The sequence below is a fragment of the Macaca nemestrina genome, chromosome 7, assembly GCF_043159975.1.
Source record: "Macaca nemestrina isolate mMacNem1 chromosome 7, mMacNem.hap1, whole genome shotgun sequence".
In the NCBI taxonomy this organism is placed as follows: domain Eukaryota; kingdom Metazoa; phylum Chordata; class Mammalia; order Primates; family Cercopithecidae; genus Macaca; species Macaca nemestrina.
The window spans coordinates 37,700,060-38,217,753 of NC_092131.1; the positions used below are offsets into that span (position 1 = coordinate 37,700,060).

General features: G+C 43.9%; 6 protein-coding genes, 4 long non-coding RNA genes and 1 other non-coding gene across 39 annotated transcripts; 5 read left to right on the forward strand and 6 right to left on the reverse strand.

The window, feature by feature from the left end:
- Positions 1-512: 512 nt before the first annotated feature.
- On the forward strand, positions 513-2,975 carry LOC139364261 (disintegrin and metalloproteinase domain-containing protein 21-like). Its single transcript, XM_071099961.1, is given in 2 exon segments — positions 513-2,605; positions 2,608-2,975. Coding segments are annotated over 2 exon segments (2,166 nt in total). The 5' UTR covers positions 513-792; the 3' UTR covers positions 2,961-2,975.
- Positions 2,976-9,356: 6,381 nt separating this feature from the next.
- Positions 9,357-10,377, forward strand: LOC105472913 (uncharacterized). The gene is made up of 2 exons (XR_981937.3): positions 9,357-10,016; positions 10,251-10,377. It is a non-coding gene; the product is annotated as an uncharacterized lncRNA (long non-coding RNA).
- Positions 10,378-11,053: 676 nt separating this feature from the next.
- On the reverse strand, positions 11,054-23,967 carry LOC105472915 (uncharacterized). The gene is made up of 3 exons (XR_981938.2): positions 23,906-23,967; positions 13,696-13,812; positions 11,054-11,438 (listed from the first exon to the last, which is right to left on the reverse strand). It is a non-coding gene; the product is annotated as an uncharacterized lncRNA (long non-coding RNA).
- On the reverse strand, positions 16,081-17,896 carry LOC139364262 (disintegrin and metalloproteinase domain-containing protein 20-like). Its single transcript, XM_071099962.1, has 2 exons — positions 17,027-17,896; positions 16,081-16,244 (listed from the first exon to the last, which is right to left on the reverse strand). Exons 1-2 carry the CDS (start codon positions 17,582-17,584, stop codon positions 16,215-16,217), a joined length of 588 nt encoding a protein of 195 aa, XP_070956063.1. The 5' UTR covers positions 17,585-17,896; the 3' UTR covers positions 16,081-16,214.
- A 36,065-nt stretch (positions 23,968-60,032) lies between the features above and the next one.
- Positions 60,033-201,521, forward strand: LOC105472909 (solute carrier family 8 member A3). Of its 17 annotated transcripts, none has more exons than XM_011726505.3 (9): positions 60,470-61,041; positions 79,356-79,448; positions 80,750-82,595; positions 181,445-181,551; positions 189,560-189,577; positions 193,286-193,410; positions 194,291-194,390; positions 196,709-196,984; positions 199,414-201,521. In XM_011726505.3, exons 3-9 carry the CDS (start codon positions 80,812-80,814, stop codon positions 199,788-199,790), a joined length of 2,787 nt encoding a protein of 928 aa, XP_011724807.1. In that variant the 5' UTR covers positions 60,470-61,041; positions 79,356-79,448; positions 80,750-80,811; the 3' UTR covers positions 199,791-201,521. The 17 variants fall into 17 exon arrangements, with proteins under 17 accessions (XP_011724810.1, XP_011724813.1, XP_070956065.1 ...); XM_011726514.2 differs by lacking the exon at positions 79,356-79,448 and having other exon boundaries at positions 199,414-199,721; positions 200,349-201,521; XM_011726508.3 differs by lacking the exons at positions 60,470-61,041; positions 79,356-79,448 and adding an exon at positions 60,033-60,122.
- An 11,758-nt stretch (positions 201,522-213,279) lies between these two features.
- On the reverse strand, positions 213,280-363,190 carry LOC105472908 (SPARC related modular calcium binding 1). 7 transcript variants are annotated; one of them, XM_011726499.2, is made up of 13 exons: positions 362,825-363,184; positions 292,726-292,891; positions 291,494-291,606; positions 268,644-268,743; positions 266,496-266,543; positions 252,011-252,067; positions 250,006-250,086; positions 233,500-233,692; positions 232,886-232,968; positions 230,928-231,033; positions 222,105-222,349; positions 215,887-215,942; positions 213,280-215,417 (listed from the first exon to the last, which is right to left on the reverse strand). In XM_011726499.2, the coding sequence occupies exons 1-12, from the start codon at positions 363,092-363,094 to the stop codon at positions 215,896-215,898; spliced, it is 1,509 nt and encodes a 502-aa protein (XP_011724801.1). In that variant the 5' UTR covers positions 363,095-363,184; the 3' UTR covers positions 213,280-215,417; positions 215,887-215,895. The 7 variants fall into 7 exon arrangements, with proteins under 7 accessions (XP_011724801.1, XP_011724799.1, XP_011724798.1 ...); XM_011726497.2 differs by having other exon boundaries at positions 213,280-215,414; positions 252,011-252,100; XM_011726496.2 differs by having other exon boundaries at positions 252,011-252,100.
- Positions 363,191-428,682: 65,492 nt separating this feature from the next.
- LOC139364263 (uncharacterized) lies at positions 428,683-435,792 on the reverse strand. Its single transcript, XR_011625794.1, has 2 exons — positions 432,946-435,792; positions 428,683-429,719 (listed from the first exon to the last, which is right to left on the reverse strand). It is a non-coding gene; the product is annotated as an uncharacterized lncRNA (long non-coding RNA).
- Positions 435,793-440,940: 5,148 nt separating this feature from the next.
- On the forward strand, positions 440,941-441,066 carry LOC112425079 (small nucleolar RNA SNORA11). The gene has a single exon (XR_003016078.2). It is a non-coding gene; the product is annotated as a small nucleolar RNA SNORA11 (small nucleolar RNA).
- A 6,819-nt stretch (positions 441,067-447,885) lies between these two features.
- On the forward strand, positions 447,886-463,380 carry LOC105472907 (solute carrier family 10 member 1). Its single transcript, XM_011726495.3, has 5 exons — positions 447,886-448,385; positions 453,248-453,458; positions 459,854-460,032; positions 460,692-460,888; positions 462,845-463,380. Exons 1-5 carry the CDS (start codon positions 448,030-448,032, stop codon positions 462,949-462,951), a joined length of 1,050 nt encoding a protein of 349 aa, XP_011724797.2. The 5' UTR covers positions 447,886-448,029; the 3' UTR covers positions 462,952-463,380.
- A 3,809-nt stretch (positions 463,381-467,189) lies between these two features.
- On the reverse strand, positions 467,190-472,084 carry LOC105472904 (serine and arginine rich splicing factor 5). 7 transcript variants are annotated; one of them, XM_011726490.3, is made up of 8 exons: positions 471,952-472,084; positions 470,921-471,065; positions 470,537-470,607; positions 470,315-470,413; positions 469,959-470,028; positions 468,655-468,728; positions 468,090-468,200; positions 467,190-468,003 (listed from the first exon to the last, which is right to left on the reverse strand). In XM_011726490.3, exons 2-8 carry the CDS (start codon positions 471,044-471,046, stop codon positions 467,736-467,738), a joined length of 819 nt encoding a protein of 272 aa, XP_011724792.1. In that variant the 5' UTR covers positions 471,047-471,065; positions 471,952-472,084; the 3' UTR covers positions 467,190-467,735. The 7 variants fall into 7 exon arrangements, with proteins under 7 accessions (XP_011724792.1, XP_011724790.1, XP_011724791.1 ...); XM_011726488.3 differs by having other exon boundaries at positions 471,948-472,082; XM_011726489.3 differs by having other exon boundaries at positions 470,921-471,119; positions 471,948-472,077.
- Positions 472,085-475,767: 3,683 nt separating this feature from the next.
- On the reverse strand, positions 475,768-480,092 carry LOC139364264 (uncharacterized). Its single transcript, XR_011625795.1, has 3 exons — positions 479,805-480,092; positions 477,331-477,436; positions 475,768-476,034 (listed from the first exon to the last, which is right to left on the reverse strand). It is a non-coding gene; the product is annotated as an uncharacterized lncRNA (long non-coding RNA).
- Positions 480,093-517,694: the final 37,602 nt, after the last annotated feature.

The window sequence follows — 517,694 nt, forward strand, 5'->3', positions numbered from 1 at the left end:
ATAAGGCAAAACACTTCACCACCCTTCCTCTCTTTTTTCATTTTTCATTGTACACACAACTATACAACACATTATAGAGGATACTAAAATAAATGAAAATCATAAACCATGCAGTCAAGAATCTTGCAGTCTAATAAAATTATGAGTAAAGATGAACACAATGAGGAATAGTAAATAACTTTGAGATAAAGAAACTAAAGTGTATCATAAAACTGATGCAACTTGACACAGAATTACAATTGTTTTTGATGTCTCCAGTTTTGAAACTCAAAGGAGACACTATCAATAGTTATGGCAAGGGCAACAGGCATAAACTAATATTATCTTGGACAAATTGAGATATAGAGTCACCCTATTCTTAAGTTTCTTTACTTTTGCTTTTACTTTTTATTATGGACATTTTCATACTGCCTGTAAAGATTGAGATAATTATTTAAGTACCCATCTTCCAACTTCCGCTATTATAACCACGTGGCCAATGTTGTCTTCTCTATATCCCCAAACTCCCTACCTCATTTACTAAAAGCAAATCCAAAGCATTTTCTTGATACATCAACCAGTTTTTCACCACTCCATTCTTTTTCTCTCCTGATTTCCTTACTTATCACCTTTCCAACCCATCTTTTTATTTTTACTTCCAGCACTGCAGTTCTGATCTAACTCTGCCAGGACACAGATCCATAGGGTCAGCCCTGCATCCTGAGCAGCTTAGAGGGAGGAACCAGACCAGAAGTGCCTCACACCTTGTCCTCTTCTGCTCTGGACAGATGGCTCCATGACGACAACTTCATAATGGCAGTGGATGGGACACTAGTGTACATCAGGGTCGCTCTTCTGCTGCTCTGGCTTGGGGTGTTTTTGTCCATTTCTGGCTACTGTCAGGCTAGGCCCTCCCAGCATTTCACTTCCCCAGAAGTGGTGATCCCCTTGAAGGTGATCAGCAGGGGCAGAAGTGCAAAGGCTCCTGGATGGCTCTCCTATAGTCTGCAGCTTGGGGGAAAGAGACACGTTGTTCACATGAAGGTCAAGAAGCTCTTGGTTTCTAGACACCTCCCAGTGTTCACCTACACAGATGAGCATGCCCTCCTGGAGGATCAGCCCTTCATCCCAGATGACTGTTACTATCATGGTTACGTGGAGGGGGTCCCTGAGTCTCTGGCTGTGTTCAGTGCCTGTTTTGGGGGCTTTCGAGGGGTATTACAAATAAATGGCCTCACTCATGAAATTGAACCCATCAGGCACTCTGCCACATTTGAACACCTGGTTTATAAGATAAACAGTAATGAGACACAATTCCCAGCTATGAGATGTGGCTTAACAGAGAAGGAAGTAGCACGCCAACAGTTGGGATTTGAAGAGGCTGAAAACTCAGCTCTGGAACCAAAATCTGCTGGTGACTGGTGGACCCATGCATGGTTTCTGGAGCTAGTTGTTGTGGTGAACCATGATTTCTTCATTTACTCTCAAAGCAACATCTCAAAGGTACAAGAGGATGTATTTCTTGTTGTCAGCATGGTGGATTCCATGTATCAGCAGTTATGTACTTATATAATGTTGATTGGAATTGAAATTTGGAATCAAGGAAATATTTTCCCAATGACAAGCATAGAACAGGTCCTGAACGATTTCTCTCAATGGAAACTAATCAGTCTTTCCCAATTACAGCATGATGCTGCACATATGTTCATAAAAAATTCACTTATAAGTATACTTGGTCTAGTCTACATTGCAGGGATATGTCGTCCACGTATTGATTGTGTAGTTGATAATTTTCAAGGAGATACCTGGTCTCTTTTTGCCAACACTGTGGCCCATGAGTTACGTCATTCTTTGGGTATGCAGCATGATGAAGAATTCTGTTTTTGTGGGGAAAGAGGTTGTATCATGTGTACTTTTAGAGTGCCAGCAGAGAAATTCACCAATTGCAGTTATGGTGATTTTATGAAGACCACCTTAAACCAGGGATCATGTCTGCATAATCCTTCAAGATTGAGGGAAATTTTTATGCTAAAGCGCTGTGGGAATGGTGTGGTTGAAAGAGAAGAGCAGTGTGACTGTGGATCTGTACAGCAGTGTGAACAAGATGCCTGTTGTCTGTTGAACTGCACTCTGCCTGGGGCTGCCTGTGCTTTCGGGCTTTGTTGCAAAGACTGCAAGTTCATGCCATCAGGGGAACTCTGTAGACAAGAGGTCAATGAATGTGACCTTCCAGAAAGGTGCAATGGAATATCCTATCAGTGTCCAGCAGATAGATATGTGCAGGACCGTATCCCCTGTAGTGATAGTGCCTACTGCTATCAAAAGAGATGTAATAACCACGACCAGCATTGCAGGGAGGTTTTTGGTAAAGATGCAAAAAGTGCATCTCAGAATTGCTATAAAGAAATCAACTCTCAGGGAAACCGTTTTGGTCACTGTGGTATAAATGGCGCAACATACCTAAAATGTCATATCTCTGATGTCTTTTGTGGGAGAGTTCAATGTGAGAATGTGAGAGACATTCCTCTTCTCCAAGATCATTTTACTTTGCAGCACACTTGTATCAATGGCATCACCTGCTGGGGTATTGACTATCATTTAAGGATGAACATACCTGACATTGGTGACATGAAGATGGTACTGTGTGTGGCCCAGGAAAGATCTGCATCCACAAGAAGTGTGTCAGTCTGTCTGTCTTGTCACACGTCTGCCTTCCTGAGACCTGCAATATGAAGGGGATCTGCAATAACCAACATCACTGCCACTGTGGCTATGGGTGGTCCCCTCCCTACTGCCTGCACAGAGGCTATGGGGGTAGTGTTGACAGTGGCCCAGCATCTGCAAAGAAAAGAGGATTTTTGCCACTGATTGTGATTCCTTCTTTGTCTGTTTTGATTTTCCTGTTTACTGTTGGGCTTCTTATGTATCTACGACAAAAGAAACTAAGTCCCAAAGAAACTAAGGCTCATTCATCAGGTTAACAAAATGTCTCTAATTTAATATTCCATGCATTATTACATTTTAGTCTCTTGGCAGTAGAAATGGTAGTACATCCCTGAAACTGAGCACATTTTTTACCATTTCCAGAAAGCTGCAAAGATCTTCCCTTACGTCAGAACCACAAGCATTGTCATTAATTGCAGGTTATTCTTAACTTGTTTCTATTGTTCATTGTTTTAAGCAGCAAATAAAGCTACATCCTTCCCTCCCTTTAGTTCTTTTTGTGTTTCTCGTGCTTAGAGATGACTTATGGGAAAGGCATGAGATGTGTCTGCATCAGAGTGTCCAGGGGTGAGGTTGACCTCTCTACTGACATTATCAATGTGGGAAAATTACTTACCTTTTCTGACATTTTGCTTCAAAATCTAAAAGGGGATAGGGGTGATAATAATATTTGTCCCACTCAAGTCTTTGGGTTTATTTGGTTACCAAAAGAAACAAATAAGTGAATTTTTTTAAGTATAAAAAATTGTTGTTTGTCTGATAAAAGCTCTTGACTTGCTCCCTGTGTGCTTCCTAGCTCTTTGTCTTAATTTGGCAGTTTCGATATCCTTTTGGAGCATTTGCTTTGCATACCAAAATATAATCTCCATGAGGATGGGGTAGTTTTTATCTGTTTTGCTCACCATTGTGTCCTCAACAGCTTGAACAGTGCACAGTGCTTACTACACAGTAAATACTTAAATGAAGCAATGAATTTCAATGGAGTATTAAATACATGAATTAATTATGAAAAGTAAAAATAATATTTTGCTACCTTGAGGATGTCATTCTGATCCTCTCTTTTAACTACTGGAACTCTTGCTCAAAAATAAACTTTGAATATTTAAAATGTGTTTATTTAAAATGCTGCTGTTTGAACGTGGCACACTTTGCTGGTTTTTCATCCTCCAGTGTATCTTCCCCCCAGTCTATTCTCTGTGTTTTTGGAAAGCCTGTCTCTTGAAAACACAGAGTGAATCAGATACCCTTTGTATTGATCAGTTAACTTCTGAATGGCACTCTGTAAATTCAGTCAAACAACTTTTTGGATATCATTTTTCATTACACTTGCCAACTTTGTGTCTTCTACCTATTTTATGTTTACAATATATTTGGCTGTGTCATTCTCTGCATATCTGTACATGAAATCCCCATTCCCAAAATGCTGTTTACCACACTGCCCCTACTCTCTTGCCCTGGAAAACTCCTATTTTCTCTCAATAGAGGTTAAATGTTATATCTTCATAGAAGCATTCCTTATGAAATGGTAAGTGTTCCACTTGTGTGCCCCGTTACTTTGTAGTCACCCTTTTATGGTTTGATGACTTCTAGGAATAGAGATGGAGAGGGTCCAACGATGTGTTAGCAAAGAGAAGCAGAGGACAGCTACTGGAGCCACACAAGGAGGGAGGAGTGAACCAAGAATGCAATCTGGTCAAATCAGAGAAAGCTCCACATGTTGTAAGTGTACACATCCATCTGGAGACAAAAGATAGCTGCTCCAGTTTATTGATTCTTTTTTGAAATGGTTTGTTCCCACAGAAATACAAACTACTATCAGAGAACTCTAGAAACATCTTTATGCAAATAAACTAGAAAATCTAGAAGAAATGGATAAATTCCTGGCCATACACAACCTCCCCAGTCTAAACGAGGAAGAAGTTGAATCCTTGAATAGACCAACAACAAGTTCTCTAATTGAGGCAGTAATTAATAGCCTACCAACCAAAAACAGTCCAGGACCAGATGAATTCACAGCCTAATTCTACCAGAGGTACAAGGAGGAGTAGGCACTATTCCTTCTGAAACTATTCCAAACAATAGAAAAAGAGGGATTCCTCCCTAACTCATTTTGTGCAGCCAGCATCATCCTGATACCAAAACCTGGCAGAGACACAACAAAAAAGAAAATTTCAGGCCAATATCCCTGATGAACATCAATGCAAAAATCCTCAATAAAATACTGGCAAATTGAATCCAGCAGCACATCAAAAAGCTTATCCACCACAATCAAGTCGGCTTCATCCCTGGGATCCAAGCCTGGTTCAACATATGCAAATCAATAAACATAATCCATCACATAAACAGAACCAATGACAAAAATCACATGATTATCTCAATAAATTCAGTAAAGGCCTTCGACAAAATTCAACACCCCTTCAAGCTAAAAACTCTCAATAAATTAGGTATCGATGGAATGTATCTCAAATTAATAAGAGATATTTATGGCAAACCCACAGCCAGTATCATACTGAATGGGCAAAAGCTGGAAGCATTCTCTTTGAAAACTGGCACAAGACAAGGATGCCCTCTCTCACCACTCCTATTCAACATAGTATAGGAAGTTCTGGCCAAGGCAATCAGGCAAGATAAAAAAATAAAGCGTATTCAAATAGGAAGACAGTAAGTCAAATTGTCTCTATTTGCAGATGACATGACTGTATATTAAGAAACCCCATCATCTCAGCCAAAAATCTCCTTAAGCTGATAAGCAACTTCAGCAAAGTCTCAGGATACAAAATCAATGTGCAAAAATCACAAGCATTCCTACACACCAATAACAGACAAGCAGAGAGCCAAGTCATGAGTGAACTGCTGTTCTCAATTGCTACTAAGATAATAAAATACCTAGCAATACAACTTACAAGGGATGTGAAGGACCTCCTCAAGGAGAACTACAAACCACTGCTCAAGGAAATAAGAGATGACACAAACAAATGGAAAAACATTCCACGCTCATGGATAGGAAGAATCAATATTGTGAAGATGGCCATACTGCCCAAAGTAATTTACAGATGCCATCCCCATCAAGCTACCATTGACTTTCTTCACAGAAGTGGAAAAAACTACTTTAACCTTCATATGGAACCAAAAAAGAGCCTGCATAGCCAAGACAATCCTGAGCAAAAAGAACAAAGCTGGAGGCATCACGCTATCTCACTTCAAACTATACTACAAGGCTACAGTAACCAAAACAGTATGGTACTGGTACAAAACAGATATATAGACCAATGGAACAGAAGAGAGGCCTCAGAAATAACACCACATATCTACAACCATCTGATCTTCGACAAATCTGACAAAAACAAGCAATGGGGAAATGACTCCTCATTTAATAAATGGTGTTGGGAAAACTGGCCAGCCATCTGCAGAAAACTGACACTAGACCCCTTCCTTATACCTTATACAAAAATCAACTCAAGATGGATTAAAGACTTAAATGTAAGACCTAAAACCATAAAAATTCTAGGAAAAAATCTAGGCCATATCATTTAGGACATAGGCAAGGACGAACACTTCATGTCTAAAACAACAATAGCAATGGCAACAAAAGCCAAAATTGACAAACGGGATCTAGTTAAACTAAAGAGCTTCTGCACAGCAAAAGAAACTATCATCTGAGTGAACAGGCAACCTACAGAATGGGTGAAAATTTTTGCAATCTATCCATCTGACAAAGGGCTAATATCCAGAATCTACAAATAACTTAAACAAATTTACACAAAAAAACCATCAAAAAGTGGGCAAAGTGTATGAACAGACAGTTCTCAAAAGAAGACATTTATGCAGCCAACAAATATGTGAAAAAAATTCTCATCATCACTGGTCATTAGAGAAATGCCAATCAAAACCACAATGAGATACTATCTCACACCAGTTAGAATGGTGATCATTAAAAAGTCAGGAAACAACAGATGCTGGAGAGGATGTGGAGAAATAGGAACGCTTTTACACTGTTGGTGGGAGCGTAAATTAGTTCAACCATTGTGGAAGACAGTGTGGCGATTCCTCAAGGATCTAGAGCTAGAAATGCTATTTAACCCAGCAATCCCATTACTGGGTATATACCCAAAGGATTATAGATCATTCTACTGTAAAGGCACATGCATACATATGTTTTTTGTGGCACTATGTACAAAAGCAAAGACTTGGAACCTATCCAAATGTCCATCAATGATAGACTGCATAAAGAAAATGTGGCACATATACACCATGGAATACTATGTAGGCATAAAAAAGGATGAGTACATGTCCTTTGCAGGGAAATGGATGAAGCTGGAAACCATCATTCTCAGCAAACTAACACAGGAACAGAAAACAAAATACTGCATGTTGTCTCATAAGTGGAAGCTGAACAATGAGAACACATGAACACAAGCAGGGGAACACCACATACTGGAGTCTGTCGGGTGGTGGAGGGCTAGGGGAAGGATTGCATTGCAAGAAATACCTAATGTAGGTGACGGGTTGATGGGTGCAGCAAACCACCATGGCACATGTGTACTGATGTAAGAAGACTGCACGTTCTGAACATGTACCCCAGAACTTAAAGTATAGATAAACCATTGAAGTTGGTTATAGTTATATTTATCAGCCTATTGTTCTTTTATATTTGCTGTGTTTTGTATTTCTGCTTGAGATTACATTGAAATAATCCACTTTTTCTGGGTTTATATTGGTTTCAGCTTTTATGCTTAATTCTGGAATTTATTTTGCTATAAGGAATGAGATAGGTATCTAATCGTATACTTTTCCAAATGGGTAGCCAGTTGTCTTGATACACTTTATAGAATAAATCCTTTATCAGTGCTTTGCTGGTAAATTGGGATCCTGTATTGTATTTTAAAGTTAATTTGTTAGAGTCACCTTATTTTACTTGTAAATTTTTACAAGAAGCAGTGCATTTTACAATATTCTTATTTTAAGAAAAGATGTATAGTTATTTTATATTCGTTGAGTTAATTAGAGCTCTATCAGTCAATTATATCAGGATTGGTGGGTAGAATTAACAAGCATAGAGTCTTTTTACAAGCATAGAGTCTTACCTCCTGTTTTAATTGGGATTGCCCAAAAAGCAGACCCAGAGACAAGGATTTAGGTAGAGTTAGTTTTTGGGGGGAAGCACAAAACAGGGTAGACAAATGAACAAGTTTTCTCTGTGTACAACTGGAGCCATCCCTGTGCACTTTCTGAGAAGTCATGTGAAACACAACTTTGATTCATACTCCATGGTTCAGGAGAAAGCTGTAAGGAAAAGAATATCTGAGATATAAGCACGTGAAGTGGTAAACTCTCAGAGCATGGAGATTGTCTACTGTGGCTGCAAGTGAACTCAAGTGGGACGGGAAGATGTAGGGTGGGCTTTTAGCATCTACTGTACCCAGGTTCCTTAGAAAACCTATGCTGAGGCAAGGATTAAATCTAAATGGTTTACTTGGAAAATACAATCCTAGGGAAATGAGAGTAAAAGTAAACGTATTTGGTGCTGGAAAGTCTGGTACAGCAGATGCTGGTGGTACCTGCCTGTATCCCTTAGGCTGAACCTTGAGGCTGTCTGTAGCATGGATGACAAGTCCTATACACACTAATGGCTTTCTGCTTTACGGGGGTGTGCTCAGTGCACTCATGGAGGAAGCTGGAAACAAGAAGGAGTTAAATCATCTGAAAGCAACTCTGGACCAATGAGAGATGTTGTGTGAATGAGCACGGTAGTTTCCCCAGTCCTCATGGGACTTCTATGTGGTGTTGGGGTCCAAGACAGGGTGTACATTGTTAGTATAACAGGAACTGGTTCTCTCTACCTTCCCTAAAACAAACAAACAAACAAAAACAAAAACAAACAAACCCAAACAAACAAAAAAACCCAAAACCCTTTTCTTTTCTTCACAAAGTCCTCTTTGTTCTTTGAGCACTTATTGAAAAAGCTGACTGGAGACTATCTCAGTCTGTTCGGTTCTCCCTCTGATCCTCCACTATGGACTTTCTTTCAAACTGTGTCTTATTGTTATTAACCTTTACTGTTTTCTTAACAGTTTAGGCACAGAACTAACATCGCTTTGCACGAGTTTTCCAAACCCTGGCCACGTGAACTAAGCCATCTGATTGCTGGTATATCAGCATCTAGATTATACAAAATTATCTGAACTTATTTTCATTCCTGCTGATGCAAGTGCCTGGTGGGTCAAGTCCGGAGCATGGACGCATGACAAGGTATGGCTTCCATGAAAAGAAAACAATGTCACACTACCTCTCTTTTTGGTGAGTTGGACACCTGTGTAGAAGGTTGAGGAATGTCGCTTGTTTAAGTAAAGATATTAGAAGGGGATTTTTCCCTTTGTACTGAAAGCAGAGATGATGCAGGATCTTTCACAGGTAACTTCCCAAGGCAGTAGCACAATCAAACCCTGTGACTTGATGCCACAGATGGCACATAAGCCTCTCACGAAGGTCATAAATGGTCCTGACACTCTTATGGTACAAACACTTGCCACATCACCAGATGTTATGGATGGCCCAGAAGTCAGCCCTGTGCAACTTGGATTTGCTCACTTGCTCTCCTCATTAGACTGATAGGCACCAAAGATTACATGGTGATAGCATGGTGAGTATTCAAAAAATGTGGAATAACTTGGCCAGGTGACAAAATCAAGCCCTATAGCTGCCAAAACCAAACTAAAGATCTCCTATATCTGATATTGTGCAATCTGTTCTGCTCCTATGGACTGACAGGGACACATACAGATTCACAGATGCCAATATGACAGAAGACCAGGCACAACAAACCCCAATCTGTTGGGTCACAAATTTGACTCTGATATTATTTGTGAACCACACTGGTCTTTTTATCTTGCGTGGTGACAAGGTCTATGAAGGGTTCTCACCTACATGGTCAGAATGATGGGGACTCAGATACCCAATGCCTTTGTCACCAAGTACTCCTCCTTCAATGCCAGCCAAATTATAAACTTGGGCTCCTTTTTTTATAAAGTAATGCCACACAAGCGTACTAAATGAGATGTTAGAGAAAATCCCCTTATATGTCACAATTCTAGTTCCTTTCCACGCTGAGATCCATTTTCCCAGGCTTTGGAACTTATGAGAGGGAAAGGGCAATTCTCAATGTTTCCATGGTAATAGAACAGGAGTCAGTATTACTATGCAAGCACTGAGAAGACTCCAATCAGAAGTTAACAGTTTAGCCTCTGTTGTACTTCAGAATCACCATGTCCTGGATAGAATGACAGCCCACAAAGGAGGAGCTTGTGCAATCATTGGTGAGGAACGCTGCTTATATGTAAACCACCAGGGACAAATAGAATCTAATCTGAACTTTTTGAAAGACAAGATAAACACTCTTCGTCATATAAATGAAGCTAAACCATTCAATTGGCCTGACCCATTGTCAGGGATAGGAGACTGGTTGAATGGAGTATGGGTAAATGTGTTTAGATTGTGCTTTTCTGCTTATTAATTCTCCTTCTAATCTGTGTTCTTCTCTCCCTTTGCAGATCCCTTGCCACTCAGCTGCTAACACAACTCTTCTCTCCACAAATACCAACTCAGCTTTTAATTTGAAACTGTTACGGAAGTTTCAGACAGGAAAAATAAAGGAGTTAAAAGTGTGCCACTCTAAAATATGCCAAATTAGTGTATTGATTACTTCAAGCTCAAAGCACTTTGGAAACTGTAGTTCCAGAAGTGACTATCTGACCTGTCTTTTCCTGCATATAGCAAGCCGTAAAACTTCCATGGAGAAAGATGCCTTCCCTGTGCCAGGACAAGAAAATAACCGTATCCCCAGGTTTGGAAATTTTTGCTGCAGTAGACCTGTACAAATAAACTAAAGTTACTCTTATCTCCCACTAGCTTTATAACTCCTCCTTGACACTCCACACCAATAGATCTCCTAGTGACTTCCCTGGAATTCACTGTCCCTAGCTTAGATCTTTTTGTGTCATGGCCCCAGTCCCTGTTGGATGGAACAAAGGGGGATGAACAAAGACAAAGACAAAAGAGTATATTTGGATGACGGGGTCAGGGGGCTCCTTGCTTTTAGTGAACAAGGGCCCTGAGCTTATAGCTTCCTTCATATTTATTGAGAAAAGGAGATAGGGAGAAGGAGGTGGTTGTCAGTAGGCTGCTTGACTCGGTGCAGGCCTGCACGACTGTATTCTCTGAACAGTAGTCTTTAGATGTTCCAGTAGATAACCTCAAGGACAATGGTACCAGGGAGTGATTGCACTCAGCATACCTTCTGGTGGCTGTGAGTTTGCCCACATCCTGCATTCATGATAAACAGTTTGTTGTTTGATCATATAGCCTCCAGTGGAATGCTGAGTAGGTTACAACCCACAGGCTTTTGGCTCTCTATACTTTTGTCTTGTCATTTCTTCACAAATTTATTGTTCTTTTTCTAAAAGTATAAAAACTTTCTGCTTTGACCATTATTTTGGGTCTTCTCACTCTTGAAAAGATATCCATGTATATGAATTCTCCAGGGGCACACAAACAGGTGGCCATAGTGGCAGAGATGGAGGTACATTGGGCTCAATAGCATGGACTCCCACTTGCCAAGGGAGTTAATCAAGACACTTCTGTCATGAATGTCCAACTTGCCAGTGACACAGATCAAGGCTGAGTTTCTGGGAAGGTGCTATTCTTCAAGGAAAACAAACAGTGAAATAGTGAGACATTGACTACTTTGTGCCCCTTTTATCCTGGGAGGGCCACCGATTAGTTCATACAAGAAAATATACATATTCTAGTTATGATATTGTCTATAGAGCTCAAGCCTGCACCACTACTGTGGGCATACGGATTGTAAGATCTTTAAGCATGGAGTCTCATACAACTTGGCATATGAATAGAGGATTCATTCACCCTTTAGTGTATGAGGTGCAGGAATGGTACATAGCAATGAATTATATTGTTTGTATCATATATTCAATATTTAGTAGCATCTATTCTCCTAAAGTGCTGAGAATGGCCTGCAGAAGGCAGAGCCAGAGTGCCAGCTCAGAAACAATATTCTGAAAGAATTGAGTGCCAGCCTTCACAATACATTGTGTATATTAAGTCAGAGATTCCTACATGGTGTTGTATATGCAATAGAAAGAATATATGGGGCCCAGAGCCAAGGAAGAGAAGCCGGGTGGCCTCACTTATCATCACACTTGATGATCCACTGATCTGCTTCCCTCCTTGCAACTACCTGTTCTCTAGGCAGGTCTTGGTCCACAAAGAGAATGCATCTTTGCCAGAGGACCCAGCATAAGTTCCATAGACCTGCAAGCTGCCCTCAGGGCATCTGGGACATCTTCTGTTCAAGGACCAGCAGGTAAAAAGAAGAGTCATTTTGGCAGGAGTAATTGACCCTGAAGAGCAGGGGAAGGTAAGGCTGCTGAGCCCCAGTAGAGGCATGGAGGATTATATGGAGAAACTAGGGGATTCACTTGGGAGCCACTTGGAACCACCCAATGCAATGGTAACTGCGAATGGGTATGTGCAGCAGTGTTGACCTCCCAGGATGAAGGTGCAAAAGATTTAAAACAAACATTAGCAAGTGCTCTGGGTCCTCCCTGACTGCCACTTTTGTCCTTTTTATTTTTCCTTCTTCTCTTTATTTTTTTAAAGTTAAAACAAAATTAATGTTATAAAGATGGGGTCTTGCTTTGTTGCCCAAGCTGGTCTCAAAGTCCTGGGCTCAAGTATTCCTCCCACCTTGGCCTCCCAAAGTGCTAGGATTATAGGCATGAACAACCATGCCCAGCGCCCTCCCCCAACCCATTTTTTAAAAAACTATATACCTCTCACAGCCCATGGCTATCCAAAAACCCACAAGGTTTGTAAAGACGGTTCTCAGAATTATTGTTCTGTTGGTTATTAGACTCCAAAGAAGGTACAAGTAAATATGAATAGTCTCCATCTATGGGTTTTGGTTAAGGTGAACACTGGTGCTAAAATTGAAAGGACAAGGACAGCTACTCAGAACGTTCCCATCTTGTAAAAACCTTGACCCTGCTTCACTTGTGACATCACCTGGTCTTCAGGTACTCCCTCATGTAGTTCAATTGAATAAAACCTTTAACCTCTATGTGAGTCACTTTAAAAAACTTATATAATATATATGTTTAATAATTTTGTGTTGTTACTTGGAATAGTTTTGTGCAAAATGCCAACACTGCCCAGTTTTGTGCCAAAGACAGCATTATCAAAGAACCCTAATTTCCATGGGTGGAATGGTCAGCCGTGCTGTTGGTATCTGATTCTTTTTTTCCCTCATTTTTATTTTTGTTCTTGATTTCCAACTTTTATTTTAAGGTCAGCGGTAGTGGTGCAGGATAGGCTATGCAGGTTCATTACATGGGTAAACACTGCCATGGCAGTTTGCTGCACAGATCGTCCCATCACCTCACTTTCTTTCATAGCATGGTGGTTGCATGCTTTGACTTTTTTCTAGGTACCCTTTTGTCAGACTGAAGTCAACATTTTCCTTCCATCTTTCAGAGTTCTGTAGATGAGCAGAGAGTTTAGGTAACTTTCCTAAGGTGGGAAAAGACTCTTCTATTATCTCAAATTTCTTCTCCTATGGAAACTCCTATTCAACCCAAACACCTGGTCAGATCTGTGTAGACATATGGTCTGGTGCAATGTTGATCAATCTGTTAAATTCTTAAGTGGCGTGATTTCATCAGGTATAAATTTGAACTGGAGTGCCTTTGGTAACTTGGGGCATGTCAAACCTGTGCATTTTTGTGTCACCTTAGAAGAAAAGGGTAGCAGAATAGCTGACACTCCACAAATAACTTACTTTATTTGGTATGAAGAAACCAAGAAAAGAAATATTTTTAACAATCTCTAGTCTTGAGTCCTGTTTTCAACAGCTTCAATGATCTTCCTTTCCCAAAGGCCTCCTCCCTTCTGTCTACCTCTATTTATGCCTCTGATTCTCACCTCCCTTCTATCCTGATCCCTATCTTCTTGAAGTCCCCCATGCTTCGCTTCTTCCACATCTCCACCTCCCTTGTACTATTTGACCTGGAACATCACCGCTTGTTGGATATGACAAGCCTTAAAAACAAGAAAAAAGTTTTTAAAACACACACACACAGACACACTGACACATACACACATACACTGTCACTCTGTTACCCAGGCTGGTGTGCAGTGGTACAGTCATGACTCACTGTAACCTCCAGCTCCTGGTCTCAAGTGATCCTCCTGCCTCAGCCTCCCAAGTAGCTGGGTCTATAGGGACACACTATTCCACCGGGCTGATTTTTAAATTCTTTTAGAGACGGGGTCTTGCTATCCTGCTCAGGTTGGCCTTGAATTCCTGGCTTCAAGTGATCTTCCTGCCTCAGCCTCCCGAATAGCTAGGACTACAAGCATGCACCACCATGCCTAGCTAATTTCTTTATATTTTGTGTTGATAGATTCTCACTATGTTGCCCAGGCTGGTCTCAAACTGATACTCCCTCCTCATACTCTGGAATAGCTAGGACTACAGGTATGTGCCACCATGCCTGGATAATTTTTTTTTGTTTTTTAATATTTTATAGAGACAGAGTCTCACAATGTTGCCCAGGTTGGTCTCAAACTCCTGGCCTCCAGGAATCCTCCCACCTCAGGCCCCCAAATCTCTGGGATTATAGGCGTGAGTCACTGTACCCCACCTTAGTGCACTATTTCTGAAGCGATTCTTTAGGTAAGATTTTGTGTCTGTACATTTATCAGACTGTCAGTTCCATCCTGTAATTTATAGATAGGCTGGGCTCAGGCAATTCCTGGAGATTTAAAATATGATGTCCCATACCTTTAATTTCCAGATAAATGGAGAAGTGATTTATCAGTGAATAATGACCTTTTCCGTAATAGTTTAACAGTAAAGACAAAAAGTCAGAGACATTACATATGGGATTCCCCAGGCTTAGCATAATGCAAAAATACTGAGAATAATGAAAATGATGGCAGATAGCATGTACCAAGTGCCCAGCACTTTGGGAGGCCGAGGTGGGTGAATCACTTGAGGCCAGGAGTTTGAGATCAGCCTGGCCAAGATGGTGAAACCCTGTCTCTACTAAAAATACAAAAATTAATCTGGCGTGGTAGCACATGCCTGTAATCCCAGCTACTCAGGAAGTTGAGGTGGGAAAATTGCTCGAACCCCGGGATGCAGTGGTTACAGTGAGCCGAGATTGCGCCACTGCACTCCAACCTGGCAGGCTACGCACCAGAGACCCTGCCTCAAAAAAAAAAAAAAAAAAAAAAAAAAAAAAATTAAGAATGTGAGCAAATGTATATTAGTGTACATGGGATTTGCCACAGGGGTATCTAGAAAACATTAGCTCCAAATCTTAAATGAGTACAGGTCCTCTTGTTAGTGAATCTAGGAGTTTCTGCCGTCATCTAAATAAGTACTGAGAATATGACCAGACAGGAAATGTTAAGTAAATTTAAACACACAGACCCTTTTTAAATTGCCAAGTGATTTTATTTCAAGATGACATCAAATTGCTAAGAGGTGATGTAACCATCATAATGACTATTGATTACAACTCCCAGTAAGTGTCAATGTGATTTTCTCCATTGTGTGGGCTCCCATTAGTATTTACTCCTCAGGTTCACTAGTTTGCAATACTTTCTCTTCCATAAATCCTATTCCTTGTGAAAAGCCACCAAAGAGAAGTGAAACCAGAAAAAGGATGTAACGAGCAAATATTAAAAGTAGTACTCCATTTGTATTCACAAGTATACTGCCTGCAATACGATATTGTTTGTCAGGTGGAGGGCCACTATCTATACTACCTCCTGTTCCTCTCAGTTCACATGTTGGTGGTTGCCACCCAAACACACAGTGACAATGTTTTTCGTTGTTACATACTCCTTTGTAATTGCATGTTTTAAGATCACACTCAAAATGCAGGTCTTGATAAAAAGTACAATTGTGTTCAAGACAGTAGCTCCCTGGGCCACAGGTTGCACCATCCACTACCAGCCCCATTTCTGGCAAGTCTGTTCCGTGGTGTGCTTCATAGCCAAAGCATTTTTCTTCTTTTATGTCATGTACTAATATACTACGAAATGTAGTGTGCTCACCTCCACCGGGAATCTTGCTGACACCACTACAGTGCAACATTCCACAAAAAACATCATCTTCTTCACATGGAAAAGGTTTACTTCCTCCTCGCTGTAGAATAACCCCACAGTTTCCAAATCGGTCACCAATCCTATTCAATTGTTGATAGCACGCTGGGGAACCGTCTTTCACTTGGTAGCCAAAAAGGGCTTGACACTGCATATCACGGTCACTGCAGTTTCCTCTTACACAAACAGATACTGCTGAACATGGGGTTCCATCCTGGACATAGACGTCATTTGGACACTCTTCGTTTTTCCCATCACAGTATTCCGGTAGATCACATATACCACCCAAGTCTCTGCAAAGCACTCCAGGGGCAGCATATTTACACTCACGGCAGCAAAGTCCTGTATTGCAAACACTGCCAAGAGAAAGGATACAAGAGGTCTCACAACATCTATCATTGGCACAATCTTTAAGGGAGCCACAGTCACATTCTTCCCTCTGATTTTTGATCTTGTCTCCACAACGAGGAGCTACATAAGGAAAATTAGTGTATGGAATATTTGGTTCACTCAAACAAGGATCCCATCTATTCAACCTGTTTTGCATCTGCTCATAAGAACAATTGCTCATCATATCATTAAGATCAGGAACAGGGGCCATGAGACAGTTGGTTCGTCGAAAACAATAACAACCAGCAGAATCATGTGTCAAGCCCAAGTTATGACCTAGTGTATGTGCTGTTAAACATGCCCCCTTAAATAAGTGATACCTTATTAAATACACAAACATTGCTCCCCAGTTGGGGTTGCATATTCCATCAAAGGTGGTATAACAGTCCCGGTTTTCAATTTGATATGCTGTAAAAACAACTGAGGTATCATGTTTAATTTCTGAAAACCATTCATAATATTTCCACAAACCAAACTCTCCTACAGCAATTTCGACAGGCATCTTATAAAACATTACCATATCCTTAGCACTCCATATGCACAAAACACGTACATAGACATTTAAATAAACTGGTTTGAAAATGGTATGTATGATGCTGTTAATAATCACTACATTCTCTATTATGTGTGACACATTAGGGTTCCGCTGGAATAATCCATTAGTAACCGTGTAGTGAATTTTCAAGTTTTTTCTATGATGCCTCCACAAATAAACGTGGCCTGCTCTGGGAGTTTCAGCCAGTTTTACCTTTTCAGATTCTTGATCTCTCTCTTCCTCTTCAGTCTTACATCTACTAGCCTCTCCCGGTCTTTCTTCTGACACAAGCAGGGATACTACATGCTCAAATTTGGAAGAAGCCTCCAGGGGTTTGATTTCATAAGTCAAGTCATCCACCTGCAGCATGCCACGCAGCCCTCCATGGCAGGTGTCCAATGTGGCCACAGACCCAGGAACCCCTTCCAGGTAGCAGTCATAGTAACAGTCTCGCGGGACAAAAGGGTAGTTCTCCTGCATGGCCCCCTGGTCATTATCAGTAAAAACAGGTAAATGTCTGGGCATCATGTTCTTCTTGAGCTTCATGTGAATCACGTGCCTTCGGCCCCGGAAACGCATGCTGTAAGAGAGTTGGTCTGGCATCTCAACTCCACGCCTCCTTTGGGGCACTTTCCTGGGGATCACAATTTCTGAGGAAGTAAAGCGCCATCCTGGTGGGTCATGAAAACAATAGACCTGGGACAAGAGTGCCCAGAGGACAGGCAGCCAGAGAGCACCTGTCAAGGGGTCCTGGACCCAGGCAGGTCCCATGAATAAGGGAACCTTTGACCAAAGAAAATGCAATCAAATGGGAGGCACAAAGAGGATTTCTCAGTCTTCAGCCTTCTCCTCAGGGCAGTTATGATGAAAGCAGAGTGAGTCTGCAGGCTTGGCACCCCCTGATAGGTGAGTGGGAAGGGTTAGGCTATTACATAACAATGGTGTGCTCATCAGGGGAGGCTGTTTTCAGTGAGCTGGAGAGGTAGGCCAGGGGGTCAAAGGAAGAGGAAAAAAATGGCAGGAATTGAGAATAGCAGCATATAACTGAGCTGAAATGTCCCTTGTCCTCTAAGGGAAGTCATAAGTGGGGTTTGATGAGTAAGTGGGTTTGATGCAAGTTTAGGACACTTAAGGACATTTTTCTCAAGCCTAAATGAGAGAAGGACTCAACATGTAATTAAAAGAGGGAAGCATGTCCAATGATAAGGAAAGTGGAAACTTCTCCTTAAAAGAATTTTGAGTGCTGCAATAAACATATGTGTATATGTACCTTTATAGTATAATGATTTATAATCCTTCGGGTATATACCCTGTAATGGGATTGCTGGGTCAAATGGTATTTCTGGTTCTAGATCCTTGAGGAATTGCCACACTGTCTTCCACAATGGTTGAACTAACTTACACTCCCACCAACAATGTAAAAGAGTATCAATTTCTCCGCATCCTTTCCAGCATCTGTTGTTACCAGACTTTTTAATGATCACCATTCTAACTGGCGTGAGATGGCATCTCATTGTGGTTTTGATTGGCATTTCTCTAATGACTAGTGATGATGCGTATTTTTTTTATGTTTGTTGGCCGTATAAATGTCTTCTTTCAAGAATTGTCTGTTCATATCCTTTGCCCTATTTTTGATGGGGTGATTTGTTTTTTCCTTGTAAATTTGTTTAAGTTCCTTGTAGATTCTGGATATTAGACCTTTGTCAGATAGATAGATTGCAAAAATTTTCTCTCACTCTGTAGGTTGCCTGTTTACTCTAATGATAGTTTCTTTTGCTGAGCAGAAGCTCTTTAGTTTAATTAGATCCCATTTGTCAATTTTGGCTTTTGTTGCCACTGCTTTTGTGATGAACAACTTCAGCAAAGTCTCAGGGTACAAAATCAATGTGCAAAAATCACAAGCATTCCAATACACCAAAAATAGACAAGCATAGAGCCAAATCATGAGTGAATTCTCATTCACAATGGCTACAAAGAAAATAAAATACCTAGGAATACAACTTACAAGGGACCTGAAGTCCTCTTCGAGGAGAACTGCAAACCACTGCTCAAGGAAAGAAGAGAGGACACAAACAAATGAAAAAAAATTTCCATGCTCATGGATAGGAAGAATCAATATTGTGAAAACGGCCATACTGCCCAAAGCAATTTAGACATTCAATGCTATTCCTATCAAACTACCATTGACTTTGTCCACTGAACTAGAGAAAGTTACTTTAAATTTCATATGGAACCAAAAAAGAGCCCATATAGTCAAGACAATCCTAATCAAAAAGAACAAAGCAGCAGATATCACTCTACCTGCCTTCAAACTACAGTACAAGGCTACAGTGACGAAAGCAGCATGATACTGGCACCAAAACAGATATATAGACCAATGGAACAGAACAGAGGCCTCAGAAATAACACAACACAACTACAACTTCTCAAAAAGTTATTCTACAATTTCTCAAAGAATTAGAAAGAGAGCTTCCATTCAACTGAGCAATCCCATTACTGGGTATATGCCAAAGAAAAATAAATTGTTCTATCAAAAAGACACATGCACCTGTATGTTCATTGCAGCACTATTCACAATAGCAAAGACATAGAACCAATCTAGGTGCCCAACAATGGTGGATTCGATAAAGAAAATGTGGTACATCCACACCATGGAATACTATAGAGCCATACAAAGAATGAAATCATGCCTTTGCAGTAACATAGATGCAGCTTGACACGATGCGTATCCATGTCCCCACCCAAATCTCATGTTGAATTGTAATCCCCAGTGTTGGAGGTGGGGCATGGTGAGAGGTGATTGAATCATGGGGATAGTCCTTCATGAATGGTTTAGCATCATCTTCTCAGGTAATGGTGAGTGAGTTCTCATGAGATCTGTTTGTTTAAAAGTGCGTAGCACCTCCCCCTCCACTCTCTTTGTCCGTCCTTCTCCAGCCATATGAAGTGATGGCTTCCCCTTCACCTTCTGCCATGATTGTAAGTTTCCTGAGATCTCACCTGAAGCCAAGCAGATGCCAGCATCATGCTTCCTGTATTGCCTGCAGAACTGAGTCAATTACCTTCTTTTCTTTATAAATTACCCAGTCTCAGGGATTTCTTTATAGCAGTGTGCGAATGAACAAATACACAGCTGGAGGTAACAGAAAACCAAAAACCAAATACAAATAAGAAACAGCTATAACAAATAGAAATAAATAATGAAAGGGAAGACTTAAGCATTAACAATAATTACCTTAAATGTAAATGATCTTAATACACCAATCTAAAGACAGAGAGAAGCAGAGTGGGTAAATAAACATGACACAACACTATGCTGTGTATAAAAAATTCACTTTAAATCTAATCAAATAGGCTGAATGTAAAAGAATTGAAAAAGATTTACCATGCAAACATTGATTTTAAAAAAGCAGGAGTGGCTACATACTTTCACACACAAATGAGTACAAATATAACTGAGGCAATCTGAGTAAGCCCAGGAAATTGTATTGATGTCAACAACCTAGTTATGTTATTGTACTATAGTTTAATAACTATATTTTTCTTCCATTGGGAGAAACTAGGTAAAAGCTATATGAGATCTCTGTATTATTTTTATAACTATGTATAATTATCTCAATAAAATTTTCAATTGAAAGTCTGAATGAGTAGTTTAAAATCTTCCTAAAAGGAAAACAAGCTTTGATGGTTTTACAAGCTAAACCTAACGGTCAAGAAATAAATAACTCCAATGTTGTATCATTGAACATTCTTCAATTCATTTTAAGAGATGGTATAATCATGACACTCAAATCTAAGAAAGAGGGCACAAGAAAGAAAATTATAGCTTGCTCTCAATCATGACCATGGATTTAAAAATCCTACACAAAATAATACAAAAAATTAGCCGGGCATGGTGGTGGGCGCCTGTAGTCCCAGCCTCTCGGCAGGCTGAGGCAGGAGAATGGCATGAACCTAGGAGGTGGAGCTTGCAGTGAGCTGTGATTGCACTACTGCACTCCAGCCTGGGTGACAGAGTGAGACTCCATCTTAAAAAAAAAAAAAAAAAATCCTGCAGAAAATATTAAGTCAGATTTAGCAATGTATAAAAAAGATAGTATATTACAACCAAGTTGAATTTATTTTAGTAATGCAACATTGTTTCAACATTTGAAAATCAATCAATATAATTCAGTATACTAAAGATTAAGGAAGAAAGACTATATAATCAGATCCAATAATGCAATTACTTGGCTAAAATCCAACATCTATTGATGACTAAAATAAAAAACAACCATTAGCAAACTAAAATGAACCTACAACAAACATCATACTTATCTGTGCAACAATGTAGCATTCTCTTTAAGATTTATTACAAGACACAGATTATGTATTACCACTTTCATTAATCATTGTTCTGGAGTTCCAAGCCAGCACAGTAGGCAAGAAAAGAAATAAATATATAAAGATTGAAAAAAAAGTAAAACTGTCATAAATTACAAAGGTTGTGATTTTTCTTTGTAGAAAATCCCAAATAATCCACAGATAAATTACTTGATTAAGAGCAATTAGCATGTCTATTACATAAAATACAGTTACATAAAATAATTATGTTTTATTATGACCACAAGAAACTAAAAATAATATTTACAGGATCCTCAATATGTAAGTACCTAGACAAGCTAGCAAAAGGTAAACAAGACCTTTACTAAGGAAATTATAACTCTTTCACAAATTAGTTACCAAAAGAAGAGATATACCATATTCATGGATTGGAAGACAGTATTAGAAAGATGTCAGTTCTGTCTCAAATTGATGTATTTATTTAATGCAATTCCAGTGAAAACTTTAAAAAGTATTTTGCTGATATTGAAATGGGAAAGTTCCCTTATGCCCCTGGAAGGGCGTGCAACGAGGGTGTGGCTTGCTTCTTAGGTGCCTGGATGCTCAAACCTCTAGCAGGAGCATGCAGATGGGTAGGTTGTGGGGCTCTGAACCCAAGGCAGCGTCTAGGGGTGAATGTTTACAGTTGAAGCCCCAGTGGGCATGTGTTACAGTATGCTCTCTCAGTTTAGCTGTCCGTAGGTGGCTTGTGTTAGTTCAATTAGACCCCTTCCTCTATCTGTCCCATAAGGACAGAGGGCTTTCTGTATCCCAGGGTTTCCTGCCTTTGTGTACAGGAAGAATCCGATTACACATGGGCTTGAAGAATGAGTGCAAGGTTTTATTGAGTGGAAGTAGCTCTCAGCAGATGGAGGAGCCAGAAGGGAGATGGAATGGGAAGGTGGTTTTCCCCTGGAGTTGGGTGCTCAGCAGCCGGGCTCTCCTCCAACCGCCCCAGCCAAACTCCACATTGTTCTGCCAGTCGCCTGCCGGCATCTGTTGGTGTGCTCTTATGCCCATGCATTCCTCTTGATGTCCAGCCACTTGTGTCTATGTTCGCTGGTGTGTTCCTTTCACCATCCAGCTGCTTGTGTCTCTGCCCACTAGGGTTTTGGGGGTTTTATGGGCACAGGATGGGGGTGTGGCAGGCCAGGTGGTCTTGGGAAATGCAACATTTGAACATGAAAACAGAAATGTCTGTCCTCACCTAGGCCTGTGGCTGCAAGCCTGGGGTGGAGCCCTACCCAGGGACCATACCCTTCCCTTCCCAGCATTTCCCTGCCCCCCCCCATATCAATATTATGGGAAGAATATTGTGGAAGAATAAAGTGCCAAAAATAGCCAAAACACTCTTGAGAAAAAACTTCAAGATGGGAGGAATACCTATCAGATATGGAGAGTCTTTATATAACTCTAGTAATTAGGGAGAGTGTACTATTAGTGGAGATGTAGACAAGTATTTCAGAAGAAAAGAATGGAAGCCTTGGAAAAACTCATCCAAATATTGAAACTTGGTATATAATAGGGTTGACAGTAGATAAACAGAAAAAGGATATTTCTTACATAAATGATGCTGTAATAATGGAAAAAATAACTCACATTATACACAAAAATTAACATCTATCAGATGGCTCAAGAATCTAAATGTCAAAGGCAACTATGAAAGTTCTCCAGGGCCTTTATACACGCTGGTCCTTGTGTTCAGAATGTTCTATTATGCCCTCTGACTGTTTAACTGCAACTCACCCTTCAGATTTCAGCTTATATATGACTTCCTCAAACAAGGCTCCTTAGTTGTCCTGGTTTAATTAGATTCTCTTGTTATAAGTGCTCAGAGATCCTCTCCTTTTGTTTTTTCCAAACTCTTTCTTTGAGATATACTTTATATAAAATAAAGTGAACAAATCTTAAGTGCTTAGTTTGATGGAATTTTTTACATAGGTAAATACCTGTGTAATCACCACCCAGGTCAAGACACACAAGATGCTTCTCTTAAGTTTAGGCACTTGATTTCTTTCTATTGTCAAATAAAAGAGGAGGCAGCGAGGATTAGATGGAAGTTTTGCTAACTGGTCCTGAAAAAAAAAAAAAGCCTATTTACACTACTCAAAGCAACTTCTAATTTAAAAATTATGTCACTTTCACGCTCTCCATTCTCTCTGTGGGTCTATTTTTATATGAATTCCATTCTTATTTCAATATTATAAACTTACTATATCCTCATATATGATTCTGAAGGTACCCTTTCCATGTATTTATTCTGTATTGTCATTTTTCTTTTGAGAAATTTTTCCTTTTTTTATAATGTTTTTTCTTCTAGATGACTTTCAGAAATCACTTTATCAAGCAGCCATAAAATCATGAAACATTCTAGGAACATGTTGTACCTTTAGTTTGCTTAAGTTTTTTCATTCATGTCCTTAGTGGCAGAAACTGCTATGTGAATTCTGGTCACTAGAACGTGGATTAAAGTGATATATGAGATGTCCAGCCTTGCCCCTAAAATCAATGTCCTTTCACCTCAAAGTCCTTCCCCTCAAAATTCTCCATACTCATTTCCCACTTTGACATGGCTGGAATAAAGAAGGAAACGACCTCACAGTAATTTTGGAAGCCATGTATTGAAGATAGGGGAGCCACAGTGTAGAGACAGGAGGCGGCCAAGGGTCCCCTGCAAAATCCGCCTTCAAGCCTAAAACAGCCTGAAGGCCGAAAAATCGGATTACTGACCTGGAGAATCTCCCATTGGCCTACACGCTGGGAGGAAGCGGTCGGGCTTCGGGAAGTTCCCGCTGTTTGCATGGGGAGGAGCCGGTCCCTCCCGTTCCTGTGTGGTAACCGGTAAGTCAGTCTGTGACATGGGGGCCTGTTGACAGGAGTCCCTCTCACTCAGGAGCTCCTCTCACTTTGCTGAGAGTCTTTTTCCTTTTCACCCAATACATCCTGTAACTTCTCACCCTTAAGTGTCTGCGTGCCTAACCTTTCCTGGTCGTGTCGCAAGAACCGAGTTTTTCCTACAAGAAGAAGAAGGAAGTAACCTGGATCCCTGAATTTCATTCGACGAACAGCTGCCCTCTGATCTGAAATACTCGTTTTGTCTTTATGTGAGGAAGATACAAACTTTCATTGGGGTAAGCTGCTGAAATTTTGAGGCTGTGTATTATAACAGCTAGCCAGTTATGCCTAATGCATTTTTTAGGAGGTTCTCTAGAACTTTTCATCATTGAAACTTTGTTTATATTTTATTTTTAATGATATATTAGTTATAATTATGTATTATATTACTTATGTAGGAAAAATGAGAAGTTAGGGAAATAAATTAAAATCACGGTAACATCGACATTCAATAACAGTTTTTAACATATGATTTCTATCTTTTCAGTTGTCCATTAGATGGTCACTCAATTTCTGTGCTTTCCCATGTTGTAATTTAAAAATGTTTCCGTTTCTTAAGTTCCCACCTGCCCGTAGTTTCCAGATTTAGAAAATAAAAATATAGGATCCCTAGTTCAGTTTGAATTTCAACTAAATAATGAATAATTTTTTTAGTATAAGTATGTCCCATGCAATATTAAAATTTACATTTTTAATATTACATTAAAATTTGTTTACATTACTTACATTAAAAATTTGTTGTTTATCTCAAACACAAACTTAACTGGGTATCCTGAATTTTACTTGTTAACCCTAAAATGCAAGGAATTAACATGAAAATGTGCCCCCAGTTGTTTTTTCCTAAGTTTCATGTGTTAAGAAACAGTCCAGCATGGTCTTTCCCTGTTGTCATTTTTGCTGCCCTACTGCTGTCATCCTTGCTAATGGTTCTCATAAAAAAGCCTAGCTAAAGCTCTCTGTCTAGCTTGTTAGAGATTCATAAACAACAATAAAATAAGACTACAAGCTTGAGCTCATGTCAGAGTCCCTTACTGGGCACCACTCTTCCAAGTTCTTTACCTACCTTCAGTACAGTGAAGGTAGAGTGAAATCATTTGCATAATTGGGAAAACTCTGAGTATCTCTGTGCTCCTAAATTCAGATTCGACTTCCCTGACACCCTCATGAACACTTTTGCATCCTAGGCATCATCCTAAGTACTTTACATACATTGCCTTATTTAATTGACTGAAATGGCCAACCATCCTGTTTTGCCCAAGGTTGTCCTAGTTTTAGTATCGCAAGTCTTGGTCCCATGAAAGACTTCCTTGGTCTCCCTAGGAAGAAAAGCCCTAGTTTTCAGTAATGGATGTGGAAAGGTTGGGGTAGAAGTACCAAATTCATACAGTGGTTCAAAGAACAAAGGCTAAAAACAACATTGCTTTTGTTATCAAATGATACAACATAAATTATCTGTTTTTCATAGCCACTGTCTCTGATTTCCCCTTGCCCACTGATGCTGGCAATTGTAATTTGCATTTACAATAATTAATCATGCATTATTGCATCCTCGAGTAATGCAGGTTAAGTGTGCAGCCTTAGAACTTAAAAAAAAAAAAAAAAAGCACTGGAAAAAGCCAAGTTAAACAAGACTTCTCAATGTTTTTTTTTTACCACCTTGTAACTTACTTGGACTCCAATTTCAATTTCACAAGTGCAAATTACCTATATGCCTCAAAACCATTTTCTGTGAGAAAGAAAAGTTCAGCTTAGGATGGCATCCAAAGTGTTTTAGACTTTGTGTGTGTGTGTGTGAGCATTTAAACTGTGGATAGCCTATATGATGAATTTATAGATGCTTGATTGACAGAGAACTAATCTGTCAAAACAAGCCTGTAGAAACAAAGTGGATAGGCATTTTTGGAGAGATGGAAACTAATTCCTACAAGTCCAAAATTTCTGCTGTTGGCAGGAAGTAAAATCCTAAGCATTCCATGTTCACATGGTTTTGTGAAAAAATATTTAGCTTTATGTCATCACATTGGACTGATACCCAGATTCAGCACAATATGGGCTTGCTAAGAGCAGAGTTGCAAATCAAAGTGAATTTTATGTTTCACTGCTCAGTACCAATATTACACAAAAGAAAAGAAGCATGTTCAAAATGCTACAAGCAGTTCAGGCAAGGATTGTGGTAAAGGAAGCAGAAAGTAAAAATATAGGACAGAAAGAAATGTCATTATTATTTTTTATTCAATATAGGCAATATCTGTTAATTAGTCCTATTGATTTACATGAGCACTTTAAAAAACCTTACATTTATATATCTTAGAATATACATCTATGGTCAACTTATAGTTGACAAGTGTGCCAAGACCATTCAATGAGAAAAGAATTGTCTTTTCAATAAATGGTGTTGGGACAGCTGGATAGCTGCATGCAAAAAATGAAGCTGGACCCTCATATGGTTTGAATATATGCCCCTGCCCAAATGTCATGTTGAATTGTAATCCCCAGTGTTGGAGGTGGGGCCTAGTGGGAGACATTTGAATCATGGTGACGTATCCCTCATAAATGGCTGAGCCTGGGTGTGGCACCTTACCTTCACCCTCTCTCTTGCCCTGTTCTCACCATGAAATGTGCCTGTTCCCCTTTTGCCTTACACTACCATTAGAAGTTCCCTGAGGCCTTCTTAGATGCAGATGCCACTCTTCTTCCTGTACAGCCTGCAGAACCGTGAGCCAATTAAATCTCTTTTCTTATAAATTACCCAGTCTCAGATATTTCTTTATAGCAATGCAAAAAACAGCCTAATGCAGACCACTACCTCATGCCTTTTTTTTTTTTTAAACAGAGTCTCCCTCTGTCACCCAGGCCATAATGCAGTGGTGCCATGTCGGCTCACTGCAACCTCCACCTCCTGCGTTCAAGCAATTCTCCTGTCTCAGCCTCTCGAGTAGCTGGGATTACAGATATGTACCACCACGCCCAGCTAATTTTGTATTTACAGAGACTGGGTTTCACCATGTTGGCACACTGGTCTCGAACTCCTGACTTCAAGCGATATGCCCACCTTGGCCTCTCAAACTGCTGGGATTACACGCATAAGGTAACACACCTGGCTAGATTTGGCAAATAATTCTTAGATATGGACACCATAAGCATGAGAAAAAATAAATTAGAAACAAAAGAAAAAATAAATTAGACTTTATCAAAATTAAGAACTTTTGTGCTTCAAAGTACATCATGAAGAAGGTGAAAAAGGCAATCCACAGAATGGCAGAAAATATTTGAACATTATATATCTGATAAGGGATTGTGTCTAGAATGTATAAAGAAGTTTTAAATTCAATAATAAAAAGACAACTAACTCAATTTAAAAATAGGCAAAGGATCTCTCCAAAGAAGACACATAAATGGCCAGTAAAACACATAAAGAGATACCCAAGGCCAGGCACAGTGGCTCATACCTGTAATCCCAGCCATTTATTATTTGTCACCTGACACAGGAGGATTGTTTGTTGCCAGAAGTTTGAGACCAGTCTGGGTAACATAGCGAGACCATCTCTCCTATATATATATATGCTGGGCTACATATATATATATATGAATATATATTTTATATTAACATATATAAACATATATAGTATATTATATATAGCCCAGCTTGGTGGGGTGTACCTTATTATATATATGAATATTATACGATATATTATGAATATATATAATATATATTTATATATAATATATTTTATATATATATATAGCCCAGCATGGTGAGGAGCACCTTAGTCCCACCTACTCAGGAGGCTGAGGTGGGAGGCTTATTTGAGCCCAGGAGTTCAGTGCTACAGTGAGCTATGATCACATCACTGCACTCCAGCTTACGTGACAGAGGAGACCCTGTCTCTTAAAAAAATAAATAAATAAAGATGCTTGACATTATTAGCTGTTGGTCATCGTTCATCATCATGGAAATGCAAAGCAAAGCCACAGTAAGATACTACTTCACGCCCATAAGATGCCGAGAATAAAAAAGTCAGATAACAACAAGCATTGGCAATATGTGGAGAAACTGGAACACTCATATGCTGCTTGTGGGAACAAGCTTCAAATGGTCCAGCTTCTTTGGAAAAGTCTCACGGTACAACAATAGATTAAACGTAAAGTTACTATAAGACCCAGCAATTCTACTCCTAGGCATATATTCAAAAGAAATGAAAACACATGTCCACATAGAAACTCATACATGAATGTTTATATCAGCATTATTCATAATTGCCCAAAGTGGAAATAACCCAAATGTTAACAGACAAATGGATGAACAAAATATGGTGTATCCATATAGTGAAATAATGTTCATTCCATAAAATGGAGTGAAGTAGTGATACATGCTACTGTATGAGTGAAATTTTAAAGCATGCTAAGTGAAATAAGCCACCCACAAAAGGACAAATATTGGATGATTCTACTTATATGAAATATCTAGAATTGACAAATTCATAGAGACACAAAGTAGATTAGCGGCTGCTTAGAGCTGTCATGGGAGGGGAGAGGGATGACAGCTAAAGAATATGGAATTTCTTCCTAAGGTGGTGAAAATATTCTAAGATTGACTATGAAAAAGGCTGTATGTCTCCAAATATGCTAAAAATAATTGAACTGTAGACTTTAAGTGAGTAAACTGTGTAGTATGTGAATTATATATCAATAAAACTGTTTTAAAAAGAATACACAATACTATAGTCTACTAAATTTAGATATCCAGTACAACGTTTTCAAAGGAGTTAAAATAAATTGCCTATATCAGAAGGCAGAAAGCAACATTGTAAAAATATTGTTTTATTTTTCTTACGTATGATTTATTTAATTAGTCCTATTATTACTGATTCTACCAATTAGTCCTATTGTTTTGTTTAAATAATAGCATTTATGTAATAGAAAAGTAATACACAATGATGCATAATTTCAGATAACATTGATTTTCATATTTTTGTTAAATACAACATAATTGTGCTAATTCTAATTATATATAGTGTGTATGTATAATAATACATTATTATATAAAACATATATCTATTAATTTATTTTGTTCTGGTATGGCTGTGTCCCAGGTTGGCATTGTAAATAGTTGGCTACTCATTTAACGCCCACATAAATTCCATGATGTAGATAATACGATTATCCTCTCCAAACTCCTGACACAAATTTATAGATGAAGGAACAGAGGCTCAGAGATATTAAGTAACTTGCTTTAAACAACAAGAAAATAAATGGAATTTTTTCTCCCTCCCATATAATGTTTATCTACTCAATTATTTCCTCTTTTTAGGATGATTGAACATAAAACTGTCCATTCTCTTTAATATAGTTTTCAAAAACTAGTAGTCCATGGTAGTGTGAGTTTAAGTGTGTGCCTGCATACATCTGAGTGCCTGTTTGTGTGTGTTATTGGTCAGCAGCGCATTTTAAAACTGGGAATTTTCATATATAAATCCAGATTTTGTTTTTCTCTTGAAAACTCAAATGGTATGGCAACACTGGGTCCACATTTCTCCACAGCAGCAGTTGCTAGCCTGTAGCTGTCTCTTTAGTCAGGACATTCATCTTCAATTTGCCCAGTTTCCCATCTCCTGCAGCTTTGCTCAAGGACATTACACTTCCTTTAAAGAGGTAGCCTACCATAATGGCTAAAGACAGGGCTCTGGAGCCAGATGGATTCAGATCTAAGCTCTGCTACTTATTGGTTCTATAACAATAAACAAATTACTTAACCTTTCTGTGTATAGATTTCTTCATTTTTACAACTAAACTACAAATAATATCTTCTTCATGGGGTTTTTAAAGGATCTATTGTAATAATTCAAGTAAAACCCTTAGAACACTCCTTGCCATTTATACATGTTTCCTATTATTATAATTCCTACCTGTCACAGCGTAGTCACTTCACTTTGGATCCCTTGCTGTAAAGGAAACTCCGTACCTCCACCCTCAAAGGGATCGCCTCAGCCAGACAATTAGATCAGATCATAAGAGTCCAGCAACTGTGCCTTTGGGGGTGTTCTGTCCTAAGTCATTCCACACATGGACATCAGTCATCCAGCCCATGTTGAGCTGAACCATGGCCAGTGCAATTACTTTTTATAGTTTCTGTTCATCAGGGAAGATCCTGCTTCATGTCCCTTCTGCAGTTTTTAGTTTCTCAGATTTAGTTACCCTGCATATAATTAATCAAAAAGGAACATCAATAGCTTCACCACAACAAGCAGTATAAGGCAAGGCAGTCTGTAAATCTACATCTCTAAATCCACACAGGCAAACAACATTCTTTCCATCCTTATCTTGAGCTCCACACCAAAGAAGTTACAAAGTCTCAGAGGCAGCTCTGATTCCAACACACTTGAGAAGACCCATTACCAAACAGAATATTGACCATTCCATCTAAATCATTTGAATGAGGTTAAGGGTGTCCCATCCGCTCCGTTCACCCCATTCCCTCACCCCTGCCTCCAGATGATAAAATACACTCTCTACCTCCTTTAGGACTGAAAAAAAAAAGCTGACAATTTTTTAAAGATTCCACAAGAATCTTAAAGGCCTGGCTTTAAATAATTACACCTATATATTAATATAGATAGTAAATATAAATACATGCAATTTTAATGAATAGATTCTACTCTTCATGATAGCTTAAAATCTGCTCTTTTCACTACATCACTAATATATCTTAATGTCAATGCATTTACTTCTGCAGTGTTTTTTCAGTGTTTTTTTGTTACTCAGCGGTATGAATGTGATCAATTCCCTGTACCTGGACTTTGAATTGTTTCCTGATTCACTCACTAAGAGAACAATGATGTGATAAACATCCTTGTAAATTACATTTATTTACCCTGGAAATTTTTCCTAGATGTTATTCTCCTAAGTTTTCTCACTTTTGAAAATAGCTTATTTGTAGGAAAAAAAATTGTTTGTTTTTTGTTTTTAATTTTATTTTAAGTTCTGGGGTACATCTGCAGGATGTGCAAGTTTGTTACATAGGTAAACATATGCCGTGGTGGTTTGCTGTGCCTATCAACTCATTGCCTACATATTAAGCCTGGCATGCATTAGCTATTTTTCCTGATGCTCTCCCCCAACAGGCCCCAGTGCTTGTTGTTCCCCTCCCTGTGTCCATGTGTTGTCATTGTTCAGCTCCCATCTATAAGTGAGAACATGCAGTGTTTGGTTTTCTGTTCCTGCATTAGTTTGCTGAGGATAATGGCTTCCAACTTCATCTATGTCTCTGCAAAGGACATGATCTCGTTCCTTTTTATGGGGGCATAGTATACCACATTCTCTTTATCCAGTCTATTGCTGATGGGCATTTGGGTTGATTCCATGTCTTTGCTATTATGAATAGTGCTGCAGTGAACATACACATGCATGTGTCTTTATAATAGAATGATTTATATTCCTTTGAGTATATACCCAGTAATGGGATTGCTAGGTCAAATGGAGAAAAAAACCTTAAAATATCCTAATTAGAATATTTCATCTATTTCTGTTAGACCCTAATTGACACAGAAGCTACTACTTATCAGTATCTACTACGTGTCCTGTACTTTATATTTTTTACTTAAATCACCCAACAGCATTTTTGTGATTAGGATTTTTATTTCCATTTAAGAAATGAAGGTGAAAAAAGCAAAATAATATGCCCAAGGCTACATACAGTTAGTAGCAGAACTAAAATTTGAATTCTTACTGGCTTCACTTCAAACTTCAGGCACTTTCCTTAAACACCATATTCCTGAAGAGATTTCATGATTCAGTTTTTGTATACATCCAATAATATTTTAGATGCTGTGAGAAAGATGACCATTTAAAACTGTCAATGAATGAATTTACAAAATGAATAACCACTCACCAACAAAAAATTTATGGAAATCAAAACGTTTGGTTATCAGGTAACTGAAATCAAGAGGCATTTCTAATTTGTACCATCTGCTTTGAGATGGATACATGCTCAAGCTAAACTCCATGCTCTTCCTCAGTGCCTGTTCAAAGCTCTTTGAGAGGTCTCTCTATTCATTAATCTAACTCTTTTCTGTTAGTTATTATCAAAAACTTAAGTACTAATTTCAACTTGTTTTAGACTTAACAACACAGAACACATTTAAGAGTCTCTCAGGGCCAGGCGCGGTGGCTCACACCTGTAATCCCAGCACTTTGGGAGGTCAAGGCGGGCGGATCACGACGTCAGGAGTTCAAGACCAGCCTGGCCAACGTAGCGAAACACCGTCTCTACTAAAATACAACAAATTAGCCTGATGTGGCGGCATGCGCCTATAGTTCAAGCTACTGGGGGTGCTGAGGCAGGAGAATTGCTTGAACCCAGGAGGCGGAGGTTGCGGTGAGCCAAGATCACGCCACTGCACTTCAGCCTGGGCGACACAGCAAGACTCTGTCTCAAAAAAAAAAAAAAAAAAAGTCTGTCATGTCACCTCTACTCAAGGCATTGTGGAATATAGATTCTGGTTGGTTCTGCTTTGCCCAATCTCTAATGTAAATCTGTCCATCTTCTGGAAAGGTCAGTTTCCTCTAGTAGAAGCACAAATCCATCTTGTTAGCCCAACTGATCAACTCTTGAAATTGAATTTGTTTGTATTTGTAGTTTGCAGGTACTATAATATTGAGGCTGCCCTTCAGAAAAGTTGGGCTTTTCCTTCATTGACCACCAATAGCATGTGTCCATTAAGACAGGTTTACCTGCAAGAAAGAGTGTCTTACGCCTTAAGAAATTCTCTCTCTCTTTTTTTCCCTTAAGAAAGTTTCCTGAAGTAGGCAGTTCCAGAGCTGATCGGCAACTCACAAATGTGATCAGGAGTCCAGACACTTCCCACCCTTCAACTCCAGCATTATTAGCAGGCTGACTTCTCATCCTCATGCTCATCATCTCACTCACGAGCAGGCCGCCACAGCTGTAAGCATCAGGGCTTCACGCTAACTACATTCAAAAATGAGAAAAAGGGAGCAAAGGAAAAATACCTTTTCTGTTCATCAGGAAGGAAAAACTCCCCAGATTTTCTCCTGTCCCCATGGTGGGAACTGAATCACATGGCCATCTCTAACTGTAAGGCAGGGCAAAATGTGAATATCTGGCAAAGAGGCTTCAGAGTCCCATGACTGGCTTAGACCAATTATAATTTGTATTTATTCAGCCCTTTAATTCCTACCTTTTGGGTGCCTTTTTTAATCTTCACTGTTACTGCAGTCAAGGCAAAAGAAAGGGGAAATGGCTGTCAGGCAGCTAAGAGTCTCTGCTACTGATGTGATGTATCTCATACCATCTTCTGAGCTCTGATAAGCAAGAAAGGGCAATAAAGTTACCTACCTATATGCTGTAATTAGGGCTGGTCAAGAAGTGGATTATGCCTCTGTGTGGTTCCTGCATTATCCTTGGCCACAGAATGAAAAAGATAACAAAGACACCAAAAAAAGGTAAAAATGTGAAGACCAAAATCTTCTATAGGCTGACTCATTCCAAAGACCAATAAGAGTCTCAGCTGGGCCAAAAATATGGAGGCAACTGAAGTTGTGGTTATAAGTCAAGCAGAGAACACTAAATCTCTGATCATATTTTAGTTGAAGACAGCTCCCCTTATCTTTTAAGACTAAGAATCAGCCAAGTCCCCTGATTAGAAAGAACAGCTTATTAGGGTAAAGATCAGGATGTGTGTGCCATCATGGGCACTTTTAAATGCTTTGAATGCCACACGTGTGTGTGTGTATGTGTGTGTGCGTGTGTTCATCAGCATGTGTTATGCACTGAAACAAGTCTGACTGACAGCTACACACCAAGTATAATAATTTGCTCTAAAAACCAGTCTCCAAGTCTGAGTCTCCCTTATCTACTTTGGATGAGGTCTTACAAATTGAGAAGGGGAGCCAGGAAACTGCCAAGGTTGTAACATGATGACATTTACCCCAGAAAATGACCACATGGAGCTTAATTTTGGGTTTTGCCAATCCCAGCCTCTCCCTGCACTATTTTCTTTGGTGCCTCTAAAGCCTAGCTAGAGGCCAGTCTGTGAAATTAAAAGGCAGTGTCAATGAGAAAGTGATTACTATATAACGCAAAATTTAAAATTAGAGTACCAAATCGTAGCTACCAAATGACCTCAGATATATCTACATATATGTGTGTAATTATATAAAATTAGAAACCTCAATAATAGTTATCTCCAGGTGGTGATATTTGGATGATTTTTCTTTATACTTTTCTGCATGTCTAATTTCCCAACAATAAATATGCTCTGCTTGCATAATCAGGTAAAATCATTAGCTTTTCTTTTTTCTTTAATTAGTGTCATGGAAGATGCTGTCACAACAGCTGGTCTATGCACCATCTTGGGAAGGAGCATACCTTTCAAAAGCTGTTTTCTTTTCTTCAAGTAGTGCATTTCTCACTGGTGAAAGGGAGATTAATAAACAGATCAACACCAGAAGTTCTGTGATGATTTCATAGGGGAAGGACTGCCCAGGGTGCTTGAGGCCTGGCTTGTTTGGCCTGCCGCGGCTCCTGGCCCTCCAGGGAATTTAACAGATTAATCATTGTGCTTCATTAGAGACTTTGCTATTTTTAGCTCTTTTGACTTCTAAACTGTGGGCAAACATGCAACAGGCTGAGTACCTTGCAGGTAGGTAACCAAGGCCCCATGAAGGGTAGCAGCCTTCCATTAAAAAGAAGACTACTTAAATCAAGAATGATGTCATATCTTAGGTAGAAAGTATTTAGAGAAGATGAAATCAAGCTACAGACCTCTGGGATTACAGGCTCTCCGGCTTTACCAGCAGCCAGAGGTGCAGGTCTTTCCTCCTCATCTCTCACCACTCTCTCTATCATTTACCAGGTTCTATTCAAGACGGCTTCTTCTTGCTCCTCAGAAACAATGGCTGCTCATCTGGCCCCAAAATCTGCACATGGTTCATTCTTTCATTTCATTTAAGTCATGGCTCAAATGTTACTTCCTTAAAGAGACGTTCTGCCTTAGTCACTTTGGGCTGCTATAACAAAACTACCAGAGGCTGGGTGGCTTAGACAACAGATATTTCTTCCTCACAATTCTGAAGGCTGGGAAGTCTAAGATCAAGGTGCTGGCCGATTCAGGTTCAGGTGAGGGCCGTCTCCCTGGTTTTCTGTGGAATGCCTTCTTGCTGTATCCTCAAATGGAGAGAAGAGAGAGAAATTTCTCAGCCTCTTCATCCCCTTACAAGGGCACTAATGCCATCATGAGGCTCCGCCTGCATGTTCTCCTTTAAATCTAATCACCCTCCAGAGGCCATACCCCCAAATACCATCACATTGCAGATTAAGGCTTCAACATATGAATTTTGGGGCCACACATTCAGTACATAGTAGCTTCCCTAAAATTCAATCTAAATTGCCACCAAAACATATCCCACCACAGTCACTCTCTAATACCCAGCTTGGGTTTTCTTCATATCACTTACTTTTATCTGAAGTTTTATAAAAATATACCCTACTTTACTTGTTTATTATCCCTCTCCTTCTCCATTATACTAGAAGCATGATACAGTGGGAATTTTCTCTTATTTATTTATTTATCTGAGCCCCTAGAACACTGCCATAAACAGACATACTTTGTTTTATCACACTTCATTTTATTACACATTGTAGGTTTATGTTTTTTACAAATTAAAGGTTTCTGGTAACCATGCATTAAGCAAGTCTGTTGGCATCATTGTTTTTTTGACACCGGGTCTCGCTCTGTCACCCAGTTCTGGAGCACAGTGACACTATCACAGCTCACTGCAGCCTCAACCTCCTGGGCTTAAGTGATCCTCCCACCCTAGCCTCCTAGCTGGGACTACAGGCGTGCACCACCACACCTGGCTAACTTTTTTATTTTTATTTTTTGTAGAGACAAGGTCTCACTGTGTTGCCTAAGCTAGTCTTGAGCTCCTAGGCTCAAGCAGTCCCCCTGACTCAGGCTCCCAAAATGCTGGGATTACAGGCATGAGCCACTGTGCATGGCCCTTGCATCATTTTTTCAGTAGCCTGTGCTCATGTTTGTGTCTTTGTGTCACATTTTGGTAATGCTTGCAATATTCCAAACTTTTTCATTATTATTTTATCTGTTATAGTGATTTGTGATCAGTGATCTTTGATATTACTATTGTAATTATTTTGGGGTGCCCCAAATTGCATCTATGTAAGGTGGCAAACCCAATTGATAAATTTTGTATGTGTTCTGACTGCTCCACTGAGCAATCATTTTCCCATCTCTTTCCCTCTCTTTGGGCACCCCTATTTCCTGACACACAACAGTATTGAAATTAGGCCATATAGTAACTCTACAATGGCCTAAGTGTTCAAGTGAAATGATGAGCTGCACATCCCTCACTTTAAGTTAAAAACTAGAAATGATTAAACTGAGTGAGGAAGGCATGTTAAAACCTGAGATAGGCCAAAAGCTAGGCCTCTTTTTTCAAATAGTTAGCAAGTTGCAAATGCAAAGGAAAAGTTCTTAAAGGAAATTAAAAGTGCTACTCCAGTGAACACAATAAAACATCATGATGGCTGATATGGAAAAGGTTTTAGTGGTCCAGATAGAAGATCAAACCAACCACAAAATTTATTTAAGCCAAAGCCTGTTACAGAGCAAAGCCCTAATTCTCTTTAATTCTGGGAAGGCTGAGAGAGATGAGGAAGCTGCAGAAGAAAAGTTGAAAGCTAACAGAGATGGGTTCATGAGGCTTAAGGGAAGAAATCATCTTCCTAACAAAAAAAGAATAAGGTGAAGCAGCAAGTGCTGATGTAGAAGCTGCAGCAAGTTACTCCGAAGATCTAGCTAAAATTATTGGTGAAGGTAACTACACTACACAACAGATTTTCAGTGTAGATGAAATAGCCTTGCCACCTAGGGCTTTCATAGTAGAGAGGAGGAGTCAATGCCTGGCTTCAAAGCTTCAAAAGATAGGCTGACTCTCTTGTTAGGGGCTAATGCAGCTGGTGACTTAAGTTGAAGCCGATGCTCATTTACCATTCAAAAAATCTTAGTGCCCTTAAGAATTATGCTAAATCTACTCTGCCAGTGAAAGCCTGGATGACAGCACATCTGTTTATATTGTGGTTTACTGAAGATTATTATTATTATTTTTTAGATGGAGTTTTGCTCTTGTTGCCCAGGCTGGAGGGCAGTAGTATGATCTGGGCTCACCACAGCTCCGCCTCCTGGGTTCAAGCGATTCTCCTGCCTCAGCCTCCGGAGTAGCTGGGATTACAGGCTTGTGCCATCATGCCTGGATAATTTTGTATTTTTAGTAGAGACGGGGTTTCTCCATGTTGATCACTCTGGTCTTGAATTCCCAACCTCAAGTGATCCACCTGCCTCGGCATCCCAAAGTGCTGGGATTACAGGTGTAAGCCACCACACCTGGCTGGTTTACTGAAGATTTTAAGCCCACTATTGAGACCTACTGCTCAGGAAAAAAGATTTCTTTCAAAATATTACTACTCATTAACAATGCGCCTGATCATCCAAGAGCTCCGGTGGTGATGTACAGGGAGATTAGTGTTGTTTTCATGCTTGTGAATGCAACTTCCATTTTCAGCCCATAAATCAAGGAGTAATTTCAAATTTCAAGTTTTATTCTTTGAGAAATAAATTTCATAAAGGTATAGTTGCCACAGATAGTGATTCCTCTGACAGATCTGGGCAACATCAATTGAAAGCCTTCGGGAAAGGATTCGCCATTCTAGGTGCCATTAAGAACATTCATGATTTATGGGAAGAGGGCAAAATATCAATATTAACAGGAGTTTGGAAGAAGTTGAGTCCAGCCCTCATGGATGATTTTGAGGAGTTCAAGACTTCAGTGGAGAAAGTAACTGCACATATGGTGGAAATAGCAGGAGAACTAGAATTAGAAATGAAGCCTGAAGATGTGACTGAATTGTTGTAACCTCATGATCAAACTTGAATGGATGAAGAGTTGCTTTTTATGGAGGAACAAAGAAAATGGTTTCTTGAGATGGAATCAACTCCTCGTATAGATGCTATCAACACTGTTGAGATGACGACAACGGATTTAGAATAGTACATTAACTTAGTTGGTAAAGCAGTGGCACAGTTTGAGAGGACTGACTTCAATTTTGTAAAAAGTTTCCCTGTTGTTAAAATATCTCACTTTCTGTCTTCTCTCGGTATTTATAATGTTATATATATATACACACACACACACATATACACATATATGTCCAACCCTCATACACATATACATATATGTATGTACACACACATATAATATATACACATATATAATATATACAACACACATATATATAATATATACATATATAATACATATAATATAAATTCAATACATTTTTGTTTTGCAAAGCAAATGCTATCAAACAGCATTACATACTACAGAGAAATCTTTCATGAGGAAAGTCAATTGATGTGGCAAACTTTATTGTTGTCTTATTTTCAGAAATTGCCACTGCTACCCCAGCCTTCAGCAGCCACCCTTGTGATCAGTCAGCAGCTGTAAACATTGAGTCAAAACCCTCCACCAGCAAAAAAGATTACACCTTGCTGAAGGCTCAGGTGATTGTTAGCATTTTTTAGCAATGAAGTATTTTAAATTAAGATATGTACTTTTTAAAAGACGTAATGGTACTGTGCACTTAATAGACTACAGTATAGTGTACACATACCTTTTACGTGCACTGGGAAACAAAAAAAATTGGTGCAACTCTCTTTGTTCTGATCATTGTTCTGATCTTGAATTAAACCTGTAATGTCTCAGGTTGCCTGCATAATTGGCTTTTGAAAAGAAAATTCTGTAATCAATGAACGAATGAACAAATCATCCCCCACCCCACCTCACTTATGAAGGGGATTTTGTAGCAGCTTTACCACCCCTCACCAAGGTAGGAGCCCTAAGTCTGGTGTTAGAGATACACTTACCTTTCATCTCCCTCTCTCATCACCATGATGTGTCATCACTACTGAACAACATGTCCCTGTCCTTAACCTCACTTTCTTTTGTTTTTGTCCAGTTCGTTTCTTTTATCCTCTCCTCTGGGGAATCCCTTTAGAGTCCCAGCCTTTTTCTGAGTGTTTCCTTTGTGTTCTTTATCATGACACAAACCTATTCCTTCTGATCAGGACCTAGCCTCTGAACCTCAGAGACAATTACTAGTGTCCAAGGGCAGTGATAGGAGAAGACCTCAATGGCATCCTTGTGGCTGCAGGAACTTCTGTGGAGTTTTATGCATCCCGGGCACTTAACATGGCATTGTGACAATATTTTCTCCTCTTAAAAAATGGAACAGGCAGTTCTGCATTGAAACCTCTTACCAAGGGGAATCCTTTTTTTTTTTTTTTTTTTGAGCAAATAAAGACTATCAAAGACTGCAAGACTCCTCTGCAGAACGGAGTGTACAATGGAAGAAACAATCCTGAGCTAGAAGTCAGAGCCAGGGGTTCTAGTCCCAACACTCCACTAACCATGTGCTCTTAAGTAAATTGCTTAATAGTTCAAGAGCCTTTGTTTCCCTATCTGTCGAATGAAAGAAAGCTACCTTTGAGGGTTATTATTAGTTTCTAAGGAGATGATATCTATGAATATAATTTAAAATTATAAAATGCTATATAAATGACAAATAATTATTGTATATTTTCTAAGTCAAATCATACAAGATCAGGAAGCAGTTTACCTCCATTTTAGACCAGTGAAGAGATTTGTCATTCTATTCTTGGTGATTACGTTTCCTATTTATCCAGGTTTCTGTCTCAGTTTGGCTATCATACCCTCTCCCCACCCTGTCAGTGCACCATGACCCTGAGGACATTCAAAGGGATAGAAGATCTTTGTTCATCTTCTGTGGAAGAGAGCAGTTCTCTTGAAGAGGAGCCCCTGAATTTTATGCCTTTGAAGCCCCTCTTTCTGCTGTGTTCTTCTAACCCAAATGGGCCTCCCTAAATGAAATGTCTATGGGATACTTCAGAAAGGTGGAAAGGGCTGCCCCTGTAGCTTGTTTTTGCCAACAGGGGATAGACAAAGATTGTCATGGAATAAGAAGAATGCCCTGCCTGCAGTATTATGGCATCCTCTTTGTCTTCTTCCCCTAGATTCTGACATATATATTCTTTTCTCATCATAGGCTAAACTTGACATTTAGTGACCTTCTTAAAAACATGTAAGCATTCTCATCTTTTTTTATGTATTCTTTTCTAGTCATAGGTTAAACTTGACATTTAGTGACCTTCTTAAAAACATGTAAGCATCCTCATCTTTTTTTATGTTAGCTCATTTTATTTATCTTTTTGTTATACTTTAAGTTCTGGGGTACATGTGCACAATGTGCAGGTTTGTTACATATGTATACGTGTGCCATGTTGGTGTGCTGCACCCATTAACTCATCATTTACATTAGGTATATCTCCCACTGCTATCCCTCCCCCCTCCCCCATCCCCACGACAGGCCCCAGTGTGTAGTGTTCCCCACCCTGTGTCCAAGTGTTTTCATTGTTCAATTCCCACCTATGAGTGAGAACATGCGGTGTTTGGTTTTCTGTCCCTGCGATAGTTTGCTCAGAATGATGGTTTCCAGCTTCTTCCATGTCCCTACAAAGGACATGAACTCATCCTTTTTTATGGCTGCCTAGTATTCCATGGTGTATATGTGCCACATTTTCTTAATCCAGTCTATCACTGATGGACATTTGGGTTGGTTCCAAGTCTTTGTTTTGTGAATAGTGCCACAATAAACATACGTGTGCATGTGTCTTTATAGCAGCATGATTTATAATCCTTTGGGTATATATCCAGTAATGAGATGACTGGGTCAAATGGTATTTCTAGTTCTAGATCCTTGAGGAATCACCACACTGTCTTCCACAATGGTTGAACTAGTTTATAGTCCCACCAACAGTGTAAAAATGTTCCTATTTCTCCACATCCTCTCCAACAGCTATTGTTTCCTGAATTTTTTTTTTTTTTTTTTTGAGATGGAGTCTCGCTCTGTCGCCCATGCTGGAGTGCAGTGGCGTGATCTTGGCTCACTGCAAGCTCTGCCTCCTGGGTTCACGCCATGATTCCTGAATTTTTAATGATCACCATTCTAACTGATGTGAGATGGTATCTTATTGTGGTTTTGATTTGCATTTCTCTGAAGGCCAGTGATGATGAACATTTTTTCATGTGTCTGTTGGCTGCATAAATGTCTTCTTTTGAGAAGTGTCTGTTCATATCCTTTGCCCAGTTTTTGATAGGGTTTGATTTTTTTCTTGTAAATTTGTTTAAGTTCTTTATAGATTCTGGATATTAGCCCTTTGTCAGAAGGGTAGATTGCAAAAATTTTCTCCCGTCCTGTAGGTTCCCTGTTCACTTGGATGGTAGTTTCTTTTGCTGTGCAGAAGCTCTTTAGTTTAATTAGATCCCATTTCTGAATTTTGGCTTTTGTTGCCATTGCTTTTGGTGTTTTAGACATGAAGTCCTTGCCCATGCCTATGTCCTGAATGGTATTGCCTAGGATTTCTTCTAGTGTTTTTATGGTTTTAGGTCTGACATTTAAGTCTTTAATCCATCTTGAATTAATTTTTATATAAGGTGTAAGGAAGGGATCCAGTTTCAGCTTTCTACATATGGCTAGCCAGTTTTCCCAGCAGCATTTATTAAATAGAGAATCCTTTCCCCATTTCTTGTTTTTGTGAGGTTTGTCAAAGATCAGATGGTTGTAGATGTGTGGTATTATTTCTGAGGGCTCTGTTCTGTTCCATTGGTCTATATCTCTGTTTTGGTACCAGTACCATGCTGTTTTGGTTACTGTAGCCTTGTAGTATGGTTTGAAGTCAGATAGCATAATGCATTCAGCTTTGTTCTTTTGGCTTAGGATTGTCTTGGCAATGCAGGTTCTTTTTTGATTCCATATGAACTTTAAAATAGTTTTTTTCCAATTCTGTGAAGAAAGTCATTAGTAGCTTGATGGGGATGGCATTGAATCTTTAAGTTATCTTGGGCAGTATGGCCAAGTATGGCCATTTTCATGACATTGATTCTTCATATCCATGAGCATGGAATGTTCTTCCATTTGTTTGTATCCTCTTTTATTTCGTTGAGCAGTGGTTTGTAATTCTCCTTGAAGAGGTCCTTCATATACTTTGTAAGTTGGATTCCTAGGTATTTTATTTTCTTTGAAGCAATTGTGAATGGGAGTTCACCCATGATTTGGCTCTCTGTTTGTCTGTTATTGGTGTATAGGAATGCTTGTGATTTTTGCACATTGATTTTTGTATCCTGAGACTTTGCTGAAGTTGCTTATCAGTTTAAGGAGCTTTTGGGCTGAGATGATGGGGTTTTCTAAATATACAATCATGTCATCTGCAATCAGGGACGATTTGATTTCCTCTTTTCCTAATCGAATACCCTTTATTTCTTTCTCATGCCTGATTGCCCTGGCCAGAACTTCCAACACTATTTTGAATAGGAGTGGTGAGAGAGGGCATCCCTGTCTTGTGCCAGTTTTCAAAGGGAATGCTTCCAGTTTTTGCCCATTCAATATGATATTGGCTGTGGATTTGTCATAAATAGCTCTTATTATTTTGAGATACATTCCATCAATACCTAATTTATTGAGTTTTTAGCATGAAGGGCTGTTGAATTTTGTTGAAGGCCTTTTCTGCATTTATTGAGATAATCATGTGGTTTTTGTCTTTGGTTTTGTTTATATGATGGATTATATTTATTGATTTGCATATGTTGAACCAGCCTTGCGTTCCAGGGATGAAACCCACTTGATCATGGTGGATAAGCTTTTTGAGGTGCTGCTGGATCTGGTTTGCCAGTATTTTATTGAGGATTTTTGCATCGATGTTCATCAGGGATATTGGTCTAAAATTCTCTTTTTTTGTTGTATCTCTGCTAGGCTTTGGTATCAGGTCGATGCTGGCCTCATAAAATGAGTTAGGGAGGATTCCCTCTTTTTTTATTGATTGGAATAGTTTCAGAAGGAATGGTACCAGCTCCTCTTCATACCTCTGGTAGAATTCAGCTGTGAATCCGTCTTGTCTTGGACTTTTTTCGGTTGGTAGGCTGTTAATTATTGCCTCAGTTTCAGAGCCTGTTATTGGTCTATTCAGGGATTCAGCTTCTTCCTGGGTTAGTCTTGGGAGGTTGTATGTGCCCAGGAATTTATCCGTTTCTTCTAGATTTTCTAGTTTATTTGTGTAGAGGTGTTTATAGTATTCTCTGATGGTAGTTTATATCTCTGTGGAATCAGCGGTGATATCTCTTTATCATTTTTTATTGCATCTATTTGATTCTTCTCTCTTTTCTTCTTTATTAGTTTTGCTAGTGGTCTATCAATTTTGTTGATCTTTTCAAAAAACCAGCTCCTGGATTCATTGATTTTTTGATGGTTTTTTTTTTTTTTTTTTTTTTGGTCTCTATCTCCTCAGTTCTGCTCTGATCTTAGTTATTTCTTGCTTTCTGCTAGCTTTGGAATGTGTTTGCTCTTGCTTCTTTAGTTCTTTTAATTGTGATGTTAGGGTGTCGATTTTAGATCTTTCCAGCTTTCTCTTGTGGGCATTTAGTGCTATAAATTTCCCTCTATACACTGCTTTAAATGTGTCCCAGAGATTCCGGTATGTTGTGTCTTTCTTCTCATTGGTTTCAAAGAACATCTTTATTTCTGCCTTCATTTCATTGTGTACCCAGTAGTCATTCAGGAGCAGGTTGTTCAGTTTCCATGTAGTTGTGCGGTTTTCAATGAGTTTCTTAATCTTGAGTTCTAATTTGATTGCACTGTGGTCTGAGAGACAGTTTGTTATAATTTCTGTTGTTTTACATTTGCTGAGGAGTGCTTTACTTCCAACTATGTGGTCAATTTTGGAAGAAGTGCTATATGGTGCTGAGAAGAATGTATATTCTGTTGATTTGGGGTGGAGAGTTCTGTAGATGTCTATTAGGTCTGCTTGGTGCAGAGCTGAGTTCAATTCCTGATATCTTTGTTAACTTTCTGTCTCGTTGATCTGTCTAATGTTGACGGTGGGGTGTTCAAGTCTCCTATTATTGTGTGGGAGTCTAAGTCTCTTTTTAGGTCTCTAAGGACTTGCTTTATGAATCTGGGTGCTCCTGTATTGAGTGCATATATATTTAGGATAGTTAGCTCTTCTTGTTGAATTGATCCCTTTACCATTATGTAATGCCCTTCTTTGTCTTTTTTTTTTTTTAATCTTTGTTGGTTTAAAGTCTGTTTTATCAGAGACTAGGATTGCAACCCCTGCTTTTTTTCTTGTTTTCCATTTGCTTGGTAGATCTTCCTTTATCCCTTTATTTTGAGCCTATGTGTGTCATTGCACATGAGATGGGTCTCCTGAATACAGCACACTGATGTGTCTTGACTCTTTATCCAATTTGCCAGTCTGTGTCTTTTAATTGGGGCATTTAGCCCATATACATTTAAGGTTAATATTGTTATGTGTGAATTTGATCCTGTCATTATGATGTTAGCTGGTTATTTTGCTCATTAGTTGATGTAGTTTCTTCCTAGCATCAATGGTCTTTACAATTTGGCGTGTTTTTTGCAATGGCTGGTACCAGTTGTTCCTTTCCATGTTTAGTGCTTCCTTCAGGAGCTCTTGTAAGGCAGGCCGGGTGGTAACAAAATCTCTCAGCATTTGCTTGTCTGCATTTTATTTCTCCTTCACTTATGATGCTTAGTTTGGCTGGATATGAAATTCTGGGTTGAAAATTCTTTTCTCTAAGAATATTGAATATTGGCCCCCACTCTCTTCTGGCTTGTAGAGTTTCTGCCGAGAGAATCACTGTTAATCTGATGGACTTCCCTTTGTGGGTAACCCGACCTTTCTCTCTGGCTGCCCTTAACATTTTTTCCTTTATTTCAACCTTGGTGAATCTGACAATTATGTGTCTTGGGGTTGCTCTTCTCAAGGAGTATCTTTGTGGCATTCTCTGTGTTTCCTGAATTTGAATGTTAGCCTGTCTTGGTAGGCTGGGGAAGTTCTCCTGCATAACATCCTGAAGAGTGTTTTCCAACTTGGTTCCATTCTCCCTGTCACTTTCAGGTACACCAATCAGATGTAGATTTGGTCTTTTCACATAGTCCCATATTTCTTGGAGGCTTTGTTCATTTCTTTTTACTCTTTTTTTCTCTAAACTTCTCTTCTTGCTTCATTTCATTCACTTGATCTTCAATCACTGATACCTTTTCTTCCACTTGATTGAATTCGCTACTGAAGCTTGTGTATGTGTCACGTAGTTCTCGTGCCATGGTTTCAGCTCCATCAGGTCATTTAAGGTCTTCTCTACCCTGTTTTTTCTAGTTATCCATTCGTCCAATCTTTTTTCAAGGTTTTTAGCTTCTTTGTGATGGGTTCAAACATCCTCCTTTAGCTCAGAGAAGTTTGTTATTACCTATCTTCTGAAGCCTTCTCTTCTCAACATGTCAAAGTCATCCTCTGTCCAGCTTTGTTCCATTGCTGACGAGGAGCTGCATTCCTTTGGAAGAGGAGAGGCACTCTGATTTTTAGAATTTTCAGCTTTTCTGCTCTGGTTTCTCCCCATCTTTGTGGTTTTATCTACCTTTGGTCTTTGACGATGGTGACAGATGGGGTTTTGGTGTGGATGTCCTTTCTGTTTGTTAGTTTTCCTTCTAACACTCAGGACCCTCAGCTGCAGGTCTGTTGGAGTTTGCTGGACATCCCCTCCAGACCCTGTTTGCCTGGGTATCACCATTGGAAGCTGCAGAACTGCAAATATTGCAGAACCGCAAATGTTGCTGCCTGATCGTTCCTCTGGAAGCTTCGTCTCAGAGGGGCACCCAGCCGTATGAGGAGTCAGTTGGCCCCTACAAGGAGGTGCCTCCCAGTTAGACTACTCGGGGGTCAGGGACCCACTTGAGGAGGCAGTCTGTCCGTTCTCAGATCTCAAACTCCATGCTGGGAGAACCACTACTCTCTTCAAAGCTCTCAGACAGGGACGTCTAAGTCTGCAGAAGTTTCTGCTGTCTTTTGTTCAGCTATGCCCTGTTCCCAGAGGTGAAGTCTACAGAGGCAGGCAGGCCTCCTTGAGCTGCGGTGGGTTCCACCCAGTTCGAGCTTCCTGGCTGCTTTGTTTACCTACTCAAGCCTCAGCAATGGCGGGCGCCCCTCCCCCAGCCTCACTGCCACCTTGCAGTTTGATCTCAGACTGCTGTGCTAGCAGTGAGAAAGGCTCCGTGGGTGTGGGACCCTCTGAGCCAGGCACGGGATAGAATCTCCTGGCGTGCCATTTGCTAAAACCTTTAGAAAAGCACAGTATTAGGGTGGAAGTGATCCGATTTTCCAGGCGCCATCTGTCAGGGCTTCCCTTGGCTAAGAAAGGGAATTCCCTGGCCCCTTATGCTTCCCGGGTGAAGCAATGCCTCGCCCTGCTTCAGCTCACAGTCCGTGGGCTGCACCCACTGTCCTGCACCCACTGTCCGACAAACCCCAGTGAGATGAACCCAGTACCTCAGTTGGAAATGCAGAAATCACCCGTCTTCTGCATCGCTCATGCTGGAAGCTGTAGACTGGAGCTGTTCCTGTTTGGCCATCTTGGAACCTCCCCCTAGGCATCCTCATCTAACATCCAGCAACACATCCTTTTACCTCTTCTATAATTCTGACACATGTTTAGAAAGATTTTGTTGCTAGACTGTGAGTCACTCCAGAGAAAGTATTTCCATGGTAGAGCAGATAGGCCTTGTATACTGATTGGATAAAGGATGAGGGGGAAGGAGGAATCCAGCATGACATCCAGGTGTCTGGCTTGAGAAACTAGAAAGATGGCAGCACTGACTTGGGAAATATGAGAAGAAACATGTTTGGAGGGCATGGAGCCCTGACGAACCTGGGGAGCTGGCATAATATTCGAAGGAGAAATCTCAGAGGCAGCTGGAGATATGCATGGGAAGCTCAAGAGGGAAGACTGACTGGAGACACAGATTTGAGACCTATCAGCATCTAGGTGGTTGTTGAGGCCATGGGAACAGGCAAGAACACCCAGGGAGTGTGTAAAGTGAGGAGAAAAGAAGACCAAGGGCAGGACTCTGGAGAAAATAGGTATAAAAAATATGGACAGAAAGAGGGGAGCCCACAAAGATGTCTAAAATTATTGGATAGAGAAGAAAAGTGAGCTAAGAATGTGGGTTATTGAAGGTGAAGATAGAGTCCTTTCCATGAAGAGCGTCATGACCAAGTCAGATGAGGAATAAGAAGTAGCTATAACCATGTAGCTGTAAAGTAGCTTAGTCCCTTTGATGAACTCAATTGGTTGAAGCAGGTGCCGAACTTCCAGTTAAGGGTTCAGGGGAAATCGAGACATGGATTCATGAAGAACAGCTCCTTCGAGAAAGTTGGTTTTGACAAAGCAGAGAGGAAGATGACAATGAAGCTACATACCAAATACAATAATCTGCTCCAAAAACCAGTCCTTAGGTCTCTGAGTCCTCTCTACCCTCTTTGGAAGAGGTCTTTTGAGTAACTGGGAGGGGTGGCCAAAAAACTAAGTTGTTGCATTATAGTATTTACTCCAGAAACCGATCACATGGGTCTGTTGCCTTCCTGATAACCATTTGCACCCCACTCTTCTCTTTGTTAACAGAGCCCTGCTTTTGTTCAGGACATGAATCTGCCCTGCCTCAGTAGACAGATCTGACGGACATAAACTAAAAATGACAATCCCATTCCCCTTTGCCAGATACAGGCTTATAATCCCTTATCTGAAACCCCTGGGGTCAGATATGTTTCAGAATAAACTTTTGGACATTTAGAGGAGTAATAAAGTGATACAGTGCCTATATAGTGTATGGCTTTTTTCTTCTTTTTTTTTTTGGATGGGGCCCCACTTTGTTGCCCAGGCTGGAGTGCAGTGGTGCAATTATAGTTCACTGCAGTCTGGAACTCCTGGGCTCAAGCGATCCTCCTCAACTTCCTGAGTAGCTGAGACTACAGGCATGTGTCACCACATCTGGCTAATTTTTTTATTTTTTATATTGATGGGGTCTCATCTCACCATGTTGCCCAGGTTTGTCTCAAACTCCTGTCATTAAGCAATCCTCCTGCTTTGGCCTCCCAAAGTGCTAGGGTTGCAGGCATGAGCCACCATGCCTGGCCCTGTACTATATGTCATTTAACACCACAGTAAGTGTTAGCATCCTGTTTCAAACATATTAATAATTCTGTATTAAAACAGATTGTCACATTAATTATGACGAATAAGGACTGTAAATAGTGTCATCTCTGTTTGGGTCAGATTTGCCACTGTATTAGTCCATTTTCATGCTGCTGATAAAGACATACCCGAGACTGGGCAATTTACAAAAGAAAGAGGTTTATTGTACTTACAGTTTCATGTGGCTGGGAAAGCCTCACAATCATGAGAGAAGGCAAGGAGGAGCAAGTCACATCTTACGTGGATGGCAGCAGGCAAAAAGAAAGCTTGTGTAGGGAAACTCCATTTTTAAAACCATCAGATCTCATGAGACTCACTCACTATCATGAGAACAGCACAGAAAACACCCACCCCCATGATTTGATCATCTCCCACTGGGTCCCTCCCACAACACGTGGGAATTATAGGAGCTACAAGATGAGATTTGGGTGGGGACACACAGCCAAACCATATCAACCACTAAATGCATTTTGGCACCAAACTTATAAAGGACTTTTCAGTTTTCAGACTTTTTGGTTTCAGAATTGCCAATAAGAAATTATGAGTCTGTATTCATTTTATCCAGCCTCTTCTGCAGGTAGAAGGGTCTTTGTGACTCTGAGGTAGACAATGAGTTTTTTTTTTTAAGTCTGCTGAGGGGGCTTATTACAAATAAGGTTTATTTATTGATAAAAGGGTATAGAACTTCTTCCCGTTTCTTTTTGCCTTGAACTTGGAGATCATATCTGGAACTCTGGCTGCCATCTCATGATCCTGAAGTTACAAGCCTAAGGGGACATCAACAAGCTAAGGAGGGTTGAACAGGAAGTACAGAAAGATCCTGCGTCCTTGATGACAATACTGAGCTCAACTACCCTGAGACCACATTCCTCTGGACTTATTATGATTTAAGTTGCTGTTGGTTGGGCACTTTATTACTTCAGAAGGAAGAAGAACTAAAAGAGTTGTGGGGTTGAGCAAGAACTTCTTTGAGGATAGAAGATACTTGCACAAATTTTTATGTATAAATCCTTTTGTTTTTTCTTTTGTTTCCTAGTTACTGTTAATGTTATTATTATTATTTGCAAATAGACTCTTTATCAAACTATCAGTGTACATTTGGGTTTATCTGTAATTTTTCTTTATGACAGAGTTGTAGTGAATTCTAGTACTTTTATGTTGCTCCAAGTCCATTCTGAATATAAGTTGTACTATCTCATACTAGGAGCAGGGCTCAGTCTCCCTTTACATAGTTTCCAGTTCTACTCCTCCTCCCAGTTCCTCAAGGTGGTCAATCCATTTATCTACCTCAAACAACTGCCTACTGATGGCAACTACCCTGAGGAACAGCTAGATACAGCCTACTTGCCTGGCCCTACTAACTCACCCTGTATGGCTGTGCAGATATGCAGCACTGACCACCTCTCGGTTACAAAGCCAGCCCATGGAACTTGTACCTGTTTGTTCTAAACCCACCAACTAGAACTCTCTTGAAGAAACCTGCTTGGATAATGCCCTGACCCCAATAAGGGCTTTAGTGCCACAGATTCTCCCTCTCTCACCTTCTACCTGCTGGCTGGGCACCTTGCCATCTCCAGACTTGCTGCTGGCTCTCATGGGTACCCTTCTTCTATGGATCTGTGAGTAACAGAAGGTGTCTGTGATTTCCTGTGTTTTGCTATGCAGTCTCTTCTACATGTCACCTGGCACACACACCTGAGCCTAACTCTTCTCCTGGGTCTAGGCTCTCCTGGAGAGTGGCTATCGGGGTGTCCTTGTGGTCAGTCTCAAGAGAAAGACCTCAAGGTTAATTTAGAGAGACATTGCAATTTTATTAAAATCAGAAACAAGTCAAATATGTCTACTATTTCTTCTACTATTCAACATTGTCTTGTAAGTATTGGACAATCCCACAGAAAAACACAATGAAACAATCAGTATAAATATTAACATATAGCAAATTTTTAATTTTCAGATTAGATGATTGTTTTCTTGGAAAAATTAAGAAATTCTACTTTAGACCTTAGTTTCCTCGTCCGTAGAACTGATAGAATAGTATCTGCCTTATAGAGACATTATGAGGATTAAACAAGCTAATACACATAAAACACTTAAAACAGTGCCTGGCCCATTGTAAGTTCTCCATAAATGTTAAAGATTATATTAAAAGAATTGAATAGAGAAACTGAATACAAAATAAAAATACAAAAATTAGTAGATTTACTTTTAGTAAACAAACTTAAATGTCACAGGGAGGAATCCCATTTTTAATAAAAACCAAAACTATAAAATACCTAGAAATAAAATTCACAGGAAAGGCAAAAGACCTAAATAAGTAAAACTATACAATCTTACTAAAATATGAAAAGAAGATATCTAAATGGAATGGCAACTTTCTAAGATAGAATGATATATCATAAAAATGTGTATATTTATATATTTTATATTACTGTTCGAGAAGAGCAACCCCAAGACACATAATTGTCAGATTTTCCAAGGTTGAAACAAAGGAAAACATGTTAAGGGCAGCCAGAGAGAAAGGTCAGGTTACCTACAAAGGAAAGCCCATCAGATTAACAGTGGATCTCTCTGCAGAAACCCTACAAGCCAGAAGAGAGTAGGGGGCAATATTCAACATTCTTAAAGAAAAGAATTTTCAACCCGGTATTTCATATCCAGCCAAACTAAGCTTCATAAGCGAAGGAGAAATAAAGTCTTTTACAGACAAGCAAATACTGAAGGATTTTGTCACCTCCAGGCCTGCCTTACAAGAGCTCCTGAAGGAAGCACTAAATATAGAAAGGAAAAACCGGTACCAGCCACTGCAAAAACACACCAAAATATAAAGACCAATGACACTATGAAGAAACTGCATCAACTAAAGTGCAAAGTAACCAGATAGCATCATGATAACAGGATCAAATTCATACATAGCACTATTAACCTTAAATGTAAATGGGCTAAATGCCCCAATTAAAAGACACAGACTGGCAAATTGGATAAAGAGTCAAGACCTATTGGTGTGCTGTATTCAGGAGACCCATCTCACGTGCAATGACACACATAGGCTCAAAATGAAGGATGGAGGAATATTTACCAAGCAAATGGAAAGAAAGTCTCTGATAAAACAGACTTTAAACCAACAAAGATAAAAAAAAAAAAAAAAAAGACAAAGAAGGGCATTACATAATGGTAAAAGGATCAATGCAACAAGAAGAGCTAACTATCCTAAATATATATATACCCAATACAGGAGCACCCAGATTCATAAAACAAGTTCTTAGAGACCTACAAAGTGACTTAGACTCCCACACAATAATTGTGGGAGATTTTAACACCCCACTGTCAATATTAAACAGATCAACAAGACAGAAAATTAACAAGGATATTCAGGACGTGAACTCAGCTCTGAACCAAGCAGACCTAATAGATGCCTACAGAACTCTCCACCCCAAATAAACCAGAATATACATTCTTCTCAGCACCACATGGCACTTATTCTAAAATCAACCACATAATTGGAAGTAAAACACTCCTCAGCAAATGCAAAAGAAGAGAAATCATAACAGTCTGTCAGACCACAGTGCAATTAAATTAGAACTCTGCATTAAGACACTCATTCAAAACTACACAACTACATGGAAATTGAAGAACCTGCTCCTGAATGACTACTGAAATAAAGAAGTTCTTTGAAACTAATGAGAACAAAGACACAAACGTACCAGAATCTCTGCATGGAACACAGCTAAAGCAATGTTAAAAGGGAAATTTATAGCATGAAGTGCCAATATCAGCTGGAAAGATCTAAAATCGACACCCTAACATCACAATTAGAATAACTAGAGAAGCAAAAGCAAACAAATTCAAAAGTAGCAGAAGAAAATAAATAACTAAGGTCAGAGCAGAACTGAAGGAGATACAAACACAAAAAAGCCCTTCAAAAAATCAATGAATCCCGGAGCTGTTTTTTTGGAAAGATTAACAAAATAGATAGACTGCTAGCTAAGCTAATAAAGAAGAAAAGAGAGAAGAATCAAATAGATACATTAAGAAATGATAAAGGGGATATCACCACTGATCCCACAGAAATACAAACTACCATCAGAGAATACCATAAACACCTCTATGCAAATAAACTAGAAAATCTAGAAGAAATGGATAAATTCCTGGACACATACACCATCCCAAGACTAAACCAGGAAGAAGTCAAATCCCTGAATAGACCAATAACAAGTTCTGAAGTTGAGGCAGTAATTAATACCCTACCAACCAAAAAAAAAAGCCAGGACCAGATGGATTCACAGCCAAATTCTACCAGAGGTAGAAGGAGGAGCTGGTGCCATCCCTTCTGAAACTATTCCAAATGATAGAAAAAGAGGGACTCCTCCCTAACTCATTTTATGAGGCCAGCATCATCTTGATACCAAAACCTGGCAGAGACACAACAAAAAAAGAAAATTTCAGGCCAATATCCCTGATGAACATCAGTGCAAAAATCCTTAATAAAATTCTGGCAAACTGAATCCAGTAGCACATCAAACAGTGTATCCACCACAAGCAAGTCAGCTTCATCCCTGAGATGCAAGGCTGGTTCAACATATGCAAATCAATAAATATAATTCATCACATAAACAGAACAGAACCAATGACAAAAAACACATGATTAACTCAATAGATGCAGAAAAGTCCTTTGATAAAATTCAACATCCCTTCATGCTAAAAACTCTCAATGAACTAGGTGTTGATGGAACATATCTGAAAATAAGAGCGATTTATGACAAACCCATAGCTAATATCATATCGAATGGGCAAAAGCTAGAAGCATTCCCTTTGAAAACCGGCACAAGACAAGGATGCCCTCTCTCACCACTCCTATTCAACACAGTATTGGAATTTCTGGCCAAGGCAATCAGGCAAGAGAAAGAAATAAAGGGTATTCAAGTAGGAAGAGAGGAAGTCAAATTGTCTGTTTGCAGATGACATGGTTGTATATTAAGAAACCCCATCATCTCAGTCTGAAAACTCCTTAAGCAGATAAGCAACTTTAGTAAAGTCTCAGGATACAAAATCAATGTGTGAAAATCACAAGCATTCCTATACGCCAACAATAGACAAGCAGAGAGCCAAATCATGAGTGAACTCCCAATCAAAATTGCTACAAAGAGAATAAAATACCTAGGAATATTACTTACAAGGGACGTGAAGGACCTCTTCAGGGAGAACTACAAGTCACTGCTCAAGGAAAGAAGAGAGGACACAAACAAATGGAAAAAAATTCCATGCTCATGGATAGGAAGAATCAATATCATGAAAATGGCCATACTGCCCAAAGTAATTTACAGTTTCAATGCTATTCCCATTAAGCTACCATTGACTTTCTTCACAGAATTAGAAAAAACTACTTTAAATTTTATATGGAACCAAAAAAGAGCCCATATAGCCAAGACAATTGTAAGCAAAAAGAACAAAGCTAGAGGCATCACACTACCTAACTTCAAACTATACTATAAGCCTACAGTAACCAAAACAGCATGGTACTGATACCAAAACAGATATATAAACCAATGGAACAGAACAGAGGCCTCAGAAATAACACCACACATCTATAGCCATCTGATCTTCGACAAACCTGACAAAAACAAGCAATGGGGAAAGGATTCCCTATGTAATAAATGGTGCTGGGAAAACTGGCTAGCCATCTGCAGAAAACTGAAACTGGACCCCTTCCTTACACCTTACACAAAAATTAACTCAAGATCAATTAAAGACTTAAATGTCCAACCCAAAACCATAATAACCCTAGAAGAAAACCTAGGCAATACCATTCAGGACATAGACATGGGCAAAGACTTCATGACTAAAATGCCAAAAGCAATGGCAACAAAAGCCAAAATTGACAAATGGGATCTAATCAAACTAAAGAACTTCTGCACAGCAGAAGAAACTATCATTAGAGTGAACAGGCAACCTACAGAATGGGAGAAAATTTTTGCAATCTATCTATCTGACAAAGGGCTAATATCCAGAATCTACAGGGAACTTAAACAAATTTACAAGAAAAAAGCAAACAACCCTATCAAAAATGGGTGAAGGGTATGAACAGATACATCTCAAAAGAAGATGTTTATGCAGCCAAAAAACATGAAAAAAAGCTCATCATCCTTAGTCATTAGAGAAATGTAAATCAAAATCAAAATGAGATATCATCTCACACCAGTTAGGATGGTGATCATTAAAAAGCCTGGAAACATTGGATGCTTGCAAGGATACAGAGAAATAGGTACGCTTTTACATTGTTGGTGGGAGTGTAAATTAGTTCAACCATTGTGGAAGACAGTGTGGCAATTCCTCAAGGATCTAGAGTAAAATACCATTTGACCCAGCAATCTCACTAGTGGGTAATATACCCAAAGGATTATAAATTACTCTACTATAAAGACATATGCACACATATGTTTATTGTGGCACTATTTACAATAGCAAACACTTGGAACCAACCCAAATGCCTATCAATGATAAACTGGATAAAGAAAAATGTGGCACATGTACACCATGGAATACTATGCAGCCATAAAAAAGAATGAGTTCATGTACTTTGCAGGGACATGGATGAAGCTGGATGATTGCTTATTCTCAGCAAACTAACACAGGAACAGAAAACCAAACACTACGTGTTCTCACTAGTAAGTGGGAGTTGAACAATGAGAACACGTGGACACAGGGAGGGGGACGTTACACACGGGGGCCTGTTGGTGGGTAGGGTCCAGGGGAGGGAGAGCATTTAGGACAAATACCTAATGCATGCAGGGCTTAAAACCTAGATGATGCATTGATAGGTGCAGCAAACCACTAGGGCACATGTATATCTATGTAACAAACCTGCACGTTCTGCACACGTATCCCAGAACTTAAAGTAAAATTTTTTTGAAATGCAAATTAAAGCCACAAATTAAAGTTCAATTTACACCCACCAGAATGACTAACTTTAAGTAGTCTGACAATACTAAGTACTGAGAAGAATGTGATCAAACGGTCTTGGAGAGGGAGAGTACAGGCAAATGTTCACAGCAGCATTATTCAAAAAATAAAACGCTGGAAACAATTGAGATATCAAGAGCAGAGTACAAAGTTGAGTTGCATATTCATTCAAAGGAAACTATACAGCAATGATAAATCACAAGTTGCTGCTACACACAACAATATGGATGAACATGACCAAAATTATGTTGGGCAAAGAACCCCCAAAAATAGTACTTTCCATCTGCTTCCATTTACATAGAGTTCAAAGTCACATAAGATTAATGTGTGATTTTAGAAGTCAGGAGAGCCGTTCCCTCTGGAGAAGAGGAAGAAGCATGACTGGGAGAGGCACGAGGGGAGCTGCTGGAGTACTGGTAATATTTATTGTTCTGGATGATGATTAAATAAAATATATTCACATTGTGAAAATTCTTTGAGCTATAGTTATGACTTGTGCACATTTCTGTATGTATATCCTACTGCAATAAACTTTATAAAAGGAAAAAAGAAATGATACTGAAGTGACAAATTTTTGAAATACAAGATATAACGAGATTAAAAATAATATAACTCATAGGAAAGAATTATGTCTCACTAAATACCCTATTATCAGACAGGGCTTACTAAACTTCCATCTTCCCAACAGAGTTGTTCCAGAACTTACCTTTAGCTTCAACTTGACTGCTCTTGTTTCTCAACTGCTATCAGATTGTATACTCCAAGTGCTGCGGAATGCTGGCACCTAGGTTGCTTGTGAGAAGAGACACTATGGCTTGTGCGGGATGCAGTGCCACTGGTGGCCAGGACTGGCAGGTCTGCTGCTTGCGAAGTGCCTGAGGCCCCGCTTTTAGAGAGGCACTAACTTGTGGAGTTCTGCAGCATAATGATAAATACTGGGGCCTCACCAAGAAGCCACGTGGTCCCTTCCCGCTATTCATCCCATCTGCCCTATTACTTGCTGCTCAGCCTCTGCAGAAAGGGTATTCTCTGACAAGGACTCACAGAATTAGGGCTACTATGACAAAATACCGAAGACTGAGTGGGTTAAATAACAGAAATTATTTTCTCACGGTTCTGGAGGCTAGAACTCCCACATCAAGGTGTCAGCACATTTGATTTCTCTCTCCTTGGCTTGCAGATGGCGGCCTTCTCACTGTGTCCTCACAAGGTTGTCCCTCTGTCTGTCTGTGTCCTAATCTCCTCTTCTTATAAGGATAGCAGTCATGGTGGATTAGGGCCCACCCTGATGGCACTGTTTTAATTTTATTACCTCTTTGAAGACCCTATCTCAAAACCCAGGCACATTCTGGGTACTAAGGGTTAGGGCTTCAACATCAAGTTTTGGGAGACACAATTCAGTCTGTTTTTAAAAGAGTCTGTCTAGTTCTTACCAAGCTCTATGACTGGGCTGATTCCTGCAGCTTCTTGGGTCCTAAGTTTCCTCCCAACTTGCAAAGGAGGTTTGTGGCTCTTTACTCCCAATGCTGATGATACATAGCTTGCTTTCCAGCTTTCTCGTGAACATCTCCTTGGGTTCCAGTACAACCAGATATAAATAACAATGGCAGAAGTGGAAGTATGGTGTCATTACATTTAATGTTTTCCAACCCTGTAGGCATCTAGTGGGGAGAAACAAAAAACAAGTGAGAATGTCCAGAATTAAAAGCTGTCTGAGACTTCATAGGCCACATGAAAGTTGGCTGTAGAACTTAAGATGGGAGAGAAGCAGGGTTGGGGGAGAAAAAAGTAGGGGAGAAGGAGAATTGATATATATTTGGGGATTGGGCTGTACTCACTGAATCTTCACAACAACCTCGTGAGGTGGGCATTATTATTATTAATTAATTATTATTCTCATTTGACTGGTGAGGACACTGAGGCCCAGAATGCAGAGTTGGGCTTTGCTATTTCAGTCTACCTAGAACTCAGAGGAACCCATGCAAGTCAGCTCTGCCGACCGCATTGGTTGAACATGCTTTGGCACCTCTTGCCTTCCTCCCCCCAGCATTGCCCTGTGACAGGTGACAAGAGGAAGACAAGGCTCCTGTCTGTTCTGTTTGGTAGTTATAAAAAAATGACATGACCAATTCTGTTGTTGTTGCTGGTTCAGTTTTAGTGAATAGGTAATGTTCACTGAAAACATATCAATAGATATTAACAAGCAAACAAATAAAATTCTGACACAAGCAAAACTAATCCATAGTGTCAGAAAGCAGAGCAATTGTTGCCTGTGGGAAGAGAAGATGAGTATAAAGGGGCCTGAAAGAACTTTTGGGGGAGATGAAAATGTTCTATATCTTGATTGAGGTTGTTGCTCTACATGTATGTACTTGTATAAAATCTTATCAAACTATATACTTAAAACAGGCGAGTTTTTAGTAGTAGCAGTGATGTTTGGATACCTGTAACTTTATCTCCATTAGAAATGTTAGATATTTTAATATCATCAGTTAGTTTTTGCAGGTATCTTGAAATATTATTCATGTTCCTCACTACTGGGATAGTTTTGCAGATTCATGTTCCTCACTACTGAGATAGTCATTTAGCCTGTGTGCTAGACCTTGCTTTTGATGCCTTTATAAAGCATATATCACAAAAAAGATGAGTTGTTGTATGTAAATTATGCCTCAATAAAGTTGATTGATCTAAAGAGAAAAAACATCACCAGAAATCCCACCACCAAGAGATAACCAGTACCATTTTGGTGTTTTTATGCTGCCAGGGCATTCATTCCCACTCCGCCGGCCCTGCACATGTTGTGTTCTGGGGTTTTTTTTCTCTCTGTCCACGATATATTATAAAAACCTTTCCATGCCAGTACACAGAATGCTACATCGGTATTTTTGCAGTGGTAGAATACAGCATTATGTCAACAAAACATGTTTACTTCACCAGTTTGTTGTGTTGGAAAATTAAGATGTTTCCAATTTAGGCCAGGCACGGTGGCTCACACCTGTAATCCCAGCACTTTGGGAGGCCGAGGTGGGCGGATCACTTGAGGTCAGGAGTTCAAGACCAGCCTGGCCAACATGGTGAAACCCCATCTCTACTAAAAATACAAAAATGAGCCGGTTATGATGGCACGTGCCTGTAATCCTAGCTACTTAGGAGGCTGAAGCAGGAGAATTGCTTGAACCCAAGAAGCAGAGGTTGCAGTGAGCTGAGATCCCACCATTGCGCTCCAGCCTGGGCAACAGAGCAAGACTCCATCTCAACAACAACAACAACAAAAAGATGTTTCCAGTTTCCAATTTTTCACTCTTATAAACACTACCATGAATATCCTTGTAACTAAATATTTGAGCATATCCTTAATGATTGCCATAGAATAATTTTCTTCCAGTAAAATTACTAGGTCACAGGCATTCACATTTTTAAAGAATTTGATGTATCTTTCAAAATTGCCCTCCTAAAAACTGTATCAATTTATATGCCCACTAGCCATCTCTTTGTCTCTACTGTAGACTCTCATTGTGTAGACTCAGCATTGTGACTCTCCATGGAAACAGACACAAGGTAAGTCCCAGTAATTGACATATCCCGAGATCCCACAACTTTAGAAGCTATTGAAACCTTTCAAAGTCAGTCCCAGCCCTAACTTTAAATGAAATTCAAGACCCATAAAGGTTCAGGGGTCTGAAAGCACTCCTACTGAGCACATCCAGGACTATGACTCAGGACTCAGGCCAGAAACCACCACACAGCTTGCTAAAGGAACATTGAGTCAAAGGACCAGCAAAAACCTCCTACCATCTCAGGCTTAGAGATTCCCTAGTCTCTATACCCCACTTAATCTCTTTGAACCAAGCCTTGCTCCAGAGCAGCTGGGCAGGGGAGCCAGGGATCTCAGGAGTCACACACACTGTTGAAGTGTCAGCACAACTCCAGTTGGTTGCATTTTATTTCAACCTTTGGTTCTGCTGCACATGGCCTTGGGATGGTTATTTAACCTAAGGCTCAATTTCCTCAACAGAAAAATGGAGTTGGTAATTGTACCTAGCTCACAGAGTTTTAGTAGGATGGCATGAGATAATACAATCAAATTCACTAGCACCACTCCTGGCCCTTAAAAGATGCTGGTATTTGGTAAGTAGTAGTATCATTTGTCGGTCCCTCACACTTAGCTTCAGGCAGCAGAGAGGCCTGAGAGAACAACTTCCTGCCCTTACGTTCTGACTTTTCTGCACTGGCATCGCTACAAAGGGCCAGCCACCAGGCTCATTTTAGATTTGCCTAATGCCACCGATAAGCTAAGGGCTTGAAACCCCGTTCTTAGGAGTGGCTTGCCCACCCCGCATGCCTCTAGGACCAAGCCTGACAAATATAGCAGAAATTACAGGCATCAGATTTAAGGCTACGTGTGTACACTTCGCCTGAGCCAAGCCCCAAGCCCTAGTCCCGCTGCTGCATCAAAGGATCATCTCTCTTCCAGCCTCCGGGCCCAGAGTAAGCAGCAATTTGGGAGGCAGCCCCCTCTTATTTTTAGCTTTAAAAACCCGAAACGCCAACATACCAGAGCTCACCCAAGCGTCTCTCACAAGCTGTTGTTTGACTTGGGTTGAGAAAATGACAGGCTGGGTTGTGCACCAAGACGAGAAGAAAAAAGAGGGGGAAAAAAGGAGTTTTCTTTTCCCTCCACTACCAACCTCCATCCCCCTCAACTCCTCCCCTAGGCCTGGGTGGACCCTGCCTGGGTAATAGTTCCCTGCTATATTTAAAAACCACAGATGTGTTTGGTGGAGACTTAATTTCGGAATTGCAGGCAGCGTCTCCTGAGGACAAGGGGAAAGCCGGTGCCGCGCGCCCGCCTGCTGCCTGGAGCTCCCAACTCGGCGGAATCCAGGTCAGGAGGCGCCGCCGTTTTGATGTGCTGCCGGCCGGGAGGTGCGGGCCCCAGGATCCAACGACTGGGGTGGGTGGACGCGGGGCAGGGGTTCGATCTGAATTGGCCCTCGGGGGCTCTGGATACGGGTTGCGGGATGCGGGCTCGACTTCCTCGTTGCCGGTCGAGGAGCGTTCTGAGAGTCTCCCCTCGGCGCGTGAGGATAAATATGCACGGCTTGTCATTCGGTGCGGCGCTCTCTCCCAGCTGATAGGGTGACGTTCCGTTTGGAGGCTTGGAGATTGGCTTTTTGATTTGGCTTCTTGCGGCAGCTTAATGGGCAAAGCTCTCCGCTCGCCCAGAAACCAGCCTCTCCGCGCGTCCCCTCTGCGCGCGGCGAGGCCGAGACGTCTCCCGCGGTGACAGCGTGCAAGGCGGAGAGCCGGCGCGCTCCCAGCCCCGGGAAAGCCCAGGCGACGCGACCGCAAGCCCGAACCCGGGTCCCTCGGAGCCGCCAGGGCGCGCCGGGCTGCTCGCCTTGCTGCCCCTCCTGGCAGGAATCCCCCGCCGCCCGCGGCCGGGACTCCGGGCCTCTCCCAGGCGTATATTCCAGCCCCCGCTCTGGGTAGGGGTTTCCCTCCTTCTGAAATCTGCGCGGAAGGACCCCTCCCGGGGCCCCTCGCCCTGGCCCCAGACACCCACCCGCCTAGACCCCGCGCTCCAGATGCGCTGCCCGGCAGCTCCCTGACAGCTGCGAGCCCACGAACCCCGGCGGGCGGGCGGTGGCGAACTGACATGCCCCGGACGCGGCTGCGGCCGGCGGGCAGCCCGCGGGGGCGATGAGCCGCTGCGGCCGGTGAGGCGCCCGGTGGCGGGGGCATCACGTACCTTCCTCACCCCCCTCACTTGCCCACTCCGCTCGGGAGGCCGAGAGGAAACGGTGAGTAATGGGGTGAGCCTCCTGCCCTTCCCCCTTAGCGGGCAGCCGAGCCATGGGAGGTAGAGGTTGGGGGGCTTGGGATGCCCCTAAGAGGATCCCTGATTGTGAATAACGGGGTTAAGTTATTTCTCAAGATCATTCATATGAACCACCTTCCTGTGGATTTAGTGCCAAGAGAAGTGGGGGGAGGGTGCCCTGGAAAGTGTACATTGTGTATGCGGTGTTGGGGGGGCAGATCTGGCAGAGTGGGTGTCCACGGGAGGGTGCCGCCGGGTGGGGAGGGGCAGAGAGAGATAGATGCCTGGGCAGATGCTTACAGTCGGATCGTGAGCATGTTGGGTTGGTAGCGGGTGCTGTTTGGGGAGACTGACTGCTGTGTTGTGTGCTGGATGCATGTGGGCATATGTGTGCCGCCTGGGCCAGGGCGTGTTGTGCTTCTGGTGCTGTGAGTGTCCGCTGGGTTTGGGGGCTAGCAGGGAAGCTGGTTATCCACTCCGCGCGCGCCCGCGTGCACATACGCACGCACGCGCTCACCCCAATCTCGGGACTCCACCGCCGCGGGTCGGGAGCTGCAGCCCCAGCGCACCGACCGCTGGGGCCAAGGGGGCGGGGAAGAAGGAGGGTTTCTCAAGTCCTGCACTCTCCAGCCCCTGGTGGTGTGCGTGGTCTGGGGCTCGCTGGAAAGAATCGAAATATATAACTAACCTTCCCCCGATCCCCCAACACACACACGCGCGCGCACACACACACACACACACACACACACACGCTCTCGCTCTCGCTCTCTCTCTCTCTCTCACACACACACACACACACACACACAGAGCCAAAGCCCTCATTCAGAGGCTAGCGCTGCTGCTCCTGCAGGCCCTGGCTGACCTGCCCAGAGGACCCAAGCCACTGGGAGAGATGATGAAAGCAATTTGCTCCGGGGGAAAAAGCAGTTTTTCGTCTTAATTCATTGTGTTTTGTGTTTAACCGTGTGGTAGTGGTTATGGTGGCGGGGTGGGGTTAAATAGAAGAAATGCCTTTAATGCAGTACCATAAATTTACCTGCTCATCGCAGCTTGTTTCTCTCTCTCTCTCTCTCTCTCTTTCTCTCTCTCTCTCTCTCTCCCCCCCCTCGCCCCCCACCCCCACCCTTCTCTTCTCTTCTCTCCCCCTTTCCCCTTTCTCTCTCTTCTCTCTCTCCTTTCCTGGCGATTAATAAACAAACCTCTGAACGCATTCGGCGGTTAGGTCTCCCGGGCAGAAGAATTGAAATTGGTTTCAATTTATCAGAAACGTAGACTGCAGCAGGCACTGCCAAGCTCCTGGGTGGTCAAGAAACACCCGAAGGGGGTAGGGGGAGGAGGGAGTTGAGGAGGGTGGAATGTGGGTACGTGATAGGAACACATCCGGCCTTCTAGTGGGGCACCAAAAGGGAAGCCTCCTCGGCCCCTGGCGACCCAGTGACTTGCAGCGGCGTGTGATTAATCTTCCACAGCTGTCGTGCCCCATCCACTTGAGCTGAGCTCTTGTTTACCTCGATTTTCAAATATAGCTGCTGCGCCATGCTCTTCCTGAAATAGGGGGATCAGTTCACCCTTTATGGGCTCTTGGCCTCCTGCCGGGGCTTCTTTTTGCTGGCGTCACTGGCTGGATCCAAGTTTGAGAGGAACCTGCCCCTTCATGCATTGCAGGTCTCCAAAGGAGGATGGCTGATGGTCAGAGCTTAGGTAACTAGATGTCGACTGATCACCCAGCCCCTCATTGCAATCTACAATGCCCAGCAGCAGTCCCCTCATACAAGTCCACTTTGTAGCCTCCTTTTTCTTTAAATAAAATGTAGATACTGGGTTGAGAAGAAGCAGATAAGGCCTATAGAACTGAACTTGGTTGAAGTGGTTCTTTCTTTAACTTGATGGAGAAGGGAAGGCCATTCATGCAGTTTCCTACACTTGGAATCCTTTATTTTTCTCCCAGCATACTCCTAAAGTACTCCTACTCAAGCTTCGCTCTCAGCTCACTAGTTACTTCCTCAAGGAAGCCTTTCATATCCTCCCTGACTAGGCCAGATCCCTGCTTATTATACATCTGTATTAGTCCGTTCTTACACTGGTAATAAAGACATACCCAAGTACTTTACAAAGGAAAGAGGTTTAATGGACTCACAGTTCCACAGGGCTGGGGAGGCCTCAGGAAATTTACAATCATAGTGGAAGGGGAAGAAAACACGTCCTTCTTCACACGGCGGCAGCAAAGAGAAGTGCCGAAAAGAGGGGAAAAGCCCCTTGTTAAGCCATCAGATCTTGTGAGAACTCACAATCACAAGAACAGCAGCATGGGGGTAACTGCCCCCATGATCCAATTATCTCCCTGGCTTCCTCCCAGGACACGTAGGGATTATAGGAACTACAATTCAAGATGAGATTTGGATGTGGACACAGCCAAGCCATATTTGGCCATGGAGTCCATTGGATTCCAAAAGAAAAGTATTTGTTTATTCATTCAGTTAGCCATTTATTCAATAAATGTTCAACAGCCACCTACTCTGTCAGGCATGTGCTAAGTCCAGAGGCAAATAAAATAGAATGGACCCTTTCCTCATAATCACTCATAATCTAAAGTTATATTTTTGAAGTAATTTAAAGATGCACATTAAATTTATGTATGTGATTAAGTAATGCCAGGCACACCTCTAGACAACAGACTCCACAAAGGGAGGAAACTGTGTCTCAAAGGCCTAGCACTGTGCCTGGCATAGGATAGGTACCCAGTAAATGTTGGTTGAGTGAGTGGAATTGGAGGAATAATTACATTCTTTCCTTCTCTGTTCCTGCTCTTCTGAGCTCTCCTTTACACTGCCACCTACAGCTTCCTGGTAGAAGAAGAGAGAATATGGTTACTGAACTGACCCTGTTAAAACTATTTCCATGCCCTGTGCTCCTCCAAGAGATGGGACCCTAAAGCTGATAGGTTGTCCTCTTCCCCCAGCCCTGCCCTGTGCCTGTGAAGGGTGGTTCCTTTTGCATTCTCTGGGCACAGTTGTTAGTATTGTTTATGGGCACTGATAGTGGGCATGTTCCCCAGCCTTCATGCTTCAGTCATTGCCCATGATCAGGATTTGGGAAATGTGTCACACATCTGGACTTCTTTTCAAACTATTGAGATTAGATAAAAAGAAAGGAATAGGCCGGGCGCGGTGGCTCACGCCTGTAATCCCAGCACTTTGGGAGGCCGAGGCAGGTGGATCACTAGTTCAGGAGTTCAAGACCAGCCTGGCCAACATGGTGAAACCCCGTCTCTACTAAAAATACAAAAATTAGCTGGGCATGGTGGCAGGCACCTGTAATCCCAGTTACTCGGGAGGCTGAGGCAGGAGAATTGCTTAAACCCAGGAGGCGGAGGTTGCAGTGAGCCGAGATCGCACCACTGCACTCTAGCCTGGGTGACAGAGCGAGACTCTATCTCAAAAAAACAATTAAAAAAAGGAATAACCCCCTTCACTTAAGCTTGATTGCTTTGCCTAAGAGATTCAAATATGTGATGAGGCTCAGAAAAACACTGGACTCCAAAAGAAAAATCATTCGTTTATTCACTCAGCTAGCCATTTATTCAATAAATATTCAACAACCACCTACTCTGCCAGGCATGTGCTAAGTAGAGAGGCAAATAAAATAGAATGGCCTCTTTCCTCATAAACACACATTCCAGCAAGGATGACCAACTAGTGAATGGACAATTACTGTATAAAGTGATTTCTGCCAGTAGAGGGTAAACCCCATGATAATGGAAGCATATAGGAGGAGCACCTCTTCCTAGGGGCTTAATGAGGATTTGTAGGGACAGCTAAGCCCAGAAAGGGAGGATGGGTAGGAGTTAGCTTTGGTGAAAGAAAAGAGGAGAGGAAGAAAAGAGGAGAGGAAAGTGGAGGGAGAAAGTGTTATGAGTGAAGGGATTAGTATGTAAAGACCTACCATAGATAAGAGCTCTTCCAAATGACTGAAGACAGAGATTAAAATGCAGGGGAGTTGAGTCTGGAGAAGGCATAGGGGTCAAACCTTGAAGGGCTTGTACTCCATGCTAAGAATTTCCACTGAGTTTCCAATGCAGGGTTAGGAAAATGTTGACTACTGATTTGAAAAGTCAGACTTGCATTTTAGATAGTGTACTGAAACTGGAACGTAGGAGAGAGAGGGAGGTAAAGAGGAACTGTATAGAAACCCAGGTGTATGGTCCTGGCAGCCTATGAAGGTGAGGGCAGGGGTTTCCTCTTTCTGTTTCAATGCACAGACTGTCATGGGTAGCAACTACTTGGAGCAGTGTTGCATGGGAGGTAAAAAGAATTTACCAAGACAGTTGTAGGTTAAAAAAAAAAAAAGTCAGATTTATTAGAGAAAGTATGAGGATAGATTGCAAGGAAGCAACAGGCAGGTCAGCAAGAGAAGAAGGAGCTGACTGCAAGGGGACAAAGGCTTGCTGGGGACTTATAGGATGGGGCTTGTGCTGGAGAGAGCTATGTGCAGTACTGATAATGCCAAGGTTGCAGTGAGTTAACTTGCACTTTTCTATCAGCCGATGGTCTGGTGATAGCTGGGTACAGGAAGATTGTGAGTTATTTGCGCAGGAGGGCTCTGTGTCCTGGACCATAAAAAAAGGCAGACTTACAGCTTATCTGCTTTCTCTTTTTGCTTTCCCCTGGTCCTGCCAGCCTGACCTCTTTTCCCTAATTAGGACTCCACACAAACCAGAGATACCCTTCTAGGAAAGCGTTTCACTAATTTTCTCTAATGAGATTGGTTTATGTTTGGTTGTTCATTAGTGTTTTGAATGGGCCCTCTAAACTCAACACTGGGCAGATGCCTTAGGGGAAAAGAGAAAGGGCTCCACAGAGTGTAAGACATATTTCCTGGCCAACTGAACTGCAGAGCAAAGCAAACTCTCAAAGATTTGAGATGGAGAGATCCGTGAAGGCTGAGACAGGCCTGAAGAAGGAGCCTGGAAGGGTAAGAATTTAGGTCCATGGAGACTATAGAGCAAGACATCTAGATAGGAGACTCACATGTGTATGTACATGGGTATTTAAAAATAATATGGTGAGTGAATAAAAGCTAATTCTAGAATCCAGGGTACTTGGATATGGCATACAGAATCACATCTAGTAAGAAGAAAACAGCTCTGTTTCATCTATATATAATTTGGAACAGACCAAATAGCATTTACTGCCTTGATATTTGGAATGACAAATAGGGCTTTCCTAGTTGTGTTCAGGAATGCTGGGTCATGTTGGGACTAGATCTGGAAGTGGGACCAGAAGCTGTGCTCCTGCCATGGCTTCCATGTGATAATTTCCAAATCACTCAACAGGAGAGGACCTCAAAGTCCAAAAGAATGAAACCAAACAGTGTGAGCTTGGTCAGCATTCTTCCTTTGCACCCTGATTTCTCCACTGGGTTCCTCATCCTTCCCTGTCACTAATCTTAGAGTAAAAAACAAACAAAAAACAAAAACAAAATGCTTCATTTCCTGCAGTGCCCAGGAGCTCACCCTTGCCTTACTTTGGTAAACTGCCCCAGTTCCATCTCTTATCTGAAGTGTCTTTCTCCTTCAATACAGAATCCTCTCCCTCCACAAACCCCATCTTAAAAAGAGTATCACTTCTCTAATTCCTTTTCCCCATTATACTCTTTCCCCATCATGCCTTCAACAAACTCTTGAAATTTTGATCATTTGTCCCTATTTTCTCACCATTCATCCACTCACTTCCCACTTTTCTCCACCTTCTCCCCAACTCTAATCCACCAAGGACTTCTCATTCCCCAAAATATAATGACTTATTCCAAATAGCTGCCTGCTGTCCTCCCTCTTTCTTTCTCTGTCTCTCTCCCTCCCTGCATCAGATAATATTGACAATTAGCTCCTTAAGTCTTTCCTCTTTTGACTTCTTTCACACAGAGCTCTGTAGGTCTCACTACCTCTACATGGCCCCTCTTCCACTTCCACTCCAAGATTCTCTCCTCTCTCCCAATTTTTCCTTTCTCCATTATCCCTTGGCAGTCTCCCTGAATGGTTTGTGCTGTTACTGCAGTGTGGATAGCTCCCAGAGTCTGTGACTCTAGCTCTCCAAGCCGGATGTCTTGTTTCTTGTCTTGATTTCCACATGGCTGGAAATATCTCCAACAAGATGTCCTGTTAACTCCTCCTGAATTTTTACTAACCTGACATCATCTTTGTCCTTAGCAGCTTCTCCTCCTGACTTCCCACTTTCTCTTGATGGCACCAACAAACTTCCAGTCACCCTGACTTGAAACCTCCAAGTTTATCTTTGAACTCATCTCCCTTGTTCCCCAAGTATTGCTTGATGTATTTTATAAGCCTGTGCCCCTCTTCTTCATCTCAAACACCATGACTCAAGTGCAGATTTTATCACCTCTTGTATAAAAATAATAATAATATGTGTGTGTTTACCATCTGTCAGCTACTCTGTTGCAAAGTGCTTACCTTGATTTTCCCATTTAGTCCTTACCATGGCTGTGCGAAGTAGTTACTATTATTATATTGTAAAAAACAGCTTCCTGCCATCTTCCCAACTTCAACCTTTCCCTCTTTCAATTCATTTTAATCAGTTACAAGATTCACCACCTAAAATGCCTTTGTAAACTTACCACTTTTCTGCACAAAAAACTTTGAAGGGCATTCCATTTTTTGCAGTTCATTGTATTCAAGGCCCTGTATGGGCTGGTGCCCCACTCCATATCTAGCCTCACTTTTTACAGTTCCCTTGCCCTTTCTGCCTTTGTGCATTTGTTCACAGTTTACCTTCCCCTAAGACTTCTGCTTGTTCTTCAGTGTTCAATTCAAATGCCTCTTCCTGATGGGAAGGCTTTATGGAGAAGCTGTCCCTTCCTCCTGTGAATTTTAATAACGTGACATCTGTTTTTCATTAGCCCTTTACACTTTCTGAAATGCTTTTTTTTTTTTTTTTTTGCATGTGGCTTCCCATCCCTCCCGGAGCAAGTGCTTTTTCTGTCTCCCACTCTATGTCACATGATGCCTGAAATACAGTAGGTGTTCAATGAAAAAATGGAGTGAATATACTCCCTCACCCATGAAGCAGGTGAAACAAGGTCAAGAAAGGGGATCTATACTATTTCCAAAAATAAGACAATGGTGGAGTCAAAATTCAAACCAGGGACAGGAAAATGGTGTAACAGAGGAGGCAACGAATTGGTGATGAAAGGTTATGTTCTAATTCTTGTCACTTCTGACAACCACAGGTGAGACTCACCTCTGCTCTCTGGGCCTTGGATTCCTTATCCATCAAAAGAATTTGTGTTGGATGTGTTGACTTTTATGCTCCTCCCTGACCTGACAATTCTGTATTCTGTGAGTCTTGTTTCATAGTATACAGATTGTCTACTGCTGAGAATACTTTCAGTGCTGACAGTATCTTTCATTTCAAAAACTTCCAACTGTAACTTGAAACCTCTAGTGTATCTGTTATCACATTGAGTCTATCTAGAGATCAACTTGGCCAGTCAACTCAGCTGTCCAGCCTGTAAGCTGCCCTAAATTGGTTAGAGTGCCCCAAGGGCCCCAGGTTGGCACTCCTCAATGTGCAGTCACCAGTCAGCTCCCACTGCAGTATTCTAGGGCATTCTCAGAATGACTAGTACTGCTCTAGGCTCCCAAATGTTCCAGACATCCTATCTCAACTCCTGCACTTCTGCCTTTCATAGAGCCCCCAGAAAAGATGTGTTTAGAACCATGTATATTCTGCTGAGAGTCTAGTAAAACCACTCTGCTCAGCAGCTTTCCAGATGCTCCACCTACCACAAACATACCATTGTACTCCCTCCCCAGTGAGACAGGAAGAATCCTCTTGAGCCAGTGCCTTTTCGCCCCTGAAAAGAAACTAATAGAGGAATCAACCTCAAGGGGAAATCATTAGGGGAGAGCACATCTGTGAAGACAGTAGCTAGATCTGCTGGGAGTCTGAGGAATCTGCTCCTGGCACCCCCTTGTAACAGGAGGGCCCAGAGCATCCCTGGAGTTGATTATACAAGAGAACTAACCAGACTTGTCTCAGAGAGATGACTTTGACTGCTTGCCAGGTTTTATTTGTTCTTCAGTCAGGCAATGATATGATTTAATTCCATATTTCAACATTTAAAAAATTAAAATAAATTAAATGGCATTAAAATACATCTGGCTTCTGGAGAATAGTATGAGAACTATGTACATAAAGGAGGCTGATCACCAGCATCCCTTGATGGCTTTGCAACAAGGCAGAAGATGTCAGCCTCCCCCATGGGTAACCTCAAAAGATAGAGCCCAGGTGGTTCTCTCTTGGCAACAGGGAAGGGCAGGAACAATGTCTACCTGAGGCTGCCCTGGGTTTCTTGCTCCTCTAACTCCAGCCCTGACTTCCTTTCAGCTGCAGGGGATGCTTTCTCTTGGCCCTTCCCGACATAACACACTCCTTCAGCCTGCTGAAAGGAGACATCTGGCATTCAGAGCACCAAAGTTTGGTTCTGGCTCCATTATTTATTGGCATAGAAACACTCAGCAATAAACTGAGCCCCAATTTCTTCTTCTGTGCGATCATCCTCACAAGAAGGATTAAATAAGATCCTGTGAGTGAGAAGGTCTTTGTAAACCCCTGGCAAATAGCATTGCTTAATATTTATTGAATGAATGATGCAGTATAAATGCTGATTATCATTATGCCATACTCTGAAGGAAAAGTGAGGTGCCAATGAGAGGACTAGGATTGAGAGAGGAGGTTGTGTTTAGAATTAGACTCATGACTTTTGTCCAAACATTATGTGGTCCCACTAGTTCTTGAGAATGAACAAAACTATCTGCACTCTGAGGTCATTGGCTTTACCCATAAGGCTTGCCAGGAAGTCTGAAGTCTCTTCCTAGATGCATCTTTCCAGAATCACTTAATGAAAACTCCTGTAGAGTCATTTTGCATCCATTCAACAAATACTTACTGAGTACTCCCTCTGCCAGCACTAGCCAAGGCACTGGGAATACTGTGGTGAACAAAAGGGATGAGATTCCTGCTACTATGGAGTATATATTCGATGATAAACTAGTAAACAAGCAAACAAAAACAAGGATGATTTCATCAAGTGCATATGGGCTATAAAGAAAATGAAAAGTGATGTTACAAGAGAGTACTGGAGGGGAAGATTACCTTTAGATAAGATGGGTGGGGGAAAGTCTCTCAGAGAGGGGTATCTACGGCCTGAATGAAACTTAAAAGTGACCTCTGTGGATATTTAGGGTAAGGTTGTTCCAAGTAGAGAGAACAGTAGATGCAAAAGTCCTAAGACACATGCTTGCCTGTTCTAGAAACTTCCAAGTATTTCATCTAGGTTGGAGTGGAATATGGATGGAGCAAAACAAAATGGTAGGAGATTTGAAAGGTCAGCGAATTAGAAGCTAGACGAGAAGTCAGTAGGAGGTGAGGTGCCACAGAAAGAGAGAGGATACAAAGAATGGCGTGATCTATCTGATTTACATTTTAAAGAGACTTTCTGGCTATTTTGTGGAGCGTAGATTATAAGGGGTGGAACAAGGTTGGTAGCTGTTGCAGTAGTCCAGGTGAGAGATGTAATATTAAATATTAAATCTCCAGCAGCTAGAATGGAACGTGACACATATTTGGCACTCAATAAATTTGAGAATGCGTCCAGGCAGAAATGATCTTCAAAGAACCTACAACTGTGATGGGCACATCACAGTGCTCGACAAATACTTTCGTTCATGAATCAATGAACAGCATCAGGCTTTCTTGTAGCTACTCTAAATTAACTTGAAGTTAATCTCAATATTTTGGATCTTTTACAAGTAATTCTTATCTTTCTAGCTAGCACTATTTCTTAGGAGCAATATGTTCCATGGGTTCATTTTTTCCTGTGTGAAACTGTGCGGTCATTTGAAACAGATCTGAGATGTCTAACTCCACAACCGTTAGGCAGTGTTCATAAATCCCCAAACCCTTTGCTCACATTTAGATACTGATCTCATATACCTTTCTGTGTGTCACTCCAGAGGGGTGACCAGACCTGCTTCATCAGTGCATCTCCAGAACTTATCACAGTCTGGTCTACTGAATCCACAAATGGTTATTCCCTTGACTAGACTGAGGAACACTCTAAGGCCTTGGTTGGGTTCCATTTGTCCCACAGTTACAGGAAGTCCTAAAGCTAAGAAGATATCTAAGTTGGATGGTTTCGTGTTGATTCCTTCAGCTTCCATTCCTTGGGGCCTGGAGATCTCAGGATCAGGATGAACTTTGCAGGGCCAGTGGAGGAAGGGGCCTGATGTGGTGTGGTCCTTGCTAGGCCTCTTCATTCCTCTTCACCATCATCTTCTGTTTCTATTGGTCTCCAACTTACATGGATTCTCCTTTCAGTGCCTCTGAAATCCAAGCCTTCCCCAGCAGCCCTTCTCCCACTGCCTTGGTTCAGGTCTCCATTGCCTCTCACCCCAGTCCTGGGAGAGTCTGGACTGGTCTTCTTGCCTCCAGTCTTGCTCCGCTTTCATTCACCTATCCTGTTCCCACACTGTCATCACTCTAGGCTGCCTATCCAAAAGAAAAACATTGATCTTGTCCCTCCTATAACTAAAAACCTTCAGTGTTTCCTTATTGCCTCCAAGAGAATGCCCACATTCCTTGGCCAGGCACACAAGGCCTCTTACCAGCGATTCCTCACTTATCTCCACAGCTTCTCTCAAGTCTTTCAGCCATACTGCTCATCCTTCTGGAAACAGACACTGCTTGTTCAGGCTTCCATGCCCTTTAGCATGGGCTTCCTATGGCCTTTGTTTGAGATGCATTGGCTTCCACCCAGTTAACTCCTGTTCATTCATTAAATCCTAGATCTAATGTTAGCTGGTTCATGCAGCCGGCACCAGTGATCCCAAGCAGTGCTATACCTTCCTTTCTTGTGATCTCTTGGCACGTTGCACATGCTTCCAAATCTGGTACTTGTTTCATTGTAATTATTTGGTTTTCTGTCAGTGTTCTCCAGTGAAGTGTGTGCTTCTCTAGAGGGATTATATTTTATTCATATTACTCAAATTCAGAAAACCGTGCTCACAGCATCCCTGACAGATGGTTCTCCAGCCTCCAATTTGAACACTGCCAAAGATGGGAGAAATCACTGGATATTATCCCTTCTATTTTTGCACATTCATTCGATGTACTCATTCATTCAATAAATATATACTGAGCATCTACGATATGCCAGGCACTGATTTAGGCACTGGGGATACAGAAATATCAGATAAAAATTTCTACCCTCTTGGAACTTATATTCTAACTTTTCTGAGTGTGTGGGGAAAAAATGAGTTTGGAACAAATTAACCTTCTCAGCATAATTCAGTGAAAGTCAGCCTGTGACACATAAGCTGGGTTTCATACAAATGCATGCATGCATGCATGAATGAATAAATGAGTAAGCGAGTGAATGAACAAAGAGGCCATGAGGAAGTGTGAAGAAGTAGACCTAAGCTATTATCACTGAAAGGAAAAATAATTAGAAATACAACTTGCTGAAAATGGATGAATGGCATCATTTTCCTACAAAGACAAGGGAATTATGGATCTTTTATATTTCATCAGTACAAGTATAAACCAAGTAGACAGCAAGTTTAGGGAAAGACAAAGGGAAAATATGCTTATGTGGGTAGAGAATTGATGCTGACTATTCTTGGCAAGTTATGAAAGGAAGTGAGATTTCAAGAAGGTGAGATGTTTGTCCAGAACATAGAAATGTCTTGTGGTACCCATTTGTGGGTCAGCGCATGATCTGCTGTAAGTCCTTCTCCCAGTCCAAAGAAAGTCTCTAATGGCTGGAATTTCTGGGATGCAAATGTCATAGTCAGGTGAGGTTCCTTCTCTTCTCTCCCAGGATTTTCAACCTTGTCTGTATCTTAAAATCAACTAAGGAACTTTTCAAAAACATAAATATTTAGGCTCCTCTCCCAGAGAGTTCAAAACTTAGGTCTGGAGTAGGATCCAGATGTCTGTATTTTTTAGAACTCCATGATTATTCAGATGTACAGCCATCTCTAGAATGTGATCCTGGTTCCATCACTGTCTCCAACTGGAGGATGACTTAAATGCAGATGTAGATCCAGCCATGGGAAAAACAAAACTTAAATTAAGCTGAGCTAAGCCCTCTCTCTTCCTAGCTTTCTGGCCCACTCTCAGTGTTTGTAACTCCCCAGATCTGTCAAGGATTTGCAGAGAGCAAAGTCCTCTGGTTTACACAAGTCTAGCACATTTCAGGCATGTTTGAATCATAGAATTTTAGAGGCAGAGAGGGTATCAGAGATCAAGTTCAACCTCTTAGTCCTATCAATAGAGTTTCACAGAGTGTGACGATTCATTGTTACAAACAAAAAAAGCTTCCCCTTTGGGAGGCTGAGGTGGGTGGATCATTTGAGGTCAGGAGTTCGAGACCAGCTTGGCCAACATGGTAAAACCATGCCTCTACTAAAAATACAAAAATTAGCCGGGTGTGGTGGTGCACACCTGTCATCCCAACTACTTGGGAGGCTGAGGCAGGAGAATCACTTAATCCTGGGAGGCAGAGGTTGCAGTGAGCCGAGATTGTGCCACTACACTCCAACCTGGCCGACAGAGTGAGACTCCTTCTCAAAAAAAAAAAGCTTCCCTATATTGAGTTGAAATTTTTCATAGGGCTTCCAGAAGAGTGTGGAAGATGGATAGGTAAACAGATACGCCCAGTACAGTGTGATAAGTGCTTCATGGGTGACCAAAGTGTTAGAAGAACCTAAGAGAATAAATGATTCACTTTACAATTAGAGGAAGACACATTTTCAGGGAAGGCTTCCCAGAAGACACAGAACTTTCTGGAGCCTGAAGTTCTTGACCTAAGGGATCTTGATTCCTAGCCTACTCTTCCACCATCCCTTTCATCCCCTGGAGCTTAAAAGCGGACTTTAGCATTTGACATACCAAGTTTCATAGCCCCTCTTTGCTACTTGGTCAGCTAATGGACCTTGGGTAAATTATGAATCTTTGAGGCCCCTATATCCTCTTTTCTAAAACAGATAACAAGACATGTCTCATGGTGGGGTTGTGAGGTGTTAAATAACAGATATAAAAGTGCCTAGAGCAGTGTGGCTATAGAGTAGCTGCCTGATAAATATATATGATCATTGCTGTCATCACTTTTTAAAAGTCCTTGGTCCATATAAAGCATGAGGAGATGGAGGCCTGCTGATGCCCTGGTCTGTCTAGGAAGCTTTCTTTTCTCTTCTTGTGTAGTAGTACTTGGGAGAATGTCAGCAGGGTTACATGAAACTGTCAGATGGTTCGGAAGTCATTAAAGGTCTGAGAAACTTCAGAGAAGGCAAAATATGACAATTGCCTGAGATCAGCGAAGCAAGAACAGTATAATATTATCTCACATATGACTGCAACATTCTCTACATTAAAAGCCCTGCTGCACTGCAGCCACTGCCCACACAGGTTGAGGCAGCTGTAGAGCCACCAACCTGAGCGCTTAGAGCAGCAGAAGAAAATCATATTACTTTTCAAGACATAGTTGTAATCAATTATTACAATAATTACTTGTTTATCTCCACCCCTCATTAGAAAATAAACTCTCGGAGGTTGGAGAAGTGGTTCATAGCTGTACCTGCAATTGTTAGCACAGCGTTTGGCCTTAATGGGAAAAAAAATGGATTTGGTCCAAGGGGCTTTTGGTAAATCCAGAATGTAGGCTCTCCTTGACTTTTCCCTGGTCCCTGCTTCCTACCACCCCCTTCCTAGCTTATTCTCTTATCCTCTGAGGTCTCTCTAGGAGTCTAAATTCCACACCTGGTTTTCACATGGCTCTGGGCCCACCTAAAATAAATGTGTCCCTTCATTTTTTTCCTTTCCTGTCATCAAAGCATGTTCGACTGGAAGGAACTATAGTGATCATCTAACCCGGAAGGAACTATAGCAATCATCTAACCAAACCTGCATTTTATGGGTGAGGAAGCTGCTGCCCTAAGACAGTCACTGACTTCCCAAGGTCTCACACCGCATTGAGCAAGGCTGGAAAGGAAGTTCTTGAACATTTTCAAATCCAGGGCTTTACCATGGATCCACTCTGCCTGTATGTAGAGCTTCCAAGCTTGTGGGGGGCCTCCACATCTAGAAAGACTCATCCTGCCCTCCTTGAGCCTTTGCTCAAAGAGGCCCTCAAACCTAGGGTATGTGCCAAGCACAGTGGTAACACCATGTGTCCTGGAGGTAGACTGCCAGAACTCAAATGCTTACCTTTCTGTTTACTAACTGGGGTCTTGGGGAAATTCCCTAACCTCTACGAGTTGCAATTTGCCATCTCTAAAACAGGTGTGGTGATAATATCACCTCTTTCACTGTGAAGATTCAAAACATTAATAATGCAAGAAAAACATTTAATATCATTATATTTTCCACCTTGGATACAAGTTCCAGTTGTGGCAATCAAGCTACCTAAGCAGCAGAGGTCATATCTTTCCCACTCTTGAGAGAGTCAGAAACTTCGTTCCTGTGGCTCTCGAGGAGTATTGCCGAGGACAGGACTGCACTGACTTCCGCCCACTGGAGGCAGAAGAAGTGCAGGAGAATAGGCAGTGTGCTTGGACTTGGTTGACACATCAGAGCCAGTGCAGCCTGGCTGGACCTAAAACTTTAATGTAAATTGGCTATGACACCTGTGCAGGGGCCCAGATTTAGAAGCAGAGAGGTACAACTCTACCCAGGCTGGTGACATGCCCGGAGCAGTGTTCCCATTGGAGAAAGTGGAGGGCATAGCAGGAGGGATAATTTGCTCAGTCTGTCCTGGTGGCACTGTTTTATTAATGATCTGGAAGAGCGGAGGAACGGTGACTTTAATTAAATTTGCCAGTGATATTAAAAGATGTCAGGAGCCACTGCTGAGGACACAGACACCTTGCAGATGGCCTCAGGGGCGTTCGGAAGATGATCTGGGAAAGAGATGAGAGGCTGGGGGCTGAGCCAGGGCATCAGTTTGGCTGAGAGAGGGGAATGTGACATGAAGACAGACGGTCATCATGAGCAGAATCTACCTAGCCCCACCGTGCTTGTCTGTATCTGTTCAGTTTGCAATAGAGTTCTGTCTGACCTTCCTGCTCCTGTCTTGCCCCCTTACTGCCGTCCTAAACCCTTAGGTGAAATTGGTATTTCTGAAAGACAAATCATACCATGTCATTCTTTGGTTTACAACCCTATCATTGGCTTTTCATTGCCCTTAGAATAAAACCTCGTCTTCTCTGCCTGGCATCTAAAGCTTGCCATGAGTGAAGTTTTCCCTACTGTCTAGCCTCATCTACTGGGCCTCCTGCCTCATGCTGCATGTCTTGTAATCCCATGCCCACAGCAGCATTTTCCATCATGTTTCCATGTCTTTGCCTTTGCCTCGGCTGTTCTTTTTGACTCGAATGCCCTTCCCAGTTTCCTTTTTTTTTTTTTTTTTTTTGACTAAAGCTCACTCATGCTTGAAGTCTCATTTCAGGGATCACCTCCTTCAGAACGCCTCCCTGAATCCCCAGGCTGGCTCAGTGCCCTCTTCACATTCCCATAGCATTCTGCCCTACCTCCTCTTTTTACAATGAAAGTGTCTATTTGTACATCTGTATACCTCTGCTAGATTGTACCTTTGAGGGCAAACGCGGTGTCTCTCTCTCTTTTTTTTTTTTCCATTTAATCCACCAGCGTCTAATACCAGGTCTAGCAGATCACAGACTTTTGTCAATGTTTGTCAAACAGAACTGATGGGAAGGAGAATATTTGTTGGGAGGCTGCAGCAGGCAGCCAGAACAACCCCAGTAAGCCTGGGAACTAGGCATTGAAACGGCAAGTTTCTCCTCTGAACAGGTGTGGGACAGTCATCTTACTTATAAGTCCACATCAGACTAGAAACTGATTGGAGGCCATGGATGTCCTACAACAAAGTGGTACAGCTTAGTAGAATGGGATGGTTAAAACCATCCTTTATGTCATCTGTCTGTGAGTTCTAGTTCTATTTCCTTTGTACTTCAAATAAATGACTTAGCTAAGACTCAGTTTCCCAAAATATAAAATAGGTATAAAAATATTACTAACCTCATAGGGTTGCTATGAAAATTAAATGAGAAAGCACTCAGCATTATGCACATAATAAACACTTGTAGATGCTAATTACTGTTATTAATATCTTTATGATTTGGGGTGGTCCTGGGGGGGAAGGGTCTCAAGTTGAGTCATATCCCTGAGTATGCCTCGGGGTTAATAGCCTTCTGGAACCACAGAAGATCAGCTGGGTCTCTAAAGGGTTGAGCTGGACCCCCAGGATGTTGGAATCTATCTCAGTTGGTGTCTGGGCCAGGGGCAATTGCATAAAAAATGACCACTGGCTTGGTCATTAGAGATTTTCCTGCTTTCTCTAACATCTCAGCCAGAAACCATTTCCCAGCAGGGCTGCAGAGAGGAACTGGGCATTCACAGGGCATTTTCCACCTTCAATTTCAAAAACTTGTTGCATGCATTTACTAGCCATCTCACCTCCTTGCCTTCTTTTCTTTTTCTTTTTTGTTTTTGAGATGGAGTTTCACTGTTGTTACCCAAGCTGGAGTGCAATGGTGCGATCTTGGCTCACTGCAACCTCCGCCTCCCGAGTTCAAGCCATTCTCTTGCCTCAGCCTCCTAAGTAGCTGGGATTACAGGCGTGCACCACCACGCCCAGCTAATTTTGTATTTTTAGTAGAGACGGGGTTTCACCATGTTGGTCAGGCTGACCTGGAACTCCTGACCTCAAGTGATCCACCTGCCTCAACCTCCCAAAGTGCTGGGATTACAGGTGTGAGCCACGGCGCCTAGCCTTGCCTTGTTTTCCTTAATCTTTTCCTTCAGTTCATTTATTTTCTCATGGAATAGTCTTTTTAAACTGGCCTCTGATTCTGATCATATGATAGCACTTTCCCCAGAAAAACCTGTTGCCACAGAGTGTCTACAGGGCCAAAGGAGAACAAAGACTGTCATCCTCCTTAATTCTCCTGGTCCATAAGATAAATAGGACTCCAAGTCCCCTGTTCAACAGGATGATTCTACCATCCCAATGTTCCATGTCCTTTTACTCTGGAAGACCAGCTCTCTTCCCTCCCCTATGGATACTCACCCTCTTGGGATTGGTTGGCTCTCACAGCAGCCGCCCCCTGTCATTGGGTTGGCACTTGATGAAAGAGCTGCTCAGCTGTGCCTACCATCTGTCGTCGCTGCATGGGGCTCATTGGAATCCACAAAGTGTCAGGGTTTTCAGAGGTCAAAGTAAGGAGCCAAGATCCTTTTCTCTCCACATTTCTCTGGGGTGGGTGAGTGTCAAATCTCGGAATGAAAGCCTCTGTGCACATCATTGATGACAAGAGCTTTCTTAAGCTTTGAAGCTGGATGCGGAACACCTTCAACCACTCTATTCCTCCACAGTCATCCTCATAACCTCTTCTCCTCTGAGTGAGGTCAAAGAGGCAGAGGCCCCCAGCACCTGTTGAGATGCCCCCAGCACCTAGACTAATGGGGAATGTGGGCTTCAGCACTTGGCTGCCACTCTAGGGATTAAACCAAGTTCACCCTCAGCCCTTTGGGAAGGAGGTCTTCATGGGGACAATATGCACCCTGATGTTTTGTGTCCCGAAGAGAATTTCTCTTTGAGAACAGGCTTTGGGAATTTAAAGAGGTCCCACATAGCCTCTAAAATCCAGTCAGGATTTGTCTATGAAATGTATATGTATTTGCAAAGCAAATGGCTATAATTCAGATAAAAAATAAAGAAGGCTGATATCTGAGGAAGCTTCCTTGGTGACTACATTTATTCATTCCGAAAACATACAGTTACTGAGAACCTACTAACCACTCAGGATACCATGATAAACAGAAGAGACACAGTCTTTGCTCTTATGTCATTCACTGTTTAATGGATGAGATCTAAAGCATTATTAAGGGTGGGGAGTGCAAAGAAGAAACCCTCATTTCAAAGACGAATGAGAATAATGGCATGTACAAAGGTCCTGGGGTGGACAGTCACTTGGTATAATCCAGGAGTGAAATGAAGGCCATTGTTGTTGAAATGTAATAAGGGAGAGAGTGATGGGATGAAGGGGGATGAGTGGGAAGGAATGAGTTCATGCAAGGCTTTGGAGGTCATGCGTGAGAACCTGATCTTTATATCAAGAGCAAGAAAAGACTACTAAAGCGCTTCAAATAGGGGAGTGATTTGCTTAAGTCTGTTTGTTTGTTTGTTTGTTTTTTAAAAAAGATTACAGTGGCTATATGAGGAAAGTGGAATCGAGAACTAGCAAGTGTTGGAGTGGTGAGCTCCATTAGGAGGCTACTGAAGTAGATTCATGAGGTAAGGAGTGATGGTGGCCTGGGCTGGGATGATGGTGGTAGAAATGGTGGAAGAGTTGAGAGGATTTAGTGATTAGATAAGGGAGAGAAGAGAGATGAAGCCTTGCAGACTAACACCTGCTTTCTAGCATGAGTAACTGGGTGGCTGAAAATGCTATTTTCTGAGCTGGGAAACAGGAGAAAAAGGAGCATATATGGGGGATGAAGACTTTGAATCTTTAAGGTGCTGTACAAATCCAAATCGGCTTTCCTTTATTACCAAGGGTACCCTACACAGTTGTAGCAGAGGGAGAAAGATCCCCCCCGCTTTTTTTAGCTATTGTATGGTTATTTTCATTCTCATTCCACCCAAATGAGGTAGTGAGTGGTAAGATGAGTATGTAATAGTTTCAACTGCATTTCTTCCCATTCTTCTGAGCTCAAACTCACCTTTTAGTGGTGTGAGGCCAGTAGATGAGGCTACATATCACCCCCAAAATCTTGTCTCCAGTTTAACAAAACTTATTTTATTAATAATGATTTTTACCACTTGTTCCTTTTCATGTTTGGGTTTGAAATTTGAGTGAAATTTGAATGATCATCTTCCTGTTACTGCCTGCTTAAACTGCTCATAAGCAGGTTTTACTGGAGGGCTCAGAGCTGCTGTGAACTTGGTCTTGGGCACACCTTACAGGGCCTCTGTTTGGCTATGGGTGGGTGGCATTCACTATGAATCAACTCTTTAGATTTCCCAAGCTATCTCAGAATTATAGCTTGCCTCCAGAAGTCTTGCATTCGGGGAGGAAGTTTCTTTCCAAGGGAGTTCAGTTATATGCAGAGCAAGGTTTTCCATTTTTCGGGGACTAGTCCATGAAAATTCAATTCAATATACTCTTGCAAACCTATGTTATCCAAGATTCTTGAGCATAATGACAACAGGGTAAGGAAGTCCGAACACCTCAGAAACAGTATAGATGGGGATGAAGATTCAGGTTATACATTGCCTATTTTAAGTTGCTTCTTGATAACTCTCACAGGTAATAGAGGTTTGGGAGACAGGACTTGAAGGATATTGCTGCATTTCCATCCCCAATATTCCCAGCTATTTCAAGCCATTTTTCAAGGGAGTCTCCACCAGATGGTTTGGAGGACAGAGCAGTTATTTGTGCCTCCCATTGACATCTATTTTTCCAAGTGAGAGACTGCCCCATATGTTAGTGCAATATGTCACTGGAGGTGAAGCATCAGTTGTATTGGTGGGAAACTGCCGTTTGCTGTCCCTTTTTTCCTCATGCCTTTTCCTGCCTCTCTGATCTTTTCTAGGTCTCTGGCCTATCAGGAGGACGATTGGTGCTGCAATAGAAGCCAGTGGCTAAGTCTCGTGTATGGCGTGGTTAAGGTTGCAGCCTCTCACCTCTGCCTTCCTCCATTTTGGCCTGGTTACCTTTGTACTCTTCTTGAATGGTCTTCGAGCAGAGGCTGGTGGCTCAGGGGATGTGCCAAGCACAGGGCAGAACAATGAGTCCTGTTCAGGGTCATCGGACTGCAAGGAGGGTGTCATCCTGCCAATCTGGTACCCGGAAAACCCTTCCCTTGGGGACAAGATTGCCAGGGTCATTGTCTATTTTGTGGCCCTGATATACATGTTCCTGGGGGTGTCCATCATTGCTGACCGCTTCATGGCATCTATTGAAGTCATCACCTCTCAAGAGAGAGAGGTGACAATTAAAAAACCCAATGGAGAAACCAGCACAACCACTATTCGGGTCTGGAATGAAACTGTCTCCAACCTGACCCTTATGGCCCTGGGTTCCTCTGCTCCTGAGATACTCCTCTCTTTAATTGAGGTGTGTGGTCATGGGTTCATTGCTGGTGATCTGGGACCTTCTACCATTGTAGGGAGTGCAGCCTTCAACATGTTCATCATCATTGGCATCTGTGTCTACGTGATCCCAGACGGAGAGACTCGCAAGATCAAGCACCTACGAGTCTTCTTCATCACTGCTGCTTGGAGTATCTTTGCCTACATCTGGCTCTATATGATTCTGGCAGTCTTCTCCCCTGGTGTGGTCCAGGTTTGGGAGGGCCTCCTCACTCTTTTCTTCTTTCCAGTGTGTGTCCTTCTGGCCTGGGTGGCAGATAAACGACTGCTCTTCTACAAATACATGCACAAAAAGTACCGCACAGATAAACACCGAGGAATTATCATAGAGACAGAGGGTGACCACCCTAAGGGCATTGAGATGGATGGGAAAATGATGAATTCCCATTTTCTAGATGGGAACCTGGTGCCCCTGGAAGGGAAGGAAGTGGATGAGTCCCGCAGAGAGATGATCCGGATTCTCAAGGATCTGAAGCAAAAACACCCAGAGAAGGACTTAGATCAGCTGGTGGAGATGGCCAATTACTATGCTCTTTCCCACCAACAGAAGAGCCGCGCCTTCTACCGGATCCAAGCCACCCGTATGATGACTGGTGCAGGCAATATCCTGAAGAAACATGCAGCAGAACAAGCCAAGAAGGCCTCCAGCATGAGCGAGGTGCATACCGATGAGCCTGAGGACTTTATTTCCAAGGTCTTCTTTGACCCGTGTTCTTACCAGTGCCTGGAGAACTGTGGGGCTGTACTCCTGACAGTCGTGAGGAAAGGGGGAGACATGTCAAAGACCATGTATGTGGACTACAAAACAGAGGATGGTTCTGCCAATGCAGGGGCTGACTATGAGTTCACAGAGGGCACGGTGGTTCTGAAGCCAGGAGAGACCCAGAAGGAGTTCTCTGTAGGCATTATTGATGATGACATTTTTGAGGAGGATGAACACTTCTTTGTAAGGTTGAGCAATGTCCGCATAGAGGAGGAGCAGCCAGAGGAGGGGATGCCTCCAGCAATATTCAACAGTCTTCCCTTGCCTCGGGCTGTCCTAGCCTCCCCTTGTGTGGCCACAGTTACCATCTTGGATGATGACCATGCAGGCATCTTCACTTTTGAATGTGATACTATTCATGTCAGTGAGAGTATTGGTGTTATGGAAGTCAAGGTTCTGCGGACATCAGGTGCCCGGGGTACAGTCATCGTCCCCTTTAGGACAGTAGAAGGGACAGCCAAGGGTGGCGGTGAGGACTTTGAAGACACATACGGGGAGTTGGAATTCAAGAATGATGAAACTGTGTAAGTAACCTTCCTGTATTCTGCCCCTCCCCGACCCCATCTTTTGCCATCTCTTTCTGTCCTTCTGTACTGCACTTTACAACATTTCCTTGTGTTTGTGTTAATGTCAAACTTTGGTTCCATCACAGGTATGCAGGATCAGCAGACACCACTGGACAGGTTCTGCTTCCAAACTCTTCTTCAGTTTTCTCACTTTAAATTGTTTCTGGGCAAGGAATCCTGTGACAAGAGCTAAGGACACAGAATATTTTGTTCTCTGAAACACAAAATGATGGCTGGTGGAGCTGTGGGATGACAGAAGTTTCATGATATCAGATTTTGGAAATTCTTGTGACTAAGAAAGACTAGAGAACTGCTTGGGCCTCTTCTTCCTCCCTTCCTCATATGAAGGGTGTCTATGAGCTTTGAAACCAATCCTTTCCATTCTGGGCAGCAATAGCCCAATCAGAACATTCTCAAGAAAACAACTGGCATTGGCTTTGTTCCCTGGTACTATATTGCCAGTCTCACTGTATAACCAGATTCCAGGCACATCTTTAATTTTGAAATTGCAAAATTGATAGAAATTTGGCGATCTTTTAAAATGCCCATAGACTATTTTATGGTGTGAGGCTTGCCCAGGTTTGTTGAATTGAGTCAGTATGGCTTGGATACTGGAAAGTATCTTGGAGAAGCAGAGCTCCCAGGGCAGTGGCCACTTGTCTTTAGTCACAGGTCTAAGCTCCAAAATCTGGTGAAGCAGTGAAGGAGAAACATCCTAGGAATTGTGGGAGAAAATATATCTTCTGTGTGGTCATCTCTTTTCACAGTCTAGGACTCTCCTGAAATACCTCTTCTTGGGTTACTGCCCTGTTCTGCCCTTCAGAAACTGGGTGTTACACTTCTGTCACCTCTATTACCCTAAGGCCTCTGCCCATTGAACCCTCTTGCAAATTGGATATTCTGTCCTTTTTTCAGTTGGATAGCTTTAAAAGGGAAAGCAGAATGACTTTTCTCAGGATTTGTAGCTTATGAGAAAGTAGACTTTCCAGGGTGGCTTAGAAGGGTGGAGATGAGAAACAGAACTGCCTCTGAATGACTGCACATATCCACAAGTAGGAGATGGTGTGAAGAGTAAAAGGAGCATATAGGAAGTTGTGGTGGGGGGTGTCCAATGTTTCAAGAACCTGCTCATTATACCTTCAGTGGGAAATGAAGCCATATAACCTCCAGAAGAGGAGGAGGAAGGAACTCATGGAAAAGTGGGAAGCCATAGAAGCTAGGGAGAAGTGTCCTAGGAGTGCTTCTGCCCAGGTCCAGCTATGAGACAGAGCTCAAAAAGAGCTGGGCACTGCTGACGACAGAGCTGAGTGACCCGGGGGACCCTGCCCCTGTTCTTACTCAATCCCTTCCTAATAATGTGACTTGGGGCAGGTCATTTAGTGGGTCTGGAACTAAACTTTCTCATATGCAAACTGGGAATAACAATACTTTCCTTGCCTGGAGGCAAGGTCAGTCCTTTTTGCAGTTCCTTCCAGCTCTAAGATTTTCTGAACCATAGACATAAGCACTCAGCGTAGGTCATATTTGCACTCGCCAAGAATGTATCAGGGGATATTGTCTCTTGAAGGGAAATGGCCATTGACAAATTGATTTATTAGAGCTCTGTTTAGTCATTTTGCTGGGAAGGATAATCATTTGTTAATGTAAGTAGAAACCTGTGCCTTCCGGAGAATACTATCCATTTATGTGTACTCTGGGGAGAGTGTTTATACATACAAGTGAAGGACAGGGCTTCACTGGGAAAACAAACTCCATAGAATTTCACACAATTATGGCGATGTCAGTGTGGAAGAAGATATGGTAAGGCATTAAATGACATTAAGACCACAAAATTTGCCATAATTTGACAGACTTGTGGTTCTTCTGATTCAGAACTCTTTCTACCCATGACACGGATAGGTCGTTTTTCAGAGATCAGAGGCTTAATTCATTCTATTAATTTCTTCATTCGATTAATAATCAATTATGCACCTAGGATCTCTGAATATGACTAAACCTTCCTCAACCTCATTTGCATTTTCAGTTTGTGTAATATCTTGGTGTAAATGAGCCTTGCAAATTACCACTTCTGGGTGATACTCGCTCTAAAGGTATGTCAACCTCCAAAAGTTTGAGATTCTGGTCTAGATATTCTAGGGTTTGGTGAACAAATCTATGTTCACATCCATCCCTTTTCATTTATTTTTTAGACTTCATTCATTGCAGAATAATGAGTCCAAAACCTGCTCATCTGTTCTCACATGGCACCCCATTCTTGATACTTTAAACTGCAATTTTACAACTAGAGGTAGTATTCTGGAGCAGAAAAATCGTGGGCTGTAAGTACTCTGGGTTAGGATTCTGGCTCCACTACTGATTTAACAATGTAGTTTGGGAAAATTTTATTAACCGATGAAATTATTTCCTCTTTGGCAAAATGGGGACAATAATATCTCTCTTGCAGGGCCATTAAGATGATTCAAGGCATTGTATGCAGTGTACCTGGTACATGGTATATGCTCAGGAAACAAGACTCTTCATAGTAATATTGATAAATTAACAATACTCTTCAGAAGACACTGCTGAGTTGTTTAGGTTACTTGGCTCTTTGTATGACCCTAAGTTATGAGCATGCCAGTTTGGGGTTACTATGAAGAGTACTTACCTAAACTCATAAAATATCAGAGCTAGAAAGGACCTTAGAATATCTTCTGCAGTCATGCTTCTTAAATTTCAATGTGTTGCTCAATCATCCAGGGATCTCACTGAAGGGCAGATTAAGATCCAGGTCTAGGGGAGGGATTGAGATGCCGCATTTCTAACAAGCTCTGGATGCTGCTGGCCCTTTCACCCCAACTTGGAGGTGAAAGATTCTAAAGCTCTTGACCAAATCAGGAGACCCAGCAAAGAGGTGGTTTTTCAAACAACTTGCTTAATTGAATAATGATTGTTTGCTCTTTAATTCCAACTTTCAATCCCAACTTAGCAAGAACTCAGAGGCTGTGCTAATTGCCATACCAGTCTGGGAACCAAAACGGACACCTTCAGGGTACTGGACAAAATTGTGTGATACTTGGAACATCTGCTTTCCAGTCTCTCCCCCTTGTGTAACTTTATTTGCCTATCAAGCCGGGTAGTATTGAAAATCTGCCTTCACTATACTCCCCTAAATATAATCAAGTTGAGGCCAGGCCTGTGCTCTATCAATAATATAGGATCCACGAATTCACATGTCTGGTTGTATGCTTTACTTCTTCAAAGGTGCTTTTAGCAGCATGGAAGAATAGAAAAGCACGAGTTTTGGAATATGAAAGCAGATGTGAATCCATCACCTACCAGTAACTTTTAACAAGTCACATCACTTTTCTGAGTACCAGGTTTTTGTTGGACAACAGAAATAATGTCCTCTATTCTTCAAGGGAATACTAAATATAAATATGAAAAAAATGTACAGTGCCTTCTCATAGACAGTGCTCAGTCATTCAACAGACATTTGTTAAATATTTGCTATGTACTAGGTACCTTACTAGGCACTAGGGTTAAATAAGTGAATAAGACAAACTGACATTTCAGCTCTCAAGGACCTTATTGTCAAGTGGAGAGGATAAAAGAGTACAGGCAAATCAAGGAACACGGGAGAAGTGGTATGGCTGAGATGGATTGAATAAAGGAGCAGTGAGAGCTCCCTGCAATGTGTGTGGTACCACTGAAGTTTCTAAATTAACCTTCACTAAGGACGTAGTAGTGACAGAGGTGAAGTGGGGATAGGTACGTGATTAATTTACGTCCATATTACAATAAACCCTTAACATTTGAGAGGGACATTATTGACGTCTTCATGATCCAGAAGAATCCTCACCTTTGCAATCATCACTATAGTCACATCTTGAGCATTATGGCCTTTAAGACTGTAGCATACAATGACAAAACCTCACAGAGGTATGGGTTCTGCCTGCACACTAATTTCACTCATTAAACAAGTGAATGGCTCCTATATCCCAGGCTCTCAGCACGCCTTTGCAAAATAACAGATTATTGCAGCTCTTGGACCTTTGAGGTCTCTGGGAATAGTCAAAGCCACAGATGTCAAATATGTAAATGCCAAGATCTATTATAATTAAATAGCACAGGCCTCCTTCAGAGAAAAAGAGAATATTGGCTATGCTGCACATTCTCCAACCAAATCGGAATGTTAAAGCTTGAAGGTATCTGACCTCCCATTTTTTAAATTATGAAGATGAAATTCAGAAAGGGAAAGTAACTTATCCAAGATCACATGGCTAGCTATGATAGGAAGTTAGAGTTGGAAAGGACATGGAAAGAGAGGGTTGGAAAGGACTTTAGAAGCTGCAGATTGAATGTTCTCTCCACCCTTTCCCATCTTAGCCTTCTCCATTTTATTTTTATCCATAAATAAAATGCTAACTTCTAAAGTAATATGGCAATTCTTAGGTAAAAGATGCTCTGGAAGTGTGAGTCCGGGTGTATTATGTGACTAATGTCTTAACTAAGAATAATAATATATTATGGACTATTTTTAATCTCTTGCTTCACCTTGAACTGTTCAGGAAGGAAAATATTGAGCCCACGGAAATTTTTTTAAATGTCTTTCTCTACCTGAATTGAGAAAAGGTGACAGGCATAGTTGGAACATCTTTTAGGCAGTGCTGGTGAACTTCAGGCTAGGCCTTGTTCCATGAACTAATAAAAAATTTTCAAAATAATGCAGACCATTCCCTTCCAGGAATGCTTTCTCTGTAATGTCTTAACCCCAAGAAATCTTTCTGTAAAAATCTAAAAAAATCTGGAGTGTTCCAGGATACAATTTGCACATTCTCCAATTTAACTAAAACACAGTCGATTTTTTGTTTCCTTTTTCTTTGGCTTAGCAAGGTTTTAAGATAGTCTCTTTCTGCCCACAGAGGGAGATGATTTGCCTCTAGAATACCCTTTCTGTACTTGAGAGAGTCACAGGCTGCAAGCTCATGGAGGATGAGAGTCAAGTAGAGGTGGTGATATCTCTCCCTTAGCCAGCATTCTTCTCTTTCTCTTTCCTTATGCCTTCAGTGCCAGTAGCACAAGCCCTCCTTCTCTTTAGGTAGATAGTCAGTCACTAGAACTGTAGCTTCCTGAAACCCTCAGAGTGGAGCTATGTACTTGGCACAGATTTGTCCTGAAGAAGGGACTCCATTTCTGAGCCAGTTGTTGAATGGGGATACTTAGCAGTACAGTGAGGCACTTCCAGTAGGATTGTTCAACCACAATTGCCCACTTTCCAGGCCCAAAGGAATAATTGAAGGCTATGTAGACTTTTTAGCAGAAGCTTTGGTTATTGTGTCCCAAAGGGCCCCAGGTCCTGAAGAAATGTCTTTTTTTTTTTTTTTTTTTTTTTTGTCTCTTTTCTTCTTAATTACTGAGACTGTCAAAGAATGTGTCAAAGCATGACATATTCCAACTCCAGGATCCAGAGAGCACCCCAAGTTCTGTGGAGACCCTGTCATGTCTGCAAAACTCTCCAGGAAGTCCAGAGCCCTCATGGTTAGTTTGTTTTAGGGACTAGGCATGCGGTATCCCCTGGCAACACTGGATCAGCAATTCTCCTTCTACCGAAGTCAGTCCCACGCCATGTGCAGCAGCGTATCCAGTGCCCCTGCCCTGGTCTGCTCATGTTGGTTTTCTCTCCAGAATAATAATTCCTCAATTTCCACATGAGATTGATTCCAGAACTACTCTGAGGATACCAAAATCCTCAGATACTCAAGTACCTGGTATAAAATGGCATAGTATTTGGCATATGACCTAGGCATATTCTCTCCCATATACTTTATTTACTTATTTATTTATTTATTTATTTTGAGACGGAATTTCATTCTGTTGCCCAGGCTGTCCCTCGCCCATTACAACCTCTGCCTCCTGGGTTCAAGCAGTTCTCCTGCCTCAGCCTCCCAAGTAGCTGGGACTACAGGCGTGCGCCACCACGCCTGGCTACTTTTTGTATTTTTAGTAGAGACAGGGTTTTACCATGTTGGCCAGGCTGGTCTCAAACACCTGACCTCAAGTGATCCACCCACCTCAGCCTCCCAAAAAGCTGGGATTACAGGCGTGAGTTACCACGTCCGGCCCCCCATATACTTTAAATCATCTCTAGATTACTCATAATATCTAATTCAATGTAAATTTTATAGAAATAGTTGTTTTAATGTATTGCTTTTTTTATTTGTATTGTTTTTTATTGTTGTATTATCCTTTTTTATATTTTATTTTTTCAAACATTTTCTACCTGTGGCACCCACAGTTGGTTGGTGGAACCTGTGGTTGGTGGAGCCCATGGATGCGAAGGGCTGATAGTATGAGAAAACTCAGAGGTGCAGAGTTGGAGATCCCATTGGGGAGAATGTCAGTGTGGGTTAAAAAAGACACACTGTGGTTGGAGATGATCACGTGAATGGCCACTTCAAAAATGAATGGATCTCATCCTCAAAGCAGGCTCTGCTGGGCACTGCTTGGGAAGGTGCTGATTGGGGCTTCGGGCAACAATAATAAGGGGATGCAGGTGGGGATCCTGCCATGGACATAGCTTACTTTCTCTGGACTCTTCTGGGTCTTAAGGCCGGTTTCCTCATCCACTCAAAAGAATGACAGCAAGGTGAGCAAAGCAAGGCAGGTAAATGAGGAGGACTCTTCCCTGGTTGTCCAACTTTTCATCAACTTCCCAAAGGTATTTGGATGGGCTCATTCAAATACCTTTGAATAAGCACTCATTCCTTCTCCACCCTTTAGCTAGGCCCTGTCAACTCCACGAGGAAGGTAGAAGAGGTCAGAGCTGTGGTCTTTCGCTTATTCAAGATGTTTCCTTAGTGTTTTGTGTTTGTGTTTTGGGTTTTTTTGTTTTGTTTTGTTTTGTTTTGAGACAGAGTCTTGCTCTGTTGCCCAGGCTGGAGTGAAGTGGTGTGATCTGGGCTCACTGCAACTTCTGCTCCCGGGTTCAAGTGATTCTAGTGCCTCAGCTTCCTGCATAGCGGGGACTACAGGCACATGCTACCACGCCTGGCTAATTTTTGTGTTTTTAGTAGAGACGGGGTTTTGCCATGTTGGTCAGGCTGATCTCAAACTCCTGACCTCAGGTGATCCAGCCACCTTGGCCTCCAAAAGTGCTGGGATTACGGGCATGAACCACTGCACCTGGCCCCTTATTGTTGGTTTTTAAAAGAGAAACTAAGCTGTGCTTCCAGAACCCAGTTTGAAAGTTTGAAGAACTGGCGTAGAGCCAGTGATATATAATTGTTAGTTGAAGAAAGAGAGCTCCTTGATCTACAAATAGAGCATGGCCCCATATTTAAATTCTGCACATTCTAGAATCATTTTGCAAGAATCAAATGCTCTGAGGAGTTTGCTAAATAACCATGGAAGAAAGCACTAGACAAATATTTTCAGATGGCATGCTAGTTATCATTCACAGGAATTATATTTCCACTCCTACCACTTACTGGGGACCCAAGTAAGAAATTACCTGGATAAGCAAAGGAGAATTTAAAGTTGAATGTGGTGGAACTCACTTATTATGGAAAAATGTGTTTTTCTGAAAACTAGATATGTGTGTACATTTAAGTTCAGCTGTCGTTTTGGAACCACCCTTACTCTTCCTAGCTAAGGATTAGCATGCATAGGTGCAACTTGACTAACCCTGCCTGGACTCAATTCAGTTACCTTTTGATGGGTAGGGTTCATGAAGAAGCAGTTATTTGCAGAGTGTATAGAAAACACTCTATTGTAGGTTCTTTAGTTGGTACTTTCAAAATAAGTGACATCCAGATAGTAACTTAATATTCCAAATATGGCTGCAAAACAAATTGTAGATTATGGATAACTACTACTGCCATCTCTCCATACCAATCCATCTTTTGCCAGGTTGTTTGGTCTTGATTTGTCAACCTTTTAGATTTCTCTCCGTGTTTTCCACATGACCTTCACCGACCCCTCTTCCATCTCCAAATGTCTTTCTGAGTTGTGGGGATGCAGATGTATTCTGTCACCATCACAAGGGCTAACTGTGCCCTGGCTGCAGATCTTCATTTATGTTCACATTATTTCTGTTCTTGCACCCTACTTCATGTTTGTACACTGTTTTCTTACATTTGCTGTCTCTTCTAAACATTCTCTGCTGCATCTGTTTTTTCTCTAGCTGTCTGTGCTCTAGGTGCTGCAGAGGCTAGTGCTGGGTTTCCTTTCATTCCTCCTTGCACTCAGCGCCTCCCTTCTCAATTCCTTTTTGCCACGTCTCCTCTTTAAATCTTAACCTACTCCGAATAGTCTTGTCCTTCACTCTGTTGGCATCTGTACTTGGGTTGCTTTCAGTCTATTCTCTGATCTATGATTTCTTTGCGTGATCAAGAAAGTGCCATGAAAGGATCCCTTAAGAAAGCCTGTCATTTGGCCAGAACGAACTAGCTTCATGATAGCACCAGGAAGGCTGATATCTCCCAAGAAACAAACTACTCATGGTGGTGCTCTTTTTGCCTTCACTGTGAAGTGTTTGTCTGCCTGTATGTGAAGATGAGAGGGTTTAATTGTAAGGATGCAGCACAGACTGGGGCTGGTATCAGAAAACCATCAGGGACTGAGGTCGCTCAAGGGATCGCTTTCTCTCTCTGATGCTCTCCCTCCTGGGTGACATGCTTTCTGTCCCCTGGCACCTCTGCTTCTCTCTGTGGGCTTCTTCTTTATTATTTGCAGCTTGCAGTGGTACCTCGAAGTCCTAGCTCATGGCTCCTCTCTGCACATATGCTTTCTGTTCCTACCCACAAAGCTTTTTCTATTCTTCTAGTTTAAATTTTCAAGAGAAGACGTCTAATTTTTTTAACCTGGTCATGTCAGAGACCACTGACCACATATGAGTTGGTTGTCCTGTGTCAAGCACCTTTTTCCCCTCCCCTATCTAGTCTGTCATAAATGAATGATGGAGTGGGAAATTGAAGTTGCCATGGGAATTCCATGATAAGTTATCTAAACAGTTTTATCTATAAGTGGTAGACAGTGTCACTTAGAAGGGAGTCCCAGGTGAGACAGGCACCTGTCAACTCCAAACGGGCACACGTTCTAAGGTCTGCAACACCCCAGAGAGACCACTGATTTTATAGTGGCCTGTACTGGGGCAGTAGCCTGGAGAACAGGAGAAATAGCCACTTCAGAAGCCCCCAGCCCAAATGCATCAAGCTGACTATAGACTCTGCAGCCAAGATTCAGCTGGCTTCTGCTCACATCAACAGAAAACATTCTTAGTGAATGATGCTCAGTGACACGTATCTCAAGGCTGCTAGGGTCATCTCTCCCCATTTACTTTTTTCTGGTCTGTCCTCTCCAGGATACTAGCGTCAGAAGATAATCTTCCGTCATTTTCAGGTACACTATTTGGGTACTGAGTCACTTCCAAAGCCTCTTCCTGGGTTTGGATTTCCAGACCAGCCTGTGCTATAAAGCAAGACAGAAAGCTTCCCTGCCACTCATGCCTGCCAGGGATAGAATGACAACACTCCCGAGGCTCTCCCTCCCCACCCCTCCCCTGCTGGCAGCTGATCTGCTGGACTCAGCTGGAGTCAGCAGGCACCCCCTCTTTATCCTGGGAGCTGCAAACTTGATGCCTTTCCAGGAAATCCCCAGAAGCTGGAGTATCCTCATCTACAGGTGGCACAGTGTATGGCTCTGTTGGGTGTCCATGTTCCAGTGCATAGGACTGGGGTGGAAAATAGGGACCCTCCTTTTGTGTCAGTTCCACTCAATGAGTAGTGGCCGTCCCGGGGTCCATCTTGGAAAGGACTTGTGAGGCTGTATCTGGGCTCAGCTGTAGATGTGAGAAGAAAAGGCCAAATATCTGCCAATCCTAGTCCTGGGATTTGAGATAGAAAGAACTGCATGGAGTGAAGAAACTAGGAGTCTCCATTTCACTGAGCTGCATAAGAATGAAATTATTGTCACTATTTCTTCAATACTGGGCCAATCCTAATGAGAAAACCCTTTCTGAGTCTCTCTTTTCTTTATCTTACATATAACACAAAAGCTTTTTCTATTCCCTGGATGAACCCACAGGGACAGAAATTCTTGTTGGACACATGAAGCAGATCATTTCTTTATCAGACTAGAATCTTCCAGAAGTGCTGCTAACCTAGTGAGTTTTATACTCTAGACAGGTGGTTCTCAAGCCAGCTCCCCACCACAGGCCATTTTCATGGTCTACCCCTCCCCGTAGAACCCGTGTTTTAGATTATTGGCTGATAATTGGATTTCTATTTTTTTCTCATAAAATACAACAAAAGATAGCTAGTGATATTATGATGAGCTAATGTAATTATAACCAAAGCAGAGAGAAACAACATTTTAATTAACCTGTGTGGACTGTTGGAAGAATATAGGCTTTCTATTTTGGGGGTTGAGTAGAGAGAAGGATGAACACAGTCAAGGGCCGACTGTCAGACGACACTTAACTGCTGTAAAATGCTTTGAAAATATTGGGCACTCATTGTTTAAAGTTGTTTTTGATGATGGTAACTCTGTAGGGAGATCAGAACATTCTGGAAAGAATGGGCACAGCCTTGGTTACCTGGGCCTTACCACTGTTATTCAGGCCTCTGAGAAAGCTTACTATTGTTGTTGCTATGTTTCTTACATAATAAAACTTCTAATATTTGTATGAAAACATAGAATTCCATCTTTAAAGATATAAGGATTTTGTCATACCATTAGGATTACTATGATCACTTGATTCCAAGTCTAAAATATTAAGCAATTTACCTAAGAACACAGAGTTTTAAGGGTAAGTATCAAAACCTTGATCTTCTAATACCACATATTCTCACTTATATGTGGGAGCTAAAAATACTGAGCTCAAAAAGGTAGAGAGTAGAATTGTAGTTATTAGAGGATGGGAAAGAGGACACGGAGAGGTTGGCTAATGGACACAATGTGAAGTTATGTAAGAGGAATAAGTTCTAGTGTTTTGTAGCATCATAGGGTGAATATCGTTAACAGTAATTTAGTGTATATTCAAAACAAACTAGAAGACAGGATTCTGAATGTTCACAAAGAAATGATAAATATTCAGCTGGACGTGGTTGATCATGCCTGTAATCCCAGCACTTTGGGAGGCCGAGGTGGATGGATCACCTGAGGTCAGGAGTTTGAGATCAGCCTGGCCAACATGGTGAAACCCTGTCTCTACTAAAAACACAAAAAATTAGTGGGGCATGGTGGTGCACACCTGTAGTCCTAGCTACTTAAGGGGCTGAGGCAGGAGAATCGCTTGAACCCAGGAGGCAGGGGTTGCAGTGAGCCGAGATTGCACCACTGCGCTCCAGCCTGGGCAACAGAGTGACACTCCGTCTCAAAAAAAAAGAAAAAAGAAAAAAGAAATGATAAATATTTAAGGTGATAGATATGCTAATCACCCTGATTTGATCATTATACTTTGTACACATATGTCAAAATATCACTCTGTATCCATACATATGTATAATTATTATGTGTCGACTACAAATAAAAGGAAAAAAATCATTTCAGTGTATTTACAAAACATAAATTATTATATAAAACCATTATTAATAATGTTTTAAATTATATCTAAGGGTGTGATAAAATTAGAGTATAAGATTATGCTTGAAAAAGTGCAATAAGAAGTAATATGTACAGTTGAGAAAAAGTGCAAAGACCTGAGTCCTAAGCAGACTACAACTTTCCTACTTCATGGCGCTTCTCTGGCCTTTTGCTTTGAAAGGTTTTGCACCCAGCATGGCAAGTGGTTAGGAGAGGCAGCCATTCTCACATGTGCGATGGCTTCGGGAGCCATATATATTGTTCAGCTGGGTGTGGACTGGAAAGGCTACATGTTGTATTAATGCATTGTTAAGAACCTCTAAGAGTGATTTCTTTTGGGACGTGTGACTGATGGTCCAGATGGTGGAAAGACAACTTTTAATCTTTTATTTTATACATTGTGCTCTTTTAAATTTTTAACGAGAGCATGCATTTCTTTAATAATAAAAATGCAAAAAAAAATTAGCCCTAGATCTTCTGATTTTAACCTGCATATTCTCTCTATTGTGTTACATATTTTAGCATGAGAATAAGGTTATGAAGCTGAAAGTAGCAGGCTTCCTTTCCCTCATATGGAGGAAGCTAACAATGCATTCTACATTTCTCCCTTAAGGAGTTGGCTTCTTTCCTTTTAACACAGGGGCAACTGGGCCCAGGGAGTTTAGCAAGGGCCAAATAAAGTCCTTAATGCCCAGCTCAGCAATCTGGATTTACCATCCTTGACTGCTGGCTCTGACCCACCCTCACCTGAGCTGGTCTGCAGAGGATTCTTGTTTCTGTCACTTCATCACCAGGAACTACTGACAGATGATGCTTTGGCCTGCTTCCTGGGTAACAGGGCGAGGCTGGCTCAGGACCATGTTTTCAGATCGGGGGGCCTCCTTTGACGCCATGTCCATGATGTCCGAGGGCAGCCAGGATCAAGGGCTAGACGGGGCAATGATGAGATGAGAGCAGGAGGGGCTGAGCTACAGCCCCAGGAGAGCCTATGCCAGCCCTCCTGACCAAGGAGGCCAGAAACAACAGGAGAGCTGAGGCAGAGGGGTGAGTGTCCATCGCTCAATGTACAATCAGCAGACATTTGGGGAACTCATACTGTGGGCTAAGCACAGGGAAGAAAGGCACAGTCCCTGTCCTCAGGGAGGTCACAGTTGATAGGGAAGACAAGCACATGTGCTAGCTGCTATAGAAGGGGGAACCACTGAGGGCTGTGGCCACACAGAGGCAACACCCCCTTCTTGTTTTTTGTCAGGGATTCAGTTTGGTGTCATTAGAAGTGACTTGCACACCCCCCCTCCTCCACTCAATTCAGAAGGACTTGGTAAGCAGGATGATGAATTGGCTCCAGCTTGTGGGGCACACACAGGCAGAAGTGGAAGGTGGCCTTAGGAGTAAGTATATCCCCATGCAAGCTGTGTCCTTAGACCAGAGCAGCACCTGGTTCTTCCCCATTTCCAGTGAAGGTGCCTCACACACCACAAGGACACAATTTATGCCTGCAGAATGAATGAATTAATGAATGAATGAATGAATGAACGAACGAATGAGTGAATTCCTGGAACCTCTTCTGCTTGTGTGCCACACCAGGTTGCAGCAAGCCTGGGGACACCTGGGACTGGAATGTGGCTCTCAGGCATGAGGACAAGGGAGCACCCACCATTCTGCATTCTTCAGCCTTTCCTCCTCTCCTGTCCCAGCTTCAGCAAGATCCACAGAGCCCTCTGAGCACTGGCAACCTGGAGCCTCTCCACAGCCTGACCCCTGCCCAGGCACCGCTCTTCAGAGGGTGTTTCTGTGCTGCTCAGCTACCTCTGAGCCTGGGCTGCCTTTGATGCTCAGGAGACACCTTGTAATTCAATTAAGCCTTCTCTCCAGGGAGCATGTAATTATGTCCTGTCTGGGCCTTGTAATGACAGCCCCCTGCCACTGCACAGGGAGTTGCCCTGCTCAGCTGCCCAGAACCTTTCCCTGGGAGGGAACTAATCTGCTTAGCCCAGACTGGATGCAGTTCTGCACAGCACTTTCCCGAATGCCTCCAAAACGAGTCCTCACTGGCAGAACAGGCCCACTTTGGGAGAACTGAGGGCTCTCTTGGTCCTGCACTGCTCTTTGCCATACAGATCTGTCTGCCCAGGATTGTTCTTGGATGTGTGGGAGGCTGAGAGAGCTCCCTTTTCTTCTCATGGCTAAATCCCTTGGTCTTCCCAGACCTCCTGGGGGTTAGAAGGGAGAGGGAAAAAAAAGACTGAACTTTGTTTTGTTTTGTTTTGTTTTTCATTGTTGTTGTTTGCCGGTTTTCTATGTTGTCTTGCGGGGAGAGGGTGTAAGATTGATTGACAGAGCAGGCACACTTCCCCCACAAATTCATCATTTGAATTTCTCAAGTAAGATGTTCACATTTCTCTGGTAAGATGCTCCGATTTCTCTGGTTAAGATTTCTCTGGTAAGATGCTCATGGACTGGTGGAGGTGTGGGGGTGTGTGGGAAGTGTGCCTGCTCTGTCTGAGCTTTGGGGAAAGTTGCCTTAATTCTCTGCATGACTTTCTTTGCTCCTTTGGGCTTCCTTTCTGTGCAATGTAGTCTGACATGGACACTGCTCAGGGAGGTTGCTGCCCACTCCCCACACCACTGGAAACCAGTAACCCGGGTTTACTTGAGCCCTCCTTTTGAGGAACCCAAATTCTTTCCTTTCCTTGATGTGAGATCTGCCCAAAATGCCATTGGCAAGCTGTACTGAGTTGAATAGTGTCCTTCCTCCTCCCAAATGTATGTCTACTCCAAACCACAGGAAACGACCTTGTTTGGGAATAGGGCTTTTGCAGGTGTAACTATTAATAGTTATGATGAGGTTATGCTAGATTAGATTGGGCCCTAGATCCTATGACTGGTATCCTTACAAGAAGGCCATGTAATGACACAGACAAAGAATGGAGTGAGGCATCCAAGAAACTCCAAGGATTGCTAGGAAACACCAGAAGCTTGGAGAAAGGCATGGAACAGATTCTCCTCTCGGACCTCTAGAAGGAATCGGTCCTGCTGATACCTGGATTTTGGACTTCTAGCCTCCAGACCTGTCGGGGAGAATACACGTGGTTGTTTTAAGCTACCACGTTTGTGGCAATTTGTCACAGCAGCCACAGGAAACTAACACATACGACCTGCACAATGCCTACTCCAGCCTTCCATAGCAAGTCAAGGGCCTCGCAACTATGTCCAAAGGACTGATAGAAGAGTGACCTCTGTGCTGCTTGTCCCTCGGGATGCTGACCCACAGCTCTCAAGGCAGGAGTAGGCCAGAGTTCATTCAGCAACTTTGTTATATAGGGGCTCCACTTGTAAAGCTTTTGAATTCCTGTTTGCAAGTAGAGGAGGGTTGAAAAATAAATGGCCATGTTCTCTAAGCCACGTACCCAATCTGTTTTTTCACTTTATTACAGCTGTTATAATGGCCTCCTCTTCTATCTTCCAATCTCCTTAGCCCTGGTTCCTTGATAGTTCTTTTTTTTTTTCTGAGGCGGAATCTCACACTGTTGCCTGAGCTAGAGTGCAGTGGCAGGATCTTGGCTCACTGCCACCTCTGCCTCCCAGGTTCAAGCGAGTCTCCTGCCTCAGCCACCTGTGTAGCTGGGATTACAGGTGCCTGCCACCATGCCTGGCCAATTTTTTTGTATTTTTAGTAGAGACGGGGTTTCACCATGTTGGCCAGGCTAGTCTCAAACTCCTGTGACCTCGTGATCCACCCACCTCAGCCTCTCAAGGTGCAGGGATTACAGGCGTGAGCTATCGCACCTGGCCAGATAGTTCTTAAACAACTGCCCAGAGGTTCCAGCCTAGGCAGGAGCAACCATGAACTGCAGTGCTCATTTCTGCTTTTTGACCCTTTCGATGGCTGAACTCTAGGCCATGGAAAACAAGGCCCCACTGTGTAGTTAAGAGTCATTTTGTGACTAGGGAGACAAAAAAGACATGCCTATTCCCCAAATTTCCTTTCCCTCTGGAGTTCCTTGGTGCCTTAAAGCTTGTCCTGAGCTGCAGGTTATCCCGAAATGCAGGCATGTTACCTGGTGTCCTCTGCAAAGAGAGACGGGCCTGGCTGGGGCACAGCTAAAGATATCACGGCCAACCTAAGGGCAGCCAAGGCCATGGCTGTCTGTGACAAGAGGAGAGCAGCAGTGATAAGCAGGTAGGAGGCATTGAGTTAATGTCAGGGAACTGGAAGACAGAAGTTTGCCTCATCATTGCCACAATAAAATCACCAATAACAGAAGTGTGAAAGCAGCGATGTCGGTGGAAGCCCATATACACACAGAGGGTAATAGAGCAGCATGATTAAATATGTGGCCTTGTTATCAGACAAGCTGATTTGGAGTGCCAGCTACTTGTTGGTGACCTGAGCTAGAGAAAGTTATCTAACCTTTCACTTTACTCATTTACATAACATGGCTAATAATAGCACCTACCTTACAGGGTTATTGTGAGGATTGAATACAATTATGCAATATAAACCATTTAGCATAGTGCCTAGTCTCAATTCCTCACCAGGGGTATGATGTACTAGCTTTTAGTTAAGTAATTAGTATCCTGGACATGTCACAGCCATTTGAGCTATCTGGGCCAGTGTTTTGCTCAGGTTCCCCCATCAGTAATTGTATTCCCTCCCCAGTACCAGGATTAGCTTTTAGGAAGAAACAGTTGATCTAAAGATAGAAAGTCAGAGTACTGTCTGGAGGAAGGTAGAGGGAAATGTCACTATCTGCATTTTCTTTGACGCTGTCAGGGAACATGACAGGCTGCTCCCAAAGAGAGAGCAGCCCCAGGACAGGGCAGAAGGTGACCTTGAGGTTGACTCCTCTGCATCCTGATGTGGACTTTATTGGACTTGTTTTGGAGATGAAGGGAAAGAAAGATGGAATGTAGAAAGTGAAGGAAAATAAAAGAAGCGGGAGGAAGAAGGGCTGGAAGGAGGATGGGCAAAGTCTTTCTCAAGGATAATTACATGTGAAATCATTTGCCAGTGGGACTCTGGGGCTGGAGCAGCTACAATAATTACAGTACAGGTTGCAGAGGGCTCTTGGGCATGTCTTAGAGCAGACTGTAGGCAGTACTGAGGCCTCTCTCACTAGACCTGTCTCCCAGACCCCATAGTATACACACCATCCTCCCTGGGGCCTGTTGATGATCAAGAAGCTTAAACAGAACAATTACAGTTTCAGAGTGGAACCATATCTCTGGGCTCCTGTGATGAAAACCACAAGCCTTTCAGGCTGGAACTGCTTCACGTGGAGGGCCTTGCTCTTAATGGCCAAGTGATCTGGAGCAAGACCCGTGACTCTCCCATAGTGCTGTGGGTGGTGCTGCCTCTCCCCACACATCCCCGGAAGAGGAAGTTCAGTAACTAAGGGATTAACTATTTTCCAGCCTGATTCTGCTTTTTCCAATCAGGGCTTTATACCTTTCTTTTTTATCCCTATATTTGGAGATGAGTCACTCTTGCCTTCATTTTACCGAAGCAAGGCAGTTTCCTGTCACCCAATGAAGTGCCAAACAATACTGTGATTAATTAGTACTTACTGTGTGCCAGGAACTCCAGCAGGTGTTGGACATTTATGATGTATGATCCTTACACTAAGCCTGCAATGGTGCAGCCCCAGCCCTGACCACTCTGCGTTTCCCTTTTCACAACACAGCTTGTCACTAAATCCAAGTCAGGAGTTCCAGGTTAGGCTTGAGTTGTGCAGAGTCCTTAACTGAAATTTGCCATGGTTGAGGCATGATTGCAATTACTGACGTAGCTCCTCCTGGCTCTGCACACCTACTTGTCATGCTCACGCCCTGATCACAGCCCCACTCACATTTCTCACCACTTTAGAAGTTCTTTCCTGTAGAACACTTTGCTGCTGCCCTGCTCTGGTCACTGACCAGCCCTGGTCTAACCACTGGCTAAGCTTTGTGCTTGCACATAGCAGATTGAATCATATGTTTTGCTCTTTGTGTACATCAAAAATGTAATAATCATATTGGCAATTTTATGTGTTTCATTCAACATGAGGGACCCAGCATTCCTACCTTGTCCCTTTGTGAACCCTGCTGCTCTCAAATCTCCACTAGCTATTTCCTGAGCAGAAGGAGGTAAAAGGCTGGCTCACACCCCCATGTTTTTACTGTTGACAGTTACTGCCACCATCCAAGGCTGAGGAGACTTTCTTTGTGTTAGGGCTAAAACCTTAGTCATTGGATCTGAATGTCTTCTGTATTCCTTTCCTCAAAAGAAAAAAGTACCCTCTTCTGCCAACCCTCTCCCATGCCAACTAAACAAGCAAGCAAGCAAACAACAAAGAAAAGGTGATATTACAGATGCTGCTCAGCCTATGATGGGGTTACATCCTGGTAAACCCATCACAAGGGATGTAACTCCATCGTAAGTTACGAATACCATAAGTCAAAAATGTATTTATTTCACCTAACCCACAGAACGCGATAGCTTAGCTTAGCCTACTTGATCATGCTCAGAACACTTAATCTATCTCTAAACGAGATAGAGTAGGCTGGAAAAGTCTTGCAGATAGTAGACACAAGTGTATAACAATTTCCCTCCTACTGTTCCTTTTGTTGTTCACCTATCCTGCAGTCTCTGTCACTTCAAATACCATAGAAAACCTTTCCAAGTAGCCCAAATCATGCCCCTAAATAGTCACATCTCATTATTCATAGTAGTTCTGTTCCATGAAATTAGCACAAACACCGAATGAGTGAATCCTAAAGCGTTGCTCCTGGAGGAAATACAGGCTGCTGGTCACAATATTGTCATCAACTGATCAATATATACCTTGTCTTATGTGTGTTTCTGCCTAAAGACACTTTATTTCATATATACCGTTGATTCATTAACTCTGAACTCTCTGGGCAACAGCACTATAACTCATGCCTTCACAAAGCTTATCTAACACACACATTTCCTCCTCAGGCACATCCCAGCCTTCTTGCGCTTAGGATTCAGCACTATGCTTAAGGGCCATTTTCAACAGCAAACCCATCAATGCAAACACCAACATGTGAAAAATGTAGCACTAAAGAAACTGCAAAAAGGACACTGGCTTACCGCATGAAAGCTGGAAGGAGAAGACAGAGATTCACCTTGTTCCACTTCAGCTGTGAAGGTGCAGTCAGGTCACCCAGTCACTCAAATTGTATAAATATACTCTAAAATATACATATCATACAGGGTTATTTTTTTCCTCAAGTCATTTTTCTAATTTCTTTAAATGAATAGATAGAAGAGCTGAAGTAAGGGTCAGGAGCAAGAGCCCTGCCTCCTTTTCCCTTGCTGGGCTTCGTTGGAGAGCCATCATCTCCTCAATGTGTCTCACAACTCTTCTAGGTATTGGATGAGTTTACTGCAGATACGAAACCCAATTTTGCCAGTCACTTCATACTAACAGGTGAAATGTGCTGGTGGAGCCCTTTGAAGACAGGGACTCAGCCCCATTAGCCTCATTGCAGACCTAGATTCCTGCCAAAAGTAATTTGGCTGGAACTTCCCAGCCATGGCATTGTCGACATTACACATCTTCCACTTTTATGTCAATTACCATTTTATTCAGCCGAATGCTGGAGGGTTAATGTTCAAGTGGTTAGAGCTGGCTACGGGTGGGCTGAACAAGATGCCTTTTCCTCCATTCCTCTGCCTGTGGTGAAGGATTGTAACCAACCCCGGCTGGCAGCGCTTTGAAGCTCACCTAGAGTGCTCCTGGGGACACTTTCTACAGAGCCTCTCATTCGGACATGCTGTCTTCTGGACCTGTCTTCCTTCCTTTCCTTTCTTCCTTCCTTCCTTCCTTCCTTCCTTCCTTCCTTCCTTCCTTCCTTCCTTCCTTCCTTCCTTCCTTCCTTCCTCCCTTCCTTCCTTCCTTCCTTCCTTCCTCCCTTCCTCCCTTCTTTCTTTCTTTCTTTCTTTCCTTCCATTTGCTTTAAAACTAGCTGCCTTAAGTGCCTGTCTTGGCACCCCTCATTAGTGCCATTGCAATCATCCCTCCTGCCTACCCTGCTAACCGTAGCTTGTTAGTCCACAACAGCAACAGCAGCTGGAGGGCCAAAGATTGGGCTGGGGGACAGGGCGTTGGGATGGTTTTCTGGGGCAGTTGAGTTTATACATTTCTTTCATGTCCCCTTCCTCCCACGTAGACTTTTACTGCCCCAAAGGAAAACAGAAAACAACGATCTGTTTGACAGTGTTTCTATCTTTGGTCATCGAACCTGCCATCTACGGGGAATCCTACTGTATAATCAGTCAGCAAAACGGAGCAGGACCCTGTGTTTTGTAGCTGATACAACAGGGAAGCATCTCTAGTGAGGGGGCCAGGGCTTCTATTTCCTTCATTAAAAAATGAAACAGCAGACCTGATTCCATATTTAGAGATTACACTTAGATGCCACTGTGGGTGTGTAGGCACCAACCAAACCCAGTTGGCACCGTTGTGTTTTCTCTGCAGTGAAGTATTGAATTTAATAATGGAGGTATATGAAATTCAGAGTGATCGGAACTGAAGGTTTAGGGGCTTTGTGTAAAATTGACATGTAAGGGATTTGGAAGTAGGTAAGGGATTCTTCCCCAATACTTATTCAATTTTGGAGCCAAATAACCAAGCATTTACAAATAGCCAAAAAAGAAATTGAAAGAGGGTTTAATCCAATAATTTCCATGCCTCATATGAACCACATCTTATAATAAGAATTATGCTTTTTCATTTCATACTCAGTTAACAAATATGATTTGTGAGTACCTGGTAAGTTCAGGGCACTAGGCTGAAAGGGGTTACCAAATGTCTTCATCTAACAAAGTCCAGCTGAGCTCCTACCAGTGCCAGCACTGTGCCTGGGCTGTCATATGAAGATTAATGTAAGATCGTGTCAGGCCTTCAAGAGCTTACAGTGTGTCAGGAGACATCAAACAAGTGAGCCAACAAAATGATACTGCCATGTTAGAAATAGCCTGAAATTCATGGAGTTCACAGTCTTGTTAGGAAAGTGAAACATAAACCTATAGGCATTAAAAAATAACTGTTGAAGACAGTAATGGAGGAATGCAATTGGCAACTGAATGACATAGATTGTGATGACTGTAAAATATCATGAAAAGAGACCATGAGGAGCTGAGGCATTCCAAGAGACTTCTTTTTGGAGATATGTTTGGAGCCAAATCTTGAAGATTTAATTGCTTTTTTTTTTTAGATGGAGTCTCACTCTGTTGCCCAGGCTGGAAGTGCAGTGGCATGATCTCTGCTCATTGCAACCTCTGCCCCTGGGTTCAAGCAATTCTCCTGCCTTAGCCTCCTGAGTAGCTGGGATTACAGGCGTGTGCCACCATACTCTGCTGATTTTTGTATTTCTAGTAGAGACGGGGTTTTGCCCTGTTGGCCAGGCTGGTCTCAAACTCCTGACCTCAAGCTACTCGCCTTGGCCTTCCAAAGTGCTGGGATTACAGGCATGAGCCACTGTGCCTGGCCTTTTTTTAAACAAACAAACAAACAAACAAACAAACAAAACCAGGAAGTTTTCATTTGTTTGTTTGTTTGTTTTACTTCCTATAAAAAATCTTTGTGTCACATGGAGGTAAATGGAAAGAGAGGCTGTGGCAACAGATGGAGAAAGACTTTTCTGATGTCAGAACCCTGGCCCCTAGACCTGAAGGTATCCTTTCAATCCACATTGTCTGGGTCCATCTTACTGAGTGATCTGCCCCCACAGCGGGGTATGGAGAAGAGTCAGACACAGCCCCAGTCCCCGTGTAGCTCACAATCCAGTGGAGGAGACGGACTTAGAAACAGATAGAGATGAAGCCATGAGATCGGTACTGTCTGAGGCCATGGCCACACTGTCATGGGAACCCATGAGAGGGAATGACTAACTGTGGGGAAGGAGAGGGAGAGGACCAGAGTGCAGGGGAAGTGCTCACAGAGAAGTAAGCAGTGAGGTGCTGTGAAATGAGTACATACCTAACAGCCGTGTGACAGCTCAGAACCTGGGTAGAGGGGAATAGAGCTGCTGGTTCTCTGGGGGGAAGAGTGGGGTATGAGATTCTGGAACAGGAGCACCAAACCAGCAGGTTATTGGAGCTGTTAGTGCTCAGATCAGCAATGGATGCACAACCAAACCTTTCTGCTAAGGATGAGTTCTTTCCTGTGGATGAGTGCTTCTCCGCCTAGCTTCTCCCGAGAACTACCTGGGAAGCTTGAAAAGCTTGATGCCTGGAATCTACCTCCAGAGAGTTGGATTTCATTGTGTTGACATGGGGCTGGGATATTAGTATATTTTTAAAGCACTCCAGGTGATTTTGATATGTAGCTATGATTGAGAACCCTTGCCCTAAGCTATCCATCTGCACTCAGGGGTGCTCCCAGGCCCATCCCTTTGTAAGTGGACAGGTGTCTCGAGGTAACAAATGTGCCAAGGCTCTGGAGCCAAGCGTGCCTGGCTCCTTAGTGCCTACTTAGCGACCTTGGGCAAGTTACTAAATGGCCTAAACTTTACAAATCCTTAACTTGTAAAATGTGGGCAATGATAGTACCTCCTCACAGGATTATTATGAGGTTTACATGGGATAATCTCAGCTCATAATAAGCACTTGCACAGGCCTCATGGGCTAGTCCCTCAAAACTTAATGCAACTACAGGCAACAACCATATGTAAGGAATTTTATGTCACCAAGTCAAAAAATCTGTGAGCACTGCTCAGAAGCAAAAGCCTGTCTCCAACAGTGCTCATTTAAGGGGTGGGCGAGCTACAGAGAGAAGACTGAGCCCCACAGGGTAAGCTGGGGTTAGCTGGGGACAGAATGAGGCTCAGGAAAACACTTGAACATTGATCTCATTTATATTCATTTGTGCTCAACAATAAAATAATGAAATGAGTACAGCCCTAGACCTAAACATTGTTGGTGAGGTAAAGGCAATGAGTTAATTTTGCATCCATTGAGGAAAAACTCTAAAATGGTGACTTCTTTTTTAAGGGAGCAGAAGAATCTAGATCATATTTAGTCTAAGTCAATACATAGGACAGAACCTTGCCCTCTAGACTTGATGAGAAAAAAGTAAAATAAGAGAAAGAATAAAAGACCCTTCCACCAAAATACTAACATTCAGATAATGATTTTTTAGTTAGGTCTCCTGGAGACGAGGTTCCCTCAGAAATGAATAGATTTCTCTTCCAGTGCAGCCATCAAAAGGTAATGCGTAGACTTGAGTGTAATCCCCAAGAGAAAATCAATGACCTTTCTGTGTTTGCCTTTGAGAAAATCAGCCGGTCTATGGTTAAATTATACATATTTTTTCTCCTCGATCAAGATTAGTGGGGCCAAGAATGCAGTCTTACACTCCTTCTAGCAAAGAATTACCTGATGCCTTATTGCACACAAATTTGCAAAGTTGTATGGACTTTGTATCTTATTTCAAGGAGAACTGGTGATCAAATGATGACTATTTCAGATAAACTAGTGGTTCATTTACACCACCACCCTCACCCCCACATCCTGCTTTCACCTGAATCTGAACGATCACAGTCAGTCTGAGTTTCTGAAGGTTAGAAATTCCTTTTCTGAGCTCTGCAAGAACAGTGTCTCCCAAGAGAGCTCAGGGCAGACTGTCTGGGAGAGATTGGAAACTTGTCTGTTGCAGTAACATGAATTGGTTGAATGGTCACCCTCCATATCAGACCTGCTTCTCCCATTGGGTTTCTGATCAGCCCAACTTGGGTCTCACCCCTCTGATTTCTCTCTCCTGGCTCACATAGGGGCTGCATTGGCCATTAGTTGCTGAGCTTGACTCTGTGGAACCCATTGGTCAGTGGTGCTGGGCTCTGTGGAGTCCTAAGGCAGGGCTCTGGTCACTGGTGAGAGGGAGGTCATTGGAATCACTGGGATGGATCTACAGACCCCAGGGATAACAGCTAGGTGGGCATCCTCTTCAGAGAAACAGGTTACAAAGTGAAAGAAAGTTACACTGTGAAGTCAGCCAGGGAGGAAGAGAGAGAGCTGACCTAAGACAGGTACTGATTCCCTGGGGATGTGAAAGGATGATAATATTCCTAAAACGATAGCATTTAGCTTCTAGTATCACAATGGGACAGGTGTTTTTTCCTCCACTCATTGTCTCCGAAAGTCTTTTGTTGAGTTGCCCTCCCTCTTTGGAGTGTATACTTTTAGCTCATACCTTAATGACATCAGAATCTGCAATTTCCTGGAAATTTTTGTGGTTAAAATTATTCTGCCCATCCATTTTAAAGCACTAATACCAAAGGTATTAGGTTAGTGCAAAAATAATTGCAATTTTTGCCATAAAAAGTCGTGGCAAAACCGCAATTACTTTGGCACCAGCCAAATATTTTGAAACTCCCTACTCTGATGTTAACCAAGTTCATGATTCACCAAACTTGCAGAGGGGTAGGGGAATTTCAAGGGAAAGGGGGAGATGCCTGGGGTTGTCACACACTCTGTCTTTCATCCTCTATTGACCTGTTGATTATTTGGAGATGGTATTCAGTGCCACTATAGCCCCTCAGTCACCGTAGACCCTCTCAAAGAGGGCAATCATACTTCCCTTAGGTCGGGTCCATTCCTCTAACCCCTCTCCTGGGGCCATCACCTTGTTTGTTCCAGCAGCTGTCTGACCAAACTCACACCTCCTCCTCACCCTCTAGCCTTTATGATCTGCTTTGGGGAGCCATGGGAACCTCTAGTTTTCTCTTTCATACCCACTGAGATCCACAAGTAACTAAGGTCAAGGCTGGGCTTCATTCCCTCTCTGCAGACACCTGACACTACTGTTCCTCCTTGCCTGGCTGGCTCCACACTCCAGTAGACCTTCTGCTGGGCAAGAAGCTGCAGGCCTGAATCCCTGTGTTCTCATATGGCCCCAACTCTTGGGGTTACACCAGCTCTTGTAAGAACTCAGTGCTCTGCTCTGCTCATTTTGATGCCACCAAAGAGGGCTTGCAAGTTACCAGCTGGGAGTGAACACCAGTGTCCCCTTCTTAGAGGTACCCCTAATCTTTCTGAACAATTTTGCTGGCACCCCTTCACTTGGCTTTGCCGGGACAAGAGGGGGCACTTCTCTCCTTTCCTTCATGAAAGGAGGGGGAGAAGCCAAAAATCTCCCTACTAGTCAACAACTCAGGCACCCCCCCCTTCTCTCCTTCGTTTTATAGACTGGGAAGGGAGTGATGGTTGTTGGAGGTGGCAGAGCCAGTTCAGCTGCCTTTTGCTAAGTCCTGAAGGAGGTGTCTGTCCTCAACTGCTGGTTTCTTTCTTTAAGCCTGGGGAGAATTAAGGCCTCTTTGCCTCAGTTTGGCACTCCAATTGCCAACATTGGGACAGCAGGAAAAGTTCCATCCAACATCCCATTAAATATGTAGTGTGTGTTAGCACAGTGTGATAGCCAATGGGAAGCCTACCTTATTATTTTCCTCTTTGCTTAACCTACAAGGTGACTAAGACCATTTGTTTGTCCTCACATAGCAAGATAAACAGAGCACTGAGACTGTGGTCCTTTCTGCCCTGTGTCCTTATCCCACCTGGGAATCTGGAAAGCCAAGCCTAGACACACTCATTCCACAAATGTTTACTGAAGCTTGTTCTATTCAAAGCACTGTACAGCTACAGAGACCATCTTTTCTGAACTCCAAATCAAGGCACATGGTTGGAATAACTTCAAGTATGGAGACCAAGAGAAAAGGTGGTTGTTATAAGCAAAGCTCTAAGTCCACACCTTCCAGAAGCTTATAGTTGATGCAATGGTTGGAGAAGTCTGAACCTGGATTCAATCTGCTTGATTCCGATGAATGCTGCAGTAGGCAGAGCCATGAGCTCAGAGCAGGGAGAAACCACTTGTTCAAAGAAGCGTCTGTCACATTGAAGCTGCTTTATAGCCTGTTGGGAAGCATGCATAATCATTTATTCTTTCTTTCTTTCCTTTGGTCAACAAAGACGTCTTGAGTCCCTACTATGTGCCAGGTACTCTTCTAGGTACTGAAGACACAGCAGTGAACGAAGCAGATACAATCCCTGTCCGGCAGAGCTTACATTCTAGTGATCAAAAGTCCGTTTCTCAGTGGCTGCTGTCTTTTATTTGAGAAACCATGGGCTGTTCTCCCCCCATCCTAGGGCTGATGGCTCCACAGAGGCACACAGGCCATCAGGATGCTCTGCCAGCCACCCCCACCCCCCACTCAAGACCAGGGGCTGCAGCTACTGGCAGTGTGAGCAGGGCTGCTCCCTTCTCTGCTGCCTCCTTTCTCCTGAAAACAAGATCTCAGAGAACATCTGCCATCCATTTTCCCTCCCTGGGGAGTGACAGGAAAGGTGTATGGAGGGGATTGAGCAGAGTGATGGATCGAGGCACTGTGAAAGTGAATCATTGCCTGACACGGGAATGAGGAGACTTGCTTAAAGGACAAGCCATGCTAAGTCATCCATCGTTCTCCCCTAAGGAGGTGAATTGAAGTTCCCATTTTTCCCAGGGAGCCAAATTAACAAGGTGCTGGGAGATTTCCAAATTAGAAAAAAAAAAAAAAAAAGTCACCACCAGCTCTCAAATCAGACAGGCAGTTGAGTTGTTTTTTGGAGCAGATCATTGTATTTGGCATCTAACCTTGAAATAGAGAAGAAAACATGGAATTTCTGCTGAAAGCTCATCCGCCTCTGAGCAGATGGTACAAATAAGCACATCGTTGTGTTCTCAGAGGCAGGAACCACATTTGCACCTTGATACCAACTACCTCAATAACCACAATGCTGAATGTTCACAAATTGCGAATCAGGAAATTGTTGCTCATTTTACAATTTGGTTTCCCTCAGGATTCCTTTTAAGTAGCCAGCTACCCCAGTACTTTTGAAATATGACTTGCTTATAAAAACTTGATAGGCTGGGCACGGTGGCTTACACCTGTAATCCCAGCACTTTGGGAGGCCGAGGCGGGTGGATCACGAGGTCAGGAGCTCAAGACCAACATGGAGAAACCCCGTTCCCTACTAAAAATACAAAAATTAGCCAGGCATGGTGGCACGCGCCTGTAATCCCAGTTGCTCAGGAGGCAAGGCAGAAGAATCACTTGAACCCAGGAGGTGAAGGTTGCAGTGAGCCAAGATCATGCCACTGCACTCCAGCCTGGGTGACAGCACTCCATCTCAAAAAAAAAAAAAAAAAGATATATAAACAAGTTTTTATAATAGTCTCAATATGAACTAGTAGGAAAAAAGCATGTGTTTTTAGGTCTTAGAGGCCTGGTTCCCAGCTGTATTTCTGACTCTAAAGAGGTATAGCATTACCTACATTGATTAGCCCTTCTGTTCTTCGTAGGAGATGCTCCAAGACCACTAGCTTTCTTCATTTAATAGAGATATAACAGGATGGGCCTTAAAAGTAGCATGCATTTCTTCTTTCATTCACTCATTCAAAACATTTTCATGAAGAACCTTCTATGTGCCAAGCACTGCATGAAATGCCAAGGATGTTTGGTGAACCAACTCTTCCCCGACCCTGACCGTGAGCTTGGCTTAGAACAATTCCATTTTAATGGCGCATGCCCTTAGGCAGCTTGTATTCCAGTAGAAGAGCAAGTTAAGAAAACAGCTGTAAAAGTTAAACAGTTTTAGGTTGAGATGGGTGTTGTGAGGAAAATAAGCAGGATGCTTTGAACTTATGCAAGTAGGATGGTCTGGAAAGGCCTCTCTGAAATGGTGATGTTTAAAGCAAAACCAAGAAGACCAAGAACACGTGGAACACATGAAGGGCTGGAAGAACAGTGTTTTATGGAGAAGGACTAGCACACACAAAGCCTGCAAAGGCGAGTGGGCTCATTATGTTCTAGAACATGCCGAAAAGTGGGTGCTGCTGGAGAGGGAGTAAGATGGCATGAAAAGATGAGTGAGGTGGACGGGAGCCTCATCACGCAGGTTTACGCAGGCTCTCAGAAGCCCTGCATGTTGGTTTCTTGGGACTACCATAACAAAGCTCCACATACTGGGTGGCATAAAACAGCAAAAATGTATCGCCTCACAGTTCTGGAGGCCAGAATTAACAAAATCGGGTGCTGGCAGGGCTGTGCTCCCTCTGAAACCTGTAGAGGAGAGTCCTTCCTTGCCTGTCCCTAGCTTCAGGTGGGTTGCTGGCAATCCTTGGCTGGGTAACTCCAGCTCTGCCTTGGTTGTCACAGGGCATTTTCTCTGTGTGTCTCTGACTTCACATAACCCTCTTCTTCTTTTTGTGTGTCTGTGTGTGTCCCCTCTGAGGCACAGAAGTTTTTATTTATTTATTTCATTGATACACATAATAGTTATACATATTTTGGGGGTACATGTGATATTGGATACATGTGTACAGTGCGTGATAATCAAATCAGGGTGATTGGAATATCCATCACCTCAAACATTTCTCATTTCTTTGATTGGGGACATTATAATTCCTCTATCTATTTTGAAATATACAATAGATTATTGTTTACTATAATTTCCCTGCTAGAACTTATTCCTTCTGTTGAGGGTGTACTTTTGCACCCATTAACCAACTTCTCTTTATGTCCTCCTCCCCACTTCCCTTCCCAGCCTCTGGTAGCCACCAGTCTACTCTCTACCACCATTAAATCAATCTTTTTTTTTTTTTAAGCTCTCATATATGAGTGAGACTATGCAGTGTTTGTCTTCTGTGTCTGGCTTATTTCACTCGACATAATGACCTCCAGTTCCGCCCATGCTGCTGCAAATGACAGGATTTTATTATTTTTTATGGCTAAATAATATTTCATTGTGTATGTATATCATATCTTCTTTATCCATGCATCCAGTGATGCATATCTTGGTTGATTCCATATCTTGGCTATTGTGAATAGTGCTCCAATAACCGTGGAAGTGAAAATATCTCTTCAACATACTGATTTCCTTTCTTTTGGATATATACCCAGTGGTAGGATTGCTAGATCATATGGCAGTTCTAACTTTAGATTTTAAAGGAACCTCCATACTTTTTCCGTAGTGGCTGTACTACTTTACATTCCCACCAACCGTGTATGGGCATCTGCTTTCTCCACATCCTTGCCAGAATTTGTTATATTTTGTCGTTTTGATAATAGTCATTCTGACTGGGGTGAGATGATATGTAGTTTTGATTTGCATTTCCCTTATAATTAGTGATATTGAGCATTCTTTATATACCTGTTGGTCATTTATATGTCTTCTTTTGAGAAATGTCTATTCAGGCCTTTTGCCCATTTTTAAGTGGATTTTTTTTTTTTTTTTTTTTTTTTTTGCTACTGAGTTCTTTGAGTTTCTTATATATTCTGATACACAGCCATCTTCTTATGAGGACTCCAATTATATATGATTAGAGAGGTCCACTCTATTTCAGTATGAAAAATTATAGCTTAACTAATTACATCTGTAGTAACTCTATTTCCAAGTAAGGTCACATTCTGAGGTATTAGGATTTAGGACTTCGACATATGAATTCTAGTGGGACACAGCTCAACACATGACACCATGGTAGGGAGTTTGAACTTTATTCTACTTGCAAGTTCTGAGTGTCTTACGCAGGTAGATGGCCTGGTGTGATGTATGCTTTAAAGACTGCTGTGTGAAGATGGCCTTAGGGTGATGAGGATGGAAGTTGGAGACTCATAAAGGACTAAGAAAGTGCTAAGAAAGTCCAGGTGAGAGGTGATGATGGCAGGACTAAGATGATAGCAGAAGAGAGAAAAGAAGTGGATGGAGATTAGACATCTTTTGCAGAACAAATGACAAAATATGCTTATGGATTGGACATGGGGTGAGGAAAAGAAAGGACTCGAGGGTGGTGGCTAGGCTTTTTACTTTAATCGTGAAGGAAAGCTGGTGCCATTTACCTTGTTGGGACACACGTGGAGAGGATCAGGTTAAGGGCTGTGAGTGGTATGGATGGCAAAGGAATGGGAAGAATGCAGGGATGAAAAATTAGAAATCCCCCTCCCCAGTCAATACTCTCTTACTTTTATCTGAAAAATACTAAGTAAAAAAGCATCCTTTTGTTGGAAAGCTCAATCCTTGTTAAAATGCAGACATCTCTGAGAGAGGAAACACACTGAGCACCTTTCCCAAAAGCAGCCACTGATTTGGAGATGAGACAGAGTGGCACACAGGACATCAGAGAGAACATGCTCAGGACAGAAAGAGCAATGCAGGACCAGGCCGTGTCTTGGCATCACAGTCTTTCCTTGGACTGGCTGTGAGCAAGTGCTCAATTTAATTCCATCTCAGTGCTGGGTCAGGACCAGTGCCCAAAAGCAAGGTGCCAAAAGTACCAGCATGATGGAGTTAGAAGGTAGCAAGTTCCCTCCACAGAGACCAGCTGGAAAGGAAGATAGAGAGGAAGTTGACCCCTGGGGATGGGGAATATGGTGAGAGGAGCATATAAAACTGAGAAAAGGGTTTCGAGTGAAATCTAGGCTAAAAGCTAAGGTTTCTTTAGAAACCCACCACTGACCCAACATGACCAGGGCTTTCTCTTGACCTGATTATTTTTGATACCCTGTCTTCTTCTGTGTTCCTGGAACTAGCTCTCCCAAGCCCAGAATTTTGCTTCTATCAGAGCTGGGTTTTCATCAGAGCCTCCCCTTTATCCTGTATCTCTGTTGCCCTATTTTGTTTGAATTCCTGCCAAGTCAACTGAATTTAGGCATTTGGGGTGAAAACCCATCAAGGGTGGCATTCTGGCTTTGGCAGCTGGCACAGTGTGACCCCACTGGTCTCTCCCTCACATTTGCTGTGGTCCATGCACGGACTTTGTCAAAAGACGTCCTCAGTAGCAGCTTTCCTACAGCCTCGATGCACTTTGTTCTGAATAGGATATTACCCCCCAAGAGTATATTAGGGCATTCACCTATGCCAGAAGGGGTCCTTGGGCCTCTTGCAGTTTTTTTCTGGGTGACAGTAAAGAAGGAGGTGACTACAGAGCTTACTGCCTGTGGACTGACCACCCCAGGGCCTGGTGTCAGGACCATTTGTCCAGCCTGTTGAGTGAACGTCATTCTGCCTAACTGCGAGCACAAGAGAGTGTTTAGCATCATTTGCATCCTATTGTATTGTCTTTCTTCTCTTTTCTGTCAAGGCCTCATGTTTTTGGCTTGAACAAATGGTAAAGGCCATTCTGTTACAGGTACCAAGCCCAACTTGCCTTAGTTTTATGGCCATCCTGCTGGGGAAGGAAGTACTCCTTTACTTCAAATAACTTTAAAAACATCTGTTTGGTCTTGGGGGCTGCAGCTGGAAAGATTTCCTAACTAATACTTGTTTTGAGGGGGCGTTTTGCGGGGCTTTCATTGAGTGTCAAACCTGGCAGTAAATTAGAATCAGAAGACAACAGTTAGTGGGAAGCAGAGAAGCCAATGGTGTTACCATAGGCAGGCAGCAGGGGGAGGGGAATTGTGGCTGGCCCCCAAAAAACGGATTTGAAGATCTCCTTCTGTCATGTAGTGAATCCCCAGGTGCCTAGGGTGGGCTGTGATTACTTGAGCTCCGGCCTCCACTGTCTCAGCTCACTTGCCTTGGGGTGGACACACAACACACATTTGCTCACAGTATCAGGTATTCAGGAGCAAAGAGCTGAATTTATCCGGTTAATTTAGATACCTACCCCTCTTTTAACACCAGGTTGCCAGGATCATGACCTTAAAAGACTACCCTGAAGTGCAATTGACAAATAGAACAAAAGATTTCCTGTTTCACCCACATTTGCCTCCTGAGCTACTTAGAGCAGCAGGTCACCGCAGCCAGAGCCCACCTGCTTGCCCACCATGCCTGCACCCAGACAATGCTGCTTCTGTGGCTGCAGGTCGGAACACCTCAGCACTGTCTCAGTTTGGCTGCAGATTCTCTGTGTGCTTGGTAAACAGGTTTCCTCATCTGTAGAATGAATTGGCTGTTCTGCAACTTTTTTAAAAGCACTAACATATTAGGACCCTCACTAAACACTCAAATGCTAAACTCAAATACTAAAGGAGTGCAAAGGGATGGGCTCCCAAATAATACAGAGAAGGCTGCAGCATTTTCTGACCTTGCTGCTTTTTCTGGTGAGTGGCTTTTATTTCTTACTTTGGTTTCTTCTGTCCCATTCTAATCAAGCAAGAAGTGACCACCAAAAGGGGCACTCACCACACCAGGACAAGCTAATTCTTTCATTTTTAATTCATTGCAACCAAACAGATACCAAAGAAAGAGCCAAGGGCCCCAGGCTCTAGTTCCAGCCCTGCCATTAACTACATGTGTAAGTCAGCCATACTGGTCTGCAGGTTCTTGCTTTGCATGATCAAGGGACAACTTGGAAGATCTCCAATCACTCTATTCCCCCAGATGGAAATGTATTCACTTATTTCCTGGAGTCATCTCTCCTCCCAGTTAAACACCTTGACCCACCTCCACTTCCTTCTCTGTGGCCCTGCCCTATCTGTCCTCTTGTTCTTGCTTCTTCAATTGTTCTCTAACTGTGCTTGTCACTTCTGAGCTATCACTGTGATCCCCCTGATTGTCTTTTTAATGTCCCTGAACTTCAACCTGATTTTCACGCATATACAATGTCTTCCTAAACACTTATAGACTCTGACACATTCTGTAACTGACACATTTCCCTTTATCAAATGCAATCGAAGAAGCCCACAGTTTCTCTCAGTTTCAACAAGAAAAATCAGCAGCACCTGAATTATGCAACTTGACATTATTGGGGCTGATGTCTGATTTTGTCCTGTCTGTCCCTGTCATTTCTGTACTACCTGTCTTTTACACAACCTCTCCTATGACCTGTGTCCTCCTCCAGCTCCATTTGAGAACACCTACTGTATACCCTGTGGGCTAGCTTTTATTATGTTCACCTCAGTGATGAAGAAACAGGCTTGGAGGTTAAATTATCTACCCCAGGCCCACAGCCTGGAACCTAGGAGTCTAACCAAACCCTGTGTGATTCTAAAGCATAGCAGAGGCTCCATGCTCAGCCTCCCTCTTCTATATCATTTCAGCTTCTTCACTCTCCCACCTCCAATTCCCACCCAAACTGAATGTCTCACAGTCTCTGCGCCCCCACTTAGCTTCATCCCTTGGCCCTCTGCAGTCCGAGCTCCATTCTGAGATCACCCAAGGCTTCTCTTCTGTGTTGATCCCTGGTCTTTTTGAAGTCTCCTTCTCCCATGTTCTCCAGAACAGATCATTCTCCTGACTGTTTTCATTCTGCATCTCACTCTTTCACTGGTATCTTTTTCTCCACCATGCCCCATAAATTTGGGTGCTCCTGAGGGTCCTATCCTTGTCCCCTGCTTTCTTGTTGTACAACCTCTTTGATCTACTTTATCTACTCAAGTTTGGTCCACAATTTCTGTATTGTCAAGACTCAAATTTGCATCTCTAGCCATATATCCATTTGCCCACTAGGCATTCCTACCTGAATATTTTACAGGCATGCTAGTGGCTCTTACTCTATGGCTCTTACTCTAAGTCCAGACTACAGCAGAAAGCAATGCTCTTTTTATTAAGGCATAGTGCTGCTTTCAAAATAATTTACAGCACACAAGCAGGCCTGCTGTGCAGCATTACCATTTGTCATTAAAACTCCATTCCTCTTGCCAGAGTAAATGAGCCATTTACAGCCAGGCCGCCAAGATGGACTGTTGTTATTTTTTCTGTCTTTGTATTATGAGTGTTCATGGCTCTCCTCAGACAAGCTCCTGGGGATTCCCAGTGGAATTGCCTTACATGCAGGTCAGCTAGCCAGGCTCAAGGGTAGTTTCCTGGATATAGCTATCCCCGTTGCAGAGGTCTGCAGGAAAGCTGAACAGGGTTCCCCCAATGTGGGTGGTGATCCTGAGAAGTATCATTTGGATCTGCATGTGCTGTCTCACAAACACTAGCTCACATGTGCACACACATGTGAATGCACAGGACAAAAACAAACACAGGGCAACCTAGCATCTACCTACCCAGCCGTCAGCATTATTATACCTTTATAGGGGGCAGGAACAGGTTGGTCAGCAGGTGAATTTCAGGTGAGTTGGGAAAAGTTACTAAATCTTAAATCCTTAAGGAAAGTTACTAAATCTCTTCTAAAATGCATGCATAGGTGAGCTCAGTAACTAACATGCAAATGTTTAGGGTCTGAAGCTCCTTCCGATCATCTTTCAGATCTCAGAATTCCAGCCCCTGGTGCTGTTCTGGGTTGTCTGACCCAGATGAAGCAAAGGACAGTAGAATAAACAACTCAGTAAATAATTCATTGAGGGAAAGAGAGTGAGGAGAGTCACTGGACAGTTAGAGGAGGAAATACTGCTAGTGACTATTGAAGAAGTTTGCCCTAAGGCCTGCAGGCAATAGCTTGGTCTTATTTATCCTGGTGTCCCACCCTCTCCTCCAACACATACTGCCCTGGCAGGTACATAGAAGATGTGTGAAAATATCTTTTGAATTGAGCTATGCAAAAAATACTGGATTCTTCCCTCCAAGAGTTTACTGTTTAGTTTCACAGAAAGCACATGCCCTCCTGTCTCTGCCTCTTGAAGACTGACCTATCTTTCAAGGCCACTGGCCCAATTCTGTTTTCTAAGTAAGACCACTGAGTCAGTGGTGACCTCTCCTTCTCCCTAACAAAGTCTGATTTACTTGGATATACAACTGTCTCGCCGCTGGCCTGTGAATTTCTTGTGTTAGGGAACATATCTGATTTATCCTTATCTCTTCCACAGTACCTGGTGTAAAACGCCCAATAAATGCATTGAAATATTCATGAAGCTTACTAAATGTTCTGCCTTATGAGCCATGAAACATAAAGTGCCTTAAACTTTGTTTTTCTCTTATGTAAAATACGGATAATAATAATAACACCCCTATAGGATTGCTGCAAGGATTAAGTGTGATAATATATATAAAGCTCTTAGCACCAACACCTGACTCACAGGAATAGTAGCTACTACCGTAATGGTAACTTCAAGGTCAAGTTTTCTCAGTGTTATTTAGCCCTCCTTCACCGTGTGTCCAGGAGAGGAGATCAGAATGGTCAGATTCCAGGACACCATGTTTTCTGTGGGAGCTTCCCTAGGAAAATAAATACGGAATTTAAATCGGGTTCAGCTCATACTGTTACACTCTTCCTCCACTCAGGCATTGGGTGTGGCTTTTCCAAGCTTGAGAAGGGTGTGATCTGAGATGGGCTTGGGCATAGAGGGAAATTATATTTTGGTCTACCCTGTATAGGAAAAAGTGCTTTCCCAAAGTCTCCCTGGCCTAAAGTATAGGAGATATGTGTTGGGATTTAGACCCAGAGCCCAAGCCAATAATGGGACCCCCTTCTCACACGTGGCTACCTCCTACTATCACCATAACAACTATCATGCCCATAACTACAACAGAGGCCAATTAACCTGGTGATAATTGACAAATGTCAAGACATTCTATGTCCAGGCATCCTGTGTGTTTTGCGTGAGCTTTCAAATTAGTGGGGAAGGAAAATTTTTATACCTACACTTACCATGGAAGGCAGAAGGTGAGAGCTAAAATAAAAGTATACCGAGAACAAAGGCAGGAAAGAAGGGTTTTAATAGCCTGAGGCCTGATCCATTGATTAGTGAAGAGGAAACATGTTCAAAAACCACCCTATAACCACCTTCTCCAAGTTTTTTATAAGTTTGCTTCTTCGAACGTCTTCTCATCATAGTCTTAAATGCCATCAAATTAACTGAAAAATGCTAAAAATGCAACTACTCTAAGAGAATGGGTGGGATGGGAGATGGCTTTATTAAAGAAATGAGTCTTGAAGCAAAAGTAGGGCTTTGTCATGGTAGCATGGAAGGAAGGACATTTTTGGTCAAGAGAAGAAAGTGCAGGGTCTATTGAGGAAGGAATGAGTAGTATAATATGGCTAGAACAGGGTGCAGAGGGAAAGAACTTCAGAGAATGACCAAATAAACAGGCTGAAAGGTGTAGACATTCTAGGCAATAAAGCAACCACAGAGGTTTCTAAGCCATAGGGTGACATGATAGATCTGTATTCTAGAAAAGTTAGTTTGGCAACAGTTGTGTCCATTGAAAGGGACAGGATAAGGGAGATAGATAAGAAGACATACTATGATGATAAATAGATTCGGAGACCAAGTGGTGCGGTGGAAAGGAAATGAGAGAACAGGGTCAAAGACAAATGACTGCCCGATTTCAATCCATCATAACAGGATGTATAGGATTGCCCTTAAGTAAGATGGGGAATCCAAAAATGAGGAAGAAGTTTGTAAGGTTTCTGGGGGCCAATGATGAATTCCATTTGGGGCATGTTGCTTTGGAGACACCAATGGGACATTAATATGAAAATGATCTTGGCAATCCTATCCTGGAGTTCAGGATACGATCAGAATGAGGGACACAGTTTATCAGGTAAACAGAATGGAGGTGATATAGAAGATACTGGCATAGATAAGCTTGCCAAAGGGGAGAGTTTAGAATGAAAAGACCAAAGGCTAAGCCTGTGCTATTCTTTCTCCTCACAATACCCTTCAGACTTGGGCACAAACCCATAAGTGAGTGTCATGATAACACTACATGGGCAAGTCCCCTCTCTACAAGGGCCTGGTTTCCTCCTCTATAAAATAGAGGGTTGAACAGGGTGGTCCATATTCTGTTAACTGTGTTTGGAGAGCATACAACAAACAAGCTACTATCTGAAGGGGACATCCTGAGGCAGAACTAAGCAAAGGAAATCCAGCACGGGGAAAACACTTTCCGGTGCTGGTCCCAGTTAGGCAGTGTTCGGTTTAACCCATCACCATCACCATCAGTAGCTTTCAGCTACTACTGACCACACTCACAGGAAGAAAAGCAATTAGAGTGGAGAGCTAACTCTTTGGAAATGGTCAAAGAACACTAGTCTACAGGACTGTCAATAAAGTGCTAAGTAAGATGCCTGGGCAGGGTCAAAAAGTCTACCTGCTCAGCACATGGGGCCCAGACATCTGACCTTTACCAACTCCACAATAACCACTTCATCTACGGATCCAGTCTTGGTATCACCCAGTCTCTGTTTTCAAGTAACAGAACATTTGGTTCTCAATGGTAGGTGACTGAAATACAGCTTACTTTCTCCCACCCCTACCGCCAATCCTTTCTGCCCCCTTATAGTTTAATTTGCTTGTAAATTACTTGGGAATAAATTTGGGAGCCATTATAGGGAAATAGAAGGCAGACATGATGAACAGAGTGCAAGATGTTTTTTGTTACTTCACATTGTGCTCAACAATTAGGAGGAATTCTAGAAGCCCCTCCCAGTGGCCAGGAATTGGTCATAGCATGAATAAATTCAATATAGGTTGAGTATCCCTTCCCTAAAATGCTTGATACCAGAAGTGTTTTTGGATTTTGGATTTTTTTTTAAATTTTGGAATATTTGCATCATATACTTACCAGTTCAGCATCCCTAATCCAAAACTCTGAAACCCAAACTGTTCCAATGAACATTTCCTTTGAGTGTCATATTGGCATTCAAAAAAGTTACAGTTTTGGAGCATTTTCAATTTTGGGTTTTGGGATTAGGGATACTCAACCAGTGGTAGATTTGGGATGACCTTATCAGCGTGTAAGGTCAAAGAGACCCAGTTGGGAAAGGTGGGAGGAACATGGAATTTTCATTTTCTGGGCACCCCTTGAACACTCTTACTATTAGGGCCCCAAATTTGTTCTAAGAGTGTGTGTGTGTGTGTGTGTGTGTGAGAGAGAGAGAGAGAGAGAGAGAGAATATTCTTTCTTCCTTTATATTCTAAGTTCCTCAGGACAAAATGTTTTGTTTCTTTGTATTCTCCCTGCAGCTCCTCATATAGTTCTAAGCAAATAAAGGAAGTCATTAGGTCCTTGATTTCCGAAGGCTCCCAGTTTCTATGTAGGAGGAGTCTTAGAGACAACAATCTGGTGGAATCTGATGGCAAAATAACTTTAGGGACTTTTCTTCAAGCACATTTCACAAATAAGAGAAAATGCCAATTGTGTATATCTAAGAATGGGTGGGGCTCAATGATCCCCCCCACAAGTTACTCCTTACTATCATTTGATTGATTGATTGATTGATTGATTGAAGCAATGTTTTGATTGATTGAAGAAGCAATGTTTTCAATGGCTAGAGCAGACTGGAGCAAAAGAACAAAACAAAAGAACATATGTTAGGCTTTCCATTTCTTCTAATTCTGGGGCATCTGATGAAGGACTTTGGATCCCCCAATGTAAGAGCTGGACTCTGCTGGCAGAAACTCTTTAGGAAAAACAAAATAATATTGTCAGAATCTGAATGCACCTTAGAAATGATGCAGCAGAACCGCTCTATTTTATAAAAGGTGAAATGCAGACCCAGAGAAGCAAAGTGATTTGTTCATGATCATACAGCTATTCAGTAAAGCCAGGAATTCTGTGATCCACTGTCCTGTCCTTAAACTTGGGAGCTTTAAAAAACTGCTAGTGTTGGATTCATTTCAGAAAAATTAAATCAGAACCCATGGGGATGAGGCCCAGACATGAGTGGGGTTTTTTTTCTTTTTTTTAAAAAAAAAAGCTCCCTAGGAGATTTATCAAAGAACTGGAAATAGAACTACCATATGATCCAGCAATCCCACTTTTGGGTATCTACCCAAAGGAAGAGAAATTATTACATAAAAAAAGATACCTGCACTCGAATGTTTATTGCAGCACTATTCACAGTAGCAAAGATACGGAATCAACCTAACTGTCCATCCATGGATGACTGGATAAAGAAAATGTGTACACATACACACACAATGGAATACTATTCATCCATAAAAAAGAATGGAGTCTGTCTTTTGCAGCAATACGGGTGAAACTGGAAGCCATTCTCTCAAATGAAGCAACTCGGAAATAGAAAGGCAAATTCCACATGTTCTCATTTATAATTGGGAGCTAAATCATGTGTATGCATGAACACAGAGTGTGGAATGATAGACATTGAGACTTGGAAGGGTCGGGGGCAATGGGAGAGCGTCAATGATGAAAAATTACTTAATGAGTACAATGTACGTTATTTGGGTGATGAATACACTAAAAGTCCACACTTCACCACTATGCAATATGGCCATGTAACAAAATTGCCCTCACATCCCTTAAATTTATACAAATAAAAAAATAATAAAAGCTCCTTAGGGCTGAGAACTACTGCTCCTATCCTATGGGCCCCTTGCTTTAACTCAAAATGAGTTTAGAAAAATTTATGAACCCATTTAAAAATATTTATTGAGTATCTCCTGTGTGCAAGGCACTGTGTTATATTAAGTGACTGTAGGGAAATTAGACTGGGGAAAAAGACAAGGTCATGGCCTAGGTTTCAAACTATTATAAAAGACATAAGGAATAAGGAAGGATGCCACCTTCTTCCAACCCTCATCCCTCTTCCTTTTGACAATGGCAGATATTGCTAATTGATTTTGGCACCCTTTTTCTCTGACCCAAACATGGTCTTATAAACCTTTTCAACCCAGGGCTCTAGGCAAGTATCACCTTTTGCTCTCTTGGCACCAGATCTCTTGAACACTATTTGATGGTTTTGGAAAGATTATACATATATGTCTGGAGTTGGGTGACTGAATAGAGCAATAATAAGAGCTAAAGCAAGAAAGACAGGCCTACAGGAGGTCATGGAGGGTCTTGCCTGTCAGGCATTGATTTTCAACTTCATTGCATAGGCAATCAAGAGCTATTGAAGTTTTTGCACAAAAGACTGCAGATGAGATTAACCTGGTTACCGTAAAGGATGAAGTGATTGCAGGTAGAATGAGGCCAGCTTCATAGCTGAATCATCAGGATATGAGAAGCAAGGGCTTAAACATGAGGGGCCATAGTGGGAATGGAGGGAAAGGGACAATGTGAGAAGCAGTGAAGGAGAAGGGCTGATTGAGTAAAGCAGTGGAGAAGACGGTGAAAGATGTCAGATGACTACCATGTTTGGGGACTGAGTGAGGGAAGAGGTGGTGATGCTATTACTGAAAAGAGAGGCAGATATGGCTAATTGGTTTTATCAACTTGTGGTGTCCAGACATTTCACCCTGGGAGAAACCTGTTCTGGAGTGGCTTCAGCATCCCTGGGGTCAGATTCCTAGTTCCACCATTTTTCTACTGACTGAAATGGAAATGGAGTAGGCAAAGCTTATGATTTGCCTCAGTTGTCTCTTCTGTAAAATGGGGATGTTGATATCCATACTCATATCACAGGGTTATTTGGGAGATTAAGGAAGACAAGTGTGGCAGGGCGTTGTAAATTGTACTACACCATGTACAATTGGATAATTATGGATTCTTCTGACTCATCCACATGGATGTCTGCTGGCCCTGGGGGACCAGAGCCTGGGAGGGAGGCCAGACCTGGAAATGGAAACTTGAAAATGTTCTCTGTAGAAAAGATAATTAACGTTTGAGGATGGTTAAGTCCTCTTCAATAGATGTCAGAAAAAATGGAGGTCATGTAGACAGAAGGTTGGATAACACTACTTTGTAAAATATTTTATCTTATTTCCTTTATAAAAGAAAAAACAAGCCAGGTTGGGCACGGTGGCTCACGCCTGTAATCCCAGCACTTTGGGAGACTGAGGCGGGTGGATCACCTGAGGTCAGGAGTTCAAGACCAGCCTGGGCAATGTGGTGAAACCCTGTCTCTACTGAAAATACAAAAATTAACTGGGTGTGGTGGCAGGCGCCTGTAATCCCAGCTACTCAGGAGGCTGAGGCTGGAGAATTGCTTGAACTCGGGAGGTGGAGGTTGCAATGAGCCAAGATCGCACCATTGCACTCCAGCCTGGGTGACAAGCGCGAAACTCCGAAATTCTGTCTCAAAAAAAAAAAAAAAAAAAAAAAAGCCACCTCACATAGTCTACTACCACCAAACACATCATTACATTGTATTTCTTTATTCCATGCTCTTTGTTTTTAACATAAACAATTACTTTTAAGGGAAAATGAGAAAAGGAGAGAGTAATAAGACATTATTTTAAAAGGTGGAATAATTGTAACCAAAGAGGATGTTTATAATTTTTTTTCTTTTTTCTCTTTTTTTTTTGAGACAGAGTCTCGCCCTGTCACCCAGGGTGGAATGCAGTGGCACGATCTCGGCTCACTGCAACCTCCACTTCCCAGGTTCAAGCGATTCTCCTGCCTCAGCTTCCTGAGTAGCTGGGATTACAGGCACCCGCCACCATGCCCCGCTAATTTTTGTATTTTTAGTAGAGACAGGGTTTCGTTATGTTGGCCAGGCTGGTCTTGAACTTCTGGCCTCAAGCAATTCTCCTGCCTCAGCCTCCCAAAGTGCTGGAATTATAGGTGTGAGCCACCATGCCAGGCCCATAAAATATTTTTTATAGAGAAGTGAGAACAGAAATCACAGGTTCCTATGAGCAGGAAAATTGTAAAGGTCATCTACTCTGGACTTTTTTTGTTTGTTTGTTTTGCTTAGTTTACATTTATTAAATACCCGCTATGGTCCAGGTCCTTGGCTAAGCGCCATCCATGCAATATATCACAGGATATGCCCAACAATCCTAGGAGGTAGGGGTTATTACTACCCATCACGGAGGAGGAAACTGAGTCATAGAGTTTTAGTGTCCTGATACTGGTCACAGAGCCAGGAAGTGGCAGAGCAGGCCAGGCTAAGTCTGTCTGACATCAAAGCTCATCAGAGCCCTCCCCATTGTCCTTGAACCAGTAAAGATGGAGTTCTTTTACAGGGGTGATTGGGGGACGAGGATCCCATGGGTGTGTCTGAGTCAGAAACATCTGCAAGTGGGCTGAGAAATGAGTCCTCTGTGAAAAAGGGCAAAAGAAAACAAATGGGTCAGGAGTCAATAATCATTGTCCATTTATGTGTGAATGTATGGTGTGGGAGCGGGAGCAATAAAGGATTCCAAGGTCACACAGAAAAGGTGCAACCCTCTCCAATCACATACCGCCCCTCATCCCCCAGTTTTCTCTGAAATAGCTCTTCTTTTGGCTCTCCCCTGGCTTCTTCACACAGGGGTGTCCAGTCATCTCATCCTAGTGGGACAGGGATAGGGCTGTGGCAGCGGAGACGAGGAAGCTCTCCTCCTAAGTGAGTCTGAATTCTTAAATATGGAGCCACTCCATATGCATTTGGAGTGAATATTGGGCCATGGCCCTTTTTCTTGCCCGCTGAGCTATGAGAAAAAGATGTCCTAAGACCAGAGGCTGTGGGACCATTCCCAGCTCCTGCAGGAATCAGAGGAGCTGACAGAATTTTTTTTTTTTTTCACAAATTGTAAAAAAAAGTGTAAAATTTTTTAAAAGGAAGCTTCATTGAAAAGAAAGCCCTCTCCCCAGCTGGGCTCCCAGGCGGCCTCCTGCAGAGCATCCTTAGCATTGCAGAGTTGTTCCCATGGCAACCGAGTAAGGGGCTTTTTGTTTTCCTTAGAAGATTGAATCCTTTCAACCAGAAGGTAACCACTGGTTCTTCCCCACAATCCACACTCCAAACCCCCTACTCTTACTGACTACATGATTAGTTTTATAGTTATGGATTTTTTAAGCCTAACTGAAAAAAGGCTAAATGTACAGAAACTGAGGCTGAAGTGGTTTAAGGAGGCAACTGGCCCAGTGGTTTCTCAGCAACCACATGTCACAGCTGTGGACATGAGACTTGATGACAGCAAGACGTATCAGAATCTGTAGCAGGAGCATCTAGAGTCTTCCAGTTCAATAGTGTCCACAAAAGAAATCCAGAGGTTTTTGAAGCAAGGAATTTGGGTGACACTGCTGTGGGAAAGAGTCACCTGGCTCCTCCATGGGGCATACAGTGGAGGTGCTTTTTCAAATGCCCCTTCCTTCCCAAGGCCATGACTCAGGATGACTGGCGTAGGGAGCCTGGACCTGATCTCTTCAGGGAAGGGGCCTCAGAGGAGCTGTTAATCTCACTTGTAAAATGAGGTGTTATGAGATCATAGGCTCATTTGTGGCGGGGGTGGGGGGTGGGGTGAGGGGGGGCGGGGTCTAAAGTGCAGTATTTTTTGAACTATTATAGGGAAAAAAAGATATTTCTGAACTGTTGTCATGTTGCAGATTCTGGGCTGTTCCAGCATGAGCACCTTTCTTGGAGTACTTGACTTTGTGAAGTGGTCCTTATCCCCTCCTTCCTCTACTTTACATCAAGTTAAAATAGAGAAAGATGCCGAGAAGTGGCCATATAGACAGAGAACACTGCACTAAGACTCCCTGCGTCATGCCTGACTCCTCTCTAGACTATGAGCATCTTGGGGCCAGAGATCATATCTTAAAGATCGTTGTGCCTCCAGTACCCAGCACAGTGCTTAATAAATGTTTGTTGAATGAATGAACTAGTAAAATTTTCAAATCATTAGAGCTGAAGTATCCTTTAAGATTCTTTAGTCCCTCATTTTACAGATAAGGAAGCTAAGGCTCAAGACACTGTGTAGCTTGGCCAAAAGCACACAGCAAGCTAAAGGCAGAGGGAGGACAGGAACCGGCTGTCCCAACCCACTGGCTACTACACTTCCTGCGGTATTTCTAATTCTTTTACCATTCTTGTGAGGGATTTTACAGGCGTGTACTGCCAAGGCTGAAATAATTAGAAGCCTCTTACTACTCATCAGAAAAGCTATGTGAGCCCCTAGGGAGGACAGAGCTAGCCTAGACTCTGCCTCTTTGCCCTCTGCTGCTTATTAGCAGGAGAATGTAAGTAGTTGTGTATGATGATTAGTGTAAGTAGGATGGGCAAATGCACACCTTTCCCACCTTCAAACTCAGTTGTAACCAAGAGTCACACTGACTAAGCACTCCAATTTCCCTTTTTGTTTTCTTAACATATGTCCTGTTTTACCAATAATAGCCACGGTATATTAGTCACAGTATTTCATGCTAGCTGCAGAAATAACTTCCAAATCTCATTGGTTTACTCAGTGAAAGTTTATTTCTTACTCATACAAAGTTGAACGTCCTGGTCAGGCAGTTATCTAAGCCACAACTCGGGGATGGTGATGCAGGCAGCTCCCATCGTATGGCTCCACCATTCAGGGATGGCAGAGTTGCTCTGGCATAATCCAACCAATAGAGGGGGGAGGTTTGGCATTTGTCACTTAACCACCTAGCCTGGCATTGACACACACCACTTCTACATATACTCCTCTAGTCATCATTCAGTCATGTGGCTCAACCTAGATACAAAGGCATCTGGGAAATGTAGCCCCTGTCTGGTCAGCAACAACTTTGCACTTGGAAGGGGAGCCTGAATAGTTATTGGTCTCCAACACACATAGCTAGCAATTATACAGAACATTATTTGTCAGGCAATGTGCCAAGAATTATTTCATTTAATCTTCACCACAATCCTATGAGGTTATCATCCTCTTTAACATACAGATGAAAAAGTTGATGGTAGAGATGTAACTTAACTTAAGCCTGTGTAGTCTCCAGCAATTACTTTCCTCCCTCTGGATCTTGGTTTCATTCTCTGTAAAGTGAGGATGTTTAACTGGATAAAATCTGATGTCTCCTGCCAGCTGGGACATTATATAAATCTCAGGGTAGGCACATCAGGTGGGTGGGGTCCCCAGTGATGCTTGACCATAACAAAGCCCTTCCGAAGGTTTCTTAACATACCACAGAAATGGAAGCCTCACAGTGTCCACGTAGGGGAAAGCAGGGCGAAGTATTTCCATTTACCCAACAAAGAAATCAACATATAGTAAAAAGGGAGAGTGTTTTCCCACCAAGGCCTCAGACTGACTAATGGCAGCCTTGGAAATAAGATTTTATTTTGTACAGTACTTTTGCCACTAGGGTGGGGGGAAAAACAGTACGTCTTTGCCCCAAATGCTGATTTCATAAAACCTAAAGATGTCACATGGAAACATGCCACTCCACCACCACCCCCCGAAAAACAATACTTGCACTTAAATGAAAGAGTAAAGCTGTAGGACTTTACTGAGCAGTGTCCTGTGGGATCGTTGCACTGCTATGCTCTTGAAGGGCTCGAGGTGTATGAATTCCCCAGCGTTACTTCTCCTTAGAGGTTTCGAATGAGCAATATGAGCTCCAAACTCATGCTAGGCCAAAATATTTAATGAAAGGACAATCCTTGAATGACTTTATACAGCAAAGCTATATTTCACTGTGTTCTAGAAAACCATTGTGTGTGTGTGTGTGTGTGTGTGTGTACAGCTGCTTGTGTTCTTTCTACCTATATCCCCCTGATGCCTCCACACAGAGTATCCCAAACTCCGTTTCAGGTTCCTCTTGAGATTCCCAAACTTGGAAGGAGGAATGCTTCAAAGGCCTCTTGGAATGTCTTTTGAGGCTTTATATTGTGATATGTTGGACAGATGGTTAAGAAACAGAAGAAAAGCATGACCGAAAGGATTTCTCATTTAATATGGAGATGTATTAATATTTGCCACTAGCAAAGGCACTTCATCTTGGGAATGAATTATGCCTCTAGAATCAGGTTGACCCCACAGAAACAAGGGAGAATAAATAGAGACTTGAGCTTAGACCTTACCACATGGCCAGAGCTGAAAAGGCTGAGCTCTAGGCAGAGAAGATTCAAGAGTAGCTTCAGAAGACCCGAGAGCTTATTTGGGTAGGTTCCTCTGGTGTAAAGGGTTCTTGTTCATGCTTTCTTCCAGAATAAGAAAAGAACACAAAGAGTCAGAGGGTGGATGGAAACAGGGTATAAAGCAGGAGCATTTGGAATCTGCCCTTTGTAGCCTGGCCCAGAGAGCATCAGGCAGCTTGCTGGGGAATAAGTAACACCAGCGTCTTTCCCATGGTTCTGTCACCTTAAAGAGCAGAATATATGAAGGGATTCAGATACATTGTTGGTTTGGAGAAGCTTCTTTTTAATACCTTGTTTTAAAATTTACCTGGAATTTGTTTTAATCAGATGTGGTAAGATGCACAGACATGGAGATGACTGCCAGAAGGAAGAAGTATTTATACTCACAAATCCCTGTAAATAGGAAGCATGGGCCCCATGCAGGCCACATGGGGAAGCACCAGGGTCAGTCGCGAGGCAGAAGGAGCAAGAGGAAAACACGGAGAGGGGCTCTACTGTGGATTCAGTGGCAAAGAATGGGAGGGGCAGAGTAAGCGTGTTTAGGATTATCGGGTTTGAATAACTTGATTGAGCTGCGGGGTGTACAGACTGTTTCTACTGTCTGGCACTGGGGGTGATTAGGGCAGCTGGATAGTGGTCTGGAGTGTGAGAGCTCCTTAAAAGAGGTGGTTGGAGGTGTAGGCTTTGGATTGGTTGATCTGTATACAAAAGGCGCATATGCAAGTTGAGTCCTCTACTATCACTAGAAATTGGCTGGTCCAAGGAGCAGCAGTCTCTCTAGAGACAGCAATGCCCCGGATGTCAAAGCATCAGAAAATACAGAAAAAAAAAATTAAAAGCATGGTTAATTCATACTCGCAGGTCTAGTTTTTGTGTAGTTAAGAACAACCTAAAGAAGTTGATAATTGGTGTTGCAGGTCAGGTATCCCAGAAATCACATTCTCAGATGAAGATTTGCATGAAGGAGGTTTAATGCTCAAACTAAGCCCTAAGGCTCCATACCTGTGGAGGAAGTGAAAGAAGTCCAACTGGGCACAGAAAGTGGAACACAATGCCAGTAACACAAAGACCTCAGTGGATCCTGGGCCATGAGGAGCTCTAAGCACAGAGGGCCCTTCAGAAATATCTTCAACTGGGAAAGGAATCATGCCAGTCATTGGATGTGGGCTTCCCACTGCACCCCATGGGGGCATGACCTTAAGTGAGAGAGCTCTTTGGACACAGGGCATCCTAAGAGGGGCACTCAGCCACATTGGGCACCAAGACTCTCCGCAACTAGAAGAAGAGGGTATAGTCCCAAAGGGGAATCTGAGCTGCACACCTTAGCATCCACTAGAACTGGAAGTAGGCTGAATCCCAGGCAGGGATCCCCTGGAGAACACAGGTAATTTTTTAAAAAATCAAGCTATGTGTCTGAGGCTATGTGGTAAGACATCTCAATTTTCTGCTAGGAAAAGCCACCGAACCAGATTGGCTTACTCATGTTGAAAAGTCCGAGAATCATACTCAGATGTTGTTGATGATTCTGCTTGGATAAAGTTTATCTATTGGTATGCTTGTGATATAGCAGTACTATTGCTAAAAATTCCATGGGGAGAATCCAATCTGCATCATTTTCTTTCTCAATGATTTGTTTTAAAGGCAGAGGTTCGGCTGTGCCCTTTCTAAACCTTCTGTGTGAGCACCAGCTTCCTTCCAAATGGAGAAGCAGCAGCCCTGTCAGAAAGTGTGGCTGGAGTTCCCCTTTTGTGAGAGGAGAAAAGCTTATTGGGAATTACTTGTTCGAGAGCCACACATAAAGGCATACCACTGCTTCCTCTGACCTTTCAGCCAGTATATTATAGACTTACTGGTGTACCTGAGAACCAATGATGAAGTGGGTGATGTGTCTGGCACCTGTAAAGGCCTGGGCCTGCTTTGACGGGGAGATGATACACAACGTGGCTGTTAGCCAGCTCTCATTGCATGTGGAAGCGCCATGTTCCTTAGAGCCAAAGTTCTCAACCTGTGCTTTCTGCTTAGCTCCACAGATCCTTCCTGTTCCACCCTGCACACAAACACACGCGCGCATGCGCACACACACACACACACACACACACACACACACACACAGTGTTCTCAGTGCTTGCCATTTAGTTAGTATGCACCGAATAGGTGAGGCATCTGGTTCCACTCCTGGCCTCTCAGACAATTATTAATATTTTTGGGATATGGGAGAGAGTCAGGAAGACCCAAGCACCATATTTATTATTTCCCCAGCTACCCTGACCCAGGCTACTTCCAAGTTCAAAGTCTATGCCCCCTCTCTGAGTTTTCAGCACTACCTCTACTTGTGGGGGAGGGGGGTGCCAATTCTTTTTCTTCTCATCATCCCCTGTTGCAAAATAAACATAAGCCTATGTATTCCTTTGAGAAACTTGGGCCTGGCATCTGACAAAGGCCTTGTTAAATGAGTGGAGGGAGGGACGGTCTGGGAGATGCTTTTTCAGGTGGCATAGGACCTCTGCTTCTTCCCTTCTCACAATGGGAAGGAAGACTTTTCTAGAAATCTACAGGTGTTCGAGCTGGAATGTGCCTCAGACATCTCTGGTTGGACCCTTTCATTTTGCAGATCTGAGGCCTAGAAAGATTTGGTAACTTGCCCCAGGTCACAGTTCACAGAATTGCTAAGTGAAAAGTCCAGCATAAATATCCCAGCTCTTGTGGCCACTGGCTGTGTGCTCAGCTAGTGAGGCACACTTACCTCTTTATTTCCACCACCCACGTTTCAGGCTCCCTTAGGGCAGCCTCCACCTGCTCCTGCTGCTCTTCCCATTACCCCTCTCCTCATGCACAGGCCGAGGAGTAAGAAGAGCACCTGGTATGTATCAGACCTTACTGTGTGCCAGGAATTGTGCTGAGTACTTCCCATGAATTTGTCCATTTATTCTTTGTAATAACTTTGTAAAGTTAGAGCCATTATTACAGAAGGGAAAACCGGGGCAATGGGAGTGAAACCAAAGAATCTGGACTTTTAACCATTACACTATGTTGCGCAAGTAGCCAGTAATGAAACGCCTGCTATCCGGAGTCATCTTTGCAAAGGGTAATTTCTTTAGTACTTTATCAGAAGAAGGGGGCTCCTTCCTCAAATTTTGAGGGGAGAGGAGTGGGAGGAAAAGATGACTGAATCCAAAGCTCGGGCAGGCAAAGCACATCGAGCGCCGAGTGCGCTGCGCTGGAGTCTAGTCCTGACTCTGCCGCCGTCTTCCCAAGTGCTTCCTGAAAGTCCCTCCTTTCGTGGGGCCTCAGCTCCTTCATCTGAGGAAACAAGGGTAAAGATCTACAGACAAAATGATCTTGAAGTGTCCTTAGAGCACTAGCATTTTTCAGAATCTAGGATTCTAGATCCTTCCAATTATTTCTGTGTAGGGAATTCTTGGTCATGGCTCCTGATGAGGGAGCCAGACACTCGTCTATCAGCCCCACCTGGCTCTGCAAAGTCCCCTGTGTATCTGCCCTGCCTGGTCCTGGGAGAGGAAGAGACAAGGAAACTCCACCGCTCCGACTCTGTGGAGCACGCCCTCTCTCCCACCCACACACCAGCTCAGGAGGGGAGGAACCTGCACATCTGAGTCTCCTCAGAGCCTCTGCAGACTCCCAGCAGGGGTCTGGCTTTCCTCTCAGGTAGCACAGTCATGCTGTAAACTCATTTGGGTCTTGCTTGGTATGATAATGCGTTCAGTTGAAGGGTTATATAATTGCAGAGTGGATGATGATCTCTAGGCCAATTTAAAGTCAGAGTTATTTTTAATGGAATTGCCAGAGGATGGTAGGGATGGGGGCAGGGAGGAGAGATGGTTAGAGAGTGCTTTTGAAACCGACCTCCAACAATTTCAGCCATTGCATTTCCGAACCTGAATTTTCAGGGCAGAAATTAGACAATGCCAATTAAATCGGAGCAGGTGTATGTGAGAGCTGGGTTCACCTTCTTGCAGCTGCAGTTTTATTTTGAATGCTGTTGCAGGTACTGAAAATATGACTGGGCTGAGTAAGAGATCTCAGTCTATTCCCAGCCCAGCCAAAAGCCCTTAGTGTGTCCTTGAGCAAGTTACTTCCCCTGTCAATTTCCTTACCTGTAAATGAGAAGCTTAAACCAAATGATCCTAATGTCCCTTCCAACTCTAAAATCCTAGATGATCCTCAGATGTCAGCAGTGCTGAAGGCCAGCACTGTAAGATGTCAGGTGGTCCGCAGGCGGTGAGGCTCTTCCTGCTCAAATTATTTCTTCCACCCAAGACTCCTCAGTTACTTCTGTACACAACTTTGCAGGCCCATCTAAGTATCCAAGGACCTGGGGCTTTAGTTTACAAACTTTCTTGGGGAAGAAGGTAAAAGGGATCTAGCTTTCTGGGTTATGAATGCCATGTAGGGAGGGCATGGTTTGAGTTAGTCCTGGCGTTGGCAGTTCATGAGACTTATTCTCGAATCTTCAGAGAAGAAAATTCCATGAACACCTGGGAACATCAGGAAAAAAATGTCCCCTATGCTACAGTCAGGTTAGGCTGCTGATTCTGATTTGACCTTGAACTTGCTATAATTGAACAAGATAGGCATGTGACCTAATGAAATACTTTAAAACTTGTAGCTTCCTTCAGCACAGATGTGGCTTTGTGAACCAATTTTAAGCAATCCTGGCTCTATCTGTGCACGTTTATTTAGCCTGTGGTTATAGTGTTAACGATTTAGTGATTCACCTCATTTTTAATCTCTCTTTCCCTTTAGCAGGATCGTTTTCTCTGTGTTAAGGGATCAACATTGAGGTAAGAATGGCTAAATAACAGTCTTTTCTGGAATACAAATGACTTTATAAATAAAAGAAGATAAAAGGAAGAAGTAGGATGATTTCTCAGCTCTAGTACACTTGGCAAATGCCATATGCTTTCTCCTACGTGTACTGGTCAGGCCAGTTCTAGATACAATCGTGCTGCATAATGATGTTTTGGTCAACAGTGGACTGCATATGTGACGGTAGTCCCTTAAGATTATAATACCCTATTTTTGCTGTGCCTTTTCTATGTCTCGATATGTTTAGATACACACATACTTATCATTGTATTCCAATTGCCTACAGTTTCCAGTACAGTAACGTGTTGTACAGGTTTGTAACCTAGGAGCAATAGGCTATACCATACAGCCTAGGTGTGTAGTAGGCTATACCACTTAGGTCTGGGTAAGTACACTCTATGATGTTTGCACAGTGATGAAACTGCCTAATGACAAATTTTTCAGAGTGTATCCCAGTTGTTAAGTGAGGCATGACAGTGCTATATCTCAAGACCATCCCCAAGCTGAAGTCTCCAATGGACACAAAGACCAATGTATTTAGTTGAATTGTGGACCCCAAAAGTTCAAGTCCACCCAGAACCTCAGAATACAATCTTATTTAGAAATAGGGTTTTTTGCAAATGTAAGTTAAGATGAGGTCATACCAGAGTAAAGTGGGCCTTAAATCCAGTATGACTAGCATCCTTGTAAGAAAAGGAAAAGGGACACAGACAGAGGAGAAGGCCATGTGAGGACAGAGACAAAGACTGGAGTGAGGCATCTACAAGATAGGCAACTCCAAGAATTGCCAGGAGCCACCAGAAGCTAGGAAGAGGCAAGGAAGCATCCTCCTCTGGGGCTTTCGGAGACAGGATGGCCCTGCTGCCACCATTGTTTCAAACGTCTAGCCTTTATAACTGTGAGACAATACATGCATATTGTTTCAAACCACCCAGTTGGTGGTACTTTGTTATAGGAAACTAATACATTCAGGATGGAGAGAAGTCTGGGAAGCCCATTGGAACAAATGGAAAGAGCCAGAAGCCCTCAGACTTGGCTTGTCTACAGCCCATTTTCTTCATTCCCGCATCCAGGCTTTGAGAGGACAGGAAGCTGTGAAACCCATGAATTGTCTCCACCACAAATCCTGCTCCCTGGTCCCACCTAGACTGTCAGGGCTGTGTGGCAAGCCTTTCATGCCTCTCGTTGATGGCCTAGTCCGTCCCCTCAGTGACTGGTCCACACCTTTCTCACCTTTCTCATGCATGGCCCCGGATCCACCCTAGTGCCTCGTCCTCAAGAGGTGATTTATTCCGAGACACTGACGAGAGCACTGCCCTTCCTGTGTCTGAGGGAAGGCATGTAATTCTTGCTTATCTTCACCTGTGCTCTAGATCCCGACCTTCTCTGGCAACCTCAGGGACCTTGTGCCATCCATTCTTCTCACCTAATGGCTGGACTCAGTCTCTCCCTCTCCTCTTCCGCTCTCCCTCGCCATTCTTAGTGCCCTTCCACAAGCAGGTCTTCCAAAGTACCGCTTGAGGTCTGAGTTGGAGGGAACATGCCTCTATCCTACTAAAAAGAAAAATTCCTCTGCAGCAGAAGACTCAAGAGCTGGCTGACAAATCCCTTTACCGTAACTGCAGCTCTAGCTCCCACCATTCTCCTGTACTTACTCTCCGGCTCAAGTTCCCTGGCGTCGCTGATGTTTTTCAGCCTTTATGTCTTCTCCCCTTTCCTCCTCTAGCACTATCTGTCAAAATCAAGGACTTACTTCAAAAGTTATCCCAAATTATCATTGCCATCATCACCACTGTCACCTTATCATATGTTTGAATAGCGTCTCCATTTCCAAAATGTTTTCACATTCACTTTCTCAATTGAGCCTTATGAATCCTGGAGCTGAGAAGGGTAAGAATTTATGAGTCCTTTGACAAATGTGGAAACTGACATCACAAAAAGTAAGTTGCCAGCCAATATGTCACTGTCTTCAAACTCTTCTTTATATTTTTATTATTTCCCATTATATTCTGCCTCTTGTAATGATTATTTCTACATTGGTCGTATCTTTCCTTCTGTATTGATCTTCGCTTGTGATAACAAATAATATAATAGTTTACCTTTGCATCGTACTTGATGGTTTACAAAATGCTTCAAATTAAACATGGCCCTTGATCCTTAAGATATTTATCATTTAAGAATCATTATCACCATTTTAAAATACAAATTTATTACTTGGGCTAAATTTTCTTATTATAGTTGGAATAGGACTTCATCCATAGGGTGAATGCAGTATTTGTGGACTGTCATGGCAGCTTAAACATTTAGTGCTTGAAAATCTGGTGCATGGATCATCAGAGAAATGCAAATCAAAACTACAATGAGATATTATTTCACCCCAGTTAAAATGGCTTTTATCCAAAAGACAGGCAATAATGAACGCTGGCGAGGGTGTGAAAAAAAGGGAAGCCTCATACACTATTGGTGAGAATGTAAATTAGTACAACCACTATGGAAAACAGTTTGGAGATTCCTCAAAAAACTAAAAATTGAGCTACCATGTGATCCACCGGTCCCACTGCTGGGTATGTACCCAAAAGAAAGGAAATCACTATATGAAAGAGATATCTGTAATCCCATGTTTGCAGCAGCACTGTTCACAATAGCTAAGATTTGGAAGCAACCTAAGTGCCCATCAACAGATGAATGGATAAAGAAAATGTGATACATTTATACAATGGAGTACTATTCAGCCATAGAAAAAGAATGAGATCCAGTCATTTTCAACAACATGGATGGAACTGGAGATCATTGTGCTAAGCGAAATAAGCCGGGCACAGAAAGACAAACATCTTATGTTCTTACTCATTTGTGGGATCTAAACAGCAAAACAGTTGAACCTATGGACGTAGAGAGTAGAAGGATAGTTACCAGAGGCTGGGAGGAGTAGTGGCAGGCTTAGGGAGAGGGTGGGATGGTTGACTGGTACAAAAAAACAGAAAGAATGAATAAGACCTACTATTTGATAGCACACCAGTGTGACTATAGTAAATAATAACTTAGGTGTACATTTTTTAAAAACTTGAGTATAACTAAATTGCTTGCAACTCAATGGACAAATGCTTGAGGGGATGAATATGCCATTATTCATGATGTGCTTATTTCACATTGCAGGCCTCTGTCAAAACATCATATGTACCCAATAAATATATACAACTACTACATACCCACAAAAATTAAAAGTAAAAACAAATATATAAGAAAATAAAAGAACCAAAGTAGATGTATTCTACATGTCTCCATATTGTAAAACTGGAACTGGACAGTTAACTTTAGAGGAAGGGGATTGTGGACTTGATGTAAAGACAACTTTATAACATTCAGAGCAGCCTAATCCTACAACTGTCAAAAAATGTAGTGGATTCTTTATTTATTTGTCCATGATATTATAGAGGTCATTTCTGCTTTAACAAGTAGGAGGGAGATGGCTAGGTAGGATATATTCTGTTCTTATTTTTATTTAAAAATATTGGGCTGTGGTCAGACACGGTGGCTCATGCCTGTAATCCCAGCACTTCGAAAAGCTGAGGCGGGCGGATCACCTGAGGTTAGGACTTTTCGAGACCAGCTTGGCCAATATGGTGAAACCCCATCCTTACCAAAAATACAAAAATTAACCGATCATGGTGGCATGCACTGTAGTCTCAGCTCCTCGGGAGGCTGAGGCAGGAGAATTGTTTGAACCTAGGAGGTGGAAGTTGCAGTGAGCTGAGATTACGCCACTGCACTCCAGCCTGGGAAACAGAGTGAGACTCTTTTTAATATATATACACATACACACACACGTATAGGTAAGTATATATACACACATATATACGTATATACACATATATACGTATATACATATATATACGTATATACATATATACATATATACATATACATACGTATATATGTGTGTATATATAGGCTAAGAACCTTCAGCACATGTATACTATGTAACAAACCTGCATGTTCAGCACATGTATCCCAGAACTTAAAGTAAAAAAAAAAAAGAACCTTCTGTGTGCCAGTAACTGTGTTAAATGATTAGGATGCAGTCATAATAAAAACAAAGTCCCTCTCCTTGAAGAATTTTCCATTTTAGAAGGGAAAACTTCTAAATAAAAAATAAATATAAAATTACAATTTGTGAGAAGTGCTACACAAAAAATAAAAGAGTGCTGAGACAGACATCAATGGATAAACTTTAGATTGAGAAGGCCTCTTGACAAAGCAACATTTAAGGTGCAGCCTGAGAGAATAGAAGTTAAACAGGCAGATATTGGTGAAAGAGCAGTCTAGGCAGAGGGAGCATCATTTGCAAAGGCCCAGGGTAAAGAAGAGCCTGGTAAGGAAATGACAGTGGAAGAAGGTTAGTGTGGCAGGACTGTGGCTAGGGTGGAGAGGCAGGGAAGTAGTTTAGAATTTCAATGCAATGGGAAATATGGAAGATTGAAGGCAGTTTTGCATTATAAAATAATATGATTGCTATTTTAAAGCTAATTTATCTAAGGATGGAAGATTCTTAAATAAACTTGTGTACACTTGGACCACACCACCATGAGCAGCAGCTGCTCTAATTCAGAGCAGTCCTCCTGCCAAACGCTGTGTGAGACAAAGCTCTGATTCATAAAGGGGTATTTTTCTCTGGGAGGAACCCAGTGATCCATCTGGAGAAGTACATGAGTCTAAGGGGAGATGAAGCAGCAAAAGAAGTTGGCTTGTGAGGACAGGGACATTGTAAGAATGAAAAGAGACAGGGAGGTGCTGAGCCTTTTTCTTTTTTCTTTTCTTTTCTTTTTTTTTTTTTGAGACGGAGTCTCACCCTGTAGCCCAGGCTGCAGTGCAGTGGCGTGATCTCGGCTCACTGCAACTTCCACCTCCTAGGTTCAAACAATTCTCCTCTGGCTCCCGGGTTCAAGGGATTCTCCTGCCTCAGCCTCCCGAGTAGCTGGGACTACAGGCCCTTTTTCTTAATCCACAACCTTCAGTTGGATATTGCAAATGAGTCTGTCTTCACAGTTTCCATTCAGTAGCTGGAGACAACTTGGAAGAGAATCTCAGAAATAACTCTGGCTGCTCACCCAGTTGTTTGGTAAATTTTTATTGAGACTCTACTGTGTGTCAGGCTGTACCAGGCACTGAGATATGACAGTGAACGAGAGAGGCAACATCTTTGCCATTGGAGAGCCTACGCTGAAGTGGACATGAGGGAGTTGAAAGCAACTCTCATAGGAAATCATGGTAAAGACATCCAAGAGAAGAAAGACGAAGGGCAAACACATGCACAGATGCCAAACATCTATCAGAGAGAAAGGAATTTTCAGACCTGACCTGAATGATGAAAGTAGGTTTTTGGAAAGGAAAATAGAGGGGAAGGACAAGGGAAATTATCTGGGCGGCAACGTTTATCTGCTGTGGTGCCTCACTCTCTCTCTAATCCTTTTCCACCCCAGCTCCAAATTTGAAAGGATTGCAGGGAGCTCCTGCTGGCGTCATTTCTGGCATTAAAATGTACAGAAAGGAAATCTTTGGTTCTGAGTTTGCAGGCTTCCCTGTCTTTCATCCCTATTGTAGAAAGCAGCTTATGTGAAAAGATGTGCTGTGTGGCCCTTTGAGCTGCTGTGATTGTGTTAGGACCCCACTGGATGGTATTCGCATGAATTAATCTACTGTAGCGTCTCTACAAATCAAGAGGCTGGCTTCTGTTTGAAATGTCTCAAGGCTTTGTGCACAGGGCAAACCAAATGTCTCCCTACAGTGAAACTGAAAATGCCTTGGGTGCCCTTGTCGATAGGATCTGATGTATAGATGCATGTTTACAATTGCACAGTGGCTGCTGGCAGCATTTATTACAACCCAAATGTGAAGTGGTTATTCTATTCAAGGATTCTGATAAAAAGTATCAACCACAGTAGATGTATAAGGAGCCTGGTTTCACTGTAACTGACTACAGTTATCGGATTTTTTTTTTCTAGTTCACTTTTAGTCTGTGGAGTAAACAGAGTTGCTCCCCAAATGCTGTCCTTTCTCAGTCACCAGAGTGTGGTTATTTGGTTTTATGTAGAGGAGATAGAAACCAATCCATCTAAATCATATTCTGTTGAAATCAGAACCAAAGGATCCACAATCTGGCTCCAAACTAACTTTCCAGCCTCAACTCCTACCTGTTCTTTGTTACTCTTACTCCGTAAACCATTTGTGGGATCCTGAACTTGTGACCTGTGCTCAGACTGGTACTTTTGCACTTCTCTGACAGGAAAGATTTCTCTCATCTTTTATGATCCAGCTGAAATTTCAATGCTTGTGAAAAATTTTCCTGCTCCTGCTGGAGAATTTGTTTCTTCTGGATTCCCATAGGTCAGGTCCTGTGTTTGGCACTGGGATACAAAACCAAGTAACATAGCATCCATGTCCTCAAATCCTCACAATTTGGTAGGAAGGCAGACAAGTAAGTACACCCTGTGCAACTTCTTGTAACAGAAGTATAAAAGAGTATGAAATAAAGAATTTAATCATATCAAATTGAACATGGGCTTCAACTCTGAGATCTTCCTCTAGATGAGGTTCCCAGTTTATTCTAGTAAGGTCATGATTTCATACTGGCACTCTTCCAGGCACATAAGGCTCTATCCTATTATTAAATAAAGGTTTTTACCATCCTCACTGCAAGCAGCAGCAACCTGACACCATCATCATCACAAAATAACTAAAACAGAGTTTATTATATGTGAACTTTCTAAACTAACACTGTATGAGATAATTATTCATATTATAAAAATGATTCTTCACTTTCCAAAGGCGCCTCTAAATACTAAGATTTCTGTTACAATAAAACTTAGATCCAATTCACAGATACCAAATATAGTCCATTTTCCAAGAATATTCTCTTTTCTCATAAAATAAAAAAAGTATGTGAGAATATTAGCACAAAGGGGTTGCAAAATAAATTTTATTTATCCAGATGTGAGATAAGAGGCACATGCATCTTTTTTCTTGTTTTATCACACTGGTTAGAATCTCTAGTATGTTGAATAGAAGTGGTGAGAATGGACATTCTTGCTTTGTTTCCGGTTTGCTTTAATATGTTTTCTGTCAGTTTTTCATAGATGCTTTTTATCAGATTGAATAATTCAGTCTATTGTTATTTCAGTATGTTATTACTCAGTCTATTATTTCCTAATAATTTTTTAAACCATGAATGAGTTTGAATTTTGTCGGTTCTTTATGTATCTGTCGAGATGATGATATCGCTTTACTTGTTAAAGCTTCTAATATGGTTTAATTACATTTATTGATTTTCAAATGTGAAGCAAATTTAAATTCATGGCATAAATCCTATGTGGTCATCGATATATTATCCTTTTTATATGCTTCTGGGTTCAATCTGATACTATTTTGTTAAGTACTTTAGGTGTCTTTTTTCATGAGAGATGTTGGTCTGCAATTTTTATTTTTCTTGTAAGATTTTTGTAAGGGTTTAAGAAAGCAAGATCAGGCAATCTTCACAAAGTAAGTTGAGAAGTATTTTCACCTTTATCTTCTGAAAGAATTTATGCAACGTTGAAATTATTTATTTCAGAGATGATCAATAGATTATACCAGAGAAACTATTTGGACTTAGAGCTTCCTTGGGGAAAGGTTTTTGATAAATAATGCAATTTCTTTAATACACAGTACTTATATTTTCTATGTTACCTTGTGACAATTCTGATGAATTGTGTTTTTCAACAAGTTTGCCCATGTCATCTGAGTTGTTAAACTCATTAGAACAAAGTCTTTGCTAATGTTCCTATGTTAGCCTTTGAATGTCTGTAAGATCTGTCCTGATGTTCCCTCTCTCACTTTCTAAAAGAAGTCTTGCTAGAGGTTTACCAATTTTATTAATCTTTTCAAGAGGCTACATTTTGGCTTTGATAATTTTTCCTGTTGTGTATCTACATTATACTGATTCCAATTCTTATCTTTGTTCTTTTCTTCCTTCTCCTCACTTTGGGTTTAATTTGTTCATTTTTTTTCTGGCTTCTTGAGATAGAAGCTGAGATCATTGATTTTGAACCTTTACACATTTCCCTTTAAGCACTGCCTTAGCTGTATCTCACATATTTTAATATTGTCTTTTCATTGTCTTTTATTCAATGTATTCTAATTTTTCTTGCGAGTTCTTCTTTGGCTCATAGGCTATTTAGAAATATGTAGTTAGTTTCCAAATATTTGAAAACTTTCACAGATATCTTACTATTATTGATTTCTAATTTAATTCTGCTACAGTCCAAATATATACATTATAAAGTTTCAGCCTTTTCAAATGTATTAAGAATATTACCAGAGATGATAAGATAAGAATATTACCAGAGATAGAGACATTTCATAAACAATTTTAAAAATTGATTCATCAGGAAGATACAAAAATCATAAATGTATGTGTGTCTAATAACAGTTCTGTTATTATTTATGAAATGTCCCTATTTGTCTCTAGTAATATTCTTTATCTTGAAGTCTTTTTAGCTGATATTAGTGTAGCCACTTCATCATTTTTATGCTTACTGTTTGCATAGTTTGTATTTTTCCATTATCTTATGTTCACACTATTTATCCCTTTATACTTAAGTCCATGTCTACAGACAGTATGCAGTTAATTGTGTCATGATTATTTTTACTTTCTGACAATTTCTGCCTTTTCATATAATATGCTTTTCAATACAGTTGGAGTTAAATCTGCTGTCTTGGTATTTGTGACATTTCCCATCTTTTGTTGTTGTTCCTCACTTCCTTGTTTATTACCTTCTCCTCAGTTAATTTTGTTTGTATTCCATTTTAATTCCTCAATTGGCTTTATAGCTATATATCTTTGTATTATTTTTTATTGTTTGCTCTAGGGATAACAATATCTATACTTACCACAGACAATTTAGAAATCATATTGTACCACTTCACATAAAATAGAAGAAGCTTGCAGCAGTCTATGACCCTATACCCCCATTCTTTGTGCTATTATGTGTATTACATTACATACATTGTAAAATCCACAATAGAGTGTTATAACCTTTTTCCCAATCCTCTTGTGAATTAAAGATTTTATGATTAGAAAAATACATATAACATTTTATTCTTACCTACAAACTTACCATTTCTGCTTTCTTTTCATTCTTACCTGTTTTAGTCTTACCTGTAAACATGTTTTCATTTGGTGTCATTTCCATTAGCATGTCAGTGCAGAACTTCTAGCAACATATTCTCTATTTCCATGTATCTTAAAATATCTTTATTTTGCCTTCGTTTTTGAAATATATTTTAATTGGACATAGAAATCTAGGTTGGCAGTTTTCTCCTATACTCTTGGATTTCACTGTCTTCTGATTTCTGTTGTTTTTGAGGAAAAGTCATTCATTATTTGCTCTTTCTCTATATATAATGTGTTATTTTTCTTTGGCTGCTTTCCAGATATTTTTCTCTTTATCTGTGGTTATCAACACTTTGATTATGATGGCCTAAGTGGTATTATTGTTGTTTGTATTTATTCTACTTGGTGTTCCTTGAGCTTCTAACCTCTGTGAGCTATTTTTTTTTCCAGCAAATTTGGAAAATTCTAAGCCAATTATATTTATATTTTTTCTTCTCTATTCTTTCTACTCTCTTCGGAACTCCAATTGTACACATGTTAGATTGCATGACGTTGTCCCACAGATCACTAAGACTCTGTTCATTTTTCAATTTTTTTCTCTATGTTCTTCAGATTTGACAATTTATCTTGATCTCTATTAATGTTCACTTATCCTTTATTATGCCACCTTCAATCTGATATTAAGGGCATTCAGATCTAGAATTTCTACTTGGTTATTATTTATAGTATTAATTTCTCTATTAAGATTTTTGGTCTGTTCATTCATTGTGATCACAATATTAAGCTCTTAAACATATTTTAATAGCTGCTTTCAAGTCCTTGTCAGTTAATTCCATCTGAGTCATCTTGGGGCTATTTTCTATTGAGTGATCTTTACCTTATCTCTTGGTCACATTTTTTTCTGTTTCTTCACATGTCTAGTAATCATTTATTGTTTGCTGCATATTGAAATGAAATATTGTAAACAGTATCAATTACATTATCTTCCTTTTAAGGGTATTGAGTTTTGTTCTGGAAGTAGTTAAATTGCTAGTAGAACCTTTTGTTCCTGTCAAACTTGATCTTATTCTATGTTAGAGTGAGCCTATTTCAGTTTTAAAGTTAGTCCTAGGGTATGACTGTTGCTCTATTGTATGCTCCTTACTTCTATTACATTTATTTCTATTGTCTGAGATAGTCAATGAGTTCTCACCTGAGCAGGAATTGCGACATTTCTTGGCATGGTCTTACCTATGTATTCATCATTCATCTCTCAGGCCTGTAAGAAGAGATCTCTGCTGGGTCCTGTGGAATCTTGCTTGCACTTGGACAGCTCAGCCTTCAGCCAAAGACTTGCAGGAAACTCCCATGCAAACATCTGGGCCCTCTCCATATTTGATGTTTAGGAAGCTAAACTTCAAGTATAGCCTCCTTTTCTCAGGGACCCTATCCTGCAAATTTCACTCATCTTAACGACTCAGAACTCTTATCGTCTGCCTCCTCCAGGGAGCTAAACTGCCACTCTCTGGGGGCTCCGTCTTCCTGCTCCACAACAGGAAAGTATCTGCAGAGAAAAGGCTGGACAATTGTGTAGTAATTGCTTCAAGCATTTCCCTTGTCTCAAATGTCGTAATTTTGCACTGTTTTCTGTTCAATACCTGAAAATGATTTCTACAAATATTTTTTCCAGTTTTATGATTGTTTTCAATGGGAGATCATTTCTAGTACCAGTTCCTCCATCATGGCCAGAGATACAAGTTCAACTTGGATCATTTTATTTTACTTATTTATTTATTTTTTTGATCATTGTTTTCTTTTTTTTTATTATATGTTATGTTCTAGGGTACACGTGCACAACGTGCAGGTTTGTTACATATGTATACGTGTGCCATGTTGGTGTACTGCACCCATTAACTCGTCATTTACATTAGGTATATCTCCTAATGCTATCCCTCCCTACTCCCCCCACCCCACAACAGACCCCGGTGTGTGATGTTCCCCTTCCTGTGTCCAAGGGATCATTTTAAAAATACAAACTGAGACATGCCACTTCCTGCCCCAAACCCCTTGGTAGCTTTCCATTGCTCTTAGAATAACGTTGTGATCTACAACATCTTCTTCAAGGCCCTGCATGGTAAAAATTCTGGCTATTTCTCTAGTTTCTTACTGCACCACCTTGTCCCTCATACACCCTTTTTTTAAGTCTTCTCTCTTTCTTCGAGAGAGAGGTTTTTTCTACCACCAGGTTTTTTCACAAGTTCTTCTTTCCCCATTAATGATGATCCACCATTCTCTTTCTTTGTCCACTGTTATCCTCATAACTGAAACATCATTTCCTAAGGATGGCCATTCCTGGCTCAGTCAGTCTAGATTTCATCCCCCATCACATACTCTTGTTTTACCCTATGTTTTTCCTTCAAAGCACTTATTTAAGTTGTAATTATGTGTGTTTTGTTTTATGTCTGTCTGCCTTCCCAGAATGCACAGTCGAGGAGAATAGAGATCCTGTCTCTTTTTATTTATACCACATCCACAGTATTATTAGTGCCTGCACCTAGTAGGTATGCAGTATGTACCTATTGAATAAATGAATTGACTTCTGTCTTTTAGATCATCTATTCATTTTATCATTGATGATAAACGTAATACCTTACATTCATATAGTCTTTTATACTTCTCAAAGAGGATTTTCTGCATAGCTCCTCTGAGCCTCACAAAACCCTATAAGGAAGATTGTGAATATTATCAGATAAAGATTTTGAGACACAGAAAAGCCAGTTGATTTGGCAAAGCTCATAGTACCAGAGGCAGAAATACAGCTAGAACAGTCTCCTGGCCTCTAATCAGGAGTTCTTTCCAGAACACTGCTTGGTCTCACATTCTTTTGGGTTCTTTCTATCCTTATTTATAGGGTAAAATGTGTGCAAAGTATAATCTCCCTTTTGCAATATGTTTTCAGTTTTTCAGATTGGAATCATGTTGGCTTTTTATGCCCTTAATAAATATCAGTGAGCACAAAGGAAGTCCTGTGAGGGCTTATAATCATTTTGCTCCCATTAATTCCCACACTGAGCAGTTTCCCCATTTCCATTCCTGGCCTTGTGAGGCTCTTTGCCATCCCTGTTAAAATCTAAAGTTGCTTGAACCTTCTTATTGCAAAATTGCATCTTAAACATTCTAATATCTTCTTTAAAAAGCCAGTAAAGACTACGCCAAAAAATCAGCCATCAATCGAGAAGCCCTGCAGTCTTTTGTGTGCTGTTGTCCCTAAGTAGGAGTGAATATGCTGAGCTCTGCATTCCCCCACTAGCTCCTCTGTGATCAGTGTGGACATTCCCAGCACAACTGGGCCGAGGCTGGAAACACCATCTGAATGTTTGACCTCACAAAGTTGAGTGGCTGATCCAGGTTTAACCTTGACCTCATCAGCACCACCTTCTCAGCACCACTTTGGCTCAGAAGCCCAGTTATTTATTCCAAGGGATGATTTAATGCAGTGCTAGTGTCTCTTCAGGACTTTTGAACTCATTTATTTATCCAGTCATTTATAAAAGATGAAGAGGAGAACAAGGTAGGCCAGAGTGGCTTTGTACTATTAAAGACTGTTTGATTTCTAAGTACATGTTCTTTGCCACCTTTCTGCCATTCCACATTCTAGAGGCCATGGGTAAGTCAGCACAGGGATCTTAACATGATAACATTGGTTTTAGGAGGTCTCGTGCATAATGGACCAGACTTAAGAGCACAATGCTGTAAGGTAGTGATTTAGGTGAGCAGCAGATTCTGGCTTTAGGATTTTGTTATCAGATGCTTTTTAAACAACTTGTGGCCCAGGATCCCTGCACCCTTGGGATGCATTGTAGCCTTAGAACTCTGGGAATTCTGAATAAAATCCCTGAATCAATCATAAGGATGCATATCTGGTGCTTAGTGCAAACCAAGGGGCAGAATATTTGCAGGCAGTGTATCCTTGAAAAAAAAATCTAAGTCATTTTCCTGCCACGCTTCAAGCTTACTTTTCCATCCTTCCCAATGGTAGTGCTAACTACATTTGTAGACCATTTATGTGGCCAACACTGTGCTAAGCTGTTAGCTTCATTCTGTATGAGACAGGCATTCTTAGCCCAACTTTACAATTGGGAAAACTGAGACTCAATGAGATTAAGTAAATTCTTTACAGTCATTATGCTAGTCCATGAAGTAACTGAGATTTGCAACTAAATCTATCTGATTCCGCAGTCTTTGCTTTTAACCAGAGGTTAGCAAACTACTTCTGTAAAGGGAAGAGAGTGGGTATCTTAATCTTTGTGGGCAACATATGGTCTCTGTAACATATTCTTCTTTCTGTCACAATCCTCTAGGATGTAAAAAACATTTTAAATTTACAAACCTTACAAGAACAACTCATGGGTTAAATTGGACGTGGATTTGGTCTGTGAACCATAGTTTGCTGACCCCCGCTTTTTAACCGGTATGCACCCTGCTTCTCAGGATGTGAAAAATTAGTGCAATTGCAATGGAAAATAGCAAGAAAATGGTAAGGGCCTGGAAGAGGCAGCAGGATTACATCAGGTGCTATCCCTGCTCTGGAGGGATGAAACTGGGGATCATTGAACCACCTGGCATTTGTTAAAGATTTCTGCTTTCCCTCTGAGATTCTTTCAGGAACCTCACACCTCCAGCAGCCCAGAGAACCATGGGCTGCATGGAAATGCCTCCTGAAGGGAGTAGAAAACCTGCAGGATAGAAATCATCACATCTGTCTGGTTTTTCTCAACCTTTCTTTTCTGCACTTTCTTGGTTCTAATCAAAGCACTATCAGGAACTCCAGAGTTGGCACCTTTTCATTTTTATATTTTCATTTAATTACTTTTCAGCTGCTAAGTGTTTGACTGTTCAAGGGACTCTAGTGGTAAATATTTGTCTCCAGCCTGGCAGAAGCTGTGGTTTCCTTTGATGAGCTCACACGGTGTGGCTTTTAAGATGCTGCTGACCAGGACAGCTGACTGTCTTCAGTGGGTGCAGTCCCCAGCTGTGGGCTGAACCCCTTCCAGAAAGTGCTGCTGGGCCAAGAGGCTTCCTCCAACTTCCCGCTGCTCCCATCTAACCAACACCTCAGTCTCCTCTCCACATGCTTCCGTGCCCTCTTCCTTTCCCTCGCAGACACTTTCTTCTGCCTGGCAAAAGGAATCTTGTTTCCATGGAAGCCTCATTAAATCTGCGTCTTGCTCAGTTTGGGTTTGATCACGGCTGCCAGAAATATTTTTAGCCCATGCAGTTGCGTAATGAGATAGAGATTGGGGGTAGGGACAGGGGACTGTGCGGGCAGAGGGGCTATTTTTTTTAAGTGAAAGAGGAGGAAAACCTCTAAAGAAAAGGGTTTTATGGAATTGGAGGAAGGATGGAGCACCTCTTTTGGGTGCATGGGGCTGGTGTTCCCTGGTTAGCTCTTCCCACTGGAAGCCCATGGGCACTTGCCATAACACCTGTCCTGGTCACATGTCAGGGGAACCTCTGATCTCCCTTTCCATGAGCTCAGTTGGCCCAGCCAGGGTGTCACTTACGCTAGGGAGTGTGATTGATGTTGCTGCTCACAGATTTCCCCTCCCACAGACCTGATGGGGCAGCCAGGATAGTAGCAGAGAAGAAGACAGAGCAGTAGCAGGAAAGAGAGGACAATGCTAACACATTGGAAGTTTATGTTCAAAGACGGGATCTGGGGGGTCAGAGATGGCACATCTACCATGTGATTGGTGCTGGAATCTGATGCCAAGTGCACCTTTGGCCACTGAGGTTCTGAGAACTCCTGCTTGTGCTTTTCAGCCAGACTATGCCCTCACCTGCCCCTGTACTTTAAAAAGCTCTTTAGGCTGGAGTAGTTGTTTGCGTTGGATTGTTGGAGTGTGTGTGTGCGTGTTTGTGTGTTCTTGTATTACAAGACAAAGAGGTTTAAAAAAAAAACATAAGCAGATGTCACAGCTAATGTTTATTGAACCTTTACTGTGCCACATGGTGTTTTAGGCATTCTATATGTGTTAACTCATTTTCCCTAATTCTATGGACTAGACACTTAAACGGTCACCATTGTACAAACAAGGAAACTGAGGCACAGAGAAGTTGGGAAACTCATTTGCGGTCCTCCAGCTAATTAGTGGTGGAGCCAGGTTTTGTACCCAGACAACCGGATTTGAGAATCTGCAGTCCTAGATCGGTAACTTATTGTTGGCCTGTCATACATTTTAAATGACGTTCTGTGCACAGAACCATTTATAGTAACTTTGTATTGTTGAGCTGAAAGTAGTCTGCAGATGTGCTGCTGGGATTTCATTCATCTTCAAAGAGGTGGCTTTTTTTTTTTTAAAGAAAAAAGCTTTTCTGAGGGTGGTATCTAAATTCATAAAAATCCTTACGATCAAGATTTTCACAAGTTTCATTCTGACTCTCTTGCATTGCCATTCTTCCCATATTCCCAGTTAGTTTGTATTGATTGCCATGTCTCCCTTGGCCCATGGTCCCCGCAACATTTCTTGCAGAACTGTGTCCTGCCTCACACTGTCAGGCAGCAGGAGCCTTTCCAGCCGCCAGCCCACAGTCCGGCAGCTCCTTCCTCAGGACATTTAATTCCCCACATTTCTATGCAGTTACCTCACAGAAGGACAGCTACGAGGGCCCCACTTGGCTTGGTAGGCTGGTCCCCTTCTTTACTCACAAGACTCTGTTTATCTTTGATTATCTGCTTGTTGACCTGCCTCTCTTCAAGGCCTCGGTTTTCTCTGAAGTTTCCAGCTTCCCTCCTCATCCCGCAAAAGACCAAAGTGGAAAAGATGAAACCAGAATCCACTGGAAGCCCCACTTGCCACAGCCTCTCCTCTAAATGCATTCTCTGTTCTGTTGAGGACATGAGAATGAAGAGGGGCATGAATTGAGGATTTGTTTGTTATTCTTTACAATATCCATGTGAGCTGAGTACTGTAAATACCCCCATTTGATACATGAGTAAACTGAGGTGTGGAGTGATAGAGGAATTTGCTCAAGGTCACATAACTAGTAAGTGGGTGGAGCTGTGATGTGAAACTGGGCAGTCTGATTCTCGGACCTGTGCTCTTAATTACCAATCTATATTGCCTCTGACTTGAAAACATCCAGGGAAAAGGTTGAGATAGATCAGCTGAAATCTTCTTGCACAGTAAAGCAGAGGACACCTGTCCTAGAGTTACATTCATCTTGTTCATTGTCAACGATTTGTGTTCGGTGACACCCTTTTCAGTCCAAGGACTTACCTGGGTGCTGTGACAATTGGACATGACTAGGAACAAACAGTGACCATGTAGCCCATCCAAAGGCAGGGTAGGAAGTGCATGCTTGTCACTCCGTTTTGGTTATAAGAAGCAGGAACCCAGTAAAGGCACCTTTTATATATCTATAAAGTTGAATGTATAAGATATATGGGAGTCAGGCATGGTGGCTGATACATGATACATATATTATGTAATCCCAACATTTTGGGAGCCCAAAGCAGGTGGATCACCTGAGGTCACAAGTTCAAGACCAGCCTGACCAACGTGGTGAAACCCTGTCTCTACTAAAAATACAAAAATTAGCTGGGCGTGGTGGCACACACCTGTAGTCCCAGCTACTTGGGAGGCTGAGGCAGGAGAACTGCTTGAACCCGGGAAGTGGAAGTTGCAGTGAGCAGAGATCACGCCACTGCACTCTAGCCTGGGTGACAGAGTGAGATTCCACCTCAAAGAAAAGAAAAGAAGATATATGGGTATTTGTAGAACTCACAGAAGGGCAAACAGGCCTTAACAGGTGCTGAAAACAAGAACTGGGAAGTTGCCGGTAACTTCCTGTCTTTTTCCCTGGAACCAAATGGTTTCTTACTTGCTTCTTTCTGCACCTCTGTCTCATTTCCCTCTCTCTTCAGACGATTTTTCATTGCTGCATCATACACATAGAAAAATCAGGATCCACCCTCCCAAGTTTACATATCGTTGTTTCAGGCAACCATAGTATCCTTAAAACTTCACATTCCAGGGAGAAAGCTTGGGTCAAGGATTTAGCCAAAGGGCAGGGAAATGGAGTAAAGATGCCACTGCCAGGCCTATGGGCAGCAAGGAGGACGGGAAGGAAGCTGCTGTCGTGGTCCAAGTGACAATTCAAAAGCTCAAAGCATAAGTAAGTTGTGTGCTTTTCACAGATGGAGAAACTGAGGCACAGAAGTAACCTGGCTGGGGTCCAGATCTCTGGCCTTTGTGTCAATGCTAGGTCACTGGATGTGGTGTCTGATTTCTACAGGAATGTGGTTTCTCTACTTTGTCTCAGAGCCCACTCAGAGCACTGGCTGGCCGGGGGGCCCTGGGGCCCTCTTAGAATAGTCTCAGGTCAACAGCCCCAGGACAGAAGCAACCAAAGTGAAGTTATGGAAGAAAACTCTTTGCTAATCTGTCAATGGGTAGAGCCAACACTTAGAACACCTGGATTCGAATACTCATCTCCAAAACCTGTGTTCTTTCTACCATGTGACAAGCCCTCATAAACCTCACAACGTCTCTATGAGGTGAGCACTTGCAGATCCATACTTCAGATAAGCAAATGGAGGCTCAGAGGGTAAGAAGCTAATTCAAGGTTATGCACCTGAGTCAGGATATGGACACAGCTTTGTGTCTGATTCCTAAGTGCCTGTGCTTTAGCCACTTGCAATACTGCTGCTCTCTGCTTCATTTCCTCATCTGTCAGATGGGAACGATGATACCCATTTCACATGGATACTGTATGGGGAAAAACAGATAAAAGAAGAGAAAGTGCTTTGAAAACATAAGCAGCCCCAGCAGATGGGAATTATTTTTGCTGCTGACACACATCCTCAGCCCCGAGGGCTCTGCTGAGCCGTACCCAGCCCAGAGCTCTGGAGGCACCTCCTCCCCACCAACAGCAGGGGGGACATTCTGTCTTCATCCTGAGCAGGCTGACAAACTGAACCCCACTCCTCCCTCAATGTCCCCAGGCTGGGAAGGAGTATAGCTCATGCTGTGTTCTCTCTTGTTGCTGAGAGAATGCAGAACCCAGAATTTGGGTCTCAGCAGGTTGGGGAGATAAGGAAATGTATTTCTTCCTCCAAGACTTCTTTTTGAAATATTTTCATTTGTGGAATCAGATTGTGCATGCAAGTTTCTTCCAGAAATGTAAGACATTGTAATGATGGGAACTGTTGGTTTTATAATTGAAGGATGGGAAAGGAAACTGATATTTATGGAGCACCTGTTATATACCAGGCAGCTACCCAAAAATCAGCCATTGTTGCAGTGTTATGCAAGCTTTATTATCCACATTTCATAGGCTGAGAGTCTGACTCAGCAATGTTGTGTTCTATGTGCTAGTTCCCACAGGTAGGTGGCTGTAGCACTGAGATTTGAATCCATCTCCAAAGCCTCCATCTTTCTACCACTGCCTCCCATTGGAGGGGAGGCCATGGACTGGGTGTCAGAGATGTCAGAGATGTCCTTTCCAGTCTAGCAGACTAGGAAGCTGCTGGAAGCTACTTATGCAAAGGTCAGCAAGGAAGGAAACAGAGTCAGAACTAGATGGGGCTCCCCTGGCCACTTTCCCATGCTGGCCCACACCGTCCGGCTAGGAGTCAACATTGGGTCTTATGCAGAGTTACCTGTATTCAACAGAAACATCCTGGACACTGCACAAACTAGTGGGAGCCTGTGAGGGAACAGCCTGTCGGGTTTCATTGAGGTTCAGCCCAACTCATGAGCTAGGGCAGGTACCAGAGGGTGTGTTCCACCCACATGGGGCAGGTAGGCGGGGGACTCAGGCTCCATTTTCATAACCAAAGGCTGAGCAGAGAGGCTTTCTGAGCAGTGGCAGAATGGGAAGTGTCCAGAAGCTTTGTTTGACAATTGAGTTAAGAGGACAGAAAAGACAGAAAGCAGATGTCAGAGTTGGGAAGGCTCACCCCAGCTCCTTGACAAAGGTGCATGAGGCCAGTTCTTGAAGCAGTGACCCCTTCTTGGGCCATGTGTTCATCAAAGCCGGCCCATCAGCCCTGCAGTGCCCTCTGTGTTTAGAAAAGGGCCAGACATGATTCTCCGAGAAAGGATTTGAAAACAACAAAGCGTTGCCGTATATGTTATCTCATCTCCTCAATAGTCCTGTGAGGTATGTGAGACAGGTGTTACTCTCTCCACTTGGCAAATGGGGGAAAAAAGAGCCCAGAGAAGTGAAGCTGCCTTCCCAGGACCACACAGCTGGTAAACAGTGTCCATTGCAGCTGTTCTGTCTCCCATACCCAATACCCTGTGCACCACGCAAACAGAAAGACAACTGGGCAACCAAGTCATCTAACGAGTATGCATGCTATGGTCTCCCTCATTTTGTCTTTCAGGGCTACACCCTAGGAGAGCTAATCATTCTCTGTTAGATAAGAAATAGCCAACACTTCTGCAGCATGGAGGCCAAATACCAACAGAATAAACTCAGACCCAAAGAGATGCTCAAAATGTCTGGAGTTAGTACTTCACTATACAGCTCTAAGGTGTAAGCCTTGTACACCTGTCGCAGTATGACATGTGCTTACTCCCACCTCAATTCCTGATTCCACATTACAACAAATACAACTTCAGGCTTTGAACTAACAATGCCAATGTTTCTGAAGCCCATATTAAATGCCAAAACCTGAGTCAGCTACTGAAGGTAGAGACATGAATAAGATGGTCCGTATTATTTCAGAGGATTCTTTGGTTGCAAAGGGCAGAAACCCAGCTTGAATTCACTTTGGAGAAATTGGGATTTTTTTGGCTTGCATAAGCAAAGCATGAGAAAGAAAGTCCCAGGAATGATGAAAACCAGAAATTTAAATGTCTCCAGAATTCTTTATTTTTTCTTTTAGGCCGTCTTTTTTCTCTCAAACTGGTTCCCTCCACTGGGCTGGAGACATAACTGCAGGCAGCCCTCAGGCCCACATCTTCAATTTAAATGTTGGAAATGGATTGTCAGAGAACTTTTAGGCCACTCATTCTGTGGGAGAGATAGTCTTTGTAAAAAAGATAGCCACTCCCATGTGAGCAACGTGGTTAGGGTTAGAGGCATGAATGTACCCCAAACCAGGGGTGTGGGAAGCAGGTTGACACTCTAGGTGATAATACTCAGACCTTAAGGAGCTTTTGGTCTAGAGGGAGGTGTGGACATGGACAAGTAATCAACACTACAAAGCAAAGCTGCCAGCTCTGCAACACAAGAGCCCCGAGAGGCACGACAGGGGCAGGGTGGGGACCCATGCGGGTCTGGATTGAAGTGAGGAGGGGCATCAGGAAAGCATTCCAGGAGAGCTGAGGGAAACTTGAGCACACCCTCAAAGAATGACTGGGAGTCATGAGGTGTACAAGGGAGGAAGTGCACCCCAGACAGAAACAATCACATAAGCAAAAATGAAGAAGATTATGAACACCTGGGAAGGGCAAGTAGCTCAGTAGTGTTGGAGGCCAAGGGACATGAAGGAAGGTGATAAAGTCCTGATGTTAAGGATAGAAAAATCAAAGTCCTTTGAAAATCATGTGGCGTTAGGATCTCAAGAACCCTACAAGGATTTCTTTAGAATAGAATCAAAGAAAAACAAAGTATACAGTCTGTGAGGGTTGGATAGGAAGTAACATGGTGAGAAATGTTGGCTTGAGAACTGTATATCCACAGCACAATGGTGTTTTAGAGGATTTGGGGGAAGGGAGAGAAAAATCTCAAATTGTCTCAGTAACTAATGAGCTTTCATGTACATTTAAAATTGTAATAAATGCAATTGTGAGGATGATGGTGAGGTCAGCAAAATAGTCCAGTTTGTAATTTGTGGTTATCAGGCTGGCATATCCTGCAGGTCACACTTCTAAACATGACTTCGAAAAATCAAAGATCAGCTAAGTTTGAAGTAAGTATTGAAGGAGGGAGATTACGTTGCCTCAAGTTAAAATAGAACATAAGAGATGGTGATTCAAATGATCAAAAGCACCAAGCTTCCCTGTTAGGATTCAAGGGAAGGGTGCGTGGCTCTGAAACCAGATATCTGCAAAGCAATGTGAAATGAGATCAATAGTAGACGTCGAAATATTGAAACTGATATAGGATATTCAAGTACCAGCTTCAAGAAAATGAAATGAGACCTAATAAAAGAGAGTAGGAGTCAAGGGAGTATAAGATATTAAAGAAAGTGAAGAGCCAGGGTTTGTAGGAAGGAAGAGAGAAGAGGCAAAGTGAGCAGCTCTTTTACCTCAGGAGCTTCCTCCTCCCCCATCCTCCCTCCTGCTAAAAACCGAGTTTGTTTTAGCTGAAATGATTGTAAGACAAATTTTTGTTATAAAAAAAGGAGCTATTTTGTGTTGACTTCCGTTATAAAATCAGAGCTCTGCTGCCATAAAATTAAATCGCATAATAGAATGAGTAGAATACATGATGTCCTGCAGAAAGGAAGATGGCAGCCCACTCAATGCCGTGCTGGGCTTGACTATACACAAGCCGCGCCATCTCCTGCTGTGAGTTGTAGCTGCTGCCCAGCAGTGCAAGTTTTCATTGCAGCTGTTTTCTTCACATTCTGAGGTTTATGAAATTCCTTATCCATCAACAATTGATCTTTAGCTCTTAGTCCAGGGGTTGTCAACTGGCATTCCATGGACCTTTAGAGGATTAATGGCTAGGTTTTCAAAGATCTTTGAACTCCCTGAAACTATACACAAAACATTGTGTGAGAGTATGTGCATTTTTCTGGTAAGAAGCACCTGAATCATCGAAGCAGTTTGTGATCCCCCAAAAGGCTAAGAACTACTTCCTAGAGCAAAGGGAGGTTTTGCTACACTTAGAGATTTACACATTTGACCAGGGCTGCTCACACAAGTGGGATGCAGTTTCACATTTCATGGCAGGTCTGCTTCCAGCTACACAAATTCATCAAGGAAATATTGTAATACTTCTATAAGAATCAGGAATTCCATATATTTAATTTATTTGGAATAAGAACCACTATATACAAGTTTTTCCAAAAGACCAAAAGTTCTTCCTGTGGCAGGAAGGAATATGATTAAATTCATGAAGCTTTGTGTTTATATTTCAACTCTGAAAGATAATTGTGACTTTACTAAATCAAACCTGTATACCACGATTAGGAAAATGTGGACTGATTTGGGATCCTAGAGGTAAAATGTGACCCCTGTGAAGTACCAATGCACCGTTCTTTTATCTGTTAAAGGGCACTGAGTTTCTGAAATTAATTAGTAGGCAGGAGGACATGCACATATGATGTGATAGTTTAAGTACTAATAATTATTCACTTGGAAGGGAAGAGAAGAAAATTCAGAATACAGTATTCCTTAACGGGAAATCAACTTAGAGGAGGTTGGAGGGAGAGCAAGCAAGAATATTTCTGGTAAAACATGTATAAATCTATGGTCAGCCAATGTGTTGATCAAAGAAATTATCTTTTGGGGAAAATAGTAGAAGGCAATTGAAAAACAAGCATCAGGCTGCATAAAAACAGCAAACAAAAGTCACAATGGCTTGATTGTGTGATGAGGAAATTAACAGCTGCAGTTAGGAAAGTATGTTCAAAAAAGAGACAGAAAGGGTAGTTATAAGAGAAAAACATCCCTGCAGATCTTCAAAATCAGAAACAATGAAAATAATTATTTCAAAAATTAAGAAAAAACTCTCTCATTTATACCTGAATTACCTGTATAATTGGTAAAATTTCCTATGTATACAAATCTGGGTCCTCTGATCCTCTCTCTATAAATAAATAGAAGTGTATAAATCAATAGTCAGCCAATGTGTTGATCAAAGAAATTATCTTTTGGGGGAAATCAGTAGAAGCCAATTAATAAACAAGCATCATATTGCATGAAAACAGCAAATGGAAGTCACAATGGCTCAATGGTGTGATGAAGCCACACAATCTGTATTAAACACATCATCTCCACAGATGGATAAAAATATATCTTCTTTGTGTCTAAGTCTCAAATCTGTGTTTCCTGGCTCTGTTCCCTCATATCTACTCATTCTCCAAGTCAGCATGCCCAACTTGAAAGTGTCATTTTCAAACCCTGCTTCTTCTCTTCTGGAAGTTCCTCCTCTGCCCATTGCTCCACAATCCCCACCTCTTTCACCAATAGCAAACCTTAAATTTATCTTTCACTTCATCTTACTTCCCCTTCCTATATTCAAAGTGTTTCTCGCTTGCATCTCTTTTCATTCATTTCATAAGCATTTATGAGCTCCTGTTATGGTTTGGAAACTGTTCTTCATGCTGGAGGTGGTCTTATAAACAAGTAATTTCAATTGAGTATTTAGTATATTAAGTGCCATCCCAAAGGCAAACACCAGCTGTGGAAGGCTCCCCAAACCAGTCTAAGGAGGTTGGGAAAAGCATCTCAGAGAAGATGGTGTCTGAGATCCGGAGATGTGTGGAACTGGGCAAGGAAGAGAACAAGTAACAGCAGTCTAGAAAAAAGGCCTCTTTCAGCATGCTAAGAAGGGTGGAGGACAGAGGAGTGCCATTCAAAATTTGGAGGGAAGGAAATGCATAGCAAGGTTTGCCACTTGAACAGATGACTTCAGCTGTGTTGGGTGAATGAAGTTGAATGGGTACAAATCAGGTCAGGAAAAGGAGTTAGGAGACTGTTACTAGAATCCAGGCCAGAGGTGGTGATGGCCAATATATGAGAGTTTTAGCAGGGAATGAAAAAAAGAAAATGTATGCATGAGGTAGAAGTAGGTAAAAACAACAGGATCTGGTGCCCGATTGGAAATGGGGGTGGTCTGGAGAGGAAGCCAGAATGCAGTCAAAAATGGATAGTGGTACCATCCACTGACATGGGGGTTAAAGGAGGAGAAGAAGCTTTGGTAAAGAAAATAAGAAGTTCAGCTATGGAATGTTTGAATTTGATTTCTCTGATGAGGAGTACTTCTAGGTGATGGTAATGCTCAGGGTATAGACTTGAGAGTGGATGGGTAAAGGTTGAGGCTATTAAAAGGGAAAAGGTCAAGGGACTGAGGGCCAAGGATTTCTAATAAGTTATCTTGGGCCACTAAAGTGAGCCAGGATGCTGGCAGGAAGCCTATGAGCCAGGTACTAAAGTCTTCAATGTTGAGCCCAGTGACTCAGGTGTCAGAAGCAGCAGGAGAAAGGTTGATAGCCTAATGGGGAAGGAGCCATTACCTGAGAGTAGCAGAGAGAGTTATCCTAGCTGACACAGCTCTCAGGGATTTGCTTCTAAAGCAATCCTTAGGAAAGAAAACACAGTATCCACAGGAGACTGGTGGGCACTGGCTTCCCCAGAAAACCTACCTAGATGAATTCTATTCTCAAGGGACTCCTATTTAGAAAAGGGGCTTTGTTAGTTCTCAGAGCATCACCAAACAGATGTATATCTCATTACTTGCTCCCACAACCCTTCTGCTCTGGCCACCTGGGCCTACCCATTGTCTGCTAAATGCACTTCATATTTTCTTGTTTCAGTGCCGCAGTGTTCATAATCTTCTTTTCCCAATCTCTGCACCTCACTTACCTGAATCTTACGTATTCTCAATGACCTGCTCCATCCAGTGACCAGCCCTTTGAAGAACCCTTTAATACCTACCAAGTGAACATTCTCTCCATTTATTACACACTTCCTGTAGCACCTGTTCTATAACTATGAAATATTACCTATTATGCACATATATTGCAGTCTCTTGGTGGACAGAGAATCCGATTTATACCTTGTCAATTTGTAGCACATTTTCTTGCATATGTAGATGCACCATGAATATTTAGAGAACTTGTTAGTTAATTTCCTATTTAACATGGGCTGCAAAGTTCTGATCCATGCACATCTTTTATAAAGTAGAAATGATGGATGATACATGGAGCTCAAATTCCATGAAGCAGAAACATGAGAGATGGAGCTGAATTTGTTTGCCTGTATAGCTCTTACAGCAATTGCTTCCAATTTGTTTGATTTACCTAAGAGCTAAAATTGTGAATGACAGCTCAAATGATTTTTCTGTACATTCAGAAAATGAATTTGAATATTTGATGGAGAGTAACTGCTTAAGACAGGAAAAAGGGGAGACTATCGCTTTTAACTTTTTTTATAGCAGAGCATTAAGAAAGAAAAAGTGCAGATAAATGAGATCAAATGGCAAATGTCTGAACCTGCTGGACACAAGTCCCGGTAGCCATTGATAGACAGTGTTTATATGGCTTCTGGGCCATCAATAAATAGATAAGGTATGTCAGCGGCCAATGTTCCAGGAAGTTTGAGGAGATAAACAGAAGTTGCCCAGCAGCCTAAGCGCTTCCTTAGGAGGGCAGTGCTCCTTCAGAGCGCCATCTGCCTGTGTCTGCCTGTTCTTATTCTTCACATTAAATGCTTTTTCTTTTCTTGTTTTTATGATGGTTATCCTAAAGATACGCTAGCCTGGACTTTGACAAGGACATCTGGAGATAAGAATGATTCAGAATTATTTTTCCCTTTGGGCAATTGTAGCAATTTTAAAACTATGTTAGATGGCTAGAGATTCTTGAGAATATTTCTTTTCTTGGATAATCATAAGGCTTCGGATAGTGGTACCTAGGAAAGTTGACATCAGCAGCAGCCTGCCTCCAGTTGATCAGGGCCTTTGGAACTTCACAGGACTCCTCTGCTGAAAGCCCCATCGGTTTCCCTCCAGCACACCTAACTCAGCATTGACTCTGGGTAGTAGAGGGTGGTTTATGGAATCTGATTCATCTCAGCAAGAGGTGGATGCAAACACATTCCTAGAGCAGAGGGCTTGGCATGTCTGGTCTTAGGCAGAGGGAACTAGAGGGAACCTATTGCTCTTGAGATTCCAGCAAAAATAGCCCATGACAAAAGAAGAAGATATTCAGGTCAAATGAGGGCTTTGGTGCTATAACATTGTCTTAGGAAAAAAGAAAGAAATTGGCCGGGTGCGGTGGCTCATGCCTATAATCCCAGCACTTTGGGAGGCTGAGGGGGGGCAGATCACTTGAGGTCAGGAGTTCAAGACCAGCCTGGCCAACATGGCTAAACCCCGTCTCTACCAAAAAATATAAAAAATTAGCCGAGTGTGGTGGCGGGCTCCTGTAATCCCAGCTACTCGGGAGGCTGAGGCGGGAAAATTGCTTGAACCTGTGAGGTGAAGGTTACAGTGAGCCGAGATCATGCCATTGCACTCCAGCCTGGGCAACAGAGTGAGACTCCATCTCAAAAAAAAAAAAAAGAAAGAAAGAAGAAAAAAAGAAAAAAAAGAAAAAAAATGTTTTTTAAACAAAGGAAGGCTTTGGGCTTGGAGTCCAACTAAGCTAGGCTGGAATCCTGGTTTTATCTTGCTTCTCTGTGCAACTTTGGATTTTACTGAATCTCTCTTATTCTCAGTCCCTCCTCTGTAAAATGAGGATAATGCTAGTACCTGCCTCATCAAGTTGAATGAGACCTAAATGAGATGTGTTGAAAACACTTAGCATAGTATCTGGCACATAAGGAACACTTAATAAATGCTGGCTCTAAAGAAGCCAGAGAGAGACTCAGAGGTGACGAGAGAAGCCACAATCCCCTCCATTTCATTGAAAAGCAATTTTTATTATCTCATTTTAAAGGCAGTATAGTATAGTGGCTAAGGACATGGACTGTGGAGCTAGCCCTCCTCAGTTCACATTCTGTCTCTGTCATTTATTAGCTGTCACTTAACCTCCTTGTGCCTCAGTTTTTATCATTTTTGAGAGAGGAGTAATAATAGTTCCTACTCTGGTGTGTTGTGGAGATTTGATGAGTTAATACATATAAACCACACATAGTAGTGCCTGGAGCATATTAAATTACATGTAAGTATTAGCTGTTATTTTATTAAACAACGTGTGGCATAGGACATATTGGAACATTGAAGTCTTTGAGGCTCTTCCCAGTTTCATATATCAGAGACTACAGTATAAATATCTGCTTACATGTCTGCTTTCCCCATTGGACTGTGAAATCTTGAAACTGTTTTATTCATTTCTACATAGTGTTGGCATCTTATTATGATACCTGACATTTACTAGGTGCCAAACGGGACTGGGCATGTTGTAGGGATTCAGTCAATGTGGGTCATTGCAGGTGGGGAGGTGGGTCAGGTTAAAGGTAAGAGAAGGGCCTTGGGGCATCACATTAAGTAGTTACCAGATTGAACTGCAAACATTGCTATCCAGGAGAAATCAGGTCAATATTTCACCTTCATGGCAATACCAGTACAGTCCAAGGAGAATGCATAGAAGGAAAGAAATCATAATCTGATTGTATGTATTTTATCAGTAGTAAATAATTATTATTATTACTATTGCTATACAGTTTTGTGTGTTGGTGTGTTTTGTTTTATTGTGGATGAAAAATGGGGTGCTAATCTATTCCCCTTCCCAACACCAGTGCTCAGAAGAAATTTCCACAGATAGAGAATCTGTAGGTTATGAATTTGGCCTTGATGGATTCTGGGTCACTATTTCTCAATATTTGTCCATCTCATGTGAAGCTCTTAAGATAAAGAACAATGTCTTACTCATCTTTTTAACTTATTTGCCCCTTAATGCCTATCACATACTTTGCCCGTGGAAACTCAATAGCCATTTGTAACTGGAATTTAATTTCTGAGGTCCAGAAAAACCTTTTTCCATCCCTCCCCTACTACACAGTTTGTCTAACCATGTCTTCCCTCCCATCATCCACCTTATAAACATTATTCCTCAAGCATCTTCTTCTTTCATCACATTATTGACACCTCCACTGCTCCATGGTCCAAAATACCATTTGGGAAACAGAATTCTAGGAATCTGGAGACCTAGAGCTCTTCAGATCCTGAAATCCAGTTTTCTGAGCTGAGACAGTTTCTTAATTTCTCACCCCAACTCCATTTCTCATCTTTCTCAATGGATATTTTCCAAGTCCCCATTAGGCATATAACAATTCCAGAAAACATTCAATTTTCCCCTCTCTTAATGCCATGCTCCAAAACACCACATTCCCTCTAGACATTGAGAATTGGAGAGAGATGGAAAAGTACTTTGAAAATGTGTGCGTGTGAGAAAAATGCTAAGTGTTCTGTCTGATCGCTTCAATGACACGTTTGCTGCTTTAGAAACTTGACTAGACAGAGTGTGAGGAAAAAAATGAAAAGAAAGAAATGTGTTCAGCTTGGCTGAATAATGACCAGCAGGGTGAAAAGATAAGATAACCACCCACTCACAGGATTTATATCCTCAAGCCCTAGAAGGTTGACAACAACAGACATTGAAACTACTCTTAATGGAGGGTGTGCTTAAGAAGCAACATTTATAGCCGCTTTTAGGAAAGCTAATAGGAAAGTTGGTGAAATAGAGAAGATGTCTAAGCATGTGAGATACCACCTCCATCTTGGAAAATAACCAAGGTGATATGATGTTATGCAGGACCCCTTCATTAAAACAGATTTAGTGATTAATGTCAGGAGCATTGTCAAGAATCACAACAGCAATGAGTTTATATTGAGCAATTTCTGCTGAGTAATTTGCAGGAGGACATCTCACTTAATTATCCCATCATCCTTTTACAGATGAGAATATAGAGGCTTAAAAAGGTGCTTTTCCCAATGTTATTCAGCTATAAGTGGTCAGTCATGGCTCAAACATAGGTTAACCTGACTACAAGATCTTCACTCTTAACTTCTCTCCTGTGTTGTAATACCCTTGATCCATGGAAATGGACCATCTTCAGATACTGCTTCTGTTGCCTCCAGAATGTCCAGGTATGAATTGGGTAATGCTCAAAGACAGAGAGGAATAGAGTATTAAAAAGATCCCTGACCTCATTTTCTGAAGACATGAGCCTAAGCTGAGCTGTACCATTTACCATCTATGTGAACTTGGGCAGATTTTTGGATACCACTAGGTCTCAGTTCCTATAACTCTCAAGTGGAAGGGAGCATAACTGCATAGACTTCACTGGGCTGTTAAGAGAATAAAACAAAATAACTGTAAACAGAAGTGCCTAGCGCACATGCAAAGGATTATTGGGATTCTCTACCCTTCAGGGATTAGAAGTTGGTAGTAGGCAACAAGTTATAGGAAATACGGTCAATTGTCTGCTAACCAGTGCTAGAGTTAATTTTGTCTCTGGAAAAAAGGACTCTCCTCTCTTTCTCTTCTTCTTCCAAAACTTAAGACATTTGCAGCTGAATCCCCAACAGGATTTTGTTTTCCTTTGGGAGAGAGGAAATAGGCCAATATACCCCCAAAACTAACCCCATAATTTCATTTCAGCAATAAAGTGAGGTCCTTAATAACTGGCCTGCCCAACCTATAGGGTGGTTGGGAAACCCTTGAGTGGTCATGCATGGGGAAGTGTTTCGTCCACTGTAAAGAGCTCTCCAGAGACGATAAATCTCATCAGAAGGCTTCATGCTTGAGGCATGGATTCTTGGAAAAACAATGACTCTACATATCTTGTCAGAATCTAAAGGAGATGCTGGGGAGAGGAGCTAGGTCAGTCTCCAAAATGGAACAGTAGAAACTAATCATGTGGAACCTAAACTTGTGAAGGTTTTTAAAACCAGAATTGGTCACCTTCCTTTGGACCATGAGCTCGGATTGTGAGTTGTGACTAGGTCATGTCTACTTCCTGCCCCTGTTTCCCTCCTGTCCCTACCTGTCCTTCCTTGACCCCAGGACAAAGTGCTGGGATATGAAAGTTAATTATGACCCGAGGGAATTGGTACAGATGGGGAAGAAAGAAATGTATTCAAGAGCATTTCCATCAATATTGAAATTACACAGAAGGCTGGTGAATTTGGGCTACCCATTCTCACCTCCCTCTGTGCCCATAATTCCTTGGCCTCCTTCAATTTTATTTTCCCTTTGGTTCAGTGGAATGCTTGATGGCTTAAGCTAGCCTCACTTGGCCAAGCATTGGAGAAACAGAGAGGTGTATGACATGGTTACACCCCCCATGGGGCTCACAGGGCAAGGTGAGAGAAGACAGAAGTTGTGTGTGCTGGGTGCCACGTGGTAGCTACAGACTAGAAATGAGACCAGGTTCAGAAGACGGAGAGGGCTTGTGGGCCTGAGTCATGGGGAAAGTTTCTTCAGGAGATGGGATCTCAGCTCTGCCTTGTATGCAGGGCTTACATAATAAATATGTTGCCTTGTTGTTGTTGTTGTTGTTGTTGTTGATTTAACAAGATTTTGCTTTAAGAAGACTTTGTAAAAACAACTGAACAAATGCAATCTCCTGCCAGAGCAGGAAGCAGCAAAGGAGATTGGGAATATAACCCCCTTGCAGATGCTCCTTCACCTACCTGGTGCTGGATTACCTAAAAGCTTCACCTAGTAGGGTCACCCCCCCAACAGATTATTTTTAAAAATTGAAGTAATCTGATATTTTAAGAAAAATCTTATCATGGATATTTAATTGGCCTATTTACACCTATTTAGGGTCAGTCGGTTTTGGACAAGTATGCAGGGGTCTTGGAATCAGACCACTGGAATCAAATCCTCGTTCTATCACTTCCTAGCTGGATGACCTTGGACAAAGTTACCTGACTTCCAATAGCTTCAGATTCCTCATGGGCAAAATAGAAATGCTACTAGTACTTAATAGTGCTCTGAGAAGGATTCAATGAGAAGGATTAAATGTATGTCACACACAGTGTTTGCCCATAGAGAGCTGTTATTTATAAGTGAGGGGAGCATCCTAAGGTCCTCAGAATTTAGGGGAACTAAAAATCTCACACTGACTTCTCCCTTCAACAGCACCTTCAGAATCTCCTTCATTTTCCATACTGTTCTTTCAACCCTTTGATGAATGAGAAATCAAGTATTCATTTCCCTGCAGATTTTCCCAAACTTTCTGCTTTGGCCAATAAATATATTTTTAGTCCCAATCTTGCATGCTCCTTTGGGACTTTTCATCTGATAAACATCCCCTCCTGTGCTCTTGAATATGATACCCTCTTCCCTGCCCTTCACCCTGAGTCTCCTTGCATCTACTGTTAGGCACAATGATGACCCCACCAAGGTCAAACAATGGCTGTGGCCTCACCTGGACCCTGATGACCCACATAGACTAGAGCCCAGGGATCAGCCACTGATGGAGGCCCAGAGGGCAGTTGGAAAACTTCACAAGACAATCCAGCCTGATTATTTTGACATGCCTGACCTCAGGCTGGTAAAAATGAGCTTGAGGAATCAGATAGGAAAAAGAGATAGGTGATGCAATTTTGTTCCATCGCCCAATTTTCTGAGTCAAGAGTTGTTTGTTTAACTCCAGTCAAATTAGTATTTATCCAGATTTCCTGGATGCTTGTCCAAAGAAAAGTACCCCAGATCTACAAATCAGAATCTGGGACTGGGACTTAGTAATTGGCACTTTTACAGTTATACCAGATGTTTCTAATACGGGTGCTTCAACCACCACCCTTACAGAGTGCTGCCTAGGACCCTCTTTTCTGGCAGGTGAAGTGGAAGGAGGTTTTGTCGAAGGGAGATTCTCCACTTCAACTTCAGCATCTCTGCTTATATCCGCTTTGTTTGGTTCTATTTCACCAAAGGCTTTCATCTTCACATAAATTTTCTTCAGCTTTAAATAATTGGTTTTGGTAGCCATTGGTATACTGGAAAGAACATTAGAGTTGGAGTCCAGTTGGCTTGAGTTCAATTCTTTGCTCTGCCATTTACCAGCTGTGTGACGTTGGTCAAGTTGCCAACCTATCTATGTCATTTTCTCATGTAAAGATAATCCCACTTCACCAGGCCATTTTTGAGGACTCAGTGAAATGATGTGTAACCATTTTAGGAATACTGGATTATTCTACAGTGCAAGTTTCTACATCAGCTTGGAGCCTACCATGCTTACATTCAAATCCGGTGAGTGGAGCTCTGTGCACAAATAAAATGGAATAGAGCTCTGTGCACAAATACAAGGACTTCTCCTCCTTTCTGCCCTTGTACAACTTTGGTTTCCTTAATGAACAGAATCCATGACAATCCTGGGCCATGGTATAAAGATGGGACTTTCTTCCTGTGAAGGAGTCTGGTCTGAACATCTTCCAAACTCCAACATAACTGATGTCATTTCTCCACCCAACCCCATTTGCTGTCTCCTGACTCAATTGCTAGAGAAGCCACTTAAGGAAGGTTCCTGGAGTTAAGGCTGTGTCTGGGCCAGTGGAGTGAGCAGTTTTCAACAGTCAGTCCTCTTTATCTTCTCTTTTTCTAAGAGCCTTTACTAAGCAATGCCTCCTCCTGCCTCCTTGCTGCATCTCCTGATGGAATGCACAGGTAAATCTCCTTGGAGAGTACCAGCCAGGAACAGTCCACAGCCAGGGCCACCAATCTTCACCACTGAGCTCCATCTTTCCTTTCAAGCTGTCCTTCCCCTCCCCTCTCCACCATCACCATAGCAACACAGTGGTATAAAAAAATGAAAGCACTAAGGCATCTAAATATAGTCTGAGTCTCAACTCTTCCAGCATGGAGCCTAAAATCTAGGGGATGACAGCTAGAGGCATCCAGATGATAACTGGCAGCCAGGAGGGAGGATGAGTCAAAGGAAGGGGTCAAGGAAAGAAGGGAAGGAAAGGGAACCATCATTTACTGAGCCTGCTGCCTGTGCTTTCTCATGTCACCCGCACGACCACCCAATGTGAATGTTATCATCTCCAGGTAACTGCTGAAGAAACAAAAGCTCAAAGAGGTAAGAGATTTGGCCAAGGTCACACAGCTATAAGCAATAGAACTAAGATTTTAACTCAAGTTTCTGTGGCCCCAGAGTTTATGTGTTTTTCTCTCCATACCACAGCGACAGGTGCAAGTGAGAAATTTTGCTGGAAGCACTGGGCTTTTTGAGCAGGCCATATAAACGTTCTGAGCCCAGAGCTCAACTAAAGTTTTGGAGGAGACTGGGCCAAATATAAGGCTTCTATCTAAGCAGCGCCTATGTGTCTCAAGAACTGAGGAAAATGAGGGTTGGCAAGGCTGCATTTCCCAGGGTGCATGATGATATGACATGCGGGTGGGGGCCATTATGATGCCCAGACATGGAACTTATACCAGTGCAGAAAGGGTGTGATTAGAAGCCCTAAGCCAGAGAATGTTCAATGTGATAAATTCCATTGTTCGTTCCCTCATTCATTCAATAGATTTTTTTTTTTTTTTTTTTAGATGGAGTCTCACTCTGTTGCCCAGACTGGAGTGCAGTGGCACCATCTCAGCTCACGGTAACCTCTGCCTCCCCGGTTCAAGCAATTCTCATGTCCTAGCTTCCTGAGTAGCTGGGATTACAGACGTGTGCCACCACGCCTGGTTGATTTTTTTTTTTTCTTTTTTTGAGATGGAGTCTCGCTCTGTCGCCCAGGCTGGAGTGCAGTGGCTCGGTCTTGGCTCACTGCACGCTCTGCCTTCTGGGTTTACACCATTCTCCTGCCTCAGCCTCCCGAGTAGCTGGGACTACAGGTGCCTGCCACCATGCCCGGCTAATTTTTTGTATTTTTTGGTAGAGACAGGGTTTCACCATGTTGGCCAGGCTGGTCTCGAACTCCTGAACTCAAGTGATCCACCTGCCTTCACCTTCCAAAGTGCTGGGATTACAGGTGTGAGCCACCGTGCCCAGCTTCATTCAACAGATACTTTTATTAAGCATCTGATGTGTACTTAACTCTGGAGATATAGGGGTGATTAAAACAAATGCAGCTCCTGCCCTTGTAGAGCTTATTAGGATAGTAGAGAAGACAAATAAGAAAACAATTACAAGATTGATTCTTTACAACTGTAACATGTACTATAAGTATATAACAGAAGAATATCACTTGCCTGATGACTTCAGTGGAAGGGAAATACAGAAGTTCTTACAAATCAAAGCACTCCCCTGGGCCAATTGTAAAGGTGATGCCCACTTTCAAGGTGGACAGAGACTGTGCTTGAAGCTTAGCCTCAACCATGGGTTTATATGATCGGTGGACCCTGCAGATCCATTCCCAATGCTGTATCTTCATAATAACCATGAAGTCCATCTGATAACCATACAAGTGAGGTTTTAAAACCCAACAAACTAGACTCAAATGAAATCTGATGAGGGAATTTACGACTTGTTCTTCCTACCACCTTTGGTATCACTGACATAAAACTGAATGTGTGTGCTGAGGGTGCTTGTGTCATGGTGATAGACAAGGTAGGTGGTCCAGCCCACGGTATTGGTGGCTTAGGGTCAGCCAGATCAGCACTGGGAAGTGCCTGTGAATTATGCAGCAATGGGAGGGGAGGGAGTAGGCAGTAAAGTTGTGCATTTCTGTGGATCCAAAGCTTTCCAAACTACCTGCAAGGCAGCAAATATGGGGGATGTTGTATGAATAAGTGAGAATTAGATAATACAATGTGTATGGAGCTCTTTAGTCCTTCACAGAAAATGCTGTCTAAACAGATAGTGCTGGTATCAAAGATAATGATACAGTACTCTAATTTTAATGCTCTGCTACCTACCTGCCAGCTGTTTCCCAGGGATGTGGTAAAGATGAATGGGCAAGATCTGGGAAAGTGCTTTGAAATCCTTGATTAAAGGCCCTCTAGGCAGATGTAGAATTTTAAATGTATTATATTACTGCCACTATTGTTATGCTTTCTTTTATCACCCCAGAGTTTCACCACCTCCTGTTTCAGGTGAAGGAGTCTGCCTGACTGTTTCGAGACCTGAATGGCATTGGAAAGGTAGCAGCCCCGAGATGTGCCATATAAACAAACATGTTTTTAACTGAGGGATCCAGAGGCTTTCCTGGCTGGCTCCTGTCGGCTGGTGATGACCTCTCTAGAAGTCTAGGCTTTTCCAAGCTTATTTTATTTCCTTCAATAGGACAGGAATACATAAATGTCCACCTGAAATGAGTATTGGCTACAAGCCATCTGCCCCTGAACAGAGGTGAAAAGTGGAAATCGGAGGAAGGGCAGACGTCTTTTGCAGGGGAAACAGACTCTTTCTGCCACTGCAGTCAGCCCAGGCAAAAGAGTAAAGGAGCAGGACTCAGGAGAATTCACTGAAGCGAGGGCAGGGTGCAAAAGGAACTTGAGAAATTGGTACTGGGACCCAAAGATCAGATTCTGGCATTTCTGGGAAAAGAAATGGGCATGGGTGGGGGGTTTATCTGTCAATAATAGCAGCCAGAATGGGGCTAGAAGGAAGTGAATTCAGTTGCCACCTCTACCTACTGGACATCCACAGAGAACTTCTCCTTATCCAAGGTTGAGGAGCCCTCCAGAGTATATATTGATACCATTGGTTCTCCCACACATACCCCCATGGAGATAAAAACAGGACCCTGGAAGGCCTGTCTGTGTTTAACTAATGGGACTGAAACATGGAAATGAACTGCCCCACAATCCACCCTGTGAGAGACCAAAGAGCAGTGTTTGATAACAGGGAATGTTACCCTGAAAAGGCATTTGGCTTCCACTAGGGCAGCAGGTACAGTGCAAAGATGATCCCACTTCCAAACAGAATTCCTAAGACAGGATATGCAGTGATAAAAAAAAAAAATAAGGAAAGATGTTGTGGAAACTCAAGACCTCTTAAAGCATACTCCTTCATCTATAGTTCTTCCGCAGACCAGACCACGGAATTCAGAAAACACTCTACCTGGTCCCAAACCAGCACCTGCCAAACTTCTCATCCTCTTCTGACCCTGTCCTGGGAATTAAGGGAAAAAATATCATTTTATTGGTTGCTCCAGTTATAACTTAAACAGACAGACCAACATCAAATTAAGTGACATGTGTAACTGCTTATTGTATGCCAGTTACTGTGCTGTGGGGTTTTGCTTCCATAATCTCATTTAATCCTCTCAAAAACGCTGTGAGGTAGGTTTTATTATTGCACTCATCTTAAATTAAGGAAACTGAGGCTCATAGAGATTCGCTAATTTGTCAAAAGTCCTAAAACATAATGACTGCATCCAGACATCTCTGATTCTAAGGCCTAGGCTCTTAATCAGTAAATGATCAAATGAATAATGATTTTCATGGCATCTATCATCGGAAAGAACAATGGAGAATATGCTTAACCAAAGTCATAACCAAATAAATGAACTTGACAGCGGAGCCATGATTCCAGCCAAGGTGACTATTTTCATCCATGTTTTGAAGGCCAGGAAAAGGAGGTTAGACTTGTTTGGGAAGGGAAACAGGAGCTATCAAGGTGAACTTTTCCTAAGAGTAGCCCGATAATAGTGCTCCGGAGGGAGTAGTATATGCAAGAATAGAGTCAGGGAGACCAGCCAAGTGTGTCTCAGCATCCCTAGCACAAATCACACACTAAGCATTAAGATTGGCTCTGCAGTTAGAAAGGCCTGGGCTCAAATTCTGGCTCTACCACTTACTGGTATTCATTAATCATTCATTCATTCATTCAACAAATATATATTGGGTATTGTCTATGTGCCAGAGACTGTGCTGGGTGCTGGCAAAGAACACAAACAAGGTTTCTGCTCTCACGGAGCTTTTGTTCTGATGAAGGAAACAGACCATTTATTGATAAACAAATAAATAAACAAGATACAGGGAAACAGAATGATTTGATGGAGAGTAGCTGGAGGGCCAAGCAGACCGGGCAGACAAGGTGGTAGTGACATGTAAGCTGAGACATTTAAAAAGAACCTGGTCGTGAGACCATCTGGAGAAGGAAAGCTCCAGGCAGAGGAAGCAGGTAGTGCAGAGGCCCTGAGGCAGGAATGAGGACGAGACATTTGAGAAAACAGAACAAAGGCAGGCATGGCCAGGCAAAGTGGGTGGTGGAAAAGTGGTAGAAGGTGAGTAGGGGAGTCAGGGCAGCAAGGTCAGGCTTTGCAGGCTTGATCAGCAGTTCTCACTGTGGTTCTGGAGCTAGCAGCATCCGTGTTACCTGGGAACTTGTTAGGAATGCAAATTCTCAGGCCCTACCTAGACCTGCTGAGTCACAAACTCTGGGATGGGGCCCCACATTGTGTTTTATCGAGCCCTCCAGATGATTCCGAGTATGCTAAAGTTTCAGAATTCCTCGGTTGGATTGTGCAGTTTCAGTTTTAATTTTAAGTGCAATGGGAACCTATGGAAGGTTTAAGTGGGGGAGCAGCATGTTACAACTTTCTTTTAAAAAATTGTTTTTAAGCACTCCAGCTGAGGGGAGAATGGACCATAACAGGCTAAGAGAAATGGAAGCAGGGAGATAAATTAGGTAGTTATTGCAAGAGGCCAGATAAGAAGAGAAAGTGGTTTGAGTAGAGTCATGTGGCAGAGAAGAGGGTTCCAAGCCAAGGGGGACCACGCTGACAAATAGGCGCACGCCACTCATGCAAGCCCAACAAGGCAGAAGGCAAAAGTGAGGGCCAGAGAAAACTGGGCAACACCTGTCCAGAGTGTAGTTCAAAGGCAATGTCCTCAAAGAAGACACTCCACCCTCCTCCCATTTCCTCCCTATTGTCTAAAGATAAGAAACATATGTGGCCTATGGCAAACCTTGGGCAGGCACATGTGAGCTGAGCTCTTGCGAAGGGCAGGTACTTCCTTTGGTGAGAGAGAAGACAAGGAAGGGCCTGTGAGGAGTGACAGAAGAGACGAACAGAGAGCCTGAAAGGCTGAGAATGTTGTCTGGCTTCCTGAAAGGCTTAAGGGGTTAGCTCTGGAGGGTGAACTAAAAGCCCTAGTTATATTAAACACACACACACACACACACACACACACACACACACACACACACACACGCACATAGACACAGTTGAAGGAGACCTGCAGTTTCCAAAAACAAGAGTTGTATTTTTTTTGTTCATGTCATGACCCATAACAATCTCAAAAGAGAAACAGGCTCTTGTCTTCCTTGTTTAGGCTTAGGAGAACTCTAGTAAGTAAGTAGCAGCAGCGGAACTCAGACTCTGCTCTTTACCTGGTGTCATTCTGTCTATTACACCACAAGGCATCAGAAGACCACTAGAGTTGCCTCCCTAGGGTTAGGGATAGGGTGAGGTAAATGAAGTGAGTCAGCAAGGGCAGGATAGGAACCTATCTTTAACATTTTGATATTTTGTTTCTCATGGATTTGTTGCATTAATTCCAACTTTTAAAAATCATTGCATTAACATATTATTGATCTTGATTACTGAGTTTTTAGGTATACCTTTAAATGTTGCACCTCTGACTTACTAGTCTCACCCTGATCCCTGTCCTGGATCTATGCTTGTCTGTTCTATATCAGCCTCTTGCTTTGACCATAAGGATAACGTCAGACCTTTAAGCATAAAGGAAGTAGGATTTCTGTCTCCCTTCCCCACCTTTGTGAAAATCTCAGCTTCTGCTTTTAAAGTCTATCTCCCAAGAAGTTTGCCTACTATGTTCCTTCCAAGGCCACCAGGTTCTGTGAAACTAGCAGCAGGCTAGATTGTCACATTAGCACGAAGGATCCACTATTCCTGCAGCTGAGCTGGGACAAGCACTTAGGCCCACTGCCTCCATCCCTTCAGTGGCCTGGGCCCTACATTGTCTCCAGGTGGTATAAAACAAGAATTTCCCCTTTGACTGGGAGAAGAAGGGAAGAACTCTGAATTGGAAAACAAGTCATTTAGAATTCTCACAGGTGGAAATTTCTGACAACCCCTTTGGGATCCGCAATTCACACCCCAAATGGTGACAGGAGCTAACATGCAACCTGCAGGCTGTTCTGTCATCCAGTGCTGCTGCGCTGCACAACACCAGGGGGCAGCATTCTCATTGGCTTCTGTGTGCCTGGAGCCCAGTGCGGTTGTGCAATGCTGCAGCTCTGCTTTAGTGACGTCCCTGATTGGTTCAGTCAAGAAAATGTCTATAGAATCAGCTAATCTCCCATGCAGTTAAGTCTCTAATTGAAATATTTTCTCTGCTCAACCCAAGGACAGCAGTCTTTCCTGGATTTGCTGTTTACAAGGATCTCTAGAAATTATCCACCAGAAATATGGGCTTTCTCAGAGCTTGAGTGGACAGAGAATTAGGGTGGAAGGCAGGGCGTTTTGACTGCATCTGACGCAAGTCCTGAAGAGCCAGCTCCTCTCTCTTCCTAATCATTAGAAGGTTTTGCTTGGACCCAACGTTTCATGTGTATACAATACAAACTTCTCTCTTTTCTGCTTGGATCAAATTTGTTCTCTCAAAATGAGATTCCCAGCAGTGACAGAAGACAAGACAGAGAGATCCAACATCTTTAAAGCCATGAATCAGATAACCAGCCACTTGTTCTCTTCAGTGCTGGGAAAAGACACACTGTTAAATAAAATGATTTTATAGATTCTTCTCACTGCCTTTCCAAGAAGGGGATTTATCAACTTCAGGGCACAGCAATCATTTATTCCCAGACCACTGGCATGCTTGTATATATTTACATCTTTTGACTTAGAAAAAAGAGAGAGTTGGAGTCATGAATATTCCTGTCTCCTCCACCCCAGCCGCCTTGAAGTGAGTCAGGACAAACTTGGGGCCCAAATGGAACTGTAAGTAACTGAGTCACATGCAGAGATGAAACCTTCACAGGCTCACTGATATGAAGGTTGAAGATTAAATTCCCTTTTGAGAATAACTGGGCAATACTCATATAGAGGCTACTTTCGAGAAGGCCAGATCCTCCCTCTAATGTAGAGTGCAATGTTCCTAACCCTCAGCCCAATCCATCATACCCCCACTCACGTGAATACACACATAAGCAGTAATATAAAGCACTTCCCACTATAGGGCAGCAAAGAAGGAGGGAAATCTTCATTATGGAAGGGAGGAAGGAAGGAAAGAGGGAAGGAAGGAAGGATTCTTGGGGTGAGCAGAGGAATGACATGTTTGGGGCATAATGAAGAGAATTGAAGTGCAGAGTTTGTGTGGAAAAATTTGAAAAAATCAGGTGGCAGGCCAGGCGTGGTGGCCCATGCCTGTAATCCCAGCACTTTGGGAGGCAGGGCACAGTAAATGTCTGCATGTCTGGACAGTAAGATTCCAGCCTGAGCCGGGCACAGTGGGTCACCTCTGTGATCCCAGCACTTTGGGAGGCCAAGGAGGATGGATCACCTGAGGTCAGGAGTTTGAGACTAGCCGGGCCAACATGGCAAAACCCCGTCTTGACTAAAAATACAAAAATTAGCTGGGTGTGATGGCACATGCCTGTAATCCCAGCTACTTGGGAGGCTGAGGCAGGAGAATCATCTGAGCCTGGGAGGCAGAGGTTGCGGTGAGTCAAGATCATGCCACTGCACTTCAGCCTGGGTGACAGAGCTTTCTTTTTTTTTTTCCTCTCACAAAAAAAAAAAGAAAGAAAGAAAGAAAAGAAAGGAAAAGAAAAGAAAGGAAAAGATCAGGTTGCAGAGATGGATGGATGGATGGACAGATGGATGGACATTACAGAGAGTTTCCAAGTCTTAGGATGAAGGATTAAGTCTTTATTCTCTAAGAAAGGAAGGGGAGAATAAAATTTTGTGATTTTAAAATCTTTTCTACCCTGTAGACCTACCCGACAAGGCGTGACAACCTTCAAAAAAAAAAAAAAAAGGCATCTACTTTAAAAGACTAATGTCCAAAAAATTAGAAATTCCCTCATGTTGCCCTGATCTTTGGGAAACAGAGCGAGTGATCCCTTTGAGGTTTTTGGCACTGCCTTGCCTCTGATCATACCCTGAATCCTAGGTCCATAATCATGCAGTTACCTCAGATGTCTCTTTCCCTCTAGCCACAGGTAACACGCTCTCCAGGCACTGGGAAAGTGGATAATTAGGAGCGCAGAGGGGTACCCATGGGTTGTGATGCCCAGTTATAAACCCAGACATTTCAGAATTAACAGAATGTGCATCAAGTCCTCAAATATGTGGGTCTACATCCATAAACATGTCCAGCAGTCCGGTCTTTACGGTCAGTAGAGACAAAATATTCCTACACTTTCCCTAGGGGAAGCCACATCCTCAGTAGGTTATCTCTGATGAGTCCAGCTAGTCACAGGTATGTAGAAGCTGCATGCAGTAGAGGGCTCAAAGGAGGGTCCAGAATAGATACCAAAGCAAAAGGGGAGTCTGTGCACGCTCTCACACACACCCTGAAACACTCTTTCTGCTCACAAAATAGATGGTGCAGGCTAGTTCCAAGAGATCATTTAGCTCAGGTTCCTGCCTCCATAAAATCAATAAGCCTTCCATATTAGTTGTCTGTTGCTGTGTAGCAAATTGTCAGAAACATAGAGGCTTAAAGCAATACCCATTTATTATCTTGTAGTTCTGTATCTCAGAAGTCCAGGCAGGCTTGACTGGGTTCTCTGTCTAAGGTCTCGCAAGGCTGAAACCAAGGTGTCGGCCAGACTGGGATCTTATCTGGAGGCTCTGAGGAAATATACGCTTCCAAGCTCATTCAGGCCAACAGCAGAATCCCGTCTCTTGTGGCTTGAAGTCAGAGGTTCCCATTTCCTTGCTGGCTGTCATCCAGGGGCCTCTCTTTGCACCTAGAGGCTGCCTATGTTCCTGTTCACAAGACACCCTTCATCTTCAAACCAAAGCAGCATGTTGAATCTTCCTTGTGGCTCGCATCTTTCTGGCTTTCCCTTCTTCTTTAGCCAGAGAAAGTTCTTTGCTTTTAAGGGCTCATGTGATTCAATCAGGCCCGCCTGGATGATGTCCCTATTTTAAAGGTAACTGTGGTACCATGTAACATTTCAGGAGTGATACCTCAGCATGTTCACACATTCCAGGGATTAGGGCAGAACATCTTTAGGGGACCATTTTAGAAACTCTGCCTCCCCACTCACCCATAATCCTTTTAAAAGCCAAATCTTGAAGCCTTTTTTTCCCCCAAAGACTTTTTTGAATAAGCACATTTTTGCCTCACTTCATCAGACACTTTGAGCAAACACTAGCATGTGGCAAAATAAGTTGTAAATCAATCAGAACTATTCTTTCCCACCATAATCTTTCTCAAACACATTGGGAGAATCTGACAGTGTTGGTGGTGTACCAGAGCAGACTCCTACCAGCTCGCAAGAGCTGACTTAAATGTTTAGTAATTGTACACATTGGTTGTTAAACTATTAGTAGCTGCTAGATGCAAAATCTTTAGAGCCACACTATCTGAATTCAGATCCCAGCTCTGTCACTTATTTAGTTATAACCTTAAGCAAGTCTCTTAACTTTTCTGGTCCTCTGGTTCTTCATGTGTGGGAATGGGGATAAAAATAGCACCTACCTCATAGGTCATTATGAATATTAAATGAGATAATATGTGCAGAGAAAATAGCACCTGGCCTGGCCTCTACCTATGTCATAGGTTAGTTGTGAGGATTAAATTACTTAATATAAGCAAAATGCTTAGAGCTCTGCCTAGCACAAAATAAGCACTGCGTAAATATTAGTAAGTTAATTTGAAATGTGGTTTCTAGATCTCTCAACACCCTAGTCACCCTACTCTGGATGTACTCCAAAGTCCCTCTCAAGATGTAGTGTCTGAATTGACCTAATTAGTCTAGCGTTTGGCTGAAATGCTAGACTTTGACTCCAGCCCCTCATTCTTGACTGGCACTAGCATTCAAGCTGCTGCTCCTCTTTCCCTGGCTCTTTAATAGAGACAGAAAGACTTCTCCAAGGGATCTTTTGGTCATGGGCCAGCAGCATCCGCACAGGCTGGGCCCTTGTTAGAAAGGCAGGCTCTGGGCCCCACCCCAGATCTACCCAATCAGAATCCACACATTAACAGGATGCCCGGGTGATTCATGTGCACATTAAAGTTTGAGAAGCACAGCTTTCAGGGCCAGATGACACACTTATTTTAAAGAGAACACCAATTAGAGACCTTAAGCCTTCTCATGGAACAGGGGCCTTCCCCTCAGACCTTGGGAGAGGGGTCAGGGAAATGTCAGTGTTGGGTTGTTGGTGGCAGGCAGCGGTGGGGGGTTCAGTCCACGTTCAAAGAGCCAGAAACCTGGCAGGGGAATAGATGGGGCAGGGACACCCAACGGGGAAGATAAAGAAAACTACAAGAAGAACTCAGCACAGAGATGTGAGGCTTCTGAAAGCTCCCATGGAAAGGCTCGCAGCTCCTCACCTGCTCGGTCCAGCTGCCCCGGGTCAAGGCAGCTCTGTGAGCGTTAGCTGGCTTGGAGCAGCAAGGATACATTTAGAAGTGATGAAAGGGAACCCTTCTTGACAGGGTAAAGAGTCATTCAGTAGAAATCAGGCGGGAAGAGGTCACAGAGTCAGACGCCCAGCCTGTACTCAGAGATTATTTCTGGCATGGGAGGGCTGAAGGGTTAGCAGGCCACCTACTCAAGACACAATACAGAGGCAGATCCACTTATTACCTGCCTGTGCTGCTGGGATTTCAGTGCAGAAATTCTGTGTCTCCTCACTGTGGCTGCAGCTTGGGAATGATATCCAGAGCTTACCCACCCACATAAGAAATAAGCTGTAGGTGTAATAGGAGGACATAGGCTAAAATCCCAGCTCAGCTGCTTAATAGCTGTGCGACTGAGCAAGTTACTTAACCTCTTTGAGCATCTGTTTTCTCTTCTTTAAAATGGAAGTAATAATAATTGGCCAGGCCCAGTGGCTCACACCTATAATCCTAGCACTTTGGAAGGCCGAGGCCAGTGGATTGCTCGAGCCCAAGAGTTTGAGACCATCCTGGGAAACATGGTAATACCCCGTCTCTAGAAAAAATACAAAACTTTGCCAGGCATGGTGGCAGGTACCTGTAGTCCTAGCTACTCAGGAGGCTGAGGTGGGAAGATCATCTGAGCCCAGGAGGTTGAGGCTGTGGTGAGCCAGATTATGCCACTGCAGTGTAGCCTGGGAGACAGAGTGAAACTATGTCTCAAATATAAATAAATAAAATAAAATGTAAGTAATCATAATATCTATGTTAATACAGTAGAAGTAAGAATGAAATAAGAGGCTGGGCATGGTGACTTACATCTGTAATCCCAGCACTTTGGGAGGTCGAAGTGAGAGGACCACTTGAGCCCAGGAGTTCAAGACCAGCCTGGGCAACGTAGTGAGGTCCCATCTCTACCAATAATAATTTTTTAAAAATTAGCTGGGCATGGTGGCATGCACCTGTGGCCCCAGATACTCAAGCAGGAGGACACCCTAAGCACAGGAGGTCGAGGCTGCAGTGAGTCATGATCACACCACTGCACTCCGGCCTGGGTGACAGAGTGAGACCCTGTCTAAATAAATAAATAAATAAGAAGAATGAAATCAGAAAGTTCTTCTCATGGTTCTCTTTATGGTGAACACAATGTAAACATATGTATTATCTTAGAATTCTTCCTTCCTGTATAAAGAAGGCCTCCTCCAATGTATTAATCATCCATTCAACTAATAAATGCTGCTTACTCCCATTTTCACTCTAAAAGAACTCAGTGGCTAAGAAGAACCCTTCCTCTTTGCAGTACCCTGAGGATCAGAGGCCTGATTTGAATGTCCTCAATGCGAAGGACTATTTTAAAAGGCCAGCCAGGCGGCCCAGACATGCATTTCCTAATCGTCTGCAGGTTGTTTGATAGAAGATCTCCCAGGAGCAGCTTTCCCCAGCAGCTCAGCCAGGTCTGTTCTGGGAACGCTGTGTGCTTTGGCACCTCCCTCTGCAGAAAGCTTGGAGGAGAGGCAGGTGCAGGTCCTGGAGCCTCTGACGGCATTACTGGCTCTAGGAGTAGCTGCTCAGGATAATCTCTCCCCAAGACCATTAAGTAACTGCCACTATGCTGGAAGAAGAACTGGAAATGGGGAGCCCCCCAAAAAATTGAAAACCCTCACTTGAACCAGTAAGTTATATCCTGGGTTGCTGTTGGAGAGATCTTCCTTGGAGTAGACAAATGTGGTATGTTAAGTAAACTGGGGGTCTAGGTTTCATGACACTGGGTCTGCAGCTTCTTTGTCACACTGAGAATCCTCAGACATTCCATGAAAGTAGCCTTCAAAATATTTTTGTGTCTAATGACATATTTTTACTGCAAAAAGATGAGTGGATTCATTTTATGAAGTCTCAGGTGTGTTAGAAATTCACCGTGAGTCACTCAGCAAGTCATGATTGAGGGCGTTCTATATGCCAGGCACTGTGCTGGGCACTGGGACTACTGTGGCAAGTCAGATAGACAAGAACTTGCTTGATCTTGGACGTAAGCAGAGTGGGGTCTGGTTAGTCACTGAACGGGAGACTGCCTGGAAATACTGGATGCTGCAGGCTTTTAAAAAAAGACAAGTTCTCTGTACTTGCAAAGCTTACATCCTAACTTAGTAACTAACTAACTTCAGGTTGTGTTGAGTGCCCGAAAGTGGTAGAGCTGGGAGTCCTCTAGATAAGGTAGCCATGGAAGGCCTCTCCGAAGAGGTGATGTTTACTCAGAGACCCAAAGGATCAGGATAAGCGCAGACCCTTATGAAGAGCATCCCAGGCAGAGGGAATAGCAAGGGGATTGCCCTTAGGTGGGAAAGGGCTTGATTTGAGGACTGGGAAGACCAGTGTGTCTGGGGCACACAAGCAAGGGGAGGACGTTATGAATGAGGTCTGAGAGGTCAACAGTGACTGGATCATGCAAGCTTCCATAGGCCATGGTCAGGGTTCTGTATGTGCTACAATTACAGGATGCATGATAGGACCTGGGTTGCATTTTTATAGTTAACTCTGGCTATAACGTGGGGAAGGGATTGAATACAGAGGGCAAAGACAGGAAGAGGAAAATGTCTTAGGAGGCTATTGCAAAGCCCAAGGGAGAGGCGATGGTGTTTTTTTTTTTTAGTGTTTGTTTTGTTTTGTTTTGAGAAGGAGTCTCACTCTGTCGCCTAGTCTGGAGTGCAGTGACACAGTCTCGGCTCACTCAACCTCTACCTCCTGGGTTCAAGCAATTCTCCTGCCTCAGCCTCCCAAGTAGCTGGGATTACAGGCATGCGCCACCATGCCTGGCTAATTTTTGTATTTTTAGTAGAGACAGAGTTTCGCCATGTTGATCAGGCTGGTCTTGAGCTCCTGACCTCAAGCGATCTACCTGCCTTAGCCTCCCAAAGCATTGGGATTACAGGTGGGAGGCACTGCGCCCGGCCAGGAGATGGTGTTTTGATCTAGGTCTTAAAGGCAGAAGGAAGGGTGGTAGTAAATTAACTGTGCTGGGGAAGAGAGGGAGACCTGAGGGCAAGGAAAGAATGAGGGGTGATTCCAGGTTTAGGGACTTGGCAATTTGTTAGATGATGGTGCCATTGACAGAAATGGGAAAAAACAAGTTTGGAAAGAAAACTCAAGATCTGGCTGGTGACTCGTATTATACTTAAAGCCTCCTTTGTGACTTGAGCAGAAGTGAGAACTTTCTCCAGTGTTCAGGAGCTGGAAGGGATTTTTCTAGCCTCCAGGCAAGGTAATACCATAAGTCCCAACAGTGATGCCCTTCCTGGGAATGATCTCAATGGGAGAATCCTATACCCTGCCTCCTCCATTCATTCCTTGCTCCGATGGTGGTTCCAGCTGGCTAACCTAAGCTACTCTTGCCACTAGTTAACACCTGTCCTCATTTCTCTTGTCCCCACATAAGATGTCAATGGCATCTCTTGTCCCCACCTAAGATGTCAATCAAAATAGCACAAGTCATGCTATGTCACATGACATGTTGCCTGTCCAGCCCAGAGCTCATTGCTGATAGGGGCATGGGCTAGATTTTGAGATAATATGGGGGTTGCTTTCTGTTACCACGCTTAACATTCCAAACCCCTGTAATAGTCCATTTAGGATTTATCATACTGTTTTATCCAAACCTTTCATGACCTGATTTCTATTTCCAGCTTGAACCACCTCTTGGTTCACCAACTGTATTTATTGAGTTCCCCTAGTTTTCTGACTTAATGGCTGAAGATGATAAGCTTTCCTTACACATTACTCTCAAACCACCAAACTGGGATTGTTGTTACTCTTAGTGATAATGGTTGCTATTTGTGAAACTTTTAATAGGGAACACAAACCCTGTCCAGCAATTCATGTAAATTATTTCATTTAAGAACACCACAAAGTAGGTGCTATTATTCGACCTTACACATGAGACTTGAAGAACTTTAGAGCATTGCCCAAGGTCACCCAGCTAGTGAGGGGTGGAGGCGGGATTTGAATCCAGGTCATCTGTCTCCATTACCTGGAAGAAGGAAGGCCAAAGCATCATGGCCTTTCACAAGTCGAAGAGCCACACTTTCTATGGTGGTGAGCCACGTTTGTCCATGACTGGGGTGGGTGTGGCAAGTGATGAGGGTTTGGAGTCCGTGTGGTGGGGTGGCAGGGGCCAGGTGTCTTGGTAACTGCTGTTGCATTCACTTCAGGATCAAAGGACCAGATCTGATTCTGCAGGATCAACAGTGTGGACACTGGAGGCTCCGTAGATATCCAAAGGTCTAATGGTGACTTAGGGAAGCTCAGGAGGGCAGGGAGGTTGTCCCCGTTTAGAATGTAAAGATTCCTATTTTATAAAAATAGAATAAAAGGAGGTGCTGAAGGCCTCGGTCTCCTCCAACAAGGCCAGGTCACGGGGTAGCAGAGTCTGAAAGGGTGTGCAGACCCATGGCCACTGCCCAGGGCTCCTGCTCAGGCTTCCTCACTCCCACAACTGAGGGGAGACCCAGCTCCACACCCACCCACCTAGCAGTGTCTCACACCCACCAGGAGAGGTCTAAACATCTTCCCTGGGAACTGGTCCCAAAATGTCCCTGCAGTAAGCAACCATCTGGAGAGACCCAGGTCCACATCTGTTTTTAAAGCTCCAATAAATAAATAAACAAAGGAAGAAAGAAGGAAGAAGAAATGCAGAACAGGGTGATTAAAATTGGCATATATTTTCAAATGTTTATATTAACAAAATAATACCTTTTAACATGAAAAGCAATACAATTGTGCTAGGCACGAGATCGTCGTAGGACTGAGAAAGGAATCATAATTCTGAGAGCCCTAGAGTTAATGTGATCCAGCCGGCACATCCCTGTGACTGCAGAAGCCTGTTTGGAGACAGTGTCAGCAGCTTTCGAGGCCCGCTGTGAATTGCCAGAATGTGTGACATGAGCCAAATCCACCACCGCCCCGCCCCACCAACCCTCCTGCCAGCTCCCCTGAGATAGTCACTGCCATACAGAAAAAGAGAAGTTCTACTATTTCTGGGCAAGATTTCCACAAACCAGTTTGTCCCTTTCTGCTCTTATGAAATAAACCATTTGGATCAATGTCAGCTGACTGTAAAAGTCAAAAAAATTTCCCTTGTCCCAAAAGCAAGGCGGATAAGGAAGCAAACATAAGAGGACCTTCATGGCCGAGCCTTTATGTGTATGTTATTTCATTGCTCTCACAACTGCCCTGGGATGCTGTAAGCGTGATTCATCCTGTTTGTTTATCAGTTAAATTATTTGTCCAAGATTACGCAGCATATCCAGGATTAGAACTCAGAGCCCTCGCCTGTGAAGCTTGAGCTCTTTCTTTTCAGTCTTCAAATATGATCACGCCATGAAGCAGCACAAAGCCCAGGAGGAGCCCGGTGAGGCTGGAGGGGTCCACGGGCAGCCACTCTCCTCCGTGCCCCTGTGGTGTTGGTTGAAACTTGGACCTTTCTGAATCTTTTAACTGTTTCCTTCTCTTCCTGTTTTTGTCTCCTGACTGACTTGTCCCACACTCTACTCCTTGCTTATGATACTTATTTTTCCATCCACAGCAAAACAATTCACATCAAGGTAATTGATGATGAGGCGTATGAGAAAAACAAGAATTACTTCATTGAGATGATGGGCCCCCGCATGGTGGATATGAGTTTTCAGAAAGGTGTAGTACCCTGTCCTCCACACTAACACTAACATTCTTTTCTCCTCTTCTGTTTCTTCCTCTCCAAACCATTTGTCTCCTCCTCCTCTTATCTTCCACTTCTCTGGTTCCTTTTCCTTTGTCTCCTCTCTTGCTCTTTCTTCTGCTCTCTTTTCACTCCTCCCTCTCCTCTGTCCTCTCTCTGCCCCCAGCTCTGTCCTAACACCTGCCAGCCTGACACATGGCATCCATACAAGGGATGCTCAAGACCAGTGGTAATTTTTCTGGGATGAGGAAATGAGTATGGGGAAAGAAAGAGTCAAAATGCTGGGAGTATCATGTGCAACTCTTGGCTTCTCCTGAATGGCTGGGTGTCTGGGGGGGAAAGGGGACCAGATAGCCCAGCACCAGGCAGAAGAGCAGCACTGACAAACAGGCTCTCAACACAGATTTCCACGGGGCAGTTATTCTCAGGGCTAAACTTACAATCCCAGGAAGTTGAGAATCAATGGATTTGGATTATAGTTCATTCCCCTCCCAAAAGCAGGCTTTAGGATAAGCACACCTTATCTGCCATGTTGCTACTATTAAGACTTGTTTCTCCTCCTGACTTTGAGTAAGCTGAAAGTACAAGTTTGAGTTCCAGATCTAGGTCAAATACCCATTTGTCTTCCTCTGTGTTTCCTATTAAGAACACCCAGGTGTGGGGGTAGAGAGTTACAATAGTGGTGGAGATCATCCTGACCCAAATGGAAGCTTCCCCAAGAAGTCCAGGGGGCTTCTCAGAGCGGATGGAACCTTTGCCTTCCACTTCAATGACCCCATACATCCCATGGCCTCCAATAGGCAAGTCAGGAAGTCCTTTCCTGAATAGATCATACTGTGGAGCAGGGAGCTGCCAGTACTGAGGGCAATGTTCCTTCCCCTTCCAAGCCGTCCCTCATGCCCTCCACTCTATGCCTGTGGTCACAGAGCACCCCAATCCCATCCCACAGCAGAGTTCCTGCAGTGGAAAAACAGGCTCACACCTTGTAGACAGCCCTGGGGTCCCACATCTAGGGCCAACAGAAATATTCCCCAAAAATGCCTCTTGACAATCAATGAGCTTTGTCTTTTGTCCAATGAGCAAGGTATAAAAAGATGTCAAAAGAAGTACCCAAAGAGGAAATAAAAATGTACAGTCATGCATCACTTAACAATAAGGATACATTCTGAGGACCGTGTCCTTAAGCAATTTTGTCATTGTGGGCACATTATAGAGTGTACTTTCACAAACCTAGATGGTATAGCCTACGACACACCTGCACTATGTGGGCCTATTGCTCCTAGGCTACAAATCTGTACAGCATGTACCTGTACTAAATATTGCAGGCAACTGGAGCACAATGGTATTTGTGAATCTAAACATATCTAGACATAGAAAACGTACAGTAAAAATATGGTAGTATATAGCCTTATGGGACCACTATTGTAGATGTGGTCTGTCATTGAGTGAAACGTTTTTATGTGGCATGTGATTGTACTTGTAAAGTACACACTCCACAAATGCACAGCAAGTCCTGTGCCTTACAAACTCCCTCGGGTCAGTCTACTACATTATAAATGGCAAAGCCAAGCACATCCACAGAAGGTAGCAGGATCGTCAAAGGATCTGAAGAGACATTTAGGTAAATGCTCTTTACCCTTTAGAGCATTTAGTTCTTAGGCCTCCCCTCCCCCAATCTCCCCCCTGCCCCAAAAAAGAAGAAAAAGAAAAACAAAGCAGAAAATTACAATTCTGGCTCGCTAGTAGGACCTGCTGGCCACCATTGTGATTCCATGAAGGACCAGAAGAAACCACATAGGAAGAACCAGGCCCAAAAGGCAACTTCTCCAATGACAAAGAGCCAGTCTTTGGAGGGGAGTGAATTTCAAGGAACCTTTTCTTCCCTGGGTGATTTGTTTTTAAAAGATGCTATGTTTTGTTGAGATACCCAGAGATGAACAGAAACTTCCATCACCTTGTGCCCCAGATCCATGATAATTCACATTGAGGAAACCAGTTTGGGGACACATCATCCCTAAGTAATAGAAGCCCAAAGGTGATTTAGAATTTGATGATTTACATCATTTTCTTCACATTTTCCCAGAAGTGCATCAGCTGTAAATAGTAAAGGATTCCTATGTCATATTGTGGTTAATACATATTTATTTTAGTTCCCACCACTGAAACCCTATGAGATAAAGAATGAGAAGATCACACAATTCTACCTCCCTTTCTTCACTCTCTCTCTCTCTCTCTCTCTCTCTCTCTCTCTCTCTCTCTCTGTCTTCCTCTTCTCTTCCTCTCTCTGGTTTCCCTTCCTCATAAATACTTTCCTTTTAAAATTTTCTTTCTGAAACTCACAATGGAAGTGAGTATAGACACAAAGAAGGGACACAAACCCTGGGTTCTGCTGACATATTTCCTGTTGTGGGAAGACCCTGGGTCATTTCCAGTGGGTCAGTAGTTTACCTGTTGCCCAGAGAAATGCCACTGTTACCATGTGACACCCAGTGGAATGTGCTGCCCGACTCACTTCCTACTAACTGTTGGCAAGGTCTAAAATGACTGCACACCATTACCCGCCTTCTGCCTTCTCATCCCCTCCTGTCCTTCTGGCTCCCTTCCTTTGCCCACCTTTCCTTGCCTCCTGGCTCCCTGCCCCTCTCACCCATAAGAACAACTATGACCAAGGAGACAAGAAAAGCTAAGACCATTTATTACCTGAGAACAACACAATCCACCATGGTCCTGTCGAAAGCCACCATGGTGGGACTGGACTGCATGTGCCAGGAATGATGGGGAATGATTTTAAAGGCTGTGCTCCAGGTGACCAACCAATCTACCGACCCAGTCGACACACTCTCTCTCTTGTTGTCCCTACAGGAAAACCATAAGGGTTAAAATAGTAGATGAGGAGGAATACGAAAGGCAAGAGAATTTCTTCATTGCCCTTGGTGAACCGAAATGGATGGAACGTGGAATATCAGGTGTGAGATTCTTTAAAAACAAAACAACAACAAAAAAATAAAAATTAAAAATTAAACTGAAAAACAACAAGAAGAAAGAAAAAGCAACTATATTTTTGTCTCCCTCCTTTTCTTCCCTTCTCCTCCTTTCTCTTTTTGACCAATGGATTTTTTTATTCTTTTCCCTCCTGTATTCTCGCTCTCACCCTGTTTCGGTATCATCTCTGCCTTCTTAGCCTTAGCTTATTCCAAATTCCTCCTTTCCCGCCTTCTGGGCAGCACTGCAGCCTCAACTCCTCATTACCCTAATGAGTTATTTCCCTGTTTTGCTACAATTTTACAATTATTCAATTGCCATGGGCTCCTGCACTCTCCCCCACTCCACCCCTACACTGTAATCTGTAAATGTGAAAATTCCTTGGTGGGTGCGGAGGAGAAGAAAAAGAAAGGAATGTGATGCGGTGCATGCCTGTTTCCCTCCCTGCCTTCCTCCCCTGCCCCCCTCCCCCACTCTTTAGCCTGGATTGAATGTGGGAGGGTCTGGGATGGGCGTTGGGGCTTGGGTTGCAATGATGCTTTGACAGTTTTCTGCTGCATTCCCCAACTTCCTTTGAATGCTTGGCAGGTTATTCACTTGTGGAGTGGCCCATAGGCCCCTCTGCCCTTCGAGGAGGTAAGTGTATTGTCTGACTGTTTCACAGTTGGGCAGACCGTGGCATGGGAAAGTGTACCAATTGTCAGAGGCCACGGCTTCTGAGAGCTCTCGGAGAGAGAGTTGACTTCTGAAGTAATCATGCAATCTGGAATCCTGAGCTATTCTTCCTCCTCGGGGCATCCCACCCGATCCCATTCAGTGTTTGTTTCTAGCCCAAGGTTAAGTACCTTATTCAGGCTACTTTGGGACAGTGCAACCTCTAAAGCAGAAAATTGAAGGGAAGGAAGTAGTTCCAGGTATGAAAATTCCCGTAGCCAGGGGCCCCAGAAAAGGACTGACATTGGGTAGGCCTGGAGTGTTGACTTGTGGCTTTTCCAATAGAAGAGACTCTAAATGGTGCAGTTGGTGCTGATCTCTGAAAGACAGGTATTGGAAGGTTCACAGACGTCTGCCTTTGTTTGGCATCTGCAAGTGAACATATCGCCCAGATCCCAAGGTAGCTCTCACCCCACACTGGAGAAGTGGCCTCATCTCCTGCTTTCCTTAGGGCATGCGTCGGAGAATACCTCCCAGGGGCTCTTCCCTCAGGGGATGATTAAGTTGCAACCAGGGTAGATATAAGGAAGGATTTCTTCCCTTGAAGAAAATGATTGGAAGCCACTACTTTGAATGTGTTGGAGGCATAGATGTGGAAATAGGTTAGGGTGCTCCTGGGAAATAGCAAGAGGACATTCATACTCCCATTCAGAGATATGCTGCTGGGATATGCTGCTGGGAGCCTCCTAGAAAATGGAGCAGTGAAATCCACCTGTTTGTCAAAAAGGGGTGATCATACTGCAACTAGTTCATATTCATGTGACGAAGAGCAGCATAAAACTTTCCACACGAGGACAGATCTAAGAGATTCAGCAACAACATTCCCAAAGGATCCTCTACAGGCCTTTTCAGTGTGATCGGTCAGTTCTCATTGTCTGCTGGGGACTCTCCTGCAGAGCTGACCACTTCCGTGCCTGCACTGGTTTGGACATACCTGATGCTCTAGGGGCAGAACTCTTCTCCATTTTCCGTTGCTGGTTCTCTGCTTGGCCACTCAATAAAATGTTGCCCTCAGCCTGACTACCAAAGAGTGCTGGAAGAAAGAAATTATCTCTGGTTCCATTGTTTTCCACATTGTATTATTGCCCAACTTCCAGTTCCTGCCACCAATAATATTCTCAGAGGTTGCTTCAGCACCTGTCCTACCTCACTGCCACCTCCCTTGAGCATTTATTCCACATATTCATAATTGGTTGGAAGCAGCAGATACCCAAGGCCAATTGTAAGTCACTTTCATCACTTTCCACAGTCCAAGCTACTTAGATGCAAATGAAAGCAGCACAAAGGATTGTACAGCGTACAGGAAGGAAGGCAGTGGCCCCAGACAAGAGGAAGAGTTGGAAGTCCATATATGCCTTTATTCCACCAGTAAAGAGGGTCTTCTTTTATGCCTCCCTTAAAAACCTCTACCAACAGCAGGACAGAGAGTGACCCAAGGTAAGTCTTCAGGAGACCTAGATAAATGAAAATGTGTATGGCTAATCCCCATTTGAGGACATCTTCCTATTTTCCACTGGATTCTTTGTCCAGGGAAATGTCAGCAACACCCTGGTGGAGGGAGTAGGTGAGAAGACAAGGATTTCAGCAAGCTGCCTGTGTGATGTGCCTCCAGATCTCCCCAGTGACCAAGATGCCAAGATGAACCGTGCCAACAAGGAATGTGTCAATTTCCCAGCTGCCTGTTTTATTGTCTACATTTTCTAGGGAGTTAATTTCCAGTTTCTTCAGTCCTTCCCGTATTTTGACATTAGACCATAAGGTGAAAGGTCATAAAACCTGATTGTCTAGACTCAGAAGCAAATGGAAACCCATCCAAATTTCCAGAATTCCCCGCTGTTCTCAGAGTGAGAGACAGAACAGTGGAAATTGCTTTTCATTATCACTACTGTATGGGAGAGTCTGAAACATTCAGAGTGGCATAGTCTCTGCATGGTCAAAATGACAATTGCATTAAAAAATGAAAGACTGGTTTTGAAATAGGAGACTCTATTTTTGGCAAACAAAACAGACTTCAGAGTTGAGATCAAAAGCTCTGGATGAGCTGGGAGTTGGAAAAAAGGGAGACTAAATAGGAAACACAGTTGCTCTGGAGTCTAGAAGTGGAATTCTGAGAGCAACACTGAGCAACATAATCAAAACTGTTGGGCCTGCGCCTGGACATTGGAAGCCTTGGGGTGGAAAGGAAAGCACTGTCTCTCTCTCTCTCTCGAGAATGGGACCTGTTTGGTCCTCCTTTTTCCACATCCATGGGCTCATCTTGACAAGCTGCCCAGATGCTTCCTAATTACTCACCGTGCTACGCTCTTTCCAGCTTGTCCCTGGAGTGTCTGAGCAGGAATAAATGACTCTCACCTGACCTGGGAGATCAATACAGGGGAAAGTTCAGCTCCAGCTTCTCTCATGAGCAACAGCAGGAAAAACACCCTCGAGGTATTGCGTCAGTCAAAGCTGGCCTACCCAGATCTCACTGACCCGTCTATAACTGCTAAGCAGAGAGTCTTGGATTCATGGAGACAATGACCAGAGAATGATGGAATTCCAGACGACTGCAGGCCTTCTCACTACTCTAGGGATGGGCCAGATGTTCGGTGGCATGTATGAGTGAAAAACAGGGCATCAGGGACCTTTCTGGAAGAGCTGCCTTTGTCTGGCCCACCTGTGTTCATTTGTGTGCTGGGATCTCTGATCTCCCCTGGAACTTGGGGGCCAGGAGGAGCTCTTCCATGCAAACTCCTGGAAGGAGCAGAATAAACAAGCTCTTGCTTATCTATCTATCTATCTATCTATCTATCTATCTATCTATCTATCCATCCATCCATCCATCTGCCTATATATATTTATCTATCTCAATGTAGTGAGGAAAATCATTGATCCATTAACCTTTGGAATTCTACATGGGAGATACCTAAAAAAGTGAACTGCCTTGTTTATGTATCATGCAGACTCTGGATCCACATATGTCTTAGTGGCTGTGAATATAGGATGATTGATCACAGGCCTGAGTTGCATTCCTGCAGATTCTTAGGAAAAAAAAAAAAAATTCACAGACATGTCCCCCCTGGTTCCCCCACAACACACACTCCTTCCTCAGCAATCTCTATCAGTCACCAACCACACCACGAATATGTGGCAAGTTCTTCCCAGACCTTTATCTGAGAGCCAAGGAGTGAGGGGCTGTACTAAGATACCATAGAAATGAAAATGTGGTGTGTCACAAGAGTTTCCTTAATTCTTAGATCTTAAACTCTAAGAGGGTTCAGCATAAGTACAAATTCAAGGACTAGAGACAACCTGTATTGGGTGTGTCTTTAACTCAGTTTCCCAATCCACATAGGGACCTGGCATTTGTCATCTCCCATCTATGTATAGCTGTTGGTATGACTGTTTCTCTGTTCCCGAATACCTGGACTCTGATTTAGCCTATCCTTTCTGAAACAGAAAGATCACCCAACCAGAGATGCAGCACCATGAGATCTATGGAAAAGACAGTTGCCAAAATAGACAGCAAACAGCCAAACTTAATTGAACACTACCACATGCAGGGACTTTGCTTAGCAGAAGTGATACAAAATGGCAGGAGCCCATAGCCCTAACACCCAGGATAGATCTATAGTAAAGACAAACCATTCAAGGAAAACATTCTGCAGGACTTACGTTTTTGCTAAGTCATCCTTTTAGGGGAAGTCAAAGTTCTAGTCAACATGGTAGCTAGGAAGGCATTTGTGGTCATGGAAACCTTATGGGTACTGAGAAGCTGAGCATGAGTTCAGCTAAGTCGTTAGGGATGGAAGACATAGACCTGGGCACTGTTCTACTCTTACACAATGCTACCCATTTCCTTGAGCTCCCATTCAAGCCCCATGGTCATTTTTACCACTGATAAGTTAGTTACATAGTTTTCATGATAACCGGATTCTCACTTCTTTTTTTACAGAATGGATGTGATAACCTGATATCCTACACAGTCATGAGTGACCAACCCACCCACTTGGTTCCCCATCCTCATTCCTCCATTCCTAGCCCTTAGGGCAGCCGGGAAAGCATGGGAGCAAATGCCCTCACCAGGGACCTGGTGCTCAGCAGTCTCTGGTGGCTCACACGTCTTGCTGCTGCTCTGTGCATGCTCCAAATCTGCTTTTTGCATGTGGCTGCTGAGCTCTCACCTACTAAGCTCACTGCTTTCCTTATGCTGCCAGCAACCACAAAACCTGGGAATACTTTCAAGATGGGACCTTAATGTTCTTTCCTTTTCTTTCTTCCACTTGTCTGGTATCCATTTGCAAACAGTGCTCCTGTTACCTCCAGGTAAGAGATGTCTTGTCCCCCTCTTTTCTTTCCACTTCTTGCCAGTGCCATTATTTGGTTTAAGACCAATGTCCTTTGATTTATTGAATAAGAACTGCAGGCTCAAGTTAACCTGACAATTTCTCCCAAGGACTGGGAGATTTATTTTCCCACATGAAGCAATTATGAGAAAGCAATTGTGAGGAAGGCAATTCCTTGAGTATCACTTCTGTCTGTGGATGTGGGTAAAAGCATAGCTGATCCTCTCTGGGACCAGGAAGAGAAATTAAGCTTACCAAGGAGATGGTGGGTCATAGACTTCTCCTGAGTCTTAATTCATCTGCCATCTCATGTTGTGGGAGAGGAGACAGTGAGATTCAGAGCTGGAATCTCCTAACGTAATTGTGATAGGATTTGAAAAAAAAAAATGCTTTAATCCCAAGGGCTCCAGGGAAAATCACCAAACCTGCTGTGAGAATAGGAAAAGCAATTTTTAAATAATCTGGAATTTTACCAGTCCTGGAGCTCTTCCATCTCATCACAGCTGAGCCTTAAATTGCTAGAATTTTGGTTCATTTGTCATTGACCCTTAAAGTCCTATGTGCCATGAACAAGATGAATTAGGATAGGGGGTTGGGGCAGTGTTCTGGCTGGAAATATAAATTTTAGAGAATTTCGTTTGGAGAGATTCTCATGCAGAATCTAGATGCTGTAGAGGACATGCACCTACTTTGAAAGTATGCTTGCGTGAGTGGAAACCAATCATAAACAACATTCAACTTCATGAGCAGATATGAAAGCATTTTCAGCATGTCTAGCAATACTATAACTCTTTGTGCAAGCAGAGTGGCCTACACAAGACAGTTTCAGTATATTTTAAAAGCACATCTTACATTTCATCAGTTCTTTGAACACAGAAAAAAAACGTTAAGGTCACTTAAGAGGCAAAATATCTTACAGCGTTCATTGGTATTCAAAGTCACCTACAGACTACATCCTGGGTTCAGGAAGGGGTGGTGTACATAGTAAGGACATTTGCCTTCTGGGAGCCTTAAACAAAAAAAATATATAGGTAACTCCTACATTTTTATTTTGTGGAGAAAACGCAATTACTCCAGCTTCCTTGGCTTTTTGCTTCTTTTTTATACCAACAAGATAAGGGCTATCCCCAACCCTCTGTTCTTCACTCTTCTCCCAGGGTATTGATTTCCTAGCACTGGGTTTTTCTTCTCCACTTCATTCATCCTCTTGCCTATGAAGGTATGTAAGCCTTCTTTGTTCCAACTGTTTCCTCCACCCCACCCAACATATATGCATAACAAAGATTGTGATTTAAGTTTCTTTCTACTTTTAACATATTTGCAAACATCAATAGAAGCTAAAATGGGAAAAAGGAAATGTTTCTTTTCCTAGCTCTTTCAATCTGCAAATCTTTAATTTAGGAGCACTTGATTAGCCTTTCAACCCGTTGGAAATCTCAAATCCTGGTTTTAATTTTCCTAGGTGGACAGGCAAACATGATTAATGTGCCTGATGGTGAAAGACAGAGAGTGAATATGTTCATTCTGAGCCACCCTCCCAAGCTCAGGCACCTTGCAGGAAGAGCACCAGCTGCATCACTCTGCGGAGTGTTCACAACGTCCTATTCTTGCCTGGCCTGGCAAGCTCTTTGTCCTTCCAATATTTGTTCAATCTTCCATCCTATTCATGTTCTATCTCTCTCCCCCCTTCCAGCCTCTCTTCCTGTTCCTAGAACTGAGAGTTTATTTACTCAGTCTGAATATCTAGATCACCTGCCATTTATTCTTTTTACTTGAAATTCTGAGGAGTCACATAAACAAGTGATCAGAATCACTATGGTCCTCTGAATTGGAGACTTATAATTCTCTCAAGAAATAAACAAAATTTGAATTTAAAGGAATGATCGTGACAAAAATAGAAAAAGGCAGGAATTATTGCCAAACCAAGAAACTAGAAACTAGAATTAACTTAGAGACGTGTGACTCAGTCAATTAACAAATATATACAGAGAGCCTCTGTGGGACTGTAGGAGATCCAAAGATAGAGGACTGGTTATTTGCCAATGGGATTTTTTGCAGAAAGCTAGATGGAAAAACTGACTGTCACTACAGGGGTGGGTGCACAGGTCAGTAAGTAGATCAATATCCTGCCAGATGGATAAGGTGCTAGATTGATAGGTGGACAAGGGGTTAGACAGGTACATTTATATGTCACTGGAGAGCTCATTATATTGGTATAAAGTTATTGTGTCACATGTAAAGTATGACATGGGGGAATTGAGGAGGAAGAAGTGGAATAAAACTGTCACTGCTAAGATAGGCATTGTGATATGGTGCTTAAACCTGCAAGTAAAGAAAAAGAGTATGGAATCTGTGTGGCTTTTTCTAAGAGCTTTTTCCCAGAGTAGCTTGCAGTCTGGCTTCTAGGGTTGCTGACCTCATAGCCAGAACCCTAGATTCACCCAGATTTACCTTCAGAATTAACTAATTAGAGACTAAAATTCAATAGACTAAATGAAGTCAGGCTGCTAGAGGATGTCTGCTGACTTGGAAATATGCAGAAAGACATGGATCCTTGAGAAAACATTGTTTCCGAAAGTGGCCACCAGCACTAGAGGAAGGACAGCACCACGGACAGCTCCCAGACATTTTAGGACTGCCTTCTGTGTTTGGTGCCCGAAACACTGAGCAAAACAGCGAGCTCAGGAAGTCTCCGCACACTCTCATACCATCTTCCTGCAGGCCAACTAAGAAAATTCTTACATAAAATATAAGGCGCTCTGTTTGGTAACTTAAACCCTTGGCTTATAGTCTTTTCAGTGAATTTCTTTCCTTGCAAACTCGAGAGCTGGAGTCTCATGACTCCCCTTGCTTCACCAATTCCCCAGCTAGAGAAAAAAGACCTTCTTGGCCTCTGACCCATTTTGTCCTTGAGATTATCCAAGGACTACAGGATTCCCCTGGGAGGTTTACTGTGTGGAATGAAAACAATTAAGGAGCTGAATAAAAGAATTAATTGCTTGTGAGAATGTGGACTTGGATGGGAAGATGTTTAAATGAGCTCTGAAAGAAACAAGCTGCCAAGAGCAATTTTCTAATCAAAGGGGAATAAAAAGATTCAATCTCTATTTCACTCTAATCCAGAAAACATGTCTTCATGGAGAAGTGGTCTTAAAATGGACTCACCAGCCAAAGTGGAAAAAAAAAAAAACCAAAAAAACTGTTCAACATGAGAAGGGACCATTGGTAAATGAGTCAAGATGCTGTGAAACCAGTAGACATTTCCTTGGAATAAATGTGCTTCTGCACCTTCAAGAACTCTTACAGGAAGTGGTTGAACAAACAGGCCCAACAGTTCAAAATAGTTCAGAGTCAAAACACTTGCCCTTTCTTCCCAGTTCCCCAACATCTCACTGAATGTCTTGAGAACTTCACTTTATGCTATTTCTCAGGAGACCTTTGGATCAGGTTGTCCACCCACATATAAAAGAGAAAGAGGAATGCTTATCCCAGCCTGCAAGGCACATTCTCATGGTCTGATTATAAAGTGTTTAGTACTTCATAAAAAGAGGCACTAAAAATATATATAAACTTCCCATTCCCAAGAGTTACTTGCTTTATACCCACTGCCCATGTCTAATACTCTGAGCTGTATCCTTTCAGGAAATGGAAAAGGTGTTAAAGTGAGTCCGATTTTGTTTTGTTGCAGAGTTGACAGACAGGAAGCTGACTATGGAGGAAGAAGAGGCCAAGAGGATAGCAGAGATGGGAAAGCCAGTATTGGGTGAACACCCCAAACTAGAAGTCATCATCGAAGAGTCCTATGAGTTCAAGGTCAGGCAAACAGTGAGGTCTAATTGAATAATAAATAAATTAAAGTGGGAGGCAGAAGACCTGGGGTGTTTTTTTCCACTTTCAATAGTGAATATGTGAAGTTGAAACTGAACAAATCACTTACTCACCCCAGGTCTCAGTTTCTCCATTTGTAACATGAAACAAATAGTGCTGGCCATTTGTATGCTAGGAATATTGTGAAGAAACATAACATAGAATGTGAAATAAGTGGGCTAAAAGTCCTGAGATGTATTATCACTACTGTTTAACTGTATTTTTAAAGCAAAAATATTAAAACTCACTACTACAGGGCAAGATATATTAACATCATTATTATTATTCTTTATTGTATTACTCTAAATAGCCAATTTCAAAAGTCACAGCCAGGCCAGGCAGCGAGGGACTCACACCTGTAATCTCAGCACTGTGGGAGGCCGAGGTGGGAGGATCACTTGTGCCTAGGAGTTTGAGACCAGCCTGGGCAACATAGGGAGACCCCATCTCTACAAAAAATAAAACAAAATGAAGATCAGCTTGGCATGGTTGTACATGCCTGTGGTCCCAGCTACTCAGGAGGCCGAAGTGGGAGGATGGCTTAGGTCTAGGAGGTTGAGGCTGCAATGAGCCATGATTGCACACTGCACTCCAGCCTGGGTGATAGAGTGAGACCCTGTCTCAAACAAAACAAAACAAAAAGATTACAACCAAAAACAAAGGGAAATAGAAGGATTGCCTCAAAAGAGATCGCCCAAGGCCATTCCATGCATAACTGTCAGAACACCCTGGAGACAGGGCATCTTTCATTCCTTTGAAGAACCAGACTCCTCATTGGTTCTGAGCATTCTAACCTCATGGTTCCAAGTTTTTCTCTTCCTAACAGACTACGGTGGACAAACTGATCAAGAAGACAAACCTGGCCTTGGTTGTGGGGACCCATTCCTGGAGGGACCAGTTCATGGAGGCCATCACCGTCAGTGCAGGTGAGAAGTGTCTCAGGCTGGCCTTGCTGGGAGAAGCAGGCAACCTCTGAGAAGGAAGCATAAAGCCACGTTAACAGTAGGCCGGCAGGGCGCGGTGGCTCAAGCCTGTAATCCCAGCACTTTGGGAGGCCAAGGCGGGTGGATCACGAGGTCAGGAGATCAAGACCATCCTGGCTAACATGGTGAAACCCCGTCTCTACTAAAAATACAAAAAACTAGCTGGGCGAGGTGGCGGGCGCCTGTAGTCCCAGCTACTTGGAGGCTGAGGCAGGAGAATGGCGTGAACCCGGGAGGCGGAGCTTGCAGTGAGCCAAGATCGCGCCACTGCACCCCAGCCTGGGCGACACAGCAAGACTCTTACTCAAAAAACAAAAAAACAAACAAAAAAAAAACCGTCGGCCATTCCCTGGGCAGGCCTGTATGTTCAGTCTTCCCAGCTCTAGTCCTAGGTGCCTACTGCCTCACTGGATCACTTTGGAAAAGAATCGTGGCGTAACTGAAAAACATGGCTATCTCTGGTTTCAAATCCTTGCTCTGCTGTGTGAAGTGGAACAATGTACCCTCTCTGACCTCAATGTCCTCATCCCAAAGGGGAACTACTGCTACCTTTCTCAGAAAGGTAGAAAAGTACAGAGTCTTGTGTAAAATCCAAACTCAATAAATTCTGATTTCTGTCATTCTTCCTTTTCTTTTGTTTGGTCCCCCTCTTCTGTAAAATGTGGGACAATTCTGATTTAGAGATGTGGGAGTTAGGAGTTTATAAAATGTGTTGCATTGACTCTCCAACAAAACACCCTGGATGATTCCAAACCCCTCCCTCGGCATTTACTGACAGGCTCCCTCAGTAACGACCCACAGCACAGCCAGGAGTCCTAGCAGCCTGTGGGGACTGCTGGTTGGAACATGGACGGAAAGGGTCTCCCAACCACCGTCACTATCACCTCAGCACCACTGAGGCCTCCTTGCACTGCTGAGCACTACTGGCCTTGTATTTTATTGAGAGGCTTTGTTGTCATAGCAACCCACAGGGTCATATCCCCAAGGCCCCAGAGCCAGAGCAAAAGGACAGCCAGGAAGAGAGGTTTGCTGCTGCTGCTGCTGCGGCTGCCCCACTTTTCTCACTGCCTGCTTTAGATCTTTCTAGCTCCCCCTTCTGATGACCTGACTGTGCCCCTTTGAGACAATACACGGAATGTAGGCCACATCATCCACCCCGCTCCTTTTACAAAGGAGGGGCCTGGCGTTCAGAAATAAGAGATTATTTACCCCAGCTTACAGATTTTCTTCATGGCAAAGCTGGAATGAGAACCCAAGTGTTCTGACTCCTGTTCTTTCAAAACCCAGCTTCTACCAGTTATGCCAAAACATGACAGAGGTTGCCGTTGGCAAGGCACAGGCATGCCTCAGCACACCCTCCCCCCCAGGGCTGCTGAGTGGGCAACTCTGCCCACATTCCTGGCAAAGACAATCAAGGCCCATCCTGCTCTTTCCCATGAGATATTTGGAGGATGGCACTGACTCTGCAGTATATTCTCATGATCTGGAATGACAGCCATCCCTCAGGCGACAGATAATGACCAGAGCCACAATGGTTACTGCAGCAGTCAAGTCAGAAAATTTGAGAGGAGCCCTGCTGGTGTCCAGTGAAGAGTGGCCATGCTGAACTGATTTCACTTTTCTTTGCCTAGACAACAAAATGCAGCTTGTGCGTTCTCCTTTCTTTCTTTTTTCTAAATTATACTTTAAGTTCTAGGGTACGTGTGTAGAACATGCAATTTTGTTACATAGGTATACACGTGCCATTTGCTGTACCCATCAACCCGTCATCTACATTACGTATTTCTCCTAATGCTATACCTCCCCTAGTCCCCACTCCCTGACAGGCCCCAGTGTGTGATGTTCCCCTCCCTGTGTCCATGTGTTCTCATTGTTCAGCTCCCATTTATGAGTGAGAACATATGGTGTTTGGTTTTCTGTTCTTGAGTTAGTTTGCTGAGAATGATGGTTTGCATCCTCCTTTCTTTCTGCTCCACTTGTCTTGTTCATCTTAATCTCCTTCTTTCTTTTCTTCCTTATTCCCTGGCCCTCTCTCTCCCACTCTACCTTGGTGCCCTGCACTCAAATTGACTGGTGAGGCATATCAAATTGTTTCCCAACTATTTTCTGGCATCCTGGCCCTGGCCCCCATCAGCTACCCAGAAGACAGCTGGAGTCCCCTTCTAGCGGATGATGCCTGTGGTGCAGGTTGGGTTTGACTTTCTTATGAATGATTATCTGACCTCGCTCCCCTTTCTCTTGCCTGTTTATCTTGCCTCCAGCAGGGGATGAGGATGAGGATGAATCCGGGGAGGAGAGGCTGCCCTCCTGCTTTGACTACGTCATGCACTTCCTGACAGTCTTCTGGAAGGTGCTGTTTGCCTGTGTGCCCCCCACAGAGTACTGCCACGGCTGGGCCTGCTTCGCCGTCTCCATCCTCATCATCGGCATGCTCACTGCCATCATTGGGGACCTGGCCTCGCACTTTGGCTGCACCATTGGTCTCAAGGATTCAGTCACAGCTGTTGTTTTCGTGGCATTTGGCACCTCAGTCCCAGGTGAGAGTGAGAGGTGCTTGAATTTGCAAAGAGGATTTTACCTGGTTCAAATGACCCCTGGACTCCATCTGATTATCTTCCATACCATCTGAGATCTGAACTTAACAGAGCCTCTGCCCTTAAAGTGCACAAAAGTCAATCAAAGAGATAACTAATGACATTAGTAATGACAGCTAATATTTCTTGAGCACTTTCAATTTGACAGACACTATGTGTGTTCAGCAATTTACACGTTTACATTTTCTCCCTGTAATGTTTCCCAAAGCCCTATTAAATATGGTAAGTTATTATCCCCACTTCACAGACAAAGAAACTGAGGCCCACAGAGGTTAAGCTACATGCCCAAGTAAGTGGTCCAATTTCTTAACCTCCACATTATGTGAATAGATGCAAAGAGTGAAATTAAAAGAATGTAGATATTGTTCTCCTTCTATTTACCTCTGGCGATCTCTGAGAGGTTAAAGATGAGCCAACTCAAAGATATCAAAGGAGAAATGCCCGCATACATTCTTGGCCTCCTCTACTTGGAAGGACACTGTGAGTACAAAGCATCTCCTAGCAGAACAGGCAAAGGAAGCTCCACAGCTTTTATCTTTTTATAGGATGAATTACATACTTTTTCTTTTTCTTAGGAACACTCAAAGACAAACAAAAAGGGGCAGACATTCCTTTATTTGTTGAATAAATATTTACTAAGCACGTATTATGCCTGTTACAGTATTGTGCTAGTTTTTGGAACTATAGTGAAAGGCAAGATACACATGCTTCCTTCTCCACGTGGAGTTTATAATCTAGTGAAGGAGATAACACTTAACTACTATAATGAAAGTTATCTTGTTAAATCCTAAGAAGAAAAAGCAAAGGTACTGCATAAGGATGAAAGCTGGGCCTGAATGTAAGAGTTAGCAGGTAGAGAGGGGCTGCACTAGCCCAGGTTCTTTACTTAATTCAGTTAGGGGCTTTGGGGCCTCTGAACTCTGAACTTCTGCCAGGGAGCTGGCATCCCAATTGCCCCAGAAAGAAACAGAGCGCATCCTCCTGCAGGAGGTTAGGCTAAATCTCATCAGACAGGACTCTTCTGGCTGGACCAAGAGAAATCTTTCCTGTACCAAGCAAACATATCCTTCAAGATAGTAGCTGAATTCACATCAAATTCTAGGAAAACCTCTTTCCAAAACCCCAGCGCAGGCCAGTGGGATTATTTGTCCATTAGTGATGCAAGAGATTTAGCTATCGTGGAAATGCATCAGGAGGCTGGAAATTAGATGGATGATCCCGGGAAGGCCTGTGGATGAGATGCCCTGTGATCTCTTTTCTCCAAGCCTTGGGGGACCTGAACTATCAGAGGGGAGGGAGGAAATATGGGGGAAAGCATAGAGGTGGGAAGAAATATCAGAGGATCAGAAGCAAACAACAACAACAACAACAACAAAAACAAACAAAAAAACAAAGCCATAGGCGAGACAGGGTAAGAGGTTTTCTCTGGGAGACCTAAAAAAAATGGCAATAATGAAGCAAAGCAGGCAAATATCTTTAGGCAGCTCCAAGTCCTTGCAATTGGCCAAGACAACAGCTAACAGCATTTGAGGCTTTAAGAAGGTTATCCTGTGATCCACTCATCTGATTTAGTGGCTTTGGCTGAAGTTCTTTGGATATAGTTGATGATATGGAAAGGGTCCTTACCTGAGGGCCTTAGGGTCAAGTCTCTTGCTAACATCCTATGTGACCTTGGGTAAATTATTTGACCCTTATTTTTCTTACCTGTAAAATAAAAGGATTGGGCTAGATGTCTCTGACAGTCCTCCCTATAGCTACAATCTGTACCAAGATCTAAAGTCAAACACCCTGCAAAGCCCTGTGATACACATAAAAACCACAAAGACAGAGCCCCATCTTCCTTGAATCCACAGTTCACCCTGCATGTCCCCATCATGCTTCCCCAGCATGTCCTCTGTCCCCAAAATCCAGTACCTTGCCCAGTTTTGAGTCAGTAGGCATTGCTCAATAACTGTTGGTGGTTTGTGAATAAATGCCCCATATGACAGTTAAAATCAGGCATCTACTCCAAGCAGCTTCCCACGGTGTCAAGGTTCCCTGGGGAGATATTATGGGATGGCAAACTTCCCTTATCGAAAAAGTAGTCAAAGGAGAACAATAAGCCCACTCAGTAAATATCAGAACTGGAAAGCCCTTCAGAATCTTTTAGATCACTGCAGATGAGGGATGGGAAGCCCAGACTAGGGATGTGACCTACCCAGAGCCGCACGCTTGCTTGTGGCAGAGCTAGGAGGTAGGAGTGGCCCCCTAGCCCTTGTCTCTCATTCCCGGGCTCAGCCCACCAGCTCAAGCTGCTTTTTGGGCATACTGGAAGACAGACCCTGCACACCTTAGCCTCCTGCCAGCTCCCATGTGTCTCTGTCCTTTTCCAGATACGTTTGCCAGCAAAGCTGCTGCCCTCCAGGATGTATATGCAGACGCCTCCATCGGCAACGTGACGGGCAGCAACGCCGTCAACGTCTTCCTGGGCATCGGCCTGGCCTGGTCCGTGGCCGCCATCTACTGGGCTCTGCAGGGACAGGAGTTCCACGTATCGGCTGGCACGCTGGCCTTCTCTGTCACCCTCTTCACCATCTTTGCATTTGTCTGCATCAGCGTGCTCTTGTACCGACGGCGGCCACACCTGGGAGGGGAGCTTGGTGGCCCCCGTGGCTGCAAGCTCGCCACAACATGGCTCTTTGTAAGCCTGTGGCTCCTCTACATACTCTTTGCCACACTAGAGGCCTATTGCTACATTAAGGGGTTCTGAGCCGCGGAACAGAGCCTCCGACAGGGCAGGCCTAGGACTTCTCCTAAGAGAAGGGCACTTCCCCACCAGTGACCTCTCCAGGCTGCGTTGCCCTAGAGAGGCAGCATCAGGACCCAAGCCCCAGGAACTTCACCCAACTTAGGCCCTGGCAATGAACTGAAAGGGCAAAGTCTTAATCAATCAAACAATGGAGGAATCACCGACTTTACACAGTATTTAATTAAATACAAACAAACGACAGCAACAAATCCACCTCCACCCCATCTCCTCCTCATATCCCTGACCCAAAGCAAAGGTCAGAGCCTTTCACCTCCTTCTATTCCACCTTCTGATTATTCCTTTGCCTCTCATTTCTTTGGAGGCAGGGTTTCTCCTCTCTGCCCAATTCCATACGTCCCTATTATCTCACTCAGCTGATAAGACGTGAAAATGAGTCACATTCATGTGGCTAGGGTGGGGTTCTTTTTTCATTGTAATCATTATTCTGGTTGCTTTCATTTTGCCATTAGGTTTTGCTTATTGTTTTGTTTTGTCTTTTTTTTTTTTTTTTCCCTGAAGTGAGTGAAAAAGGTGCCACGAAGGAATTCCAGGTCTGAGCCAACAGAGAGAAACATGAATTTTCAGACGTATGCTCTCCCACCACCCCTTGGCTCCATCAAGATCCAGTTCCCCATCTCACTGTTTTCTCTCAGTTCTTGGGAGGAGTGATGGCGTTGGGGTAGACATAAGCTCACTCACCCATGCAGGGTACTAAAGATCTTACAGGAGCTTCAACTGGAGCAGGAGGAGCTTTTTATACTTATATTGAATCAAGTCAAATACAAAAAGCAATTGTCCCTCTTTGCCCAAGTCTTTCCAGTTCTGTGTGTCTTATTGTGTCAGTGTCCACTTGTGTATCCTTCTGCAGGAAGACCCACCAAGTAGGAGAGATGGGACAAAAATAGGAATGGTGTGTGATGACAAAGGGCTACTGGAAGAACAAAAGGGATTCAGTCCTTCTTAGTATCTTTGACTTTGTACCTGAGGCAGGAGAGAAGAGATATCCAACCAGTGAGAGATTTAAGTGAAAAGTTTGTATTTTAAATGTCAATGTGCCTGAGGAATGTCACCTTCACCACTCTCTTGCTTCCTAATGCTCTATACAAAGAGGGCTGACTATATTTCTTGAAGTAGTGTAAAAACTTAGAGATTTTATAAGAGAACAAGGGGCTCCCTTCACCTCTCCTGGTCCCTCAGGTCACATATGAAAGCATTTTTACAAGATAGGAACTGGAATTCCTCATTTCTCCCACGTTCCTGCTTGTTTTTAAACTTCATGAAGATCTTTTTCCAGCCTGTGGGGTAGTTCTTGCTCCAGTAAGAGGAATCTTAGTTGTCATAATCCTGTGGAGCCTGGGTTTTTAGAGAAAGAGATCTCTGTGCCCTACAGACCTTTTCCCAACAAATGTGGGAAGACCTGGCTTTAACACACACACACATACACGCAAATAAACAGACATAAGATGTCATCACAAAACTGCCCACGGATCTTTAGGCTTTCTGCATTGACATAAATACATTTTCTAAGGGGGGGGGAGAAATTAAAAAACACCTGTTAATTTTAAACACATTTTTTAAGAAAAAAATAACTAAAAAAGAAACAGTGCTCATGTCATAAGCTATGTTGACAATTGCCGGTGGAAATGTTGGGTTGGTTCAAAAAAAAATAAAAGCTATACTTATATCTCTCTACGTACAGCTTGCTTCTCCCTGTGTTTCTTCAGTGGAAGGTCCAGGGGGCCACAGTGGGCTTCTTCTGAGGAGATGTGACTCAGGTGAAGGTGTCACCGCCTCTCACACTCAGGTGCCAATGTGTCAAACCCAGTATATTTTAAGCAAAAGTACTTCAGGAAAATGCCACTTGTCAAAACCCGAACTTTGCGAAGTTAGAAGATGTAAGTAGTAGTAAGAGCTGTGGTAGTTATGGAAGAAGGAGGTTTCTGTATCAGAAAGGCATTGGCCGTGCCAGACTCCAGCTAGGAAAACGGTGCCCTGCACCTATTACCAACAGACATGTCTGCACTCATTCATTTACTCATCATTCATTCAACAAGCAATTTAAGAGCATGTCGAATACATTGAATGACACTCTGGTGATACAAAGAAGAGCAAGACATAGCTCCTGACCTCAAGAAACTCACAGTCTAGGCTGGGCATGGTGGCTCATGCCTGTAATCCCAGCACTTTGGGAGGCAGAGGCGGGTGGATTGCTTGAGGTCAGGAGTTCAAGACAAGCCTGGCTAACAGGTCTACTAAAAATTTTAAAAGTTAGCCAGGCATGGTGGCACATGCCTGTAATCCCAGTCACTCAGAAGGCTGAGGCACAATAATTGCTTGAACCCAGGAGACAGAGGTTGCAGTGAGCTGAGATTGTGCCACGGCACTCCAGCCTAGGCGACAGAGCAAGACTCTGTCTAAAACAAAACAAAACAAACAAAAAAACTCACAGTCTACGTGGGGGAAGTGATCCAGAAGCCCATTAAACCTGTTCAAAGAACGGGGCAATGCTGCGAAGGCCTGGTGGGGGGATCTTGTGGAACCCAAGGCAGGAGGCACAGCCGCCAGGCCATAGGAGCCTGAAAGCCATCAGGAACCGAGCCCACTCTCCCCACCTTCCCCAGGCCACCTGGTCTCTCTCCCCACCTTCCCCAGGCCACCTGGTCTCTCTCACCCTTGCTTCCTTCTGCCCATTGGGCCCATCCTCTTCTTTTATCTCCCAAGGGGCTTCCTCTGGTTTATTTTCTTACACACAGCCCAGCACAGTCACCAGCCCTGACATTATATCATGACCTCACAGCTTTGATCACCACAATGAACTGGAACTTCCCTCTTTTCCTCTGAGTGCAAATTCTCAATCGAGAGAATATGGCCAACTCTCCATCTCCAGAGGGCCATTCTGAGAAGGCAGAATCCTTTGTAGAAGGCAGTCACAGTGTTGGGGTGCCTGTGGATTGGGTGTTTTGTGTCAAATGTTCACTCTTGGTACAAACAACCCAGGTGTGGAGAGAAGGGTGATGATCACATTGTAGGTACTATTGCCCCTTCTGAAAGCCAAGTGATGGGAAGGGGTTTATGACGCTTGTGGACACCAAAGTGCAAATACTAATGGCAGTCCTATGCCCTGAGCACTCTAAAAGTGACCTAAACAGAGTGCCATGGGAACACAATGGAAGAAAATATTAACTCAGCCTGGAAGAATTGGGAAAGACTTCACAGAGAATGTAACAGGTAAGTAGGATCTTGAAGGAAGATGAAATCATGATTTACTTTGGTGAGGGGCTTCATATTGAAGGATGGACAAAAAGTGAACAGCACATTCAAAGGCACATGCGTAAAGCATGACATGGCACAGTCATGGAATGGCAGCAGTCAGCATGGCTAGGATAGAAGTCAAGAGGAAGGCTAAGGGTAGGTGGATCCTAACTGTGGCCCCACTGTGCCCTCTGCTGAGGTTTAGAAGTTGTCTGCAATAGGGTCCTGGGCTTAAACTTATGGCCAAAAATGGGGCTGAGAAAGCAGCATCAGGAACACAATTCCTACCATGGAAGCTGAGAACGAGATGTCAATGGGATTTGTGAGTGTAACAGATTAGCACAAAAAGCAGTCAGGGAAAGAGGTTGGACTAAAAGCCTCATTCAGTTTTTTTTTTTGCCAGCCACTAAGTTAAAAATGAAAAAAAAAAAATGTTTTTTAGCAGATTAAATGGTAGATACAAAATCACAAAATCCATTTGTGCCCATCATCACTACCATTTTCTGAGTCCTTTCTGGGTTATCCAGGTGTTAGGCTTTGTCAAAACAGGAGATGGAATGAACAATAGGAGGAGAGTTGAGGAATGCATCCCAGGAATCTGAAGCCCTGGGTACTAGTTTAGATGCCCCCACTAACAATCCCTCTTCTCTTTGGATTCATCTTCTCTCTGGATCACAATTTCCTGAACTATAAGTGAGGTTTTCATAAAAGACCTCTGAAGCCAATTACTTCTAGCTTTAATATTGTGGTCCTAGAATATATACAAAAGCAGTGTGTGTGTGCACATGTGCACACATGCATGCACGCGTGCATGCACACACTCAAACTGCCCGGCTACCTTAATTGACACACCATTGCAGATGCCCCTTTGCAACTCCTTGGCCCTATGGCCTGTGTATTAGTCAATATGAAGAAGATGTTGTTAGCCATTGTGCACATGTTCATTTTCAGCACTTCTTACTGATAGCCACAACACGCCCACCTCTTTGGCTCATTTATCATTAGGGCAATGTTAGCTGCTGTAATAAATAAACCCCAATATTTCAATGCCTTAGCAAGATAAAATTTTATTTCTCACTCCTGTAATAATCCAATAAAGATGTTCTTGCAGGTGGCTTTCATCCATGTGATGATTCAGGGACTCAGTTTCCTTCTATTTTGTAACTCTGTCAGCCTCTGGGGCCCTGGAGTGTTCTTCATCTAGCAGTAGATGGAACAAAAATTAGAAAAAGCCCACACACACACTTCTGACTACCTTGGTTTTGAAGTAGTACTCATTACTTTCACTCATATTCTTTTATTAGTAAAAGTTGGTCACTTCAACCTACTCACATGCAACGGGGACTAGGAGATATTATTCTTGTCAGGGCAGCCACTTCCCATTGACCATTCTATACTGCAAAAGGATGAAATGTGTTTGAATGTTTGCTTCTGCCACACTCCCCTTTGTGATTAAAGATAGATATTTTTACTATCGATGGCCAAGAGCAATCTGACCTATGTCTATGTGGATTTTCGTGGTTTACAAAAAGCCTTTCATATACATGTGTTTGAGTCTGATAAGAACCACAAGTGGTAGATACTCTTATTTTATCAACGAAGTTCTGAGAGGTTAGATGATTTCCCAGGAGAATGCAGATAGTAAGAGGCAGACACAAACACAGGTCTTCTGATTCCAAATTGAAGCTCTTTCCAGAATATTATGGCCCTTGCGACAAACACCAGAACAAAGAATGAGACTTAGAGGAAGCTGGATCTAGCCAGCGAGAGAGAGTTTCCTAGAGAGGCAGCCAGGGTCCGGGGAGGGAAGGCGAGAGAAGCCAGTCAGCAACTGGTTCTCTCACCCTACCACAGTTCCCTCCTCCTCTCCTTTGTCTCCATTCTTACTAAGTGAGGCACTTCCTCTGGGGGCACCTGAATGGTCAATGTGCCAGTAAAAGCCAAGGGCAGACTGATGGAAATTTCCAAAAGAGAAATTTAACTGTGACAAAGTGATTTGGATTAAGTAGCCTGATTACAATTTTTGATGGAGTGTCATCTGGCCCCAGGGAGGGGGTGATTCAAAAGACATCTTCTTGGCAAAGTGAATCCAAAAAAGACTCCTGGAACACGGCCCTGGTTGGTGTGTCATATGGCATTTATGGCATTTTCAGGAAGGAACAAAGGGGAGGGGAAGTCAAACTGACTTTATGAAAACTAAGATCAGCCTTTACTAGTAAACTTATTCTTTCTTTTCTTTTTTCTTACAGTTTTACTGAAGTGTAATGAACAAATAAAAATTATATATATTTGAGGTCTACAATATGCTGTTTTGGTATTTGTTTACTTTGTGGAATGGTCACCACAATCAAACTGGTTAGCATATCTGTCACCTCATATAGTTGCCCTTTTTTGTGATGCGAATACTTAGGATCTATTCTCTTAGCAAATTTCAAGTACTCAATACATTGTCATCAACTATAGTCACCGTGCTGGACATTAGGTCTCCAGAACTTGTTCCTCTTATAACCGCAGGTGTGTACTCTTTGAGCAACAGCTTCCTCTCTCCCCCACCCATCCCCTGATAGCCACCCTTCTACACTCTGTGTCTATGAGTTCCAACTTTTGTAGATTCCACGTATAAGTGAAATCATGCCGTAGTTGTGTTTTCTGTGCCTGGCGTATTTCACGTAGCATAATGTCTTACAGCTTCATCCATGTTGTCACAAGTGGCAGAATTTCTTTCTTTTTTAAGGCCAATTAATACTCCATTATATGCATATTGTGTGTGTGTGCATATACACATACACACACACACACACACACACACACACACACACTACAACTTCTCTACTCATTCATCTGTCGACAGACAATTGGGTTATTTCCACATCTTGGCTATTCTGAAGAATGCCGCATTGAACATGCATATACAGATACCTCTTTGAGATGCTGATTTCATTTGCTTTGAATATATTCCCAGAAATGGGATTGCATCATTCTTTCTTAAAAATCTGGAAAGGAGGTGTAGCCCAAGGTAAACTATTCTGGTACCTCAAATCTTTAGATTCTGATTTCTAATCTTAGTCCTTTCTGCTGTTTCTCAAGTTCTTTCTAGCTTCTACCTCAGCAAAAACACAATGGGAGTGGTTGTCATTCTGTCATCTTTACAAACTGCAAATTACATCAGTGGGATTGCTTCTACAGTGCATGATAACTGTTGTTTCTTTTGTTTGTTTGTTTTTGTTTTTGTTGGCTATGATCATCACCTCTGACTGAGTCCTTACTCAATCAATTTCTCCTTCCATGACTATGGGGCAGGCGTTAAAACCTGGTGGCCAGCAGACTTGATGTGTTTGATTCCTACAGTGCTTTTTCAAAGCTGGAATATTGTCAATGTTTTAAAACAGAAACATGTTGTGTAAAAATCTGGATTCTCTGGCCACACTGGGTGGGCATTCTTATGAGGCCACAACTCCAGTGGAACTGCTAAGTGGCCACCCTATCTACGTACACAGTGTTTACTCTCTCAGTTTACTAGAGTTCTTACCCAACCCATGTCTCTTATTCATGTGACGAGTCCGGTCCTGAGGCCGTTTGTACACATGACACCTGCTATGGATCAAGGCTTGAAGTATTGCATTTTGGCCTTTGCATGTTGATGCTTGTCTCCAGTGTTCTGTGGGGTTTGAAGCCCAGATCTACTATTTTTACCTCTTGTGGAATTTTAAACAATTGACTGCCTCCCTGAGCTTCAGTTTCCCTAATCCAAAAATACAGTTTTGCAACAATTAAACAAACCATTCTCAAGTCAATTGCCACAGTGTTTAGCACCTTCCATACACCCTAGAAATGTTAAACTTGAGTATTAAGATTTGGAGAGATGGTCAAGGGACACCAGCACCTCCAAGTCAGGTGAGCCTCTAGACACAGTGGAGAAGAGAGGCAGACATGTTTGGTGTCAAAGAAAGGGTGACATGGAAGAGGCAGCAGGCCAAAGGAGTTCATTAATGCTAATAAGTAAGTCAGGTAATGGTGGGCCTGAAGAAGAGAGTGAAGCTTTGTGAGAAGTTATGTCATCTGTCCAAGGTCATTCCACAAGTAAGTGGCAGAGCTGGGCTTAATATCTAGATTGGCCATTATCTTCATATGCACCTGTTGGGTAGGTAAGATAGTTATTATTTACTGCCAGGGTAGTGAAGAAGAAAGCACAGATCGTAAATAGGATAACTTATCTGGTTTGCCTAGGACTTTTCTGGTTTTACCACTGAAAGTCCTGTGTCCTAGGAAATCCCTCAGTCCTGGAAAACTGGGACAGTTGGTCACCCTAAAATATTGTGTCTTACAGAGTTAGTAAGAGATGGACTGTCTACATGCACCTTCTACTCTGTCGTGCTGCCATATTTTCCAGCCATTCCATTCCTTTTACTCTTAGCCAACATCTCAGTTAGATGAGGTTCTTTCCTTGGTCGGATAACCCAAACTTTCATTCCCACAAGATTTGAATTCTTGGCATGTTGCTCAGTTTTCAGTTGACCAGTACTTTTGGGCAAGGGAGTATGAAAAGGTACATCAGATGAATTCCCACATTGCAAACCCAGTCCTTCGTATTCTCATTATGCAACAGCAACCTGATTTCCCCCAGGTAATTAGGACATTCACCTCACCAGTTCAGTGAACCCAAAATCACTAGGAGGCAGTATCTACTTCTAATTCATCAGAACCAGAAGTCTTCTTTGGTGCAACCATTTCTCCATTGGTCATTGGGACTTCCAAACCTGCTGAGACCAAAACTATAGAAACAGAAAGTAAGATTCTTCAAGTGGGTTATTAGGCATAATAATGAGAGGCATCACCCATCTCTACCCCTTAGTGTCCAGAACTATGATCCCTTCTATGGGTAGATAGCACTAGATATTGGCCCCCAATTACAGCATATACTGCATTCAGTATGATAGCATCTTAATATCACAAGGTATTATCTTCTAGCTGATGCTGTAATTGAGCCTGAATCAGGTCATTCCACCTTTGGGTAATGGGAAAAGTGGTAAGACCAGTGACCCTGGTCAGACAATGTTGTGAAAGATATCATTGCAATGGATAAAACATTCAAAGTCCATAAACGGACACCCTAGTAAAAACACTATGGGCAAGAAAGGCAAATTCATACCCAGAATATGAGTCTATCCTCTGTGAAGACTGACTGCTACATTTTCTATAATGGCGATTGTCCAAGGAAATCAATCTGACACCATATAACCCGCTGGCCTTTCTGGGAGATATTGCCACGTCAATGGCTCATCAGTTGCTTCTGCTGTGAGCAGGTCATACACTCATCAGTGGCAGTAACCAAATGGGCCTTGGTGAGAGGACAGCCATGCTGTTGAGTCCAAGTATGGCCTCCATCCCTGTTGACATGCCATTTTGTTCATGGATCCACTGAGCCAGCATCAGGGTGGCTAGAGAGAGGGGCCAACTAATATTAATGAAAGCATAAGTCATGGGCCAACTAATATTAATCAAAGCATAAGTCATGACTCATAACAGCATGAGTCGTATGGAGAACGTCTACCACCATGGTTGCTCTCTGATAGGCATTTGTATGGGGCACTATATCTTCACACTACGGGGCCCATTCCATACACGGAATTCCTAAATTCCTAATTTTTCTTGCCACCAATTAGCTTCAAGTCCTCAGTGAGCCAGTCACCCATCATCTACTGCATGAGTTGGTGTAGATCCATGATTCAGGCCCAAGTGGACAGTTCAATGTACTGCCTGAAGTTCTGTCCACTGGGAAAATTTCCATCCACCACAGTCTTTGATGGTCTCCTGTGAGTAAGGTTACAGACGACGCTGTCCGCTTCTGGCTGATGCTGGCATACTGTGCAGAAATAGGTTCATGCTTTTTGGGAAAGGCAGCAAAGCTGTTACCTGGAGTTACCACAGGAGTCAAAATTGCCTGTTTGTGTGGGTTACTGGTGCTTTCTGGACATGAATGGGCTGTTTTCCCTATATACATATATATAATTTATTGGGAAAGGTACCCAGTTCTACATGGGTAGGTTAAGTCATATGTTATTTGGTGTTACTCCTTCCCTACTCATGACCTGAAGAGTCCTGATGGGGTCCGGCATTTAATTAATGCTGCAACTTGGGTTTGGTCCATATCCCTATGGTCCCTGCAGCTGTAGGAGAGGAGGGACTCCTTTAAAGTTTCCTGGGAGGACTTCCAGTTCTCCCTGTGCATATTCATAGCTTTTAATTTGTCTTTTTCCCCATGTATATTCTCTAGGGTCATGCAAAGAATCAGGTGATGCCATAATTTTTGAAAATACTGCAATTGCCCTAGTAACAAAGTGTTAGAACTGCTTGATCTCCCAGCACCTTGCCCTCCACTTTATTCACTACCCCATTCAGTGATAATTTGAGTATTCATTATGCCACCCTTTACTGTGAACTACCTGGGTCCTATTTGCCCTCATCAAGGAAGTTATCCTTGAGCTGCTGATGACCAACCCAAACCCAGAGTTCCACTTTACGAGTTTGCTTCCTCCTAGGCCCAAGTGGCAGGGGAGGAGAGGTTTCAGGAACTGAGAAGGAGAGAGAATCAGGTAGATAGGCCTCTTAGAAAGGAGTGATATCTTTCAGTCAAAAAACAGCCAGCTCAAGGCAACCTTATAAGGAATAACACCCTATCTTCCCTCCCCTCCAACTCTCCCATCTCCCACTGGACTCCTGGTCATCCAGAGAGCACAAGAACTCCATTGATGCCATGCATAAAAGTTAGTCCCCCAGGCAGAGCAACAGCAGGTGAAGAATGGGGAAAGAATGGCTCCAGAGGGGCAGGCAGGAGATTTCTGCACACCATACAGAGTTGTTGCAATGATTTCATGAGGTAACAGGCTTAGCAAAATGTCTGACATACAGTGAGAACTCCCGGGCAAAAACACTGAGGAGACCCAGAGAGGTGAAGTCAATGGCTCAAGGACACACACAGCTAGTTCATAGCAAAACCAGGCTGAAGATTCCTGTAGTAGGTGCTCTCTCCACTGGCCCTGCCTTTCCTGCCAGACCGTGTGATTTCGCTGCTATTAATCTGTTCCTCCATTTTTAGCTCTCCTCTAGAAGTTACAGCTCCATCATGCAACCCGCATCATAATACTTTTTGCAATGGCATGTGCATCCCATCAGGCTATCTCTACCTCATTTCACTGCCTTATCAGGTATATTTCATTATACCTTTCCCTAAACAACTCACTTTTTAGAATCTGATACAGTGAGCTACTCAACATCTCAGTAGACACACTTCTTTCCATAATTTAATGGAATTTTCCATTTATATATGCCATATGCCTCTTTAAATGTGTAGCAAAATAATCGCTATTAAGAATGCTAAATCAGGAGTTGACAGAAGTGAATTCTAATTCTGGTTCCATCACAAGCTAAGTGTTTGACCTGGAGATGGCCACTTCACCTATCTATTGAGATTTTAGATTTTTCACGTATAACCATTAGAATAGGTGATTGTTCAGGCTCCTCCCAGTGCCAACACTCACTGATGATAAAAAGAAGGAGGAGGAGGATGACTGACAGATAGTGAGCTGCAGCTTTGTACCAGGCACCGCGCTAAGTACATTACCCTCATCTCACTGCTGTGTTGCAGCAGTGAGAAAAACACCTTTGTGTTCTGAGCCAGAGAGGTTGGGAAGGGTGTCTTTACTGCGGCTTATACTGGTCTCTCCTGACTGAGTCTTATGAGCAGTTGAGCAAGGTGTCCATCATCGTGTGGAGAGACCACATCCAAGTATGCAGTGTATGTGACCATCAAGTGTGTGAATTCTCAGGGTTGCCCTGAACTTGTAGACAGGTCTGGTCTGGGGTGCCACATACAGGACCATCGACCGGTAGCTAGAGTTAGTGCTCTGGCTAGGAGGATACGGGCAAGACAGCCTTCACAGAGTGCATCCTGACAGAGGAAAAAGAGGCAGTGCAGAGCGGGAGAGGGAGCAGCCATCTACGGGTGGCATAGAAGAATAGAAGGAATTGGCCAGAGTGCCCCACCAAGACTTGACAAAAAATGACAAGAGAGACTTGTGTCCCATAAGTAGCACAGACACTTGCAGGAGTAGGCAGGCATGGAACCAAGGTAATGGCCCTTTTCCTTATCAACTCATGAAAGGCACACAAAGTGGAATGTTGATCCAGACCCTAGGGTTGAGAGCTTGCTTCGGCAGAGCTGCATGGAAAGATCAAGCTTCACCTATTTCCACCTGTGTAGCAGAAACAGGCCTAACGCCACAGACCAGAAGGTCAGGGTGCCTGGGAAGTCTTCAGCCTCCTTGCCGGGCCCAACTGTGGCCTTGCAGGTCATTCAGGAACTTGGGGGTAAATGGCCAGATGAACAGCCTGGCGATCTAGGGGTTTGTTTTTTTTTTAGTTTTTGTTTGGTTTTTTAGTCTTTGGTTTTTGGTTTTGTTGTTGTTGTTTTGCTTTTTTTATTTTTTGATGTTTTGTTGTTGTTGTTAATCTACAAGGGGGTTGGTGCTACCAGCTTCCCATCCCACTTGGATCCTTTTGGGGACCAGGAGTAAGGATGGGCCTGGGGCCCCTTCTTTGTTGGCATCACAGCACCCCTGAAAAGATGCCTGGCCCCAGCGGGAATTACTTCTCAGCATCCTGTCTAAAAATGTCCCCAGTCTTCCCCACCCCATAGAGGCTGAGCATAGCTCACGAATCTCCAGGTGGAGGAAGAAACAGGATAGATGCACTTTTCCTTGACTCTTGGTCCTACTGTCCTTGTGAATGCAGGGGAAGGCAGAAGGGGCTTGCAGCTTGCCCTGCAGTCAAGTGTGAGCTCAGACCTGCCCCTTCCCATGCCAGGCTGGGGATCTCTGCTGGAGGCAAGGTCAACCCCAAAGCTCCCAGTGAGGGATAAGTACCTCCCTGCAGGAACAAGTGCCTGCCTTATTTCTCTTCCCCAAATCCCCAAAGCCTGTACAGGCTTCAGCAAAGTGGTGGCTTTTAATAAGACCTTAACTGTTCTGGGGAAAAAATGCACTTACTGCTGGATGGAACTCCCACCAGGGCCCAAGCTGGACAGGAAGGAGATGGTTACAGTTCTAACCCTTCAAGGAAGGTAGCCGAGGAATAGGCAGAGCTCCAGGCCTGGAGTCAGAAAATCTAAGGATAATTCCTGCTCCGCCTTTCCAGTTGGGTGACCCCAGCAAGTCACTGAACTCTTGAGTCTGGGTCCACACTTGAGAAACAGGAACAAGAGTCACTGGGTTGTGGTATTACACACGTATGACAGGGCCTGTATACGCAGTAGGCAATGTCTGGCACATGGTAAGCGTGCCGTGAACCACCTGTCCTCTTTTCTGAGCTGCAACGAAGGACCAGCCCTGGACTAGGAGGGGCCTGCATGACCATATTCAGGGTGTAGACCCTGTCCCAAGAAAGCTTAACTAGAGAAAAGGCTGGAGGAGTTTTACAAGGGGAATTATCTTCCGTTCACCTGAAAAGACAAAGGGGCAGAGTGTGGCACAAGGAATCTGGAGAAGGTTCTCAAGGTCATTTCCAGGGACAACTGTGTGTGCAGAGAGGGAAAAAGGCAAAGAATCTGGTCATGCTGGAGAAAACCTAGAGCCTCCACCCCTGCTGCCAATCCTTGTTCAGGAGTTCTCCAGCTCTGCAAACCAGACCTGCAGCCTCAGCCAGAATAGATACCCCACAAAACTGGGGCACAGACTGAAAAACTCCACTGGGGGTCTGCTCCCCATCTAAGGCTACCTCTCAGCCTGGTGTCTTGTCTTCTGAATGATGGCAATGTACTCACTTCCAACAGCGTGAAGCCATGGAATAGGCCCCTCCCCCAGCCCTGCCCCCAAAGCTCTGCCAGCAACATCCCCTACATTACAGCGAGGAGAAGGGAATGGCAGTCAGGGAGGGGCATCCCGTGGGGCAGGTATATGTGGGTGGAGGTAAGAGGAACAATTACAGAGAGTGCACAAACACCGTCAGCAAGGGAGTCCCCTCTCTAAGTGCAGTACCGCCCGGTGGCCACTTCCGGGTCCCCTACTAGGTTCATCATTGGCAGCACCTCAGATGTCCTTGGATGGAAGTGGAGAGCACCCAGGCCAGGGAAATGAACTAAGCTTTCTAGGAAGTAAAGCCTTTTCATTAAAGGAAGCCACCCAAAGAAAGAGGCAACAGCCACCAAGGTTTATCCATTTTTATTTTTTATAAAACAAGCTACAAATAGTTTCCCTCTCTCCTTCACAAAGGAAAACCACACAACACTGCCTACACACATGATCCTGTGGGAGACAAGATGCCTGGGGAGATCTCGAAGATCCAAACATCTACAGGCAGGCGCCGTCTCCACGTGCACATGCTTCCTCCAGGCCTGAAAGTGGGGCCAGGGTCTCATGCAAGGCCCATTCAGCTCCAGCAGGTTGAGTTCTCTCACTGGGGCTAATGAGAGAAGACTTCCTTCCCACCTTCCCACGTTGGGGCGGGGCCACCAGTCATTCCTAAGACAACCTCTAGGACTGTCTCCAGGATAGCAGGGACCTCCTTTAGCCCAAGACCCCATCAGATCCTGTCCTGAGAAAGTTCCTCCCACAGGGACAGTGCGTGTGGTGCCCATGCCTTCCAGACCCGGAACGGGATACACAGTCTGCCAAGGTGGAGATACTTATAGGGATATTGGGTTGAAATACAAGATGAGGCCAGATTTGCAAGGGTGATCTGAGGAGGGCACCAGTCCAGGGCTACCCAACCTCCCTCACTGCCACCACAGCTGCTTATGGGAAGGGGCGCTAAGGGTCACTTGTTGCTCTGCCTGAAGGCCACTCGAATAGGCACAGCACCTGGGCAGAGGGAGCTGCGCCTCGGACCAGAAGGCTGGGCAGCCCATCCTGGAATCCCGGGAAGACGCCTGTGACGCCTGCGGAAAGCTGGGCCGGGATTTCCCCGTAGCCGGGTTATCACCCCGGCCCTTCTGACGGAGGCAGAATAGGACACCCAACATCAGTTTTACTTCTGGAATTAGCTTAAAGCCTGGAAGCCCCTAAGAAAACTTGAAGGAACAGGAAGAACCTCAGTACTGGGATTTTTAAAAACCAACAAAACAAGTTTAGTGTTACCAACAAGGTGATTGGCACCTCCCCCAACCCACCCACCCAGGCCTGTGACAGTCACTGGGACAACAGCAGGAGATGGAGGAGAGGAGAGGTCATACCCAATCTGCCCCTGGCACTGAGACAGCTGCGTCTCTGGGAGCCTCACTGGTAGGTCTGCAGGGAGGTGAAGAGTTTCCCTGTTGGTGCCACACCCCTCAGTGCAGGCATTCTGTCCTGTCCCCTCCCCTGCTTAGATATCAAACACCTACTTTTTAAAAGGCCCTGTTGTGTGTCTTTTTCTTCTTTGCCTCCCCTCTTATGCTTTATACAGAGTAGATGCTAAGCATGGATGAAAACGTTTTGAGTGACGTAATGCCAATCCTTTGTGGATAACTTGCTCAGAGGGTCAGTAAGATACTGGTATACCCACCAACGCTGGGCCCTCTGGGGATGTGGAGAGCAGGAACGTATGGACTCTGTGAGAGCCGCTACCTGTGCGGGCTATCTGTGGGATCTGGACTCCCTTCCTCTCCAAGGGCAGTTTCCATCTCTCCTTAGCCCAACCTTCCTGGACAAGGCCCAGAGACAAGTGACTTGTCAATTTTGACAACTAATGGCATGGGACAATATAGTCCTCCCACCAGAAGAGAACTTGTGGAGTCCGCAGTACGATTGCAGGACTCCCGTCTTTATACACAAAGGTCAGTCTCCAGACAGAAGTTTAGTAGGCCCAGGATAGAGTCCTGGGTTTTAGAAAGCTGGACTATGTGTCCAGAGCGCCCACCACCCCCAGCAGGGAGAGGAAGAGAAATAAACAAACAGCAATGCCAATGCCTGTACAAAAGAACTATACAATTTACATATATATTTATATACAGCATATAAATCTCTTTCTTCTCAGCCCCAACAACACCCTCCCCACCCCCCCCCAAAACCCCCTAAAAGTTGTCAGTAGCAGATCCAAAAACTTACAATAAGAGAGAGAATAAAGTCTTTCTTCCCTTTCCTTTTCCCACTGTGGTATTAGATATTGGTGTTTTAAAATGAAACCAAAAACAAAACTCGCAAATAAGAGTTATTAAAAGTGCAAACATGGTGGGCACCACTTATGTTACATGGGACGTGGCCAGGCCATGGGCAATGCTGAAGGTTGGGTGTCTGGTGGTCCATCCTGCCTCCCTGGACTCTCCACCTGCTCTTGGGCTTTCTGCTCCTTAGACGAGGCGTCCTACTGAGAGGAGGAAGGAGAATGCAAAAAGCAAAAACAAAAACATTGTGAGAAATCCAACTATGTCCATCAATTTGGAGCTTTTCCACCTGCTGTCAGCTCTGAGGCTAGGTGGGGCACAGGTCACCTGGACTTGCAGATGAGCATCTTTTACCAGCCTGTCCTTTGCCACTTTGAGGTACCACCACGGCAACCGAAATAAGTCTGGCATTGGAGAGAACGAGGCTTTGTCTAGGAAGTGTGGGTTGCAGGGTGTGCACTCTGTTCAAATCACTCTACTCTCACATGCCAGCCTTTCAGCTTGGGGCTGGGGTGGAAACGGCAGGGGTTTGTTTACAGGTGGGGATGGCAGAATCCCCTAGGCACTGACCCAATATTTCTCCCGTGTCCTCAGCAAACAACTTGAAAATGGGAGCCTAAGTCACCTGGCCAATCCCTCCACCCCTGGCGATCCCAGAGACGGGCAACTTACTGAGCGGGTTCATGCCTGCTCGTTCTCCCTGGGGGAAACTGTACCAAGGCTACCATCTGCAACAAACCAGGAACATGTGACACTGAGTGGCCTTGACCCAGAGAACTGGCACCTTCTCCCGTATCCTGGCTCCCTGTCCCCTCTGGCCCCCAGAATAAAGAGCAAAGAGTTTGTTTGGCCCTGCTTTTTGCTTTGTGGGTGTCTATGGCCCAGGTGAACTTATTACTGGCCAACGCCTTCACGCAAAGTCCCTTTCCCATAAGGCCTGGCTCCTGCTGGGCACCTCTTTGCAATCCCTCAGCTATCCACTAAGAAGGGCTCTGGTGCTGATGCACCTGGGCAGAACCGTCCCAGGTCTTGGTTCCCCAAGTCACAGAACATCGGAGGTAGAAGGAATCCAGCAGTGGCTCGGAGCAGATAAGTGACTTACACAAAGTCCCAGGCTCATTCTGCTGACACCCACCTCTCCCCATGGGGGGCTGAGCCATTGTGGAAACTTCCATGCCTGCTCCAGCAGGACCTGGTCTCCTGTAGAGGAGCAGGGAGCTGGGGGCAAGCACATCAAGAGCTGGGCCCACCCTGAGACGCTTAGGGCCATGTGACTCTGTGTACGCCCCCAAACCTCTCTGGATTGGTCTATAACTTGGGAGCTAGAACCGCAGCTGCACGGCTTCTGCTCTGCCTCCCTCACAGAATTGCCTTGAGGATCCACTGAATGCATGGAGGAGGAGAAAGGGCTTTGAGGAGTGAACAGTGCTGCAGAACCCAAGCCCACCCATTGGTCATGTGAGCCACAGCTCCACGTCCCCTTTGTTACGCCAATATTCCTTACAACTGGAGAAAGAGTGGACATGGGGTGGAGCGGGAGTGGGGTAGATATCGGGGTGGATAGCAGTTTATCCAGTTTTACAGAGGACACGAACTCTGAAAGAAGGTGACAGCTCCAAGGCAGGCAGGTTGGAAGTGGCAGAACCAGGCTGCTGACTTCAAATCCCACCTTTCCTCCGCTCCCTCCAGCAGCCGCTTCTCTCTTTGCTGAGTAGAAAGGCCAGCACATCTAAAAAGGAAGTGCACAGCACTCCTGCCCACCAGGCTGAGATGCGTGAAGCAAAATGGACAGCTAGCTGTAACCAGCTCTTTTTCATAGAGGCTTATGTGCTAATCCTGTTACTTAAGTCCTATCAGTTAATCCTCAGAGCGACTTTATTTGAGAGTGATACAATTATCTCCATCTTAGGATGATGAAACTGAGGCTTGGAGATATCAAGTAACCCACCCAGGATGACACAGCTTCCACGCGGCAAAGCGAATTCCAACCTAGCTAGCTGCCTCCAGAATGATGCTCTGAGCCACCAGGGAGGATAGGGGAGAAGAAGCCTGAGCCCCAGGCAGGTGGCATCCTCAGACAAGGCAAAAGAAGAACTGATAGTTCTGAGAAAAGGAGGCACTGGACCCCACCCCACCTGCCTCACAGGGCGGTGACAATGATCCCAGTGAAGGTGCTTTATAAATTGGGAGAGTGAAGAAAGAGGCATGTTATGCAGAGAATTCAGCTCTCCAGGGAGGAGTCTGGTTGGTAAAATATCTGTGTTCAAGTGGAATTTCCAAAACTTCAGTCCCTTGGACCCAAAACTCTACTGGTCCCCAAACTCTGCATCCTTCCCCCAGCCAGCTTCTGCCCTCACCTAGCGTGCAAGCCCCTCAGAGCCCACCAGAGGGCACCGCACAACACGGGATGGATGACCAATGCATTGGCTCTGCTCCCGGAGCCGCTGCACACCATCGACCACAAGGGCTTTTCTGCTGCCCAACGGAGCAGAGGGATGGAGGGAGCAGTTCTTAAAGTCATGCCTTCACTCCCTGGACATGCTCTTCTATCGCTACCAATTTCTTTTGTGCCTTCACTATGTACTAATCATGTTAAGTTCTTCACACGCACCATCTGGTTACATCCTCACCAAATCGTTGTGGTAGGTACTATCATCTCCACTTTGCAAATGGGGAAACGGAGGCTTAGAGAGTTTAGGTAACTTGCCAAGGATTACAGATCCGGTAAGTGGCAGAGCTGGGATTAAAATCAAGGCAGCCCCATCTGACTTCAGGGCCTCTGCTCTTACTCCAGCCCCAACTTGTGCCTGATCATGGTATCCCACGTCGCTCCTGGGCCTCTCAGTAGTGGTCCATCATCCCACAGGTACTGCCTGCCTAGAAACTGGGCTTCCCAGCTCAGGTTGTTGGTGGCACCCTCACCCCCTGCAACACCTCTACTCCTGCCCACACTGCCCCCAGGCTGGTCTGCTCCCCCACTTCCCCAGACTCCCCCACTGGCCACTCCCTTGGCTTCACCAGGCAACCAAGACTGGCCTTCTCACACAAGGCAACATCTTCAAACACACTGGGGTCCTTCTCCTGGAGGGGACAGCAGTCTGGCCCAGGAATCCTGAGGCTAGACTAAGCGCCAGCAGTGGTGGTACCTCACAAGTACCCTTGAGCAAATCGCTACCCCTCTCTGGGCTAACCTTGACTCCTAGACTGAAAAATTGACTAGAGGACCCACAGAGCCTTCTAGCTCTGGGCTGCATGGGTCCAGAGCAGTGTGTCCTATGGTGTGTGTTGAAATGGAGAGTGGGGACACAGGAATCCTTTCTGCCTCTGCATAGGCTTTAAGTCTACTCAGCCTCCACTTCACCACACCCCACTGATTAATCCTACATACCCTCTTCCTCTTATCTCAATGTTCTACTCTCCCTCACTCCATCACACACATACACACACATATGCAGACACATGCACAGACATACACAGACATATACAGACATATACACAATGCATGCACACATATGTACAGACATACACACATAGCCATACTTAAAGACATAAGTGTAGACCTTGTACAAACAGACACAGACACGCACACAGACAGGTGCACACTCAGGCCTACCCATGGAGACATGCACAAACAGACATGTGCATATACATGCAGAGACATGTCACAGACACAGGCTTTCTGGCCAGACTTTCAATCAGGCAGTGTGTTTAGGGGTGAACAGTAATTCCAAAGCTCTCTGGTCTCCACAGTCCTACCTTTGCAGTGGGGGGTTCAAGAGGGTGTATTGGGCCAAGAAGAATGACAGTTGCACTCCAAAGCACCCCAGGGGCCTCTGTGGGCAAAGCTATGAGAATAACTGAAACTAACACTTGTCCACAGCTGAGTCTGGGTTAAGGAGGAACATCCAGGTGATCAGGGATCCCTAAATCTACATTTTACTTCACAGTGTTCTCTGGATGCTTCTGTCAGGTCCTGTATGCCAGCTGGAAAGGCTTCAGAGGAAGGTTAGGAGGGGTCCCTGAGCTCAGCGAACCTGAGCTCACCACAGTCAGCCATTGCTTGGCTTCTGTGTGCTGTGCAGACCAGAACTACCAGCCCAGGAAGGGGGCCAAAGGCAGGGTCAGTACAGAGCATCATCACTCAGCCCAGGAGTGCCCCTGGTATATCTGGGGTCTACAATAACACTGGATGGTCTTTTCCCAACATTGGCCATCTGTCTGTGCTCTGCGAAAGGACCACAAATTCCAAGTGTGTCAGAGCATAATGTCACTGGAAGGGGTAACCCCCTCATCCATTCATTCCTTTACTTATTCATTCATTTAACAAGGACTTAATGAACTACCAGGTGCCACGTACTGTGCTAGAGGTTAGGAATTGAGAGAGAGAATCCTTTTGGCTTCAAGGGGTAATTGGAAGAGTAAACTGCAACACAGTATGGTAAGTGCTACTGAGAGAGGCAATCATCTTATGAAGAAGAATAGTAATATTGAACTTCTATTGAGTTATACTTCAATTTCTCAGGCACTATAGGAAATGCTTTCACTCACTGTCCATTTAATCAGCACAACAGTCCTACGAGATAGACTCTAGCATTATTCCCATTAAGCAGGTGAAGAAACTGAAATGCAGAATGATTCAGTAATTTGTACTGAACTGAAATCCAAAATGCTCCAAAATCCAAAACCTCTTAAGTGCTGACATGATGCTCAAAGGAAATGCTCACTGGAGCATATCGTATTTCAAATTTTGTGGATTTGGGATGCTCAACCAGTAAGTGCAATGAAAATTTTACAAAATCTCAAAAAGTTCCAAACACTTCTGGTCCCAAGCATTTCGGATAAGGGACACTCAAGACGCATGTGGTGAAAGAGCGAGGCCAGGGCAGAGGCAGGGTTTGAACCATGACATTGCTGAGTCCTGGAGACTCAGAGTACTATGGGAACAGAGAAGCATCCGCATCAGACAGCCATGCCCAGAGTGATGAAGTCACACACCAGTAAGCCTCAGAACCAAGGCCAGAAACTGGCCATGGAGCAGGTGGGTCCCAAGCCCTGGTTCCTATAGGAACCCATTCATTTCCCATGCTACTCTTTGGGTTTACTCTGACAACTGAGGAACAAGGAAAATGCCTTTTTGTCTTCTGCTAAACTCTTTCCCTAGGAAATCTCAGCTTTTCCAAAGCTTCCATTTCAAATAAGTCAGCATCACCCAAATCTGTATCTTCAAAACCTTCACGGGCATTACAGAGTCACTCATCCTTCATGTGCATCCAACTCAGTGTGTCCAAACCACGCTTGGGCTCCCTCTGCATCCCTCTGCACCTAACCTGCTCTTCCTTCCATGTTGCCCGTCTCAGTGAGCAGCCCTGCCTGCAGCTGAACAAACCTACCTCTGCCCCATAAACCAGCTTGATCTCCAATCACCCACTTCTCTCCATCCCCCTTACCCTGCTGCGTTTTCATAACTTGGCCCTCCATCGCTCTAGCCTGGACTGTGCCATGCCTCCTATTGGGTGACCCTGTCATGCTCATTTCCAATCCATGTCCCACCCTGAAACCAGAATAATTTTTTAAGAAAAACCGATGCTATCAATTCTCTGATTGAACCCCTTTAACAGCTTTCCACTACCCTTATAAAGTCTAAACTCTTTCACCTGAATTTAAAAACTCTCCAACTTCACCTTGCCTCTTGTCACCATCCCTGCTCTTCCTATCTGTTAAAATATTCATTTCGGTCACACAAACATCCTTCACCTCATTGAAAACTGTTTCCTTGCCTCCAGAGCTTCACTCCTCGTTTGCCTCGGCTTAGAACACTCTTCCCACTCCTGACTTCTCTGCTTGGCCATCTCCCACTCATGTTACCAGTAATGGGTTAGACCACGGGTTGGCAAATTTATCTGCAAGAGACTAGATAGTAAATATTTTAGGCTTTGTGGGCCATGTACGGTCCCCGTTATATATTCTTCTTTCAAAAAAACGTATAGCTCTTTACAAATGCAAAAATCATTCTTAGTTCACAGGCTGTACAAAAACAGGCCACAGACTAGATTGAGCATTTAGGCCGTTGTTTGCTGAGTCCTGGTTTAGGCATCGCTTCCTTCACAAATTTTTCCAAGGCTGTCTGTCCCTTAGTGTCTTGGGTGCCCCTATATATGTTGCTACAATGCTCTGCACTTGCCCTGCTGTGACAGAGCTTATTAGTGTTCACCAGAATTCACGCTGTCCTCTTCCTGGGTTCCCTTCCCTAGTGACTGAGTTCTGGCCAATGAATTATGAGCAGGAATGTGTGTCATTTCCAGGGCTGGCCCATACAACTCCCTCACACGCACTGCTTCACGTCTACTCCATCTGGTTGACTGAGGATGGAGATGATCCCCAGAGTAACCTTGGAAACCACATGATGAAGACGGCAGAGTCACTCTCAGCCTGGATCCCAGAGTGACTGCATAGAGCAATCCCTGCCCCTACTCCTTCCCCTACACACACACACACACACACACACACACACACACACACACACACACACAACCTGCGACCATGCTGAACTATTACATGGGAAAGAAAAATTTTCCACTCTGTCAAACAATGATGTATGGATCTACTTGTGACTGTAGCCTGGCCCACCCTAGCACACTCTCACAGCACTTAATCACACAATCACAGCTCATATGAGTGCTTATTTAAGCTCTGTTTTCTGTGCAAGAATAGGGACCTTATCAGTCAATTCCACCACTGTCTCAAACATCTAGCATGAAGCATAGCACACTCCCAGCAAATAATTGTTGAACAGATGAGTACCTGGGATCTCATTTATCAGAGAGCCCTTGATCCCATGCCTGGGTGGGGGCAAGTATTGAAAGGCCAGGAGCACAGGGGAGAGCACTCACCTTCTTTGCTAACACCCAGGCAGCCCTTCAGCTCGGGCAGTGAAATCACCTTGTCTTTGTTCAGGTCACAGTAGTCAGTGAAACGCCGGGCACATTTCTTGGGCTTGGCTTTCTTCTTCACATAGCGCTTGAAGGGCTTCATCTCCCGCTTGTTAATGTCATTGCTGCTATTGCTGTCCAGCTGGCTGAAATACCAGTGCACCACCCGCTCCTCCAGGGTGTGGCTGGGGTCGGGCTCTGAGAACCTGGGCCATGGACAAACACCCCCACCCCAGAGAACACCACTCAGGATCTTGCAGGAAGCATCAGCCCTGGTATGACTGCCCCCGGGAAGGTCAGGTAGAAACAGCTCCTCCAAGCCAAAGTCCACCCAGAGCGGCTCAGTCTGTGATGGCATCAAGCCATCCTCTCCGACTCAGATCCCAAGATTGGACCACTCTTCTCAGGGCTCCCCAAGTGGGTAATCCTTATTACACAAACATGCCTCACCCTCTACCAAAACCAGAAATGTTCTTGTACACAACGGGTGCTCAAGACAAATTGGCTTGATCTAATTTGCTGAATAAACCAGAGCTGGAATCCAAACTGTCCTTCCCCTTGCCTAGCACTCACTGCGGACCAGCTGCTCATCACACGTAAACATGTGCCCTGGGGTGGATGTAACTGTGGGGAAGATGCTGTGAGCACCCACTGTACACCCAGTGCCAGTCCAGGGCCTGGAGGGTGCACCCCTGGCCTCAGGTGGCTCACTGTCTCTAGTAGACAGAGTCAAAAAGGTGAAAACAGTCATGACGACTAAATGTGGGGTGTGAGGTTCCCATGGTCCATCACTGCTGGACACCCCATGCAGTGGGAACGGAGAGAAGAAAGCAACTGGGACAGACACAAACAAAAGTTCTAAAACTGGAAAAGCCTGGACCTACTGGGGATGAGTCTCTCTAGCCGGAGGTTTTAGTCAGGGGGTCTGGGGCGGACCCAGGAAACCACATATTCACCAGCATCACCAGGTGATTCTGCTGAGAAACGCTGGACTGGAGTCACCAGGAACACTTCCTGGTGTCCAGATGTAGAGTCACAAGCACGTCTAACACAGCCCCTCATCAGGTTACAAGACCAACATCTACATCTACATGTGTAACTACATGCAATGGCCTACCCACCTACGTTATTTACTTAACTGTGTCCTATTTTCTCCCAAAAAGGAGTCAGAGTGATAACTACTATTTACAATTTTTAAAGCCAACAATGGGTCTATGATAGAGGGGCTTCCTGGGATCACTAACCAGGAGAATGGAACCCCATGAGCCCCATGGCTCCTGTTCCCAGGGTTTGACACTGAGTGTATGTGATCTAGTGTATGTGATCAGGTGCAGCTTCCCCTGGGGAAGGAGAATAAGGTTGAGGTTGGGAGTCCCACACATTCACATCCTCAGTGTGCAGGGCACTGGGACAGAGTGCATGACTACCAGAGGTCAAAAGACGGGCAGAGGGCTCACTGTTCCACAGGGATCCTAGACCAGGGTCCAAGGCCTGTCTGCACATTCTGAAGCTGTTCCTGGTGGGAAAACTATTCAAGGCACTTGTCATGCCACCCTCTCTTCTCTGGGGTTTGCTGAGTTTTCCAGAAGGGAGATAATCTCTGACCCCTCCCCTGTGAACAAGCCAGCAAACTCCCTCCTCTTCCATCCCCCCAAATAACCTCCAAGTTCAGCGAAAAGTAAGTTCCATTATGGAGGGGAAAAACAGCCAGTCATCCATCCTTGTTAGATGCCTATTCCTAATTAGGTGAATTTCAGTCTTGGGCAGGTACTCCGGACATCCTGGACTGATTCCAGGAGGACGCAATTAGTGGATCTGCCAAGGGGACCTCATCCTGACAGGTTTAACTCAGAGAGTACCTGGCGGAAGGTGTGAGGGGGCCATGGAGAGCTGCCAGCTGCCTCTAACTCTTAGGAAATCTGCTTAGTCTGTCATGGAAACCAGGCTGAGGAGGTCTTTGAAACAGGCATGAAGTTATTCACTGCAAAACTCAGATTTTGTCTCCGCCAGCATACACAGTATTCTGAGGTTTTCCATCTTTCCCTATTTTACCTGCAATATTCACTCTTAAGATGGCCCCTGCAGTGTATACCAGTTGCAAAGGCAGAAAATTCTGTTGGAATGCTGTTGGTGCAGGTAGGGGAGTGACCTGCCTGTCTCTGCCTTTCCCCAAATAGCAGGGAGGACACAGGCTGCGGGGGAGAGACGGAAGGCCCCTAAGGAAGGAACTCGGTTCTCTCAGGCAATGGGGGAGGCAGTCAGGGACCTTCCCACTCAGCCCCTCGCCAGGAGCCATGAGGGTTCCAAGGCAAAGGCAGCTCTTCCTTTAACCTTTAGGCTCAGTATAGCGTAATGTCTACCTAGAGGCTGGAATAATAAAGCCTCAGTCACTGAGACGGGAAGGGATGAGGTCATCCCACCCAGAGGCCCTGCCAGGGGAGGCGCGCTCCCTCCAACACGTGTTTCTGGGGCTCCCGCCTGTCCAGCTTTCAGCAACTCCACTGATAGAGCTCTGCCACCCTCCTTTGCGCTGTTTTGCAGCAAGAAGCAGTTCTTCTTCTGACTTTACAACCTCCAAGAGTTTCCTTACATGCCCGAGAGTGACCATCATCTGGCTCCTGCCCCTTTCCCTGCCTTTCTTCTGATTTTCCCTTCTTGACATCTCCTTGCCAGAAGAACAACATTTTGACTCTCTTCACTCCCACCAAGACCTCCCAGTGCAGGGCAGCCACAGCTTCTGATTGCTGCCCCCCACCCCGCCTGGCTCCCAGCCAGGGTGGAGATGTGCAGCGTTTACTTCCTCAGGAGAGATCCTCTGAGCCCCTCCAAGGAGTGCCTCTGGGCTCCGTCTAACACTGCCATGACCCACAGCCTGCCCTGTGAGGCCCAAGGGTCCTGCTGCCTTCCTCCCTCCTTCCCAGCTAGCATGATACTCTCTGCTTCTGAACTCCTTTGGCTGCCAAAACAACCCCCAAACTCCCAAGTAAGAGAGCCCTACCTCTACCTGTAAGCTGGGTAGCCCTAGGGTCATCTTTGGAATTCAACACTTTGGCCAGGCCAAACTCCAACTACATTAATAGCAGAAATTTTCAGCTTTGAGTCCATGAGGGATTATGAACCCTCTGAGAGCCTACACAAAGATATGAGCTCTCTCTCTAGAGAAATGGACATACACAAAGAAGTCTGCAGATTTTAGGAGATTAATGGACTCCCTAAATCCCATTCAAAGTCCATGGACTCAGGTTAAAAAGAAAAAAAAGACAAAAAACAAACAAACAAACAAACAAAACCCTTGATCTAGAGGAATGGAGGCTCTAGCCATGGCCCAAGAAGAAGATGCTTAAAGAAGATGGAGTGAGACAAAAGACAGCAGCTGGAGGGGTTTGGGGATAGTTTCCCTATTTCCAACAAAACTATTGAAGGCAATGGATTTAAAAACTCTGTAAATCAAGTTTCTGACCTGGCAACAGCCTTAAGTCACAGATGAGGTTGACAGCAGGTACCCACTATGCTTTGTACAAGCTCTTGGCTAAGACTGAGATCCAGCAAGAGTCCTAGCATAGCAGTAAGTGTGTGCAAAAGAAGACCCAAGAGGCCTCTGTTAACTGAACAGAATCTGAGATTTTTCCTGGGGGAGTGCTGGATAGACATGGAGCAGGGAGGCCTCCCCCAGAGCTTCAGGAATCTCTCGAGCAGTCTTTGCTGGAGACTTTCCATCACAGTTAGACCCCCTCAACCACAAAGCCATAGCCCAAGAAAGCCCAAAGCCTTGCCCCTTCCCCTCCCAGTTCCAGGCTTACACCGGCCTCAGGCTCCCAACCTGTCTCACATGAGCACACATATATTCCTGGAGGTTAGGACTGCTGGATTCAAAGCTGCTCATCAGGCAAAGGCTGGGGACCTAAGTAAGAGGGAGCAAGGGCTCCGCAGGATCAGCGTAACAGCACTCACTTGTCCACACTGCAGACTTCTCCACGGGTAAAGTTCTACTTCTACTAAAAGGGCTCACTAGGTAGGTAAAATATCCAAGTTTCCTTGGATATGGTATGAAAAGACACACCCAAATGATACCAAATTCCAGATTTTAGAAGACTATGGTTCAGACAACATGAGCCAGACAATGCTAGTGTCTGCCCTACCTCTGGGCTGTTTTTGTGGCTGTCCTGTTGACTTCTGCCTCCAGGATGAGGAAACCCACTAGAGCCAAGTTCCTCCCCAAACTGGCCCCACGGAGCCTTCTCCCAGTTTCAGAGGTGACACAGGCCACCCTTCTCCCACAGCACTTTCAGTTTTGCTTCTGCAGCCTCAGCCTCGCCAGGCCTTGGCTGCAACGCACAGCTGGAGAGCCAGCTCCGCTTACCACAAGGAAACCTGCTTTGGCCAAGATCTTGGGCCCAGTTCTGCTGTCCTAAGCAGTTTTAGAGAAGGTAAGGCGGGACTGCCTGGAGGCACTAGCCAAGCCAAGCAGACCAACTGAGCCCCGTCTGGAGTTGGGTCCAGGCCCCGCCAGCTGTGCGGGTGCGGCTGGGAAATGCCAAGTCAGCCACATTCCAGCCTCTTCCTTGCAAAGCCATCAATGGGCAACCACACTGGGCAGGAAGGAGGAAGCCACAGTACGGTCTCCCCTCGGGGGACCACGTGAAGGGCCAAGAGGCTCACACAGCCCTTCCCACCTCCCCTCAAAGTTGACTTTCCCTAGGGGAGGGTGGAGCCAGGAGAGGGTTCCCCTGCTCTAGAAGACTCTGCCAGCTGAGATCTCAGAAATCTTCCTTTGGGACTGATAAATGCTAATGGGTGCCATGGGAAGGCTGATCTAACGGGGAGCACTGCCTCCTGGAGCCCTGGCCAGAGGGGCCAAAGGGATAACTCACTCACCCAGAAAACATTCACCGTGAGGGACTATCACCCAATGATATTTGCAAGGCACCCCCTCCCACGCAACTGCCATAGAGTTTTCACAGACACCCCATTCTACTCTGCCTATTTTTAGATATTTGTGGCACTGCTTTTTGCTACTAAATCAGGCCAGAAAAGGGAGTAGATGCCTCCCACTCTTCCACTCCCCACATCTAGCAAGTCTTGAAATCCTATTGATTTCTTTATAAAAGCTTCAGCAAATCATCCTTTTCCCACAGTCCATGCCCTCATCACCTCTCACATTGACACTTGCTATCATCTTCCTGCCTACCTTGCTCCCCTCCAATCCCGCTTCCATAGTGCCATCAGGATGACTCCGCAAAAATGTCCACCTAACCCTGCAGCTCCCTTCTGCCCTGCATCTTGAATCCCAGGGCGTGGCACCAGCTGGGCTCTGCCCAGCTCTGCAGGCTCATCTCCCCAACCCGACTCCCAAATGTGAACCATACTACTTCTTACAATTCTCTCCACACTCCCTACCCTGTTGAGTGTTCACACCTCACTACCCACATGGTCCCCTCTGCTGGAAAGCCCTTACCCCTGGTCCATCTAGGTCAGGCATTTCCCATTCATAAGTGAAGATGGGGCTCCACGGTCGCTCCCATGGAAAGCCTTTCCTCGCACGCCCTGGCTTCCCAGGGTCCCTACAACACTTTCTTAGCCTCTATTATCCCACTGACTTTGTACTGCAGTCATGTGGTTGTTCTGTATCTCCCCTCCAGGCCAGAAACTATCCCCTTTTCTTCAGATGCCCCAGAACCTAGCATGGAGCTCATACCAGGGGCAGGTTGAAACGTGAGAGTTGATGCAAAGCCAACATCTCCATGCCCGACAGGAAGTAGACTGGGAGGAAGACACCTTTTTTCTGTACTGTTCAAACATCTTCTATCCCTTTTTCCCACTGTCCCCAAGTGGGACTGTTTCCCTGGCCTCAGCTGATGTCCAGCTTTAACTACTAGAGTCTGAGAGGATAAAGGAGGGATCAGATGTGGCTTCCTTAACCTCATGCCTGCAGCCCCAACTCTGCCTGAACTCCACAGTCAAAGCCAAAACCCAGGATGCCTGGATTTCCTAATTGTCTTCGTCAGTCCTGTTCCAGACATGCTACCTGACCTCCAGCTTCCCCATGCCTCTGCTCCTCCATCACACAAGAGGGACAACTGGCCAAGGTCTGTCTGCATGGCGCTCCAAGTCCCTGGGTCCCGGCCACGGTGCCCTCAGGCCCTGGTTACAAAATAGCACCACAGTAAACTTGACAACTGGCTCCAGCCTTATACTTGGTCTTTTGGTGGTCGGGGTAGATCCTCTGATGTGTGCCAGAAAGAGGTCTTATCAAAACAGGGATCCATCCATCTATCCCTGTCCCTCTAGCTATTTATTCATTTAACATATTTTATTGGGCACCTACTATGTTCCAGGCACTAGTCTAAGCTCTGGGAATACAGGAGGGAAGAAGACAGAAAATGTTTCTTCTCTCATAGAACTTAAATTCTCACTGGGTTTGGGGAGACAGATAATATATCAACAAGCCAGCAAAGTATCAGACCGTTATATATGCTAGGCTGAGAGTTAAAAGGGGTGCTGAGGTACAGGGTAAACAGGCAGCTCTTGCAGATTGAGTGCTCCTGGAGAAGGTGACATTTAAATAGATAAGCAGGGGCCAGTCATTGGAAGATGGGGAACTGAATTCTAGGAGCAACTGACATACAGGTCCTGGAACAGACAAGAGCTTGACTTGTTCGAGGAACCAGAACTGAGGAGAACCAGGAGAACCAGTGCCTGGAACACAATGATGGGAAGGAAAGGAATATGTGAGGAGAGGTGGGGCCAGCTAGGTTGTCCTGAAGGGCCAGCCCAGGTCAGAGTTAGGGCTTATGCTGAATATAGTGGGAAGATCTGGGACGGCCTTAAACCCTCTTACTACGCTGGTAATCCTGGCAGCTACCTTCCTGGATAGCAGTTTCTCTCTTTCTTCTCCCTTCCCCCACCCACTTCCTTGATTTCTAAACTATTTCTTGGAGCATCTTGTCTGTCTTTTGACTAAAGTCCAGCCTCTAGGTAACATAACTACCAAAGGCAGTTCAAATCTTTCATTCCCATCAAAACCAAGTATGGTCAAGCTAATATGAGCTTAAAATGAAAAACATGTTTTGAAAATAATTATTTTTTTGAAAAATCTCTTCCAACTCTAAATCACACCTAAAATAGAATGGAAAAAAGATCCTCTTCCCTAAGGACACACTGATATTAAAAAATCATAAATTTCTTAGCTTTCATTGCCTGTAAAAATCCCTTCTGTCTGTCATTTGAGGATAAGGCACAAACCTACCTTCCTTCCCCTGGCAGCAGGGCCCATCTGCGTCCCCCACCTACAGCGGAGACCACGCAGTGCTCTTGGGAAAGCAGTCAGGGGGAGCTTGAAGTCCTGCCTCCTTAGGACTCAGGCAGAACTGCAGGTGGGACCCATGCCGGGTCACCACTGAGGGAGCCATGCTGGGGTCCTTCCGAGGCCTAGGCTTTTTCTCTTGGTTGCATTCCTTGCCTTATGGATAACAGCTCTGCCTCTGGGCAGATGCCGGGGAACTAGCGCTCCCTCCTTAGTGAGCCATAGAAGTTCAGAGGCAGGCTTCCCATCTCTGCCAAGCCTAGGGTACCTCCCTTGCTGCTGTAAGGAGACTAAACACCCCCCTGCTTGTCTCCACCAGTCCCTGCTGTGCTTCCCCAACTGGCTTCATAAGCAGAAGTCTTACTCAGCATGTCTCACAGGCCTTTTGGGATCTGAGTCCTGCCCATCTCTTCCATCTCACGATTACCACTCTTACCTCCTCCGCTTCCTCCTCCTCTGACTATCCATCCCAGCCCAACCTAACTGAACCATAGACATGCACTTTCTTGGATCCACAATATCCTTTCATTCTCTCTGGAATGGCTTTCTCTTTTCTTTGACCGGCTAAGTCCTTTAAAACTATCCTTTAAAACTCAGCTCAGATATCACCTCCTCCAGGAAGCCTTTTCTGACTCCTTCAGACTGAGTTAGACAACCATTCTCCGTTCTTCCACCTCTGTCCTAGCACTCACCACAGATTTTGTAAGTATCTATCTATGGTGTAGTATCCCCACTAAGCTGCATCCTTTGAAGGTGGGACATGCCTCTATCCCCAGATACCTTGTCCTTAGCCCAGCGTTTGCTGTGTCTTCCATGTTCAAAAGGTGGTAAGTAGATGGATGAATGCACACATGCATCTCCAACCAACTGGCCTAAGGGGCCAAACTCACGAGTGCCAGCAATGCTGGTTACTGGGGAGCATGTGCATTTCAGCCTCAGGTCAGGACTGCCTCAGCTACCACCTCAATTCCTGACCTAAGCTGGATTTGGCTACATGAGTGTCCAATTCCATTGCCAAGAGCTCCTTGGAATTCTCAGGATGCCAAAAAGGCATTTGGTTCCTGCCCTTTAGGAGACAAGAAAATCACAAAGTGCTTTGTGCTTCCTCTCTGTCCTCCCTCTCTGTCCTCCCTGTCCCCATGATATGCCCATCACTCTTCTTGCCATTCAGAACTCTCACTCCAATCCATCCCCTTCTGAGATTAAACAGCTGGAAGTCCCAGACAGCCCTGGACTTTCCTATAAAGCAGGTAACTAAAAGCTAGGGACAAGCAGCTCCCAAAGAATAGGGAAGGTAGAGGGGCAGGAAGATTTTTGGCAGAAGGCAGGTCAAAGCTATGGGGACATGGTTTCAGGAAACAGATCACCTTCTAGCCCTTGCCCTCTGCAAACCCTGCCCGCTCTCCCACCCTCCCTCAGCATCTGAAAAGTCAGGGGCCCCACATTTTTCTCCTGGGCCTGATTCCTGCTCACATTCTCACCTCCCACCTCCAGTGGGCGCTGCTGAGTTAATGGCCTGAACCATGTCAGTGGTGAGAGCATCCAGTAGGCTGGTGATAAACTCCATTTTCTTCCCTTCTGGACAGCCTAAAAGATAAAATGAGATTTGAAGGTAGATGCCAGGTTATAATCAAGTCAATAGCTTTCTCAACTACCATCCTTTCCTGAACTTCTCAAAGCCCTTCTTGTCCAGCCAAATCCACTTTAGGGATTTGTTTACTGATCAGAGGAGTCTCATAAACTTCCATAGTTCCTTTACCCATACCCCACAAAGGACCATCAGACCAAATAATGCTTTCAATTTTCTTCCATTCCACACATTTTTGCTAGACATCAACTCAGGCACCATGTTAAATGCTAGAGATACAGCAGTGAACAATACAGAAGGTCCTTATCCTTGTAAAGTTCACATCTACAGGGGAACCCAAGCTAATAGCCAAGCAGTCATCCTAAAGCGAGAAAAATACTGTGTTATGGGTAAGAACTAGGGGCTGTGGGAGCACAAGACAGGGAGAGAACCCCCAGTGGTCAAAGTTGACTTAAGTATACCTACCACCAGATCCACCCAAGAGTGTCCTCCTTTTTTCACTTCCCTCCTCATCCATCTTAGATTATAACTACAGCATCTCTCTTGCCAGTACTCTCAAGTCCTTTGTTCCTTTTTTCCTCCTTGTACTATTCCAGCAAAACACAGTAAAGCACAGATGAACCTTCTATAGATACGCCTTTTCCATGTCTACACCACATAGCTGGGGAAAACACCACCACACAATTGGATAAATGGGTGTTCTATAAAGTCACGATCACCAGCACCAGATGGGCCTTCTACACTACTCCCAATGCTCCTCTCCACAGCAACTCCACACAGAAATGAGCAACTAGCTCATTCTCTTCTGTCCCCAAATCCTCCAGGTCTCAGGTTCAACACTTGCTTCTCAGAGAAGCTGTGGAATCTAAAGTAAGTTCTCCCTGCCATTCTCACAGCACATTCTGCTTTTCCTCCAGAGTACCCACCATGACTATCTATAAATGCCCATATTCATTTATTCGTATCCTATCTGTCTCCTTCACTCTGTAAGTCTCATGTCAACTTTGACCACTAGATTATACCCAGTGCCTGGCACATAGTAGAATCTCAATTCACATTTGTTGAGGGGTTGGCTAAAAGGGATACCCTGGCCACCATGACTCCATTCTTGTGATGGGGTGATTTCTACAAACCTCGTGTGGAAACTCCCTGACTTTTGGAACTTTCTGCTTTCAGTTCTCACTTGGAGTCCTGATATGTCATGGAAAGGTGGCCCATTTCCCACCAGCACTAATCTGACTTCGTGCTGTGTAAGGAACTAATCTGACTTTGTGCTGTGTAAAGAAAACAAGATTCCAAGCCACCAACATTTAGTAATTTTACTGTAACCTGTAGGCAGAGATCACTATAAATAAGGGGAAACCCACAAAGCAGCCGTCTGGAGGTCCCAGGGCCCTTCCTATGTGTCTTGTGTCACACTCCATGATGGTCCTGTGTCACAGAGGTCATCTGCCTCTTCAGAGCAGGCAACAGACACTGTCCGCATCGCTCAGGACAGCCCCTCCCTGTAAGCTATCTTATCCTCACAGCCCTGGAAAAAATAACTCACAGTGCTCAACACATTGTCCTCATGGACCTCAGATGGACAACGCATTGTGGAATTGCAGAGACAGGATTTTAACCCAATGACTGCATTATAAAGATGAAGAGGCACAGGGAAGAGAAGCAACGTGCACAAGAGCACAGAGCTAATTAGGGATAAATCCCCGACCGGGATGCAGATCCCACGGCTCCTGGCTCCATCTTACATATGGGGAAACAGACAAAGAGGAAGCAGCTTCTTCTGCATGATGAGAGGGTGGAGGAACAGAAGGAGGTGACGGTGCCGGCAGGGCCAGCATCGTCTCCCACCTGGTAGCTCCCTGTCCTTGAAGGGGTCATCCACCTCTGTACTCTTGGCCCTGGCGTCGCTCTCACAACTGGGCATCACGTAGCTGAGAAGAGAGAGATATGGGGGGGTTGGGAGGGGCAGGCAACTGAGCCTACTTCAGTCACTACTGCCCAGCAATGATCTATGTTGTCACCAAGCCTAAAGCACCAAAGGTGGGCAGCACGATATCCCTTGCGCTGTCCGGCAGCTACGAGGCAATCTTAGCATCAATGTTCCCATTGCGACATGTTCAGGCATGTCATTTCAACCACTCAAGCATAATAACAATGATACTTGAGCTGCACGCAGTATCTTTTTTGATCCATGGAACTGAGTGGCTTAGAAAGGGCAATAATCTCATCAGGAAACTGACGTTCAGAGAGGTTAAGTACTGTTCCAAGGTCTTAAGTTAGAAAGAGACAGGCCTGTGACCAGAATCCAGGTCCCAGGGTCTTTCTACCTGAAAGTCTTCTACTCGTTGAAAACATTGCTCTCCCAGGCACTCCCACCAAACCAGGGCAGGAACGCTGGGAGATGCCAGCATGCCTAACAGCCAGCAGGTCCCTTTTCCCAGGACTCAGCCTGGGGGGCTTACCGTGTGGAGGTCCCAGGCAGCGGGCGCCCTGTGTCCACCAGCACACACCAGCAGTAGCCAGTGGACTGATGGCACTGCACTGGCTTATAGAGTCCCCCAGGGGCACACTCAGGGATGACAATACCCTCACGGGGATTTTGCCGGGCCTCTTCCAGGGCACTCTGCCTCTCCTGGTCACACGAGTAGACTTTCTCTGCAAGAGAAGACACAGCCTGTGGTGACTATCACTCCTGTGATTTAACATTCCTGGCTTCTGTGTCCAGCACCCAAAGTAAGTAGCAAGGACCAGGCCTGGACCCAAGGAACTGATGAGCTGCCCCATTGATGAATTACCACGGAGAGCTGTCTCCCATGTCAGCGCACGCTGAGGGGGCTAGAGGTTCAGAACCTCCCTGTGGCCATCTCTGCTGCCAGCATTCATTAGCATTCCCACCAAATAGGTTCAACTGCAGCAACAAGCCAGCCAGGGACTCCAGGGATGCCCCTTCTCAGAGTGGCAGCTTGTCCGGAAGGTGGAATATCTTACTGTTTTCAGAGTGGCTCCTATGGATGCTGTCTATGGGCTGCAGGAAAGGTGGGTGCAGGAGCCTGGCTACCCTGCAAGCTGATACAGGAATGCCTGTGCACGTAGACCCTTCCAAGCCCAGACACAGCAGGATGGAGCCGTCGCCATCAGCCTCATGTGGAGTGATGCTCGGCACCCAGGAGGAGCAGAAACAAGGTCCAGCCTTGGCTCCTCCCCACCCTCCAACACTGCTGAGCAAAGCAGGTAGAGTGAATCTCAGTGAATTACACAATGCTGCTTCCATCCAATGGGAGAGAAAACAGGCCCAGCCGGATGGTGTCTGCACTCAGCAGCCTCAGGAACACATGAGCATGTCTGAACAGTCAAACCTGGTTTCCCCCGAGCCAGTCCCCGGCTGAGACAGTGCATGGTACGCTGTGTCCAGCATGGCCAGCTCCAGGGCGTCTCACATCTGCACAGCCACTTACCTGAAAATTATTTCCAATCAACCACTTAGCCTGCCTGGCTTCCCTTTTTGTTTTTTTCTGGTTTTGTTTTTGTTTTAATTATTAAAAATAAATAGTGTTGGATTTCTTATTATAAAGAAGTTTTAAAAAAGAAACTTTGGAAAAACCTATAATCCTGCCAAAGTTAAAACACTGTACCTTCCCTAGATTTTACGTACATACACTCATGGAAATACAGGTGCATACATCTTCTTTTTTGATAACAAAAGAATCACATCATAAACCTGTACTATTACTTTATTTTTCATTTACTTGTTTATTTACCCACTGTATTTTTTTCATACCACTATTCTACAACTCTTCTCTTGAAGAAGTTGACAGGAATGTAGTCTTGGGCATCCCACTGAATGTTTACAGATTGTTACAAAAATACCCTTCTTAAGAGCAAGGAACTTGGTATCAGCAACCTGGAGAACCATGCTGTGCACTGAACAACAGCACAAGCAATCAAAATAACAGACACTCAACTCCACTTTAAAGAAGCCAAGTTCCTTGAAATAATGGCTCTGTTAATGACACACATATCGGTAGAGCGTGCATGTTTAAACAAACCATGGGACTACACAGAGACAAAGTAGCTCAATGCAGTTTTACAGATAAGTCAGATGATAGAAAAACAATGCTATGTCTCACTGCTAGGAAAATGCTCGAAAACAATAGCCTGGTGATTCTCGTTGCAGGGTAAAAATATTTCCTTAGGGGCATAAAAATATCTAAGGGCCAGGAGGCAGGCACATATAGCATATTCACTATTAAAATAGAAAATGTAATTTTGAATTTGGGAAGTGAAAAAAAAAAAAAAACTACTGTTTTCATAATGCAAATATAGAAAAGCTAAACAGAATCTCCTTGGCTAGAGGAAGAGGAGTTTAAAACAGCTGACAGACATCAGACTTGGGATTCTGCCTCCAACTGTGACTACCACCAGAACAGCATCTAGAGGCAGGAAAGAGACAGAAACTGAGCAGGGAGAGGGGCCTTGGGAAACCTGGCTTAAAGATCCAGCATTTTGACTTCAGCCCCTGGCTGGGAAGGTGCCATGGCAACTTCAAGAGGATTATGCAAGAATTTTTCAATAGCTCCCCCAACCCCAATTTGGTAGCCTTATTTTCCTACGTCGTATTTCATGCCATGAAAGAGGCAACAGAGGAGCAAAACCAAAGGAAAACAGCTTTTTACTGGCACCACGTTCATGTAACAACCTCTGACAGAGGCTTTAAATTAAGACTCTCCAGGCCAACCTTCTAAAGCTATAAATCAGACTGAAAGCAAGAGGCAAAGAGAGAAGGGGGGATCTTCCCCAGGGGCAGAGCGAATAATGAACCTGACTTCACACCACTGGGGGTCCCAAGACCCTAGGAAATGTGGACAGGAGCCATCTAAGAATAGGCACAGACCCGTGATTAAGGCCCTGTTGATGGATTTCTGGAAGTCCTTGAAGGCTGTTCTGAGCTGTTTATAGTCAGTGTCTATGAAGTTCCATGGAGAATAAAATCATTAAAATGCCAGGCTCAGTGGCTCATGCCTATAATCCCAGCATTTGGGAAGGCTGAGGCAGGCAGACTGCTTACCCCAGGAGTTTGAGACCAGCCTGGGTAACATAGCAAGACTCTGGCTCTACAAAAAAAAACAAAAACAAAAAAAAAACACACAAAAAGTAGCCAGTGTGGTGGCACATGCCTGTAGTCCCAGCTACCCAGGAGGCTGAGGTGGGAGGGTCACCTGAGTCCAGGAGGTTGAGGCTGCAGTGAGCCATGATCATGCCATTGCACTACAGCCTGGGCCACAGAGTAAAACCCTGTCTCAATAAAATAAAATAAAATAATAGAAATGATAAAGCTCACTAATTTGGAAAAATGGGGTATAGCAAAGAATTTTTTTAAAAGCCTGAATGCAGGCTTTATTTTATTATTTTTATTATTGATTTATTACTTCATTACAGTATCTGCAAGTCCAGGTGCCTCTAAGAAAGAGACAGGAGTGATTTATCATAATAGCACTAACCCTCTGTGAAGAGTACACAGAGAGTTTGTCTCACAGCAAAGAGAAAATCTCCCTTAAAATCATCTTTACAACTAATAACAATAAAAACAAACATTCATTGAGTGATATGTGCCAGGCAATAGACTAAGGGCTTTACCTGATTAATCCTTTGCCCATATGAGGTAGGCACTATTATTATGCCCATTTTGTAGACAAGGAAACTGAACGTTGGAGAGATTAATGGATTTTCCCAAGTTCACTCAGCCAGGAGAGAGAAGGGCCGGGGATCCTGACAGTCAGGCTTGACTTGCTAACCTCTAGACAGTGTTGCCTCTAACCATTTGCTCTAGGAAACAAATAAATTTATTTTTACAGTGAGCTTTTCTATGTCAGTGTCTTTGTAGACTATCCCAAATCTGCTGCATTCAAAACCAAATGTTCTGGACACAGCACAGCCTCTTCTAAAGAATGATATCTTCTCAACCTACGCAAACTACAGATCTTGTACCTGGATATTTTTCTCTCTTTGCCTCAGAAGCAGAAAACTTAATACCAAACTTAACTCACCCACCATTGCAGAACTATACAATGAATAAAAATAGCTAACATCTGTTTGAGTATTTACCATGGGCCAGACTTGGTATTAGGTGCATTATTTGTATTAACTCACTTCAAATTCATTACAAACCTTTAAAGGCAGTGTTGTTATCCTCATTGAACAGAAAAGGATGCAGAAACACAGACTGGCTGAGAAATTGGATCAAGATCAAAGAACTAGGAAGTGGTAGAGCTGACATTTCAACACTGGCTGGGTGCTTCACCTCTCTGCGAGATCATCTTGACACAGAATAATCTGATTTTTATTCTAACCTATATTTTTCTTTTACTCAGTATAGTTCATCTCATTACAAAACAGTCCTCACTGAACTGTGCCTCCCTGTGATCATGCCCCTGTGTGGACCCCTCACATGGACTCTGGTTTGCTTTGGCCAATAGAATGTTGGAGGCAACGCTGATGCTGTGTGTCAGGCCGAGGCCTCAAGAAGACTTGCAGCTCTGGCTTTCACTTTTGTGGAAGCTGCCCTGAGATCACCAGGAGGAAGCTGGTCTCGCCTACTGGAGAACAAGAGGCCACAGAGAGGAAAGGGAAGCAACTCAGCGAGTAGATGTGAGAGGGAGGTCACCTTGTACATTCCAGCCCAGCTGATCCTCCCCCACCTGGATGAATCCAGGAGTAAATGCAGATAAAACAAGTACCCGGCCAACCCACAGACACATTAGAAAGAATAAATTATTTTTATGGTAAGCCAGTACATTTTGGAGCAGTCTGTCACACAACAACAGATAACTGAAACATCTAGACCTCCTCAACTATTCATCAACTTACCTTATACATGTTTTTGTAGCCCTGTAAGCCCTTCAATCAACCAATCAATTATTCTTGAAGGGCTTCTCTAGAGGTTATGGGTCATGCAGACGCTAATCAGTAACTACCACAGGTCATAAACTTATTCCATATCTGAGGACCCAAATTTGTAACTCACCCACCTTTGCAGAACTCTAAAACGAATAACAATAGCTAACATTTATTTGAGTATTTGCCATGTGCCAGACTCGGTACTGGGCAGTTTGCTTGTATTAACTCACTTCAAACTCAAACAAGCTTCTAAAATATGTTCTTCTTATCCTCACTGAATAAAGGAAGATGCAGAAACACAGACTGGCAGAGTCACTGGATCAAGATCACAGAACTAGGAAGTGGCAGACCCAAAAAGCCAGCCCACCCATGGGGCCACTGCCATCCTCTGTCCTTCTCGTTACCTGGATCCCAAATGCATGTTAAAATTCACATCTATCAGTTTTCTTAGGTACCAAGACGTCCCCTTTCAGAATGCAAGACAGGGGACCAATTTCATGGGTCTCTTTGTGATCCTGGGTTCAGAGAGGGAGCTCCCCAGAAGTAGACACACACTGTTCTAAAATAATCTCTGCTCAGGAACATTCAGGGAGAGATGACAAGATTAGAAGGTCTGGCCAGGTATCTATGAGAATGGGCCAGGACCATCTGTAAACATCTGGAAGCCATAAACAGCAGGGGAAAGGGAACAATCAGGGCTGTCCAGTGGGGCATGGAAACACATAACCACACATACACACTCACACGCCTGCCTATAATCCTGTCCCTCAGAGGGTGCAGGGAAGTGAGAGTCAGGTCATTCCGCACTTGGCAATGAGTGGCTAAAACGTCAGTGACAAATCTCTGACTGCCTAAGAGAAGAAACACAAGAGAAAAACATCCAAGCAAACTGCCCAGTACCAAGTCTGGCACATGGTAAATACTCAAATAGAAGTGAAACCATGTCCACTCCTTGTCACCAGAAAGCACACAACCCTGTCCACCACTAATTGCACATGGCGAAGAAAGACCAAAGTCCAGCAGGAGTGGGCAGGGCAGGAGACAGGAGAGGAAAAAAGAGGTTGGACCAGATAAACATGAACCCTGTCTCCAGGCCCAGGGCACGGGTTCTTTCACATCCCACCAAGATGGGATAAGCCTAGAGCACAGCTCTATCGGCCCTATCAGCTAGGACCAGCCCAGGCCTCTGTGCCTCTCAATTACTCGTGGTGATTGGGAACAAAGGAAAGCATGGATAACCTAAATACCCAATCTTGATGTTAGCCCAGAGTTTAGTCTTTTATCCCGGAAACCTTTTCTTCTTCATCATCTTTTTCCTTTCTCTTCTTTTTTGGTTTAAACCAAAAATGGCCAAAAAGCATAAACATTACAAGATTTGAGTTTCGGCTCTTTGGGCTGGCCTTTTTTTCTAGACACTGCCTTCCAGAGGAGGAACTGCTGAAGAAAGGAGCAGACAGAAAAGCTGAGATCCTGGGTAACCCAACACCAAAGCACCTTCTGCACATGTAGTCAGCAGTTATTGGTTGGCCAGCTATGCTATAAACATTTTGGAGAAAGAACATGGGAACCTCATGGTGATGGAGGAAGACGGGGGTAAAGGGGGAGACGGGTGGAGAGAGAAGATGGTAGACAGAGAAAGTCTGTGTCACTCAGGGTTCTGCAGAGAAAGAGAACCAACGGAAAATAGAGACAGGTGTGTGTGTGTGTGTGTCTGTGTGTGTGTATCTATGTATCTATTTGTTTTGGAAGGGCCAGCACAGGCACAAGCGCTTGATATCTATAGATTATAGATACACACACATATACATAAAGAGAGAGAGAGTAATATTTTAAGGAATTGGCTATGTAATTATAGAGGCTGGCAAGTCTAAAATATGTTGGGCAGGCCAGTAGGCTAGAAATTCAGGTAAGAGTGATGGGGCAGTCTTGAGTCCAAAATCAATAGGTCAGGTTAGCAGACTGGAAACTCAAGCAGGATTTCGATGTTACAGTCTGGAGGCAGAATTCCTTCTTTTTGGGGAAACCTTAGTCTTTGCTCTTAAGCCCTTCCACTGATTGGATGGGACCCACCCACATTATGAACGGGAATCTGTTTTATTTGAAGTCAATTGACTGTAAATGTTGACCACATCCACAAAATACCTTCACACCAATATCTAGGTAAGTGTTTGACCAAACAACCGGGCAGGATGGCCTAGCCAAATTGACCTATGACATGAAGCATCGTAAAGTCCATCTGAAAAATGAGTGCAAGAAAAAAGGCTAATCTTACAGAGAGCCATATGCAGAAGAACTGAAGAAGAGTCACAAGCCATAAAAACGTGGACTGGGAAGATGCCTTGTTGAATGATGCGGTCCTCCCAGAGAAAGAACCAGAGGCTCTCCCAGTGGAGGCTCGACTGGTAACCAAGGTACCTACTCTGGCCATCCGGACAGGGAGTTCCTTAGACTACAGAAAAAGTAAACTGACATTGTCTTGAGAGAGGAGGACCTAAAGCAGGATCCTGAGTAGCAAATAAGATTAGGGCCCAGGAAGAGGACACAAAAAAGGACTGGGACCTTGTAGACCCAGGTTATCACCCAGGATGTTACTGGTTGTATATGTACTGGGTGCTAGCATCATGTCAGGTGCTGGAGAGGCCAGAAAAATGCTCTAAGACATAGCAAGCAGAAAGAATAAACCATGAGATCTTAGCCTACCCTCATTCAAGGCCATCCTCCGTCCCCGAAGCTTTCCCTGAGGCCCCACCCAGAACAAGGCTAGAAGCAGTGTGGCCCTTGTGCAGGATCTGCCCTCATGGGCCCCTTGTCCTCAGTGCCCTGTTTCACTGGATGCAAGTTCCTGGAAACTAGGACTCTGCACATCCTTCCTGAGCTTTCACCACACCCACCTCTGGTAGCTATAGGAGAGCCATGGAACCTCTGGTGTACAAGATTCATAAAGGGTACTTAGTCCAAGAACCCTTCTATTGCTTGAGTCCCCATCATGTCACCCCTCCCACAGAATTCTAGTCTGACACTTCAGAGACAGGGCTGCCCACTGTTGAATAAACCATGGGGATGAGCCCACAGAGGCTGCAAAAAGAGTATCTATCCCTTTGACACATCCTGGGAAATGCTACACACAACCCAGACCATCAAGCACTGGATTTTCTTAGGGGAAAAATCAATTAAAATGTTACCCAGACTGAAAAATGAGAGGCACTTACTTAGGTTTCATTGCAAAAGGAGTTGTCCCACTGAGCCAAGAATATTAAAGAAAAAATTAGCAGTGTGTCACCTACAGTGACCCTGAAACCCCTTCAAATACTTCACACCCACCTAGTCTCTTATCAAAAATGAATGAAATGCTGAAAGATAACCCAAAATATCAAACTGTGGGTTGAAAACAACCTTTCTAAATTACAATATGAAATTCCAGAGGCATAAGAAACCGCATGGCTCCAGTCTCAGGATTCTCTAGGTCAGCATGTGAGCATGTGAGAGTGTGGTGTCGGGAGCGTTCCAGAACCGTCGGGTGGCTGAGAATTTGGCAGAGGAAGGCACTGCAGGAGTAAAAGAGAGAAAGATAGGACCAGGTTGTAAGGAACTGACTTTGCTGTTTCAGAAGGGCTAGCACAGGGACGAGATGCGGTGCCCCGGGGAAGGGTTGCTGGACTCAGTGATTTATGGAACATCACTGAGCAGGCCCTTGCTGTTTATTTAGCCACATGGGGTTTTAGCACCTATGGTTTCAAGCCAACTATGTGAACAGGTTATTTTTCTTACTTGTGGACTTTGCACTTTTTCACAGGACGGGCTAAGTGGCCCCCAGAGGATCATTTTTCCAAGCACCATTTGCTGGGCCGACTCTGCCCTGCTACCATGGCTTTCCATCACACACACCACTCGGTGCCACTTGGCCATTGCCAATTCCCAATTTCTCAACATTTATGTGACTCAGAGTTATGCAGGGGCTCTGGGAGCCCCTGAAGAAAGGGAGAGACCACAGAACCATTGCTCAGGGCTCCTTTCCAAACACAGGGCAGACAACTGACCCAGAAAAGGAAAGGCCCTACCAGGGCAAGGAAAAAGCCAATGTCACTGGCAAACAGAACAGTCAGCCTCTGAAATTGTGCTCAGGTTTGTATCAGGTAGTGGGTGGATATGGAGAGAATAGAAACAGAATTTGCACAAATTAAAGTCACACTTCTGTTTACCTGAGTTTTTCCATCTCCTTTAAGCTAAAAAGTCCTTTCCCCCACAGAATAGGCAGGAAAAGAAAGCAAAAAACATAACATCATCCCTCAGTTGTAACCTACAAAGGGACCTGAGAGAACCCCCTGGAGGGAGCACCCTTCTGATTAACTCACTGGCCAAGAGAACTGTCTGCAGCTCCAGCCCAAATGGAGATGTGAGGATGGTCTAAAAGCTCAACTGGAGGACTGCTCCCACATGCCAGAGAGACCTCAGCGCAGTCAGAGGGAACTAGAGATAGGGCGTGAGGGAATACTTGGGCTTCCTTGGCAAGGCTGAAAGCAGCAGTAAGTGCCTATCACTCCTCCTGCACACTCCTATCCAAGGGTCTGGCATGTTAGAAGGTTCTAAAGTCAGAAACAGTTGGAATAGAGGCAAAATAGGCAGTCAAGAGCATGGGCTTTGTGGTCAATGATTCAGGCTCTACCCCTTGTTCGCCCTGTGACCTTGGCCAGTTAAAGTTCTCAAAATTCCAGGTTCCTTACATGTAAAAGTAAGGTAACTCTTGCACATGTCTCATAGGGTCATTGTGAAGATTAAATGCAATCATATGTGAAAAATATTAAACCTGGTGGCATAGTAAGTTGCTTAATGGTATCTACAATTCCTATTAGCTGGTCTAAGGTAGTAGTGTGGGGTAAACATGGTCTTCCTGCCTTATCCCTATGAGTGACCAGTCTCCTCAACAGGACTCCAGTAGCTGACCAAGGGCAAGGTAGTGGAGCAGTATGCTCCAGGGGCAGGCAATAAAGGGGTATTAGGTCTGCAGGTAAACTAAAAAAAAAAAAATGCACATATAGCTAACAGTTTATCTGCTTTTTATAATCACTATGCCAGCAATTCAAAACAATATCAGTGATAAAATACTCCTCCCCACTGGGGTGGACCTCACCATCACCCCCCATTCCTTTGGTGCACCACTGCCCAATGGTCAGCTCCTGCCTTAAATGTTCCTTGTATTTCATCCTTTGACCCCTCAGAGTCAAACAGAGGCCTCAGCACATGATAGTTCTTGATGGATCTATGACCTTGAACAAGGCCCTTAGCAAGTCTGGGCTCCTGTTTTTTCATTTAAAATTAAATGGCAATGCTAGTTGACTCTCAGGCCCTTCTCACTCTAATGGCCCACAGTCTTACAATTAGACAAAATCATGTGCACTTCCCCATGACTCAGGGGCCAGATCCAAACTTAGCTTCCCAAGTCCCAGTAGAACTCCGAGCACCAGGAAGGGGCTGGGTTAAAGGGAAAGCTGCTCGGTGCTCTCAGGTTCTCCCTTGTACCTCATACCTCTTTCCACAACCCTGCTATGTGGCCTGTGAGCCACACCTAACCTGCTGTGTCTTGGATATCCCATCTTCAGCACAAAAGTAACACCATCCACCCCATATCCCCGACATTGGCCGAGGGCACCTCATCACAGGGATGTTTACAGTTGGCACTGTAAGTAGGGCGTGCTGCTGGGATGAAGTGTCATGGGTGAGGAGGTGTAAGGGAAAATTACAAACCAACCAGCCTGTCTAAATAGTTTCTCTCTGTGTAACCCAAAATGGTCATGCATGTCTCACCATGGTCTGAAGTGGTGACCGCTTCCTTCCCACACAGAGACTGAGTTCCTACGGGGCAGGGAAGAACAAGATCGAAATTCTACAGAGGATATTTCATCCAGGATGGATTGTACCAATATAGCATGCAGGCATTTTTCTTTTTAACTTTTCCCCCAAGGCATCACTGACTCGTATCCACTCAAATGTTAGAAAAGTTCCCATCTCTATTGACTCATAGCATTGAGTGAGCAGACATGACCCTTCCACCAAAAAGAATATGAAATACCTCACAGTATTTTTGCAATGACAAGTACTGAGAGATAGCAAGCTGCCTTTTTTCTAGTTTTTCTCAGTAACTTCATTGGCCTTAACCTGACAGTCTCTGTACTTTCAAGAGCAAGTTCTAGCAAATAAAAATTTAGACAGAAAGGGAGGAGAAGGCACAGACAAAGGTGGAAGATGAAAGAGCTATTTAAATTTATCAAAATAAAGTATCACAACTTCACTCTCTACTCTGCAAAACATGAGTGTTGCATGTGTGAGTGTGTTTATGAGATGTAGACCCCATCTACTTCCAAAGCCACTTTACAAATAAACACAGAACAAGGACCCTCAGATCTAAGCAGAGACTGTAGTTGACTTCCAGAAAATTGGAATGAGCCAATGGCAATACCTGGGCAAGATCTTTAATTTCAGTGTCTTAGCAGCAGAGGCCAAAAGAAAATACCAGGGCACATAGTTTTGCTATCAAACATTAAAAAGCACAGACACACTCACCTCCAGAAACAGAAACAGAACCCTTGCTGGGGCAGCACGTCGTCCCAGTGCTGGGTCCTGCAGCACATCCCTTCACCCTCCCACACCTTTGTGTTCCAAGCAGACAACGTGGGGCGAAGGAGCAAGGCGACCAGGAAAGCTAATTTTAAAACAAGGTAAAAATGGACTGTGCGGCTAGGCTCCCTGGGGCCTCCAAGTGTGTTTATTGCTTCTCTCCGCAAAGGGAAATTTTAAGAAAGAACAAGGCCTTTGTTGCCATGGAGAAAGCCATAGGGATGACCACCCATCCCCCATCCCCAGCTCAATTCTACTGGCCATGATTGACCAAGGCACCTGCATGAGAGAGATGGGCAGACATCCAGAAGGCCAGTTATGGAAATAAATATCCAGTGTGTGTTTTTATATAGATATTTTAAATGCACACAAGCCCAGACCCATCCTCGGCTGCTAACGTTAGTGGATTACTCATTCTTCCTTCCAATCACGTCATGTGCGAGATTCCAGGTGGCCATGGGGTATTTGCTTACAATGGCTACCGCTGGTTTCCCTGCGAGCTGTTTATTTTTCCAGGCCTCAAGTCATTACATCAGTCAGCGGTTTCTAGGCGGGCCAAGAGTGCTGGCTTGGGGGGTGGAGGAATCCAGCCAGGAGGTACAGATGCCTCAGTGACCCCAAGTCCTAGTCATAGCAGCTATCCCAGCAGGAACTTCCTGGGTGAGGAAGGAGCAATCCAAGACGTGGTCAAGGGGCCTGAAGCAGGCCTAGAAGAGCTGCACTCTGACACTGTGAACAGCTTACCTGTGACAGGTCAGGTGACTTGAGCAAACACAGTCACAGTCATGCACGAGGAGGCCAGGGTGTCACTTTCATGGTAAAACTTAAAAGAAATGCATTTCCACCTTGTGTCTGTGCTGATGGCTGTGTCTCCAGGGAGCAGAGTCACCATGAGCTGCTCCCTTCAATGATGTAGAAAAGGAAGCGCTGTGGGTCTAAGAGGCAGGGGAGGAAAGGCATGGCCCTTTTGGATTTAACTCACAGGGCCAGGGTCTAGGGCCTCCTTGAAGTCCTTGATCAGATCATGGAAGAAGTTAACTGGAAAAAAACAGGGACAAAGGAAAGAAAGAGATGACAAAACAAAGAGGGAAGTCACACCACTCCACTCCACTTGAGGCCACAGAGTCAAGCCCCCAGGGCAGAAGGAAATGAGTGGTGGGCCTTGGGAACATTACTATGCTGCACAGAGAAGAGCTGCATGACCATATTTCCTGAGAGATTATACTTGCCCAGAGGAGAAAGGGTGGAAGTTTTTCATATAGAAACAAAGATGTAAATCAGAGCCATAGGAAAGTGCCTGCACATAGTCAAATTAGAAACATGAGAAGATGAGATGAAGAATTAGATGAAACCTAATTCTTGTCACTTATTTCATATCTTTATCATCTGTAACATGTAGATGGTAAAAAAATATTTTAAACACTAGGTATATTAAGAAATGCCTTGGTAACCAACCCCTGATTTAAAAAAAAAAAAAACTTAGCAAGCGTTCATATTTCCTTATAAAAGCAGAACAGAGGCTCCATCCAACATTCATTTATGGGAAGATGCGGCTCTCGAGTTCTAGGGTATTAGCTGGCCAGGTACATTGTCTTCCTGAATGCGAAAGGAATTCCTGGTGCGCTGGAGATGCAATGGAGGAGAGGTTCAATGGAGGCAAGAACTGAAGAGAAGAGTAAAGAAGCAAATCTGTCAATGCCGAACCTGCCAAGTACTCAAAAGGTGACACTGACCGTAGTGAACACATGACAAAGCCTTAAAAACAAGAGCCAAAACTTCCAGGAGCAGAGAAGGAGACTAGGAGAGTCTGCAGGCATATGTGTCATGTTATTGCAAAACTTCAGCTGCCCAGTGGAACCTTTCCAATGTCAACAGTCTCCAGGCCAGAAAACAAACCTGGCGTCACAGGGTCTGAATGTGAAAAAAGGATGTGTGGGGTGTAAAAGAAACTGGGATAGCCTTTTTGCCTCTGAGAGACAGCTGAGAAGAAGAGCTCTCAACCCAATGGGCTTCACGGAGTCCCATGGCAACCTCCCCAGGGGAATGCAGGCTGAAGCACACCTGAACCCAGGATAGTCCATCAAACTCAATGAAAAACTTTCTCAGGTGTTTGGCCAAGAGGCTCCAGTCCCTACTAGAGCCAAATATCCAGATATAAGTTATCATTAAGGTATATTTGACTTCTCGTTAAACCAAATATGATAACACGTGACAAGTGGCTAGCAGAAGACATAAAGATATTCCACCAAGAGTCACTAGTGTTTTGTTGGGTATAAAAAATCATTTATGGTGTACCTACTATGTGTCAGGCATTACACAGATGATCTTGAGTCCTCACAAAAAAATCCTGCAAGGCACTAAAACTTTGTTTTACATATAAGGAAATCAAGACTCAGGGAAGTTAATTAACTTTCCCAAGCTCACTAAGCCTCTCAGTGGGAAGCTAGCATTGGAAACCAGGTTATAGGTTTGTCTGACACCAAAGTCCATGATTTTGCCATTACATGGTTTATCTCCGCTACATGCAAAACTTCAGCTGCCCAGTGGAACCAGTTGTGTAGTGGAGATAAACCATGCCTAAGAAAGCCAAACCTCAAGATGCTTTTTTGGCAACCCGTTTGTGGCAGCATGCACCAGACCTGGACATTAAAGCTTGGAAAAGGTTTGTGTGAGATGGTGAAGAGCCTTGTGAGCTGCCTCAGAGCTCCTGTGCTGATGCAGGCTTACCTGGGCATGTTAGGAAGCATCCTCCTGCCTGGTCTATGAGATGGGCCAGAAAACTTAAGTAAGACATCCCCAGACATCCTCATACACACACTCCCATCCAAATGCTTCTATTTCAATCATATATGCCAGAAGCCAGAAAGCTTTTCTATAAAGGTTCAGATGATAAATATTTTAGGCTTTGCAGGCCATACAGGGTCTGTCACAACTATTCCACTCTACTATTTAGATGAAAATGTTCACAGACACTACACAAATATATGGCTGTGGCTGTGATCCAACCCAACTTTATTTTCAAAAACAGGCAAGCGACCATTTGACAACCCGTTACAGGTCTTTGTGGCACCATATATTTAATATATAATTATATCAAAGAGATTGATAGGCATTCAGTTAATATTACCAGTTGATCACGATGGAAAAAGTTCCAGTTTAGTAGGAGATTCCTAGGTCATCCATCTCTAACCGTTATCCCTGATCTCAGTTTCTCCCAGGGAACTGTTAGGTCTCTCCCAACTATCCTATCATATACACTAACCTTACAGATATAACTGGGGTCAGCCAGAGAAAAATAAAGGTGGCCAGGCCACCCCAGCAAAAGGAAGGTGGATGGACCTGTCCAGAATCCTTTTCTCAACATGACCCTATTCTCATCCAAATGGAGAGTAGGAATGAAAGCAGAAGAACTTCAGCAGAAGCAAACGTTATCAACTGACTTCGACCTCACCACTTTACTACATGCAGAGAATACAACCAAAGAAGACAGACATTCTATTTCCAAGGATAACTAGTTTTCTCCAGCCCAACCACTCCCTAGCTGTGACTCAGGACAAGTTACTTCCTCTGTCTCAGCCTCTGACTCTTCATCTGCAAGATGAAGACAAGAACAATAGCTATCTCAAAGGGTTATGGTGAAGCTCAAGTGAGATGACAAATGTAAAGTTCCACAGGACCTGACACAAAGTAGCTATTATGGCAGTGCTATTCTAATTTTACTGATAATAATGATGATCTTTTCTCCTCCATCATTCCCCAAAGCAATCAAATGCATGGGTAAGTGAAAAAGAAATTCAAAGAAGCAACTGTTAAATGCCAAGTGAGTGTTTCAGGCAAAAAAGTGCTGTATATTACAACTCAGAGAGCTCACCTTCATATCTTCCATTTGGTCACAGAATGAGAATTAACTCATGGGGGCCTTGCAGACCTTTCAGGGCCTCAGGGACTAGGAGACCAGTTGCAAATGTTACTTCCACCATCAGGCACTACAGGAACCAAAGCCACTTCTATTTGATTTATATTTGCCTAACAGGGAAAGGGGAATGGAGGGGGTCCTAAGAAGAAGCCTAATAGATGCCTTTGCTTAAGGTGACAATCATAAATTCTTTCTGATTGAAGAATTTTCAAAATAAGCACCATCATTACTATTCCCATTTTTCATACCAATAATAATGATAATAGTAAATACATGTACTTACAATTTATCAGTTAGCCAGGCATCAATTGAGTGTCATATAGACACTAACTTAGTTAACGTTTAACCATAGTCCTTTGAGGGAGAGATTGTGATCCCATTTTACAAATGAGAATTGAGGCTCAAAGAAATTATATGACTTGACTGGGGTCACTAAATGTTGGAGCTAGACTGTGAACCCAGGTTTCACTAATTTAAAAGCCTGTGCTTTAATCACTGCACTCTTCTGTCAAAGACTGACTCAAGGGAGTTCACAGTCTCCTTTCACTCCACCATCCCATATCTCCAACTTTTATCAGTGAACAGACACATGAAAAGGCACTGACAAGCCCAAGTCACAGAGGAACTCAACTGATGGCATTTGAATTCACCTCCTGGTCTATATCATTCCTTGCATTCTAATGCCACATTACCACCATTAGGACAGAGTTGGTGAACAGGTCAACTTAAAGGGGACCAATGACAGGACACTCATTAATTAATGGTCATGTAAAATTCTGCCTGCTGGTTCAAAGTCATATATCTTTTATCCATAGTCTTGCCACCTATAAGGAAAAGATGATATGGCTAAATTCGACAACCAGGCATAAATTATGCAGAGTGGTATTTCTCATAATGAAGTCTTTGGTTGAAAAGATGATCCTCCTTGATAGAGATACAGATTCGGCTTGTGAACACATTTTCCTGTTGATGAACATTTAGTCTTTATTGATAGTAAATGGACTTTACTGATATTAAACAGAGTCTACAAAATAATCCTACAAATATGATCACCCTTCAAAAATTATCATCTTTCTACAAGGGGTTTGGCCAGTGCTCAAACTTGACCACTCACAAGACCCCCTAAAAGATCAGACCAGAGAAGATCAGACCAGAGAAGACATGACTGTAAGCAGCTATTTAGAGCCTTCAAAACACACAGAATCGACTCCCTCCAGGATTGAAGTCCAACTTCTTTATGTCCAGTCATTCTTCTTTCAAATTCTTCTGCATGGCATATGGAAAGTTAATCAAAATATTACAATATATAGTCAAAAAAATTGTTAAGAGGATCAACGACCTAAGAAAGATGATCCCTGAGATGATAACTGAATAAAATTAAAGTTGGAAGGGATTAACACATTCAATCTCTTTATTTTATAGCTATAGAAATTGACAACCAGGCAAATTAAATGACTTTCCCAAATCCACACAATAAGAAGTCACAGAACCATGGGGCAAAGAAGGATGAATTGGGTATGTATATAATCCAAGGAAGGTTATTTACCTGAATTTCTTATGTTGGTGTTGTTCAGTTTGGAGTCCTTGATCACCAAGTGTTTAATCCATAGAGTTGGAGCTGTGATTTCTAGGGGTGGGGAAAAAGAGAGAGAAAAAGTCTGGGCAAAGAGACCATGTGAGTGGAAGTGTAACCTCAGACTTCTTAATAGCCATTTTTCAAAGTCTGAGGCATTGAGGCTTCAGTTCTCTCCCACATCCACTCCTCCCAGTTCCCCTTCCTTCCTCACAACGGAAGCTCCTCTCCCCAACAGCTCATAAGAGCTGATCAGGGCATCCTGTGCTGGGAAGAGAGTGGTCAGAATGCAGAGGTGCTGAGCACTCCATCCAGGAATAAAAATATTATCCCAGGAGGTAAGGAACATGGGCCAAGCCAAGTCCCTCTCAGCTGCTTCCCTGGGAGAAGATTTAAAGGGGATAAATCAACAAATGAACACCAAACAAACCACAGAGACCATTCTAGAGGAAACAGCTGAGCCGAGACTGCTCCAGATGGGAAAGAAAGGAGTGCATCTCATGTGTGCTTCAATCCCCTTTCTAATGGCTTCTCATGCGCAGAGGCTGGATTCCTCCATCCAGAGAGTGCCAGGGTGCCTCCAGGCTCTCCAGGATTTGGTCACTCAGTGGACAGGCGGGAATCCTAAGTGACCCTGAGTATACTGTGGAGTGACCTTCAATGAGGGTATTGGGGAGGTCTCCCAAGATGAGACAGTCTCTGTCCCTCACCTGAACCCCCAGGGTCCCAGACTTGTCAATGATCCAGGACCTCTGTGGATCACAGAGACATCTACATCTAAACTTTCAGACATGAGCATACAAACCTTCCCATAAGTGAGCTGACTGTAAAGGATATTGTACATTTCAATCTTCCTCAGAACTGAGCTTGTGCTAGGGACATCCATAGCCACAGCGTGAACCCGTGGCATGATTTCTTTTTATTCTTCTGTCTCTCTGTCCGGTCTCATGATCCAGGACTGGATACACTTAGCTAGGGGCTGCTCAGTTTGCTACATATTGCACTAAAATCCCAACCTTATTGTCATATTTTAGAGACTTTACTCTGCCAAACTTCCAGTTCCTCATCAGGGGCATATGGAGTACTCAGTACAGTACACTGAAGAGTACAGGCCCTGAGCACCCCAACTTAAACCTTCTGCACCCTGCACTCCTATCCTCTCTATGCCTCCAGAGACTTCCAGCCTCTCTTTTGCCACCAGCCACAATTTCTCTTGACCTAGAATTTCTCTTCTCCAAAATGTCCTGCCTCAACTCTCAACGTCCCTACAACCTGCACAAATCAATCCCACTGGCCAATCTCCTTCCTGTGACTTTCCTCACTGTATCCCATCCCTACCTCATTCCCCTCTTGTCCATGCCAGCCCCTTGCCTGGAACACCCAGACTCCTCCCCTCCACTTTCAAGATCCAGCTCAAGTCCTGGCTCTTCACGAAAGCTTTTCCCAGACCATGGTGATCTCTTGCTTCTGTAAATGTCTACGACAATAAGAACGGAGACCACGTAATTGAACACATAAAGCACTTTAAGAGTTGCAGCTGCCTTGAGAGCAAAGGCTTACATCTCCAAACCTCCTTTTCATCCCCCAGAGGGGCTCACACAGTGCCAGGCACAGAGTGGACACTTGTAAGTGCCAATTAATTTACTGAAGGGACACTGCCGGCCTATCTTTCTCAGCCGTGATTCCTGGGTCTTGGCAGCTCCAAGGGTCTGTCCAGGCTGTGTTATTGTTGGACACCAGGAGACAGGCAGGAAGCCTGAGAGAACAGAGGGCCCTTCCAGAAGTGGAGAGTGTACCAGTTCCTGGGAGGATTTGCATTTTTTAAAAAGGTTAAAACAACCCAGCTTACACTGGGAAAAATTGAAATTAAAAAAGAAAATAATAATAATAAAACTTAAACAAACATCCAGCGTTAAGACCTTTCCCAAACCTGAAAATGAGTGGGAGAATGAACATCCGAAGTAATGCAAGAGCTTACCATCTCCATCGAACACCGGCTGGGTCTCCATCGTGGGTGTCGGCTTAGATCCGTCATCTGAATTGAGGGTTAAAAAGAATCGAAAGGAGACTACCATTATTGAGGTAAATACTATCTACTCTCCAGCACTGTTGAATGGTTGGGGTTTGTACAAGGCCCGGCCAAGTCCCAGTGAAGAGACCAAAGATAAAGAAACAAAAGAAGAAAAGGGCAAGAAGGAAAAGAGAACCACAGACAGACAAAAGAGCAAAACAAATCCAGGTTTGTGTTCACCACTCCAAGGCATGAACGAGAGGAGCTAAAGCTTCATGGCTTTGGGGAACCGTTTCTCACAAATCTGAGGATACCAGTATGACTCTGCTGGCCCTTGTTCCCACAGGAAAACTGGGAGGCAGTATCTTCTGAGTTAGCCCTGAGTTATGGCCAAGCATGTTAGGATAAGGTTGGCAATCCTTATGGCATCAAATTCTGGTGTCCCCAGCTCCTTTCCTGCCCTAAAGCTACCAGCTTGGTGGCCCTGATTAAAGAGTTCAAGGAAAACAAGAGACCTATGTGCTATTCCCTTCCAATCTCCTCGCTGTTTCTCCACTCTCACCTAAAAAAGATAAGAAGGTAGGAAGAACCATTCTCTCTCCAGCACACTGAATTGAAGAGAATCAGGTATCATTAGAATACTTCTAACTGTGAAATAGCAAACACCCCAATTCCCAATAAGAGGGAGGGCAAGCAAAATGGGAGAGGACATGGGACTTTGCAGAAATCACCCTACACTTGCTTTGAAATTTCTAACATAGATGATTGGAGCAGGGAGCTCCCAGTAACAAAGTCCTAATGCTTATCATTCTAATAGTGTTGGCAGTCCTCTCTGCACAGCAAGAACCTCTGCAGGTCAGGAGTTAGTGCAGACTTTGTTTATTTACCTTCCAGGACTCTGAGTTCTTTCATCAGGGCCCCGAAAACCTTAACTTAGAGCCATGTTTCTCAACCTTTTTTCCATTATCACTCATCTAAGGAGCATTTTTAGGTAATTTTTTCTGAATCATCTCCCTAATGAAATTTTAGTAATGCAAATAAACTGTATATGTATGTTTGCTTCATATGTAAAATGAGTGTTTTTCATCCCCTAAGAAATAATTGTACCCTCTTAGAGAAGGCTGGGAGAGGGTATCTTTGTCCCTCTTAAGGATACATAGTTTAAGAGATTTCTCTCCATGTGGGGAGGGAAGGGGAGCACTGTTGTCCCAGGTGGTTTGATGGTTATACCATCCTTCTCTTCTCAAGGCCCCTTAGAGGTCTTTTAGGATGGAACACTATATTCTCGGAGCATTAACTATTTATGCAGAATGCACATTCTCAGATAGTCTCTGTGACGCCAGTCAGATCATCAATAATAACAACTCTCTACCATTTGGAGCTCTCAGTACCTTTGGCCGACTTTCCTGCATCTTACTGGGGGAGGGAGAGAGAATACAGAGTCCTGATCTCTTTTTTGCATCAACATCTCACCCTTGGGAGCTTAAGATTCAAGAGCTATGGAGACTCTAACCCTTGCTAGAGGCTGAGGCCAGCAGCTGAGCTGACAGTCGTGTGACACCTAACCCTGCTATTATTCTCATATACTGACACTAAGACCCAACTCTTGCAGGAGCCAAAGTGATCCTGAATCATCTGACAATCATCCCAAGAAATGAGATGTAGCAGGAAGAGAAGAGTATCTATGCTGGATATGTTATTTGCCTCAAACTGGAGTCCAAAACAGGCATCTTTTGATGCCAAACTGTGTGAGTTTGATCTGGAAGTCATTGAGGGAGAATAAACAGAGAACAGAGCCACACAATGTCATTTTTTTAATAGCATCACTTCCCCTGACTCTATTAACACCTCTTTCCATTGAATTCAATGAGCCACTGAATTGAGTCTTTTGGCAGCTGCAATGCACATTTGGTTGTGCCTGCCGGATACAGAGTTCATAGTCTAAATAGTCCAGCACAGTGTGCTCAGCCGTTCCACACAGGGTGGCTTCATTTTAGGAGTCTTACAGGCTAACAAAGGGAAAGTGAAAAATCAAACATTCCAAGAGGGATGATAGTGAGAACTCAAGTGCATATGGCTTATGTAATATTTTAATACTCAATGTAGGTATTAAAATCCTCCCATATCACAAGAGCTGTATCTCTTCTCTGGAGCAAGATAACTGAAAACATTCTGTTTATTTCTCCCATCATCCAGATGAAAATCTTGGACTGCCCATCTGGCCCAGCCATCAGCAAAGGTGGTCTGCACTCAAGGAGGGCAAAGAAAGTTTTCTGGGGAAGCTTTGCCCTTTTGCAGGTCAAGGAGTTCCACAGATTTCCCAGATGCAGTCAGAGAAGCCCATGAAGCATAAAGCCACGTGCAGGGAAGGAATCTTCCTGCAGGGTAGGGTCACTGAGGGTGAAGAGATACAGCTGGTCTGCCACAGGGAGGTCCTAAGTGGAAATCTTTATGAAGTGAGAAAAGACAAGGTGCCCTGCTGCCAGGAACCACCTGTGAAATCCAGCATTCTCAAAGGCTGGGAAGCCAAGCCAAAGCGAACAGCACCCTCTAACCATCATCTCCGGGCACCTGGGCTCCTGGCTTCTGACCCAGCAAATAAGAGCACCTCTCCTACCAAACACAAGTCCAAGGCCTAGATCCAAGGTCTACATCAGTTCTGTTTCCAGGCAAACCCTGGAGCAACACCAGGCCTCACACTGGGTCCTGGGGAGAGAGCAAAGTTTCTATGTGTGCTCCTGCCTCCCAGTTTCAAGGGGAGTCACACTCCAATTCCCCCTTTACATTTAACAGTTTACATCGAATACATCTAACACTCTGGATAAGTTGAGCCCCTCCTTCTACTTCTCTGGATAGCAATATCCTCTTCTGAAACTGAAGGATACTTGCTCACAAAAGGGACCCTTTTTTGTGTAGGTATAAAACACTTTAAGGGCCTATTAAAGGGTATCTATAATTCCATGAGTGCAAACCATCTTATTCAACTGCTTACTTTTAAAATTGGGTTTACAAAATTAAAATCCTATCAAAGTTTTTAAATTGAAAATAAGGTAAACCTTACAACTCAATAACAAGCAACCTTATTTAAATATGGACAATATATTTTAACAGACATTTCACCAAAGAAGAGATACGGATGGCTAATAAATGCATGAAAAGATACCCAATATCATTAATCATTAGGAAGGTACAAATTAAAACCACAACAAGATACTTCTAAACAGCCACTAGAATGGCTAAAATAAAAAGATAGACAATATTAAGTGTTGGTAAGGATGTGGAGGAAATGGAACCCCTGTTCATTGCTGGTGAAAATGTACAACTGGGCATCTGCTTTGGAAAGGAATTTGACAGTCTCTTTAAAAAGTTAAACATAAACTTTTCAACCCCAAAATTCCACTTCTAGAACCCATGTGGGAGAATAAAAACATGTCCACACAAAGACATGTATAGAAATAGTCACTGCAGCATTATTCATTAAAGCTTCAAAATGAAAACAATCCAAATGTCTGTCAACGGGTGAATAGATAAATTGTGATATATCCATATGGTAGAATACTATTCAGCCATTAAAAAGGAACAAATAACTAATACATGTGACAATATACATGAAGAATCTCAAAGACATTATGCTAAGTGTAAAACTCCAGATGTAAATATCACATGATTCCATTTATATGAAATATCTAGTAAGGCTAAATCTATAGACACAGAAAACAGATCCGGGGGTGCCTAGAGCTACAGGTAGGAGTAGAAAATACCTGTGAATGGGTTCAAGGTCGCTTTTGGGGGTGAAGGAGATGTTCTCTGGTGACAGTTGTACAACACTATGAATTTATTAAACTCATTGGGTAGTACATTTACAATGAGTGAATTTTATGGTATGTAAACTATACTTCAATAAAGCTATTAAAACAAAAAAGGAGGTGTGCCCAAGTCATCACAAATAAATCATCAGGCAGCAGCAGCTAGATTGAGTGGTCCTTAATTTGGGGGAAGACTCTTCCATCCGTTTTAAAGAAAAATATATCTGAATCTGTATATGTATGTGATGATGTCTGGTGCATATTCTTCGCGATTCTTTTGGACCTCAGAGAGTATTTCTCTTTAATACTATAATAATCTTTCAGATTTAGAAGAGGATAAACACTTTAAAAAAAAAAAAAGCCAATTCAAAGATTATCCTTTTTCTTACAGGGAGGGAGAAAAAAGGCAAATTTGGAAACACGAAAACAAACAAATAAATAAGGCAAACTGAAAGCATTCTCACGGAGGATGTCAAGAGCAACAGTAATAATAGTATTACCACATTTTGCAACACTCAGTTCCTGGCAGGTAGCTTTCCTCATCTATTCTCACCACTAGCCAGAGCGGAGGGAGAAGCCAGGCAGATAAAAAGAGAATGGAGTAACAATGCAAGTAAGTGATTTGATCAAGGTCCCAGAGGCAGCAAGCAGCTTTGGAAACTGCCTGGTCCCAGAGCCCTGGCATTTGGCCTCCGGAGACTCCCCAACCCCCAGTCATGCCTTGTCCTTGCAGGTGCAGGCCCAGAAAGTTGCAGCCCCCGCATGGGCTCTGTGAGCCTATACAGACAGTGGGTTTGTGTGACAGCACAATTCCTTGCCCTGCGAGAAGGCCTGGCCCACGCACAGACAGCTGGAAGTCACTTCGACCCCCGATGACACCGTTCAAAGCCTCCTCTGTTTGGCTTTTTGATTCCTGATTGACATTCGCTGACGAGGAGAGATAAATGCCGGGCTGAGGACAATGTTGATCCGCTCAGACTATTCTCAGGGAAAGACTTTTCAGAATAACAAACAAAACAAAACAAAAACCCAAAAACATTGGTGTGCTTAAGGGACTGAATAGAGCCCAAGAGGTCCAGGGATGCAGGGCCAGGCCTTTCAAGGGGCTGGCAAGTCCATTGAGGAGTTAATTGTTTGGGTGTACAATGAGTTTATTCTGGCCACATACAAAGAGCTTTCTCTTCCAGGTCCTTCAAAAGCAAATGTCTCAAAGAGGCCAGAGGAGGAATCTGTATTAATGCATCTCTTGGGGTCTCTGAGACTGAGAAGCCTTGGAGAATGAGGAAAAAAGAAACCACTTCCCCCATCCTGAGATGTGGAAGGTCTCTCAACAATCCCAAGTCCCCTTCAATTCTTGGGCTCTCCCCAAACCATGTCCATCACTGGTGACCCTCCCTCATATTCTTTCAGGTTGCCATTGTCCATCTTTGAAAAATACATGGAGATAAACTTCAGCCTGGTAGAAGTGCTGGAAGGTTCTTGCTTTGAAGGGACCACATTTATGCCAGAGCCATCATCCCTCTCCACATGTGACTCTGAGGCTCAGTGTGGAAGTGGAGACGACTCATTCTGGGCATCGTAAGGAGGCAACCGTGTCTGTTTGCAGAAGTCCCTCAAGAGCCTGCCCTGAATCAGACCTGGAGTAGGATGGAAAGCTAGGCCACCTCAACATTTTCTGAGATGCATGCGCCATGACCAGCGAGGCTCAGAAATGGATGGTGAACTTTCCTGATTCTGATCTGTAAGAGCAGAAGTGGTCGGGCATGTCAGGTTCTTTCCAAAGCTGGAGGTCAGTGTTTTATATTCCATGTACCTACCTGCATGTTCCCTCCCAAAAGAAGTGAAAACAAGCTGAAAGCTGCCTTTTTGCAGGCAGTTCCCACATCCTCGAGCTCTACAGTCCTCTGAATAAGAGCAAAAACAGAAGGCTGGGGAAAAGGCAAACCAGGGATGGAAGAGGAAGCACCGGCAGCAGAGGAGTCTGATCAGGGCTGGGTTCACACAGAAGACTCGGCTAATGTTTTTTAAACTTTTTATTTTTAAATGATTATAGATGCACAGGAAGTAGGAAAGATAATACAGAGAGGTCCTGTGTACCCCTCGCCCAGTTTTCCCCAATGGTAACAGCTTTACAGTTAACATGATGATATGGGTAAGCCCTTTAATTATCTAGGTGGTATAATTAGCACAAAATCAAAATCAGGACACTGATATTTGTATAATCCATGGACCTCACTCAGATTCTACCAGTTTTAAATGCACTCATTTTTGTGTATTGTTCTCTGCAATTTTATCCATGTGTAGACTCGGGTAACCACCACCATCAGCCTAGAACTATTCCATCAGCACAAAGATCTCCTTTGTGCCACCTTTACTGTTACACTTTCCCTCCTCCACCCCATTCCTCACACCTGGCAACCACTAATCTGCTCTCCATCTCTATAATGCTGCCATTTCTAGACTGTTATATAAATGGAATCATGCAATATATGACCTTTTGAAACAGGCTTTTTTCATGTGCATAATGCCCTTGAGATCCATTCAAGTTGTGGTTGCATATATCAACAATTCATTCCTTTTTATTGATGAGTATTTTTCCATGGTATAGATGGATAGGGGATCCCACCTTACTCACAGCAGTTACCTTTCAAGACCCCCAGTGGATGCCTTCAACTGTGGATAGTACCGAACCCTACACATTCTTTTTTTTCCCATACATACTTATGATAAAGGTTTATTTGTAAATTAGGCACAGTATAAACAATAATAACATAATAAAACAGAACAATTATAACAACATACTTTTATAAGTTATATGAATACTGTCTCTCACTCAGGATATCTGATTGTATTGTACTCATCCCTCTTCATTTTGCAATCTATCCACTTGGTAACAGAGCCAGCCCCAAGTGACAGGGATGGTACACAGCATGGGTATGTTGGACAAAGTCATGATTCATATCCCAGGTGGGAGGGAGCAGGACAGTGCAAGATTGCATCACACTATTCAGAACAGCTCACAACTTAAAACTTACAAATTGTTTATTTCTGAAATTTTCCATTGAATATTTTCAGCCCATGGTTGACCGTGGGTAGGGCAGTACAACTGTGCCACAGTTTGTTTCACCCACTGAAGGACATTTGGGTTTGTTTTTTTTTCTACATTCGGCTATTACAGATAAAGCTGCTTCTTGTTCGTGTATAGGTTTTCTTGTATGGTCATACATTTTCATTTCTCTGGAATAAATGCTCAGGAGTGCAACCGCTGGATTATATGGTAAATGTATGTTTAGTTGTTTTTCAGAAACTTCCAAAGTATTTTTGCAGTGTGGCTATACCATGTTACATTCTTGCCAGCGATGTATGAGAGGTCCAGTTTCTCAGCAGCCTCACTATCATTTGGTGTTGGCACTACTTTTTCTTTCATCTCTCCTAATAGATATGTAGTGACATCCTGCCATGGACTTATTTTGCATTTCCTGTGGCTAAGGATGCTGAGCCTCTTCTTGTGTGTGTATTTGCCCTCTGTTTGTCTGCCTTGGTGAAATGTCTATTTGTGCATTTGGACAATTTTTACTTTTTCTTTTTGAGACAGGGTCTCACTCTGCCACCAATGCTGGAGGGATGATCTCACTCGCTGCAACCTCCACCTCCCGGGTTCCAGTGATTCTTCTGCCTCAGCCTCCTGAGTAGCTGGGATCACAGGCGCATGCCACCATGCCTGGCTAATTTTTTGTTTTGTTTGTTTGTTTGTTTGTTTGAGACGGAGTCTCACTCTGTCATCCAGGCTGGAGTGCCATGGAGCAATCTTGGCTCACTGCAACCTCCACCCCCTGGGTTCAAGTGATTCTCCTGCCTTGGCCTCCTGTGTAGCTGGGATTACAGGTGCGTGCCACCATGCCTGGCTAATTTTTGTGTGGTTTTTTTTTTTGTTTTTTTTGTTTTTTTTAGTAGAGATAGGGTTTCACCATGTTGAGTAGGCTGGTCTTGAACTCCTGGCCTCAAGTGACTCGTCCACCTTAGCCTCCCAAAGTGCTGGGATTACAGGTGTGAGCCACCATGCCAGGCCACCATTTTCTAATTAAACTGTTTTTTAACTGCTGAGCTTTAAGAGTTGTTTATCTATTCTAGATATGAGTCCTATGTTAGATAAACAGTTTGTAAATATTTTTTCCCAGGCTGTAGTTTTTTATTGTTGTCACTCTTGTTAATTATCTAACAGCACTTTTTGCAGAGTGAATTTTAAAGTTCAATTTATATACACTATTTTATCATGTTTTGGTGGTGAAGATTTTCTCTTGTTTTTTTCTAAAAGTTTTAATAGCTTCACATTTTACATTTAAATCTGTGATCCATTTTGAATTAATTTTCATATCAGGCCTGAGGTTTAGGTTGAGGCTTTGGGGCTGATTTGTTGATTTTGTTTGTTTGGTGGATGTCCAACTGCTACAGCGCCGTTTGCTTGTGCGTCTATTTCCGGGTCCTCTATTCTGTTTCATTGATTTATGCATCTGTTCCTATTTGTGGAGGAACACTATCTTTAAAACTCTAGCTTTATTCATCTTAAAATCAGGTAAAATGATTCCTCCCACTTTATTTTTCTTTTTAAAAATTGTTTCAGCTATTACTAGTTCCATTGCCTTTCCGAAGAAACTTGAGAATAAACAGCCCTTGAATCTCACATGTTTCTTTCTGTAAGCACAGGATCGCTGCAATGGAACCTGAGAGTGACAGACAGTTCCTCGGCCTTTACCACACGCACTCTGTGGCCCTCCGAGCTGGAGACCAGGGGTCAGAAGCAGGCCCAAGGCCTGTCCACCTGTGTGCCCACATCCCTGCCTCTCTGCAAGCTGCTGTGCCACACTGGAACTTAGGCAGGGAGCAGGGAGCAAATGAACATATTCTCATTGGCCTGACAAGCTCTGAGCTCTCTCACCTGGACTTCAGAGGCCCCACAAAGGCACTAGTCAGAGGGCTCAGGAACCCGGCAGAGGGCTTTGCTCAGCTCAGGCCACCCCCTCCAAGGGGCTTTCCTTGGAGGCTCTGGCTACAGGAGCTACCACACAGGGCTGTTTGGAGGGGCCACCTGCCTTCCCTCCCCTGCAGAGGTGGCAACTTCCCCGAGCTTACAGAAGCCTGTTGCTCCCCTGGGAGGATTTTCCTACACCTGAAGATGAATAACCTCCATCATAAAAGGCTAAGAACCATTAGAATGAGAGCTCCAGGAGGTGAGGCCTGGACTTGTACTGTTATACTCATCCCTGGGTCCTTAGTGACGATAACAAGCCTGACATTTAGTAAGTTCTCCATAAATATTTGCTGAGTAAGAGCACCAAGCATAAAATATCAATGGTTACTAATACCACCAGGGATTCAAATGAATCTATGCCTAAGAGGCTTTTTCCAGATCCCTAAATCTTATTTTCTCTCAATCCTTGGAGATGAGGATATGGCAAGAAATCAAACTCTCAGTCTAGTGCTGTTCATGCATAAACTTTTCTTCAGAGACCCTGGAATATGGGCCAAAATGGAGGGGGTTGAGTAGCTGGAGCCAAGCTGGCGGAGCAGTTAGCTGTGGGAAGGAGGGAGACATGGTACATGTGTGAGCACACAAGCACACCCCTTCTGAAACTGACCTCTGCGAAGCTGGTATATGAACATTCCAGGCTTGGTGGAGACAGCTCGGAGAACCAGAAAGCAAAAGAGCTGCCTCTCTCGGGCTTGGAGCTGCTCAGGCGCAGTTCTGTTTCAGTAGGCAAAGAATCCGAGTGAATCCTTCTCCAGGAAAAGCCATGTGAGCAGAAGCCAACAGCATGGAGGTCATCAGCTGCCCATCTCCATCCAAACCCAGCCCAGCCCATCTGATGGCAATGCTAAGAGATCAGCTACAGATTCAGCCTCCCACACCCCTGGGGGTGCTAGGGGAAGAGAAAAAAGAGGTAGTAGGGAAGAGATTTAAGTCACGTGAGCAGGAGTGATGTTTCACATGTGGAATGTCCCTCGACAGCCAGCCCAACACGGCTCTGCCAGGCTCAGGGCAATGAAGTTCCCCTCCTTCAGGTGTGCTAACACCTCATGAGGGCTGAGGCTGGGAGCCACCCAGTGCCCTGCGTCTGGGATGTTTGCCAGCCATTGTCCCTGTCCTAAGCCTGCCGCTCAGAGCTGCTCCATCCATTGCTTGAGTGACAAGTTCTCCAAGTTGGCAACAACCTGTAGACCCAGCTCCAAAAATAGAGACACAGACAGGGACCTTGGAGAAATAAATATGACTCACTCTTTACTTGGAGCATATACTATGGAACAGCCAGTGGGAGATTTTCTTTTTAAGCTCTGCAAATTAAAGGCGGGTTGGATTTTTGAAGTTCTGCCCCTCTCCAAGACTAGCTTGACAAATACAGAAGCCCGTGCAGAAAAGTTTAGCAGAGTTTATTAGTATTTTTATTTTTCTCTTACTTTCCTTAAACAACTAACTCCCAGACTTCTTAGGGGAAAAATGCAAACTGCAGAAAATTCCTGGTGACCCTGAATTTTCACTTGCCATTTATCACAGCATCACCCCATGGCCTCTGATGTTCTGGGCACTGAGAAGTCAAAAGCTCGCAGAGAACTGCCAGAAATCATTTCACAAGTGCTTTTCCATATCCTTTCATTTAATCACTCTTCATCACTGCCCCCCTTCATCCCACCAGAGGCTAAGAACTTCCTTCCCTCCTTGCACTTCACAAGCAATGAAGAGCAGGGCCAGCCCCTGAACCTGTGTTCAGTTATCCTGGAAGCTCCTCAAATCACCTAGGGTAATTAGCATTGAGACCCCAAAAAGAGTCCCATCAGAAAAATCCACAGGCCTTGGTACAGCCAGGTAAAGCTGCTGCAGGATACGTTTTTGATCTCTGAAACCATTCTGCTTCCCATCTACTTTCCTTTGGATGACTCCAATGAAAACCAAAACTTTACCTCTATCTCTACTTCTTCAGCCTTCAACTCTTTTAGCAGCGCATTTTCAGAGCTAAAGGGGCTGTTTGGGGCCCTCTTGGTCTCTTCTGATATTCCTCTGTAGCATCCATAAAACACATGTGAATGCACGTGTGCACCGTCCCCCTCTCTCTCTCTCTCTCTCACACACACACACACACACACACACACACGTCTCTTTAAGGGCCAGGACCAAAGGATAAGAAGGGGAGGGGGCAGCCAGGATGGGATTGCCCCAGATCAATGGATATTTGAAACTCAAACACATGGTCCAGGACCTACACTGCACGTGTTAATTACCACACATGTGCCCATAAAGGAGTCCGTTAAACACAAGGGGCCCAAAGAACAGAGTGAGGAAAGGACATTCCAAGGGATTAAGTAAATAGTCTGAAGTTTTGACCCTCCTCCCCTCCTGGAGCACGTGCATCTGGGTAAGATAACAGTGCCTCCCCCTCCTTCCCCCACTTCTTCCCTGGGGCCCCACACCTGTGGATCCAGGAGCCACAGCCACCCAGGCATCCTGTCTCGGACCAAACGGCTGTGACCTGTTACAACCCAGCCTCTCTCCCTCCTCCCTTCCTTCTGCTGTCTCTCTGGGCCTCCTCCCCCAGCCTCCTTCTGCTCTGCCTTTCTCCTCCTCTCCTTCAGAGAACTAATTCCTGGCTGGCGACCAGACTCTCCGTGGTCACACAATACATCTTTTCATTCCTTCCAGTCTGGGAGGGACAGCCAATCCCTCCCAGCCCGGTCAGGGGAGGATATTTAAAAAGGCAAGAAGCTAGGGAAAGAGAAGGCTGGGTCCCGTCCTTGCCCTACCGTCCCCTACCACTCACACCTCCAGACCTCTGCCCTACCTCTTTTCTGGCCATATCCCTCACCCTGCACAAGGGTGCAGACCTAGCACCTCTTTGCAGCAGGCCTCAGGGAAATAGATGCCTCCTAGGAAAACCCGTGTGTGGGCACAAGTTCAGACAAGGGGCCTTTGTGTCTTCCCACCTGCTGCCTTCCAGAGCACATTCCATTCTTAAGTGGCAGCTGAAAGAGGAACCTTGGCTGGTCCACACAGGATATTACTAATGCCCTCTCGCACCCTGTCCCCATTCAAACCCCAGCTTCCTGGACAGGTGTGGCTTCAGGTGTGGCGTCCTACAGGTGGCCCGAACCTGCTCTTCACTGCACTGCCCACAGGAGACAAAGAGAAGAGGATCCAACACCTAATCGGATCCTTCAAAGTACAGGGAAAGAGAGGCCACTAAATAGAATTTAAGACTCCAGGGGAGAATGAGTCCTAGCATTCCCCACCAGGGCCTTGTCCTGACCTTTGCACAAAAGAGGAAGCCTCTGCAGAGCCACCTTGGAGGAAGGGACCCATCCAGGGCAAGGGAGTAAAGAGCTGGGAACTGAGAACGGCTTATCCCTCTGAGATAAAGGCTTCAGATTCTATCCCCCATTTCCTGCATCACCCCTGGAGGAATCAGGCTCCTCTACCCTCTTTTGGCTCTGGAAGCTGACCCTAGAGCTAAAGAGGAACAAAGGGTGCTCACTGTTGACTGTAAACTGACATCCCCAGCCCCCACCCTCCCCGCCGCCTCTTCTAACTGGACCAGTGAGAGCCTGGGATGACCACGGGTCTGTCTCTCATTGCTGTCCACAGGGTGCAAAGCCACATCCCCCTGGAAAGCACTTCTCTGTCCAGTTTAAGAACCAGAATCCCATGGCTGGCAGTTGTTTAGTGTGTGTGCACTTTATTCAGCATCATATACTCAGATCCTTTAGGAGGAGGGGAATCTGGGTGGTCAGTTTGGCATGATTGCCAATTTTTCTTTCCTACCACCAGGACCTCATGCCCAGGAATAAAGGTGATGTTCCTGAAGATTCCCATTACAACAAGCAAAACTAAAAGCAGTGCATGCCTGTAGTCCCAGCGACCTGGGAGGCTGAGGTGGGAGGATTGCTTGAGCCCAGGAGTTTGAGGCAAGCCTAGGCAACATAGTGAGATCTTGTCTTTAAAACATAAAAATTAAAAATGCTATGCTAGAAACACACACACACACACACACACACGCAATAGAAAACCTGAAGGCATCTTCCTTTTCCAGTCCCAGTAAACACACGCTACTCACAGCGTTGGTGATTTCAGGTCTTTGTAGATTCTCTCCCCACTTCCCCACCTAGGAGGGAACCACCGACACTTATGGCAGTTTCCTCCTGCCCTGGGAAGGACCTGAAGAAGCACTTCTCCCCTTTTCCAACCACTTTCTCATTTCTGCCCAGAGGCCCATTGGTCCCTGTTTTCTGGTGGGTGGTGGTAACACCTGTTCCACTTCCACATCTTCTTGGAGCACCTGCATTTGGGGGCAGCAGGTTCTCCAGATCCTTATCTCCTGCATTCAGAGTGGGTGACTTCGCCTCTTCTTCCTGTCCCATGGCATAAGCACTGGAGGCAGGGCCCAGGGCTTTACCTTGGTCTCCCTGCAATTGTGTGTGCACAGGACAAGCCTGTGAACTTCACAATGACCCTCAGCAAGGCCAAGGCTCCACATGGGCCCTGATGAGCATGTAGTTTCCAAGGCCTAGATGCAGGTGGGAAGGCTCAAACTCAGCCTGAGATGGGAGTCCTGGAGAGGCGGCACACAAGATGAAATGCACACCTGCTTTCCATTCAACTACCAGCTCTGCACGTATGCTGTCCTGGAGGTCAGTGGCAGTGAATCTTAAGCCTCCAACTGTCTTCCATCCTAAAAACTATGATCAGCATATTCCAGGGACCTATTGCTCATATTGGCTGGTCCAATAAACAGCCCTCAGACAGATGCCAGCTACGTAATTTGTGGGGCCCAGTGTAAAGTAAAAATGCAGGGCCTCTCGTTCAAAAAGCAGGGAAAAGTGCCACTCAAGGCACTAAAATACAAAGCTTTGTCCTTTATTCCATAGTCTCTCTCTCTTACCTTGTCATGGTGTTATTTTAATTTGCTACTTAGTATTGTCCTAGATAAAGAAAAATTAAAATTTTAAGCATGCTGTGGAAGACACATAGTACACCTCACAAAAGCTTTGTGCTAATGGGGTGACAAGGTTCAGCAGACACTCATGTGATGTGTCTCTCCTCCACTCACTTGCCTCTTCACTGTCCCATGGAACTCAAAGACAGAATTATTCAGAATTTCAGGATAACAACTGCACAGGTCGCACACCCACAAAGCCACCTCACCCTAGTGAAGAGAATCTGGATGTGCTGGGACAATTATGAAGGAGGATCAGTGAAGGGGGAAAAATGTCCAAATGTGCTTACACAACAAGAGAGTCAAGGGCAGACTTGGGCACCCTACCTTCCTCATCCTCTCTGGTTTAACGCTGGCTATACTGGTAGTTGATTGACTGAGCTCCCCATGGAACCAAGACTCCCAGGGCTCACATTCTAAAGGTCCTTCTCAGCTTTGGGCTCTATACTCACTCACCTCCCTCGGGAATTCTGGGAGCTTGGTGTCCATCACTGTATGAGCCTTACTTACCTTAGGTGCTTCAGAGAAGAAACATGGAATAAGAATGGAGAAGATGTTCTGCAGGACACATTAGGCTTTCACCCCAAGCTCCTTCTATCTCATCTAAGAAATCCTGTTTGGACCATCTTTGGAAGCAAACATTTAGATAAAGCATAAAACTCCACTCACCTTTCCTTCCTGAGTTACCCTGGCTCAAGGGCTTGTCGGTGACTGAACCTTGGGTGAGAAGGGAAACAAAAACATAGCCACTCAGAATGCATTGCGGTTGGTTTCTTTCAAAGAGTTGGCAAAACCTGATATTATGAGTATATGGTCATGTATATATGTATTGTATACACATCTAAGAATATTATATACAATGTCAGTACATATACACATGTTGAGTGGGGTTTGTTTAACATCAATGTCACTGATAACCCAGCACTGCTGAGATGAACTATGATTTCTAGGTTCCCTGGTAACAGTCTTGACCACATTTTTACAAAAGTCCACACTCATATAACTCTCCCGTTGAAAATTCCAATATCTGCCCCTCACATTTACACCCCCATCTCCCCAGCTTCTCACCAGTTCCATGTTCGGAGCCATATTCAGTCAGCAAGGCCAACTGAAAAGAAACTCCCTTTTACTGCAAAGGCAATGATTGACATCCCTTGCTGGTTAGGACAGGAAATCAGCGATTTTCCATCTGCATTAAGTAGAAAATTGTTGGCCCAATTGTACTGAATGGGCCAAAACAGTCTAAGGCATGGAAACAATTTTCTAGACACAGCCTGTTCCTCCAGGAGCGGGTAGCAGGTATGTTCGCCCAAGCATTTGCCCTGCATATACTAGGGTGCTCTGTGCACCCCCTCCTCCAGTCCTGACCCTGTGGCACCTGTCTTCTGCTGAGGTCCAGCCTCACACAGGCAGGGTACAACCGGTGCACCCACAGAAGGGCATCTGTGGAGTCCCGCCAAAAGAAAAGAATCTCTATTTCCCTAATCCATGTCATACTCCTTCTCCACGTACCAGTTTTGTGAGAACTCAAACATATTATCCTGCATGGTTTGTTTCTAGTCGTTTGTTTGCTTTAAATGAAACTTTCCAGGTCATTTGAAAGGAGAGCTAATTCCTGTACCTCCCTACCCCAACCCCAATTAAGGTTTCTAGTTTCCATGTAAACCACAAATAAAGTAAACTTCCCTTTTCGACCTGTAAATTTGGGTTTCCCAATGTAGATTCTAATAGCCCTTTCCACTTTCTTTTTCCTTCATGTAACAGAGCAAGTAGAAAAAGCTATGATAGCAAGACTGTCAGCCTTTGGAATTTCCCATAGGTTTTAGCATAATGTTTTATACTTTGTTTGCACTTAAAATGAAAAATAAGAAAATCAATAAAACCCTATGCACACAGATATGAAGAAATATGAATCAGCTGATGGGTGGGACAGGCTTTTTTGAGAGAGCTGAGCCACACAGTGAATTAAGGGAGTGACTCAGAGTCTTTTACCATCTGAACGGAGGTGGACACTGTGGGGCTTGTAAAAATCCCTAATCCACAATCCCATGAAATGGACCTAAAAGCACAATTTCTCTGCTTATTAAGTTGGGAATAGAAAGGACTTAATTTTTGCTATGGACTAACCCAATGGATCACTATAAAGCAATAGTTTGCTAACTTGTTTAATCATCAGAATCACCTGAGAGACTTCATAAAAACAAGGACCTCAGGTCTCCCTCCAGGCCTCCTGGATCAGAATGTACAAGGGGAAGCCTCAATATCTGGGTTCTCTTTAATTTCCCAGATACTGCTGGTGATCAGTCAGATTTAAGGGCCACTGTTAGGAAGATTTTCCATTTCTCTACATTACATTCTTCAGGGGTGGTGAGTATATGACACAGAAGCCACCATTCTCCTCTCCTGCTCTCATGACAGGTTATCACTAATTGATAACCACAGCCTTTGATGCTGAGCTCCCAGGTGGTCTCAAAATCCATCTCAATAAAGCACTTCAAGAGCCACTAGCAATCAGAATCAGCACACAAGCTAGTAACTTACACGCCACCACAGCTCTATGAGGTTACAGCCAGTGCTTAGCATTGAACCAAAAATCTAAACTCAAAATCCGTAAAGACACACACACGGCATACACTGCCATACCTTATCATTTGCTGACTTCTGAGCAAGCATGTTAGAGTAGAATCCTCCCTGACCTAGAAAAAGGCTCATCACCACCACCACCAACCTTCTACAGGTTCTCCCACAAGCTGCAGGAGACCAACCAACGGGTCTCTCTCCAACCCTTTTCATTCTTCCCGCCCCTCCCTACGGTACCTGAACATACAGGAGTTTTATTCTGCACAGAAGAGCCACTGATGGGCTTCCCATCCGGAGTGACACACCAGCAGTACCCAGTGTAAGTATGGCACTGCACCTGTTCAGGGAAGTGAAAACGGAAGAAAACCATAAGTCTCTGTCACAATATCAAGACTCATCTCCAACCCCTTTCAAAGCATCACCCATATGGTGAAAGAGCACCTTCCACCTCTCATCCCCACATCTGTCTCCAGAGTGTCTCTCATGGGTGGTCCAGTCATTGAACAGCACTGGGTACATGTTTGCTGTGGGACGCCCATGCAAACCACAGCAATTCACCCACTTCTTTCTTACTCCTCTTCACACTTTATACCTGCATCATACTGTGTTTTTCCTGAGATGATTCTCACCAATACCTGTACATTTGTTTTCTCTAGCACTGGCATACGCTCCTATCCAATTATAAAAAATTCTAACCCACCTTATTTTTGAGACACAGTTTCACTCTGTCACCCAGGCTGGAGTGCAGTGGCATGATCTCGGCTCACTACAACCTCTGCCTCCTGGGTTTAAGCGATTCTCCTGCCTCAGCCTCCCAAGTAGCTAGATTACAAGCATGTACCACCACACCTGGCTAATTTTTGTATTTTTGGTAGAAATGGGTTTCGCCATGTTAGCCAGGGTAGTCTTGAACTCCTCACCTCAAGTGATTCACGTGCCTCAGCCTCCCAAAGTGCTGGGATTACAGGCGTGAGCCACCGTACCCAGTCAAAAATTCTAACCCTTGAACTAATTTGGCAAGTAAAAGTTGGAATGTCGCCATTGATTGACATGACATTTCTTTAACAAGCAGAGACCAGTGATATGACATATGATTGATATGACATTTCTTTAACAAGCAGAGACCAGTGGTAAGCTTTTCTTCTTTGTCTAGCTTTTCCCAGCATCCATTCATAGATCAGCTTGCCTATTGATCTTGTGGCTCTCTTGAGATGAGGGCACACATGATGAGGTTAAGGCAAGGGGGTAAAACCTGCAGGTTTATTTCTAGATGCCCCGCTGCACCACTGTGTGATCTTCCTCAAGCCTCCAAGATCAGGTCTGCCTGCCTGGGAACAGCAAAAAGGAATAAGGCTTTTTGCATCCTTCAGCGTAGCTCTTCTTTCTCTTCCAGTAGCTGTCGCCCTACCCACCACCTCCCGCCCCACCCCGCTATCCTGCTTTCAATCTGGAGTTCCTAAACACACAGTGAGGCGTACTTCCCTGCTTAGAATCCTTCAGTGATTCATGTTGGGATCTAGGATAGAGATGAAACTCATTGGCATGCACTCAAGGTCCTCCATGATCTGCCTCCATCTATTCCCGCAGCCTCATTTCATGCCCATGTCCTGGCACACACCCTCCACGCTGGCCACAGAACCCTTTGATGCTCCTAAACACGTTCTAGTTTCTCCTGATTCTTAGTCTTTGTTTGCTCCAACTATTCCTTTTGTCTGGAATGCCCTTCCCCAACCCATCTCCCACCTACTCCTAATCCCTCGTATTCCCCTCCTCCTTTGTGATACACCTCCTCAAAGCAGTCCCAGCTTCCCCTGCCTCCTTCCTCTGATCCTCCCACACACCCTGGGGCCCCCCAAATCAGAGCCCTTATCACTGTGAGCTCTAGCTGTTGATTTATCTAGTCCACTCCCCCTCTCAAGACTGTGACCCCAGGGACTGCATGCTAGTTATTTCTACATTCCCAGAATCTAACAGAATGCCTGACATTCATTGTAGGTGATTGATGGGTTGAATAAAGGCATCCATTATCATATTTCCTCAATTCTTGGTCTCCATCAATTATAAAATTGCAATGTCAATTTAAACAGCCCCACTACATTAAATGTAGATCTCAATTATAAGATGTGTGCCAATTGCAAAGATATTAAAGTGTGAAGAAAATGTGCCTCTTGAAATCAAGGACATATTGGAAGCAAGGCTAGACAGTAATAGCATACAAATTGAGTGGTAAGGGATGGAAGGGAGCAGTGAGACAAGAGATCTGACAGCCTGGGTGAAATCCAAGAGTTATCACAAAGGCAGAAAAGCTATAGAAAGGCTTCTGCTCTTGTGTGGGCACCAAACACTGTCATTTCCCCCAAGACGAGTTGTTTCACCATGGACCTATCAACAGAAATCAAGGATAAGACAAGATAGGGGGACCCTTGTTCCTACCACAAAGTTGCATGTTGTATAAATGAGGCACTTCCCGCAGCTCCTGCATCTGAGACGCTGCTCGGGTCTTCCGATCAATGCCTTTACTCCAGTAGTATGTCCCACGCCCACTTCTTTTCATGGTCATGGTTGCTACCCCAAATGTTCATCCAACAGCAATATCTTCGGGTCAGGTCAACGCTACTTTCTGAGGAGCCTTAATGGTGGAAAGGAAACAAATCCAGACAGACCTGAATTTGAATCCTGGTCCAGCCAGTTATGAACTGGACACATCACTCAGCTCTTTGAGCCCCATCTATAAAATGGGGATAACAATGTCAAACCTGAAGGTAAGGAAGTCCATTGTTTGGCCCCCAGTGAAGGCCGGATATGGAGTGGCAGTGGTAAGGATTGTTCTCAGCTGTGCCAGAAATGCCTGGCAAGCCGGCCTTTTCAAAGGCCAGATCTCCTCTAGTAACCTCCACAGACTTGGGTGGGAAATGCTGCTGGAAATGTGGAGTTGATCCCTTCAGACTCCATCCACCCTACAGGGGATATTTCCTAGAGATAGTTCCTCACCAGTGGCAGCAATTTAATGGAGCCTGGCAGGCTGCTTTCTCCTCCTTGGCCTGTAATCACCTCTGGGGAAACCTGTTCCAGGAGCTGAATGGCTATGCTGACTCACTCCCAGGGACCTTGACTCCCATGGCCAAGGCAGGCCTCTGTCTCCATGAGGACTGTGCCCTCAAGTCCATCGCCCAAGGCTGTGTCTCTGGCCCGGTGCTGCGCTGCGGGAGCTGGGCACTGCAGTCAAGCAGACTGCAGAGAACGGGCTGGTTCGAAAGCCACCTCCTCTCAAGCATGCACAGAGTCCCAGCCAAGGCTACTGGGGACAGAAGCAAATTCATGAGTAAGAGGCTAAGCCCAAAGCTTTGTTTCTGGGGATATAATCTGACCTCTGGGCTCAGAGGGTCCACATTCTCACTGAGTGTGCCCATTGTATCCCAGTGGGCACATGAACACTGTCTCCCAGCCCCCAGCTGGCCCAGAGGCCCAAACACAGCTCCTTTCTCTGCAGAGCCCTCAGCATTTTTCTCAGTCCAGGCTCCAAAGAAGAGAGCCCATATTACAAAATCCCAGTCTGGGAGCTCCTTCCAAGTCCTATAAAACTGAAATCGAATAAGGAATTGTTGCCACGTGCTTGTGAGGGCTGGGGTATACAATAATGGGCACGCCTGCCCCAGGTGTGCCACAGGGGTGGGGACAGCCATGGGCAAAAGGCGGCACAGAAGACCCCAGCAAGGTCTCAGATCCAGGAGCTGAGGGAAGTGGCCGAGCACAAGCTCTTAGCTGAAGGAGCCTCGAGTGAATCAGCCCATGATTCCACAATGAGAGGTTGTTTCTAAGTTGTCTAGGGAGTTTTCAAGGTGACTTCTTGCAGAAAAAGAAGTTACATGGAGACAGTCTGCAGCCAGCCTTCCAGCACTTCCCAGCTCCACTACTTAACTCCTTCTGCAGCCTTGAAAAGCTTTTTAATCACACTAAGCCTCGGCCTGTCTATCTTTTTAAAAAGGGAAGATAATCATGACAATAATACCTATCTTAGTTGTTAAGAGAATTAAATTTGATAATGTAAATAAAGCACTTAGCTCACAGGGTAAGTGCCCAGTTAACTTTCAGCTATTTATTTTTATTATCATTGTGTTATATTTTAGCAAACTATCTGTACACTCAAAAATGCCAGAGCCAGATTATCTGATGAGGACAAAAGAACATCCTATTCTGAGCAGCCTGAGGGGAAGGGGCAGTCTGAAGTCAGCAAAACGTTTGAAAAGGTCTGGGTGGAAGAAGAAGATGTTTGTTTTCACATAGAAATAGTTCTATTGCCAGCAGAGGAGAGAAACGTTTCTTGCAGAAAAGCAATCAGGGTGTAAATTCTTTGAATTGATGGTTTCTATATAAATGATCAAGATGTAAACTCTGCCTGGCTTAGCTTCCTCCCTTGTAGATTTATCCTTTTAAATTAATAAGTAATACCCTTCCTTTTTCCCTAAGAGCCTCAAGTTGGTCAACTTTCAGACTTAATCTCTGAGAAAAGCCCAGGCCAAGAGGATCCATGAGGCAACTGGCCATTTCAAATATCTCCCTGTGCAGTTCGCAAAACTCAGGGTTGTTCTTGCCCAAAAGGTACAGATATAGATAGTGAAATCTGCTCCTGTCCCACTCTGAAGCATCCTAGGAAAGCTGAAGTGTCAACAGATGGCTCTTCCTTAAGGGACAAAACGTGTTTACTCATCAACCTAAGTGAGGTTACCTTCTGCTTATATTGTAACTATATCGTAGAATATAACAGGGGGCGGGGGGGGGGGCGCCGTGGGGCCAGGTGCGGTGACTCATGCCTGTAATCCCAGCACTTTGGGAGGCCGAGGCAGGCAGATCACTGGAGGTCAGTAGTTCAAGACCAGCCTGGCCAACATAGTGAAACCTCGTCTCTACTAAAAATACAAAAATTAGCAGGCATGGTGGCAGATGCCTGTAATCCCAGCTACTTGGGAGGCTAAGGCAGGAGAATTGTTTGAAACCAGGAGGTGGAGCTTCCAGTGAGCTGAGATCACACCACTGCACTCAAGCCTGGGCAATAAAGTGAGATTCCATCTCAAAAAAAAGAATGTAACTAGGGGTCCCAAAGGTCCTTTAAGGCAGTGTGTTCCTAGATAAGTAAGTTTCATCTCTGACTCATACACTTTAATATTTTTGGCAAGAAGCCCTTTACATAAACAGCCTAGTGGTATATTTCAGGCCAACCTCCATCCAAATAAAGGCAGGCCTGAATTATTTTAATCCTGCTAATCTTCAACATTAGCCCAAATTCTGAACACCTGGAAGGATGCGGCAGGCTGGCACTCCCAACAAGGCAGGGGAGCAACCGATGAGCAGAGAAACGTCAGCTCCTGGGGGTAAAGCAAAGTCAGGGAGCAAAGGGGAAGAAAGCACAGACAGAAATGGGGCCGACAGATGAACAACGCGTATAGACAACTATCACCTGCAGGTGCCGTGTCCAGTGCAAAAAATACCACCTTCCACTTTCGTGATGGCTTCTCAGTCACCATCGAAGGTCTATGCATTATCTCACTTGGGCCTCAAAGCCACCCTTTGTGCAAATCTTTTATAAGAGAGGTACAGAGAGCAGAAGTTATTTGTTCAAAGGTCACAGCTAGTTAATAACAGCACAGGACACTGGAATCCCAATATTCAAGCAATCATAAAATTTCAGAACTGATGGACTAGAAAAAGCCTTAGAGGTCACCAATCTAACCCAAACACTTCACAAATGAGGAAACTGAGGCCCAGAGACAGAGTAGTAGTTGGCTCCCAGTACCTTGTCCCAGCAGATGGAAAGTTCTCAGACCTTGAGGAAGGAGAAAGAGACAGGAAGTGGCCGCAAGCGCTGATTGTCTGAGGGAACTGAGTATCTTCGGGCCTTGTAATTTTCTGGAAAATAGAACTCTTTGGGGTCATGTAAATATGCCCAGCAGGGAGGCAGCTGGAAGAGAGTCTTTTGCTCCCATTTCAATGAGAGGCCTTTTCTGGAGTAGCATTTGGGCCTCCACCTGCTGTGGGCTGCCCTGCTTCCCCTGGGATGTTCTCTGGGGGTTTCTAGGGCAGGTGTGAGGCCTCACCTCCCAGAGTTGCTTCTTTGTTGCTTGTTCTTTCACTCTCCTACCAATCACCCCTGCTTTTCTAGGAAACCAGGGAGGAAACCAGTCTCTCTGCAGGTGCCCACTTTCTTCTCTTTTCTCCAGAAACGTGAGGCTGCTGTTCTCTCCACTTTGATACACTGATGAATGAATGCAGCTTGTGTTCTGTGAGGTGTGAATAGACATAATGAGGGATAAAAGTATCCTCTGGCCAAATAACTTTCAAAATATTGGGTTAAACAAAGTTAAAAGATTTCTTTACTGCAGAACTTCTTCTAGTTTTACATCAATTAATGATTTATCCCTAAGAGAAAGATACCATTTGCAGCAATTCCTAAACTTATTAAACTAGGGACTGATATAGTTTGGATGCATGTTCCCAAATCTCATGATGAAATGTTATCCCCAATGTTGGAACTGGGGCTTGGGGGGAGGTGACTGGATCATAGGGCTGGGTTTCCCATGAATGTTTAGCACCACCCCCTTGGTTTTCATGATAGTGAGTTCTCGTGAGATCTGGTCATTTAAAACTGTGTGGCACCTCCCCTCCCTCTCTCCTGCTCCTGCTCTGGCCATGTGATTTGCCTGCTTCCCCTTCCCCTTACGCTATGATTGTAAGTTTCCTGAGGCCTTTCCAGAAGTGGAGCAGATGCCAGCATCATGCTTCCTGTACAGCCTGCAGAACCATGAGCCAATTAAACCTCTTTTCTTTATAAATTACCCAGTCTCCAGTATTTCTTTGCAAGAATGGACAAATGCAGGGACCCTCCCCTAACTTTTACACAAGGAGCATTGGACAGAACTACTGTTCGCTGAAACATGCTTGAGGTCGGGGGAAAAAGCAGTATAATGAACTACAAGGCCTTGCTGTATTTTTTCACTTTGCCCCATCCTACTTTTCTGCAGTCTAGGTATCAGGCTCTCAGTTTGCTATGCTTGAAATAATTTCCTTCAGGTGACAACCCCTCCTCTCTTTTTGCAATGCTTTGTCAAGCTATGTATTTGCTAAGGAATCCATCCTGAATTGCCTCGGAACTTCAAGGACAACTGGGATCCCATGGAAGGCATGGCGCCTTCTCACCCTGTGGCTTCATTTCTCCCTATCTATCTCTTTGTGCTTCTTTCACAAAATAGAAATCACGAACCATATGCAATGGGACAGGCTTGATTCAGCATGCCTGGTAGCAACTACAAAACATGTCATGAAAGGACCGCTCTCATGTATATGAACATTTCCTAGTGGGAAAAGATTCAACTACAAGTAAAAGGAATGTGAGTATTTTTCTAACTCTCTTTTGGCAGTGAGAGTATGAGACTGTTTTTTCTTTTTAATCTGCCCATTACTCTAAATCGGTTAGCAGGGTTTTTGGATTAAGCTAATCCACAGTGAAATTTAAACATCTTGCTGTTGGTCCTACTGATGGCTTCATGTCAGAGCAGTATTTTCAGCTGCTCTGTTTTCCTTTTGGCTGCATTCCCTACAGGATGTCTGAGCAGTTGTGGTTTTCCATGGGTGCCATGGGCTCTGGCTGGAAGACTGATCACCTGAGATGGCCACTTATGTCCCCATCCCCAAGAACATCTCTCTCCATCAGAAGCTGCTGGAGAAGATTGTTTGTTGGGTATGGATGAGAGTCACCTGGAGAGCTCATGAAAACGTTGCTGGGCCTCACCCACAGAGCTTCTGCATTCATTGGGTCTGGAGTCATCTGGAGCTTTTGCACTTCTAACAGGTTCTCTGGTGATGCTCTTGCTGCTGGGTCCAGGGACCACACTTCAAGAGCCACTGTGTCAAAGGAGCATCCCACCCACTTTCTGGCATTTATCATGAAATACCCAAGAAACAAGTACTTTTCTAGGTGAGAATTTGGGAACAAGGGGCCTTGTGACCCTATTTCTTTCCAAAGCTTTTATATTCCCAATGTTTTAATGACATGGTATTTTAATGCATGAATCTAGTGATTGCAGTATTAAATCTTCTGGGTGATTTCACACATGGACAAGAGTTTGACTGCAGTGAGAAGTGGGTAAGGGGGAAAGAAGGAAGGGATGGTGTAATTCTTTTGGTCTGTCTAGCATGAGCTGTCCTTTCCTCAGTTTGGAACACATTATCGCACAAATCTTCTCCTCATCTTTAGTCAGGTTTGACTGAGAAGCAACAGGAATAGAAGGGAAAACATGGTTTTGGAGACAAAAAGACCTGAGTGTAAATACCATCTCCACTGCTAGCTGTGTGACTTCAGCAAAGTCACTTAACTTCTCTGAGCCTATCTACGAAATAGGGTTCATGGTACCACTTTGAAGATTATTAAGAAGACAAAACGAGATATACCAAGCATCTAAAACAGTGTAGATATAGGATATGCACTCAGCACATGCTGATTTTATCCTTTTCCCCTGCCCTTTTGCAGATGATCTAGGCCAGGGGTGTCCAATCTTTTGGCTTCCCTGGGCCACAATGGAAGAAGAAGAACTGTCTTGGGCTACATATAAAATACACTAACACTAACAATAGCTGATGAGCTTTAAAAAAATCTCATAACGTTTTAAGAAGGTTTATGAATTTGTGTTGGGCCTCATTCAAAGCCATCCTGGGCTGCATGTGGCCTGTGGGCCATGAGATGGACAAGCTTAGTCTAGGCCATAGCCTGAAAGCACTTCTATTCTTGTTGGCTGTAGACATTGTCTCCCACTCTATGCCACGTCTAGGGAGGATTGCCTATTGGGGAATGAATAATTTTTCCTTTAAGAATATTTACCTCATCTGCCAGAATTTAAGAGGAGATACAGGAAAGGAAGCTAATCCTTCAATTTCAAATCCTCCTAAATATGGGAGTCTTCGTCAACTGCATTTTTTATGAGTTGATGGCGTGACATGGCTGCCAACATGGCATGAGTTAGGAGTGGTGTGTTTAGAACAAGAGACGGCCTTGTTCTTCCCCAGCCTGCTCATGACCACATCTGAAATCTCGTGTCCAGTGTGAGGAAGGATGCTATAAGGAAGGCCCTATAAGAAGGGCCTTGGCAAATTACACTCAGAAGAAGGAGGCCAAGAGGAAAGATCTATAAATCCCTATGATATGGGAATGAGTGCTAGAACTAAGGATTTCTGCCAAGGGAAATAAATTGTTGGCTGAAAGAGAAGATTTCACAAGGATATAATGGTGTCCATCTCCAATCCATCTTTCTGTGGATTCTGTAATTCCCATAGCTAGAACTGAAGTCATCTGTTGGAAGTTATAGGAAGACAGCTCTCAAGTCAAGGTAAAGAGGACTTTCCAACAAAATAGTCCCAAAATGCATTATGGATTTTGTCATCATGGAAATAAGCTTCCTGTCTCTGAGAGCAATCGAGCAGAAAGTGGACGACTACTTGGGGAGAGACTGTAAGTGGAACCTGAGCCCTGGATTGCAGTGGGGTAGGGAGAGGAGGGAGAAGATGAACCAGATGTCTCTGAGGTCCCCTTTAATCCAGAAGGTCCGTAATTCTACAACCCTTCTGTAAGATGAACTTTTGCTCCTAAAGAGTAGGGTGATTTATAAACTAGTACCTAATTGTCAGTGTTAAGACCACCATTCCAATTATATGGTGAAGAATATTTTTTGTATTTTCCAAAAAGTTTGAACAGCATCCCCCACAATGGACATATAAAGACATTTGGAACACCCGAGTGTTAGGGCTCCAGGGACCCAAGGAACTTCACTGTCTTCACTCCTGTTCCTCTGTGTGGTGCCTAGAATGATCCGGGTTTTGTAAACAGCAAATATGATACCTCTTGTTCCCTTAATTTTATTTCTGTCTTGGGGGGTAAGTATCAAATATATTTTTATGTTTAAAAAAATACCTAATAAGCAAGTCCCTCATAAATAGGAGCTTTTACTCCGATGAGAACTGTGAGAAAGCTGGCTGGTGGGGAGCACAAAGGTGGCCTGCAGGAGTGGAGCCTTTCCTTGCATCTCCTATCTGACTTCACTTTTAATAAAACTTTCCTGTCTTCACACCTCCCACCTGAGTTCCTATTATTCTTTCCTATTTTGACATGGAAAACAATTTTGATCCCTTTTGCAGAAGAGTTTAGTTGACTGACCTGCTGGGTCACCTCCCAGCATGTTACGTGCACTCACAGCGCAGTGGCAAAAGCCCTAAATGTGTGTCTTAATGGCTCTGCCTGGAAGTTTCCTGAGTAAATGTCTGTTGTGGGCCTACTGTGTGCCCAGCCACCTGATTGGACATTAGCTCTTGTCTCATAAAATCCTAAAAAGTGGCATTTTCCTCCTCAGAAATCAATTGAGCCCCCTTCCCAATGTAGGAACACTCCCTCCCACCCCCATGGCATGGCTGATGGATGTCCACTTGGTCTCTGCTTGCCCACTTTCCGGGATGGGAAGTTAAGTCCTCTTTGAGTCAGACATTCTGTCTGTGAGCTATGCTAATTGTCAAAAGTTCTTCCCTATTTCGAGTCAGAATCCTACTTTTATATACTGTACTTGGTGATGCCGGGTCAGCGCTGTGGGACCACACATAAAACACTATTATCATTCACAGACAAAGGTTTGGATCTGGCTCTCAGGTATCCCTTTGGTCATCTTTTTACTATTATTATCATTATTATTATTTTTGAGATGGAGTCTTGCTCTGTCACCCAGGCTGGAGTGCACTGGCACCATCTCAGCTCACTGCAACCTCCACCTCCTAGGTTCAAGCGATTCTCCTGCCTCAGCCTCCCAAGTAGCTGGGACTACAGGCACGCGCCACCACACCTGGCTAATTTTTTGTGTGTTTTTAGTAGAGATGAGGTTTTGCCATGTTGGCCAGGCTGCTCTTGATCTCCTGACTTCAGGTGATTCACCCACCTTGGCCTCCCAGACTACTGGGATTACAGGCGTGAGCTACTGTGCCCAGCCTGGTCATCTTTTTATCCATCCTTTGGTTGTTATCTCCAGCTCCATTGGACATTCCTCACATCATTTCCCAACTTTACTCACCTGAGTCACCCTCCTGGAGATGCCCTAGTTTGGCAACATCACTTTAAGAGATGGCAATGTCTCTTAGAGGGGCAGTGTGGAATCATGATTAGAATCAGGAATTCTGGAGCCAGGGTACTTGGGTTTGAATCCTGGGTACTTGGGTTTGACTCTGCCACTTGCACACTGTGAGACCCTGGGCAAGCTACGCAGCTTCTCTGTGGTTCAATTTCCGCATCAACAAAATGGGAATGCAATAGTGCTTATAGTGAGGACTGAATAACTTAACATGTGTCAGGCAAATATAAAACAGCCTGGAACCTTGTGTATAGGTTAAGAAAGTGGTATTGTTGATGACAATGATTATTATCTAAAAAAGAATAGCAGAGCCTGTAATTCCAGCACTTTGGGAGGCTGAGGCGGGCGGATCTCAAGGTCAGCAGATCGAGACCATTCTGGCTAACACAGTGAAACCCGTCTCTACTAAAAATACAAAAAATTAGCCAGGCGTGGTGGTAGGTACCTGTAGTCCCAGCTACTCAGGAGGCTGAGACAGGAGAATGGCGTGAACCCAGGAGGTGGAGCTTGCAGTGAGCCGAGATTGCACCACTGCACTCCAGCCTGGGCAACAGAGTGAGACTCTGTCACACACACACACACACAAAAAAAAAGAATAGCAGAGAGAGTGACTGAAGCCTCCCATTACTGAGCCTCTCCTCTCCCAGAGACAGCAGGAAAGCCAGAGCACGAGGCTTCCATCTTTCCCTCCCTCCCAAGTATACTGCATTGCAGAAGAGCAGCTGCAGATACCGCCCAGAGCTCACTCCTTTCATTTCCACAATAGACAAATTGTAGGGACAGAATCACCAAGGGCTATGGGGAGCTCAGATGCCCAGCTGGGAGCACCCAAACCTTGCATACTGACTCCAAAGCAAATGATGCCAGCCAATCTGAGAGAGGACTCACAGTGGCCATTCAGCTAGAAAACAGCCATTGAAGAGCAGGACAGAGCAGAGAGTGGGATAGGCGAGTCCCCAAAGAACACAATGGAGACAGTGTTCTGAGCACAAAGCGTGCTCCATCCACCCTCATCTTATCACACATCCTTGCACCTGATGGGTGATGGGGGCATGGGGACCAGTTCTCCCATTGAAAAGATGATAGTAGAGGCTCCCAACACATGCAAGAGATTAGACCAGTCACTTCCTAGACAAATCCTTCCTGCACATGAATGGGTCAGACCCTGCTCTTGCCATCATTGACAAAATTAAACATTAAATTTCATAACTGCATAACTGAGATTGTTTACTCACTGCAAATTATATGCTACCTGGACCTCCCACGGGAAGGCAAAAGTAAGGTCCCCTTGGGAAGCTGGCTGCTGGCTGCTGCTCACTGGGGCTCCAGCTTCTACCCTCCCAGATCTTGATGTGCTGAGAACTTTAATGCCCACAGAGGATACGCCAGTGGGGGAGGGGCGGGGCGGACCAGCACAAGCCCATCGCTTTACTCAGACAGGCAGCAGCATTTCTCCTCTACAACTTCAAGGCTCCCTGCAACCCAGAGTTTCTAATTTGAAAAGGAATTCCCTTTCCTGCTTATAGATTCAAAGAAGTATTAGCCTGTCAGAGACTGAGAGCTCTTAGAGATATACAAGGCTCATTTGATGGTTCTAAAAAGTTTCCTACCCCCACTTGGTACTGTTCTCTCCCAACCTTTCCCTTTTCTTACAAATATCATGCCAAGGGTACCGACATTGTCCCAAAACCTAGGACCACAGCACAGGGTACAGGTTCCTGTGCATTGCCCCTACTAGATACTCTGCCTTGGTGAGTAGAGTCAGCACCAACCCCATACATGAGTGCATAACAACACTCATCTCACTGTCCAATTAAAAAGAAAAAATAAGTATTCAACTTACTACAAGGTTACAGTGATCAGGAGAGTGTGGCACTGGCATAGGACTAGACATATAGATTAATGGAATCGAATTGAGAATCCAGAAATAAGCTGATTTCTGACGAGAGGACCAAGACAATTCAAGATGGAAAAACAGTCTTCTCAACAAGTAGTCCTGAGATAACCGAATATACACATGAAAAGGAATGAAGTTATAACAAATAAAAGAGAAAAAAAAGATAAATTGAACTTCAAAACTAAAGCTTTTTGGCCAGGCGCAGCGGCTCACGCCTGTAATCCCAGCACTTTGGGAGGCCAAGACAGGCAGATTGCTTGAGCTCAGGAGTTCAAGACCAGCCTGGGCAACATGGCAAAATATCGTCTCTACAAAAAACACAAAAATTAGCTCCGCACAGTGGCATGCACCTGTAGTCCCAGCTACTCAAGAGGCTGGGGTGGGAGGATCACTTGAGCCCAAGAGGCTGAGGTTGCAGTGAGCCAAGATGGTGCTACCACACTCCAGCCTAGGTGACAGAGTGAGACTCTCTCTCAAAAAAAAAAAAAAAAAAAGAAAGAAAAAGAAAAAAAAAACGAAGCTTTTGTGCTTCAAAGGAAATTATCGAGAAAGTAAAAAGACAACCCATAGGATGAGAGAAAATATTTGTGAATCATATATCTGATGAGTCTTGTATCTAATGCCCAGTGGCTCACGCCTGTAATCCCAGCACTGTGGGAGGCTAAGCCAGGCAGATTACTGAGGTCAGGAGTTTCAGACCACCCTGGCCAACATGGTGAAACCCCATCTCTACTATAAAAATACAAAAATTAGCTGGCCTTGGTGGCACGCGCTTATAATCCCAGCAATTCCAGAGGCTGAGGCAGAAGAATCACTTTAACCCAGGAGGCAGAGGTTGCAGTGAGCCAAGATGGTGCCACTGCACTCCAGCCTGGGTGACAGAGTGAGTGAGACACTGTCTCAAATAAAAAAAAAAAAAAAGAAAGAAAGAGTCTTGTATCTAGAATACATAAAGAGCTCTTGTAACTCAATAATGAAAATGTGAGTAACTGAATTAAGAAATGGGAAAAGGATCTGAATAGACATTTCTCCAAAGATATAGAAATGGCCAAAAAGCACATGAAAAGATGCTTGACATCATTAGTCATTAGAGAAATGCAAATCAAAACCACAATGAGATGCCACTTCACATCCACTAGAAAAGATACTAATAAGAAAGATGGAAAATAACAAGTGTTGACAAGGATGTGGAGAAATTGGAACCTTCATACATTGCTGGTGGGAATGTAAAATGGTTCAGCTACCTTGGAAAACAGTCTGTCAGTTCCTCAAAAGCATAAACATATAGTTACCATATAACCTAGCAATTCTACTCCTAGGTATACACCAAGAGAATTGAAAATAGATACCCACAAAAAAAATGTATGTAAATGTTCACAATAGTACTATTTATAACAGCCAAAAAAATGGAAACACGCCGGGCATGGTGGCTCACACCTGTAATCCTTTGGGAGGCTGAGGTGGGCATATTACTTGAGCTCAGGAGTTCAAGAACAGCTTGGGCAACATGGCAAAACCCCATCTCTACCAAAAGTACAAAAATTTAGCCGGGTGCGATGTTGCACACCTGTGGTCCCAGCTACTCAGGAGGCTGAGGTAGGAGGATCGATTGAGCCCGGGAGGTGGAGCTTGTAGTGAGTCCAGATCATGCCACTGCACTCCAGCCTGGGCAATAGAGTGAGACCCCATCTCAAAAAATAATAAAAAATAAAAATAGAAACAACACAAATGTCCATCAGCTGATGAATGAATAAATAAAATGGGATATATCTACACAATGGAATATTGTTTGACAATAAAAAGAATGAAGTACTGATTCATGCTACAACAAGGCTGAGCCTTGAAAACATTATGCTGATTAAAATAAGCCAGGCAGAAGGACCAAATATTATTATTCCAATTGTATGAAATGTCCAGAATAAGCAAATCATAGAAATAGAAAGTAGACTAGTAGTTGCCAGGGACTGAGGAGAGAGGTAATGGGTACAGGATTTCTTCTTGGGTGATAAAAATGTTCTGGCATTAGATAATGATGACAGTTGCACAACTCTGTGAATTTACTAAGAACCACTCCATTGCATATTTTTAAATGGTAATTTTTATGGTGCACAAATTATATGTCAATACAGTTATTTTTTTTAAAGAACAAATAAAAACAGGTGGCCAGCCCACAGACCACAGTTTGCCAACCTCTGAACAAGTTCAATTCTTCCAGTTTACAGTTGAGCAAACCAAGAACCTAAAGAGGAAGAAAACTAACATCTGCTAAGCAACAATTATGTGCTAAATAGAAGGCATTTTGTATAAATTTTCATTGTACATTAACTGGTTGTTTGGAACAAAAGCAATTCACTGAAAAACACATGTAAAACAAGTAGTAAGATGCTCAGGACACAGTAGATGTTCACACTGTAACAATAATATGTTTTTTGAGCATGTAACAAAAAAGGAAAAAGAAAAGCAATAAGTGCCCAACAGTGGGGTCCATTTACCATTTATGCCATCTGTACATAAAGGATGGGCTTGAATTTTTAGCTTTTAACTGCTTTGAAAAAAAAAAAGCTAGCATTGTCCACAGACCAAAAGGCAGGAGGTCTTTATAAAGCAGGGCACCACCCACTAAACACACTTTTTCTGCAGCATCCAAAGGGGCCAACTGGGGCTGAAGAAGCTCAGAAACATTCTAGCTCACAGATGCACCCCAGGTCTCAGTACTGCAGCTAGAGAGTCCTCTACACTGCCTGAGAGAGCCACACTGTTGCTCTAGGCAAGATCTTCCCACATGAAGACAAAAAGGCCCATGGCCCCTGACTCCTGTTAGACCTCCAGGCTCATCAAAGATAGGGCAAACCCCTTCCACCCTATGAGGATGTTCAGCCTGCCAGCGTTTCATCAGTCCAGGCCAACAAAGGTTCACAGTTCATGTGAAGCATCCAGACCTTCAGTACTTGCTGGGAATGTGAAAGAAGAAAGACCAGACAGTAAACCAAGGTGTTCCCAGGGCAAGCTAGTCACACGACTCGAGTCTACAGGGGCGACGTCAGGAAGATGCGGTTCTATACTGTGGAGTTGGGGAGCTAAAACGGAACAATAAGATCTGCTTCATAGCTCAAGTCCAGGCACTTAGGAAACAAGTGTGTATTTCCCTAGGTTTTAGGAAATACAATAGTAAGAATTACAGAAATGACAGTAGAGCCCACTGCCTTTGTCAAAAAGTCATAGAACATTTTTTAAGCTTCCAACTTCAGAACAAAGCATCATCAAGAAGAAATTACATCTCCCCAGACCCCTATATGCAAGGGATCCATGGACATAGAACCCTATTTGCAATGACCTCAAGAAATTAAAAAATCAGGTACGTGTGTGTACTGTTGGAGGGAAGTAGTGGTTAGAATAAGAAAATGGGAAAAGTGGTAGTGCCCATACAGCTATATCAAGAAAGATTGTTCCTGGACCATGGAGCTCAAAGACAGGAAACATAACACTTTTTTTTCCACACAGATATAACATAATGAATAGAGTTTTATATTCTATATTATTAGAACTATAATCCATCTACACAAAAAATTTAAATGTCTTGGGAATGAGTCTGATAACAAACCAATAATCAACCACATGGTTGCTCAACATTTATGGAAAGCGATGTGGTAGTATGCATCAAATACCTTAAAAAAAAAAAGGCCTTTGACACAATAGACAGTTGCTGGGAAGTTAATCCCAAATTTTCAGGATTCATGATACATTCATACAATGAAATACAATGCAGACACTTTTTAAATGAGATAGTGCTGTATGTAACTTACTGGGAAATAAGCCCATAACATAATTAGCTAAGAAAATATTATAAAACAATACATGACATCACACCATTCTTGTCCGAAATAATGACAATAAGTACACACAAGGAAAAAAAATCTGGAGGGTTAGACTTAACTGTTGCTATTTCAGGGGGATGAAATCACTGGCTTAATCTTTCTACCTTATATACTTATTGTCAGAATTTTTTTTAACAGAATGTGTGTAGCTTTTCTATTTAGAAGAAAATGAAAATATTTATTGTCTTAATTATCTGGTTAATTAAATCCCTAATACACACACATACACAAATACATAAAATAAGCCTCTACAACACATGCCTTTAGAGGGTGCATAGTGTGGCTATGTCATTTGTTTAAGCAATTTTCTAGTATCGGATATTTAGGTTGTTTCCAAATTTTTGCCACTATAAACAGAACTTGGATTGTAATCCTTGTGGCTAAATAGTTTCATATATTTTTAGTTACTTCCTTAGAATAAATTCCTAGAATTGGAATTGCAGGCCCAAAATATGGACACGACTGAAGACTTTTGACCCACATTGCAAAATTATCCCATTAAAAAGTCAGTGCCAATTTACTTTCCAAACTGCAAAGGAAGGGTACCCTTTTCCCTTTATCTGACCCTGAATATCATCATCTTTTCCCAGTTTTTGCTAATTTAGTAAGCAAAAGCATTCATCATCATTTTTATTTGTATTTCTAAAATGACAAAAGAAGGTAACATCATTCGGATTCACTTATTGACTATTTATTATTATTGTATGATCGGTTTATTGCTATCTCTTGCCCACATTTCTACTAGAATCTTTTTCTTTCTGAATTGCAAGAATTCTTTACATAAGATTAGCTCTTTGTTGTTAAGGCTAATGTGTGTTGTTTGCTTTTAGTTTAATTTTTCTCTTTTTAGAAATGGGGTCTTTCTATGTTGTCCAGGCTGGAGTGGAGTGGCTATTCACAGATGCAATCATAGAGCAATACAGCCTTGAACTCCTGGGCTCAAGCAGTCCTCCTGCCTCAGCTTCCCAAGTAGCTGGGACTACAGGCTTGTGCCACCATGCTCAATTCTGCTTTTAGTTTGGTTTAAGGTGTTTGTGTCCAAAAACTTAAAATTTGTATATATTTTCCTAACAATAAAAAACATTCAGAATTCCAAATAACTGACTTATAAATGAGCTTTTGAAATATTATTGTTTGAATGTTGTCTTTTATATAGTTACTTTATCATATGTCTTAATCTCTTTTCTGCATGTAAACTCCTTGAAGGCAGAGGTCATGACATTTTTTTGAATCCTCCCTAGCAACCAGCACACAGCCCACAATATAGCAGAGCTCAAAAACGTCTGGGATGAAAAGATATTGTGCCTGGGGATTTGCTTTGAAGCAATCCAGTTTGGGGGCAGGAGATGGAAATGAGGTAAAAATGAAACAGAATTGGCCATTTGTTAATCATTGCTGAAGGTGGGTGATGGGTATATGTTCATTATATTATTATTTCTACCTTTTTGTATTTTTTTAATTTCCATAATCAAAAGATTGTGTTTTTTAAAATGTTTGTTTCATTGATTGGTCAACAGCATTAGAAAGAGAATTTCTGGCCAGGCGTGGTGGCTCAAGCCTGTAATCCCAGCACTTTGGGAGGCCGAGACAGGCGGATCACGAGGTCAGGGAATCAGGTGAAACCCCGTCTCTACTAAAAAATACATAAAACTAGCTGGGCGAGGTGGCGGGCGCCTGTAGTCCCAGCTACTCGGGAGGCTGAGACAGGAGAATGGTGTAAATCTGGGAGGCAGAGCTTGCAGTGAACTGAGATCCGGCCACTGCACCCTAGCCTGGGCAACAGAGCGAGACTCTGTCTCAAAAAAAAAAAAAAAAAAAAAAAAAGAAAGAATTTCTGCAACAACAATGGTGATACAAATGGAATACATATGTATCAAGGCCACTTCTGTAGCCCAAAAAAGTTAAGAGCACAGCCTTCGGTATTAGGCAGGCTTGAGTACAAATTGTCTTAGGCCCTCCATATTAGGCAGGCTTGAGTACAAACTGTCTTAGGCCCTCGATATTAGGCAGGCTTGAGTACAAATTGTCTTAAGCTTAGGGACCTCAGGTCAGCTATTCGACGCCACTGAAACTCCATTTTTCTTTATAAATAAGGGCATTAATAACTATCTCAAAAGGTTGTAGTAAAGATTAATGAGTGTAAAACACAGGGCCTAGCACCTGATAGCACTCAATAAAAAGCGGGCATCATTGTCATTCAGTGATACACACACTTGTCAAGCTCCAGCCAACACAGCCTGATGGTGACAGCCCAACACCCTTCCACTGCAGCTGAGATTTCAGTTAATCAGCTTGGGCACCAGACAACTGCTTGGCAGAGGACTTGATAGAACAGATGTCAGGAGTTGTGTTCCGGATACCCAGAACAGAAAACAGATAAGACCATAGCAAAGGACAAAGCCTATAGCTCCTGACCTTACTCAACAGGTCCCCAAAGAGGCTAAATTCCACATCTCAAGGAGGCAATCGAGAAACAAGAGTGATGAAGTCCTTACGAAAGTGGTTTGAAACTTTGATCAAACATTGGCATCACCTGGGGAGCTCGAAAAACCACAATGTCTGTGTCCCACTCCCAGATTTTGATTTAACGGTCTGGGATATGGCCTAGGTTTCAAGACCTTTAAAAGTCTAACATGATCTAATGTACAGCTTTAGTGTCGCTGCTGTAAAAGAAAGCTGAGCCACTCCTGTGTGTGAGTTGGGGCTGGAGGTAGGGAGGGAAGAGGACAAGGGAAAACAAAGGGAAAGAACAGAGGCCAGCGAGTCCCACATGAAGCCCATTAAAGCCAAGTCAGTCATGTGGTCTCAAGCTGTGTCCCATGCCAGACAAATCCAATCCCATTAGAGTCCCATCACTCCCCACATAAGCTTCAAGAGAGGGTTATTGTGTAATCATTCACAGGGCTAAAATATGTGACTAATACCGGGATGCGTGCATATCAATATTCTAAAGAATATTAAAGCAATGTCGTTTATCTCTGGGTTTTGGTCTTGGGGGAAAAAACAACGCCCAGCTAAGTGATGGAGGTTGGAGAAAGGAGAAAACATCCATCTCCTGGCATTTTGGCAGCCTGTCAATGTGACTGAAGCACACTCAAAGAGGCAGCCTTATTTTGTGACGTTATTGCAGTGTCTTTGATCAGCGGGAAAAGCACATCCATTTCAATCACTGTAGCTGGGATGGACCTGCTGCCTGGCTGGCTGGCTGCCCACCAGGGTGAGCTAGCCTTCAGCCTATAGACACATGGCAGTGCTGAGCATGTCAAACAAATGAGGGGGTTCTTAACTATCTACACAACTCTTGCTGAACGTCAGGGACTCTCTCGTTTACCAATTTAGCCTGGACTAATCTGGAAGTTCCTTTCCCCCAGTAAACACCACCTGGTCTGGCCTGGCCTCATCAAAACAAAAGCTGGCCAGTGGGCTGTCTGTCATGAGGTAGCCATCACTTCAGAATCAGGAGGGCAGGGATCAACCGTTCCTATAAGCGACACACTCAGGATTACACAAGCCTGGAGAAAGAAAAAGCCAATGGCAACGAACTCCACTCTCCTCCTTTACCTTCACCCTGTCTCAGCCCCAAACTGATTTGAGAGAAGTCTGATTCCTCCATGCAGACATGAATTCTTAGCAATGCAGTTTTAAATCTATGCAAAGATCACCCACATTCTTTTTACCAGAATAAACAGTTTTTTAAAAATTGATGGAAGAGTTCATCCATTTTCCAACTTGGGGATTTTCAACAGAAGCTTTGGTGGGTTTTTTTCTTTTTTCTCTTTTTTTGCTCTGCCTCCCGGGTTCACGCCATTCTTCTGCCTCAGCCTCCCGAGTAGCTGGGACTACGGGCACCTGCCACCACGCCTGGCTAATTTTTTTGTATTTTTTAGTAGAGAGGGGGTTTTACCGTGTTAGCCAGGATGGTCTCGATCTCCTGACCTCGTGATCCACCCACCTTGACCTCCCAAAGTGCTGGGATTACAGGTGTGAGCCACCGCGCCTGGCTGGGTTTTTTTTCTTAAGTGGCATAGTGGTATCGACACGATAGAAAGATATGAGTAGTAGAACTACAGTAGAGATGGGAATAATGATGATGATAATGACAAAACTTTATATATTATTTATGTGTTCCAAGTGTTTCATGTGTGTTAACTGATTTTATCTTCATCACAACCTAATGAAGGAAGTTATAATAATGATCATTAACAATAGTAATTATAGGAATATATAATATGTAACAATTATTATGACATATAATAATAATGAACAACAGAAAAGCAATCATAATAATCAATCTCCACTTTTCAGATAAGACACCCAGAGAAGCTCGGGGACTTACCTGAAGGGTGGGGGCTGAGCTTCGTGCCAGGTGTCCAGCTCCAGGAACAGCACGCTAACCAGAGCACCAGACTGCCTCCTTCCAGAGCACACCTCAGAGCCTCCTTTAAAGCTGCCAGCTCAGAAAGCCAGCAGAGTATAGAGGGCTTCCGAGGGCTCTGGACTTAGGAATTCATGAGTCTGAACTCCAGCTCTGCCACTCCACATCCCACACCTGTTGCATCCTCTATAAATGGGGATAATGACACCTACCTCACAGGCTTGTGGTAAGGTTTAAATGACAAAATGAATCAAAAGCACCTCTCCCAGGGTCAGCAACGAAAGTCGGTTTAACCCGGTGACTATCAAGCCTGGCTACCTATTTGAATCAACCAGAAAACTTTTTAAATGCTGATATCCAATCCCCAACCTCCTTATCCCTCTACATTTCTACCTCAACAGAAAGTTAGTCTCAAATCAGTAATCCACTGTGTCCCACCTGGATATGAAACCTGAAGCCCCTCAGACCAAAGACCAGCCTATACACCCTTTGCCACATTGATCGAGAATTACAGGCAAGCTTCTAAATCCCTGAAGCCTCTGCCCCTGGCTCTAAGACAGCAGGAATCCCCCCAAATGTTGTTTGATTGGACAAAGGAAGTTGCAGGTGCCAGGACCATTCCCAACAACTTGGCTAAGCTCACCCTTGTCCAGTGACCTTCCCCACATTCATCAGGACAGCACCTTCACCCAGCTGGCACCATATCTGACTCTCACAGAAGCTTCCCACCTCCCACCTCAGCCACAAGCCCCTGCATAGGAGGAAGCAGCCCAGAGGCTTTCCTGAGAAGCACCTTTCTGTCCCACCATTGCCTGTGTTTTAGAAATAGTCTATGCCAAGGCCAGGTGTGATGGCTCACACTATAATCCTAGCATTTTTGGAGGCTGAAGCAGGAGGATCACTTGAGGGCAGGACCTCGAAACCAATCTGGGCAATGCAGCAAGATCCCTGTCTCTAAAAAATATTTTTAAAATAAGCTGGGTGTGGTGGCGTGTGCCTATAGTCCCAGCTATTCAGGAGACCTGGGTGGAAGGATAGCTTGATCCCAGGAATTCAAGGCTGCGATGAGCTATGATTGTGCCACTGCACTCCAGCCTGGAGTGAGACCCTATCTGCAACAGAGTGAGACCCTGTCTTGAAAAAAAGAAAAGAAAAAAGAAATAGTCTGTGCCAAGATCAACACAGTCAGCATTACTTTGACAATACACTAACCAGAAGACCATCCAAGATGAGAGGTAGGACTGCCTGACTTAGGTTTTAAAATCTTAGTATATGCATACCTGTATGTGTATATACACACACACACTCACACACTCCAAGAACCATAGTACACTTTGTGCTCAAAAAGGACTCTGCTTCGTTCAAGGACTGGGTATAGAAAGCAGGGAGGGCAGGGGGTAGCAATAAACAGGGAAGGGAATACTGGGGTTGCCCATGGAAACTGGCAGGAATAAGAAAAATAATCAGCCCACATTTGACAGAAGAGAAAAGCACAGCTCTGGCCCTCAAAGGAGACAGCCAGCAGGGAGGATGGGGACCAAGCAATGCCAGTTTCCTGGCTCGGGCTACCATGCATCTTTTCAGGATCTACTGCCAGTTGGCAAGAGGTGGCGTGGGGGGCCGTGGAGGGGTCGGGGAGGGGGAAGGCAGCACGGAGGAGAGTTGAAGAGCCACTCACTCGACTGTTTCCCAGAAAGTGAAGGCGCCAAGCAGCCCTCGCGCTCTCAGGACACCTCCCCTCTGCTTCCGTCCAGGAAAGAGCCCAAGAGGATTGTCCAAGGCCTCACCTGGGTAAAGGAGCCGTCCTCGCCACACTCTGGGACAAACACAGCTTCCTGAGGCTTCTTGGCTTGCTCCAGGGCTTGAGCCCGCTCCAAGCGACACTTGCTCTGGCCAGCATCTGAAAGGGGAGAGGAGCGGATTTCATATTTCACTTGGATTCGACACTGGGGCCGAGGGACAAAATGGCTGAGAAAACCACTCCACCTGTGCGGGAGCCCACACACAACCAACTGGCTTCTCCAAGCCTGAAAGGGCTGTGGCTAGGGGCTGCTGCACAGCCCCCCTTCCCTGCATGTCAGTCACAGAAAAGTGGAGGAGTCATGTTTTTCCCAAGTTCTGCCTGTCTTTTCTCCCAAGTACCTCTACCCTCGCCCCATAGAAAATAAAAAATGTGTTACTTCCATGATTTTTCACTGGGTTTATTCTAAAAGTAGTAAGCCCAATGGGGGTTCAACTATGTCTTATGGTTCAAGAATTGCAAGTATTTTCTTTAGAAAATCAGAGGCTCTAGCACAGCCTGCTTAGCCACCTACAATTCCTGGGATGGCTCTAAGCAGTCCGGGACTACAAATTCAAATATGTTCAGGATTCAGGAAAAAGATACAAATTAGAGAAACCAGCTGGATATGAGAAGAATGACACTCAGTTCTGAGAGGCTACAGGGAGTGCTGTAAGACTGTGGCAAACTGGAGAACAGGCTCCCCTTTAAAGGGGTAGCTGTTATGCAGGTCTAGTCATGTGTTGCTTTGTAGGAACACAGATCTAATGTTACCAGACTTTCCAATTTTGGAACAGAAGGACAAAAAGCAAGATTTTTTTTCACTGAATCTCCCAATTTTTAAATGTTATCCCAAATGTTTTTTGCTGTTTTTAAACAGGCAAGGAGACCAAACAAAACAGATCTGTTGGCCAACAATTTGGAATCACTATTTGGGAGCCAGCAATAATGTCTTGCCGTTTTAAGCATCTCCATAAAAAGAAAAAGGAAAGCACTCGCCAGATAGCAGCACATCTCTTTAAGCCCTAGCTTGGGGGCAGTGTGTGAAAGACAGAAAAATGCTCATTCCTTCAGGTAGACCAGGCCTTCTTCCTTCCACCCTGGTGGAAGGGGTGGAGAGACAGGAAAGCAAAGTGAGTAGACAGATTTATTCCAAGCTCCCCTGCTGCAAATGCACAGTGAGGGAGCTGGGGTGCCCAGGAAACTCTCCTTGGCTGGGCAGGGGGTGCACACACTCACCTTTGCATCTACCTCGATGCACCACGCCCAGGGTCTGGTCTCGGCACTTGGCTCGCTGGTACTCACACATGGACTCATAGGACCTGCCATCAGAGGCACAGATGGGTTTGGGTTGAGTCCTGGAGCAGTGGAGGTTGCACTGAGGGTCACGGTCACTTATTAGAAACTAGGTTGGAAAAAAGTGAAAGGGTACAGAGGTTACTTTTGCAAGAAAAGTAGGGGTGAGTCCATGACTTACAGTACTTGTTTGCCTTTAGAAAGTAAGTCCCGAATAAACTCAAATAAAACCCTGAAAGTCAAGGGAACGGAGCAGCCACAAAGTCTAACCAAGGAAGGCATCATCTATGCCTCATACGAACAATAATGTCTAACAATTACTGACCATTAACAGGCACTGTGCCAGGTAATTTGCATCCAGGACCTCAGTCCTCACAACAACCCTGTGAAATAGGAACTCTATTCTGTAGACAAGGAAACCGAAGCCCAGAGACATAACTTGCCCAGTGTCACATAGCTATAAGAAGTGGAGGCTGAATTAGAATCTAAATCTGTCAGAAGTCAAGTCAAAGCTTTACCCTCTAGGATGTCCAGCCTCTCCATCCATGCAGACAGCCATGCAGCCTCTATTTGGGTGCATCCTCAAATCAGGAACACACTCTCAATCTCCAAATTCCATCTCGGGAAAGTTTCATTTATTAGATGGTATTGAGCTCCAAATCTATCCTCCCTCCAATTTTTGCCCATCTCTCTCTGGCAGAATACAAGTTAAATAATTTTCTGTGAGAAACAGATTTTCTGATTTTTAAAATAACAATAATCAGCTTGGAAAATATTGAGTTAAGCAGATTTTCTTGGTGAAGGGCTTCTCAGGTGACTCTAATACATTCTTATGCATTGTGAACCTCCAAGACATATAGTAAATTAAAGATAGCTACAAATTATTTGCTACTCCTCTCATTGAGCTATGGAGTCTAATTTCCTCTCCCTTGAATCTGGACTGGCCTCAGGAACTTGCTTGACCAAGAAAATGCTATGGGAGTGGTGTCTGGGGACTTCAAAGTTAGGTTACACGAAGCCTTGCAGCTCCTACCTGGGCCTCTTGTAATACTCACTCTTGAGGAAACCAGCTGCCGTGTAAGAAGCCTAACAACCCTGAGACCATCATACTATGAGGAAGCCCAAGTTTACATATGTCAAAACTATGCAGAGAGAGAAACGCCCAACCAGCCCAAGCACAGAGACATGTTGAGTGAAGAAGACTTCAGGTGAGTCTAATCCCAGCTGTCATCTAATTGCAACTCACAGAGATGAAAATAAACAATTGCATGAGAGACCCCAACTTCAGAACCACCCAGCTGAGCCCAGTTAACCCACAGAACTGAGAGAGAGTATAATAATAAATTGTTTTAAGCCTTTATGTTTTGTGGTAGTTTGTTACACAACAATCAACCAGATCAAGGGGCATATACAATGAAGGATCTTCCAAAGTTACTTAACCATGAACCCCTATATCAGGGAACCCTCTGTTAACAACAACAGAATACAGTTGGAAAACAATAATTGGGCTATTACAATCCATGAGCTTCTGTTCAATGACTCACGGTTAGACTGTACGGGCCTTGAGACCTGGGTCCACTCTTATCTACTCCCATATAGCAGAGTCCTGGGCACACAGAATGAGGCTCTTCATCAGACTGGGTTGAGGGAATGAATGTCCCACAATAATGAATGGCAATGTCATGAGCACACATCAGGCTATTGGTAATGGTAGAGATGACTATGTAATCAAATCAAACTCGTAGAGGTTTTGGGAAGGCGTGAATATAAGCTCTGTCTCAGACGTATTTGTGGGCCCTTTGTGTGAAGCAAACAGATGAGAACTTGTTGACCCTTTTCCAGAACAGCAGAGAAAGTTTCAGAGGTAGTACCACACCCTTCAAGGGAGTACCGGAAACACACATCCCACACTGGCCAAAATCAAAGAGGACCTGAACCTGTCCATAAACACACAGACTACATCCCAGCTATAAAACCAGTCCCCCCTTGGGACTGGACCTCATGCCTGGGTGCTGGCTGCCTAGCACAGGGACAGAGCAGCTAAGGGCTGAAACCACTGCACAGGACTTGTCCAAATGGACAGTGAAACTGCGCTTTCTCTTCAGACACCTTCGGCAAGGTCACACCTGAATCTTGCCCAGGGCCCAAAGGGAAATATCCAGATAGTGTCTCGTGAGCACAGCATTTGATAGAGTCCGGTGTTCAGGGGTAAAAAATAAATAACTCAGATCATCGTCTCCAGAGGAAGCCCACCGCCTCCAAGGCTGCCCCACAGAAGAGGGGTGAGCTGACAGGGGGAAGTGGGAGAGTACATCATTGTTCAGTCAAGCCCTGCACATGACCCCCAGCCTCAACCCCCTTCGAGCTGCCCCTGCTTTACACCTGCGAGCCGTGTCCCACTGCTCGGGGACCCTTACATCGTCTCCTGGGCCTGGTGAGAATTGGACCCAAGGGCCCCTCGCTAGCCCTCTGCTCTCTCTTCCTTGCTCTCCCTTGCTCCCTGCTGGTGGGGCACACAGGCCTTCCCATTTCTCAGATGAGCTACCTCTGCTGCTACCTCCAGGCCTTCAGGCACACTGTTCCTTCTCCATTCCCTCCCACCCTGCTTTGGATTTTGGCTCAGGCGGTCTCTTCCGGGAGGCCCTGCCTGACTCTCCCAGGTGAGGATGATATCCTGTAATACTCCCTCATACTTCATTTTTCTTTCATGGCTCTTCACACAATTTGTAATGAAGAATTCATTTGTGTGATTTGGTTACCAGTGGAATCCCCAACTCTGAGCTCCATGAAGATGAGAACGATGTCCGCTTTGCCTGTGAACACCTCCCCTGGGCATCTAGCACAATCCTGGGGCCCTCCATCATGTGTAGGAGGAGTGCAGCCCTGTAGCAGCATCTCCCACATGCCATTCCTTCAACACCACTGCCAATGGGACGTCACGGGCCTGGCTTTCTGGGCTCCTGCCTCCCCTGGGGATCACCAGGGCCACTCCTCATGCTCCCATGCTTTTGAGCCTTGCCATCCTCAGCCATGTTCTCCCATCGGACTTCTGCATTGCACGTGGGCAGAAGTGGCCCAGAGCCTGCCACCTTTACTCCACCTCAGAACAAGAACTCTCATCAGGAGCATCTCGTGCTGGGCCTGCCCTGCCTGGAGGGCAGGGCTGTCTCACCTGGATGTTCAGCATCTGGTGTCTGGCACACAGAGTAGGCGCTTGGTCAACAGTTTTTGACTTTGTAAAGTCCTTTTTGCAAGTGGGCCAGTGTTTCTGTTTGTTATAATGAAAGGCAGTGGGACCTAGTGATTAGAAGCTCGGCTCTGGAGCCCAGCAGTCGGTGTCAGTACCAGCACCAGCACCCACATGCTATTTAACCTCGGGAACGTTGCCTTGCTTCTCTGGGCTTTTAGTTTTCTCATCCATAAAATGAGAGTAGTAACAAGCCTTGCCTCATAGGGTGGTGCGAAGATTCAATTATTAACATATCCTAAGTCACGTATAAGTTCTTGTTCATCTTCTTTCTTTGGAATTTAAGAGAAGCGGGGCATGGTTTAAGAGAACACACAGAAAAAAGAGGGAGAGGAAGACAAAGTTTCTTTTCAAACCCACTGAGGCTGCCTAGTTGCCTATGCTGTAGCTCATGGGACAGGAGAGCTGCCAGCGTCCCCGTGAAGTTGAACTGCAGGCCAAAAAATCGGTTTGAAAATGGATTGCTCTATGCCAAGAGAGAGGCCACAGCAGCTGTGCTGGAGACCAGCTTCCTAACAAGGGGAATACTCTGTCTACAAACAGACAGGTTAAAGAACTTCAGAGGCCCCACCCATGCCAACACACAGAGATCATTCTCAGCTTCAGAAGAGCACCCAAAATATTCCTGTCTAGAAATTACTGGTCCCTAAGCCCAAATAAAAAGTTCGGAGACAGCAGGGGGTCATTGACAATCTTCAGTCAACTATGGTGTCACATTTTCATCTGTTTTAGGAACTGTGTATATTTGTGATTGTTTTCACACACACGAAAAAAATGAGTTCTATAAAATGGAGCTTTAACCAGATGACTAAGCCCTAATAAGATCACCCAAACCTCCAGGGCCCCAAAGGGATTATTCTGTGTCCACAAACACTGAGGACGAGGTAACACTCCAGTTCGTCCCTTCATCTGTTCATCTGCTCTTTACTCAATAAGTGATCACCAACAGTGAGCCCAACACTGTACCAGCATAGGAAGCAATACGTAACCAACATGGTACCCACCCTCAGTGAGCTTACCATTTAGGGTGGAGGCAAGGAGCATGTTAACAGGACACCAAGGAGCTATTAAGATAGAGGCAATAAGAGAAGGCTTAATCCTAGAGACTCTGGAAAGCTCCAAAGCCACACAGTCCAACAGAACTTCTCACTGTGATGGACATGTTCTATATCTGTGCCATCCAATACAGCAGCCACAAACCACATGTGGCTATTAAGCACTGCAATGTAGCTAATGCAACTGGGAAATCAAATATTTAGTTACGTTTAATTTTAGTTAATTTAAGTTTAAATGACCACATGTGGCTAGTGGCTACCGTATGCAACAGCCCAGTTATAAAGTAAACAAACCAAGAGGAGACGAGAGAGGAGAGAGCATAGTCTCCAACTGAATTTTTCTCAGTTGCGCCAGGTGAAGACTGATTGAGAGAAAAAGAGAAAAAAGAAAAAGAAAAAAGAAGCTGATCTGGAGAATAATTTCTGCATTTTGAAATTAGATAGTATATTAGGCTATTCTTGCATTCCTATGAAGAAATACCTGAGGCCGGGCATGGTGGCTCTAACCTGTAATCCCAGCACTTTGGGAGGTCAAGGAGGGAGGATTGCTTGAGCCCAGGAGTTCAAGACCAACCTGGGCAACATAGAGAGACCCTGTCTCTACAAAAAATTTAAAAATTAGCCAGGCATAGTAATGCATGTCCATGGCCCTAGTTACTTGGGAGGCTAAGATGGGAGGATCACTTGAGCTGGGAGGTGAAGGCTGCACTGAGCCATGATGGTACCACTGTACTCCAGTCTGGGTGACAGAATAAGAATAAAAGAAAAGAAAAGAAAAGAGGGAGGGAAGGAAGGGAAAGGAAAGAAGGAAGGAAGGAAGGAAGGAAGGAAGGAAGGAAGGAAGGAAGGAAGGAAGGAAGGAAGGAAGGAAGGAAGGAAGGAAGGAAGGCAGGCAGGCAGGCAGGCAGGCAGGCAGGCAGGCAGGCAGACTGGCCAGCCTGAGACTGGGTAATTTATAAAGAAAAGAGATTTAATTGCTCACGGTTCTGTAGGCTACACAGGAAGCATAACACTGGCATTTGCTCTGCTTCTGGGGAGGCCTCAGGGAACTTTTACTCAGGGCAGAAGGTGAAGCAGGAGCTTGCATGTCACATGGCAAAAGCAGAAGCAAGAGGGATAGGGGGGCAGGTCATACACTTAACCAGATCTCACAAGTACTCACTATTGCAAGGACAGCACCAAGCCATGAGGCATGCACCCCAATGACCAAAGCACCTCCCACCAGGCCCCACCTCCAACATTGGGGATTACATTTCAACATGAGATTTGGTTGGGGACAAATTTCCAAACTATGTCAGATAGAAAATCAGTTCACTATTTATGGGTCAAAACTAGGATATTCCAGGAGTTTGGAGCTGCTCAGGAGCAATCATGGTTGGTGGAAATTTGGGGACTTGGACAGGGTCAAGCCATCTCTCCAAGAAGTCAAACACTGAGCCATTTCCTTCTAGAGGGGAATAGCAGTTTTACAGAAATATTCATATATATTCCTTTCCTTCTTCCTAACCAAAAGACAGTAAAAACAAAATAATTATGTTAATTATGATTGCACAATACAGAAACCAAACGAAAGGAGCTGGGATAATTGTATATCTGCAGTTGTCTCTCCCACCCATTCTCCTTGCGGGGTGGATGACTTCGAACATTCTGTGTTTTGTTCATATTTGTAAAATAGGACAGATACTTGATATACACATAAACAAGTCATTTTTCCTATTGGAAAAGTAAGCTACTGACTGGGGGCTGCCTTTGCCATGGAAGAGGATCAGGGTAGATGAAATCAATTTTGGACTAATCATCCCCTCCATCTGAAATGCACACATGCTGGTTCTTTCCCTTCAGTCTCCAGCAGAGTAGAATGCAAGCCCTGCCACAGCTTTTGCTCAAGGAGACCACCCCAATACCACAAGCTGTGTTAGGTTTGACTAACTGCCAAGTTTCCATGACAATATAGAGAATAAAAGAGCCAGCCTAAGGTTCCATCTGGGAGAAGATGTTTAATTCTTTATAATATAGAGCTGTTCTCACACTCTTAACTTCAACCTGTTAGTATCATGCTGACTTAACCAATATCTAAAATCTAAACAGGTATTTTTCTGGTAATATGCATACCCCTATATTTTTCCTGGGTGTAGAGGAGGAGACAATACCCATACTAAACAACCAGGTTGGTGGTCTATCCACTGGATTTGGGAGAGTGAAGTCCACAATTTGGAGCAGCAAGTGACATTTCTCTGAGCTATCATACTCAAAACTCACAGGCCAAACTCAAATTAATTTTAGGTTTTTCTTTAATAAATTCATATGTAACACAGCTTCAAGTACTCACTTTCAACCTTTTTGCTTCACTTACCTATGGGAGCAAAACAAACCACCCCTAAACCTAGCAGCTTCAAACAACAATTTATCATTTCTCATAATTCTGTGGGTTGACTGGGCTCAGCTAGGAGGTTCTTCTGCTCCACATGGTATCACCTGAGGTAACAGATTTGACTTCATTTAGTTGAGAGCTTGGCTGGGGCTCTGTCTCCAATAGGCTTTCCTGTCTTATCCATGATGACTTCATTTAGTCCTTTATCTCTTGCCTGGGTGTTTGACTCTTTGGCACTAACTTCCTCCCCCATCCCTACCCCTAATTCAAGTTCAAATCCACATTGCCACTGAGGTTATCATCCTAAAAAGCAAATACTTTCATATGTTAAACACCACCATTAGCTTCCTTGGCACTCCTGCTGCACCGCGTTTATACTCCCATCAAAATCCTCAATATACTGCATTATCATTTATCTATTTACATGTCTATAAAAGATTGTGTCTTATTCCTCTTTATATACATAAGGCTTAACACAGCACCCTACCAAAAAGTTTGTTCAGCACATATTTGAGGAATGAATGAATGAATATCAAACCTTACCTAAAATATACCATGAAGAAGTACCTCCTTTTTCTGTCACTTACTGTGAAAAGAAATATTCTTCGTCCAACAACCAACAACAGCTTAAAGCTCTCAAATGTATAGTAATTAAAGGTATTTGTTCCTTTCTTTTCTTTAAAGGAACATCTATCTCTTAGATAATAAAAGCCACATATTAAACTTGGTAATTTTCCTTGGATTAATGGAAAGGAAAAAGATCTCTAATTTAAGAGAATGTACCAGTATGGCTGAGATAGTACCCATATATCATTAAATCATCATGGAATTCATTCCCAGTGAGCCCGGCCTTAGCCCCCAGGAAGCCTTTCCACCACCCCAGAGATGTCATCTCACATAACTCAGGCAGTATCTGAGACCCTAGACTGATGAGCCTGAAATGAATTATAAGTCAAGGTAGGAAACTCTGACAATTTAACGGCCAATGTGATTAGCACTCTAGTTTTTTGAGCAGCTACCATATGCGTGCACTTGAGTAAGAACAATAGTCAGATGGAAAAAAAAAGTCATTTATAAGTCAACTTTTTGACACCGTAAATTCATTTTTCTACAGGCTCAACATTGTAAATAATGGTGAATTTTCTCCACCTGCAAATGTCCAATCTCCAAATGCCTATTTGGAAGGAAAGAGAAGGAGAACAATCCCTACATGTACACCTGCTAGGTGGTAACAGGCAGGGCAGAAACCACAGCCCAGTTCTGCAGCTCCATCCTGCCTCTGGACTGTGCACACACTGGCCCCTTTCCCTGGAATGTTCTTCCACCTGATGAACTCCAATTCAGGGGTAAATGCTGCTGCCTCGGGGCATCTGACTTCCAAAACAGGTTGGGATCCCTGTGATGAGCCCCAGAACACCCACTATGGTCCACTGTGGCCTGTGCCATAATTGTGATTAAAATGGCCCATCATTTAATTTTACATTGCTTGCCCATGCCCCTCCTCCGGGCTGTAAGCTCCCTGAGGGCAGAAACCAAGATCTGAGTGTGACCAAGATCTGCTGCATCCCCAGTGCCCAAAGGAGGCATTTAATAAATATGTATGGCTTGAATGAATGAGGAGAAAACCGAGGCTGAGCAAGGTTGTCAGTAAGTGGTAGAGCACTCCTGTAAGTCTGATCCTCACAGCCCAGATTCTTTCTCCCACACCACACTGCCTTCCTCTATGTAGGGATATCAGACACCATGCCCCAGATGTCACTGAGGGGCAGAAAGGGCTTTGCTGTCAGCTCTGGCAACAGTGGTTTGGGTCTATAGTAGTGACCCACAGGAGAACAGAAGAGGAGAAGGGCACCAGAAGCAAAAAGAGCTCTCCCAAGAGAGGGGATACTTTTCTGTCTTGTTCGTAAATCACAGTCCAGCTCAAGTTTTTAGAACTCAAGTACCAAAAAGCATTTCTGGGAGGTAAACCTGCAATTGAAAGGGGGGAAAAGTCACTCTTGGAGCCAACGCCTGGAACAAAAAGCGGAGAATCACATTCCAGACGTCTAGCTGCGGCTCAGCCACTTGCTCTCCAACCAAGGACTGTGTGCCTCTCACCACATCCTTCACCATCTGCAAAACTGGACTGTGGCTTTTTTCTCTGGGGCCTGCATCTTTGGGAATGGAAAGTGGTTTCCCATTAAAACATCAGTCACCCACCCACTATCAAATTCGTCATCTGCATTAAAAATCCACATCCCTATATCTGCCAGCTCACTCTCACCCTTCCCTGACCCCATGACCACTGCATTTACACAGGTGCAAAGAAGGGCCTCGACCTGCTGCCTTCAGAGTGGGGCTCGGTGAAGATGGAGGAGGGAAGATAAGGGAGGTCAAAGGGAATGAGAGGCCTGCCAGCAATGGCAGCATCTGCTCTTCCTCCGCACACCTCCGCGACAGAGCCTGACAGCAGCATGCCCGATTAAAGGGCTTTTCACGCGCTGAGGGAAAGCAGACACCCCCTCCAGCTGTTGGGCAGCTGGAGCCACTTCTGTTGTTTTAGCCAGGAGAGGCCTGACCTTCGTCACCCCACCACCACCCCCTCCCCAAGGGAGGAATTTAGCGGTCACTTCACCCTACCCACCCGACTTCCCTCCTCCACTGTGTCCCCCACCCCCAGCAGCCACAGGAATGATGGGCCAGGGCCCAGGGGAGAAGGCTGTCTTACACCAGGTGCCACTGTGTGGGAGGGCAGGAGAGAGGAGGACCCGTGGGTTTGACAAAGCAGCTGAGACCCTGGATCTAAAGAGACCCTAACAAAAATGCAAAGAGGGCCGAGTTAACTTACATGCTCCCAAACCACTCAGATTCTGTCTGCAGCCCCAAACCCATGCTTCCTGTCAATCTTTTAGAAAGGCAGGTGAACATAAAGTGAGGGTTAGGGTCCAAGTCATCAAATTTCAAAAAAAATAAAAATAAAGCTTTATTCTAAATGAAAGAAGCCAGACTCAAAAAGTTACATACTATATAATTCCCTTATGTGACATCCTAGAAAAGGCCAAACCAAAGTGACAGAAATTGGATTAATGATTACCAGGGACTGCAGATAAGGAGAGAAGCAGGAGAAAATGTTTTTGGGTGATGGAAATATTCCAGATCTTGATTATGGTAGTGGTTATACAACTATATACATTTGTTAAAATTCATAGAAGTATACACCTAAAAGGGGTCAGTTGTACCCCATGTAAATTACAACTCAGTAAACAAACAAGATAAAAACAACAAACACAAAATTTAAAAAAAAAAAATCCAAAGAATGTTTGCTTTGAAGGGCACATCAGACCCCCATAGGCACTCAGAGAAGTTTCTGGCGATTTCTCCGCCCACCCCCTTTAATACAAGCCACCATGCTAGGTGCATTGAGAATTATGAAAATAACAAGAACACAGGCCCTGCCCCTACAAGCTGATCTAGTTGCAAAGACTGACATCTGGACATATCTCCACTGGGGCTGCATTTTTGAAACCAGGAAGCAAAGCCTAAGTCACAAACAGATAGGATATGGGAAAATGGTATGCCAGAAAATCCAAGATGTGAGATGGTCACAGCAAACTCATAGAAAGGAAAAGAGAGGAGAGGAAAGGCAGGGAGGAAGGAAAAAGAAGCATCCATTTGGCAAAGACTCACTGAGAACCTATTATGCTCCAGGGCTCCGCTGAGTGCTGGACAGAGCAGCTGAACCTGTGTTCTGTGGGGCTAGAAGGAGAGGTAAGTTCAGACTGAAAGGATCCAGGAGAATTTCTCAGGGAAGGGGCCATAAACTGGATCTTAAAAGATTTTCACAAGTAGGAAGGGATGTCGAAAGGACACTCTAAGAGAATCACAACAGGTACACCTAAGTAGACAAGCAAAGTAATTTCAAGACAGAGTTTAGAAATTACCATTCATAGAAGAAATCAGCTCCTAGGGCCAGGTTGGGGAGAGATCATAGAGGATCCTAAAAGTTCCCAGCTGTCTTTGGTGTTTCTTTTGTTTTTAAAAAAAACCGAAAGCCAATGAAGGAAGTAAAACACAAAATCAGACCCGAGTTTTGGAAATCTTTGGCAAGGGCATGCAGACAACAGAGAAGACACTTAGGAGGTTACTATGCTTGAATAAGGCAGCAGTGGGATGGAAAAGAAGGGGCATATTTGGGCCAATGAAGTCGTTGGGTGTCCTGAGTAATAAGTGTGGCCACACTGTAGATGATGAGCTTAGCAAACCCATCAGCGGCCCCCAAGAACTATTGCCTAGTTACAGGCAAATGTGAGTTTCTGAGTCTAACACTAGGCATCCATATGCACACTGCCTCCCCTGAGAGGTGGTTATCCCAGGCTGAAAAGCAAATGCACCAGGTGGAATATGGACCAACTGGATAAAATAAGAGCACCAAGAACCAGATCCTATCACTGTCTTACGGAAGAGGGTTGCTGTCCATGGAGAAGATCAGTGGGCTTCGTAACTGCCCTACAGGACTTCCACGAGGCTAGGAAGGGCAGGGCAGGATGCCATAAGCATGCATCTTGGTGAGAAAGAAGGAAAAAGGAGGACAAGTTGAGATCAAAATACCTCTTTGCATGAGTGGCGTCCTACAACTTAAAAGCCCTTTAGGTTTTAGTCCTCCTTGGTCACCGACAGGACATCAAATCTTTTACTCAGAGGTGAAGGCATTTATTTTTATTTTCTGCTTGTGCACACATACCCCTCTCCTGTCACTAAATACTAAGGAAGCAGAGGCTGGAGAAAGTCACATGCCCGTTCCCTCTCCTTATCCCTCAAAGTCTGCCACCAGCACAAATAAAAACTCCTCTCGCTCCAAATCAAATAAACAGACAGCTCTCCAGGACCCAGGATCCAGATTTTTTTTAATCCTCTCAGCCCACTAGCATTGAGGGAAAAAAAATAGAGATTAAGCTGATGGTATTAACAAGGAGCCACAAAATGGTCTTATACTTGAGGTGCATCCAAGAGATCATGGATTATAAGGGAGGACTGAGACTTGCGGGGGTGCAAAGGCAAAGAGGACAAAGAAGGAGTTTCTTCATGCCCTTTTGGTTCGAAGCATACTGCCCTTCCTCCCAATGACACACACATCTGATAGGAAGGGTTTGTTAAATTAGTACCATCTCTCCACCTGGCAGGAGCAATTTATTCAGCCAAGGCTAGTAACTCCTTACAAAGCTATCCTGAACACTCCTATGAGCTCTGACCAGCAATATGCTCTAAGTTTTCATTGAGCATTACTAAGAACACAAATATCTAGCATGTCACTGAGCCTGCTGGCTTGCGGCAGCGAGCCCCGGATACTCCTGTGCCACCTGACCCTGGGCCACCATCCTCGGCTCATCATCACTGGTAGCATTTTGCACCCAGTGATATGTGAGATGTGTTTTACCACTGGGAGACTGAGGGAGAAGTTCGGTGGGGAGTGGGGAAGATGGCTGGGGTTGATCTCAATACAACTGGGTGCTGGGCAGCAACTGAACCCCTCTGGCTGGAAAAACCAGATCCCAAAACAGACAGAATTGTTTTCGCAAGAGACTTGTGGAGATTCTGGGCAAAGTGGGAGATGCAGAAGCTGAAAGTGCCATCCGAAAGATTCAAGTTCCCCTTGAGAGATTCTGGGTACTCACAAAGCTAAATGACAAAGAGAAACAGAAATTAGGCAGGTCCTTCTCCCCACCTCTGCATGAAGCCCATCCCTGCTCTGGCACCTGAATCGACAGCTGTGGCAGCAGTGGGAGATAGTCCCACTCACCTGGACCTGGCTCTCACCATGGCTGCAGCCAGCAATAAGCATCCTTTGGGCAAAGGGGAAATTATAACTTATTTGTGGAAGTATCCAAGGCACCACAAAGTGGGGACTAAGGGGACTTACTGTTTGAGCAGATGAGGGTCTTAGAGTCTTTGTAATTTAGGAGTAAATATGAATGTGGCACCATTGTGTAATCACAGACAGAAGAGACCTGGAAATACCAGTTATGAGAATAGAAGCTAAGGGGAGACTGGGTCCCTTTAGCAGACTGTGGGATTCCAACAGGCAGCCCCAAACTCAGAAAGAACTTGCAAAGGCCAGTGGGGGGATCCAGAGATTGATTTTCCATAAAGATGACACTGGAACTGGCTGTGAGACAAAATGCCTTAGTGATATGGTTTGGCTATTTCCCCACCAAAATCTCATCTTGAATTGTGGCTCCCATAATCCCCACATGTGGTAGGAGGGACCCAATGGGAAGTAATTGAATCACGGGGGTAGGTTTTTTCCCTAGCTTTTCTCATGATAGTGAATAAATCTCATGAGATCTGATGGTTTTATAAAAGGCAGTTCCCCTGCACACACTGTCTTGCCTGCTGCCATGTAAGATACGCCTTTGTTCTTCCTTTGCCTTCCACCATGATTATGAGGCCTGCCCAGCCCTACTGAACTGTGAGTCTATTAAACCTCTTTCCTTTGTAAATGACCCAGTCTTGGGTATGTCTTTATTAGCAGCGTGAGAACAGACTAACACCCTCAGAAACTCACAATGTGGCTGAAACGAAGCTAACCTGGCCCAGAGTCCGGTGGAGAGTTTGAAAGAGGTGGGAATTGGATAGTGCTTTAAATAAAAGGGCTGATCAGCTGAACCTGTTCATGAGCTGAGGCATGTATGCGTCCATCAGATGGACACAGGGACATGCGTGCACACACCGTCACACTCAGAAAAGCCCATAAGAAGTCATCGTTTGGAGGGCACAATCACGAGCTCTTGTTCAAGAGTCTAGGACCAAGAATGTGGAAGAAGAAAGCTGCCAGCTAAGTTACTTGCAAAAACAACAGCACTGGAAGTCTTTGTTTTCCTCCCCTCTGGATCTGCTCTGCACCACCAGACATAAGCCCTCCAATATCACAATATGTTCCCCAAAGGAGATGAATGGAGACCCTATCAGTGTCCTATAAGAGACCCTCATGCCACCAACAGAAGTCATGGACACTCCTTGTCCCTCCTTCAGTGGGCCAAATGGGCCAGGTGAGCCCCACCCAGTGTGCCTCCTGCTCCATCCCCAATACAGCAACAGCCCAACAGCATCTTAAGGTGTAAGAAGCCCAAAAGCCACCCTCCGGGCCTGAGCCACTGAACCTGCAAGACAGACTCTCCTCTTGTCTGGGTCTCCTTTCTCATCCTGCTGCAGAGCTGCTGTTAGCCCTCACGACGCCACTACATGGGATTCTTGGTGTTGCTGCTGTTCGTTTTCTAACCTTAGAAAACATTTATCCACTCACATATTGTGCTTTTACCACCTACTGTTCCCCTTAGCAATATAAAAGGGCCCAAAACAGCCTCACCATAGCCCACCCACGATAAAAGACTTCCACAAATTCTAAACATAGCAGGAGGAAGAAGCAGAGTATTATACTCTCCCAGCCCCTGGGGAGTATGTCATAGCTCTGTAATAACTAAATGGAGAACTGGTATATTTCAGTGTCATAGGATTATCATGAAGGAAAATGTCATTTAAGTGCCTGTTTAATTTGGATGAAATCCTATGGCATACACACAGGCTCATCTTCATTTCCACTTACACAGTGGAGAGATTTACACTGACAAGGGAGATAACAGAGGAAGAAATGCTTTATCCACAGCACTTGAGGAAATCCACTCCCTTACAGCACTAAGCCCTGGGAATGAAGCTGAGCAAGTGCAGACTAAAACAAACAGAAGAGGAAATCCCAGTCTTGCTATATCATCGAATTCTGTTGGGGCTGTGTGTGTTTAACTCGTGTGCTTCCTTTCATTGCTACTTCCACTGTCATTTGAGATCCTGCTATACTGACTGATGCCTGGCTTCAGATCACCAAACACACAAGCACATACATGCACACGTGTGAGCATGCTTGTGTGCACACCCCCAAATACACATACAAAATGCTTTCAAAGTCACAGGCAAAAGAAGAGAAGAAATAGCTTGGCCCATGTGGGACTGGCGCTGTCAGACCATCTCGAGCTGAAAATCCCCACTGCATCACTCAGACAAGGATTGATGACTACTGCCCGGGCCCCAGGCTTATGTCTGACTTCACACAACTGTGAGGCTGTTCTGAGCAGGAGAGAAATCATGTTGACCCAAACTGGGCCAAGGAAAAGTAAATAAAACCATGTCAAATTCTACAGGCAGGAAAGGGAGATCAGTGGAAAACCAAAGCAAACCCACTCCTGAGGAAGAGAAAGAATGGTTCTTCCACGTACTAACCCTTTTAGTTCCAGGGCAGAGCGAAGATCTTTCTTTTAAGGATAAAAATCTGTATTTGACTACGAGGATCTTTTTCTGTTAGTCCAGACATTTAAAACCCTTAAGGTCAGATTTCCCTCAAACACGGGATTAGACAAACTGATTGAGAGGACCCTTGCCTTTGCACTTAGCAGATCCCATCTGTTAAGCAGTCCTGTAGAAACAAGATAGCAAGGGGTGGGTGGATCTACTCCCAGAGAGCATGCAGGGCACACCAAGCAAAGCCTGCACACTCTTAAAGAACAGGAACTCCACAGGCTTTCTGATGCGAAGGATAGCACCCAAAAGACTCAGGACTAAAGACTTTTCACCCAGCCTTCAAAGCAGTTCTCAAGACTTTTTATTGGCCAGGGAAATGCTCACAATATAAAATTAACTAAAACTAAAGCAGAATATCAAACATATATATATAAATATATATAATATAATACTTATGTGTGTATATATGTAAGTAATCTTTCTGCCACTCCAGAGAGAAAAAGAGAAAGACAGAAGATAGGAAACATACCAAAATGTTAATAGTAGCTGTCTCTGAATGGTAGGAATACACATGGGTTATAGATGGGTTTGCTTTTTTTCTTGGCACTTTTCCAAGTTTCCTACAATACACGTTTTAAAGGGATGAGAGTGAGGCACATACAGAATCCAAACAGACTGACCCTGACCTGCCTTTAGCCAAGTTGCACCCAAAGTTCTACCCCAAATTCTGCTGTCACCTCAAATGCATCCAACACTGGCCAGCAATGGCCCACACAAGGCCAGGGACTGAGCGAAGCTTGCCCAGACTTGCAGTGGGAGGGGAAGGGGAAAGGATGCCTTCTCGGCTTCTTGATCTCTGGAAGTCTGTTCCTCTGCATCACACCTACAGTTCTCAGAAGCTCAGCACAGAACAACTCAGTGTCCTTTCTCAACAGTATCATTAGCATTGCAGGCCCAGATGCCCTCTCGGGCAGCGTCTACCCAGGCAACAGCGTCCTTACCACATAGTCTCCCTCTTCAGCTCAGATGACATGGACAGGCAGTCTTCAGCCTTCCATATGATGCTGCTTTGAATCTCACCAGTTGGGATGAACTCTAATGTCCCAAGCCAAAATGGTGCTGAGATAGGGCCTGCTAGCCACACTCAGCAGCCTCTCTAGGGCACACATGTAACCTGTATGGGCCCTCAGACTAGAAGGTGACAAAGGGTGGCGATATGTCATCAACTGGGAGAATGGGGGAGAAATGAAAATCACAGGGCCAAAAATAAGACCTCACAAGACATGCACCTGTAGCTTCAGGTAGAAGAGGGATGTGGAGGGATATTGGCTCTCCCATCATTGCTGAAAGATGCCCTTAGAACAAAACTCTCCTGGCATTCATTTCCTTGGAAAACAATTCAAAACCTGAAGGTAGTTTCATACGCTAGCTCCACAACTTGCCACATTCATTCGTTCCATAAATATTTACTAACCCCCCTCTAAGGTCAGCCACTGTACTAGGCACAGGATCTGCAGGAAGGGGTACACTGCCATAGTTCCTGCCCCTCATGGTCTTGTGAACGCAATCCTTACTGTTCCTATTTCACATCCTTCTAGGGTCTTGGTACCCTTGAGCTACAGTCAGGTCCCAGGCACAGACTTCAGAGTGGGTATAAACCAAAGCCCAACCACCCCTGTGTTGCCACCCACATGTAGCAAGCTCCTTGCAGGAGGTTCTTCTTGGTCTGGCTCACAACGCAGATGCCTCTCGAAAAGGCAATTCCATTCCCAACCTAATCCAGAAAAACATATCAACTCTAAAGAGACCCTAGCAAACTAGCTGTAGGAGGGGCTCGGGAGGCCGCAGGACAACTTCAGAAGTTGTTCAAGCTAATCAGAGTACTTAGACTAGGTTGAGACACAGGGCTGACTGCCTCCTGAGCCGCCTTCGAAAAGACAGGGCTAAGGGTGACTTGTGCTAGAGTGTTTGGTCTTGTATAAGAAACTATTTCTTCTAGGGAAAGCAGAAAAAGACAATTTTGAATTTTTCCTTTTTACCTTGATAGAGTATATCTCCCCAACTTTTGGTGCATTTAAAAGCATCTCTGAAGGGGACACTTAAAGTAGAGGTTGCTTTTACTTTAAACAGATTCCCCATGCCAGATCTAAATCTATTTGGGGTCCCTGTCTCCACCAGAAAACTGCCTTAAAATTTTTATTTTAGTGCAGAAGTTCCAAGAAAGAAGACTACATTTATGTAAAACCTAGACTATAAAACACCCAATTGCACTGCTGAAATTTTACAGCATTCTAAGAGGGAATTAAAGAGGAAGAAGTCATAGTAGAATAGAAATCAGTTTCCAGGGGATTCTCATGTATTGCATGCCTTCTATGTGCCAGGTGCAGGGCTAAGAATTTTAAATAAATTATTTTCGTTGATCCTGACAACCACCCAAGAGATAATCTTCTGCATCCCACTGTGCAGATGGAAAAACTGAGACTCAGAATAGTTGAGCAATTGATCAAGGCCATACAGTCAGAATTCAAACCCAGACCTATGGCTCCATTATATGACAGCCAACAAGGACCAAAGAACCGTGTGAAGACCCAAAGGAGCTAAACCCCCAACCCAGCCTTGGACTACATAAAGGCTCAGCAACTTAAAAAATTAAGTCCAAAGTTGTGATGTTTTTGCATAATTTAGTAAAGAAGATGTAGATTTCTAAGATCCTACCACCACATTCTTACCTCCTCCCATCTATTCCCTTAAAAAGGAGAGGAGTAGGACTAAACAAAGATGCTGAGTCCTTCAAAGGCCATAACACCTGGACCTCAGCAGCAATTTTTCCGGGACCCAACACTTCTCCCCTGTGGCTCAACCCCACCCCATCCTTCCTGCCCCACCTGGCTAGATTGGAGATTGCTCTGTCTCTCTCCTGGGGAGCTGCTCTGTAACACAGCAGGACGAAAATATGAGGGACAAAATTCAGAATCAATGCCGTTCTATTTCTGACGTGGGGGAAGGGGCTGTCCTCATGTATGCCTCAGTAGGTGGAGATGGATGCCAGACTAACTCAATGTCAAAGCCCTGGGCCAATGACAATACCCCAGTCATCAATCAGGGGGTGTGATGCTTCTAACAGAAACGAGATGTGAGCCTTCAACGGGACACAGCAAAGAAGGGGGTGCTGCTTGGGAAGGTCCTCCGTACTGGGCAGAAAATGCAAGGCAGGTGGTAAAAGCATGGACTTTCAGTGAGACACACCTGGGATCCAGTCCTTGGTCCTTGGACCTTGATCAAGATACTTACCTCTATGAACCTCAGTTTCCTCATCTGTTAAGGCAGGGAAATATGGCAGTTACAGTATCAAAGATGTTCTGAGGATAAAAGAGTGGGTTGGCACACAAAAACCATTTGATAAATCTTAGATGTTACTACATTAATACTTCCATTATTGACTAAATCAGGTTTTCAAACTGCATTCCATGGTTTCAACATATTTTCACTGAAGTTGGCAAGGATTCTAGATACTGGTTTGCAAACAAAGTCAAAGTTTGTATATTTTGTGAAATAGCCAATTTTCTGGCCAGGCGTGGTGGCTCATGCCTGTAATTCCAGCACTATGGGAGGCTGAGGCAGGCAGATCACTTGAGGTCAGGAGTTCAAGACCAGCCTGGCCAACACAGTGACACCCTGTCTCTACTAAAAACACAAAAATAAGCCAGGCGTGGTGGTGCGCACCTGTAGTCCCAGCCACTCGGGAGGCTGAGACATGAGAATCGCTTGAACCTGGGAGGCAGAGGTTGCAGTGAGCCAAGATCACGCCACTGCACCACAGCCTGGGCAACAGAGCAGGACTGTCTAAAAAACAAAAACAAAAACAAAAAAAATGTCTTTTACATTTGTGTGAGCTCATTTCTTTCTAATTTTATATTACAGTGATTTTCAACACATAGCTTTGTAAAGAACCATGACAAAAAGAGGTGGAAGATATTTCAAGTTTTAAATTCAGAAACAGTGTATGTGTTACTAACTGTAGTGAGAAAAATGTCTTTCGTTTTTCAGAAACAGGCATAATGAATTTTTTAAAATAATGAACATTTTAAATGGGAGAACGATGTTATTACAAGTCTACAACTGTCATCCAGTTTCTGAAAATAAGTAAAATACTAGTACGCTAAACATCTACTTTTTATTTAGACTTTTCCCAGAAGGGTCACTGTGTTGAAGTAAAAGAGTAAGATAAAAACTACATTGTAAAGATGTATTTTGTAAGAAAATTTTACCCTTTTTCGCCTGCGCTTGCTATAGATAAAACTCAGAGAACCGATCAGTTTAAACTTTTGCTCTGTGCCCCATAATGTATGTCACCCTATGTATACTCATCGTTAAAACTCTCTCAATGGTCTGGCTTCCGAGGACACAGTCTGATTTGATGTAAGAAGAGTTCCACGTCTTCCAGAAATTTTAAAACTGCTGCCCTAGGCTGGTGTAGTCTTGCACAGCTTATGTCAGAATTGCTCAGAATGTCTCATGGGCTTACAGAAGGTGACAGAAGAACTGCTGCCACCATCCCCAAAATACTTTCAGCCCTGCCAGAGCTGCCTTTGCTCTGCACCCCCAACCCGCCCCATCACAGCTCCTGTAAGTGGTCACCAGGGAAAAGCCACACTGCCCTGCCAGCGTCTCTCCATCTTCCGGCACAGGGGCTCCCAAAGCACAAGGGTCGGTCCCCAGGACCACAAAGCCGCCTTTGAATGAATAGAGCAGAGGCCGGCTGTGATATCAGAACAAAGACTGAATGTGCCTAATCCGGCCTTTGAGAGCGGGAGGAGAGGGCTGCACCTGTATGAACAATGCTGCATCTGAAGCCCAAAAGGCACTGAAAGGTTCCTCCAGCTCCCACTGCCCCCATTCCTCCTGGTGCCTTTGTGGCGGCTTTGTTCCTCACTTCCACCACTCCTTTCACTCAGCACACCCCCAGCCCCAGGGACAGGAGGAGGCATGTGGGGCTGAGGGCGGCGTGGTAGTAAAGTCCCAGAAGGCCCCGCGCAGCAGAGGAAGCTCCTCACCTGTAACTTAGCCGTACTCATGCATTCTACAGCAAAATGGCAAGTTTACCATAAAGCCACTGTCCCCCTCCTGAGCCCTTCAGGAAGCTGTTCCTGTTCAGGGGCCGTGCCTGTGGCTTCACACATCTGCAGGCAAACCAAAGCACCCCGCTGGTGGACTCCTGTTTTGCGAAACACGGAGGGTAGTGGTGAAGAAGGGTGTTTCCGTTCCCTTGAGCACGCCTTCACCATACAACCCACCGCGCACCTGGCGGAGGGTTGAGGAACAGCTCGGGTTCCGAGGAACAGGACGGCAAAGCCACTCCTTGGACTTCCAAAACAGGTGGAGGCTCCGTGGTTTGGGCCCTGGTGAGGTCGGTGCCCCGCTCCCTGCGCTACGCCTGCTCCACTTCTCATCCCATGCCTTGAGGTATAGCTTGGCTCAAGCTGCGTCACAGGAGGGAAGAGTGAAGAAAGCCCTCAGCCAATGACAAGAATCAGAAGTAGAAAGGCAGATTCCAGCCACAAATCTGTAGTCCTTTAACCAGACACTAAAGCGTGGCCATTTCTCCTTCCCCACCTTTCTCCATGTAAACCTTGACTGCTGCCACCGCCACATCCCCTGATTTTCAGGAGAAGTTTCTCTTATTTTTCATAATTGTGTTAAGACCTGGTACTGCCACAGTCTCCCTCAGCCATCCTTTCTAAACACATAATGGCTCTCTAGAAATCCTTTCTTAAATCTAACCTAAATCCTTTATGCTGCAGTCTAAGCTTACTTCCTCTTGATCAATCCAACAATTATTTCTTGAGTGCTCATTAGAGGTTTGACCCAGGACTCCCAAAGAACATGATCTGGCTCCTTCCTCCAAAAGCCAATGCTCTGGGTGAAGAGAAAAGACCAGCAAACAAGGAAGAGCTCTACACTACCCGCCTGCCATGGAATTGTCTAGAGGACTGACAGTGAGTGGAGCTGAAGGTCTTGGAGAAGGAGGTGTTGGGGCAGCTGGGAAGACTGCACAGAGGGAGCGGGACTCAGGCTGCCCCTTGAAGGATAAATAACATTTGGCCTCATGGCTGAGACAAGGAAAGACATGTCAGGCAGGGGAGACCACCCCACCCTGAATAAAATGGCCATGCATGCGCAGGAGACAGAGAAAACGCCCATTTGGCTGCTGCCAGATGTCTGTGTGAAGGTGGGATGGCTCCCTCAAGACAGCCGGGCCTCAGTTCTGTGGCCCAGAAAGAACCCATGGAAGCTTGGGTAAGAAAGTCACTCCATAAAACTGATGTTTTCAGCTGCTTGGTCTGGCCACAGAGGGCAGAACAGAATGAAGAGAAAAGAGAATAAATGCAAAATGGACAGTTAAGAGGCACTGGCACAAATGCAAGCATGAGGTGTTGACAGCAGCCTGGGCTATGCTGTGGCAGTGGGGATGGAAAAGAAGAATCAATACAGGAGATGGTTTAGAGGAAGATTCTGGAAGCAGCTGTCGCCGTCTCTGGTTCCAGCCTACTTCAGTAAATGCAATGGAATTAGGTCACCCCCTGCATTCCCACCTCCAGGCCAAGAGCAGGATCAGGCACTGGGAGGCAAGTGTCCTTGCCTGGGGAGCTGGCTTCAGAAGCCACTAGCTGACCAGGCTCTCAAGGTCCTCCCTTGACAGAGCTTTTCTGAGGCCTAAGCCCTGAGGCCCAGGAACTCCCATTTCCTGACCTTTTCTCTTGCATACCCGGGGCCCTTCCTCAGACCTCCTAATGCCGAAACCCCAGACCAGCAACCTGGCTGCTGTCACTTACCCAGAAAAAGTGGCTGGAACTGACAGTGTTGTTCCTCTGCACCCAGTCAGCTGCTAAGGGGAAAAACAGGCCTGCCCCAAAGCCACAGTTTGGTTCAAACAATTTAAACATAATGTTGCACAAAAGAGGACTCAGTTTCCTCTCACCCTCATGCCAAGAGCACATCCATCTATCCTGAGCAATGTTTTTGGCACAATGCAAGTGCCTCTACGGACCTCTCAAGTGAAGTGACCCAGCAGCTTGTGGGCTGCTGGGACGGGCGGTGTGGTGGGACAGACAGCGAGGTCCCTCAGTAACTGGCCGGAGAGGTGCAGAGGTGGGAAGGGTGCTGTCAGCGGGGTGGGAAGGGTGCTGTCAGGTGGGGGGAAGGGTTCTGTCAGGGTTACAGTCACCGGGAACGAGAAGAGTGAGAGCAGAGGTGGGAACAGAATCAGGAAAGATCCAGAAGCCAAGCAGCAGAAGCATGTGTGGATTCCACAGCCCATCTCTGAAGTGAATATGGGGGTGGGGGTGCTCCCCCAGCCACGTCTCTGCCTCCCTAGGGGAGGGTCACCAAAGATGTGGGGCCGAACTCTCAAGTCCTATACCAGACCCTACTTGCATCTCCAGAAAAGAGACTGATCCCAGCTTGGCCTGGATGCCAGGAAGAGGTTTCTGAGTAAGAAGGCTTCTCTTTTCCTTCGTCAGCCTGACGCCTCTGGGACTGCCTCCTTCCATGTCCGACCAAGAAACAAGCCCCACAATCTGGCCAAACTCCCAATTACCACTCAGTTCCACCTGTGTTTAATCCAGAGCCAAGAAGCTCTTTATTGAGTTGTACTTTTCCCCAGGAGATCATATCCCTCCCTTCTTCTCTGGGGGCTTGGATTCCCAAAGAAGCCTCCAAGATTCAATACTTTGGCTTCCCTGAGCCCCAGGCTTCCCTCTCACACAGCTTCCAGGACGTGTCTCTAAAACACCCCGATGTCTTAGAAAACACTTGGTTTCTCAGGCATCTCTGTGGCCAACGTAGCACAGTAGTTAAGAGTATGGCCTTTAGAATCAGACAGACCAGGATTTCAAATCCCAGCTCTACCACTCACTTGTTGTGTGACCTTAAGCAAGTCACTTAACCTCTCTGTGCCTCAGCTTCTTCATCTGTAAAATAAGAATGCTCATTCCATGGATTGGTCATGAGGAATAGTGAGATGGTGCATATAAAGCTTGTAGCCTGGCACACTGTAAATCCTCCATAAATAGTAGCTATGTTTATTAGGACTATTCTACAGCCCTCAGACTGAAATTGTTTGGGAGAGGCAGATGGAGTAGGGAATGGAAGGGAAAGGCTTCAGCAAGAAGGAGGAAGGAAGCCTCCTTCCTCTTCCTTCCATAACGGGTGAGCATAGAGCCTCCAGGGATCTCTGATGTGGTAGACGCTGGACAGTCACTATAAAGACACGAGATGCCACCTCAAGAAGGTCTCTTCCTATGCAACTTGCAAGCTTGCCACCCCTGGGGAGGCTCCCAGCTCCTGGAAGAGACCTTCCTGAGAGATCAGGGCCCTCCAGAGAGTTTCACTCCAGTGTACAGAGACTTCCAGATGGCCATTCCTTCTCCAGAAAGGTATCTTTCCCTGTCCAATACCCCAGCATCAACACCACCTAACAGTTGGGGGCTTGACCCCAACTGTTAAATTTATGACAAATGTAGAAAATAAGAACACGCATAAGCAGAGGAAGCATTATATTTAATACATGCATGTTTTAACTATTCAGGCTTTGAAGATATATAATATTAATAACTCTACTCAGATGGGGACATTAATTAGGCAAAATGAAGTTCAAAGAATTCTCCATTAATCTAGACTTTCCTCCCAAATTAATATGTGAAGCAGGCTCTTGTTTCACTTGCACTCTGAAATAAAGTCCTGGGAAGCAGAAAAGGGCCCCTCCAAAGACCACCTCTAAAGTAGTGCACATAGAAACCCCAAGGCATCCAGCCACACCACACCAAGGATCAGGAAGATCCAGAGCTGGAACCTCACTGGAGTTTGCAAATCCAGCTATAAAGCTGTCTGGGCTGGGCCGGACCCTCACCCCTGGCTGGCTCTGGCTCTAGCCTCAAACACACTGAGCCTGGATAAACAAACAGGGGATTACGCTGACCCAGACTACGAGGAGACTGCATTTTTGCCTCCTGAAAAAGTTGCAATTTGCCAAGAAAAACCATCTCTGATTCAGACAAGGAAAATCTCAAAATAAATCAGAGCTGCACATAGGCCCAGCACAGCCAAGGAAGCCTGCCTGCTTCCTGGAGGAGGAGGGCTGACTCAAGGTAAGCCCAACCTCCTGCTTCCCAGCCTGGCAAGCCAGTGACCAGCACCAGCCATCTGGGTGCCAGCCTGAAGCATTCAGATACACAGATCGTCCTCCAGGCCTGGCCTTGGGCAAGTCCCTTCTCCTTGCTGGGCCTCAGATCTGAAACTTCCTGGATTTCATTCAAGGCACCTTTTCTCTTTGGCAGGAATCGCACTGCATCAAGGCCAGCATCCCTCCTTTCCCTACTTGCCCAGTTCCCCACTGCCTTCTCTTCCCTGCACTGACCCCTTCACCCCTCTATTTATTCCCCTTCTAATTTCCTCAAGGGGTCCCTCTTAGCTTCACGTTACAGAACACAAAGGAACTCGGATCCATTACCCTTGGAGGAGGTGACCTGAAAGTCCCTGTGGGATGCTCAGTCCTGCCAAGTACTTGGTTCAGAAGTGAGCAGTCAAGTACCAGCATCTGGCCCTGCTAGCCTCCCTTCAGAAAACCAGAGCAATGGCTAGAGAAGTGTCTCCACCCCCAAGCAATCCTGCCCCTCCTCAGAGGTTTCCCTCCTACCATCTTTTTGTTGTTGTGGTTGAGGTGGAACCTGACTCTGTCATCCAAGCTGGAGTGCAGTGGTGCAATCTTGGCTCACCACAACCTCTGCCTCTGGGGCTCAAGAAATCTTCCCACCTCAGCCTCCCAAGTAGCAGGGACCACAGGCACTCACCACCACACCCAGCTAATTTTTTGTATTAACCAGAGACAGGTTTTCACCACGTGCCCAGGCTGGTCTCAAACTCCTGAGCTCAAGCAATCCACCCACCTCGGCCCCTCAAAGTGCTGGGATTACAGGTGGGAGCCACCACGCCCGGCTTCTCCTACCATATTATTTAGCCCTACTCCCTATCCTCCATCCCCTCACATTCTCAAGCAGTTGTAAAGCCTTTCCTGTCCAGCACTCGTAGGCCCCAGCACAGACACACAGCCAATGCTCAGAAGTTGATGACCTGCAAAACCAAACCTAAAGCCCGGACCTTTTGAAGCCTCCTTGCATGCTGGAACAACTGGAAGTCAGTCAGCACGACATGAAGCATGTTCCACATATGTTACCTCAATAAATCCTTAGCTCTAGTTTTTGCCCTTGGGCATGTTGTTTAGCTTATCTGTGCCTCAGTTTCCATATCTGTAAAATGGCATGATAATGGAACCACCACATGAGGACATTCTAAGCAAAGTGAAGTGCAAGTGAAGACACATGAAGAATTTAGAATTGGGCCTGGCACAGGTTGAGTACTCAGTTAATGTGAATCATTGTCGTCATCATCATCATCACCATGTTCAGGTCTTCACAGCAACCTATAAGCAATCCTGGGCAAATTAACTGAGGTTCAGAGAGGTCAAGTGACTTCCTCAAGGTCACCATGTAAAGAAGTGCTAAAACACGGCTTTCAAGGAAGTCTGCTGACTCCAACGTACTTTCCACCATTCCACACCCAATTATGGCTCTTTGGAGCCTATGTGCCATTTGGCTACAACAGGGAGCCAGGCAAGCTTCATCCCTGATGGGGCCCCAGTGAGGAGCAGAGAGTGAGAGGAACATGGTTTCTCAGCAATTTGACAGGATTGGTCAGAGGAGCTGGCCACAGGACAGAAAGTGGGGTTCTGCTGCCACTGAACAAAAGACCACTTGATCCTCTGCAGAGCCCCAAGGACCTGAGGCCACAAGAGAGAAGCGCTTTAGCAGGAGAAGGAATACAAACCTCTCCCGCATCTGCAGCCTGGCCCCTTAAGCCCTAATTTTTCCACTTTCCCTTCCCCAGCTCTGAAAGTTTACAGGACTGGCTGGCTGTCCTGCCCCATGGCCTAACCCAAAGCTTGAAGCAGAGAGGATGGCTTACTCCTCCCTGGTCCCTTGGTACCAAATTAAATGCAAAAATCCAATCTAGCTGGCGGCAGCTGATTGATTGGCCCTGGTATTGAGCCTTCTCCTTGCAAAATTTGCCAAAATCGGAACACAATTCAGAGATCTGAATGGCTTAACTTCATCACTGCCCTCAGAATCTCCAATCAGGAAAATCCTGCTTCTTGTTCTTCAAACAAAGTCATCGTCCAGGAGAGAACATAATTTGTGTCTGTTCCCTGGACATGCAACTCCCAGACTTTGTCAGGATTTTGGTAATACCAAGTCAGGAGCCAGTTCAGGAGACTGGAAAAAAAAAAATAAAGGCTTCTGATACTAACCAGCTCCTTGGGCCTCGGTGACAGAGAGTTCCTGGGGGGAGCTGAGTAAGTCTCTGGGGGGGTCAGGAAGAGCTAAGACTCCTCTCCAGGGTGTGCGCAGCCTTTTCCAAATGTGTCTGTCTGTCATAGTGGTCTGAGGTATAAGCAGGAAACAGGGTTTGATTTCCTGCTCTGCTCATTCTGATAAGAAAATTGGAAAAAGAACAACCTCTAACCTACAATGAACTTTGTGGACGGAGACTACCTGGTCTACAGTGAACCCCTCCAGGTTCCAGAGAGCCAGCAGCCCTGATTCACGTCTCTCTGTTCACTTCCTCCAGTGTTCAGTCTTTCAGCCAACAAATATTTGAACCTACTATGTGCCCAGCGCTGTTCTTAGTGCCAGAGACAGAGACACAGGGAGTAAGACACACAAGCCCCGGCCCCATGGGCTTTACATTTAAGGGGGTCAGGACAAGCACACACATAAATGGACAAAACAATGTCAGGTGGTAATCTGTGCTCTGAAGAAAATAAAATGGGGTGACAGCACAGCAAGGGACTGGATCCTACGGTTGCAAAGAGACTCTAGGGGAGGAGGTGATATTTGAGCACACACTTGAATGTCAACCTTGGGTGCTGCCCATACAAAATCTAGGGACAATCATGGTTCCTCCCCTCAAGAGCCCCCCAGTCTACTAAAGGAGAAAAGATGGACACACATGTAAGAGTCACATCCTACCTCCCCTAGCTCTCCTACCTCCCCTCCTCCCCTGCCTCTACCGCCTCCCCCTCCTCCCCTACCTCGCCTCCTCCTCTAGCTCCCCTCCTCCCCCAGGTCCCCTACCTCCCCTACCTCTCCTAGCTCCCCTCCTCCCCCTCCCCTACCTCCCCTTCCCCTACCTCCCCTCTTCCCCTGCCTTCCCTACCTCCCCTGTCTCCTCCTCCTCTACCTCCCCTAGCTCCCCTCTTCCCCTACCTCTCCTCCTCCCCTACCTCCCCTCTTCCCCTGCCTCCCCTACCTCCCCTACCTCTCCTCCTCTACCTCCCCTCTTCCCCTGCCTCCCCCACCTCCCCTACCTCTCCTCCTCCCCTACCTTCCCTCCTCCCCTGCCTCCCCCAGCTCCCCTACCTGCCTTACCTCTCTTCGCTCCCCTAGCTTTCCTCCTCCCCTACCTCTCTGCCTCCCCTTCCTCCCCTAGCTCTCCTACCTCCCCTGCCTCCCTAACCTCTCCCAGCTCCCCTAGCTCTCCTCCTCCCCTACCTCCCCTAGCTCCCTTACCTCCCCTCTCCCTTACCTTCCCTAGCTCCCCTACCTCCCCTACCTTCCTAGCTCCTCTACCTCCCCTGTACAAGGCAGGCAGGACAATGTCGGGGAGGGGAGAGGGGCAGAGGTCATATCATGTAGGATTCGACCCAGGCCATGGTGAGGAGTCTGAATTTCATTTCCAGGTGCCATGAGGACACTGGAGGGCTTCCCATTAGGGAACGTGGGATTCGATATCCACTTCATAAAGAAGTTCACCCCAGCTGCTGTGTGAAGAAGGATCACAAAAGGAATGGGAAGTGTAGACCAGTGATTTCCAGGGCTGAGTAGATTGTAAATGTTCTCACCACAAAAAATGACAAGTATGTGAGGTCATGCGTATGTTCACTAGCTGGAGAGACAGTGTGCAGACAGTGTGCATGCAGCCAGTGCATTTGGGAGGTGAGCTCAACAGGGTCTGCCGATGGACCAGATGCAGGGGCTGAGGGAAGGAAGGACCAAGAGTGATCTCTAGGCTGGGGCCTGAGTGCATGGGTGAGGGGCAGTTGCCATTCTCTGAGAAAGGAAGTCTGTGGGAGGACTCAGTTTGTGAGGGAAGAGCAAGCAGAGGCATATTAAATTCTGGAGGCTTCTTGGATATCTGTAGCAGATGCTGTTGACACCCCACCGAGATCCCCTTTTTCTGGTTGGAGCAGTTCAGTTGCTGAAAGGACCGTGAATCTTCTCTCCATAGAACTGCCTTGCTGAAGGCAGCCCGACCAGGGGACCCCGGGGAGGTTACACTGCCAACTGCCCACCCCACCAGTGGCTCAGGCCAAGGCAGGACACTGCCAGGCACCACATCTTTACTTAGCCTCTTCTCCTGCCCTATTCTGCCTCCCTCCTGCATGGGATTGATTGAGGGCATGCTCTCAGGAGAAAGGGCAGGATAAGTATGTCCCTGCCTTGGGTACCGTCTGCAGCTAGAAAACCAAACTGAGACCACAGCTAAATGAATACGTCAAATCGACAGCAGGTCATAGGAGTCTAGAGTAAGGGCTAGAGATACGGTGAGAGTCACCAGGGTATGGATCTAAAGCCAAGGGACTCAATGAAATTATCTGGGGAAAGAGCACAGCTGGCATCAGAGGATCCAGGACGAAGGCATGGGGTTGTCCCGCATTGGGAGAGAACGGAGCAGGACGAGGCAGGAGAGGAGATTGAGAAGGAAAACCCAGCGAGATAAAGGGAACCAAACAGGTCTCTCTCTCCTTCTGGCCCATGCTGTTACCCTTTGTGCTCCCACCACCCCAACTCCTACGTGTGCCTGGGTTTCAGAATCAATGAGAGGGAACCCACATTTACGTAGAAATAATTAAATAATTTAAATAATTTTGCTGCATTTACTCAAACATGTATTCAGTCTTGTGAGCCAGGGAGGGAGCTGGTGTGGAGGGTGTACAGTAACGAAGGCTGAGACCCTGCCCTAGGAGCGCCCCTGGGAGAAGAGAAGTCAACAGGTGATAAGAGTCGATGTGACAACTGATGGGATGCACAAAGTCACAGGTTAACTTCTGTTGGTTTTCAGTTATCTCATCTGTTCATCCTTCCCCTCCTTTTTCCTACACACACACCACACACACACCATACACACCCAACATAAGGGCTCTATCTCCATAAGCTGATATAATGTCGAGGCACTTCTCAAAGTTTGGGTGCATATGATCACTTAGACATCTTGGCAGCATACAGGTTATCATTCACTAGTCTGGAGGGGGCCCAGGATGCTGCATGTCTAGGAAGGATGCTGGAGGCTGCATTTCTATGTAATGCCAACAATGCTGGGCAGTGGCCCACACTTTGAGCACCCAGGGCAAAGAGGACACATTACACTAGACAGCAATAGTCAAGGTCAACCTGATCCACGACTTTCCCCAGGAAAGCCAGTTCTTGTAGCAGAAAGAGTTCAGCTAGCCGTTGGCCACACTCCAACACATCAAGCAGCAGCACGTACTGTGCCCAAGCATTTAATAATGCACAAGACCTTTACGCCTGAAGCATGATGAAGAGAGACAAAAAAAGCAGATAACAACATCACCACTGTTTATTGGGCTCGCTGACTTTATGCCAGGCACCGTGCTAAGAACATTAAGTGCATTTTTCAGTCTATCCTCCCAGCCTGCAGTATTTGCACTTTTATTTTACCAATGAGAAAGCTCCAGAGGTTACATTACCAGCCCAGGAGGGCACAGCCAAAACCCAGGCAGTCCTACTTTGAAGCCCAAGCTCTGCATCATGACCACTGAGCTGCCTCTTCAGTGAGCTAATGGAGTCTGAAGCCCACTCACTCTGACCTGGGGCACTGCCTGATTCTCAACAGATGGCTGGATCCCGGAGAAGGAGGAGGTTGGGCAGGCCGGAGCAGTGCACCCAGGTGAGGCACCCCAAAATCACAGCCAGCCAAATTCATCCAGAGCACTTCAGGGGTCCAGGGATGGAAAGAGGGCTCCTTCCCTCGGGTACCTTTCTCCAACTTGATTCCTAACCTGCTATTTCTGGTTCCCATTGCAAAGCACCAGTTACTTCCAGACCCTCTGAGCCATTTTATAGAAGGAAAGAAACACATAAGAAGCATTGGTTTGTTCTCCAGCTGAACGATGCAGTGAGACCACCCAAGTTAGGGCCCAGCCCAAGCCTTGGGAATTCTCTTATGTTAAAAATGGAAGACTAATAAGATTCTCCTAGGGTTTATGTCAGCCCTCACCCTCCCCAGAATACAAAGCCCTGCACAGACCAGGGATTTCTTTCACCCCTCTTGCAGACTAGTCCACTCACCTGTGAGGCCCCAGGACCCACAGCCGAGGGACTTAGCATGTGACACATCAGGAATGTGCGACAACTGTCTGTTGAATGAATTGATGTCCCCTTCTGCCCTACTGAAAAACTTGACCCAGAATAGGGAAGAACTCAACACTCAATTTCATAGTGAGTCAGTGGAAATGAAAACCAGTGCAGTCTGTGAGCCTCATGTCCCAACAGCCTCCCCTGAGAAGGTCCAGCCTACTGCTTGAGACACGAGGGGTTGGTCAGGCCTTCCCCAGGCACTCTCTCTCTCCATCAGCCTGCAAGATCTTGCCCATGATGTAATGACCAAGGCGGAAGTCTGCGGCGCTGGGGGCTATGGAGTCAAGCTAACTCCCGCCATGGCCTCCCTGGGCTGTGAGTCATAGCCAAGGTGATGCTCAGAAGGCATCTGGCCAGCCCTGCAGTGGGAAGTCTGTGTGAGAGAAGGCTCACAGCCCAAGTGCTCTGAAAAGCTCTCAGGACACCCAGGAGGACTATGGGCTTTGGGCGACCAACTAGGGGTCCTCACCCCCAAGGAATGGAGTGAGGGACCAGGGAGATTTTGCACCCTAAGAAATGCAGGACTAAGGAGCACAGAGCAGAGTTCCCCATCTAATGGTGACTGTGAACTAGCTTAAACAGTGAGAAGAATTTCACCTCCAGCCACCAGGCCTCTCACTGTGCTGTGCCCTCTGCCTAGAACGCCTCCCTCCGTCTTCACTGGGCAAGTCCTCTTCCTCCAGACCATACCTCAGGCATGGAACCCTCAAGCCAGCCCTCTCTGACCTTCCAGACAAAGCCCCAGGCAAAGCAGATCTCCTTTGTAGCTCTCATCCCAGGTGAAGTCTTATATTATTTGCATGATCCTTTTATTGCCTCCCCCCACTAGACTGTAAACTCCATGATGGCAGCAACTGTTTTTGCGGTTGTCATTGTATCCTCACCTGGCGCTGTGTCTGGCACAGAACAGAAGCTTAAAATAAGTGTGCTGAAGGAATGTTTGCATTGGGGTGGGAGGACAGAGCCATGACAACTCGGGAGGACACAGCCATCTGAATATGACAGGAAGCTGTTGAGATGTCTGAGCACATAAAATATGATTCTAAGTCCTAGTTCTGGCAATAGCCCCTAAATAATAATATGAGGGCTGTCTGCTGCCAGAGAGAGCCCCACATCTCATCTGCACTGCCTAAGTTACATATCCATAAAACCTACAGAGGTAAGTAGCGGTAACACAGCCAGCACTGGCACTAATCATATCTAGGATCAACATTTTGGGGTTCGCTCATTCTTATAAGGTCAGCCATAGCAAAGACCTAGAGATCAGAGAAGGAGTTTTTTACTGCCAAATAGAAGGGGCTCTAGGCTTTTGGGCTTCACTGGCTTTTGTCCCCAGTGCAGGGGCACATGCTGTCCTTCTGTCTGCAGATCCAGTTCCCGATAGGGGCTCTGGGCCTCGCTCTGAAGACATCTCTTAAACTAAATCCAGTCCATAGCAACAGCCTAGGCAACTGCCAAGGAGAGAGAGCACGCATCCATGCCTCCCGGGAGACTAATGGATGATGGCAGGCACCCACCTCCATGTTAAGACGCAATGTATGTGCCTTTTATCCCTACTCCAGGGGAGAAAAAGGGGTGGGGGGTATTTGTGTTCATAGGATGATTTAGTCCAGATGGTTGCATTAATTTCATATTGGATAATCCTTACCCAGTGTAAGTTATCCAAAATTATGTTGAATAATTGTATAGTTAAAATACGTTTTTTGAAAAGTCTACCTCTGGAAGGTTTCCACTGATTTCATCACAGCCAGGAGAGTGAATGAGGCAGGATTCCCTGTAGATCTTAGGCCCACCCAAATCCCATTGCAGCTTTGATGACTATGAGTTGAGAGCATGAGCTCTGAGTCCCACTGGGCCAAGCTTGAGGCCCAGCTTCACATTCACAAGGCTAGCTATTATGGGTTTTGTCAAGTTTAATACCCCCGTTTCTTCTGCAGGTCCATAACTTGTAAAATCATCACGGATGTGTTACGATATTACATGTGCCTGCTATGTTCTAGGTCTTGGTAAATCCTAGTAGTGATAATTGAAGGAGTTAAAATTATAACAATTATTTTTTAAGTACAGAAGTGAAAAGGTTCAGGGTATATGTGGGAAACAGAGTAACTTCTCCCTTGGCTGCAACACAGGCTGAACAAGACACAGGGCTGGAGAGGTAGAGTCTAAATTGAGGGAAAGGGGCTGTGAGAGCAGCCCAGGGCTTTATTTTTCATCTCCCTGGGGAATACCTGAGTTTCTGAGCATGCTCTCTGTCCCAGAATATGAGAGGGTTGCTTGGTGCAGCTCTTTTATGGGCTTGACCTGGCTATCTAAGGCAGCAACAGGAATTCCCAATGTGAAACACCAGCCGCATGGGAAAGAAGACTCTACCCTCTTCTGCAAAAAGTAACCCTAAGTCAGAACTTCTCAACAAACCCACCGCAAGTATATGCATTCTCAGAGACAGCAGCAAAGAAAACACACAGCTAAAACTCCGGAGAAGAAGGAATCAAAACAAACAACAACAACAACAACAACAAACACGATCACCACTCCTCCATTATCCACATAAATAGAAAGAGGCTATTTTCTTCTGCCTGCACCATTTGCCTGAGTTGTATGTGATCTTATGAGAGCTACCTGAAGCACTTCAGGACACTACAAGTCAGAAGGGACAGAGAAGCTTTGTTCTTGGCTCAATATTCTGTGGCAGCTGGGCAGCTATGAAAAGTGTTACCTCTCAGAATAATAACAATAATAATAATGGCAAGTTTTTTGCCAGGTTCTAGGTGTCTAACATGTTAATTCATTTAAACCTTAAAACAGTCATGTGAAATAAGTACCTTCTACAGATTTCAAAGATGAAGAAACCAAGGCACACAGAAGTTCTGTTACTTGGCCATGGTCACCAGCTCATAAGTGATGGAGCCAGGAATTGATTCCAGCCAATTTGACCCTTGGGTTCATCGTCAAAATAGAAAGGATCAGTCAAGCATGGTGGCTCACACCTGTAATCCCAGCACTTATGGAGGCCAAGGTCGGCGGGTTGCTTGAATCCAGGAGTTCAAGACCAGCCTGGGCAACACGGTGAAACCCTGTCTCTACAAAAAAATAGAAAAATTAGCTAAGCATGGTGGTGTACACCTATAGTCCCAGCAGCTCAGGAGGCGGAGGCAGGAGGATCACCTGAGCCCAGGAGGTCAAGGGTACAGTGAGCCGTGATTGCACCACTGTACTCCAGCCTGGGCAACAGAGTGAGACCCTGTCTCAAAAAAAAAAAAATATATATATATATATATAGGATAAGTTCTGGGGACCTATTGTATAGCATGGCGACTCTAGTTCATTATAATGTCTTCTATACTTGAAAGTTACTAAGAGAGTAGATCCTAAGTATTCTCACCACAAAAAGATGATAGCATGTGAGATGACAGATACGTTAATTAGCTTGATTTAAGCATTTCACGATGTGTACATAGATCACTGAATATATACATTTTTGTTAATTAGACCTTAATAAGGCCAGGGATGGAGAACTGGGGACCACATTACTAGAGGCAGGAAGGGAGGTGAAGCACGTTGTATTTTTTTTTAAAGAGGACACCGTGTGTTGCCTCCCATTCTGCCTGCTGCTGTGTTCATTCAGCATCCAACGTTCATTAATGGTGGGTCCACTATGTGACTAGAAACTGTCTTTGGAATCATCCCTAAAGGCCCTTTGGAAAGACAGCAAAGATCACTGGCCTGCTGCAAGCCCCTCAACAGATTTTGTTCATATAGAAACGTGAAAAACAATGTTTGTCATTTTTGAAAAGGTGAAGAAAGAGAAAAAGAACAGCATGACTATTTTCAAAACCAGTTTTAAATGAACAACCGATGTGTTATTATCCAAAGTGTAACCCGCTGAAGACCGCCAGCACACACACTCTTGTGTTCTCAAGGTATTTACACAACACTCAGTAACAAAGCTTCTCCCAGGCCCTCACATTGTATGTTTATTTAAATGTTTTCTAAATGTGTCATTCATTGATTAAGAAGCTGTAGCTCTACGTCTTTTGTTTTTAATGCAAGCTACACATATCTGTTCATGTGAAATTCTAGAAGCAAGTAAAGTTCACCACAACGGCCCATGTGCACTATAGGCAAACACGGGGCAGGGCTCAGGCACACGTGCTCCGTGAGCATTGCCAGCGAGGTGTTTGGGCCAACTGTCTAAGAACCCATGAATGTTCCATTTTGAAATAAAATTATCTTACTACCCTTCCTTCAAAGTTCCGGCCCTGTTTAACTGAAGAACATTCTGCTATTGCAAAGTGAACTACTACCATTTGCAGTGTAAATCACAACTTTCTCACACTTTGTGAAAATACAACAAAAACAAGATGGAATTAGGTACATTCGAGCTGATCAAATATCATTATCTGTCCTAAAATTGAGGCTCCTTCTGAATTTGTTTAGAAAAAGAGTTGTCCTGCTGTTTAAAAGTATGAAAACCACCACCGTATTATAATGCATGGTCGGTATGAGAAGTGAGAATTCATTCACTCAACATGCTTCCAGCATGTTCTAAATCTCAGGCACTGTTCTAGGCACTGGGCTTCTGGCTCTCATGAAGTTTTCATTCCAGCAGGAGGACAGAACCAATTGACAAGTACGTGATAATCTAGCAGGTGGTGATGTGCCCTGCTGAGAAAAATAAGGCAAGACAAAGGGAATGTAAAGGGTGTAAGGAGGGTGGAGATAGCAGTTCTTACCCATAGGCTGGCCAGCAAAGAGTCTCTGAGAAGGTGACATTTGGCCAAAAGCTGAAGAAGTAAACAAGCGAGCCATGAGCCATGTGGTTTTCTAGGGAGAGAACATTCCACACAGAGGGAACAGCAAAGGCCCTAAGGAGGAAATGTACCCAAGTGCTCAGGGAACAGCAAAGAGGTGGAGCAACTGGGGCAAAGAGGGCAGCTTCAGGAGGGCAGATCAGAGAGGCAGCCAAGGAGCAAATTACATGGGGCCTGGAAGCCACTGTACAATGGGCAGCAGAGGAGTGAGTGATCTGATCTACGTTTGAGAAAGCTCACTCTGCTGCCATGCTGCTCATAAAGGGTAGGGCCCAAAAGCTGAAGAGAGGAGACCAGTGTGGCAGCTACTGCAGTAATCCTGACAAGAGAGCCTAACGGCTTGGACCAGGCTATAGCAGCAGAAGTGGCAAGAAGCGGGTAGATTCTGGATACATTTTTAGAGTAGAATCACTTGGATGTGCTGATGGATATGATTTGGGATGTGACAGAAAAAGGAGGGTCAACGATGACTTTGAAGGTTTCGTTGCACCTCTAAAGATAGAGTTGTCATTTATTGAGTTGGGGAATGGGTAAATGGGTTTGGTAGGGTTGGTGGGGAAAATCTGGGGTTTTTGGTTTCATGTTGGTTTCAGATGCCTATTAGATGTCCACATAGAGATGTTGAGCAAGAAGGCAGATATGTTGGTACGGCTATATCCAGACTAGAGATATAGATTTGAGATATGTCTGCATAGAGATGCTATTTAAACCATAAAATTACACAAGATCAGCAAAGGAATGAGAATAGAGAGTGTTCCTAGGGCTGAGCCCTGAGGAACTATACCATTTACAGGTGAGAGAGATGAGGGGGAGCCAGCAGATGAGACTAACTGGGAGCATCTAGGCAAGTAGGAAGATAACTGGGCAATGTCCCAGAAACTGAGGAAAGTGTCCCATGACGGAGGTGATTAGCTGTGTCAAGAGCTACAGTACAGTACAATGAGGTCTGAACATTGCCTGTATCTGAACATTAGCCAGCTTGGAGGTCATTGGTGATACTGACAAGTTGTTTCAGGGATGTAGTGGAGACTCATGCCTGACAGGTGTTAAGTTCAAGAGAAGACAGAAGCGAGGGATCAGGGAAAGCATGTATAGACCATTACAAAGAGTTTTGCTGCCAAGGACAGCAGAGAAATGGGATGCTAACAAAAAGGTGACAAGGTAGAAATTATAGTAGGTTTGACAATAAGGAAATGATCTAGTGGGAAGTGGTGGATAGTGACACAGAAGACAGGAGACAGTGGCTACAGTAATGTCCTTGAGTAAGTACGAGATATGACCTAGCACCAAAGTGGAGGGGTTTGCCCCGTACAGATGCAACAGCAGTTCATCCACAGTAACAGGAGGTTTGGGCACAGACATAGGTAGGTTCAGAGATACAGTAATGGTAACCTAAAGAAACTATCTTCCATTGCTTGAATTTTCTCAGTGAAAGAGGAAGCAAGGCTGAGATTGAAGAAGGAAGACCCATGTGTTGGAAATTTGAGGACAGAATGTGTAAACTGGCCGGGCACAGTGGCTCACACCTGCAATCCCAGCACTTTGGGAGGCCAAGGTGGGTGGATCACCTGAGGTCAGGAATTTGAGACCAGCCTGGCCAACATAGTGAAAACCCATCTTTACTAAAAATACAAAAAATTAGCCAGGCGTGGTGGTAGACTCCTGTAATCCCAGCTACTTGGGAGGCTTAGGCAGGAGAGTCACTTGAACTCAGGAGGCGGAGGTTGCAGCGAGCCAAGATCACGCAGTTGCATCCAGCCTGGGTGACAGAATGAATGAATGAATTAATTAATTAATTAAATTAGAAAAAAGAATACGTAAACTAGTCTTCCAGCACACCAGAAGCATGAATGGACTAGAGAAGGAGGACAGAACTGTCAGGCAGTACTTGGGATAAGAACAAATTTCTAGTGAGAACAGTCAGAATGGTCTCATTAATAAGCATTACAGTTGGAAACTGGGTAAGACTTAGAGAGGGACAGACACTTCCGGTCACTGGGCATCTTGTCGTATGATAATGGCTATTTCACCAGACCTAGGCAGCTTTGGGTTTGTATTTTTCCTTCCTGCTGGTGTTTCCCACTTTTGATCATGTGGGTGTTAAGGAGCATTTTGAATGTATCACTGAATAGAAGAGGCAAGTAACAAGCAAGTCTGACTACTCTGAAGATGCCTTTTAGTTTTTTTCAGGGGTCTGCAAACTACTGTGGTGAAAGCAGTGCACAAATCTGGCCCAGTTCCCCATTTTTGTAAATATAAGGCTTTATTTACTTTATAACTTAGCTATGCCCATTCTTTTACATATTATCTGTAGCTGCTTTTGCACTATAGTGGCAGAGTTTAGTATTTGCAACAGAGACCCTATAGCCCACAAAGCCTAAAATATTTACCATCTGGTCTTTTACAGAAAAAGTTTACAGATCCCTAATTTACAGCAGTGGTTCTCAAACTTTAGGAGCATCAGAATCACACTGAGGGCTTGTTAATGACAGACTGCTGAGCCCCACGCCTAGACTTTCTGATTCAAGAGGTCTTTGCTAGGGCCCAAATTTGCACATCTTCAAAATTCCTTTGTGATACTGTTGCTGCTGGTCTAGCGGCCATACTTTGAGAACCACTGGTTTAGGAAAGCCCATTATACCCACATGATCAGGATCTTATTCATGACTCTGTAGTGAACTTGAGCTTTTCCACTCTAACTCTAGGTTCCAATGTATAAACAGACAGAAGACATACACTCTAAAAAGCTTCTCTGAACAGGCAAGGAATGAGCCAAGGAGATAAGGGAACACAAAGCTCATGTCATTCCTAGGACTCTTAAAACCCTAGCCAGGGTTTCTCTCAGGGCTGCTGTATTGAACGAGCTTGTTAGCAGCCATGAAAAGAAACTTATTTCCTCTTGCTTCGGAAGAGCATCAGAAGTCCCACACTCAAAAGCAAAATCGGATCAACAAATACTTCCACCATTGTGCCAAGGCTATTTCATTTAAATCAGTTATCCCCACCAACCTCAGGGACTTCTCCTGACACTCATGTATTCCAAATAGGTTGGTCAGATTTAGCAAATCAAAATGCACAATGACTAGTTACTCTGAATTTCAGAAAAGCAAGGAATATATTGTTTAGTATAAGTATATCCCATGTACTCTTTGGAACACACACACACATGCCAATTCATTGTTTATCTGAAATTCAAATTTAACTAGGTGCCCTGTATTTTATCTGGCAGCCCTAATGCTAAGGTTCCCCGAAACATCCAATCATATTTTGCTTATTTTGTCTTCCTAGGAAGCTGGTAAGGAGTACACAATTCACATTTATAAGAGTACATAGAACACTGGATATCGGTGGAAAATGTACCATGTTCCCACCCACAGGAGAGGACATACAGTCTAGCAGAGCGGACAGAGATAGAGGAAAGATTTTGTTACCCAGCAAGACAACCCTACAGATAGAACCACAAAATCATGGTGCCAAAGAGTCTGAAGCCATGCAGAGCTGTTTGCCCCACACTCACTGGCCTTAAGCTATCATCTGGGTTTTTTCTACCCTTCTTCAATGTCATCTGTATCTCCACATGCCAGCCATTAGCCATCATTCCTCCCACTTTCTAATTTGATGCTTCCAATTTTCAAAGGAACTTAAAGTAATAGGCTTATTCAAATTGTGTTTAAAGTGAAAATAAACAGGCCTGGATATTTCCTAGTGAAATAAGGGAAAGCCTGACAATTTCTCCTAAGCAGAAAGTAGCCACAAAAACTGAAGGTTAAAGACAAACTGCAGCCTGAGGAGGGACGCGACCAGGAGGGTGAAAGAATGCAAGGCTCTTCTACCATGAGGGGGGAAAAAACTGAGAGGGCCTTTTCCTTTTCCCTCTCTCCTGCCTGGAAAGCAAGTGTTATGGCTGGAGCTCCAGCAACCATCTTATGACCTTGAGAAAGCAAGCCACAACCAAAGGATGATGACACAGACAGTCAGAACCTGGGTCCCTGTGGCCACCTATCACCTCTGAATAGTCTACAGCTGGAATTCCTTTATGTGAATCATGTATAATTACGCCTTGGCTGGGTACAGTGACTCATATCTGTAATCCCAGCACTTTAGGAGGCTGAAATGGGAGGACTGCATGAGGCCAGTAGTTAGAGACCAGCCCGGGCAACATAGCATAACACCAGCTCTACAAAAAAAAAAATTTTAATTAGCGGGGTGTAGTGGTGCATGCCTGTAGTCCCAGCTACTCAGGAGGCTGAGACTGAGGAAGGCTGAGGAAGGCTGAGGAGGCTGAGGAAGATTGCTTGAAGCCAGGAGTTCAAGGTTGCAGTGAGCTATGATCATGCAACTGCACTCCAGCCTGAGTGATAGGGCAAGACCATGCCTAAAATTAAAAAAAAAAAAAAAAGGAAATTGTGCCTCAACTATGGTTGAGCATCTGTTAACAGCAGTCAAAAATACAATTCAATATACTTGTGCTATTTACTTCTTTCAATCCTGACAATAGTAACTATACACATGACCTCATTTGGAAACAACGTCCAAAACATTTAAACAGAAATGCAAATTAAAACCATGAGACACCACATACTATTAGAATGCTAAAAATAAATATAAATACATTAAAAATATTGACAATATCAAGTGCTGACAAGGATGCAGAGCAACCAGACCCCTCATACGTTGATGGTGGGGATGCAAAATGGTACAGTCACTCCAGAAAACAGTGTGGCAGATTCTCATAAAGTTAGCCATACACTTACCATATGACCCAGCAATTCCACTCAAAGTGTCTACTCAACAGAAGTGAACACTTATGTTCATACAAAAACCTATACATTAATGTTTCTAACAGCTTTATTCATAATTGCCAAAAGCTGGAAACAACCCAAATTTCCTTCAACGGGTGAATGCATGAACAAACCATGATATATTCACATCATGGAATACTACTCAGCCAATAAAAAGGAACTACCAATATATGCAATAACATGGATGAATGGCAAATGCATTTTAGTACATGAAAGCAGCCAGACTCAAAGTACTACATAATTCCACTTATGTAACATCCTTCTAGAAAAGGTGAAACTATAGAGAAAGAAAACAGACCACTGGTTGTCAGGGGTTAAGGTAGAGGGAGTCAATGAAAAGGAGCAAACGAGAGAATTGGGGTGGGGAGCAGGGATGGAACTGCTCTGTCTTGATTGTGGTGGTTACACAACTGTATGCATTGTCAAAATTCATGGAACTGTTCACCAAAAACTGTGTTGCAATTACTGTATATGAATTTTGAAATAAACTTTAAAAGTTTAAATGTATGATCCCTGGGCCACATGGCTCTCCTGGGCCTTCTACCTTGGGCCCAGTCTCAGTATCTGCCCTAATCTATTCCATCTCCAGCCTTTACCCCCAGGCACAGTCTGGATATCCCTCCAAAATCTAATACAGTGGTAGACAGAGAGGATTCTCCATCCAAATCCTGGACACATTTTAACACCAGCCACTAACTGGCACTCCTGAAACACAGAACAATAGCTATATTGTATGCTGCGCCATACAGGCCACTGCATAAACATTAGCAACAAGTTCCATGGTGACTCCCTGCTACTGGCCTTTGCAGCTGCCCAACTCCCAGGACTTGAGGATCTGCCCAGGGTAACATGGAGTCTGGATACAGTTCAATGTGTCAGTCTTAAATCTATAGCTTATAACAGTCTCAGTCCTTGGAAACTCCCTGGTAATAACACAGGCAACAGACCTGCTCCCACCGAAGTCCCCAGTCTCAGGCTTCCAAACAGCTATCCTTGATGACCTCCCAGAGGACAGCGTACCCTCAAGTCCTGAATATCCAGGGTTAATCCCTACAAGTCAGGCCATGGAAAATCCGTCGGCTCAGGAGGGATCCTGACCAGGGGTGCATTTGACTTGACATCTCCTCAGCATAAACACAGTCTGTCTCTCTTGACCTTACGCAGCTGCTGAGCCCAGTTTATTAAAAATTGAGTATCCAAGGCTTATTGCAATAGGGGCATTTTTGTCAACCAAAAAAAAAAAAAAAAAAAACTTCAAACATAAATCATTTACGCCACCTTCCACATTCGCTGGCATGAAATAAACAGAGGCTGTCTTGTAGGCAGAAGGTGCCAGAGTGGCTTTGCCAGCTTCATGCCTCCTGCCTGGCCATCGTACACTCCACCCTAGATGTTCAAAATATAATAAAAACCTGCACAGAAAGCTTTCTTCCCAACTGTTTCTTTCCACCCACCTGTGGGGTAACCTGAATCTTGCTGTACTGTGCTATTAAGGCAGCATGGTACATTGGAAGGCACAGGACTTTGCAACTAGACAGACTCGGATTCAAATCCAGACTCTTCCCAGGGGCCTAAGTACTTTTCTTGACTTCTCTACACCTCGGTTTGCTCAATCATAAGTGAGAATGAAAATCGGTTCCTTTTGCAGAACCAGTTGACAGAAATAAATGAGAGTCTATGTAAAACACCTAACATGGGACTTGATCCATAAAACATGTTCATCATATTAAATCTTTTTCCCCTAAGTAATTTCCTCTATCTAAAATTGTTCCTTATAAACCTGAAAACATAAGCTAACACAGAAAGCAGAGGTAGATGATCTGTCACCAGGAGGAAACCATCTGCTCCAGGCTAGGAAACATGGTTCAAAGGAGTGAATGACATGTGAGCAAAGAAAAAGAAATTTGGTCTCCAATCATGTCCTCTTGACTAGTAATCAATGGAGTCCTGTTCTGGGGAGTGCTAGACCCAAAAACCTCTGCTCTCTCACTCCCCGATCCTCATTCTCACCCGGTTAGAATTATTTTTGCCCCAAGAATCAATGATAAACAAATTAAATGGCCAATACCCAATAGAATACAGATTTTTAAAGTGTTTTCACTGCTTCTACCTCCTAGGGTACCTTTGGAAAATACCCTGACATTTTCTGGAAACTTTTTACACAGCACAACTTAAAATCTAAGGTTGTTCTCCATTGGAAAATAGCTCTTTACAAAAATAAGAAACTGAATATTCATTTAAGATACAGTCACAATTTTGAAAAGCTTTTACATAAATCCTTGCCAGAAATCATCCTTTCCCAATGCTACCCTCTGAGCTTAAAGCTGTCTCCCTCCCATGCCAAACTTTCCACCACCTAGACACTGCAGTGGGAACTTTGGAGGTCAGCATTGGATGTACCTGCCTGTAAACTCAAAGTGAAGTCCATCAGAGGAAATGTATTTGAGGAAGAGTTCAGCCAATTCCTGCTATCAGACACAGTGTATTACACGTTCAGATCGTACGGCAACATTTCACATGCTAAAGTAAAATAACAAAGCATATAGAGTGAATATGCACCATGATTCAGGGGCACCAAAAACTCACATATTTATGATGATATGCTGTTTGATGCCATCACCAACAGATAATTTTTCAGTACTTGATACAGTGCTGAGCCCTGGGAGTATGGAGATTTAAGATGGGTCTTCTGAGTTCTTTCAGTATGGTTGGAAATATGGAGTCCCTGCCCTGAAGGAGTCCATCCATAGTCTAGTGGAGCAAAGAGATAAATCTACAGGGAACAAGCCAATCCATCACCATAGAGGGCTTTAGGAGAGGTGAATATAAAGTGATGGGAGGCAGAGAAGAAGAAGAGAGGGACATTTCAAAGAAACAATTGGGAGAATACAATTCTTCCAAATAAATTTGTCTCTCTCTCTCTCTCTCACACACACACACACACACACACACACACACACACACCCCAATAGCTAAGATTAAAAGAAAAGAGGCAAAGAAAGAGAAACAAAACTGAAAAACAACTCCCCTGCCCTGTTTTGAGCCCAGCCTGCCCCAAGTCCTAACTGTACCTAAGGAGGTTACCACAATAAACCGGAGTGGTCTCCTAATCCAGCCGCCAACCCTAACAGAAAGACCTGTTAGAGAGCACTGGAAGGCCAGCACAGCACCCACAGAACGAAGGCACTGTTGGAAGGCCAGATGAGGAAAGCAAAGAGGATGCTGAGGCCCAGGCCCTCCCAGACCTGGCTAGCAGATTACAGGGGTCTACTGTGTTCTGTCCTTTTCTTCGTCTAAACACAGCCTGTCCTGCGGCCAGAGTCTGTCTGTGTTCCCACTACCCTCTAGTGCAGCAGCCACCAAGAAGATGCAAGACCTCATCCAAGGGTGTGAAACATCAGGAAAGGGACACCAACAGGCTCACTTACCTGCATACAGGTAGCTGTGCAATATTATAGTCAGCTTTCACATTTGAAATGAACACACACGCAGATTCAGTGGTTGCTTTGGTTTTACTAATTCTATTTATACACACAAGAAATACATGTTCCTTTTACAGAAGGGAAACAAAAATCTCCGTAATACTGCCACCCAGAGAAAACACCCAAATCAATGTTGTGGTATGTACTCTTTTTTCTGTGCATACTGGTCATTTACAAAATGGGTGTCTACAGTATGATGTTTTACAACCTACTTTTTTCCCTACACTGAATCCATTGTGAACTTATCCATGTCAAAAACACATCACCATTTTTATAGATTTCTGTGCCATAGATCTGTGTCACAATTGATTCACCTATTGCTGTGGTCTGAAAGTGTACGTCCCTCCAAAACTCATATGTCGAAATCCCCACCCCCAATAGTATTATGAGGCAGGGCCTTTGGGAGGTGATTAGTTAATAGGGGAAGAGCCCTCATGAATGGCATTAGTGCCTTTATCAAGGAGGCCAGAAAGAGACCCCTCACCCCTTTTGTCATGTAACATTAGAGTGAGAAGATGGTTATCTATAAAGAAGCTCTCTATACGGAACCTTATAGATAAGGAACCTCACCAGACACTTGTTGGCACCTGGATCTTGGACTTCCGGCCTCCAAAACTGTGAGAAATAAATTTCTACTGTTTATAAGTTTACCCAATCTATGGAGCCGCTCAAATGGACTAAGACACCTACTCTACTTGGGTTCATTCTTAATACTTCTCTTTTGTTTTCTGTCTTACTGAATGTTGGCGAATGAGAGGCACATTACCCTTAGAGCTAAAATAGAAGATACCTTAAATTCTGGGCCCACACCTTTGCTCTCTCTACCCTTGGTTCATTACAAGATAAAGTGGGATCTGAAATTCTTCTCTTTTGGGTAACTCCAAAGGGAGAATCAATAGGTAGAAGACTCAGAAAGGTAAATTATATTTAATAGATAAAGAAATCACTATATATTTAAGCAAGAAAATAGATAATCAGTAAGCATGTTACAGAAAGAATTTCTCAGAGTAGAGGCAAAAATATGATATCTAAGATTCCATGTGGTAGGTTTTACCTTTTATAAATAGACAGTGAACTAATTTTTGCTATCAAAATAATAATTCCTCCATGATAAGACATTAAATGCCATAGTGCTGTTTCCTGTGGTTGTTAATCCCTAGACTCTAAGGCAATGCCTGTTCCACATGGCAGCCCAGAATTTAAAATAGTCATGGCCCCCAGTCTCAGAAATTGTCTCCTCCACCACCCATTAAACCTCCTTCCCTCTATACCAGAGGTTGTTCAAGAACATTTTCTCAGAAATGTGACTGTTTCCATCTAACTCCTCCTATTTCCCTCAAAACATTCCTCCAGTAATTTTTTCTTTCTGCATCTCCAACCTCTTTCTCTTCTCAAATCTCTCTCTAACATTTTTTAAAGAAAAATTTTGACCTTGTATCTCCACCTAATTTCCACTGTTTCTGTCCCTTGTTTCATGGCCAAGCTTATTGAAAAAGTGGCCCACACTCCATTTCCATTCCTCTTTTCATGGCAATCTTTGGCCTTCATGATGCATTGAAGATGTTCCTATTGAAGTCACTAATGGCTTCCTAGTGGGTAAATTTAGTGGATGCCCCTTAGGTGTTCACTGTCCTGACCAGCTCAAGCCTTCCCTCTCCCTCAGTTGGCTTCCAACTTCTCTTGACTCCGCCTTTTTGTCCTTGTTCTGGTTATCTATTTGTATAGCAAATTTTCCCAAAACTTAGCAACTTAAAGTAACGATTTTATACTGCCCATAGATTCTACAGGTCAGGAATTCGGAAAGCACACAGAGGGCATAGTTTGTCTCTGATCTACAGAGGACTCAAAGGTTGGGGTTGAATTTATGACTGGAGGCAGGAATCATGTGCTGGTATTGTCACTCACACCTGGCAGTTGATCCTGGCTGTCAGTGGGACATCAGCTGAGGCTGTTGGCCAGAAGACCTACACATGGCTTCTCCCTGTAACCTGAGTCCTTCAAATCATGGCAGCCTCTGATTCTTACATAGTGGCTCAGGGCTCCAAAGGTGAATGTCCTAGAAAACCAGCAAAAGCTGTATCTTCTTTTATTACCTAGCCTTGGAAGTCTCCCAGCAGCACCTCCACTGGAGTCAAGCTTTCCCAGATCATGGGAAAGGAACATAGGCCTTGTCTCTCTGGGAGGAGTGTCAAAATCCCACAGTAGGAAGGGCATGTGGGACAGAGGAGATTGCTGCAGCCATCTTTGGAAAATGCAATCTGCTACAATCCTCTTCCATGATTTTTCTTCCTATGCCCAACTTAATGGTAGCATCATCTGGAGTTTGATCACCTACTGATATAACACTTTTCCCTGGTCAATTTTATCCACACCAACTCTCATCTACACACTGGTGACTGCTTGGTCTACATCTGATCTAGAATATGCACAAATATCTTCACCTAGATTTCTTAAGGTGGCTCAAATTCAACACATCCAAAACAATCCTTCTTGGCCCCTCAACAAGTCTGCTTCTCTTTCTGTACTACCCATGTGATTCATGACACCACCTAATTTCTGAAGTCATCTAAGTAAGAAAACAAGTAGGCATCTGTGTTTCTCTCTTTCACCTTCACCCTTCCACATCCAACTAGTTGCCATCTTTTAACAATACTGCCTGCTTGATATTTTCAGTCCTTCTTTTCTTCAACCCCACTATCATCTCATTGACCTTAACTCAGATGCTCATCATCTCTAGGTGGGTTTTTGTAATTAATTCATAACTGATCTCCCAGCCTGGAGTCTTGCAACCCCTCCAAACTACTCACTGCTTGATCTTTCTAAAACATTATTCATGTTACTCCCCTGCTTAAAATTCTGTAATGATGCCAACTGCCTACAGCACCCAAGTTGACATTCCTTTGGGTGTAGATGCCTTGTCCTTCATGATGGGTCACCACCTCCCTTTCCAGCTACCCTCCTTCTATTCCCTCACAATCAACCTACATCACAGCATCCTGAACTTCTTGCAGTCTCTAGAACATACTTTCTCATACTTCTATGCCTTTGCATATGCATTCCCTCTGCTTGGAAGTTCCTCTCCAACTCCTGTCTTAGAAATTCCTACTCAGCGTCAAATACCTACACCAGGTGGGACTGCTTTGACTCTGCCTTCAGAAGACTGTCAGCCCCTATGTCCTATGTGTTGCATAGCATTTCTTCCCAACATCATCATATTGTTCTTACACATAACATTTTCACATGATGTTATCATTTGTTTGTATTATCATCACCATTCTGACCACCATGACCATATAAGTCTGTATTTGAAAGGAATGCTATCAGTAAAGACCCTCTTCATTACAGGCAACCCATTACAAACTTGATAACAAATCGAACAAGACATGATTCTGTCTAGTGTTAAGAATGATATAAACATGGTGGGCAGTGGCGGGGTGGTGCTCTGTGATATCCTGCCGCCTTCAAGAGGAACAATGTTGAAGGATCGCTGATAAATCTGGGCTACCAACACTGCGTGGGAGGCGTCTCCTCATGTTTTGGTCACAACCCCACGAAGGAAGTATGATTACCTCCCATTTCACCTACGAGACCGAGTTTCAGACAGGCTCCATTATGGGCACAAGGCCCTCAGCAGCAGGTGGCAGAGCCAGCCTTTTAGCCCACAAAGGTCTGACTCCAGGGCCCATGCTATTTCACTCCCTCTACTACTTTCCTTATTCTCAAGTAGCTGATGCTTCACCTGTCCTGGGCATTTTCAGGACAGATCAGTAACCCCAGAAGTCACATGTGTGAGAGCGTATGAAAAGAGAGCCACCAACAAGGCTGAGGAATGCAAGTGTTAAACCCCATAAGTGACCAGTAGAGAAGGAGCTGTTGAAAGGTCTTCCCTTAGGGGCATGTGCTGGAGAAATCCACCACTTCAGAGACAGTGGCACCATTGTTCAGATAAGTTACACAAACATGAGCAAGAACTAGATCCTACCAGCAAGAGAATTCGCACACGCATGCTTGGCAAGTGAAGCTCCAGATCGAGGCAGCTGGTTTCACTCATAGGTGGGGAGAAGTTCCACAGAGGTGCATTTCTGATAAGGTTTAGTTCATTACAGAAGTGTATCAGTCCTAACTCTCTACTGTTAATGACAGAAAATAAAATCAAACTGACTCAAGCAAATAAAAAAAAAATTATCAGCTAATTTATTGATGTATAACAAGCCACTCCCAAGACCTTGTGGTTTAAAATAACAACTCTGATTCTGTGGGTTGATGGGCCCACCCACCTGCTGGTTTCACCTGGGGCCCCTAGTGCAGCTGCATTCAGCTGGAAGATCAGCAACGCTGAGATCTGAGATGACCTTACTGACATGTGGGGCGGCTAGGGGACTTCAATTCTGCTCCACGTGACCTCTCCTCCTCCAGTAGGTTAGATGGCTTTCTTAAAGGGTGGTCTCAGGACAGAGGTCCCAGAGGGTGAAGGCAGAAGCTGCAAGGTCCCCAACGCTAGTCTCCACAATTCACACAGCGTCACTCCCACCACCTTCAAGAGTCCAAGCAAGTCACAAGGCCAGCCCAAATTCAAAAGGTGTGGAAATAGACCCCATCTCTTAATGAAAGCAGCCATAAAGAAATTGTGGCCATATTTAATCTACCGTAGGAAGCTACTGGCTCACATAAACAAGAGATTCAAGGAAGCTTTTAGCAGAGTGGGATCCAGGTGTTTGCAATATATTATAAGAAACCTGTCTCTTTCTTCTCTCAGCTTTCTTTTGCTCTGTGTTGGATTTATTTTGAAGCAAGCTTTTCCTTCATAGTGACCAAATAACTACCAACCACTACAGGCCTACATCTTTAGAGCATACCAACCCCAGGGCCTCTCTTTCTCCAGAGTTTCAATAAAAAGTCTCCAAATTGAATCCACTGGTCCAGCATAAGTCACATGACCATTCTTAAACCAGAGGAGGGCATACACTGATCAGGCCTGGGTCATGCATTCACCCTAGAACTGGGAGGTGGGATCAGTCCACTCGAGTTATGAAGAGTAAGAGTGAGGGACGGGTGTTCCCCAAAGGAAAGTAGAGATTCTATTGCCAGAAAAGACAGAGTACAGGCTGGGCAGACCAAAACAACAGATGTATCCTACAATAGGCATCTCAAGATGGTGACAAGGCAAAGAGCCACCACAGAATGCACTGAATTTCCCTCTCCCAATGCATCATGGAATTTTGCCAGCTGACAAGTCCCCGTTTCCTAGCGGGGTGGTGTGTGCACCACTGAACAGCTTCTTGTGCATTTGAAAAACAAAGACATAGGACAAAGCCTTTTGCAATATGCACTTGCACAGTTCTTCAATCTGGCAAAAGATATTCTTTCTCAGACATTTGTCAAATTCCTCCCTAAGATGTCCCGCCCTAATAGGAATCACAATATTTTAACTCAGAGTTTTTCCTGGAACAGATGCAAACACAACTTCCCCCTTGCTTTCCACAGCCCTATCATAGGCCAACTCATAAAATCTTGGAAGCAACTGGGCCAGCACGACATGAAGGCTGAGGGACAATGTGAAGATGTGTGTCATCAGTAAATTAGTCATTCCCAGACCACCTCAGATAGTTCCATCCCTAAGAATATTTACAGTATAAACTGCAGAAATTAGGATATCCACAACAAGTGAATGAATGAATGAGTCAAAGACTGAACAAAGGAGTGAGGAAATGAGTCAAAATGCACCTCCTGGTTAGAGCTGTGCTTCAGGCCCTGAGCAAAGATGGTCAGAGGGCAAATGTACCTTAGCAATCCAAGCAGCCCTTCTCTTTGGACTCTCTTGGACTATTACTAATTTATGTTGTAGCACTTCTCTTCATCTTCCTGGACATCTCCTGAGTATGGGAGAAGGAGCCGAGAAAATGTATCTCTCATTTTACATTTCATCACATGGTATAGCAGTCGCAAGTGACTCTTAAGACTTGGTCTTCCATGGAATTGGACATCATCTTTCTAGAACTGCAGCTGCCTAGTTGAGATTCCCAATTTCATGTCAGTAGAGGAGCAGCTCCAACCCAAAAACAAGAAGAGGGTAAGAAAAATCTATCCTCGAAGAAGAGGGTAAGATTTTGCTAATAATGGCCAGTTACAGGCTAGCATGACTAACGGTCATGCTAGACCAGGCCATTGTGGCATGTGGTCATGAGTTTAATCAGCTGTGGCAAGAACAAGGATGGAGAAGTGCAATTCACCTTGTTTTAGCAATAGGGAATACCTGGTTATCAGGTTTTTCATAATTAACACAAGAGGAGAGCCTTTGGGTGTTGGGGACAGGCAAGAACATGTTTGTTTTCTTGACACCTTCCAGCACGTTATTAAGCTATGAGTAAATACCCTGTTGCCTGAAGTAAGCATCTCAGGTCAATGAACCTCTGTGTGTCTCAGTTTCCTCATCTGTAAAATGGGATGATAATAATATATTTGTCATCAGAATAAGATGGATTAGTATGTGCAAAAGGCTTAGAAAAGTACCTGGCACATAAGAAGAGCCAGATAAGTGTTATCACATAAGAAGAGCCAGATAAGTGTTATAAGTGTTGTCCATTATGTACTGCTCCATACACAAGGGACTATCTTGTTCCCTGTTGTATTTCGTTTCCCAGCACCTAGAACAGTAGCTGGCACATAGTAGTAGCTCAATAAATATTTGTAGAATGTGTTGATTTGAATAGCAGAAAACACTAGCTCTGTGCCAGGCTCTTTGCTAGGAGCTTCAACGTGAAAAAATAAATAAATGGCACACACACTCCCTACCCTCAGCCACATCCCATAAGGACTAGGTAGCTGGGTGGCTGCTTCCCACATGGCTAGCTCTAGGAGGCACAGGTGGGCCTTCCTCCTCTCTTCCTAGGCCTCCCTCCGCATTGACAGCTTTCAAAAAACACAGCCACCTGAGCAGGGAACTGTGAAGAAGTATCCATAATCCACCACTGAGCACACTCTGTGTGTGTCTGGAGTGAATAGAAATGAGTATGGCGAGTATGTTAGAAGCTTGGTAGCCTCCACTCCATCCTAACAACAAGTAAAAAGCTGAACAAACTGAAAATCAAAAACTCTCATTTCACAGGGCAAACCACTGCCCCCAAAATTGGAGAGACCAGCAGATACAGAGAATCACAGCTTACCAGGGCAGAAACCTCCACAGGAACCAGTGTGGTAAGAAAACCTAAACCAGTATCTAAACCTCAAAAGATTAAGTAGGAAAGCCTAAACTGTAACTGACAACCTGCCAGAGGCTCAGTAGGAACAAGTCTGAGAGTCAAAAACTGCAAGGGCACCTAGACTTAGGGGGACCTCCACATTTTAGTGAGTTTTACCTCCAGGAGCCCTACCTGGTTCTCACAGTGAATATCAGAGAAAAATCTCCTTGCCCTTTGTATTAGTCTGTTCTCACATTGCTATAAAGAAACGCCTGGGGATTGGACAATTCATGAAGAAAAATGTTTAGTTGGCTCATAGTTCTACAGGAAGCACAGTGGCATTTACTTCTTGGGAGGCCTCAGGAAACTTAACAATCATGGCGGAAAGCAAAAGGCAAGCAGGCACGTCTTACAAAGTTGGAACAGAGGAAGAGAGCCAGAGAGGGGAAGTGCCACACACTTTTAAACAACCAGATCTCATGGGAACTCTGTCACGAGAATAGTACCAAAGGGATGATGCTAAATCATTCATGAAGGATCCAACCCCATGATCCAATCACCTCCCACCAGGCCCCACCTCCAACACTGGGGATTACAATTGAACATGAAACTTGGGTAGAGACACAGATCCCAACCCTTCCAGCAGAAGACAGGGGTGGGGGGAGGGGGAGGCAGCCATTTTGAAATACAGCAGAGCATTCTGTTCCCCTTAACAAGGCCTTTGCCATCAGGAGAAACTATTTTACCAGAGCCTAACCTGTTGGGATTTTATCAGAGCCTAAACTACCTGGGAGAAGGGAAATAAACTCTAGCCCACCCTAGCCATCATGTTCCACCAAAGGTAGGGGGAAACACTAAGAAGCACTTATGAAGTTCACAGTCCAGGGGCACAGGCTCACCAAAAAACTAAGACCTAATCATGGGACTACAGAATGCTTCTCCTCCCCCTACACCTTACCACCACATCACTAAAGGCCTATTTACCACAAGTCGTTTTGCCCAATACATCATGGCTGGCTTTCAACAAAAAATTACAAGGCATACTAGAAGACAAAAACAAACAAACAAACAAACACAGTTTGAAGAGATAGAGCAAGCATCAGTACCAGACAAATATGGCAGTGATGTTGGAATTATTAGATCAGGAATTTTTTTTTAACTATGATTAATATGCTAAGGGCTCTAATGGGAAAAGTAAACAACATACAAGAACATATGGGTAATATAAACAGTGAAATGGAAATTCTGAGAAATAATCAAAAAGAAATGCAAGAGATCAAAAACACTATAACAGAAATGAAGAATTCCTTTGATGGTCTCATTAGTAGACTGGACATGGCAGAGGAAAGAATCTCTGAGCTTGAGGATATGGCAATAGAAACTTCCAAAACTGAAAAGCAAAGAGAAAAAAGATGGGGAAAAAAAAAAAAACAGAATTGAATATACAAGAACTTTGGGACAAGCACGAAAGGTATAACATGTATAATGGAAATACTAAAAGGAGAAGAAAGAAAGAAACAGAAGAATTATTTGGAGCAATAGTAACTGAGAATTTCCCCAAAATTCATGCCAGACACCAGACCACAGATCCAGAAAGCTGAGAGAGAACACCAAGCCAGGAAATTGAAGAAAAAAAAAAAAAAAAAAAAAAAAGCCCTAGTCATATCATATTCAAACTGAAAAAAAAAAAAAAAATCAAAGATAAAGAAAAAAATCTTGAAAGAAGCCAAAGGAAAATACACTGTATGTATAGAGGAGCAAAGATAAGAATTATATCCAACTTATCCTCAGAAACCATGTAAGGAAGAATAGATATGATGAAATACTTTAAATGTTGAGAGAAAAAGTTACCCTCCTAGAATTCTGTATTTTGCAAAATTATCCATTAAAAGTGATAGAGAAACAGACTCTGAGGCAAATAAAAACTGAGGGAACTTGTTGCCAGTAGACCTGCCTTGTAAGAAACGTTAAAAGAAGTTATTCAGAGAGAAGGAAAAAACATAGCTCAGAAACTCAGATCTACATAAAGAAAGAGCATTAGAGAAAGAATAAGTGGAGGCAAAATTAAAACTTGTATTTATTATATTATCAATTAATTTAACAGATAATAGTTTTTTCAAAATAATAATATTAGCAACAATGTAGTCCATGAGTACAGCTTACATATAAGTTAAATAAATGACAGCATGATACAAGGGACAGGAGAGAGGAATTAGAAATACTTTATTTTAAGGTATTTGCACTACCCATGAAGTAGCATAGTGTTACTTGAAAGAGGACTTGGATTAGCTTTAAATGTTTATTGCAAACTCTGGGGCAACCATTTTGAAAAGTTTTTTTAAAGTATAATTGCTACACTAAGAAAAGAGAAAATGAAATCATTAAAAATGCTCAATTAAAAACACAACTGGCAGAAAAATGAGTTGAAGACAAAAATAGGCACAAAGAACAAGAGCAATAAGTAGAAAACAGTAGCAAATATAGTAGATATTAATTCAACTACATCGATTATCACTTTAAATATAAATGGTCCAAATATACAAATTAAAAGTACTTAGAAGAAAAAAAAAGTAGGTGTGGCTGGCCCAAGCCACGTTATCTGGAAATATCCCTCCAGGAAGTCATGCTAACAGCAAGGAGTTATTGTTTCTGAACTGCAGTTCTGAAAAAGACCTGGAGCGATGGTGTGTAGGGACACAATGGGCTCTGCCCTTATTGGCCTTTTAACACCCAGACAAGGGGAAGGCTCATATGAGTTTAGAAGAGGAGGGGGCCAGAAAAGCCAGGCACTGCCCCTCCAGCTGCATGGAATGTTCCTGGATCACATCTGGGAACACATCAGACAGTCACTAGCCTGACCCCCAACCCCAAAAATTGTGAGGAGGGCACATCAATCAGCAGGACCTTCCACTTACCTCCTAATGGCAGAACTGTTTCTCACAGTCTTACAGACTTCCTATGATTTCTCACAGTCTTAGAGAAATATAGAGAAGGTGATCAGGACTACTCGAGCTTCCTTTAGATGCTATAGTCAGGAAAACAGCCTACCGTGCCAGGAAAAGGGAAAAACGAAACAAGACTTCAAGAAAGACAGAGCGTCCAGTTGCCTGGAAGAGAAGCCATAGCCACATGGCACATGGAGGAAGACCATGCCAAGAAGCATCCTCCCTCCACTGACTTACATTTAAGAGGATCCTCCTGACCTATATCAGATTGGGAAAGTGAAGGAATTTGATATATTGCACATAAAATGAACTTTATTTTTAAACAAAAGGGAATAAAACCATGGATTATAAATCTTCACTGTATTGATGGGACTCTTTCAGCTTTAATTCCAAGGGGGAAATCTAATTTTGGGTTCTTACATGGATCTCTCATATTTTCTTGTTACAGCTATTATTTTTGTGAATAGTCAACATTTACTGAGCTTCCTAGCTTCCTACCGTCACTTCATTTAAGCTTCTCAATTACCCAACGAGTTAAATAATATCTTTCTTTTCTTGAAGAAGAAGCTGAAGCATGGAGCTTAGTTCATTTGCCTGAGGACACACAGCTAGAAAGTGGCTTTTCTGAGAAAGAGACCTAATCTCAGGTCTCTTTGACCCCAAACCACTATGCTACACTGCCATCTAGGTAGGCAAGAAAGCAGGCAGCTAGTCAAATGGTATCAGCTCAGATGTCTATCATCCAGCATTGAGATGGGAGGTGAACTTCATTCTCAAAGTAGATGCAGCTTTAGGAAAAGAAAGGTGCACACTGGGGGCCAAGTACCCTGGCTCACATCTATAATTCCAGCCCTTTGGGAGGGTGAAGTAGGAAGATTGCTTGAGCCCAAGAGTTCGAGACCAGCCTAGACAATATAGCAAGACTGTGTCTCTTCAAAAATTTAAAAATTAGCCAGGTATGGAGGCACACCTTAGTTCAAGCTACTCAGGAGGCTAAGGCATTAGGATCATCTGAGCCCCAAGAGTTCAATTGCACCACTGCACTCTAGCCTAGGTGACAGAACAAGACCTGTCTCAGAAAAAAAAAAAGAAAAAAAGAAAAGAAAACAAAAGAAACAAAAGAAGGAAGGAAGGAAGGAAGGAAGGAAGGAAGGAAGGAAGGAAGGAAGGAAGGAAGGAAGGAAGGAAGGAAGGAAGGAAGGAAAAAAGGGTACAAACTGGGAATCAGCAATATTGGGACCAAGGTTGTGAGCCCAGTCTTTTCCAAAGGCTCTACCTTGATGGGGGGAAAGAAAGTACAATGCCATACCACCAAGAAAAGTTACATGGTCCTCAAAGCCAGGAAGAAGACTAGAAGGATGGAATGATGCATCTTGACCTCTGTTCGTTCAGGTTGTCAATCTTCCCTAAGGCTGTTTGAAGTCACTGGCAGAGAGGCAGAGAGAAAGTATCCAAAGAAGGAGGGCCCTGGCTACTTTCAGACCCTCCTCAACAAAAACAAAGGGTTTCTACTTCTACTCTCAAGAAGGGTATTGATTTTAAAACCCACCTAGGAAACTATCATGCCAACCATCAAACATGCTCTCACTGCTCCAGATCACTTGCCATTCAGTTGGGTGGATGTTTACATTGATCTCATTGCTATTAACCAGCATCAACAGTCCTACACCGAAATCTACCTTTACTTCTTCAAACAGAATCACTGGCTACTTGTTCTATCAGCTCTACTTCACATTTCCTAACTGAAACCTTCAACACTGGTGGAAACCAGAAACTCACCCCTTTTCAGGAAATGAGAATGCTATGAAATGCATGCACAGTCAGGTGGCAAGGACGGGGAAGATTCCAAATGTCCTGAGGTTTTAGTCACCTTTCCCAACCTCTGGAAATTGGTGAATTGGCCAAAGCCAACTTAGAAACACAATCCTCTACAAAAATTCAAGCTTTTTCCCCCCCACAGCTGGAATTGTGCCACTTTTCCAAATGTTCCAGGGCATCTTTGAAAGGAAAAGGCATGCACAGAGCAATAAAGGGACATATCTAGAATCTGGCCCTGGCTCTGCCACTAGCTGGCCAAGTGCACTGGGCACAGTCCTTAAACATCTGTAAAACGAAGGCATCTATGGGAATCTTTCAACTGTGGGCCTATTATCCTCATTTTGGGCTCTCTGGAATCATTTTCACATGGCCTATGTATTCTATTCTGAAATTTTTCAAACTCTCTCTATGTTCCCTTTTTCCTGTCAGCTCCAACTCTTGGAACATCTGCACTGAGGACCCTGGAAAATCATTTAATTCCCTTAACCAATGAAGCAACTGATCACCCAGTAAGAGGGAAGCCCCGCTCTGGGCTCTGACCATCCATGTCCAGCACCCTTCTCAACACACAGCCCACCCCACCATTCCACTTGTCTCCAAATGTCACAGATCCCAACACAAATCCTGTGGTTGTTGCTCCAGCATTCCTTCCACTCTCCTACCTTGTCCAGTAGCCATGTGGTCAGGAGAAGCTAACACCATTAACCTGACCCCTTGTCCCAGAAATGGGTAATCCTATCTCCTACCCCTGTCACAGTGATTGGTCTAAGAAACCTGGGCCCAAGTCAAGCATGGCATTCTCCTGGCCAAAGGGATTGGTTAAAAGAATGGCTAAGTTTCCTGATACCACCTAGGAATGAAGACTCTGCACCTTCTGAGAGAGCTATTGAAAGTCAATTCTCTTTTCCCTCATCTAGAAAGGATGATGTTTAGATAGGAAGGATGGAACCACTGCAGCCATTTGCCCCCATGACAAAAGCTGGACTTGGGATAAAACATACACCACACGAGGCAGAGGGGAACTACATAAAGGCACTGTATATTTGATGATGCTACTCAGTCACTGAATCAAACCACTTCTGAAAATCACTGTATTAGTTTGCTAGGGCTGCCATAACAAAATACCACAGACTGAGTACCTTAAACCACAGAAATATATTTTCTCACAATTCTAGAGGCTGGAAGTTCAAGACCAAGGTGCTGGCAGGGTTGGTCTCTTCTGAGGCCTCTCTCCTTAGCTTGCAGATGGCTACCTTCTCACTGCCTCGTCACAGGGCAATCATGTCCCTAGTTTTTCTCTGTGTGTTCTAATCTCCTCTTCTTACACGGGCACCAGTCAGACTGGATTAGGGCCCACCCTAACAGACTCATTTTAATTTAATTGCTTCATCAAGGCTATATCTCCAAATACAATCACATTCTGGGGTACTAGGGGTTAAGACTTCATATGAATTTGGAGGAGACAGAATTCAGCCCATGGTACCTGTCTTACCTCTGTACCTTCTGCTACTTGAGCCAATGAATCTCCTTCACTGTATAAGCCAGTTCAAAATGCATTATCTGTTTCTTGTAATATAAATACCCAACTGATATAAATATACCAAAGATCACACAAAAAGCAAATCTATAGTTACATCGGAAAAACCTCCCAATTAACACTAAAAAGTAAAACCAGCTCCCTTATGCTCTTACCACTTCAACCAGAAACCACCAAGGTGGTTCCCCTCCCAAGGCCACCAACCAAAAACTCAGGGCATAGTTTCCCCCTCAGAGCTTTGCAGTCGCATGCAGCCTTCCCACTGAGAGAGGCTTCAGAAGGGAGCTTTAGCACAAAACCCCCTTCTCTATCCCTCCATGGCAACATCAGAGACAAGGAAAATGATGGCAATACCTCCCAAAAGTTAGAATCTCTTTTCAGTACAGCCTGTTACTTGTTTAAAAATCAGTGAATTAGCAGGTCCAGCAATGATCATCAATGGGTGCTCACATCACAGATGTTGTATGTCTCCTGAAGGAAGTACACACCAACTCCCATGAAATATACTTGCAAAAATATATCTATCAAACCTATACCTGATCAAACCTATAGATTTAACTACCATTTTACAAGAAACATAAAGGATAGAGGGACATGTCACAAAATGCAACAGAAATGCAGGCAGCAAAATCTAGTGTGGAGACCCCAGAAGACCTGTTTACTCAACAAATGAATTACAAAGTGAAAAAGAGGTAGAGGAGAAACTCATAGATTAAAACAGACTTAGGAGACAAATCAACCAATTGCAATATGTGGACCTTATTTGGGCCTTGATTTGAAGAAACAGAATAGCATATTTAAGGGATCATCAAGGAAATTTGAATGTTGATTATTTGATTGTATTATATTACAGAATTATTGCTAATACATTTTGGTTGCAGTTTGGTATCATGGTTAGGTTTTTTAATGAATCCTAAACTTTTAGAGATATATATGAAAATGTGGCCGGGCACGGTGGATCAAGCCTGTAATCCCAGCACTTTGGGAGGCCGAGACGGGCGGATCACAAGGTCAGGAGATCGAGACCATCCTGGCTAACACGGTGAAACCCCGTCTCTACTAAAAAATACAAAAACCTAGCTGGGCGAGGTGGCGGGCGTCTGTAGTCCCAGCTACTCGGGAGGCTGAGGCAGGAGAATGGCGTGAACCCAGGAGGCGGAGCTTGCAGTGAGCTGAGATCTGGCCACTGTACTCCAGTCTGGGCGACAAAGCGAGACTCTGTCTCAACAAAAAAAAAAAAAAAAGAAAAGAAAATGTACAGATGATATGACACAATGTCAGATTTGCTTCAAAATAATCTGAGCAGGAGAATAGGGAGACGTTTGCTTTAAAATAATCTGAGCAGGACAATAGGGAGACTGGTAGAAGGAACAAGATTGGCCATGAGTGGTTCATGGTCGAATGTGGGTAAGGGATCCATGGCAATCCATTATACTATTCTCTCCTTTTGTGTGTATTTGGAAGTTTTCACAACAACAAAAAATATATAATGACTAGATAGGACCCAAAGATGAAGGAGAGTCTAAGTCCTTTGCCAAAGTTCTAGTGTCATTTCCAATACAGCTTGCTTACCAACACATTTTACATAAATTTCCCCAGTTACCTTCACAGAATCTTCCATTTGGCATATCTTCTTTCCAAATGTTACTGGAATTTCTGAAGCATGGAACAAGTATGCTCTCCAAAGGATTACATTAAGAAGTTCCATTCAGAACATACTACAGAAACTCACAGCAAACATTAATCGGTGGCCTGTGTGTCATGCATTTGTTGCTGCTTGTGCAACCCGAGTCTTTAGAAATTTATTCACCCTAATTTCTACAATCTTAGTAGAAGGCCTTTCTCAGCCTGACACCAAAGACAGAAACCATAACAACAGATTAGCCACATAAACATGTAAAAGTTCAGTGGATTGAAACCCTCGTGCTTTCATATAACATACTGAGAAAGGCATTTGCCAGACTTGACAGAAAACCAGATTAATACCTTAAGTATTTAAAAAAAAAAAAACCTACCATCCCTATTTTTTAAATTAGCAGAAGCCCTGGGCAGGTAATTTACAAAAGAAAGGAACTAATTTAGGATTGGCAGATACAATACAAGATACTCCATTCAATTTCAATTTCAGATAAACAATGAATAATTTTTATGTGGGTCATACTTACACTAAAACATAATCTGTTGTTTATCTGAAATTCCAACTTACCTGGACATTCTGTATTTTTACTTTCCAACTTTGGAAATCTTAAACCGACAATGACTAAATTGGAGAGGATGAAGAAGAACCTCATTCATGATCATCCAGGGAGGGCAAGGACGACAGGCAAGCAGAGGCCTGGGGAGGGCAGAGAGGAGCACTAACGCTGGCAAGCACAGGCCAGGAGAAGGGAGCAGCAGCCCCTCCTGGCCCTCAGGAGGGTAGGAGGGAGAGGCCAGCAGATGCAGTCCGGGGAGTAGGGAGGGAGGAGGAATTGCAACTTTGGTTAAACACCCCTGAGCCGTCCTTCAGAGGAAAGGAAAGGCATGCTCAGCTTCATACAGCTGAGAACCCCTTCCAGAAGCATCACTTTTAATATTTGTTCTTAAACACTGTTTGTGATCTATCTAAATGCATTTTAATATCTTATGAAAAATGTATAATGTATTACTTAATATATACAAAAAGGAATTTAAGAATCTATGTATTCACCACCCAATTTTAAGACAGACAACATTACCATTCAATCCAAGCCTTCTATGTGTCCCCTCATGACATATTCCAGTTTGCCCTACTTAACCATTAAGCTGAGCTCCACACAGCATTCATCACTGCCCTTAATTTTATCTTACATTTTTTACATCTAAACAATATAGCTTTTGCATGCTTTCAACCTTTATGTAAATAATAGCATTAGGTATTATTCTGCAATTTGCCTTTTCATGCAACATTGGTGAAATTAATCTTCAATAATTGTATAGCTTTAGATTAGTCGTTTCCAGTGTTGTGTAAGAGTCCATTATTTGCATATACTTTAATTTATTTTTCTATTCTTCTGTTGGTGGTCATTTAGCTAATTTCCAATGTTTTCCTACCACCAGAAAATGCTGCTATGAACAGTCTTGAACGTATCTCTCCATATACATTAGAGTTTCTCCAGGGTATGTACCAGAGCAGAATTACAAGGTCAAAGGGTGTGTACAACTTCAACTGTAATTCTACAAAGTTATACTAATTTATATTCCCACCAGTAGCAATAAATATATTTTTTACAGTTATGTCCTGCTGAGGTTAATTGAAAACTCTCCTTTAAAGCAGCCTGAGCTCAAAGCATGTTGAAAATGAGCAGTCCTGGTACTAACAGTTACTAGCCCTAAAAGTTAGCCCAACATGAATACAGGCCAATTGTGTCAGATGTAGATTGAATCCCAGGGTGACTCAGGAATCAGGCTGGACTGAGACAGGTTTAGGGGGCATTTTTCAATCATGCATGTTTTAATCTTTATTATTTTGCTCTAGAATTAAAAAATGCTCATTGTAAACAAAATTGTGTTAATAGTCACCAAAATGCATCTCTTGGAAATTGAACATCCCCATGATCACCACCACTAACAGCATGACAAATAATCTACATAATTTTTTAATATATAAACCGACTTTTTTACCTAAAAGGGATCATCTGTTCCCTTTTTTGCATATTATTTCTTTTTACTATCCAATATAGCTTTACAAGGAAAGAAATCATCTACCTTTATTGAAAATTCTATTATTCAATAAACATTTATTAAGCACCTGCTTTCGGGCAGGATGGAGTCTATAAAGAAAATTAAGCGACTTCATCATTAAGAGGCTCCTACCCTAAAGGAAAGAAACTAACAGATGCTGGTCATAATGATGGCCTCAACTGTAAAGCACTTTCTATGAGCCAGGCACTGTACCAGGCCCTTAATAAACGTGGTAGGCAGGATAATGCCCCCCACAAAGATGTCCATGTGCTAATCCTAATAATGCTATGTTACAGGGCAAGGAGGTTTGTTCTAATCAGCTAAACTTAAAATAAGGAGATTACTCTGAATTATCTGGGTGGGCTCAGTGTAATCACAAGACTCCTTAAATGGCAAAGAGGGACACAGAAAATTCAGAACCAGAGAGACCCTGGCAGCATAAGGAAAGATTTGGCCAACCATTGCTAACTTTGAAGGTGAAAGGGACCACAAACCAAGGAATGCAGGCAGATTCCAGAGGCTGGAAAAGGCAAGAAAACAGAGTCTCTCCTACAGCTCCAGAAAGGAACTCAGTCCTGCTGATTTTTTTAGCCCATTAAGAGCCGTGTCAGACTTCTGATCTCTAGAAATTTGTGTTGTTTAAGCCACTAAGTTTGTGTTCATTTGTCATAGCAGCAATAGGAAGCTAATACAAGGCACATCATCCATTTTCCCCACCACCCTAGAAAAGAGGTGTTGTGACCTCCAATGGACAAATCAGGGAACAGAGGACCTAAGAGGCCAAATTACTAGCCCAGATGCCCAACAGCAGAGCCAGACTCACACTTGAGTCTGTCTGCCTCTGAGCCTATGCTGAGGCTGCTCCTGGTTGGCTGGGATACAGGGAAGATGGTAACACATGCCATCATAGGGGTAAGCAAATGATTCTTTGCTTAAAGGAAACTGAGAGAATTCATCCTGGGACCAATCTAGAAGGACTGCATGGAGGTAGCATCTGAACCTTTTGAATGATGGGCAGGATTCTGACAGACAGAAATGGGGAAGGAAGGAGAGATCAGGAAGTACAGTGGTTCAGCCCTGCTGAGGTCTAGGGCACATAGGGGTATCCAGCAGGAGGTAAGGTTGGACACGCTGGTCAGAGTCCAGCACTGTCCAATATGATAGCCACCAACCACAGGTGGCTATTAACATTCATATTTACATTAATTTAATTTAATTTAAAATTCAGGTCCTCAGTGTACTAACCACGTTTCAAATGTTCAATAGCCACATGTGGCTAATATTGGACAGTGCAGTTATAAACCATGTCCATCCTTGTGGAAAGTTCTATGGATGAAGGGAAGTCACTGGCATCATCGTTTTTAAGCAGGTCACTGGCACTTTGGAAGGAGGAAGTGAAGGAGTAACGCATGTTCTTTTATAACACTCCCTATCTCATTCTTTTATTTGTTACCTACAATGTGTCCTCTCCCCAGGGGCTTAGCAGAAGTTTCAAGAATAAATGCACAATGAACATCCATAAAAATTATTTAAAACTCCCAGCACTGCCTTAGAATGCATATCTAGTTCTAAAAATAAGCCACTCTGGGAAGTAGGTCCAATTTTTCTCCACTGTCAATACTTTTTTTTTTAAAAAAAGGCTTTCAGTCCTTATCTTATAGAATCCAACGAACACTGTAGTGTAAAATAGTTTTTAAGGAGGCGAGGCATAGTTGTTCAGATCTCTAGATAATTTGTCAGGTTTCAAAACACATTACGCCTGACCTCATGGAACTTTGCTCAGTCCCAGTGCTCTCTGGTGGTGGGAAAGGCTCTGCTGAGATAAGAGCTGCCTTCCCTGTCTTAGAAAGGCTGCCCCATTCTGACTCAAAAAAAGGATGCTGAAATCAACCAAGGTGATGTCCAGGAAGGATGCAGAGCTCCATACCTAACGAGCTTAGATGTGGCCAAAGGTAAGATTATTTTGTGATCTAGCAACTGAATTCTGAATGATGTTGGATGCAAAAGAAAACCCTATAGTCACCTATGTTGCTTTGGGGTCTTCATGGGGACAGTTGGAAGTGATCCATGGCAATCCAATCTCTGGACCTCTCGGTGACTCATGGCTCACGCAGAGCACGTACTGTACAAATCTAACCCTGTTTGGTGGCCTCACAAGCAGCTCCAATTGATTTCTCATCTGCAACTCAACCTTTGTCCTCCCCAAACATGGAAGGAGGGGGCCCTCCACACTGACATCCTCCACCACTAGCAGCAATACCAGAACTTGGCGGCCTAAACAATAAATCTCTATGTGGCCCAGAGAGAAAGGGTACCCTGTACCTGCTAAGCAGGATCATGCATCCCACCCCCAGCTCCTGAAAAAGGTGGTGAGGGGAGGTTGGCATGAAGACAGGCATCAAACTAGAAACAGGCCTTCCCCTAACCCAGACACTACCTCCACCCACAGGCCCCACTGGCTCCACTGGCAAATAAAGTTTCTAACCCAAGCATCAGCTCATGAACCCTTCCACGCTGCAGGGTGAATCACCCTAAGCAAGGAAAAGGGAAGATTGCCCACTGCCAGCTTAGCTTTACAAATGAGCCCTTAAGCCACCTGATGCAGACGTTTATGCCAGGGCCTGGGTCTGCTCGGGGTCTAGAAGCCAAAATCACTCCCCAGTGGGGTTATTTTAGATAGAGACACATGCACATCTTGAAAGGGGGAGAAGGAAGCAGAAGGTGGCAAGAAAGGAGTCCGTTACTCTGGGAATTTTTGTTTGTTTGATCTCACATGCAAAGAATTGAATTAATTATAATCTTTGGCTCATGACACACTCAACATTGGTTTATGCAGGGCTCACTTTTTTATCAGCTATTAGATCTTGAATAATGGACAAATGCCTTTAGGCCCATCCTCCCTCTCCCCAAAAAGGTAGAGTATCAACACCAACCCACACCAACCATATGGTTTTACCCATTCTATCCCCCTGCCTCACCCTAACTTCACCCTGAATCTGTATCCATCATTACTTTACTTTGCTTTTCATAGCATTTTCTTGTAGCTGCATGTATTCCTAAAAAAATTTTTTTTTAATTTTACTTATTTATAAGTTTATTTTTTAAATGTCATGCTGTATCTTTTGGTAATTTTCTTTCACTTAATATCATATTGCCAAGACTTATCCATATTTTTGCATGTCACTGTTGCTCACTTGTTTTGGCTGAGTATAATTTTACACTGTGAATTCATCACAGTTTACTCATCTGCCCTCCCACTGATGAGCATCTGGGCTCTTTCCAGGTATGTGACTTTGTAAACATACTTGCACAGGACATGAGTTTCTCCTGGGCACATATAGCCGAAGTGGAATTGCTGGGCCATAGAAATGTGAATACTCAACTTCAGAAGATAATTAGATCATATCAATTCTTTTCTATTTTGATTGCATTTCCTAGAGATTCTAAAATGATTGTTTCCTCTTCCTGTCCTCCTCAATTTTGTTTCTATAAATTTCACATGTCAGCTCCACCAAAATGTTTAAATCTGGTCCTTGGCCTAACACTTGAGTAGCACTTCAGCTAAATCCCCCCATATGGAAAAGAAAGATTCTTGTCAGGGGCACAGATAATAGGAAAAGCATCTAAGCAGACACAAGGACCTACCCTGGACCAGATGCTGGGGTGGGCTAGTCAAATGGAAGGAAACAGTTTAGAAGCTGTTTCACTCTTGACAAATGCAAGATACAAAAAAGGACCGGGGAGGAGCTATAAAGCCAGTTTCCCTATTCAAATTTGCATATTCAGTCTCTCGTCCCCCACCTTCCTGTAACTACCAAGCACACTTATTTTTAAACAAAGAACAAAAACCCAAAAATGGAAAAGCCAGTTTGTAAATAACCAATTTCAGATTTAAACAACAGCAGGGTCCAGGTTGGACATCATTATGCAGTCCACTTCATTTCAATATATATTTACAGAATGCTTTACAATGTGACAAGCACCCTGATGAATGAGGTCTCTATTCTGCCCTCAAGGGGCTTGCAGATTTGTCCATTTACCAAAACAGATCATGCATGAATTGCTAAAGGGGTCACTTAGTGCTAAGAAGAGGAAGATGCTGGCCTGATACTAAGATGCTTACTGCAAGAGGATTAATACAAGTTAGAATGCAAGTGGACCAGATACAGAAGTTGTTCAAAGGAGAGAGTAATCATTCCTAAGCAAAAAGAATGCTCTGTAGAAAAGTTCCTAGAGAGTAATGTTGGATCTGGGTTTTGAAGAATGAATCAAGTGACCAAGAGGTGAGAAAAGCAATAACAAATACCTAAAACATTTAAGAAATCAGTTTCAGGTTGAAGAATACACAAATGAATGGAAAGGGACATCACGTTCATGAACTAGAATAGCAAATGTTGTGAAAATATCTATACTTCCCAAAGCAATCTACAGATTCAGTGCAATCCCTATAAAAATACTAAGATGTTCTTCATAGAAATAGAAAAAAAAAACCTAAAATTTTGTAGAACCACAAAAGACCCTGAATAGCCAAAGCAAAGTAAAAAGTAACAAGAACAAAGCTGGAGGCATCACACTATATGACTTCAAAATAAACTACAAAGCTATAGAACCAAGACAGCATGGTACTGGCATAAAAACAGACATGTAGACCAATGGAAGAGAATACAGAGCCCAAAAATAAATCCACACAATTACAGCCAACTGATTTCAACAAAGGTACCAAGAACACACAATGGGGAAAGGAAAATCTTCAATAAATGGTGTTAGGAAAACTGGATATCCACATGCAGAAGAATGAAATTAGACCCTCATCTCTCACTATATACAAAAATCAACTCAAATGAATTAAAGACTTAAATGTAAGATCCAAAACTGTGACACTATTAAAAGAAAACATACGGGGAAAGCTCCATGACATTGGTTTGGGGACCTCAAAAGCACAAGCAACGAAAGCAAAAATAGACAAATGAAATTATACCAGACGAAAAAGCTTCTGCACAGGAAGGAAAACAGTTAACCAACTAAAGAGATAACCTAGAGAATGGGAGAACATATTCACAAACTATATATCTGATAAGGAGTTAATATGCAAAGTACACAGAGAACTGAAATCACTCAATAGCAAAAAAACAAAAAACAATGCAATGAAAAAATGGGCAAAAGATCTGAATAGGCATTTCTCAAAAGAAGACATAGAAATGGCCAATAGGTATATTTAAAAATGCTCAACATCACTAATCATCAGGGAAATGCAGTTAAACCACAATGAGATACCACCTCACTCCAGTTAGAATGGCTATTATCAAAAATACAAAAAACAACAAGTGCTGGCAAGGATATGGAGAAAAGGGGGTCCTTACACACTGTTGGTGGGAATGTAAATTAGCCATTATGAGAAACAGTAAAAACATTCCTTAAAAAATTAAAAACAGAACGAGCACATGACCCAGCAATCTCACTGCTGGACATTTATCCAAAGGAAATGAAATCAGTATGTTGAAGAAATACCTGTTCTCCCACGTTTATTGCAACATTGTTCACAATAGCCAAGATATGAAATCAACCTAACTGTCCATCAGTGGATGAATGGATAGAGAAAATATGGTATATATACACAAGGAATACTCTTCAGCCGTATAAAAGAATGAAGTCCTATCATTTGCAACAACATGGATAAACCTGGAGGACATTAAGTAAAGTAAACCACCACCGAAGGACAGATACCACGTCATCTCACTCATACGTGGAATCTAAAAAAATTGGTCTCATAGAAGCAGAAAATAGAACAGTGGTTACCAGAGGCTGGGGAATGAAGAGGGGAGAGGGGAAGGAGGGAGGTTGGTCAAAGGGTACATAACTATAGTTAGAGAGGAGTAATAAATCCAAGAGATCTATTGTGTAGCAAAGTGACTATAGTTAGTGACAGGTTATTGTATCCTTGAAAAATGCAAAGAGTGGATGTAAAGTGCTCTCGCCACAAAAATGATAATTATGTGAGGTAATACCATCATTAATTAGCTAGATTTGACTATTTCACAATGTATATACACTTCAAAACATCATGTTGTGCATGATACATACAATACAATGCTATCTGTCAAATTTAAAAAATAAAACTCCATTTCTGACTCAGACCTCTTGATCTTCGCATCATCTCCTATTTCTCACACATCTTAAATCTAGTTCCTGCCTCCAGACAAAGTAGAATCTGTGATCACTCTTTAACACACATTATCTGCATTTATTTGTTCATTCCACCAACACCAACGAAGTAAATCTTGACAGATGTCTGGCCCTTGCTGAGCTCCAGAGATAAATCCCTGGACAACACAGAAACAGTTCCTGCCTTCACCCAGCTTTCCATCTTCAAGGCAGACACAGAATTTAACAAAGACAGGCAGTTGGCTTGACCATCAGCCAGACGCCATCAGCCAGGGAGAGCCCCTCCCCCATCCCATCATCCCCTGAAACATTTTCAGCAAATTGTGCAGGATTAAAGAAACAGCTCTGCCTCCTCGGTAATTAAAAGAATCCTGACCAACGTCCCAGGTAGCCAAGCGGCCACTCAGAGTTGAGACACTCCAAAATCAGGTGCTTCCTACATAATAGCCTCCAATCTGATACTTGATAGCCGCTGGTTTCCAGAGTCAAACAAATGTCAGGAATTTTATGAAGGAAGGCAGGAAGCAAATAAGGGGGCAAGGACTGGGGTCTAGGCCTCGGGGGAGCTCAATTAGTGAGCCAGATAAAGTTAAACTGAAAGGGCATGCTCTTGGTTTCCTAGAAAGCCAGCTGGAAAAGATGCCAATCCTTAAGCCTCTGTCACTCAAAAGATTAACAGAAGAGACTTAGGAGCGCCCACAGGGAATAATGCAACAAGCCAGATGTTTCTGCTCCTCGGATGACGCCGCTCTCAACAACCAGAGCTACACTTTTGAGGCCACCAATAAGCCATAGAAAAGAACTGGAGTCTTTGGGGATAGGTTGAAATTCGGTCATTTCCCTTAAGTGATACAGATACCAAAAAAAAAAAAAAAATGTTAATAATTTCTCTGCAAACTCCCCTGATGTATCCAGGTTCTGTATTTCTCATCAAGCCATCTCTTTCTTTAACAGAGATGGCAGCGCTCAGATGAACACTCGCTACAGCTGCATGGCGGTGGGAAAAGCACACAATCTTTCAATCCATATAAACTGGAAGCTCAGGCAAGTCGATTGGCCACCCTGAGTCTCACTTTATCATCTTCAAAATGGCTTTTAAAAGACCCACCCACTTGTTCTCGTTGGAATAAGAGATCATGTAAAGTGTCCAGCCCAGATGTTCATAAGTGGTAGCTCTTGTTATCTATAAACACAACTAGGTAACCACATGCTCGAGACAGCACCTTCTCCTTGGTACTTTCTAAACACACCAAGATGCGTGTGCGCATGTGTGTGTATGTTTGTGCGTGTATTTGAGTGAGAGAGAGAAAGAGGAAAAAAAAGAAAGAGGGGGAGAGAGAGAGAGAGAAGCAGCTTGGACATACACCAGCCTATTTACAATTCCTGCTTACGTTCCATCACTTCTATCAGATTAATAAACTAGAGGAGCTGGAAGGAACCTAACCATGGTGCCTGATTTCCCCTCAAGTCCCTAGCTTTCCCCTAAAGGTTGCTTCCTCTGATTCCAGGAGGCCAGGAAGGAGAGCCATATGGCTTGAGACTCTAGACAAGCCCAGCAGCAAACAAATGAGCCCCCCACCATTTGTCTCAGGGCCTCTCTCCTTTCGACCCTCCTGTGGGCGGCCATCCAGATTTCAGTCGGGGTGCTCTGGTCTGCATCTCTGTCTTGACTGTTCCTAATTATTGGAGGGAACGCATGGCTCGCCTGACCTCAGAGTTTAAGAGCTCCGAGTCCTAATATCAAACCAAGCAGCTTCATTTAAAAGGCATCCTCATCTGCATCCATAAAAGTCACTCCCGGAGCCCTTACTTGCCCCAGCTTTGGGAATGCCTGCTGTCGAGGATTTATGACACGCCCTGGATCTAATCTGCCACACTTTAACTGCTGCTGTTGCACATCTGGTCATAAAAGCAAGGGCTGGCCCAACACGGGGACAAACACTTTTCTTTCCTAAGTGGCTGCAAATCTGATCTCACAGTGATAGCTGGGCTTGGATGTAATCAACCCAGCATCTGGGCAGTCTTTAAGACTTGTCAAGCATTACAAGACTTTTCCTCCACACGACAGCTATAAAGATGATTCTCATATAGCAAAAGCTATGAATAAACAACCTGCAATCTGAACAGGTGGTAAAAGGCTAGGCCCAAGGATGTTCAGGAAAGGAACCACGAGTTGGTTGAGCCAACCTTGTTTTCGCAAAGATCCTAGCTATTTTCACATGGACTCTTAGGCTGCCAGTTAAGAAGCAATTGCCCTGACATAAACTGATGCTTGGCCAAAGATTGCCTGGATTAAGTTTAGTCGAAAGAACCACTAGGTGGTTTAATAGTACATGTTTTAAGGCAGTGAAATTCTTTATTAGACCAATTGGTAGGGAGTGTTGGGGGGATAATCTAGACCAGAAATGAACACAATGCTGTCGGTTCCAGGAGATTTTACAATGCCCTGGACAATCTGTCCTGTGCACAGAATTGGCAGGTTTCATGCCGTTCAGAAACTCCAATCAGACCAAGGTTCAACAAGTAATTCAACCTCCCAGCACTGAACCCAGGGGAAGAGACCCCTGAACATTGCGCAACTCTCCCCTCCCACCTCTCTACAGTACCCCACCTCTGACCCTCTTCCAGTGCCTGCCCGGCAGGAGGGGACATTAAAATTATCTGCTGTGGGTTTTACGAGCAGTGATCGCTTTTTAAAACAACAACACAAGGTCCTTGTGTGGCTCGCGGGTAACCTAAAACTCTCCAGGCAGAGCTGCACCCACCCCCCCCCAACCCCCGCCGCCTGCCAACAACGCCAGCGCGCTGGACCTGGCGCAGCGTGGGACCACAAGGAAGCCCTACATGAGCGGAGAGCGAGCTTCTCTCCGACGCAGGAGGCACCTCTGAGGGTCTTGAGCAAAATGCAGGGGAGAAGAGATTGGGAAAGAAAATCCACCAGTGACAGTTCGGGGGCAGGGGAGGGATGGTGCTGCAAGAAAGGGAGGGGTGGTGGCTCCAATGGGAGAAAAAAAAAAATTTCAGCAACTTCACCAACGAAGCCCGCAGGGGACCTGGTAGTAGACAGAGGACAACAGGTCTCTGACATCTCTCTTCCCCCGCCTGCCCCCAGGGATGAGTGGCGAAGCGACCTCGCCTCCCTCCGCAGGTGGGCGCAAAGCTGGGGGCGCACTTACCCTGGGGCCTGTGGTGCGGTGGCCGCGAGCCGGGGACAGCTGCACCAGCACCAGCAGCAAGTGGGGCGTGAGCAGGCGGGCGCAGCGCGCGGGCAGCATGGTGCCAGCCAGGCTGGGGAGCCGGCAGCGAGCGGGGTTCGCGGGCTCCGCGGGGCGCACAGCGCGTCTGGCTTCCTTCCTTCCTTCGCTCGGGGCCCTCGCGGCGGCGGGAAGCCGGCAGCGGTCCTGCGGCGGGGACTCGCAGAGGCTGCGGGCAGAGGACACAGTCATTAACCGCGCCGGAGGGGAGCCGGAGCGCGAGCGTGTGCTCTGCGCGCGTCGCTAGCTCCGCTCGGCGGGGCCCAGGCAGCAGCAGGTTGGACGCCTAAGCCCGGGCCATGGGAATTCCCGTTATAAACCCCCGGGAGGGGCGGGGCGGAGCACGGCGGGCCTGATTGACGGGCCAAGAGGCCTGTTGCAGCCGACCCTCTGGCAGGTGAAAGCCAATGGGAGAGGGGCAAGAGGAGCCGCTAGTGGTCAACCCCCAGCTGAGGAGCTCTGCCGGAGTGGGCCCCGGGAGAGACTGGGATAAAGAGTAACTTTCTCGTGGCACTTCTGCCAGAGGAAGCCTGAGAGAGCCCCAGGAGCCGACACCCACCAGAATGTTCATCTGGCTAATAATAATGCCTTGAGCATGTATATTTCTTAGCTCAAGTTCATGACTGTCCCAACAGCCCGGTGAAGTAGGCAGGGAAAATACTCCTAGCCCCATTTATCAGATGAGAATGCTGTGACACAAAGGCGCCAAGAGATCTGCCTCCCTGCTGCATTTGGGAAGAACAACTGGGAAGTCGCCGGATGACCCGCCCAGGGTGGGCTGTGGCGTTGGAGCGGAGAATGGGAGCATTCACTTCTTTCAAAGACTCTCCCTGGGGGGTGACATCCTGAGTCTCACAGCGGCTGTCCCAGGAGAAGTCGCAAGGGACAAGGGGAAGCGTGTGCTGGGCACTGGTCACTGGGGAGGGCCACACACAACCTCCCAGCCCTACGGTCCGTGTGATCCAGGATTGGAATTCAGGCATCCTAGCTTCCCACTCTGAACTGGAGGGCAAGGGGCAGCCTCTCTATAGCGCAGCAGCTCTGGGAGAGGCCGGCAGAGAGGCCCTGGTCCCCTGATGGGAGAGAAGGAGGAAAAGCATAGATGAGGAGGAGGTAGTCTGAGGATGCAGAGATCCCAGAGATGGGGTAGAAAAAGGAGAGGAGATCTCTCCCGGGTGCCCGACCCACTTGGAGAGGACAGCTCAGCGGAGCTTCAGTCAGATGTTGGGGGGCTCTGCCCAGGGCCATCCCCGGAGGGCCAGCTTGGGAATGGTCACAGCTGCATCACACGGGCTCCTCAACAGAGCAAGGTGCTCAGCTGCCTTCAATGAGACTGACATCTCCAGGAAATCACAGGGATAAGGGGGGCAAAATGAAACCCAGAGCGATCTCCTTATGTGGAGAACAACCTTCAGCGCTTACTTCCATCAGTGTGGGCTACTTCGCAGGAAGGGATTATTTTCTATAATTCGATTGTAAGCATCAGTGCCACACTCCTCCTCCCTATCTGGTCTGAGAGGTCCTAAGATTAGCTCTGCTCCCTCAGAGTTTCTCTCCTGGATTCCATGAACCAGCTTCCCACCTGACACCTGAATTCAGTTTTACCCTCTCCTCACACTGGCCCCATCCAGCCTCCACACAGCAGCCAGTGTGTCTATTTGCTATTTAGAAGCCAGTGATCCTTTTAAGCAGCAAACCGGAACTCACCATTCCCTGCTTAAACGACTTCCCCTCTCCCCAGTGCCCTCAGACGAGAAAGCCCAGACTGGATGCTGGAACAATAACAAAGTACTTGTGGTTCTCCAAACAAAAATGAAGAGCACTTCTAAAAGAATGGTCTATCTTTTCCTCCACTGGGAATGAGCGCCTTGGTCAGACTCTGGAGCTGGACAGCAGGGTTCAAATCCCCGGTCTGCCACCTAGTGGCATAGCCTTGAACAAGTCACTTGACTCATCCAGGGTCCCGTTTTTCTCTCTGTAAAATGGGGATAAAAATAGTATCCCCCTGCCGTGAGATGTTGTCAAGATTAAAGGAGATGGAGTCTTTAAAGCCTTTAAAATAATTAAGTGAAAAGTATCACAATATGGCATTTGAAGAGGACAGGACAAATGCCTCATCTCATTTTACCCTCAGAACAATCCTCTGAAATAGGTCAGACATCTCTACTTTACAGGTAGATAAGTGAATAATCCATGAGATTGTGACTTGCCTGGCCTCATTTGGTTGGCAAAGGACAAAGCAGAGACTCGAGGCAAGGTTTTTGGAGTATGATTCTGCTTCCGTCATGTGATGGCTGCAATCTTCAGTCTCAAATCCCATAGGGTTGGATGTTCCTGTGTGCTAATTGGGAATTTCTTCAGTGGTCTACAAGGTAACTGAGGCTGGTGAGCTCCACTGAGCTTCAGGGGAAGAGGATGTAAACAGCAGGGGTCAGCCTTTCCCGGAAACAGCCCTTGTGATCTGGCATCCTGGAGTTTGCCCAGCTGAACTTGTGACACTTGTCCAGTACTGTGCCCTGTGCAGCATTGATATCAATATCCATGTGTCCACCTAAGTATTCACCCTCCAGGGACTCAACAGGTTGGAACTGTTACCATCGGGCTCAGCAGTGTGGCAGGCTTTTCCTGACTCTACCACCTGGCTGCATGCACCTATCAAGCTGGTCAACTCCTTCCTGTTGCTGGAACTATTGAGAAATCTGCTGGAGTAAGTAAATATGCTTCAGATGGCCCTGAGTATCTGGCAGCACAAAGCGCCCAGGGAAAAAGCATTGCAATAGCCCTTTCCATCCCTAACACCAAATGCTGCTTTCCAGCCAGAAAGCTTATTTCCAAGTGTTCACTGGTCCAAAAATCTACATTATTCTGGATTTCAATCATGTAGCTTAGTTCAAACTATGAGTAACTGCTTTCCAGTTACTTTGCTCAGCAAGTATTTTCTTTCCCTCTGGTTGGCATACGAGGCCTGTTGTAACCATGGCCATCATTCAGATGATGCATTTTCTTCTCCCAACTCCTCCCAAGCCCAGAGAAGGTTAGGAATTCCAGAGAACCACTAGTCCCAAACAGTATCTCTCTGCCAGGCTTAATCTTCTGATCCAAGCAAAAAAGTGAAATTGACAAGTTTCTTCTTTCCCTAAAGCCCAGACTCATGGTCCAAAAATAAATCTAACTATCTTGGCATCTGGTTTGTCCAGTTTCAGTCATACTCCTTGTCTTGCGGGACTTCTATTTGCAATGGGATATTTCAGTAGATGAAAAGTAATACTTTATGTCACAGATTGAGGTCTGAAGGCCTCAAATATTTAGTACTAACTAGAAATGCCAGTTTCAAATATATCTGTGTTTCTGGCCAGGTGTGGTGGCTCACGCCTGTAATCCCCACACTTTCAGAGTCCGACATGGGAAGATCACTTGAGGCCAGGAGTTTGAGACCAGACTGGCCAACATGGCAGAACCTCATCTCTTTTAAAAATAAAAAAATTAGCTGGGCGTAGTGGTGTGCGCCTGTAATCCCAGCTACTTGGGAGGCTGATGCAGGATAATTACTTGGGAGATGGAGGTTGCAATGAGTCAAGATCATACCACTACCCTCCAGCCTGGGCAACAGAGCGAGACTCCATCTAGAAAAAAAGAAAATATATTTATCTGTGTTTCTCTACAATCCAGAGGATTCTTTCCTCATCTCATATTCAGAATAGAACCTTTTCATTCATTTTTAATAAGCACTTTGATGCATCTCTTTCTAAGCCTTGCACAATGTTCATTATTATGAGGGATCTTTGGATGCACACCCAGCCCTCTGAGAGGTTACCATCTAATTTAAGACACAGACCAGAGAGATACCTGGGGACCATATTTAAGAGTAAAGCCAGCTGGGCATGGTGGTTCATGCCTATAATCCTAGCACTTTGGGAGGCCGAGGTGGGCGGATCACGAGGTCAGGAGATCGAGACCATCCTGGCTAACACAGTGAAATCCCATCTCTACTAAAAATACAAAAAATTAGCCGGGCATGGTGGCTGGTGCCTGTAGTCCCAGCTACTTGGGAGGCTGAGGCAGGAGAATGGTGTGAACCCAGGACACAGAGCTTGCAGTGAGCCAAGATTGAGCTATTGCACTCCAGCCTAGGTGACAGAGCGACACTCCATCTCAAAAAAAAAAAAAAAAAAAAAGAGTAAAGCCTGCGGTGTGTTGTAGGAACTCAGAGTGAGATGACCCTCTGTAGGCCTAATGGGCAGGAAGGTCTCATGATGGAGGTAGATCCTGAATGAGGCTCTGGAGCAGAGCGCTTCTATAATACAAATATATCCTGATTTCTATTTCTTCATTTGTTACAACAGCTACCAACAGAAAGAGGTACACTGTATCTAAGGTCCAAGACTTTTGTCAAAAACAATAGTGAACTTAGAAGCTTGAGACATTAAGATTCCTGGGTTCTGCTTTTAGATTTATGACTAACTTGCTGTAACCTTAGCATTAGGCTAAGGTAAGTATTATTAGTCCCACTGTGCAAATGAAGTTTACCCGCAGACATTTAACCTTACCAAAGTCACTCCTTAAGCTTTAAATACACATGACAAAAATAATTCGAGTGACAAACAGTTTAGAAATTTAGTTCTGTCTTTGGTACACAAACTCCATTCAAAGCTTCAGGCAGCTTCCTCCAACCCAGGCTCCTTCTATTATTTCTCTGTCATAATAAGCAGCTCTACCTGGTGGTACAAGAAGATTGCTTAAGCCCCAGCCATCATATCTATTTTCCAGCCAGCAGGAAGGAAAAAGAGGAAAGAAGAGCATGCCCCTCTTTTTAAGGACACCTCCCAGAAGTCACGTTTCATTTTGTCTCATTGGCTAGAACTTGGTCATATAACCAGATTCAGCAAAAAAGGGCTTTAAAAAATGTAATCCTAATTGGAGGTGACCACACGGGTATAGCTAAAATTCAAAGTTTGTGTTACTAAGAAAGGATACAATTCTGGGACACAATTAGAAGTACAGGCCATCCTCATAAGTCGTCCTTGAGTTGCCAAACAAAAGGAGGCCACAGCATTTAAGCTGTGGTTTACCTCTAGTTCTGCAGACCCAGCTCCCAGGTACTCAAAAATATTAATGGCTCTTATGGACTGAATATGTCTCCCTGAAATTCATATGTTGAAAGTCTACCAGCTCCATGTGATGGCCTTAGGAGGTGAGTCCTTTGGGAGATGATTATGATTAGATGATGATGATATACAGTCAAAAAAAAAAGGATTAGGTGAGGTCATGAGGGTTTCACCCTCATGAATGAGATTAGTGCCCTTATAAAAGTCACAAGAAAGTTTGCTTTCCCTCTCTGCTCTCTGCCATGTGAAGATACAAAGAAAAGTTGGCCATCTGGCCTTACCAGACCCAACCATGCCAGCACCCTGATCTTGGACTTCCAGCCTCCAGAACTGTGATAAGTACATTTCTATTGTTTGTAAGCCACCCAGTCTATGTTAAGGCAGCCCGAACTAAGACATTGGCCTTTAGTGCCAGACACCCAGACTCTTCATGGCCACAAAAATTTCCTTCTGGTATTTCCTTTAGGCACGTTCAAGTAGGAGGAACTGAGAACATACTGGAATGAAGCTCAAGCCATGTGGTGCCAGGCTGGCAAGAAATAAGCCCCTAAAGAGACCAGTGGTCAGTTATGGTCACTTGGAATAATGCACATCTTGTGAAAATATTTTTGGCAATTGTCTATATTCTTCTGTTTCTATTTATTTCCCCTCCCTCTTCCACCTATAAAGGGATCTTTCTCTTCACCGGGTTGTTTTTCTGTAACCTAGTTTCAAAATTAATATTAATAGTGGTAGTAACTATGAGGGCTTAACTAATGCCAAAAATGAAGACCTTAGTATACACTCTTGCATTTACGAGGTAGGAAGCTTTATTTTCTCCATTTCACTAATGAAGACACTGAGACTGTGGGAGGTTAGATAATTTACATAGCCAGAAACAAAGAGCAGAATAAGAACCAAACCCAATCCACCTTGTCATGAGGGTGGAAAGTACTAAAAGCTAACCTTTTGCTAAGCACTTTCCCTACTTTATCTCATATCCTCAGACTCAACTTATGAGGCCCTTATTATTGGTCCCATTGGATACATGAGGAACGGAGGCTTAACCACAGAGGTCAAACTTACCAAGGGCAGTTCTTAAATTTTGCATTCACATCCAAAAATTTGGCATCCTCTTAACCCACTTATGCCTAGTGTTCCATTATTGGAATGCTGAGCATGTGGGGGTTATTTATATCCTACTTCTCAAGGTCGTTGCCAAGGTCTGATTTTGCAATTCAAAAAATTGCAACCTCCAGCATAAATGGGTTAAATCTCTCACCCCTAACAGTCAGAAGCACATGCTGTTTTTGTGCATGCTATTTTGTTCATTGCTGAAGGCTAACTTCAATATCCATGGGTATGAATTTTCCCCATTCACCTGCTTTAATGGTCTGTATTGTTTATACAAGAGTCCAGTTGGGAAGGGGCATTTCCCTTGTATTCAGGACCAGAACCACCATGTTTAGATGTTCCAGAGAAAGCATTACCTCAACGACCTCATTCAGCCTGTGGTTTAATACTCCATCATAAATCATCATAATTTGGTCCTAATCCATGGGCATAGAGGCAAACCAGTCAATCTAACAAATTTTACTGCATCCCTACTGTGTGCCAAGCACTGCACCAGGGGCTAGGTATGCAGTGTGAACAAAGACAAAAGGCAAATGACATCAAGGAACTTACGGTCTAGTAGGAAGACAGATATTAAGCAACTAATTATTAACAACTAATTCACAAGTTACAAGTATCCACAGTACTGCAAGGAGGCACAGTGTTTGGGGACTTTGTTTTAAAAGGTATGTAACCCAGTCTGGAGAGTCAGTAATAATTTTCCTCAGGAAGTGATGTTTTGGGTGGTGTTTTTTGAAATAGGGATCTCATTCTGTTGCCCAGGCTGGATTGCAGTGGCGCAATCATGGCTCACTGAAGCCTCAACTTCCTGGGCTCAGGCAAGCTTCCCACCTCAGCTCACCAAGTAGTTGGGACCACAGGTGCACACAACCACACTTGGCTAACTTTTTATTTTGTAGAGACAGGATCTCCCTATGTTGCCCAAGCTGGTCTCGAACTCCTGGGCTCAAGCAATCCTCCCACCTTCCCCTCCCAAAGTGCTGGGATTACAGGCATGAGCACTGTGCCCTGCCAAAGTGACGTTTAAGTCAAGACCTGAAGGCTGTCTGATTTAAGCTGGATAAAGCATGAGGGGAAGAGTATAGTAGGCATAGCAAACAGCATATGCAAAGGCATTGAGGTAGGCGAGAATATGCAACTACATTTGTGACTAACTAAATCACTCTTATCCATTTAACCCTTAGTAGCCCAGGAAAAATAGTTATCACCATTTACCATCTGAGTATTTTTTAAATTTTTATTACATAATTGTTCTGAAATAATTATCTTTGACTATAGAGATCAGTAACAAAGATAACACCAGTTCAAGGTTAAATAGACAGTTACTGGACAGAAGTCCTCACAAAAATATGGCCTTTGTACAAGGTCATGCTTTTTATGGTCTTTTATTATAGCTTTTATGATCAGACACACAAATATAAAAACCCACTCCTCGTGGCCTTCCTTGGCTCTATTTGTCAGGGTTTTCTTAACATTAGTGATTCCATTTTGATTCTGACAACTTTCACAATACAAAGAGAGGGTGCTTTGAGGTTTCATAGTCTCTTTCTCTTCAAAATGACTTTCTTTATATAGCTGTTCTCTTTTCATTTTCATGGTTACTGTATATAAAGAGAAGAATTAGGGCATTGTAAAAGATTAGGAGGTAAATTGAATTCACCACTTTGAAAGGAGTTTCTGTCTACAGTCACAATATCCAAGAACAAACTGAAAATCCATTTATTAAATAGGACCCAGGAGAAAATGGGAAGTAAAGTTCCATCTTTCTTGGCATTTTTTTTCTTTTAGATAAATCACATGTGCCCCGGTGATCTGTGTGTAGAGAGTTTCTTATTGAGAACAGTTTTAAAATTCATCTCACCATACAGGTATTTTAAAATACTTTTACAAATAATTTATAGAAGTAGTAATAAAGGGATCATATATTAGTTACCTATTACTACATAGCAAATTACTCCCAAAACTTAGCATCTTAAAACAGCAAACATTTCTCATCTCATGGTATCTGTGGCAGGAATCTTGGAGTGGCTTAGTTTGGTGGTTTTGGCTTGGGGTCTCTCATGAGGTTGCAGTCAGGGCCAGCTTCATGGGCAGGCAAACTGTACAATCACAAAAGACCCCATACTTGGCTTAATACTCTGCGTTGCTGTCTTGGTTTTTTTTTTTTTTTTAGTAATTTTTGAAAGAAGAGACCCCATTTTCATTTTGCCCTGGATCACAGTCTAAAATTACGTAGCCAGTGCTGGTTGCACTCAAGCTGTCAGTCAGGATTACAGTCATCTAGGGCTAGAGGATCCTCTTCCAAGCTCACTCACATGGTCATTAGCAGGCCTTGGTTCCTCACCAGCTGTTGGATGGCTACCTCCATTCCTCTCCACATGAGTCTCACAACAGGATAGCTCACTTCCTATCCAGGGGTAGTGGTGAAAGAGAGAGTCCACCTGTCTTTCATAACCTAATCTCAAGAGTGATGTACCTTCATGTCTTAGCCTGTTCTTGCTGCTGTGACAGAATACCTGAGATTGGGTCATGTATAATGAGCAGAAACTTATTGGCTTACAGCTCTAGAGGCTGTGAAGTCCAAGATCAATGGGCCAGCAACTAGTGGGAGCCTGCTGGATATGTCATCCCGTAGTGGAAGTAGGACGGGCAAGGTTAGAGGGAGACAAACTCACTCTTTCATAACTACACCAATCCCACGCATGAAGGGGGAATCCTAATAGCCTAATCACTTCTTAAAGGTCCCAACTCTTCATACTATTTCCATGGTGGTTAAATTTTGACATGACTCTTGAAGGAGGCAAACATTCAAACCATGGCACATTACTTCTGCCATATTCTGTTGGTCACACTGACCAACCCTGGTACAATGTAGAAGGGGACTGCACAAGATGTGAATAGCAGCAGCCTAGGATCATTTAGGGCCATCTTGGAGGCTGACTACCACAGACAATGGAAGCCAGCTTTGTTAGAACTGTTAATAAGAATTTAAATATAATAAACCCAAATTTTATTCATTTTCCTGTTTTTGAAGATAGTACACCTGAGGCTGGGCATGGTGGCGGCTCACACCTGTAATCCCAGCACTTTGGGAGGCTGAGGCGGGAGGCCAGGAGTTCAAGACTAGCCTGGGCAACATAGTGAGACCCTCATCTCCACAAAAAATAAAATAAAATAATAATAATAAAGAATATAGCATACCTGAAATAGAAAGCAAACTTTGACTAAAATCATTCATTCATCCAGTATCATGAACCTGGAACATATTCATCTTATAAATACTGATTCCAGATTTCAAATGTATCGTTAATTGGTTCTAACTTATTCCTTACGGTTCTTCTGTTTGTACTTGAATCATCAAGACACAATACTTTTGAAAGCTTTAGTGGCTCGTAACTTTGTTGAGGAGAAAATGCTCATCTTTTTTCCCTCATGACTGCAAAACGTTTTCATTTTTTTCTTTCTTAGGTCTACAAATACAATTTTAAATCTTCAATTCAATTAATATTTTCCTTTCTATACTATTTCCTCTTTATGTACATGCCTGCCTACAGCATTTGTCCATTTCAAGTAAATTTTCCACAAAAACCTAAAAAATTATCGAGTATTACCATACATCTTTTTAGCAAAATTGGAAGACCCAGGATTTTTCCTAAAATATTGTATAATTACGTTCATCATGTTGAGTGACTAACTGTATGAAAATACCATATTTCCTTTTAAAATGTGTTCCTTGACTTTTATTAAAAAGTCAAAAAATAACAGATATTAGCAGGGCTGTAGAGAAAAAGGAATGGTTATACACTGTTGGTGAGAATGTAAATTCATTCAGCCACTGTGGAAGGCAGTTCAGAGATTTCTCAAAGAACTACAAAATAGAACTACCATTCAACCTGGCAATCCCACTACAGGTTATATACTCAAAGAAAAATAAATCCTTCTACCAAAAAGACACATGTACCCATATGTTCATCACAGCACTATTCACAATAGCAAAAACAGAATCAACTCAGGTACCCATCAGTGGTGGATTGGCTAAAGAAAATATGGCACATATACACCACGGAGTACTATTCAGACATAAAAGTGAATGAAATCATGTCCTTTGCAGTAACATAGATGCAGTTGGAGGCCATTATCCTAAGCAAACTAATGCAGAAACAGAAAAGTAAATACTGCGTGTTCTCACTTATTTATAGGTGGGAGCTAAACCTTGGGTACACATGGACATAAAGACGGGAACAATTGACACTGGGAAATACAAAAGTGGGGAGGTTGGGAGGGAGCCCAGGGTTGAAAAAAAACCAATTGGGAACTATGCTCACTACCTGGGTGACAGGTTCAATTGTACTCCAAATCTCAGCATCATGCAATACACCTTTGTAATAAACATTCACATGTACCCCCTGAAACTTTTGAAAAAAGTATATATTTTTTAAATTCATTAACTCTCAAGTTTGAGAAAAATCTTCTAGGCTATTGTCATCTGAAGACTCATAGGCTAGGTTACGTCTCACATAATCAATTTCGCCAGCATTTGTCTGGACTCTACTGTCTCTTTGAATTCATCTTCTGTTTATCTAGTAATTATGTAACCTCTTCCCTTATCACCTTTCCTCTCTGTTGTAATAGGCAGAAAGTGAAAAATCTGTACTTCTGAACTTCTTAATAAAAGCTAAAAGCAGATGACAAAGACAGTATTCCCAGTCTTATACGTTTTTAAAGATAATGTAACATTTCAAGCAATGAAGCAAGAAAACTGAAGGATGATGAAATTCTGATGATTTATTACACTACATTGCATCATCCTTCTTGATAATTCTATCCTTCTTCAGTGTTCTTATTTTGCTCTTTTCAGCACTTTGGAATTAATTGATAAGTAATGATGAAATGATTCCTAAGATGACAAAATAACTACATAATCACCCATGGGTTCTTCCTGCCCACTCCACAAACAAAACCAGTTCACTGAGACCACGGTATTGTAGTAAAGAAACAGTATAATTAACATGAGGCCAGCCATGCAAGAGATGGAGTTATTACCCAAATCAGTCTCCCCAAAGACTTGGAGGCTAGAGTTTTCAAAGATAGTTTGGTGGGCAGGGGACTAGGGAATGGGTGCTGCTGATTGGTTGGGGATGCCATCATATGGGTGTGGAAAATGGTCCTCATTTGCTGAATCTGCCTCTTGATGGGGGTCCATAGGACCAGTTGAGTCATGAGTCATGACTCCCAATGAGGTCCATCAGTTGCCAGAATGCAGAACCCTGCAAAAACATCAAAAGGCTGATCTTAGGTTCTACACTAGTGGTGTTATCTATAGGATCAATTGGGGAAGTTACAAATCTTCTGACCTCCAGCACAATAGCTGGTTATCATTTAACTATGCTTACATTTTAGCAGAATTCAGGCGCCTCTCGTAATCCTAACCTTGTGGACTTTCATTAGTTTTCCAAAGGTGGTTTAGTTTTAGGAAGGACCATCATCATCCTTATTTTAATTTTAAACTATAAACTAAATTCCTCCCAAAGTTAGCTTGGCCTATGCCCAGGGATGACCAAGGACAGCTTGGATGTCAGAAGCAAGATAGAGTCCACCATGTCTGATTTCTCTTACTGTCATAATTTTTCAAAGGTGGTTTCTTTCAATTAAATGTTTCAAGATACAGGAAAGAATAAGATCACTAAAATCTCATAATGTATCTTACATTTATTAAAGGGTCCAATATCATAATTACAAGTTTGAATGAGTTTTATTCTGTCTTTTAAAAAAATAGGTAAATTTTACAGTCATACTTTTTGAAAGATATCTAAGAAAGAAAAAAGTCAGGCCGGGCGCGGTGGCTCAAGCCTGTAATCCCAGCACTTTGGGAGGCCGAGATGGGCAGATCACGAGGTCAGGAGATTGAGACCATCCTGGCTAACACGGTGAAACCCCGTCTCTACTAAAAAGTACAAAAAAACTAGCCGGGCGAGGTGGCGGGCGCCTGTAGCCCCGGCTACTCGGGAGGCTGAGGCAGGAGAATGGCGTAAACCCGGGAGGCGGAGCTTGCAGTGAGCTGAGATGCGGCCACTGCACTCCAGCCTGGGTGACAGAGTGAGACTCCGTCTCAAAAAAAAAAAAAAGAAAGAAAGAAAGAAAAAAGTCAAAAAATATTGTGAGAAATGCTTTTGAAAATTAACTAAAATTGGGTCTAAGGGATCGTAATGGTATTAACACAATTAGTCTAAGGATTTGGAAGAAATGATAGCACTCGCATGACCTGAAGGAGACTCAGATCCCTCAGACCAAAGTTCTCCAGTGGCTTCTAACCTCACATACCTCCCTCCTTCTGCCTGACAGCTTCATCTGGCCACTGGTGCATGCTGACCATAAGCATGGGCAGGTCAGAAGTGCCTCAAAGGTGATAACCTCAGAAACAACCTCAACCACTGGAGAACCAGAATTCACAGATAAATTCCTAAGCTTCCTCACTCCACTGCAAGGCACTTTTGAGGTGTATCTCACACAGTCTCTCAGTGGGTTCCCATCAGGATTGAGCCCCAGTTGCCAACAGATGTAGCCTTCTCATTAATGAACCACTCATCGGTTTTTCTCCCTTCCCGATTACACTTCCCCACTCCTTACTCTATTTCCTTGGGTTACCTCCAAATAAACTACCTGCACTAAAATTGCTTGTCTCAGAATTTGTTATTGGAAGAACCTAAACCAAGACATACAGTGAAAGCCCACATGATGAAAAAGCAGCAACAGCTTCAAACATCATTGGTAGGACTATCCTTGTTTATCTGGAGACCTCACCATAGACACCATCAACTCAGAGCAGAGCAAAGTAGGCAGATGCAAGCAAGCCAAACAGCAAATATGGTAGATGGCAACTTAGAAAAAAGAATACTTTTCATGCTTTTAGAGGTCATTAGAATGAGGAGCTGTCAAAAACCATCAGAAATCCTTCACCCATTTGAAAACAAAAGTTGGAATGGACTTGGTGATGGGGAGACGGACAGTTTGATCTTATTAAAGAAACAGTCCAAGACACTGAAATAACCCTAGGCTTGCAGATGGAAGACTTGAATTCCAATCCAGGCCTCTGAAGTCAATTGCCACTTCTACCAAAGGGAGATAATAAAGACTTCCCAAAGTTACAGAGAGTACTAAATGAAATCAATCATGGGTTACAGTAGAATGCCCTATCCAAGTTTAAACTTGTGTTTTTAATCTTCAGCAAGATAATTTTCCAGCTACCTTAGGGTATAGACAGAAGAAAAACGCTCAAAGCAGGTCTTCTTTGTTTTGGAAGAATCCATCAGTTTGTAAATGAAGGGTCAGTAAGCAGGCCTTAGTGTTCTGGGAGAAGGGTATAACAACTTTTTTGTATAGTAAGCAGCTTTTTAAAACTGTCTGCCTCCTTTAGAAGGATTTGATCCCTGGAGAGGAAGACGGACCCTGGTTCTGAGCCTGCGCAGTGGCCAAGCTGCGGACATTCTGACTTGCAGTCCTCCTGGAGCTGCTTGCACCCTGGGATTGGCTGCGTGTTGGAACCAGAGCTTGGAGAGCTGGAATACCGGAACTCAGTTCTAAGGGTCAGCCCCACCACACTGTGCATGGCTGGGGAAGTAGGCACCCTCCATGGAGGTGTTTCCATACACAGATCAGACTCGCCAGCACCCAGACCCTGTCTTCCACCTTAGAGGCCTCCTTCACCAGCTTAGCTGGTATGTCCCTTCCCTCTGGCTGCCACAGAGAGGAAGCCACCGCCTTGTCCAGCAGCCGCCTACTTCACCCACAAACAGCACTCTGGTGCCTTGCCATCCATCGCCAACAGCACCTGACCTTCCTGCTCCCAGGGCAGCATTTGGGGACTTGACCCATGAGAGCACTAGGGCTACCCTCTTACCAGCGTTGGTCCTGGTCACCCTGGCCAGTTGATCACTGTCAGCCATGGAGGAGCATAAGAGGCAAATGTGACTCCTCCCCAAGGGAAGGTCACAAGCACCAAGGGATCCCTGGGTGCACAGTGGGAAAGAAGAGGGAGGCCTGATCTGGAGTCTTACATCTATGTCCAGCAGGTGAGGGCTTGTGCATCACAGCCTCAAGCATGGAAGAGTTAATTTTATGTGTTAACTGGATTAAGCCATGGCATGCCCCAATATTTGGTCAAAGGTTGTTCTGAGTGTTTCTATGAAGGTGTTTTTGGATGTAATTAACAATTAAATTGGTAGACTGAGTAAAGCGGCTTGCCCTCCCTGATGTGAGTGGGTTTCATCCAATCTGTTGAAGACCTGAATAGAACATAAAGACTGACCCTCCTCAGAATAAAGAGACTCCTTTCTGCCTCAGGGCCTTAGAACTGGGACCTCAGCTTTTGGATATGAAATGAAACATTGGCTTTGCCTGGGTCTCAAACCTGCTGGCCTGAAGATGACTGAAACTATACCAGTGGCTCTCCTGGGTCTCCAGCTCTGGAGAACCCTGACTGATACAGTCTCTATACCCCAAACTGTACTAACACATCTCAGTAACCTGGTGAATCCCCCACACTGTGCCTGGTCACTATGTCTGGTCAGTTCCATCCATGTGTTAGTTTCCTATTGCTGCTATAACAAATTACCCCAAACCTAGTGGCTTAAAACAACACACATTTATTATATGAGATTTATGGAAGTCAGAAGTTCTAAATCTAAGTGGGCTAAAATCAAGCTATCGGCAGGGCTGCATTACTTCCATAGGTTCTAGGAAAGAGTCTATTTTCTTGCCTTTTGTCTGGAGATCTCCTGCATTCCTTGGCTTGGAGCCTCATCCTCCATTTTCAAAGCCAGCAACATAGCATCGTCCAATCTCTCTGTGACTCTGATCCTCTTGCCTGTCTCTTACAAGGCCCCTTATGATTACAATGGCACACCAGATAACCCAGGATAATCTCCCATCACAAGATTACTAATCTAATCACACAAAAAGTCCCTTTTGCCATATAAGGTAGCACATTCACAGATTTCAGAGATTAAGATGTGGACATCTTTAGTAGGGGTGTTATTAAGCCTGCTACCTTCCCTCACACCTCATTCCTTTCTGACTCCCTCTTGCTCTTTCTCCTTTCACTGGACTGTCACTAGCTCCTGGCCTTGCCCATCTCCCCCAACATGCAATCCCTTTAGCTGGAGGCTCTATTGCTGTCACAGCCTCAGTGACTTCTTTTGCTTTGGTGATGCTCAAACTAATGCCTGAAGCCCATGCACCTCCCCCACTCTTCAATCCTATTCTTTTTATGGCCCTCTTTGCTTTCAGCTTGCACATGCAGAGAGTGCAGGATCTCTTCACCCCCTCAGAGTCTCACCTCACCCCCATGTCTGGACCACCACCCACGGTGCCTCCAGACACCTGCTCTTCCAGGCTCAGAAGCGCTCCCACCCCACCTCTTCCAAATCCTACCACTTTTCTCATATTTGTTGTTACCATGTTTGTGGTCCCCGCTCTGTCACATGGTTTTCCCAAGGTTCAATGGTTTCCTGGGGGAAAAAAAATCACCAAACATTCTCTCCATTGTATCATTTTCCTGTTCAAAGATCTCTAATTATCTATAATTTTTATTTTTTCTACAACGTTCATACACTATATTTGTGATAAGTTGAGAAGTGTCATTTAAAATATAGGAAGGAATGATCAAATCCAGTCTCCTCTGCCTTCCCACTGCACACTGAGCCTTTAAATTCCATACTCCTCATTCTCATGGCTCCCCATCAGGAATCCCCCATTCCAACTGACATACTGATTCATCCAACAATATGATTGAGCACCTGCTCTGAGCAAGGCATACACCTTGCAGAATTCAGCATCCATCCTTCCTAGGTCGTCTTCTCTCCTGCTCAACAAGGAAACTGACCTTCCGCAGAGGTTAAGCATGATGATATAGCCAAATTGACAAACTGCTCCACAAAGAGGAGAAATAAATACAAATCTAGTAGGTTTTCCTAAGAGTTTTTTTAAGCTACTACTAAAGAGAGAGACTGGCTTTTTAGTAGTAGTTTGAAAAAACTCATAGGAAAATGAGTTTTTAGTAACTACCACTTATTGAGCACTTACTACATGCTAAGCACTTTATAAATGTCTCCTTCGATCCTCAGGACAACCATATTATCTCCTATATTATTGCCACACTTCAAATGAGGAAACTGAAGCTCAGAGAGGCTAAGAAACTTTCCTATGGTCACACAAGCCCCAGTGGCAGAGTTGTTTTCCAAACTGAACATGTCTGACACCAAGTCCACATTCTTTGCTGCCACCCTGTGTTAGAACAACTGGACAACCAGATTTTGGAGCTTATCCTAAGAATCAATGTAAAGGCTCAGCTGGCACCAGAGGCCAGAAACAGGCCATTTCCATGGGATCATAGTTCAAAGTCAACGGCTCAATCTGAGGGCTCTGGCCTTGGGCAAAGTGGCACTCAGAAAGGAGCTGGAGTCTAAGAGGTAGGGCAATACCATCTGCAGCCTCCTTCTCTAGATTGCACTTCATGGAGTCATGCCAGGCCTTGCACCCAGCCAAAGAGGCAGCATTGCCCTCAGCCAGGGGAACGTTCCACTGGCCACAAATGCACTGCAATTGCTGTTCTCTGCCCCTTGGCCTCAGCCCCTCTGCTCATCCTTCTAGCAACCCAGTGTTTCCTGTGGTCCATGCAGCTGTGGCTGGATAATGCCTCTTAGATGGCCACATCTCTCTGGCCACTTAAACCTCAAACATGTTGAGATTAAAGTCTTTATCTTCTATCATCCAGCTTCTCTATCCTTCCACTCTCCAACAAGGTCAAAGGCCATACCCAATCCCACTTGCTAGGCCATTAAAATGGCCAGATGATATCAGGGTGAAAGATTACAGGGAGGCCAAATTGAATACATTATTTTTAAATAACTAGGATGAAATGCAAATTAAGAGGAAATTGTTATTGCTCTTTTCCCATGTGAGAGGTATAGTTTCAGTAAGAACATGTAAAAACTCCTTCAACATATTTTGTTCTTACGTTTGGGCCTTTACCAGATGTCTTGCACAATTAGACATGTGTCCAAAGACAGAAAAGTTTGCATTTGGATGCTTGTATCAGAGGCAGGAAATATAATAGTTAAGAGTCCTAGATTGGGAGTTAGACCTTGATTCAAATTCCACCTCTGTGACTTGCTGGCTGACCATGGACAAGTCTCTCTACCTCTCTGAGCCTCGGTTTTCAGTTTTCTCATTTGTGAAATAGTAATTATAATTAAACATGCCTTCCTTGTTTACACCCATTAGGATGGCTATTACATTTTTTTAAGTGCTGGCAAGGACGTAGAGACATTGGAACCCTGTGTGTAGCCGGTTGGAATGTAAAATGATACAGTTGCTATGGAAAACAGTATGGTAGTTCCTCAAAAAATTAAACATAGAATTACCATATGACCCAGCAATTCCACTTCTGGGTATATACTCAAAAGAACTGAAAGCAGGGATTCAAGCAGATATTTGTACACTAAATCTTCATAGCAGCCTTATTCACAATAGCCAGAAGATGGAAGCAATCCAAGGGTTCATTGATGGATGAATGGATAAACCAAACATGGTGTCTACATACAAAGAATATCATTCAGCCTTTAAAATGAAGAAGACTCTGACACATGCTACTACGTGAATGAACCTTGAAGACATCATGCTAGGTGAAATAAGCCAGATTTCAAAGGAAAAATATTGTATGATTCCACTTATATGAGGCATCTAGGTAGTCAAATTCATAGACACAGAAAATAGAATAATGGTTGCCAGGGCCTGGAGGGAGAGGAGAATGGGTTTAATGGGTACAGAGTTTCAGTTTGGGAAGAAGAAAAAGTTCTGGAGATGGATTATGGTGATGGTAGTACAACAATGTGAATATACTAAACGCCCCCGAATTATACACCTAAAAATGGTTGAAGTGGTAAATTTTATGTTATGTATATTTCACCACAGTAAAAAAAAAAAAAAAATTCTTCCTTATAGTTTTGTTGTAAGTGTTAAATGATTAACACTAGTAAAGCAACTAATAGTGCCTGGCACATGGGAAGCCAGGGAGTGACAAAACTGTGGACAAGGTGTCACCACCACTATTCTTAGTCCTCAGACACAGTGGCTGAATCTTGACCAACCCAGGGCCGACAAGTAAGACTGGACCAGGAGAAAAGGGAGAGCAGATGAGGAGAGCTATCCCAGACTGAGAAGTGAGGGGATTATAACAAGACAGAAAGATGGAGTACAGGGCCCCAGGGCATTTTAAGTCCAGAAAGCACCCAGGAAGAAAAGAGGAGGGTCTAACAGAGATGAAGAGAGAACAAGATCTGCATGAAAAAGGGCCGGAGCAGGCCTGCCAGGTAAAATACAGGATGCCTTGTTAAATCTGAATGTCAGATAAATAACAAAATGTTTAGTGCAAGTACACCCCAAATATTGTATAACTCTGCTTTATTGCATGAGTGTATTTATTGTTTATCTGAAACTCAAATTCAGCTAGGCATCCTGTATGTGTATTTGCTAAATCTGGTGATCCTAGGCCAGAGGCGTGGCTCATCCTTCAGGACCTTATACTAAGTCACTTTAGGATGATGCAGACTCTAGAATAGCCTGGTATTTAAAAATCTGGTCAGGGCAGTGGCTGGGAGCAGGAATAGGATAGGATTCTTCACTTTGCAAATGTATTCTTTCACAGTTGGGGTCCTATACATAGCAAGTTCCCCTAATCATAACTTAGAAATTCATTTTTTAAACTCAAATTTGCAGTCTCACCTTTGAAGGAGCCCACCTGTCAAAGCTCAAAGCAGGAGAGACCACATTCCCAAAAGCTATGGTTCTTCCAGCTTCCAAGAGCAGAAGAGGACGGTAATAAATACCATTTCCACCTCAGAGGGGTCTGGCTAATAAAAACCAAATCCCCACCCTGCGCCAAGAGGGTCCAGTCTCTTCCCCATGCCCTGCTGAACGGCCCAGCGTCTCCAGCCCGGGGGCTCTGCAGCCATTTGCAGAAAGGGCAGTCACGTCACAGATTCCTCGGAAAGCAGAGACCTAAAAAGGGCTTTGTCTATGTCAAACCAAACACAATTCTCCTGTCCCTGCCCTACACTGATTAAAAGCTGGAGTTGTTCGTTTTGTTTTGAGAAGTGCCAGGGTTTTATGCTCGAGGTCCCCCTTCCCGCCTCACTATTTCCAGCTGCTGAGGCTCATGAGTGAGAAGGACCACACACCAGCAGCCCAGCGGTGCACAGGCCTGGCGGAGATTAAACCCCAGGCAGCAGGGGAGGGCCCCCTCCTTGGGAATGGGCGGCCCAGGGAAACGCCGGTGCAGAAGAGGAGCTGAGCACGGAGAGGAGAGTTCAAGGAGAGAGCCACCCTGAGCCCCTGATCCCCATCCACCCAGAGCCCAGCGTCTTGTCCATCCTACAGTCAGCCTAGCAAGCAGATCAAAGACCAGGCTGCAGGGGGGAAGCAGCACACAATCTTGAATGCAGTGAAATGTGCCTTCCCCTTCTACTTTTTTAAAATCTAAACAAACGTATTGGCCACATAACAAATTTAATTTGCAGGGGAAGTCTGAAGGGGAGTGGGGGTGTCAGAAAGGAGGCATACTTTGGGTTTTCCTCCCAGGCCTACCAGCTAAACCGGCGAGCTTAGCTGATTTTGCTGAGCCTCAGCTGGGCCATCTGCCTTGCTTTCCAATCAGAGAGGCCACAGGCCAAGATGGGAAAAGGCAGAGAGGATGTGTGATTGGGTTCTTTCCCTTGTCCTACTTAGAACAATCTGCAGGGAGCATGTTTATTTGCTGACTTGTTCATTGTCTGTTTCACCCACACCAGAATGTCAGACTGGATACCCAGCAGCTAGCACCAGATACCCAGCAGCTAGCACAGAGCCAGGCATCCGCTCAGGGAGCCCTGAATACTGTTTCGATGAATGAGTTGAGCGTGGACTATGAGCAGGAGGGAGGCAGGGAGGAAGCTCTGCCGGGAATGAGGCTGTCCTTCCCACCGCAGCACACCTTTTCCGTCCCTGGCGACCCGTTTTCTCGGGGTCCGAAGGGGATACATTTTAGTGCTTGGGGTTCCTCAGTTTTTTTCTCACACCAGGTTTGGAGCAAACTTGGGGGTTAATTTCATGGCATTGGGCCCCGGCTTCTTACTCTTCTCCTTTGCCTTTGGATCCACTGTCCTCATGCTGAGGGGAGCCTGGGGACTGTGGCAGTGTCTTTTCTGAGGCCACAGAAGGGGGCCTTCAAGGTACCCTCTTTCTCACCTCACCTGCCAAGCACCAAAGAATGGGGTTGTCAGGAGGTAAAGATAATAAAAATAAGTCAGAAGGTGCATGAGGAGGAAGCCCAAGCTTCTAGTCTTCTCGGCCCCAGAGGAGCAGGCCTGGGGCCAGCATCGTCACATCTGCACCTCTGTCCTAGGGAAGAATGGGAGGCTTTTCCACCCCCACCTCATGACTCCCTGTGCCTCCTTGCTCCTCTTTTCCTCCTCCACCCCAAACCCCACCTCCACCCCAATGCTGTAATGAAAAGTTCATGTTCAAAGCTTTACATGAGATCTGATTTTCAACACTTTAATTGGATTAATAGAAGCAGGGAGGGGAGAGCACCACAGCCCTTCTTCCTGGGATGCCCCTCCTCCTGCCTGCCCCCTTCACCTCCCTCGCTCAGCCTTTCCTCTCCTTTCTCCCTGCTATTCTCCAGTCCATCTCTCCCCTCTCGCCCTCCTGCCAGCAGCCCCCTCTCTGTTCCAGGCACTTTCTGAGCACTAGTAAAATTCTCTGTCTTCCCTAACTGAAGGAAGAGCAGGCTAACTACGGAAAATCCTGATGAATGGAATAGTTCTAAAGAAATTCTATTTTCGGCTGGGTGCGGTGGCTCATGACTATAATTCCAGCACTTTGGGAGAACAAGGCAGGCGGATCACTTGAGATCAGGAGTTTGAGACCAGCCTAGCCAACATGGTGAAACTCCATCTCTATTAAAAATACAAAAATTACCTGGGTGTGGTTGCACACACCTGTAGTCCCAGCTACTCAGGAGGCTGAGGCAGGAGAATCACTTGAACCGGGGAGGCGGAAGTTGCAGTGAGCCAAGACCATGCCACTGCATTCCAGCCTGGTGACAGAATGAGACTCTATCTCAAAAAAAAAAAAAAAAAAAAAAAAAGCAATTCTATTTTCTTAGGCTCTGGAAATACATACTACCTACTAAGAGAGGTAATGGATAACAGCATTGAAAGTCTTTAAAAGGTAGAAATCAAGTGTAATTTATATATTGGTTATTAGTGTGGAAGTGTTACCATTAAAGGCCTTCATTCTTGAGGTGACTAACATTTCTCAGACATAATCCAGGCTTTGACACTCTCGCTCCATTTTTTTTACAGATATAGCTAAAATACACACCCTCAGAGCTGTTCCCATGATCCAAAGTCAATGCTTTGGAGCAGGGAGATGCTGTATCCTTAATAACAACAACAAAATCCCATATCACTAAAAGCTCTGGACAGGCGGTCACCTGAGTCCTGGTGCCTGCTCTGTGCCCCAAGGCTAATTCACATTGAGACCCTGGACACATGGCTTATTTCTCTACCCTCACTTACTTCATCTATACAATTAGAAGGTTACTCTTAATTGGTGGGCTCCAACGTTTTTATTGTATGCTTCTAACAGCAAAAGGTTTTGAGCATTCATCCCTACTGTATGTATAACTAGTTATAGTGTGCTACCTGGGTGCATATAATATATACAATGTCTAGAAAATTTAAAGGCTAAAATAAACATTGGTTGGGTGCAATGGCTCATACCTATAATCCTAGTACTTTGGGAGGCCAAGGTGGAAGGATCATTAGCGCCTAGGAGTTCAAGACCAGCCTGGGCAACATAGCAAGATCCCATCTCAACAGATAATTTTTAAAATTAGCCAGATGCAGTGGTGCTTGCCTGTAGTCCCAACCACTCAGGAGGCTGAGGTGAGAAAATTGCTTGAGCCCTGGCAGGTGAGGCTGCAGTGAGCCGTGATCATACCACTGCACTCCAGCCTGGGTGACAGAGCCAGAGCCCATCTCAAAAAATAAAAAATAAATAAAAATAAAATAAACATGAAATAAATGATATTTTATGTTATTCATGGCAGTTTGAATTTATCACTCACTGATATTTCAAGGCAAAATATTTATATAAAGCAAGACATAATTAATGATTGTTGCTGTAAATCCACATGTCAGACCAGGCGCAGTGGCTCATGTCTGTAATCCCAGCACCTTGGGAGGTCAAGGCGGGCAGATCACTTGAGGTCAGGAGTTTGAGACCAGCCTGGCCAACATGGTGAAACCCCGTCTCTACTAAAACTACAAAAAGTAGCCAGGTATGGTGGTGCATGCCTTATAGTCCCAGCTACTTGGTAGACTGAGACAGAAGAATCGCTTGAATCCAGGAGGTGGAGGTTGCAGTGAGCCGAGATCGTACCACTGCACTCCAGCCTGGGCAACAGAATGAGACTCCACCTCAAAAAATAAATAAATAAATAAATCCGTATGTCTAGTAGACTTCAAAATCACTTCAATTTGCTTTAGTTGCTGATTTCTTGCCAGACCATTGTTGTTCCTCACAATGTGGGAAAAAGTTCATATAAGAAATTGGAGGTGGCAACTCAGCCATCATTGTTGTTTTAATATTTTGCAGTTTTAATACTCTCTACAAAACAATTTTTTTGCTTTTAAAAGGAACTTTTCAGGCTGTCTATTTTGAGAGGCTAGGCATTCAACTAAACAATACACTAACAGGCACAAATATACTGTTGTAATATATCACAACACGCTGAAAGCACAGGACAAAATGAGGGCGCCCCCTGACCCGTGATCCAGGGATCCCACTCCTACGTCCACTGTGGTTCATGCTGTCTGATGAATGGACTAAGTTGGGGAATAAGAGCCACTCTGTGAGTAGACATTAATAAGCACTTTTGTTTCTTGTTTTTAGTAGATTACAAATAGAAATGGATTCTAACCATTCTTTTGCCACCATCCAGAGGATTGCCCCGGGGGGCCACCCTTTAGTGACTACCGCTCTAGGATCCCCCATCAGTCGTTCTTTGATTCTCCAGTGTCTCTATAGCTGGAATCTCTCCAGGCTTTTCATTTCACCTGCTACTGGTCAGCACTCCCGACTCGTGAACTAAGCAAAGTCAACATAAGCAACGCCTTGCACTGAGGTCTACGAACTGTGAAGGGTTGTGCATCTAGGGTGAGCAGCACTTAGTGCCCTTGGACATAGATGGGCCTCAGACTCCAGCCTCACACAGTGGGCCAGAGCTCATGGAGATCTCTTTCTCCACTGTTCTCTCACTGCACAACCACTCTCCATCCTTAATTGGTCCCTCCCTTCTCCAAAGCATGTGTCCCCTTCCTTTTCCCTACCAGGAACCCAGTCTTTGCCCAGCCAACCCTTATTCTCCTGCCTGGAGAAAGAAGAAGAAAGGCTTCTATTGGTGTGCATAGGGGTGTTCACATAGCGGGGACCACACTGGACCTAGTCACAAAGCAACTACAGGACAAAGCCGTAATTTAAAGCTGAGGTCTAGATGATTCCAAATCTCATACTGTTTCCAACTTTCCAAAGACAGGGAATAAGTATGGTTTGTATGTGTATCATGTGTTCGCATATGTGCACATAAACATACACATATGCAGTCATACAATATCGTTGAATACGGGGCACTCGAGTAGATAAACGACTGCAATAGGGTAAGGCTGACGGCCCCAGAAAAGTCCTAGATCCAAACACGGGCAGACAAGTTGAGAGCCCCTGGAGCGGGCAGTCGCTCTGCCAACACCTAACACCGATTCTCAGTGACTGGAAAGAGAATGAGGGTGTGCCCACTCACAACATCCTAGCAACACGGAAAAAAAGACTTGGATTTGTCTGCTTGTGACTCATCTGTTTGGTCTCTTTGAAGGGATGATATTTACTCTGGTCTTAGACAGAAACCTATTCTGGTTTGAAAAGAAATCAGATTCCTTGTCAAGGTGATAATGACCCAAATACCATTTGGGGACCTTCTGCACCAGCTGTCCAAGCTTGAGAAAATAAACTCAGTGAGGAATTTGTGGTCCTTCTGTATCTACAAGACTGTGTGATGGGCAACCAAGTGCAAGTTTCAAAAGCAAGAGAGCAGAGGAATAAAAGCAGTAAAACAGGGCTTCGCTTAGCTCTCCCCTCCCTAAGTATGATTACTTGGGGGAGGTTATTTCAAAATAGAAGTCTACGCTTGCCTCATGGCATTGCCAGTCCTTAGACCAGCCCCACTCTCAGTTAAGGGTGGGGGGTGATCTCAGCCTCAAGATCACAAGGATGACGATGACCACAACAGTAATGGCATCCACTTTTTGATGTACACATACTTTGTGCCAAAAATCCCCATAAACACTTTTCAAACATTATCTAAATTCACTCAGGAGTCCTATGAGGTAACAATCATTGTTACCTTCAGATGAGGAAACTGCAGTTCAGAGGTGCTCAGTAATTATCCCCAGTTCCCCTTGCTGTGGGAGGGTACAGCCAAGGATATCTGGTTCCAAAGGCCATGACCTTAACTCCTCCTCTAGGAACCGCAGGTTGGAAATGAGAGAAGGGCCACTCTTTTACAATGTGTTTATTATGGAGTAACTTGACCTGTTAGGTGATGAGAAGGTGTTGCCATCCCCAAACCCACTCATTCAAAAATACTAATTGAGCATCTGCTATGTGTCAGGCACTGTTCTAAGTGCTGTGGATACAACAACGAACAAAACAAGTTCCTGTTCTCATAAACTCAGAATGTAATAAGGAAGATAGACAACCAACAAATCAACTCATATATAATATGTTGGGGGGGTGACATGTGCCATAAGGAAAAATAAAACAGGTGAGATAGAGATGGGGAGAGGAGGTTGCTACTTTGGATAGGGTGCTCAAGGAAGCCCACTTTGATGAGGCGATATCTGAGCAGAGGCCTAATGCAGTGAGGGACATGCAACAATGTGGAAGAAGAACGTTCCAGACAGAGGGAACAGCAAATACAAGGCGGTAAGCGTGAGAGCCAGCCTGGAACCCAGTCTTATTCAGGCTTTTAGGTTCTCAAGCCCGCTTCTCCCTTTGCTAATTTGCAGAACTGTACTGTCCTTACTTTGCCATGAGGAAATCAGAAACTTACATTCTGAAAGTTATTCTCCTCACTGGTTTCACAGAGAAAGGAAAAGGAAGTCACTTTTCTTGTGTTTACTTATATGAGTGCATTTATCCTTACGATGCTCTGAAAAGTCGGCATGTTAAAGTTACGGTCTGTGGGCCTCAAAGTCTATGCTTTTTCCACCACACCACATGGAAGGGAAACATCTGATTTCATATTGAGGTAATTCCTTCCTTTTTTAAGAGTTCAGAGCACCTGGACACCAGAACCTGAGGTCCTCAGCCATCCTCCGCATCAGACATTAGCTGGGAGCCTCCCATGTGCCAGGCTCATGTTGGGTACTGTGAAGGAACAGTGATAGCAAAGCAGGCATGGCTCCTCCTCCCAAGGATGGCTCTGCCCACTCAGCAGGGCCAGCGGTGGGGCAGCTTCCAAGGCAAGTGCCATGCGCTGTCATTCCCCCCCCACCCCAGCCCTAGGCCAGGACCCAGAGGAATTCCTCCAGACTCAGCTCTGAGGGAAAATGAATCCTGAGTCCTGGGTCTTCATCCCACTTTGAGCTGTCAGCTGGGGCTCAGAGTCTGCTACCCGCCCCCTGTCACCTTCCACTCCGCAAAGTCCTCCAGCCAATGGGCTGGTTTTCAAGCTGAATGCTCCAGGTCTTGCCCACTGACTGAGGCAGAGTGAATGAAGTAACTAAGATCCCGTTGCTTCCCAAGGAATGGAATTCAAGACACTCTCCAAGGTAGGCCAGGCTTTTGGAAGAATCCAAGATGGGTTTGGGGATTCAGGCAAAAGTCTAGCTAGTTCTCCTTTGATCCAAACAATAAGCCTGAAAAGTCCACCCCACACCCTGCCTCCAGAGGAAATCAAACTTCATCGAGTGTTGCCAGGAACCCATCTCAAGTTCTCCCACAGTGGGACATAACTTCTAAACCCAGTGGAGTAACAGATCCAGGGACAGCCAAGAGATGAGACATAAGTCTGATTGAAAGCCGTCAAAGCTTATTCTGAAACCAGCCTATCAGCCTACCACTTCCTCCATTCCAGGAAACTAAGCAAGGTGGTTGGAAGTCAGACATGGAGAGATGGCAAAGGGAATGAGTGGAAAATTGCAGCTGAAACCACCTCCCCCAACCTTAAAGGCTTCCCTTCCAGTGTCAACAAATATGCAACCAATTAATGTAATTGCAGAGTTATTTATGGTGCCCAGCAAAGTGCAGCTGGATCCTAAAAGACAAAGTTGGAAGCAGGGGAAAAACTCTGTCTCAGCTTTTGGTGTGTGGTTTTGCTGGTTGGGTTCTTGAGGGGGAGGGGAGGGGCGCCTTTTCTTTCAGATGTTTCAGTCAACTTGTGGTATCCATGTGTCTGATGGTCATGGCCCCTTCCAGGCAGTTTGCAGGTGTTCCTGCCTGGGGCAGGGAGAAAAAAAAGGGGGGCAGCTAGAGGAAAAAAGCTAAAGGTCTTCCGATTTCAAACTGTGATCTGACATCGAAGACTTTTTCAAGGTTCCCCACTTTGACTGCACACCTGTCTTAATCCTCCTGCATTGACCCTTTCCATAACAACCACCACCAAAAATTGCAGAGAGACCCTTTTTCTCATAGCTGTTATGTGATTGTCTGGGATGACAGCTGTGTTGCCACTCAGCGCCTCGCACAAGACAGGTTTTAATTAGAGTTATTGAGGGGTTTGAATTGGCACAATTAGGGCCAGCATTAATGGGGTCTCCATGTGTTCTTTTGAACAGTTTGGCCCTATTTTTTGTCCCAGGGCAGGAGGGGGTTGCAACTAATGAAGTTGGAGAGTGCAAATTATCTCAGCGAAAGGAGGGCAAATGTAAACCACCCAGGGGAGGGGGAGACACTCAAAGGAAAGAAATGAAAAGAAAGCAGTTACATATGGTAAAGGCACAAACACATTCACACACACGCTTAGTTTCATGTCTTCCTTTTCTTAAATGGTCCTTTTAGAAGGAAGTTGTGGCCACCAAATATGTATCATTGGCTAAGATGGAAAGCAGGAAAGATATGTATGCTATACTGAACTAAACTGAGGATGTGTGCATGCACATGTATGTTTCTGTGCTAACCCCTCAAAAGCTTATGAGCATACTAAAGGAAAAGAGAGATGAGACAAAAGTCCTAATCCCTCATCCTCTTAGATGCTCATTGCTTTTTACTGTCCCAGTTTCCTATTTCCTTTCTTTCCAGATGTCTGTTCCTCTCTTTGAGCTCCTCAAGCCCTTATCCTCTATGTTCTCTTGAGAGAGCTCAATTAAAAAAGATAAGCCCCATCCCCAAGTCTCTGAGCCCCCCATCCACGAGCACGTTCAGTAAAGTGCAGCCCAGGATGGTGCCTGAAGTCCAGTAGGCCCTGATGCCTCTAACTTCCCTATGAACCTGACACTCTTCCAAGTGTAAAAGTCATTTCCAGTAAAAGTCAATCTGGGGAGTAAGAAGGCCAGAATTGAAGAAACAAATATGATGGAGCCCAGTTATAAATCAACTCTGTCTATGTGAGAAGGAGGCAGTTGAACTGAAACAAGCCTCCGTTCAGTGTGGCCCCAGAGCCTGGGGCTGGATTTGGGTGGCCTCTGAACTTTGGGGACTGGGGAGTGGAACCATTTCATAAGCCAAAGCAGCAAAAGGCCACAGTACCCTGCAGAGGCAGAGGCAGGATCACGCACAAGTTGCAGCCAAAAATGAAAATCAGGTGAAGCCACCTCCCCAGCACTGTGGGCCAGTGGTGGGACCAGCTGCCTGCAACAAAGTCCTCTCCCTACTCATTTCAAGATGAGGCTCCTGCTCCTTTTTTGCATAGGTGACATCCCCTTCCTTCACCAGCTGTTTTCCCTGATGTTTTAGCAATTCCAGTGGCCAAGGCTACTCTTGCTATCCGGCATAATGAATGCGGGGCAGGGGAACAGGGGTTGGCTCACCCTCTGTGGGACAGTCTTGGTAGAGAGAAATGAGAAGCATAGTTGAAGGAACTAGAACCACTCCCAACCCAATGAGGCCCAAGAAATGTAGACAAACAGACACCCAGTTTAAAATGCCTCAAGCACTCCACAGACCCTCAGGTGCTGGTACAGAGAGGTTGACCTTGCCTGATGCAGCCAGCTCTTCTCCTGCGGCACCCACATGAACCACGTGGGGCCAAACTTTAAGAATCCCACATGGCCAGTCAATTGGTTTTCCCGAAAGATGAAATTCCTGAGCCCAGCAAGGATAGGCATGCCAGCACATGTAGCATGACAGGGATGCTTTAAAACAGTGGCTCCAACAGGGGCAAATTTGCTCCCCACGGGACATTTGGCAATGTCTGGCCACGTTTTTGGTGATCCTATCTGGAGGATAGTGCCAGGGATGCTGCAAACATCCCACAAGGCACAGGACAGACCCCACAACAAAGAATTCTCCAGGCTAAAATTTCAATAGGGCCAAGGCTGAAAAACCCTGCTTTAAAGTTAAACAAACCTGGGCTCAAATTCCAGCTCTACCACTTCCTAGCTGTGCGATTTTAGAGGGCCAGGAATCTCTCTAAGTCCTGGTTTCCACATCTGTAAACCGGGGATGGTAAACACCTAGCTCACAGTTAAAGCAGCTCACTGGAGGGGTTCAAGAAATAGAAATCTTTCCTTTTTTTTTTTTTTTTAACTTAAAAGAATGTTCTGGGCTATCTTTACTAGAATCACTAAAAGAATGTGGCATTTGGGTAATCACTAATGAAGTCTTCCAGCCCTGAAATTGTCTTTTGCTCTTGCTGCTGTCACCTGTCTCCTTCTCACACAGAAACTAGAAGCCTGGCACGGAGCCTTTTTGGGAGAAGCCTTCAGGACACCTTCTATTCTGAGTCACAGCAGCCTCGGCGCCGCCTGCGGCCAGCTGCACGGTGGTCCCTGGCTGCACCCCCAGACACCCAGCCATGGCAGGGCGGCAGGGGAGGGGCCGCCTGGTTTCCGGTGGAAGTGGACTTGAGTTCGGCCGTTTCTTTTGAACCACGCAGCGGCCAAACGTCAATTAGCCGAGCCCTGAAAAATGAGTGCGCTCTGCGCTCTCCGGGAGGAGGGCAGGGCGCCCTCGGCCCGGCCTGGGGTTGCTGCCCTGTTCCCCCTATTATGCCTCCAACAAGGGCGTTTTATTGAAAAGAGCTGAGTGCATCTAATGCAGTTATCCGTGTCCGCCTCATCGGGCCGTGGGCTGGGGGCGAGGCAGGCAGCTGCCGCCGCCTCACACGCTCGCAACAAAGGAGCGCGCCGTGGAGAATTTTCTCCTCTTTGAACGGCTCATCTGGTTTCCATTTTTGAAAGGTTCCCCAACCCTTCTCTTCCACCCAGCCCCCACCCCACCTTCACCCCCTCCTTTCTCTGCTTTGCTCTAGCTATGCCCCTTGGGGGAGGGTGCCCCACGCCCCTCGCACAGTCACCCCCTTACGCGTGTTGGAGGCATGGGTGTCCCCCCTACACCTGGCAGGGCCACACGTCTGAACCCAGGGCCCGCTGGGCAAACACACGTGGCTTCATGGCCAGGCTGAACGGCGTTCCCTGGCCTGGGCCTCAGTTTCCCCATCTTCAAAACGCTATGATTGCATGCCACCTGATTGATGGTCTGTGAGTCAACGAACTGATTTGTAAAGCGTGTGGCAAGTACGTAATAGGATAATTCAGAAATTTTTAATTGCTTTTAATTTTGCTGGAGATAACCGCCATCGACTTTCTATTTTCTTCTGGTCGTTTTCTCTGTATAAGAAGTCATATACAAAATTACTGTTCAATTGGGATGCAGTTTTAATCTATCTCCTGCTTTTGGTTATATCTGGAGGCATTATCCTACGCTAAGAGTCTCTGAAAATGTGAGATTCTTAAACAACTGCCAAATATGCCATCATGGGCTTGTACCATAATTGACTTAACTGGTTCCCCCACTGTTGGACATTCGGGTTGTTTTCCTGTTTGCTTGGGTGGTAGTGGTGGTTTTTACCCCACTGTTATAATTACAAGGCCATTTTAAAAAATAGAATCCTCGCGTGGCTTCCCAAGTTGACAGCTGGATCTAAACCCCTGCCCCAGTATAAATCAAAGGCATACAGCATGCACTTCCACCTCTTCTGAGGGCTGGCATGAGGGGAAAGGTCATCACTGGCCTCCTCCTCCCCTGCCTGACACCTCCAGGCACCTGCAAGTTGGAAATTCACTTTTGAATCATGGCCCCTGTAAATTATGGCCTTGGGCAAATTGTATAACCCTCAGTGCCCTCAGCTACACAATGAAGATACAATCACGCTGACCTCAGAAGGCTCTTGTGAGAACTAAATGAAACAAGATACACAATGTGCTGAGCGTGTGACTAGGACACAGCTGCCAGGCTGTCCCACTTACTCATTGTGCGACCTTGGGCAAGTTTCCTAGTCCCTCTGTGCCTCAATTTCCTCACCTATAAAGTGGGGAGTTGTGAGGATTAAATGACGTAATACATTAAAAGTACAAAAAACTATGCTTGGCACGTACTAAGAACTCAGTAAATTTAGCTATCATTATTGTTCACCTGCTTGCCCTGCTTGTGACGAGTAAGGTCAGCTCCCCAACCCCAACTAATTTTCTCTTTAATCTCCCACAACTAGCCCATTCCAAACCCTATCAGTACAGTTCTCCTTCCAACCTCAGGCCCAGCTCCACTTGAGGAATCCTAAGCCCTCAGAAAACAGGATCCCAGATGAGATACTGAGCTGAAGCAAAAAGCCCAGGCCCCAAAGAGATCCTCACAGAGCACCCCAAACCCCCTGCACACCCCCAGCCTCTGCTTTTGGCATTAGCAGTCTCCCTGGCTCAGAGAAGGGGACGGGGTGGGAGTGAGGGGGCTGCTTTGTCATGGCTTTCAATCTCCTCTCTCAGGACTTTCTGTTCATTTGTCCAAATAAGAGTAACATCAAGAGCAGTGGCCATCATTGACTGAGTCCCAGATGTCAGACCCTGCAAAGTGTTATGATTGTGTCTGTGAATTATCAACCTATTGTACAACAGAGGATGGAGACTGACCTCAGAATGATCAAACAACTTTCCTAAAGCCGTGGAGCAGAGATTTGACCTCCTGAGACTCTAACCACAAAGTCCTGTGCTTCCCAGGACACTACATGGCTCAGGTTCCTTTATCACTGAAATTGAAGTTGCAGAGTCACCTTTCCTGGAGTGTACGCCCTGAGAAACCTAAAAATGAGAGGGCATTTGGGGTAACATTCCCAGGTTTAGTAAATAAAAATACAGGACACCCAGTTAACTTTGAATTCCAGATAAACAACAATTTTTTAGTATAAGTATATCCCCATGTAATATTTGAGACATACTTATAATAAAATTTTTCATTAGTTATCCAAAATTCAAAGTTAACTGGGTGTCCTATATTTTATCTGGCAACCCTAATTTTGAGGCTTCATTACACTCCCCAGCAACTGGTTCAACAGATCAGAGGTACAGTCTTGGCCTCTGGGTCACATCACAATGATGTGATGTCACCCCTCCCATCTCTGCACCCCTTTTATAGCTCAGAGGTTAAGACTTGTCTAAGATCACAAGACTGGCCCTTGAATCACACCCAGGCCCATGCTCTGCTCCCAAGTCTCCTGATAAGTGCCCAGCAAAGTGACCACCGCAGCCCCAGGAAGGATCTGTGCTTTCCAGGGTAAAATTCTCATTCAACTGCATTGACACAAGAAAAATGTGGACAACATCTGAAAGTTTCAACAGATAATGCAACCTAAAGACTCTCAAGATTTGTTGATAATCTTTTGGTTACACATGACAAAACCTTTGAACTAAACTAACTTAGACTAAAAAGAAATCAATAGCTCGTGTCAACCGAAACATCCAGATGACCACATTGATGGGGGTTTGTCAAAGGGACACAGGAGCCGACTGAAGGATCTCCCAATGCTCAAAGATGGAACAAATTGAGCAACAAAATAAGGTAGTATTGGATAATAACCCAAAGTATAAAATACATAGCCAGGAGTCCACACTTAGACAAATAAACAATTGAATAAATAAACGTGAGAGGAAGAGACAAGTCTTCCGTACAGAAGAATTCCAAACAATTTATGTAGATACTGTGCCCTCAAGGGGAGGGAACACAACTCCCATTCCTTAAGCATGGGCTCCACATAGTGACTTCCTTCCAGAAAGTACAACATGGAGGCTGGGCGTAGTGGCTCACACCTGTAATCCCAGCACTTTGGGATGCTGAGGCGGGCGGATCACTTGGGGTCAGGAGTTTGAGACCAGCCTGGCCAACACAGTGAAACCCCTCTCTACTAAAAACACACACAAAAAAAAGTACAGCATGGAAAGGATGAAAAGAGCCGTAGAAAGAACAAGTTCATGGTGGTGAAACCTGATATGCCCTGCCTTCGCCAGGTGATCAAGGGCAACATCGACAGTGATAAGTCATGCGGACAAGAGGGACCCTCAATATGTCATGAGAGTGGCACTTTGTGACCTTCCTCCAAAAACATATAACCCAGTCTAATTGTGAGAAAAACATCAGATAAATCCCAATTGAAGAGCATTCTACAAAATACCTGACCAGGACACTTCAAAACTGTCAAGGTCACCAAAAACAAAAAAAGTCTGAGAAACCATCACAGCCAAGAGGAGCCTATGGAGACATGAGGATGAAATGTCACGTGGTGTCCTGGATGGGATCCTGGGTCAGAAAAGGGCATTAGGGGAAAACTAAGAAAGCCTGAATGAAATATGGACTTCATTTCACAATAATGTACCAATATCAGATCATTAATTGTGACGAATGTGCCATGCTGATATAAGATATTAATAATAGGGCTGACACAGTGGCTTATGCGTGTAATCCCAGCACTTTGGGAGGCTGAGGCAGGCTCAGGGGTTCGAGACCAGCCTGGGCAACATAGTGAAACCCTGTCTCTACAAAACATATAAAATTTAGCCAGGTGTGGTGGCACACATCTTTAGTCCCAGTTACCCAGGAAGCTGAGGTGGGAGGATCGCTTGAGCCCAGGAGGCGGAGGTTGCAGTGAGCTGAGATCACACTACTGTACTCCATCCTGGGTGACAGAGTGAGACTCTGTCTCAAAAAAAAAAAAAAAAAAAAAAAATATATATATATATGTATATATATATATATATATATATATATATACACATATATATATAAAATAGGAGAAAGTGGGTATGGAGTCTGAACTCTAATATTTTCACAATTTTTTATAAGTATAAAACTATTATAAAGCAGAGTTTATTTAAAAAAAAAAAAAAAAAAGGCCAGGGGTTTCAAGGGTGGTTGGACTTTGAGTTCAGATGACCTCATTGTTTGACTCTGCCTTCTTCCATGCTGGCCTCAGGCTCCATGTGACAGCAGCCCGGCAGGAGCACCTCTACCACTACATCCTCTCTGGTTAGAGTTCAGCAGGAAGGAGCCGCCACGTCTTTCCCAGAATTTCTGCCAGACTCTGTGTGCTTCACTGCTTCTGGCTGAGCCACCTACTCAATTACTGGAGCCAGAGGAATGAGAAGCCCTGACTGGCTTCCACCTGCCACCTGCTTCAGCTCTAAGTTGGGGCCTGATTGTGAGGAAGCAATGGATGCACCAAAAAATTGGGGGCTGTCACCTGAAGCAGATGAATGGATGTCGGGTGGCAAAATATAATCGACGTCCAATATCCGCTTCAACGCTTGTAGTACTGGTATGGCCATATATGAAACGCTGATGATGAGTCTTTCATATCCTTACTTGCCAAAATAGTTAGCTACTCTATATCCATCAATTTTTAAATCTAATCCAAGAAATGGCAGGACAGAGGAACCACTGTTCAAGTCTGGCTCTGGAGCTAAAGCATGGCAGGTGAAAGAGCCAGAACAGTGAATCGCAAAACCATCCTGACCTCTCTTTAGGGCTTCATCGTGAGCGCCCAAGAAACTGATCTGACAGCCTAGACAAGGACCAATAGAGCAGAAAATCCAGAGGGCTCCCCCAAAGAGCCCCACAACTGAAGCAGGAAGGGTTAGGGAAACCCCTGTTGTCATAATAATATATGGTCATGCTGGCTGTGAGCCAGACACTCTCCAAGGCAAGTGCATGCGTGAACCCATCTGATCCCCACTGTAGTGTCATGTTCTAGGTATTATTTTCCCCATTTCACAGGTGGAGACTGAGGCAGAGAGGGCTTAAGTAAATTTTCCCAAAGTCACACAGCTGGCAAATGATTGAGCTGGGATCTGATTCCAGGCTCTGGATCCAGAACTATACTAGAAACCATTATTAAGAACTAAAATAGGAAAATGACCCCAAAATACAGATAGTACTTAATACCCAGTTTCTCACCCCAGCTGTTTGTTGTTGTTTTGTTTTGTTTTTAAGACAGAGTCTCGCTCTGTCGCCCAGGCTGGAGTGCAGTGGTGCAATCTCAGCTCACTGAAACCTCTGTTTCCTGGGTTCAAGTGATTCTCCTGCCTCAGCCTCCCCAGTAGCTGGACTACAGGTGTGCCCCACAACATCTGGCTAATTTTTTTGTATTTTTAGTAGAGACAAAGTTTCACCATGTTGGCCAGGCTGGTCTCAAACTCCTGGCCTCAAGTAGTCTGCCTGCCTCAGCCTCCCAATGTGCTGAGATTACAGGAGTGAGCCACTGGGCCTGGTCTCACCCCACTTTTTAAATCCAGGTTACCATTAACCTTCCTTTGATGGGAAAGTCATTTAAGCTTTTAACTTCACTTCAAGTGCCTAAACTCTGCAGGAAAAAAAGAAATAATCTCTCTCTCTAAACAGAAAATAAAAACAAGCTAACAGGAGAGACTGAACTGGTAGCTGAAGAAAACAGGTAGTGGGTTCAATTTGCATCTGTATGTTATTTTTTGTTGGCTTATGCATGAGATTTTTTAGTGCCAACTTGACTTTTTCCTCTTCTCAGCCTGTCACCTGTTTGCATGGCCAGTTCACACTGCCTGCTCCCAGGGCTGAGCCACCACGGGTGTTCAGGATGAGCTTGACACTGCCAGATGGGAGCACTCCCTGCAGGGGCACACAGCCTGGCCCAGGGCTCTTGGCCGACAGTAGATGTGGGGACCCAGCATCCTGACCCTCTTTCAGAAAATCTCCATAGGACTTTTTTTTTTTTTTTTTTTTTTGGCTCTCACTTCTTCAGCATTACAGTCTTGAGTTCACAGTAATCAAAAGTCATTCCAAATCCAACTCATTATCCTCTACTGTGAAACTGCTCCTCCATCTGTGTTCCCCACGGGACACACAGACACTGCTGCCACCATCAAGTAGGTTGCTCAGACCAGAACCTTGTGCCTGCATACCCAGAGCCGACCAGTCCTGAAGTCCTGCAAATTCATCTCCTTGATGGCTCTCAAATGTGCCTTCGTTTCCCCAGTTCCACTGCCGGTCACAGGTCAGACTCTCCTCACCTGGTTTGTTGCAACTCCTTCAAACCCTTCTACCTCCCAGGCCTTGCTCCATACCTCAGCTGTCACCCTGTGGCCGGGATTATCCTTCTGAAACCCTGTGATGATCACCTACCTAAAACAGTCCGTGGGCTCCCATTGCCTGCAGGATAAAGTCTGAACTCCTGGGATTCCTGAGGGCCCAGCTCATTTTAGGGATCTTGGGAAAGAGAAGAGAAAAGGAGGGCATTACCGTTATCCTCAGGGAGTCACAACAGGACTGAAAAGACGAGAAATATAGGAAACAACTTTGGAAAGCAGCTTTGAGATCCTCATATGAAAGATGTTCAGATATCTAGGCTTTTCTGGACTTGTCTCAGCACCCCTCCAGTTCCTCACCACCCCCATCACCCTACCCTGACACCTCTCCCACTCAGATCAGGCTGGGGCCCCCGGGCTAGTTCAACAATGCCTGGCCTTCCCCAGGCACATCTTGGGGCTCTGTTGGGAGAGAGAAAACAAGGGCTCTGGAGCGTCTCTCAGTTTCCCTATGACCTGGCTTTGCTCAGGTGGATGTCAAGCCGAAGCGCAGTCCCAAGCTGCACAGGTCTGACCCCCTTCATTGTTATTAAAACTCCAGCCTTTCTTTCCACAGAGTCAGTGGCTTGGCCGGATGCAGACAGTCCACAACACCCACACGCACCCCACAGTTCATCTCCCAGGCTTCTGCCCTTCCAGTCCCTTCCCCTCTTCCACTCTGCTCTCAGCCACTTGCTCTATGCCAAGCTCCAACACCCTCAACGGTTTCCCAACTGTTTCCACTAATCCTGTTCTGGGGAGCAGGCCATTCAGCAGTGGAGGAGCCACAGCTCGTGTGAAAACAGCCCGAGCTGGCCCCAGCGCTCACACCTGCACACTCCATTCATCCCCACTGTTTACACATTGTCATCCGCAATTAAGGCTTTCCCAGGAACTGCAGCAGGCTGATTGCCCCACCGCCGCACAGGGACCCCATTCTGAGCCCTTGTGTCTGTTAAATTGAGCATGGGGCCCTGTGATTAAATTAAGGTTTGTGGCTCTGGCACTCCGCTTACACTCCATCCCACTCTGCCTTGCTTCTGCCGCCACCGCCACCTCCTCCACTTCCTTCTCCTCCTCCTCCTCCCCACCTTCCGCTTTCCCCTCCCATTCATCACTGGGCCTCTTGGCAGCTTGATGGGGGGAGGTGGGCAAGGGGGAAATGGCCTGGCCTCTGGACAGGGAGGAAGAGTAGCTGTCTTCCATTTAAAACAAGGATGAAAGAGGATACGTGACCCCTTGGTGAGAGGGGCTCTGGAGGGAGGGGACAGTGCTGGAACTAGAACAAAGAGGGTGGTGTGGGGCCTGTGCTAAATTCATTAATCAGCCGGTAGAACCAGCATGGCAGAGTGGTTAAGGGTACAGGCTCTGAGGTAAGGCCAGACCTACGTTTGATTCCTGGCTCTGGCACTTTCGGACTGTGGGATCTTACTCAGGAATAACCACCCTGAGTCTTGGTTTCTCTGAGCCGGTCAGAGGGATCAGAACAAGCAAGGAAACAGAGGCAGCAAAGGGAGGCATTTTTAGACGAAGGACGACCAGAAGGGCTAGACATTAATCTTTCCCAGGTGATACTTGGGTTTGATAAAATGGTGACCATGGAAATCCATGGTCATGTTATCTGGAGACGGGGTAGAGGTAGGGGTAGAAAGGATTTAGGTGCCAGCTACAGGGCTTGGAGCCATAGTTTGCAAACATCACTATACATCAGGACCTACTGAGGAGCACATTCAAAAATATAGACTCCCATTTTCTGTTTTCTAATTTCATAGGTCTTGGGTTACCCCTGGAATCTGCAGTTTAACAAGCATCACAGGTGATTCTGATGCACAGGGCTAAAGAAGCCACGTGGAGAAGCGTAGCCAGTGAAAGGCCATTCTAGGATTTTCACAGTGGAAGATTATTAGATTTGCCTTCTAGAAAGAAAATTAGGGATGGTTGAATTAGGGAGTGGGAGAAACCAGAGACAAACAGAACAATTAGGAATTTAATGCTACAGTTCAGATGCCAGATGGCAAGGACCTGAACTAAAGCAGTGGCAGGGAGGTTGGGAAGGAAGAGCAACATCTCAGCGTCAGCAGGGCACAGTCACCAATGAATATGAGTGGGGGAAAAGCCAAACATGAGCCTTCTATTTAGCCTGAGTGGGCAGATGGAAATAGCCTTAGAGAGGGGAAGAGAGAAGGGTGAGGCTTGCAGCAAAGCAGAGGGATGGGGGAAACCTGAGTTCTACTTTGGCCCTGTTGATCCAGAGTTTTGTGTGTGGCTTCCAGTAAACAGATGGAAATATGCACGTGGAGCTCAGTGGCGAGATACAAGAGGAGAGATTCCCTGGGGAATCATTAACACGGAAATTAAAGGTCTCCATCCTGACTGCTCACCAGAGCCTCTGTGGAGCTTTGATCAACAGAGACACCCAGATTGCATATTTAGGGAATCTGATTTAATGAGTTAAGGGAGGGGCCTGGAAGTCAATACTTTTTGGAAGCCCCTCAGGTGATTCTGATGCACAGCTGTGGACGAGAACCACAAATGGGCAGGTGCTACATCTTGAAGGTTGACAGTATCCCCCAGGTAGGAAGTGGAGGGCAGGGAGAAAGAGGAGCCAGTGAAAGGAGGCAAGACGGAGCGGGGAGGGAGGAAGATGGAGAGCCAGGATAGAAGAGCATCCCTCCCTGAAGCCAGAGGAGCAGGAAAGGCCAAGAGGGAAGGAGAGAACCAAAGGGGAAATGCTCTCCTAAGACAGGTCAAATAGGACAGTGAAGAAGAAGAGACCACTGGTATGGTGATTCTTTCAGAGAAGAGTTGCGGGAAAGTGGCAGATAAGGCAGAAACAAGTTTGTGGGCACGAAGGAGGAAGAGCAGCCACCAATACAGTTATCAGAGTTGTCTTTCTCCAAAAGAGCAATGGAGAAAGAGAAGAGGAGAGAAGGGGTGAAACAGTGAAGGGGGCGGTCATGTAAAAAGCGGGGTGCCTGTGTTTAGGATGAGGGACATTTACACATGTTCATAGGCAGAGAGAAAAAAGCAGTGTTGAAGGGGCATTTCAAGACACACAAAATTAGATTACTGATGGAACCAAATTCTAGAGAAGATTAGAGGAAAGAGAAACCTCCTCCTGGTGTTCTGAGCTAATGGAAAGACTGGCCTGGAAGGAAGGCAGGAAGAACACACATTCTCTGAGATGACAGAAGGAAGACAGAAAGGAAGGGAAAAACAAAATGTGAGCAAGTGAGTATAAGAGTCAGCTAAGTTTGGAATTGTAGGGAGGGTAATTTAGGGTCTCAAACCCTATTGGTCTCCATTTTCGTGGTGAAGTAGGAGGCTATGGCCCTTGCTACCCATGCAGTAGGTAGGACGGAGCACAGGGCAGGGGTGGGGAGCAGCTGTCTTAGAGAGTGCTAAGTTTGCCAAGCGACAGAGAGCTCCGCAGACCTCTCAGCACCTGACAAGCTCAGGGCAAGACCAAAGTCAAGGTCCAAGATTGTGAATTGGGAGGGCAAGTACACTACATGGACAAGGAATGGTAGGATCGAGGGCAGCTCAGCCGTAGAATCCAGACAGGCAGCGAAGCAGGAAAGACGGGGCCCTGAGGGAACGGGGAGGCCCAGAAATAGAGGGCACCGGTATGGGTAAAAAGAGAGGGAAAGCATCCCTAGCACCCAGCTTTTAATTTCTAATACCATTCTCCAATCAAAGGAACCGGGGCTCCTTGGAAAGAATGGTTGGTTCAGGACTTGGGAAATGATGAGCCTGGAGCATCTTGTAGTGCCAGAAAGTAAGGAAGTGCTCACACGCACACACACACACAAATGCACATACAGACACATATACACACACAGAGACACACACACAGATACACACAGAAATGCACATACAGACACATACACACACACAGAGACACAGACACACACAAACGCACATACAGACACATACACATACACACACGGAGACACACACACAGACACACACACCCAGACACATACACACACACAGACACACAGAGAGACACACACAAGGCACATGCATGCACACACACACAGAGACACACACACGGACACACAGACATAAACACAAAAAGACACATGCACATACACACAGAGATACATACACAGACACACACACAGACACAGACACAGAGAGAAACACATACACATACACGTACACACAGAGAGACACACGTACACACACACAGACACATACACATATACACAGACACACATAGACACACACACAGACACATATACACACAGAGAGAGACACACAGACACATAGACACACACATAGACAATAATGGGGTATATCAAAGGGACACAGGAACCAGCTGAAAGAGCTCCAATGCCCTAAGCTGAAACAGTTTAAGCAAGAAAATAAATAAAGCAGTATTGGATTAAAACCCCAAGTATAATAAATATTCAGGTTCCATTCTGACATTAATAAATGATGAAATAAATGGGATAGAGGAGACACATCTCCCATGCAGAATTTTCATAATGTACTTAGACACTCTACCCTCCAGGAGGTGGAGCATAACTAACCCCTCACTCTCCAAGTGCAGGCTATACACAGTGACTTCCCTCCTAGGTGGACAGAATGGAAAGGGAAGAAAGAGTAACTTCACAGTGGAGAAACCTGACAGGCACTACTTCAGCAGATGATTAAGGTCAACAGCAACTAGGATAAGTCATGCTGACAGGATGCACCCTTAATACAGGGAGATGAGAGTGGCACTTTACCTCTGTGGTCTTCCTCCCCAACTCCCACAGTTCCAGTCTCATCATGAGAAAAACATCAAATTTCAATTAAGAGGGACCTTAAGTGAAATACCTGACCAGTACTAATCAAACTGTCAAAGTCACCAGAAACAAGGGAAGTCTGAGACACTGTCGCAGCCAAGAGGAAGCTAAGGAAACATAATGACCAAATATAACGTAGGTCAGGCCCGGTGCCTCACACCTGTAATCCTAGAACTTTGGGAGGCCAAAGTGGGTGGATCGCTTGAGCCTAGGAGTTCGAGACTAGCCTGGGCAACATGGTGAAACCCCATCTCTACAAAAAATACAAAAATTAGCTGGGCACTGGTGGCATGTGCCTGTAGTCCCATCTACTCAGGAGGCTGAGGGGGGAGGATCACTTGAGCCCAGGAGGTTGAGGCTGTAGTGAGCTGAGATCACGTGACTGCACTCCAGTCTAAGTGACAGAGTGAGACTCTGTCTCAGAAATAAATAAATAAATATAGTATCCTCAATGAGATCTTAGAACAGAAAAAGGACATTAGGTAGAAACTAAGGAAATATGAAACTAATAAAATGTGAACTTTAGTTCGTAATAGTGTATCAATATCATTTGTTAATTATACTGAATGTAGTGTGCTAACATAAAATTTTAATAATAGAGAAACCTAGGTGCAGAGTGTATAGGAACTCTATACTATCCTTGCAATTTTTCTGTAAGTTTAAAATTGTCTTTAAAAATAAAATTGGTTGGCCAGGTACAGTGGCTCAGGCCTGTAATTCCAGCAATTTGGGAGACCAAGACAAGAGGATCACTTGAGCCCAGGAGTTTGAGACCATCTTGGGCAACACAGTGAGACCTCGTCTCTACAAAAAATTTTAAAAATTGGCCAGGAGTGGTGGTGCGTGCCTGTAGTCCCAGCTACTCGGGAGGAAAAGGTGGGAGGATCACTTGGGCCCAGGAGGTTGAGGCTACAGTGAGCCGTGATCGCACCACTGCTCTCCAGCCTGGGTGACAGAGTGAGACCCTGTCTCAAAAAATAAATACAAATAAGTAAATAAATAAATGATAAAGTTTATTAAAAAGTGGAGGTAAGCAAGCTGTAAAGATGATGGCAACAGCATAGTTTTTTAATATCCCCCAAATACAGAGAGAGCAACCAAGATAGCAAAATAAAGACCCACAGACAACATCGACAACATTATTAAGTGGCAAAGTCTCCCTACAAACCACTAAGTTCATGTACATGGGAACAAGCCTTCAAAAGCATGAGACTTACATGGTATTGGAATCTGCTGTTTGAGCAGGAGCAGAAGAAAGATTCTGAGAACAGAAAAACCCCAAATTCACCAGAAAATATGGTGAGTCAACCTAAGAAGAATAGCTGAAGTAGAATGGTGCTTCTGTGAGATACAATCTGTGGGTCAGGGGAAGAGGACCACCATGCAGTAACAACTCATGGTGCTGGCATAGCCTGAGCCCTATAAACTCTCAGAACTGACAAGCATAAGCTCATTTAAAAAAAAAAAAAAAAAAAACAGCCCCACACTGAAGAGAAAGTACTGCAAATAGTACCCACATGGAGCTGGATTAGGCAATAGGAGTAAAGGATAAAAAATGTAAAATAAGGCCAGGTGCTCGTGCCTGTAATCCCAACACTTTGGGAGGCCGAGGCAGGCAGATCACCTGAGGTCAGGAGTTCGAGACCAGCCTGGCCAACATGCCAAAACGCTGTCTCTACTAAAAATACAAAAATTAGGCAGGTGTGGTGGTGCTAGTGTGTACCTATAGTCCCAGCTACTCGGGAGGCTGAGGCGGGAGAATTGCTTGAACCTGGGAGGCAGAGGTTTCGGTGAGCCGAGATTGCACCACTGCACTCCAGTCTGGGCGACAGAGTGAGTGAGACTCCATCTCAAAAAAAGGAAATGTGAAATAAAAGAGTGGAACAGATGAAACAGATCTCAGAAAACACCAAACCATGTTTTTATCACCTTGCAAAAACAGAAGAGGAGGCTTTAGAACCAAGAAGCTAGAAAAGCTCTCCTGACTCAACCCTTTTCTCCAAAAATACTCAATTCACTTAAAAAAATTAGTAACAGAAAAGGATCACTTGAATATCCAAGATCAAAGACCAAATCACTTATAAGAGGAAAAAACGAGATTCTCATCAGACTTTTCTACAGCAATGCTTTATGCCAAAACACATGGAATAACATATTAAAGATATTCAAGGAAAAAAAAAATGAGCTGTGGATTTTATATTAAGCCAAAGTGATCTTTAAGCACAAAGGCCACAGGCAAACTTTTTATTTTTTAGTAGAGATGGGGGTTGGGGGTAGGGGGTTTCGCCTGTTGCCCAGGCTCAGTCTCCCAAAGTGCTGGGATTACAGTCACGAACCACCACACCTGGCCCACAGGCAAACTTTCAATAACATGCAAGAACTCAGGAATATGCTTGCCATAATCCCTTCCTGAGTAATCTACTAGAAAATTAGTTTCAGGAAACAAAAAATGACTGCAAGGATACCTATGTAAGTACTGATGGTAGACATTAAGAATGCACTTGCCTATACAAATAAGACCAAACAGGGATTAAAAGTGAGACAGGATACCATGTGATGATTATGTCCGCTAATAGTGTAAACACAACTCTCACAAAATGGGGAAGAATGGAGAGTGTGTATGAAAACTAGAAGGAGCTTACCGATTGCCTTATATGTAACATCTAGGAGAAAGAAAACATTACTTCAAATATTGGTGGGAAAGCAAGGGCCAGGGAGGAGGTTACTATGACAATTTGATATTGTTCATACTATGGCACCAAAGACAATAGTCCACCTCCATTAAAAAAGAGACAAAACACTAGTGAAATTATAAAATGCCAGCACTTTGGGAGGCTGAGGTGGGCAGATCACAAGGTCATGAGATCGAGACCATCCTGGCCAACATGGTGAAACCCCCATCTTCACTAAAAATACAAAAATTAGCTGGGCGTGGTGGTGCACACCTGTATTCAGGAGGCTGAAGCAGGAGAATCACTTGAACCCGGAAGGCAGAGGTTGCAGTGAGCCGAGATCACACCAATGCACTCCAGCCTGGTGACAGAGCGAGACTCCATCTCAAACAAAAAAAAAAGAAAGATAACCATTAGAAAAAATTAAAACCTTCCTGAATACCAAAAGATATATCAAGAGAGAGAGAGAATGAAAAAAATCTACAAAGTGAAAGACATATAAGATATTGTATGATAAAAGAGACGTATGATGTATATCATAATACGACAGAACTGAGCCAAACACATTGATCATATCAATAGTGTAAATATGGTTAACTCGCTCATTAAAAGGAAAAGATTTTTAGGTTGCCAACAAAGCAAAATGAAAATCTATGCTATACACAAGAGACATACCTAAAACAAAGAGATTAAGGTAGTTAACAATGTTTACACGGACAAAGATATACCAACTATATGTAAATCTAAAAAAACACCAACAATAGGAGTCACAATTTTGCTATTTGATAAGACAGAACTTACATTCAAAAAAACAAAATAGTAAAAGAGACAAAGGCGTTTTATAATGATAAAACCTATCATTCACCATGAAGACATAAAGTTATTAACATATAGCAATCACTTTCATAAAGGAGAAACGACAGTATTTGCAAGGAAAAATAAAAATAATAGGAGACTTTAACATATTTCTCTTGAACCCGGGAGGCAGAGATCCAACAGAACACATATAAAATAATACATTATGACCAAATGGAATTTGGTCCATAAATACAAGACAAAACATTAAGACCTTACAATAGTGAGATAGGTCTTATTAGTATGTATCCAATTCTGATCCCTAATAACAGAATACAGCTTTTTTTTTTCATCTTCCTTTAAAACTTTACTTTAAATTAACAAATAATAATTACATATATTTATGGGGTACAATGTGATGTTTTGATATATGTGTACTGTACATTACTGAATGATTAAATCAAGCTAATTAACGTACCCCTCATCTCTCACTTACCTTTGTGTGTGTATGTCATGCAGACATTTAAATTTTGAAGTGTACATTATATCATTATTAACTATAGTCACCATTCTGTGCAACAAATCTCAAAAATGTATTCCTCCTAATTGAAACTACAGCTTCTTTTTAAGTGCACTTGAAACAGTCACCAGATTGACCATATCTTTGGTCGCACACAAAAAAAAACTCACTTAAGTCCCAAAGAACACAAATAAAAACAAAAACATTCTCTCTATATAATTCTACAAAACTAGAAATTAATAGTAAGATTTTAAAACCTAAAGGTTTTTCTACCTAGGAACTAAAAATCACATTATTAAACAATCCTTGAATCAAATGAAGAAATACCAGAAGAAGTTACAGAATTTCGTGAAAGTAGTCATGAGGAAAACATGACATATCATAATCTGTGGTATACAACAAATACAACAAAAGCAGTTAGTGGGAAATTTATTGTATTAAATATCTATATCTATGTGAATCAAAATAAAGGAATAAGCACCAACTCAAAAAGCTAGAAAAAAAAATCAACAAGGTAAACAAAAAAAATCAGAAAATAAACAAATAAAGATTAAAACAAATTAATGAGTTAGAAAACAAAAAACAATAAATACATTTTAAAAGTTGGTTCTTTTTTTAAAAAAATCAAAAACAAAATAAACACAAAATCTAGGTAATGTAATAAAAAAAATGAGAATGGAAGGAAATACAAATGTTCAAAATTAGAAATGAAGAAAAATAGCTAAGAAAACAAAAATGTTTCCCAAAAATGAGATTACCTTGCATGACAATAGGCAAATAACTTTCAAACCTATATAAGTGGATATTTTTAAGAAAAATATAATTTGCCAAAATAGACAGTAATAGAAGTTTTTCTAAGAAAATTTAAGCAGATCAATTGTCATAGAAGAAATAGAGAAAATACTTAGAGACCTCCTCCATAAACCAAAAAAAGGACCAGGCCCACATGGTTTTACAGAGGAATCTTACCAAACTTTTAAAGATCAGATAATCCTTATGCAATTTAAACTATTACAGAGCATAGAAAAAGAAGGAAAACTTCTAATTTTGTTTTATGAAGTGAGTGTAATACTGATACCAAATTTGGCAAAGATTACACACAAAAAATCAGTCTTGCTTATGAATACTGTTACAAAAATCTTTAACAAAATAACAAACAGAATCCAACAGAACTCACATAAAATAATACATTATGACCAAATGGAGATTGGTCCATTAATACAAGGGCAACTTAATATTAGGAAATCCATTAATAGGCTGGGCGCAGTGGCCCATGCTTGTAATCCCAGCACTTTGGGAGGCTGAGGCAGGTGGATCACTTGAGGTCAGGAGTTTGAGACCAGCCTGACCAACATGGTGAAACCCTGTCTCTACTAAAAATACACAGATTAACCAGGCGTGGTGGTGGGTGCCTGTAATCCCACTACTCGGGAGGCTGAGGCAGGAGAATTGCTTGAACCCAGGAGGAGGAGGTTGCAGTGAGCAGAGATTATGCCACTGCATTCCAGCCTGGGCAACAAAGTAAGACTCCACCTAAAAATAAATAAATAAATAAATAAATAAATAAATAAATAAATAAATAACAGAATCCATCAGAACACATAAAATAATACATTATGACCAAATGGAGTTTGGCCCATAAATACAAAGGTAACACAATATTAAGAAATCCACTAATAGGCTGGACAATTGGCTCATGTCTGTAATCCCAGCACTGGACAGTGGCTCATGTCTGTAATCCCAGCACTTTGGGAGGCCAAGGCAGGTGGATCACCTGAGGTGAGGAGTTCAAGATCAGCCCAGCCAACATGGTGAAACCCTGCCTTCACTAAAAATACAAAAATTAGCCAGGCATGGTGGTGGATGCCTGTAATCCCAGCTACTCAGGAGGCTGAGGCAGGAGAATCACTTGAACCCAGGAGGTGGAGGATGCAGTGAGCCAAGATGGTGCCACTGCTCTCCAGCTTGAGTGACATCCACTAGTAAAATCCATTCTGTTAATAAAGCTAAAGGAAAAATCTTATGATCACCTCCATATTTACAAACAATATAAATTTTTTTCTAATAGTCAATGTCCATTCATTTTAAAAACACTCAGTAGAATAGAAGCCAATGGATACTTTCTTGATGTAATTATACAGAGAAAGAGATATACTGCATAGTCATAAGGGAGAAAAAATGGAACTAATGCTTACATCGTAAATCAGGAAGAATTCCAAAAATATCAGAGATTTCAATGTTTAAAAGAAGACACTACAAAATACTAGAAATATGGATAAATTCTTCTGTGATCTTGGAGTAGGAAAAACTTTCCTATGAGTCAAAATCAGAACAAGAGGAAATTTAACATGATTACATAAAACATAAAATGTACTGCATGGCAAAAAGAACTATACACAAAATAAAATGACAAATAATAAACTGAAAAAAATATTTCAAATTTATACCACAAAAGGGTTAAAATCCCTAACATGTAAAAATCTTCTAAAAATAGAGAAGAAAATGCCAAAAGCTCTATAGAAAAATGAGCTAGAGGACAGGCATGGTGGCTCATTCCCGTAGCCTCAGCTACTTAGAGGGCTGAGGCAGGAAGACAGCTTGAGTCCAAGAATTTGAGACTTTAGTGCACTGTGATTGCACCTGTACTTCAGACTAAACAACATAGTGAGATCCTCTCTCTTAAAAATAATAACAAAATTATATACACACATACACAGACACACACACACACACACACACAGAGTATGCTACCATGTTTTCAAAGAAGAGTAGACTACGAATATATATATTTGTATTTTTATGGAAGGATCAACCATAACACTTTTTAAAATAATTACCTCTGAGGGAAATGGGGTTGAGAATACAGGGATTTAAGAAAAACTCCTTTGAATACAACTTCATTTAAAATATTTGACTGTGGAATTATACAATTTATTTATAAATTATAGAACAAAAATACACTTACAGAGTAATACCTAGAAATCAAAAGTAAAATGTAACAGGTGACTCCAACTATATGTTCAATTTGTAGCATTAACCATCCCAAATAACAGTACAAAAATGTGTACATCCCTAATGAGATATACCCTAGGACCAAAAACCCTACAAAAACCACAACCTCTCAAGTGGTTTTCAGTATTCCTAATGCTGGTATGTGTATTGGTATTCATATTCTAAAATTGCTGTGTGTGACGTGTGAAATAAGTCAAATAATCAATTTGACAGTGACACTGAAAACCAAAATATGAGGTGTGGTCAAAGGTGCTATTAATGTAAAATTAATGAGGTTGTGTTTTTCTTTTTTAATATACAATCTTGGCCAGGCACAGTGGTTCATGCCTGTAATTCTAGCACTTTGGGCAGCTGAGGTGGGTGGATCACCTGAGGTCAGGAGTTTGAGACCAGCCTGGCCAACATAGTGAAACCCCATCACTACTAAAAATACAAAAGTTAGCCAGGTGTGGTGGCAGGTGGCTGTAGTGCCAGCTACTTGGGAGGCTGGGGCAGCAGAATAACTTGAACCCAGGAGGCAGAGGTTGCAGTGAGCCAAGATTGTGCCACTGTGCTCCAGCCTGGGTGACAGATGAGACTCCATCTTTTGAAAGAAAACTACAATCTTGAATTTGAACTAGAAATATGAACTCATGATTAATTTTATCCTAAATATCTACATGTGTACACACATCTTTTCTAGTTCTGTCCATACAAAACGCCCAGCTATACTAACAAACTAAATAGTAATGAGCACTCAAGCACATGGATTATGGTCTCTAAATATCATTCCCATTAAAAGGAGTTGGAAGTCTTGACAAATGGATAATTCTGAGGCAGGAAACGTACAAGATAAATCTGAAATATCTTATGGTATCAGATAGCAAGGAAACTGCCAAAGACTACTAAGATTGTGTCAAAAAGACTCAGGAGTCAAACCAAGTAAATCCTCACTGGCTGAAAATGGGACAATTTTACCATTGATAAAGATAATAATTGTAGGATTGAAACACATCAAGTATATCTAATTCATTAGCTCATATCAATACTAAAAGAAATCATTGGTAACCTTTGGAAGATGCTAGAGAACCAACTTACTACCTTCAAAACTGGTAAATAAGTAAAAAAAAGAATAAAGGTTTCATCCTACTTTTTCTACAATATTTGTTATAATTAATAAACTAGTTAGTGTTAGTTGATTAAGACCAATTCTCTTTATAAGATTACTCTAGCTAAACAACAAAGAAATGTTGGCAGAATATAATCATTTTTCCAACCCATAATGAGTCAATCTATTAAGCAATGATCATCAATGACTGGCAATATAATTTTACTTATTTATTTATTTATTTATTTATTTTTGAGCAAAGTTTCACTCTTGTTGTTCAGGCTGGAGTGCAATGGCATGATTTCAGCTCACCACAACCTCTGACTCCCAGATTCAAGTGATTCTCCTGCCTCAGCCTCCCCAAGTAGCTGGGATTACAGGCATGGGCCACCATGCCCGGCTAATTTTGTATTTTTTTTTAGTAGAGAAGGGATTTCTCCATGTTGGTCAGTCTGGTCTCAAACTCCCTACCTCAGGTGATCCACCAGCCTCCACCTCCCAAAGTGCTGGGATTATAGGCGTGAGCCACCATGCCCTGCCAGCAATATGATTTTAAAAACAAAAATAAGCAGAGACATTACCTCCCAATGGAGGTACACAACACCACCTATGAGGTAGTCTTACAAAACCAAAAAACAAAAGAGAAACAAAACATCTTTGAAATGTACCTAACTTCAAATCTAATTTCCAAGATCCAACATAGGAGAAACATAGGTGACAGAGGAACGTGTTAAACAACACCACAGTTAAAAATCAGCAAAAAGTAGGAAACTTACAGGGCAAAGAACTAGTTTCTCCAACAACAACAACAAAATTACTAGAAAAATAACGGCAGAGGCATCTGCAGATTAAAAGAGACATAAGAGCCATACCAACCAACTGCAATGTATGGGCCTTTCTGAATTCTGACCTGAACAAACTTGGAAAAACTGTAAGACAGTTAGGGGACTATGTACACTGATAATTTGAAGGGGTGGCCTGCCCCTCCACACCTGTGGGCGTTTCTCGTTAGGTGGAATGAGAGACTTGAGAAAAGAAATGAGACACAAAGGCAAAGTACAGAGAAAGAAAAAGTGGGCCCAGGGTACCGGGGCTCAGCATACAGAGGACCCACGCCAGCACTGTCTCTGAGTTCCCTCATTATCTTCACCATCTTAGAAAAAGGGAAGTGGCAGGATAATAGGATCATGGTGGGGAGAAGGTCAGCAGTAAGACATATGAATAAAGATCTCTGTGACATAAGTTTAAGGAAAAATGCTGTGCCTTGATATGCATATGCAAACATCTCCATAAACCTTTTTAGTGCATAAAGAGCAGCATTGCCTTTAGCATGTCCCACCTTTCGCCCTAAGGCGGTTTTCTCCTTTCTCAGTAAACAGAACATACAATCGGGTTTTACACCGAGATGTTCCATTGCCCAGGCACCAGCAGGAGACAGATGCTTTTCTCTATCTCAACTGCCAAGAGGCCTTCTTTCCTCTAATGCTAGTCCTCTTCAGCACAGACCCTTCACGGGTGTCAGGCTGGGGGATGATTAGGTCTTTCTCTTGCCACGAGGCCATATTTCAGACTATCACATGGAGAGAAACCTTGGACAATACCTAGCTTTCCTAGGCAGAGGTCCCTGCGAACTTTGGCAGTGTACGTGTCCCTGGGTACTTCAGATTAAGAAAATGGTGTTGACTTTTCACAAGCATACTGCCTTCAGGCACTTGTTTAACAAAGCACACCCTGCACAGCCCAAAATCCTTTAAAACTTGAGTCACCACAGCACATGTCTCTTGCAAGGACAAGGTTGAGGGTAGGGTTACAGATTAACAGCACCTCAAATACAGAACAAGATGGAGTCTCTTATGTCTACTTCTTTCTATGTAGACACAGTAACAGTCTGATCTCTCTTTCTTTTCCCCACAATAATTGAGGATAATTAAAGGGTTGTTAATTTCTTTAGATATAAAAATGGTATTGGATTATGTTTTTTTTAAGAGTCTTTAAATTTTAGTGACACATAACCAAATGTTTATGGATAATATAATACAAGAACTTGTATTTGCTATAATCTCAGCACTTTGGGAGGCAAAAGTGGGTGTATCATCTGAGGTTAGGAGTTCCAGACCAGCCTAGCCAACATGGCAAAACCACATCTCTACTAAAAATATATATATATAAAATTTATATATATATATAAATTATATCTTTATATATATTATATATAATAAATATATATTATATATTTTATATATATATATTGGAGAACTTGGATTTGCTTGAAAATAAGGTGGTAGGGAGAGTGAATGAGGTAGACATGAAAAAATGTTTGTGGAAGTTGCATAATGGGTACAGCAAGTGATATGGGTTGGCTGTGTCCCCATCCAAATCTCACCTTGAATTGTAATAATCCCCATGTATCAAGGGTGGAGCCAGGTGGAAATAATTGAATCATGGGGGCGGTTTCCCCCATACTATTCTCGTGGTAGTGAATAGGTCTCACGAGATCTGACGGTTTTTATGAAGGGGAGTTCCACTGCACACACTATCTTCCCTGCCACCGTACAAGATGTGACTTTGCTCCTCATTCGCATTCTGCCATGATTGTGAGGCCTCCCCAGCCATGGGGAACTGTAAGTCAATTAAACCTCTTTCCTTTATAGATTACCCAGTCTTGTGTATGTCTTTATTAGCAGCTGGAGAGCAGACTAATACAGCAAGTTTAATGAAAAATTGTTTTACTTTTGTGTGTGTTTAAAGCAAAAAATGTAAAACGAAAGAAAGAGTGGGATGGGGGAGATTGTGATCTGCTGAGATCTCTGACAATCACACTTCTATGAAATGAGGTAATTATTCATCTATTCCAGTTAAAATCAGTCAAAGGTGCTCCCAGAATTTCTCTGTTGGCTTACACATAGGTAAAGCTCCAGATAGAACATAGGGAAACGAGGCATAGGGGGGTAACTGAGATCTCATCACCTGGGCCCTGGGTTCCATTCTTCACTTCTGTGGATCATTTTGCCTGTATGGCAGCTTACTGTTGCTTGATTCAGCTTTAAATTTTGATTTGACTCTATTTTCTATGACCAGACGTTTTGCTGTTCATGTTTACTTCCACAATACAGCACAAACTATGGCAAACTGTTGAATCTTAGTTTAATTAACACATTAATGCTTTCAGAAATGTCTATGTAAATGTCAATAAAGAAAATAAACAATTGAAAAGGAGAGTAGGTAAGAGGACCGGAGAAGTAAGGTAGGAACTGTGAGGCCAGCAGGCTGGAGGAGTCCTTAATGTAGATTATGCGGTTGCTCTGGGAGTGCAACAAAGGGGAAACCCAAATCAACTGGTGCAGGCATCATCTCCAGTGTCGTCCAGGATCAGCCTCCCACCCTACCCGAGCGGGGCCCAGATCCAAGTGCATGGTACACTTGGGACACCAACATTAGATACTCAGGGGACCTGAGTACAAAAGCCCAAGGCAGGGGCTCAGAGGGTTCAGAGTTACCACCCACCAGGAGTCACAAGTGTCCTGGCACAGTGACCCACTGAGAGCTGACTCTGTGAGCCTACTTCACTCCATACCTGGTCTCTGCTAGATACAACTAATCCACAACCTCAGCTCTGCCTGCATGTGAAGAAAGAGAAGCAAGAAGCCACATGGTGTAGAGGTGGAGAGCCATGGCTTAGAGTCAAGAAAGTTGATTGGAGCTCACTGAAGGCCGGGCCTAGATTATTACTGTATTTATGTCTTCAGTGCCTAGCACAGGACATGGCGCCCAGATCTAAATACACACACACGTACATACACACACACACACACACACATACACACACATACACACACATACATACACATACACACATACATACACATACCTACACACACATACACACACATACATATACATACACACACACACACATACACACACACACATACACACACACACAGCAACTCTAGCAATAGACAAACAGAAAATGAGATTAAAAGGCAGAGTTCTGATAATGGTAAAAAAACAAAAAAAGGTGGGTGGGGTCATGTATTATTTTAAACATAAAATTTTTTAAAGAATGTCAGAAATTTAAGGATAAGTTTCAGTTTATACAAATAATATGCAGATCTTATGCAAATGTAGGTCCCTGGGTGTTGACCATGACAAACCAGACTGGCTTTCCAGGCTTGTTTGCCCACACTCCCACTCCTCCACCAATTCCAAGCACCCAGGGCTTCTTGGCCAGCCCTGGCAGCACATAGCTCGGCTCCAGCCATGCAGAAGCACCAGTTATCCTTGGCAGCAAGGCCCAGGCTTGTGACCAGCCAGAGGAGGTCTAGGGTCATTTCACTGTGAATTTCTTGAACTATTTATTTCCTAGCAGACTGAGTATGGGGGTAGGGATATGTCTAAGATTTGGGGAAAACATACAACTGTTTCATTTCCCTACCTGGCAATGCTACATGGCTCAATGGTACCCATGGAGTCCACAGACCTGGTTTCCAAAAAATCAGTTCAGAGAAGTAAGATGGTTCATGGGGCAGAACAGCTTAATGGGCACAGGATTCTATTTTGGGGTGATTAAATATTTTGGAACTAGACAGAGATGGTGGGTGCACAACATTGTGAATGTACTAAATTCACATGTGAATGTACTGAATTTTTCACTTTAAAAAGGTTAAATTCCTGTCATATGAATTTCACCAAAATAAAAAAATAAGGTGGTTCGATACAGTGGCTGAGTAGAAAATTTGCACCCGAGAATCAAATATCATGACATAAAAAGGAAAATCCAGTTAGAAAAGAAAACTGAGGGGAGGGGTTCCACTTGGAAGCAGTAAACAAAGCTAAAGCTATGAAATACCAGAGATTAAATTTAACAAGAAATAGGTGAGATGTATGCACTTAAAAGTATTTAAAACTGGGCTAGGCATGGTGGCTCACACCTGTAATCCCAACATTTTGTGAGGATGAGGTGAGTTCAAGATCAGCCAGGCCCACATGGTGAAACCCCATATGTGATGGTTAATACTGAGTGTCAACTTGATTGAATTGAAGGATGCAAAGTATTAATCCTGGGTGTGTCTGTGAGGGTGTTGCCAAAGGAGATTAACATTAGAGTCACGGGCTGGGGAAGGCGGACCCACCCTTGATCTGGTGGGCACTATCTAATCAGCTTCCATCGAATATACAGCAGGCAGAAGAATGTGAAAAGGTGAGACTGGTCTAGCCTCCCAGCCTACATCTTTCTCCCATGCTGGATACTTCCTGCCCTCAAACATCAGACTCCAAGTTCTTCAGTTTTTGGACTCGGACAGGCTCTCCTTGCCCCTCAGCTTGCAGACAGCCTATTATGGAACCTTGTGATCATGTAATAAACTCCTATATACATACATATATACACACACACATATATATACACACACACATATGTATACACACACACATATATACATATATATATACACACACACACATATATATATTCTATTAGGTCTGTCCCTCTAGAGAACATTGACTAATACAGATTTTGGTACCAGGAGTGGTTCTAGAGGAACAGAATATTAAGGATGGAGTTCTTTCACTGGTTTTGTGGTTTCTGGAGTTGGCTGCTTAATATGATTAGACCCAACAATGCTAAGGACTCTACTTCTAATAGTATAGAGAACACTGATAGTCCTTGGTGTAAACCATTTAAAGAGTTTTGCCAAATAAATGCATTTGACTCTCCTGATTCACCACTCATGAGAGGTAAGGAGTTTAGTGACTCTATACATAATACCTTTGACCATATACGGAGAACAAAGGAACATAATGAAGCTAGTTGGTTGCTCCTAAGTTCAGTGGACAAAGTGATTAAAGAAAATGATGAACTCAGGGATTCTGTCTCCTGGCTTCACAAGCAGATACCAAGTCTCAAATCTGCTAAGATTGCCCAGAATGAGAGTCTTATCTGCTGTACAACTGAAATTGTGGAAAAACAGAGACAAGCTCTTATGCAAATGGCTGACCTGCAATGAAAGGTGCATACACAGCCTCGCCAGGTGTCTACTGTTAAAGTGAGGGCATTGATTAGAAAAGAATGGGACCCTGCAACTCAGAATAGGGACGTGTGGGAGGACCCTGATGAAGCTGGGGACACTGAGTTTGTGAACTCTGAGGAAACTTTTTTGCCAGAAGCAACAGCTTCCCCATCCCCAGTAGTGGCAACATCCTCACCCGGACCCATGCTGCCATCAGCCTTTCCACCTTTGTCTGAGGAGATAAACCCTGCGCTGCCGGAGGCAACAGTTGTGGCCTCCCCTGAGGCAGTTGCCAGGAAAAATAACGTTGATTCTCCTCAGGGGCCACCCCCAACACCCCTGTTTGCTTCTAGACCTATAACTAAAGTCCTGGCGGGCCCCTAGAGGTGAGGTTGAGAGTGTGACCCATGAGAGGGTGTGCTACACTTGAAAAGTTGAGTTTTCTAATTTATATAAACAGAAATCTGGAGAACAGGCATGGGAATGGATATTAAGGGCATAGGATAATGGTGGAAGGAACATAGAGTTGGATCAGGCTGAATTTATTGATTTGGGCCCACTAAGTAGGGACTCACTTTTAATGTTGCAGCTCAGGGAGTTAAAAAAAAAAAAAAAAGGTTCTAATAGTTTATTTGCTTGGTTAGCTGAAACATGGATTAAAAGATGGCCCACTGTGAATGAGCTGGAAATACCTAATCTCTCTTGGTTTGATGTAGAGGAAGGGATCCAAAGGCTTAGGGAGATTGGGATGATGGAGTGGATTAGTCCCTTTAGACCCACTCATCCCAGCTGGGAAGGTCCAGAAGATATACCCTAGACCAATGCATTGTGAAATAGATTTGTGAGGGCAGCACCTGCATCTTGGAAGAGCCCTGTAATTGCTCTTCTCTGTATGTCAGATGTAACAGTGAGAACTGCAGTCACTCAACTATGAAATTTAAATACAATGGGCATAATTGGATCCCGAGGTGGCAGGGGCCAAGTGGCATCACTCAACCATCAAAGGCAAAGTGGGCATAGCTACTGTAATGGACAGCAGAGACAAAGCAGCAATCAGAATAGTCTGACTTGCGTAGAGCTCTGGCATTGGCTAATTAATCACAGTGTTCCTAGAAGTGAAACTGATAGGAAGCCTACTGAATTCCTACCTAATTTATATAAGGAGAAAACTTCTAGGTTGAATGGACAAAAGACCAATTCGAATTCTAGAAACACAAAATCACAGCCCCTAAATCAATTTCCAGACCTGAGCCAGTTTACAGACCCAGAACCCCTTGAATGAAGGGTCCCCTTGAGGAAGGACCCCCACTATTACCAACAATTTATGCAGTGAATCTTTCTCCCATCCTTCCCCAAGGAGGCCTCTGAATCCAGCCTTTTACCAGGGTAACTGTGCGTTGGAGAAAGGGAAATGATCAGACATTTCAGGGAGTACTGGACACTGGCTCTGAGCTGACATTGATTCCAGGAGACCCAAAGCATCATTGTGGTCCTCTAATTAAGCTAGGGGCTTATGGAGGTCAGATAATTAATGGAGTTTTAGCTCAGGTCCAACTTACAGTGGGTCCAGTGGGTCCCCAGACTCATCCTATGGTCATTTCCCCAGTGCCAGAATGCATAATTGGCATAGACATACTTAGGAGCTGGTAGAACCCCCACATTGGCTCCCTAACTGGTAGGGTGAGAGCTATTATGGTGGGAAGGGCCAAATGGAAGCCATTAGAGCTGCCTCTACCTAGAAAAATAGTAAATCAAAAATAATATCACATGCCTGGAGGGACTGCAGAGATTAGTGCCATCATCAAGGACTTGAAAGATGCAGGGGTGGTGATTCCCACCACATCCCCATTCAACTCTCCCATTTGGCCTATGCAGAAGACAGATGGATCTCGGAGAATGACAGTGGATTGTCATAAGCTAAGCCAAGTGGTGACTCCAATTGCAGCTGCTGAACCAGATGTGGTTTCATTGCTTGAGCAAATTAACACATCTCCTGGTACCTGGTGTGCAGCCATGGACTTGGCAAATGCCTTTTTCTCCATTCCTGTCCATAAGGCCCACCAGAAGCAATTTGTCTTCAGTTGGCAAGGCCAGCAATATACCTTTACTGTCCTACCTTGGGGATATATCAACTCTCTGGCTTTGTGTCATAATCTTATTCGGAGAGACCTTGATTACTTTTTGCTTCTGCAAGATATCACAGTGGTCCGTTATATTAATGACATTATACTGACTGGATCCAGTGAACAAGAAGTAGCAAACACACTGGGCTTATTGGTGAGACATTTATGTGCCAGAGGATGGGAAATAAATCTGACTAAAATTCAGAGACCTTCTACCTCAGTAAAATTTCTAGGGGTCCAGTGGTGTGGAGCCTGTCAAGATATTCCTTCTAAGGTGAAGGATAAGTTGCTGCATTTGGCTCCTCCTACAACCAAGAAGAGGCACAATGCCTCTTGTGGGACTATTTGGATTTTGGAAGCAAGTCATTCTCATTTGCATGTGTTACTCTGGCCCATTTATCAAGTGACCCAAAAGGCTGCCAGTTTTGATTGGGGTCCGGAACAGGAGAAGGCTCTGCAACTGGTCCAGGCTGCCGTGCAAGCTGCTCTGCCACTTGGACTATATGACCCAGCAGATCCAATAGTGCTTGAGGTGGATGCTGTTTGGAGCCTTTAGCAGGCCCCCATAGGTGAATCACAGTGGAGCCCTCTAGGATTTTGGAGCAAGGCCCTGCCATCTTCTGCAAATAACTACTCTCCTTTTGAGATACAGCTCTTGGTCTGTTACTGGGCTTTGGTGGAAACTGAACATTTGACTATGGGTCAAGTCACCACGCAACCTGAACTGCCTATCATGAACTGGGTGCTTTCTGTCCCATCTAGACATAAAGTGGGTTATGCACAGCAGCATCCTGTCATCAAATGGAAGTGGCATATACTTGATCAGGCTCAAACAGGTCCTGAAGGCACAAGTAAGTCACATGAGGAAGTGGCTCAAAAGTCCATGGTCTCCACTCCTGCCACCCTAGGGAGTTCCCTATGATCAGTTGACAGAGAAACAGAAGACTAGGAGGGCCTGGTTCACAGATGGTTCAGTACAATATACAGGCACCACCCAAAAATGTACAGCTGCAGCACTACAGCCCCTTTCTAGGACATCCCTGAAGGACAGCAGTGAAGGAGAATCGTCCCAGTGGGCAGAACTTCGAGCAGTACACCTGGTTGTGCACTTTGCATGGAAGGAGAAATGGCCAGATGTATAATTATATACTGATTCATGGGCTGTAGCCAATGGTTTTGCTTGATGGCCAGGGACTTGGAAGAAGCATGATTGGAAAATTAGTGACAAAGAAATGTGGGAAAGAGATACGTGGATGGACCTCTCTGTGTGGTCAAAAACTGAAGATATTTGTATCCTATGTGAGTGCTCAGCAATGGGTAAACTCAACAGAGAGAGAATTTTAATAATCAAGTGAATAGGATGACCTGTTCTGTGGACACAACTCAGCCTCTTTCCCCAGCCAACCCTGTCATCGCCCAATGGTCCCATGCACAAAGTGGCCATGGTGGCAGGGATGGATATTACACATGGGCTCAACAACATGGACTTCCACTCACCAAGGCTGTCCTGGCTATGGCCACTGCTGAGTGCCCAATTTGCCAGCAGCAGAGACCAACACTGAGCCCTCAATATGGCACCATTCCTCGGGGTGATCAGCCAGCTACCTGGTGGCAGGTTAATTATATTGGACCTCTTCCATCATGGATAGGGCAGAGGTTTGTCCTCACCGGATGGCTGGGTATATTGACCTGGAATATCAAGATGAAATTAGTCTACTGCTCCATAATGGAGGCAAGGAAGGGTACACATGGAATACAGACGATCCATTAGCGAGTCTGTTAGTATTACCATGCCCTGTGATTAAGGTCAACAGGAAACTACAACAGCCCAATCCAGGCAGGACTACAAATGGTCCAGACCCTTCAGGAATGAAGGTTTGGGTCACTCCACCAGGGAAAAAACCATGACCTGCTGAGGTGCTTGCTGAAGGCAAAGGGAATACAGAATGGGTAGTAGAAGAAGGTAGTCATCAATACCAGTTACGACCAGGTGATCAGCTATAGGAATGAGGACTGTAATTGTCATGAGTATTTCCTCTTTCTTTTGTTAAAAACATGTTTGGGCATGTATACACTTGTACTAAGAAAATATCTTCATTTTATTTCTTTTTTCCTTTATCATGTGACATAAGATTTATTGACTTCATATCAGTGTTTAAGTATTGTCAACTTTTTTTTTTTTTTGAGACGGAGTCTCGCTCTGTGGCCCAGGCCGGAGTGCAGTGGCCGGATCTCAGCTCACTGCAAGCTCCGCCTCCCGGGTTTACGCCATTCTCCTGCCTCAGCCTCCCGAGTAGCTGGGACTACAGGCGCCCGCCACCTCGCCCGGCTAGTTTTTTTGTATTTTTTAGTAGAGACGGGGTTTCACCATGTTAGCCAGGATGGTCTTGACCTCCTGACCTCATGATCCGCCCGTCTCGGCCTCCCAAAGTGCTGGGATTACAGGCTTAAGCCACCGTGCCCGGCCAGTATTGTTAACTTTATGTAACAGTATTTGGGTTGGGGATCGGTGCGTTTTCAGTTGTATGAAGGATAGTTGTATTATGTTAGGCATAATTATGACCTTAATATTGTCTTTATTTGAAGATTATGCATGATCTCAGGAGATGTGTATGTGTTCATGTTGACAAGCGGTGAACTTGTGAAGTTAATACTGAGAGTCAACTTGATTGGATTGAAGGATGCAAAGTAGTAATCCTGGGTATATCTGTGAAGGTGTTGCCAAAGGAGATTAACATTTGAGTCAGTGGGCTGGGGAAGGCAGGCCCACCCTTAATCTGGTGGGCACTATCTAATCAGCTGCCTGCATATGTAAAGCAGGCAGAAACACGTGAAAAAGTGAGACTGGCCTAGCCTCCCAGCCTACAACTTTCTCCTATGCTGGATGCTTCCTGCCTTTGAACATCGGACTCCAGGTTCTTCAGTTTTGAGACTCAGACTGGCTCTCCTTGCCCCTCAATTTGCAGACAGTCTGTTGTGGAACCTTGTGATCATGTAAGTTAATACTTAATAAACTCATATATATATATATATACACACACACACACACACACACACACATATGTATTCTATTAGTTCCATCCCTCTAGAAAACCCTGACTAATACAAATACTGTGACATAGAAAGGAAAATTCAGTTAGAAAAGAAAACTGAGGGGAGAGGTTCCACTTTGAAGCAGCAAACAAAGCTAAAGCTATGAAACACCAAAGATTAAATTTAGCAAGACATAAGTGAGATATATGCACTTAAAAGTATTTAAAACTGTGCCGGGCACAGTGGCTTACACCTGTAATCCCAGCACTTTGGGAGGTCGAGATGGGCAGATCACTTGAGGTCAAGAGTTCAAGACCAGCCTGCCTAACATGGTGAAACCCTACCTCTACTACAAATACAAAAATCAGCCAGGTTTGGTGGTGTGTGCCTGTAATCCCAGCAACTAGGGAGGCTGAGGCAGGAGAATTAATTGAACCCAGGAGGCAGAGGTTGCAGTGAGCCAAGATGGGGCCACTGCACTCCAGCCTGGGCAACAGAGCAAGACTCCGTCTCAGAGGAAAAAAAAAAAAAACCTACCTCGTACATGTGAAGATTAAATAAAATTATCATGCATGCATGCTTAGCCTAATATTTGGTGCACAGTGAATCTTAGCATTCAGAAAGTGATTACTATTACCTCTGTATAAATATATGATAGCATATATGTGATTGTATTGTGTATGCTGTGATCTTGTTTTTTAAAGTTAATATTCTATGATGGACATCTTTGCAAGTCAAAGCATGTTTTTATTATCCAGGGCTTTACCTGGCACAAACACATATCATATGTTCAGAATATATTTGTCATATGAATAAATTACTGTTGGCTCATCTTTTTTTTTTTTTGAGTCAGGGTCTTGCTATATTGTCCAGACTGGACTTGAACTCCTGGGCTCAAGGATCCTCCATCTCAGCCTCTCTAGTACCTGAGACAGAGGTGTGCATCACCACATCCGGCTTGCCTCATCTTTTTAAGTTTGCTACTGTTTGTAATGGTTGCCTTGGGTTCCAGCATGCGGATGGGCTATAAATTTATAACCAGTCCTCTGTTGAAAGATATGTATTATTTATAGTGTTTAAAATATTGAAAGCAACATTATAAATACCCATTAATGAGAATTATGGGTAGATTTTGTATTTCAAGTAATTGCAAATGAGTTAAAACATTTCCACACCTCTATTACTTGTAATCAAGTATGCCTGTACGTCATTTCAATGATTTCCTCTAATAAAAATAGTAAACCTATTTCCATTTGGGGGACTACAAGCCATGATTTCGACTGCTTCTCCACTGGAAGGCTGTCATGAGTGAGGGTCCCTCAGCGGGAGGGTTTGCCTTTGTTGCTTTGACTCCTGTCTGCTTTTCCAAGAGAAAAAGAGTAACTTTTGTAGGTAGGAAATGACCACCAAGTGAACAGTAAACATGGTGAAAACTTCCCTAAAGAAACGTAATTCAGGAGACAGCCTGCAGCCCTAACAGCCTTTCTGTGTTGGCAAACACAGTGATTCTGAGGTCTTCAAACTGGGGTGTCACAAATATATCACCTACAAGCACATCTCCCCCAACTACTCCAGCTGCAGAGGTCTGGAGCAGGCCCACCCTGAACTGGTCAAGATACAGATGGAGGCCCTGGCCCACAGCCCATCACCCTTCTCTTCCCACCTCTGACAGCATCCTCCAGCAGAAGGGCCTTGCACATACTTCTGTATCCAGATCACCTAGCTCCCACGTCCAGCTCTGTCCACCGCCCTCCCCGCTGGCTAGACACCCTGGGCACACTCCAGGGGTAGAAGTGCACACTCCAGTAGCCAGGAGAACCAGCAAAAAGCCCAGGGAGGCTCTGAAAGATAGAATATGGTGCAGAAAAGTGGAAGTGCAGCAGGTAGGTACTGTGGATGCCTCACTCTAAGAGGGCAGCAGCTGGAAGATGGCCAGAGCAGGACACTTGGAAGGCCAGCCCCTGGACAGAGCCCTGGCTTCCTGCTGTAAGGCAACACTGGTCTGCGGCATCTGGAAGCCCAGCCAAGGCTTTTCTACATCAGCAGTTCTCCCTGATGATGGTTTGCTACCTAGGGGCCATGTGGCAATGTCTAGAGACATTTTTGGTTGTTGCAACTAGGGGAAAGAGCACTACTGGTGTCGAGTGGGTAGAAGCTGATAATGCTGCTAAACGTCCTGCAATACACTGCCCACAGTCCTTGCCCCCAAAAAAGAACTATCCAGCCCAAAGAGGCAATAGGGCTGAGGTCGAGAAAAACTGGGATACATGCATGAGTGGGCAGGCCAGTGGATTTGGGTTCACATCCTCACTCTGCCACTGGCTTGTTCTGGGACCAGTGATTTTATCTCTCTGTGCCTCTGTTTTCCCATTTGTAAAATGGGGTTAATGGTTAACTGTTTCACAGGGTTGTTTTGATGAATAAAAAGGACTTGATATGTAAAGTGCCTGGCACATAGCAGGGCTTCAGTAAGTTTTATAGGTGTTCCTTTATTAAATGGGGAAGGAAGTGGACTTTGTACTCTTAAATGTTGCTTTAGGAACCAATTAGAAGTCTTGGAGATGGAAAGAGAAGATTTGAGCCACATAAGCAAGAGAAGTGTCTATTATTTCAGAACTACTGGGTTTGAAAGATCAAAGAGAAATATGGATGTATAGATAAATCAATACGAAAGTTGTGTTTATACACAGTGCTTTAAGAAGCTGTGGATCATGTCAAGCTGCGTTATCCCTCTGGCAGGTTTTTCCCTCTTCCACAAAGGATTATCCATATGAAAACATCTTCCCTATGCCTTCCTTCTCCTGCATCTGCACTCCGCACCCCGCGCCCGCCAGCCCCCAAGTACCGCTGATGGGATTGCCCTGCACCTGAGGGAACTGCAGGGCAATCTCATCAGTGGTGACTTACTGTCTCCTGGTGGTAGATTTGCTAAGTGCAGCTGAGACTTTGTCCGTTAGTTTGATTCAGGTGAACACAGACAGTGCCTTACCACGTGTAAAGCATCACTTATTTAACAGCGTTCTAGGAGTTACAGAAATGTCAAGACTGACCAACCCACACTCCTTTATAGAATCAGATGGAGACATGAGGGCTTCTGGGCAGCGGATGATAACTTGGGACCCCTTCAAATCTGTTTAACATTTGTTTGGCTGGAGAAGGGATTCTCTAACAAAACAAAAATCATGTAATCCCTTATGCTTAAATAAGGAATTTCCTACATGTACCCATGCAAAGTTTTAATCATTCACACTTAACCAAAGAAGCTCATTTACAAGCATGTAGATATAAAGCCATGTCCAAAAGTTCTCAAATTTTTTTCTTTGTCAGCAAAATGTTTCTAACTTTCTTGTATTTTTTTCTTCTCTCTTCTGTTCTCTTTTGCAATCTTTTAAATTGGGCGATTTTTTTGAGAGGCAAATTTAAGAATTTTGAATGTGGATAATAAATCGCCCCTTATTGATAACACTGCCCAAACTAGTCCAAAACCTGAAAGTTGTCGCTGCAACTGGGTGCCCAGAGAGCTGCCCGACCAATCCACCCACCCACATCTCTGCTCCTGTCTTCCAGAAGCTTATCCTCTGGTGGGAAAGCCATGGCAGGGAAACAAGGAACATAAGAGCCTATGGAACGTGTCCTGAGAGGTTTCCAGATGTTTATCAAGCGCCTTCACGGAGCACACACAAATGTGGCAAACCTTCAAGGAGGAAGAGAACACTCCCCTCCAAGGAGAGGTGGGTTCCCCAGGACAGGAAGGATTCTGATCGGGGTCAGATCAGGGAAACCCTTGGACATCTTGCTAAAGAAGTTGGATTTTAGGCCGGGCGCACTGGCTCATGCCTGTAATCCCAGCACTTTGGGAGGCGGAGACGGGAGCATCACGAGGTTAGAAGATCGAGACCATCCTGGCTAACACATATGGCGTTGGCGGGAGTCTGTAATCCCAGCTACTCAGGAGGCTGAGGCAGGAGAATGGCGTGAACCCGGGAGGTGGAGGTTGCAGTGAGCCAAGATCACGCCACTGCCCTCCAGCCTGGGGGACAGAGGGAGATTCCGTCTCAAAAAAAAAAGAATTTGGATTTTAATCCCATTTCACATTGATGGCTGCTAAATGGGGTGTGGTGTGTGTGTGCACGCACGCGCGCGCGTGTGTGTGTGTGTAAGAGAGAGAGAGACAGAGAGAGAGACAAGGAGGCAGAGAGACAGAGAAGGGCAGAGCTGGACTTTGAGAGATTCCATGCACCATTCTGTGTAGTAGAACAGACCGGAGAGAGTAAGACTCAAGTGCAGGAGAATTATTGGTTATGAGGGTTGAACCGATTCAGCCACTCTTTTGATTCTCGGAAAAGAAAGGCGAAGGCAGGTATGTGGGGGCCATCTCTGTGCTCCTGGCTTCGGTGGAACTCTCCAGGCCCACGCCCCTCCTCTCCGCTGCTGCGTAGTGACTGATGGGAAGGATGAGCTCGGAATAAGGAACTGAGCATTGCAGTGCAGCCCTTCCCTGCCCCCTACCCGCGGGGTACCTGCTTCCAGGGGGCAGCAGTCACTTAGGTCCAGTCCTCCAGGTGGTTTTTCAGGGCGTTTTGACACCACACTCTTCTGGGTTTCTGTGGCCTTACTAGTCATTCTTTACCAGTCTTCTTTGCATCTTCTTCCTTTTCCCCAGCTCTAAATGCGGAAGTGCCTCAGGGTTCTGACTTCAGTCCCCTTCTCTTCTGTCTTCATGTTCACTTCCGGGTCATCTCCTATAGTCCCAGCGCTACAAATGCCACCCAAATTCTGATGACTTCCAGTGTGCATCCTGATGGCCTCTAAAGTCCAGCCCCATACTCCACATCTCCAGCTGGATGATGAAGGCACCACTTAACATTTCCACATTTTATTACTGAATGACCTCTCCCCAGACGTGTTTCTTTGCCAGGATCCCTCATTCCTGGAAAAGCGATAAACCCATGGCTCAGCTCTCCCTCCTTTACCCCTCATACTCTCCTCAGCTCTGTTTCAGGATCAACACAGATCCAAGCGTCTCTTGCCACGCACTGCTAGTGCGCTAGTCCAGTGCTGTCCACTGGAAATATCACACAAGCCGCAAACGCAAGCCACATATCTAACTTTAGATTTTCTAGATGACAGATTTTAAAGTAAAATGAAGCAAGCAAGATGAATTTTAATAAAATATTTTAACCCCATACAGCGTGGTCAAAATACAGTGTGATTTCCATGTGTAATCAATAGTTTAAAAAATTATCCGTGTGATATTTGATGTTCTTATTTATGTTACTAAGCCTTTAAAATTCAGTATTTTACACTTACAGCACATCTCCATTCAGACCAGCCACATTCCAAGTACTCATAGCTAATGTGGCCAGTGGCCTCCACATGGGATAGCACAGCCGTGGGCAAGCCACCTTCAAGCCGCCTTCATCTCTGGTCTGGATTATTGTTGTCTTCCTGCTTCCACTCTTAATCCCTGGAAGGCATTTCCCACAAAGCAGCCAGAATGAAGCCATCGGATCACGTTGGTGCCCTCTTTAAAATGTTCAATGGACCCCACCACTCTGAGAATACAATCACAATTAGCAGCCCCCTCCACACCCTACATCGACCAGCATGCCCCTTTCTCCTTGCCTTTTCCTCTGCCCCTTCAGCCAAAAGAGCCCCAAACCAGACCTGCTCCACTTGTTCCCTCCGCCTAGAACACTCCTTCCCTAATCCCAGTCCTGAGTCCTGCACTATGCTTCTTCTTATCCCAGTCCTGAAGTCCCTTCCAAACCAGCCAGTTGCATGCCCATTTGTAACCTGCATGGACCTAGGAGGACTGAACAAAGGAGGCAAACATGGGAATAAAAGATAAAGACAAAAGAGTATATTTGGAAGAAGGGGTCAGGAAGCACCTTGCCTCTAGTGGACAAGGGCCCTGACCTTTACACAATCCTCCGTATTTATTAGGCAAAAGAGATCCTGTGAAGGGAAGTGGAAGAGGGGGTCAGCTGCTTGGTCCCGAGTAGGCTTGCAAGACTGCATTCTCTAGATGTCCCAGTAGATAACCTCAAGGAGCTTGGTCAGGAAGTGATTGCCCTCAGCAAACCTTCTGGGGCAGCCACAGTCATGAGTTTGCCCATATTCTGTATTCATGATAAACAGTTTGTTGTTTGATCATATAGCCTCAGTGGAATGTTGAGTTGGTCACATCCCACAGGCCTTTGACTCCCTGCATATCCTCCTTTCTGTTCATGTATTAATTGAAGGAGTGTAAGGCCAGGCTGGGCAGCTCTCATTTTCCGATTGGTGGTCCATTCGATTTTACAGACTGTCCCTGGCACTCCAGTAGTTTCTCAGCTTCCTGCATGGTTTTCTTGAGTTGTCCCCAGGTTGATGTCATGACTATGGTCGGCCTTCTCTCCATCTTTGCACTCAGGCTCAGCTGGCTTATGGCTCACACCAGAGGGACTGGGCCCATGGTTGGCCACCCTGTGCTCCTCCAGTCTCCCATTCCATGGTCGCACGCACCTTGAGGGCACCGACATGGCTTGTCCATCTCCTGTAAAAATACAAGCATACCCTCTTCCCCATGTCAGTAAATTCATCAGACCTTTCCATTGTCCTTCTTCCAGGGATTTCCATAATACTTTCAGATAGACTTTCCTCTTTTCCTCTAACACTTGCCAATGTCTTTCTGCTGGAGTCTTACCATCTGTACCAGGAGTCAAAAAATTTAAAGTAAATAAGGCTAAATGTAGTTTTGATGGAGGTGGTAGTTGGCCTCCTATATCCCCTTTTGGTCTTTTCAACATGCGTTGTAATGTTTGATGTGTCTGCTCTATAATGCCTTGTCCTTTAGGATTATAAGGAATTCCTGTTTCATGGGTTATAGCCCAAAGCTGTAAGAAATTTTGAAAAGCATGACTAGTATAAGTGGGTCCGTAGTCAGTTTTTAATTGTTTAAGTATCCCCATATGAGCAAATGATGACAGACAATGTCGCCCCGTACATGACCAGCTGTCTCACCTGTTTGGCACGTAGCATGCAGCATATGAGAATAAGTAAAACAAATTAAGCAGTTCTGGGTCTAGTATACTTTTAACTGTAACAGTTTCCATGTGACTGGCTACATTCACAACATAAGCTGAATCACAGAGAATGTTGATAGGATCTGAAGCTGTGAGCTGTAAAACCTGAATGACTGCAATTAGCTCTGAGCATTGAGCTGAAGCACCAGAGGTATCTAGCCTCTCCTGTGTTAGGGGCCATTGATCCACCCACACAGGTTTGTCACTAAGCCATTCTAGTGGTAAGGCAGTGGGTGGAGGAGAAATATCAATGACCCCTGTCAGAAATCCTGGTGTCCTAGCCTTTTTCTGTCTGTTTTTCCAGTTACTGATATCGGGTTAGGATTTTCTTGTAGGAATTTCCCTAAACCTTTTTTTTCACTCTGATATCCCATGTCCTTCAACATTTTAAATCCTGGGTTATCAAAGCTTTCATTTGTAAGTCTCATATTCCTTGCTGTAAGTGAGTCTCAACCCCATGAACTGATAGCTATATTTGCAACATAAGGCTGAAAAGTACCTGACTGTCCATCCAGACCAAGACAAGGTAAAATCTCAGCACTCCATTGAACACTTTGAGCTGTTCCTACTTCCACTAGGGACATAGAAGTTAATTGCAAGGGCCAGGATGGGGGCTAATGGTCTTTAGATATTACTGATACCTCAGCTCCCATATCCATAAGCCCATAGAATTTCTTTCCTTTTATTTGTACTACACAGGTGGCTCTATTAGCAGCTATGGTTTGGGATAGATAGATTTCCCGTGTAGTTGTGCTCCCAAACCCTTTATTTCCTTGTTTCTCCTTTCGTGGAGAAGGGTGTAATTTGCAGGGAATAAGCAATAATTGAGCAATATATTCTCCCGGTTCAAAAACCCAAAGATCTTGTGACATTAAAACTACTTGAATTTCTCCTTCATAATCAGTCAACAACTCCTGGGGCTACAGTGATGCCTTGCAAGTTCAGGTGACTTTTGCCTAAAATTAGTCCCATATATCCTGCTGGTAAAAGTCCCCAAATAGGGCCGGGCGCGGTGGCTCAAGCCTGTAATCCCAGCACTTTGGGAGGCCGAGACGGGCGGATCACGAGGTCAGGAGATCCAGACCATCCTGGCTAACACAGTGAAACCCCATCTCTACTAAAAAATACAAAAAACTAGCCGGGCGAGGTGGCGGGCGCCTGTAGTCCCAGCTACTCGGGGGGCTGAGGCAGGAGAATGGCGGGAACCCGGGAGGCGGAGCTTGCAGTGAGCTGAGATCCGGCCATAGCACTCCAGCCTGGGCGACAGAGCGAGACTCCGCCTCAAAAAAAAAAAAAAAAAAAAAAAAAGTCCCCAAATACCAGTGGGAACTTTGATGGGTTTGTCTCCCCCGGCTAATGTAATTCTTTCTCTGGCAGGTAGATCTAATCCTGTACTTCCTGGTGTTCCTGGGGGGAGGGAATCAATATGCCTCTGGGAACCCATGCCTGAAACTGATTGAGGTCTGGACTGGGAATGCCCTCACTGTTTGTGGGGCCTGAGTTCAGGCCCCCATCTCATTTCCCAACGGGGGGGTGCCATTCTGATGAAATTTTGAGTGGCACTGATTAGCCCAATGATTTCCTTTGTTACAGTGAGGACAAAGTCCTGGCATTTTTCCTGCTGGTGGGGGAACTTTCTGTCCTGAGATCTAGCAGCATTCCTTTTTAAAATGCCCAGTTTTTCCACAATTATAACATTTTCCCATTTTAGGGTTTGACCCTTGGCTCCTTTTAGATTTGTCATCCACTAAATTAGCCATTGCTTCAGCTAACATTGAAGAGCGATGAAGCTCAGTTCCTGCATCTTGACAAAGATGAGAAAATTTCCCAAGATCTTTGTACATCTCACAGGAGCCAGTGCACTTTTACAATCCATATTTGCATTCTCAAAAGCTAGAGTTAAGGTTAGCATTTCAGCAGCTGTGGTATGAGGAATCTGATGCGTCATTTCCTCTTGTAATCGCGCAAGAAATTGTGCATAGGGTTCCTATGACCCTTGCATGATATGTAAAGAGGATTGTACTGGGACTCGCTCTTCAGGAATTGTGGCCCAGGCACATTTAGTGGCCTGTGCACACTGCTGATAAGGAGCGTCTGGGAGTGCCATTTGACGTTCCAGGTCTAAATGAGGGCCATTACCCAAAAGCATATCCTCTGTAATGTCTCTGTGTCCAGCACACAGTTCTGTCTAGCCTGGTCTGCACACATTTCTTGCCAATTTAAATTCCATGTCGGATATGCACTCGCAGACAAGCAAGTTAGCTTACACATCAAAGGGTAAAAGATGCATGGCACCAAACACAGACTGTAGCAATCCTAAAGTGAATGGGCTCTATACCCCATTATTTACCACACTCACTTTTAATTCCTTTAACAACTTAAACTCTAGTGGAATGTGTTCATGAATAACCTGCCATGGATTCTTTGGATCAGACCTTACGGAAATAGGAAAAGCGCAAGATCCTAAGGGCTCTCCAGCTATGACAGCAGAGCATAAAATTCTCTGTATTGGGGTCTCCATTTTTGCCACCAAAGGAGGCGGTACACGTTTCTGCAACTGGACGACGTGGTATAGGCCAATTTTTATCCTCCCTCTCTTGTTTTTTATTTTCAATTGGATCTGTGGGTGGGACAACAGATTCTTTCAGATTTTTAGATTCAGCCTGCTGCCCTGCAGAAAAACAAGGAGATAATGGCAGAAGTACAGTACAAACTGAACTCCAAGTGAAAAAACTGAAGAATCAACTTTAAAGCCTTTTGGATGAGCCTGTTTTAACCCTTCTCCTGCTCTATCCCAATTTTCCACATCAAGAGTGCCTGCTGTGGAAACTCTGGGTTATGGGTAATATCCTCCTGCAGCATCCTAATGTCTGAGAACTAACCTGAGCACCAGTTTGCTTCAACAAAACTTTAAGCAACTGCACATGATGTTTTTCTCCAACAGACAAATTCTGCCCCGTGTTACCCTGATTCAGAAAACTTCCCATTCCCAGTACTTTTTAAAGCACTGCTCCCAGTACCTCTTTAGGGCGCTGACCTTATATCTGCTGCCGGCAGACTAGTCCCGGGGTCCCGGTTCACCCTGTCAATTTCAGCTCCTCTGCTCCAGCAGACCTTCTTCCTTCACCTCCTCGAAGTCCCTGTTCTGGGGCGCCACTATGTAACCCGCATGGACCTAGGAGAATTGAACAAAGGGAGTAAACACGGGAATAAAAGACAAAAACAATAGCATATATTTGGAAGAAGGAGTCAGGGGGCACCTTGCCTCTAGTGGACAAGGGCCCTGACCTTTACACAGCCCTCCGTATTTATTACGCAAAAGAGATAGTGAGAAGGTGAGTGGAAGAAGGGGTCAGCTACTCGGTCCAGAGTAGGCTTGCAAGACTGCATTCTCTAGATGTCCCAGTAGATAACCTCAAGGAGCTTGGCATCAGGAAGCGACTGCCCTCAGCAAACCTCCTGGGGCAGGCACAGTCATGAGTTTGCCCATATTCTGTATTCATAATAAACAGTTTGCTTTTGATCATACAGCCTCAGTGGAATGTTGAGTTGGTCACGTCCCACGGGCCTTCGGCTCCCTGCACCCGTTGAGCCACGGGAGACTCAAGGAGGAGGACTTTGCCGACTCGCAGCCTCTCTGCCCCAATGCGCCATCCAGCGGTCGTCAGACACAATGGCAGCTGACCAGACAGAGCACTCTAGGATCTCAGCCAATTTCCCCAGGCCGTGCTTGGGAAGGAGTGGAGGTCCTCCCTGACCTCAGCGTCCCCGCATTTATTCTGGTGACTCTCTCCAACCCGGGATTGTGACCCGGCTGGGATAGCGGGTCAGGATGCAGGAACTTTGTTTCTCTCTGGCTTTCCCTCTGATTCTCTTCCCTTCCCCCACCCAGATCTTCTTTTGCTATTTAGACAACTGTTTAGATTCTGGTCTTTGTTATTTTGTTGTTGTTGCTGTTTTGAGACAGACTTTCACTCTGTTACCAAGGATGGAGTGTAGTGGTGCCATCGTGGCTCACTGCAGCCCCTACCTCGTGGGCTCAAGGGATTCTCCTGCCTCAGCCTCCCAAGTAGCTGGAACAATAGGCACATGCCACCAAGCCTAGCTAATTTTTCATTGTTTTGTAAAGACGGGGTCTCCTTATGTTGCCCAGGCTGATCTCAAACTCCTGAGCTCAAGCAGTCCTCCCACCTCAGCCTCCCAAAGTGCTGGGATTGCAGGCATGAGCCACCACACCCGGCCTAGATTCTGGTCTTGAAAGTTATCAGTACTTCCCTCTGTTTTCAGTTTCAATGAAAAAGCTGAGTATCCTCATGCTTTTCTAAAATCCTTCTCTAAAGAAATGAGGGAACTTCCCAACCAGGTAGCTAAGGGGCCACAGGTTACAGGATATTGTGGGCTTGGAGTGGGGAAGGTTAGTACTCAGCATTCTATATCCTGCCACTTATTGAAAGGTATTTCTATTAAGAGGTACTTGCCATACCTCAATAATAAAAATAAAAGATAGGTGCTACAGTGATCCATAATACAATGGAATCACACCACAATGTGTTACAAATTCACTTCTTACACACCCCACAATTTCCTCATGAGTTGGACATACAGAAGTTAAGGCCCTGAGCCCTCTGATAGGCCTGTGGGTCTGCAGGGCTCCAGCCTTCCAACCAAGGCACATTCATGACAAGTGCAAATAACCACCCAGGGACAGCAGGAGGAGCTGGGCTGAGGCTTGCAGAGACACACACGATCGCCTGCTGATGGTCTCCATGAGACTGCTGTTTGCCCCAAGCTTGCCATTATTTTTTTGTTTATTGTCATTTTTATGTGGTCAAAATATTTTCTACTTCTTTGATTAAATTTTTTTTTAATAGAGTCTCGCTCTATTACCCAGGCTGGAGTGCAGTGGCGCGATCTCGGCTCACTGCAACCTTCACCTCCTGGGTTCATGACATTCTCCTGTCTCAGCCTCCTGAGTGGCTGGGACTACAGGCGCCCACCACCACACTTGGCTAATTTTTTTTTTTTTTTTTTTTTTTGTAGAGACGGGGTTTCACCGTATTAGCCAGGATGGTCTCGATCTCCTGATCTCGTGATCTGCCCGCCTCAGCATCCCAAAGTGCTGGGATTACAGGCATGAGCCACCGTGCCTTGCACTTTTTTTTTTTTTTTTTTTTTTTGTATTTATAGTAGAGACAGGGTTTCACCATGTTGGCTAGGCTGATCTCGAACTTCTGGCCTCAGGTGATCCACCAGCCTCGGCCTCCCAAAGTGCTGATTACAGGCATGAGCCACTGTACCCGGCCATTCTTTGGTTAAATTCTAAGCATTTAAAGCGTCTTAGAAGCACCTCCATAGAACCCTGGGACATCTAGGAACCCAGTTGGAAACCATCAGACTAAACCATGAATAGCACTTATCTCTGGGTGGTGAGATTTTTGTTTTCTTTTTTGTGCTTATCTTCATTTTCTGCCTCCTCCATAATGCAACTCATGTTGTTTTGTTCAAGCTGAAGAGAAATCAATGTTTTAAAGGACTTCTGACCTGGTGAGTCCTGCTGCTCTCTGCCCTCCCACAGACTTTGGTCCCTTCTGGCCATGGAATGTTTGCTTAAAGTTACAAGGGGGAAAGAAGTGCTTCAGAGGGTAGCTGACCTCCGCTCCACCAGCCTCACCATTTTCCAGGCTGAGTGGTGGAACCATAGAGAGTGTAGCAGTAATCACAACTGGAGTGATTCTAGGAAGATAATTGAAAGAACTCCCTCAGCAAAAGTAATCAAACACTGATAGTTGTTCCCAACAAGGCAGAGTGAGTCCTTTGGAAGTTTTAAAAAGCAGTAAAGCAACCCAACAGGGGTCAGGAAACCCAAGCACCCAGAAAACTTCACTGACACTTGGCAGGTAGCAGCAACCAGCAGCAATGAGCGCCCTTCCCCATTGCCCAGTCCTTGCTCATCATCATCAAATCAGCCAATTATGGCCCAACAAAGGCCTAATGCCCTCCACTTGCCACTGCCTTTTCTCACCAGCATCCACCTGACCTATCAGCTCTCAGAAATGGGCCAAGCTCTATTGTCAGTACTCACTGAGCACCTGAACCTGCTGTGGCCCCCAGCTGTGCAGCACCAAATTCCGAAATTTACAAATGTGGTTGGTGGCATAGAAAGAGTTCAGAAGTACTCTCTGAGTGGTGTTGCTGCTCCAGCCATAGGAAGCAAGGGGACAAACTAGCTGTCCCTTCAAAGCCCCACTTGCTACCCCACCTTTCAGCATTTTTTTTTTTTTTTTTTTTTTTTTGAGATGGATTTTGCTCTTGTTGCCCAGGCTGAAGTGCAATAGCATAGTCTCAGCTCACTGCAACCTCCACCTCCCAGGTTCAAGCGATTCTCCTGCCTCAGCCTCCCAAGTAGTTGGGATTACAGGCATGCACCACCACACCCAGCTAATTTTTGTATTTTTAGTAGAGACAGGGTTTCACCATGTTGGCCAGGCTCATCTCGAACTCCTGACCTCAGGTGATCCACCCACCTCAGCCTCCCAAAGTGCTGAGATTACAGGCATGAGCCACCTCACCCAACCACTTTTCAGCATGTTTTATGCCTACTTTGGAATGGGATTTGTCCTCTAGGAGCTTGTAAAAAGCAACTTGTATGCTATCTTCACTGAGTTAGTAGTTTGTATACACATTTCCCAACCACTTGTTAGAACCTTGGATCAGTACCATTTTGCTTTAATTTCGACAGATACCTAAGAGACAATGCATAGGATTGTATGAACCCATTCTCTTCATCCCCCTTCTCTAACCCACCACCCCCCAGCTAGTCTAACCCTGGAATCCCAGGTTAGAAAATAACTTGGTAGTCTCCTTGTCCGGCTCTCTTCTTGGTACTTGAATCGCCTGAAAAAATGGTCATCTCTTCTTGAACGTCTCCCACCCACCTGAGCCCCAGTAGCAGGTACTTCCAAGGGGCTTCATTCCCTTTTTAGACAGTTCTAGGTTGAAATTTTTCCTTATGTGGAGCCCAACAAAAAGTCACCTTCCCAACTCTGAAATATCCTAAATCCAAAATGTTCTGATTTCTAAACTTTTTTTGGTAACTCCTTTAACAGCAAATTCTGTTCTAAACTGATGTGAGACTAGTTATGGTTTTTGCTTCCCACATCATATGGTTCACTGCAGAAATATCAATGTGTTTCATTATGAACCCCAATTAAGATATGACATAATATTCAGTATATGTACTATATCAGCTTTCCAAACTTTGAAAAACTATAGAGAGTTTTGGAAAAGATATTGTAAACCTGTATCTGCTTTTCTAAATATGATATTTAGGTTTTCTATATCCTAATTTTTTTTTTCAGTTGATCTATCATTGACTGTGATGGGTGAATTAAAGTCTCCTACCATCTGTTTGTCTGTTCTTACCCCCTGTATCTCTTATAATTTTAGCTTTATGAATATTGTGCTTTGTTATTTGGTACATAGATATTCAGAACTGTTATATTCATTGTGGATTCCATCCTTAAGTATCATAAAGTGACTTTTTTTTTTTTGAGACAGAGTCTGACTCTATCACCTAGGCTAGAGTGTAGTAGCTCTATCACGGCTCACTGCAGCCTCAGTCTCCCAGGTGCAGGTGATCCTCCCAGCTCAGCCTCCCGAATGGCTGGAACTACAGTCATGTAACACCACACCTGGCTTTTTTTTTTTTTTTTTTTTTTTTTAATGTTTTGTAGAAACAGGGTCTCTCTATGTTGCCTAGGCTGGTCTCGAACTCTGGGCTGGAGTGATCCTCCCACATCAGCCTTCCAAAGCACTGGGATTACAAGCATGAGCCACAGCACCCCACCTTAAAGTGACTTTCTTCATCTCCATCTAGTGTCACGTTAAAATTATGACCTGGGCTTTCATTTTTTTTCTTTGTCTTTTGTTTTGTTTTGCATTTGCCTCACCTATCTTTGTATGTACTTTTATTTTCAACCTTTCTTTTTTTTTTTTTTTTTTAAGATGAAGTCTTGCTCTGTCACCCAGGCTGAAGTGCAACGGCAATCCCAGCTCACTGCAACCTCTGCCTCCCGGATTCAAGTGATTATTCTGCTTCAGCCTCCTGAGTAGCTGGGATTACAAGCATGTGTCATCATGCTTGGATAATTTTTATATTTTTAGTAGAGATGGGGTTTCACCATATTGGCCAGGCTGGTCTCAAACTCCTGACCTCAAGTGATCCACTCACCTCGGCCTCCCAAAGTGCTGGGATTACAGGTGTGAGCCACCACACCTGGCCTATTTTCAACCTTTCTGAAAACATTTATTGTTTCACTTGCTTGAGCTCAGCATGAAGGTGAATGTTGCCTAAGAATACTCTGAAATAGTATTTCTTTTAATAGGTGAGTTAAGCCTATTTCAACATCTATTCATATGTCAAATAGATTAGCATTAGTTCTAACATAGTAACATTATGTTCTATTTTTGTTTTTATAGTTTTTTAAAAACAGTCACTATGTAGTCTGTTGTCTTTGTTGCTGTGAATAATTCTTTTCAAATGTCAATAGGTTTTCATTTTTGCTCTGTTGCTTTTATAATAAAACTTTTAAAAATACCTCTAGTTTTCTATTATTCAATAAATGTCGATTAGTGCCTAGGAACAATGAAAAAATAAGCACACTTCCTCTTCCTCTCTTCCTCCTCTCTTCTACCAAAGAGAACATCTTTCTCTGAGTTTAATTTTGTATTATTAAAAATGCGTATGCTTCTATTACTTGGTTTTTCAGTCTTGAGTAATATTTTTTGACCCCCACTCACTACAGATGTAGCAATCAGTAACCTTAATCTTCCTCTCGCCTACTTTCCCCCTTCCTCCACCAGTATTTGTTCAGTGCAGTATTTGACAGTATACTGTCAGGACATGTCATTTTTATATTCTTTTCAATCACTCTAAAGTGTGGAATTATTTTTGCTTTAGTCTACATTACATATATTCAAAGTTTGCTTCCAGTCTTTTTTCTATAATGTCCTCAGTTATCTCTTAGTTGGCTGGCATCTATCCTCTGATTGTTTCTTCAAGAAAGATTCAAAGAATCAACATCCCCTGAATTATTTTGTGATCAAGGCAATCTGTAGTCTTTATGGATGAAGGATAATTTGGCTGGATTTGAATTCCATGTGTAACACTTTTTGTTTCCTTGGACATATTTTTTAAGTATTGCATGACCATCTTCTGACATTGAATATTGCTGCACAGAACTCTGAAATAATCCTGCTTCCCCCGCCCCTCAGTGACTTGATCATTTTGCTTAGTTATCTTTGAAGTTTAATAACTTTACTAGGACACATCTCCAGGTTGGCTCTCCTGCATTAATTTTCTCTGATACATGATATAAATTAATGTCTCTATTTCAAAAATTATGTTTTTGTCCCTTGCTGTGGTTTTGTTAATTGCCTATTCTTTGTACCCTTTCCATTTCATCTTTATTTCTCTGATACTTTGATCTGAGTTCTGCCCACTCATGTTTCATCTCATTCTGTTATCTCACAATCTCATCCCTGTGTTCTTTTTCCCTTCACTCTTTCATTTTGAAAAATTGCAGAGCTACAGACATGTTGAAAGAATAATGCAATGAGTAGTCATATACCATATACTTCACATAGATTCACCAATTATTATTATTTTGCTATATGTGCTTTCACTGTCTCTATACTCACAAACAATACATATATGCATTTTTCCAAATCATTTTTAAATAGATTGTAGACATCAGAACACTTCAACTATAAAAACTTTAGTCTGGGCTGGGCGCGGTGGCTCAAGCCTGTAATCCCAGCACTTTGGGAGGCCGAGACGGGTGGATCACGAGGTCAGGAGATCGAGACCATCCTGGCTAACACGGTGAAACCCCGTCTCTACTAAAAAAAAAAAAATACAAAAAAAAAACTAGCCGGGTGAGGTGGTAGGTGCCTGTAGTACCAGCTACACGGGAGGCTGAGGCAGGAGAATGGCGTAAAAACCCGGAAGGTGGAGCTGGCAGTGAGCTGCGATCCGGCCACTGCAGTCCAGCCTGGGAGACAGAGCGAGACTCCGTCTCAAAAAAAAAAAAAAAAAAAAAAAAACTTTAGTCTGCATCTCCTAAAATAAAAACATTCCACTATATAACCCCTATCTTAGACCATTTGGTTTGCTAGAATAAATTGCCATAGACAGTGTAGCTTGTAAACAACAGAAAATTATTTCTCACAGTTCCAGAGGCTGAGAATTCCAAAATCAAGACACCCACAGATTCAGTGTCTGGTGAAGGCCTACTTTCTGGTTCACAGATGGTACCTTCTTGCTGTGCCCTTAGATGGTGGAGGGGGCAAGGCAGCTCTATGGGTCCTTTTTTGTAAGGCCACAAAACCCATTCATGAGAGTTCTGCCCCCATGACCTCATCACCTCCCAACACCCCCACCTCCCATCACATTGGTGATTAGGTTTCAACATATGAATCTCAGGAGGGGCACAAGCAGTCAGACCATAGCAACCATAACACTAATTTAACAATAATTTTATAGTATCATCTAATATATAATCTATACTCAAATTTCCCCAATTACCTCCAAAAATGTTTTTAAATACTATTCTAACCCAGTATCCAATTATACATTGCATTTGCTTGTTATGTCTCTTTATTCTCTCTTTTTTTTTTCTTTTTGAGATGGAGTCTTGCTATGTCGCCAGGCTGGAGTGCAGTGGTGAGATCTCAGCTTACTTCTACCTCCACTTCCCAGGTTCAAGCAATTCTCCTGCCTCAGCCTCCCAAGTAGCTGGGACTACAGACACACACCATAACACCCAGCTAATTTTTGTATTTTCAGTAGAGACGGAGTTTCACTATGTTGGCCAGGATGGTTTGATTTCTTGACCTCATGATCCATCAGCCTCGGCCTCCCAAAGTGCTGGGATTACAGGCATGAGCCACCACGCCCAGCCTTTATTCTCTTTTAATCTAAACTAGATCTCCAACTTTTGTTATGACATTTACTTCTTTAAGAGTACATGCCAGGGTTTGCTTAGAGCAGGGCGGTTGAAGAGTGGCTCCTCTGTTTACAATACACCAAACAGGAATCTGGGGTCATTGTGACAAGGGGCACAAAACTTGTGTCCTCCCTACATGTGAAAAAAAAAGAGAGAGAGAGAGAATGCATGCCAGTTGTTTTATACAATATCCCATAGACTAGATTTGTCAGGTTGTTTCTTTATATTTCATTTGTTTATCTAGCACTTGTATTTCTGATAAATTGCCAGCTAGGTCCAAAGACTTGATAAGATTCAGATTAAACATTGCCTATAATGATGTTGTGAATTTCATATTGCATTCCATCAGGAGGCATATGAGTTTAGGCTGTCTTGATATCAGTAATTCCAAGTTTGACCACTTGGTTAAAATGGGTAACTGCCAGGTTTCTCCAATGTAAAGGTATATCTTCCCTCTATAATTACTCCATGTGGTGATACTTTATCACCATGAATATGCTATTCCCTAATTGCCTTTTACTCAAGGGTTTTCACATCTATTGATGATCCCTACCTAAACCAATTGCTATATTAGGGATTGCAAAATGGTAATTTAAAAAAATCTGTTAATATATTTCTGTTTTGTGGTCTTTCTTCATAAAAACAATTACTGCATTCACTTTTTAAAATTGAATTGCCTAATGTTCGAACAGTTTTCAGCTGCTGTATGTCAATGTTTTTCTGGTAAGTATTCTTCAGTTGTTGGAAATGTTTGCCACTCTTTTCCTCCTTCACCTTATAGTGGATTTAATTTGATGCCATGTGTCACTCATTATTGAGTGGACAAGTGATTTGCATGAAGCTCCATTGGGGGGCAGGGCAAGGTATCCTTTTAGGATAGCTGGCTTCCTTCCACCACCATCAGCCATAGACACAGACTGCTTCATACAACTACTGCTCATCCATTTGACTTTTTGTGTAGCCCCATGTGGACAGTTAATGATGGTCGTAAATTATTTGCTACTCTTCCCATTTAGAGGTGGAGTCTATTTCTCCCATCCCTCAAATCTGGGACACTCTTAGTAAATTGCTTGACAAAATATAATGTGCTGAAAGTGACATTGTAGGGCTTCCATACTAGGTCATAAGATGCCTTGCAGCTTTGACTCAAGCCTCGTGGAACAATTGCTCTGGGGTCATCAGCTACCAGATAAGAAGTCTGACTACTCTGAGATCACGATGCAGATGACTAATCCTCAGCAACCATATGAGGACCCCAAGCAAAACCCATCTGCTGAACCTGTCATATCCCAGAACTGTGAAACAGAATAACAAATAGATGTTTAAAATCACCGAGTTTGGAGGTGGTTTGTTATACAGCAATGGATAGCTAAAACATCCACTTCTACGGGCCGTGTGAACCTGAGCGGGGTGTGAGCTGGCTTCTGCTGTCAGCCTTGCTCACCCAGTTCCCATAGCTGTTGTTACAAAGGAAGGAGATCTCTTTTGCATTTGAGGTTGCATCCTCTACCTTCAGGAGGTGTACATATTCCTAGAGCTTCCCGACATCCACCCCCTCTGCAACCTCTCTTTCTCCCTAGTGAGTGCTGGTTAATGGTGACACTGGCAGCCTTCTCACATATTCTGGAGTCTACAAATGATATGCGTCCCCTAGTTTCACCAAAAAATTATTGTCTGTGAAGTTTTCCCCATTTTCCTTGTTGCGTTTGAATGGTTTCCAGAAAAGGAAGGGAGAAATAGCCTCTTTCTTTCTTTCTGATTTGTTTGTTTTAGACAGCGTCTTGCTCCGTTACCCAGGCTGGATGCAGTGGTACAATCACAGTTCACTGCAGCCTCCACCTCCTGGGCTCAAGCAATCCTCCCACCTCAGCCTGCCAAGTAGCTAGGACTACAAGCATGCACCACCACACACAGCTAATTTTTAAAATTATTTTTTGTAGGGACAAGCCCTCACTACGTTGACCAGGCTGGTTTCAAATTCCTGAGCTTGCGTGATCCTCCCACCTCAGCCTCTCAAAGTGCTGGAATTACAGGCATGAGCGTCTGAGCCCAGCCATCCAGTCCTTTTTTTCTTTTTAGCATCAAGTTTCACTCTGTCACCCAGCCTAGAGTGCAGTGGCGCAATCATAGCTCACTGCAGCCCTGACCTCTCAAACTCCTGGGCTCAAGCGATCCTCTTGCCTCAGCCTTTTAAGTAGCTGGGGATATAGGTGCATGCCACCACACCTGGCTAATTTTTTATCTGTGTAGAGACTAGGCCTTGTTATGTTGCCCAGGCTGGTCTGGAACTCCTGGACTCAAGCAATCCTCCTGCCTCAGCCTCCCAAAGTGCTGGGATTACAGGCATGAGCCACCATGTCCAGCCTCTACAGCCGCATTTATACCATAAGTCATGACCATATTTTTTTAATGGCTACATTCTTTTAAATGGGCCATAACCAATCACCTATTAATAGATACTTAGGTTATTTCCAATAGTTCACTATTACAAAGCAATGCTGCAGTGAAAATCTCTTTACATAGATCCTCAAGCAATTATTTCTATAGGATAATTTTCTACAAGTAGAATTCTGGTGTCAAGAGCAATGGCTGATTGAAGGCTTTTTATGCCACTTCAGAATCTGGGAAAACAGCTCACTTTTGCCAGAGGTGACATAAAAATGTCCCTTAAGTAAATTTACTCAGCCACCACTACCCCCATGATTGTTTGGATGTTATGTTTGTTGTGTTGTTTGGTACAGCCTGTGAAAGAACGAGTCTAGGCCAGTTTGGAAAAAATATGCAATCACAGGAGCTTTTCCAGTCAAAGCTTTCAGGTCTCCAAAAGCAGGTTAACTCGGGAGACAGGATGAGGCAAAAGAAGGAGCAGGTCAGAAGAGCAGCTGGGGCGCGGAACCAGGCTGGGTGTGAATACCAATCGTACCACTCACTAGCCACGTGAATTGGGCAGATTATTTAACCACTCTAAGCCTTTTCCTAACCTATAAAATAAGGATAGAAATAGCATCATATCTCATAAGGCTATTATGAAGACTAAATAAGAAATGTGGGCATTTAGTGCTATAAATTTCCCTCTTAACACTGCCTTCGCTGTGTCCCAGAGATTCTGGTACGTTGTATCTTTGTTCTCATTAGTTTCAAATAACTTCTTGATTTCTCCCTTAATTTAATTATTTGCCCAAAAGTCATTCAGGAGGAGGTTGTTCAATTTCCATGTAAATGTATGGTTTTGAGCAATTTTCTTTGTATTCAATTCTATTTTTGTTGCATTGTTGTCCAAGAGTGTGAATGGCATTTTTTTTTTTTTTTTTTTTTTTGGTGGGTGGAGAGTTCTATAGATGTCTACTAGGTCCATTCAGTCAAGTGTTGAGTTCAGGTCCTGAGTATCTTTGCTTTTGATTCGTCTTGCTTTGGCGATCTGTCTAATACTGTCAGTGGGGTGTTGAAGTCTCCCTCTGTTATTGTGTGGGAGTCTTAAGTCTTTTCATGGGTCTCCCAGAACTTGCTTTATGCATTCATCCCCTCTGGAGGATGCAGCAACAAGGCATTATTTGCAGAGAGCAGCCCTCATCAGTCACTGAATCTGCCAGCACCTTGGTCTTAGACTTTCCAGCCTCCAGAATTATAAAAAATAAATTTCTATGATTTAATTTTAAAAAGAACTTGCTTTATGAATCTGGGTACTCCTGTGTTTGGTGCATCTATATTTAGCATAGTTAGGCCTTTTTGTTGATTTGAACTCTTTGCCATGATGTCATGCCCTTCTTTGTCTGTTTTCATCTTTGTTGGCTTACAGTCTGCTTTGTCTAAAATTAGGACTGCAACCCCTGCTTTTTTCTGATTTCCATTTGCTTGGTAGATTTTTCTCCATCCCTTTATTTTAAGCCTATGGGTGCCATTGCATGTTAAATGGGTCTCTTGAAGACAGCATGCTGTTCGGCCTTGCTTCTTTAACCAGCTTGCCACTCTGTGCCTTTTACTTGGGGCATTTAGCCCATTTACATTCAAGGTAAAGGGGACACTTATACACTGCTGGTGGAAGTATACATTAGTTAAACCATTGTGGAAAATAGTGTGGTAATTTCTCAAAGAACTAAAAACAGAACTACCATTCAACTCAGCAATCTCATTACTGGGTATATACCCAAAGGAATATAAGTCATTCTGCCATAAAGACGCACGCACACGTGTGTTCACTGCAGCACTATTCACAATAGCAAAGACATAGAATCAACCTAAATGCCCATCAACAGTAGGCTGGATACAGAAAATGTGGTACATATACACCATGGAATCTATGCAGCCATAAACAAGAATGAGATCATGTTCTCTGCAGGAACATAGATGGAGCTGGAGGCCAATATTCTTAGCAAGCTAATGCAGGAACAGAAAACCAAATACTGCATGTTCCCACTGATAAGTAGGAGCTAAATAATGAGAACTAATGGGCACGAAGAGGGAACAACAGACACTGGGGCCTACTTGAGGGAGGAGGGTGGAAAAAGGGAGAGAATCAGGAAAAACAACTATCAGAATTATCAGGTACTATGCTTAGTACCTGGGTGACAAAGTGGTTCGTGCACCAAACCCCCATAACACAAGTTGGCCTGTAACAACAAACCTGTACATGTACCCCTAAATCTAAAATAAAAGTTAAAAAGAAATGTGATTTAAATCACAGCATCCATCACACAGCATGTGCCCAGCAACTCCCAGGAATCATTAACATAATACCAAAAGATCTTCCTGTCCCCAAAATTGTATGAAATTAGAGTAGATTCAGAGGGGAGATGGGGAAAAGAATGGAGGGTGTCAGGTTCCTAGAAGAGATTTTTCCATTCTCTGCAAAGGCACATTGCTAGGAACAGAGCGAATGGGGAGGAGTGGGAGGAGGAGTAGCCAGGGCAAGAAACTGTGTTTTCTCAAAGGGAAAAACTCACAGTAGGAGGTGGAAGGATTTGGGGTTTCTGAGAAGAGGTGAGGAGGGAGAGTTGATAGAGACTACATGATTTAGAGTCCAGGTTATGAATGTGTTCATGGGAACTCTTCCCTTTGGATGTGCACAATCGGATCAATAGACACATGCCCAGACCCTACTCTTTAACAGATATTGGTCAATTCCTCGTCACCCTTTGGCACCAGGCAAGTGTGTAAAAAGCTAACTTCTTCCTTTGACTTTAAGGCCTCATGTACGGTTGCACAAGACATCTGTAGAGTGGCGTCCCTGGCATTGTGCAGTGCCCAACCTGAACAGGTGTACTTGGCAGCCCTGCATGGCCTCCACCCTCACGAGCTTCCATATTGCATTGTGTACCATCTGGCTACCTGTGGTCTTATACAGACCATCAGGTCCCTGAGAACAGGAACATGAATTATATCATTTTTGGTTTTTGGGTTTTTTTTTTTTTCGCCTCCCATGGTGACTGGTACTCAGATAGTGACCAATATTTCTCCCCTAGCCACTCTGTTCCCTTCTGATTAGCCCCAGAGAGAGGAAGCAGACTCCTTTGAGACTCAACCCTACCCTATGGGAACACTCAGTCCAGGCATCACATCCAGTGCCCAGTCCTCTGCCTGCCCTCCCTTTGATACCAGCCCAACTCAACCACCTGAAAATCATTAGCAGAGACTCTCAAAGGAAAAGGGGCTTCAAGTTCATGTCACCCAGGGCCACAGTATACGGCCCTGCAAGCTATCCACCGCGCAAGCCCAGGGAGCACCCTTTTCTTGGATACGATGCAATATGTATGGATCCTGCCATCCAACCCATCCAAGCAGGATTCCAGAGACCTCAAGGCCATCCTTGGAGAGCTCTCATTTTCAGGTAGTTCCTTGCACCAAGCCAAAATCTGTCCCCACATCCACCCAACAGTGGTTCACACCCTGGTCCCTATTCTGCCCTCTGGAGTCCTACATACAAAGCCTAATCACCTGTTTCAGACCCCACCCAGGCCTCCTGGGTTCCAACCAAGCCAAGAGGCAATTGTGTTTCTGAAGGAGACCCCTCCCTTGTCCCCCCTCTGCAGTGGGGATAGATGGAAAGAGCAAGGCTTAGGATAATCTCACACACTAGGTGGCCCTGCCCCTGGCATGCCCACCTCTCTCTGCTGCTGCTGCACACCTCAAGCCTGTCTCCCAGCCTGAAACACACAGGCCCAGTGCAAAAGTAAAGCAGTCAGGAAGTCAGGGAGAAAAGACTGCATTCCTGCTTCCTTCTCAGCAAGTTTCCCAAGCAGTGGGCCTCCTCGGGCACAAAGCAATCTCCACAGCCAGGGTTCCCTCAGGATGCTCTTTGGGGAAAGAGCCTCCAAGCTTCCTGAGAGCCCACCCACCATCCCAGCTGGTTATTCCCTCTGACGGTAAGCATTCCAGGGAGTGTGGAGCAGCCACCACCAGTATTCCTCCCTGGGACTCATACAGTCCCAGTTTGGGGATAAGACAAAAGTTTCCCTGGGAGGATGCCAGGGAGGACACTGGCATCCTCTCAGCTCCCAGGAAAAGGGTCATGGACACATCCCCTCCTGGAGGCCAGTGACATTTGCCTGTCCCACACCCCCTTGGGCTATGCTACCTATATCCAGGAACCAAAGGCAACACCCAGCTCCTTTCACTGTCATGGGTTCTGGGGACAAATGATAACCCACTGGACACAGGCAGGACGCCTTTCCCCAACCAAGAAATTAAGGAATCAAGGGCTGAGCTGGGAACAGGAGCTGCAGGGAAGGAGATGGACTGGACCTGGATTCAGGTGGGCCCTGGGCAGGTCCCCAGGAACCGAATGCCTATGAGGCACACTCAGTGGAGGGCAAAGGGGAGAAATAAGCCCAGAAGCAGCAAAGTGACAAGAGAGGACTACGAGTAGCATCCAGGAATTCAGCAGAGGTCAGCGAGCTTGGGAGAGCTAGGGCAGGCAGATAAGGTTCTGGGCTGTTCCTCTTTGGGGCAACAGCCAGAGAAATAGCTCAGCTAGTTGCATAACCCTTCTATTTGCCCAGAGCTTTTGTCCAGAAACTCTCTGTCCTGAGAGGTGATTAAAGAAGGCATCCAGCAAGAACTGCACAAGAAACGGAGTCAGCCAGAGAACAAGGAGTGGTCTTCCACTGCCTCACAGGAGGATGGAGGCCCACAACGCATCTGTCCCTTTCAACTTCACCCTGCCACCCAACTTTGGCAAGCGCCCCACAGACCTGGCACTGAGCATCATCCTGGTGTTCATGTTGTTCTTCGTTATGCTCTCGCTGGGCTGCACCATGGAGTTCAGCAAGATCAAGGCTCACTTATGGAAGCCTAAAGGACTGGCCATCGCCCTGGTGGCACAGTATGGCATCATGCCCCTTACGGCCTTTGTGCTGGGCAAGGTCTTCCAGTTGAACAACATTGAGGCGCTGGCCATCCTGGTCTGTGGCTGCTCACCTGGAGGGAACCTGTCCAATGTCTTCAGTCTGGCCATGAAGGGGGACATGAATCTCAGGTAGGCCTGGGGATGAGGAGGGAACAGCCTGGGACAGGAGCTACATTAGAGATGTCACAATTGAGGGGAAGAGCTGGGCTAAAGCCAGGAAGGAGTGAATGCAGGCTGGGTGGAGGCTAGGGCAGGGGGAGGCTGGCATTTATTGCCAAGAGCTTATGCTGGGATGGGGGCAGGAGTTGGGGTATGTCTGGTTTAAGCACCAAGCCAAAGGGACCATACTGGTCCAGGAAGCTCGTGGTGATCTCCTTGCTTCCAGAGGTGTCTCAAGGATTGTCTTAAAGGAGCATTGATTTAAGCGAAAGGAACCTCTAGAGAACTGCATCCACCTACAACAGTGGACAGGTTGCCTGCTTTGAGCCCAGAGATTTAAAAGGCAGTGTGATTCGTTCCAAACATCACCAGGAAGATCAAGGTGACTTGGAAACAAATGAGCACCTCAAATTCCTGCAAAGCAGGCAAGAATTTCCAAAAGGTCCTCCCAATTACCTGGTCATCTGAGATGTTTTCTCTTTAAAGTCCCTCATTCCCCATCAGATGCAGTGACATTTCCATGCAAAGGCACAACCAGGGAGATCCCAGCGTTTCCCAGCACCCACTCAGGATATGCCAGCCCCATCTCAGCCACCCTGGTAAGGGGAAGACAGCAGCACCCCCTAACGCCCTGCCCAAAGCATTATAAGCAGAAATCAGCAAGGGCTCGCTCCTGCAGACACAGTATGCAGGGGCTGGTTGATGCTCATCCTTGCAAACGGGGGGACTCTAGTCTTGAACATCTGCCAGAGGAGCTACTTCAGACCCGCTCCAGCTCCAGCAGCCTGTGCTGAAGCTAAAGAAAACTCACTAGCAGAAGCTCTTGCTTTTAGCGAAACCTCAGTCTCAAGCCAGTCCCTCTAACTTTTTACCATTAAGTTTAGTGTTTAATATACTTTTCTAATAGATTTCCTTTCAAGTTAAGGAATTTTCATTCTGTTGCTAGGAATTTTCATTCCGTTCATTCAAAATCATGCTAAATTTTTATTATGTAAGAACATTAAATTTTGTTGAATGACTTTTCTGTATCTACAAAATTATACCATTTCTTTAATCTAATAATACAGTAGTATGTATTAATAGATTATCTAATGTTAAGCCATTCTTACTTATCTTGTTCAATTGTATTGCTTTTTTAAAGCACTGCTTGATTTATTTGCTAATATTTTATTATTTTTGCTTCTATGTTCATAAATAAGAGTGGCCCCCAATTTTCTTTTCCCATATCATTCTCCAGCGTTAGTTCCAAGATCATATCAACCTTATACAATAAATGGGGGCATGTTTCCACTTTTTATATTATCTGGATAGATTTGCATAATATTGCAGCAATCTGCACGTTGCATGTTTAGTAGAACACTACCGTAAGACAGTACAAATCATGTGGGGTTCTAGAAGATAGGTTTTGAACTGCTTATTAAATGTCTTAAATAATTCTAAGTTGAATCAGGTTTTTGGCTTCATATTGACTTGGTTTTGTAGGTTATATTTCCCATGAAATTGTCCATTTAAGTTAAAAATGAAAGTATGAAAATGTCTGTAGTTTATTTTATTACTTTTTAAAATCTTCCTTGTCTCTGTAATTACGTTCCCTTTTTCACACTAACATCATCAATTTGTGCCATCTCTCTTTGCCCTGGTCTGTCTTGCCAGAGGTGTCTATTTAACTGGCCTTTAAGAAAAAAAAGAAAAACAAACAAAAAAAACCCTACTTTTGGTTTTACTGATCCTCTCTAACAATTTACAAAACTTAAAAAATTTCTTCCTTTTCTTTGTATTGGGTTTTTCTCTTTCTAACCTCTTGAGTAAGGTGCTTAACTCATTAATTTTCAGTCTTTCTTCTTTTTCGATATAAATATGTAAGGCTATAAATTGCCCTTTAATAATTGCTTTATTTACTCCTGGCATGGTTTTTAAATTACTTTTTATTGAGATATAATTCACATACCATAAAATCCATTCTTTAAAAAGTACAATGCCTTGGTTTTTAGCATATTTCCAAGGCTGTGAAACTATCACCATTATCTAATTTCAGAACATTTTCAATACCCCAAAAAGGAACTCCATCCCATTTAGCAGGAGTCCCCATATTTCTCTCCCCTTCTAACCCTTGACAACCTCTAATCTACTTTCTGTCTCTATGGATTTCACATAAATGGAAGCATTCAGTATGTGACCTTTTGTATCTATACTTCTTTCACTTAGCATAATATTTTCAAGGTTCATTCATGTGACAGCATGTCACAATACTTCATTTGTTTTTGTAATTGAATAATATCCCATTGTATGGATATAATACATTTTGCTCATCCATTCATTCAGCTGATGGACATATGGGTTGTTTCTACTTGTTGCCTAGTATGAATAATGTCTATGGAAGCTCACAGGCAAGTTTTTGTGTGAACGTGCTTTCTGTTCCCTTGGAATATATACCTAAGAGTAGAATTGCTGGGTTATACGGTGACTCTGTGTTTACATTTTTGAGAAACTGCCAAACTATTTTCCAAAGCACTATTTTACATTCCCACCAGCAGTGTATGAGGATTCCAAATTTTCCACATACCCTGCAACACTTGTTATTGTCCATCTTTTTAATTATAGCCATGCTAGTAGATATTAAGTGGTATCTCATAGTGGTTTTGATTTGCATTTTCCTAATAAGTAATGATGTTGAGCATCTTTTCATGTGCTCATTGGCCATTTGTATATCTTCTTTGGGAAAACATCTCATTCAAATCCTTCGCCCATTTTTTACTTTTTTATTATTGCATTATCAGAGTTCTTCATATATTCTGAATACTAGACCCTTATCAGATATATGACTTGCAAATATTTTCTCCCATTCTCTGGTTGGCTTTTCACTTTCTTGATGGTGTCCTTTGAATCACAAGTTTTTAATATTAATAAAGTCTGATTCATCTGTTTTTTCTTTGGCTGTTTGTGCTTTAGACGTCATATATAAGAAACCATTGCCTAATCCCAAGTCCCCTCACCATGTTTTTTAAATATGTATTTTACTATTTTTATGTTCTAAATACTCTTTTTCCACCATGATTTCATATTTGATTGATGATATAATTAGAAAGTTCCCTTCCCCCCACCCCATGATCCTTTTATTATTGGTTGCTCAGTTTCAATGCTCCTCCCATCCCAGGTCTAAGACCTCAATTCTGGTCCCTCCCTCGGGCATGAAAGAGTGCCAAGACTAACACTCCACTCCCCTCGATAACCCCTCTATACAGTGAAACTGTTTGTTCGTTTGCTCGTATGTAGAGATAGGAGTCTTACTTTGTTGCCCAGGCTGGTCTCAAACTCCTGGCTTCAAACAATCCTCCCTCCTCGGCCCCCCAAAATGCTGGGATTATAAGCATAAGCCACTATGCCACACTTAAAATAAATGTTAATATCTTACAAGCTCAAGTGTGTATTTGTTCATGGGGGTTGGGGAGTTCCTATTATCTAGTTCACAATTTTCTTTGAGGGACTCTCCTCACCTCTAACAGCTCTTATCCTTATGACATGTCTACCTATTGTTCTTGATAGCTACGCTCTGGAACCTTTGATATAGGCTGCTCTTGATGCATATTTAAGCCATATTCCATCTTTATGGAAATAATGAAAGAAGTGTAGATGGAGGGTGGGACTGTGGGGAGGAGGAGGGACACACTGAGTGTGGTTTTCCTAGGGTCTTGCCAAGCCCTCACCTCCCAACCACCTTCCCACTGGAATAAAAGTCAGAGTCATATATTTTTAATGTGAATGTCCATAAATCCAAGGAGATGCCCTATCAGCTTCCTTCTCAGTTGACCTTTCCGGAGGGCCTCTCCCTAGACAGGGTCCTGGGACTAACATATATAAGATTCCAAATGGAAAAGGCAATTGAACAAGTAGGATACATATTAGAGCTGGAAGGATATATTATTCAGGCTCTGAGTATCACACTCAATTTATTTTAAATAGTATCAGGAAGAACCAGAAAGTAAAGAGCATGAGAACACCAGAGTTGGGGACTGGAATACTATCCAAGATGCAAAGCAAGTCTGACCAAGTTATCTTGTCACTTACTCAACATGGGTATCTATTACTGCCTTCTCTACTACCCCACCATTATGGCCCTTCAATTATTCTGTTTCTTACTGCTTCACTATTTCTTTTACAGTCCTTTTAATCATGGTATCTGTTTACTGATTTTTCTTAGTAGGGTTTTTGGCTTCTGCCTGACCATCACTCCCATGCCACCCATCTCCAAAGACCAAGTGCCCTGTCATTGTGTCTCACACTCAGACTCCCCACAAGGTAAAATGTGTTGATATAGCTAATCGTTATTGTCTCCGTTGGACAAAGCCACTACAACCAGCCATTCCCTAGGCTCTAAACCAGACATTTAGTAACTGTGGGTCAGGTGCTATTCCCTGGTCCAGTGGGCTAATGATCAGAGTAATGGGATCACACAGTTAGCTTTCTACAAAATGGGCTTGGCATGGGGAAGGTGCTCAATGCAAAAAGGGTTCTATTACAGAGAAGGAAATCAGAATGGCTCCTTCCACAATGAAGCACACAGGGATTGAAGCAGTTGAACCAGCCTAAGTTCAAATCCTGCCTTGGCCACGTACTACCTTGTGTGATTTCGAGCAGGACGCAACTCTTCTAGTCCCCAGCTTCCTTGTCAGCAAAAAGAAGATAGTATGCTTACTGCCTAATGATATGGGGGAAAGGAACTGAAGTCACATATGTCAAGCACTTAGCACAGTGACTGGCACTTAGCAGGCACTCAACAAAATAGTCTGTATTTATGGGCTCTCTTTCTCCCCTCTTCCCATGTCTCCCACCAGCATTGTGATGACCACCTGCTCCACCTTCTGTGCCCTTGGCATGATGCCTCTCCTCCTGTACCTCTACACCAGGGGGATCTATGATGGGGACCTGAAGGACAAGGTGCCCTATGGACGCATCATATTATCACTGGTCCCGGTTCTCATTCCTTGCACCATAGGGATCGTCCTCAAATCCAAACGGCCACAATACATGCGCTATGTCATCAAGGTAAGAACCTGGGGGCTTCACAAATTATGGCAAAAGAATAAAAACACCATATACAACTACACGGTATAATCACTATATTAATAATAAACACATATATGCTCCTACTAGATGCTAAGTTTTATGCCACGCACTCTGAGGATTCATTGTCACCAGAGTCTGATGTTTGCACAAAGTGAAGTAACACATGAGGCCGGTGCAGTGGATCACACCTGTAATCCCAACACTTTGGGAAGCTGAGGTGGGTGGATCACTTGAGGTCAGAAGTTTGAGACCAGCCTGACCAACATGGCAAAACCCTATCTCTATTAAAAATACAAAAAAAAAAAAAAATTAAAAAATTAGCCAGGCATAGTAGCAAGTGCCTGTAATCCCAGCTACTCAGGAGGCTGAGGCAGCAGAATCGCTCGAACCAGGGAGGCGGGGGCTGCAGTGAGCTGAGATCGCGCCACTGCACTCCAGCCTGGGCCACAAAGCAAGACTCCATTTCTAAAAAGAAAAAAAAAAGAGAGAGAGAAGATCCAATTCCAGTGTACACACAAGTATTTGCAGAAGGCAAGGAGATGGGAACAGTGAGGGCTGGAGTGGTAAAGGAGGCTTCTTAAAAAGGAAGGGCTTGAGGCATTTAGGTAAACCTGGGGAGAAGGCTGAATAGAGGAGTTGAGAGGGCACCAAGGTCAAATTTGGCTGATGTGGCAAGAAGCTAGAGGAGAGAGGTAGTATACCCATTCCCAGCATTTCAGGAGAGGGATGGGGTGGGAAGCAGAGTGAATTAAGGCCACAAAGGTTTTGAGGAGCACTGTGGTCACAGACAGGGCATCATGCCACTGCCTTGTGTGCAGAAAAATCCCGGACTCTTAGAGTGCAGCTATGGTCTCTCCACCAACATTTTCAACGTTGGAGTTCAGTCTCTGCCAGCCTCCCGCTTGGCTCACTGTTCATCCCACAGAGCCAGGGGGTCATCCTGGTCCTCAGGAAGGACTTGGTCTCCTGACATCCTGTACTGTCTCTGCCCTTGCATCAATGCCTCTGGCCTGGTCTGTAAGGCATGCTGCTGAGAACCCCAAAGTTTGGCAGCAGCTTTGGGCCTGGAACAAAGAAGCCAAGAGTCCAGTTTTCAGGGGGGGTTTATTTTCACACTACTATTGTCTCAAGAGTAGTTTTGCCCTTTCACTGTCCCAGTGCCATGGCCGCTTCCCGCCTGCTGGAGGACATGGAGGAATCATCCCTCCTCCTTTCCCTGGCCGGTCACCCCACCTCAGCATCATTCTCTCCACCCTTGTACTCAGAGACCTCCTTTTATTGATTATGCCCCTGATCCAGCAGCCTCCCCTCTCTCACTCTCATTTCTAAAACATCTCTGTATTGGTTCTTCAGAGTCAGCTTGGACACAGACTCACATATCTCCTATCTTCAAAAAAACAGAACAAAAACTATCTCTCACTGGAATTTCTTGTGGAATCCACCTCCCATTCCACCTAATACCTCCCCCTTTGCTCCCCTTCCTAGCCAGGCTTCATGAAAAATCACCCTCACTCCTCTCTCTCTCTCTCTCTCTCTCTCTCTCTCTGTCAATCGCTGCCTCTCAGACATCTTCCATTTCCCCCATGCCACCACCAGAGCTTTCTCACGAGTGACCAGGCCCTCAGCCATTCGTTTCCATTATTTGAATCCCTCTCTTCTCTCCTCCTTGGTCTCCCATCCACCCAGCATCTTGATGACCACCTGCTCCACTTTCTCTGCCAAATCCAATGGACATTTCTCAATCCTTTCTTGACCTTCTAGCAGCATTGGACAGAATTGACCACTGCCGCCTCCTCAAAAGCCTTCTCTGTCAGCTTTAGTGACTCTAAGCTCTGCTGCTTTCCTCCTGCCTCTTGTGACCTCCTTCGGACTCCCTTATGAGTTCCTCTGGTCAAAGGCACTTCTCTGCATTCAGACCAAGCTTTCTGCCTTTCTCACCAGACCTCTCCTAGCCCAGGATCTGATCCCTCTCAGGTCTGCAATTACCATCTGCAAGCTGAGACTTTCAGAACAGCATCATCCGACCTCAACTCTCTCCTGACTCCAGAATCCATTTATTATCTACCGATCTTTCTATCTGAATATACCTCGGGCATTTAAAACTCAATATATGTTAAATAAGTCATCTCCTCCCCCTGTGTGGTTATCTCAGTCGGTGGCACTGTGTGTGTGCCCAATTGCCTCAACCGGAAACTGGAAGTCATTCTCAACGTTCCCTTCTCCCTCACCACTCACACCTATCTAATTAATGACCGTCGATTCCACCTTCTGTTGCTGGAATCCATTCATTCCTCACCATCCTTACCTCTCACTAGACAACTCAAATGGCCTTCTCATCCAACCTCCTCACCCAGTTTTAACCTGAGGGTGAAGGTGTAAAGTACAAACTCTATCATGTGTCTCCACTGCTTAAAGCCTCTCATTGGCTCCTTCCCCCTAGGATAGAGTTTAAACTTCTTAATGTGGCACCAAATCAAATTGAGATTTGGTCTCAATTGACCTTACCAGTCTCAGCTCTTTTCTCTTTGCACATGCCCTTCCCTTCACCTGAAACACTCTTCTTCCCAATTCTCACCCCACTCACCATCTTTCACTGGGTCACTCCCACTCATCCTTTAAGTCTCAACACAAATAGCGCCTCCTCCAGGAAGCCTTCCTTAAACCTCTTAAGCCGGAGTAGGATGCTTGTTCTATTCATTCCCACAGCACCCAACACTCCAGCCAACCCCTGTAGAAATTATTATACTGCATTAAAAATACCTGTTCATGTTTATTCCCCACTTATTTCTCAAGAAGCAAGACCATAAGGCTATGTCTTAATTAACACTGAATCCACAGCACCTATCACAGTGCCCCCATAGCCAATGCCTGAGAATAAATAAAGGAATGAAGGGCAAGTCCTGTCTGCTGCTCTTCCACACACCAGCAGAAAAACAACGTACACAGAGAAACATGTTTGTGTGCATCATTTCATTTCTTTAAGGTAGTTTGTAGGGTGCATAAGATTGCTTTTTTAAAAATCCTATACACCCACAAACGATCTTAAAGAAATGCATATAAAATATAAAGAATATTAAAATGTGAAGTGACCACTACTATCATTTAATGCTACTCTACCCTCCCGTTTTATAGGTGGGAAACTGGGGACCAGAATACCAAATCACAGTGCTAATGACAACTGATGCAAGAGCATGTCTCCTTTCTACTTCAGAGTAGCTTTAGAAGTGTTTCTCTGAGGTTGCAAAAAGTGGAATCTCAGATTTTAAAACTGGAGAAGCCTTTAAGATGAAGTTCAGTCTCCTGCCTTATTCTCAATTTGCAGATAGAGTAACTGAGGCCCGGAAAAGGTACTTGGCAGAGCCAGGATTATCTCAACCAGTCTCTGTTCCTGTTGTGTTGCACATCCACTACTCAATGCCAAAGAGGAAATGAAGTCAAAATGAAGCCAGAGAACATTAAAAGGGCTAAGAAATACCTTGGCTAGAAAGACAGAGACTAGTAATAAGGGACTACATAAAAGGTGATCTAAAAAACCCAGGCATGCCCTGGACCCATTTTGTCCCTGGCTAAACCTCCAGGGTTAAACAACCACAAAGTCAACAGCTACACTGATTTTCCTATTTTCCAAAACTGGAATCACTCCTGTGAGGATGCAGAGACGAACATGTGGGTCAAGCTGCAAAGGCTGAGGTTCCCTTGTTTCTATGGCTCTTTGAGGACTATGTTCATCCTTTGTCACCCTGTCCCATAAATAATACAGTGAGTGCCACACTGGAAAATGAACAAATGATTGTCCTGGCCTCTTTGCACACTTAACCCTCCTAGGACCTTGCAAATCAAAATAACCCAACTTTCAATAACTAGCTCTGGCAGCAGGTATCTGCTCACACTGGGTTCAACCAGTTGCATTCGCTGGTGGAAGGTCACATTTAGATATACCAAGATACGATTTCAGGGATGCTCATTTTGAAAGGCAATTCAAGAAATTAACTTAAGGCTATGTGGTTAGAAGGCTGATGAATCTGAGAATGACATAGTCCACGAGCCACTTTCACAAGCCATCCACTATTCTTTAATAAGGATCCCACCATTTCATTGACTCAACACTCTACTCATGCATTTCCCACACCTGCTGCTACTGATGAACTGACCCCTAACTCTCCTTTGTCTTATAGTTTCTGCCAACTTGTGGCTTCTGTTCCTCCCAGGCCTCTGTGTGTTTTGACACTTGTCCCTGCTATTGTTTCCCTCTCTGTAATCCTGCAAACTTCCTAAGTGAGAGAAACTGATTATTTCTACTACTCACCAGCCTGTGCAGGCCACCTTTGTGGGTAGCGTGTGGACATGTCATCTCATGTGTCACTGGTAAGCCAATGGATTGGCTGCTTATTAATGGACACTCATCCCAGTTGTGAGCAGGGCAATGAAGTCAGGTGGTACCAAACATGGTGGCCTATGGAGAAGCAACTACCGAGGGCCACTTGTCTCAGCAGGGGTTGTAGACAGGATAAATTTCCAGAGATGGCAGCGGTGAGAGTGATGAAACTCTAGAATGTTACATTCCTCCCCTTTGAGTAATAATAGGAGTTACAGTTTAGTGAATGCTTCTTATATGCCAGGTCCTATGCTGTCAACCTCACTCAGGTTGAGTGACTCCCCAAAGCTTACACACCTGGAGACTAGCAGAGCCAGCTTTCCCACCTGGATCATATCAAAGTCTGTGCTCATAACCACAACTGTGCAGCCCCCAAGAGTCAGAGACCATGAGTGAGAGAATAAGAGTGAATGCCTATACAGAGGAATAGGGCTTCAGGATTCGTGGACAATTCCTGTAGCCCAGTGCCTCCTAAATTATCCACTACACTCTTGATGGAGATAAAAACTATTTGACTGTTGGGTGGAGGGCAAATTCGAAAGACAGAAATCCAAAAGGGGAAATCAACTAAAAATGCAAAGGTAAACTGAGAAGCTTATTAGCTAATAAGACTTTTAATAAAACTTGAAGCACATGGTTATTGAAGAGATGTGTGAAAGTCCTTCCTATGCTGGGATAGGACCACTAATTGGTATAGGTGATGTTTTATATGATCGTATCAGTTGCAACAAGCATTAAAAACAGAAACACAAAGCTGTGCAGCTGAAATGTGAGCAACACAAATGTTAAAATGTCATTAGGACATTATGAATGTACTTAATGCCACTGAACCGTGCACTCAAAAGTGATTAAAACGGCAAACTTTGCTATGCATATTTTACCACATTTTTTTAAATGTTACTGGGAAATATAAAATGCAACACATGTGAATGAACCAAAAAGTGAACCATCACATATAACTATTACAAAATAACATGGTATGTTTGAGAAACATTTGCAAAGGAGATAAAAGGGACAGTCTTAAATTTACACATACCTGTTTATCATTTTGGAGCATGCAATTCTCTAAAATGCACACTGGAAAGTACAAAGTGCACAGAGGTGCACTTTGAAAGGTTGCATCCTATGTTGCACAATGAAAAATCCTATAATTTCATTCAGAGTAGACCCGCATAGTTTCCAATGATGTTGTTATTACCCAAGACATTTCTGAAAGTTATTTTGGGAACTTCCTTCATATTCAATTTGCAGATCACTCAAGAAAGTAGGTTTATCCCCTTATTATTAGACATCATTTTGGGTTTAAAACCGTATTTACGGGCTTGATCATCTACCTTGACCAGCTTTGTTTCAAATGACTCTTGGCAATTTCCAGAAGTCAAATTGATCCTAAAATGGATAAAATCCCTATCTGTAACAAAGGTATTTGAGACAAATATGTATGACAAGTTCTAATGAGTTTCAAAGTATGTGGAACAATGACAGTATTGTAGGAATGTGTATATAAGTTCCAAAAATACTTTGAAACTTTTAATATATGCATTTTGCAGGAGGCCTGAATAGCCTCATATAACACTTCACTCAGTTTGCTATCTAGAGATGTGTCAAAAGCAGAAACTGTGCTTGGTTGAGTTTGTAATAATCAAAGTGTTAATCAGCTGTCCCCAGGCTTCCTAGCTACTGATAAGAAATCTAAAAAGATGGGCTGGGTGCAGTGGCTCACACCTGTAATCCCGGCACTTTAGGAGGCCACGGCAGGAGGACCACCAGAGTCCGGGAGTTTAATACGAGCCTGGGCAACACAGTGAGACCCTGTCTCTAATATTAATAATTTAAAAAAAGAAATCCAAAAAGAAGATAAAGGTCTTTCATATTCCCTTCCACTCCATGTTTTATTGCAATGTTTCCCACTTCCAATTTCTACCTGTGCTTCCCTCCTCTCTGTTCCTTTCTATCCCCAACTTTTCTAATTGCCTTTTCTTCTTGTCTTCATTCCCAGGGAGGGATGATCATCATTCTCTTGTGCAGTGTGGCCGTCACAGTTCTCTCTGCCATCAATGTGGGCAAGAGCATCATGTTTGCCATGACACCACTCTTGATTGCCACCTCCTCCCTGATGCCTTTTATTGGCTTTCTGCTGGGTTATGTTCTCTCTGCTCTCTTCTGCCTCAATGGACGGTAGGTATTTTTTTTTTTTTAAGAAAGGGTCTCACTGTTTCCCAGGCTGGAGGGCAGTAGCACATTCTCGGTTCGCTGTAGCCTCAACCTCCTGGGCTTAAGTGATCCTCCTGCCTCAGTCCCCCAAGTAACTGGGACTACAGGCACAAGCCACCATGCCCAGCTGATTTATCTTTTCTAGCGATGGGGTTTTACCATGTTGCCCAGGCTAGTTTTGAACTGAGCTCAAGTAATCCGACTGCCTCAGCCTTCCAAAGTGCTAGGATTACAGGCGTGAGCCACCACACACCTGGAGATAGTATTATTTTAGGTCCCACTGTCCCATGGGCTTCATTCTTGTCCTAGTCTTTCAGGAAAAGAATAACAAGCTAGGAACCTGAAACCTGGGCAAGGCATTTTCCTGGCAATATGTTCAGATGCACTAACTGGACAAGAGACTTGACTAACTGGCCAAGAGACTTGAAAAAAATTGAGGAAAGGTATTGAACGGATTAAAAAGCCAGACACCAAAGGTATCCAAACACCAATAGCAACAGCAAAGTACCCCTGTCCAGGGTCTAGATTCCATCTGCTGACAAACTCCTTGGTAGCAGCACTGGGACAAAGTTGCTCCCTCCAGTTCCTTCTGAGTGTATGTGGCATTTTCTTCACCAACACAGGTGCCGACGCACTGTCAGCATGGAGACCGGATGCCAAAATGTCCAATTGTGTTCCACCATCCTCAATGTGGCCTTTCCCCCTGAAGTCATTGGGCCACTTTTCTTCTTTCCCCTCCTCTACATGATTTTCCAGCTTGGAGAAGGGCTTCTCCTCATTGCCATGTTTCGGTGCTATGAGAAATTCAAGACTCCCAAGGGTGAGTACTGAATGATCCCCACTTCAAGTTCTGCTCCAGTATTGGACCTGAGCCTGCCAACAAGCAAGTTTCTAGTAGGGACTTTCTGGATAGGGCTTTAGCTTTTATCAAGCCACTAAGAACCAGGTAGCCCCAAGAAGCATCCAAGAAGCTTTAAAGATCCAAAGCTACTTCCATCAACTGCACTCCATTTCTTCCTTCTAGCTGGGAGAATGAAATTGTGGATGCAGTTTACCTCATAAAACTGAAGGAATTTGGGCTGCTTTGTCTCAGTAGGGAGACATCATAGGACAGAACTGCCTTGAACAACTGAGATTATTAGTTGTGTGAAAGACCTCTACTCACAAGAGTTGGGGAAGTTTCCATTTCTCAGGACTAGGCTCTCATCTCCTGGAACCAGGTCAGAGCCACAGCACCACTGGCACCCCCATATGAGGTAAAACATATGAAAGCATTGCAGCCTAATATAACCCAGAATAAAGAAAAAAAAAAAAAAAAAAGATTCCTCAACTCCAGTTACACAGTAAAGGAAACTTAAGCATAAGATTGTTAAAACAGTGACTACCTCCATAATAAACTTGATTAATATGATTTATACTTTACTCTGATCACTATGGGGTTAACATAGCATCTCTTCTCTAAAATGCTCAGAGCATGACCTTTCAAAATAAAATTGAACCTCAAGACAGACCAGAGACCAGTGTCTTCCTCAAAGTGTACTTTAACACCAATTAAAAAAAAAAAAAAAAAAAAAAACGGACATTCAAACATCCAAAGCTACTTTATAACACACTTCATTGTAACGCTAAACATGAGTATATTCTTCCTAAGTACTTTCCAAATCCTTCAACTGTCCCTTCAAGTCCATGAATTGAAGTCCCCTTCAAAACCTTGTCTAGACCCTAGGGACTGTGATTTACACCCTAGGAGAAATACACAACTTTCCCTGTTGGAATTTGTTACATTATACTAGCAAATACCGATTCTCTTTCCCTTTGCAATTAGCTAAGATGTAATCAGGTTGCCAAGCAGCCAACAGGAAACAAGTACAGGCTGACCATACTCTAGAACCATTTTTGAAGCTTTGGTTCAAAGCTACAGTGGAGTTGTGAAAAAGAATCTAGTCTGATGCTTACCTGAAAGGAACGCATGAGATTTGCTGCCCTCTTACAAAAAGTGCACAGAAGTTTCTAGACCAACCAAGTTCCCAGATTTGAGGTTTTAGTGCCAGAAAGGCCTGGAGTGACCTCAAAGGACAATACTCTATGGATCTTTAGCTCTCAAGACTTATAAAGAACTTTCCTCACAATGTATCTCAGAAGACCCCAGTGGAAACACTAAATCAAAGCAACTTCTTTGGACCTAATGGCCCCAAGAAGCTATTCTCAGGGGAAAGAATCTGTCAAGTTTTTATACTTTTGATTCTTGTACCTTTCTATACAGATGGAAGCACTCTGTATAGGGAACTCTCCCATCTGTATAGAAAGGTGCAGGAATCAAAGCTGTCTTCAAATTTGCATCACCACCTACACGATGGGCAAGAAAAGAGGCAGAACAATTGGGTGTTGGGGGGAAGAACTGGAAACTCTCTTGGTTAGACTTTCTCAAAGATCTTTCCTCCCTGCCTCCTCATTCCCTGAATGCGACACAGTCCTTGCATACATAAACTCATCTCCCCTGTTGTTTTACTGTTATGTACAGAGAAGTTAGAGGTGAAGTGATGATGAAGACTCAACAGTCTAATTCTTTAAGACTTTTATTACTAGTACTACCATTAGGGAGATTGAAGGGAAAGTGAGTTTAAAGAGTAAACCACGGGAGAGATGACAGAGATGGAAAATATATACATAGCACACCCTAGGGCTGAGTTGGTATTCTTGTACTTTCCAGATTAAACAATGTTCATTGTTCACTCCTCTTGTTCTGTCTCTACATCTATGACCCTTAACTTTACAGATAAAACAAAAATGATCTACACTGCTGCCACAACTGAAGAAACAATTCCAGGAGCTCTGGGAAATGGCACCTACAAAGGCGAGGACTGCTCCCCTTGCACAGCCTAGCCCTTCCCCTGGTGGCCTGGATTCTGGTCCCAAAGCAATTCTGAAAGCCAGTCTGGTCAACTACAGAGAGCAGCAAAAGCAACAGTCTTGCCTGAGTCTCTCTCCAGCATTTCCAGTACATCTATCAGAATCATCAAGCCTTGGCCGGGAACACAGACAGGGTGTCTGCCCAAGAAGCCTCAACTATCCCCAACTTAGAATTTGCTACTTATTTCAAAGACTTGTTCAGTGACTGGAAATTCTATGAAACCAGAAACCAAATCTGCCTCTTGCCAGGATCTCTGAAACAGTGCCTGATAAGCATCTTAAGTCACTCAATTCCTGAACTAATCAATATATATGTTTAACCCATTACTCAAATACCCAAATCCCATTCCAAGTTTTGTGACCCAAAAGAGAAATAAATAAATGCTCAAGAATGCTGTAGAATTAGACTTCAGAAGTTCTAATCTAAAAAATTCAGATCCCATTCCTTCCCTTTTGACATGATTGGGATGACGCTCCCAAAAAGTCAAATTTGACATCAAGTATGCAAAAGTGAACACAGTAAGATGCAATTAGGCAAACTCAAAAATAGCTAATGAAATGAAAAAACTGGGCAAATGCATCACGTTAGTAGAGGAGAAAAACCTTTGACAAGGAAAAACCAGGAAACACATACAGTAACACAATGTCACCTAAGAATCTCTTTTTTAAGTTCAGTAGATATCTGGTTTTAACACAAAGCACCCCCAAAACTGGGTACAGCAAACTAAATGAGTGGTTTCCCAATTCAAAGAAAAATGTTCAAATACCTAGAATTCACAAATTTCAAACTGTCTCTAATAAAATTTAAACATTTTGCATATCATATGCAAATAAAGATCAAGTAAATGATTAACAACGAATATTAACACTTACAAAAAGTCAATCATGCTTAGTTACTTGGGATTTTTATCATTTTGTATGGTCAGGTACGAATGAAACCAAGACAATATAGTTTTCAGGTGTCAGTTTGGCAAATGTGCAGGACTAACAAATACTCCCAACACCAAAACGAGAATCACAGATTTGGGTCACTAACATCCTCTTAAAAAAGCAGTTTTTGAAAAGGCTACTATCATTTTTACTAATTATATCCATATATACCTAACTGTTCAAATTGTTTTCTCTATTATCTAACCAACATCATCTGCTAGGAGACTTGGTTACATACAAGTTATATAAGAACACATTTGTTTAGCTTCTGAAGATAGGGTTGGCCTCAAACTGCCCTTAGAAAGGAATAAACATGGCCAGACGCAGTAGTTCACACCCGTAATCCCAGCATTCTGGGAGGCCGACGTGGGCAGTTCATGAGGTCAAGAGATGGAGACCATCCTGGCCAACATGGTGAAACCCCATCTCTACTAAAAACACAAAAATTAGCCAGGCAGGCATGGTGACACACGCCTGTAGTCCCAGCTACTCAGGAGGCTGAGGCAGAAGAATCGCTTGAACCCCAGAGACAGAGGTTGCAGTGAGCCGACAGAGCGCCACTGCGCTCCATCCAGCCTAGCGACAGAGCAAGATCCCGTCTCAAAAAAAAAAAAAAAAAAAAAAAAAACAGTAAGGAATAAAGATGAAAGAAACATAGAAAACAAAGGTTACACCGTGCCCTACAAAGGCAGGTCCTAAACCTTTCCTTAGGATTACATCCACACTCCTCATATCTCAAGCCTGGTTTTGCGAGTCCCTTTTTGAGACATAATCGTTATCTCCCTGCCATTTTTTCAAAAGAAGGAATTTATTGTATTCCCTAACACAAGATTAAAAGTAGCTTAAGTCTTGGCTGGGCACAGTGGCTCACTCCTGTAATCCCAACACTTGGAAGGCCAAGGTAGGCAGATAGATCATTTGAAGTCAGGAGTTCGAGACCAGCTTGGCCAAAATGGTCAAACCTTGTCTCTACTAAAAATACAAAAATCAGCCAGACGTGGTGGTGGGCACCTGTAATTCCAGCTACTGGGAGGCTGAGACATGAGAATCACTTGAGACTGGGAAGTGCAGGTTGCAGTGAGTCACCACTGCACTCTAGCCTGGGTGACCAAGCAAGACCCTGTCTCAAGAAAAAAAAAAATTAAAAAAATAAAGACTGGCAGAGTAGCTCATGCCTGTAAATCTAGCACTTTGGGAGGCTGAGATGGGTTTATCACTTGAGGTCAGGAGTTTGAGACCAGCCTGGCCAACAGGATAAAACCCAGTCTCTACTAAAAATACAAAAAAAAAAAAAAAAAAAAATAGCTGGGCATGGGGGTGGGTGCCTGTAATCCCAGCTACCCGGGAGGCTGAGGTAAGAGAATCACTTGAACCCAGGAGGCAGAGGCTGCAGTGAGCCAAGACCGCCCAAACTGGGCAACAGAGTAAGACTCCATCTCAAAAAAAAAAGTTTGTCTGATTATTTAGAGGTAGACAGGAAAAACATCAACCTACCACACTGCCCTGAGAAGCACGTTCTAAAAGCCCAAGGGGGAAAAGTTGCTTTTGATAGCAACTTCAGGCTGACCAAGTACTGCCTTCAGAGACACTGAGAAAATCTAGAATCCACCGTTTATTAAAATAAACCTGGTTCCCTCAACTAATTCAACAGGTATATACCAACTCCTAAACCCAGCCTCTTATTACAATTAGCAGCTTTAAACGTCCATAGCCTGTTCTAGTCTTAGAAACAGCCAGGGAGTGATCTTTTAAAAATTAAGGATATCAAAAACCTTTCAATTCTCCCAAATGGAGATTCCCACTTCCCAATCCCCACGCTTTCGGGAAGCTAAAAGCTTCTAATTCTTTCTAGTGCTTCTAATTCTGCCGTTTTCCAAATCCCTGGACGGCTAGAGGCAAAAATCCTTGTCAACAGTGAGTGTAGTGTGGGGGTCTTGGAATCAGACTTCCTGGATTTTAATACCAATCCATCCCTTCTTTGAAGAATTCCTGAATTCCCACCAGTAAAATGGTATTAGATTCAGTCCATACAGAGATACGGCACTTAAAACAGTGCCTGGCTATTACCATCAGAAGCTACATAGATGTTATTCACTGTTTCCCAGTATTTATGTAGTCTAGCCCCCACAGAACTAAGAATATATCTAAGTGTCTTGAGACTCCTGTATTAATATAGCTCCTTTTCTACACATCTAAGGCAGGGCTTGAAAGCTCAAATATAGAAGTCTAAGGTTAATATGGATATAGGACCTTAGGCATTTTACACTATTGTTTTCCCTTAAACATGTACTATCCCATACGTATCTCAAGACAAAAAGTACCATGTCAAAGTCCCTTAAGCATTCATGTTACCCGACCACCAAAACTGCATCACAACTGGACACAGCAGTTCACACCTATAATCCCAGCACTTTCGGAGGCCAAGTTAGAAGATCACTTGAGTCCAGTTCAAGACCATCCAGAGCAACATAGCAAGACCGTCTCTAGAAAAACATTAGCCACACGCAGTGGTGCACACCTGTAGCCCTTACTCAGGATGCAAAGGCAGGACGATTGCCTGAGCCCAGGACATCAAGGCTGCAGTGACCACCGATCACACCCCTACCTTCCTGCCTAGACAACAGAACAAGATCCTGCCTCAAAAAAACAAAAACAAGGCTGGGCACAGTGGATCATGGCTGTAATTCTAGCACTTTGGGAGGCCAGGCAGGTGGATCACCTGAGGTAAGGAGTTCAAAACCAGCCTGGCCAACAGGGTGAAACCCCCATCTCTACTAAAAACACAAAATTAGCTGGGCAATGTGGCACATGTCTGTAATCTCTGCTACCTGGGAGCCTGAAGCAGGAGAATCACTTGAACCTGGGAGGCAGAGGTTGCAGTGAGCTGAGATCGCGCCATTGCACTCCAGCCTGGGCAGCAAGAGCAAAACTCCATCTCAAAAACAAAAAAACCTATCATAACCTTTAAGGTAGTCAAGAAACACTGCTTCCCACACTATCCTCCTCTTGACTCTAAGTAACCTGATGCCAATAAAGTAAGGAGATAAAGGAAACACATGGGGGGGTTGGGGGGCCCATGGACACAAAGAAAACTCAATTGTGATTTTAGCATTCGCTTACATCTTTGTATTTTGAATAGCGTGGAGACATCAAAAACACTTTTTAAAAAGAGACCATAACGACTCCAGGATTCTGGATGTGTTTGGTGTTTTAAATGTACTGTATGATGATAAGGATGAGAAGTAAACAGCATAGGACTTCTTCAGACAAACAGACAAAAGGAGTTTTATAGTATTTTATTATCAATAACAAACAGCTGCTTTAATGTGTCTGTCCCGCAGCTGTTAAAGAGTGAAGGACACCCTTGACCCTAACAAGGAAAACAAATTAAGCCTTTATGTACAAGCAAATTTAGAGCTCTTTTAAGTGTCCAAAGCTATTAATTAGTTTAATTGAGGCATTAAACTAATTCTGAATTAACATATTTTAATAACCAGGAACTAAAATGTTCAAATTTTTTTCTAGTACAAAAAAATTAAATTTGCTTTAGTTATAAAAGAGCTCTGTCAATATACACAAACTATATACTTCAGACATTCACAAAAATGTGAGCAGAAGGCTTATCAAAAGACATTTAATACAATTAGTTTTCAACAACCCCTTGGTGGTCCACATCTACAAAGATATCCAGCCCAACCCAACCCCCCTTCCAAATCCCACCCCCACAGAAAAGCACATACTTACCAGAATTTTTAGCAAGTATGGTTTGGGAATTTTTGGAGTTTTTGTTTTTTAAAAAAAGGCCCCCAGGGCAAGTTATTTACAGTTTAATTGCCACTGTCAACTGATCTGGACCTTGATCGGGACCGGGACCTCTGACGATCCACAGATGCTGGAGACTTAGATCTACTTGAAGAACCACGTTTCTGGCTCTTCTCAGGCACGGGAGACCTACTAACAGAACGGGACTTGCTCCGGCTCCGGCTCCTGCTCCTGCTTCTTGACCGGCTGTAAGATTTGCGACTACGGGAACGGGATCGGCTACGAGACCTAGAGGAACTTCTGGTCCGGGATCGAGACCTGCTTCTTGACCTACTATGAAAAATGAGAAGAAATTAGCCTAGGTAAGACTCTACAGCAAACCCATTAAATACAACTTTTGACTTAAAAATTAGAAATACCTGTGCCTTTTGCTGCCTTCAATTAATTTTATTTTTCTCCCATTTATTTCCTTTCCAGAAAGTTTTTCAATAGCATTCTTTAAGTCACCATAAGAGGCAAACTCAACCACCCTAAAATGGAAAAAAGCCACTTTTAAAGTATACACATCCTGTAGTCACACACATTGCACATAGCAGTCTAGGTTAAGTTGTTTCTATGTTCACTTTTGCTATCACTACTGAGTCTCATTTCTGCATAATGCAGTATTAAAAGAGCAAAGTTTTGGCACTGTTATACTTTGAGCCAATTAATTGTTGGGGAGGGTTCCCTATGCATTGTGGGATGCTTAGCGGGATGCCTAGCCCCTAGCGACTAGATGCCAACAGCATCCTCCCTCAACCAGTTGTGACAACCAAACATGTCTCCAGACACTGCCAAAGGTGTGGGGGGGGAGAGGGGAGGCGGCAAAATTGTCCCTGGAGAATCTCTACATTATAACATATTCAAATTTTAAGTCCTCAACACTAAGTTCACAGTAAAATTTTCAGGATATTTTTAAAGAGTTTCACAATTTCCAGTACATACCCTTCATTTAATTTAGGTCGGTGTGCATCCGCAAACGTTACTTCCCCAGCTTGTCTCATGAAATCTTTGAGATCCTTAACACAAGATAATTGTGTTAAGCAAAGAAGAGGAAAGGGGACACACAAACAATCACATGATATAAAAAAAACAAGACTACTGAAAGAGAAGATGTTAGATAAAGTACAAACATGGCATTTACCACACTTGTATTCTATCAGAATTCAAAAATTATCTATGTCAGGGCACGGAATAAGGAAATAGCATATTGCTTTTAAGCAAAATGCTAAAGGAAATTCAGATTTTAACATTAAGGTAATATTAGTCTATGCTGAGCTCAGTACAAAAGAAAAAAAACAAACAAAAAAAACAAAAAAGGAAACAGTACATATTTTTAAAGTAAAGACTAAAGTAGAGAAGTTTTATTAAAAAAAAAAAAAAAAAAAAAAACAGAACATTTACAAGACACCAGTTATTTTGTGCCCCATATGTCATTAAAAAAGTTTACTTTACCTTTATTATTATTTCCCTAGGCTAGTCAAGCAGCAAACCATTAATCGGTCGGAGAAACCTTCATGACATATGCCCGACTGGCTCTTCGCCACCCACTTGAAGGACACTACCCAATCGATGGAAGCCTTTAATCGCACAGCCCTCCCTATTAGCAGACTATTGGCGGATGCAGACATGTTCTACTCGAGCAGTTACCAAGGACCACTTTACTGCGATCAGGATTCCAACGACCACCTAATTTCGTATCTTTCAACTCTTTTCGACCGGACCTCTTATTCGGAAGCGTTACAGGAAGACAGGTCTCAACTTAGGGATCAGATCACGTTATCAACGCTCTGGGATCGCTGCAACCTGGCACTTCAAGGAAGTGCACCGATAACGTCTAGACCGGCAAACACAGATCTAGAGGTGGCCAACTGATCACTGTAGGAGCTGACTGGCAAAGTCAACCAGGCCCAACCAAGAGTGACCAAGACAACGATTAGGATAACCCACAGGCACTCCTCGTCATAAGGCCAACGACACAGACAGGCTGGCAAATAAAGGGTTTAATATTTGGTTAAAAATTGATTTTAAAAAACAAGAAAAATATCCTCAAAACATTTACATTTGATCACTAATATTAAAGTTCAAAATATCCCCCAAATTACATTTAATTAAATGTTTAAAATTACAATTCCATTAAATCCATTAATTTAAGATAAAACTACTTTTAATAAAATAAAACATTAGCTACCCATTAACTTTTTTTAAAAAACCACATTAAAATAACTCAAAACTGTATTTCAACAAACCTGCCAGCTGACTCTTGAGGATAAATTCTCAACTATAAGCCGATTTTCTGTTCTTACAGGTGGAGCATTTCTGAGGAAGAAAATTCGTATTCACAATGGAAGAAATGCAATGACAGCACTTGTGTTCAACTGTGGGCAAGTTCAAGCCATCAGATATGACAAGCCATCCTAATGACTTCCATCAACAGATTCTGTGTTCTACGACTCATATAGATTCATCAAGAACAATGGGCTTACGTGGGAATAGAAAAACACATTATATGGCAGGACCCCGAATCATCACTGCTAATGTCTCCTGAACCTTAAATGCTACCCCTACAATAATTGTTCAATGCAGCCGTCCCCCCTTCACATACCGTCTATCATTTCGAGGTCTGCGACTACTAAAACGGTCAGAGTATCGTCCTCTACCTCTTCCACCTCGTGACCGAGCCCTAGCATGTTCAATAGTAACCCTACAAAAGAGGAAGAAAAATCTCCGTTACACACTTAAGTTATATAGATCTACTTAGAAAAATATGCCAGCAGACCCAGTCTGCTCTATGTCCCAAGGCTAACTAGTTACACAGGAGTCTCACCTTTCACTACAGAGTTCTTTTCCATCAAGCTCATACACAGCATCATCTGCATCCCTCGGATCCTCAAATTCCTAAAATGTAAGTATAAACATGGGCTTTAGAAGAGTATTCTACAACATAATGAGCATTGAAATCAGGAGACAGAATAGGAAAAGAAGTATCTTAACAACACTGCCACATAGTCAAACCTAATCAAGGAGCCACTAGGAGTGGGTTCCAGTGAGCCGGCAAGTTCAAGTTGTTTTCAGCCTCAATAAAACACACACACAAGGCTGGGTAACATTTTCTGAACGCAAATATTCTACCTGGACTCAAGATCGAAAACAACTGCTTATCAAAACTCTACCTACTTAGCAGATAATTCACCCAGTTCTAAATACTTACCACAAAACCAAAGCCTCTTTTCAGATCAATATCTCTTATCCGTCCATATCCCTTGAAGAATCTTTCCACGTCCTTCTCCCTGGCCGCTGGATTTAGTCTCCCGATGAATACTCGACAGCCACTCATGATGTCCGGCTAGTACTTCCTATTAGAAAGTAATTCAATCGAGGTAACAGCAATGACTGTCACAGAGAAACGCCTGATCAAAGAATCAAAAACATAAAACAGCGTAAAATGTTTACCCAGTGATGTTATAAACGGGATTGCCAAGAGTGTCTCTAATGAAGCCAGGTTAACTTGCAGACAAAATTAAAACCCAGCTCCCTCCCAACACGGTACGTTACTGGGCCCAGACCGCAGCAACCGCAACGCCCACTGCCACCTCTCCAACTGCGCAGCCGCACACTCTCCACAGCTCTCCGGCCCCCTCCCATCTGCCGCAGTTAGGAAAGGCCGAGAAGTGCGGGCGGAGCCGCCCCCGCCCTCCGCAAAGCCAGCCCAATGGCGGCCTTGCGGGCGCGTCACAGCGGGTGGAAGCCGGATTCTCGCGACGCCACGACCGCGCCTGCGCCAACGGGGCGGGCGCTCTGCGGCCACAAAATGGCGGCGGTGGAATCAGCAGCAGCACAGCCGCGCGTGCCAAATTCCCTTTTCCCTCCTCCTCCCAACTCCACCGTTCTTGGTGTCACTGCGGCCGCCCTCCAAAAGGCCCAGCCGCATCGCCAGTCAGGGAGATCCCGGCCCACTACTCTACGGGTCTAGGAGATGAAGACGTTAAGACCGGCAGGGAGGGGCGCACAACCGCTGTGTAAAAACGTAAAAACCACCCTAACAGTGACCGCCCTTCCACCTCAGTACCCCTCAAACAGTATGCCAAAAGGGAGACGTGCCCCAGCGCCCACCTCGAATCAACTGCGCTCATTAGACGCCGTCCTCCGCAAAGAGAGCAGCCCCAGCCGCTCACGAATTGAGCGGCCATGAAGAAGCCTCGATCCGAGAAGGCTTGCCCTCAAAGTGAGCCACTCACCTACCGGACGGGGTCTTTAGCGGCTGAGACCCAGACAGGTCCGTAGTCTGCGACGGAGTCGTCGACCTCCACGCAGACCAGGACTTAACTCGTCTACGCCTCTCCACAACTGACGCACTTAGCAGCTCTGGCACTCCACAAAATGGAGGCCACGTCTCTGCGTCACTTCCGGGGACGCCCCTGGGCCTTGGGTCCACCCTGTTGGACCCAGGGAAGACGGAAGTTTTGGGAGGGCCGGAAATTTCGGGGAACCTGGGTCTCCTTATCTTGACACTGTGAGTGACCGACCCTCCGCCCGCGGTGGGTGGGGCCGGGGGCGGGAACTCGCTTGGGCACTGCCGGCAGGTGCCGGAGTCTGGAGGGACATCGGTTGAAGTTGTTCGCCCCTTCTAAGTCCTTGGCGTTCGGTTCATCATCATCTCTCCCAGAAGAGTCTCCTGGGACAAGTATCAACCCTTCTTGTATCTAAAGTTTTTCTTAGACACACACAAGATTACTAATTAGAAGAAACTTAGCTTTGCAGAAATACCTGGCCTTTCCTTATCTCTCGCCCTCAAAGCAGAGAGCTCCTAGATGTTCGAGTTCTTTTTTCAGCCATGCCACAGCTCTATGGTTTTGTTGTAGTGAGAAGACTAAGGAACTGAAGTATTTTTTTAAATGGAAGGGTTTTGACTGTTGAAATGTTGAAAATGGTACTGCAACTAGAAGGCTGTCTTGAATTGAGGCTGGAATACAGATTTCTGCATTTCCATCACTCTGGGAGAGTGGCTGGAAGAGGTTTCAGGCTGCTTTTTTTTTTTTTTTTTGAGACGGAGTCTCGCTCAGTCGCCCAGGCTGGAGTGCAGTGGCGCCATCTCGCCTCACTGCAAGCTCCGACTCTGGGTTCACACCATTCTCCTACCTCAGCCTCCCGAGTAGCTGGGACTACGCCGGCTAATTTTTTTTTGTATTTTTAGTAGAGACGGGGTTTCACCGTGTTAGCCAGGATGGTCTCGATTTCCTGACCTCGTGATCCGCCCGTCTCGGCCTCCCAAAGTGCTGGGATTACAGGCGTGAGCCACCGCGCCCGGCCTCAAGCTGCTTTTAAGTCGAAATGGTATTTGGTTAATCCTCCCCGTTGAGATTTCTGTAATGTAACACATGAAAGTTTGCAATTCTTTTTTTTTTTTTTTTTTTTTTTGAGATGGAGTCTCGCTCTGTCGCCCGGGCTGGAGTGCGGTGGCCGGATCTCAGCTCACTGCAAGCTCCGCCTCCCGGGTTCATGCCATTCTGCTGCCTCAGCCTCCCGAGTAGCTGGGACTACAGGCACCCGCCACCTCGCCTGGCTAGTTTTTTGTATTTTTTAGTGGAGACGGGGTTTCGCCGTGTTAGCCAGGATGGTCTCCATCTCCTGACCTCGTGATCCGCCCGTCTCGGCCTCCCAAAGTGCTGGGATTACAGGCTTGAGCCACGGCGCCCGGCCGAAAGTTTGCAATTCTTTAGAAACAGAGAATGCCGTGCTTTCAAAGTGGGTGTGAAACACAGCCCTCCATATTAACTCCCCCGAGGTCCCGATAAGGTTGGTAGACCTAGAAACTTAGGCATAAAGAGATTGGTTAACTTTGCTTTAATGCTTTTATGTAGAACCCAGTGTACCCCATTTTTGAGAAGTGCCTGGAATGTGGAGTTGCATGCTTGCAACTAGAGTTAAACAGAAAAAGTAGTTCAGGAAGAAGGAGACAACTGACACTTAACTCTGACCTTAGGGGCCCTTAGGCACTCAGAACTGAAACTTGGATAGTTTGTATCGGTAAGTTTGTCCATTCATAGTTATATGTGCAAATAAAAAGAGTCTCAGTGGGTACATGACAAAATTGTAAAGTTAGTTACCTATGATGTGGGAGTTAAGGATGGGTTTATAACACAATATGTATTTAATGTATTTGTTCAATTAAAAGAAAAAAATGTTATCTAGTTGTTGGCCTGATGAACATTGGCATTTTATAATGCACAAATTGTCCCAGACCAGTTTGTATTTAATTACATTTGTTTGGTTTCCGCATAATAAACAAGTCTTCCCGATTACTTTCTACATTTTATGTTTACTATGAAAGCAACTCTTTTTATTTCACTCACTACCACTTTTTTTGTTTTGTTTTTAAGGCTAGTAAAGCAGTGGGACTGGAGAAGGAACTAACAACTACATTTTATTTTGGCTGCAATAAGAAAAAGTAATCTGGAAAAGGTTTTCTGGGAGTGAAAAGTAAAAAAGATGGTGCTGTACACCCTGAAGAAGTTGCTACTTTCAGCTCATGTTGATTTTCTTCAGGACCAATTTTTTAATGAACACTTTTCTCTGATTTATTTATTATTTAAAAGTTTATGAGTTCCACAAAAGTAATTTTTCTTTAGTAGTGCCTAGAGACAATATTTTAAAACACTTGTCTTCTGCAGTGTTGGCTTTTGCCATGACAACCATCTAATCTCAAGTCTCCCTATTTGTATTAGTCCGTTCCCACACTGCTATAAAAAAACTATCTGAAACTCGGTAATTTATGAAGAAAGGAGGTTTAATTGACTCACAGTTCCATAGGCTATACAGTAAGCATCACTGGGAGGCCTGAGGAAACTGAACAATCATGGCAGAAGGCAAATGGGAAGCAAGCACCCTCTTCATGCACGTGATGGCAGGAGAGAGAGAGAAAGCAAGGGGGTGAAGAGGGCTTCACTCACACTTTTTTTTTTTTTTTTTTTTTGAGACGAAGTCTTGCTCTGTTGTCCAGGCCGGAGTGCATGGTGCGATCTTGGCTCACTGCAAGCTCCGCCTCCCGGGTTCACATCATTCTCCTGCCTCAGCCTCCCCAGTAGCTGGGACCACAGGCGCCCACCACCATGCCTGGCTAATTTTTTGTATTTTTAGTGGAGACGGGGTTTCACCGTGTTAGCCAAGATGGTCTCGATCTCCTGACCTCATGATCCGCCCGTCTCAGCTTCCCAAAGTGCTGGGATTACAGGCGTGAGCCACTGCACCCAGCCGTGCCTCACACTTTTAAAAACCATCAGATCTTGTGAGAACTCACGATCACAAGAACCGAATGGGGGAAATCTGCCCCATGAGCCAATCCCTTCCCACCAAGTTCCTCCCCGAACACTGGATATTACAACTCAACATGAGATTTGGGTGGAGACACAGAGCCAAACCATATCACTATTGGACTGTTTCTTACCAATTTCTCTAATAAATACAAAGTCATCTTCCATGATCAGAATTACTCTTCCCCTATGTGATCTTACAATATTCTGGATTTTTTTGTTTTTTTGTTTTTTGTTTTTTGAGACGGAGTCTCGCTCTGTCACCCAGGCTAGAGTGTAGTCGCAAGATCTCTGCTCACTGCAAGCTCCGCCTCCCGGGTTCTTGCCATTTTCCTGCCTCAGCCTCCCCAGCAGCTGGGACTACAGGCGCACGCCGCCACACCCGGCTAATTTTTGTGTTTTTAGTAGAGATGGGGTTTCACGATGTTAGCCAGGATGGTCTCAATCTCCTGACCTTGTGATCCGCCTGCCTCAGCCTCCCAAAGTGCTGGGATTACAGACGTGAGCCACCATGCCCAGCCTACAATACTCTGTTTATACCCGTTATACAGTCATCACTGATTCATGTATGTTATTCATGTTTTCTAGAAATGCATAGCACCAAAAAGACTCAATATTTATAGACCTGGATTTGCATGAGCATTTTTTTCAGGTCGTCCTATTCCTATATGAATGTTTCAACAAAATGGCTTGGCATCCTTTTCCTAAGACATCCAAATTAGAAGCAATCTTTTTTTTTTTGAGATGGAGTCTCTCTCTATCGCCCAGGCTGGAGTGCAGTGGTGTGATCTTGGCTCTCTGCAACCTCCGCCTCCCGTCTCAGCCCCCCGAGTAGCTGGGACTACAGGCACACGCCACCATGCCTGGCTAATTTTTTGTATGTTAGTGGAGACAGGGTTTCACCGTGTTGTCCAGGCTGCTCTCTTGATCTCCTGACCTCATGATCCACCCGCCTCAGCCTCCCGAAGTGCTAGGATTATAGGCGTGAGCCACTGCGCCCAGCCTAGAAGCAAATCTTTAAAGGAAAAAAGATGCAAAGAAATCACAGATTGAAATAAACACAAAATTTACTGGCATCTCTCTTGGAGACTTTCAGTGTAGCTGTGGTGTGTTTCATTCATTGCCATCCTGATTTCATCTAATTCAGAAATGAGCAAATTATGGCCTATGGGCCTAATCCAGCCTCTTATCTGTTTTTATGTAGCCAATGAGTAATTTTACATTTTTAAATGGTTGTGGGGGAACAGAAGAAGAAGAATATCTGAGCACATGAAAATTACATGAAATTTAAAGGTCAGTATCCATGAATAAATAAATTTTTGGAACATAGCCACTCCTGTTCATTTACTTATTGCCTATATCTGTTGTGCTACAGAGGCAGGGCTGAGTAGCTATGGTAGAGTCCATATGGCCTGAAAGCCTAAAATATTTACTGTCTGGTCCTTTACAGAAAACATTTGCTGATGGGGTGGGGGAGATAAGAGATTAATAGGTACAAGCATACAGTTAGATAGGAGGAGTAAGATCTAATGTTCAATCACAGAGTAGGGTGACTATATAGTTAACAACAATGTATTTTATATTTTAGAACAGCTAGAAGAGAGGACTTAAAATGTTCCCAACACATAGAAGTAATAAATACACAAAGTAATGAATATCCTAAATACTCTGATTTGATCATTACACATCCTATGCATGTAATAAAATATTTCATATGCCCCCTATGTATAAATAATATGTATCAATAGAAAAATTTTTAATTATTTTTAAAAATCATTTTCTGACCCTTGAACTGATTCCTAGATTTTCAACTGCTCTATGAATGCTCCACCCAACCCCCTTTGTCAGATAATAAAACTGTAAACAAAGAAAAACTGAAAACAAAGAAACATGATTTGATCTTTATTTTTAAAGTTTGATTCCTGTTATGAAAAAGAAGTATACATATATGCTTACTATAGGAAAAATGTTCAACAGGAAGATATTGAAAGAGGAAAACACAATCCTGTCTCACCAACTCAACCTCTGATTGTAGTTTGCTGTATTTCCCTCTTGTGGGCTTTTTTTTTTTCTGTTTAATGTTTTTCAGTACAAAAGTAGTACCTCATCTTTTTTTTTTTTTTTTTTTAAAGACAGATTGTCGCTCTGTCACCCAGCTGGAGTGCAGTGGCACGATCTTGGCTCACTGCAACCTCCACATCCCCGGTTCAAGCAATTCTCCTGCCTCAGTCTCCCCAGTAGCTGGGACTACAGGCGCCCACTACCACGCCCAGCTAATTTTTTGTATTTTTCAGTAGAGACGGGGTTTTACCGTATTGGCCAAGCTGGTCTCGAACTCCTGACCTCGTGATCCACCCACCTCGGCCTCCCAAAGGTCTGTGATTATAGGCGTGAGCCACCATGCCCGGTCAAAAATACTGAAAGAGGAAAACACAACCCTGTCTCAGCAACTCAACCTCTGATTGTAGTTTACTGTATTTCCTTCTAGTGGGTCTTTTTTTTTTTTTTTCTGTTTAATGTTTTTCAATACGAAAGTAGTGCCTCATCGTTTTTTAAAACACAGATATGAGATTTTTTAAAAGTCATCCCTATTCCCAGCCCTTAAGGGAAAACTACTTGGCATTATTGAACTTTCCCTTTCGTGTTTTTCTATAAGAACAATTGTATTTTCAAAATATGAATCATCATCATATATACTTGGTTTTATGAGGGCTTCTTAATTCCTAAAACTTAATCATGTACATTTTCCATGTTTCTTTGTCTTAATATTTTATGATCATGAATGTATATTCAAATTTTTACCATTATTTTCACTTAACATTACACAACTACGTGCTTAGGGAAAATATTCATTCTGACCAACTTTTCTGTTTTTCGAAAATGTCCTAAATATCACCAGATGCTTAAAAATTGCTATCCAAAAAAATTCCAACACGAAGAAAAAGTGTTACTTCCTTGCCTCCACCTTATAATTCTAAAGATTTTTCAAAAGAATTAACTATACTTAAGTAATTTCTCTTAGAAATATATGGTTTTTTTTTTTTTTTTTTTTTTTTTTGAGACGAAGTCTTGCTCTGTCGCCCAGGCTGGAGTGCGGTGGCCGGATCTCAGCTCACTGCAAGCTCCACCTCCCGGGTTTACGCCATTCTCCTGCCTCAGCCTCCTGAGTAGCTGGGACTACAGGCGCCCGCCACCTCGCCCGGCTAGTTTTTTGTATTTTTTAGTAGAGACGGGGTTTCACCGTGTTCGCCAGGATGGTCTCGATCTCCTGACCTCGTGATCCGCCCATCTCGGCCTCCCAAAGTGCTGGGATTACAGGCTTGAGCCACCGCGCCCGGCCTATATGGGGTTTTTTAATGTCCAGTTTTTTACTCAGGTTCACCTTTATATACCTATCTGACTTCCTTAGGTTGTTACATTCTGATTTTTGCTGCTGTTTAACTTAGTGTACAATATTTAAAATACCTCTGAACTTACTAATTTGAGTGCCTAGATCAGAAGGCATCCCATAGCAAGAGAGTGTGTAACAGACAGGGCAGGAGAAGGCTGAACTCACTTTCATGAGAAACCCACTCTCTCAATAACAAACCCATTCCCATTATAATGGCATTAATTCATTCATGAGGGCAGAGCCTTCATGACCTAATCCCCTGGCAAAGGTCCTACCTCTCAACACTGTTACGTTGGGGATTAAGTTTCCAATACACAAACTTTAGGGAACACATTCAAACTGTAGCATTCAAGGCATTTATGAAAAAGGGAAATAACCAGACAAGGGCCATATCTACCCAAGAACTACCCCCTAATGCCTACCCTCTAAACCCCCTACACCCCCACAAACTCTCAGGAACTGGAAACTGACTAATTACTGGGCTATTTCCTTTTTTGATATCAAGAAGGAGGCCTCAAAAGCATGAACTCCCTAAAGCAATTCGTAACAGTGCCATTGTAGTGACCCTGCCAAATCAGCCCCAATCCTGGAAATTATTCCTTCCCTGATATAATTATTAGGGGCAAGGTACACAGAATTAATCCAGTGAAGAACATTTGATATCTTATCTGTTCTATAAATCAGACCACCCACAAGTGGGCCATGTTTAGTCCAGAAAAAAGTGGCTTACTCTTGCACAAAAAGTGTGGAAGGGAATGGGAAGCTCTACCATATTTTTCTTCCTGGCTACTGTACCTAAAACAAACAGTCTCCTCTTTTAAAAGCTTGGATATTAGGGCTGGGCGCAGTGGCTCAAGCCTGTAATCCCAGCACTTTGGGAGGCCGAGACGGGCGGATCACGAGGTCAGGAGATCGAGACCATCCTGGCTAACACAGTGAAACCCCGTCTCTACTAAAAAATACAAAAAACTAGCCGGGCGAGGTGGCGGGCGCCTGTAGTCCCAGCTACTCAGGAGGCTGAGGCAGGAGAATGGCATGAACCCGGGAGGCGGAGCTTGCAGTGAGCTGAGATCCAGCCACTGCACCCCAGCCTGGGCGACAGAGCGAGACTCCATCTCAAAAAGAAAAAAAAAAAAAAGAGCTTGGATATTGAGTACTCATCCAAATGGGCCATGGCTTGGGTTAAGGAGAACTGAACTAAGATATCCCACTGCTGAAGCAATTAGACTATCCTATTGAGCTCTGTAGAGAATTGGTTGAATTCACAGCAAAATACCCTTAGGAATACAGGGCTACAGAAACTTGGAGCCTGACTAAAAGCCAGTATCTTAGTCCTGCCATCACAGAATACCACAGACTGAATAATTTATAAAGAGCAGAAATGCATTTCTAACAGTTCTGGAGGCAGGAGTCCAAAACCAAGGTGCCAGCATCTGATGAGGGCTACTCTCTGTTTCCAAGATGACACCTTGAATGCTGCACCTTCTAGAGGAGAGGAAAGCTGTGACCCCACATGGCAGAAGACAAAAAGGCAAGAGGAGTAAGTTCCCTCCAACAACCTCCTTTATAACATCATTAATTCATTCATGAAGGTGGAGCTCTTATGACCTAAACCCTCCCAAAAGGCCCCACCTCTCAACATTGTTGAATTGGGAATTGCATTTCTAACACATTAATTTTGGGAGCTACTTCAGACCATAGGTACCAGTGACCCGGAAAGGCCCAGCGTCTCCATCATTAGCACATAAAACTAAGACAGCTTCTGGGTCTAGGTCTGGGGCATGTAGCTACCTTGATCAGGCTGGGTGTAGTCCACTCTCACGGCTTCTACTGTGCTAATTCCTGATTAAGCCTCATGAGCTCCCAGCCAAAGGCTCTGTTTCTAATATCAGGGTATATGGTATAAATAGCTGAGTGTTGCTCAAAATAGAAGCAAGGAAAAAAGAGGCCGAAGGTGGACATTAGGAGGATGGTAGTAGATCTCGACTACCATATTAATGAGCTTGGACTCTACCCAGTGGGCACCGAGTAGATGCCACAAGATTTTTCACAAGAGATAACATGATCAGATTTACATTTTAGGCAGGAAAGGCTGTGCCGGGGACAGTGGCCAAAACCAGTTAGGACTCTTTATAAAACAAGGAACAGAATCCCAGTATAACCACCTTAAGAAAAGTGTTGGCTGGACATGGTGCCTCATGCCTGTAATCCCAGCACTTTGGGAGACCAAGGCAGGCAGATCACCTGAGGTCAGGCGTTCAATACCAGCCTGGCCAACATGGTGAAACTCTGTCTCTACAAAAATATAAAAGCTAACCGGGCACGATGGCGGGTGCCTGTAATCCCAGCTACTTGGGAGGCTGAAGCGGGAGAATCGCTTGAACCCGAGAGGCGGAGGTTATAGTGAGCTGAGATTGCACCATTGCACTCCAGCCTGGGTGACAGAGTAAGACTCCGTCTCAAAAGAAAAAAAAAAAAAGTTGTATTTATTGGTTAGTATAACTGAACATTTTATACACAGGCACACTGTGGGCTTGGCTTGAGAGAGAGCTCAAGTGGCAATGTGGGAGGGGTTGTTTCCCAAAGGAAAATCAGTGATTGTTTTACCAAAAAAGTGAATTGACATTGTGGTGGCCAAACCCCAAAGTGACCCTAAGGATCCTCACATGCTGGTCTTCACACACACCCTCCCACATGCACTAAGTTTACTCTATGTAGCCAATAGAATATGACTGAAGTGAAAACGCTGGCAATTAGGTTTTAAAAAACTATGGCTTTCCTGTCTGTCTCGCGCTCTCTCTCTCTCTCGCGCACACACACACACACAAATATATACATTACTCACTTGGGGAGAAGCCAACTGCCATGTCATAACACTCAGGCAACCTACACAGAGGCTGACTGAAGCCTCCAGCCAACAGCCAGCAAGGAAGAGGTCCTGCCCACACCATGTGAGTGAGGTTGGAAGCAGTCTCCAACCCCAGTTGAGCCTTGAGATGACGGTGGCCCCGGCTGACAGCTTGACTGTAACCTCACAAGCAACCCTGATGCAGAACCATCCCACTAAGCTGCTCCCAGATTCCTGACCCCCAGAAACCATGTGAGATAATATGATTGCTGGTTAAACTGGGGGGTAATTTGTCACATAGCAGTAAGTAACTAACACAGATGGTGAGGCAAAAATAGTTGCGCATTAAGTCAATAATGGGATTGATGGGGCAGCAGCAAAGGGTGGAGACAAATTGGAGAAATATTGAGAAGACCAATTACAACAACTTGGTGATCAACTTGACATAATAGATAAAGAAGAGATAAGAATAAAATTTCAAGCTAGGCACAGTAGCTCATGCCTGTAATCCCAGCACTTTGGGAGGCCAAGGCCGGCAGACTGCTTGAGCCCAGGAGTTCAAGACCAGCCTGGGCAACATGGTGAAACCCCATCTTTATAAAAACTACAGAAAAATTAGCCTGGCATGGTAGCACACCTGTAGTCCTAGCTACTGGGGAGGTTGAGGTGGGAGGATTGCTTGAGCCCAGGATGCGGAGGTTGCAGTGAACCAAGATTGCGCCACTGCACCCAGCCTGGGTAACAGAGTGAGACCCCATCTCAAAAAAATTTTTTTTATTTAAAAAAAGAATAAAATTTCACTTCCAGTCTGGAGTATGGGTATGTAGCATGGGTGCAATAGAGGGGTCAGAGAATAGAGAATGAATGGGTAATGCCCATGAGTTCCCTCAGGCTCACCGATTTGGAAGTTCCTGGGCCATACTAGGAGAAGATTCCCTCAGGCAGTAGGATGCATACGTTTGAAGCATAGGAGACAAATATGAGCCATTTTTTTAAAAAATTGAGAAAAATCCCCATATATGTGACAGTTGATACCATGAAACCAGATAGTCACCCAGGCTTTCATTGAGGCAAAGATTTGAAGGGAGAGCTGGGCACAATGGCTCATACCTATAATCCTAGCTACTTGCGGGGCTGAGGCAGGAGGATCACTTGAGTCCAGGACTTCAAGACTAGCCTGGGCAACATGGCGAGACCCAGTCTCTAAAAACATTTTAAAATTAAAAAAATTAAAAATAAGTTTTTTTAAAAATTCAAGATGTGGAGGGAGTATTCTGTGCACAGATTAAGAATGTGTTTGCCTTGGAAGGAGCTTTCCAATGACCAGTGCACAAAGGGCCATGAGCCCAGAAGAGCACAAGCATAAATACTATGGGGGGTGAGAATTCAGGGAAGACAAGCTGACCAAAGGCTTATAATTAGGGCTGGGACTAAGGATCAAAGGAATGTGATTAACTTGCCTTAGAATTCAGACAGAACCTTGGCACAATTGGTTTGTGTCCACTCTTGACCTGGTACATTCGTATATGTCAGTGTGGCTCACATGCTATGGATTAGTCCATCAAAAACACATTCCTGCTTTATTGCATTTTACATTTAATTTTAAATAAATGCTCCTTTTGGCTGTTATTACAAGGTATGGTAAGTGCATATTTAGTGTTTTATTCCGGAAGCCATTTGCCAACCATGACCTGGTCTGACATCTGGGCCATAGTCACCACTCCTCAAACGTATCTCCCCTTTCTCTAAATTCCTGTAGCACTTTATGCTTGTACATTTCCTCTAGCAGTTATCACAGACTTTCTTGGAATGTGATTATTTGTAGACAGATTATAAATTCTTTGGTGTTAGAGACCCTGTTTTACAGATCTTTGCACCCCTCTCAGTAAGAAGCACAGTTTCCTGCTCATAAGTTGTAAACAAGTGCACAAACAAGATTGTACAGGACGTCACTTGGACTGGCTGACCAGTGCCACTCGCTGTCCTTGGGTAATGGCATATCCTGTTCTCATGGTTAAACTCTCTTAAGCAGCTATATCTCTGCTGTCTGAAGCTACCCCTACCCATTACTAATTGTCTCATCATAGAACAATGAGATTCTCTCTACCCTAATAATTTGCAGTTTTTAACTGAGAAGCCCAAAGGTGAAGCATCTTAATGACAGCAGGTCAGAAGGAAGGTGACTTTCCCATCTGTGGCTGAAGTACCCAGGGCTGCCCTTGTACCAGCACCTCCTAAAACTGGGTTGTTTAAGCCTCCCAGATCTCACGAGATGCCCCCAGCACCTTCCACTAATTTCCTCTCTCTGCATAAGATGGCTCAAGTTGGCTTCTGTAACTTGAGAGCAAAACAGCTTAACATACAACATGATCCAGTGTAAGCAATCAAAAATGGATTTATCATTAAGGATTCAGAAGTGTCTCATGAAATCCAAAGGTCAGAATGTGCTCAGGCCTGAGGAGGAGTCTGAAACAGGAAGTGGGAACTGTCAAGAACTCAGATATGTACAATTTCCATCTCCCTCTTCTGTTTTTTTATGTCATTTGCTCACCTCCTGCAGTTTGGCTTTCCTCACCTCTCAATCTATATGGGAGAAGGTGACCACACCCTATCACCCAGTTTTCATATCGCTTCCATTCAAAAGTAGATCCCGGCTGGGTGCAGTGGCTCACGCCTGTAATCCCAGCAGTTTGGGAGGTCAAGGCAGGAGGATCACCTGAGGTCAGGAGTTCAAGACCAGCCTGGCCAGCATGATGAAACCCCGTCTCTACTAAAAATACAAAAATTAGCTAGGCATGGTGGCGGGCGCCTGTAATCCCAGCTACTCAAGAGGCTGAGGCGGGAGAATTACTTGAACCTCGGGGGCGAAGGTTGCAGTGAGCTGAGATCACACCACTGCACTCCAGCCTGGGTGAAAGAGCGAGACTCTGTCTCAAAACAAAACAAAACAAAACAAAACAAAAAAGTAGATCCCAGAATGAGCATGGAACCTGTGAGTCTCAATTCCAAGTTCCCTGGAAAGGAAAATCTGATTGGCTACGTTTGGGTGAGGTGTCTATTCTGGTCCAATCAAAGATGAGGTCACATGATACAAACGTGGCTGCCAAAGAGCTCACCTCATAGATAAGGATGATGTTTCTGAGGATTATTGTCAACAAAGGTAAAACCTCAAATGTTGAATAAACAAGCAGCTCCACTTCAAAATGGCCCTGACTGCCCTAGATTAAATTCCCAACCACCCACCAACCTTTCCCCAAAGTAGGCCAAACCAGCTTATCTTCCAGCACTAGGCTCTGCTTTGGCAAAGACATGTGAAGCCATCTTATCTGCCTGGGTCATGCCTATCTTCCTCGCATAACTAGGCGCAAGAAGATATCCTAATGGTTACCTACTGTAATTGTAACATTCAGGAATAATCAGAGGCCTGCTATATGCCCAGGTACTGTTCAAGGAGTTCCATAGGCTTCTTTCATTTGACCCCCTCAACAGCCCTAAGAGAGGTACTGCTAATCCCATTTTATGGTAGAGGAAATATATTCTGAGAAGTTGGTTTCCCAAGCTCAATAACTATTAGTGACAGTGTAGGATTCAAGGCCAAGAGCTCTTCCAGTGGGCCAAGGTCAACTCTGGGATGGAACAGAGGAGTGAACAGAGTGGAGTTGAGTGCCTTGGCCAGGGAAGCAGAGGCTAAAATGGATACCGAGTTTAGGCTGAGGGGCTCAGACACTGTGGATGCCCTGCTTAGTTTCTGAGGCTCTGACACTCCCCACAGTCCTAACTCAGCATATGCCTCTCTTACTCAACCTTCCCCAGTAAAACAGGGCTAATAAGGAGCAGAGCAGCATGATGATACAGTGACTTATCTTTTGAGTCTCAAAGCATTTTATAAGCATTGCCTGTCCTGGGGAGATTTAAAAGATAGACCAAATTTAGACGACATACCAATAATAATAACTCACATTTATTATGTGCTTACTGTTCCTGACACATGCTCAGAACTTTGTGTGCATTAAACCACCTACTTCCCCAAAACACAACAAGCTTTCATAAGAGGAGACTGAGGCTTAGAAAATAACTTCCAGGCAGGGTGTGGTGGCTCACATCTGTAATCCCAGCACTTTGGGAGGCCAAGGCAGGCAGATTGCTTGAGCTCAGGAGTTTGAGACCAGCCTGGGCAACATGGTGAAACCCCGTCTCTACAAAAAATTAGTCGGGCGTGGTGGCACGTGCCTGTAGTCCCAGCTACAGGGGAGCTGGGATAGGAGGATTGCTTCGACCCAGGAGGTTGAGGCTGCAGTAAGCTGAGACTGCACCACTGCACTCCAGCCTGGGTGACAAAGTGAGATTCCGTCAAAAAAAAGAGAAAGAAAGAAAGAGAGAGAGAGGGAGGGAGGAAGGAACTTTCCAAATTTCAACAGCAAGTATGCATTTGAACCCAAGCAGTTTATCCCAAAGAGCCTCAAACTTTTATCGTATTTCAAACAAATAAATATTGGATGTAGGGCTGAGCACAGCAGTTCTTGCCTGTAATCCCAGCACTTTGGGAGGCCAAGGTTGGAGGATCACTTGAGCCCAGGAGTTTAAGACCAGCCCAGGCAACATAATGAGACCTCATCTCTACAAAAAATTCAAAAATTAGCCAGACGTGGTGGTCTGCACCTGTGGTCTCAGCTACTCAGGAGGCTGAGATGGGAGGATCGCCTGAGCTCACGAGGTCGAGGCTGCAGTGAGCTGTGATCATGCCACTACATTCCAGCCTGGGTAACGGAGTGAGACCCCCGTCTCAAAACAAACAAACAACAACAACAACAACAAAAAAAAACACTAGAGCTAGGCTGAAGAAAAACTTAAGAACATATCCAGAGAAGTTTAAGAAAGGAATTTGTTACACAAGAGGAAATAAGGCCAAGGAGACATTCTCTCTAAAGGGAACCAGCAGAACGGCAAGGCAGCTCTGGGTTATGAAGAGCAGCTTCCACCTCCTCCAGGAGGTCAAGGTTATCTTTACATCAAGCTCTTAACCATGGCACCTGCTCTGCTCAGCGTGCCTCTGTGTGAATGCGGGGGGGATGTGAACCCCTGGGGAACACAGCATGACTTTCCAAGGGGTATTTGGAATTCCATTTTAAGAGACCCACCTACCATTCTAGATCCTCCACTTCGAAAGAATGCTTTCCTAATTTGATTTGATGGTGAACTCTCCCGTGGTCCAGGTGTCTTTTTTTTTGAGACAGAGTCTCACTCTGTCACCCAGGCTGAAGTGCAGTGGTGCAATCTCCGCCTCCCAGGTTCAAGTGATTCTCTTGCCTCAGCTTCCTGAGTAGCTGGGATTACAGGCGCACACTACCATGCCCAGCTAACTTTTGTATTTTTAGTAGAGATGGGGTTTCATCATATTCAAGGCCAGGGTGATCTCGAACTCCTAGTCCCAGGTGATCTGCCTGTCTTGGCCTCCCAAAGTGCTGGGATTACAGGCATGAGCCACTGCGCCTGACCCAGGTATCTCCTTTTTAACAGCCCTTTCCCCTCTAGACAAAGATTCAAGATGACTGAGAGGTTACCTTTCTTTTTGTCAGGTGAGAAAGAAGCACCTTGGAGGCCCCAAACAAAGGGACACATTGGGTGGCATTGAGAAAGCCAATGAGTCTCATGATGAGATAACAAATCCTTTCAGAAATCAAATGGTTTTCAATCTTTTTTCTTTTTTTGGAGACAAGGTCTTGCTCTGTCAGCCAGGCTGGAGTGCAATGGCACAATCATGGCTCACTGCAGCCTCAACCTCCAGGGCTCAAGCGATCCTCCCCCTTCAGCCGCCTGAGTAGCTGGGACTACAGGTGCATGCCACCATGCCCAGCTCAAAAAAAAAAGAAAAGAAAAAGAAAAACATACATAACCAAGTTGCTGGCTACTGTATCAAGTATAATTTTTTATCATTCAAGGAATTTTAAAAATCGAGTGACTTTGCTTTAACAAAACTCCATCCATCCCCACATCCGTGTTTATATTAATATAAATGTTCCTTAGCACTTACATGTATAAATATCTTTCTCCCGATGAATATTATTTATCCACAGTTATATTTTAAAAGCTCTATCTACCTCATTAAGACATGTATTTCTAGTAAAATTACTTTGGAAATGAAATAATTCTCAACATTTTTATTATGTTTATGTTGTTTTGCTCATAGGCAATTAAAATTCACTATATACATTTACATATATAATTTTAATGCATAGAATATGAAAGGGTGTTTTAAAACACTTTCAGAGATAAAAACATTATATTGTGATAAAAGTCTGCGAGTGAAGTAGAATGACAGTGAGTTCAAATGGAAAAGGAATGATATAATTTCTGTCATATTAGAGAGGCTGGTTTCTATGTATTAAAATGAATCTGCCGGGCACAGTGGCTACACCTGTAATCCCAGCACTTTGGGAGGCTGAGGTGGATGGATCACGATGTCAGGAGTTTGAGACCAGCCTGGCCAATGTAGTGAAAACCGGTCTCTACTAAAAATACAAAAAATTAGCCAGGCATGGTAGCAGGCACCTGTAATCCCAGCTACTCGGGAGGCTGAAGCAGGAGGATTACTTGAATCTGGGAGGCAGAGGTTGCAGTGAACCAAGATCACACCATTGCACTCTAGCCCAGGTGATAGTACGAGACTCGTCTCTGAAAAAATAATAAAATGGATCATCATCAGTATCAAATTGTGATAGAGGCCAGGCATGGTGGCTTATGCCTATAATCCCAGCATTTGGAGAGGCTAAGGCAGGAGGATCATTCGAGGCCGGGAGTTGGAGCCTAGTCTGGGCAACATAGCAAGACCATCTCTTAAGAAAAAGGAAAAAATGGTGATGGTATGCAGGTTTCAAGGGATTTATCTAAAAGAGTGATATAATGGCTTTATTCTGAAATGTCAATACTGTTTTGTTTTGTTTTAGCCTTCTGGTAGCCTGAAGCCCAGGTTTTTAGTTTCTGTCTCTAGTGATAAGCAGAAAAGAGGGATGAGGAAGGGGCTTTACTGGCCCAACCAGAAACAGAAACTAAGAACCCGTGATTATATTATCTCTCGGACACTTAAAAGGTAGGTGAACAGTAAGATTGGAAGAGCACAGGCCTGAGCTAAGGAGCTCAACACATTAACACAGGGAAGTGGGCTTAAAAGGGTGAGTGTTATGGGAGTTACCCTGGCCCAGGGAGAGTGTAGACACTTGGCCTCACATTAAATCCTGTCCCTGACTTCCCTCATCAGATGACATTCTGTGAAGCATATGGCTTTTCTTAAAGGGCCATTTCATGCCCTCTCTTGGGCACCTCTCTCCTTCTTTGCAGTGGGTCACTAAGCCTATAGAATCACTTTCAAAGTCACTGATTCTCTAACTCAGAGAACCACCAGAGTTGGACCTGTCAGGCCTCTGAGCCCAAGCCAAGCCATCGCATCCCCTGTGACTTGCACGTATACGCCCAGGTGGCCTGAAGTAACTGAAGAATCACAAAAGAAGTGCAAATGCCCTGCCCCGCCTTAACTGATGACATTCCACCACAAAAGAAGTGAAAATGGCCGGTCCTTGCCTTAAGCGATGACATTACCTTGTGAAAGTCCTTTTCCTAGCTCATCCTGGCTCAAAAAGCTCCTCCACTGAGCACCTTGTGACCCCCACTCCTGCCTGCCAGAGAACAACCCCCCTTTGACTGTAATTTTCCTTTACCTACCCAAATCCTATAAAACGGCCCCATCCTTATCTCCCTTCGCTGACTCTCTTTTCAGACTCAGCCCACCTGCACCCAGGTGATTAAAAAGCTTTATTGCTCACACAAAGCCTATTTGGTGGTCTCTTCGCACGGACGCGCATGACAGGACCCATTGGAAGGTCTGCTTAACAATGCGATTTCCAGGTCTTCCTTAAACCCATGGAATCAGATTCTCTGAAGTCTTTGAAAGAAACTGTCCCAAACAGAAGCTGGAGTAGAGCGCTGTGGTTGGTGTAAATAGCTGTTGCTTCCTGGAAGAACTTTGCATTCCCAACAAAACTGAGCAAATTTCTAACAGACTTTAATGAGTTTAAGATCCCTTTCTAGGAGCCTCACCCAGCTCCTTGTGGCCTTGGGAGGGGCCTAAGGACCTTTCACCAATTCTAGAAGGCCTCTGATAATCTTTAACCAGACATTCTTTTTTTTTTCTCCCTGGTCTCTAGTCTAGCAATGATTATCTAAACTACAACTGTCCAATGGCAACATAATGCAAACCACAGAGGCAAGCCACATATATAATTTTAAATTTTTTAATGGCCGTATCTTTTTTTTTTTTTTTTGGAGACAAGGTCTCACTCTATTACCCAGGCTGGAGTGCAGTGGCACAATCTGGACTCACTTCAGCCTCTGCCTCCCAGGCTCAAGAGATCCTCCCCCCTCAGCCTCCCAAGTAGCTGGGACTACAGGCATCTGCCACCATGCCCGGCTAATTTTTGTATTTTTTGTAGAGATGAGGTTTTGCTACATTGCCAAGGCTGATCTCAAACTCCTGGGCTCGAGCAATCTGCCTGCCTTGGCCTCCCATAGTGCTGGGATTACAGGCGTGAGCCACTGCACCCAGCCAGCCATATCTTTTAAAAGGTAAAATAAAACTAGTGAAATTAATTTTGAATAATATATTTTACTGAATTTGATATATCTAAAATATTATTATTTCAACATACAATAAATATCGAAGTAACAAATGTGATACTTTACATTTTTACCAATTAAGTATTTGAAATCTGGTGTGTATTTTACACTTCTAGCACATCTCAATTCAGACTAGCCACACTTCAAGTGCTCAAGAGCCACATCTGGCTTGTGGTTCCATATTGGCCAGCAAATATTTAAACATTCTTATTTTTTCCTTTTAAAATGTCTCTGCCCACACCAGGCAAGGTGGCTCATACCTGTAATCCCAGCAGTTTGAGAGGTCGAGTGGGGAGAATTACTTGAACCCACGAGTTTGAGAACAGCCTGGGCAACATAGCGAGACCTCATCTCCTCAATAAATAAAAAATTAGCTGGGCATGGTGGTATAGGCCTATAGTCCCAGCGACTTGGGAGGCTGAAGTGGGAGGACCACTTGAACCCAGGAGGTCGAGGCTGCAGTGAGCCTTGATTGTACCCTTGTACTCCAGCCTGGGTGACAGAAATAGACTCTCTCCCTCAAAAAAAAAAGTCTCTGCCAAGAGAGAAATCTTTGAGTTCGTTTCTTCTCCTTTTAGAAAGCCTCCTGCCTTGCAGCAAGTTTGAAACAAAGCTTCGACGTGTATTTGTAATCAGTGTGTCGGAAAAATTGCGGGGCTGGCTGGGAGAGGGGTGGGTTCCTAGAAATCTGACTTTTAACAGCTGCCCCAGGTGATTCTTGTGCACACTTCAATTTTTGGATCACTCTTCTAACTAGTCCATGTCACATTTACATCCAAGTTGGTGGCCAGTTGTGCGTGGTGGCTCACACCTGTAATCCCAGTACTTTGGGAGGCCAAGGTCGGTGGATCATTTGAGCCTAGGAGTTCAAGACCAGCTGGGAAACATGGGGAGACCCCATTTCTACAAAAAAAAAATTAATTAGGCAAGTGGGGTGGCACTTGCCTGTAGTCCCAGCTTCTTTGGAGGCTGTGATAATTGGATTGCCTGAACCTGGGAGATAGAGGTTGCAGTGCGCCATGATAGTGCCACTGCACTCCATCCTGGGCGACAAAGCAAGATTCAGTTTCAAAAAATAAAATAAAATAAAATAAAAAGCTGGTGGCCAATTCTTCCCCAGTTGTCTCTATAGAAACCTGTTTGGGCCGGGCACGGTGGCTCATGCCTGTAATCCCAGCACTTTGGGAGGCCGAGGCGGGGGTGGATCACCTGAGGTCAGGGGTTCAAGACCAGCCAGGCCAACGTGGTGAATCCTATCTGTACAAAAAAATACAAAAATTAGCCAGGCATGAAAGGCTGGGCGTGGTGGCTCACGCCTGTAATCCCAGCACTTTGGGAGGCTAAGGCGGGTGGATCACAAGGTCAGGAGTTCGAGACCAACCTGGCCAACGTAGTGAAACTCCGTCTCTACTAAAAATACAAAAATTAGCCGGGTGTGGTGGCACATGCTTGTAGTCCCAGCTACTCCGGAGGCTGAGGCAGGAGAATTGCTTGAACCTGGGAGGTGGAGGTTGTAGTGAGCCAAGATCGTGCTCTCTAGCCTAGGCAACAGATTGAGACTCTGTCTCAAAAAAAAAAAAAAAAAATTAGCCAGGTATGATGGTGGTGCCTGTAATCCCAGCTACTCGGGAGGCTGAGGCAGGAGAATCGCTTGAACCCGGGAGGCCAAAGTTGTAGTGAGCCGAGATGGCACCACTGGACTCTAGGCTGGGCAACAGAGCAAGACTCCATCTCAAAAAAAAAAAAAGAAAAAGAAAAAGAAAAGAAAAGAAAAAAAAGAAACCTGTTGGTCAAATTCTTTCATACTTGGGAAGCAGTGACAGATATAGGAGCTCAATGTACTACTTCTCTGGGAGTACTGGCCTCAACAAAGGAGTATCAGGGTCCTGACTCTGGCCCTGCTACATGTCTCAAACATAAAACCTTTAAACATGTGCCTTGTACATAGAAAAGACTCAGTAAATGGCATCTGGTTGTTTTTTGTTTGTTTGTTTGTTTGTTTTTGTTTTTTTTTTGAGACAGAGTCTTACTCTGTCGCCCAGGCTGGAGTGCAGTAGCGCAATCTTGGCTCACTGCAAACTCCGCCTCCCAGGTTCAAGCAATTCTCATGCGTCAGCCTCCTGAGTAGTGGGATTACAGATGTGGACCACCATGCCCAGCTAATTTTTGTATTTTTTGTAGAGATAGGGTTTCACCATGTTGGCCAGGCTGGTCTCAAACTCCTGACCTCAAGTGATCTGTTCACCTCAGCCTCCCAAAGGGCTGGGATTATAGGGGTGAGCCACCACACTGGGCCATGGCAAAATAGGCCAGAGCCACCACACTGGGCTATTTTTAGGTAGTCTGGCTTCAGAACCAGGTTCTACCATGTATAGTTGTGATCTGAGCACATTACTTGACTCGGAGTCTTCATCTTTACTATGGGGATAACATCATTCTATTTCACAGTGTTGTGATAAGACCCATTAAACCCCACTGGTGCATACCCATAGTTTATTTATTTATTTATTTATATTTTTTTGAGATGATGTCTCATTCTGTCACCCAGGCTGAAGTACAGTAGTGTGATCTCGGCTCACTGCAGCCTCCACTTCCTGAGTTCAAGCAATTCTCCTGTCTCAGCCTCCTGAGTAGCTGGGACTACAGGCATGCACCACCACGCTTGGCTAATTTTTGTATTTTTAGTATATACATGGTTTTGCCACGTTGGCCAGGCTGGTCTTGAACTCCTGACCCCTGGTGATCTGCCCACCTCGGCCTCCCAAAGTGCTAGGATTACAGGCATGAGCCACTCCACCTGGCCAACATACCCACAGTTTAAAAAGGTAGGGTGATAAGGAAAGACACATACTATGACCATCCCTGGGCATCTCCTCATAAGGGAGTGGGGAAAGACTTTTATAGGGTTCGGAGCTTATGCTGAATGATTTGGGGATGGAACAAGGGGAAGCAGGAGCAGCTCTGGATTGAGTATCACAGTGAAGCAAGGACAGTTTGGCAGTTGGGTTTGTCAGGAATATTTGTTCAGGAGGCAGGAAGAACCAGGGTATCACTGGTATAAAAAAAATGTAATAATGGGAAAGGAGAGAGGTTGTGTGGCCTTGGCCACAGACCCTTAGAAACACTGGTTGAGGTTCTGTTAGAAACTTTGACTGCCAGCAGAGCTAGGAAGTGAATTCAGGACCATCTTTCCCGGACAATTACAGAATTAAGGTACATGTGGAATGCTGCATCAAAAACCCCTTATCTGAAGCTCTGCACCTAGGTTGAAAATCGAAGTTGCTGCGTGTGACAGTGACCTGCACAGCTCAGAACTTTCAGGCAAGAATGGGATGTTCCATGTTCATTGAAAAAATGTCTAGTAGCAACACTTCTCATTGTCCATGATTTTAGAGAACAAGGTTTCTCAGCACTAGGTCATTGATGTTAAATAACAAAAACAGCCAGGCACAGTGGCTCACACCTGTAATCCCAGTGCTTTGGGAGGGTGAGGTGGGTAGATTGCTTGAGCCCAGGAGACTGAAACCAGCCTGGGCAATATGACGTAACCCCATCCCTACAAAATATACAAAAATTAGCCAGGCATGGTGGCATGCACCTGTAGTCCCAGCTACTCGGGAAGCTGAGGTGGGAGGCTCACCTGAGCCTGGGAGATTGAGGCAGCAGTGAGCCACAATTGTGCCACTGCACTCCAGCCTCGCAACAGCATGAGACCCTGTGTCAAAACAAACAAATAAAAAAAGCATCCTAGAGGATCCTGTCCTAAGACTCCCAGCAAATTTCCCAGAGCTAAAGATTCTCTTTTTGGCCCGGCACGGTGGCTCACGCCTGTAATCCCAGCACTTTGGGAGGCCGAGGCAGGCGGATCACAAGGTCAGGAGATCGAGACCATCCTGGCTAACACAGTGAAACCCCATCTCTACTAAAAATACAAAAATTAGCCGGGCGTGGTGGCGGGCGCCTGTAGTCCCAGCTACTCAGGAGGCTGAGGCAGGAAAATGGCGTGAACCCAGGAAGTGGAGGTTGCGGAGAGCCAAGATCACGCCACTGCACTCCAGCCTGGGTGACAGAGCGAGACTCCGTCTCAAAAAATAAGTTAATTTAACAAAAAATAAAGAGGTATTTTTTGTGGTAAGAAAGCGTACAGAAATAATTTTATAATAAAGAGGTATTTTTGTGGTAAGAAAGCTTAAAGAGAAATAATTTTATATGAGAAAGAATCTTGTATGATAAATTTAATCCTAAAATAAAATGGTTACTTAAGAAGGAGGGATGTTCAGGACAAACCAGAAAGTCCAAGCATGTCACGAATGGTCAGTGTAAGTCACAATCAGAGGATTTATATTAAAAAACAAAAACAAAAACTTTAATATGATCAAGTTGTCATATTATTATTAAGTTTTGGTTCACTTAGGAAAAAAACTGAGATAAAATTTTTCTTGCCCGGGTGCAGTGGCTCACGCCTGTAATCCCAGCACCGCACTTTGGGAAGCCAAGGCGGATGGATCACTTGAGGTCAGGAGTTTGTGACCAGCCTGGCCAACATGACAAAACCCCATCTCTACTAAAAATACAAAAATTAGCCAGGTCTGGTGGTGTGCACCTGTAATTGCAGCTATTTGGGAGGCTGAGGCAGGAGAATCGCTTGAACCTGGAAGGTGGAGGTTGCAGTGAGCCAAGATCACGCCACTGTACTCCAGCCTGGGCAATACAGTGAGACTCCATCTCAAAAACAAACAAACAAACAAACAAATTTTCTCGATTAAGGTTATTACATCTATGTATCTTCCTGTATGTGCTTTTAAAGTTCTTGCGACATTGGGTTACAGGGCTTTGATTCCTGGGTCTGAAAAAGATACCAAGCCCTGCTAAATCTTAAACACTGACAGCAATTAAAGCCTCATCTTCAGGACCCATAGAAGTTGCCAATCAAAGTAAACTGCATTCCTGAGACACAGGGCAAGAAATTAGTTATTCAACTCCTCAAGGTCCAGGGACTATTGTGGAAGAGGTAAGCACCTAAGATTGTAAGCACCAATTTTGAATGATAAAATAAGTTCACCTTCTCTATAAATTCATCATTAATGTCAAAGGGACACTGATGCAAGACCAGCATATGGACCATGTCAGATTAACAAGATTTTCTTGGAGCATTAGCCAACTCCTTAATAAAGGTTATAAAGGGTATCAAAGGTCTATGTAAGTTATCTTATGGTCAAGATTAAAATTTTATAGATTGTTTATAAAATTTTGGCTTCATGCTGGTTTTTTTGTTTTTTTTGTTTTTTTTGTTTTTAAGACAGAGTCTCTCTCTGTCACCAGGCTGGAGTGCAGTGGCTTGATCTCAGCTCACTACAACCTCCACTTCCTGGGTTCAAGCGATTCTCCTGCCTCAGCCTCATGAGTAGCTGGGACTACAGACGTGCACCACCACACCCAGCTAGTTTTTGTATTTTTTTTAGTAGAGACAGGGTTTCACCATGTTGGCCAGGATGGTCTCGATCTCTTGACCTTGTGATCCTCCCGCCTCAGCCTCCCAAAGTGCTGGGATTACAGATGTGAGCCACTGTGCCCAGCCCATGCTGTTTTTATTAGGGCTTATTGTTTGGAAAATTTAGTTGTGTGTCTCAGAGAATAAAGGTTTTCTCTTTTCTTTTTTTTTTTTAATCCTTGAGTTATCACTTTGTTTAAATGAATGACTTATTTTACAATGACCTGTGATCCTATTTTGTAATATCAAGTGTTTAAAACCTTTGATATTTGACAAACTTTCCAAAATTGGATTATAAATTATGTCTTTTTTCTGACCTAATTAATCCTTTAAGATATTTAGTTTCCCTAAAGTCCAAAAAAACCCATAATTTGGCTTATTTGGTATAAAAATTATACAGGAAGCATTGCCAAATATGAAATGGTGTTGGGTTTTCTTTGAGCTGTATTTGCATAAATATGTTATTGGTATGTATTCAAAATTAGGGAAAACTCCTATAATTCTGATATAATTTAGTGTACATTATCAGTAATAATCATAATTATTATGTTAAAATTATTGTGTGCCACAGAAGTAACAAATTTCTTCATCAATTGTGTCTTTGACTCTGACTGCCCTAAGACTTTGTTCATCCATGGACAATTGTTGTCTTGTTTTGCTTCTCTTTAGAAGGTGGTCTTATAATCAGCTATAAAACTATAATAGGTGCTCTTGAATGGAGATTTCTGATAACTTTGGAGATTGTGACATTAGAATAGAGGAAAAACTTTCAGGACTAATGGAGAGCTAAAACGTTCATGAGTATCAAGCAGAACAGGAATTAACTGCCTGGACTGAACTAATCATACTGACTTTTTGCTTAAAATGTTTGCTGATCCTTTGTTTTGTCTTTCAGAGCCTTAAAACTTTTCTTTTGAGCTACTGACAGCTTTTAACGGTTCAGTATAATTCTATGAACAAAATTTGGAGCATACTTGTTTCTCTCTATATAATTTCTCCAGAATTTGGAAACTATTTGTAAGTATTTTTAATTTATGGTAGTACATTATTTGCATAAGTATAATAAGAATATGTTTTTATTTGTAACAGGACACAATTGGAGAAACTAGTTATTATACCAAGGCTTTGACTGGAGTGGCATGCTTTCCTTTAAGGAATCAAACTTGACTTACACAGTCAATAAAGCCCTTGGGAAACTGGCCTCATATTTTGTGTACACAGTTCAGGTACAGGGTTTCTGTCCTGTGGTAAATAAAATATGTCACTTTCTGACAGGCGCAGAAGCCCCAGGTTTATCTGGGAATGTCAAGAGGAGAGAAAATTCACTCAACTCATAGATATTTGATGACACAGATTCATGGCTGGGCTTGGCTGTAGAAAGTCTCACCTGAGATTCCTCTTATGGAACAAGTTCCATCAAAGCCAATTTAAAAGCCTATGAAAAAAATAATTATTCTCATTGCACTGTATGCAAATAATTAGGCTGAGTGTAATAAAGCAAACCAGTTCTACCATGATTTATCTTTAGTAAAAATGGGAAACTGGAGAGAGAAAAATTGTGTTTCAAAACTATAGTACACCTATTGTTAGATTCTAGTCTTGCTTAATGTTTTTTCAATTTTTGTTATTTTCTACAGTTTGAAACAAATTCTAATTTTTCTTGGCTACAAGTCTTCAAAATAATATTTTCAGATTTTTTTCCTTATTTTTTTTCCATTTTGCCTAACTTGGCGTTACTGAAAACTCAGCTGTGCTTTCTTAAAGCCCTGTGAACTGAAGCTAGACAACTTAAACTTCAGAAGAAAATAACAGCAACCTATTTATATACATAATCCACTTTCATACCTGCGTACTAATATATGAACTTCAGTGTAATGTGGCCTATCTCAATTTTTCGAGGATTGTTCTTTTGTTCGTTGTTGTTTTTCTCCCTTCCTCCCTGCATTTTCTTTTCACAGCACATGAGACTTCACAAACTGCTAAAAATGAGTTTTTGAGACCTACCCATCTAGGAATAAACTGTCCTTGCCATGAGAGATCGGATGAAACCTGAGACCAGAGACTCATTTTCTTCTAAATACTTTCTCCAAAAGATTTTGAAAAAGAAAAGGGGTGAAATGTGAAAGGAAAATATCTTGGCCCCCTCAAACTGGGAACCACTCAGGGCAAACCTGTCTTCCATTCTATTCAAAGTCATCCCTCTGCTCACAGAGATAGGTGCGTATTCTGATTGCTTCCTTTGGAAAGACTAATCAGAAACTCCAAAGAATCTCCCATAGACCTGTGACCTGGAAACCTGGGGGAGCGGTTGGGGTGGGTACTAATGTACTACTTACATATATTGATTGATGTATCATGTCTCCCTAAAATGTACAAACCAAGCCTGTGCCCCAACCACCCTGGACACATGTCATCAGGACTTCCTGAGGCTGTGTCATGGGCACGTCCTCACCCTTGGAACTAAATTTTCTAAATTAACCGAGACCTGTGCAGATTTTCTGTGTTCACTCCATGTACAAGCTGCTTAAAGTCTCCGTGGGGAATGGAACCTTGTTTTACGAGGAGCCAAGCACTCATTTCAACCCTGCTGCACTAGATTAGGACCATTTGTCCAAAGTGCCACTCTCTTGTGTGTGCGCATGCACAAAGGACTCCCTAGGTTCTATTGAGTGTTTTGTTTTACCTGTGCAATGCCCACACCTGTAACCCCATCTCCACCCTCTCTGACATCTGAGGAAACAAAGCCATTTCCAGTGTCCTCCCTCAAACCTGTCTGACAAAGACAGGTTTTTCATCAGACAGGTTCGTCCTCAGACAGGTTCTTCCAGCTCAGGACCTTAAGTAGAGCACCCAGTTGCACTTCCTGCTTTCAGATACAATGACACTGAGATTCATAAAATAAACCTTTATTTATTTTGGATGTTTAAGTTGCTTTCATTTTTCTATATGCACCGCATAGGAAAGAAAAGTAGACTATACAGATAAGCAAGAAGAATCCAAGCTATTACAGAAGCCCAGCCCACATAACAGCACTGCTAACCTTTTGGCATCCATCCAAGCCTCCTTCCTATGCTAATATTTTATCAAAATCAAAATTAGGATCATCCAGTTGATGGCATTATAACTTTTTTTTTAATTTAGCAAGAATATCCTGCAGACATCTTAGTCAGTCAAATATATTTTGACACCATGACTTTCAGGGGCACCTGGCATTTATGAGTTCAGTCGGCGGTATTACTGAAGCCCCAGTCGCTTTCTGTCACAGTGCTGTTTTCTTCAACACCAGAAACATAATGCTGAGTGGGTGAATGGTGGTTGGCAGAGTGTTTTGAAGCAGGCGACAGACAGCTGTGCATCTCTCTGCCAGGACAAGAGACTGCCTCACCCTGTCCCTCTAAACAGGACACATTCTTTTAAAAAAAAATAAGCTGCCAGAGGCTCACACCTGTAGTCCCAGCACTTTGGGAGGCCAAGGCGGGTGGATCACGAGGTCAGGAGATCGAGACCATCCTGGTTAACATGGTGAGACCCTGTCTCTACTAAAAATAAAAAAACTTAGCCGGGCGTTGTGGCAGGCTCCTGTAATCCCAGCTACTTGGGAGGCTGAGGCAGGAGAATGGCATGAACCCAGGAGGCAGAGCTTGCAGTGAGCCGAGATCATGCCACTGCACTCCAGCCTGGGCAACAGAGCGAGACTCCGTCTCAAAATAAATAAATAAAATTAAGAAAAATTTTAAAAATAAGCCACCAGAACAAGTCACAGATACTAAGTACTCAGCAGTAGTCCATCAAGCACATTTACCTTGTGGTAATCTGCTGTTCCAAATGTCTAAAAGTGCATTTTAATATGACTGAAATCACACTACAATAACTATTAATATTTCATAAACTGTCTTTTTCCATAAACCAAGAAGATCTTTCCCTGGCAGTAAACATAACTTCAAAAGCTCATTTTTTAAAAATGGCACAAAATTGGCTGGGCGCAGTGGCTCAAGCCTGTAATCCCAGCACTTTGGGAGGCCGAGACGGGCAGATCACGAGGTCAGGAGATCGAGACCATCCTGGCTAACACGGTGAAACCCTGTCTCTACTAAAAAATACAAAAAACTAGCCAGGCGAGGTGGCGGGCACCTGTAGTCCCAGCTACTCGGGAGGCTGAGGCAGGAGAATGGCATAAACCCAGGAGGCGGAGCTTGCAGCGAGCTGGATCCGGCCACTGCACTCCAGCCTGGGCGGCAGAGCGAGACTCCGTCTCAAAAAAAAAAAAAAAAAAAGGCACAAAATTAATAGAATATTGATAACCATTGAAGCAGAGCAATGGGTACATGAAGGTTCATTGAACTATTTTCTGTTGTGCCTATTTGAAATTTCCCATAATAATTTTTTTTTTCTTTTTTTCTTTTTTTGAGACGGAGTCTCGTGTCACTCTGTCACCCAGGCTGGAGTGCAGTGACGCAATCTCAGCTCATTGCACGCTCTGCCTCACGGGTTCACACCATTCTCCTGCCTCAGCCTCCCGAGTAGCTGGGACTACAGGTGCCCGCCACCACACCCGGCTAATTTCTTGTATTTTTTAGTAGACACGGGGTTTCACCGTGTTAGCCAGGATGGTCTCCATCTCTTGACCTCGTGATCGATCTGCCCAACTTGGCCTCCCAAAGTGCTGGGATTACAGGTATGAGCTACTGTGCCCAGCCATAATTTTTAAATAGGATATAGTTTGCTTTTACATTGCATCTTTTGTTTTCTGAGACCACACCCCAGGGTCAGGGAGATTAAGGAATCCTCAAATTCAGTAGTTGAGTGGCAGTATTCTTCCCCAAGCTGTCACTTGGAGGAGAAAACCAATCACGAGGTATGGGAGCTGGCGTTTCTCACTCTAGAAAAACTATTGTACGATCAGCAGGGCATGAAGAAGAGGAGGACGCAGAGGTGGAGCTGGTTATACTGCGTAGCTGCCCAGGTCTCTTCCTGGGAGGAGCCACAGTTGCTTACTTTCTTCTGCCTCCTGAGTCAGCCCAGGCTTCAGATGCCATGATCTGTCATTAGCAGCTGGGCCCTCTGGGAGGAGCTGCCCTGTGCACCCACTGGAGGCAGGCCATGGGTGACCCAAGGATGCTTGGGGATGGGGATGAGGTGGAAAAGATGTTCCCAGGGAACACTTTTCACCTTCTGCTACTTAAAGCACCCTTTGCCTCCAGTGACTCCGTGGTTACAAAGCTAACCCAGATATGCTGAGTGAGGGAAGCGTGCTTGCAAACAAGACTGGGCTGAGGAGTGGATCTGGAGGTGAATTAAGCAAACACGCACCCTCTTCTAGGCACAGGGGTCTTTCTGGCTGTGATTCTGCTGAACTGATTTGGTATAGGACAGGCCGGCAAAGGTGAAGAAAAAGAGGATTGATAATTTACACAGATAACTAAACCTCTGGCTATATAGGTTTCTCTCTCTCCCTCTCTCCCTCCTGCTATCTCTTGCTTGCACAGTATTCAAAAATCAAAATGACAAACTTTTTATATTGGATTTAAAACCAGAGTTAATACCTGCTAACTATTAAAAATGGGGAGTTATTTCACCTAAGACACTGTGATTTGGGCTTGTTTAAAAGCATCTGGAGATCTGCCTTCTAACCTGCTGGCTGTAGAGGCCGCCCAGGACATCACCCCTGCTTCCACCCTGCCCACCCCTTCATCTGTCAGGCCTGGCCCTGGGGATCTGAGCTCAGGGCCATTGGTTACAGACCCACAGAATGTCAGTGGATCATTTAGCCCAAAGATTTCCAAACTGGGGGTCTCAACCCATTGGTGGCTCTTGAAATCACTTTAGTGGGTTTCAACCCATACTTTATTTTTAATGAAATAAAATAGAAAGAGGAAAAGGGAAGAGGGGGTTGGAGCAGAGAGAAGAGAAAAAGAAGGGAAGGGGGGATGGGAATGGCGGGGGAGGAGGGGAAGAGAAAATAATCTAGGCTATTGGAACACATTCTTTAAAACTGTGTAAAATATATGTCTTACAGTGAATTACAGTTAAAAATAAAAAGGAAGGTTTGAGAATTGCTGAATGAGCCTAATTCTCTTGCTTCACAGATAAAGAAATTAAGGACCAGAGGTGAGTAACTGACCGAAGTCACACAGCTACCTAGTAAGAGAGTGAGGAGGAGAACCTGGGGGTCCCTGACCCCAGCCCACTCATCTTGCCTAAGGAACAAGACTACTTAAACCAACTCTAAAGTCAGTGAGGCTCGAGGTAATACCCTTGATGTCTTAAGCAAAATCAAAGCTCCCAGTGTATTGTAACACAGTATTAGGGTTAAAATATAATGTATTTTAACAAATTATTTCTCCACAGAAGAGACCACCTGTACCTGAATCACTTAGGATGCTGTGAAAATGCAGATTGCAGTCTCAGCCACTTTTTAACCATAGCCAAGTTCCCCAACCTCTCTAAACGCATTTCCCATCAGTAAAATGGGGATAATGAGAACACCAGCTTCCCAGGAATGCATGGAAGGTGCTCCCGTGCAATTTCTGACATAATGGTGGTTACTATTACTTCTTCCCAACTACAAGCCAAGCACTGTGCTGGACCCCGGAGAAGAGGTGTACCAGGCAGTCTGCCTTCTTCGGGAGCTCACCATCTAACCACTTACACACTGAGTCCTCTTTCTTCAATCCAAAACTCCAGCTCCTAATTATCCAGAGGACTGTGCTGCTTATAGTTTCCCCAGAACAAAAAAGTATGTGCATCAAAGAAATGAGCCTCTGCTAGGAGGGGATTCTGTGTCCTAAAGATAACAAAGTCCTCCTCAGAAATGGGCTTTCTCAGTCCCCAGGTGGGGAGGACAGGCATGACTGAGCTATGCAGAAACCTGGAGTGCTCTCCAGGAAGGTGGCACTGGCAGGAACGAGAAGTCACAGAACCACACTCTGGTTCCGCCAGGAAAAGCTCAGAGAACCCAGGACCTGGTCTTGGCCAACAAAGCCAACTAGGTGGGAAACTCAGGGGCGCTGGAGAAGAGTCCCAGCCCTGAGGCTCCGCCCAGCCCTCCTGGCCAGTCAGGGCAGGAGACACCTGGCCATCCCCAGGAGTTGCTTCCCCCCGCCCAAGAGTTGCCTCCCCCAGACATGCCCCTATCCCCGGCACCAGCAACAAAGTCATTCCTGTTCCCCACAGTCCTACAATGGCTTCAACTATGGGTGCTGTTCAGAGAAAAGCCTGGTTTATGCTTCCAAATGGAAGATGTGCTTTTCTCCTATGGCAAGCTTTCTTAATTTAAGGCATTTAACTTTGAATGAATGTCAAGTGATCATTTTAACTAATATATGGCAAATCATTCAACTTAACCCTCACATAGTCCTGTTCTTATGTTCAGCTGAGAGCAGAGATCCCCAGGCTGCCAACAAGAACACATCCGGTACATGTGACCTCCAGAGAGATCATTTTTCAACGCTATCCTCCTCCATACAACAAAATTATTTGCAACAACAATCATGGAATGTGAAATAATTTGGCTCTGTGACCCCACCCAAATCTTATCTTGAATTCTACTCCCATAGTTCCCCATGTTGTGGGAGGGACCCAGTGGGAGATAATTGAATCATGGGGGGCAGTTTCCTCTATATTATTCTTGTGGTAGTGAATAAGTCTCACGAGATCTGATGGTTTTATTAGAGGTTTTGCTTTTTTTTTTTTTTTTTTTTGAGACAGAATCTCACTCTGTCACCAGCCTGGAGTGTAGTGGCTCCATCTCAACTCACTGCAACCTCTGCCTCCTGGGTTCAAGTGATTCTCCTGCCTCAGCCTCCCAAGTAACTGGGACTACAGTTGTGTGCCACTATACTTAGCTAATTTTTTGTGTTTTAGTAGAGACGGGGTTTCACCGTGTTGGTCAGGATGGTCTCAATCTCCTGACCTCGTGATCCCCCCACCTCAACCTTCCAAAGTGCTGGGATTACAGCTGTGAGCCACCACGCCCAGCTGGTTTCTGCTTTTGTCTTCTTCATTCTCTCTTTGCCTGCTGCCACCCATGTAAGATGTAACTTGCTCCTCCTTGCCTTCTGCTGTGATTGTGAGTCTTCCCCAGCCAAGTGGAACTGTAAGTCCAGTTAAATCTCTTCCTTTTGTAAATTGCCCAGTCTCAGATATGTCTTTATCAGCAGCATGAAAATATACTAATATAGTAAATTGGTACCAGTACAGTGTGTGTTGCTGAAAAGATACCCGAAAATGTAGAAGCGACTTTGGAACTGGGTAACGGGAAGAAGTTGGAACAGTTTGGAGGACTCAGAAGAAAACAGGAAAATGTGGGAAAGTTTGGAACTTCCTAGAGACTTGTTGAATGGCTTTAACAAAAATGCTGATAGTGATATGAACAAAAAGGTCCAGTCTGAGGTGGTCTCAGATGGAGATGAGAAACTTGTTGGGAACTGGAGCAAAGGTGACTCTTGTTATGTTTTAGCAAAGAGGTGGCAGCATTTTGTCCCTGTCCTAGAGATTTGTGGAACTTTGAACTTGAGAGAGATGACTTAGGATATCTGGTGGAAGAAATTTCTAAGCAGCAAAGCATTCAAGAGGTGATTTGAGTGCTATTAAAAGCATTCAGTTTTAAAAGGAAAACAGAGCATAAAAGTTTGAAAAATTTGAAGCCTAACAATGTGATAGAAAAGAAAATCCGATTTTCTGAGGAGAAATCCAAGCCAAGTGCAGAAATTTGCATAGGTAACCAGGAGCCAAATGTTAATCCCTAAGACAATGAGGAAAATGTCTCCAGGGCATGTCAGAGATCTTCACGGCAGCCCCTCCTATCACAGGCCCAGACGCCTAGGCAAAAAACTGGTTTCCTGGGCTGGGACCAGGGTCCCTAAGCTGTATGCAGCCTAGGGACTTGGTGTCCTGTGTTCCAGCTGATTCAGCCATGGCTGAAAAGAGCCAATGTCGAGCTTGGATTGTGGCTTCAGAGGGTGAAGCTCCAAGCCTTGGAAGCTTCCACATGGTGTCAAGCCTACAGATGCACAGAAGTAAAGAATTGAGGTTTGGGAATCTCTGCCTAGATTTCAGAAGATGTATGGAAATGCCTGGATACCCAGGCAGAAGTTTGCTGCAGGGGCGGGGCCCTCATGGAGAACCTCTGCTAGGGCAGTGTGGAAGGAAAACATGGGGTCAGAGCCCCACACAGAGTCCCTACTGGGGTACCACCTAGTAGAGCTGTAAGAAGAGGGCCACCACCCTTCAGGCCCCAGAATGGTAGATTCACTGACAGCTTGCACCATGTGCCTGGAAAAGCCACAGACAGTCAACACCAACCCATAAAAGCAGCCACGAAGGAGGCTATACCCTGCAAAGCCACAGGGGTGGAGCCTCCCAAGACCATGGGTACCCACATCTTGCATCAGCATGACCCAGATGTGAGACATGGAGTCAAAGGAGATCATTTTGGAGCTTTAGAATTTGACTGCCTCATTGGATTTTGGACTTATGTGGGCCCTTTATCCCCTTTGTTTTGACCAATTTCTCCAATTTGGAATGATTGTATTTACCCAATATCTGTACCCTGATTGTATCCAGGAAATAACTAGCTTGCTTGTGATTTTACAGGCTCATAGGCAGAAGGGACTTGCCTTGTCTCAGATAAGACTTTGGACTGTGGACTTTTGAGTTAATGCTGAAATGAATTATGACTTTGGGGGACTATTGGGAAGGCATGATTGGTTTTGAAATGTAAGGACATGAGATTTGGCAGTGGCTGGGGCGGAATGATATGGTTTGGCTCTGTGTCCCCGCCCAAATCTCATGTTGAATTGTACTCCCATGATTCCCAAGTGTTATGGGAGGAATGCAGTGGGAGATAATTGAATCATGGGGGAAGTTCCCCCATACTGTTCTCATGGTAATGAATAAGTCTCATGAGATCTGATGGTTGCACCAGGGGTTTCCGCTTTTACGTCTTCCTCATTCTCTCTTTGCCTGCTGCCATCCATGTAAGATGAGACTTGCTCCTCCTTGCCTTCCATGATTGTGAGGCTTCCCCAGCCATGTGGAACTGTAAGTCCAATTAAACCTCTTTATTTTGTAAATTGCCTAGTCTCAGGTATGTCTTTATCAGCAGTGTGGAAACAGACTAATACAGAATAAAACAAATAATAAAATGGCCAGAAAAGGCTGGGCACAATGACTCATGCCCATAATCCCAGCACTTTGGGAGGCCAAGGTGGGGGGATCACTTGAGGCCAGTAGTTTGAGACCAGTCTGGGCAACATAATGAGATCCCTTGTCTCTATAAAAAATAGAAAAAAATTAGCCAGGTGTCGTGATGGCACCTGTAGTCCCACCTACTCAGGAGGCTGAGGTGGAAGGATCACTTGAGGCCAGGAGGTCGAAACTGAAGTGAGGTATAATTGTGCCTCTGCATCCTAGACTGGGCAAAAGAGCAAGACTCTGTCTCAAAAGAAAAAAAAAGGCCAGAAAATAGACAGACAGTGAAGTTTTTCTTGTATTAAACTTTGTATAAACAATCATCCAAGGCTGGATTACTAAACAGCAATGTGACCTTGGCAAGTCCTTGGTGACACTCAGTAAATACCGGATGGATGGATGGATGGATGGATGGATGGATGGATGGATGGATGCATGAACCAAAGCATTTGTCTGTTTCATCACTCTGGATTGATTATCTCTGTAAAAACAAGCAAGTCAGTCCAGGCACAGTGGTTCATGCCTGTAATCCCAGCACTTTACCCATCCAAGGCTGGGTAAAATAAGGCTGAGACCTACAGGGCTGCATCCCCAGACAGTTAGGCATTCTAAGTCACAGGATGAGATAGAGGTTACAAGATACAGGTCACAAAGACCACACTGATAAAACAGGATGCAGTAAAGAACCTGGCTAAATCAGCTACTCAGAAGACTGAGGCAGGAGAATCGCTTGAATCGGGAGGCGGAGGTTGCAGTGAGCTGAGATCGCGCCATTGCACACCTACCTGGGCACAAGAGCGAAACTCCATCTCAAAAAAAAAAAAAAAAAAAAAAGAAGCCAGCTAAAACCCACCAAAACCAAGATGATGATGAGAGTGACCTCTGGTCATCCTCATTGCTCATTATACATTAATTATAATGCATTACCATATTAAAAGACACTCCCACCAATGCCATGACCATTTACAAATGCCATGGCAATGTCCAGAAGTTACCCTATATGGTCTAAAAGGAAGAGGAACCCTCAGTTCCAGGAATTCCCACCCCTTTCCTGGAAATCTCAAGAATAATCCATGCCTTGTTTAGCATATAATCAAGAAATAACTATAAATATACTCAGTTGAGCAGCCCATGCCACTGCTCTGTCTATACAGTAGCCATTCTTTCATTCCTTTATGTTCTTCATAAACTTGCTTTCACTTTACTCTGTGGACTGGCCCTGAATTCTTTCTTGCGGAAGATCCAAGAATCCTCTCCTGGGGTCTGGATTGGGAGCTAATAACATATTTAACTCAGATATTAATGGATAGAATGTATCAGATCAGATTACAGTCCCACACTGTCTCAAAAAATAATAATAGGTTTTATTTATAAGATAGGATAGTCTATGGACCTCTGTTTCATGGGTCTCTGCCTGTTGCACCTTCTCCACCCCTGGTAATTATGACACCTAGCACATGCTTTAAAACCTTCTAGGGTGCCCACCTACAAGATACTTCAAGCCAAGAGAATGGCTCTAAAAGCCTTTCACCATAGAGCCACAGTCTCCAGGTCTGAGCCATTTGACAGCACCTTGCCCCCACACCCTCCCTTCCAACCACACCCGGCTCCCAAACTCCCCAACCTCACGACACCACTCACAACTGGGCATTGCCCACCTGTTAGCTCTGCCTAGAATGCCTCTCCCCCTGGCCCATCTCTTCTGCCTGGCAACTAAACTGCTATTTGTTCAAGACCCAGCTCCAAAAGCACTTGCTCTGTAAAGCCCTAGCCAACTGCTCTGCACCCACTTCCCGGCTGCGTGGTCTCCCTGCATCATTCCTGCAACCCTTCTTTCCTCTCTCCTGCCCTCCTCCATCCTTCCTTCCTAATTCAATGAAATACAGGGCTTCTGGGCCGGCCCTGCTAGGCACTAAGGAGTCAAGGTTGAAGAGGGACATGGATCAGTGATAACACTATTAGTGTCATCCGTGTGCCCAACCCTCAGCACCAGCCTGGCACCTTGCAGGTGCTCCAGGCACATCTGTCGAGCGAAAAGATTCTATGGAGGGTGTCCTAACCTCTGGTTCCTCTGAATGTGATCTTATGCGAAAATAGGCTGTGATCAGGTTAAGATGAGTCCTACTGGATTGAGTGGGCTCTAATCCTATAACTCATGCTCTTATAGGAGGAGGGAGATCGGGGCCTGGACATACAGGAAGAAGAAACTGGAATGAGGAGGCATCTGTAAGCAAACCCACAACAAGAACTGCGGGCAGCCGCCAAAAGCTAGAAAGAGGCCAGGACAGACTCTCCCTAGAGCCTGAGGAGGGGACACGGCCCTGCCCAAGCCTTGATTTCAGACTTCTGGCCTCCAGAACTGTGACAGAAGACACCTCTGCTGCCTCAAGCCACCCAGTTAGTGGTAATTTGTTACCGCAGCTCTAGCAAACAGAATACAGAGTCCAAGCAGGACTGGCTGTCACACCCCCGACTCCCCGCTGATCCCCGTTTTGATAACCTGGAGGCTAACTCACCCCAAGCCCAAGCGTCGCCTCCAGCCGCAAAAGGCCGCCTCCTCACTCGACACTAGATGGCGCCAGCGGGCTGAGCCGGCCCGGCTTCATGGGCTCCTGGTGGGTGGGGTGAGTCGCCCGCAGGCCGAGACCCCAAATCCAAGGTGAAGATCAGACATCCAACTTCTTCGAGTTCTTCCCAGGGAGAGCGGCTTTTTTTTCCAGTCAGAGGGAGGAAATCGGACCCTCTGCCCTGGCCCTGCCTGCCCGGCGCGCCCTTGCGCCCTCGGGTCTGAGCTGCCCGTGGTGCTTCCTCCGGCCTCTGCTGCAGGCCCGTGCGCTGCTGAGCCTGCGTGAGGACGCGCACGCGGACCGCGAGGGTGGCTAGCACCCCGGCCTGCGCAGGCAGAAGAATTTGCCCTCGTACTCCGAAGCTGGGGCTTTCTGGGCGTGAGGACGGCTGCCTGCCAAAGGGCATGGCAGCGGGGAAGGAAGACGGGGTGGATCCACTCCTCTTCGTGGATCCTGTATTTTCTTCTTTTTTTTAATTTTAAAATTTTGCATCATTAGTTTTGTTTTGGTTTGTTTTTTGTTTGCTCGTTTTGAGACAGGGTGTCATTCTGGCGCCTAGGCTGGAGTGCATTGGCGCGAACACAGCTCCCTGCAGCCTCGATCTCCTGGGCTCAGGTGATCCTCCCACCGCAGCCTCCATACTCTATCCCAGGAATGAAAAACTAGGCCTGCAACAGACCCCGCAGAGCCGTCGGCATGGTGCCCCCAAGATCTGGCCATGGAGAAAAATGGGAGGGGCTAAATTACTGCCTCTCACAGGTGGGCTGTACTCTGGTCCTTCAAGTTCCCTTACATCTTCCTGTGGGAGACACACCACTTCTATTTCACCTCAGAAGCAATTTCCTGAAACAGGCTTTGGTCCTTCCCTCTGAACAAGTGTGATGGACCCTGCTCCACGTCCTGGTCACAGTCCACAGACCCATGCGCTCCAGCCCTCTGCACAGGTTCCCTGCACACACTCTTCCAAATCAAAGCAATTTGTTCATTTCTCTGTCTTTCCCGCCTTTCTTCTCCTTGCTATGCATAGAGATAAGCAGCCTTTTTGATCCCTTTGTTTCTCATTCCTTTCCATACAGTCAGTCACAAAGCTCAAGACGCTTCACCTGAATGATTTTCCCAAATACATGAGCAATTCTGTGAATTCTAACTAAGTCAAGCCCCCCTTCTGCTCTCATCACCTGAAGGCTAATGAACATCTTTTACCAGATGCCTGCAGCGGTCTTTCCAGTTGGTGTCCACTCCAATCCACTGTCCATCAAGCTCTTTCCTGATATGTTACACTGAGAGCACACCATTCTTCTCTTCAGTATCCTTCAATGACTCCCATTTGCCTGCAGAATCACATCCATATCCTTAGTATGGCATTCAAAGTCCTGCCCCACTGGGTGCCTTCTTCCCTTTCTCACTAGTTCCCTCATCAGCTCCCTCCATGCTGGCTGCCTGCCCATTCTCTGAATGTGTTCTTTTTTTTTTCTTTGACAGAGCCTCACTCTGTCACCCAGGCTTGAGTGCAGTAGCACCATCTCAGCTCACTGTAACCTCCACCTCCTGGATTCAAGTGATTCTTCTGCCTCAGCCTCCCGAGTAGCTGGGACTACAGGCAAGAGTCACCATGCTGGGCTAGTTTTTGTATTTTTAGTAGAGACGGGGTTTCATCATGTTGGCCAGGCTGGTCTCAAACTTCTGACCTCAAATGATCCGCCCACCTCAGTTCTCCCAAAGTGCTGGGATTACAGGCATGAGCCACCGCACTTGGCCTGCATGTGTTCTGGTCGTGGGAAGAAGCCCTGGTCCAACCCCCACTTCTGAGACTGAATGTATGAGTTTGCTAGGGCTGCCATTACAGTCTTCCATAGACTGGGCAGCCTGAACAGTCCATAGACTGTTGTTTAAACAACAGAAATTTATGTTCTTACATTCTGGAGGCTGGAAGTCCAATAGCAGGATGTCAGCAAGTTTGGTTCATCCCCAGGCCCGTGAGGGCAAAATCTGTTCCAGACCTCTCCTTGGCTCATACAAGGCTGTCTTCTCCCCATGTCTTCACATCATCTTCCATTTCCTCTTCTTGTAGGGACACCAGTTATATTGCATTAGGGCCATCGGGTGACCTTATTTTGACTTAATTACCTCTTTAAAGACCCTATCTCCAAATACGATCACATTCTGAGGGACTGAGAGTTAGGACTTCAACACTCCAACATATGAATGGGGGGAAGGGGGAACAATTCCATCCATAATACTAAAAGTCCCAACAAATAATTTTATTTTTCCGGATAAAGTAGATGAAAATAGCAGGCAATGAGAATTGTTTATTGTTCTTAAGCAAGGCCCTGCAGGTAGCTGTGTGACCTGTCCCATAAGGCAGATTACTAATTTGTAACAAGAGATCAGATAAATTTTTAAAATTTCTTGTTAACTTATTCCTTCTATTCCTTCTGTATCTAGGTAGCATGCCCTTTTGTTTGTTTGTTTTTTGAGAAGGCGTCTCGCTCTGTCACCCAGGCTGGAGTGCAGTTGTGCGATCTTGGCTCACCACAACCTCCGCTTCCCGGGTTCAAGCAATTCTCCTGCCTCAGTCTCCCAAGTAGCTGGGATTATAGGCGCCTGCCACCACATCCAGCTAATTTTTCTGTTTTTAGTAGAGACAGGGTTTCACTATGTTGGTTAGACTGGTCTCAAACTCCTGACCTTGTGATCTGCCCGCCTCGGCCTCCCAAAGTGCTGGAATTACAGGCGTGAGCCACTACGCCCTGCCCTTTTGTTTTGTTTTGTTTTGAGACAGGATTTCTCTCACCCAGACTGAAGTGCAGTGGTGTGAACCCAGATCACTGCAGCCTCAACCTCCTGGGCTCAAGCAATTCTTCCACCTCAGCCTCCCAAGTAGCTGGGACCACAGGTGTGCACCACAATGCCCAGCTATTTTTTCTAATTTTTGGTAGAGATGAGGGTCTCACCATGTTGCCCAGGCTGCTCTTGAATTCCTGGGTTCAAGAGATCCTCCTGCCTCAGCCTCCCATGGTGTTGGGATTACAGGCATGAGCCACTGTGCCCAGAGCGTTTCACTTTTTAATATATAATTTTAGTTTAATTAATTTATTAAACAGGTAATACATTCACTTGCTTAAAAATTCTGAAGTACAAAAGGGTATAGAAGATTCTTCCTCCCATGTCACTCTCCCAAGCACCAGAATCTCTCTCCAGAGTCACCCAGTGCTCTCAATGTCTGGGGTGTATTTACAGACATCCTCTGTGCATACAGAAGCAAGCACATTGACACTGTTTCTCTCTTTTTGTATACAAATGATTGCATTTCTATACTTGGCCTATTCTATACCTGGCCTATTTCTTCTATTCCTCCATACTTGGCCTTTTTCATACAATGTATTCTGCGATTGGTGCCAGGCTGTATTATTCTTTTTTTTTCTTTTTTTTTTCTGTATGCCTTTTATGTTTGGATATATCATATGTATTTAACCAGCCCATGTTGGTGATTATTTAGGTTATTTTCAAATCTTTGCTTTATTAAACCATTGCACTGAGTAACTTATATGTAACACATATGAACAAGATATCTCTAGGAAAAATTCCTGCAAGTAGAATGCTATGGTTTGAATGTATGCGTCCCTCCAAAATTTATATGTTGGAACTTAAACCCCAAGGTGATGGTATTAAAAGGTGAGGCCTTTGGAAGGTGATTAGGTCATGAGGGTTCCACCTGGGAGAATGGGATTCATGCCCTTATGAAAGTGCTGGAGGGCACTAGCCAGGCCTCTTTGGGCCCTTCCATCTCTTCTCCCACGTGAGGATGTAGGAATCAACCCTTTTGCCCTTCCACCACAAGAGGATGCAGCCAGAAAGTGCCATCTTGGAAGCAGAGAGCAGCCCTCACCAGACACCAAATCTGCAGGTGCCCTGCCCTTTGACTTCCCAGCCTCCAGCACAGTGAGAACTTTCTATTGTTTATAAATTACTTACTCTAAGGTATTGGGTTATAGCAACAGGAACAAACTAAGTCATACAATTTCCAGGGTGAAAGAATTTCATATCATTTCAAAGAGTGCATTATCTACATAATGTTGTTTAGAAATAATCACAAATTTACAGAACATTTCCTGAAGCATTTGAGAGTACTTTTCCCAATCCCCTCCCAATACTTTAATGTGTGTTTCCCACCGGCAAGGATATTCTCCTACATAACCACAACTGTCAAATCAAGAAGTCAACATTGAGACATTACTACCATTGAATCCTCAGACCCTATTTGAGTTTTGCCCCAGTAACATCTTTATGGCAAAAGGACCCAGTTCAGAATCATATGTTAATTTCTTTTTATTCATGTCTCTTAGTCTCCTTCAGTCTGGGACAGTTTCTCAGATTTTCCCTTTTCATGACCTTGACATTTTCAAGATTACAGGCCAGTTATTTTATGAACTATCACTCACTTTGGGTCTGTCTCATTTTCTTTTCCATTATTAGTGTAGGTTGTATTCTGTAGGAATATCATGGGAGTGACGCTGTGTTCACTTGGTGCCTCCTGTCAGGCGGTACACGATTTTGATTTGTCCCACTGATGAAAGTAATGTCTGCTGGGTGTCTCCACTGTAAAATTTATCTCTATGGATTCATGGTCTTCTGTTTTATTCAATGGATTATAATCCATTATAATCATTATTTATTTTGATGCTCAAAATGTCCCTGATGTGGCCAGAAGAAGCCCCTTCAATGGGAGCCTTTCGGGCATGTCCCTATCGCTCTTTGAGCACTTTCTTGCTTTCTGATACCATATGTTCCAGGTTCATCTCGCAGTCTTCCTGCCTCAGCTCTGGAATCAGCCATTTCTCCAAGGAGCCCTGGGTCCTTTTCAAGGACAATATTAATTAATTAATTAATTTACTTATTTTTTGAGATGGAGCCTCTGTCGCCCAGGTTAGAGTGCAGTGGCACCATCTTGGCTCACTGCAACCTCCACCTCCCAGGTTCAAGTGATTCTCTTGCCTCAGCCTCCCAGGTAGCTGGGATTACAGGCATGTGCCACCACTCCCAACTAATTTTTTTTTTTTTTGTATTTTTAGTAGAGATGAGGTTTCGCCATGTTGGCCAGGCTGGTCTCAAACTCCTGACCTCAAGTGATCCACCCGCCTCAGCCTCCCAAAGTGTTGGGATTACAGATGTGAGCCACCACACCCGGCTGAAAATACTATTTTAAAGCAAAGATCTGAATGCCAGGTGTACTCACTGCTATTGGGGTGTCACTGCTAGCAAGTCCTCTGGGAAGAGCTGGGGAATCTGTGTGTGTGTGTGCATGAGTGTGACTGTGTGTATACCAGCAAACCCACAGTACTTCTATATTTATTTCTGTATCAATTATGTATATTGAAAACCATAAGTTCACATCAATATCTCCAATTCCAATCTGGTATTGTAGGGTTCATTCTGTTTGTTTTGGTTGGGGTCGTTCCCTCTTTCTGAATATGTAACTCTCTGCTCTGCCCTCACTTATTGTCTTTAGGACTAAATGAGTCCAGTAAGGGAAGAAGATAAGGAACTACATTGTAATTTTTTTTTTTTTTTTTGAGACTGAGTCTGTCTCTGTCGCCCAGGCTGCAGTGCAGTAGCGCAATCTCGACTCACTGCAACCTCCGCCTCCCAAGTTCAAGCGATTCTCCTGCCTCAGCCTCCCCAGGAGCTGGGATTACAGGCACGCGCCCCCACACCTGGCTAATTTTTTTGTATTTTTAGTAGAGACGGGGTTTCACCATGTTGGCCAGGCTAGTCTCAAACTCCTGACCTCAGGTGATCTGTCCGCCTCGGCCTCCCAAAGTTCTGGGATTACAGGTGTGAGCCACTGTGCCTGGCCCTACATTGTAATTTTGATGATTATTGCCAAACTGCCCTCCATAGACAACGTACCAATTTACACTCCTACTGGATACTTTTAAGCCCTTTCTTTTCCCAACCTGAGGTGAAAAAATATTATTTCTGATGTTTTAATATGTATTACTCTTATTATAAGATAACTTGATTTTTTTTAATGTTTCTAATAAAAAATAGAAAAAGTTAACAAGGAGAGAATGCTGTAAATGGGTGTAACTTCTGTCTCTCATTTTCCGCCCTATGGAAAACATTAAAAAGGGTCAAAACATTTCTGCATTAGAATAGCTGCCTGCGTGTGGCTGGCAGGAACTTAGTTATGAGTTGTGGGCGTCCTTCTGTTGTCCGCCTGGAAGAACAAGTGCATTGGTGCCATCCTGGAGACTTGAACAGCTCACGCGATTTCTCAAAACGCCTCCCGCAGTCAGCCGGCAGGAGCTGGCTCATGGTAACCAAAGAGTCAGCTACGCTCAGTGCTCTGTTACGGTGGGGCATAGGCTCCAGGACAAGAAGACTTTGGACACTTTGGGTGTCCTGGAATTTCCTTCTTGTGATTAAAATAATTAAAATGTAGTCTCACTCAGAGAAGAAAGGCATCCCTAATTTGAGCAGATCTTAAGACAATTATATGTTAGGTTAAAATTGCCCATATCTGAACTTTTTTTTTTAAAAACCTGCAAAAATGGCAGTTTCATGTGGTTTATATTTTAGATGTTAGTACATCTGGCCGGGCGCAGTGGCTCATGCCTGTAATCCCAGCACTCCGGGAGGCCGAGATGGGCAGATTGCTTAGGCTCAGGAGTTCAAGACCAGCCTGGGCAACATGGTGAAATCCCGTCTCTACCAAAAAAACAAAAACAAAAACAAAAAATTAGCCGGGCATTGTGGTGGGTGACTGTGGTCCCAGCTACTCGGGAGACTGAAGCATGAGAATTCCTTGAACCTAGGAGGCAGAGGTTGCAGTGAGCTGAGATCGCGCCACTGCACTCCAGCCTGGTAACACAGCAAGACTTTGTCTTAAAAAAAAAAAAAAAAGATGTTTGTACATTTGCTTCTATGGGTCTCTACAGCCTGAAAAGTCCTCTTCTTCCCATCCCACGCCCCTCATTTACTTACTTATCTATCAATAATATTGAAACACAACAATTTAGACCCAATGCAAGCGGCACCTTTCTAGGGAATCTTTGCTCATACCCTAAAGAAATTAGCTCCTTTCTCATCACTCCCAAGCACTTTTCTGGTGTATCTTTTTTTTTTTTTTTTGAGGCAGAGTCTGGCTCTCTTGCCCAGGCTGGAGTGCAGTGGCTGGATCTCAGCTCACTGCAAGCTCCGCCTCCTGGGTTCAGGCCATTCTCCTGCCTCAGCCTCCCGAGTAGCTGGGACTACAGGCGCCCGCCACCTTGCCCGGCTAGTCTTTTGTATTTTTTAGTAGAGATGGGGTTTCACTGTGTTAGCCAGGATGGTCTCAATCTCCTGACCTCGTGATCTGCCTGTCTCGGCCTCCCAAAGTGCTGGGATTACAGGCATGAGCCACCGCGCCCGGCCTGGTGTATCATTATAGGTTTGTTTTTTGTTTGTTTGTTTCAATTTTAAGTTCTGCCTTAACTTTTAGAAAGCTGTCTAATCTCTTTCTCCCCTATTGAACTACAAACTCTTTGAGGGCAAAGACTGAGTCTTGTTCATCACTATGTTCCTAGAATCTAACAGCAGGCTTTGTGTAAAGTCCTCAAAATGAATATGAATCAACAAATAAAAGTTTGTTAAATGAATTAGCAAACGAGTCAATGAATGAGGACTGCAGCAGGAATGGGGAATGGGCTTCCCAGAGAGAGGCTACAGCGCCAAAAGTCCCTAAAAGTCTCTGGAGCCCAGCTGCTCAAGGCCCTCAAGAGGCCAACCCCAGAAGCCAGGGCAGCCCCCATGCTGGGTGCATTTGTGTTGAGCCATAGTCTCGTCGCATACCCCAGTCCCTTCAGATGCTGAGCCCTGCTGGCATGCTTCATCTGCAATAGGCTGCCTTTGCTGCAGGCAGGGCTGCTTACTCCCCCAGAAAACCTCTGCTATGGGGGAAGTTCACACTTGCCAAAAGCTCTGCAGGAAGAACCATAGAATCATCTACTCCCCCAGGTTCAGAACAGTGTACACTGTCCCAGACAGCCTGCTCAGGACATTCCTAGCTTGTGAAATTTCCTTTTCTAGGGGCACTGGAGCGTCACAGGAAATGCCAAGCAGCTGTTCGCCTCTTGGGTGTGGGATTGGACGGTCCCCAAGCCCGGTAATGCTCCTTCATCACCAGGCAGCTTGAAGGACGAACCTAGGCTCAACTTGGGAATGTGTCATGTCTCACCCCAGGTTCACAGCAGATGAAATTCCCTTTTCAGTAACAAAGAGAAAAGCCTGGCAAGTGCCCCCAGCTCTAGTGCCAAGGAGAAGCGGGAAGACCTGAGAATACAGAGCGTTCTCCTCACCTTTCAGAAGCAAGGCCCAGGGAGGAGACATGGGCTGCCTGGGTCTCCTGGCTTTGCCTGATCTTTCCAGGGACCGAGAACCCATCCTGACTGCTGAGACTGTTGAGCACCTGGGACTGCATTTTTCTAAATGGCTTGGTGTCCTGGCTTTGGGCATTGCCGAGAGGGATTCTTGGGTAGGATAGTAGGTGTGAAGGGGTCAGGTGAACCCAGGGAGAAAAGCTGGGGAGTAGAAGAGGAGAGTGAGTCAGCAGTGTGAGGTGAAGAGGCCTGGAGTGGCACACCTGAATTCAAACCCCAGCTCAGCTGAGGATTCATGACCTATGTGGTCTTGGACTGTACTTGAATCTGTCTGAGCCTTACTGTCCTCACCTATAAAAAGGGCAATGACATCTGCCTTGTAAGACTGGCTGAGTTGATTGAGTAAAAGAACACCTCTCTCTCTTTTTTTTTTGGTTTTGGAGACAGGGTCTTGCTCTGTTGCCCAGGCTGGAGTGCAGTGAAGCAATCATAGCTCACTGCAGCCTCAACCTCCTGGGCTCAAGCAATCCTCCCACCTCAACCTCCCGAGCACCTGGGACTACAGGTGCAAACCACCTCACCTGGCTAATTTTTAAAAATTTTTGTAGAGATAGGATCTTGCTCTGTTGCCCCGGCTGGTCTCAAACTCCTGGCCTCAAGTGATCGCTCCCACCTCGACCTCCCAAAGTGCTGGGATTGCAGGCATGAGCCATTTCTCCCGGCCTAAAATAATATCTTTAAAGCACCTTACCCAGTCCTGGGAACCTATTAGGTGCTCAGCAAACATCAAGGAAGGTTGGGGAATGGGAAGATGTGTGGTAGATGTCCTGTGGAGCCGACACTCCCCCACATGCTCCCCACCAGACCGAAGCCCCTATTGGGGCACAACTGCATTTGCTGCTGTCACCTCTCATCTTGAAGATAGACCGTGAGACCCACTCCATATGCAGCTTGGCTTCTGGGATCACTTGAGTGGGGAAGGTTGGGACAGTGCCATTTCCCCCACCCTGGGCGGCTACCATGGACTGGGCCACTCAGAATCTCCCTGTGATCCCTTCTTCCCATTCCAAAGTCTGTGGAGAAAAGAAGGAGTCTCCTTTCAGCTGGGCCTTGCCACTATCAGAGTGGGGGATTCAGCAGCTGTGCCTCTGGCCAGCCAC

Excerpts from the sequence above, each read along its gene's own strand:
- LOC139364262 (XM_071099962.1), bottom strand. The coding sequence starts at position 17,584 with ATGGGACCTGCCTGGGTCCAGGACCCCTTGACAGGTGCTCTCTGGCTG. Across the intron at positions 16,245-17,026 it reads GAGATCAAGAATCTGAAAAG|TGTTTGCAATACAGGACTTT; the intron begins GTAAAACTGGCT and ends TTCTCTTGGCAG.
- LOC105472909 (XM_011726508.3), top strand. The coding sequence starts at position 80,812 with ATGGCGTGGTTAAGGTTGCAGCCTCTCACCTCTGCCTTCCTCCATTTT. Across the intron at positions 193,411-194,290 it reads AAGAGTCCTATGAGTTCAAG|ACTACGGTGGACAAACTGAT; the intron begins GTCAGGCAAACA and ends TCTTCCTAACAG. Across the intron at positions 194,391-196,708 it reads GGCCATCACCGTCAGTGCAG|CAGGGGATGAGGATGAGGAT; the intron begins GTGAGAAGTGTC and ends TCTTGCCTCCAG.
- LOC105472908 (XM_011726497.2), bottom strand. The coding sequence starts at position 363,094 with ATGACTGTGTCCTCTGCCCGCAGCCTCTGCGAGTCCCCGCCGCAGGAC. Across the intron at positions 232,969-233,499 it reads CTGCCTGGGACCTCCACACG|CTACGTGATGCCCAGTTGTG; the intron begins GTAAGCCCCCCA and ends CTCTCTTCTCAG. Across the intron at positions 231,034-232,885 it reads CAAGGACAGGGAGCTACCAG|GCTGTCCAGAAGGGAAGAAA; the intron begins GTGGGAGACGAT and ends TTTATCTTTTAG.
- LOC105472907 (XM_011726495.3), top strand. The coding sequence starts at position 448,030 with ATGGAGGCCCACAACGCATCTGTCCCTTTCAACTTCACCCTGCCACCC. Across the intron at positions 448,386-453,247 it reads AAGGGGGACATGAATCTCAG|CATTGTGATGACCACCTGCT; the intron begins GTAGGCCTGGGG and ends GTCTCCCACCAG. Across the intron at positions 460,889-462,844 it reads GAAATTCAAGACTCCCAAGG|ATAAAACAAAAATGATCTAC; the intron begins GTGAGTACTGAA and ends TTAACTTTACAG.
- LOC105472904 (XM_011726490.3), bottom strand. The coding sequence starts at position 471,046 with ATGAGTGGCTGTCGAGTATTCATCGGGAGACTAAATCCAGCGGCCAGG. Across the intron at positions 470,608-470,920 it reads AAAGAGGCTTTGGTTTTGTG|GAATTTGAGGATCCGAGGGA; the intron begins GTAAGTATTTAG and ends CTTACATTTTAG. Across the intron at positions 468,004-468,089 it reads GAAGGCAGCAAAAGGCACAG|TAGGTCAAGAAGCAGGTCTC; the intron begins GTATTTCTAATT and ends CATTTTTCATAG.